This window comes from Pinus tabuliformis, chromosome 5_1 (assembly GCF_031772625.1).
Source record: "Pinus tabuliformis cultivar Carrire ecotype Pingquan chromosome 5_1, CPIR1, whole genome shotgun sequence".
Taxonomy (NCBI): domain Eukaryota; kingdom Viridiplantae; phylum Streptophyta; class Pinopsida; order Pinales; family Pinaceae; genus Pinus; species Pinus tabuliformis.
In genome coordinates this window covers 926956744-927463499 of record NC_142305.1, presented here as the reverse complement: position 1 = coordinate 927463499, position 506756 = coordinate 926956744, and the positions used below count along the sequence as shown (strand labels likewise).

At 40.0% G+C, this 506756-nt stretch overlaps 3 protein-coding genes across 3 annotated transcripts; all 3 read right to left on the bottom strand.

Moving 5' to 3' along the window:
- Positions 1–19475: 19475 nt before the first annotated feature.
- LOC149167821 (acylamino-acid-releasing enzyme 1-like) lies at positions 19476–295326 on the bottom strand. The gene is made up of 16 exons (XM_089430600.1): positions 294991–295326; positions 287310–287476; positions 286563–286887; positions 286117–286338; positions 285806–286021; positions 285640–285714; positions 254386–254524; positions 225493–225644; positions 225244–225326; positions 224989–225119; positions 224763–224841; positions 205943–206150; positions 133839–133899; positions 133595–133717; positions 81329–81526; positions 19476–19637 (listed from the first exon to the last, which is right to left on the bottom strand). The coding sequence occupies exons 1-16, from the start codon at positions 295146–295148 to the stop codon at positions 19476–19478; spliced, it is 2499 nt and encodes an 832-aa protein (XP_089286726.1). The 5' UTR covers positions 295149–295326.
- Positions 163730–165313, bottom strand: LOC149167822 (uncharacterized). The gene is made up of 2 exons (XM_089431604.1): positions 164752–165313; positions 163730–164641 (listed from the first exon to the last, which is right to left on the bottom strand). The coding sequence occupies exons 1-2, from the start codon at positions 165278–165280 to the stop codon at positions 164046–164048; spliced, it is 1125 nt and encodes a 374-aa protein (XP_089287730.1). The 5' UTR covers positions 165281–165313; the 3' UTR covers positions 163730–164045.
- Positions 295327–431556: 136230 nt separating the features above from the next.
- LOC149167820 (uncharacterized) lies at positions 431557–437033 on the bottom strand. Its single transcript, XM_089430598.1, has 2 exons — positions 436061–437033; positions 431557–435437 (listed from the first exon to the last, which is right to left on the bottom strand). The coding sequence occupies exons 1-2, from the start codon at positions 437031–437033 to the stop codon at positions 431557–431559; spliced, it is 4854 nt and encodes a 1617-aa protein (XP_089286724.1).
- Positions 437034–506756: the final 69723 nt, after the last annotated feature.

Below are 506756 nucleotides of genomic sequence, written 5' to 3'. Positions count from 1 at the left end.
ATTTTTGGACCAATGTCCACAGAAAACCCCAATGCAGCAGAAAACCAGTGTAGCTATCTAAGGGTTTTCTTATTAAGCAATACCAGAGTACAATCTAGGTGCCGAAACTGCTTACCCAACAGAAAAGAATTTCTTTAGCAGCTATACCTCACAAGTTTGAGAGAAATCTGCTGGCTAAAACCCAAAAGAAAACCCTTCCGGCAACTCCTCAACACAAAACAGCTATGCAACCCCAGCGTCTGCCCAAACTAGACTGCGTCAATCCCTCTCTGTCTCATGTTGGCCCTGTGTCAGCCTTTCTAGGCCTAGCATCAGCAGCGCTGGCCCCTCTAGTGCTCTGCGCAGCACTTGGCTACCTCTGTGTGGCCCTTTGTGAGCCCTTGCTGGCTCTGCGTCACCCTCCTTGGCTGTTGTGCTGCTTTCCCAACACAATCTCTGCCTTCTCTGTTTCTCTTTACTCAATGCCCCTCAGCTGCTCTCTCGATCATTGATTCTATCTCTTAGCAAACCCCGCTCTAGAGAATAGAATGACTATTCATCTTGTGTGCTCTCCAAGTGACCCTCAAGCCTCCTCTTATACTTTTCCTGTTGACATCTCAACGGCCGATATTAAATCCCTAATCAATGGCTAAGATTAGATCTGGCTTGAGCCATGACTTTTGGACCATTCTAACACATATTCATATTAATACACATTAATATTTTATTTTCCCTAAGTTTAGACTTAGGGACTCCATTAAAAATATTAATTATTTTAATATCTCCTGATCTATTTAGAATCTGCCCAAACCCTTTCTGGGTATTGGAGATCTCATGTGCCCCAACCTCTCCACCAAATTTCGTGGCTAGAGCACATCTGATGCTACCCCAAATCAACACCAAGGAGGAGGGAGTTGTTGTCGAAGATTTCTAGCCAAGAAATCTGAATTAGTGGTGTAGCTGCACTAACGATCGGAGTGAGGGCATCTCGACATTGGCAGAGGGGTTTCTTGGAGGGAAATCGAGGCTCAGAGGGAGTCACACCAAGAAATTCCAGAAGGGAAGTAGAGGAGCAGCGAAATGGCAGTGAACAGGTAAGACACTAGGACACACTGGACGGAGCCTCAAAATTCATAGTCTGGAAGGCCAAAATCTTGTCCGTTCTAGACAGGAATCGTCTCAAGCACTTCGCCTTGAAGACAATAGCGATCCCTGTTGACCCAATTGAGAACAATAAGTACGAGGAGGCAATGGCGAGGGCCAAGAGCATCATCCTTGACGAGGTCAAGGACGATGTAGTACCACATATTGCCAAAAAGGAAACAACAAATGCGATGTGGGAGGCCCTGACGAAGTTGTATCAGCATACTTCCGTGCAGAGGAAGATGCTACTAGAAAATCAACTGTGATCATACCAGATGCAGAAGGGAGAACAGATCGACACCTTCCTCGGTCGATTGAAGGAGATCCAGGTTCAGCTGATTTCCATAGGGGCCACGTCAAATCAGGAATTGATGGTGAGGACAACCTTGAACGCAGTGTCAGAAGACTGGGAGGTGTTTGTCCAGAGCATACTGGGCAGGTCGACCCTTCCAGATTGGGAGGAACTGTGGGCGGCTCTTTGCCAAGAAGAGATCAGAATGCTGACCAAGGCAGGAAGCAGCGGCAAGGGGGTTAGAATCAAGAAGGAGGAAGAGGAGGATGTTGCCCTAGCATCTGAGGGAAAGTAGGAGAAATGGAAGAAGAAGGACCTCTCCAAGGTCAAATGCTTCCATTGTGGGGAACTGGGTCACTATGCGAGCCACTGTCCGAGGAAGAAGAGCAAGGGAGAAGCTTCTGAGACCAAGGCTACGCCAGCAAGGGCGGAGAAGGAAGTGGAGACAGATGATGACTGTGCCATGAGTGCTCACACGCCACTTGAGAGGAAGTGGGGAGACATTGAGCTGTAGTCAAACGAACTACAGGCGATGAGGGGCAGGATCATCGAGGCACCTAGCCTCTTGGATTATACCTTGCTACGAGAGCCCCGAAGAGGAGTAGCGGTACTGGCGGATGTTAGTAGAGATGGATGCAGATGGAGCGACAGAGTGAGCTACAGTGCACGTGAGGCAATAGTGCGAGATGCATGGAGTTGTTGCAGCAGTGCAGAGATCAGAGAAGGGGCACTTATCAGCGACAGAGGGAGTTTCAGCATCATGGGTGTCTCTAGCCTGACAGAGATGTCAGATTTGGGAGATCAGTTACTTACTTCTCAGTCACTGAGTTGCAGTGCAGCAGTTAGCAATGGTAGTGCAATGGGCAACACGATGCAACATGATGAGAGGGGCTTCCATACGAATGGAGCAGTGGCAGTGGCAGGGCCATGGGTAGTAGTACATGATGCAACAGTACAGAGGATGTTGGTCAGCAGGCCTAGCATCAACACCAAGACCGATGTCGGATGATCAGGGTGATGCTCAGTGAAGAGTATTACTAGAGCACAGTCGTCGCTAAGAGGGAGTGTTGATTTGGGGTAGCATCAGATATGCTCTAGCCACGAAAATTGGTGGAAAGGCTAAAGCACATGAGATCTCCAATACCCAGAAATGGTTTGGGCGGATTCTAAACGGTTTGGGAGATATTAAAATAATTAATATTTTTAATAGAGTCCCTAAGTCTAAACTTAGGCAAAATAAAATATTACTATGAATTAATATAAAAATGTGTTAAAAGAGTCCAAAAGTCATGGATCAAGCCAGAGTTAATCTTAGCCGTTGATTAGGGACTTAATCTCGACTGTTGAATTGTCAACGAGAAAAGTATAAGAGGAGGCTTGAGGGTCACTTGGAGAACACACCGAGTTGATCAAGAATTCGATTTTCTGGGGCAGGGCTTGCTGAGGAAATCGAAGGAGTGATCAGAGTTGCAGCTGAGGGGCAGTGAATACAGAAGCAGAGAGGCAGAGAGGGTACCGGGAGCATCAGTGCAGAAGCTGGGAGAGAGGGACGCAGAGCCAGCTAGAGGCCACGCAGAGCCAGTCAGGGCCCACGCAGAGGCAGCCAGGAGCTGCGCAGTGCCAGAGAGAGCTAGCGTGGGTGACGCAGAGGCTCTAGAGGCTGACGCAGTGCCTCCAGAGGCTGACGCAGGGCGAGTTGGGGTGACGTTGGGCTGACACTGGGCCAGAGAGGCTGACACAGTCCCTAGAGGCAGACGTTAGGGATTTCGTGGGGGAGATTGGAGCTGAGAGCTATGGGATTGTTCATCTGGGGTTTTAGCTGGAATATTTGTCTCTGACTAAGAGGTACTCCTGCCGAGATCATTCTCTATTGGGTGCGCCGGTTTGGCACCTAGATTGTATTCTGAAACTGCTTAATAATAAAACCCTCAAATAGCTGCACCAATTTTCCCGCATTGGGTTTTTCTGGGGACATTGATCCAAAAACAACAGTGTCACTTGTGTGCTTGCTTTTCCTTTAGTTGATGATCTGTAATGTGTTGAGCATGTACTTGTATTTATTTTCAGTATTTACATGGTAAATAACTTGTTAATTAAACAAAACAAGTAGGCAAAAGTAAATCAGAAAGTACATGAAGGATTTCTAACAGTTAGACTTAGAAATTCCAACAAAGGAGATTCGTGACCAGCTAACTTTCATAAGGGCCATGACGAATGAGGAATTAATGGTGAGGGTCGCACTTAACACAATCTCAAAGGATTGGGAGGTATTTGTCCAGAGCATACTGGGCAGGACGAGTCTTCTGGATTGGGAAGAACTATGGGCGGCTCTTCGTCAAGAAGAGATCAAATGACTGACCAAGGCAGGGAGTAGCGACCAAGGGGTCAGGATCAAGGAGGAAGAAGAGCATGCCGCTCTAGCATCTGCGAGAAAGCAGGAGAAGAGGAAGAAGGACCTCTCCAAGGTCAAGTGCTTCCATTGTGGGGAACTGGGTCATTTTGTGAACCAGTGTCCAAGGAAGAAGAGTAAGGGAGAGGCTTCTCACTCAAATATAGCGTTAACGAAGGCGGAGAAAGAAGTCGAGGAGGATGACGATTGTGCCATGAGTGTTCATGTGCCACTTGAGAAGAAGTGGGGAGACATTGAGCTGTAGTCAGGAGGACTACAGGCAATGAGGGGTAGGATCCTTGAGGTACCCAACCTCTTGGATTATACCTTGCTACAGGAGCCCCGAAGAGAAGTAGCAGGATTGGCCGATGTCGGTAGAGACAGATGCGGATGGAGCGGTAGAGAGTGCTATAGTGCAGAAGTTCCGGGACAGCACAAGGCTAGCATGCTGCAACAGTGCGAGAGGCACGGGAGTGTTGCACCAGTGCAGGATGGCATAGAGAGGTGTGCAATGGTGCGAGATGCAGGGAGTTGTTGCAGCAGCGCAGAGGTCAGTAGAGCGAGAACTTGTTAGCAACAGAGGGAACTTCAACATTGGGAGTGTTTCTAGCCTAACAGGGATGTCAGAAGTTGGGTGGATCAGTTACTTCTCAGTAACTGAATTGCAGTGCAATAGCAGTATGCAGTAGCACGATGCAGCATGATGAGAGGGGATGCAGTGCTGGGAGGATGGACCAGCAGTAGCACGGATGTAGCAATGGTAGTAGCAGGGCCATGGGCAGCGGTACAGGATGCAGCAGTGCAGAGGATGTTGGGCGGGGAGGCCTAGCAGCAGCACAGGGACCGGTGCTGGATAATCGGTGTGATACTCAGTGTGGAGTATTAATAGAGCATAATCCTCGCTAAGAGGGAGTGTTGATTTGGTGTAGCATCGAATGTGCTCTAGCCATGAAAATTGGTGGAGAGGCTAAAGCGCATGAGATCTCCAAGACCCAGAAAAGGTTTGGGCAGATTCTAACTGGTTTGGGAAATATTAAAATAATTAATATTTTTAATGGAGTTCCTAAGTCAAAACCTAAGAAAAATAAAATATTAATGGCTATTAATATAAAACTGGGTTAGAAAGTTCCAAAAGTCATGGATCAAGCCAAATTTAAGCTTAGCCATTGATTAGAGATTTAATCTCAGTCGTTGATGGACCAATGAGAAAAGTATAAGAAGAGGCTTGAGGGTCAGTTAGAGAATACACCAGAGTGATCAATCATTCATTTTGCTAGAGCGGGGTTACTAAGCAAAGTTGAATTAGTGATCAGTAGCAAGGGACAGTGAGTACGAGGCAGAGACAATACTGGGAGACTAGCACAGAAGTAGGGAGAGCGAGAGCAGCAGCCAATCCAAGGTACGCAGAGCCCAGAGAGACTACGTCATCCACATAGAGGGCAGAGGGAGTGACGCAGAGGCTGCGTAGTGCCTCAGAGGGTCTTGGGGTTGACGCAGAGGCCAGAAGGGCCAACGCTGAGCTTCAGTTGTGCTGGAGAGGGTTTCACGGGACAGGTTTTCTGAATACCTGTTTCCGAATATAGAGGTATTGCTGCTGTGTATTTTTCTCTGTCGGGTGAGCCGGATTAGGCACCCTATTGTACTCAGATAGACTGCATAATAATATAACCCTCAGAATAGCTACACCGGTTTTATCGCATTAGGTTTTTCCGGGGACATTTGTCCAAAAATAATGGTGTCACTTGTGTGCTTGTTTTCTTTCAGTTGATGATCTATAGATGTTGTGACTGTATTGTGTTTATTTCAGTATTTAATGTATTAAATAACTTGTTCGATTGTTAAACAAGTAGAAGAAATAAACCAACATAATACATATTAATTTTCTAACGGATAGACTTAGAAAATTCAACAATCATTCCCCAACCTGTGGCTGTCAATTGACGCACCAACCCAATGTCACCGCTGAAAAGTCTCCCCCCTAGTGCATTGAGTGTCACCCAAATATCTCGCGTGAGCTCTTCGTCCTCTGCTGCTCATGCCCAGAGTGCAGAAAGTCGACAACAAAATCAACTACGCCCGTGAGGGATGTAGAAGAGGGTCAGGTGTGTGAGTCCCTGCAGATACTGTCAAGTATCGCTCATCTGTGCCCTCGTCGACCTTGGCTGAACTATGCCCAAAGGTATGCCCGGTGGTTTCGTCCAAGGGTCTCCTTGGAGGCAACACTCCAATACCTTGTTGTGCGGCACTATACAACCTTGCATACCACCAATCATCGCAGTACTCCTGGACATGCCACTGTACACCGTGGCCTACCACTGTACACCGCTAGATACTCTCGGCTATGACTATGCCATCCTGTATTGGCCTGTGTCCCGCTTGTGTCACTATACTTGTCACTCCCCGCATGTACTCAATGCGAACTGAGGCACTCCCACTCTACAACGCAGTCCAACATACTACGACACACCACCCTACATCTCCATGCTCCTCTACAAGTCGCTGCTCCTTGCTCCATAGCCCTACACACCATTGGATGATATGACCTAACATTGGGCCTATATGCATCAGACTGCATCCCTCTACATAACACTGGACCCTATGACATAACTCTGTGTAGTCCTGTGTACCACTGCCCACTGTCGTACCACCCTGTAACATACAGTTCCCTGCATGGGCCAAAATATCCACCTCTCTGCTAGCACACCCTCCATGATGCAGGCTGCATCCCCCCATCTGCTCTGAAGGACCTGAGTGGCCTGACTCCCCACATGCTAATGCAAATGACACTACTACGCCTATCCTCAATAGTCCTTACATCCCATATGTTAGTAAGAGAGCACTCTCTCCATACCATGCCCTGTCTGATAACCTGTCGATGCCACCTCCTCCTACCAGCTCTTGCCAGAGTAAGCTAATCACCCTGTGACTCCACGCATCGTCAATATGCCAAGACAATTCATGAAATCTGTCTGCTCGCTTGCCAAACCATCATGTCATTAGTGCTGACTGGGGCTCTGATGGAGATCTGAAAATGTGGGTGCGCTCAAGCGTCAAGTCCATCACGTAGCTACTACCATCACCTACAAACTCTATGATGTGATGGAAAATCCCACCTGGATCCCAAAAACAGTTCGACCCTCGAATTCCTCTGGTAATCCATGGCCTCTACTGACATGTGGCCATGGATGTATCCAACCACCTAACCTGCTCCATCGAGTACCAACTCAGTACCTCTCGCCATCCAATCCCAAAGGAGTGATCGAATGTGTAATCCTCTATGGAAGGAACAAGCCCTCCAAGCTGATGTGGTATCATGCTCCACTTAGTCCTGCTAACCAGTCCACCCACTTGGGTTTGTCTAGACAACTTGGCCTCCCTCAATCCAATGCATAAGGGTGGGTTGATAGCGCTATAGAACCCGCCAATGGACCTTTGAAGTGAACTGTGCTGAAAACCCAATGCGTGGCCTCTATGTTGCCAATCATCCATGGCTAGCCCAAGGGATGGCTGCACATCCTCCACCATCACGGGCTCGACATGAGCCTTCGACTGCTCCTCCATAGACAACCCAACATGCATGATATGCTCACTAGTCAGTTGTAGGCGACTGTCGTCTGGTAACTTCGTCATAGATCTAAAGGCCTCTATACCTAGCTCCTCAACAACGGTGGAGCTGTCTTTTGACACCTCATCAACCTGTGGTGCATTGCTATCATCTGAGAACACAATCACAACCCCGAATACCTCATCAATGGATGACGCCTCATCAATGGGTGTATGCTTAACTGTCTCCTTGCCAACCATGGCCCCTTCAACTACTCTTTCATCTTTTTCCTTAATACTTCTCATCATCCCTGCAAAATCCCACTGAATCTCCATTAGTTTGTGCATACCCCTTAGTTCACAAAATTCCCAAAAAGAGAGAGATGCCTGAATGTCATAACCCAATGATTGGTATGCCCTCCAGTTCTCCCCCAATAACTCCACATCAGTTGCAATCATGTCCGGATTCCCAACTGAGGAATGAATCAACTTCTTCCTCACATCAATCATCATTTGTTGTATCCTCACCACCTCATTCCAATTTCCAGGTGACCGCCATGTTGTTTGATTCTAGTCTTTCCTACAGGCTGAACCAAGAACTAGGCTTTGATACCACCGTAATCCTCCAAACTTAAATAAACAGTGATATGCAAAGCAAAAACGATTTACAGCAAATAAATTTTAAACAATCAACAAATGCTCATAAAAACTCCAGAAGTAATAACCAGCTGAGCTATTTTATTAATCAATGGTGTAAGAGCCCTACTAGATAATGTCTCCATATCTTTAAAGCTAGTACTACAACGGCTAACTCTAAATCGTAAGTGGTGTAGAGTTCTTCATGAGGCTTTAACTTTCTTGAGGCATATGCTATTACTCCTCTATCCTGCATTAATACTGCACCTAATCCTTGCTTGGATGCATCAGTACATATAGTGATCTTTGTCCATATCAGGGACTCGTAAAATTGGTGCATCGGTCAGCAGTCTTTTAAGTTCAGAGAATGCTTTATTACATTCCTCAGTCCATTCATACCTAACACCTTTACATTGGAGGGTTGTAATTGGCTTTGCAATTTTGGAGAATCCTTCCACAAATCTTTGGTAGTAACCGGTTAAACCCTTAAAGCTTCGCACCTCATGTGAACTTTTTGGTATTGGCCATTCCATGATTGCCTTTACCTTCTCAGGATCTACTGACATTCCTTTACCAGATATGATATGACCCAAGCAATGAATCTTTTTCTAAAAGAAAGAACACTTGTATAACTTTCCATATAACAGGTCTTTTCTGAGACAGGATAATACTATCCGTAAATGGTCTTCATGCTCTTTCTCATTCTTGGAGTAGAAGAGAATATCATCTAAGAAAACTTGTACAAAATGATCAAGATATTTGCGGAAAATGTTGTTCATTAGGTTCATGAATACTGCTAGTGCATTAGTCAACCCAAATGGTACCACAATGAATTCATAATGCCCAAAACGTGTTCGGAATGCAGTCTTAGAAATATTGCTTTCCGTAATCCTTAGCTGATGATAGCCTGATCGTAAATCAATTTTTGAAAAGACAACAGCTCCTTTCATTTGGTCGAAGAGGTCATCAATTCGAGGCTTTGGATACCGATTCTTTACTATAGCTCGATTCAAGTCTCGGTAGTCTATGCATAACCGTAAGGATGCATCTTTCTTCTTGACAAAAATTACAAGAGCACCCCAAGGTGAAATACTGGCCGAATGTGTCCTATATCCAATAGTTCCTTCAATTGAATTTGCAATTCTTGAAGTTCTGGTGCTATCATTCTGTAAGGTGTTTTAGAGATTGGTTCTGTACCAAGTTTCAATTCTATTGTGAGATCTAGCTCTCTTTTGGGGGGTAATCCTGGTAGTTCCTTTGGAAATACATCCGAAATTCGGCTAACACCAGATATTGTTCTAAGGATGGTCCTTTTTCCTTGCTTACTTCTTGAACTGCATATGCTTGACAACCTTTCCTTAAGCAACACTTCATTTGCATTGCTGATATGAAGCGTAAAGATACTTTTCTCTTGATACCTTGGATTTGGATCGTCTCTCCTTTATCATTTATATAGAGAATTCTTTTCCCATAACAGTCTACCCAAGCTTGATGAGCTTCTAACCAATCCATACCTATGACGAGGTCATAAGTTCCTAGGGTTGTGACATAAACTTTTAATTTAGTCGAAAAAACCCCTAGATCAATTTTGCATTCCTTCACACTTAAGTCTACGGATTGGAGTTCTCTTGAGGCCATTTCTACTTTTCTGAAATAATTTTGCTTGCGAGCTACCAACCAACATTTATTTAATGCATATGATGAAATGAAATTATCTGTGGCATCAGTATCAAGTAAGATTTTGAATTTTATACCATTAATAATACCAGAGGATTCCACTACAGTGGATTGATGCGCTGCTTGATAGTTGTTGACCCTGCATGGATTCTATGATTGCCTTGGGTATTTGATGTTGGCTCTTTCCCTATTCTATGCATTATACTTGACGAAGCTTCCAGACAATCACGTTGGAAATGCGGTCCTCCACATCCCCAACAATTAACTTGGGCCAGTCCCCTTGAATCAGATTGTGAGTTTGTAGATAAAGAGCTTTGTCCTCTTATGCCACTTCCTCTCGCATTTCTTCCTCTATTAGCAATTCCACGAGATTTCCATGGACTTGTGTTTGATGATTCAACAGCTATAGTATTAACTGCCATGGGAGCTCTTGCTCCTACTCCTCTTGGGGTAAATCTATTACCATAAGGAGGTGGCCTTGAGCTACTTCCCCTGAAGAAGTTTCGGGGAGTCTTTCTTGGAAATCTTGGTTGTAGAGATTCTATTAGCCTGGCATCCCTTTTTATTCCTAGATGCTCCTCTGCATAACGACCACATTCCACTGCCTCGGCTACTGATGATGGCTTCCACATCCTAACCATGGCCCTGATGCGAGGGTTTAACCCATATACAAAGTGCTCAACTTGATGTTCATCAGAATCTAAGTAATGAATGTATTTCACAAGCTCCATAAATCTTATTTCATATTCTTCCACTGTTTTATTACCTTGGATTAACGTACGAAAGGCCTCGACTTGTTGTTCTTGAAAATATGGAGGTAAATACTTAGCGCAGAATCTTTCCTTGAACAATTCCAAAGGGACATTATCCGTTGTGAGGTGTAGTTGTTTTTCCAGATTTCCCCGCCAAATCAAGGCGCTTTCCTGTAATTGAAATATGACAATTTTTGTTTTTTAAGTAGAAGAGTACTCTCTTAGTGCAAAACATCTGTTCATTCCTTCTAACCATGTCTCGGCACATTCTCCAACTCGTCCTCCTGAAAATTCTGGGAGTTTAATTTTCTGTAACTCCCTAGAAATATCTTCCTTTGATTGTCTATACTCAGAACTTTTGGGTCTGCTAGATTTGTTTCTTCGGGTTGAGGTTGCTCTTCTTTGGTTTTAGCCATTGTCGACCCTTTTAATGTTTCCAGTATGGCTTCCAATGAACGCATTATAACGGTCAACTGCAGTGCTGGAGCAATTGGTGTGGATGATGGTCTCGATAGTGGCGGCGATGATGGTGGCGATGGAGATGGTGATGACAACGGTGGTGGCGCTAATGACGGTGATGTTGCCCAATCACATCGCCGTCGCTGATATGTCCTTACCATCGTAGTGTTTCCTGTATACATAATAAAATTGTAAAAATTTGAGGTATACTTTCAGATTTAACATATAGTTTTGCAATTTCAAATTACAAACAGGGATAGTTTTTTTGCCATTTTTACCTACTAGGCAGGTCTTACTGGTATCGAGGTCAAGGAGGGTGGTCTCGCGACCTCCTTGTCCTAATGCAGGGTATTCTATCCTAATGCTTAATAATACTTATTCTAATGCACGGGTCTTTATAAAACATATATATATATATATATATATATATATATATTTTAATCCTAATTATTCCAAAGTAGACACTTCAATCTATATAATAAACTAAATTTCTTTCAACTAATATTTATTAATCAATTCAAAATTATACTATGTTATAATGATCATAATAATAATCAAATCTAATTTGAATATAATGCTCCCACATTTACATAACATACTTATTGTGAATGACTATTTAAAAAGCTACTATTTAATTAATATAATCTACTCATCCCACTTTAAATTAAATTTTCAAAAGTTTGTGTTTCGTATGTGGCCATGAAATTTTTTATTTCAATGGATGCATGACTACTTCAATAGAGAATATCATGTATAATTAAAGGTTCTTGCTGACTATTACAAGTCGGTTATACCAATAAATATCATATATATTTAATATTTTAAACCATATAAAGTTTAACTTATATTACTATATCCTCCAACATAAATCTATAGCTGCAATAAATATAAGTATGTATGTAAAAGTTTTATTATTTCACTATAATAATATATTGTGAATTAAGGAACTAAATCATGATATATATATATATATATATATATATATATATATATATATATATATATATATAAAATTAAAAATTATATATATATCTTAGATCTAGTATAATAGTGATAGAGTTGTAGTCATATTTTGTCGAGAACTATCGTGGCATTGTTTTATCCGTATGGAGGAGGATAACATCAAAATTTTGTTTAGATATGCAGGATTCAAAGTAACATTACAAATGGCATGGCTATATTTTAATGTAATTTATGGGTAACCAAATCTATGTTATTAATAACACTTATCTATAAAAAGATATTAAAATGAAGCTTATTCCCGTTATACATTTGTTCTCATATTCCCACCTAGCTTGACCTAAATTATTACGAAACTCTTTTCTTCAAAGTTTTTATTTACTAAAATATTCATAAAGGGTGTCATTAACATCATAGTTAATCTTCATATATAAATATATATTGGTGTTTTGAAATATTAAATTGTAATCCTAACAATACAATAAATCCTAAGTTATTTATGTATTAAAATAATCTAAAATTTAATCAAAATTTTAAAATATCATGTTACGGCAATATTAATATTAGTATTAAGATTTTTTTTTTTAAATTAACATTTTATAATAAAGTTGGTTTTCAAAAGAAATTTTTGCATATACTTATTTAATTTACTCCCAAACCGTATGAATGAAAGAAAATTGAAAATTTACTCACATTAAAACTAAGTGGAATCTCAGTAAAGGATGATCTAAAAACGTAAAATACTCTCCTTACTGTTTCTTTCTAATTCCAATGCACACAGATCTAACATGATGGAAGAAGGGTCGAAATCGCTGCGAATACAATTTCCGAGGTAAAAGCAAATCACAGTCTTCGGATCAAAGTTAAGATGGACGGCCAAAACATAGTTTACGGCTTTGGGCACATAGAATGTTCTTCCTACTTATCTGTCAGATCCTATCGACTTAGTGATTTATATGGGCGTTAAATCTGGTGGACTTCGTGCTCGATTTTTCTTTTTAATTAATTTTTTTTATGCTATATAAATTTACGAAGGGGTTAGATTTTTTTTCGGCCCACGGTCACGTCGTAATCAGTGAGTCTTCAACACATCGGTGGGGTCTCCTTCTATTAAGGTTACAAATTAGATTTTCGTGGAAAATTGAGACAGCGATGTGTTTAAAATATGCTTTGCATTCTCCCTGTGGCACCTTTTGTCGAACTTCATTGCTGGCTGTCTATGACCTATGCGTTAAGATAGAGCTCGTTTGATGATGTCTTGGCTAGGTGTTGCATGCCATAGATTATATGTGTTCATATAGCACGGATTTAAATTTAACTGGCAGACACGACTGATACCTTACTGTCATCATCACCAACCATACATAATAACTTATACCCAGATTATATTAATTACAATCTTTTCGTTTTATTTATATATGTATTAATTTACTTTGCAATTGTCTATCGACTCCTACAGGTTTATGCTATTGCTGCTGTAGGGCCGGATTCCTATCCCGTGTAAAAGCTTTTAAACGTATTTCGATGGCAGCTTTCGACCATACGATCTTCAGAATCCATGCAGAATCGAGGCCAATTCCAAATCTTCTTCTAAATCCCAATTAGGTTGAGCAGGAACATCATGCCTTCGTAATTCAGAAGAGTGACTCGGTTCGCCATCAAATTGTTTTGCAATACCGATTCCTAGACCAATGCCACCCTCTCTTTCAAACTGTTTGAGAAGGCGTGCTCTAGGTGAGTCCGGATTACTATCTTATGGACTGTGATCAACGCCTAAGCTACTGAGAAATTCACCAGCAACAGAATCAGGCATGTCATCTAAACTGCATGCCTCTGGCAAATTATCATCATTTTTGGCATACTCAAGTTTAGGAGTTCTTTCACAACCTGTGGCCTAAAATGAGAATTCAAGGTCGTCGTTTCCCTTACCAAAGAAACATCTATCCATTCGTTTGTCGGCTCTTCTATTTCCTTTCCCCCAACTTCTCTAAATACAGTAACATCTTCCTCTCTTTCACCAAGCCTACGATCCATAACCATATGAGTTAAGAAATTCATGTAATTTTATTTTAGGTGAAAATTATGAAATCATCACATAATTGAATTTCATAAATTAAAAACGGAAATAATCGGGACAGTTTAATCTGAAAACGAGATTTAATGGGCCTGTAAGGTCTCGCAGGGTTCAAAACTAGCTCTAATACCAGATGTAAGAGCCTTGAATTCAAAACTTGAGAGGTTTAACAATAATTTGTTCATAAAATACCAGAATATCATAATATGTAATTTAAATACAGAATTTAAACAATTTATCTAATGAATACCAACCTGTCTACTCTGCTGCAAATATGTAATTTAAATACAGAATTTAAACAATTTATCTAATGAATACCAACCTGTCTACTCTGCTGCAAATCTTGTTCCGGCTGCATTGCCAAAACGGCCAAAACCTCCCTGTCGAACTGGGTACAACCTAGGTACTCAGTCTCAGAATGCTTTCCAATTGAAGCAATCTGATCCCCGTGCCCAAAAACTCCAGTACAATCAAGACTCCTTCCTGTCTATACTCTGTTAAAATTGTTCTCCTTCCTCCCCTTAATACTATGCTTTCAAGCCGCAAAAGATCCCCCTTCAATCCTACTCCCTTCTCCTTTTATTTCTTAGAACCACCACTCATTCATCTTTCATTGCCTTGGTTGTCTGCCCTTGTCTTATTACGTGGCTCCTTACCATGATTTAAAGAGGTAGTCATGTTTTATATTGACAGGTAGTCATGTTTTATATTGACACTCATCACTTACGTAGAGCTTTTGTTATTAATATTTATTTAATATATTATTATATTATACCTTTTAATGTTTAACATTTAGTATAAAGTTACTTCTTTTATAACAATATAACTCCTTTTAAAACTTTAGTTTAAATTTAGAACCTTTGGATAATGTTCTATGGTTACTTGTTATGATAACGACACATACTAAAATACATATTCCAGTATTTTTTTTTTTGTGAGTTAGATATTTATTTAATATCTTCAACAATTACATCATTTATCCTGTGCTTAAAATGTCTTTATAATTTAATATGACTACTAGTGCAGTGTAGGCGACACATGCATGTGTAGCTATCATATGCATGCATCGTCTGCATGCTAATAATTCCCATTTCGTTTATACTGGTAGATGGGTCACTACAAATGGAGCAAGTACAAAAGTATGGAGGAATGAACATGGGCTTGCCTCAATGGCAAGCGTGACAGAACCTAGGTGATAATACAATGATCTCAAATGCTAGAAATGGCTTCTCCTCTAATGCTCTGTGCTGCCTAGAAAACTACATTGTTGGTTGGAAAGGGACTGCAAGAAAATCCACCTCTGATGCTAAGAAAATGTTGCAAAATTAACCTCAACCTCCTTGACCAAAACCCACAAAAACTCAAAAAGGGTTTGGCCCATCTCTGAGTCAAATTCGAACTCACAAAATGGTGTGAATTCCCCACTTAACTATCAATTCGACTTATTATAAGAATTAGGATTCAAGCCCGAATAGCATCCAGAAAATTATGAAACTTTAACAATGTACTCCTCTCAGAAAACCCAGAAAAACTCACGAAGGAATTTCGCTGGTTTAGACTTCTGAAATTCGACCCCCTTCGAGCCCAACTTTTGCTGCAACTGCAAAACTCGGCCTACTGGAATCTGCCTGTAAATCCTCCCGAAAATGGACCCAAAGTGATGGTCTGACCTTTGCTATCAATTCCCTGACTTCTTGGATGGGCTTCCGACCTATGGCACCTACTCCTTAGCTCCACAAAATTGCTGGACTAGCCCTCTGCGCTGTCCCCAAGCCCAGTGATTTGAACTGCTGTGATGCTAGCCCTAAAACTCACAAGAAAGGCTGACTTTTTGCTAGTCTCCCAATCCTGTAACTCTCTTGGAAAATGCTTGATCACTGATAGGTCCAAACTCCCCTTGTGTATTCTCTAGCTAGCCAGAAATATGCACTCCCTGTTGTGGCTGAATGGTAGTGCTGTAACACACTCCTGGAACTCTTGAAATACTTATGGAACTACCTCTCTAGGGTGGGCACGGATGGTCCCCCGAAATAGAGATTGAATCTATATGCACTCCCTGTTGTCGCTGAATGGTAGTGCCACTGTTGCGGGGGAGCGCTTCCCCCCCCCTCGCTCCCGCTCCCAATCCGCGCTCCGGGCGGGAGCGACTCGGGAGCGGGTCGGGAGCGCGCTCCCTAAAAAAAATTTCGCTCCCTGCCTTTTCGGGAGCGTTTTCGGGAGCGTTTTGCCTTTTTTGCATTTTTTTTTTGTATTAATGTTCGAAATGCAATTTTTTTTGAAAGAAACAAATAGTTTTTGAGTGGGGCAGCTTAATGATGAAGTCTAGGCCTTAGTATTGATATGCTATTCATGGTAATGTTAAATTCTTAAAGTAAAAGTGACATTTTCTTTAATTTTCATTTTCATCCTTTTACTTAAATTTTTAACATTACCATGAAATGACTCAGGATGTTTGAGAGTGGTTTCGTCCTCATTGGATTTCATATGGAGAAAGTAGAATTTTAGATTTCATTCAAAATCCAGCAGACTTATCAGTTTTTCAGGATTTCAGGATTGGGGGATTGCAATGTTTCCATTGAATTTTGTCATGTATTAGGGTATGGAACTCGTATTTAATCAAGAGTACCAATCCCTCTATGTACCTTGATGTTAGTGACATTGGTTGTCGAACTCCTCTATCATGACCCTTCTGAAAATGTACGCATCACTCAAACAAAACCTTGACTTGACATGCTATGCTTTTTCTATCTTATGTTAATGCTTAGAGGGTGATATTAATGACAAAGATCCCTATACAGATACAAAGGTAATGACAAAGATACCTCTAGATATTAATGCTTGGAGGGTGATATTAATGACAAAGATCCTGATTTTGCAATAAGACTAAAAAATTTGACATTTCTCGTGGTGGCAAGAGGCCCAAGCATAAGAAATAGATAATAGATTTACTTCTCTTTTCTAGTTTCTAGTAGCTTTTATAACTATTGACTCGTTCATATTTATTATGATATTTTTTTAAACAATATATGACAATTTAAGTTTGAAGTTGGCAATTATAACTCATTAGTAATGAATTATGAATATGATGCTTCATGAAAGTTGAAAGTTGTTTCATTTCATTTCATTTTATAACATTTCATTTCATGTTAGATATTATTTGTTGTAATGGTTACACTTAGCTTACAAGTACAACTTTGGTGATCAATGATGATAAATGTTATATATTGAATTTTGAAAGCTTGAAACTTTAAGATTGATGAATCATGAGACTCAATATGTTGTATGTTACTATGTTACTAACTTGCAGACGTGGTTGATGAAGATTATAACTTCTAGATGATTGTTGTTATATGGTTCAATCTATGCTTTTTTATGTTTTTTATATCTAATTCATCATTCTACATGTTTTTGTTGACATATATGTATAAAAAATTAAAAAATATAAAATATATATATATTTTTAAAAAATCGCTCCGGGATTCGCTCCCAAACCGGGAGCTTCTGAAAATGGTCGCTCCCGCTCCCGTTTTCGCTCCCGCTCCCCGCTCCCGCTCCCGCTCCCAAGTAACATGGGACCGTAGTGCTGTAACACACTCTCAGAACTCCTTAAATACTTATGGAACTACCTCTCTTGGGCGGGCACGGATGGTCCCCCAAAGTAGAGGTTGAATCTCCCGCTTGAGAGGTTAGTGGCTAAATAGTCGGTTGACTCAGCTAAACAACAGAGAGAATAGTCAAGTAATTTTGATTGCAAAGTGTAAGAAATGAATCCAAAATGAGAGTTGTTCCCTCTTTATAACTCCTTGGGCCTCCCTAGCCTCATGTGGGCCCCTTCATCCACCTATTCGATTTTCCCTCCAAGATATTCGAATGGGCCAATTCGAACTCCCATGTGGGTGGCCCCCACATTCCACTAGCAACCAAATAAAGTCGAATTGCCTCCTAAGTTCGTAAGTCGAAAATGATGGGTTCTCTTCCTTAGCCAAAATTGTGTAGCAACACCCTATTACAAATGTATTTGAGAAGGGACATGACAAAGAGGAGGCGGCAGCCACTGGGGGACATCTTGGATTTGATATTTCTTCTTGTATAAGAGTTTGAGAACCCAGTTCTCTACTTCATTGGTAGCTCCAGGACGAAAACACTCGGGTTTGCTAGTGGGTATTAGACGAAAACCCAACCCTCTTGAGGAGATTTCACTCAGAAATCTCATGGTGTGCCATTGGAGTTTGGAGAGAGCAGTTTTCTTGTAGTAGGTTTGCAGCAGTCTTCTCAGTGAGCCATCTACATCATTGAGAGAGTCATTCATTAGTTGGGTCAGAGATCTTTTTATGGGTTTTGCTCCACTTGCTTGGCAAGCTCAGGTTCCACTATTCCTTCATGTTGATGTACTCTTTTCAATGGATTAATAAAATGGCTCAGTGATTTTATTGGCATCTATTTGTGTATCAATTTGTTGGTTGTGTGTCTATTTACGATTATTTTACTGTTCAAGTTCATTTTTAGTATCTATTGTTAAAATTTCCATTAGGGATAGTACATTTGAGGAAGGCAAGGTGAATACCTCCCTAGCTAAGAGGGAGTGTTGATTTTTGGGTAGCTGCGGTCAGTATTCCCCAGCTACAAGTCTGCTAAATTGAAAGGAGGGAAATTAAAATTAAAATTTAATTTTTATTGCTCAAGTTAGCCCCAAATTATAGGTCGGCCCAACTAAAGGACGCACGACTTGGGGCATCCAAAAATCTCTATAAATAGACAGCCAAACTTCTCATTTGGATACCACATGTCAACAAGTTACAACACATTCTCTCTCCTTCAAATGTAGGAAGCAGCCTGAGGAAGACGCCGAATAAGTCTGAGGAGCCGAATTTTTGAGCAGCGAGTCTTTGACCTGCATTGACCTGCAATTTGACTTCTCTGTTTCTTGGCAGACTTGACCGAGTTCTGGGTAGCATTGACCGAAATTATCTGAGGTCAGTTTGACCTGTTTTGACCGAGTTTCGGAGGTCAGTTTGACCTGTGTTAACCGAGATTATATGAGGCAGTTTGACCGAGCTCTGTCTGTGCAATTTGACTGAAATTCTGGGCTGTTTGACCAGGTTTGACTTATGTTGGTTTCTTTGGTCTGTATGACCAAGCTTGACTGGAAAATATCAGATTGTACTTTGCCGAATTGAACAATTTGTCCAAAGAAAAGGTTGCTGGGTTCTTTCCGAGGTTGTAAGGTAAATTTGTCTCTTTTGTGATTGGCCATCTCTTTATGATCCTACTATCATTATTGCATTACTATTGATATTTTATGTATAATTGCTTAATGATATATGTGACATAAGTTAACTTGTTTAAAAAATCAATGGAAAGTAATTATCAGACTGGAAGTTCAAATTTCTCATAAGAAAATTAACATAGATCCCCAAAACATTTGCCTAATATCAAGATAAAACTCATGACCATACATACCAAAGAACATGCAACCTACCCTATCTTGGTTTGAATAACATACAAAAAACTGTGAACAGTATAAATTTGGTATGATACATCAGTCAATAGAAAGAAGACAATGTGAAGGTTTTAATAACAACCTGAATCTACAAATGAGCTGTGGACTACATGCAGACTAGAATCAGAACCATCATAAAGAAGGGGTAAAGTTTGGATCCAAACCTGCAATCCATTTGATACAGGAACCCTGAGGTCTTGCGCACCCAAAAGTAAGAGAACGGGTACTTTTACCTGTTTATTTGAGTCAAATTTTCATTTTGAGTATACCTCTGCCTCATTATTAAATCTCTACTGCTAAATATTGTGTTATTGAGCTCATTCTTACCATCAGTAATGTGTGATAAAATAAAATAGCCATCAGTGCCGGCCAAACATACAGACTTAAGATGACTAAATATTTCTTCAATAATGAAGGCAATCAATACATTTAATAGTTCTGTCACACTTAAAGAATACAATGTGTGATTTAGATCATAAACAGAAAACCATTTAATATTAAATCTCTAGGAAAATAGGAATTCATTGCTGAAACATTAGGAAGATATTTTCAAAGGTCCAAAAACAGGTCATGCAGTTAGGGTACAATTTCAAAGGAGAAATCTTCCCATTAGTTTTGTCACATGATACATGCTTTAAGTATACACTGCTTCTGCAAATCCTATGTGCCTAACAGATCAAGCGGTCCTAACAATTTAAATGATGCACAACAAGAATGATTCCAATTGATGGCAGTGCAGCAAGATGAGCTAGCGTCAAGATGCATTGAAGTTATCAGTCAAGAGAAATGGATGAAAATAATTTTGTAAAAATAGAGAAACAGTACTTTTAAGTACAAAGAACCCTGAAAAGTATATGTTTACTTTTAATAGAAAATACTGCTTGAGTTTAATGGAAGAGCTATTATAAACATTATAAATATGAGATTGAACGGCAGGATGCAATATCCTAGGCTTCATGTATGGGGTTGACGGCTAGGTGCTATTGATACCACTTGACCCTTTCTCTTGTAGCCTCAGTGATAACTAGAGAGGGATACTGGGTATCCGGTGGATACTGTTCATGGGCTGAAACTGCCCTTTTGGTCTTGGAGTATGACCTTAAACTGCTTCTGGTTCAGTAAACGCTCATCTTCCCTGGACATTAGGAAAAAGTTAATGGGACGGAAAGGCATCTGGAAGTTATGGAAGTCTGCCCCTTTATGGACCACCAGTGGGTTGTTATAGGTGGCCAGTTTTTGTCTACGCACATGACGTAGCTTCATGTTGGGGCCTTGAGATTGTATCAATAGAGGCTAGAATGGTAGCTGTGAGTATTGTAAGCTTTTTCCTGCTTCAGACATTAAAAAAATAAAAATTGTTTTAATAGCATCTCTAAACAGTGGAGGTTTATTATCACTATTGTTTTCTTCAGGAAAATTGGCTTCTAAAACTCAGTACTTTTCCAAGCAAGGTTATATTTGAGTATGTCCCCCAACTCCCTTTTCTCCCAAGCGAAATTGTTTTCCAAATTCGTCTGCCCTTGTTAAAGCATCATAAAAAGCTTGATTTTTCTTCCAAATCAATTGCCAACATGAATGTTCCGGCACATTTACACTTGTAATGAATTTGGCCTTCCTGAAATATAAAGGAAAAATTGGAATACGCATGGATCAAATATGTAAATGGAAAATTTGTAGCGAAATTACACACTACAAAACTAAGAACCAATGAAAAAAGACATATTCCCAAGGCTTTATTTGGAAAAACATTTCAGCATCTTTTGAAATGTCAATTGACGTTTGACTGATAGGTACTTGACAGCAGGCATACTGACACAGGAAGGTCCTAGAAATTTGTTGAACTTGGTAAGATGCAAAATGCAGATAATGTCCAGTAAACATTAGCAATATAATAAACACTGCTTCAGAAACAATGAACTTAGGGATGGAAAATGAATGGTCTTGAGCCCAGGTTAATGACAATCATGAAACTATTTGATAACCGGATCAGGTTATAGCAATATTATATACAATAGAAAGACAGACTCATATTAATAGGCTTGATCCACTACCAAGGAAAGAAAAACGAGGGAGGCTATGGTCATGAGAAAATAAATCCATGTTATTAAGTCATTCTACAAAACACAAATACAACATTATTGTTCAAACATTCTATGGCATGCTAACAAAAAGAGTTGGTTATGGCCTTACTACATGTTACTTCCCAAACTCTCACTTCCATGTGTAAAAGACCCATGCACAAAGTGAAACCCAAGGGCAACTTAGAGGGATACCAAACGTCCCCTCAGTAATTCCCTCTTTCATTTGAGGTTGTCTCTTCTCCAATACAAAAGGGCTTACCTAAAATAAGATAGCTGAGACTATGGCAATGAGGCCTAAGGTGATGTGAAGAAATAGCATAGAAAAATTGTTTTCTTAGTATAGTAAAATAATGTGGTGATGGAGAACAAGGGACAAGTGCCTATCCAATATAAGGAAAATTAAGTCAAAGGGACTACACTAGGAGAGCAATTTGTAAATTATTAAGACAATGGAACTATGCACAGTAAGCCTTAATATGTCATTAAATAATGAAGAAATACACCTAGATGGGCCCTAAAGATGCCACACTCAAACAATGCTATGCTGATGTCTCAAATCAATGATGCTTAAGCTAACAATAACTTTTTGATGGAAGCAAGCTAATACATTCATTTATAGAACAAAAAAGGGGGAAAGTGTAATATCCCTAAGGAAAATTTACAGTAATAAACAAAGCATGCATAGTAAAAATAAACAGAAAATTTGCACACAAGTGAGACCATGATATAGAGCCAAAAACTGCGCTGTGCTAAGCCATTTTATTATGAAAACATGGGGTTACAATCTGATGTTTGGAAAGTGTGCACCTGGGTTTGCCTAAGGCAAGCTAGCAAAGCCCAAGTGAAGAAGACAAATCCCCCCAAGCTGCTGGCTGATCTCTCTCTGGCTCTGAGCTGAATTGCCCAGAAAATGAGCTGCTGGCTGTAAACAATAGCTGCTAGGGCCTCCTCTGGTGCTCAGAAAATTCCAGGAAATTAACCCCAGGCTCTCCACCAATAACCCATGAAGGAATTGGCCAAATGAGGACCTTGGAATTTCGGCCCAATTTCCCCTAGATCCTCCTTCTGTTAGGTATTTCAACCCACTGGTAAATTCTTCTGCTAAATGTCCCCAAAATGGCTGAAATCTTCAGCAATTCTCCTTTCTAGGCTCCCCCACAAATCTCGGCCTCAAACACCCTTCTCTCCTCAAGCCCCACGTGTAGCAATAACAAGGACTGCGCAGTCCCTACGCAGTTTCTGTTGGAACTCCTCCACACTCCCACTATGCTACTTCTGGATCGATCTAAAAAGGATAAGACTCCCTCCTTGGTCTGGCACTCAAAGTCCACCAAAGCAAGGGGTGAGATTTCCACCTGAAAATCTCGTGCTCAACAACACTTGCAGACTTGGCTTCCAACTCAAGCGTGCTAGTCTAAGAGAATGCTCAAATGATCAAGAATCCCCAAAATGATCACCTCCTCTTTTGTCAAAGTGTCTCCCAATTGCCCATGTGGGCCTAACCATCAACTTTTCCCCATCTTTTTCCCTCTATGGGGCCGCATTTCTCCATGAGTGGCCAGCACTTACCATCAACAATTCGATCTTCTCCCCTTCTTCTAATTTTTGGGCCTCTCCTTAACTCCAAAATTCAAGTGGGACCCCCAAACCCACTCTTCCTAAGTGCAAGTACGAAATAAGACAAAATTGGGTAAAAATAATATTTCCCCTTAGCAATATTGCTAAGTGGGAATATTACAGTCCTCCCTGCCAAAATGTTGCTTCTCCTCAAGCAACTGCAATGAAGGATGTTGAAGCATCTGCTCCCCCTCCGAAGTGGCATCCTCATCTGGCAGGTTCCTCCATCTGATAAAAAATTCTTTGTTAACCCTGTTCCACAAGTGCCTCTTACCGGTGTCCAGAATAGCCTCCAACTCCAGAACCAAGTGCCCCTCATCATCCATGGGTGGTAGCTCTGTAGCTGTGGTAACTTGCTGACCCAATGCCTTTTTCAGGCAAGACACATGAAAAATATTATGGACTCAACTCACTAGGGGTAGCTCCAACTCGTATGCTACCTCCTCAACTCTCCTGGTGACTCTGTACGACCCATAGAAGCGAGGCTTGAGCTTCTCGGCCCCCTTCTGTTCGAGTGTCGACTGTCCACTCGGCCCCTGTCTGCATAGAGCTTCTGCTGGATCTGCACATCTGTAGGTTATCTTTGAGAGCCCGCAAGATATCTTCGCTCTCCTGTATCCAATTCTTGGCCCTAGGGGCCTTGTTGTCTCCAAACATCATGTCAACAAAAGACAATGCCTCATAGTCATACAAAGCTTTGAACAGGGGCATACCTATGGACATGTGGTACGTTGTGTTGTAGCAATACTCGCCCAAATGCAACCACCGTATCCATGCACGCTGATGGCCCATCACATAGTTGTGTAGGTAGCCCTACAACCATTTGTTGAATATCTCCATTTGCCCATCAGTCTGGGGGTAATAACTGGTACTCGAGTGAGCTCTATGCCCACTAGTTGAAACAGCTCTTGCCAAAACCCCCCCATGAACCTACTGTCCCGATCACTAACAATGGCCTTCAGGAGACCATGAAGCCGAAATACCTCCCCGAAAAACAATTCGACCACCTGTGAGGCCGAAGACTGGGCTGAGATAACGAAAAAGTGGGTAAACTTTGTCAATCGGTCTACCACCACATATATGTTGTCCCTGCCCTGAACTGTGGGTAACCCGATAAAAAAATCCATCGACACACTCTCCCATTTCCCCTCTAGGATAGGAAGAGGTTGTAGCAACTCAACAGGGTGTGACTTCTCACCCTTGTTCGTTTGGCATGTGTCATACTCTCGGACATGCCTCAGAGCATCATCCTTAAGGCCTCTCCATGCAAAACGCTCCCTGATGGCCCTGTATTTCTTGGTAAACCCCTGATTCCCTACTAATGGTGAGTCATGGGCAGCCTGCATGATTTTCTCCCTCAACTAGGAACTGGGCACTAAATAAATTCGGTCTCAGAAGTAAATCACCTCGTTCATCACCCTATACCGATCATTTGCCACTGCACCATCAAGGACCTCACATGCAAATCGGTCCTTGGAATACTCCACCAGTAACTACGCCCTCCAATTTGGTGCAATGCTCATCAGTGAAATGGTAGCTGACCTCCTACACAACGCATCAGCTACCACGTTGTGCTTTCCTTTAACATACTCAATGTCAAAGTCGTATGCCTGGAGCTTGTTCACCCACTTTTGTTGCCTCTCCTGCAACTGCGTCTGCTCCAAGGAAAAACTGAGACTGTTGGGATCTATCTTGACCCGAAACCTGTTTCCCACCAAGTACTACATGAACTTGGCTAGTGCATGCATGATGGATAGCATCTCTTTGTCATAAATGGAGTACAGCCTCTCATGGGGCAGTAGCTTCTGACTCTCGAAAGCTATTGGGTGTCCCCCTTGCATCAAAACTACTCCTACAACCTCCCCTGATGCATCACACTCAAGTACAAAGGGTTGTGTGAAATCTTGGAATGTCAACACCAGGGAGCTGCTCATGACCTGTTTGAGGCACTCAAAAGCCTCCTGCGCCCCATCTGTCCACTCGAACGCCCCCTTCTTCATCAGATTGGTGAGGGGAGCTGCTAACTAAAAAAAGCCCTTCACAAACTTCCTATAGTAGGTACAGATACCCACAAAACCCCTCAACTTCGTCACATTCTGGGGCTCTAGCTAGTCCCGGATGGCCCTGTTCTTCTCCTCATGGACTCTCACACCGTCCTCTCCAATCATGTGCCCTAGATAGAGCATCTTTGTCAAACCGAGCTAACACTTGGACAACTTAGCGTAAAATTGTTGCTCCTCCAAAATACGCAACACTGTCTCCAAACACTGCAAGTGTTCCTTCCAGGTCCGGTTATAGATCAAAATATCATTGAAGAACACCAACACAAACTTCCACAACTACCCACGAAACACATGATTCATGCAGGATTGGAAGGTGACATTGTTGATTTGGGGTAGCATCGGATGTGCTTTAGCCACGAAATTTGGTGGAGAGGTTGGGTCACATGAGATCTCCAATACCCAGAAAGGATTTGGGTAGATTCTAAACAGATGAGGATATATTAAAATAATTAATATTTTTAATGGAGTGCCTAAGTCTAAACTTAGGGAAAATAAAATATTAATGTGTATTAATATGAATCTGTGTTAGAATGGTCCAAAAGACATGGATCAAGCCAGATCTAATCTTAGCCATTGATTAGGGACTTAATCTCGGCCGTTGAGATGTCAACAAAAAAAGTATAAGAGGAGGCTTGAGGGGCACTTGGAGAACACACTAAGGGAGACCAGTCAGTTCAATTTCTGGAGCGGGGTTTGCTGAGAAATTGAACCAGTGGTCTGGAGAGCAGTCAGGAGGCAGCAAGTATGGAACAGAGAGATGGGAGATCAGCGCAAAAGAGGCAAACAAAAAACCAAAGGAAGCCACATAGAGCCAACAGAGACTGCGTAGAGCCAAAAGGGCCCGCGTCATCCACGCAAAGGCTGCAGAAGCCCAGAGAGGCTACGCAGAGCCTCAGTAGGCTGACGCAGAGGGTTTCAGGCTATAGCAGAGGTCAGTAGGGCCCACGCTGGGTTTAGGAAAGTGCTAGAAGTTTGTCTATCTGTGGGTAAGCCAGTTTGGCACCCTGTTGTATAAGAAAATTGTTAAATAATAAAATCCTCCCTTGCTGCACCGGTTTTCCCACATTGGGTTTTTCCGGGGACATTAGTCCAAAATAACTATCAATGTGTGCATATTTTTGTTTCTGCATTACGATGTGATATCTGCAGTAGTATTTATTTTAATGTTTTTTGAAGTAATTTCATGAATAATTTATGATGAAATAAGTAGGAAAAGTAAATCAATTGCTGCAGTGATAGAATTTTCACATGGTATTAGAGGAAGTAATCAGAGACAGAAAGGGAAAATCAGTTATGGGTCGAGACCACGATGCAAAGGGATCCACCTCAGGGGACTTACGCATATTTTCAGAAGATTGCACAAGAGACAGAGATTTCGATTTCTCTATGTTGGCTTCCAGGTTGGAAGAAGAAGTGGCATGCATGACTAGTGCTGCATCATCAGAAGTATGGTATATAGACAGTGGAGCCTCGTGGCATATGACGGGAATCAAGGAGTGTTTCTCAGAATATCGAGAAGAGAAGATGAACTTTCAGATCACCATGGGGAACAAGGCAAATTGTACTCCAGTAGGAAAGGGTACCATAGTTTTTCAGACAGAATCAAGAGAGCAATTCCGTGCCACAAATGTGCTGCATGTGCCAAGATTGGGGATGAACTTACTTTCCGTGTCACAACTACAAGGAAAGGGCTATGACATCTACTTCATCAAGGAAAAGGTATACATCAAACACCCAAGCTAGAAAAAGAAAGTGCAAATCGAGATCAAAAGTAATCGGTTGTACAGATTACAACTAGAATCTCCAATGGCACTAATAGGCAGTCATGGGGACAAAGACTTGAATGAACTATGGCACAGAAGGATGGGTCACTTGCACCATGGAGCTTTGAAAATTCTCAGGAGCACTGTAACAAGATTTCCGGATCTGAGTACGGAATGAGATGATGTATGCAGGGGATGTGCTCTAGGAAAGTATGCCAAGGCGGCATTTCCTAGGAGCAACCACAGGGCCAAGAGTGTACTAGGATTGATACACTCAGATATCTGCGGACCTATGTCCGTCAAAGCTTTCAATGGTGCCGAGTATTTCCTTACCTTCATTGATGACCACTTGAGGAAAACTTGGATCTATTTTTTGAAAGCCAAGGATGAGGTTTCTTGTCGATTCAAGGAGTTCAAAGCTCTAGTGGAGAATCTGACAGGTAAGAAAATCAAAGTCTTGCGCTCAGATAATGGTGGAGAATATGTCGATAAGAACTTCACTAATTATTGCGCCAAGAAGGGCATCAGAAGAGAGTGGACAACTCCCTACAATCTGAAGCAGAATGGGGTGGTAGAAAGGAAAAAAATGACTATTGTAGAAGCAGCTAGGGCCATGTTGTATAATCAGGATATCCCAAAATTCCTGTGGGCAGAAGCATGCAACACAATTGTCTAGGTTCAGAACAGGACTCCTCATCGGGCATTGGGCAAGATTACTCCAAAGAAAGTCTTCACTGGGAAGACACCTGAAGTCAGTCATTTCAAGATATTTGGGAGTATGGCATATTGTCACATACCCAAAGAAAAGAGGAAGAAGCTGGATCAAAGTGCAGAAAAGGGATATTTGGCAGGATATAGCGAGAACACTAAGGCATACAGGATCTATCTTCCAGGGAGCAGGAAGGTAGTAGTACGACGAGATGTAAAGTTCATGGAGGATAGAGCTTTCAGAAGATCTCGCAAAATGCCTTCCAAGGAGCAGTCGAAAGAGGATCCGTTGGTCATGTCTCTTCAACCAACGGAAGTGAAGAATCCTTCCTCAGATCAGGAAGATTCTCAGGATGAGGAAGACGAGCAAACAGAAGCACCTGTTGGTAGAGGAAGAACCAACAGGGAGCTTTGTCAGATTCTACGTGATGCAGAAAACTTCATCGGAGAGCTAAGGAACAGTAAAAGAGCGAAAACAGCCAGACAGGTATCGGGTGTTAGTAGCTCAGGATGGAGAGACTGCCAGCTTCAAGGAAGCAGCTTAGCATTAGGTCTGGCTAGATGCAATGGTGGAGGAGTATAACTCCATAATGGTAAGCGATGTCTAGGAGGTGGTGTCAAGGCCTCAAGACAGATTTGTGGTAGGTTCAAGATGAGGAATTAGTGGTTGAAGTACTATTGGAAGATAAGCAACAACAACAGACGCCACAACATGTACCAGATACCATTAAGGCTCCATTAGGTGGTGAATAAAAAAAAGATACATTGTTGGTTAAAACTTCAGCATATCACCACCCACATCACCCCGCAAAAAAACAACCTACAAGATGGAAACGAATCAACAACAAGGATAACAACCCCCGCATGACAAATAGTGAGGGGCAACGATCCACCCACATCACATCAACACAAAAGAGCCGCTAGGGTCAACTTCCATCTCAAGCAAGCGAGGCACTAGCTAGATTGAGGGTTCACCTTTCTCTGGGTTGGCTAAATGCACGTGCATGGTACCAGTGGACTACTCTTTTGAGTAGATCTTATTATTTGTGTTCTTCTTATGTTTCGGGGACGAAACATGTTTAAGGGGGGTGGAATGTAGTATACCTAGGGGGGGATAGTATGGGGTACAGAGGGAGGCACCCAAGGGAATAATGTAATAATGGGATGGACCATAATAATAAATAAAGTGGTTAACCTGTATCATGTAAGGGACCACAAGTAGTTAGCAATAATGTAATAAGCCCATTGTATTAAATAGATGGTATTGAAGGAACCATGGTAATGACCCATGGTATTGTATGTATGAGGCCTATATAGAAGCTAGAGACTCCCCATTGAGAGAGGTCAAGGAATATTGTATGGACAAGCATATGGCTTGTGGAGTGTTCTCCTTCCTTAAGGAGTGAATATATGGTGTTGCCCTACCTTAAGGGTTTGATCAATAAAGAAAAGCATTTATCTATATTCAAATCTTGTTATTTCTTGGGTATATTTGTATTTTCATATAGTTGCTGGTCAGATCCATAATACAGAGTTGCATCAAACTCTCTGAGAATCCAATATTTCATGATAGGTCAAAGCATATTGATATCCGATGCCACTTTGTCAGAGATTGTGTCCAACGTGGAGCTGTACAATTGAGCTACACTCCTGCAGGGGAACAAGTGGCAGATATCCTCACCAAGGCCGTTGGAAAGTCAAAATTTGGCTACTTTAGGGAAAAGATGGGGATGGTAAAGAACCCCTTTCAGAAGTAGTGTGTTAGCAGCACAAATGAAGAGGGAGTTGCAGTGCAGATGCAATGTTGGGAGAAAGGACCAACAACAGCACAGATGCAGAGGGAGTTGCAGTGCAGATGCAGTGTTGGGAGAAAGGACCAACAAAAGCACAGATGCAGAGGAAGGTGCAGCGCGGATGCAGTGCGGATGCAATGCTGGGAGAAAAGACTAGCAGTAGCACGGATGCAGAGGGAGTTGTCATACAGATGCAACAATGACAGTGGCAAAACCATGGGCAGCAGTACAGGATGCAGTAGTGCAAAGGATGTTGGGCAGGGAGGCCTAGCATCAACATAGGTACCGATGTCAGATGATCAGAGTAATACTCAGTGAGGAGTATTGCTAGAGCACAGTGTTGATTTGGGGTAGCATCGAATGTGCTCTAGCCACGAAATTTGGTGGAGAGGTTGGGGCACATGAGATCTCCAATACCTAGAAAGGGTTTGGGCAAATTCTAAACAGATCAGGAGATATTAAAATAATTAATATTTTAATGGAGTCCCTAAGTCTAAACTTAGGGAAAATAAAATATTAATATGTATTAATATGAATTTGTGTTAGAATGGTCCAAAAGACATGGATCAAGCCAAATCTAATCTTATTCGTTGATTAGGGACTTAATCTCGGTCGTTGAGATGTCAACAGAAAAAATATAATAGGGGGCTTGAGGGGCACTTGGAAAACACACTGAGGGAGACCAGTGAGTTCAATTTCTGGAGCGGGGTTTGCCAAGAAATTAAACTGGCAGTCAGGAGGCAGCAAGTATGGAACAGCGAGACGGGAGATCAGCGTAGAAGAGGCAGACGCAGAACGAAAGGAAGCCACGCAAAGACAGCAAAGACTGCGCAGAGCCAGAAGGGCCTGCATCATCCACGCAGAGCCTGTAGGAGTGATGCAAAACCCCAGAAAGGTTGCGCAGAGCCTCAGTAGGCTGACGCAGAGGGTTTCAAGCGAACGCAGAGGGTTTCAACCTGACGCAGAGGGTTTCACGCTGTAGCAAAGGTTAGTAGGGCCTACGATGGGTTTCGGAAAGTGCTAGAAGTTTGTCTATCTGTGGGTAAGCCAGTTTGGCACCCTATTGTACAAGAAAATTGCTGAATAATAAAATCCTCCCTTGCTGCACTGGTTTTCCCACATTGGGTTTTTCTGGGGACATTAGTCCAAAATAACCATGTCAATGTGTGCATATTTTTGTTTCTGCATTACAATGTGATATCTGCAGCAATATTTATTTTAATGTTTGTTGAAGTAATTTCATGAATAACTTATGATGAAATAAGTAGGAAAAGTAAATCAGTTGCTGCAGTGATAGAATTTTCACAGGCAGGTGCATTGGTTAGCCTAAAGGGCATGACCAAGAACTCGAAGTGCCCATAGTGGCACCTGAAAGTTGTCTTAGGGACGTCCTGATCCCTCACCCTACTCTGGTGGTACCCTGAACACAAGTCAATCTTGGAGAAGAACTTAGCCCCCCTCTGTTCATCCATTATCGCATCTATGTGTGGAATGGGGTAACAGTTCTTCAAGGTCTTCTTGTTGAGGGCAGAGTAGTCGATGCACATGCGTAAGGTCCCATCCTTCTTCTTCACCAGGACAACTGATGAAGCAAAAGGGCTAGAGCTAGGCCTAATGTGCCCAAGTGCCAACAACTCGTGAATGGCCCTCTCAATCTCATCCCTATATGCCTTGGGATGTTTGTACGAGGTAGTAATAACGACCTGAACCCTCGATCAAGCTCTGAAACCAAATTCGTCCAAAACAGGCCACGTGTCCGAATCCCATGAATCCGACATGATTCGATGGGAATTCAAATCCAAAAATGGGACATGACGTGTCCTAACAAGGCACGATCGAATCCCGGTCATGTCTCGATCTTGGGATTCGAATCCCAAAAAAGTGAAACCCGTGGCATAAAAACAACGTTGTTCTTTTCATTATTTACCATTTCTCTCATTCATTTTTGCAAATAGTGAGCTGTGGGCAAGGAGCTAAGGGTTTGGAGCGTTTAGCAAGGAGACTCAAGCACCAGGTAAGTGCATTTCATCTCTATTTTTTTGCATTTCTATTACAACAGTTTCCACTGGCACTGGTCGATTTGCAGGATATGATGTGATTAGAGACAGGGTGCTAAGAAGCCCTATTCTTGGTGGGAAAATCATGGGGCAACAAGCCCTCCTCTTCAGTAGTTAGCCATGAGGCTCCTCTCTCAGGTGACTTTATCCTCTTGTTGCGAGAGGAGTTGGAGCACATATGGGAATTTGTATAGTGTTAAGAAGCGCAAGCTTTAGCAGTCCAGGGCAGAGACAATGGTGTATGTGCACACCAACCTTCGTCTTATTTACAGGCAGAGGGAAGAGCGGTTGAGGGAAAAGACAAAGATGTGGGATGTCTTTCCTGATGATATGGGTCTGGACAACAGTGTTGAGTTGGCATTAGCCAACATGGATCTCAATGATCCAGTGCTAGAGCCTATTAGATTTGATGACGATGATATTTTAGAGGGTTCATCCTCCACACGAGCAGATGCAGAGGTGACTATGGATACAAGGGAGGAGGAGGATGCAGAGGAGAGCAGTGGTGACCATGATGATGACATTGACGCTGATTCTGATGATGACTATGAGGATTGATGACTCATGAGTCATGGGCTACCTATTGCCTTAAGGCTTGTATACCTGTAGTTGTTTTATATTTTCTATTTCTATTTGCCATTGGCATTGCACTACCTATGTAACACATTTTGATTTGATGACTTAATGAGAAAACTATAGCTGTCGGTGTCTTTATCTTACTATCTTGTAAGTTGTCTTTCATTTATGAATCATGATTTATGTGACATGTATTTGAATTTTGTATATACTATACATGCTATAATGTTACTAACTTACTTTGTAGACAGTGAAACTAACATCTAGATGAAGATCTATGTTTGAAATCAATGAATTTGTATCATTAATAAGAATTTGTGTAAGAAATGTCTAATTTTTAATATATATATATATATATATATATATAACGAATCCTACGTGTCCTGTTCTGGGGGGTCAACATCTTTGAATCCGACACTCAAATCCTCGTATCCTACGAATCCTGAATCCTCGTGTTAGGTTACTTAGCGATCAGGTGGTTACTCGTGCGGTATGTCTCCAAACACCACCGGGTACCTGTCCAAAATGGCCTATATGTCTGGGTATGATAGCTTGGACTGACCCCCAACCTTAGAAATCCTCAACTCCACAGCCCACTCAATGTCACCATGCCTCAAATTAGCTTCCATCCTACGGGCCGAAACAGTCTGTGGAGGGTAAGAGTGCATACCCCGTAGCAAAACCAATTTTCCATCTGACCCTGTGAATTCCATCTCTAGCTTCCTCCAATCGGTAGTGACTCGACCAAGCGAATAGAGCCACTGGACACCCATCACCACATTGGTGTCCGACACATCCACCACGAAAAAGTGGTCTGTCACTGAATAGTTCCCCATGGTCACTGTCAAGGTGGGAACATAGTGTGTGCACTGCATGGTTCTATCTCCCGGCACAAGAACCAAAAATCCCTCGAACTCCTCGGTTGTGGTGCACCTCCTCCGAACCATTTGCGCATCGATGAAATTGTGGGTAGCCCCACTATTCACCAGAACTAAGACACTATGTCCCTGCACAGTGTCCCTGATCCTCAAGGTCAAAAATTTGGGTACCCCACATTGAGATGCAAGGACCCCTCCTTATGGTGCGAAGGGAGCTCCCCCTAGTGGTGGTGGTGGTGGTCCCCTCTCCACACATGTTACGCAGTCATCTCCACCCACCTCCAACTCTACATCATCCTTCAGGTCACTATCAAAAAATACCTCAATGTAATGGGCCTTGCTTGTTGTGCATCTATGGCCTAGTGCACATGGTTCCTGACAGGTGAAACACAACTTCCTCCTCCTAAGGTCTCTCCGGGTCTCCTCATCCAGCTATCCACACCCCTGGTTGGCTCTCGGTGGTGGAGCCCTAATGTCTCCCCCCCTTTGTTGGAAACCCTATCTAGGTGGTAATTGTGCTCTAGCCCTAGGTAGAACATCCTATAGCTCTCGGGCCCTCCCCATTGATAAATAGAAGGGACTCACATCAGTTTGGGGATTTTGACAATTTGACAAATACTTGCACCTAGCATGCTTGAGCTGTTGAGCGAACTCTGCACCCGAGATTCTCACCCCTTGCTTCAGTGGACTTTGAGTGCCAACCCAAGGAGAAAGGTCGATTTCCTTGTGAGCTGGATCAACATCATCTTCAGGGAATTCGTAGGGGTTTTCTTGCAACTTTCTAGGCGTAGGAGAGGAGTATGATTTGCTTGGAGTGACCAGCAAAGAGAAGAAATCTTGTTGGGGTTTCTGAGGGAACCTCGCACCATCATTTGTTGGAGATTTTGGGGTAAAGGTTAGCTAAATTATGGAGGAGTCTTGCTACGGCAGCATGACCATGTTGGTGACTGCGTGGGCCTACGTAGAGGGAGTTTCTGGGCACATGCGGGAGCTAGGGAAGTGACCACTTGGAGCTGATTCGAGCTGGGGACTTGGGGAGAAATCTTGAGGAGTGGGACCCTAGCATTTTCCATTGTTTTGAAGCGCTGGAGCAGTGATTTACTAGGTGGGCGGAAATTCCCACCCAGTTGAGGAGCACACTAAAATTGGGGTCAATTTCGGGGGTTGGAAGTAGGCCAAACCCTTTCTGGGTTTTGGTGGGTTATTTGAGAGGAGTCTAGGGTTAATTTCTCGAAATTTTTTGAGCACCAGAAGTGGGTCAAACAACAGATATTTTGTAGCAGACTAGGCAGTTTTTCCAGGGCAGCACAAGGCACAGCTAAAGCACACATTCCAACACTTGGGCATTGGATTTTCTCACTTGGGGCTTGTCTAGCTTGCCTTTTTGGGCAAGCCCGGGTGCCCTCACACCAAACCCCCATTGTACTACTGTTATATTTAATTAAATGGCTCAGCTGGATGATATTTTTGGTGGTATTCCAAATGTTCACTTATGTGTTTGAATTTTTTGTCTGTGCGTGTTCTTATTTGCTTTGTTTATCACTGTATTTCCTAAGTAGGAATATTACAATGGTATCAGAGCTCTGATCTTGGCTCAGTCGTGGAGTTATCTCTATGACTTTCGAGGGCAAGCAGAACATGACTTACCGGAGGCAGAGACACTGGAGTAGGGAAAGAGAGTTGGAAATCACCCTTGATACGGAGGCACCAAAGTAGGCAGTGGAGGAGGTAAATATGGGGGAGCCAAGGAGTAAAGAGGAGGCAACATTTGACAGCCTCTTAAAGGCCCTAAATGATTTGGCTAGAGGGCAGAGGGAGATGTTGGATGAACTCAAGCAGCAAAATCGGGACAAGAGCTTGCATCGGGAATTTCTAATTGGGGAAACTTCAAGGGCTTCCCACCAATATGACCACCATTCACCAGTGACTCACCCATAAGCTTTTAGAGGGCCAACCAAGACTACGCTACCCACGTTTTTGCCCTTAGTACCTGGTAAGCAGGGTGGGCAGGATGAGATGCCCATGGGAAACTGTTCCCGAGAATGGCAGTCTATGGGGGATGATTTTTGAGCTACCCTCTCCTTCAAATATTTCAGCCAACTCAAGCACAACGAGAGGGGCAGGGGCACAGGGGGTTGCAGCACAAAGCATAGAGCTACAATGCACTGTCAGAAGGATGTACCTTCCCACATTTGATGGGTCTTCCAAGTGCACGACTAGAGCCTAGGTGGAGAAATTGGACACATATTTCCATCTCAGCCAGATGATAGAGGTAGAGGCCATCAAGATGGCTACTTTACACTTGGAGGGTGAAGCCCACGACTGGTGGTTTCATGGGCTAACTACGCTTGGGCATGCAAGTGTAACTTCTTATGAGGACTTCACATGGAGGGTGGTAAAGGGTTTTGACCAGAAGGACCCAGAGGCCCACTTTAGAGAGCTCACACAGTGCAAATAGACTGACAACCCTGAGTAGTACATATCAGAGTTTTTTAGGGTATATGTGATGGTGCTAGATTTATTAGAGGCTAGGAGGGTTTACACGTTTGTTGACAGGTTGCTTGAGCCCTTACGTGGGTTGGTGAGATCTCGCAGAGCAGTCACACTATTGGAGGTCGTGACTTGTACCCGGGATTTGCAGGACGCAATCCCAAAGACTAGGGCACCGATCCCACCATGAGCTCCTTTCCCTCCTAGGGGTTGTGACACCAGGGCTCCACCACCGAGAGCTAACCAGGGGCATAGGCAGTTGGATGAGGAGACCAAGAGAGACCTTAGACAGAGGAAACTATGTTTCACTTGTCAGGAACCTTGGGCACCAAGTCATAGATGCATGGCTGGCAAGGCCCATTACATTGAGGTCTTCTTTGATAGTGACCAAGAGGATGATGTGGAGTTGGAGGTTGATGGGGGTGACCATGATACACATGCAGCGAGGGAACCACCTCCACCACCACCACCTGGGGAGCACCTTTCGCACCAGCTGGGGGAGTGCTTGCTTCATTGCGTGGGATTCTCAAAAATTTTGACCTTGAGGATCCAAGGCATAGTGCAGGGGCAGTGTGTCTCAATTCTGGTAGATAGTGGGGCTACCCACAACTTCATTGATGTGCAAATGGTTCAAAGGGGCATTACTACACAGGAGTTTGAGGGGTTTTCTGTTAAAATTGGCAACTAGGGCCAAACTCCATGTGGGTCATCTTATTTATGGCAGCTGATATTTTTCTTGGATCCCTCTCATTGAGAGGTGTAGGATTGATCTAAAGATCATCCGATTCTGATAAGTATTCATGGAGCTATGAATTTATTTGTGTTATAAGACAATTCGTCAAGGTCGGCCAACAACCAAATAAACCCCACATGTGCTCAACGTTTTAGTATAAAAGGAGGTGACTTGAGAGTCATTTCTCTCACACACTTCTATCTTGAATTCTCTCCACTTGTCCTGGGTTTTAGTGGAAGAGAAATCTAGGAGTGGAAGCCCTAGACGTTGGAGGAAAGAAGACTAAGGAAGCTGCCCTAGAGGAGATGCCCTAGCCCTAGACGCTGTCAAAGAAGAAGTCTAAAACGCTGTCAAGGAAGCATGCCCTAGCCGCAGTCTTGGAGGAATCTTATCAAAGCAAAGAGAGGCCCTAACATTGTCCAAAAGGCAGCCCTAAACGCAGTCTAAGGGCAGCCCTAAATGCTGTCCTAAAGGCAGCCCTAAATGTTGTCCTAAAGGCAGCCCTAACACAGTCTAAAGGCAACTCTAACGCTAACCTACGGTGCCCTAGATGCAAGCTTAATACCACTGAAAAGGTGGGTTGTAGGTGACCCTCAAAACAGGGACAACATGAGAGTTTGAGGACTCAACCATGTCCAGGACAGCAATGCTAATAAATGGGACAGCATGAGAGTTTGAGGACTCAAACATGGCCAGGACAGCAATGCTAATAAATGGGACAGCTGGGCTACATGGTGCTGCGAAGACACATGGGACAGCAGCAAGGGATGGCAAGGTAAAGGGGACAGCAGCAAGGGGACAAGGGACAAGGGGACAACAACAAGGTATAGTATGACTGTTAGGGACAACCGCAAGGGGACAGCAGCAAGGTATAGTATGACTGTTAGGGACAGCAGCTACAGCATATATCTAGGCAGCAATGGCAAGGGACAGCTGCATAATAAATGGAACAGCAAGATATGCTAAGATAAATGGGACAGCTAGGCATGATGCTTGGTGCAGCAAATAGTGGGACAACAAGCACTCATAGGAGCAGCAATGGATGGCTAGCATGGTACAGCAAGGCTACAAATGGAACAACACCAAGTATGGTGCTGCAAACTCATTAGACAACAGCAAGGTACAATGTGCTAGTAAATGGGACAACAAAGGGATGCTAAAGCAAAGTGGGACAGCGGCTGTGACATGACAGCAGCAAGCATGGACAACAGCAAGCATGGCAAGCACGACTAGCATGGTACAACAAGGCTACAAAAGGGACAACAGCCAAGTATGGTGCTGCAACCTCATTAGACAGCAGCAAGGTACAGTGTGCTAGTAAATGGGACAGCAAAGGGATGCTAAAGCAAAGTGGGACAACAACTGTGACATGACAGCAGCAAGCATGGCAAGCGTGGACAGCATGGATAGTAGTGGCAAGCATGGTGCTGCAAGCACATGGTTCAACAATGGCACATGGGACAGCAGTGTAGAATAAGGTGCGACAGTCATGAGGTCCAACATTGTGATGATGGGTGCAGCATGGTGCAGCACGGTCAAGTGCAACATGATGACGAGATGCAACACAATGATAGGTGAAGGAGTCACCTTGGAGAATCAGTTGAAGCAGCATGTCTTCAACTGATCTCATGTATTATTTTTTTAGAAATGATCTATGCTCTTATCTAGATAATGTTGATTTGGGATAGCATCGGAGGTGCTCTAGCCACAAAAATTGGTGGAGAGGCTAAAGCACATGAGATCTCCAATATCTAGAAATGGTTTGGGCAGAATCTAACTAGTTTGGGAGATATTAAAATAATTAATATTTTTAATGGAGTCCCTAAGTCTAAACTTAGGGAAAATAAAATATTAATGTGAATTAATATAAAACTGAGCTAGAATGGTCCAAGAGTCATGGAACAAGCCAGATCTAATCTTAGCCATTGATTAGGGACTTAATCTCGGTCGTTGAAATATCAATGAGAAAAGTATAAGAGGAGGCTTGAGGGTCACTTGGAGAACACACCGAGTTGATCAAGAATTCGATTTTCTAGGGCAGGGCTTGCTAAGGAAATCGAAGGAGTAACCAGAGTTGCATCTGAGGGGCAATGAATGCAGTAGCAGAGAGGCAGAGATAGTACCGGGAGCATCAACACAGAAGCCGGGAGAGGTTTGATGCAGAGCCAGCTAGAGGCCATGCAGAAGCAACCAGAGGCCACGCAGAGGAAGCCAAGCGTTGTGCAGAGCCTGAGGAGGGCCAGCATGGGAGACGCATAGGCTCAAGAGGCTGACGCTGGGCCAGAAAGGCAGATGCTGGGTCAAAGAGGCTGACGCAGACCCTAGAGGTTGACACAGGGAGATTTCGTGGGGCAGATTGGGGTTGATATCTGTCTTCCACTGAGAGGTACTACTGCTGAGGGCATTCTTTGTTGGGTGAGCCATTTCTAGCACCCAGATTTTATTCTGAAACTGCTTAATAATAAAACCCTAAGATAGCTGCACCGGTTTTCTCGCATTGGGTTTTTCCGGGGACATTAGTCCAAAAATAACGGTGTCACTTGTGTGCTTGTTTTTCCTTCAGTTGATGATCTGTATGTGTTGAGACTGTACTCGTATTTATTTTCAGTGTTTACATGGTAAATAACTTGTTAATTAACAAAACAAGTAGGAAGAAACAAATCAAAAAGTACTGGAAGGATTTCTAACAGTTAGACTTAGAAATTCCAACATGGTATCAGAGGGTGGTTGCAGATCACAAGATAATTAAGGTCACCAGCCGAGCAGAGCAGCAACAGCAGAAACAGTTGTCTCGAGTGACAGAAGTTGTTCCTAGCGGAAAAGCAGCAAGGAAGGGGTGACACAGTGCTTGCGTCATCAATTCGAGCCGGGAAGAGGATCAACACAGTGGCAAAGAGGAGCAGACCTGACCTATGCAATGCGCAGTCATCTTTCGCAATCAAGAAGGATTGACGCCAGTGCCCAGGAGGTGTGGATTTTGCTGGTGCCGGGATTGCGCAGAGCATAGAGGCTATAACCTTTAGTTTTCTGGGGCCTAGGAGGTTGTGGGAAAGTTGTGGAGTGAAGTTGGTGGGGTACTGTGGTCAAAGCAGTACCTAACAGGGCAAGACCAAGGAGGAGGGAGTTGTTGCCGAGGATTTCTAGCCAAGAAATCCGAATCAGTGGTGCAGGTGCACTAACGATTGGAGTGGGGGCATCTCAACATTGGCAGAGGGGTTTCCAGGTGGGAAACCGAAGCTCAGAGGGAGTCACACCGAGAACTTCCAGGAGGGAAGTAGAGAGAGTCGAAAGAGGAGCAACGAAATGGCAATGAATGGGGTAAGAGATCAGGACAAACTGGACGGAGCCTCAAACTTCATAGTTTAGAAGGTCAGGATCTTGTCCGTTCTAGATAGGGATCGTCTCAAGCACTTCGCCTTGAACATGATAGCGATCCCAGTTGACCCGGCTGAGAACGAAAAGTACGAGGAGGCAATGGCAAGGGCCAAGAGCATCATCCTTGACGGGGTCAAGGACCATATAGTACCACATATTGCCAAAAAGGACACGACAAATGCGATGTGCGAGGCCCTGACAAAATTGTATTAGCATACTTCCGTGCATACTTCCGTGCAGAGGAAGATGCTACTAGAAAATCAGTTATGGTCATACCAGATGCAGAAGGGAGAACAGATAGACACCTTCCTCAGTCGATTGAAGGAGATCCAGGATCAACTGACTTCCATAGGGGCCACACCGGATGAGGAGATGTTGATGAGAACCGCATTGAACGCAATCTCAAAGGATTGGGAGGTATTTGTCCAGAGCATACTGGATAGGTCGACCCTTCCAGACTTGGAAGAACTGTGGGCGGCTCTTCGTCAAGAAGAGATCAGAAGGCTAACCAAGGTGGGAAGCAGCAGCAACGGGATCAGAATCAAAGAGAAAGAGGAGGATGGTGCCCTAGCATTTTAGGGAAAGCAGGAGAAACAGAAGAAGAAGGACCTCTCCAAGGTCAAATGCTTCCACTGTGGGGAACTGGGTCACTATGTGAGCCAGTGTCCGAGGAAGAAGAGCAAGGGAGAGGCTTCTGAGACCAAGGCTGCGCCAGCAAGGGCAGAGAAAGAAGTGGAGATAGATGATGACTGTGCCATGAGTGCTCATGCGCCACTTGAGAGGAAGTGGGGAGACATTGAGCTGTAGTCAAACGAATTACAGGCGATGAGGGGCAGGATCCTCGAGGTACCCAACCTCTTGGATTATACCTTGCTACGAGAGCCCCGAAGAGGAGTAGCAGGACTGGCAGATGTCAGTAGAGACGGATGCGGATGGAGCAACAGAGGGAGCTATAGTGCAGGAGTCCCAGGACAGCGTGAGGCAGCAGTGCAAGATGCACAGAGTTGTTGCAGCAGCGCAGAGGTCAGAGAGGGAGCACTTGTCAGTGATAGAGGGAGCTTCAGCATCGGGAGTGTTTCTAGCCTGACGGAGATGTCAAAGTTGGGAGATTAGTTACTTACTTCTCAGTAACTGAGTTGCGGTGCTATGGGCAGCATGATGAGAGGGGTTGCAATGTAGATGCAACAGTGGCAGTGGCAGTGCCATAGGCAGCAGCACGAATGCAGAGGGCGTTGTCGTACAGATGCAGTAGTGCAGAGGATGTCGAGCAGCAGGCCTAGCATCAGCAGAGGGACCGATGTCGGATGATCAGGGTGATACTCAGTGAGGAGTATTACTAGAGCACAATCCTCGCTAAGAGGGAGTGTTGAATTGGAGTAGCATCAGATGTGCTCTAGCCACGAAAATTGGTGGAGAGGCTAAAGCATATGAGATCTCCAATACCTAGAAAAGGTTTGGGCAGAATCTAACTAGTTTGGGAGATATTATAATAATTAATATTTTTAGTGGAGTCCCTAAGTCTAAACTTAGGGAAAATAAAATATTAATGTGAATTAATATAAAACTGAGTTAGAATGGTCCAAAAGTCATGGATCAAGCCAGATCTAATCTTAGCCATCGATTAGGGACTTAATCTCGGTCATTGAGATGTCAACGAGAAAAGTATATGAGAAGGCTTGAGAGTCACTTGGAGAACAAACCGAGTTGATCAAGAATTCGATTTTCTGGGGCAGGGCTTGCTGAGGAAATCGAAGGAGTAATCAGAGTTGCAGTTGAGGGCAGTGAATATAGTAGCAGAGAGGCAGAGATATGTCCAGGAGCATCAACGCAGAAGCCAGGAGAGGATTGACGCAGAGCCAGCTAGAGGCCACGCAAAAGCAGCCAAAGGCCACACAGAGGCAATCAGGAGTTGTGCAAAGCTTGAGGATGGCCAGTGTGGGAGACGCAGAGGCTCAAGAGGCTGACGCTGGGCCAGAGAGGTCAACACTAGGCAGACGCTGAGCCAGAGAGGTTGACGCAAACCCTAGAGGTTGATTCTGGGAGATTTCGAGGGCAGATTAGGGTTGATATCTGTCTCCAACTGAGAGGTACTACTGCCGAGGGCATTCTCTGTTGGGTGAGGCATTTCTAGCACCCAGATTGTATTCTGAAATTGCTTAATAATAAAACCCTCAGATAGCTGCACCGGTTTTCCCGCATTGGGTTTTTCCGGGGATGTTAGTCCAAAAATAACGGTGTCACTTGTGTGCTTGTTTTTCCTTCAGTTGATGATCTGTATGTGTTGAGACTATACTTGTATTTATTTTCAATATTTACATGGTAAATAACTTGTTAATTAACAAAACAAGTAGGAAAAAATAAATCAAAAAGTACAAGAAGGATTTTTAACAGTTAGACTTAGAAATTCCAACAAATAAGTCTAAGTGTTGACTTCTGTTGTAAATGTACTATCTCTCTCTCTCTCTTTGTTGAACTATTGAAAAACATATACGAAGAATTGATCAAGGGTTTCCCCACATTGGGGTTTGTTCCTGTCTAGCGCCACATCTTGTGTCCTCTTGCCTTGCCTTGTCTTCTGGGATTTATGTTTATGTTCTATCTGCAGTTTACTTTAATGCTAATGTGATTGCTAATCTGGAAAAGGTATTGAGCTAACTATGAAAATTGAAATAAATTGCTCTAAGCATAGAACATACCTAAAATTAACATTTTCAGTTCTTGTGTCAGGGGATAGGACCATGCAATGTACCCGATATCTCCTCGCTTTGACAATAACCATGGGGAACTACTCAGTGACAGATCATTTCTTCGTGGTGGATGTACCAAACACCAATGTGGTGATGGGTGTCTAGTGGCTCTACTCTGTATGGGGAGTGACTACTGATTGGTGGAAGCTAGAGATCGATTTCGCGGGGCCAGAGGAACATTGGTTGTCTTGGGGGGCATGCATTCATACCCACCACAAATAGTCTCGGCACATCAGATGGAGGCTAATTTGAGACATAGGGCTTCGAGTGGGCAATGGAGTTGAGGATTTCTAAGGTTGGGGGGTCAACCCAAGCCACCTCACCCAGATATTCATGCCATCTTGGACAGGTACCCAACAGTGTTTGGAGACATCCCACCAGGACAGCCACCTGACAGAGGATTTGAGCACACCATTAAACTATAGCCAAGGGTATAGGCGGTCATTACAATTTCTTACAAACATCCCAAGGCCTACCTGGATGAGATCGAGTAGGCCATTCAGGAGTTGTTAGCATTGGGGCATATCAAGCCCAGTTCTAGCCCTTTCACTTCATCAGTTGTCCTAGTGAAGAAGAAAGATGACACGCTTAGGATGTGCATTGATTACCGCGCCCTCAATTAGAACACTCTGAAGAACCAGTTCCCCATTCCCTGGATTGATGAATTGATCGATGAGCTTAGAGCAGCCAAGTACTTCTCTAAGATAGATCCACGTTCGAGGTATCACCAGATCAGGGTGCATAAGCAGGATATCCCCAAGACAACCTTTTGCAACCATTATGGGCATTTTGAGTCTTTGGTGATGCCCTTTGGGCTAACCAATGAACCGACCACATTCTAGTCTTGTGTAATGTTCCTAATTAGGGAAAATTACACCACAGAAAATTATAAAGTTTAGCATGCACCCATGAAAAAACAAAAATGTAGAAGTAGTTGAGCCATTTTATTATAAATTGGAGCAAGAGTACAAATATGTGGAAGGAATGCACCTGGGCTTGCCTCAAAGGCAAGCGGAGCAAAGCCCAGGTAAGTAAGTATGAAGCTCGAAAGTTGTTATCAATTGCCCAAGTATTGCTCTGTGCTACCCAGTGTTGCGGGGGAGCACCCCCCCCTCCCCGATCCCGCTCCCAATCAGCGCTCCGGGTAGGAGCGACTCAGGAGCGCGTCGGGAGTGTGCTCCCTGCCATTTTGCAGAGCGATGCAGGGAGCGTCACTCCGGGAGCGATTTTTATAACCCGGGAGTGGTCAGGGAGCGATTGCTCCCGACCGCTCCCAGGTTATAAAAATCGCTCCCGGAGCGACGAGAGCGACTGGTAGGAGCGATCGACGTGGAAAAAAATTTGCCGGCGAAGAAAAAAAAAATTGGTTTTTTTGATATAAAGGTTGGGAGGGAGGGAGGGTTTCATTTCATCATTGTGAGAGTGAGAGTGAGATTGAAATTGAGAGAGGGAGATTGAGAGAGGGTGAGAGTGAGGAGCAAGGAGAGAGTGAAGAGCAAGAGAGAGCAAGGAGAAAGAGTGAGAGAGCAAGAGAAAGCAAGGAGCAAGGGGAGATTGAAGAGCTTGCAAGGGGAGATTGGACACCAAAAAGGTAGGCTCTACAATATTGAATAGAGTGTCTAGTAATTTTTTTTTTAATGTTTATTAAATTATTCCTAAATAAATAAATAAATTTTTCTCTATTTCCCATTCCCATTCCCATTCCATTTTTTTAAATTTTGCAGATTCAAAACTTCAAATTTCAAACATCATAGTTATATTTCTTGGCATTTTCTTCTTCTTGGTTCCTTTTTTGGTTATTATGGTGCTGGAGAGTAGAAAAATGAGGGTTGAAATTGAAAATGAAGGGGATGAAGAAGGGGGACATAGTGGATTTGATGAAAACCTCGGTGAGGTGGAGCTGGAGGAGAGTGAACATGAGTCAGCTCAAAAAACTAAACAAGACCAATCCCCATTGTGGAAATATGTTAATAGGCCTGAAGCAGGGAAAGGGGGTGGAACCACTAAATTTCATTGCCCCTATTGCAACAACAATTACACAGGTTCATACACCCGTACTAGAAACACCTCTGCGGGAAAATTCCATGGGATGGAGATAAACAAATAGGAACCAACACTTGTACAGGTGTGTCAGCAGTAGATAGAGCCAAATACATAAGGGAAGAGGAGGAAGCCTAATACAAATCTAAAAAATCAAAGGGTTTCTTTGAACCAAGCTCACAATCACATGCACAAAGAACTCCTTCAGGATCCTAAGGCAGTGGATATGGAGGCACAGGGTCACCAGGTTTAAGGCATAGAACCATATCAGATTTCCTTAATGAAGGGTGTAGGAATGATGCGGATTCAAAAGTTTACAGGTTTCTCTATGCATGTGGGATACCATTCAATGTTTTTCGCTCACCTTATTGGCACGAAATGGTTTTTGCCATAAATGATGCCCCTAAAGGATACAAGAGCTCTGGGTATGACAAGGCAAGAACCGTTGGACTTGATCATGAAAAAGCAAAAATATCACATTCTTTGAATAGAATGACAAGTTCTTGGACTGAGCATGGGGTGTCCATTGTATCTGATGGATGGACAAATGTAAAAGGCAAGCCATTGATAAATGTTCTTGTTGTGTCTGTTAGTGGTGCCATCTTTCTTTCAGCATATGATTACTCAGACAAGTTCAAGACCACCATCAACATTGCAGAACCATTACTTGAAACAATTGACCGTATTGGGCCATACAATGTCATCCAAGTCATCACTGATAATGCTCCTAATTGTAAGGCAGTGGGAGCAATTATTGAGGATAAATACCCCAACATATTTTGGTCTGGGTGTTTGGTTCACACAATGAATCTTTTAATGCATGATATTGTTAAGAACAAAAACGAACAATACAAATGGATTGGTGATTTGTACAAGAAAGGCAAACAAATGATAAAATTTATTACAAATCATAGCAATACCCATGGCCTTTTCCGTAGTCACTCAAGATTGGAGTTGTTGAAATTGTGAGGACTAGATTTGGTAGCTATTACCTCACCTTCAGGCGCCTTTTGAAGGTAAGAGAGTCATTGGCTAGCATGGTATCAAGTCCACACTGGCAGGTATTAAAGGAAAGGGCTACAAATGCAGCTGACAGGCAAGGTTTTGAATAGGTGGAGGAGGCCGCTCTTGATGGTATGTTTTGGGCACGTGTGAGGCAAGTATTGGATTTCACCAAGCCCATTTATCACATGATTCGGTTTGCAAATACAGATAAACCAGTGATTGGTGAGGTGTATGAGCAAATGGATACCATGTTGGGGAAAATAAAAGATATTGTTCATAACAATGATCCCAATTTGTACAAACTGATTCACGATTGTGTGTGTGTACGGTGGGATAAACTTAATGTTCCACTACATTGCTTGGCGTATACCCTTACGCCAAAATACTACTCTACATCTTGGTTGGGCCAACCTGCACCAAGGGGTGGGGTTAGGGCCAAACCCCATATAGATGAAGAGGTATCTACAGGATATTTGGAAGCATTAGAAAAGTTGATACCTGATAGGGAGGAATGTGCTAGTGTGCATCTTCGTAGATACTTCAATTGCACTGGTTTGTTTGGTACCTTTCACGCAATGGAAGATAGAGATAGATTTGATGCTCTCACATGGTGGGAATCATATGGCAAAAGTTCTCTCACAGGTTGTAAATACTTCTTCTGCAGAGAGGTGTTGGAGCACCTACAACTCCATACATAATGTGAAAAGAAACAGATTCAATGAAAACCGGGTAGAAAGCTTGGTTTATGTGCACTACAACTTGAGGTTGTTGAGTCATTACTGTGATCGAGCTTATGAGGATCCAACATATAAAATTTGGGACAACCACCCAAAGGATGATAATTTGGAGGATGGCACTATACATCTTGAAGAACTGGAAGCGAAACTTATAAGAGAGGAAGATGAAGCAACAACCATGCCACCTCCACCATCCAGTCGCAGTGCTCGAGTTCCGAGTCTTGTTCCTTTGCTATCACCGCCTCCATCTACACCATCACGTGGAGGGCATGTGCCTTCTGGTTCTGGTCGTCGATTTGCGCGGGAGACTCCTAGAAGACCACCACGACCTACTCTTACATTAGACACTTCTCATGGCAAGGGCCACATGTAGTAGTAGATAATAGATTTACAGTTTACTTGTCTTTTCTAGTTTCTATTAGTTTTCATAACTATTGAGTCTTGACTCTTTCATATCATAATGATATTTTTTGTAAGAAATATATGACAGTGACAATTTAAGTTTGAAGTTTGAAGTTGGTAATTATAACTCATTGGTAATGATTCTAAATTATGAATATGATGCTTCGTGAAAGTTGTTTCATTTCATTTCATAATTCATTTTATAACATTTCATTTCATGTTAGATATTATTTCTTGTAATGGTTAAACTTAGCTTACAAGTACAACTTTGGTGATCAATGATGATAAATGTTATATATTGAATTTTCAATTTTGAAAGCTTGAAGTTGAAACTTTAAGATTCATGAATCATGAATCATGATTCACGACTACGAGACTCAATATGTTGTATGTTACTAACTTGTGGACGTGGTTGAAGAAGAATCAAGATTATAACTTCTAGATGATTGATGTTATATGGTTGATGGTTCAATGATCAATCTATGTTTTTTTATTTTTTTTATATCTAATTCATCTTTCTACATGTTTTTGTTGACATATATGTATCAAAATATAAAATATATATATATATATCACTCAGGGATTCGCTCTCAAACTGGGAGCTTTTGAAAATGTTGCTCCTGCTCCCGTTTTCGCTCCCGCTCCCAAGTAACATTGGTGCTGTCCCAACAATTCTACACTATCTGCTGCAAAGATATAGTTGGAAAACCCTACTCGGTTCTCAGAAAATGCTGCAAAATTACCTCCAAGCTCCTCAAGCAAAACCCAGAAAGGGTTTGGCCTAATCCCGACCTCCGAAAATCGACCCCCAAAAGCCCTACGCTATCCACTGGCTATTGTAATACACTCTGTCAATGCACCAACAAACCTCCCCAAAATCACCCCAAAAAGGCTGCAATCCACTCCACAAATATTATCCTTATTTCTCCCAGCAAGTTCCAGCCACAATGAGCAAACTCCTCACTTACACGTGTGCCCAGTGACACCCTTCTGCGCGGGCCCAGGAGTACAAACTCACTCCAAAAAATAGTTGTCTCCTCCAGCTCCCAAACTCCCCAAGAAAACCAGCCAAATACTTGAGCTCCCTTCTCCTAATTTCCTCCGGCAGTTGCTCCCCGAAAGAGCATTGAAATGACTCCCTCAAGAGCCTCTTCTGCGTCCTCCAGAAATATGCACTGATTGGAAAATCCGAATGCAAATGCTGGAAAATTCACTATAATTCTCCTCCGAAAAGGTGTGAAAGAACCTCTCTAGGGTGGCACTCAAAGTCCCCTAAAGAAAGGGTGAGTTTTCTTCTTGGAAAACTCGCGCTGAAGAGTGTGACCTGGCTAAGCAGCTCAAGCAACAAAGTTAAGTTTCATATGCCAAAAGATGCAAATGAAGTTGAGCTCCCTCCTTTTATAATTTCGTGGGCCTTCCTTCCCATGTGGGCCTCTCCACCAAGCAAATCAAATCCCTTCCTAAGCATTTTGAACCATCGGCTAAGTGAAGTGCATTTTTCATTGTGTGGGTGGCCCCCACATTCCACTATCAAAATAATATGACTTCCTTTTAACTCCCAAGTCCTTTACCAAAAATGAGTGGGTCCCATAGCCTCCAAAATAGTTCTCAAAATTGGGGAATTAATTCTTCTCCAAAATAATTTAGGAAGGGACATTACAGTCCTCCCCTCCCAAATGTTGCTTGTCCCAAAGCAACTTCAGCGCTCGATGCTCCAGTATGTGCTCACCCTCCCAAGTGGAATCCTCATCTGATAAACTCTTCCAACGCACCAAATACTCCCTGCTCGTTCTGCTCCATAAGTTCCTCTCCTAGTCTCTAGAATGGCTTCCGGTTCCAAAATCGGATGCCCCTCATCATCAAGAGGAGGCAACTCCATAGCTGCTGTGTGAAAATTCTATTACTGCAGCAACTGATTTATTTTTCCTACTTATTCATCAATAAGTTATTTACGAAATCGCTTCAATAAATATTAAAATAAACTCTACTGCGGATATCACACCATAGAACAGAAACAAATACATACACAAAAACCAAACACATCAACACAATTATTTTCGGAGAAATGTCCCCAGAAAAACCCAATGCGAGAAAACCAGTGCAACAGAGGAGGATTTTATTATGCAGCTATTCTTGAGTATAATTGGGTGCCAAACTGGCTTACCCAGCATAGATAAATTCTCCAGCACTTCCCCAAGCTCAGCGTCAAACTTGCTGGCCTCTGCGCTGCTCCTAGACCCTTTGCGTCAACTCCTGCCTCTTTGCGTCAGCATTGGGCTTCTCTGCATCAACCACATAGGCCCTCCAGTGACTGCGTAGTCCTGTCGCCTTTGTGTCTGCCTGAGAGGCTCTGCGTCTGCCTCTCTGATCTTTGCATTGATCTTCTGGTACTGTTCATGCCTCTCTGTTCTGTACTCGCTACCTCTTGCTGCAATCCAGACCTCTAGTTCGAATTTCTCAGCAAATCTCGCTCCAAAAATCGAACTGACTGGTCTCCCTCAGTGTATCTCTAACTCACCCTCAAGCCTTCTCTTATACTTTTCCTGTTGATGAATCAACAGTCGAGATTAAGTCCCTAATCAACAGCTAAGATTAAAATAGACTTGATCTTCGTCTCTTAGAAGCTTCTTATCCTTATCTTTATTAATACCAATTAATATTTTTATTTTCCTAAGTTTAGACTTAGGACCTCATTAAAAATATTAATTATTTTAATAACTTTTCATCCGAATGGAATTTTCCAAAATGATTTCTGAGTCTTGGAGATCTCGTGCTCTTTAGTCTCTCTACCAATTTTCATGGCTAGAGCACATCCGATGCTACCCCAAATCAACACTCCCTCTTAGCGAGGAATGTGCTCTAGTAATACTCCACACTGCGCATCACTCTGATTATATAGCACCGGTACTTGTGCTGATGCTAGGCCTCCCCGCCCAACATCCTCTGCACTATTGCGTCCTGTACTATTGCCCATTGCTCTATCACTGCCACTGCTACATCTGTACTGCAGCTCCCTCTACATCTGTGCTGCTGCTGATCCTTCTTCCCAACACTGCATCTGCACTGCAACTCCCTCTCCATCCGTGCTGCTGCTGGTCCTTCTTCCCAACATTGCATCTGCACTACAACATCATACCCATTTTTGCTACTAAAATGGATTCTTTATCATCCCCATCTTCTCCCTGAAATAATCAAACTTGGTTCTTCCAAGGGCCTTGGTAAGGATGTTTGCCACCTGTTCCCCTATAGGAGTGTAGCTCAACTGTACAACGCCTCGTTGGACACAGTCTATGACAAAGTGACACCGAATATCAATGTGCTTTGACTAATCGTGAAATAGTAGATTCTCAGAAAGCTTGATGCAACTCTGATTATCACACATGATCCTAGTCGCCTCCATCTTTCTTTTGAATAGGTTCACAAGCAGTTTTCTCAGCCATATGACTTCGCACGAAGCTATGCTTGAAGCCATATATTCTGCTTCAGCTGAGCTCAGAGCTACGGATTTTTGTTTCCTACTGCACCAGGAGGTCATTCTCGATCCAATGTTGAAACAATACCCAGAGGTACTTTTCTGATCCACTTAACTTCCAGCCCAATCTGCATCAGTAAATCCACTCAATCTGATATCCTTACTCCTGGTGTACAAGAGTCCATAATCGACTATTCCATGTATATATCTGAGAACATGTTTGGCTGTTGCCCAGTGCGCCCTCTACGGTTCCACTATGAACTAACTGAGGGTGTTGACAGCATAACAAATGTCTGCCCTGGTTTGACCAGGTACATTAGGGACCCTATGAGTTGCCTATATAAAGTGGGATCAACATCCTTGTCTTCTGATGCATCAATTTTCTTCCAGTTGGTGATCATTGGAGTAGCCATGGGTCTACAATCCTGCATCCTGAATCTCTTTAGATTTTTTATAGCATATCTCCCTTGTCCAAGGAAGATCTCCCCTTTTTGCTGCCAAACTTCTAACCCCAGGAAATAATGCATTTGTCCCAAATCCTTCATGTCAAACTTTGTGGCTAGATTCTTCTTGCAGTCCCCAATGAGCCTGGATGACCCTATCAGGAAGAGATCATCCACATATAATAATAGGATTAGAGGCTCATTCTCTACAACCAGATAGTAGAGATTTGGATCTGCGTCACTCTTGACAAACCCCATCTTCTGCAAGTAGCCATCAATTTGACCATACCATGCTCTAGGTGTCTGTTTCAACCCATACAAGGCTTTCTTCAATCTGCATACATGAGACTTCTTCTCATGTATCTCAAAGCCTTCTGGTTGTTCAATGTATACCTTCTCTTCTATCACCCCGTTTAGGAATGTCATTTTGACATCCATCTGATGAATCTCCCATCCCATCTGTGCTGCAAGAGATATCACGTTTCTAATAGATGTATACCTGGCTACTGGGGCGAAGGTCTCTTCGTACTCAATTCCTTCCTTCTGAGCATACCCTTTAGCCACAAACATGGCTTTGTATTTTTCCACACTGTCGTCTATAGCGTATTTAATCTTCTAGATCCATCTTGAACCTACCACCGATCTGTGTTGAGGCCTCGGCACAATCTCCCAAACATCGTTCACCGACTTGTCTTGAGACTTGTCCTGACAATGAACCACACTGGTTGGTTCGAAACGCGTCGACAAATGATTTTTTATGTGATTTTGCCGAAATTATTCTCACAAACATGTTATGGATCACAGAAGTCTAAACTCTATAATCGTTCACCATTATAGAGTTGTATTCCTATACCATCGCATCCAACCAAACCTGATGTTGAGCAGCCTCCTAAAAACTGGCAGGCTCCCCATCCTGAGCTACTAATGCTTGATATCTATCTGGCTGTTTTTGCTCCCTTTTATTGTTTCTTGGTGCACCGATGAAATCCCCTACATCTCACAGAATCTAATGCAGTTGCGTGCTTGTTCTTCCTCTGGTAGTAGGTGTTTTTGTTATCTCCTCCTCCTCCTATGATTCTTCCTGATCCGAGGAAGAATTCTTTACTTCTGTTGGTTGAAGTGGTTTGACCAATGGCTCATTTTTTTATTGCTCCTCGGAAGGCATTTCTCGAGATTTTCTGAAGGCCCTATCCTCCATGAACTTCACATCTCATCGAACTACTACCTTCCTGCTCCCTAGAAGATAGATTCTATATGCTTTAGCGTTTTCGCTATATCCCACTAGATATCCTTTCTCTGCAGTTTGATCCAGCTTCTTCCTCTTTTCCTCGGGTATGCGGCAATATGCTAAGCTCCCAAATATCCTGAAATGACTGACTTCAGGTGTCTTCCCTGTGAAGACTTTCTCTGGGGTAATCTTTCCCAATACTCGATGAGGAGTTCTATTCTGAACATAAACTATCGTGTTGCATGCTTTTGCCCACAGGAATTTTGGCATATCCTGATCATACATCATGGCCCTGGCTGCTTCCACGACAGTTCAGTTCTTCCTTTCTACTACTCCATTCTGCTTCGGATTGTACGAAGCTGTCCACTCTCTTTTGATGCCCTCCCTAGCGCAAAAGTCTGTGAAGTCCTTGTCGACATATTCTCCACCATTATCTGAGTGCAAAACTTTTATTTTCTTTCCAGTCAGATTCTCCACCAGAGCCTTGAACTCTTTGAATTGACAGAAAACCTCATCCTTGGGTTTCAAAAAATAAATCCAAGTTTTCTTGGAGTGGTCATCGATGAAGGTGACAAAGTATTCGGCACCACTAAGAGCCTTAGTGGACATTGATCCACAGATATCTGAGTGTATCTATCCTAGTACACTCTTGGCCTTGTTTTTACTTCTAGGAAATGTTGCTTTGGCATATTTGCCCAGAGCACATCCTCTACATACATCATCTCTTTCTATACTAAGATTTGGAACTCTTGTTACAATTTTCCTAAGGATTCTCCGAGCCCCATGGTGCAAATGTCCCATTCGTCTATGCCATAGTTCATTCAGATCCTTGTCCCTGTGACTTCCTATCAGTGCCATTGGTAATTCTAGATGTAACCTGTACAACCTATTATTCCTGATTCCGATCTACACTTTCTTTTTCTAGCTTGGGTGTTTGACGTACACTTTCTCCTTGATGAAGAAAACATCATAGCCCTTGCTTTGAATTTGCGATAAGGATAGTAAGTTCATCCCCAATCCTGGCACATGCAGCACATTGGTGGCTCGGAACGGCTCTCCTGTTTCTGTTTGACACATTATAGTCCCCTTTCCCACTGGAGTACACTTTGCCTTATTCCCCATGGTGAACTGAAAATTCATCCTTTCCTCCTGATACTTACAGAAACATTCCCGGATTCTTGTCATATGCCAGGAGGCTCCACTGTCTATATACCATACCTTAGATGATGTCGAACTTGTTACACAAGCAACTTCTTCCAATCTGGAAGCCAACATAGAGAAATCAAGATTTCTATCCCTTGTGCAATTTTCTGAAAAATCTACATGAGTCTCCTGATGTTGATGCCTCTGCATCATGATCTCGACCCATAATTGATTTTCCCTTCATGTCTCTGATTCTTTGCTCTAATACTCTATTACTACAGCAACTGATTTATTTTTCCTACTTATTCATCAATAAGTTATTTACGAAATCCCTTCTGTAAATATTAAAATAAACTCTACTGCAGATATCACACCATAGAACAGAAACAAATACATACACAAAAACCAAACACATCAACACAATTATTTTTGGACAAATGTCTCCAAAAAAACCCAATGTGGGAAAACTGGTGTAGCAGAGGAGGATTTTATTATGCAGCTATTCTTGAGTACAATTGAGTGCCAAACTGGCTTACCTAACAGAGATAAATTCTCCAACACTTTCCCCAAACTCAACGTCAGACTTGTTGGCCTCTGCGTTGCTCCCAGACCCTCTACGTCAGCTCCTACCTCTTTGCGTCAACATTGGGCCTCTCTGCATCACCCACATAGGCCCCCAGTGACTGCGTAGTCCTGCTGCCTCTATATCTGCCTAAGAGGCTCTACGTCTGCCTCTCTGGTCTCTGTGTTGATCTTCTGGTACTGTTCCTGCCTCTCTATTCTGTACTCGCTACTTCTTGCTGCAATCCAGACCTCTAGTTCGAATTTCTCAGCAAACCCTACTCCAGAAATCAAACTAACTGGTCTCACTCGGTATATCTCTAACTCACCCTCAAGCCTTCTCTTATACTTTTCCTGTTGATGAATTAACGACCGAGATTAAGTCCCTAATCAACGGCTAAGATTAAAATAGACTTGATCTTCGTCTCTTAGAAGCTTCTCATCCTTATTTTTATTAATACCCATTAATATTTTTATTTTCCTAAGTTTAGACTTAGGACCTCATTAAAAATATTAATTATTTTAATAACTTTTCATCCAATTGGAATTTTCCAAAACGATTTCTAGGTCTTGGAGATCTCATGCTCTTCAGTCTCTCCACCAATTTTCATGGCTAGAGCACATCCCATGCTACCCGAAATCAACATGTTGTAACCTACTGCCCCAACACACTCTTGAGGTATGAAGCATGGAAAATGTCGTGGATCTTGCCCCCTGGTGGTAGCTCCAACTCGTATGCTACCTCTCCAACTCTCCTGATCACCCTGTATGGCCCATAAAACGTGGGTCCAGCTTCTCGGCCTCCCTCTGTTTCAATGTTGACTGCATGTATGGCTGCAATTGCAAGAACATCAAGTCCCCCTCCTCAAAGTGCCTCTCAAGCCGATGTCTATCAGCATACATCTTTTGTTGTTTCTGAGCTGTCAACAAATTATCCTTGAGAGCCTTGAGGATGTCTGGCTCTCTAGGATCCAATCTTTGGCCTTTGGGCCCCAGTTATCTCCAAAAGCAATGTCAGCAAAAGACAAAGAATCTAACCATATAAAGCACGGAAAAGTGACATACCGATGGGCATATGATTGGTGGTGTTATAGAAATACTCCCCTAAGTGTAGCCATTGAATCCATGCCCTCTGCTGCCCAGTCACATAGTTCTTGGGATAGCCCTCTAGCCACTTGTTCACCCTATCTGTCTAGTCATTTGTCTATGGGTGGTAACTAGTGCTCGGGGTGAGCTCAGTACCCACTAGCCTGAAGAGCTCCTGCCAGAATCCTCCCATAAATTCATTGTCCCTGTCGTTGACTATGGTCTTAGGGAGTCTATGCAAGCAGAAAACCTTGCTAAAGAACAACTCTGCCACCTGAGAGGCCAAGTACCATGTCGGAATGGAAAAGAAATGGGCATACTTGGTCAATCGGTTAACCACCACATAGATACAATCCTTGCCTTGCACTGTTGGAAGCCTTGTGATGAAATCCATAGAGATACTCTCCCATTTCCCCTTAGGAATGGGGAGAGGCTGTAATAATCCGCTGGCTGAGTCAACTCCCCCGTGTTCCTCTGACAGGCCTCACACTCCTGCACATACCGCAAAACATCCCCCTTGAGGCCCTTCCATGTGAAGCGCTCTCTCACTGCCATGTACGTCTTCCTGAACCCCTGATGCCCTGACAATGGAGAATCATGGGTTGCATGAAGTATCCGCTCCCTCAACAGTGAGCCCGGAACCAAGAATATGCACCCCTTGTAGTAGATAATCTCAGCCATCACTCGGTAGCGCTCATCTATGTGAATGCCCTCCAAGATCTCACATGCTCGCTGATCCTTGGAGTACTCTACTAACAACTGCACCTTCCAGTCATGGAAAATGCTCATGAGTGAAAGCCCTGTTGGTCTCTGGGATAGTGCATCGGCTACCACATTGTGCTTCCCCCACACATACTCAATATCAAAATCGTAGGCCTGCACCTTGCTGACCCGCCTCTACTGCTTGTCATTGAGGCCTTATTGCCCCATGAAGTGGCGAAGACTATTGTGATCTGTCTTCACTCGAAACCAGTTGCCCTCCAAGTATTGTCAGAACTTGGCCAATGCATGCATGATGGCCAACATCTCCTTGTCATATATAGAATACAACCGCTCATAGGGTATAAGCTTCTGGCTCTCGAAAGCAATGGGGTGCCCACCTTGGGACAAACTGCCCCAATACCCTCACTTAATGCATCACACTCTGAAATCTAGGAGTGCCAATAATGGGCAACTACTGATCACCTCGTTGAGGTGATCGAAAGTTGTTTGAGCTCCATCTGTCCATGCAAAAGCCCCCTTTTTATTCAAATCTGTGAGGGGTATCGCTAACTGTGAGAAGCCCTTGACGAACTTCCGATAATACGTGCAACTGCCCAAAAACCCCCTCAGCTCTATCACATCTCTGGGCACCAACCAATCTTGAATGACCCTGATCTCCTCACGCAACTTGACCCCATCTTTGCCAATAATGTGTCCAAAGTAAAGCATCTCTATCAACCCAAACTCACACTTGGACAACTTGGTGTAAAACTGTTGCTCCTCTAAAATGCTTAACACTGTCTCTTAGTGTTGCAAGTGCTCCTCCCATGTCCTGTTGTAGATCAAGATGTCATTGAAGAAAACCAACACAAATTTCCTCAACTGCCCCCTAAACACATGGTTCATACAAGAATGAAAAGTGGTAGGGGCGTTGGTTAGCCCAAAAGGCATGACCAAGAACTCGAAATGCCCATAACGACACCTGAAGGTTGTCTTCGGGATGTCCTAATTCCTCACCCGGATCTGATGATACCCCGACTGCAAATCTATCTTAGAGATGAACTTAGCTCCTCTAAGCTCATCCAACAGCTCATCAATACGTGGTATGGGATACCGATTCTTCAACGTCTTCCTGTTGAGCACCCTATAATCAATGCACATGCACAAGGTTTTGTCCTTCTTCTTCACCAACACTACAGAAGAAGCGAAGGGGTTGGAACTCGGCCTAATGTGGCCCAAAGCCAACAACTCCCAGATGGCTCACTCAATCTCATCCTTATAGTCTTTGGGATGCCTATAAGGTGTGGTGATGACTGCCTGCACACTAGGCTCCAACTCTATGGTGTGCTCAAACCCCCTGTCTGGTGGCTGCCCTGGTGGTAAGTCTCCAAAAACTACCAGATATCTGTAGAGTATAGCCTGTATGTCTGGATGTGGTGGCTTGGTCTGTCCCCCAGCCTCTGAAATCCTCAGCTCTATTGCCCATGCTATGTCCCCATGCTTCAAATTGACCTCCATCCTGTGGGCCGAAACTGTCTGTGGAGGATATGAATGCATGCCCCGAAGAACTACTAGCTTACCATCCAACCTGGTAAACTCCATCTCGAGTTTCCTCCAGTCGGTGGTAACTTGGCCAAGGAATACAACCATTAGACACCCATCACCACATTGGTGTTTGGTACGTCCACCACGAAGAAATGGTCTGTCATCAAATAGTTCCCCATGGTCACAGTCAAAGCGAGGACATATCAAGTGCACTGCATAGTCCTATCCTCTAGTACCAAAACTGAAAACCCCTCAAACTCTACAGTGGTGATGCCTCTCCTCTGGACCATTTGAGCATCAATAAAATTGTGGGTGGCCCCACTATCTACTAAGACTGAGACACGCTGCCCCTGCATTGTGCCTCTGATCCTCAGGGTCAAAAATTTGGGAACCCCGCACAAAGAGGCTAGGATTCCCCCAGATGGTGCAAAAGATGCTCCCCCATGTGGCGGTAGTGGTGGTGGTCCCCTCTCTATCAAACCCTTAGTCTCCCCCACCATACTCCAACTCCACCTCATCCTCTTGATCACTATCTGAGAAGACCTCGATATAATGGGCCTTGCCAGCGATGCATCAATGGCCCGATGCCAATGGCTCCTGACATGTAAAGCACAACTTCCTCCTCCTGAGGTCTCTCCTGGTCTCATCATCCAGCTGCCCATGCACTTGGGTTGCTCTCTGTGCTGGTCATGGTCTAGTGTCACTCCCTTTCTGAAGGTAGGGAGTGCATGGTGGAATAGGTGCCCGGGTCTTCGGGATGGCCCCCTGCACGTCCCTCGCACAAGTCACAGCCTCCTATAGAGTAGTGGGTCTGCATGACTTCACCAGTCCACGTAGTGGCTCCATCAACCCCTCCACAAATGTGTACACCCTCCTAGCATCCGACAAATTTGGCACCATGACCGAGACCCTTAGGAACTCTGAAATACAGTGCTCTGGATGTCCCGTCTACCTGAGTTGGGTCAACTCCCTGAAGTGAGCCTCTGGATCCCTCTGATCAAAATGCTCCACTAATCTCCGTGTGAAATCCTCATAAGAAGTCACATTGGCATGCCCCAGAGTGGACAAGCCATGAAACCACCAGTCGTGTGCCTCTCCCTCCAAATGTAAAGTGGCCATTTTAATGGCCTCCACTTCCGTCATCCTGTTGAGATGGAAATAGGTGTCCAACTTCTCTACCCAAGCACGAGTTGTGCACTTGGTAGTGCCATTATCTGTGGAGAACTACATCCTCCCAATGGTGCGCTGCAACTCGTAGCTCTGCGTGCCCTGGCCTCCATAGCTCCTTCCCTTCTCATTCTACTAGAGCTGGCAATAATCCTTGAAAGATAGTGTTGCTTTGAAGTCCTCTCTCATGGACTTCCGCTCCCTGAAATACTCTCTCATAGGTTTCTGATCATCAACTCCTCCTTGTTCACCTGGTGTCGTGGGTAGGAAAGAAGGCAGCATGGTCCTAATTGGCCCACTAGAGGATGGTGGTTGCGCAATAGATGAAGGGTGGTCATATTGTTGAGAGGTTCTAGAAGTCTCTCCAAATAGAAAATCTCGGTGAGTGCTCCATTTCTGGTTCTGCATTTTGATATGATCTAACATCTCCTTTTGCCCCTTTTTCCAAATCATTCAGGGCCTTCAAGAGACTGTCAAAAGCCATCTCCTCCTTGCTCTTGGGCTCCCCCATATCCTTTACTATCACTGCCTTCCCACGGTCCTCAGTGTCTGGAGTGATCTCTAGCTCCCTCTCCCTGCTCAGGTACCTTTGCCTCCTATAGGTAATATTTTGTCTGTCCTCCTCACTCATAGGAAAGTCCCCCACAACTGAGCCAAGATCTGAGCTCTAATACCACTGTAATGTTCCTAATTAGGGAAAACAATGATATGCAAAGCAAACAACAAAATTACACCACAGAAAATTACAAACTTTGGCATGCACCCATGAAAAACCAAAAATGTAGAAGCAATTGAGCCATTTTATTATAAACTAGAGCAAGAGTACAAATATATGGAAGGAATGCAACTGGGCTTGCCTTCAAGACAAGTGGAGCAAAGCCCAAGTGAATAAATATGAAGCCTGGATGTTGCTATCAACTACCCAAGTACTTCTCTACGCTGCCCCAACAATTATGCACTGTCTGTTGCAAAGATATAGTTGGAAACCCTTCCTCTGGCGCTCAGAAAATTCTGCAAAATTACCTCCAAGCTCCTCAAGATAAACCCACCAAAACCCAGAAAGGGTTTGGGCTAATCCCTACCCCCGAAAATTGACCCCCAAAGGCCCCATGCTCTCCACTGGTTGTTGAAATATGATGTCTGTCAATGCACCAGCAAACCTCCCCAAAATCACCCCAAAAAGGCTGCAATCCACTCCACAAATATTATCCTTATTTCTCCCAGCAAGTTCCAGGCTTCCAGCCACAATGAACAAACTCCACTCACACGTGTGCCCAATGACACCCTTCTGCACAAGCCTAAGAGCAACAAACTCACTCTAGAAAATAGTTGTCTCCTCCAGCTCCCAAACTCCCCAAGAAAACCTGCAAAATACTTGAGCTCCCTTCTCCTAATTTCCTTCGACAATTGCTCCCCGAAAGAGCCCTGAAATGACTCCCTCAAGAGCCTCTTCTGCGTCCTCCATAAATACGCACTACCTGGCAAATCTGGATGCCAATGCTGGAAAAATCATTGTAAGTCTCATCTGGATAGGTGTGAAAGAACCTCTCTAGGGTGGCACTTGAAGTCCCCTGAAGAAGGGTCAGTGCTCTGCTTGGAAAACTTGTGCTGAACAGCAAGTTACACGACTAAGCAGCTCGAGCCACTGAGTTAAGTTTGATATGCCAAAAGATGAGAATGAAGTTGAGCTCCCTCCTTTTATAATTTCGTGAGCCTTCCTTCCCACGTGGGCTGCTCGACCAAGCAAATCGAATTCCCTCCTAAGCATTTCGAACCATAGGCTAAGTGAAGTGCATTTTTCATTGTGTGGGTGACCCCCACATTCCACTAGCAAAATAATGTGACTTCCTTTTAACTCCAAAGTCCTTTACCAAAATGGAGTGGGTCGCACAGTGTCCAAAATTGTTCTCAAAATTGGGGAATTAATTATGTTCCAAAATAATTTAGGAAGGGACATTACATCGTGCATGAACCATGTATTTCATGCACAATTGAGGCTTTATGTCCTTGTTTTCTTTGATGACATATTGATCTATAGCAGGCCATGGGAGAAGCACTTGTAACATCTAGAGGAGGTGCTCAAGATCTTGGAGGGACAGTAATTCTACGCGAAGTTGTCCAACTATGAGTTTCGACTCATAGAGATGCTCTATTTGGGGCACATTATTGGAGCAGATGGGGTAAGAGTGCACCAAGAGAAGGGCAAGGCTATTTTGGACTGGCCCACACCAGGTGCGTGACAAAGCTACAGGGATTTTTGGGCATTTGCACCTACTACAGGGAGTTTTTGAATAGGCTTTTAGAGTTAGCAGCACCCCTCATTGATTTGACCAAGAAAGGTGCATTCGAGTGGACAGATGGGGCGTAGGAGGCCTTTGAGCGCCTCAAACAGGTGATAAGCAGTGGTATGGTGTTGGCACTTCTAGATTTCACACAACCCTTTGTGCTTGAATGTGATGCATCAGGGGAGGGCATAGGAGCAGCCTTGATGCAAGGGGGACACCCGATAGCTTTTGAGAGCAAAAAGCTACTCCCTAATGAGCGGTTGTAAACTATTTACGATAAAGAGATGCTAGCCATCATGCATGTGTTGGCCAAATTTAGACAATACCTGGTGGGCAACAGATTTCGGGTGGAAATAGATCACAACAGCCTCAGATTCCTTCTAGAGCAAAACTAGTAGCAAGAGAGGCAGCAAAAGTGGGTGAGCAAGATCCAGGCGTACGATTTTGACATTGAATATGTCAAGGGTCGGCAAAACGTGGTAGCAGATGCATTGTCTAGGAGGCCGACTACTATCTCACTTATGAGCCTTGCACGAGATTGGAGGGTGCAGTTATTAGTGGAGTATTCCAAGGACTGACATGCATGTGAGGTTCTTAATGGTACAACTACAGATGACCGATACAGAGTGATGAACGAGGTGATCTACTATAAGGACTAGATTTATTTCGTGCCCAACTCCCAATTGAGGGAGAAGATTATGTAGGTTGCCCATGATTCACCATTGGTAGGACACTAGGGGTTCACCAAAACATACAAGGCTATCAAGGAGCGTTTTTCATGGAAGGGCCTCAAGGGCGATGTTTTGAGGCACATTCGGGAGTGTGACACATGCCAAAGGAAAAAGGGTGAGCAGACACACCCTGTTGGATTATTGCAGCCTCTTCCTATCCCTGAGGGGAAATGGGAGAGTATTTCGATAGATTTTATCACAGGGTTGCCTGCAGTCCAAGGCAAGGACTGCATCTATGTGGTGGTCGACAGATTGACCAAGTTTGCCCACTTCTTTGCTATCTCAGTTGGGTCTTCAGCTTCATAGGTGGCTGAACTATTTTTTAGGGATGTGTTTCGACTTCATTGCCTTCCCAAGACCATTGCTAGTGACTAGGACAACAAGTTCATGGGAGGATTTTGGCAAGAGTTATTCCAGTTGGTGGGTACTGAGCTTACTCTGAGCACTAGCTATCACCCCCAAACAGATGGGCAGACAGAGATTGTGAACAAGTGGATGGAGGGCTATCTATGCAACTATGTGATGGGCTAGCAGTGTGCATGGATTCGATGGTTGCATTTGGGTGAATATTGTTACAAAACAAAGTACCACATGTCCATAGGTATGCCTCCATTTCGAGCTTTGTACGGTTATGATGCATTGACTTTCGTTGACATGATTTTTGGAGACAGTAGGGCCTGTGGGGCCAAGGATTGGATACAGGAGAGTAAGGATATCCTTCGGGCCCTCAAGGATAACTTATAGACTACACAAAACCAACGGAAGTTGTACGCAGATAAGGGTCGAGTACAGAGGCAATTTGAGGTTGGGGATTTGGTTTTCTCGAGGCCCCAACCATACAAGCAGTCCACGCTCAAACAGAAGGGGGCCAAGAAGCTCAAGCCCCGTTTTTATGGGCCATATCGGGTCACCAGGCGGGTTGGAGTGGTAGAGTATGAGTTGGAGCTACTTCCAAGGAGCAAAATCCACAATATATTCCATGTGTCTTGCCTGAAAAAAATGTTGGAGCAACAAGTGAAAGCAGCTACAGAGTTACCACCCTTGGATGATGAAGGGGCATTTGATCCTAGAGCCTGAGGCCATTTTGGACACCAGTGAGAGACGATTGCGGAATAGGGTCATCAAATAATTCTTGGTCAGTTGGAGAAATTTTCCGAATGAGGATACCACTTGGGAGGGAGAGCAGGTACTCCAGCACCCATCTTTGTAGTTGCTTGGGGACAAGCAACATTTAGGTAAGGAAGACTGTGATATTCCCACTTAGCAATTATTGTTAAGTGAGAAATAAATTTGGACAATTTTGAAAATTTTGGGTTCTAACTTAGGACAAGTGGGTTGAAGGACCCCACTTCAATTTTTTATTGATAAAGGCACTCACACAAGGGAAAAAAGGCAAGAATTGAACTCTTAGTGGAATGTTGGGGCCGCCAAGAGAGAAATACGCTCCACATAGGAAATTCAAGCTACTTGGGAAGGAAAGGAGTTCGATGGTGTTACCCACAAGAGGAAAAGGTCGCCATCAGTTTGGGACATTTGACAATTTGACAAATACTTGCACCTAGCACGCTTGAGCTATTGAGCCAAGTCTGCACCCGAGATTCTCAAGCAAGTTTCTCACTCCTTTCTTCAGTGGACTTCGAGTGCCAGCCCAAGCAGGGAGGTCGATTTCCTTGTGAGCTTGATCAGCATCATCTTCAGGCAATTCGTGGGGGTTTTCTTGCAACATTTCGGGCATAGGAGAGGAGTACGATTTGCTTGGAGTGGCCAGCAAAGAGCAGAAATCTTGGTGGGGTTTCCAGGGGAACCTTGCACCATCATTTGTTGGAGATTTTGGGGGAAAGGTCAGCGAAATTATAGAGGAGTCTTGTTGTAGCAGCGTGACCATCGTGGTGACTGTGTGGGCTTGCGCAGAGGGAGTTTCTGGGCACACGTGGGAGCTAGGGAAGTGACCACTTGGCGCTGATTCGAGTTGGGGACTCGAGGAGATATCCGGAGGATTGGGCCCTAGTATTTTGCATTGTTTTGGACGGTTGGAGCAATGATTTACCAGGTGGGCCAAAATTCCCAGCCAATTGAGGAGCACGCTGAAATTGGGGTCAATTTCGGGGGTTTGAACTAGTCCAAACCTTTTTTGGGTTTTGGTGGGTTATTTGAGAGGAGTCTGAAGTTAATTTCCCAAAATGTTCTAAGCACCAGAAGTGGGTCAAACATCAGATTTTTTGCAGCAGACTACACAGTTTTTCTAGGGCAGCAGCGCACGGCACAGCTGAAGCACACATTCCAACACTTGGGCAATGGATTTTCTCACCTAGGGCTTGTTTAGCTTGCCTTTTTGGGCAAAACCAAGTGCACTCACACCAAAACCCCTTTGCACTGTTGTAATATCCTATTACACTTTTTGACAATTTTAGAATTAGCCACAATTTTGGGTATTTTGACTTAGGAGAGGAAAAAAATCAAATTCTTGGTGGGTTGTGAGGGGCACACACCAAAGGAATACACACTCCCTTAGGGAAACACACTTGTGGAGAGAGAAAGGAGGAGAAGGAAGGCATGCTAGTGGAGAGTGGGGCCCACGAAGAAAGAAAGAGGGCAATAAGCATAAACAGAAGAGGAGGGACCATCATTTGGGGGCTTTTATCAATCTGAACATTATATTATTGTTTGCTTAAGCTGTTGAGCAAAGTCAACATTGTGTTGTTCAGCACACGAGGCTTTTGAGGGGAAATCTCAACTCCTTCAATGTACTCCGAGTGCTAACCTAGGGGAGCCATAGCTACACTTGTGAACTAATCCGGGAGAATTATATAGGCGATATCGAATTGTTCTTGGTGTATTCTGAATGTAGAAGGGAAATACACACACCTTGGGAGAGGAAGCTACAAAACCGTTTTGGCACCGAGCTTTTAGGGTCACATTACTTTGGTATTTTGCAACCATTTTGTGGGAGTTTGGTGGGTTGAATCAGTGGCTATTCCTCAGGCCGAAATTCTTTTTCCAGTGCACATGTAGAGGCAGTCTCATTTGGCCTGCGCAGTTCCTTGGGGGGAGACTTAGTTGTGGGAGGATTGGCTGGGGATTTGAGCAGAGATTTTCCATGAGGCATAAGGGGAATTTTGGGGAACATTCCTCAGCATTTGGGGATTCATGTGCAACAGATTTCTGGGTGGTACACATTTTCCAGCAAGTGGAGGGGCTTACTCTAATTGGGGGCAAATTTGGAAGGTTGCAACTAGGCCCAACCCTTTATGGGTTTTTCTGGGTTTATTGAGAGGCCAATATTAATTTTGCAGAATTTTCTGAGCGCTTCTGAGGGCAGAATTCGTAGTTCCACTTAGCAGCCAGCAACATAAATTGATAAAGGACTGCGCACTTTATTCCAGGGTCATTTCCACCACTTGGGTTTGTGAGACATTTATGGATTTTGTTGAGCTGGTGGAGTAGCACCTGTGGCTAATTTCTCAGAAATTTTCAAGCACTCTAAAGGGTCCAAACAACATCTTCCTTCCAGCTAGCAGTTGCAGTTTCGAGGGCCAGCGCAGAAATAGAAGGGGAAGTACTTCCTAGCATTTGGGCAGCATACTTTCTCACTTGGTGTTGTCAAGCTTGCTTTAGCAAGCCCAAGAGCACATACTCCATTCAGATTTGTACTTTCCACTTGCATATATATAATAAAATGGCTCAGTTATGCGCATTTCTTGGCTAAATTTGTGGGTCACTTACTGCATGTTGGATTTTATGTGTTGCATGTGTATTTTTTTTTGTTTATCATTGTATTTCCTAAGTAGGAATCTTACAACAGTATCAAAGCCATAATCTTGGCTCAACCTGTGGGAAACCCTTCATTCTACGACAAGACCAGAACAAAAAGCTAAGAAATCATGGGATCCAAAGAAAGATTAGAATCAAACAACATGGCAGTAACCTTGAATGAGGTGATTATGATGCAACAAATGATGATTGATGTGGTGGAGCAGTTGATTCATTCTGCAATTGGGACTCAGGCCCATTCTCAATTATACAGCAAGTCCACTATGCCCAAAAGTATGGGTAATGCATCAAGATGGAAAGACATGATTGCAACTGATGTGGAGTTATTGGAAGTAAATTGGAGGGCATACCAATCATTGGGACATGGTATTCAGGCGTCCCTCTCCTTTTGGGAGTTCTGTGAACTAAGAGGTCTCACAAATCAGTGGGGATTCAGTGGAATTATGCAGGGATGATGAGGAGGATTAAGGAAGAAGATGATAGAGTAGTTCAAGGGGCCATGGTTGGCAAGGAGACAGTTGAGCATACACCCGTTCATGAGATGCCATTATTTGTTGAGGTATCCATTAATGAGGTATCCCAGGTTGTGACCGAGTTCTCAGGTGATAATAGCGCACCATAGGTTGATGAGGTGTCGGGAGACATCTCCACTATTGATGAGTTGCCAATAGGTACAGAGGCATCGAGATCTATGACAAAGTTGTGGGACGATAGTCACCTATAGCTGACTGGTGAGCATGTCTTGCATGCTGGGTTGTTTATGGAGGAGCGGTCGGAGGCTCGTGTTGAGTCCATGATGGAGGAGGATGTGCAACCATCCTTTGGGCTAGCCATTGATGAGGGGCAGCATAGAGACCACACCTTAGGATTTCAGCATAGTTCGCTTTAGAGGCACACTGATGGGATCTATACGTCATTAGCGCACCCTTACCCATTTGGGTTGATGGAGGCAGAGTTGTCTAGACATACCCGAGGGGATGGTTAGGTTAGCAGGACTGAACGACATGAGCTGAGTATGACGCCGCATCAGCTTGGAGAGCTTGTTCCTTCCATATGGGATTGTACATTCGATCCCTCCTTTAGGATTGGATGGCGAGAGGTATTGAGCTGGTACCCGATGGAGTAGACTAGGCAGTTGCATACATCCATGGCCACAGTTCAGCAGAGGCCAAGGATTACCAGAGGGACTCGAGGGCTAGACTGTTATTGGGATCCAGGTGGGATTTCCCATCACATCATAGAGTTGGTAGGTGATGGTAGTAGCTACGTGATGGATCCAATGTTTGGGTGCACACACATTTTTAGATCTCCATCAGAGCCCTGGTCAACACTAGTGACAAGATGGTTTGACAGGGGATTAGACAGATTTCATGAGTTGTTTTGCCATATTGACTGTGCGTGGAGTTACAAGGTGATTAGCTTACTCTGGCAAGAGCTCGTAGGAGGAGGTGGCATCGACAGGCCACCAGACAGGGCATTACATGGAGACAGTGCCCTCTCATTGGTATATTGGACACCGGAGCCACTGAGGATAGGCACAGTAGTGTCATTCCCATTGGCATGTGAGGAGTCAAGTCACTCAGGTCTTTTAGGGCAGATGTGGAGATGTAGCCGACATCATGGACGGTTTACTAGCAGAGTGGTGGATACTTTGGCACATGCAGGATACCATACGTTACAAGGTGGTATGACAGTGAGCAGTGATAAACAAGACTCCACAGAGTTATCTTGTAGCGCCTAGTGTTATGTAAAGGGATGGGGACTGATGCATATAGACCTAATTTTAGGCCATAACATCCAATGGTGCGCAGGGAGATGCAGCGAGGAGCAGTGGCCTACAGAGGAGCATGCAGATGCATGGTGGTGTGTCGTAGCATGTCGGTTTACACTTTGGAATAGTGGGAGTAGCTTGTGTCGCATTGAGTACCTGCGGGGAGTGTCAGGTATGGTGACACGGGTAGGACACGAGATGATACAAGATGGGACAACATTAGCAGGGGATATCCAATGGTGTACAAGGGTAGATTGGGTGTACAGTAGCATGTCGAGGAGTACAGGGATGCTCGGTGGTATGCAGCGGCATATGGTGCTGCGTTGTGGGGTCTTGGAGTGTTGGCTCCAGGGCTAAGTTGCACGAAACGGGGAAACGGGTACAAGTTTCCAAAACGGGCACAGGTACAAAACGTGACCCCCCCAAATTTTGGAAACGAAGAAACGCAATATATATATATATATATATATATATATATATATTAGGACATTTAAGATATATGTGCAATCATAAAGCATATATGATACATTCTAATTTATTACATTATGATTAATTTGTCAATTGTCATTGCATAAACTATAAGTCTCTAAATTTACATCACATTTACTCATGAATGATCACATAATGAAAATAGCAATATCCAAAATCAGCCACGAGAAATTTCTAATTTCTTGTCTCGTGCTTGATTGGGAGTCTCTCCCTACATAATCGAACGACCTTAGTGTTCTTGATTAAATACAAGTTTCATACCCTAGTACCCTACGTGCTCTTGATTATTGGGAGTCTCCCCTACATAAAGGGCTTGGTTCTCTTGATTAAATACAAGTTCCATGCCCTAGTACATGACAAAATCCAATGGAAACATTGCAATCCCCCCAATCCTGAAAAACAGATATATCTGCTGGATTTTGAGTGAGATCTAAAATTCTACTTTTTCCATATGAAATCCAATGAGGGCGAAACCACTCTCAAACATCCTGAGTCATTTCATGGTAATGTTAAAAATTTAAGTAAAAAGATGAAAATGAAAAATAAAGAAGAATGTCACTTTTACTTTAAGAATTTAACATTACCATGAGTTGCATATCAACACTAGGGCCATCGGCTTGAACATTACGCTGCCCCACTCAAAAAAATCCTCTTTTATATAACTTGAGAAGCATCTAGAAGCATCTAGAAGATATTTTAGTCACCCAATAAAAAATTAGAAGCAAAAAAATAAAAAATAAAAATACAAGAAAAAGTCAAGTTAGAAGAGGAAACTCCACCGTACGGCCTAGAAATGCGTTTCCGGCCATACTGGCCATGTTTCCTCGAGAAATGGGCTAGTACGGTCGAAAACGAGTTTCCAAGTTGTACAATATGAGTTTCCTCGTTTCCATTTTGTTTTCGACCGGAAACGAACCCTTCTCCAATGTTTCCTACAACTTAGCTCCAGGGGGACTCCTAGACAGAGACACCGAGCATACCTTTGGGTGTAGTTCACCCAAGAACGACAAGGACACGGATGAGCGATACTTGATAGTATCCATGGGGACTCACATGCCTGATCCTCTTCTACATCACTCACGGGCGCCATCGATTTGGCCATTGTCCTTTGACACTCTAGGCATGGGCAGCGGGGGACGGGGACCTCACCTGAGATATTTGGATGTCACGCAGCGCACTAGGGGAGAGACTTCTTAGCGATGGCATTAGGTCAGTGCACGATTTGATAGCCATAGGTTGCGGGATGAGGTGATCATTTGCAGGGGTGGCATATTATTCATCACTGAGCCTACACCTGGGGAGCTGGTCACGAGGGAGACATGTGTTACTCTTTCCACAGGGTATGTCAGGACCATGCATGGGCAGAGGATACCATGTACGGTTGAGGCAGTTTTCCAGTATGTGTCCGGGCTCCAGACATTGTATTGCCACATTATCGAGAGGGTGGATGGCAGACCCAGTGGTGATGGTTGGCAGGAGCAGGAGGGACCCGCATACACAGAGTCGATTGCGAGTATCAAATACCCATCTATTGGTTGCATTCAGGGGGTAGCTATTTGGCACATGTGGCTTCCAACAGTCATCAGTACTACACAGTGGCAGGCACAAGGCAGTTTAGCATGCATTAGATTAGTTCATGATATATGGAGCCTATCTAATGATTGCGTGCAGGGACTAGAGATGAGACACATATGGATTCCAACGGTTGTCATAGTTATGCCACAACAGGTCCGACTATGGGATGCAAGGATTCAGTTGGTTGATAGATCACTCTGTCTCATGATGAGCAGAGTCATGGTAAAGCGTGATCTAGTTCACTCTTGGGTTGGCACATGGGGGTTCGCAGAGGCCTTCATCGTATGGAGAGGAAGGCTTTCTCTATTGTTGCACAGGTTCAGAGTTATATTTGGATGGTTAGGCCTTGGCGTCATGGAGATGATTGGGTAGGATGTATTTCACATTTATCAGTGTTTCACCATCGGGTTCTAAGAGAGGACGATACAGTGTACGCATGAAGGGTAGCCTATTAGAGCCAGAGTGATGCAACGACAATATGGTGGCACCCTTTTGAGGCTAGCAAGGGACTCGAGCATCACAATACTTGACAACTCAACGATCTTTAGGGATGAGTTGGCTACTACAGGGGAAGATCATTCAGATTCCCCATTGAGATTTAGTGAGTCGCTGATGGCGTGGGGTACTTTATTAGCATGGCAAATTGGTCAGCAGGATGCTATTTGGGGAAGCTCATGCGGGCTAGACTACATCCCCATAGGGATTGGGTTGTATTTTCAAGAGTTTACACTTAGGGTGCATGGGATGGACTACTCGATAGGGCAGCGTCTTGGGGAGTTGGACAGAGCCCTGCGTTATCATGATGCTCTACTTCTTGAAAGAACGCAAAGGGTTTCTAACTTTCTGGTATGTACACCTGGCTGGATAGTGGGTGGAGGAAGGGGTGCTCCACACTGATCAGGGTGGCTCGGGATCTTGGTATTGAGGGATCCCTTTGTGACAAGATAATGTGTGGGATAGGGATAACTCAACAACACATTTGGGACCCTGGTATTATTTGCAGTGACCTAAGAAACCGGATTCATCCAAAACCCTTGACGAATCGCGAATCGGTCGAATCCGACACGATTCTCTGCGGATTCGTGTCAAGATTTCAGGGCACGTCGTGTCCTCTTGTGACACGTCGTGTCCAGTAACGTGCCGCGAATTTCCAATCGTGTCCCCTCGTATTTGTAAATTGAAAACGCGCAGGAGACAAAGGAATAATATCTCGTTACAAATTCACAACACGGAGAAAAAACAAAGGACGAAGGAAAATGGACGATTGAGCAGAATGAAGAATTCTTCCGTCCTTAACCTTTTCAAAATTTGATACACGACCGAAGTCAAAAAGATTTTGAAATATTTTCAAAATCCAACCGTATCCAATTACAGATCTTCTTTGGCAGACTAATTGTTGAGGAAAAAGCCTCAGGCAGGTAACTCTACTTTATTCCATTTATAGATAAAGTTTATGGAACGCAGGCCGAAGTCCGCTGAAGTCGGTTTATATTTTCGTTTCTTGGAATGGAAGCAAATAAAATATGTCAGCGAGTCGTCAATAAATCAAAACGCGGCGAATCACTTTTAAGACAAAAATTATTTCTGACGATAGAGAGCTGGCGTCAGCGGCCCTTCGGCCAAGTCGTCGAATATTACAAGGGTTGTATCCTGTGGGAATTTAACGTCTCAAAAGTAAGGGTACATAAATCCAAATAGAATGGTTAAAGAAAGCTATAAGTTTTTGTCATGTATTTCTGATACAACATTGCCATGGTAGTGTTGAAAAAAAAAACCATCCATTAAACCGCTATTGATTTGATGACTTAATGAGAAAACTACAGTTGTCAGTGTGTTTATCATTTATGTTTATGTGACTAGTACCACTGACATTTATTTGAATTTTGTATGTACTATGCATGCTAATAGCTATAGATGAAGAATCAAGATCTATGTTTGAACTTTGAAATCAATAAATTTGTATCATTAATTAAAATTTGTGTAAGAAATATGCTAATATCTAATTTTTAATATATATATATATATATATATATATATATATTTAAATATTTATATATATATATATATATATATATATATATATATAGATATATATATATATTTTTTTTTAATAAAATAATATATAATGTGTCCTAACGTGTCCTGTTCCGGGGGATCAGCGTGTCCCGAATCCGACACCACGAATCCCGAATCCTACGTGTCCCGAATCCCCGTGTCAGGTGACTTAGGCAGTGATTATTTGGGCCATCAGATAATGGGGAGGCTTGTTCAGGCATTGCTTGGGGACAAGAAATTTTTGGAGAGGACTGTAATATCCCCAATTTTCCTAAGCCACTTAGGAAATATTACACTTTTTGACAATTTTGGAATTAGCCACAAATTTGGGTATTTTGACTTAGGAGAGGAAAAAAATCGAATTATTGGTGGGTTGTGGGGGGCACACACCAAAAGAATACACGCTCCCTTGGGGAAATGCACTTGTGGAGAGAGAAGGAGAAGGAAGGCATGCCAGTGGAGAATGGGGCCCACAAGGAAAGAAAGAGGGAAACAAGCATAAATAGAAGAGGAGGGACCATCATTTAGGGGATTTTATCAATCTGAAAATTATACTATTGTTTTCTTGAGTTGTTGAGCCAAATCAACATTGTTTTGTTCAGCACACAAGGTTTGTGAGGGGAAATCTCAACTCCTTCTTCTATGGACACCAAATGCCACCCTAAGGGAGCCATAGCTACACTTGCGATCTGATCCGGGAGAATTCTACAGGTGATATCGACTTGTTCTTGGGGCATTCTGGACATAGAAGGGAAATACACACACCATGGGAGAGGGAGCTACAGAACCATTTTGACATCGAGCTTTTAGGGTCACATTACCATGGTATTTTGCAGCCATTATGTGGGAGTTTGGTGGCCTAAATTAGTGGCTATTCCTCAAGCCGAAATTCTTCTTTCAGTGCACATGCAGAGCCAATCTCATTGGGTCTGTGCAGTTCCTTGGGGAGAGACTTCGTTGTGGGAGGATTGGCTAGGGATTTGAGCTAAGATTTTCCAGGAGGCATAAGGGGAATTTTGGGGAACATTCCTCAACATCCAGGGCTTCATTTACAGCAGATTTCTGGGTGGTACATATTTTCAGTAGGTGGAAGGGCTCACTCTAATTGGGGGGAAATTTTGGAAGGTTAGAACTAGGCCCAACCCTTTTTGGGTTTTTCTGGGTTTATTGAGGAGTGGCCAAGATTAATTTTTCAAAAAAAAATTAGCACTTCTGAGGGAAGAATTCCTAGTTCCACTCCACAATCAGCAACATAAATTGATAGAGGAGGGTGCAGTTTATTCCAGGGCCATTTCCACCACTTGGGTTCATGAGACATTTCTGGGTTTTGTTGAGCTGGTGGATAATGCCTGTGACTAATTTCTCAGAAATTTTGGAGCACTCTAGAGGGTCCAAACAACATCTTCCTTCCAGCTAGCAGTTGCAGTTTTCTAGGGCCTGCGCAGAAATAGAAGGGGAAGTACTTCCTAGCAGTTGGGCAACATACTTTCTCACCTGGGGTTGTCAAGCTTGCTTTAGCAAGCCCAGGTGCACACACTCCATTCAGATTTGTACTTTCCACTTGCATATATATAATAAAATGGCTCAGTTCTGCGCATTTCTTGGCTAAATTTGTGGGTCACTTATTGCATGTTGGATTTTATGTGTTGCATGTGTATTTTTGTTTGTTTATCATTGTATTTCCTAAGTAGGAATATTTGTTATATTTTATAAAATAGCTCAATTGGATGATATTTTTCGTGGTATTCTAGATGTTCACTTATGTGTTTCAATTTTTTGTGTGCATGTTCTTATTTGCTTTGTTTATGACTGTATTTCCAAGTAGGAATATTACAAGAATTCTGCACCTACTACTCCAATCAAATCTTTCTCCCATCTGGTACTTTTTCTTTAAGGAAGGTGAATCATCTGTTGGTAGCTGCATTACCATTCTTACAACCATGTGCTTTCATTTAATGTTATGGGCATATTAATATGGATCACGGTGAAAATTGGATGAATGAGCAATCTCGATTGCATTCTTGTTCCCACACTTCACTTGGGAGGTTAGTCTTTGACTCTAGTCCAGTGAGAACTCCTCTGAGGCCTTAAGATTTAGGAATGGCACTACTGGGAAGACATTGATTGATATAGTGTGTCCAAGGTAATCCATACTTACCACTTTCCATCTCTCTCAATTATCCATCACCATTCTTTGGGTTGGTGGTCATTTGTCATTGGGATTGGCACCCTTTATCCACATCTTTAAGTCAAGGTTTGGAAACTTGGCCCTCGAGGTTGATGCAGCTAAAAGAAATTTAAAAGCATATAAAGCCACAATGGAAGACAATGCAAAATGCAAAAGATGGCTAGGACAATATTTAGCGTATGGGCAAAATCCTAACTTGAGCTCTACCCGTTCATTAACCATCACCTAGTTCTTCAAGAATTTAATGATTCATCTCAAAGAAAGGAACTCTTGAAAGTCCGAACCCTAATAAATGAGAAATTGCTACATCTTAAAAGGGTATTGGAAAAATATAAAAGCAAGCTTGGGCTCCTAATATGCACCAAATAAAGACAAATCCTTAGAGTAAAAGGCATGCCAAAGAGTTGGGGAAAGCCGACTGAGGCAAGGGGTAACTCATGCAACAAAGATTTTTCCCTCCTTACATCAGTACACTCAAGATTTTGGACCCCATTCGTTAGACTCATAACTATGGCACCTACCTTGAAGTCTTTCCCACTCGGTGACCATTACTCTCACAAACACTTATGACTAATAGGTTAACCCAGGACACGTCACTCCCCTTGTTGATTTGGGATAGCATCGGATGTGCTCTAGCCATGAAAATTGGTGGAGAGGCTAAAGCACATGAGATCTCCAAGACCCAGAAATGGTTTGGGCAGAATCTAACCAGTTTGGAAGATATTAAAATAATTAAAATTTTTAATGCAGTCCCTAAGTCTAAACTTGGGGAAAATAGAATATTAATGTGAATTAATATAAAACTGAGTTAAAATGGTCCAAAAGTCATGGATCAAGCCAAATCTAATTTTAATCGTTGATTAGGGATTTAATCTCGGTCGTTGATGGACTAACGAGAAAAGTATAAGAACAAGCTTGAGGGTCAGTTAGAGAACACACTAAAGGAGACCAGTGAGTTCGATTTCTGGAGCAGGGTTAGCTGAGAAATTCGAACTAGTGATCTGGAGAGCAGCAAGTACGGAGCAGAGAGTTAGGATCAGCAACATAAGACTGGCACAAAGGCAGGAGTGGCAGACGCAAGGCCTTTCAGGCAAACGTTGAGGCAACACGAGACTGTGCAGTCACTAGAGGGCCTGCACGGGTGACGCAGAGAGGCCCAGGGTTGACACAGAGTGTTTGGGAGCTACGCAGAAGTCAATCAGGCTAACGATGGGACTAGGAGAAGTGCTGGAGAATTTTTCTCTCTGTTCGGTAAGCCAATTTGGCACTTGGTTGTACTAAAGAATTGTTGAATAATAAAATCCTCCCTTGTTGCACTAGTTTTCCCACATTGGGTTTTTCCGGGGACTGTTGTCCAAAATATCTGTGTCAATGTGTTGATTCTTGCGCATGTGTTTGTGGTGTGATATCTGCAGCAAAATTTATTGTAATGTTTATTGAAGGAATTTCATAAATAACTTATTGAAAATAAGTAGGCAAAGTAAATCAGATGTTGCAGTGATAGAATTTTCACATCCCTTGGGGGTTGGAAACAACTAATAGAGTTGTTGACCTAATTATCCCTAATGTAAGTGAGGTAAACTATTTATAGGTCCTAATCTAGTTATACATTTGAAGGTGAGTTTTATGTAAAGTATTCTTGTGCCCTTGTCATTAGATATGGTCCACTATGATGCTCTAATGGTTTTTGTTCCTAATGATTATTGATCTCACTTGATCTTGAGAGGTTTATGTTAGGTGGTGTTCTCACAACAACAAAAATCCCTTGAGGGATGGGCCAAACCCAGTTCAACACCACTCCAAAGGACATTTTTCCCTAGTCTGAGGGAAGAGATGACCTTGACGCTTCAAAGTTGCCCCTCCAGAGAAAAGCGTTGGGCTTTGAGATGATTCCACATGGTACTAGATCCCTTCATGTATCCCTAGATTTTGAAATAATGAGCCATAGAGTTTGCACATTGGATTACTTGATGAAGTGCCCAGATGGACCCAGGACATCTTGAGATGGCCTCGGCCTTGTTTGATGGACATTGCTTGTTATGAAGCCCATATGAGGATGATTTCACTTGTGAGGGATTTCACATTCTACTTGGACCTTGAAGCTTACCTTGCATGATGCAATATCACCTCCACAAGCCCTGAAAAAGTGACGTAAGCCTCTTTGTGGATGACATCATGGTTGAGGCACTTTTTGGAGATGTACCCGTGCATTTTAAGGATTTCTTGGAGTGAGGAGTACTCATAGACCTATTCATCGCTTTCTTAATGGATCTTGATCATTTCAGGAGGACAGCGTCATGTTGGAGACCTTTATTTCTAACATGTGTGGGCTATTTTTCGCATTTTGTTATGTTTTTGAATCATTTTAAGGTTGACTTGGGACCTTATGAGCTTGTTGAATGCTCAAGTAAACTTTTTAGGGGGTTTGCATGTAAAATTATAAAAATGAAACTTGTTTTCCCTCATATAAATAGAGAGAGGTCTCATTTCACTTTAACGATCATTCATGCATCACACTTCCCTCTCTTTGGAAGTGTGCATTAGCTCCTTGTCTATTCTACTTGGATGCATGTAGTTCTATGGTACAAATTGCTCTTAGAGGTAGAATTTTTCATAAGTTGGTTTCTTGGGATTGATTGAAAAGATTCTTGTGAAAATTTTGTTGATTTATTGCATATTTTCTCTATTTTGCATGTTATATTGTTTGAAGTAGGGTTTCTACATGTGCCATGGTTAAAATTGCTAAATTTATCTAGAAATCTTGCTCCTTTATGGTATGCAAAATTGTTTTCCTTAAATCCTTAAGATAACTCCGAGTTGTGCATATCTCAACCCTAAATTTTCCCTAAAAAGGAAGCTGCTAGGGTTTGTAAGTAGATGCCCTTGCCATGTCACCCTCTTCAACAAGGACATCCTCATTGAATTTTCCCTAGATGACTCCATTGCCCATTTAGATCAAGGCACTAGTCTAGGTGGTGGTGATCAAATATTCTAATTTTACTAAATTTTTCTCTCCTCTCTCTGAAATTCTAGATATCTAAGGTTAGGGTTTCTATGAAATATCACTAAAAAGGTAATTTTATTTGATGTGTCTTTGCTCTTTAAGTAGGAATTGCATTACATAATTGTCTAAAAGAAAAATGTAGCATTTATTGCATGTTAAACCTTGTTTCTAGGGCCTGACATCATCAGCTATTTGTTGTTATATGCATGCTTCAATGATAAAAACTCCATTGTCCACGGGGTCTTGGCTAGATGGTAATTGGGTGCTCTATTAAGGCACTTCTTGATGTGAAGTCACTGGTTCAATTCTCCGCCCCGATTGGGGTGATATATTGGACATGTTGAAGATGTAGTCCTGCCAAGCTTGTTGATTTGGGGTAGCATCGAATGTGCTCTAGCCACGAAATTTGGTGAAGAGGTTGGGGCACATGAGATCTCCAATACCCAGAAAGGGTTTGGGCAGATTCTAAACAGATCAGGAGATATTAAAATAATTAATATTTTTAAAGGAGTCCCTAAGTCTAAACTTAGGGAAAATAAAATATTAATGTGTATTAATACGAATCTGTGTTAGAATGGTCTAAAAGACATGGATCAAGCCAGATCTAATCTTAGTTGTTGATTAAGGACTTAATCTCGGCAGTTGAGATGTCAATAGGAAAAGTATAAGAGGGGACTTGAGGGTCACTTGGAGAGCACGCCAAATGATCAGTCATTCTATTCTCTAGAGTGGGGCTTGCTAAGAGAGATAAAATCAATGATCGAGAGAGCAGCTGAGGGGCATTGAGTACAGAGAAACAGAGAAGGTAGAGATTGTGCCAGGAGAGCAACCCAGCAGCTAAGGAGGGTGACGCAGAGCCAGCAAGGGCTCACGCAGGGCCACGCAGAGGCAGCCAAGTGCTACGCAGAGCACCAGAGGGGCCAAGCAGCTGACGCAGAGGCTCCCAGAGCTGACGCAGGGCCTCCTGGGGCTGACGCAGGCCTAGAAAGGCTTACGCAGGGCTAGCATGAGACAGAGAGGGGCTAACGCAATCCAGTTTGGGTAGACATTGGGGTTGCGGACCAGTTTTGTGCTACGAAGCTACCGGAAGGGTTTTCCGAGGTTTCAGCCAAGAGATTTCTCTCAAACTGTGAAGTATAGCTACTAAGGAAATTCTCTGTTGGGTAGGCCAGTTTCGGCACCCAGATTGTACTCTGATATTGCTTAATAAAAAAACCCTCAAATAGTTGCCCTAGTTTTCCCACATTAGGTTTTTCCGGGGACATTGGTCCAAAAAATAATGGTGTCATGTGGTGTGTTTGTTCTTGTTTCTTTTAGTTGCTGATCTGTAATATGTTGAGCATGCACTGGTGTTTATTTTCAGTGTTTACTTTGTAAATAACTTGTTAAAGAAAAATAGCAAGCATGTAGGAATAAATCAGAAAGAGTGCATGAAGGGTTTCTAAACTGAGTAAACTTAGAAACTTCAACATGGTATTAGAGCATGATTGCAGATCACAAGAGGACCAAAAGACATCATCCGAGCAGAGCAATAGCAGTAGAAAACAGTTGTCCCAAGGTGACAGAAGTTGTTTCTAGCAGCGCAGAAGCCAAGAAGTGTGACGCAAAGCCAACCAGAGCCACGCAGAAGAAGCCAGGAGCTGCACATAGCCTCAAAGAGGCCAACATTGCTAACGCAGAGGGCCAAAGGGCTGACGCAGGGCATCCCAGGGCTGATGCAGACCCGTCTGGGGTGACGCAGAGCCAGCGTGAGGCAGAGATGGGCTGATGCAGTTCACAGAGAGGCAGTTGCTGGAGTCTAGAAGGCTGCAGAAATATTGCAGAGTGGAGTTGGTGAGGTACTGTAGTCTGAAAAGTACCTGACAAACCAGGGCCAGAGGAGTTGTTACCGAGGGTTCTAGCCAAGGAACCTGGATCAGCAGTGCAGTTGCATAAGACGATCAGAGTAGGTGGCATCTCGACAAGCGGCAGAAGGATTTCCAGGAGGGAAATAAGGACTCAGAGGGAGTCCAGAAGAGAACTTCCAGACGGGAAGTAGAGACTCAGAGGAGTCGAACAGAGAACTTCCAGGAGGGAAGTAGAGGAGCGTCATGGCACTACACGAGGTAAGGGACCAGGATAGACTGGATGGAGCATCGAACTTCGTAGTCTAGAAGGCCAGAATCTTATCAGTGCTTGATAGGAATCGTGTCAAGAACTTCACCTTGAAGACGATAGCTATCCCAGTTGACCCAAATGATAATGACAAGTACGAAGAGGCGATGGCGAGGGCCAAGTGCATTATCCTTGACGGGGTCAAGGATCATGTGGTACCACATATAGCTGAGAAGGAAACGGTAGTTGAGATGTGGGAGGCTCTCAAGGACCTGTACCAGCATACTTCTATGCAGAGAGATATGGTGCTCGAGAACCAGATGAGGTCGTATCAGATGAAGAAGGGTCAATCGATTGACACCTTCCTCAGAGGACTGAATGAGATTCGAGACCAGTTGACTATTATAGGAGCAACACCGGATCAGGAGCTTATGGTGAGGACAGCCCTGAATGCTGTCTCAGAAGATTGGGAAGTGTTTGTCCAGAGTATCCTGGGCAGAGGAACTCTCCTACCTTGGGATGAGATGTGGACAGCTCTTCGCCAGGAAGAGATCAGACAGCAGTCAAAGACAGGTAGCAGCAGCAAAGGGATCAAAGTTCAGCAGGAGGAGGAGGATGTGGCCCTAGCATCTGAGGGAAAGCAGGAGAAGCGGAAGAAGAAACATCTCTCCAACATCAAGTGCTTCCACTATGGAGAGATGGGTCATTATGTGACCCAATGCCCAAGGAAGAAGAGTAAGGGAGAGTCTTCCGAGACTAAGGCAGCGCCAACACGGGCAGAAAAGGAAGTTTTGACAAACGATGACTGTGCCATGAGTGCACACGCACCACTTGAGCAGAAGTGGGGACACATCGAGCTGTAGTCAAGTGGACTACAGGCGATGAGGGGCAGGATCCTTGAGGTACCCAGCCTCTTAGATTAGACCTTGCCACGAAAGCCCCGACGAGGAGTAGCGGGACTGGCTGAGTGGGTAGAGACGGATGCAGATGGAGCGACAAAGAGAGCTACAGTACAGGAGTCCCAATACAGGGCAGAGCTAGCAGGCTACAGCAATGCGAGAGGCACAGGAGTGTTGCACCAATGCAGGAAGGCACAGAGAGGTGTGCAATGGTGCAAGATGCAGAGAGTTGTTGCAGCAGCGCAAAGGTCAAAGAGAGGGTGCACTTGTCAGCGACAGAGGGAGATTCAACTTCAGTGGGTGTTTCTAGCCCAACAGAGAGGTCAGTTGGGAGATCAGTTACTTACTTCTCAGTAACTGAGTTGCAGTGCAACAGTGGGCAGCACAATGCAACATGATGAGAGGAGGTGCAGTGTAGATGCAGTGCTGGGAGAAAGGACCAGCAATAGCACAGATGCAAAGGGAGTTGCAGTGCAGATGCAATGCTGCGAGGAAGGACCAGCAGCAGCATGGATGCAGAGGGAGCTATTGTACAGATGCAGCAGTGGCAATGGAAGAACCATGGGCAACAGTACAGGAGGCAGCAGTGTAGAGGATGTTGGGCAGGAAGGCCCAGCATCAGCACAGGTACCGATGTCAGATGATCAGAGTAATACTCAGTGAGGAGTATTGCTAGAGCACAGTCCTCGCTAAGAGGGAGTGTTGATTTGGGATAGCATCGGATGTACTCTAGCCACGAAATTTGGTGGAGAGGTTGGGGCACATGAGATCTCCAATAGCCAGAAAGGGTTTGGGCAGATTCTAAACATATCAGGAGATATTAAAATAATTAATATTTTTAATGGAGTCCCTAAGTCTAAACTTAGAGAAAATAAAATATTAATGTGTATTAATATAAATCTGTGTTAGAATGGTCCAAAAGACATGGATCAAGCCAGATCTAATCCTAGATGTTGATTAAGGACTTAATCTCGGCCGTTGAGATATCAGCAGGAAAAGTACAAGAGGAAAGTAGAGGGTCACTTGGAGAGCACACCAGATGATCAATCGTTTTATTCTCTAGAGCGGAGTTTGCTAAGAGAGATAGAATCAGTGATCGGGAGAGCAGCGCAGCAGCCAAGGAGGGTGACGCAGAGCCAACAAGGGCTCATGCAGAGGCAGCCAAGTGCTGCGCAGAGCACCAGAGGGGCCAACGCAACTGACGCAGAGGCTCTCAGAGCTGACGCGAGGCCTCTTGGGGCTGACAGAGAGGGGCTGACACAGTCCAGTTTGGGCAGATGCTAGGGTTGCAGAGTAGTTTTGTGCTGAGAAGTTGCCGGAAGGGTTTTCCGTGGTTTCAGCAAGGAGATTTCTCTCAAACTGTGAGGTATAGCTGCTAAGGAAATTCTCTATTGGGTAGGCTAGTTTCGACACGTAGATTGTACTCTGATATTGCTTAATAAAAAAACCTTCATATAGTTGAACCAGTTTTCCCACATTGGGTTTTTCCGGGGACATTGGTCCAAAAATAATGGTGTCATGTGGTTTGTTTGTTCTTGTTTCTAATCTGTAATATGTTGAGCATGCACTGGTGTTTATTTTCAGTATTTACTTTGTAAATAACTTGTTAAAGAAAAAAACAAGTAGGTGGGAATAGATCAGAAAAAGTGCATGAAGGGTTTCTAAACTGAGCAAACTTAGAAACTCCAACAAAGCTTACAAAAAAAATTGATAAAAACTCCATTGCAAACCCTAAATCCTGCATACCTAATTGATAGTCTTGAGCCTTTGTTGATTTACCATTATAAGACTACTTCTTTTGATTGTTATATGACATTGCATACCATATTATTGAAAGTTTGTAAAACTTTAACTTATAACAACCTTCTAATTTATGTAAGTGATCTAAGGATAGAGTGCTTGAACTTTGGTGCAGCTTATCTTACCCCTCCAGGCTTTTCTGATACACCATCCCAATCATTAGACCTCATCCATCACCTTGAACCATTCTTATCAAATATCCTTTTGGTGATCTTTATAGGGAAGCTTCCCTTGTGGTTTAAATGTTGGAAGTACTGAGAGGGGTGAATCAGTATTTCTTATCAACTAGTATATTTTTAAGTTCATATAGCATTAATTGTTATTAGCATCACATAAATATAAACATTCATCAAAACACCATTCAACAATGCACAGTAAAGACAATAGACATAGATTTTAGGTGGAAACCCCTTTGGGACAAAAACCACTAAACTTTTCTTAATATTTGTCTTCAATAAAATGTACATCAATAGGAAGCTCCAACTTCCATCAGTTTCAGCTACAATTGAGGGAGGCTCCAACCCCTTGGTTTACAGGTTACACCCTAATGGTTGCATCAACACCTTGTTTACCAGCTGCTACTAGATGGACGCTTTGAGGCCCAAGTTTGCAGGCTCTCACCTGAACGAAGCACTGACTCCCTGATTCACTAACTGCTACTGGAAAGATGCTACAACACCCTGCACAAGCTCCTATGGATGTCTCACTCCACTACACTAATTAATTGAATTAGATACAACAAAACTCACGAGAAGCAACGTTTTAACTTAATACAAATATCAATATCCACTATGTACAATATGTAATTAAATCTGTTGTCAAAATAAACTTTAAACATTCCTCGACCTACCTTTGAAATATGTCTAATTGGTGAACACTGATAAAACATGGTGATATCTTCTATTGAAGGTGCTTCAGTGTAAACATTTTTCCCATTCTTTCCATATGCCTCCACATAACACCAATCAGGAATATCTGTTGTGCCAACCATTAATGAGAGATTACACACAGGATTCCGGACAGCTGCAGCAACAAACCTATCTGGTGCCTGCAGAACATACAGTGCAAAAGAAATAAAAGTAAATAAAAAGCACCGCATAAGAAAAATAAACCTTTTTCTATTTCACTGACATATGCAATTATTCAGTCTACTGAGGAGACACTAATCATCATGCAGATTGGAAATTACAGCAAATATACATAGGGGAAGAACTTTTTCCCTCTAGGTTTATCATACAAGATATTCATCAGATGTGATTATTTCAAACTCATCAGCAGACATCCCTTTCATCCAATTACTTTCAGTGTTGGAAGAAGGTTGACATCCATTCATTAGTTTAGTTCAGAAAAATGCCAATTATGATAAAACTAAATGAGAAAATGACAAGTGATATAGTAAAAAATGTTATGGACCCACTAATTAGAATAAACCAAAAGAGGTTAAATATTAGAAAAATATGGGCCATAACCATACATTCACTAGTATTTGCAAGAAGAAAGCAACATCACCAAAGCAATATCAAAGAAATACCAACGGACACAATCAATCACAATATAATTGCAACATAACCAGGAGACACAAAACAATTCTACAAGATAGCCACAAGTAAAAGCAAACAATAGTCAAACCCCTGCTAGAGTGGGGAACTCTCCAATACTTCAATCAAGAAGTGCATTTTTCCAATATGAAACCAAAACAATACCTCTTGATGATAACGGAGGGCAGTCCTCTTTTATTTATAATAAGGAAAATAGGAGGTGTACTAACCAGCACATGTTGAGCATATAAAAAGAAGCTAGGTGGATCCAAAACTATCCAATTATTAATACTAATTACTCTAGTTACACCTTATTTAACATAAGTTAATGTCCAAGTGATATTCTTGAATCTTTGGTAACTATTTCCCTAACTCCTAGACAATCTTCTTGTTCTAAGATGTCTTTGACAGCAGGACAAGGAACATATGCCAAAATCCTGTAGTACCCAACATAACTTCTGAAATACTTAAGCAATTGAACAAGGGCATATGCTTGCTTTTCAGTGGTGGTGTACTTTAATTCTGCATCCCTAAGGTTTTTAGTCATAAAAGTGATGGTTTGCTCCTTGGAATATAGAATGGAATCTTTGGATGAGTCGAGGCTAACAAGGACTAGCGCAGATGTAATATTCCTAATTAGCCATGGCTAATTGGAATATTCGATTTTTGCTCAATTTTGCCTTCTATAGTTATTTATAAATAAAAAGGTAGGGAAAGGAAGGACATAACTCACTTTTAGAACAAAGTCACTCCCTAGTAGCACAACATTGTAACTTAAACGGGAGCCAAGGGGGCCAAAGGACCACGTAGACACTTGGAGGGACTGCGCAGATGGAGAAAAACACGTGGCAAGAGGAAGGCTACGTTGGAAGAGGTGGGTTTTAGGGCTGAGAAGGGCCAACGCTATAAAGGAGAGAGGAGCCTCTTCATTTTGGCATTCGATTATGTGCATTTGAGATGGTCACTTCGACTTACAGCACGCTGGTTGTTTAGCTTCTCTGCAGCACTGTTTAGTGCAACGAGTGTCTCCGTTCAGAGATCTCACCCTTAGCCCCGGGGGACTTCGAGTGCCTGCTCGGGCAAAGTAGTTTCAGTAGTCTTTTGCAGGAGGATTGACCTTTGGAGTAAGGAAGAACTGAGCATTTTTGGATAACTGCGCAGTCTTGAGAGAGGGACGCAGTTCTTTTGGTGGGAGTTCCGGATTGAGAGTTTTGCGGAGGATTTGAGCTGGGAGATTGAGCAAAGGATCAGCACTTGCATATTGGAGGATTTTGGCAGAGTTTCGGGCGGAGTTTTGGAGGTTTCCATTCTGTGGCAGCGCAGAGCCTTGAGGGATTGCGTAGGTCCTCAAAGGGACGATTTTCAAGGGTCAGCCATTTTGGAAAAGCTTTTTGGGCTTTTCTGGGTTTATTGAGTAGAGGCAGATTCGAGAGTTTCAGCGTTTTCTGAGGAGGGGAATAGCCCCAAATCTCATTTGGTTCCAGCAGCAGCACAGCAGTTCTCCAGCAGCTTGGACACAGTTCAAAGAGAAGTCGTTTCCGTGCTATTCTGAGTGTATTTCTTCACTTGCCTTGAGCAAGTCGAGGTGCCATCTTTCTGATCACCTCCTGTACTCATTCCATTGCTCAGTATAATAAAATGGCTTAGCATTTCTCTCTGCATTTCTTGAGTATCTGCTTGTATTCTGTGTTTATATTATTATATGTTGCACCACTGTTATTTTCTTTTAAGCTCCCCGGTTACTATATCATTTGCACGTATTGGGTTGGAGTTTGCTTGGGTTTGAGTGATATCCCTAAAACGGGATATTACAGTGGTATCAGAGCATAGATCTAGCTCAGCCTGTGGAGTTAGCAATCTATGACACCGGGGGAAAAGCCCTACATTTGTTACAGAGGTAGGAGATACCGAGACACTGGGTGTAGGTTGGAGAACACCTACGGAGAGGGAGATTGTGTTCGGGTGGTCGACACAGAGTAGGAGGAGCCTGTGGTGAACGCAGAACAGGAGGAGCCTGTGGTGGATGCAGAGCAAGAGGATCCGATGGCAGATGATGATGGGAAGAAATTTGCGGACATGCTCCTCAAATCAATGCAGGATCTATTGAGGCAGATCGAGGTGATGGGGCAGAGATTCACGGCGGTGGAGGCTAGACAGCCTGAGAGCCCACAAGTTTTCCAGGTTGGAGAGGGATCAGGTGCATCTCACCATTTGCCAGAGCAGGGTGCCACTCAGCGTGATACTACTCAGCAGGTGGCCTCACATGCCCCTATACGCTCTACCATGCCCACTTTCCTAGGAGCAGATACGAGGGCCGAAGCACAGCAGGAGTCAGAGCCCGGTCATATGGGTGATTATTTTGCGAAGCACCAGGCCTATGGGCAGGAGTTCAGGGATGCTCTCTCATTCAGAGACTTTGTTCAGCTCCAACGGGATAGTAGACCCCGTGACCATCACAAAGGATATCGGCATTATCATGATGGAGACACCCACCTCACAGCTAGTAGATTTCACTTGCCTACGTTTGATGGCTCATCAAACAGTTCAGCAAAGTCTTGGGTGGAGAAGCTGGACATCTATTTCCAGCTTAACCAGATGTCAGAGAGAGAGACCATCAAGGTGGCGACATTACATTTGGATGGTGAGGCCCAGGACTGGTGGTTCCATGGGTTGGTTACACTCGAACACTCCACAGTGACGACATATGCCGAGTTCACCAGGAGATTGATGGAGAGGTTTGACCGGAGGGATCCGGAATAGCACTTTGTTGAGCTGACAAGGCTCAAACAGACAGGGAGCCCAGAGACCTACATTGCAGACTTCTTGAGGATTTCAGTGATGGTACCAGATCTATCCACGGCACAGAGGATCTACATGTTTGTTGAGGGGTTAGTAGAGCCACTTCGGGGTCTAGTCAGGTCCACTAGACCAGCCACACTCCAAGATGCTATCAGCAGGACCCGGGACTTACAGGATGCCTTACCCAGGACCCAGACACCTTACCCCCAGAGACAGGCTTTCCAGCCTAAGGGGAAGGACGTGAGGATTCTGCCTCCAAAGGGGAATCCAGGATGAGCACAGATTGATGATGATGCCAGGAGGGAGTTGAAGAAGAAGCAGTTGTGCTTTACCTGTCAGGAACCGTGGGCACCAGGACATAGATGCGCTGCTGGCAAAGCACACTTTATTGAGGTCCTCTCCGAGAGCAGCGGTGAAGAGGATGAGGAGGAGGATGTGGAGGCAAGAGATAGTCATGTTGTGCAGGGTCCCTTGCCGCCTCCGCCACCAGCAGTAGGTGGTGCAGCTTTTGCACCTACTGGAGGAGCCCTTGCAGCATTGCGAGGGGTTCCCAAGTATTTGACGTTGCGCATATGGGGGACAGTACGTGGCCAGCGAGTACCAGTTTTGGTCGACAGTGGGGCAATCCACAACTTCATCGACGCACAGATGGTTGAGTAGAGAGGTATACAGACAGAGAGCTTCGATGGATTTTCAGTTTTGGTCCCAGGAGATCAGACCATGGTGTGTACTCGTTATGTCCCAGAGTTATCACTGACGATGGGCACCTACACACTGACTGACCACTTTTTCACGGTCAATATTTCGAATACCAATGTAGTACCGGGTGTTTAGTGGCTTATCACTCTAGGGAAGGTCACGACAGATTGGAAGGCCCTAGAGATGGAGTGGGATGATGAGAAGACAGGGAGGCATGAGAAGATATGGGGACAACACACATATCCGCCTCAGACTGTTTCGGCTCATCGAATGGAGGCAGTCTTTCGGAAGGGAGACATAGAGTGGGCAGTGGAGCTGCGTGCATCAGAGATAGGGACTACAGGGCGGACAGTGCACCCAGAGATACAGTCCATCCTTGACTGGTATGCCACAGTATTTGGGGAGATTCCGCCAGGACAACCACCAGACCGGGGGTTTGAGCAAACCATTGAGCTTGAGCAGGGCATACAGGTAGTGATTACTACCCCCTATAGACATCCCAAGGCCTATCGGGATGAGATTGAGTGGGCCATTCGGGAGTTGCTGGCTCTTGGACACATTCGGTCGAGCACAAGTCCTTTTGCTTCTTCTGTGGTGTTGGTGAAGAAGGGCGGCACATTGAGGATGTGCATTAACTACAGGGCCCTGAACAAGAAGACACTGAAGAACAGGTGCCCCATACCCAGGATCGATGAGTTGATGGATGAGTTGAGAGGAGCACGGTTATTCTCAAACATTGATTTGAGATCTGGGTACCATCAGATTCGCGTGAGGGAACAAGACATTCCCAAGACCGCCTTCAGGTGTCACTATGGGCACTTTGAGTTTTTGGTGATGCCCTTCAGGCTAACCAACGCCCCAGCTACATTCTAGTCTTACATGAATCACATCTTCCGCAGTCACTTGAGGAAGTTTGTGTTGGTGTTCTTTGAAGATATACTCATTTACAACAGGACTTGGGAGGAGCATCTCCAGCACATTGAGATAGTGTTGCACGTCTTGGAGGAGTAGCAGTTCTATGCCAAGCTCTCCAAGTGTGAGTTTGGATTGACGGAGATGTTGTACTTGGGACACATCATAGGGGTGGACGGAGTGAGAGTCCACGCGGAGAAGATTAGGGCCATCAGAGATTGGCCGGAGCCGAGGAACGTGACAGAACTTCGAGGATTCATCGACATTTGTACTTACTACCGGAAGTTCGTCAATAGTTTCTCACAGCTTGCTGCACCCCTAACAGATCTAACAAGGAAGGGGGCATTCAGTTGGTCGGATACAGTGCAGCTAGCCTTTGACAGACTCAAGGAGGTTATGAGTAGCTGCCCAGTGCTTGTATTGCTAGATTTTTCGCAGCCATTTGTTTTGGAGTGTGATGCGTCGGGAGAGGGGATCGGCACACTATTGATGCAGGGAGGTCACCCTATAGCCTTTGAGAGCCGGAAGCTCCTTCCTTCCGCACGAGAGGTTGTATTCTATATACGACAAGGAGACGCTGGCCATCATGCATCCATTGGCCAAGTTCCCGCAGTATTTAGTGGGTAACGGGTTCAGGGTGAGGACTGATCACAACAGCCTCAAGTTCTTTTTGGAGCAAAAGCAGCTACAAGAGAGGCAGCAGAAGTGGATCAGTAAGATCCAAGCATATGACTTTGACATTGAGTATGTCAAGGGTAAGAACAACATGGTAGCAGATGCCCTTTCACGTAAACTAGCCACATTGTCTCTTATGAGCTTGGATACAGACTGGAGGGCTCGACTCTTAGTAGAGTACTCCAAGGACAGATTTGCATGTGAGGTTCTGGATGGGCAGGTGGCGGATGACAGGTATAGGGTGGTAACCAAGAACATCTACTACAGGGACCGGATCTTCTTGACTGAGGGATCTCAGCTCAAGAAGAAGATACTTCAGGCATCACATGATTCACCATTGGTCGGCCATCAGGGGTTTACCAAAACCTACAGGGCCATTAGAGAGAGGTTCTCATGGAAGGGCCTCAAGGAGGACATACTCCATCATGTCCGGGAGTGCGATGTTTGCTAGAGGAACAAGGGGGAGATGAGCCATCCTACAGGATTATTGCAGCCTCGTCCCATTCCAAAGGGGAAATGAGAGTGTATTTCGATGGACTTCATCACAGGGTTGCCAATGGTATAGGCCAAGGATTGCATCTTTGTCGTCGTTGATCGACTGACAAAGTACACACATTTTTTCGCCATATCCGCGCACTACACAGCAGCGCAGGTGGCCGAACTGTTCTTCAGAGAGGTCTTCAGGTTACATGGTCTTCCTAAGACCATCACCAGTGACAGGGACAGCCGTTTCATGGATTTTGGCAGGAGCTTTTCCGGTTGGTGGGGATGGAGTTGACACCAAGTACTAGTTATCGCCCACAGACGGATAGGCAGACAGAGATAGTTAACAAGTGGTTGGAGGGCTACTTGAGTAACTATGTCAGTGGGCAGTAGAGAGCATGGCTGAAGTGGCTGCATCGGGGGAGTACTGCTACAACACTACACATCACATGTCCATCGGTATGTCACCATTCTATGCTTTGTATGGATATCATCCTTTATCTTTTGTTGACGTGATGTTTGGTGCTATCAAGGCTCCGAGAGCCAAGATTTGGATCCAAGAGAGTCAGGATATTCTCCGAACTCTCGAGGATAATATGGCTACAGCGCAGAACCAGCAGAAGCTATATGCTGACAGGGTTCAGTTGGAGAGACAGTTTGAGGTAGGGGACTTGGTCTACCTACGATTACAGCCATACCGAAAATCGTCACTGAAGCAGAAGGGGGCTGAAAAGCTCAAGCCCCGCCTTTATGGGCCATACAAGGTGATACGCAGGATTGGTCAGGTTGCGTATGAGTTGGAGCTGCCCCAAGGCAGCAAGATTCATAACGTCTTTCATGTATCATGCCTAAAGAAGGCATTGGGACAACATGTGACAGTGACAGATGAGCTACCGCCCACAGATGATGAGGGGCATTTGGTGTTGCAGCCAGAGGCTATTATTGATACCAGGGAGAGGCAGCTACGGAGCAGGACGGTCCAGGAATTTTTAGTGAGGTGGAAGAATTTACCAGATGAGGATGCCACTTGGGAGAGTGAGAAAATTTTGCAGCATCCATCACTTCAGTTGCTTGAGGACAAGCAACATTTTTCCGGGGGAGACTGTAATATTCCTAATTAGCCATGGCTAATTGGAATATTCGATTTTTGCTCAATTTTGCCTTCTATAGTTATTTATAAATAAAAAGGTGAGGAAAGGGGGGACATAACTCACTTTTAGAATAAAGTCACTCCCTAGTAGCACAACGTTGTAACTTAAAGGGGAGCCAAGGGGGCCAAAGGACCACGTAGAGGAGGGGCCCACGTAGACACTTGGAGGGACTGCGCAGATGGAGAAAAACACGTGGCAAGAGGAAGGCTACGTTGGAAGAGGTGGGCCTTAGGGTTGAGAAGGGCCAACGCTATAAAGGAGAGAGGAGCCTCCTCATTTTGGCATTTGATTATGTGCATTTGAGCTAGTCACTTCGACTTAGAGCACGCTGGTTATTTAGCCTGTTTGCAGCACTGTTTAGTGCAACGAGTGTCTCCATTCGGAGATCTCACCCTTAGCCCCGGGGGACTTCGAGTGCCTACTCGGGCAAGGTAGTTTTCAGCAGTCTTTTGCAGGAGGATTGACCTTTGGAGTGAGGAGGAACTGAGCATTTTTGGATAACTGCGCAGTCTTGAGAGAGGGACGCAGTTCTTTTGGTGGGAGTTCTGGATTGAGGGTTTTGCGGAGGATTTGAGCTGGGAGATTGAGCAAGGGATCAGCCCTTGCATATTGGAGGATTTTGGCAGAGTTTCGGGCGGAGTTTTGGAGGGTTCCATTCTGTGGCAGTGCAGAGCCTTGAGGGATTGCGTAGGTCCTCAAGGGGACGATTTTCGGGGGTCAGCCATTTTGGAAAAGCTTTCTGGGCTTTTCTGGGTTTATTGAGTAGAGGCGGATTCCAAAGTTTCAGCGTTTTCTGAGGGGAACAGCCCCAAATCTCATTTGGTTCTAGCAGCAGCACAGCGATTCTCCGGCAGCTTGAACGCAGTTCAAAGAGAAGCCATTTCCGTGCTATTCTGAGTGTATTTCTTCACTTGCCTTGAGCAAGTCGAGGTGCCATCTTTCTGATCACCTCCTGTACTCATTCCATTGCTCAGTATAATAAAATGGCCTAGCATTTCTCTCTGCATTTCTTAAGTATCTGCTTGTATTCCGTGTTTATATTATTATATGTTGCACCACTATTATTTTCTTTTGAGCTCCCCAGTTACTATATCATTTGCATGTATTGGGTTGGAGTTTGCTTGGGTTTGAGGCATATCCCTGAAACGGGATATTACAGCAAATGTGATAGCTTCTTTAACCTTCTTAAATGCACTTTGACTGTCATTATTCCACTTGAACAAAAATCTTTCTTTAACAAATCATTCATTGGTTTCACTATCTCCATGAAATTTCTTTTACCAAAAAAAGATTGTACAGCCTTTTTATTTTCCATGAGAGGTATTTTCTGTAGTGTACCAAACAGAAGATTTTGCCAGTTTCCAAAAACACAATTCTTCATATAAAAATTTCGCACATTTAAGAGAAAATCACCAGAAAATTCAACAACACAAGAAACAACCAATAATGCTGCAACAAGGAACTCAGCTTTATTTTATTATAATATGGGAGAAAGGTTACATGCCAAAAAAATAACTGAGAAGACCTCCAAATATTCTGCTGCAATGCTAATTCAGCCTCCAAACTGTAACTAAAAATATCGCCCAAATGGGAGCTCTATGTGAGCCCCGCTCCAATGCACAAGCTGCTACTGCAAAACTGCTCTCTCCAAACTCCAATGAAGCACTGTGAGATTTCTGAGTGAAATCTCCTCAAGAATGTTGGGATTTCATCCAACACTAAATAGCATACCCGAGGGTTTCCGTCTTGGGGTTTAGAAGTTGGGAACTAGATTCTCCAAACCTCATCAATAGAGAATAGCAACAATTCAAGATGTCCTCTAATGGCCTCCTCCTCCTCTTTTTATAGATCTGATGGACCCCTCTAGAACCTCCCATTTTACTATAATTTTAATCATTGAGCACTTTTCCCTCTTATTAAAATATTTTTTTAATGTGGAAAAAGGGTAAATTGACCACCACGCCTCCTCAGGTCACTTAAAATCACTTATAACCATTCCATCATGTAGATCTTCTTGTTCTGTTTCCAACAAGCTATTACACTAAGGTGTTCCATCAAGTATTCTTCTCGGAATGCCACCTTAAGCGTAATTAACTGAGTTAGGCCCAATAATTGTTTATTTTTGGTAACATTGGATTTTCTCTAGCCATGAAATTTGGTGGAGAGGCTAAGGCACATGAGATCTCCAAGACCCAGAAATCGTTTGGAGAAATTCCAACCTAATTAAAATAATTAATATTTTTAATGAGTTCCTATGTCTAAACTTAGGAAAATTAAAATATTAATGTGTATTAATATAATATGGGTGACAAAGTTCTAAATAACGAGGATCAAGCCAGATCTAATCTTAGCTGTTGATTAGGGACTAAACCTCGGCCGTTGAATCGTCAACAGAAAAAGTATAAGAGGAGGCTTGAGGGTCAGTTGGAGACACACCAAGAGAGATCAAGAATTCGATTTTCTGGGGCAGGGTTTGTTGAGGAAATCGAGTGAGTGATCAGTTGCAGCGAGGGGCAGTTCAACAAGGGATTTCAATCCAAGGCTGAAGGATACATATCAGAGAGGCAGCACAGAACCTAGGAGGACTAACGCAGAGGCTAAAGAGGCTAGCGCAGAGGATGTAGAGGGCCAAAGAAGCTGAGGCCATAGAGGCTGACGCAGAGGACGCAGTGAGCTTTAGAGGTTGCGCTGAGGTGATTTAGTGGGACAGACTAAGAGCTGATTGGCTGACGCAGAGGCAGAGAGGGTGACATAGTTCCAGAGGAGTGCGTGGAGCAGCTTTCGCTGTCCAACGCAAGGAACAACTGGAGTCACCGTGGGATTGTTCATCTAGTTGCTGATCAGCCGAAATATCCATCTTCCGATAGAGTTATTGCTGCCAAGGATATTCTCTGAAGGGTGAGACATTTCTGACACCCTAGTTGTATTCAGAAATCTACTTAATAATAAAACCCTCATATATGTTCCACCGGTTTTCCCGAATTGGGATTTTCTGGGGACGATTGTCCAAAAATAACAGTGTCCCTTGTGTTGTCTCAGTTTATTTCAGTTGCTAATCTATATATTTGTGAAGGTTGCATTTGTTTTTACTTCGATATTTATGCATTTAAATAACTTGTTAATGCAAAGAACAAGTAGGAGATAATAAACCAGAAAATGTAGTAGGGGTTTCTGATGTGTTAGATTCAGAAATTTTCACAATAATAACCCTATTTTTCGAAAGTTGTCCGAATGCGACAGAACGAAAAACAAATTGTGCAGATGATGGAATACGCCAAGCGAATGTCATCGGATCCCAAAGAAACTCCTCAAACCCCATGAAACAACTCCAAAAGCCCCTGGACCCGCTGATGAAGTAAACCTGCACCTGTAACCTATCTGCCTCCAACCCTGAAAGTCCATCCTAACCATGCCATGAGGAACACCAGAAAAAGGAACATCACATTTTCTTTATGGAATCCACTCTAGTTTGGTTGATACAAATGCCATCTTTAGATACATTGTGACCTAATAGTTTTCCCTGGTCTACACCAAATATTGACTTATTTGGATTTAGTGATATTCTATCTTTTCTACATCTTTCAAATATTTCTTTTTTTATATATAATAATCAAATCATCATGATAAATTTCAATTAGCTTTCAAACAAAGTCTCTCAAGGTGATGTCCATAGCCCTTTGAGAGGTTGATCTGGCATTTAAAACACCAAAGGGAGTTCTCTTGATAGTTTGGCAAACACCCTTCATTGGGGCCAAATGGAGGATCCATTTGCTTTGAGAGCACCCTAAATGGGGTGAAGTGCGTTGTGCACCTTGAATGAGGACATTAGGCCCTAGTTGGCATGTGGCAACTTGGAATCCTATTCAGAAGTTTTAAGATGGCTCTGAGATGCTTTGGGCTTCGACAATATTCTTGCAAGGTAAGGTAACCCAATGGAGTACAATCTAAGTTGCCGGAAACCCCTACCCAACAACCCGAAAACACCGTTCGTCGTTTTGAATCCGGATTATGGTACAAAATGTGTGAAAAACAGCGTCAATACATTTTTGAGGCATATTTTTTTACGTAAATGGAAAGGTGGCAAGTAAAATCTTTTTTTGGTGGTTTTTGAGAAAAATGATCTGTTTCCGTGAACAGTGAAAACGTATTGCCATTTTTGAACAAATCCGGCTGGGAGAAAAAACATTTCACGATTTTTATGATTTCAAGCCGTCGGTAATGGGTTTCTTATTAATTTTTTTAACTAATTGTCAACCTAACCTATTTAGTATTTACTCCAACAGTTTGCCTTTTCGACTTGCCATTTTTCGATTTTCTCCGCCACTATGACTGGAGTGTATCGTCATTCTGATTGGAGTCCATTTTCCAATTTTCGCCGCCGATGTGACTGGAGTGTGCTGCTGCTGTGACTAGAGTCTCAGTGAGTGTTGGCAGCGGAATTCGGGATTAAGAGTCGAGACAGAGAGCTGTCGTTTTGAGTGTCGAACCCGAGACTGAGAGTCGTCGCCGAGAGTGAGTGCCGACTACCGAGATTGAGAGTCGCCACTGTGAGTGTCGAACCTGAGATTGAGAGTCGCTGCCGAGAGTGAGTGTCGATTGCTCATTGTGAGTGTCGAGCTGCCATTTTCATTGTGAGTTACATTTTCAAAATTAACAGCTTAATCCTCTTTCTCGACTCCATCAAGGCTAACATATACAAATCAAAATGGCTTCCAATCCGACTCCCCTTCACAAATCCTGCAAAAACCTCCTTGAGAATTACTCTACCCCTCTTTCATAGGCAATGTTAATGACTGCAGAGAGCAACTCGAAATTCAAGAAGACATTAAACCAACTGTATGTTCCTAAGATGTCATGTTTAAATGTTTTAAGTTTCAAGTTTATAGTTTGAAATTTATGCTTGGGAGCCAAAATATAGTTTGAAATTTATGCATTATGTCTTTGTTTTGTTAGAGGAGGGCAATGCATTATGTCTTCGTTGGGATTCTCTGTTTTATAATTAAAGGCAAACAGTGAACTTGACTTCACCTCATAACAGAGGGCCCAAGGTATGTGGCCTAGATAGTAGAAACACAAGCAAAAGTTTAATTGAGATGTACCCACAACTCTTTCAATCAAGGAAGACTATCAAATTGAGAGAGAAGAGTCAAGACATTAGAACAAAAGGGAAGGAAGACAGCTAGTGCCATAACAAGTTTCAACAACAATTTTGAATTTTATGTAAAAATCGCTTTGACTTCCGAATCATAATTTATAACTTGTTTTGAAATACATATTTGTCAATTTTATTTTGCATTTTCATTTACATCATCAACATCATTCATGGCAACTTCAAGCTTAGCCATTTGTGACGCAGAGGAAGTGGAACATGAAATTGAATATGCCCCTAAAGTTTATCCAAAGTCAACACTTTGGAAATATGTAACTACTGTTGGGAAGATCTGAGGGGGATCATTGGCATGGGTTTGCACTGAGTATAAAAAGGAGTATAAGGGATCATACACACAGGTTAAAGCACATTTACTTGGGTTAAAAGGAAATGGGGTTCAAATATGCAGTGGCGCACCTAAAGAGAATGGGACAAATGGAAATGGTTTAAGCAAAGCAAAACTTGCAAAATATCAGAAAGAACAAGACGAGGCAGATGCTAAAGAAAATGAGGCAAATCCCACCGTTCAATTAAAACACCCAACAAGGTTGGGAGCATCTTCATCAAAGCCTCCACTTCATTCTCATGCAATTGTTGGTTCCAAGTAGTCTAATTTGGGACCGCTTGAAAGGAGTTTTAATAATTATGCTCGAGAGATGGCAATTGCAGGCAGCCATATTTTCAATGCATTTATGAAAATAGCCTTCCCTTTAACCTTGTGCAATCTCCTTACTCAGCAAAGATGATAAAAGCAGTGAATGAAGCCCCAAAAGGGTTCAAGAGCCCTGGATATGAGAAGGCCTGCACCACAATGTTGAGTGTTGAAAAGTTAGATTTAGAGGCTAAATTAAGCCCCATTCCTAATTCATGGCGCATTTCAGGGGTGTCCATCATTTCTAATGGTTGGAAATATCAAAGGAATAGGCCTTGGATCAATGTGATTGCTCAGAGCCCAAGGGGGCAATGTTTTTGAAGGCCGTGGATTGTGAGGGGCAGATGAAAAATTCTCAATTCATCACTGACATCTTGATTGAAGCAATTGGATTGGTGGGGCCAAAAAATGTTGTCCAGATAATAACTGACAATGCAATGGTGTGTAGAGCAACAGACCTAATTATTGAAGGCAAATATCAACACATATTTTGGACCCCTTGTGTTGTACATTCATTGAACCTCATGTTGAGCAAGATGGGGAAGCAAATTGAGTGGATTCGAGTTATTTTTGAAGAGGCAAAAGAAATTCAAGCATTCATCACAAACCACCACATGTCCCAAGGCATCTACAGGGAATTTGCGAAGTTGGAGCTCCTTAAGGTACCTAAACTTTAAAGTTTATTTCATAAATTCTAATTTCTATGACTCTAAATTCAAATATGTAAATTGGATTCTCAAATGTCATGATTTGTGAATCATAATAGTTATTCAATCAAATTATCATTTTTAATTTATTGAAACATTGGCAATTTGGCACACATAGGTTGCCGAGACACGATTTGCTTCTCACATCATAGTCTTAACAAGGTTTATGTAGGTGAAAGATGCATTACAATCAATGGTATGCAGTTCTCTTTGGAATCAATGGAGGCAATCCCAATTTGATAGAACACAAGCAGTGAAAAATTTGGTTGTTGATGATGAATGGTGGGATAACGTGGAGTACCTCTTAGCATTTATTAAGCCAATTGTGGATTTGCTTCGTATGTTTGACATAGATATGCCTAATTTGGGAGAGGTGTATGAGGGCATTGATTCCATGATAGAGAAGATAAGGGTGGTTATAAATGCCAAGGAGAATGACCCAGATGAATTATTTTACAAAGAAGTAAAAGATATATTGACCAAAAGGTGGAACAAGATGACCACCCCATTGCACCTTTTGGCCTATGCAGTGAATCCAAAATATTATGCTGCAAAGTTGCTAAGTGATCCAGAAAGAACTACACCAAGCAAAGACCCAGAAGTCTCACAAGGATTTAAAAAGGATTTTAGAAAGCTTTTTGTAGATCCTGAAATTGGGCTTCGGATTCGTGCAGAGTTTGCTCATTTTGTGGGATCAGAGGGTTGGGGTTCTGATATTGATTGTATGTGGGACAAGAGGGCAATGAGTCCAATTGAATGGTGGAACTACTATGGTGGGGAACTTCCACATATCGAAAAATTGGCCATCAGGATCTTGTCATAGGTTGCTAGTTCCTCTTCAGCAGAAAGGAATTGGAGTACATATGGCTTCATCCATTCGGTGAAGCGAAACAGATTGGGCTCTAAGAAGGCTGAGGAACTAGTGTATGTTCATTCAAACCTTCACCTTCTATCACACAAGAGAGACGAATACAAATTTGGGGCTGCCAAATTATGGGATGTGGAACCAGAGTTGCCTGACTTGGATATGACATTGAATGCTAGGTCTCATATGACTTTGTTTGATGTGCAGTCACCAATAGGTGGATCTTCAAGTGGACATGGCAGCAATGTTCCCACTTCTGGAGAGGATGTGGAACTTCTTAGTGACAGGAATGAAAACATATTTGATGATATGTAAATATAATTTAGGATGGTGTTTTAACTTTTAAACTTTTGAACAACCATATGAATTATGGATAATGATAGTACACTGCCAGTCATAGTTCATTTTGTACTTTGTACTATGTAGTATGCATTATTAATTTTGGTGATGATGTTGTAACTTGTCATGTTGATGATTGAAATTTGAAACAGAAACTTGATGATATGTTGAATCATGAATGTTATAATAATCATTAATGATGATGACAATGTTTATGCTGAAATTGATGATGATGATAGATGATAATTGATTATGTATTTTTAGATATAATCTAGATTCTAAAAGATGAATGGTAATATGAAATTCTTATTTTTTTATATATATGTGTGTGTGTGTGTCGTTTCCTGCCATATTGTATCCAGATTTTTTGAAAATTTGTCGTATCCATTTCAAACTCCGTATCCGTATCTGTTTCAGTGCAACTTAGACTTGCTTATTTTGACTTTGGCCCTTACCTTTTCTTTGATAAGTGTAACCTTTGCTTTTGGCAAGCTCTAGAATTTGTTCCTGTAATGGTTTTTCACCATATTCCTGAGTAATGGGGTCATTTCCTTCATCGAAGTTATTAATGGTGAACAATGAAGAAACCATGTTTGCACATCGACCTTCCTTGGAGTTTTCTTGATTTGCTTTGTTATCCAGTTGATTCTTACTTTCTTCCAAGATTCTTCTAGCAAATGCACATGTACTTTCTTCATGGAAACTCTCACAAGGTATGCAGAAAGGGACAGCCTCATCAACCATGTTGGCAGACTCAAGCGGTGTAGGGGGCCTCTGATCACTCAAGGGATTCCTTCTTGGCCATGGATTATTATTATTACTCCTGTTATTATTGTTATTCCTGGGTGGCACATTCTGCATTCGCATTCTTTCTATCTGTATTAACTAATTCTGCATTTCACCTATTTGTCTGGCATGTTCAATCTTCATTTCTCTTACTAATCAGGTTAACTCCTTAATAACCTCAGATTCCTCTTCTTTAACTTCTTTTCCCTTAGACTTAATTTGGATTCTTTTAATACTAGGGATTTTTTATTTTCCAAAGGCTTTCTTATCCATTTCCAATTCCTCGTCCTTGCTCTAGGCAATTGCTAGAGTGCTGAGATAAGCATGTCTGGTTTCATATTGGGTTTCCACGGGATAAGCTTCAAGGTATTGTTCTAAAATAGTCTTGTCAGGAGGCTTGTAATCCTGAGTCATATCCCTTAGAAGCTGTTGTCGCGGCTATAACCATCCTCTAAAATTTTTCCTATGCTTCATTTTGGATCCTCCCTCCTAAATCACAACAGCTCATCTCACACTGACCCAGGTACTTACACTTTGATTGAGCTTTATCTTTTGCATTATGGCTTGTGTTTTCTCACTTGGTTGACTGTGTAACCCACATGTCGGTCTCTTGACTTGGTTTCAACTCGGTCCCAGGCTTGCCTTCGTGAATAGCACAATCCTTGATAGCAACCAGCCTTTCTCTCAGGAATTGCGCAGTCCAACTTGACAATGAGCCTCTAGCTCCGAAATTGCGCAGAGCCAGTTGATAGCCAGCCTTCAAATGGGAAATTGCACAGAGCCTGAGAAGCAGCCCAGAGCCACTCATCCCATAAATTGAGCAGAAGCTTCTCCCTCAGAAGTTTCTCAGTGCATGAGCTAGTGAGTTGCCCAGTCCTTCCCAGAATTGCGCAATCTCTCCGGGCAATGCATGGCAACTTTTTCTCGAAAACGCAAAAAAAAATAGAAAAAGCATCCCTAAAAAATAGGGATCTATTTTTAGCAGCCTGAAGGAAACACTTAAGTTATTTTGGAAATTGCTGCCAAGTGTCAATTTTTCCTTGATTTTTGGCCTTCGCGTCATAAACCCTAAATCAACCAAATCTATTTAATCGGCGCAGCTAGAGCTCATTTTCACATTCGATCTTGGAGCTCTAGCATTCCCGAGGAGATCAAAGAACCTCCGGTGCAATCGTCATTGCTTTTTCGGGTAAGTCTTGCTTTTCTAGTTTGGTGTAGTTTTTTCAGTCATTTTTGTTTGTTTAGCTTGTGAGAGTGTTGTTTCACTCGTTTTGTTGAACGAATTCTAGCGTTTTAACTTGTTTTATCTTGTAGAAACCTTGTTTTAAGTTTTGCATTGTCTTTCCCAAGTGTTGCATGCATCACCCAGTTTTTGCACCAATGGTCGCTGTTGCGGCGACTCTTTCCACATGATTCGTTTTCCTTCAGTTTGATTGATTCCTGCACTTGTTTCACTTACATGCATCATAATTCACTTAAATCTGCACCCAACATCGCACTATCCTTCAGATTTGTTCGATTTCTCACTCCCCTTGGGTAGATCTGGGCTTCCTTGGCCCGGATCTCATTTTCCCAAGCATGCACTACACATTTCTGGAGCTCAAGGCCTCAGCCTTGGCTTCTGGAATTGCGCAGAGGTTTCCCAGGCCTAGCTTCAACTGTGCACTCTGCAATTCTAGGAGCCAGCCCTGAGCCTTGGCCACTGAGATTGCGCAATGCGTAGTCTCTCCTGGTTTGTGCCCAAACTGAGTTGTGCATTGCGTAGTTCTAATCAGCAAGACCTCCCCACTAACTGTTGGGACTACGCAATGCACAGTTCCAACTGGCAGCTAGTCACCTCTGTGACCCAAGATTGTGCAATCCCTCCCAACATTTACCAATTTGCTGCTTGTTCTGATTCTTGAAATGCTTTTGGTTTCAATCTAACATTTGCATGCCATGAGTGTCCTCTCTATCTCCAAGTAACATGGCCTCCAAGAGAACTGCATCAAAGGATATTGTCGAGAGTAGCACTGGGGAAGCAATTGAGCAAGTGTCAGTGAATTTGCCAGTTTATCCAGACACTCAATTGTTCATCGAGAAGGGCATGAAGTTGACATGGCAGGAAATCAAGGATACCTTTGCAGAGGACTTCAAGGAAGACTTAGAAGATCGGCAGGTTTACATCAATATTCACCGCTCAGGCTTACACAAGGTTGCATGCAGGTACCCCGCCTTCCAATGTGCGGACATCATCCACTAGATTGTCTCACACACAGATCCAGAGACTATGAAATTGAGCAGTGTCAGTGGGATGGAGCTTGCCACCTTCAAGCTAGAGAACTATCAGCTGTTGAACCGCATGGACACACTTTTCTATGCCACCCATAGCTTTGTGAACACCAGAGATATTGTAAAGCGCTCGGTGAAAAAGCCGTCGAAGTTGAGAACGACACCCAATCATGTTTAGAAGACGAAGTCTCTCAAGAAGGCCTGCCAGTTCTTGATCATCTTTGCATGCCAATTATACGGTCAAGAGAGCACAAAGACCTTTCCTGAAAATTGGGTGGTTGTGTTAGACTAGTTGGTGAGTGATGGAAAGCCATTCAACTGGTTGGATTTGTTGGCTCTTCAGTTGAAAGTCCATGTGACTAACGCTCGGAATCCGCCCAAGGATGACCAGGGAAGATTCTACATGTCTGCGTATTTACTTGATGCAATCTGTGCCCGGCATTAGTTTCCTAGCATGAGTTGGACATGGACACCAAAAGGGACTGCCATCAACATTTATTACAAGTTTCTTTTCGACTGCAGCTACTGAGGAGTTATGACGAGGCTGACTGACCATTTCATCATCTTGTTGTACAAGTTGATCTTTGAGCATGATCCACCTTGCATGTCCCAAGAGGTGATGGAGGCAATATTTAACATTGCAGATTGGTATGCCTCACCCAGTGGCACCTTCATCAGAGTGTTTAGCGTTGAGAAGCCTTCGCATGTTCTACCAAGGTATGCCATGGACAAGTTGGTCATGCAAGAGGTCTCATATCACCTAAGTCACCTGACACGGGGATTCGGGACACGTAGGATTCAAGATTCGTGGTGTCGGATTCGGACACGCTGACCCCCCGAAACAGGACACGTTAGGACACGTTATATATTATTTTATTAAAAATATATATATATATATATATATATATATATATAAAATATACATATATATCAAAAATTAGATATTATCATATTTCTTACACAAATTTTAATTAATGATACAAATTTATTGATTTCAAACATAGATCTTCATCTATAGCTATTAGCATGCATAGTACATACAAAATTCAAATAAATGTCAGTGGTACTGGTCACATAAATGATAAATGTATTAAAAATTTAAATCATGATTCATAATTCATAACTGAAAGACAACTTACAACTACAAGATAGTAAGATAAACACATTGACAATGGTAGTTTTCTCATTAAGTCATCAAATCAAAATGTGTTACATAGGTAGTGTTGGTGCAATGCCAATGGCAAATAGAAATAGAAAATATAAAACAACTACAGGTATACAAGCCTCAAGGCATCAATCAGCATCAGAATCAGCATCATTGTCCCCATCATCATGGTCCCCACTACTCTCCTCTACATCCTCCTACTCCGCTGTATCCATAGTCGCCTCTGCATCTGCTGGTATGGAGGTTGACCCCTCTAAGTCATCAAATCTAATAGGCTCTAGCACTGGATCATTGAGATCCATGTTGGCCAATGCCAACTCAACAGTGGTGTCCAGACCCATATCATCAGGAACAGTGTTACTTGGGAGTGGGAGCGAAAGTGGGGAGCGGGAGCGAAAACGGGAGCGGGAGCGACATATTCAGAAGCTCTTGGTTTGGTGCTCTTGATTAAATACGAGTTCCATACCCTAATACATGACAAAATTCAATGGAAACATTGCAATCCCCCAATCCTAAAATCCTGAAAAACTGATAAGTCTGCTGGATTTTGAATGAAATCTAAAATTCTACTTTCTCCATATGAAATCAAATGAGGCCGGAACCACTCTCAAACATCCTGAGTCATTTCATGGTAATGTTAAAAATTTAAGTAAAAGGATGAAAATGAAGATTAAGGAGAATGTCACTTTTACTTTAAGAATTTAACATTACCATGAATAGCATATCAATACTAGGGCCTAGACTTGATCATGAAACTGCCAAAATGCTTTACTCCTTGCTCCAACAGCACAAATCACTTGCCAACAGCACAAATCACTTGCCAAATGACAATTTTAATGAGCAAACATGCCCTTTTCATTCTTGCGCTGAGCTTAGCGAGTCCTGGAAAGCGGACATGTGTCATAAAATCGCGACACGCTTTTGAAAATCGCGACACGCCCTCAAACATGACGTGTCCTACGATTTGGACACGAATCCGGACCGAATCATGTCAGATTCGCCGGATTCGGGATTCGCAGGGGGGTTTAGGACGAATCTGGTGACTTAGCATATCACCTCTCCACAGGGTTATCATCAACACTGCACAAGAAGAAGAAGGCACCATGGCCCGCCCTTCCTTTGCGGATCGGATTGTACGAGATTAAGAGATTGAAAGATGTTAATGTCGAAGCTAAGGAAATAGTGCAGTTCGAGTTCGACACCAAAGACTTCAATCCATATGATCCCCACTGTATTTTTGCAAGAACCACTGTGCGAAGGTGTACTATCCATGGATCCACGGGACATTTCATTGTGTGAAAATTCCTCAACCGGAATCCCTACTGTAGCAACTGACAATGTTTCTTCTATTTGTTAAATTAATCAACCAAATTATTTGTAGTTTCCTACAGCAAATATCGAAACATATACATTGCAGCCTCCACTTAATTAAATATTATATGGAAACAAGCGACTGAGCAAGAAAGAAAATACAACACAACGGACACCGTTATTTTTGGACAAATGTCCCCGGAAAAACCCAATTCGCGAAAACCGGTGCAACAACTCTGAGGGTTTTATATTATTAAGCAGTAGTTCTGAATACAACTCTGGATGCCCTTCCGACGATCCAATTACAGAGAAAAAGACGCTAGCAGAAAACTTAGTGAGAATACCTCACTTCACACGGCAAATCCTATTGATCCAGCAATTGAACTGACTATCCCTGGCAACAACTACGTTGCCCCTTCGCAGTAACTACGTGGAGCTTTCTGAGGCTTTGTGTCAGCTCTGTGTAGGGTGTCCTTGCCTCCTGGAGCTCTGACGTCAACACTCCCGGCTGATCCGACTACTCGCCGGCAAGTTTTGGACTTCTGCTGGAAGACAACTCTTCCTCTACGCTACCCCTTCTGGCTCTGCGTCAAGCACTGCGTGGGCCCTCTTGGCCCAGCATCAGTCCTTCCTAGTGCTACCTCCACTAGTGCTTCTCTGCCTCTCTGCTAAGTATTCGGGGTCTCGGAGAAGATACTTCAACCCCAATTATCCCTGCCCCTCAACTGCAAGAAATCTCCTCAATCGAATTTTCCTCTTGAGAACTTCTCACTTCAGAAAATCGATTTGGTGTGTTTTCCAAATGACCCTCAAGCCCCTTCTTATATCTCTCTATTGGACAACCAACGGACTAAATTAAAACATAATCAAAGGCTCAGATCGTTTTGACTTGATCCATGGCTTTTTCTAGAAGTTTCACCCCTGATTAGATTAATACCCATTAATATTTTAATTTCCCTAAGTTTAGATTAATGTAAACTTTGAAACGGGAACTCTGGCAAAAGAACCCCGAAAAAACATCAAAAACAATGCTAAAAATGAAAAGTGTTGATGCTGGAATAACACCTTTTTTTTTCTAGGGTAAATTTTCAACATATTTTATTTATTTTTTTGGTTGATAAGTGGGTGAATCCTGAAAATCACTCTTACCCTATGGTTGAAAGACCACGACTCAGGGGCGTCAAAGCCATCAAATTCACCCGGGGATCGCACCCGCCTGAGCCGTACCAGCGGAAACCATGCTAGATTTTTGGTATCGGTGAGATTAAAACCGGTGACCTTTGCTTACGGAGCGCCTTAACAGCGCGCTCCCTTACCAACTGATAAATTTTCAACATATCTTAAAAATGGCGGTGAAAACCAATTTTTTGTGCAAAAATCGTCCAAAAAAACACCCTCAAAATGAAGTGTTGATGTTCGAATAACATTTTTTTTTCAATGATAAATTTTGTGCAAAAAATACCCTCAAAACGAAAAGTGTTGATGCTGAGATAACAAAATTTTTTTCAAGGGTAAAATTTCAACATTTCGAAATAATAGCGTAAAATATTTTATCATGACCCAAAAAACATTAAAATTTCAAAAAAATAATGAAAACATAAAATAAAAATTAAAAATTAAAACAATGAAAAAACACAAAACAAAAAAAACTAAAAACAAAAAAATAACAAAACATAAATAAAAATATATATTAAAAACAAAACATAAAACAAAAATTAAAAACAAAAAAAATCAAACATCAAAAAAAAAAAATCAATCATAAAATGTAAAAAAAAACAATATTAACCTATAAAAGATAAGAATTAAAAAACTAGCAAAAAAAATTACAAATTATAAACAAATAAATAGTAAAAAAAACATATTAAAAAACAAAACAAAACAAAAACAAATATGTAAACCATAAAAAAATTTGGGAAAAGAAAAAAAAAACACACACACACACACACACATTAAAAAAAACTATAAAATTAAGTAGGTAAAAATAGAAAAATTAAAAAACATTAACAAAAAAAAAAAAAAAAAAAAAATTGAAAATTAAAAACGAACTAGATTTAAAAAAAAAACAAAAAAAAATGGAAAATTAACAAAAAGAAATTAAAACTAGTGAAATTAGGATTAAAATGTTGATTACTTAAAAAACAAATATAAAAATATACATTAAAAAAAAAGACAAACAAAAAAATAAAATATGTTAAAAAAAAAATTATCTCATAAACTATAAAAGAATTTGGAAAAAATACAAAATTTTATATATATAAAGTTAAGCAAATAAAAATAGAAAGATTAAAAAAACATTAACAAAAAATAGGAAAAAAAAGAATTAAAAACAAACTAAATTATACAAAAATGGAAAATTAACCAAAAAAAAATTAAAAACTAGTAAAATTAATATTAAAAACATTTAGAAAAAACTAAAATAAGCTCAAACTAAAAAAAATTATATATATATATGAAAATTTTAAAAATATAAGTTTTTTCCAATTAAAAAAAAAATTAAAAACATTTTAAACTTATAAAAAAATGTGTTTTTGATTTAAGAAATAAATAAATTAATTAATTAGATTTTCATTATTTACTTTAAAAACAAATCAATAAACAAATTTTAAATATATTTTTTTGTTTTAAACAAAATTTTGTTTTTTTATTTAAAAAAAAAAAAATTATTAAACAATTTTAATAAAAATTATTAAACATATTTAATAAACCAAATATGTTTAATAATTTTTAACAAACATATTTAATAATTTAATAAACTTTTTAAAATAAACATATTTAAAATTAAATATTTAATAAACATTTTTAAATAAACATATTTAAAATTAAATATTTAATAAACATATTTAAAAATTTTAAAAAAATAACTATTAAACAATTTTATTTTATTTTTAAAATTTCGTTTTTATTATTAGAATAGAATAGAAAAAAAAAAAAAAAAAAATTAATGAAATATTTAATAAACATATTTAATAATTAAAAAAAAAAAATTATTAAGCATTTTTTTTTAATTTCATTTTTATTATTAAAAAAATATATATTTTAATGCCCACGGCCGGGCCACCACCGGGTGGCAGAAAGCCCCTCCCCCCACGGCCGCGCCACCACCGGGTGGTAGAAAGCCCCTCCGCCCACGGCCACACCACCACCGAATGGCGAACGGGTCGTTAGAGCCCCCCCACCTACGGTCGCGCCACCACCATGCGGCGGATGGGCCGTTGGACGATTCCCGGAATCGCTCGCAGCCCCTTCGCCCATGGCCGAGCCACCACCGAGTGGCGGGCGGGCCGTTGGGCAATTCCTGGAATCGCCCAACAGCCCGCCCGCAGCCCGGTGGTGGCGCGGTCGTGGGCATTAAAATAATTTTTTTTTAAATAATTAAAACGAAATTTAAAAAAATAAAATAAAATTGTTTAATAATTTTTTTTAATTATTAAATATGTGTATTAAATATTTCATTAATTTTTTTTAATAATAAAAACGAAATTTAAAATAAATAAAATTGTTTAATAATTATTTTTTTTAATTTTTAAATATGTTTATTAAATATTTAATTATAAATACATTAATTAAATTATTAAATATGCCTGTTAAAAATTATTAAAAATATTTGGTTTTTTAAATATGTTTAATAATTTTTATTAAAATTGTTTAATAATTTTTTTTTTAAATAAAAAAACAAATTTTTGTTTAAAACAAAAAAATTATATTTAAAATTTGTTTATTGGTTTGTTTTTAAATAAATAAATAATGAAAATTTAATAAAAAAAAATATTTTTAAATCAAAAACACATTTTTTTTATAAGTTTAAAATGTTTTTTAATTTTTTTTTTAATTGGAAAAAACATATATTTTTAAAATTTTCATTTTTTTTAGTTTTTTTTTTTAATAATTTGGGCTTATTTTAGTTTTTTTAGTTTTTTCTAAATGTTTTTAATATTAATTTTACTAGTTTTTAAATTTTTTTTTTGGTTAATTTTCCATTTTTGTTTACTTTAGTTTGTTTTTAATTTTTTTTTTCCTAATTTTTGTTAATGTTTTTTTAATCTTTCTATTTTTACTTGCTTAACTTTATATATATATATATATATATATATATATATAATTTTGTTTTTTTCCAAATTCTTTTATGGTTTATAAGATAATTTTTTTTTAACATTTTTTGTTTGTCTTTTTTTATGTATATTTTTATATTTGTTTTTTTTTAACTAATCAACATTAAAAAAAAAAAGGACAACTTGAAAATTCGTCAAGTAATCATAATTTAAAAAAAAATGACAATAAATTTTAAAGTGTGAAAAATAAGTCCTCTAAAAATAAGGTATGTTGCATCAACACGTTGCATTTACACGTTTAAAAATCGACAACTTGAAAATTCGCTAAGTAATCATAATTTAAAAAAAAAAATGGACAATAAATTTTAAAGTGTAAAAAATAAGTTCTCTAAAAAAAAGATATGTTGCATCTACACGTTTAAAAATTAGTATGAAAATCACTAACATTTAAAAACAAATATTTATATTTGATACATAAGAAAACTTAAAGTGTCAAAAATATGCTTCGAAAAAAAAGAAGTGTATTCTACATCACCACTTTTCAAAATCAGGTCACGTTTTTACTACCCCTATGAAATGAGTAATCGTATCGGTTATTTAAAGTGCCAAAAACTAAGTCACCTGACACGGGGATTCAAGACACGTAGGATTCGGGATTCGTGGTGTCGGATACGGGACACGCTGACCCCCGGAATAGGGCACGTTAGGACACGTTATATATTATTTTATTAGTAGAAATATATATATAATATTTATTTAAAAATATATATATATATATATATTAAAAATTAGATATTATCATATTTCTTACACAAATTTTAATTAATGATACAAATTTATTGATTTCAAACATAGATCTACAGGCTACAGGCTACAGCAGTGTGTTTATAAGTTATTTTAATAGATTTTATAATTTTCAAAGTGCATTTTATTCTGTCAGCTGTTTTAAATTTCAACAGCAGGGAAATCAAATGGAAATAATCTATCCAGTTCCAAAGTCAGGAAAATTGAACAGATTCTAAAGATATCGAATCTTTTTTTTATATGAAACATGGATTTGTGTAACTGATCAATTACAAGGTTAGGGTTACACAATGCAATCGATTCTATTTACTGGAAATTCGCAGTGATTGTGCCGAGCAGTGATATATATATTAATATTAGCGATTCATAAACTTGCATTTTGCTTCTCAAGTAAACTCAGAGATGACCACTAATATATATATATATATATATATATATATATATCAGTGTATCACAATTCACTGCGATACTTGTGCTTCTCGGATGGACTTCATATGCTTTACGCTGGAATCCCTTTATAAAACTTGGACTTTGGATTGTTATCATAACCTTAGATCATTGTATGTAACATAAATGTGGTTCAAAGTACTCGAATTTCATCATAATTTTATAACCGGCACCGCTGATACAAAGAACTGCGTTATCTGGTGGACCGTGGACGAACTTGAAGTTAGAACTGGTGGACTGTGGACGTTGGGTGGTCGATTCTCCTTGGTGAGAGTCCGCTCCTCGCTGCAACAGCACAATCCTTTGCCAACTGACTTGCAGAATGAGCCGTCAACCGAGCAGACACGCCCCCTTTAACCTAGCAGCAGTTCCGAGTCCTGGAAACGAGTCCGAAAACCATGACACGTCATAAAAATCGAGACACGCTTGGAAATTCATGACACGTTACCTGACACGACGTGTCATAAAAGGACATGACGTGTCCTGAAGTCTGGACTCGAATCCGTAGAGAATCGTGTCGGATTCGACCAATTCGCGATTCGTCAAGGGTTTTGGACGAATCCGGTATCATAGGCCAAAAACTATGCTCTAAAAGAAATATGTGTGTTTTGCATTGCCCCTTTTCAAAATCGAGTCAATTTTTAGCTATCTCTACGAAACGGGTAACAGTATCAGTTCCCATTTCAAAGTTTACATTGATTTAGACTTAGGAACCCCATTAAAAATATTAATTATTTTAATAAAATAACTTTTGGGTGGAATTTGCCAAAACACTTTCAAGGTTCTTTGGAATACCTGTGCCCAAGCCTCCCTGCAAAATTTAAGGCTTAGAGCACATCTGATGCTACCCCAAATCAACACATTGGCATGAGAAGAACCCTTGGAGGTATTGTTACAATCAGTGATGCGAACATCTCGATAACATCCTGATTTTATCTCGAAATCACGATTTTTTGGCCTAGCCGATGTCTGTCGATTTTTAAAAATATTTTTATGGTATCTTAATTTTGCCGATATTTTACCATTATTTTCCCGATTTTTACGATTTTTTGGTTTTCGAGACCCTTGCCAATTTTATCCTGATGTTGATGTTCACAAAATTGGTTACAATAACTCCAAGCTCCACAAGTTAGTCAATATAGCCACAACTTGGAAGGTTGCTCTGCAGGCAGCAACAACACAAGAAGCAACAACAACAGCAGCAATAAGCAGCAATCCGGTGCAAGGCAAGGGAAAGAGGAAGATTGTCGAGAATCCAGAGGCTAAGCAAAGTTACAAGATGAGAGCAGATCTTATCACTGAGAAAGTAGCTTTGGCAACAGAGGCAAAGGGGGAGCAGCGGCTAAAAAGAGCAGAGCGAAGGAAGAAAGAAAAGCAAAGGCTGGAGGAAGCATAATGGAAGTTGCAGGAAACATAGAAGAAGTTGAAGGAAGAGCGGGAGCTAAGAAGCGGAGAAAGAGAAGAGAAGCATACACAGGAGGAAGAAGAAAGGCAAGGCGCGATGACAGAGGAAACAATGCCCATACAGGTTGAAGAGTCGGAACAGCTAGTAATGAAGAAGAGGGTGAACAGATGCAGGATCGGGAGCTTGCTCAGCAGATTGAGCAACTGATTGAAGTGACAGACATGGAGTTAGGGCAGGAGCCATAGGATGAAGACACTGACCTCATGCTGAGAGACCCTGAAGTCACCTCTCAATTTCCACCACATCCAATGTCAGAACCTGTCCCGAGCGAGCAAGGAGAGGTTGTTCTCCTTGATAATGATCAGGTGATGGATGTGTACAATCTATCATTTGACGAGTTGCAAAAAAGATTGTACAAGCGCAGAGAAAGCATTTTTCAAATGATCACGCGTCACCTGCACTCATGAAGGAAAGGGTGATAGTGTCAAATGTTAGAAAGCATCCAGTTGTCATTGTCGATGCCACTTTGACTTATGTAGGAGCCACGAGCTCAAATGTTAAGTTCCTATTAGCCGAGAATGAACAAATGGCAAAGAACTTGCAGGTAGCTAGGCAAGAGGCAGAACAATCCAGAGAGCAGAGTGTAGGTTCCGCAATGGCAGAGATGAGGAAAGCGATACTTGTTGAAGTATCAACACTTGAGACTACCATGTGGAAGCTCTATGACGGATTCGTCACCGTGCATAAGGCGGTTGTCCATCTACATGGCTTACAGCAGTGAAGCAAAAGGTTTGTCCAAACTCTCAGGGACATACATGCTGCCATCGCCCATGTGTAAGAGTGGACAATGCGGTACAAAGGGGCCCCGCTTTACTTGCCAAAGATGATGAAGCTGCAAGCAGAGCTAGACAAAGCAAAGGTTCAGATGTTGATCCAGAACTATGAGCAGCTTGCCCTGTTCGTCAACAGCATATAGGCTTCATATGCATGGTTGTATAAGAGTTTGGATGTCATGGTAAGAATGCACAAGATCCCATCAATCGGTTCCCTCACCGAAGCTAAGCACAAGAACCAAGTTTGGCTAGAGATCGACAGGTACATGGAGCAGCTAAGGCGAGAGGCCACCAGCGATGACTTGGAGCTGAGCGCACAAAACATGCAGAAGTACATTGGTGGTCCTATTATGGTCAATACCATGTTGCACATGCTTCAAGATGAGTTGGACAAAGGTTCCAAGACCATATACCCAGAAGCTATGGAGGCAAGAGTCCACTATCAGAAAGACACCATCAAGCAGTTTGGGGACATCATCGCACAGTACCAAGCTTGGCATCAATACATGGCCGAGAAGCATCAAGTGGAGGTTGCGGAATTGGTCTTTCCCCAAACTTCTAAGTCACAGCGTTTCGTCTTGTTAGGTTGTCTCTAGCCTATTTTGTCTCACATGGGTACATGTGGAAAATGTATATTATTTGTAAATATGTTGTAAGTGAAACTCCAAGTGTCATTGGTGGAATATGAACAATCACCATGTAATGTAATGAGTTATTTGTAAAGAAGTTGAAGAATCATGAGGATAGTCAAAGGGTCACAAAGGGAAATGTCAAGAGTCACCCCACCCTTCGTTATAAATAGAACCTCATAACTCATGGAACAGGCTTTTTGGGAGCCAAGATTTTGGCTAGGCTTAGGCTTAGAAAAGGCTTGGGAGTATTGTGACGAGCCTTGGCTTCTCCACAAGATAGAGCGAGTATACTTCTTTGGAGGAGAAAGTATTCTTGACTGTAATGTTCCACTATTGGGGCTAGTGGTTGTTAATGGTGTATGTATGGACGAAACTTTCAATTATAATAATAATAACAGAGCCATCACGCTTTCATGCATATGTTGTTATTGTAGTTGGACTACTCTAGTTGCTTTAGCAATGTATGTCGTTTAACTTACGCATTTGCTTATGAACTACTTTGTATGCAATTGTATGAATCTTGTTAAATGTGTTTTGTTGGATTAACTCATCACTTGAACTTGTGGACTATTCTGCATCTTAGCCTATGATGTCATTCCACTCGTGTGTTCCTTTCAAGCTATGTATTATTACAAGCTTCTAAGGGGCACACTTCCTTTTCCCCTTTGTGTATTAGAAACCCCATGCATCTCACTTTACTCGCTACAAGGTCACACACTTTCTTCCACCCAAAGTCATCATACTTATCTCTGTGCACTACCGCGATCAAGGCACTACATTACCACCCATTGCTGGAACTCCTACTCCAAACAGTCTGAGGTCTAGTTGGGACTTCTTACTGGGGAGATCCCCTCGAATGTTGGCGGGTCCAGCACCGCCAACAGAAGCTTATTGAATCTTTGGTTAAATTCTTCCACCGTTTCATTTTCTCTTTTCTTTATAGTGTTGAATTCTTTAACCAAATATTTTCCTTCTCTTTTGCCCCCATATTTATCTTTGAAATCATTAAGGATAGTCTTCAAAGAATCAAAAGCATTATCACCCTTATCTTGAAACCAGTGCAAAGCATCATCTTCTAGAGAAAGCACAAATAACTTCATTCGAACGTCTTCATGATTATAATCAATAGCATGAGCAAATTTGTGGATGAAGTTGTTGAATTTCTTAATATGTACTTTAGCGTTGATGCCATTATTTCCTTGGAAAAGTGGTAGCTTGCTCATGGTAGATTCATTTGGCAAGTCATGTGGATATCCTTGGATATTTGTGAAGTTGCAAGGCGTATAAAAGTCACTCATGATGTCAAGATTTATAGGATGATCGATAAAAAGCAAATGGAGGTCAAGGAGGGCTTCCTATCCAAAAAAACTTTAAACGATCTCTAGAATGTAACTTGTTTAACCGAGCTCTTAGAACCTTTTCAAGATCGAGAGTGGGGTTAACTAGGCTACCAGGATTCCTTCTAGAGTATGTCCTTGTGAATGGATAAATAAGTGGAGTCGCCACCCAAATAGGAAACCAACCTAAATGTCCAAGTGCTAAATGTGAGAATGAACAAGATGAGAGGAGAGATAAAAAGCAGAACCTTGGTGACTGTGACACATAGATATGAAAAGCAGAACCTTGGTGACTGTCCAGAATATAATAGTGACATGATTTGACCTTTGGTAACCTAACTTGATTTTATGTGTTGTGACTATAGTGACAGTGAGACAGTATTAATGATTCATTGTTAGCCTTTATGTGATGCAACAGTGGGATGATGTAACTTTGACCAAAGAACTTGACATACAATGATTTGACATATAAATTTGACATATGGACTTAACAAACTAAACATACAAAAGCATGGAAATGCGAAATAAGATAACAATGACTTATGTACGTGTTACAATGAACTATAGTTAGACTTGACATTGACCTAACTATGAGATAACTTACCTTTTAATGACAGTACGTTGATTATGATGTGAAACATTGATTGACATGACTTTTGTTGTTTAGTGACCATTCTAAGATGAGATGCTTGACATTGACTTAACTCACTTGATAAGACTTGACTGTGACACTATATGGCAGTGCTACATTACTATTGACTTGACACCTAGATATGACATTGATTGTGAGTTGACACCTTGACTTTGACTTGACCCATAGATTGCAGTGCATAGACCTGTGATAGTGATAACCTAGAAATTTGTACTATTGATGACCTAGGGATTTGTACTGATGACCTAGAGGGTGTACTATCATAATGATATGACTTTACATGGTAGCAAGTCTTTGAGGGCAATATCATCTTGTTGTACAACTTATTGACATGAAGATGGATAGCAATGTATGACTAGTGATCAACAGTGAAAAGAAATATGTTGGTAGCTCTCTGTGGGCAGAGTTTGAGAGCATTAGTAGCAAGTCATAGGGATGACCTAAGGCACCTTGGAGTATGCCATTATCAAACATTCGGGTTCAACATTTGCAACAGTACAAGGTTTTTGGTTCAGTGATGTTTGGTATCTAGTTTGTGAGCTTATGAATGCTCATCAATTCATGTGCAGTGCAGTGGTTCAATTATGATATGCAGTGGCGTATGTGAGCAAGTGATTGAATAGTGATGTTCAATTGAGCAATGACAGTGATGTGCAGTTGTGCAGTGATCGGTTTGGGCAGTGTTATTGCAGTGATCGGTTTGGGCAGTGTTATTGCAGTGATTAGTTTGGGCAAGTTGTACAATGGTCAATGGCTACCAGGACTTGACAAGATACACAACATCTTCTTATGGTGTTCTTATATTGATTCAGAGCACAAGGGAATTTAGTATGAAAATTCTGAGACGTGGCCCGCCTGTTATTTAGGGTGGTAAGGCAGATGATTGAAGTCACCTTCAGGTTTTGGCTCGAGACCACCTTAGGGCAGTAGGGTGGTACATGGGTAGGTCGTAGCCTACATAGGGCGTTGTGGTATCCTTTCAGTTGGGGCTAATAAATTGGGAAAACTAGTGCAACAACTAACGGTTTTATATTATTATTTCACAATGAGATATTCTGAGTACAACTGAAAGCTAAATTTGGCTATCCTACAGAGAAAAATACTGGCAAAAATCTAGTGAGGAATTTTCCTCACCCCACTAGCAAATCCGAGCTCCGACTGCAGCTCCAAGTGAGCCGTCCAAACTGCTTTTGTGCAGGCTTGCATCACCTTAGCACAGTCCCTTCTACGCTCAACCTGAATCAGCTGCTCCTGTAGTCATCTTGTCTGCCACTGGCTGAGAAATTCTCTCTTTGACCTTCTGGAACCCTTTCCCGACCTCTAGAACAGAAACTCAACTTGTCTCCAGCAAAATCGAATTGCCTCTAGAGGCTTTTGCACAGCCCCTGCATCAGCCTCACTGTGGCTATCTCTGCCTCTCTACAAATGCACTCGCCAAATCTGGAAAGCTCCCTTCGACCTCACTGTCTATGCCCCTCTCTATCTTTGCTTCCTTACTAAAGCTCTAACTGTCCCAGCACTGTCGGCTCTCTAGAAAATTGAACTCTCTAAGGAAATCAAACTCTATGTGGTTCTCACAATTGTCTCAAGTGTATTCTCCATCAACCCATCGACTTCTTATAATCCTCTGTTGGACCTCCAACGACGGCCAAGATTAAAACTTAATCAAGGGCCCAGATTGATTTCGTGTCGATCCGTGTGAGTTTCTAGATGATTAAGACCTTATCTCAATTAATACTAATTAATTAACAAGATTTCCTAAGTTTAAACTTAATAAATATTGAAAAATAGGCTAATAATCTAATTGAGACACTTCTAGGTGGAATTTCTAGAAACAATTTCTAGGTTATGGAGATCTCATGTGTTTTAGCCTCTCCACAAAGTTTCGATACTATAACACCATTTTTATGCTACAGAAACTAACACTCCCTAATTCTACTGTTGCACATCCTGCCACAACACCCTGTTTCTGTACCCCCCTATCACGTTGTTGATGTCTGGCCACTACCCACCATACACTGCACAACTTTGATGCTGCATTTGTGTTGTTGCCAACTCTACATTTGCATTGCAACTCCCTCTCATATGTTGTTGTTGCTACTACAACTCTAGCAACTGAGAAGCATCCTAAATATTGAATCAATTGTGTTCAATATGATGAATTTGTCTTCCGAATCCTGACTGCTACTAGCTACTGCATTGTCTACCAAGGAATCTGCGTTGTTGCTGACTCTGCCACTACGCCACTCTACATTGTTGCCAACACTGCACTATGCTCCTTTATATCTGACTACTACTAGTTTGCAATTGTCACTCCAGAATATGACTGCATCAGTTGTCACTGATCCATCCTGCTACTGAATATTGTGGGCCCCCGTAGCAAGGTAATGATTCATGAGGAGGACACCTCAAGGATCCTACCCAATCTCTACAGTTCAGGACTACAACTCCATGAACCCCACTTCACTCCTAGAGGTATGGCTACCATCATAGCAAAGTCTTCCTCCAACCTAGAGGACAACTTGTCTATCTCGGCAGACATTGTTGCCTGGTCCTTCTTGTCCTTCTTTCAAAGAGGACAATGTGTACTGTAGTTACCAAGCTCACCACATCTGAAGCACTTGAACTTTGACAATTCCTTCTTTTTCCTCTTCCCTTGTCCCTCACTGGGACCCTTGGATACTAGGGCCACAGTTTCTTCTTCCTTCTCACTCTTCACACCCTTGTTGTTGCTTCAGCGGATGGTACTCTTCAATAGCGCACACCTCAACTCCTACTATAGATCAGCCTACATCTTATCCCATCTTGGCAATGTGTCTCTGCCCAAGATACTTTGGACAAATACCTGCCAATCCTCTTAGACATTGTGTAGTGCTAGTCGTACAAGCTCTGTAGGTTGGGGCACCTCCCCAACAGCTGCTAGTTGATCACAGACCTCCTGAATTCTAGTGAGGAAGCCATCTATGCTCTCACCCTTCTACATCCTGACGCTTCTCAACTTCTCCCAAAGAAACATCTTCCGTTACTCATAAGAACTCTAATATAGCATGGAAAGACCATCCCACATCTACTTGGTCGTGTTCTTACCAAATATATGTGAGACTATATGATCTCGAACTCCATCCAAGATTTTTCGCTTTATCTTCGTCATTTCTCTTTTGTACTCCTTCAATTGATTAGGGTCCTGAGGCACTGCTACCACATTATCTATATAGGTTTTCAGGTCATGTTCATCTAGAAAGAAGGACAACCTAGCCTTCCAAATGACATAGTTGGAGGCTCCCTCTGTGATATTCCCACTTAACAACATTGCTAAAGGAAATATCAATTTTTGGCCCGTTTTGAATTAATTTGCATTAGCACTTAGGAAGTGTGGGTTTAGCGGCCCCACATATATTTTTGATCAAATATGAGCCCAAACATTTGAGGATGGAGGAGAAAATCGAGCAACTAGTGGTATGTGGGGGTCGCTCATAGAGAATTGCAGCCCACATGAGCAAAACACTCTCATTGGAGTGAAGTTGGTGGGGGAAAGTCAAGTTGGGCCCACATGGGCATCTTGGAGGCTCTTTGATAAAAAGAGCAAGGGACACTCATTTTGCTCATTCATTCATTTTTGAGAAAATTGTCTTTGACATAGCACGCTTGAGCGGAAGCCAAGTTTGCAAGTGTTGTTTAGCACACGAGTGTTTCCAAGCGGAAATATCAACCCTTGCTTCGGTGGACTTCGAGTGCCAGCCCAAGAACGGAGTTCCATCTATTTCGGTTCGTACCAGCAGTAGGGAATGCAAGCTTGGGGTGAGGCTCAACAGCAACAGCGTCGGGATTGCACAGTTCTTGGAGGAGGCACGCAAGTGAGGCTCAACAGCAACAGCGTCGGGATTGCACAGTTCTTGGAAGAGGCACGCCAGGATGTTGAGGTGTGAGGTGATTTTGGGGTTGAGACTTGAGGTGGAGTCCAGGGAGATACTTTGTTGGAGATTGAAACTATTTTGGGAAATTTTCCAGCACTTTGGAGGAGCAGCAAACACAAAATCTGTTGTCAATTACATCTTCTACATGTGGAGGAAGGCCAAGCATTTGGGGTCAATTTTGGAGTGTCAAAACTAGGACAAACCCTTTCTAGGTTTTTCTGGGTTTATTAAAGAGAGGCAAGGATTAATTTGGCAGATTTGAGGGGTCAAACAGGGGTCCCATCTCAGCGAACAACTAGAGGAGCTAGAGGAATTTGGTCGAAATTCCGAAGTCAAGATTTGGCCAATTCCTTCGTGGGTTATTCTGGGTATTTGGTGGAGAGCCCGGGGTTAATTTCCTGGAATTTTTTGAGCACCGGAGGAGGCCCTAAGAACCATTCTATACAGCCAGCAACACACTTTCTGGGCATTTTAGTGCAGAGCCAAGGAGAACCAGCTAGCACTCTTGGAAGAGATCTCATATTCATCACTTGGGCTTAGCTAGCTTGCCTAAGGCAAGCCCATGTGCATGCTTTCCAGGCACTCATTGTACTTCATGATTTATCAATAAAATGGTTCAGCAGCACAGTTTTTGGCATTAAAATGGTGTTCTGATGTTTGAGTGATTTCATGTGTGTTTTTGTTATGTTTCCTTTGTTTATCATTGTAAATTTCCAATAGGAATATTACAGTGGTATCGGAGCATGATCTTGGCCCAGTTGTGGGTATAGTAAGATCATGGAAGATTCGGGTAAGTAGGCACAGTGGCTGGTGAAACCGTAGACAAACCCATGGCTCAAGAGAAATTCAGTATGCAGGAATTCTGGGGTGGAATTCATTGGAACCAATGTGGAAAAAGTCGAAGTCGGGATTAATTCGACAAGGGTCCAAAAGTTGAAAAACTCGTTAAAGTCAGGAGTTTTTTGAAAAAGTTGGCAAAATTAAAAAAACACAATTATTCATTTTATTTTTATTTTTTTTAACATCTAGAGTCGAAGTCATAGTTTAGAGGTGTTTTCAGTGTTTTACTACAATGTCATTCGTTACATGTGAATTTGATCACTAAAAGCATGTTACACTCTTGCAGTCTGCATTCTAAGTGCATTTTATCGCCAATATTTTTCAACATTATCCACAAAAAATATGATCATAACAGTGTTGATCCTTGGGAATGTTCTTCAGCTATTTACACTTCCTTGCTTGCTAGTCTGGATACTCCTTGTCCTCTTGCTCTTATGTCTCACAATCATGCTCGTCGAGGCAGGTAAGCACTTCTTTTTCATAGTCTTCTTAGTTTCTTATAGCAGCCTTCTGACAGCTTAGCCTCTATCTAATGTCTCTTCTTTGTATTTTTTTGCACATCTCATATAGATCCCTATTGTTTTGCAGACATAACATCCAGCAAGAGCAAACCAATAATAGCCATATATGTTTCAACATTCAACAAAATATAGCAACTAAGCAATTAATTTTCTCAGTAACACCAACCAACTATAACGCTCGAAATGAAGATTCAACAACAAAACGAATTGCACAGCACAACGTTATCATCAAATTTCTAGGGCTGTGTTTGAAAGATTCCTCTCTGCCTTAAGATTAAATAACAGAAAATTATATCATTTTTGCCTTTGTGGCCTCTTTATCCGTGGCCTGGGAGGGAGGCCGACTTTTTGGGTCGACTCCTAATTAAATCAGGAGTATAACAATTAAATCGCGATTTTTTCCTTTCTGAAAAAGTCACCAAAAAGTCGAGGGATTAAATCGTTTAGTTTTAAAAATCGCATTTTTAGGATTAAATCACGATTTTTTGCGAACTTTTTCCACACTGGTTGGAACGATGAGAGGTTGACCCAGTTGAGGAGCATGACAGACCAAATCCATCCTAATTCTTATAGCAGAGACTTTAGAGGTACACAGACCGTGGGGATGCAGCCATCTGCATCATATGGGGAAAGTTGACAGAACCAGGAATAGCTAGAGGGGGAACCAAGGACAGCTAGAGGGTGAGACTAGGTTTGCTAGTGGAGACCTGGCTATAGATATCAGGAGCCTGAGGAGGTTGAGCATGAGGATGATGGCACACCAGATTATAGGGAGCACGTAGATCAATGTGGAAAAAGTCGAAGTCGAGATTAAATCGACAAGGGTCTAGAAATTGAGAAAGTCGTTAAAGTTTGGAGATTTTTTAAAAAGTCGGCAAAATTAAAAAAAAAAAATGAATATTTTTTTAAAAAGCCAGACTTTTCCAATAAAATCCCAATTTTTTCAAAAAAATTAAAAAATTGTTAAAGAAACTACCTCATTCATGATTTTTTGGAAAAAGTCCTGATTTAATCCCAACTTTTTTCTTAATCCCGACTTTTTCAACTGGGAAAAGTCGGCAAAAATTAGCCAATTTAATCGGCCAACCAAAAAAATCGCATTTTGGAGATTTAATCCCGACTTTTTCCACATGTCGTAGATACATCCCAGCTAGTTGAGCATGAGGTTAATGGCAAGCAAGAGAATCACGAGGATACACCTAGGAGTCACCTTTGTTGGAGTTTCCTTTGGTAGCCCCAGTAGACAAATTGGTGGAGGCAGTTGAGCACACATCCATTGTTGAGGTATCCCTTGATGAGGCACCCAGGTCTATGACAAAGCTTCAAAATAATAGCCACCTATAGTTGACTGATGAGCATGTCTTGCATGTTCGGTCATCCATGGAGGAGCAGTCAGAGGCTCATGTCGAGCCCATGATGGAGGAGGATGTGCAGCCATCCTCTGGGCTAGCCATTGATGAGGGGCAACATAGAGACCACACATTTGGATTTCAACACAGTTCGCTTCAAAGGCACCCTGACAGGGTCTACAGCGTTATCATCCTACCCCTGCGCACTAGATTGAGGGAGGCGAAGTTGTCTGGACATACCAAAGGGGATGACTAGGTTAGCAGCATTGTTGGGTCACTTTTTCCCATTGGAGAGAGAGAGACGGAGCTACCTAGTCAGATCTCATGTGTTGACCTGGATAGCAGGATGAGATGATCAGAGTTGCACAGGGTGCAACATCCACATGTTGGGGTTGGATGGAAAGAGATTCTGAGTTGGTACCCTATGGAGTGGGCTATGGAGATGGTGGTGGACGCGAGTGTAGCTCAGCAGGAACTTCCAGGCACTAGGGATATCGGAAGCCCAGACTGGCATTGGGATCCGGGTGGGACTACCTATCATTTCCAGGGTATGTAGGTTAACTATGACCTGGATGGTACAATTGACCTAGTAGTTGAGTGTGCATGTTCGCTAAGGCAGTCTCGGTCAGCACCAGTGGCCAACCAGTTTATGGACAGACTCCTTTGGTTGTCTTGGTATGACGTCTGTAGACAGGATCACAGGGTGATCAACATACCCTGGTTGGAGATTGTCAGAGGAGGTGGGATTGGCAGGCCACCAGACATTGCCTTGTATGGAGCTGGGGACTCTTCACTTTTGTGTGGGGAACAGAGGTTATAGAGGAATGCAGTAGTGGTGGCATCACTGCTGACACATAGGGAGATTCACTTCTTGGATCCCTCCAAGAGGATTTGGAGTGAAGATCCATTCTTCGACTGGTATAATGATGCGATGGTGGAGGTGATGATACTGATCAGGTCGGGTCGACACGTAGAGACACAGCTCTAGGCCATCACATCCAGGGATGTGTAGGAGCATCTAGCATTGAGTAGTGGACTACAGGTGGACATGGACGTGCGTGGTGGTGTATTGTAGTGTGTTGGAATGCGTTGTGGAGTAGGAGTGCCTTACATCACATTGAGTACATGTGGGGAAGTGACAGGTGCCTTGACACAGACAAGACGCAGAATGATACAAGATGGTATAGCCATAGTCGGGGGCATCCAGTGGTGTACAGGTATAGGTTGCAGCATACAGTGGCATGTCGAGGAGTACAGTGATACTTGGTGGTATGCAGTGACACATTATGCAGCGCAGCAGGCTCTTGGAGCGTTGCCTCCAAGGAGACTTATGGACTGGGACATTGAGTGTACCATTGGATGCAACTCACCTAGGATTGATGAGGACATTGTAGAGCATTTGGGGACACCATGTTTAGTGGAGACAGGGCTTCGAGGGGATTATCAGCAGATTTGAGGCAAAGAGAGTGTCGTCCGTAGGATTACTCTTGAGCATTTTGGTAGCCTTTTGATCATATCCTTTGGGATATACCCACCCATCATCCTCTAGTGTTGCTTACAGTCACAGAGTGTTTGGTTGGTGCCCCTTGACACTCTTCATTCAGGCAACAGGGCATGGGAGGCTCACCCTAGACAGTTGGATGAGACACCGCGTGTCATGAGCTGGGAGGAGACTCTCCAATTGAGACACCTGGTAGGTGCACGAGTTGTCGAAGACAGGCTTAGGGATGGTGTGGTTGATTGTTGAGGTAGCATATGTTCCACCACTCGGCTCACACTTGAGGGATAGTGGATGGTAGACTTCGTCTACAGGAGGGTAATCAAACTCTAAGCAGCGTCTAGGTGTATAATTAGGAGTTGGGATAGCAGATTTCACTACGTGATCTGGCCAGAGTAGGGTAGGTTCGCATGTGTGGGACATACTCCTAATACTTGGGGTCCACCCAAGGGATACATACAGGGGTCAAAGATGAGGACCAGATGGGTTCTAGCAGGTAGCAGCACTACACAACGACATCCTGTGAGGAGTGGGAGTTATGAGATCCCCGTGTGTTTGGGGGATCTAGGGATCCAGTTGGCGGGTGCATCACTCCACTTTGTGATGAGCAGGGTCATGGCCAAGGGTGATCCAGTTCACTTTGGGTTTGACACATGGGGGATCACAAAGACCTCCACTGCATGATGAGGCAGACTTATCGTGTTGTGACTTAGGGTTGAGATTGGCAGTGGAGGGGTAGATATTGGCATCATGGAGATGCCTAGGTAGGATGACCTTGGCTCCCACAGATTTTTTTCCACTAGGCCTCAGGAGAAGAGGATAAAGTTTGTGCACAATGGGGAGTATATCATAGTTAGAGTAGCGCAGCGTCAGCATGGTGGCACCACTCTGGGACTGGCAGGGGACCGCAGTATCACAGATCTTCAGAGCTCAATAACCTTTAGGGATGAGCTGGCTACTATAGGGGGAGATCATGCAGATCTTCCATTGGGCTTTAGCGAGTCATTAATGGAGTGGGGGACTTCATTAGCATGGCAGGTAGGCTACAAGATGATATCAAGATAAGCTCACGTGAGCGAGACGTTATCTCTACAGGGATTGGGTGGTATCTTCGAGAGTATACTCTTGGAGAGCAAGAGATGGCCTATGTGGTAGGACAGCTTCATGAGGGGTCAGGCATAGTGCCACATTATCACGATCTCCTACTCATTGATGGTATGCAGGGGACTTCTGGTACTTGCACTGGGTAGGATAGTGAATGGAGTGAGAGGAGCTTCACGTTGGACGGGATGGCCTCAGATCCTAGTATTAAAGGATTCGTTCATGTCAGGATAGTGCAAAGGTCAGGGACGACTTAGTGGCACATTTGCGACCCTAGCACATTTTGCAGTGACAGTGGGGAGCAACAACTAGAGAGGATGCTTGTTCAGGGATTGCTTGAGGACAAAAAGAATTTGGTGGGGAGGACTATGATATTACCACTTAGCAAAATTGTTAAGGGAAATATCAATTTTTGGCCAATTTTGAATTAATTCGCATTAGCACTTAAGAAGTGTGGGTTTAGAGGCTCCACATATATTTTTGATCAAAAATTAGCTCAAACATTAGAGGATGGAGGAGAAAATTGAGCCACTAGTGGTACGTGGGGGCCACTCATAGAGAATTGCAGCCCACATGGGCAACACACTCTCATTGGAGCAAAGTTGGTGGGGGAAAGTCGAGTTGGGCCCACATGAGCATCTTGGAGGCTCTTTGATAAAAAAAGAAAGAGGCACTCATTTTGGTCATTCATTCATCTTTGAGAAAATTGTCTTTGACATAGCACACTTGAGCGGAAGCCAAGTTTGCAAGTGTTGTTTAGCACACGAGTGTTTCCGAGCGAAAATCTCAACCCTTGCTTCGGTGGACTTCGAGTGCCAACCCAAGGAGGGAGTTCCATCTATTCTGGTTCGTACCAGCAGCAGGGAGTGCGAGCTTGTGGAGAGGCTACAGCAACAGCGCAGGGATTGCGCAGTTCTTGGAGGAGGCATGCTGGGAGGTTGAGGAGTGAAGTGATTTTGGGGTTGAGACTTGAGGTGGAGTCCGGGGAGGTACTTTGTTGGAGATTGCAACTATTTTGGGGAATTTTCCAGCACTTTGGAGGAGCAGCAAACACAGAATCTGTTGCAGGTTACATCTTCTACTTGTGGAGGAGGGCCAAGCATTTGGGGTCAATTTTGGAGCGTCAAAACTAGGACAAACCCTTTCTGGGTTTTTTTGGGTTTATTGAGGAGAGGCCAAGATTAATTTGGCAGAATTTTCTGGGAAGATTTGAGGGGTCAAAAGGAGGTCCCAACTCAGCGAGCTATTAGAGGAGCTAAGGGAATTTGGGCCATAATTCTGAGGTCAAGATATGGCCAATTCCTTAGTGGGTTATTCTAGGTATTTAGTGGAGAGCCCGGGGTTAATTTCAAGGATTTTTTTAGCGCCAGAGGAGGCTATAGCAACCATTCTACACAGCTAGCAACACACTTTCTGGGCATTTCAATGCAGAGCCAAGGAGAACCAGCTAGCACTCTTGGAGGAGATCTCATCTTCATCACTTGGGCTTAGCTAGCTTGCCTAGGGCAAGCCCAGGTGCATGCTTTCTAGACACCCATTGTACTTCATGATTTATCAATAAAATTGCTTAGCAACGCAATTTTTGGCTTTAATATGGTGTTCTGATGTTTGAGTAATTTCCTGTGTGTTGTTGCTATGTTTGCTTTGTTTATCATTGTAAATTTCCATTAGGAATATTAAACCCTCCAACCTATCCTGATCTATAAGCCCAACAGTGGCCATCTCAACAAACTTGTTGAAAACTCCTCTCCCTTTGCTTGGTTGTTGCTCTGTTATTCGTACTCCCTCCTGGAATGTGAGGTCCCGCTAGCTGTTGCTGCCACCTGCAAGTAGGAAAATCGAACTTCTAAAAACTCGAAGTCCCCTGAGAGAAATTTTCCCTCTGTATGTACTTTCCTCTTCCAGCCGACGTTAGTTCTGCTACTGCAAGCTTCTGCAAAACCCTTTGCGTCCAGCCAAAGAGTCTGCTTAGCAAAAATTTGAGTTGTTGCTGCTCCCTCTACCTACTAGAATCACTATTCTGGGCAAATCGAATTTTTGCTACTGTGCAACTAAAAATCAAACCCTTGCCCCAGTAATTAGTACTACCTAGCTAGGCACTACACAATACCATAAAATTTCGGCCTTATGCTCCTTTTGAACAACGAAATTTTCCTTCTTTCGCTTATGAGCTTCTCAGCTGATCAATCACGCTTCTCTGATACCATGTGAAAATTTCAAGCCTAAAATCCTGATGCAGCAACTGGAAATTATTTTTCTAATTGTTAATTAGTTTAACAATTTATTTGCTACGACATATACCAAATAATTCACACTGCAACTTTCACAAATAAACTGCGGAAGAAAATAGTGCTGGAAACTGAGAAATACACTAGCACACATAGATAAAAATTAACACAATTATTTTTGGACAAATGTCCCAAGAAAACCCAACTTGGGAAAATCGGTGTAGCAACTGAGGGTTTTATATTATTATGCAGCAGTGAGATTCCGAGTACAACTAAATGTTGAATCTAGCTATCCAACAGAGAAAAATACTGGCAAAAATCTAGTGAGGAATTTTCCTCACCCCACAAGTAATCCGGGCTCCAAATGCAGCTCCAAGTGAGTCATCCAAATTGCTTCTACACAAGCCTATGTCACCCTAGCATAGTCCCTTATACACTCAGCCCTAATCAGTTGCTCTTGTAGCCGTCTTGTTTGCCAATGGCTGAGAAACTCTCTCTTTGGCCTTTTGGAACCCTTTTTCGACCTCTGGAACTGAAACTCGACTTCTCCACAGCAAAATCGAATTGCCTCTAGAGGCTTCTATGCAACCCCTGCATCAACCTCACTATGGCTATCTTTGCCTCTCTGCAAATGCACTCGACGAATCTGGAAATCTTCCTCTAGCCAACTGTCTCTGCTTCTTTACTGAAGCTCGAACTCTGCCAGCACCGTTGGCTCTCTGGAAAATCGAACTCTCAAAGGAAATCAAACTCTCTGTGGTTCTCACAAATGTCTCAAGTGTATTCTCCATCTACCCATCGACTTCTTATAATCCTCTGTTAGACCTCTAAAGGCCAAGATTAAAACTTAATCAAGGGCCAAGATTAAATCCCTGTCGATCCGTGTGAGTTTCTAGATGATTCACACCTTATCTCAATTAAAACTGATTAATTAACTAGATTTCCTAAGTTTAGACTTAGGAAATATTTAAAAATAGGTTAATAATATAATTGAGACACTTCTGAGTGGAATTTACAAAAATGATTTCTAGGTTATGGAGATCTCATGTGGTTTAGCCTCTCCACAAAGTTTCGTGACTAGAACACCTCCAATGTTACAGAAACTAACATGGGATCCTTCAATTGTGGCTGAGAAGTTGATGTAATTAATTTTTCTTTAAAAGAGATGAAGAAAACAATTACTAAGAAGCATTCGGTGGTTTTTGACCTGGAGGGGGTTTCCACCTAAAATCTTTGTCCACTATTTTATCTTTGTGCGTTGTTGTATCATGTTGCCTGATGTTGATTATTGCTTATGATTATATGAAGAAGAACAATAATAATAACTAAAGATTAACTAGCGCTCTAAAAAGGATTAAAAAGTTTTAATTGCTAAGAAATATTGGTTCAACCCCCTCTTAGTATTTCCAACAGCTTCGAATTTTGGTCCATAGAAGGCAAAATTGGATATTACTCTTGAGGAACATGATGTATTAGAATATGTTAGAGGTGAGGTAGCAGAACCACCATAAAATTTGAATGTTGCTCTCAAAAGAAAGGAGAAGTCAAGGCTAAATAGATTATCATTGATTTTCTTGGAGACCATCTCATCGCCTATGTCTCAAACTGAAGAAATCTAAGGAAATGTATGACAAGTTGATTGGAATGTATCAAGTAAACAACTTGAGTCAAATCCTTGCTTTGAAGAACCAACTCAAGGTCATTAAGATGAACAAAGAAGAGACCATTCAAGCATACTGCATGACGATATGAAAAATCAAAGATCAGTTGCCAACCACCGAAAGAAGGAACGGAACCATCATGGAAGCAGTCAAAGCTATGTTGCATGATCAGAAGCTACCAAAGCTTCTTTGGGGAGAAGCTACTAACATTGTTGTCTATGTCCTAAAGAACTCTTCACTAGTGAAAAGCCTGAAGTTGGGCACTTGAGGATCTTTGGCCTCCCTGTTACTTTCATGTGCCAAAGGAAAAAAGGACCAAGTTGGAAGCTTCAGGTAAAACGGGTATGTCTATTGGTTATTATGAAAATTCGAAAGCTTACAAAATATACATATCTGGTCAAAGAACAATAGAGTATAGCAAGGATGTAACATTTGATGAAGATGCAACTCTAGGAAAGGCAAGAGACACTCGTCCTCCTCCTTTTAATGTTGAAAATCAGGATGATGCCTTGGATGCTCAAGAAGATCTTGAGCCTAAACCTGATCATGTTGATGAACCCATGGAGCCCATGTACCCCTTGGATCCTCCTCCAAGTGAACCTCTTGCTAGAAAGAGGCCATTATGGCTTCGCGACACTCTATAGGATGTTGATAGACATGCTTCCCCTAGAGGAACTTCCAAAGAAAGCAAGAAACCTTGTCAGTTCCAGGGATACGTTGTAGCCATGAGCAACATTATTCAGGCCGAACCATGCACTTTTGAAGAAGCAATGAAAGATCAAGTATGGAAAGATGCAATGGTTGAAGAATATGAGTCCATCATACATAATGATGTATGGGAAGTAGTTCCAAGACCTAAAGGTAAGTCTGTTGTGACTTCCAAATGGTTGTATAAAATCAAACATGGTGCGGATGGCAATATTGAAAAATATAAAGCTAGATTTGTGGCTAGAGGCTTCTCTCAGAAAGAGGGAGAAGACTATGATGAGATTTTTGCACCTATTGCTCGATATACTACCATCTGATCCATTGTGGCTCTAGCTGCTAGCCAGGGATGGACTCTTCACCAAATGGATGTGAAAACTACTTTTCTACATGGCTTCCTCAAGGAAGAAGTATTTGTGGAGCAACCAGAAAGCTTTGAAGTGCATGACAAGAAAACTCGTGTGTAGAGTGAAGAAAGTTCTTTATGTATTGAAGCAAACCCCAAGAGCTTGGTATGCTCGCATTGATAGCTTCTCGATGAAGCTTGGTTTTACCAAAAGCAATATTGATCCAAATCTCTACTTCAAGACGGTCCAAGGTATGCCTTTGATTTTGGTATTATATGTTGATGACTTATTCTTGACTGGTGGAAAATCTCTTATCCTCCAATGTAAGAGGGAGTTAGCTTCTGAATTTGAAATGAAAGATCTTCATTTGATGCAATACTTTTGGGCCTAGAGATATGGCAAGGACCTAGTGAGATCCTTTCTCAAGGAAAATATGTTGTCAAGCTTCTGGAAAGATTTGGTATGACAGAATGTAAGTCCATGAACGCACCAATGGAAATGAATTTCCAAAAGTTATGTGGTGAAGCTACAAGACCTGATTTGGCTAATACTTTTGAGTATTGACAATTGATTAGGGCACTAATGTTCTTAGTGAACACTAGACCGAACATATGTTTTGCAGTCAATACTCTAAGCCAATATATGATTAATCCATCACATGCACACTAGATTGTTACAAAGCATGTGCTGAGATACTTGCATGGGACCATCAATCTTGGATTGAGATATACTACCAGAGATGTGAGACTACATGGGTACTCTGATGTTGACTGGGTTGGTAACTCTGCTAATAGAAGCATTAGCTTGGGATCTACCATGATATCTTGGATGAGCAAAAAACAAAAGTTTGTAGCCCTTAGCACGGCGAAAGTCGAGTACATTGTTGCTAGCATGGCTAGTTGTGAGGCAGTATGGTTGAGGAAGCTCTTTGGAGAGTTGTTTGAGCATGTGCTAGATACGACAGTAATATACTGTGACAATAAGAGTGGGATTCGTCTTGCAGAAAATCCTGTGCTCTATTACAAGTCCAAGTACATTGAGATCAAATATCACTATGTTGGGGATATGATGCAGATAGGAGCAATAAGACTTCATATTGCAATTGATGATCAGATAGCTAACATACTTACCAAGCGTTTTCCGAAAGGGAATTTCTTGGTATTCAGAGAGCAGCTTGAACTGACAGATGTGACCCTTCTTGGTGGGGGTGGTCATGGATGATCGAGAACACTGAGCTATGCTCTTTGAGTCTTCCCTCTTGTTTCAGGTCCCAAGTTGGGAATGGAGCCAGGAGAGCTCCAGGGGTTGAGGGAACTCTTGACTGTAGGTTGTGTGTGATCCGTGTCTTGTATTGACAAGTGGTAATCCCCCCTACCATCAAGTCTAGGACTTGCCAAGAGTATACCCTAGTATGCATCCTACCCACAAGTTGGGCTTGTTGGGAGTACCGCCCATCCGGCCAAACGATGTGGTAAAGCTTGGTTGTGTGCAATCCTTGACAACTAGTAATCCGCTCAAGCAGAGGTGAGACTTGGTTGTGCGCAATCCTTGTCAAGTGGTAATTCCCCCAAGCAAAGGTGAGACTTGGTTGTGCACAAACCTTGTCATGTGTCGACAAGTGGTAAATCCGCCAAAGTCTGTGGATGCAAGTGTTCTACCACTTGACACTTATGGTAAAGCTTGGTTGAGCGCGATCCTTGTCATGTGTTGACAAGTGGTAATCTCCACAAGCCTGTGTCAAGATGGGAAGATCAGTAGATATAAGGAGATAGACGAATCTCCCCTATGATGATCCTTCTTCATTAGATTGTGACATCATTCTTCCAGAGTAGAGATGATCAGAGACGAGCAAAGATGAGCATAGAAAGTAGAGATCTTTGTTACAGAAAGAAATTCCTCCCTAACTGAGAGGGAGTGTTGAAAATTGGTAGCTCAGGGATGAATTTCCTTAAATAAAATTTCATTTCTAACAATTCTGGAGTGACTTTCTAAAATTAGAAAGTCATGTCTAGCATCTCAAGCATGACTTTCCAAAAATAGTAAATCACCTTGCATCAATTGGTAATCAAGTATAGATGTTGGAAAATCACTTAACTTATCATTAATCAATCTTAATAGTTCAATTTTTGACTTAATCATCAATATTATCATTACCTTTATTATTATCCTTATGATACTATGACATTATTATTATTAAAAGGAACTTCAAGTCACCTTACCTTCATCACTTAATCACTTCATACCTCTATGTCTCACATAGCACATCGTAACTCTCTCTCTCTCTCTCAATGGATACATTTCACTCTCATTAAAGTCTTGTCATAAAAGATTCTCTTACGCTTTCATTAATGCAAATGTTACTCTCTCTCTTATGCACTCATTAAGACATGGCATATTCCTCTTACTCACAATAAAAGCATGTCATAAAAGATTCCTCTTACACCTTAATAGCATGAGTTACAAAGGCATGTGTACCTCCTTAATGACATGAGTTACAAAGGCATGCATACCTCCTTAATGGCATGAGTTACAAAGGCATGTGTACCTCCCTAAATGGCATATGTAACTCCTCCTCAAGGCATGTGTATTGCTCCTTCTTTATGACCAGAATTTGTTGCTCCTCCTATATATGTATCTCATATCATCTCATTCTCACTACTTGTGCATTGTGAAAGAAGGATTCGAACTTGAGAGAGAGAGTTGGAGAGACTTGAAGAAGATTGTGAGAGAGAGAGACTTGGAGAGTAAGAGCAGAACTTGAAGGTTGATTCAGTGTTTGCATCAGTTGTTGCTACCAGTGATCTTCATGCTACAACTTGTTTAGATTTGGGTGAACTTACTCATTCTCTTGATCTCTCATTGTATTTTGTATCTTTGTTGAATAATTGATATCTAATAGAAGAAGAATTTGGTTGGGATTTTCCCTTGTGGGTTTTTCCCTAGTCATTGGACTTAAATTCTCTGTGTCTTATCTTGTTCATGGTTGTTTTCAATTGTGCAATTGGTTTATGTTCTATCTACAATTGCTTAACTAATATTGTAGCAAAAATAAGTTTTGTAATAATTAATTGTTACAGCATAGAACATCACAATTTTAACACAACACCCAACTTATCCCTATAGAAAACAAACTTTCCTTTACCCAAGGCCTTCGTCAGAATGTCTGCAACCTACTGATCTGCGGGAACATATTGTAGTCGAACTTATCCACAATTTACACAGTCCCTGACGAAATGGTATCTAATGTCGATGTGCTTCAACCTATCATGAAACACTAGATTCTCAGATAGCTTGACGCAACTCTGATTATCACAGTAGATACTAGTCGACTCCATCCTCTGACCAAACAATGCCACTAGCAGCTTCCGAAGCCATATGGCCTCACATGTAGCCATGCTTGCTACCATGTACTCTGCTTCTGCAGAGCTTAATGCAACCGACTTCTACTTCCTATTGTACTAAGAGACAACCCCTGATCCCATGTTGAAGAAACACCCTAAAATGTTTTTCCTGTGCACTACATTACTTGCCCAGTTTTCATTAGTGTAGCCCATCAACCTGACACCATCTCCCTCTCAACCCATACTCAATTGTACCTTGTAGATACCATAGCACATGCTTCGTTGTTATCCAATGCAGCCTCTTTGGTTCCATCATGAACTGACTAATAGTGTTGACCGCAAAGCAAATGTTTGGCATTGTGTTGACCAGATACATGAGAGCGCCAAGGTTGTCTATAGAAGGTGGGGTCCACTACCTCTTGCTTAGATGCATCAATCTTCTTCCAATTGGTTATCATAGGTGTAGACATGGATGTACAGTCCAACAACTTGAATTTCTCCAAGATCTCCATAGTGTATCTCCCTTGACCAAGGAAGATCTCCTCATTTGTATGCCACAGCTCAAGTCCTAGAAAATAATGCATCAACCCCAAATCCTTCATCTCAAACTCTGCTCCTAAGTCCCTCTTGCAGTCTTCTATGAGCAATGGTGACCTAGTCAAAAATAGATCACCCACATACAAAACAAGAATGAGAGTTCACCTCCACCCATAAGGTAGTAGAGGTTTGAATCTGCCTCACTCTTCACAAAGCCCATCTCTTGCAAGTAGTTGTCAATACAACCATACCATTCTCTGGGAGCTTGCTTGAGTCCTTATAGCGCTCTCTTCAACTTGCATACATGGGTCTCCCTCCCATGCGTCTCAAAGCCCTCTAGTTGTTCTATGTACACCTCCTCTTCTATAACTTTGTTTATGAATGCTATTTTGACATCCATCTGATGAATCTTCCATCCCATATATGCTGCAAGTGAGACCACGGCCCTAATGGAAGTATACCTGGCCAATGGAGCAAACATCTCCTCATCAATTATTTCTTCTTTCTGAGAGAAACCCTCGGCCACGAACCTGGCTTTGAATTTTTCAATGTTGCGATCTGTAGTGTGCTTGATCTTAAAGATCCAATGAGAACCAACCACCGTCCTATCCAACGGTCTAGGCACCACCTCCCAAACATTGTTCAGCATGACGGAGATATACTCCTCCACCATAGCATCCTGCCACACCTAGTGTTGTGTAGCCTCTTTCATAGTTGGAAGGCTCACTATCAACGCGCTGACTCATCATTGCCTTGTAACCTGAATATCTTTCTAGTGGTCCCCGGTCCCTGGTGCTCAATCTAGGAGCTCCTACAAACTCTTGTGCATTCTCAATCTTTGAAGCACCTCGTGATTCCTCCTGCCAATTCAAGTGGGTGGAGCTTCAAGCTCCTCACCATGCTCCTGCTCCTTATTCTACGAACTCTCCTCTGCGCTTGTAGCAATACTTGTCACTATTCTTGTACTTGTACCCTGGACTTGAGATTGTTGTTCAACCATTAGAGCTTCTACTTGCTGACTCTAATCAACTACTGGCAATTCACGAGATCTCCTAAAGGCTTTTTCCTCCTAAAACTTAATGTCTCGTCTCACAACGACCATTCTAGTCCTTGGAATATAGATCCTGTATACCTCGGATGTTTTGTTGTAACCAACGAAATATCCCTTCTTTGCAATTGAATCCAGCTTGGTGATGTTTAAAGACTTGTGTCTCACTATAATTGTACTTTGTATCTCAGCAGAACATTTGATGAATATCAAAGAAGAAGAAGAATTGATTATGGGTTTTCCCCCGTAGGGTTTTGCCCTGGTCTTTGACCAAAAATCCTGGGTTCTCTATTGTTTATGATTTTCTTCTAATGTTCCTTATTGTTCCCCTACATTTCTAATGTCAATGTTCTCTCTATATAATTGCTTATGATGATATGAGATGAATGTAATGTGAAAAATGTTTAAAAATGCAATTATCTACAACAGAGAACTATCTAGCCCTTAGAGCTTTAACATAGATTGGACAAGTTGTGGATGATAAAGAATCAAAATCTGGATATTATTCAACCTTGGCACGGGTGCATTCACATGGACCAGCAAGAAGTAGCATGCAGTAGACCTTTCATTAATGGAAGTACAAAATCGAGGAGCGGTGACAGGAGCATGTGAGGCAGTTTGGCTCAGGGGGATATTTTCAGAAATGAAGATGCAACAAACTGAGCCAACATCGCTACTCTATCACAACCAACTTACCAAAGGGTGCTCAAACTAGCTAAGAATCCAATCTTCACGAGCATACCCAGCATGCTGAGATACATTACCACTTCATACATAGCTTGTGGAGGATGGATCTACTGTGTTATAGTACTATCCCACAGAGGACCAAACTACAAACATTTTCACCAAGCCATTGAGTCCTAAAAAATATGTGAAGTTCTAACATAAGCTTGGTGTAGTTAGTAGATTGATCATTGAGGGAGGTTGTTAAAGTAAATATCAAATTATAATGGTCATATAGATATCATACATAGGAATTAATAAAGTCCCTTGGACTTTAGGTTATTTATCCTATTCAATTTTCATGTGCTTTTTGGTAAGTGGATTGACTTAAGCAGCTTGTAACTCATTATAAAAAAACTTTTTCTTTCGTATTATCTATGCAATCTTGGTTCTCTTTATGTGTCCCTTTTATCATTAATAATAACAAGTAGTTACAAATTATATACCTTTTATCATTAATAATAACAAGTAGTTACAAATTACATACCTAAGTTAGGTTATTACAAATATGACTAATATAACAATTATTCCAATAGGTTAAGCCCCGGATATAAACAACAAGGACACCTTTTATTTTTTCAATACAAGAAAGAATATATGACACCTTTCCATACAAATAAACATGGCCCTTAACATTTTGTGAATGAGGGAATGGAACAATGTCAGAAATCAATATCCTTGAAGAATCAGAGAATGTCATCCATATGGTACAATGTAAACAACCCCCATGAGAAGAAGGCTGAACATTGCAAATCAATACTGATAAGACTATATATGATTCAAGGAAAGAAGGCATTGAGAGACAATAAATACATCTCTCGTTCTCTTGCTATAATTTCTCTGCTTTCTAATTATATCGTAAAGATTTCTATGATGGAATGAAGCAATAAATACATCTCTTGTTCTCTTGCTATAGTTTCTCCCATTTCCAAATTATACTATAAAGATTTTTAGAATTGAATAAGCTGATAGCCCCAAGGGTTAGCTCAAGTGGTCTAGACTCTAGAGCCAGACATGAAGTTCTTTGATATTGTTGCTAGTTCCTTGGGGCGAGGGCCTGTAATTAGGACCAATGGTTTACCCGCTTTACCATCCAAGATATGTGGGGAAGTACTCTGGGGTTTCCCGTGCTTTCATTCCAAGTAAATAAAAAAAAATTGAAGAAAAGAAATTGAATAAGCAGATCAACAGCCTCCATGACTGAAGAAGCATTGTTTCTTTCTCGTGCTGAAGAGGATATAAGAAAAAGGTTAGCTTAAACTTCAAACAGAAAGATCAAGAGAAAGAAATTGGAAACATGCCAGTAGTGGTGTTCAAGTCAAAATAAATTAAAGCATCAGTGATAATCACAATAGAGACAGTATGTGTAGCATTTTCTTCAGTCATAGAAACTTAGATCCATAAAAGACATTAAAGAAACAGGTACAACAATTTGCTAGTACCATGCATGGAATGCAATGCAAAAATAAAGCAGAAGATAGATAGATAAATGTAAGTTCACTTCAGCAGGATGTAACAACAATCAACAAAACAGATCCTAAAATAGGAAGTAAAATCGTGTTGCTAAAATTTATTTCCTGCTTGACCTTTAGTTTTAAGGCCTCATCATTTTTCGGAAGACATCTTTCACAGATCAACTTACCTGGCCAATTAAATGGGTTGCAAGAAACCCTCCGTGTGACCCACCAAGCACTACTATGTTTGTTGGGAGGGCAAGTCCCTTGTGAATTATTAGATCAACAGCATTTATGACATCAGCCACATCCTGAGCAAGATATTAACAAAAAACAAAAGTTACTCCATTAATCAGAGTGATTACATAAGTGACATTAAGAGAGTAAATATCCATGTCCAGCCACCTACAAAAAAAAAATGCAAAGCCATACCTGTCGCCCAACATTACCAGGTAGAGATTGCAAAGCCTCCTCTCCAAAGCCCAAAGAACCTCTATAAAAAGCAAGAAAAGTCAGCTCATTATTTACATTGCAGAAAACCCCTAGTCTCAAGAATAACAAAAGCATACATTTTTTAATACTACACATAATATTTCTGTCTAGAGCATATAATCTTTTTATTTTCATTATAAGAGTGACTAACAAAACAGATCATTTTCTAGACGATCATACTGTCCATGAATGACGTAATGCATGTAACTTGTGATATCAAATCACATAGTTAAAAAATAGTGCAATTCCTTGAAAATGTCTCTTCATCCAATACATAATATTGCAACTACAGTGCTGTTACCACAAAATCTAGCAGCCTAGTGCAAAGCCTCACTAGGCACTCTAGGTCTAGGGTAAAAATGAGCTCAGTCACCAGTCACCTCAGTGACTCCTCCCCTATTCTTTTGTGGTTGGATACTATCCCCACAACGGAGGCTTCCCCAACAAGACTTCCAGGTTAGATGATTAAGGAATCCTAAGCCAAATGGCTCCCTAATGAGCTTCTTAATTGATACACCCTGGAGAGGTCTTCAATAAAGCAAGGCTTAGGGTGATAGAGAGATGATGGAACGAAGGAAACTATCGGTTAAGAATAGGAGGCCGAGGTAAGTTCTATAGATTTGCAAGTTAGCCTTCCCACTAGCCACCATCAAATAATGGATTGCTGCTATAGATTAAGATCTTTAGGAGAATGCACTTTTTATAGTATGCAACACTTACAACAGCAATTTAAAATAGCCTATTAAAGGTAATATCAACAAAAGGTTAACAAGAGGTAGGCCAACACTAGGTTTTTTGATGGCTGAGAATGCACAAAACAGCAAACAAACCCTAAAACAAAGGTGAAAATGTATATAATGAAAGATTTTTCCTTTTTAACATTTATAGATGCAATGCCTAATTTTAATACAATAACATATACATGAAATTAAGCTATAAAATGCAGATTTTACCAAACCCTAACCCTTGTTTACCATAAAATAAGAAACAATGGATTAAGTTGATCAACACACAAGGACCATTTCCATCAATCAACTAGGTAGATGGAGTCAAAAGGACGAGGTCAATGGAAGGGGACCTTGGATAGAGAGGGAGAGAGATAAACTAGCTCCCTACCAAACCCTAGCAATTTTCACTTTAAGGAGACCTAAGGTCAAGGGATGCAATCTAGTTCCCTTGATGGATATTTGATGACAAATTATGCATATGAAGAAACAAAAGTTTATAAAAACATGGCATTTATTAATATGGCACAAGATAAACCCCAATTCCAACAATTACAGCAAAATGGAAGAAAAATAGCATCAAACTTACACCATTCATTCAAGCATCACTTCATCAAATCCAAGAAAGTATCTCCATGCAAAACAAATCTTCCCCAAGATAATTTGCTACCCTAAAGAGCCATTGCATCCAAGAGGAAAGAAGAGAACTAGGGCTTGCAAGGGAGACATTGAGAGCCTAGGGCATGACATCAGCATGAAGGAGAGTGTACCAACCCTCCCAAAGTATCTCAAATCATCATCATACTCATCTAGACTTTGGAACAAAGAAATGGCCATCAAGAAAGTGAAACGCCAACCTTGGGGTGTCCTGGGTGGTCTAGGGTACATCATCAATCCTGGCAACGCCTTAGCCTCCGTACTCATTATTTCAACTTCTAGAGGTGTAGAAGGTATCATATAACCATGTGAGACCTCCTTAAAAGCCAATGGTCATCTCTATGGGGACATTGTTGTGGGTGAAAGGTCATAAGTGCTCTCATGCTAGGATAAACACCCTCTAGAAGTGTCAAATCATTCCTCAAGGGATATACAACGTATCTGGAAGAATTTGCCTAAGACATACCCTCAAGATCAAATGAGATCAACATCAATAAGTAAAGAAACCATAAAAGTATCATAATGGACCATATTTAATGCTAGAGGCATAAAAATACTTCATGCAAGTCTTTCCTTCAAATGCCTTTCTAGTTGGTGATTTGTAAGCGAGTTACCACAACTATGCTTTAGATGGTTATTAAAAACCCTATTAGGTGCTTCCAACCCTAAGAGGAGAGACACTTCCTAGAAAGACACATTAATCCACACGTGCATGTGATAAAGGTGGACATGGAATGGGATTGACTTCAAGGAGGATGCCATTGCCTAGGTAAGAGTTGAAGGAGGTCCACCATCTAGAGTGCATTGATGTGAAGAGGGAGAAATAGTCAAGGCATGAGTTACCCTTTCCTTGACCTATTTTTGTGAAAATTCCTAATCCTTAAGGAACCCCTACTGCAGCAAATCTGAATCTACTTCACCTACTTGATTTTAATATGCATTATCAAGTTATTCTCTGAATACTGAAGCAAATTACTTCTGCAGCCTACACTAATTTAATATTTGATTACATGAAACAGAAAAGTGAGCAAAGAACAAGATACATAGGACACAGTTATTTTTGGACAAAATAGTCCCTGGAAAAACCCAATGCGGGAAAACCGGTGCAGCAACTCTGAGGGTTTTCTATTATTAAGCAGTAATTTTGAATACAATGTTGGATGCCCTCCTGCAATCCAATGACAAAGAAAATACAATGGCGGAAAACTGAGTGAGTTTTACCTCACTTCACCCGGTAGATTCCAGCTGATCTGGCAGCAGAACTCACTAACCCCGGCTATCTCTGCGTTGGCCATGCGTAAGCCCTGCGTCAGCCTTTCAGGCTCTGTGCTAGCCCTGCGTTGTCTCTTCTGCCTTTTGCGTCAACCTTCTCGGCTATTCCGGCAATTCCGACTTTCTACGTGGAGGGCAACTTCTGCTTCTGTGTTGGCCCTTCTAGCTCTACGTCAGGCCTGCGTGGGCCCAGCGTTAGTCTTCTTAGCTGTTGTGGTGCCTCCAGTAGCTTCTCTCCGCCTCTCCGCCAGTACTCCTGAACTATCCCTGCCCCTTTGCTGCAGAATGATCACCTAGTTCGAATTTCTCAGCTTCCTAGCCCCAGAAATGGAACTCCAGATCAATTTGTTCTCTCCGTGTGGGTTGATAAATGAACCCCAAGCCTCCTTATACTTTTCTCGTTGAGACTTCAACAGCCGAGATTAAGTCTCTAATCAATGGCTAAGATTAAAACTTGACTTGATCCACCTTCTAAATCATTCTGACCCATATTTTGATTAATACCCATTAATATTTTAATTTTCCTAAGTTTAGACTTAGGAACCCCATTAAAAATATTAATTATTTTAATAAAATACAATCCGGGTGGAATTTCACCAAACGGTTTCTGGGTTCTTTAGAACTCGTGTGCCTTAGCCTCTGACCAATTTTCAAGGCTAAAGCACATCTGATGCTACCAAAAACTAACAATTTTTACCACCACACCAATATGCTTTTTATTTCCATGATTTTCTTTTTCTTTCTTACATAGCTTGATTAGCCAACTTGCTTTTCCCAATAGACCTTTAAAAATGTAATAGTTTATTATTCATTGGGGTTGGGACATTCATAAGTTCCTTTTATTTTGATTGAGAATGATATGGTAGGAACCGTTGGCCTCATGATGTTGGCATTGATGTCAACCTAGGATGTCTAACTAAGGAGTCAATTGTGTTGGCATTGACGTCAATGGGCTTGGATGATTTTTCATGACGATAAAAGGCTTGATGACATGTATTTGAGATGTTTCTGATGTTTGCAGAGGCTCTACAAGTTCTGGAGATGCTTACAAAGGAAGATGGACAGGTTTTAGAACTGTTGGTGCAATTTGACAAAGGTTTGGGCAAAAAATCAAGGTAATGCAGTTGAGTAGGTAGACAACCTACGTTATAACACAGTCGACAGAGCTCCTTACCTGCATTATAACATAGCTCTCGAGTGTTGAGGGCACGTTATAGCCTGAAAGTGGATTCCCCAAATCGTGTGCGCATTCTAGTCAATTCTACGGGCATTTCATATGGTTTTTGCGCATGGTATTTGGTTAAATAGTTCAAGGAAGGTCACTTCACATTCTAGAAGGTGATCAAGTCAAAGATGATGAGGATTAGTGCTTTGTAATGATTGCATCATTCTTCATTGATAAAATGTCGAAGTGTGAAGTATAAGCGGTTAGACATAGAGAGAATGTGAGCTCCAGTATTGTAGATAGAGTGCAAATCAGAGATCAAATATGAGGACAACCCTGAATGTTGTCTCAGAAGACTGGGAGGTATTTGTCCAGAGCATACTGGGCAAAGGGACTCTCCCACCTTGGAACGAGATGTGGGCAGCTCTTTGCTAGGAAGAGATTAGACGGCAGTCGAAACGGGTAGCAACAGCAAGGGGATCAAAGTCAAGCAGGAGGAAGATGTGACCCTAGCATCTAAGGGAAAGCAGGAAAAGCGGAAGAAGAAGGATCTCTCCAAGATCAAGTGCTTCCACTGTGGGGAGTTGGGCCATTATGCAACCCAGTGTCCAAGGAAAAAGAGTAAGGGAGAGTCTTTCGAGACTAAGGCAGCGCCAGCAAGGGCAGAGAAGGAAGTTTTGACAGACGATGATTGTGCCATGAGCGCACATGCACCACTTGAGAAGAAGTGGGGAGACATCAAGTTGTAGTCAGGCGGACTACAGGCAATGAGGGGCAAGATCCTCGTGGTACACAACCTCTGAGATTAGACCTTGCTACGGGAGCCCCGAAGAGGAGTAGCAGGACTGGCTGAGTTGGGTAGAGACGGATGCAGATGGAGCGACAGAGAGAGCTACAGTGCAGGATTCCAGAGACAGCGCGAAGCTAGAAGGCTACAGCAGTGCGAGAGGCAAAAGAGTGTTGCACCAGTGCAGGATGGCACAGAGAGGTGTGCAACGGCGTGAGATACAGGAAGTTGTTGCAGCAGCGCAGAGGTCAGAGAGAGAGCACTTGTCAGCGACAGAGGGAGCTTCAACATCAGTGGGTATCTCTAGCCCAACAGCGAGGTCAGATTGGGAGATCAGTTACTTACTTCTCAGTAACTGAGTTGCAGTGCAGCAGTGGGCAGCACGATGCAACAAGATGAGAGGAGGTGCACTGCAGATGCAGTGCTGGGAGAAAGCACCAACAGCAACACAAATGCAGAGGGAGTTGTCGTACAGATGCAGCACTGGTAGTGGCAGAACCATGGGCAATAGTACAGGATACAGCAGTGAACAGGATGGTGGGCAGCAGGCCTAGCATCAGCACAGGGACCGATGCCGGATGATCAGAGTAATACTCAGCGAGGAGTATTGCTAGAGCACAGTCCTCGCTAAAAAGAAGTGTTGACTTGGGGTAGCATCGGATGTGCTCTAGCCACGAAATTTGGTGGAGAGGTTGCGGCACATGAGATCTCCAATACCCAGAAAGGGTTTGGGCATATTCTAAACAGTTCAGGAGATATTAAAATAAATAATATTTTTAATCGAGTCCCAATGTCAAAACTTAGGGAAAATAAAATATTAATGTGTATTAATATGAAACTGTCTTAGAATGGTCCAAAAGACATGGAACAAGCCAGATCTAATCTTAGCCGTTGACTAGGGACTTAATCTCAATCGTTGATATGTCAACAGGAAAAGTATAAGAGGAGGCTTGAGGGTCACTTGGAGACTACACCAAAGTGATCAGTGATTCTATTCTCTAGAGCGGGGTTTGCTAAGTGACAGGACCGTAAAACAGATGTAAAACAGTAAAGGAGATTTTATCCTGAACCTGTAATTATTTTTCCTGAAATCTTACAAAATTAACTAACAGATTAACTGACAGAACTGTTGAGGGTACCTACCTGTGCCCTTGCGGTTGATGATGCCTCCAGCTCCCTGCTTCGGTTACCAAAAGACCGAATCCACCCAACCAAACTGAGTAGAACCTAGCTACTCAGTCCAGTAAGCTTTTGAGATGAAGCAGACTGTTCCCCCGTGCCCAGAACCTCAGAACAATTCAGGGTTTTCCTGTGGATAATTTTCGTTGATGAAGTTCCTCCTCCTTCAGATTTTCTTCCCTCCCTGTTTTTACCTTCCTTTTCCCTCCATCCCCCTCTAAATTTCTATTCCGTGGTTTTATCCGGTTTCTTGGCGGTGACCGCTCTTCCACCAGCAACCCACTGCTTAGTCTGTTGGTGACACTCTTCCATGTCACGTATCATCTCCCATATTTCTTTTTAAGGTATATATATATATATATATATATATATTATGATTTAATAAAATACATTTCTTTATGTTTTATTAAAGTACTCCTCTTAATATAAAGATTATAACATTATACTAAATACCCCTTTTAATTAATTTCTTATATATATTTTATTAATTATTTTTATTAATAATCTGAAATATATAATTTATATAGCCCTCTTATAGTATTTACCCATACATTAAGCAATATGGGTGTTGATGGATGAGTAGAACTTCCATTTGAAGAAGTCTCGTGGTATTTAGTACTTGTAGTTAATTTAGTATATGAATACTAGTGCAGTGTATGCCGCACATGCATATGTAGCTATCATATGCATGCATCGTATGCCTGCTATTATTCTTGCGTTCTCTATATTTATAGATAGGTCGTTACACTAAGAGAGATAGAATTAGTGATCGGGAGATGTAGCTGAGGGGCATTTGAGTACAGAGAGACAGGAAGGAAGAGATAGTGTAGGGAGAGCAGCGCAGTAGCCAAGGAGAATGACGCAGAGCCAGCCAGGGCTCACGCAGGGCCATGCAGAGGCAGCGGGGAGCTGCGCAGAGCCTCAGAGTGGCCAGTGTTGCTGACGCAGAGGGCCAGAGGGCTGACACAGACCCATCTGGGGTGACGCAAGGCCAACGTGAGGTAGAGAGGGGCTGACGCAGACCCATCTGGGGTGACGTAGGGCCAGCATGAGGCAGAGAGGAGCTGACGCAATCTAGAGAGAGGTTGACGCTAGGGTTTCTAGGGCAAATTTGTGTTGAGTAGCTGCCGGAAAGATTATCGGGGTTTCAACCAAAAGATTTGTCAAAAACTAAGAGGTATTACTACCAAGGAAAATCTTTGTTGGGTAGGCCAGTTTTTGCACCCAAAGTGAAATCTAATATTGCTTAATAAGAGAACCCTCAAATAGCTGCACCAATTTTCCCACATTGGGTTTTTCCGAGGACATTAGTCCAAAAATAATGGTGTCATATGGTGTGTTCGTTTCTGTTTCTTTTAGTTGTTGATCTATAATATGTTGAGCATGCACTAATGTTTATTTTCAATATTTACATTGAAAATAACTTGTTAAGAAAAATAACAAGTAGATAAGAATAAATCAGATAAAGTGCATGGAGGGTTTCTAACTAAGTAAACTTAGAAACTTCAACATGGTATCAGAGCATGATTGTAGATCACAAAAGGACTAAGGACATCAGCTGAGCGGAGCAATAGCTGCAGAAAACAGTTGTCCCGAGGTGACAAAAGTTGTTTTTAGCAAAGCAGCAACAAGGGAAGGGTGACGCAGTGCTTGCGTCATCAAGGGTGAGCAGAGAAGAGGCAGCGCAAAAGCTAAGGAGGCAAAGGGAGTCTCACGTAGAGCCACACAGTAGCTGGGAAGGCTGACGCAGTTGGCTGAGGAGGCTGGATTGCTAGTGATGGGATTACGCAGAGCCTAGGAACTCTCACCTTCAGGTTTTTGGGGTTTAGAAGGCTGTGGGAATATTGAAGAGTGGAGCTGATGAGGTACTGCAGTCAAAACAGTACCTGACAGAGCAAGGCCAGAGGAGTTGCTACCAAGGGTTTCTAGCCGAGGAACCCGGATCAGTGGTGCAGTTGCACAAGACGATCAGAATAGGGAGCATTTCGATAGCGGCAAAGGGATTTCCAAGAGGGAAATCAGGACTGAGAGGGAGTCCAGAAGAGAACTTCCAGACGGGAAGTAGAGACTCTGAGGAGTAGAACATAGAACTTCCATGAGGGAAGTAGAGGAGCATCATGACAGAGTAAGAGACCAAGATAGACTGGACAGAGCGTTGAACTGGACAGACCAATATCTTATCCGTACTTGACAAGAATCGTGTCAAGAACTTCACCTTGAAGGTAATAGCTATCCCAGTCGACCCCAATGATAATGACAAGTATGAGGAGGCAATGGCAAGGGCCAAGAGCATTATCCTTGATGGGGTCAAGGATCATGTAGTACCACACATAGCCGAGAAGGAAATGACATTTGAGATGTGGGAGGCTCTCAAGAAGTTGTACCAGCATACTTCTGTGCAGAGAAGAATGCTGCTTGAGAATCAGTTGAGGTCATATTAGATGAAAAAGGGAGAACCGATTGACACCTTCCTCGGAGGTCTGAATGAGATCCAAGTTCAGTTGACTGCTATAGAGGCGACACCGGATCAGGAGATGATGGTGAGGACAGCCCTGAATGATGTCTCAGAAGACTGGCAAGTATTTTTCCAGAGTATACTGGGCAGAGGGACTCTCCCACCTTGGGACGAGATGTGGGCAGCTCTTAGCCAGGAAGAGATCAAATGGAAATCGAATATGGGCAGCAGTAGCAAGGGGATCAAAGTCAAGCAGGAGGAGAAAGATGTGGCCCTAGCATCTGAGGGAAAGCAGGAAAAGTGGAAGAAGAAGGATCTCTCCAAGATCAAGTGCTTCCATTAAGGGAGAGTCTTCTGAGACTAAGGCAGCGCCAGCAAGGGCAAAGAAGGAAGTTTTGACAAACGATGATTGTGCCATAAGCGCACACGCACCACTTGAGAAGAAGTGGGGAGACATCGAGTTGTAGTCAGACGGACTACAGGCAATGAGGGGTAGGATCCTCGTGGTACACAACCTCTTGGATTAGACCTTGCTACGGGATCCCCGAAGAGGACTAGCATGACTGGCTAAGTTGGGTAGAGACGGATGCGGATGGAGCGGCAGAGAGAGCTACACTACAGGATTCCCGAGACAGCACGAGGCTAGCAGGTTGCAGAAGTGCGAGAGGCACAACAGTGTTGCACCAGTGCAGGATGGCACAGAGAGGTGTGCAAATGCGAGATGCAGGGAGTTGTTGCAACAACACAGAGATCAAAGAGGGACCACTTGTCAGCGGCAAAGGGAGCTTCAGCATCAATGGGTGTCTCTAGCCCAACAGGGAGGTCAGATTGGGAGATCAGTTACTTACTTCTCAGTAACTGAGTTGCAGTGCAGCAGTGGGCAGCACGATGCAACATGATGAGAGGAGGTGCACTGCGGATGCAACGCTGGGAGAAAAGACCAACAGCAGCACGGATGCATAGGGAGCTGTCGTACAGATGCAACAGTGGCAGTGGCAGAACCATGGGCAAAAGTACAGGATACAACAGTGCAAAGGATGGTGGGCAGTAGGCCTAGCATCAACACAGGGACCAATGTCGGATGATCAGAGTAATACTCACTGAGGAGTATTGTTAGAGCACAGTCCTCGCTAAGAGGGAGTGTTGATTTGGGGTAGCATCGGATGTGCTCTAGCCACGAAATTTGGTGGAGACTTTGGGGCACATGAGATGTCCAATACCCAGAAAGGGTTTGGGCAGATTCTAAACAGTTCAGGAGATATTAAAATAATTAATATTTTTAATGTAGTCCCTAAGTCGAAACTTAAGGAAAATAAAATATTAATGTGTATTAATATGAAACTGTGTTAGAATGGTCCAAAAGACATGGATCAAGCTAGATTTAATCTTAGCCGTTGATTAGGGACTTAATCTCATCCATTGATATGTCAACAGGAAAAGTATAAGAGGAGGCTTGAGGGTCACTTGGAGAATACACCAAAGTGATTAGTCATTCTATTCTCTAGAGTGGGGTTTGCTAAGTGAGATAGAATTAGTGATCGGAGATGCCGCTGAGGGGCATTTGAGTACAGAGAGACAGAGAGGCAGAGATAATGTCGGGAGAGCAACGCAGTAGCTAAGGAGAGTGACGCAAAGCCAACTAGGGCTCACGCAAGGCCACGAAGAGGCAGCCGGGAGCTGCGCAAAGCCTTAGAGAGGCCAGCGTTGCTGACGCAGAGGGCTAGAGGGCTGACAGAGGGCCTCCCAGGGCTGACGCAGACCCATATGGGGTGACGTAGGGCCAGCGTGAGGCAGAGAGGGGCTGGCGCAGTCCAAAGAGGATGACAGTGGGGTTTATGGGGCATATTTGTGCTGAGTAGCTTCCGGAAAGACTATCCGGGGTTTTAGCCAGAAGATTTGTCAAAAACTAAGAGGTATTACTGCCAAGGAAATTCTCTATTGGGTAGGCTAATTTCAGGGCCCAGAGTGTACTATGATATTGCTTAATAAGAAAACTCTCAGATAGTTGCATCAGTTTTCCCACATTGGGTTTTTCCAAGGACATTAGTCCAAAAATAATGGTGTCATATGGTGTGTTTGCTTTTGTTTCTTTTAGTTGCTGATCTGTAATATTTTGAGCATGCACTATTGTTTATTTTCAGTTTTTATATTGAAAATAATTTGTTAAGAAAAATAACAAGTAGGAATAAATTAGATAAAGTGCATGGAGGGTTTCTAACTAAGTAAACTTAGAAACTTCAACATGGTATCAGAGTGTGATTGCAGATCACAGGAGGACTAAGGACATCAGCCGAGCGGAGCAATAGCAGTAGAAAACAGTTGTCCCGAGGTGACAGAAGTTGTTTCTAGCAGAGCAACAACAAGGGAAGGGTGACACAGTGCCTGCATCATCAAGGGTGAGCCGAGAAGAGGCAACCAGAAGCTAAGGAGGCAAAGGGAGCTTCATGCAGAACCACAGAGTAGCTGGGAAGGCTGACGCAGTTGGCTGAGGAGGCCAGATTGCTAGTGCCGCGATTGCGCAAAGCCTAGGAGCTCTCACCTTCAGGTTGTTGGGGTTTAGAAGGCTGTGGGAATATTGCAGAGTGCAACTGGTGAGGTATTGTAGTCAAAACAGTACCTGACAAAGCAAGGCCAGAGGAGTTGCTACCGAGGGTTTCTAGTCGAGGAACCCGGATCAGTGGTGCAGTTGCACAAGACGATCAGAGTAGGGAGCATCTCGACAGCGGCAGAGGGATTTCTAGGAGGGAAATTAGGACTTAGAGGGAGTCTAGAAGAGAACTTCCAGACGGGAAGTAGAGACTCTGAGGAGTCGAACAGAGAACTTCCAGGAGGGAAGTAGAGGAGCATCATGGCACTAGACGGAGTAAGAGACCAGGATAGACTAGACAGAGCGTTGAACTTCGCAGTCTGGAAGGCCAAAATCTTATCCGTACTTGACAGGAATCGTGTCAAGAACTTCGCCTTGAAGGTAATAGCTATCCCAGTCAACCCCAATGATAATGACAAGTACAAGGAGGCAATGGCGATGACCAAGAGCATTATCCTTGACGAGGTCAAGGATCATGGAGTACCACACATAGCCGAGAAGGAAACGACATTTGAGATGTGGGAGGCTCTTAAGAAGTTGTACCAGCAAAATTCTGTGCAGAGAAGAATGCTGCTTGAGAAGCAGTTGAGGTCATATCAGATGAAGAAGGGAGAACTGGTTGACACCTTCCTCGGAGGTCTAAATGAGATCCGAGTTCAGTTGACTGCTATAGAGGCAACACCGAATCAGGAGTTGATGGTGAGAATAGCCCTGAATGATGTCTCAGAAGATTGGGAGGTATTTTTCTAGAGTATACTGGGCAGAGGGACTCTCCCACCTTGGGACGAGATGTGGGCAGCTCTTCGCCAGGAAGAGATCAGACGACAGTCGAAGGTCGCAACAGCAAGGGGATCAAAGTCAAGCAAGAGGAGGAACATGTGGCCTTGGCATCTAAGGGAAAGCAAGAAAAGCGGAAGAAGCAGGATCTCTCCAAGATCAAGTGCTTCCACTAAGGGAGAGTCTTCCAAGACTAAGGCAGCGCCAGCAAGGGCAGAGAAGGAAGTTTTGACAGACAATGATTGTGCCAAGAGAGCACACGCACCACTTGAGAATAAGTGGGGAGACATCGAGTTGTAGTCAAACGGACTACAGCGATGACGGGCAGGATCCTAGTGGTACACAACCTCTTGGATTAGACCTTGCTACGGGAACCCCGAAGAGGAGTAGCAGGACTGGTTGAGTTGGGTAGAGATGGATGCGGATGGAGCGGCAGAGAGAGCTACAGTGCATGATTCCCGAGACAGCGTGAGGCTAGCAGGCTGCAGCAATGCGAGAGGCACAGCAGTGTTGCACCGGTGCAGGATGGCACAGAGAGGTGTGAAAATGCGAGATGCAGGGAGTTGTTGCAGCAACACAGAGATCAAAGAGGGACCACTTTTCAGCAGCAAAGGGAGCTTCAGCATCAGTGGGTGTCTCTAGCCCAACAGGGAGGTCAGATTGGGAGATCAGTTACTTACTTCTCAGTAACTGAGTTGCAATGCAGCAGTGGGTAGCACAATGCAACATGATGAGAGGAGATGCACTGCGGATGCAGTGCTAGGAGAAAGAACCAACAGTAGCACGGATGCAAAGGGAGTTGTCGTACAGATGCAGTAGTGGCAATGGCAGAACCATGGGCAGAAGTACAGGATACAATAGTGTAGAGGATGGTGGGCAGCAGGCCTAGCATCAGCACAGGGATCGAGGCCGAATGATAAGAGTAATACTCACTGAGGAGTATTGCTAGAGCACAGTGCTCACTAAGAGGGAGTGTTGATTTGGGGTAGCATCGAATGTACTCTAGCCACGAAATTTGATGGAGAGGTTGGGGCACATGAGATCTCCAATACCCAGAAAGGGTTTGGGCAGATTCTAAACAGTTCATGAGATATTAAAATAATTAATATTTTTAATGGAGTCCCTAAGTCGAAACTTAGGGAAAATAAAATATTAATCTGTATTAATATGAAACTATGTTAGAATGGTCCAAAAGACATAGATCAAGCCAGATCTAATCTTAGTCATTGATTAGGGACTTAATCTTAGCCATTGATATGTCAACAGGAAAAGTATAAGAGGAGGCTTGAGGGTCACTTGAAGAATACACCATAGTGATCAGTTATTCTATTCTCTAGAGTGGGGTTTGCTAAGAGAGATAGAATTAGTGATCGGGAGATGCAGCTGAGGGGCATTTGAGTATAGAGAGACAGAGAGGCAGAGATAGTGCCAGGAGAGCAGCGCAGTAGCCAAGGAGTGTGACGTAGAGCCAGCCGGGGCTCATGCAGGGCCACGAATAGGCAATCGGGAGCTGCGCAGAGCCTCAGAGAGGCCAAGGTTACTAACGCAGAGGGCCAGAGGGCTGACGCTGGGCCTCTTAGGGCTGACGCAGACCCATCCGGGGTGATGCAGGGCCAGCGTGAGGCAGAGAGGGGCCGACGCAGTCTAGAGAGGTTGGCGCTAGAGTTTTTAGGGGAGATTTGTGCTGAGTAGCTGCTGGAAGGATTATCTGGGGTTTCAGCCAGAAGATTTGTCAGAAACTGAGAGGTATTACTGCGAAGGAAATTCTTTGTTGTGTAGGCCAATTTCGGCACCCAAAGTGTACTCTGATATTGCTTAATAAGAAAACCCTCAAATAGCTGCACCGGTTTTCCCACATTGGGTTTTTTCGAGGACATTAGTCCAAAAATAATGGTGTCATATGGTGTGTTTGTTTCTTTTTCTTTTAATTGTTGATTTATAATATGTTGAGCATGCACTAGTGTTTATTTTCAGTGTTTACATTGAAAATAACTTGTTAAGAAAAATAACAAGTAGGTAGGAATAAATTAGATAAAGTGCATGGAGGGTTTCTAACTAAGTAAACTTAGAAACTTCAACATATGCTACATATATTGTTGTTGTTTTATTGTCACAAAGGTTGTGCATTTTATTGTTGTTACTGCATATTGTATGGCGAGTGAGGATTGATGATCATGTTGGTTGAGAGAGTTTGTATGAGCAAAGTGCATGTATTAAGAGCAGACAATATGTATTGAGTGGAAACTTTGAAAGAGTTTTGTTTTTGTTATTGATGAGTATTGAGTTGCAGTGGACCATAGTTTGAAAATAGATGAAATGAGGTTCATGAGAAGAGTTTAAAGGTTGGCGCCAATGTTGCATGAGACGAAACGGGGACATTTTTTGGAAGCGAGGACGCAGAAGCGTCATTTTCCAAAAATCTATGAAGCGAAGCATGGGGAAGCGTCTGCTATATATATATATATATATATATATATATATATATATATATATATATATTAGCATTTATATTCAAAAAAAACATCCAAAATACTAAATTAGTTATAGAAGACATGAAAACATGCATATTTTTTCATAAATCAAGATAGATATGGCATCCATGATTCCATTGTAGTTATTAGTATGTACGTCAATGATTAATTATTCAAGCATCAACCATCTATATTCTAGCAATTACAAACATACATCAAATTTTTAAGCATATTATAAAACATAAAACATTTAAGCATGTTATAAAACATAAAACATAGAGCATATTATGATTTATCTAGCAAGTGAGCAATTGTCAACATTTGTCATGTCCAAAATTCAAATAATAATGTTCACAAAATAGGTCACTTGTTCACCGCCAAGACAAAAAGGTTCAAATTCACAAGCCTATAAGTCTAATGATTAATCTATGACAAAAGTAGTAAATTGTGGATATATCTACTAATGTCTCCTCCTTCCACCACGAAGAGAACATGGCGGTGGGCCTCCACGTGGTGGCAATGAAGAAGATGGTGTCTGTGGAAGTTGTGGCACTGAAACTGAGGAAGACGAGCCCCCTGCTGTTGGTGTTGAACCATGGAACCAAGGAACCAAGGAACCAAATGGGGGTGGCATCTCAACTTGATCATCCTGGAATCACTCAAAAAATTCATACCAAAAAAACCCACTAGTTAACAAAAAATTAAAAACATGAATTAGAGAAATGCTTTATAAGCAAAATTCATACCACAATGGACATACCTGGATAAGAGCATCCTCTAATTGCTCTAATCGCAACACCATCCTCCAAATTGGGCTCCTCTGGATTCCTATCCCAAATCTTAAGGTCTTTATTAGTCTTTGCATCATCACAATAATGGAACAACAATCGCAAGTTGTAATGAACATAAACCAAGCTCTCTGCCCGATCTAAATTCAACCTGTTCCTTTTAACACTGTGGATGAAAGAATAAGAGCTCCAACACCTCTCTGCAGAAGAAGTGTTTACCACTTGTGATAGCACCCGCAATGCCAAAGTCTGTAGAAGTGGAGTAGCCCCTCCATGCATGTTCCACCACTCAAGAGAAGAAAAAGTCTCTCGATCTCTAATTGCATGCATGCTCCCAAATGGATGAGTGTTAAGCGTATAGTTGCTCAACTATCTCTGTACCATGGCAACGTCCTCCTCATTAGGGACTAATTTACTCAATGCAATCATATATTCTTTGTGAATCTCTTGATCTTGGTGTGGTTTTCTCCTGCTTCCCCCCCAGGTGCTGGCGTTGAAAGCCATGATGGATGATAGTATTTAGGTGTCAAAGCATATGCTAATGCATGCAATGGAACATTTAGCATTTCCCATTGGTTTTCCACCTTTGCACGAATATAATTGTACAAGGTGATATCTCTAGGCTCAACAATGTCTTTAATTTGCCCCAACATGCTATCCATTTGTTCATACACCTCCCCAATTATTGGTCGATCTAAATCTCCAAACTTGGTCATGTAATAAATTGGTTTGGTGAATTGAAAAACATATTTAACCTGTGACCAAAAGTACATGTCAAAAATAGTGTCCTTGGCTACATTAGCACCATCTCTATCAGTGTTAATTTCCTCCCATGATTCAGCACACACCATATTAGTTAAAGCTTGTCTCACCTTCACTAGCCGCCTAAAGGTGAGGTAATAACTAGCAAATCTTGTCGTTGCAAGTTTAAGCAACTGCAACTTGGAGTAAGTGCCATAGAAATAGTTTACCGTCGTATGCCCTGTAATGAATTTAATGAGTTGCTTCCCTCTCCTGTAAAGGTCATTAATCCACCCACATTCTTTATTCTTCACAAAATCATGCATCAAAGGTTCAATGTGTGAACCAGGTGGCAGGCACCCAAACCAAAAGATGTGTGGATGAGTACGCTCAATAATTTTTCCTGCTGCCTTACAATTTGTTGCATTATCTGTGATCACTTGAACCACATTATTTGGACCAACATATTTCGTTGATTGCAATAGGAGATCTGCAATGTTTTGGGAAGATGCACTAATGGAGGAGGAGTCATGACATGTAAGAAATACTGCACCACTAGCAGAAACACCAAGAACATTTATCAAATGTTGGTTTCTAATATTTGTCCACCCATCTGATACAATGGATACCCCACAATCTACCCACTCATTTGTAAAACGTGTCAAATCTCTTTGAACCTTTGCTTTTTCTCTTTCTAATAACACTGTTCTAGCTTTCTCATAGTTGGGGGACTTGTATCCTTTTGGGGCTTCATTGATGGCCTTTACCATTTCATGCCAATAGGAAGGGTGAAGCACATTGAATGGTACACCACAAGCACAAAGAAATCGAACTATCTTTCCATCCGCATCATTCCTCCCAGCAACATTCAGGAAATCCCCTATTGTTCTTTTACCTCGAGAGCTTCCAGAAGTACCATGAGGAGATGAGCTACCAAATCTAGAGGTTGCACTTGATTCAGAATGAGCTTTTTGTTTCTTGCTTTTTTGTTGTGCAACCTCCTCTATTTGGATGTATTTTCTTCTTTGTTCAGCTGAAATGTTTAGGCAAATTTGTATCCCCACAACACCCTTTTTGTCATCACTGTCCATCACCCCACAAAGATGCCTCCTCACACGGGTATATGAACCACTAAATGGTTTTCCTCCATGACAACCTAGAGGGCACAAAAATTTGTAGCTTTCACCACCCTTTCCCCCTTCAAGTTTGGTCACATAGTTCCACAAGGGTGTTAATGCAGCTTTCCCCTCTAGTGTTTCAGTGTTTCCTTCAGGTTCAACTTCATCCCTTTCCTCTTCAAACCCTTCCTCCTCATCATACATTAGATCACTCATATTGGGACCACTATCCTCTTGTTCTTCTTCGCTTCTATTCCTACTCCCCCTTGGCATCATTAAAACCAAAAGTGGAATGATACATAGAAGCCAATGTGGATATAGGTGGTGAACAACCTGAAATTAAATGAGAAAGTAGAAAGAATGGGAAAGAGTAGGAAAGGGAAAAGAAAAATACAAAAAAAAAATGTCAAAAAAATGAGGGAGTTTGGGGTTTGCACTTACCTCTTTAGCTCTTGTAGATGGAAGTCCTCCAAGCTCCTACTCCAAGCTCATCCTTCACTCCTACAAGCTCTCCTCTCTTCTCTTCTCCAAGCTCTCATAAACTCAAAGTGAGAAAATGAGAGATGAATGGGGGTTAAATCCCTTCACTCCTCACCCTAACCCAAGGTGGACCCACCCCCAACCAAGCAAAAGAACAAAAGTTTAAAAAAAAAAAAACTGCGCTTTTTTTGGCCGCGCGACGGAAATAGTAGACGCCTGGTGGAATCGGTCGCAATCCGTATGGATCGAACCCTGAAGCGCTACGCTTCGTACGGCCGAACCACCATACAATCACGTTTCGGTTTTCTGAAACGCAAATCGGTCGTACGCTTCTGAAAATGGCAGGAAGCATATTTATCAACCCGATCCACGTTTCGGTTTTTCCGAAACGCGTTTCGGAGGGCCATTCCCCCACACATCCGTACGGATCGCAGATCGGGGTTTTGATTTGAGGGGGATGTTTCCTGCAACACTAGTTGGCACCTTTAGTGAGGCAAGTAGTGCCTTGTTGTGACAGGATGTAGCGGCATCCTTCAAGTAGAGGCCTGAGAACTTGGGACTAGTGGCTTCCATCCAATGGTGGTTGGATAGTCCTGTGGTGGTTGGGCGAGAGTTATTTAGAGTGGTGGCTTCCAATAGGTGGTGGTCTGCAAAGTCGAGGGAGTGATGGCTTCCAGTAGGTGGTGGCCAGCAAAGTTCATACAGGTAGTGGCTTGTGTGATTGGCAAGTTGCGGCTTGCACACTGGTGGTGGTCAGTGATCATATGTAAAAGAAGATTTGATTATTAATAAAAAGAGGAAGATGAAAACTATCTGCCAACGGTGGTTTTTACCCTTTGGTTTTCCACCTTATATCTTGTGTCCCATGTGTCGATTGATGTGTGGTTGATCATGTTTATTGATATACTCATGGTTCATGTTTACATGTTGCTTATGATTTATGCATAGATCTTCTCATGTATTATGTTGCTAATGAATTAATAAACCAGGTTTGTAAGAAAAGGCATAAATCAGTAAAATCGATCCATAGAGCACAACACTGATCCACCCCCCCTCTCAATATTGTTCAACGCTTCCAACAAGTGGTATCAAAGCCAAGCTCTTGGTTATAGCTTAATTGTTGGAGAGTGCTCTGAGGAGTATTGGTAAAAATTTTGAAATTCTTTTCTGAATGAATCTTTCAAGAGTATCTATCCTCACTGCTGCAAAGTTAAGGTATCGGATGAAAATGTTAAATGTCAATTATAAGCTTGTGGATCTAACATTTGGAAGTTGGTATATGAAGGATGTGGCGAGGATCCACTTTCACCTAAAGTGATGCAGCAAAATGCTCAAGCAAGATGCATTATTTATGAGAACCTCCATGATGCAGATTGGGAGAAAATATGAGATCTAAAATCTGCCAAAGAGATTTGGGACAGACTACAAGTGTTGTTTGGAGGTCATAGCAGCAACAATGGAGAGGTCGAGAAGAAGAAAAAGGAGGCTTAAAAGCAAGAATCTCAGCCCGAGAAGATCAGTCAACCTAGTACGAATAACGCAGCTGACAAATCAGAAAATGAAGCTTCAGCAAAACTTAGCGTGCTCCAACATAGCAAATCTGAAGGTATAAATACAGATGAATTGCTTTTGAGTTATGATTTTGATAGATCTGATGTTAGTCTTGCTAATTCAAAAAGTCATGTTGACGAATGTGATAAAATAATGCTTCTTCAAGCGGAATATGAGTCAGATTTAGATGTTATTCAAAAATTCTCTGTTGAAGTTAGTAGACTAACAGTTGCATGCAAAGAAAGAAAAACACTTACAAGGAGGCTAAGCCAAAGGAAGAAGTTATCAACCTCAAGACACAGTTAGAAGAGGTTTTCAGCCTGAAGATCCAACTTCAAGAAGCCAAAAGGATAGAGGATGTTATGGCCAATCAGTTAAAAGAAAAAGAGGGCCAAGTTGGAAATCCTGAAGCTGAAGTTATCATGTTGAGGAAGCTGCTGAAGTTGGAGAAGAGCACTGTAGCCTTGGATAGTTTGCTTGAGAACCAAAGATCTCCCATGATCAGATCTAGTCTTGGTTTTCACATGGGAAAAGTCCCTAATCCCACTAGGTGTGGCCTTAGAGGCGAAACGATCAGAGAAGGGGTTGTCACCTATTCCCAACTCTCTCTGTTTAGGTCCCCTCCTAGCTAAACCAAGGGGGGTGTTCCCTAAATATGATTTTAAGAGATAAACTTGATAGGGATAACAAGCTCTAGGAGATCATGATGTTAATGAGATTAGTCAAGGCTTCACCAATTTAACATCTTGAACTATATCTTGAAATGAGAATGATTAGCAAGTATGAATAATTAAGAGCATATAATAATCAATAATGGAGATAAATCAGTTATATTCAATGAGATATCCTACAAGACAAATATAATTAGACTAGTGCCAAATATACTTGCAAAATATATATGCTCACAAATAAATTCACAATCCTTGCAAACATGATATATCAAGAAGATCAACAAGTTGCATAATTAGAGAAGCTGCAAGACAAGAGGTTAGTGAACCACACAAGAGATTATATATAACTTTGAGATATGAGCAATAAAAGCATTTCGAACTTGCAAGGAAATAGATCTTGTAATTTAAAGAGATATATGCTCAATTATGATGAAATAACATTTAAAGGACAATTGGCAAGAGCATGTGAATGAACAAGTACAAGAATATAAATGAAATACTTGCAAATTTGATGAAATGCTCACAACTTAACCTATACAATAACAAATTGTGTGAAAGAAGTAAACAAGTGTGTGTGAAGTGTGTGAGGCAAAGTGGTCTTGGTAAATTTTAATTAATCCCTAATCTAAGGTTTGACTTCCCCTCAATTCCTTCAAATTCGTAAGGAGTGAGTTGGTTGCAAGAAGGCTAAGTGAGAAGGCTAAGGCCTCACTAACGATGCCCCCTTAGGACTTCATACAACCTGTGTGTCTTTGTTCCTACAAGGGACTCAACCACAAGAGAACTGCGAGGTCACACGTTTTAACCTTTGTTCCAAACTCAAATTTAGGGAGAATGAATGACAGTTAGGGAAGGTTGTCCTAGATGTCTATCAACCAAGTTTATGCTTGGAGGTAAATTTTAGAGAGATCTAATATGCAAATTAGATACTAAGTTAAATCAAATGCTCCAAGTGAGATACAATTTGAAATGAGATGCTTCACAAGTGAAATATTTTGTAGAAATTTTTTCTACAAATCATCTAGCTCTGATACCATGTAGAAATTTTGAATAATTTAACACATATTCAATGGAGATTATCTTGATCATGTACTAATGCGGAAAACATACACAATACATAAGCTCCTCTACGTTGATCAAGAATATAGCAGCATCAATAACAATAAAACATCAAGAGCATTCACACATTAACACAGTATGTATCACGGGGAAAGCATCTCACTAAAAACCCCACACTATCTGTATATTAATGATTGAGTCATGTAACATTACACAGCATAATACTTCTCACAAGTATCTCCACCTCTGTTACACACAATACAGCTCAGATCTGATCTCCAAATCTCTTCCACTGCTTGCCTGCCTCCACTGCTCAATACCTGCTCAAGAACTGATGAGAATTACTTCCCAAACTCGTTTTTCACCTGCAAAATAGTCACTCACTCTTTGTGGACGTGAGCAAAGGCTAAAATGTGGGCCAAATACGTGAGCAAACTCATTGGCATACTCAATCCTTTGATTGTGCAAGATCTGGTGCACAACTATAGTCACAACTGATAGCAATCTGATTCTCTACCACCTGTCCCTGTTGAACTGAACATGCACTGACATGCAACTGAGTTAACTGATGTATTCTTTAGTTGTATTATGAGTTAATAATTAGTTTAACAACTCATCATTAGTCTATCTGCAGTTAGACTAACTACAACCAGTTTAACTAAGTTAAACTGAACACAACTCCATCAACTGTACCTCCAGTCCACTAAACTCAACTCACTTGAGTTCTAACTGAAGTCATGCATGCAACAACTCAACTGACTCATAAGAAAAACGAATTTCCTTCTGACAGCTGCATGTGCCACTTCCGTAGCTCAAACTGAAGTGCTCCAAGAGAATAAGATTAAGTTTATAGTCCAAATATTATTGTGAGATAATAATATTTGACTTTTCTATTTTTGACAGCCAGTCTAAAAATAGACTTGATCACTCACACTGTGATCACTCACACTTTCATCAAAAATAAAAGTCCATCTATTTTTCCCAACTTAATCAATCATCCATAAACATAGACATGATCCATATGTCTAAAAATAGACATAGTCTAAAAATAGACTTGCGCCAAAAATAGCCTGCGGGCCCACTTAGTGAAGGCGACTCTTTTCACTAAGCTCCATCATCTTGTTGCAATCTCAACATATTTTAAGGCTTGTCAATAGCAAGATACCATTTCACATTGATAGGCAAATTAAAACTTTGAGCACAAGTTATGATATCAATATGAGACTAGTTTATGCCAATGATCAATGAAGCAAACAGAAATTACTCAATGAAAATAAAAGCAATTTAGATGAAGTGAATGATGAGTGACTAAAACTATTTGCAAAATGAGATTAGATCTAGCAATGCTAGTGCAACTAAATGATGAAAAAGAGCAAGGAAACTAATCTAAACTAACAAGTTAGTCATCACCATCAAAGAGGTCCTCCTTCCAAATGAGGCGGTGGGATACCAAGGGGAAGAAACCCCAACCTCCCTCAAAGAAATTTTTTCTTTTATTATAATTACAAGAGAAACCCTCTTAGCGAGAAGAGAGGGCTTCGATCTAGAGGAGGGTTTACAAAAAATATAGCTTCAAGAACAAATACCCTTCCTCAATGAGCTAAGAAAATTAGAAGAAAATTACTTACAAAATTTTATGATGTAATTACAATGGAAATTCCTCCAATAATAATCTAACTCTCTCTTCACAAAAATTATTTTGCTTAAGTCTTTGACATCCAAAGAAAAAATTCGCACAAGAAGAGGAAGGATCTTCTCTTAGGCTTGTGGTCAAGGGAAAAAGGCCTAAAAAAATTTGGATGGCTTCCCAAAAAGATCGATCTTGATTTCCTAAGCCTCAAGAATTTTGGATGACTTCCCAAAATCGAGCTTGGAATTATCCTCAAACCCTAGCCATCTAGGATTTGTGCAAGCCTAGAGAGAGGAGAGGGTTTAATCCACAATCAAAGGTAACTTTTAGGCTTCAAAAAATTATTATCTCATTTAATCTTCAAAGATCCACCTGCAAAAAAATTTCAAGACAAATGTTCAAGTGAAACCCTCTTCTTTTTTTATCAGCACAGGCATAGATAAGAAGATCCAAGTATATACAAGAGGAAAATTTATTTATATACAAACGGGTTAGAATATATACAAAAAATTTACAAATTCACTAGCCCAAAGAGTGTGAGGACACCTCTACTATTGGGAAAAATTATATAGCTCTAAATTACCTAGATCTGATAAATAAAGCTCATGAATTAAATAGATCTGATAAAAAAAAAAAATGAAGATATTTGCAAGCTATGGCAAGGAAACTCCCTTTAAAATATATCTTATGGCAAGCCTTTGAGAGAGATCAATGTGGGTTCTTCCACTTCTATGCTTGAGAGTTGGTTGGTTCAACAGAAAACTTCCACAAACGCTCAAGATATGATTCAAAAATAATTCTCTACACACTTCCAAAGATGTTGTTAGATCAAGAAGGGATTAGATAACACAATGAAAACGAAGACTAGGGGTTCAACCGAAAACCCATTAGCGCTTTGTAATGTTCCTAAATAGGAAATTAAGTGATAAACAAAGCATGCAAACAGTCCAGCAATTAGAAAAATGAAATTTACATCAAGCACCCATGAAAACACTAGAAATAGAGAACTGTTGAGCCATTTTATTAATTCTTCAAGGGAAAATAAAATGACAAAATAGAATGGTGCACATGGGCTTGTCTCTAACGACAAGCGTGACAAAACCTAGGTGAGCAAATGTTGAACTAAAGGCTGCCCCAAATGTTGCACCAAAACTGAACTGCGCTACCCAAAAACTTCACTGTCTGTTGAAATCAAGGGGCTGGAATCACTGCTTCTTGTGCACAAAAAATTATAATATTCCAGCTCCTTGCACCTTAGCCAAAACCCAGGAAGGGTTTGGTCTGGTTCAGAGTTCTGAAATTCGACCACCAAGGAGCCCAACCTCAACTACAACTGCAAAACTTGGCCTGCTGGAATGAAGTTGTAAGACCTCCTGGAAACTACCCCAAATCACTAAGATGATCCCTCCTATGAATCTCCTTCCTTCCCAGTTGGGATTTCGGGTTGTAGCTCTTCCCCTTGAGACCCACAAATTGACTGGATTGGCTCTCTACGTTGTCCTCCAAGCCTGGAATTCGAACTACCTATTTGTTGCTCTCTCTTGCCACAAAAATCCCCCTAAATGCTGGCCTAATGATGTCCTTCAGATTCCCTGGCTACTCCGACTAATAGTTGGCCCAAGGTAGCCCTTACCTCTACTGCATATTCTCTACTGTTGGCCCAGAAATACGCACTCCCTGAATATAGTTGAATGAATGTGTTGTAGATACTTCTCGGGACTCCTCAAGATGTTATGGAACTGCCTTCCTAGGGTGGCACTCAAAGTCCCCCGAAGGTAAGGTTGAATCTCCTGCTTGAGAGATTCGTGGTTGAACAACCAATTGACTCGGCTAAGCAGCTCGAGCAAACAGTCAAGTAAAATTCAATATAAAAGAGTGAATGAATGACCAAGTGAGAGGCTCCTCCTTATGACTTCGTGGGACTTCCTTTGCCTCATGTGGGCCCCTCCAACAACTATACGAATTCCCTCCAAGAAATTCGAATTTCCTAGTACGAATTCCCACATGGGTGGCCCCCACCTTCCACTAGCAAACTAATCTGGCCGAAATTTCTCCCAAGTCCCTAAGTTGAAACTGCTTGGCTCCTTTTCCTTGGCAAAATTATGCAAAATTGTGTAGAGATAAGCCTGTTATGAATGTCTTTGGGAAGGGACATGACAGTCCTCCCCTCCCAAATGTTGCTTGCCCTCAAGCAACTTCAAAGCTAGGTGCTCCAAAATGTGCTCACCCTCCCAGGTGGCATCCCCATCCGGCAAGTTCTTCCAGCATACCAAGAACTCCTTGATAATCCTTCTCCTCAACTTCCTCTCCCTCATCTCCAAAATGGCCTCAGGCTTCAAAACCAAGTGATCCTCATCATCCAATGGGGGTAACTCTACTACTGTTGTCACCTACTTCCTCGGCACCTTTTTAAGGCATGAGACATGGAATATATTGTGAATCCTGCTCCTCGGAGGCAACTCCAGCTCGTAGGCCACCTCCCTAATTCGCATGACCACCCCGTATGGCCCATAAAAACGGGGTTGTAGTTTCTCGGCCCCTTTCTGCTTCAATGTGGATTGCATGTACGGCTGTAACCGGAGGTACACCAAATCCCCCTCCTTGAAATGTCTCTTTGATCGATGTCGATCTGCGTACACCTTCTGTTGGTTCTGCAATGTCACTAAATTATCCTTGAGAGCCTTGGGGATGTCTTAGCTCTCTTGGATACAATCTTTGGCCTTTGGGGCCCTGCTGTCTCCAAAAACAACATCAACAAAAGACAATGTATCATAAACATACAAGGCACAGAAAGCAGTCATACCAATGGACATGTGGTGGGTGGTGTTGTATCAATACTCGCCCAAATGCAGCCACCGGATCCAAGCCCTCTGTTGCCCAGTCACGTAGTTCCTCAGGTACCCCTCCAGCCACTAACTAACTCGCTTTGTTTGGCCATTTGTCTGGGGGTGGTAACTCGTGCTAGGGGTGAACTCGGTACCAACCAACCTAAAAAGCTCCTCGTAGAAGCCTCCCATGAACCTGTTATCCCTGTCACTCACGATGTTCTTAGGAAGCCCGTGTAACCGGAAGATCTCTCTAAAGAACAGCTTTGTGACTTGTGAAGCCGAATATCTGGTAGGGATGGTGAAAAAGTGGGCATACTTGGTCAACCAGTCGACCACTACATAAATGCAATCCTTGCCCTGTACTGTGGGGAGCCCCATGATGAAATCCATGGAGATACTTTCCCATTTCCCCTCGAGGATGGGAAGCAGTTGTAACAATCCTGTAGGGTGAATCAACTCCCCCTTGTTCCTCTGACATACCTCACACTCCTATACATGCTTCAGCACGTCCCCGTTGAGGCCCTTCCATGTGAAGCACTCCCTGACTACCGTGTATGTTTTCCTAAACCCCTGATGCCCTGACAATGGCGAGGCATGTGCTACCTGGAGCACTCTCTCCCTCAACTGCGAGTTGAGCACTAGAAATATGCGCCCCTTGTAGTAGACCTCATCCATCACTCGGTAGCGCTCACTGCATTGGTACCCTCCAGAATCTCGCATGCCCTCCTGTCTTTGGAATACTCCACCAATAACTAGGCTTTCCAATCATGGCAGATGCTCATGAGTGATAGGCCTGCGGGTCTCAGTGATAGAGCATCAGCCACCACATTGTGCTTTCCCCACACATACTTTATGTCAAAGTCATAGGCCCGCACCTTGCTAACCCATCTCTGTTGTTTGTCGTTGAGGCCCTGCTGCCCCATGAAGTGACGAAGACTGTTGTGATCAGTCTTCACCCGAAGCCTGTTACCCACCAAATACTGTCGGAACTTGGCCAATGCATGCATGATGGTCAGCATCTCTTTATCATATATAGAATATGACCACTCATGGGGTAAGAGCTTCCGACTCTCGAAAGCAATGGGGTGTCCATCCCGTGATAGTATTGCTCCAACTCCCTCCCCGAATGCATCACACTCCACTGTGAAGGGCTAGGAAAAGTCCGGAAGTGGTAAAACGAGACAGCTTCTCATCACCTCCTTGAGGCGATCAAAAGCTGCCTATGCCCCATATGTCCATGTGAAAGCCCCTCTCTTGCTCAAATTTGTCAGGGGAGTTGTCAATTGCAAAAACCCCTTAACGAACTTCCAATTATAAGTGCAGATGCCCAAGAAGCCCCTCAATGATGTCACATCTCTGGGTACTGGCCAATCCCGAATAGCTCGTATCTTCTACTCATGGACCTTCACCCCATTTGCACCAATGATATGCCCTAAGTAGAGCATCTCTGTTAGGCCAAACTCACACTTGGACAGTTTGGCATAAAATTGTTGCTCCTCCAAAATACGCAGCACCTCCTCCAAGTGCTAGAGATGCTCCTCTGAAGTCCTGTTGTAAATCAAGATATCGTCAAATAAAACCAACACAAATCTCCTCAACTGCCTCTGGAACACATGGTTCATACATGACTGAACAATAGTCAGGTCGTTGGTCAAACCAAATGGCATGACCAGGAACTTGAAGTGCCCATAATGGCACTGAAAAGTTGTCTTGGGGATGTCCTGATCCCTCACCCTGATCTAGTGGTACCCCGAACGTAGATCTATCTTAGAGAAGTACTTGGCTTCTCTAAGCTCATCCATCAACTTATTGATGCGGGGGATGGGGTACCAGTTCTTCAATGTCTTCCGGTTGAGGGCCCGGTAGTCAATGCACATGCGCAAGGTTCCATCCTTCTTCTTCACCAACACTACTGAAGAAGCAAAAGGACCGAAACTTGGCCTGACATGGCCCAATGGCAACAGCGCCTTGATGGCCCTCTCAATCTCATACTTATAGGCCTTAGGATGCCTATAAGGGGTAGTGATCACCGCTTGCACACCCGGCTCCAGCTCAATGGTGTGCTCGAATCCCCTGTTTGGCAGCTGCCCTGGTGGAATATCCCCAAACACCACTGCGTGCATGTCCAACAAGGCATGTATGTCTAGAGGTGGTGGTTGTACCCATCCTCCAACCTCTGAAACACTCAGCTCCACTGCCCATGCTATGTCCCCATGTTGTAGATCTGCCTCCATCCTATATGTTGAGACTGCCTGGGGTAGATATGAATGCATGCCTCTAAGGACCACTGATTTGCCATCCAGCCCAGTGAACTCCATCTCCAGTTTCTTCCAATCAGTAGTAACCCGCTCAAGGGAGTACAACCACTGGACACCAATCAACACGTTGGTGTCTGGCACATCGACCACAAAGAAATGGTCCGTCATAGAGTAGTTCCCCATAACTACTATCAAAGCGAGCACATACCGAGTGCACTGCATGGTACGGTCACCTGGTAACGGGATTGAAAAGCCCTCAAACTCGGTCATGGTGAGACCCCTCCTCTGAACCAACTAGGCATCTATGAAGTTGTGGGTAGCCCCACTGTCAACTAAGACCAACACCCGTTGTCCCTGTATAGTGGCTCTGATCCTCAATGTTGAGAATTTGGGGACCCTGCATAAAGAAGCAAGGACTCCCCCGGATGGGGCAAAGGATGCCCCTCCCTATGGAGGTGGTGGTGGTGGTCCCCTATCTACCGGAATTTCACCATCTCCCATACCACACTCCTACTCCATCTCATCCTCCTGCTCACTATCTGAAATGACCTCAATATAATGTGCTTTGCCAGCAGTGCACCGATGGCCTGGTGCCTAGGGCTCCCAGCAAGTGAAGCACAACTTCATCCTCATGAGGTCCTTCCATGTCTCATCATCCAGCTGCCCCCGTCCTTGGGTGGTTCTCTCAGGTGGGGGTCTAGTGTCATGTGTGAAAATTTCTGAACTTAACACATAAAAAATCCCTACTTCTATTTCTGGTTTATTATGTCCTACTTGTTCTTTACAATAACAAGTTATTTAATCATATAAACATCGAAATAAAGACAATAGCAGCCTTCACAAATATACAGATCAACAACTAAAATAAACAGAGACAACACAAGGGAAACCGTTATTTTTGGACAATCGTCCCTGGAAAAACCCAATGCAGGAAAACCGGTGCAACATATATAAGGGTTTTATTATTATGCAGTTTTCTAAATACAACTAGGGTGCCAAAATGGCTCACCCTTCAGAGGTTTTCCTTGGCAAAAGTACTTTCTCTAGAGACAGATATTCCGGCTAATCAGCAACTGGATGATTGGTCCCACATCAACTTCGGTTGTTCCTTTGCTGGACAGCGAAAGCTACTCCAAGCTCTCTTCTAGAATTGCGTCACCCTCTATGGCTTTGCGTCTGCCTCTCAGCTCTCAGTCTGCCCCACAGAAACACCACAGCGCAACTCCTTCAGCCCAGCGTCAGCTCTGCTAGCCTCTATGTTAGCTTCTCGGCCTCTTGCATCCTCTGCACTGGCCCTCTAAGCCTCTATGTCAGCCCAGGTTGTCTCTGCGCTGTCTCTCCGGCACTTTCTCTGCCTCTCTGATGTGTATTCCCGGCCTCCTGCCGAACTGCCCCTCGCTGCAATAGATCACTAACTCGATTTCTCAGAAAACCCTGCCCGAAAAAATCAAATTCTTGATCAACTTGATGTATCTCCAACTGGCCCTCAAGCCTCCTCTTATACTTTTCCTCTTGACGATTCAACGGCCAAGATTATGTCCCTAATCAACCGCTAAGATTAGATCTGGCTTGATCCTTGTTATTTAGAACTTTCTCACCTATATTATATTAAGACACATTAATATTTTAATTTTCATAAGTTTAGACTTAGGGTCTCATTAAAAAAATTAATTAATTTATTATCTCTCCATACGAGTGGAATTTCCCCAAACGATTTCTAGGTCTTGGAGATCTCATGTACCTTAGCCTCTCCACCAATTTTCATGGCTAAAGCACATTTGATGCTACCAAAATTCAACACTCCGTCTTAGCGAGAATGTGCTCTAGTAATGCTTCACCATTGAAACATCGCACTGATCCTCCACACCGGTACATGTGTTGATGCTTGGCCTGCTACCTCACATCCTCCACACTGCTACTCCCTATACTACTGCCCATGACACTGCCACTGCCACTGCTACATCTGTACTGCAACTCCCTCTCAATATGCTGCCCATGTTGCCTTAGCACTGCCACCGCTAACTATTGCACTACAACTCAGTTACCGAGAAGTAGGTAACTGACTTCACCCAAATACTAACATCCCGATCAGTCTGGAAGCCTCGTGATGTTGAAGCCACCTCTACTGCTATCTTGTGCTCCCTTTGCTGCCACTGCGCTATTGCAACCTCTTCTGTGCCTCTCGCATTGTTGCAACCTCCACTGTGCTGCTACAGAATTCTGCACTCTAGCACTACCTTGTTGCTCCATCACACCTTGCTCCACCCGACACCTATCATCATGCTACTGTTGTTAAGGGCTCCCGTAGCCAGATGTGATCCAAGAGTTTGGGCACCTCAAGGATCCTACCCCTAGCATGTAGCCCTCCTGACTACAACTCAATGTCTCCACACCTCTTCTCTTGACGCGCATGAGCACTTATGGCACAATCGTCATCAGTCTCGACCTCTTTCTCCGCCTTAGCTGGCTCTGCCTTTGAATCAGAAGCTTCTCCCTTACCTTTCTTCCTAGGTCACTAAGATGAATAATGTCCCAGCTCCCCACAGTTGAAGCACTTGACCTCAGTGTTTTTAAAACCGGAACCGGTGACCGAACCGGTCCACCTAATGAACCGGTTTACCGACCGGAACCGGTCTAACCGGGACTGGTTTGGTCTAAACGAACCGGTTTTTAAAAAATACATTAAATAATTAATTTTTAATGAAACAAAACTATTTTTAAGATGTAAAACCATGATTCCAAGCCAATAGAGACAAAATATGCAAAGTTTGCTCATTTATATACCATGCAAAGGTGAATATATCAAAATGGCACCGAGTGCAATACATATCATCGACAAAATAGCAAAATACATAAGAAATGAGGCTCTAAATGGCCTATAAAGTCCAAAAACAATGCTGCAAGCTATGAGGCCATTGGCCTACTACAAGTCTACAGTGTACACATGATCAATCATCAAGTCCATCACCACTACTAGACACATGATCATCATCAGGAGCTACATAGACATCATCTGGTTCAGAGTCTGAGGATGCCTCTGCCTCATCTGCAACATCAGTATCAATGCCACCAATGACAATAGAAGTGGACCTAATGGAAGCACGAGTTTGTCGACCTGCACGACTAGTGCCTTCCATTGGTTCCTTGCCTTTCCTTGATGCCGCTACTGATCCTGGTTCTGATGCCGCCACATAATCTGCCTCATCCTCCGCTAAAGCCATGTCGATATCAAAATCAGCCTCAAACACAGGATCTTCAGTCTCCTCCACCCATTCTGATGTTGGATCAATATCGTCCAACACAATGGGATCTAGATCAGGTGATTTGCTCATCATTTGGTTCCTCCTCAGTCGAAGGTTGTATTGCACAAAAACAAGATCATTTAACCGTTTTTGTTCCAAACGGTTTCTCTTCTTCGTGTGTATGCGCTCAAAAACAGACCAATTGCGCTCACAACCTGAAGCACTGCAAGTTTGACTGAGGACTCTAATTGCAAACCTTTGCAATTGAGGACACTGGCCACCAAATGACTCCCACCAATGTGCTGCAAAGAAAAAGACAATAATTAGTAACTTAGTTTATAATTTGAATTGTAAAGAACGTAAACAATTTTAACTTGAAATGAAAAACAAAATGGAAATTGGAATTGCTTACCTGGTTGGTCCACATCTCTTGCCATCTTTGCCAAGTTTTTGCCAAAAGTACCACTTGCTTGATTGAAAATAGTAAGCTGTCTATGTATATCCAACTGGTCTACATGGTTAGGGACCATGCGCTCCAAGCAATCAATCAATCCAGCTCTGACCTCCCCATCATGCTGATCTCCTAGCCGATTTTTATAGTGATACCTTGGGTTCAAAAAATACCCGGCTGCATGTATAGGACGATGGAGTTGATTGTTCCATCTGTTATCAATGATCTCCCATTTACGGCCATATTTAGCTAACCTGTCATTGTAAGCTGCCCGTATCTGCTCCTTTGCCTGATCCATAGCTTCATAAATGTAGCCCATGGCCAATCTTTCCCCATCCACCAACCTTAGCACCTTAACAAGGGGCTCGGTAATTTTCACAAGCTCTACAGACCTTTTCCAAAAATAAGTGTCTAACACTTTCTTTTTGGTGTCTTTTCCATCTGGTCTACGAGCCCACCGAGATTCAGACCATTCATCAGAGGAAAACATTTTCTGCAAGTTTCTATGTTGACCATTGAGACATTGCAACGTGAAGAAGTGAGTTGCAAATCTCGTAATTGCAGGCCTAACAAGCTCTTTGCCTCCAGTGTGTTTCCTCATTAGGCTCAATACCCATGAGTGGTTGTAAATGTATTTTGTAATGCACTTGGCATGCTCTACAGTGTTTTTTACCCACTCCACCTTGCCTATATCCTCAAGCATGAGGTCTATGCAATGTGCAGCACATGGAATCCAAAATATGGTCTTATATTTGGCCTCAAGCATCCTTCCAGCAAGAACATAGTTTGAGGCATTATCAGTGATGACCTGCACAACATGCTGCTCCCCAACTTCCTGAATAATGTTATCCAAAAGCTCAAATAGAAGGCTTGCATCCTTTACCCTATCAGATGCATCAACTGATTTCAAAAACATGGTTCCTTGAGGGCAAGAAACAAGGAAATTAATGATAGTGCGGTTCTTTCCATCGGTCCATCCATCTGACATAATGGAACAACCTGTTTTGACCCATGACTCTTTAAACTCAACCAAATACTCATCAATGGAAGATATCTCTTTTTGCAAAAGAGCTCCCCTCAAGTCATGCATACTAGGGCCTTTGAAGCCCTTTCCTGCAGCTATAACAGAGTCCCACATAGCTTGGTAATAAGGTGAGCGAGCAGCATTAAATGGGATATCTGAATCATACCACCATCTAGCAATGTATTGGTGAGAAGTTTCTTTGCATTGTTTTTTCCAATGCTGATCCAAAGTGGGTTAAGAACTTGGCTGGGAGGAAGTGGGATTAGATTTAGAAGAGGCAATGGTGGCAGAAGATGAGAAATAACTTTGGATGTTTGGTCTCTTTGTTCCTTTTGATGGTTGGCCAACTCCAACAGAAGGATGAACATAGTGAAAGGGGTCATTGGTGGAAGGGATAGAAGTGGAGTCTTGAATCTCATAATCATCATACCCACTCTGTTTCAAAACATTCATGGTTTCCATTAATTCCCTCTTCCTTGCAATTTCATCTTGGATGGCCTTCTCCCTAGCCTTATCCTCATAAAATTTTTCAAGCTTGGCAATGTATTCTGCCCTAATAGGACCTAACAGTTCTTTTGGTGCATCACATGGCTTTACTTGGCCTCTTACCCCAGCCAAGTGTTGTTTCAACCTAAGAATACCCCCACCTCCAATAGATTTATGGCATAATTTGCATATCATTTTTCCCTCAATTACATCACAATGAACCCATGCACTGTCCTTTCCTTTTGGAGCCATGTTTGCTTGAAATAATAACAATTTGCAAATAAATCTGCCATTTAAAAAAAAAATTGCAGCTAAGGAACATGGAAAACCAATGATAAATGTAGGAAAAAAATGCACATGCAAGCTACAAAATTTGATAGCATAGAGCTAGAGAGTTCATAGGCTTAGCATAGATGATAGATCATTGAAGTGAGAAGTTTATAGCACAAAAAAAATAATTCATGGACAGCAAACTCAAATGAGGAATTATCAAGTGCAAATCCTTACCTGGAAATGCAAAGTAGCTCCCTTAGCCTCCTCTTGATGATGGCAACTCCACTGACAGCTACACACTATCTCCAAAATAGCTCCAACTCCAACTCCAAGATGACTACTTCAGCAAAAACTCCACACTCTCCAAGCTCACAAACAAACTCACAAACACTCACAAACACTCCAAATCAGTTGTGTGAGACAAATGAGAGTGAGAGGGGTGTCTTATAGCAAGTGTGAGGGTGTTTTTGGAGGGAAAATACCTTTCCCTCACCCCCAAAACCCCTAAACCGCCCTCATTTCCAAAACCGTTGCGCTTTTTTGCTTTAACCGGCGGCCTGTCCATAAACCGGCCGGTTTAGGACGGAACCGGCCGGTTTGCTATAAACCCCGCCCTAAACCGGCCGGTTTTTACCGGTTAGGGCCTTTTTTTGGGCACGAGGGGGTCTAAACCGGGTTAGAAGGGCCAGTTCGGACCGGCCAAGCTTCCAACCGGCCTGGTTAGGCCGGTAACCGGTTTTTTCCACCGGTTTTTAAAACTATGCTTGACCTTGGAGATGTCCTTCTTCTTCCTCTTCTGAACCCAAAAATGTCCCGCAGATGCTAGAGCCGCATCCCCTCCTCTTTCTTGACTCGAACTCCCTTATCACTACTCCCCACCTTGGTCAACCTCCTGATCTCTTCCTGTCGAAGAGCTGCCCACATCTCCTCCCAACTAGGGAGAGTCACTCTGCCCAAGATGCTTTGGACAAACGTCTCCCAGTCCTCGAAGATTGTAGTCAGAGCAGTCTTGACCATAAACGTTCAATCTAGTGTAGACCCCACGGAAGTAAGTTGGTCGTGAATTCCTTGCAACCTGAGGAAGTGATATGACCTCTCCTTTCTGCATTTGATATGAACTCAGTTGATTCTCCAACAGCATCTTCTGCTGCACGGAAGAGCCCTGGTATAAGGTGGTCAGGGCCTCCCACATTTCCCTTGCTGTGTTCTTCTCAGTAATATGTGGTATGACATGATCTTTGACCCTCTCAAGGATCATGCATTTCGCCTTCATCTCGGCCTCCTCATACTTCTCATTAGCATTTAGGTCAACTGGGATAACTACAGTTTTCAAGGCATAGTCCTTGATGCGATGTTTATCTAGGATTGCCATGATCTTGTCCTTCCAGATGACAAAATTAGAAACCCCGTCCAACCTATCCTGATCCCTCAATCCATTCACTGCCATCTCTGCTCCTCTTCTAGACTCCCTTTGAGTCATGATTTCCCTCCTGGAAATCCTTTGGCCAACTGTCAAACCGCTCCTCTCCAATCCTCCTTGCGATTGCAACTCAGATCTGGATTCCTTGGCTAGAAACCCATCGAGGTAGTGATTCCCTCTACTTTGGTTCAGTCTCCTTAGACATTGTTCTGTACAGACAGAAACTGTGTCCCACCAGCTCCTCAAATCATAATTTGCACAACTCCCTTAGCGCTGTCAACTAAAGAATTTGAGCCCTTCAGGCTCTGCGCATTCACAGCTTGGGCTAAATCTGCTCCTCCTGGCCACTGCTTTGATCCTTCTTGGCTGAGAAAGATGATCGGGCACTTCGTAGGCTTGATATGCCCCTCTTTGCCTCTGCGCTAGCCCCTCTCCTGGTTCGAAACGCTAACGCAAGCTCTGCATCACCCTCTAAGCGCCAATGTTTTTAAAACCGGAACTGGTGACCGAACCAGTCCACCTAATGAACCGGTTTACCGACTGGAACCGGTCTAACCAGCACTGGTTTGGTCTAAATGAACCGGTTTAGAAAAATACACTAAATAATTAATTTTTAATGAAAAAATTTATTTTTAAGATTTAAAACCATGATTCCAAGCCAATAGAGACAAAATATGCAAAGATTTATCATTTATATACCATGTAAAGGTGAATATATCAAAATGGCACCGAGTGCAATACATATCATCGACAAAATACATAAGCAACAAGGCTCTCTAAATGGCCTCTAGAGTACAAAAACAAAGCCTACAAACTATGGCGCCAGTGGCCTACTACAAGACTCAAGTCTACATATATGATAATACTATAATAGTGATCAACATTATCACTTGAAACTTCTCATGAGTCATCATGATCAAACTCAGTTGGTTGAGTCTCGACTCCCAAACTTTGCAGTCACAAACTTCTATATTGGTTCAGTGACTTGAGTCCCAAACTTCTAAAGGTATTCTGCCCTAATATGCCCTATTATTTCATTTGGTGCTCCACATGGCTTTATATGGCCTCCTATCCCAGCGAAGTGTTGCTTGAACCTGTTAATACCCCCTCCTTGAATGGATTTTTGGCAATATTTACAAATCATTTTGCCATCAATCATATCACAATGAGCCCATGCAATATCTCTGGCTTTTGGAGGCATGATGACTACTACTTAGCTTAAACTTTGTTATTCCACTACTCCAGCAAAAACTCAACACTCTCCAAGCTCCCAAGCAAACTCACAAACACTCCAAATGAGATGTGTGAGACAAATGATAGGGAGAGTGGCCTCTTAAAGGCTTGGAGAGGGTGTTTTAAGAGGGAAAGCACCCTTAGTTTCCCTCCAAAACCCCTAAAACACAGTCAAAAAGTCGCTTTTTCAGTTGACGGTGGGCGTGCCTCCTAAACCGGCCGGTTTCGTCCTAAATCGGCTGGTTAGGACCGGTATTTTGCAAAAAAAGGAGAAATGCCCCCCCTGACCGGGTTTTTTGGTCGATTTTGATCGGTGGGCCTGTTAACCGGCCGATTAGACCGCTAACCGGTTAGCAAGGCCGGTTTTGAAAACTATGCTAAGCACTGTGTCACCTCTCCTCTTGTCGCTTCAGCTATGGAACAACACTAGCTCTCGGGACAACTGCTTATGCTGCAAATTTTTCAGATTTCTCCTACTGGCATCTTCAATCCTCCTGTGATCTACAATCGCTCTCATACCATGTCAAAAATTCTAAACTTAAAACATCATAAATCCCTATTGCTATTTCTGGTTTATTATCTACTACTTGTTCTTTACATTAACAAGTCATTTAATCATATAAACATTGAAATAAACACAATAGCAGCCTTCACAAATATACAGATCAGCAACTGAAATATACAGAGACAACACAAGGGGCACCATTATTTTTGGACAATCGTCCCCGAAAAACCCAATGCGAGAAAACCAATGCAACAGATATGAGGGTTTTATTATTATGCAGTTTTCTGAAGACAACTAGGGTGCTAGAAATGGCTCACCCTTCAAATCAGTGTTGCACGAAACGCCCCCCCCCCCCGGTTCCAAGCCCCGAAGCGCGTCCCGTACGGAAGCGCCTAGGAAGCTTGGCCGGAAGCGCGCTTCCAAATTCGGAAGCGCGCTTCCGGCTTTTTTAGACGCTTCCTGGAAATTTGGAAGCGCTGGCGCTTCCGAAGCTCGAAGCGCGCTTCGTACGGCGCTTCCCAGACGCTTCCCAGACGCTTCCCAGGCGCTTCCCAGACGCTTCCTAGACGCTTCCCAGACGCTTTCGTACGCTTCCAGAAAAGCTTCCGGAAAAGCATTTAGAAAATCGTTTTTTTTCAATTTTTTTTTAAATTTTAGGTGAGTTTGCTTGTTGGGGGTGGGTCCACCTTGGGTTAGGGTGACAAATGAAAGCAAAAAAAAATATAAATATAGCAGATGCTCCCTCATGTTAATGTTAAATTCTTAAAGTAAAAGTGACATTCTCCTTTATTTTTCATTTTCATCCTTTTACTTAAATTTTTAACATTACCATGAAATGACTCAGAATGTTTGAGAGTGGTTCCAGCCTCATTGAACTTCATATGGAGAAAATAGAATTTCATATCCTATTCAAAATTCAGCAGACTTAACAGTTTTCAGGTATTCAGGATCAATGGGATTGTGGCATTTCATTAGATTATATCAAGTATGAAGGTATGCGATTAGCATTTAATCAAGAGCACCAAGCCCTATATGTACCCTGGTGTTGGTGGTGTTAATTGTTGAGCTCCTTTGTCACGCGGCACGCCCTTAGCAAAAAATTACCTTTCAATCAAGTCAAAATCATCGATCAAACATGTTAAGCTTTTTCTACCATATTTTAAGTCTTGAATTAGGTAGTTTGATCAAAATTGGGCAATGTTGACTAATATCCCTAGACAATCGAGGTAGAGGCAAAGGCTAGACAAGAGGAGAAGAATCTAGATTCTAGATCATTAATGTACAATGGATGTTATATCTATCTTGATTTATGCAAAAATATGCATGTTTTCATGTCTTCTACAATTAATTTGGTATTTGGGATGTTTGTTTCGAGTATAAATGCAAAAAATATAAAATATATATATATATATAGCAGACGCTTCCGCGGACGCTTCGCTTCCTAGATTTTTGGAAAATGACGCTTCGGCGTCCCCGCTTCCAAAAAACGCTTCCGCTTCGCTCCCGCTTCGTGCAACATTGCTTCAAATATTTTCCTTGGCAGAAGTACCTTTCTCCGGAGACGATATTTCGGCGAATCAGCAACTGGATGATTGGTCCACAACAACTTCGATTGTTCCTTAGCTGGACAGTGAAAGCTACTCTAAGCTATCTTCTGGAACTGCGTCACCCTCCAAGAACTGCGTCACGCTCTACGACTCTATGTCTGCCTCTCAACGCTCAGTCTGCCCCATAGAAACACCACAGTGCAGCTCCTTTAGCCCAGCATCAGCTCTGCTAGCCTCTGCGTCATCTCTGCATCAACTTCTTGGCCTCCTGTGTCCTCTGCACTGGCCCTCTAAGCCTCTACGTCAGCTCTGGTTGCCTCTACGTCAACGCTGGCTGCCTCTACGTCAACCCAGACTGTCTCTGCGTTCTCTCCGACACTTTCTCTACCTCTTTGATATGTATTCCCAGCCTCCTGTGGAACTGCCCCTCGCTGCAATAGATCACTAAATCGATTTCTCAGCAAACCCTGCCCCAGAAAATGGAATTGAATGATCAACTTGGTGTATCTCCAACTGACCCTCAAGCCTCCTCTTATACTTTTCCTGTTGACAATTCAACGACCGAGATTAAGTCCCTAATCAACTGCTAAGATTAGATCTTGCTTGATCCTCATTCTTTAGAACTTTCTCACCCATATTATATTAATACACATTAATATTTTAATTTTCCTAAGTTTAGATCTAGGGTCTCGTAAAAAAAAAAATTATTTTAATATCTCTCCATCCGTGAGGAATTTCCCCAAAACGATTTATGGGTCTTGGAGATCTCATGTGCCTTAACGTCTCCACAAATTTTCATTGCTAGAGCACATCCAATGCTACAAAAAATCAACATCATGCCCCTTCTAAGGAAAAGGGGTCCGTGCAGGAAAAGGTGCTCTAGTCTTGGGGATGGCCCCCTGCAAATCTCAGGTGCACATAACTGCCTCCAACAACATGGAGAGTCTGCGTGACTTCACCAGTCCACACAGGGGCTCGAGTAAGCCCTCTATGAAGGTATATACCCTCCGAGCGTCTAATAGGTCTGGGACCATCACTGAAACTCGCAGAAACTCCGAAATGTATTGCTCTGGGTTGCCTGTCTGGCGAAGTTGGGTTAGCTCCCTAAAATGGGCCTCCAGATCCCTGTGGTCAAAGCGTTCCACCACCCTCCTGGTGAAATCCTCATATGAAACCACATTAGCATGTCCCAGGGTGGCCAAACCATGAAACTACTAGTCATGGGCTTCCCCCTCCATGTGCAGCGTGGCCATCTTGATGGCTTCCAGCTTTGTCATCCGGTTGAGCTGGAAATGCGTATGCATCTTCTCAACCCTGGCCCGAGCAGTGCACTTGGCAGTGTCGTCGAATGTAGGGAAGTACATCCTCCTTATGGTCCTCTGCTTCTCATAGCTCTGCATGCCCTGACCTCCATAGCCCTTGCTCTTCTCATTCTGCTTGAGCTTGCAGAAATCTCTCAAAGTGAGTGCTTCCCTGAAGTCTGCGCCCATAGATTGCCACTCTCTAAAGGATTCTCCCATCTGTGAGGGGTCTTCACCCCCTGCTAGTTCAATCTGTGCCATAGGCACAAAAGAGGGCAATGTGGCTCGAGTTGGCCCAATGCCTAATGGGGGTTGAGCTGCAAGAGAAGGGTGATCGTATTGCTAGAAGGCTCCAGAAGTTTCCCCAAATAAGAATCCTCTAGGGGTGGTTCTATCTCGATTCTGCATTTTTATCTCCTCCAACATCTCTTTCTGGCCCTTTGCTAAATCATTCAAAGCCTTCAAGAGGCTATCAAAAGCCATCTCCTCCTTGCTCTTGGGCTCTACCATATCTTCCTCTGCTACCACTGCTTTCCCTCTATCCTCCGTGTCTAGAGTGATTTCCAACTCTCTTTCTCTGCTCTGGTACCTCTGCCTCCTGTATGTAATGTTTTGCTAGTCCCCTTCTCTCATAGTAGAAAATCCCCACAGCTAAGCCAAAACCTAGGCTTTGATATCACTGTAATGTTTCCAAACAGGAAATTAAGCGATAAATAGTCTAGAAATCAGAAAAATGAAATTTACATCAAGCACCCATGAAAATGCTGGAAATAGAGAACTATTGAGCCATTTTATTAATTCTTCAAGGGCAAATACAATGACAAAATAGAATGGTGCATCTGGGTTTGTCTCTAATGACAAGCGTGGCAAAAACCTAGTGAGCAAATGCTGAACTGAAGGCTGCCCCAACTATTGCACCAACACTGAACTGCGCTGCCCAGAAACTTCACTGTTTGCTTAAATCAAAGGGTTGCAATCTATGCTTCTTGTGCTCAAAAAGTTATAAGATTTCAGCTCCTTTCACCTTAGCCGAAACCCAGAATAACCCAGGAAGGGATTGGTCTAGTTCAGACTTCTGAAATTTGACCCCCAAGGAGCCCAACCTCAACTGCAACTACAAAACTCGGCTTGCTGGAATGAAGCTGTAAGACCTCCTGAAAACTGCCTCAAATCACTGAGATGATCCCTCCTATGAATCTCCTTCCTTCCCAGCTGGGGCTGCGGGTTGTAGCTCTTCCCCTCAAGACCCACGAATTGATTGGACTGGCTCTCTACGCTGTCCTCCAAGCCTAGAATTCGAACTACCTGTTTGCTTCTCTCTCTTGCCCCAAAACTCCCCCTAAATGTCGGCCCAATGATGTCCTTCAAATTCCCTCGCTACTCCGACTAATAGTTGGCCCAAGGTAGCCCTTTCCTCTACTGCGTATTCTCTACTGCTGGCCCAGAAATATGCACTCCCTGAAGATAGCTGAATGACTGTGTTGTAGATACATCCCGGAACTCCTCAAGATGTTGTGGAACTGCTTTCCTAGGGTGGCACTCGAAGTCCCCCGAAGGTAAGGTTGAACCTCCCTCTCGAGAGTTTCGTGGCTGAACAGCCAGTTGACTTGGCTAAGCAGCTCAAGCAAACAATCAAGTAAAATTCGATATACAAGAGTGAATGAATGACCAAGTGAGAGGCTCCTTCTCCTTATGACTTTGTGGGCCTTCCTTTGCCTCATGTGGGACCCTCCAACAACTATATGAATTCCCTCCAAGCAATTTGAATTGCCTAGAACGAATTCCCATGTGGATGGCCCCCACATTCTGCTAGCAAACTGATATGGACGAAATTTCTCCTAAGTCCCTAAGTCGAAACTACTTGGGTCCTTTTCCTTGGCAAAATTGTGCAAAATTGTGTAGAGATAAGCCTGTTACAAATGTTTTTGGGAAAGGACATGACATGCTTCTAGATCTAGAATGTTTCTGTAATCCAAATATCAATGCAAGATAACTATACATCAATAAATCCAAAGCATGGCAAATGGAAATAAGAACTGTAGAGCATTAAGAACAAATAAATCAAAAAAATATTACCATAGATGTAGAAGAATAACACCACAAAGCATTAACCCCAAAGACTCTATTTTATTAGCTCCAAAAAATATTCAGTACAAAATTCCAGCAGAGTTGCCTTAGCCAAGAGCTCGATATTACAATACATGTTTCAAGCAACGTCACATGGTTCGAGTTCGAATTCAGGTTCGACAATGATTAGGTTTGGTTCGTGTTCAAATTTTTTGATGGTTTTTGGATAAGGTTTACCATTAGGTTCGTGTATATACATTTTCTATATGTATAGATATATTAACATGAAAATGAAATATGCGATCAAATTGTAAGAAATCAACATCAATAAAAAAAAATGGTATCACGAACATGGAAACTGCAAGGATAGATTACAAGCTTGAGTTGTGACATGAGGTTATGACTTTTGATCTGTGGACTTGGTTAATGGCCATGAGGTTCGATGAGGTTTTCCGTACCACAAAATATTTTTAAGATTCGCCAAAATTCGGACCTCAAGGTTGAAGTTCGACGAACCTTGTGACATAGGTTTCAAGTGAGGAGTGAGAGCCTCAATTTATAAAGAAAATGAGAGGAGGATCCCTCTCCAAGCGAAACGTCTAGATCGAAGGAGCAAATGGCTAGTTCCAAGTCAACTAAATCTTGATCCTCGATGGAGTTGCATAGATCTTGAGGAGAAAATTCATTTGCCTTGAAGGAAATGCTTGGTGGAGAAAAAAATGATCCCAGAGTTGTTTGGACCACTAAAAATATTTCCCATCTTTTTTTCTCGAAAAAATCTCATTCAAAATAACCATCTTGGACCATCCTCTTAAAAACTTCAATTCGCTGGGACATGGGCTTCTTTTCTGGACAATCGGATTTTTTCTTGGGCCATTTTTTTCTTGGTAAATGGATTTCCCATCATTTTTGACTTGACTTTAATATTTGGGAATTTCCATCTCATTTTTTATCATTTTCACTTGGAGAGATTTTTATTTTCTTCCCTTTTTTATTTTCCTGTTGATTATTTGTCATATTTTGCGAGAAATTAGAAAAATGGGTTTTTGAGGGGTAAATACATATTTTCCACCCTCAAAGTGTGTCTAGGTAGAAAGTTGGGGTGTAGAGGACTAATTTTGATTACTTGTACCCCCTATAACTTCTATAGACAACACTTATTACATTTTACATCCAATAATTATTAAAAATCTCGACCAGTGGGAAATTTTTAATAATTAAAAAGTGAAACTTAGACACATCCAAATTTTGTGAAACTTTAGAGATGATCTAATATGGTAATATACATCGCCTCTAGACACCGTGACTCACCTAAGACTCTACCATCAAACTACACTCTAGCTTTGGGGTATATTTCGGAGAAAAACTTAACCAATTATAAGTGTTGAAAAACACAAATAACGGGTTAAGGAAAAAAAACCCTAGAGTGAACTCACTTGCTAGTATAGTCCTAAGCTACCTAGGCCTTTTACATGACTCATTTTCATCATACTAGAATCACTTTTACATAATCCCCGCAGGGCTGCAAAATCTAGAATACATGGATTGAAGATAGGAAGCAGATGAAGTTTTGGAATTCCGGCATTCTGACATGATTTGATAATGATGAAATGCTTATGAATGTGCTTTGCCCATGGAACCTCTGACAAGTCTTCAAATATAATTTAAGTGGTTAACAACCCCCAATTCTGCAATCTTGAAACATTGATAAGTCTGTTGGATTTTGAGTGAGATCTAAAATTCTTCTTTCTCCATATGAAATCCAATGAGATCAAAGGTTGGAACCACTCTCAAATATTGTTAAATTGGCAACTAGGGCCAAACTTCATGTGAGTCATCTTATTCATGGCTAATAATATTTTATTAGATTCCTCTTGTCGAGAGGTGTCGGATTGATCTAAAGATCATCTGATTCCGATAAGTATTTATGGAGATATGAATTTATTTTGATTATGGAATTATTATCAAGCCGACCTACAACTCATGTAGGCTCAGAAGCCCAACAATCGCATCTATTCAAACATCATCAGTTGCATATAAATACAAGAGTACTTTTCCTCATTTGCACTCACTCATCTCATCACATCTCTCTCCCTCTACTGCACAGAAAAGGGTCTCTCTCTCACACGTGGAAGGAAGCTGCTGAACCTAAAGCTGCAACTGCAGAAGTGAAGTTTGACCTGCGTGGACCAGAAGATCTCCTCATCTGAACTGCGTTGTAGGTTCATCTGAACCTCCTCTAAAGGCTGCAACTTTTGGTGGTGGAATCAAGTCGATCCGACGGACGGTTTGCGAGATATCGACTGCCCTAGTTTGAAGGAAGTTGCTGAAACTGAAGCTGCAACTGCAGAAGTGAAGATTGACCTGCGTGGACCAGAAGATATCCTCATCTGAACTGCGTTGTAGGTTCATCTGAACCTCCTCTGAAGGCTGCAACTTGTGGTGATGGAATCAAGTCAATCCGACGGACGGTTTGTGAGATATCGACTGCCCTACTTTGAAGGAAGCTGCTGAAACTAAAGCTACAACTGCAGAAGTGAAGATTGACCTACGTGGACCAGAAGATCTCCTCATCTGAATTGCATTGTAGGTTCATCTGAACCTCCTCTGAAGGCTGCAACTTTTGGTGGTGCAATCAAGCCGATCAGACGATTGGTTTGTGAGATATCGAGGGCCCTAGTTTTGATGATGAAGCCGCTAATGCTGACGCCGCTGATCTAGGGTTTGCTACTGCTGATATAAATTAGATTTATTGTACTATTTCTCTCTGCTAAATTATTGAAGATAAAAGAAGATTTGATCAAAGGGTTTCCCCACACATTGTGGGGTCTGTCCCTGGCTAGCTGCCACATCTTGTGTCTCTTGTCTTGGCTTGTTTTATGTCGATCGTTCAATGTTCTATCTGCACTTTACTTTATGTACATGTGATTGCTAATCTGTGGAATATAATAAGAAAAAGAAGTAAATTGTTATAAGCATAGAACATACCATAACTTAACATGGGATCAGAGCTGAGGTGAAGACAAAGCCCGACCAAGAGCAAGAGCAATCACCGAAGAGAAGATAGGCAAGGCTATCCTAGAAGAACAAGGAGTGTTGGACCATGTGAGAGGCAGTATTGTTGAGCCTCCATCAAATGCATATGTTGCTTCCAAGTACAAATGGAAAACCAGAGAAGTCAAAACAAAGAAGATCATCCGGGACTCTATCAACAAGCACTTGGTGGCCTACATCTCTGACCTGAACACCTCCAAGGAAATCTACGATAGACTGGTGAGCTTATTTAAAGTTAATGATGCAAATCAAGTTTTGTTTCTTAGAAATAAGCTGAGGGAATCAAGAAGGGTAAAGATGAGAGTATGCAAGCATACTTCTTAAGAATCACTGAGATCAAGAACGATCACCTATCTATTGGGGAGACTATTACTAATAGGGAAATGGCACTCTTGGAGGATTACCATCCGAATGGTACGTGTTCAGGACTACTCTTCTGAACAATCATGTAATTCCTGGTTTCAAGGAATTAATGGCTAGATGCATTCAAGAAGAAACAAGGGTAGAAGAGCAAGAAATGCCCATGCCTAAAGGTCCTCCTGTTGCCTTCTCTTCTCATGCTAAGAAAAGAAATAATTCTGAGACTAAATCAAAACGAAAGGCTGGACTTAAGGGTGGAAGAAATGGACGATGTTACATTTGCAATAAAGCAGGTCACTATGCAAGGGAATGCCCTGATAGAAAGGACTCTCACCGGGACGATGATCAAAATTCCTCTGATGACAATCGAAGGAATGACAAATTCAATAGCAAAGGTAAGGGGGGAGCTGGGAATCTAGGAAGAGGACAACCATTCAAGAAGGCTAGAAATTCCATGATATATTAAATGCACCTGACCTCCGAAAGAACCTGGTGTCCATCTCGACAGTGGAAGACAAAGGCTACAAGGTAACCTTCAGCGATGGCAAGGTACATGTATCGAAAAATAATGTTAAAGATGCCTTTACTCTTGGGTTTCATGTTGATTCATTATATCAGGTCGATGAAAGTCAGGTAGGTGTCATGTCTTATGAAACATCTCTTCAATCCGAACTTTGGCATTGGAGGTTTGCCCACCTTCATTACAAAGCTCTACCCAATGTAAGACAAATGGTAACAGGGATGCCTGAATTCCGAGAAGAGAAAGAAGGTGTATGTTCGGGATGTGTCGAAGAAAAGCCCTAAAGGGTACCATTCCCCTCAAGCCTAAGCAAGACCTCCGATATATTACAGTTGGTTCAATCAGGCATACCTGAGGTTGGCATTAAGAGGGAGACTACTACACCACATACTCCAGAGCAGAATGGTGTGGCACCGTACGATTGTGGAAGCTGCCTCTATGGGTAGATGATGTAACAATGCCTGATGTGGAAGAACCGATGGATCCTATTTATCCACCTGAGCCTTCCTCTTCCAGGAAGAGGCCTTCATGGCTTAGGGGGATACTTGATGATGCTGAAATACATGTTGCACCCTGAGGAACCTTCCGTGAAAGTAAGAAACCCAACAGGTATCAGGGATACCTGACCAGTGTGAGCACTATCATACAAAATGAGCCTTCATCATTCTCAGATGTCGTCAAGCATCAAGTATGGAAGGATGCTACGACCATTATGGAGAATGATGTCTAGGAAGTAGTTCCCAGACCCCAGGACAAGACAATTGTTACTTCAAAATAGCTTTACAAGATAACGTTGTAGCAGATGAAAGTACAGAATAGTATAAGGCTTGTTTTGTTGCTCGTGGTTTCTCCCAGAAAGAAGGTATAGACAATGATGTGATATTTGCACCTCTTGCCAGATATACGACCATCCACTTGATCATAGCCCTTGTGGCTTCACAAGGATGGAACCTACATCAGATGGATGTCAAAACCGCGTTCTTGCATGGTTCGATCAAAGAAGAGGTCTACGTGGAGCAACCCGAAGGATTTGAGATTTATGATCGAAAATCTCATGTATGTAGGTTGAAGAAGGGTCTCTATGGGCTGAAGCAAGCACCCCGAGCATGGTATGAGAGGATCGATAGCTACTTGATGAAGCTGGGATTCACTAGGAGTGAAGCCGATCCTAACCTTTAGTTTAAGGTTGAAGATGACAACCCTCTCATACTGGTGTTGTATGTGGATAACCTCTTTCTAACAGGTGCAAACCCTCTCATTCTCAAATGTAAGAGGGAGTTGCCTTCTGAATTTGAAATGAAGGACCTAGGATTGATGAACTATTTCCTAGGACTTGAAGTGTGGCAGAAGCCAGGGGAAACTTTCCTATCTCAACGAAAATATGTGGTGAAGATATTGGAAAGATTCGGTATGGTGGACTGCAAGCTTGTAACTACCCCGATGGAGCTTGACTTCAAGAAGTTAAGCAGTAGTGTTGTTGGACCTGTTTTACGAAATGCTACAAAGTATTGGCAACTTGTCGAAGCATTAATGTTCTTAGTGAACTCCCGTCCAGATATATGCTTCGCAGTCAACACATCGAGTCAACATATGGTTGAACCCCACCACATACATTGGATTGGTGCCAAGAATCTGTTGAGATATCTTCATGGCACAATCACTTATGGGTTAAGATACATTGCCGGAGATGTGAGACTATTTATACAGATGCTGATTGGGCATTCAATGTGGAGAACCATAAGAGCACTTCTGGGTGTTGTTTCTCCTTGGGATCTGCTTCAATATCATGGATGAGCAAAAAGCAGAAGTCAGTGGCCGTGAGCACCACCGAAGCAGAGTATATTGCTGCTACCATGGCCTCCTGTGAGGCAATCTGGTTGCAAAAGCTCTTTGGTGAGCTGTTTGGATTTACATTGAATACCACCGTGATCCTTTGTGACAACCAGAGTGGGATTCGTTTGTCAGAGAATCCCGTATTTCATGATCGCTCCAAGCATATCGATATCAGGTACCACTATATTCGAGATATGGTGCAGCGGGGAGCTATAAGGCTCCAACATATCGGTACAGATGAACAAGTCGCCGAAATTCTAACAAAGCCCCTTGGGAAAGTAAAATTCCTGACTTTCCGAGAACAACTTGGAGTTGTTCAAAGACCCTCCGATGAGGGTCATGTATGATGCATTGAGCTCTGGGAGCTCCAAGGGGGGTGCGGGGTACTTCTTGGAGTGACATATGACCACAGGATGATTCACTATCCCCTGGTGGTATACACATACACCCCGTGGCGACTGTAGCAGGATTGATGTGTTCTCCTGTGAGGCCTAGATTGATGTGTTCTCCATGGCGACTGTAGCAGGATTGATGCATTCTCTTGTGAGGCTTGGATAGATGTGTTCTCCATGGCGATTGTAGCAGGATTGATGTGTTCCCCTATGAGGCCTGGATTGATGTGTTCTCCATGGCGACTGTAGTAGGATTGATGTGTTCTCCTGTGAGGCCTGGATTGATGTGTTCTCCTGTGAGGCCTAGATTGATGTGTTCTCCATGGCAATTGTAGCAGGATTTATATGTTCTCCTGTGAGGATGGGATTGATTAAGTTCTCCTGTCGAGGCATCCTACCCATGTACTCTGGGACTCATTGGAAGTACCTCTCATCTGATCAATGAGTAGGGAAATGAAGTTAGGGACCATAGTAGTACCCATGGACGCATCGCTGTATCTACCGTACTCCCTACGCTAGGATGACCTCCATTGATCTGGGATCAGTGGTAGGAGTGGTACATTCTATGACACTGACTTCAAGTCGGTTGAAACTGGTCTGGGACCAGTGGTACGCACTCTGAGACTGACTTTGAGTCAGTGGAGGATGTTACTGGTCTGGGACCAGTGGTAGGAGTTGTACATCCTATGACGCTGACTTCGGGTCAATTGAAACTGGTCTAGGACCAGTGGTACATACTCTGAGGCTGACTTTAAGTCAGTATGATACATCCTCGATCATTTCTTCTTCTTCATAATTTGGAAAAAAGCAGAGCAGAACAGAGCAATACAAGAGCAGAGCAAAACAATACAGATCAGTACAGGGCAGAACAAGACAAAGCAGAACAGGCAGAAGACAGCAAAGCAAGGGTCAAGCTGTATAGGGCAGTGCATTTGATGGATGAATAGTAGCGACCGACAGACAGATTGCAGATGAAGTTCTCCCTAGTTGAGAGGGAGTGTTAAATTGGCAACTAGGGCCAAACTTCATGTGGGTCATCTTATTCATGGCTAATAATATTTTTATTAGATTCCTCTCATCAAGAGGTGTAGGATTGATCTAAAGATCATCCGATTCCGATAAGTATTTATGGAGATATGAATTTATTTTGATTATGGAATTATTATCAAACCGACCTACAACTCATGTAGGCTCAGAAACCCAACAGTCGCATCTATTCAAACATCATCAGTTGTGTATAAATACAAGAGGACTTTTCCTCATCTGCACTCACTCATCTCATCACATCTCTCTCTCTCTACTACGCAGAAAAGAGTCGCTTCTCTACTGCGCAGAAAAGGGTCTCTCTCTCACACATGGAAGGACGCTGCTGAACCTAAAGCTGCAACTGCAGAAATGAAGTTTGACCTACATGGACCAGAAGATCTCCTCATCTGAACTGCGTTGTAGGTTCATCTCAACCTCCTCTGAAGGCTGCAACTTTTGGTGGTGGAATCAAGTCGATCCAACGGAAGGTTTGCGAGATATCGACTACCCTAGTTTGAAGGAAGCTACTAAAATTGACGCTGCAACTGTAGAAGTGAAGATTGACCTGCGTGGACCAGAAGATCTCCTCATCTGAACTACGTTATAGGTTCATCTGAACCTCCTCTGAAGGCTGCAACTTTTGGTGGTGGAATCAATTCGATCCGATGGACGGTTTGCGAGATATCGACTACCCTAGTTTGAAGGAAGCTGTTGAAACTGAAGCTGCAACTGCAGAAGTGAAGATTGACCTATGTGACTAGAAGATCTCCTCATTTGAACTGCGTTGTAGGTTCATCTGAACCTCCTCTGAAGGCTGCAACTTTTGGTGGTGCAATCAAGTCGATTCGACGGTCAGTTTGTGAGATATCAACTGCCCTAGTTTTGATGATGAAGCCACTAATGCTGATGTTGTTGATCTAAGAGTTTGCTACTGTTGATATAAATCAGATTTATTGTACTATTTCTCTCTGCTGAATTATTGAAGATAAAAGAAGATTTGATCAAAGGGTTTCCCCACACATTGTAGGGTTTGTCCCTGGCTAGCCACCACATCTTGTGTCTCTTGCCTTGGCTTGTTTTCTGTCGATCGTTTAATGTTCTATCTGCACTTTACTTTATGTACATGTGATTGCTAATCTGTGGAATATAATAAGAAAAAGAAATTGTTATAAGCATAGAACATACCATAACTTAACAAACATCCTGAGTCATTTCATGGTAATCTTAAAAATTTAAGTAAAAGGATGAAAATGAAAGATAAAAGAGAATATCGCTTTAACTTTAAGAATTTCACATTACCATGAATTGCATATCAATGCTAGAGCCATGGACTTGAAAATCGCTCTCAAGTGGGAGCGTGCTTTGAGAGTGGATTCAGGGGGGCACTCCCCCGCAGCCTTGGTAATGACTGCATCTTTCATCATTGATAAACATCCAAAGTGTGAAGTAGAAGGGGTTAGACATAGAGAGAATGTGAGCTACATGTTGAAGGAAATGTAACTAGGTTTGGTCTTCATAAATGTACTTTTGATATTTGTATTTATTCAAGAAAAGAAAAATTATTTTTATAATATATGTCAATGACTTTCTTGCTCGTTGAAAAAGGTCTAGCACATGTTAAAGTGCTATAGGTGAGTCAAAGAGTCAAAATAATTATGTTGAAGACCTTAAGGGCATGTTACTCTAGGTATACTTATGTATTAGAGTCAAAGAAGACACCTCCAAGCAAAGTCAAGTCTTCTCCAATCAAAGGAAGCAATCCGTAGCAAAGAAGTCAAGTCGGACTGCAGTCTTCAAGTCGGCCTAAAGGAAGGACAGTCCTCTATATATAGAGGTTGTCCACTCCTCTAAAAACAATGCAATCATCTTTGAAATCAGCAAAGTCAAGGAGCCAAGAAAAGAACTAAATAGGACGAAGACAAGGAGCCTCTAGTGCAGCGAAGTAAGAGGAAGTATAAGCAAGGGTTGGAGGTTGTTTTCTAGGGAAAATACAAACACACGTGCGAGAAAAGGATGGGTAGTCTGCGGTTATATCAGCAGCAAGATCACAATCACATGTTCATCTTTGGTTGGGCTAGAAAGTTAGGCCTATAAGCCCTCCTACTCAAGTGAAGGTGAAAGGACCCTAATTTGCAAGGTTACCTATCACACATGCGAGAATCTAGGGCTGCTGTACAGTCACATTAGTTCACATCTACATCTCAAGAAGGATCTTGTTTGGTTAAAAGAAGGAAGGTGTTTACATAATTGAACGATATCACTAAGTATAGAAGATAAGCATCTCATCAAGAGCTCACATAAACAAGGTCTATCAACAGTTGAAAGAAGGACAAAGTGTCGGGTAACGAATTGCCGGAAGAAGGAAGACTAAGTGTCAGGGAACAAAGTGCAAAATTTTGTTTTTTGGTATCATCGGATGTGCTCTAGCCATGAAAACTGGTAGAGAGGCTAAGGCACATAAGATCTCCAAGACCCAAAAATCGTTTGGGGAAATTCCACCCGGATGGAGAGATATTAAAATAATTAATATTTTTAATGAGACATTAAGTCTAAACTTAGGAAAATTAAAATATTAATGGGTATGAATATAATATGGGTGAGAAAGTTGTAAATGACGAGGATCAAGACAAATCTAATTTTAGGCATTGATTAGGGACTTAATCTCGGTCGTTGAATCGTCAACAGGAAAAGTATAAGAGGAGGCTTGAGGGTCAGTTGGAGATACACCAAGTTGATCAAGAATTTGATTTTTTGGGGTAGGGTTTGCTGAGAAATCGAGTTAGTGCTCTGTTGCAGCGAGAAGTAGTTCGGCAAAAGGTCGAGAATACATATCGAAGAGGCAGAGAAAGTGTTGGAGAGACAACGCAGAGCCTTGGGAGGCTGACACACAGGCAGCCAGGACTGACACAGAGCCTGAGGAGGCCAGCGCAGGTGACGCAGAGGGCCAAGAGGCTGACACAGAGGGCCAAGAGGCTGGCGCAGAAGGCCAAGAGGCTGACGCAGAGGAAACAGAGGCTATGCAGAGGCTAGCAGAGCTAACGCAGCGCTGAAGAGGCAGACTGGGAGCTGAGAGGCAGACGCAGAGCCGTAAAGGGTGACGCAATCCCTGGAGGGTGACGTAGTTCCGGAAGGAAGCTTCGAATAGCTTTCGTTGTCCAACTAAGGAACTGTCTAAGTCGTTGTGGGATCAATCATTCGATTTTTGATCAGTCGGAATATCTATCTCTGAGGAGAGGTACTTCTGCCAAGGAAAATCTCTGAGGGGTGAGCCATTTCTAGCACCCTAATTGTATTCAGAAAATTGCATAATAATAAAAACCTCATATCTGCTACACTAGCTTTCCCGCATTGGGTTTTTCTGGGGACGAATGTCCAAAAATAACAGTGTCCCTTGTGTGATTGTCTCAGTTATTTCAATTGTTGATCTATATATGTGTTCAGGTTGCATTTGTGTTTATTTCGGTATTTATATTCATAAATAACTTGTTAATGGAAAGAACAAGTAGGAGATAATAAACCAGATAACGCAGTAGGGATCTCTGATTGTCAGATTTAGAAATTTCAACGTGGTATCAAAGGATTGAAGATCACAGGAGAACTGAAGGCACCAGCAGAAATCTGAAATTTGCAGTAGTAGCAGCTGTCCCGAGGGACAGCGTTGTTCTAGAGAAAATGCAGCAAGAAAGGAAGTGACACAGAGCCTACATCATCATTTCGAGCCAAGAGGAGGGTCAGCGCAAAGGCAGAGGGTCAAACCAGACCTATGTAATGCGCGGTCATCTTTCTCAGCTAGGAAGGATCGACGTTGTGGCCAGGAGGAGCAGATTCAGCCTTTTGCCGGGATTGCGCAAAGCCTAAAAGGCTCAGTGTCTTCGGTTTCCAGACCTTGGGGAGCTATGGTCAGATTTTGATTTGAGGAGCTGGTGGGACATTGTTTCTGTCGAAGCAGAATAGTGTCTAAGGAAGCAAGACCAAGGTAGAGGGAGTCACTACCTCGACGGATTTCTACCCAAGGAATCCAGATCCAAGTTGCAATTGCAAGGAGGATTGGAGAGGATTGGTTCGACAGTTGGCCAAAGGATTTCCAGAAGGGAAATCAGGACTTCGAGGGAGATTTCCAGGAGGGGAGTTGAAACTCAAAGGGAGTCCAAAAGAGGAGTTGAAATGGCAGTGAACAGACTAAGGGATCAGGACAGGTTGGACGGGACTTCCAACTTTGTCATCTAGAAGGCCAAGATCCTGGCAATGCTGGATTGACATCGCATCAAGGACTTTGTCTTGAAAACCGTGGCTATCCTTGTTGACCTAGCTGAGAACGAGAAGTATGAGGATGCAATGGCAAGGGCGAAGTGCATGATCCTAGACGGGGTCAAAGATCATGTCATACCACATATTGCTGACAAGAACACAGCAAAGGAGATGTGTGACACCCTGACCACCTTATACAAGGGTGAATTAGTATTGTGCTCTATGGATCAATTTTTACAGCTTTTTTTTTACATTTTTTTTCCTTTTCTTACAAATCTTGGTTTATTAATTCATTAGAAGCATAATACATACGCAGATTTGTGCATAAACCATAAGCAACAACTAAACATGAACCATGAGTGTATCAACAAACATGATCAACCATATATCAATCAACACATGAAACACAAGATATAAGGTGGAAACCCAAAGGGTAAAAATCACCGTTGGCAAATACTCTTCATCTTCATCTTTCTAATATCATCAAATCTCCTTTTACATATGATCACTGGCTAACTATGTTGTAGGAAACGTGGGGCAGAAGGGCGTTTCCGTACGAAAACGGGTACGAAACGCTGAAAACTGCCACGTTTCACAAAACTGAAACGTGGCCAGAACGGCCTGAAACGCGTTTCAGGGCCGTACGACCCACGTTTCAGCATTTACTTGTGTTTTTTTTATTTTATTTTTTTTTATTTGTTTTCTAATCTATTTTTACGTTAGCCTAGTGACTTCTAGTTGCTTCCAGATGCCTATCTAAAGTTATAAAAGTGAACTTTTGCTCTAGTGTTGATATGCAGTTCATGGTAATGTTAAATTCTTAAAGTAAAAGTGATATTCTCCTTTATTTTTCATTTTCATCCTTTTACTTAAATTTTTAACATTACCATGAAATGACTCAGGATGTTTGAGAGTGGTTTCGCCCTCTTTGGATTTCATATGGAGAAAGTAGAGTTTTAGATCTCACTCAAAATCCAGCAGACTTATCTGTTTTTCAGGATTTCAGGATTGGGGGGATTGCAATGTTTCCATTGGATTTTATCATGTACTAGGGTATGGAACTTGTATTTAATCAATAGAACCAAGCCCTCTATGCAGGGGAGACTCCCAATAATCAAGAGAATGTAGGGTACTAGGGTATGAAACTTGTATTTAATCAAGAGCATTAAGGTTGTTCGACTATGTAGGAGGAGACTCCCAATCAAGCACGAGACAAGAAATTAGAAATTTCTCATGGCTGATTTTGGATATTTCTATTTTCATTATGTGATTATTCATGAGTAAATGTGATGCAAATTTAGATACTTATAGTTTATGCATTGACAATTGACAGTTTTATCATAATGTAATAAATTAGAATGTATCATATATGCTTTATGATTGCACATATTTCTTAAATGTCCTAATATATATATATATATATATATATATATTCGCGTTTCCCCGTTTCCAAAATTTGGGGAGGTCGTGTTTCGTATCGCTTCCCGTTTCGGAAACTCGTACCCGTTTCCCCGTTTCGTGCAAAATTGTTGGCTGACGTATGGCTGAAGAGGCAGCGTTGAGGACTTTTCGTGGGGCAGACTGGGAACTGAGAGGCAGACGCAAAGTCGTAGAGGGTGACGCAGTTCCGGAAGGAAGCTTGGAGCAGCGTTCGTTGTCCAGCTAAGGAACTATCTAAGTTGTTGTGGCATCAATCATCCTGTTGCTAATCAAACGAAACATCTATCTTCGAGGAGAGGTACTTCTGCGAAGGAAAATCTCTGAGGGGTGAGCCTTTTCTGGCACCCTAGTTGTATTTAGAAAACTGCATAATAATAAAAACCTCATATCTGTTGCACCGGTTTTCTCGCAAATGGTTTTTCCGGGGACGATTGTCCAAAAATAACGGTGTCCCTTGTGTGATTGTCTCAGTTATTTCAATTGTTGATCTGAATATGTGCTAAGGCTGCATTTATGTTTATTTCCGTATTTATATTTATAAATAACTTGTTAATGGAAAGAACAAGTAGGAGATAATAAACCAGATAATGCAGTAAGGATTTCTGATGTGTTAGATTTAGAAATTTCAACAAAGAAAGGAGAAAGGGTCTAGGGTTTGGCATTGATCAATAAGAAGCTTCAATAAGAGAAAATTACCAAAGGTTTTCCTCTCAAGAGAAGAGAGGTTTTGGCCCTGGCATAGAGCCAACATCTTGTGTTCTTGTTCTTATGTCTTTGGTAGCAGTTTGATGAAAAACACACACATGCATTAATAAGAAGATTAAGCTAACAAGAAAAAGTAAAAAGACTCCACAAATTGTTATCAAGTCAAGAAGAATCGCATTACACCTAATTGCCCTTGATTCTTCAACATGATATCAGAGGTAAGGTGACACATCAAGGAAAGGGCATCTCAAGAACACTCATCAAGGAAGCATCAAGCCAAGAAGTCTCTATCACAGCAAAGACAAGAAGGTCTACCATCCATCACCCATCAAGGAAGACTACAAAGCAAGAAGAAGAGCATTACATAAAGGCACCTACAAGAAGAGAAAATCAAAGAAGGACCTACATCAAGCTACAAGTCATCAAGCAAGTCCAACTGGAGAAAGCACCTTGAAGAACACCAAAAGTTAAGGAAAGCAAGCCATCAAGTCTTCAAGGAGAAAGTAAGTCCACTACATCTCAAAATCTATCATGTAAGTATATGTCCCCTTCCGAATATACATCAATGTCTTTTTGCAAGGAAAGCAACAAATTGGTAGGTAATAATAACTTTCTTGCATGGAAGAAGAGGATTGATTTACTTCTCAAGGAAAATGAACTTCTAGAACACATTAAAGGGAATGTCACTATCCCTGCTAAGGAACAAACTCAAGCCTTAGCTAAGTACAATAAGGATGAGACAAGAGCTCAAAGGATTCTAATAGAATCCATCAAAGACTCTCTCATTCCTTATGTCTCCAAACTTGAAACATCAAAAGAAATCTATGACAAACTAGTAGAGCTATTATCGGTAATCACAGTTGGAGAAGTGATATCTCTACGAAATGAATTGTACAAGATGAAGATATCAAAGGAAGGAATAGCTCCCTACTTCATGAAGATCTCTGAGATGAGGGATCAACTTCAAAGCCAAGGGAAGTCATGTATGACAAAGAAATGACAAATGTAGTACTCAATGCTCTACCTGAGGATTGGGGCAACTTCACATCAAGCATATATGCCATGAAGGAAGCCACCCCACTAAGTGAAATGTGGTCTCTATGCAAGATGAAGGAAACAAGACTCAAAGCAAAGAAAGATGTTGGATCAAAGGAGCAAGAATTTGCTACCATGGCCAAGAAAAAAGAAAAATTTGGCAAATTTGGTCCATGAAGAACAAACAATAGAGATATGTCCAAAATCCAATGCTTTGGATGCCAAGAATATGGACACTACAAAAGGAACAGTCCAAAACATAAGAAGGACAACAACAACAAAAGAAAAAGGGAAGAAGATGACATGACTCAAGAGGTGAAAGAAGAAGAAAAGAAGCAAAAGAAAGAAGATCCTTCGAATCTCTACTATGACTAAGTCTACTTCTTTCCTTAAAGTCTTCTTTCAAAGTTTTTAGTAGTATAGGAGCATGTAGGAATACAATAAAATTGCATGGCTAGAAACATCTTCTAGAATCTAGAAGCATGATGTATTGAGTTCAGAGAGTTTTGATTTTGTTATTGATGAGTATTGAGTTGTTGTGGGCCATAGTTTGAAAATAGATGAAATGAGGTCCATGAGAAGAGCTTGAAGGTTGGGGCCTTTAGTGAGGCAAGTAGTGGCTTGTTATGATAGGGTGTCCTGGCATCCTCCAAGTAGAGGCCTGAGAACTTGGGAATAGTGGCATGCAAAGTTCATATAGGTAGTGGCCTGGAGTGAATAGCGAATCGCATGATTGGAAAGTTGTGGCTTGCACACTGGTGGTGGCCAGTGATCATATGTAAAAGGAGATTTGATGATTACTAGAAAGATGAAGATGAAGACTATCTGCCAACAGTGGTTTTTACCCTTCGGGTTTCCACCTTATATCTTGTGTTTCATGTGTTGATTGATGTATGGTTGATCATGTTTGTTGATATACTCATGGTTCATGTTTACTTGTTGCTTATGGTTTATGCACAGATCTGCTCATCTATTATGCTTCTAATGAATTAATAAACCAAGATTTGTAAGAAAAGGAAAAAAACGGTAAAAATTGATCCATAGAGCACAATACTAATTTGTTGGATGGTGCCCTACCAAGAAGAAGTTCGAAAAAAGACTTCATAACATCAAAGGAAAGAAAGAGATCAAGCAACTAGAGGACCCACAATGAAGAAGTCGTTGATGAATGGACAAGTCCCTAGCTAAGAGGGAGTTATAACAAGTTCTCAATTACAAAGGAACTTGGACAAGTACCTTGTCAGAGGATACTTGGGCATGTCTTCCTCAAGTGAGAGGAAGAGATAGACACAACATTCTAGTCTTCACTTGGGAAGAAAGAATGGGAAGATTGGGTAATCATCTGGCATCCGATACTCTTTGAGGATGTGTAGGACATCCATGACAAGAGTAGGCAAGAGGACTGATATTCTTTGAGAGATGGGAACCCAAGATAAGAATAGTCCTAGAAGGTCATACTCAGTGAACACCCGGGTGGGTATGTACCCTGAGAGACAATGATGAAGGTGTCTATAAGTCATTGGTCTCGCCAACACTGTGCTCTGATCAATTGAGAGATAAAGTTGTCAGTCATGACCTTGTTGTGGAAACAATGTTGGTTACTATGATGCTATAACAGATGGATTGCCAATCTGGTTTCTCTTATGTGAATTCTTCAAGATTGAAACATAGCCAAACACCTTGTAATTTTGTATGAATACCTCCCTAGTTAAGAGGGAGTGTTGAAGGAAATGTAACTAGGTTCGGTCTTCATAAATGTACTTTTGATATTTGTATTTATTCAAGAAAAGAAATATTATTTTTATAATATATGTCAATGAGTTTCTTGCTCATTGAAATAGGTCTAGCACATGTTAAAGTGCTATAGGTGAGTCAAACAGTCAAAAGAATTATGTTGAAGACCTTAAGGGCATGTTACTCTAGGTATACTTATGTATTAGAGTCAAAGAAGACACCACCAAGCAAAGTCAAGTCTCCTCCAAGCAAAGGCACCATCAAAGGAAGCAATCTGTAGCAAAGAAGTCAAGACGGCCTGCAGTCTTCAAGTCGACCTAAAGGAGGGACAGTCCTCTATATATAGAGGTTGTCCACTCCTCTAAAGACAACGCAATCATCTCTGAAATCAGCGAAGTCAAGGAGCCAAGAAAAGAACGAAATAGGATGAAGACAAGGAGCCTCTAGTGCAGCGAAGTAAGAGGAAGTATAAGCGAAGGTTGGAGGTTGTTTTCTAGGGAAAATACAATCACACGTGCGAGAAAAGGAAGGGCAGTTTGCGGTTATATCAGCAGTAAGATCACAGTCACATGTTCATCTTTGGTTGGGCTAGAAATTTAGGCCTATAAGGCATCCTACTCAAGCTAAGAAAAGGCTCTCTCAAGCGAAGGTGAAAGGACCCTAATTTGCAAGGTTACCTATCACACATGCGAGAATCTAGGGCTGTTGTACAGTCACTTCAGTTTACATCTACATCTCAAGAAGGATCTTGTTTGGTTGAATGAAGGAAGGTGTCTACATAAGTGAAGGATATCACTAAGTATAGAAGAGAAGCATCTCATCTAGAGCTCACATAAACAAGGTCTATCAACAGTTGAAAGAAGGACGAAGTGTCGGGTAACGAATTTTCGGAAGAAGGAAGACTGAGTGTCGGGGAACAAAGTGCAGAAATGAGAAAGGACTTGACTTGTGCTTGGAGGACATTCTAGTCAAGGGTCTAGGGTTTGGCATTGATCAATAAGAAGCTTCAATAAAAGAAATTTACCTAAGGGTTTTCCTCTCACAAGAAGAGACCTTTTGGCCTTGGCAGAGAGCCAACATCTTGTGTTCTTGTTCTTATGTTTTTTGTAGCAGTTTGATGCAGTACACACACATGCATTAATAATAAGAAGAAGATTAAGCTAACAAGAAAAAGTAAAAAGACTCCACAAATTGTTATCAAGTCAAGAAGAATCACACTACACCTAATTGCTCTTGATTCTTCGACACTACAGTATTGCAGATCGAGTGCAAATCAAAGATCAAATCTGAAGCAATATTGCAGACATGTTGAGAGTGCCTAGGAAGAATATATGATTAGATTTTGTATGCAGATCCTAGTATTGTGTTACTGCTGTTATGGAAAACAGAGTTTTGTTGTAGCTGTTGGAGTTGTAGATCAGTGATAAGATTCCTAACAGTGTGTTGCAGGAATGAATAGTTGAGCATGTCATCTATTGTTGTAGCAATCATATGCTACATATATTGTTTTTGTTGTATTGTCATAGAGGTTGTGCATTATATCGTTGTTGTTGCATATTGTATGGTGAGTGAGGATTAATGAGCATGTTGGCTGAGAGAGTTTGTATGAGTAGAGTGCATGTGTTGAGAGCAGAGAGCGTGTATTGAGTTGAGAGGGTTTTGATTTTGTTATTGATGAGTATTGAGTTGTTGTGGGCCATAGTTTGAAAATAGATGAAATGAGATCCATGAGAAGAGCTTGAAGGTTGGGGCCTTTAGTGAGGCAAGTAGTGGCTTGTTGTGACAGGGTGTCGTGGCATCCTTCAAGTAGAGGCCTGAGAACTTGGAAATAGTGGCATGCAAAGTTCATATAGGTAGTGACCTGGAGTGAATAGCGAATCGCATGATTCGCAAGTTGTGGCTTGCACAGTGGTGGTGGCTAGTGATCATATGTAAAAGGAGATTTGATGATTACTAGAAAGATGAAGATGAAGACTATCTGCCAACGGTGGTTTTTACCCTTTGGGTTTCCACCTTATATCTTGTGTTTCATGTGTTGATTGATGTATGGTTGATCATGTTTGTTGATATACTCATGGTCCATGTTTACTTGTTGCTTATGGTTTATGCACAGATCTGCTCATGTATTATGCTTCTAATGAATTAATAAACCAAGATTTGTAAGAAAAGGAAAAAAAGGGTAAAAATTGATCCATAGAGCACAATACTAATTCACCACTCCGCCCCCCCCCCCCCCCCCCTTCTCAGTATTTTTCAACACTTCCAACAAGTGGTATAAAAGCATTATCTTTCCAACAAGAACTAAGTGTGAGCTAATGAGGGGGGTAGAGCTCAGGCTAGGCTTTTGTCCACACACTTAAAATTGTTCTGGCCATCTTTTGCATATTGAACTTTCTTTCATTTGGGGCTATATATGCTTTTATCTTTCTTTCAGTTGCATCAACCTCTTTAGGGAAAAAATTTTGAGACCTTACTCGAATATGAAATAAAGGGTGCCAACGCTGACCTGCGACCATCAACCCGAAGAATTGAGGTAGTTACAAGGGATTGATGGAAGTGATAAGTATGGATTACCTTGGGCATGTTATATCAATTAGTGCCTCCTATCCGTACACCTCTTGGATAGTTGAAACAAAAAGCCTCAAAGAAGGTCACATTGAACTAGGGACAAGGGAATAACCTCCCAGGTGAAGCGTGGGAACAAGGATACAATCAAGAGCGGTCAGTCATCCAGCTCAACCTGAGATTGATATTAGGACGCCTTTAAAATTAAATGAATGCACATGATTATCTAAATGGTTAGTGTACCTTATAATAGCTGACCCACCTTCCTTTAAGAAGCATATGTGGTATTCCCACTTAGAAACATTGTTAAGGGGGAATATCAATTTTGCCCAATTTTGGATAAATTCGTACTTGCACTTAGGAGATGTGGGTTTAGAGGTCCCACATGAATTTTTGAGTAAAGTGAAGCCCAAACATTAGAGGACGGAGGAGAAGAATCGAGTTGCTAGTGGTACGTGGGGGCCACCCATAGAGAAATGCGGCCCACAAAGGAAACACGCACTCATTGGAGGGAGAATGGTGGGGGAAAGTCGAGGTTGGGCCCACATGGGCATTTTGGAGGCTCTTTGACAAAAAGAGGAAGAGGCACTCATTTTGGTCATTCATGATTATTTGAGAATTGTCTTAGACTAGCACGCTTGAGCTGAAGCCAAGTTTGCAAGTGCTATTGAGCACAAGAGGTTTCCAAGCGGAAATCTCAACCCTTGCTTCGGTGGACTTCGAGTGCCAGCCCAAGGAGGGAGTCCTATCCTTTCCAATTTGATCCAACGAAGTGCGATTTTGGGGAAGTTCCAAAAGCAACAACGCAAGTGCTGCGCGGTCCTTAGACATGTCACCTAAGTTTCACGAAACGGGGAAACGGGTACGAGTTTCCAAAACGGGAAGCGATACGAAACGCGACCTCCCCAAATTTTGGAAACGGGGAAACGCGAATATATATATATATGTGTGTGTGTGTGTGTGTGTGTGTGTGTGCAATCATAAAGCATAAATGATACATTATAATTTATTACACTTAAACATTAAGATTTAATTTACATCACATTTACTCATGAATGATCACATAATGAAAATAAAAATATCGGAATATCCAAAAGCAACCTTTATTAGATATCCAAATCTCAAAATCAGCCTTTATTTATATTAATATATGAGGCTGCAAGTACAATAAAGACTATAAGGCTGCAAGAGAGAGATCCAAATCATGATTTTCTGCATCCACATCCCATTCTTTAGAAGGACCACTGTTGTATTGGGAGTCTACTCCTACATAGTCGAATGACTTTAGTGCTCTTGATTAAATACACGTTTCATACCCTAGTACCCTACATGATCTTGATTATTGGGAGTTTCCCCTGCATAGAGGGCTTGGTTCTCTTGATTAAATACAAGTTCCATACCCTAGTACATGATAAAATCCAATGGAAACATTGCAATAATCCAATCCTGAAATCCTGAAAAACAAATAAGTCTGCTGGATTTTGAGTGAGATCTAAAATTCTACTTTCTCCATATGAAATCCAATGAGGGCGAAACCACTCTCAAACATCCTGAGTCATTTCATGGTAATGTTAAAAATTTAAGTAAAAGGATGAAAATGAAAAATAAAGGAGAATATCACTTTTACTTTAAGAATTTAACATTACCATGAACTGCATATCAACACTAGGGCAAAAATTCACTTTTATAACTTTAGAGTCTAGAACATCCTGGAAACCCTAAAAAAATTTAAAAACAAATTAAAAAAAAAAAAAAAAAAAATTAAAAATTAAAAAACAACTATTTTTTTGGGGAAACGTGGCCCATACGGCCTGGAAACGCGTTTCCGGCCGTACGGCCACGTTTCCGTTTCGGGAAACGTGGCCGTAAGGCCGGAAACGCGTTCGTTTCGTTTCCCCTAGGGAAACGACCCCTAGGGCCACGTTTCCTGCAACTTAGCGTGTCACACATGAGGGTTTAGGAGAGAAGGGAGTTTGGCGCTGAAACTTGGGGAGGAGTCTAGGGAGGAGTTTTGTTGGTGATTGCAATCATTTTGGGGGCTTTTAGCGGCAGGATTATCAGGTGGGTCGAATTACCCAGCAGCAGTGCCATTGAGGGAAAATTGGGCCGAAATTCCAAAGTCAGCAATCGGCAAATTCCTTCGTGGGTTTTTGTGGGTATTTGGTGGAGAGCCCGGGGCTAATTTCTCAAGATTTTATGAGAACCGGAGGAGGCCTTATCAACTATTCTACACAGCCAACAACTCATTTTCTAGGCATTTCAACACAGAGCCAAAGGAAGATCCGCCAGTACACTTGGGGGACTTCATATTAATCACTTGGGCAAGCCCAAGTGCATACTTTCCAAGCACCCATTGTAACCTCATGCTTTATCAATAAAATGGTTCAGTGACGCAATTTTTGGCTCTATTTTGTGTTCTAATGTTTGAGCAAATTTTCTGTGTGTTTATGTCTATGCATTCTTTGTTTATTACTATAAATTTTCCTTACGGATATTATAATGGTATCATAGTTCATAGTCTTGGCTAAGCCTGTGGGGAGTAGCATTAGTCTATGACACCAGAAGACCAACAAAACGTAACTTATAGGAGGCAGAGGTATAGAAGCAGAGAGAGGCAGCTACAAATCACCCCTCGATCCAGAGATTGTTGAACCAGATGTCGAAAGGCCAAACACGAGGGATAACATGGGAGATAGAGGGAGTAAAGAGGAGTTTGCCCAACATCTTCTCAAGGTTGTGTAGGATTTGTCCAAAGGTATTGAGGAGATAAGGAAACAAAATTGTAGTAACAACAAGGGAAAAGGGATTCAAGGGGAATTCCAAATTGGTGAGGGCTTCGGTACTTTGCATCACCAAGGGGGTCATGGCCCCAACACACCCCTTATTCCCAACACACCACCCAGGTCCCACCAATCCTACATTCATAGCATCCGGTGCTAGAGGGCCACGAGGGCAAGAGGAGATGCCCATGGGGAACTATTTTGTAGAGTACCAGTCATATGGGCTTGACTTTAGAGCGGCCATTACCTTCAAGGACTTTTGTCAGTTGAAAGCTAATAACAGGGGAAAGGGACAAGGTGGAGGAAGATACACTCATGGCACCGATTTATAGTGCACCATGGACAAATGGTTCCCCCCAACTTTCGATGGGTCATGCAAAAGCTCAGCGAAAGCATGGGTTGAGAAGTTGGATGTCTACTTCCAGCTTAATTAGATGACGGAAAGAGAGGCAATTAAATTGCCACTTTGCATTTAGAGGGAGAAGCCCATGACTAGTGGTTCCATGGGCTAACCATGATGGGGCATGTCGAAGTGACAACCTACAAGGAGTTCACTAGGAGGGTGTTGGAGAATTTCGAGAGGAGAGACCTGGAGGAGCATTTTGGGGAGCTGACAAGGCTCAAACAGACGGGAAGCGTTGAGGCCTACATCTCAGAGTTTCTGAGGTTGTCAGTGATGGTGCCTGATCTATTAGAGGCCAAGAGGGTCTTCATGTTTGTAGAGGGGCTAGCAAAGCCATTGAAGGGATTGGTGAGGTCCAACAAGCCCACTACCTTGCAGGACACAGTGGGGAGGGCTTGAGATTTGCAGGATGCCCTACCCAGGGCTAGAGCACCATTACCACATAGACAGGATTCCAATAGAGGGGAAGAGACACAAGGGCTCCACCACCGAGAGCCAACCAGAGGCGAGGGAAGCTAGATGAGGAGACCAGGAGGGACCTCCGAAGGAGGAAGTTGTGTTTCACTCGTTAGGAACCATGGGCACTAGGCCATAGATGCACAGCAGGCAAGGCCCATTACATTAAGGTATTTTCCAATAGTGACCTAAAGGATGATGTAGAGCCAGAAGTGGGTGGAGATGACAGCATAGCACATGTGGAGAGGGGACCACCACCACCAAGGGGAGCTCCTTTTGCACCAGGAGGTGTCCTTGAGTCCTGCGAGGGGTACCTAAGTTTTTGACCTAGAGGATTAGGGGCACGGTACAGGGGCAGTGTGTTTCAGTTTTGGTGGACAGTGGGGCTACCCACAACTTCATCGATGCTCAAATGGTTAAGAGGAGGGGCATCACAACTGAGGAGTTTGAGGGCTTTTCGGTTCTTGTGTTGAGAGATGAAACCATGTAGTGCACTCGCTATGTTCCAGCCTTAATAGTCACCATGGGGAACTATTCAGTGACAGACCACTTTTTTGTGGTAGATGTACCGGACACCAACGTGGTGATGGGTATCCAGCGGCTCTATTCACTTGGCCAAGTCACTACAGATTGGAAGAAGCTAGAGATGGAATCCACAAGGTCGAATGGAAAATTGGTTTTGCTGAAGGGTATGCACTCTTACCCTCCACAGACTATTTCAGCCCACTGGATGGAGGATGATCTGAGGTCATATTGAGTGGGTCGTGGAGTTGAGGATTTTTTAAGCTAGGGGTCAGCCCAAGCCACCACACACAGACATGCAGGGTATTTTGGACAGGTACCCAGTGGTGTTTGGAGACATACCACCCAAGCAACCTCCTGATCGGGGTTTTAAGCATACTATTGAGTTGGAGCCAGGGGTACAGGCCGTGATCACTACACCTTACAAACATTCGAAGGCATTCAAGGATGAGATTGAGAGGGCCATCCATGAGTTGTTGGCACTTGGGCACATCAGGCCTAGTTCCAGCCCATTTGCTTCATCAGTTGTCCTGGTGAAAAAGAAGGATGTGTCCTTATGCATGTGCATAGATTACCGAGCCCTCAACAAGAAGACAATAAAGAACCGTTACCCCATCCCACGCATAGATGGGCTGATAGATGAGCTGAAGAGGGATAAGTTCTTCTCTAAGATTGATTTTCATTCAAAGTTCCACTAAATCAGGGTGAGGGACTAGGTCGTCCCTAAGACAGCTTTCAAGTGCCACTATGGGCATTTCGAGTTCTTGGTTATTCCCTTTTGGCTGACCAACGCACCAGCCACCTTCCAATCTTGCATGAAACACGTATTTCGTGGGCAGTTGCAGAAGTTCGTGTTGGTGTTCTTCGATGATATACTGATCTACAGCTGGACCTGGGAGGAGCACTTGCAGCATTTGGAGACAGTATTGGATATTCTGGAGGAGCAGCAGTTTTACGCTAAGTTGTCTAAGAGTGAGTTCGGTTTGACGGAGATGCTCTATCTAGGGCACATTATTGGAGAGGACAATGTGAGAGTACATGAGGAGAAGGTCAGGGCCATCCGGGATTGGCCAGAGCCCTAGAATGTGACGAAGTTGAAGGGTTTTGTGGGCTCTGCACCTATAGTCAAAAGTTCGTGAAGGGCTTCTCGCAATTAGCAGCTCCTCTCACTGATTTGATGAAGAAGGGGGCGTTTGAATGGACAGATGGGGTGCAGGCATAGTTTTAAAAACCGGCCACAAAAACTGGTAACCGGTCTAACCGGCCAGTTGGAGGCCTGGCCGGTCCGAACCGGCCTATCTAACCCGGTTTATACCCTTGTGTGCCCAAAAAACGGCCCTAACAGGTAAAAACCGGCCGGTTTAGGGCGGAACCGGCCGGTTTCGTCCTAAATCGGCCGGTTTATGGACAGCCCGCCGGTTAAAACAAAAAGCGCAGCGGTTTTTGGTTTTAGGGGTGGTTTAGGGGTTTTGGGGGGCAGGGAAAGGTATTTTCCCTCCAAAAACACCCTCACACTTGCTATAAGAGACCCCTCTCACTCTCATTTGTCTCACACAACTGATTTGGAGTGTTTGTGAGTGTTTGTGAGTTTGTTTGTGAGCTTGGAGAGTGTGGAGTTTTTGCTGAAGTAGTCATCTTGGAGTTGGAGTTGGAGCTATTTTGGAGATAGTGTGTAGTTGTCAGTGGAGTTGCCATCTTCAAGAGGAGGCTAAGGGAGCTAGTTTGCATTTCCAGGTAAGGATTTGCACTTGATAATTCCTCATTTGAGTCTGCTGTCCATGAATTTTTTTTTAATGTGTTATACTTATAAACTTCTCACTTCTATGATCTATCATGTATGCTATAAACTCTCTAGCTCTATGCTATCAAATTTTGTAGCTTGAGCCTTGCATGTGCATTTGTTTTCCTACATTTATCTTTGGTTTTCCATTTTGCTTAGCTGCAATTTTTTTTTAAATGGCAGATTTCTTTGCAAATTGTTATTATTTCAAGCAAACATGGCTCCAAAAGGAAAGGACAGTGCATGGGTTCATTGTGATGTAATTGAGGGAAAAATGATATGCAAATTATGCCATAAATCTATTAGAGGTGGGGGTATTCTTAGGTTGAAACAACACTTGGCTGGGGTAAGAGGCCAAGTAAAGCCATGTGATGCACCAAAAGAACTGTTAGGTCCTATTAGGGCAGAATACATTGCTAAGCTTGAAAAATTTTATGAGGATAAGGCTAGGGAGAAAGCCATCCAAGCTGAAATTGCAAGGAAGAGGGAATTAATGGAAGCCATGAATCTTATGAAAGAAAGTGGGTATGATGATTATGAGATTCAAGACTCCACTTCTATCCCTCCCACCAATGACCCCTTTCACTATGTTCATCCTTCTGTTGGAGTTGGCCAACCATCAAAAGGAACAAAGAGACCAAACATCCAAAGTTATTTCTCATCTTCTGCCAACATTGCCTCTTCTAAATCTAATCCCACTTCCTCCCAGCCAAGTTCTCAACCCACTTTGGATCAACATTGGAAAAAACAATGCAAAGAAACTTCTCACCAATACATTGCTAGATGGTGGTATGATTCAGATATCCCATTTAATGCTGCTCGCTCACCTTATTACCAAGCTATGTGGGACTCTGTTATAGCTGCAGGAAAGGGCTTCAAAGGCCCTAGTATGCATGACTTGAGGGGAGCTCTTTTGCAAAAAGAGATATCTTCCATTGATGAGTATTTGGTTGAGTTTAAAGAGTCATGGCTCAAAACAGGTTGTTCCATTATGTCAGATGGATGGACCGATGGAAAGAACCGCACTATCATTAATTTCCTTGTTTCTTGCCCTCAAGGAACCATGTTTTTGAAATCAGTTGATGCATCTGATAGGGTAAAGGATGCAAGCCTTCTATTTGAGCTTTTGGATAACATTATTCAGGAAGTTGGGGAGCATCATGTTGTGCAGGTCATCACTAATAATGCCTCAAACTATGTTCTTGCTGGAAAGATGCTTGAGGCCAAATATAAGACCATATTTTGGACTCCATGTGCTGCACATTGCATAGACCTCATGCTTGAGGATATAGGCAAGGTGGAGTGGGTAAAAAACACTGTAGAGCATGCCAAGTGCATTACAAAATACATTTACAACCACTCATGGGTATTGAGCCTAATGAGGAAACACACTGGAGGCAAAGAGCTTGTTAGGCCTGCAATTACGAGATTTGCAACTCACTTCCTCACGTTGCAATGTCTCAATGGTCAACATAGAAACTTGCAGAAAATGTTTTCCTCTGAAGAATGGTCTGAATCTCGGTGGGCTCGTAGACCAGATGGAAAAGACACCAAAAAGAAAGTGTTAGACACTTATTTTTGGAAAAGGTCTGTAGAGCTTGTGAAAATTACCGAGCCCCTTGTTAAGGTGCTAAGGTTAGTGGAATGGGAAAGATTGGCCATGGGCTACATTTATGAAGCTATGGATCAGGCAAAGGAGCAGATACGGGCAGCTTACAATGACAGGTTAGCTAAATATGGCCGTATATGGGAGATCATTGATAACAGATGGAACAATCAATTCCATCGTCCTATACATGCAGCCGGGTATTTTTTGAACCCAAGGTATCACTATAAAAATCGGCTAGGAGATCAGCATGATGGGGAGGTCAGAGCTGGATTGATTGATTGCTTGGAGCGCATGGTCCCTAACCATGTAGACCAGTTGGAAATACATAGACAACTTACTATTTTCAATCAAGCAAGTGGTACTTTTGGCAAAAACTTGGCAAAGATGGCAAGAGATGTGGACCAACCAGGTAAGCAATTCCAATTTCCATTTTGTTTTTCATTTCAAGTTAAAATTGTTTACGTTCTTTACAATTCAAATTATAAACTAAGTTACTAATTATTGTCTTTTTCTTTGCAGCACATTGGTGGGAGTCATTTGGTGGCCAGTGTCCTCAATTGCAAAGGTTTGCAATTAGAGTCCTCAGTCAAACTTGCAGTGCTTCAGGTTGTGAGCGCAATTGGTCTGTTTTTAAGCGCATACACACGAAGAAGAGAAACCGTTTGGAACAAAAACGGTTAAATGATCTTGTTTTTGTGCAATACAACCTTCGACTGAGGAGGAACCAAATGATGAGCAAATCACCTGATCTAGATCCCATTGTGTTGGACGATATTGATCCAACATCAGAATGGGTGGAGGAGACTGAAGATCCTGTGTTTGAGGCTGATTTTGATATCAACATGGCTTTAGCGGAGGATGAGGCAGATTATGTGGCGGCATCAGAACCAGGATCAGTAGCGGCATCAAGGAAAGGCAAGGAACCAATGGAAGGCACTAGTCGTGCAGGTCGAAAAACTCGTGCTTCCATTAGGTCCACTTCTATTGTCATTGGTGGCATTGATACTGATGTTGCAGATGAGGCAGAGGCATCCTCAGACTCTGAACCAGATGATGTCTATGTAGCTCCTGATGATGATCCTGTGTCTAGTAGTGGTGATGGACTTGATGATTGATCATGTGTACACTGTAGACTTGTAGTAGACCAATGGCCTCATAGCTTGCAGCATTGTTTTTGGACTTTATAGGCCATTTAGAGCCTCATTTCTTATGTATTTTGCTATTTTGTCGATGATATGTATTGCACTCGGTGCCATTTTGATATATTCACCTTTGCATGGTATATAAATGAGCAAACTTTGCATATTTTGTCTCTATTGGCTTGGAATCATGGTTTTACATCTTAAAAATAGTTTTGTTTCATTAAAAATTAATTATTTAATATATTTTTTAAAAACCGGTTCGTTTAGACCAAACCAGTCCCGGTTAGACCGGTTCCGGTCGGTAAACCGGTTCATTAGGTGGACCGGTCCGGTCACCGGTTCCGGTTTTAAAAACACTGGGTGCAGGAGGCTTTTGAACGCCTCAAACAGGCCATGAGCAGTTGCCTGGTGTTGGCACTCCTTGATTTCGCACAACCCTTTGTGCTTGAGTGTGATGCATCAAGGGAGGGTGTAGGAGCAGTTTTGATGCAGGGGGGACACCCGATAGCTTTTGAGAGTCGGAAGCTACTGCCCCACAAGAGATTGTACTCCATTTACGATAAGGAGATGCTAGCCATCATGCATGCGCTAGCCAAGTTCAGGTAGTACTTGGTGGGAAACAGGTTCCAGGTCAAAACAGATCACAACAGTCTCAGATTCTTCTTGGAACGAAGCAGTTGCAGGGGAGGCAACAGAAGTGGGTGAGCAAGCTCCAGGCATACGACTTTGACATTGAGTATGTCAAAGGGAAGCACAATGTGGTAGCTGATGCGTTGTCCAGGAGGTCGACTACCCTTTCATTGATGAGCATTGCACCGGATTGGTGGACATAGTTGCTAGTGGAGTATTCCAAGGATCGTTTTGCATGTGAGGTCCTTGATGGTGCAGTGGTGGATGACCAGTACAGGGTGATGAACGAGGTGATTTACTTCCAGAACCGGATTTATTTGGTACCCAGCTCCCAGTTGAGGGAGAAGATCCTGTAGGCAACCCATGACTCACCATTATCAGGGCATCAGGGGTTTACCAAGATATACAAGACCATCAGGGAACGCTTTGCATGGAAGGGCCTTAAGGATGATGTTCTGAGGCATGTTCGGGAGTGTGACACATGGCAGAGGAACAAGGGTGAGAAAACACACCCTGTTGGGTTACTACAGCCCCTTCCTATTCCCGAGGGGAAATGGGAGAGCATGTCGATGGATTTTATCATCGAGTTACCCACAGCGCAAGGCAAGGACTGCATCTACATGGCGGCAGACCGATTGACGAAGTTTGCACATTTTTTCGCCATCTTAGCCCGGTCCTCGGCCTCATAGGTGGCTGAATTGTTTTTCAAGGAGGTATTTCGACTTCATGGTCTCCCGAAGACCATTGTCAGTGATCGGGACAACAGGTTCATGGGAGGATTTTGGCAGGAGTTGTTTCGACTAGTGGGCACAGAGCTCACTTCAAGCACCAGTTATCACCCTCAGACAGATGGGCAGACAAAGATCGTCAACAAATTGCTGGAGGGTTACCTACGTAACTACGTGACGGGTCAGCAACGTGTATGGATACAGTGGTTGCACTTAGGCGAGTCATGCTATAACACCATGTATCATATGTCCATAGGTATGTCCCCATTCAGAGCCCTATATGGTTACGATGCATTATCTTTTGTTGACGTGATGTTTGGAGATAGCAAGGCCCCTAGGGCCAAGGATTGGATACAAGAGAGCCAAGATATCTTGAGGGCTCTCAAATATAACCTGCAAACTGCACAGAACCAGCAGAATCTCTATGCAGATAGGGGCCAAGTAGAGAGGCAATTTGAGGTTGGGGACTTAGTCTTCTTAAGGCTCTAGCCGTACAGGCAGTCATCACTCAAGCAGAAGGGGGTCGAGAAGCTCAAGCCTCGCTTCTATGGGTTGTACCGAGTCACTAGGAGAGTCAAGGAGGTAGCATATGAGCTGGGGCTAACCTGGGGAGCCGACTACACAACTTTTTTCATGTGTCTTGCCTGAAAAAAGCACTAGGACAACAAGTGACAACAGCAACAAAGCTAGCGCCCATGGATGATGAGGGGCACTTGGTTCTAGAGTCAGAGGCTATTTTGGACACCCGTGAGAGGCACTTGCAAAACAAGGTTATCAAGCAATTTTTTATCAGATGGAAGAACCTACCGGATGAGGATGCCACTTGGAAGGGAGAGCAGATACTTCAACATCTTTCATTACAGTTGCTTGAGAAAAAGCAACGTTTTAGCAGGGAGCACTGTGATATTCCCACTTAGCAACATTGCTAAGGGGAAATATCAATTTTGCCCAATTTCGGATAAATTCGTACTTGCACTTAGGAGATGTGGGTTTAGGGGTCCCACATGAATTTTTGAGTAAAGTGAAGCCCAAACATTAGAGGATGGAGATGAATCGAGTTGCTAGTGGTACATGGGGGCACCCATAAAGAAATGTAACCCACAAAGGAAACACGCATTCATTGGAGGAAGCATGGTGGGCAAAAGTTGAGGTTGGGCCCACATGGGCATTTTGGAGGCTCTTTGACAAAATGAGGAAGAGGCTCTCATTTTGGTCATTCATGATTATTTAAGAATTGTCTTAGACTAGCACGCTTGAGTTGAAGCCAAGTCTGCAAGTGTTGTTGAGCACAAGAGATTTCCGAGCGAAATCTCAACCATTGCTTCGGTGGACTTCGAGTGCCAGCCCAAGGAGGGCGTCCTATCCATTCTAGTTCGATCCAGGAGCAGCAAAGTGCGAGTTTGGGGAAGTTCTAGAAGCAACGGCACAGGCATTGCGTAGTCCTTAGAGGTGTCACACGTGGGGGTTGCAAAAAGAAGGGAGTTTGGGGCTAAAACATCAAGAGGAGTCCGGGGAGGAGTTTTGTTGGTGATTGCAGTAATTTTGGGGGCTTTTAGCAGCAGGATTATCAGGTGGCTTGAATTAGCCAATAACAATGCCATTGAGGGAAAATTGGGCCAAAATTCCAAAGTCAACAATTAGCGAATTCCTTCGTGGGTTTTTGTGGGTATTTGGTGAAGAGTCCGGTGTTATTTGGTGGAGAGTCCAGAGGAGGCCCTAGCAGCTATTCTACACAGCCAGTAGCTCATTTTCTGGGCATTTCAACGCGAGCCAAAGGAATATCAGCCAGTACGCTTGGGGGACTTCATATTCATCACTTGGGCTTAGCTAGCTTGCCTTGGGCAAGCCCAGGTGCATACTTTCCAAGCACCCATTGTAACCTCATGCTTTATCAATAAAATGGCTCAGCAACGCAGTTTTTGGCTCTATTTTGTGTTCTGATGTTTGAGCAAATTTTCTGTGTGTTTATGTCTATGCATGCTTTGTTTATTACTGTAAATTTTCCTTAGGCATATTACAGTATACTAGATGGAGGAACAACACTGACCAAAGCATATATGGAGAGTTTTGAGGCATAGCTATCTATGGATCATCATAGGGCTGCTGACTGGCAAGCTGATCAAATAAGAGAAAAAAATTCTCCTAGGGGTTGCCCACTTGGGTGAGTAACAAGTACAAAGAACCATATATAGCTCACAACCTAAAAAAGACCTAAATACAATAGAAGTATCAGGGGAGAAAGGCATCTTCTACAAACATAATAGAATAATGGTTTAATTAATCAAGATAAAAATAAATCTAGATCTAAAAAACAGAGAAATACAAAGTACTTGCCTGTAGTTTACATAAAGTAGGTTGTAGCCCATTGATGACAAAAAGGCTTGAGTTCTTGAAAAGCTTGTCAATGAAGTAGAATGTGGCCCACCATGGAGGATAACAATGAGTGGATTACAAGCATCCTCCTGAAAAGCATTTTCCTTCCTTTCTGATTCACTGGAGAATCTAGATGACACAAATATCACCTCGAAAGGCTGTTTGGCACCTGCATACAATATACCAGTAAGCAAACAAAAAGAACAGCAAATAGTCAACTCAATTCTAATCAAATTTTTAAGTTGTTAAGTACGTGCCATCCTCAAAAATGCAAGAAAATCCTGAAATACATGCATTCTCTTGGGACAAAACAACCCTGCACCTTTTGTCAAATTTGTACTAAAATAAGTTGCAGTTTAAAACCTTGAATTTCATACCAAATATTTGGAAATAAAAGGTATAGAAGATGGAAACAACATTGCAGCACTTTATGATTAAATCAGTGTGGAAACAGAGACAGCAAGATGCATATGTCAAATGCAAGGACAGCTTTACTGAAGACAAAAATTCATAAGAAATCAAAATAAGGTGGGATCACATCTAAATGGGCCCGCCTATAGGCTGCTGCCCTTTACACAATGCAGCCACTATACAACAGTAAAAGATGGCCAGCCTGCCCCTATTCCTTGCAGCTGTCCTCATCAAATGTCATAGGTTTTACATTAAATGTAGGCAGGCCAAACTCCATCAACACATTTATACAGAGTTTACTTGTCTCTTCTCTTCTCTTCACTACATAATGCATGTTCCAAACATTTCTAATGAATGCAACAAATATTCCTTACTAAATGTAGCAGATGCCCACAATAATTGCAGCAACATTTCATCAAGAAACTCTCCTATTTATTGTGTACTCTTTTGCCAAACATGCAGCAATTACAGGCCTGCATTTTTATTTGCTGATTTTTATAGGGTTTTGCAGTAATAAATGAAGTTTCAGAAGGAAGTCCATCTTTATACATTGCATTGCCCTATCACTATTGTACAAATTTATTCTTAGACAAAGATGTTGCATAGCTGCCATCATTATTAAAAAAACGGCCAACATTGGACCATCCTGACAGAAATAATCAACAAAAGGATCAATTGTCAACGACAAAGTGTTGACACCCCACATTATAGTTTTAAATAGCACACTAACCTGCCCCTATGCATGGATTGTGTCACTCTTTTAGTTGCATCAGATGAGAGAAAGATCTATGCTGAAGACTCCTTCACTGGGAACGAACCCTATGGCAAAAGGATCTGCACTTTGACATTCATCTTGCACGAGACACTGAGTTGTTCTTCTCACTCTCACAATTGTAACTGCTTTCTGTAAAATCATTTTTGTAGTGTATTTAAAGAATGAAGGCCTAAGATTTTGGGTTGATGATATAGATTCTAAAGTTGGACATCAGTTATATTGTAGGGAGAGACAGGTTGAATTCCAGACATATCTAAAGATGTTATGACACATATTTGGCCAATTTGATAATGGAAATGGATGTTCATATGACTTCCCTTTACATTGGGCATTTATATTTGTGTGAATGTCTGAGTTATGGTATATATAATGACCAGTACTCAAATCTGGATGTCTCTATTTTAGGGTCATTTACAGCAAAATCCCTGTGAGCAAACGCCTCAATTATGATTGGCAAAGAACACGCAGATTTTCGGATTTCGAATCTCTGGCTCAATACTTCAATTGAGAAGGTAAACAAGTCAAAAAATTCCAAACATTGTTAATATCCTACAACACATCAATAGATCAAAGCGCTACTTCAACAGGGTACAAAATGGGCAGAGAGCTTCAATTTCACTATTTACGAAAAGATCGAACCATCTATCTTGTCCTGCAATTAAGTCCAGGGCATTCCATCAATTTTTGACCGCTATTTACTGGCCTCCCCTGTGTGACCATTGGTAACATTAAGTTATTAACCGTCCACTCAACTGTCTTCAATTCGACTATATAATAGTCGCAATCTTTGCAGCTTCAACTACTCATTGCTCAAATTCCCTTTAAATATTTGCTGCAACAACAGAAAATAGAGTATTATCGGCATTAGCATATACAGCTGAAACACATTTTTTTTAGGAAGGCTTAACGCCATTATTGCACTGGTTACAAAATGCTTTACCCACTGCAACTTGCATTCGGTATTGTTGGTAAGCAAAAACATTTCATCTCCACAATGCCAAAATCGAAGGAAGGAAAATATATATAATGCTCTATGCACAGTATCAAAGTATTAAGTTAACATCTAACTGCCAAGCCAAGCGAAGAGCCATGAGGGAATATCATAAAGCACCACGAATTATACAAGGAAAAGCACCCAGACGTCAACAGAAGAAATGATCTGCGTGTAATTCGAATCTCTACCCACACGGACATAGGCTTTGGCCTTCTGTCGACATGCCAATCACCTCCGTTTACCTCCGTGGAAATTTGAGTGCCGATAATGAATTGTGCAGGCATGTTGTTGTGGAGACGCACGTACCAAATGATCGTGAAGTCCTAACAAGACTTAATTATATTATTTATCAATAAATTATATCTGAATTAATTTGTCAATAATCAACATGAATATTATTAATTATATATTTAGGAAGTCTATATTTTATTTAGTCATCATAAATTAATACATAAAAGTTTCTTTAAGGATTTATTAAGGACGAACAATTTTATTAATAAAAGTTTCTTTAAGGATTTATTAAGGACGAACAATTTTATTTATTTTTTTATTAGTTTATTAATGCCTGGGAATAAAAGCACATATATATTAAAATATTGTGGAGAATGTTTACTAAGAGAATGAGTGTTATAAGAGAGACTTAGTAAAATTTGAGTTGTATATCAGATTATATTATGTTTTTATTTTTATTTTTAGGCATAAATATTTTGTTTTCTTTTATAAAGGGTTTATCCCTTCTTAAATTAAGTCATGTTCAAATTTTAAAGAATAGTTTAGACCTTACGTTCAGGTATATATGTTCAAAATATTTTAGACTATTTATTTATGCGTCATATATACTATTGATAGGTCTAACACTTATCAGTACAAAAAATATTGATCACTACAATAATATTGATTTTATAATCATAGCAGGAATGGAATTATAATCCGGAATGAAGCAAATCTGTGACTAAAGGTTTAGTATCATAACTTTATAAAATCAATATAACTTTAATGAAAATTATAAATTTATAATAATAGAGACTAATACATTATATAAGGTTTCAATATAATATATATATGCTCCCTTGTAGGAGAGATTTGATTGTTTGGAGAACTTATATAATAGTAAAATTTTATTAAAATAAAAGTCTATATATATATATATATATTAATATGATTTAAGATATTAGTTTTAAGCATTATGTCCCAGCTATGAGGAAAAAGGAAATTATTCTTATTTAACTCATTTATTTTGTAAATATTTTATAGCATAATTAGGTCAATTGTGAAATAAATATTATGGTCTATAAAGACCCCCGCATCTTACTAAGTATTATTAGGCATTAGGATAGAATACCCTGCATTAGGACAAGGAGGACGTGAGACCACCCTCGTTGACCTCGGTACCAGTAAGACCTGCCTAACAGGTAAAAATAGCAAAAATAACTATACCCATTTGTAAATTTAAAATTGTAAATTGTACGTTAAATATGAAAGTATACTTCAAATTTTTTACAATTTTATTATGTATACAGGAAACATTACGATGATAAGGACATATCAACGACGGCGACGTAATCGGGCAGCGTTCCCGTCATTAACGCCACCACCGTCGTCATCACCATCTTCATCACCACCACCATCACCATCTCCATCAAGACCATCATCAACACCAATTGCTCCAACATCGGAGTTGACCGTGATAATGCACTCATTGGAAGCCTTATTGGAAACATTAAAAGGGTCGACAATGGCTAAGACCAAAGAAGAGCAACCTCAACCTATAGAAACCAATTCAATAGAACAAAAAAATTCTAAGTATAAAAAATCAAAGGAAGATATTTCTAGGGAGTTACAGAAAATTAAACTCCCAGAATTTTCTGGAGGACGAGCTGGAGAACGTGTTGAGGCATGGTTAGAAGGAATGAACAGATGTTTTAAACTAAGAGAGTACTCTTCTTCTTCAAAAACAAAAATTATCGTATTTCAATTAAAAGAAAGCTACTTGATTTGGTGGTGAAATCTGGAAAAGCAACTACATCTCACAACGAATAATGTCCCTTGGGAATTGTTTGAGGAAAGATTCCACGCTAAATATTTACCTCCATACTTTCAAGAACAACAAGCCGAAGCCTTTCATACATTAATTCAAGGTAATAAAACGGTGGAAGAATATGAAATAAAGTTTATGGAGCTTGTGAAATACATTCATTACTTAGATTTTGATGAACGTTAAGCTGAACACTTCATATTTGGGTTAAACCCTCGTATCAGGACCTTGGTTAGGATGTGGAAACCATCATCAGTAGCTGAGGCGATAGAATGTGGCCGCTATGCAGAAGAACATCTAGGAATCAAAAAGGATGTCGGGCCAGCAGAACCTCTACAATCAGGGTTTTCAGGGAAGACTCCCCTAAATTTCTTTACAGGAAGTAGCTCAAGACCACCTTATGGTAATAGATTTACCCAAGAAGTGTAAGAGCAAGACCTCCCATGGCAGTTAATACTATAGCCGCTGAATCATCAAACACAAGTCCATGGAAATCTCATGGAACTGCTAATAGAGGAAGAAATACGAGGGAATCGGTATGAGAGGGCGAAGCTCTTTATCTAGAAACTCACAATATGATTCAAGAGGACTGACCCAGGTTAATTGTTGGGGATGTGGAGGACCACATTTTCAACGTGATTGTCCAAAAGCTTCATCAAGTATATTACAAAGGGCGAGAAAAGAGCCAATACCAAATACCCAAGGCAATCATAGAATCCATGCAGTACTCAACAACAATCAAACAGCACACCAGTCCACTGTAGTGGAATCCTCAGGTATTATTAATGGTATAAAATTCAAAATCTTATTTGATACTAGTGCCACAAATTTTCATTTCATCATATGCATTAAATAAATGTGGGCTGGCAGCTCGCAAGCAAAATGATTTCAGACAGGTAGAAATGGCCTCAGGAGAACTCCAATCCGTAGACTTAAGTGTAGATCAATGCAAAATTGATCTAGGGGTTTGTCCGACTAAATTAAAAGTTTATGTCACAACCCTAGGAACTTATGATCTTGTCATGGGTATGGATTGGTTAGAAGCTCATCAAGCTTGGGTAGACTATTATGGGAAAAGAATTTTCGGTATAAATGATGAAGGAGAGGCGATCCAAATTCAAGGTATCAAGAGAAAAGTATCTTTACGCTACATATCAGCAATGAAAATGAAGTGTTGCTCAAGGAAAGGTTGTCGGGCATATGTAATTCAAGAAGTAAGTAAAGAAAAAGGACCATTCTTAGAACAATACCCGGTGTTAGCCGAATTTCCGGATGTATTTCCAAAGGAATTACCAGGATTACCCCCTAAAAGAGAGCTAAATCTCACAATAGAATTGAAACCTGGTACTCAACCAATCTCTAAAACACCTTATAGAATGGCAGCTCCAGAACTTCAAGAATTACAAATTCAATTGAAAGAACTATTGGATATAGGACACATTCGACCCAGTATATCACCTTGGGGTGCTCCTGTAATTTTTGTCAAGAAGAAAGATGGATACTTAAGATTATGCATAGATTATTGAGACTTGAATCGAGCTATAATAAAGAATCGGTATCCAATGCCTCGAATTGATGACCTCTTTGACCAAATGAAAGGAGCTGCTATCTTTTCAAAAATTGACCTATGATCAAGCTATCATCAGTTAAGAATTTCGGAAAGCGATATTTCTAAGACAGCATTCCGAACACGCTTTGGACATTATGAATTCATAGTGGTACCATTTGGATTAACTAATGCACCAGCAGTATTCATGAACCTTATGAACAATGTTTTCCGCAAATATCTTGATCAATTTGTACAAGTCTTTTTAGACGATATTCTCATCTACTCCAAGAATGAGAAAAAGCATGAAGACCATTTACGGATAGTATTATCCTGCCTCAGGAAACACCAGTTATATGGAAAGTTATCCAAGTGTTCGTTCTTTCAGGAAAAGATTCATTATTTAAGTCATATCATATCTAGTGAAGGAATTTTAGTAGATCCTGAGAAGGTAAAACCAATCATGGAATGGCCAATACCGAAAAATGCACATGAAGTACGAAGCTTTATGGGTTTAGCCGGTTACTACTGAAGATTTGTGGAAGGGTTCTCCAAAATTGCAAAGTCAATTACAACTCTTTAACAGAAAGGCATTAAATATGAACGGATTGAAGAATGTAATAAAGCATTCTCTGAACTCAAAAGACTACTGACCAGTGCACCAATCTTAAGAGTCCTTGATATGGACAAAGATTTTACGGTATGTACTAATGCATCCAAGCAAGGGTTAGGTGCAGTGTTAATGCAGGATAGAGGAGTAATAGCGTATGCCTCAAGAAAGTTAATGCCTCATGAAGAGCTCTACGCCACTCACGATTTAGATTTAGTCGTTGTAGTACTAGCTTTAAAGATATGGAGACACTATCTAGTAGGGCGAAGCTTTACACTTAAAAGAGACTTGAATGCTAGACAAAAACGATGGAGTGAATTCCTAAGTAAATATGACTTTGGAATATCATATATTAAAGGAAAAGAAAATGTAGTCGCAGATGCTTTAAGCAGAAAACCCTGAATATTCTCCCTCATACATATCAATGTAGACTTAAGGCAACAAATACTAGAACGTCTCATAAAAGATAGCTAGTATTTAAAAGTAAGATCTAGTCTTGATAGTAAAAATCCAAAAGAACCTAAGTTTGAAGGATATGAACTAGAAGATGATGGAATCTTACAATTTCATAGAAGGATGTAAATTCCTGATAATAGGGATCTTCGAGACACCATCCTTAAGGAAGCCCATAGAGCAGTATATTGTGCACATCCTGGAGTAAAAAAAATGTATACTGATACCAAGAAACTCTTCTTCTGGTCGGGCATGAAACGTGATATCGTTCAATTCGTTGCAAAATGCTTTGAATGTCAACAAGTAAAAGCTAATCATTGTCATCCAGCAGGTCTCTTACAACCTCATGACATTCCTATGACCAAATGGGAAATCATTTCTATGGATTTTATCACTGCACTACCTCTTACTTCTCAAAGACACAATGCTATTCTGGTGGAAGTGGATAAATTAAAGAAAAGCGCCCATTTCATTCCCATAAGAGATACTTACGAAGTTGCTGATGTAGCTCGAGTATTCATAAATGAAATTATCAGATTTCATGGAGTACCTAAAAAGATCATATCAGATAGAGATTCATGATTCACTTCAAGATTCTGGACTTGCATGCAGTCAGCCTTAGGAACTCAGCTAAATTTGAGTAAAGCTTATCATCCTGAAACTGATGGGCAAATAGAAAGGGTAAATCAAGTACTAGAAGATATGTTGAGGATGTACGTTATGGATCAACAATCACACTGGGAAAAGTACTTATCCTTGGTCGAATTTGCATACAATAATAGTTACCACAGTTCAATCAGAATGCCTCCATTTGAAGCATTATATAGCAAACCTTGCAGAACACTGTTAAGTTGAAACGAGTTAAAAGATAGGGTGATAGTAGGACCAGAATTAATCCAAGAGATGGAGGAGTAGGTAAAATAAATTAGACAACGGTTAAAAGAAGCACAGGATAGACAAAAGAGTTATGTTGATGCCCACAGAACTGACAGAAAATATGAAGTAGGGGATCAGGTTTTTGTCCGCATCAAACCAAATAAAAGCACTATCCGATTCAGAAAATGGACAAAGTTGTCACCCCGATTTATCGGACCATTTAAAGTCATGGAAAGAGTTGGACCTGTCGCCTATCGTCTTGCACTGCCACCTCATTTGCATAAAGTTCATAATGTATTTCATGTATCTATATTAAGGCATTAAATCGCTGACAAATGTCATAACCTTCAATGGAAGGAACTGCAGGTATTGGACGAAGGAATCATATCGGTCGAACCATTACGTATACTGGAATGTAGGGTTCGACAGCTCCGGAATCGTCTAGTAAACCAAGTTAAGGTCTAGTGGGACAAGTATAGTCCTAGAGCGGCTACTTGGGAAGATATGGAAACCATATGTCAAAAATACCCCAACTTGTGTCAATTTTGAAGAACATTAAGCCATATTTTGTATATATTTTCTTTACTTTAAATCAGATACTCAAAACCATTTTTGGAAGAAATTTTTATGTTATCAAAATATGGTATATGTTACTTGCTTAATTCTACTAGTACGTGGATATCAAGATGAAATATGTTATTTAGATTTACCTTACTAAGTTATGAATACTAAGATGAAGTTCAATATTTGATTAACCTTGTTATAAAATCTAAGTCCAATTTTGTTATGAATTAAGATATTACAAATTTTGCTTTATTTATGCATATTGATATGATTAATGAGATAAAAATGAAAGAATGATTACAATTGCAATATGAAAGTCAATAACATGAGCAGGACATGACCAAGTATGTTATATTGTAGATAACAATATGTATGAGCTATACATAAATTGTTTATTTTGTTGATGCATATGTTATAATATATGGATAAGTGTTTATATGGCAGCTTACCAAAACGGCCACGTGATGACAAAAACTTCAGTACAATTAAGACTCAATAAGATTCCATGAAAGAACATTAACTCTGGTCCCACGAGGAGGGGTGGAGGTATTGCCCACCGTTTATCTTCCAAAAACCTAGAGTCATGGGAGGACTGTGCGAATCACGCTCCCCTAGACGTGTGATGATGACTGCCAGATGCCTACTGGGCAATCAGGTTGATATAATCAACGCTGACACCCTTGAGAGTCTATGAATGGTTAATCAGTATAGCTGACACCATGGCATACTCTAGTAGAGGATGGATAGGATGGAAGCGGAAGAGATTAGGAAGGATAGGATGATTCTAGAGTAGCTTGAAGAGTCAACCGGGGCAAGACATGAATATTATAGTTGTAAAATCTTAAAATATTTAAGAAAACATATACTCATTAATCACTAATATATTTTAGCAACCCTAACTTCGGGATGAAGTTTTTGGAAGGAGGGATGTAATGTAATGACCCGTCTATAAATAAAATAATAATATAAATTAATTAAAATTATAAATTTATAATTAATTTATAAAATAATAAAATAAATAAACCTTATTAAATCAAACTACGTATTCAAATAAAAATCAACGAAATCAAATCAGATTCGATTTCATAAAAGTTACACGTAACCATAAAATTGACACGAAGAAGGAAAAGAAGGCGGTGGATGAGGAAATAAAAGGAGAAGGGAAAAACCATTTTGAGGGGGAAGGAGAACAATTTGGATACTGTAGTACGGTTATGAAGGAAACTTGAGTCTTGATTATACTGATGTTTTTGGACACGGGGGAATCAAATTGCTTCAACTGAAAACTTTCAGAGACTGAGTACCTAGGTTGTACTCAGTTCGGCAGGGTGGTTTTGGCCGTTTTGGTGACACAGCCGGTCAAGAATTGCAGCAGAGCAGACAGATTTTCAGCAGAACAAACAGCTGGACAAGAATTGCAGCAAAGTAAACAGATTTTCAGCAAAGCAGAAAGGTTAGTATTCATTAGATTAAATTTCTTTAAAATTTTGTATTTATTATTTCAGGTTCTGTTATTTAGAAATTAGCTTGAGGTGCAGGTACTTACATATTCTAAATATATTTTGTCAAAGATGAAACAAGTTCGGCAAGCACCGTGATTGACTTCAATAGCCTAATTTTTCTCAGTTTCTTTTCTAACTATTGTTGGGAAATCCAAGGAGTTGGCAGTTAAAATGATCTACCTTATTATGACATTAACTTGTGAAGTTTTCATTATTAGTATTAGATCTCTTAATTATCTTTTCTTATGATCAAGATTAATGCCAAACAACAAAAGAAGAGAACACAAGATATAGGCACGCTGTCAGGGCAAAACCCCCCTCGAGGGGAAAACCCAGTCACAAATTCTTCCTTCAGTAGATTCAAAAGATGAGACGACCAAGACCCTTACAATCTAGACTCGAGACTACCTCCATCAAGTCACCCTTCTTCCTTTCACTGTGTTAGCATCGAATACTTGCCATTGAGTTTTCACTAAGACATCTTCACTGCAATATCTCTGAGGTCATATCATTGTAATAGCAACAAGAGACTTCATTTCTATGAGGGCACCGAGCCCCCTTACTGTAGTTATACCAAGACAATATTGGCATCGAGACTATAGTATGTGGCAGCACCAAAATGTGGGAGCACCAAACTGTGGTAGACTGAACCCCAATCTGCATTCCCTAACTGTGATAGCACTGAGAGTATGCCTCACTGAGATCTGAACTTCTCACTGTAAATAGCACCGAAATTTTCTCTGAGATTGTACCGAAAATGTCTTCTGAGATGCACCGAAACTTCCTTTTTGTGATCACTGAAATTTCTCTCTGAAATTGCGAGCTCTGAGTTGGTGTAATGCGAAGATCCCAGGTTAGTATATATAGTGGTTCGTCCGTCCTAAATGAGTCGACATGTATCATGAAGAGATGTGTCTTTGAATTGAGTTGACATGTGTTCTTTTGATAATAATTCTTTTGAGGCTGACTTTGAAGAGGTTGTCTTGAAGACTTTGATGAGTAGATGACTTTGTTGAAGAGGATGACTTGATGGAGGAGTCAAACAATAAATGACTTTGGCAATAACCTAAAGCCTACAATGGAGGCTTGACCTATAATTGACCCAAGCATGAAATCCATTCTTTAATAAGTCAATTCAATTTAATAATAAATTCTTTTCACTTTCTTTTGACAAATAAATTACAATTTGACTTCAAGTGCAATAATGAAGACCAAACCTAGTTACATTTCCAACAACTATGCCATTTTTGGTTAACTTCTTTTCAATGGGACAAGACACCTCGTCCCAATGAGATGGGAATTTCTTTGGCGGACTAGGAGGCTTATTATTTGTTGAAAGATCTTTATGCTCGTCCCCTGGATCCTCTGGTCTGAACAGGAATTCCTAAACCTATGATTTTTCCATCATTTACAGTTTACTTTGAAGAGTGATTTGTTCAGTTTTCATGGCATTCATTTCTTCGGCGTGTTTTGATTCCATAATTTTCATATGTTGTATGCAACCAGCCTCCATGGTTTTTATCATGTCTTTCCCTCATGGCACTCATCTATTTAGCATGATCTAATTCCATGGTATTTATTAATTTGTCATGACTTTCTTGAATGAAACTCATCTCTTTCTCATGATTTTCTTCCATGGTTTCCGGCTCCTTAACATGATTTTCTTCTATAGCCGAAAACCTGTTCTGAAGATAGACTTCCATGTCTTGCATAGAGCTGGTATTTTTCTTATGATTTGTTTCCGTGGTGATCAAATGATTTTGCATGGTGGCCATCTGATTGGAGTGATTAACTTCCATGATTTTTAGTTCCTCATCATGCTTTTCTTCTATGGATAACAATTTGGTGTTCATGGATCTCATTTACTTGGTGTGATTTGCTATTAATCTCTCTTGATTAAGTTCCATGGTTTTCATCAACTGTGCTTGAATGAATTGCATGTCCTTAATCATTTGAGTCAATTCATTGATAAGTTGCTTATCATTTTCCTTTTAATCATTTGTCCCTGCCTTTCCACTATCGAGGATTCTTCTTGCAACGACATAAGTAAATTCATCATGAAATCTCTCACAAGGTCTGCAATATGGCAAAGATTGATATGGCACATTCTCTTGAAACCTCTCTATGATAGTTGGGTCTTTGACAGGATCACCCTCATCTTTCTTCATAGTACTAGTGGCACAAGACGAGCCCCTTTGATCTCCATATCTATTTTCGAAAGCATTGACGATAGCTTGCAGAGAATCAAAGGAATTGTCAAGAAAATCATAAAACCATTTCATAGCATCACCTTCTAAGGAAAGGACAAAGAGTCACATCTTGACATCTTCATGATTATAACGTGCAAAGCCACATAACCTTATCATACACTTGGTAAACTTTATGAGATGATATCTCGCAGAAATTGCATTATTAACCCTAAAAGAAGGCAAATTATCAATAGTTGAATCTAAAATATCATGAGGAATGTTAGTAAAACAACAAAGGGCGAACAAGTCATTCATGATGACTTGCTTAAGGGGAAAATATGCTAATGGATGTCAGAGAGAGATCCTTGTTTAAGAAAAACAACAAGTCTACAAGAAGCGAGCTTCTAACAGAAATTGTTGCAAAAAATGAAAGAAGTGGAGTTGCCACTTGAACATCAATCTAACTCTAAAACCCAAAAGGAAAAAACCGAAAAGTTAGTCGAGGACTAGGAACAAAAAAATTATATTCAAAGGTCAGGAAAAGAAAGTGGATATTGAGGAGGGCTTCCTGTCTGAGAAAGATCAAATGCTTACTAGAATGTAATCTGTTTAACCAAGCTCTAAGATCCTATTCAGGGCCAGGAGCGGAGTTAAGTAAGCTACCAGAATTTCTTCTAGTAGAAGCTCTTGTAAATGGATGAATAAGTGGAATCGCCACCCAAATAGGAAACTAACCCAAACGTCCAATTCTAAAGGTGCAGATAGAAACCAGAAGATGTTAATAATGGTGGATAAGGTGATGAACCGATGAGAAGATTGATAAGATGTCGAAGCGCTAGAAAATGTGTCGCTTGACAAGGGAAGAAGATGATAATGAGAAAATGAAGAGAATGTCATGAGAACCAACGACAGAAAATTTCTATCCCCAGCAACAGTGCCAAAATGTTGTCGCTCAAATTGTACAGGTGAATGTGACAATGGCTCAGGGCGGGGGTTGTCACTCTAATCCTCGCCCTCTTCGTTCTAGTTGTCCCCCTACAAGAAGATATGGGGGGTGGTCCTAATGAAACGTGAAGATGAAAGACCCGTCGACAACCGACAAGTTCGAGAGACACAACCGAATGGCCTAGCAACTTGGTTAATTTGGCAAGTTTAGTGATTAGATTAGATAAATTTGAGAGATCAATGCCTTAAATGGAGTCAAAATACTTTCTTTACGTGAATTATTTACCAAGTCACCGGATGAACAGTTGTTGCCTTGGGATGCTTTCACTATCATATATGAAATGCAACACCTAAAACTAGGTGAAATGCAAGATCTTGGTTAATTTTAAATTAGATGCCTAACTAGGTGAATCCTTTCCCTTAGCTATTTTGAAACTAGTCTCTAGAGTAGGTTGTGGAGAGAAGCCCAAGGAAAGATAGCAATGGCTATATTAACGATACCTCCCCTGGAAATCTAACCACCCGATATCTCTAGCACTGCAAAGACTATAGCTTTGACGACTGCGAGGTCACCGTGTTAATCACAAAAGAAGGTCTAGACTTCGCAAGTTAGATGAGAAAGGTGCTCCTATAAGTCTTTCAACCAAGATTATGCTTGCAGGTAAATTAATTAGTGTCAGACTAAACCTAAAATGTAGATGCAAGATGAGATATTACTTGTAGTTTTAAATCAGATACTTAGAGATAAATTATAATGATATTTTATTTAGGACAATGAAGTACTTGACAATGTATATGGACATTCTTCACCAAAAGAAAAGTGCTCAATGAAACAAGATAGAAGGCGCCAAGAATACGAATAGACAATTGCTCATGAAATAACCATAAATAAACAAATTCAATGCTTCTTTTAACATTGCTAGAATGTCACATAGATAATGATGATTCACAATAGAATGCCAATCCGTCAATTAGATACACAAGAGAGATTAAACACAATTAGCAATTCTTTAAATTACCACAAGATTGCTCTTATCATGATTATGATTACCAATTAAGTGCTTTTAAGAGTGACTTGATTAGCAAGAATATAAACTTAGATATGAATCTCACTTGCAAAACACAATATTAGTAAAACCTGAAGAAACAATGTGATCAATTATCCAATTCTTTAGCAATGACAATTAGAGCTATTTCAATGTCACAATAATGCTAGCTATCAATGAGAGAAAGAGAGAATTAATCAACAATGTTATTTCTTTAGAGCAACAAGCCAATCTTATCCAACAATCACGAATTCAATTTAGCCTTTTAGAGCACTTATGTTCTCATTTAGATTTGCCAATTAGATTAAGATGCAAATTATGAAATTCTTATGCAAGAATGCAATATATGCAATGTGCAAATGGATATAAGAGATGCAAAAATGCAATGAGATGCAAGATGGAGCAGCCAAGAAGCCAATGATTGCAACAAGAAGAAAAATACCCAATCTCGCTAGAAAACACTTATTCAAGATGCAAAAGGAAGCAAGGAATGAATGCCAAGTGAAAAGAGATGATTATCAACAAATTTTGACACCACTGTTATGTTTATATCAGACTTTAATATGCATATATCAGACCTCTGATTATTATGACAGCCTTCAAAGAAATGACAAGATATGCCAAGAAATGCAAGCCCAATGAGTGCAAATGATAAATCAATGATAAAATATGACTGCTAGATTGCCTTTATGCCACTGTTATGTGAATTTATCACTGCTGTAGGTGATTTTAGAAGTTTGTAGCAAACATATCAGGTCTTGAAATTACCCAATAGTCCACAAAACTTCACTTATATGCAATCAATTCAACCACAAGGTTAGTTTTTAATGCCTTAAGTGAATTGATTGATTAATGAAAAAAGGACTATTTTAGATGTGTTTAGGCCCTGAAATACGTTGTTGTCATAAAATGCTTCATAATTCAAGTGAAGCAATGATGAGGCAAAGAGGGTTAGAGGGCAAACCACTAGGCCTAATGGCCTTGTAGATGAGTGACTAGGCTTCCAATGAACTTGACCACCTGCAACCACCAAGTTAGCTCCAAAATTGCTGCAAAACAAAGTGTTAGAAACAAGACGCCAATGCAAACTAAATCAATGACTGAAGAATGGCTGAAATGAGGACCAAAAAAGGGCTACAAGAGGGCTAATGGGCCAACGACGAGGTTAGAAGCCAAGGAAAGGGCAGCAATGAGGGAAATGTGGCCTGAGAAGGCCACGACTAGGGAAGCCAAGGCCTAAAAGGCCTACGGCCAAGGGAAAACAGGCCAAAGGAGGGGGGCAATAGGGTAAGAGGCCTCTTGGAGGCCACGGTAAGGCTAGAAATGGCCTGCGACTCAAGGGAAATCCCTTTGAGGGCTGACGGCAAGGGATCAAGGCCGTAAAGGCTTGTGGGCCTAGGGAGCAAGGCCAAAATGGCGTGCGACTCACCCAAACAAGGAAGAGAAGCTGATGCAGAGGGAGAAGAGGCCACAGCTAGGCTAGGAAAGGTCACAGCTAGGCTTGGAGGCCCAAAAAAATTTGAAACCCCTGTAAACAAAAAAAATTCCACAAAAAAAATGTTAAAATTTACTTCTATGAAGGCTAGTGTCTTCCTTTTTTGCTTAGACGTTGAGCTTGGATGAAGATTAGAGGCTAAATCTTTCCTTCCTAGGCCTAGATCTGCCTCAAAACCCCAACAATTTTCCTTGAGAGCTTGAATATTCACCTGCAAAATGAATGAAAGAATTCCCAAGAACCCAGATATATACAAAAATTCAAAACCCCGAGTGCTACAAAATAAAACAAGGGTTAGAAAATAGTTTTACAAATATTTATAAATGTACAATATTTACAAAATAAAAAATTTAGCTCTTATTAGCATGTTAAATCTTTTTAGCCCAAGATCAAATAAAATTTTGAGAAGATTTTTTAAATAAATTTTATGGATGAATGATTTCAAAAAATATACCAGCCAAAACCCTCCTACAAAATAATTCACCACAATGAAAGCTTAGAGCCCAAACAGACTCGGCTCTTCCCCACAGGCTATGAACTTGGAGCCCAAGGGCTAGCGTATTAAATCTTTATTAAATATTAAGATACACTATTAGATCATCTAGTGAATCAGATCACCTAAGATAGCCCATACCAATAGGATGTTCTTATCACCGACAAATGAAATAACAGTTAAATATGCAACACAATAGAGAAGATAAACACATAATTAGCACATACATAGATCAGCAGATAGAAGAACACCATGAACGGAAACCCCAAAGTCTTTCTATTATGAAAAAAGTGTTTCCAAGAGAGCAAAAGCTCATTACATGCGTTACAAAATCACCACCTAAAGCTGGCAAATAGAAGCTAGATAGCTTCTTTATATAAAGAAAACTCCTCCAAGTGGAAAATAACACCTAGTTGGTTTGATCCTCGTCAAACTAATTTCGACTGTCAAAAATAACTTGATCTTTTAATCTCCATCATCGATATTTTATTTTTGAGGAAAAAATCGAATTTCTCTTAAAAACCATTTTTTATTAATCCAAAAATTAATATTTTGGATTGGTTCCCTCAAAATTTTGACTTTGACTTAACCACCAAGGTCTAAGGGCTCAAATTTTCTTAAAATATCCATTTTTCCCTTGGCGGAGGACCTCCAAAAATTGACTTCTTTTTGCACCACGAAATTTTTATTACTTTCCACTTGGAAAGAAATTAATTTCTCTATAATTTATTTTTTTTTACTCAAAATCAATTAATTTTCTGGCATAGGATTTTATTTAATTTTGTCAGGAAGATTAATTAATTGACTCTAGACGGGATTTAATTATTTTTCTACCCTCAAATATTTTAGCCATGGTGTTTGACTACAAGGAACCATGCACTAAAATATTTTTACATCAAAATATTACAATTAATTCAACCCTTAGAAGGGGAAACACCTTTGGACATAGACCCTCAAGATATTACCCAATTTTGTGACACAATATGATCTAGTATGAAACCAAGTGTGTTTATAATAAAATAATTTAGCCATAGTGTTACCATTACGAGGGACCATGCACTAAAATTATTCCTAAACACACTTTTACATCAAACTCGATAAACACTAGGACTCACGTAAGACCTTGTCAATGAATTCCACCCTAGCTTTGGGGTTTAAGCTAGAAGAAAATGTTGTCGATTATGTATATTTACAAACACACATAATTTGGGGAGGTTAAAAAACTTCCTAGGATGGAATCCTTTGCCAAAATCAGAGGCTTACCTAGGTGTTGTTACATAATTAAATATTCATACTAGCATCATTTATAATATACTTTGCAGAAATTGTGTTTACAATGATATATTCATGTTGACTGATGTCTTTGATCTTTGAAAAATCTTCTCAACTTCCTTGTACACTGCTTTCTCAAACTATTGACAAAATTGTGGTCAGCAATGCCTCTTCATAGATCTTGCCCTAAATAACTCCATTGCCCAATTGGATCGAAGCAATATTCTAATAGGTGTCGATCAAACCATAATTTATTTATATTTATCTTTTCCTTGGTAACTAGGGTTAGGTTTACGTTAATCTTGTATTCTCAACAATTCGATATTTATGTGTTATTTCCCTAGTAAAAGGAATTGCATTTGACAGACTTGGAAAAGGCAAAAACCAGCATTAATTGAATACTAAGCCCTAAATGAGGGCTGACATCATCTTATTTATTGATGTTTTATGCATGTTTCAGCAATAAAAACTACATTCTTTTCCCTAAACCTAGTCTATGGCCTTCATAGCCGTGCTCCTTTTTTTATCCATGCTTGATAGGCTATCTTCATAAGTTGTTATATGCCATCGTGCACCCTAAATCTGCAATCCTTACAAACCCTAACATATAGCATATCTCTTCTAGATTACACAGGTCTTAAGGAAGTGTACTTGAATTTTGAGTAAGTCTTATCGTACCCTTCTAGGCTCTGCTGGTACTTTTCCTTCAATCATTAGACCTTGCATTATCGTTAACCCTTATTTATTGAACATCCTTGTGGTGATATTTATAGGTAAGCAACCCTTGTGAGATTAAATTCACCACTAAACAGCTGGAGAGAAACCGCTAAGCTGAAAATTGTGGCCAATCTCTTGTTGCCATAAGATCTAGGTTGCCTAGTGGGGCAACTAGACCTGCTACATTTCACAGAAGTTCTCAATAAAGTCACTTGGCATAACCTCACCATAAAGGAGAACTGTCCAGTGAAGAATGCCACTGTTGTCCAACCTTGACTTTCTTACTCTAGTAAGGTCCTTGTACATGGCCCTCCCCGGCTTTAAATTTCTATTTTTTAATGCAGAAACAAGAACCTTAGTCGTAGATAATGCTTCTGATTAATCCTTTTTTATAATTAAATGATGGTATAATACAGAGTTTATAGCAACAGTCCCTTTTCTCACTCTATGATGTTTTCTGCATATATATAATAATTTGTCCTACTATTCAGTAAACCACATAAGCTTCACAAGTACTGATCTCCCTGTACCAGCAGATGATACAAGCATTGGAAGAACTAATAATCTATATAAATAGAAACAATAATAGCATATCTACCTCTGACCAATTTCAAAAATTGTGAAGGGCTTCCATGAACGGAAACGTCTCCAGTCATTTCTCAACATTCATGATTATAAGAGAAAGAAACCTAAAAAATGCATTCATGAAGCTCTTAAAAGATTTGGGTATGTTTTATTTGATACTTAAAACAGAAATTCAATGCAAGTATTACAGCGGTGCCTCCTTCCATCTAAAGCAACACATCACAAGATATTCATTTCTCAATATCAACTTTAATCATTTGGGATTGAACATACCTTCTGTTAACAAAAAATCTTGATCTTTAACTGGAATCTTCAAAATATTAAATTCAATTGAGGACAGCAAAGCTTTCACCTGCATCACATTACCTCAAATTAGGGATACATGGCTAATACAACACAGACTAGAACTCTATTTGTAACGCATCTTATGAGAAACAATACAATTTGTGGCATATGCTAGATAAAGTAAACAACAAGAATCACACAGTGACAGTCATACTTTCTCTGAATAGTCCATGAAGGGAATTGGCATATCTAACCACCTCCACCTTGTTTTTTCATCATTATCCGTGTCAATTCTTGACAGACGGCCATATTTCAGTTTCGGAGGATTGGCTGGGCTGCTAGACACTTCACAAAGTAAAAAAAGTTGTCAAAAGCAAAAGCTTTATTCTGCTGCATAACAGAAGATATGCTTCCCCAATAAAAACAAATGTTCAACATTTTGGTGGATCAAAGAAAACAGTGACCATACCTGCAAGAACAATGTTATCATGCACTGCAAGAACACTCCAAGAAGAATTTGAATTCTCAGGGCTAATTCTTGAAACTTTTCCACTGCATGCAAAGGGGAAGGTAGTCAATAAATTAGAATTTACTGGAAGTTTAACACAGTATAATTTACTAGAAGAACTCTGCAAATAGGCTAGCTGGTATGACAGCATAATGTCTCAAATAATGTGAGAATGTCCCATAAATGTTCTAACCAAATGGTAAGTCAAACCTGACTACATTTACTGCAAGTAAAACTTGCATGCTACCCCAAACTGAGGATAGAACCAAGGTACACCCATCAGAAAGCCATGGATGAAACAGGACATTTGTGCAGTATAATCCTGGAAAACAACCCTCCCTTGGGCACATCACAAGAGAGACCTGTAAAACGTACATGAATTAATCAACCTAGAATATTCCTTCGAAGTTGTAAAGCCTGTAGACCCCTAATAACCTAACTCACAAACAAGGGACAGCACAAAACCAAATTTATTACTTTACATATTGGTTCCTTGAGAACAAAGGGATGCCCATTGTAGGCAAGAAAAAATATTTTGACCCTTCACATAATTACCACTTGCCCCCGCCATGAATGGATTTACATTTGAAAAGTAAGTTTACTGTGAACATTACTTACTGGAAAAGGAGATGCAGGATTGTTTTCATAATACACAGTGGAGCCATAAAACAATGAGATATTTGTTGGGTTGACACGAGAACTGTTCTTTTGTGTAGCTTGGGAGGTATTCCAAGCCCTAGTGTTCGAGGGTTGAAGGTCAAAGTGCCACAAGTATGCTTGTGGGCTTAGAACCCAAGCCTGTGGTTTTGCAGCCAATCGTGTTTGGGACAACTCCGGAAGCACATTTCTACATGTGATGGCATGAGACGATAGAGGGCGGAAAGGAGAATCCAACGCTTCAAGAATCGTTGAATTCCGAGTTGTAGAAGTGGAGAAATGAATTTTTGAAATTAACAAGTAATTACTGGTTTTCAAGTCATGTAGGCTTGGTGCAAATTAGTCCAATAGATGTGTCTCTTCATCTATTCGTTGGAGCCCCTCTTTAGGCCATAAAAAGAGGGTGATGACATGTTGTTTTGATCATCCATTTTGGTGCAACGTCCTCTCAAGAAAGAGCTCTGAGATTGCCTGGCCGCAGCAAGGAGGAGAGGCCCTAGACAGCGTGGAGGAGGTGCGAATTTCTGTGATGGAGGCCAAGTGAGCTGCTGGAGCAGCGGACTGTCTTTGGGTTGAAAAGAGGTCCGAGGCTGCCATTCTAGAGGCCGAGTAGCCTTGCTGGTGGGCCGAGCTGCTTAGGGTCAAAACGTTGTGTGTTGGAGTGTGTTTGGGCACCGAAAAGGGGGACTGTCTCAGAGTTTAGGGCTGCTGTGCTAGGCCGCAGGCCTTAGCACACAGCTGGAGATGCGTAAAGGGGTGTCAAGGGTGGACTAATCCCTTAAGAAGGTAGCATGGGTGAGGAAGAAGCTTCCCAAGGTATGCCGCAGCCCCTTGAGGGCTTGTTTGTGAACTGTCATAAGTGTTTAGGGCTGCAACACGTGCCCTAACCAGGGCTGTCACAAACGCGGAAGCAAACACCATTACAGCAGAGTTCTGGTCCTTGGAAGGGTGTTGGGTCCTTGATTTGTGGAACAGAGCGTGGATCAGTTGATGGGCTGCTTGTAGGAGGCCTTAGGAGTTGTTTGGAGGAGCCCACATGGATTGTTGGGAGGCCTACCAAGCAGCCAAGGTGACAGCAGGCACATCAGATTGGAAGGCAAGAGGACAGCAGCAAGGAGTGTTGCAGATGTTCCCTTGGATGATGAGTTGATGGTGTCCTAGGTGAAGGACATATTGATGTGCCTAGATTTGTGCAATAGCTCCTCTATTGCAGAACAAAGGGCAGATTGGTGGAGTCTGTGGGCAGCCATGTGTAAGGGTCTCCTAAGTGTGGGGATGCCCTAACTAGGTGCATATGCTACAGCGTGGACTTGGTCTCTCGTGGACTGTTGGAGGGCAGCGTGAGAGAAGACCAAGTGTGGACGAGATTGGGCACTTATGGTTTGTTGGAGGACAACGTGATAGTGTCCAAGTTGGAGCCCAGTGAGCAACACCTTGATGAACAAAGGTAGTTGCGAGAGAGGTAGATGTTGAGCTCAAGGATCTGATCAACCAGGAGCAGTTCGTGGAGCCTGAGACGTGTGTGGAGAAGGACGCCTACAATAGAAGATGGGATGTCCTCCTAGCCCATGTTCATTGTGGGAGATGGACATCTTGCAGTGATAGGTGGCAGCCCTTCGTGCCCTATGTTGGTCTCAATTGGAGCAGCGCAGGAAGACCATAGTGTTGGTCTTCATCGGAGTAGCGCAGGAAGACCATAGTGGGCTGAAGTCCCTAAGCAGCTAAGGAGCAGCAGTGGTAGATTGAGAGTTGTTCACAAGTGGAGCTGTGAACAACTCGACAGGAGTCTTGATGTGTTGTGCCCTTGATGGACGAAGGGACAACTAGAGAGCAGATTGATATCCGAGGTTTAGTGGCCAGATGGACTTGGAGCATTGATAGAGGCAGGCGCTACAAATTAGGAGCTGAAGGATTGGGAAAGTACAAGGTATGACTGAGGGGAGCTAAGAGAGTCAACTACATCAGCCAGACGATCAGAGTATCTTGTTGAGGGCAGATTGGTTGTTGATGGACTGACACCAAGCCCCAGTTTGTATCTTGTACTAGTGGATGTATGAAGGCCATTATCCCTGGTACATGAGCCCTAGACTGTTGTATTATATGTTGTTTAATATAACGAAGTTGGGTTGAAAACTGTAAAAAATTGTCTATATTATGTGCATGTGTGATTTACTGTTGTTTATATTTCGTTGTGCAAAGTAGTATTGTTGAGATTCTTGGTTTGGTAGCGTCAGAGATTTTAAGATTCTATCCTAGACCCAAGATCGTGGAAATTCAACACCAGCAAATATCATCCTTAACATTTCAGGTGTCATGTCAAGGAAAGCATCTGTCTAGGAACACTTCTAATTCTCGATGCCACAAAATATTCTTGGACATGACTTAAGAAAAGTTATCTAATTCCTAAAACTGGTCAGAACACTTCCTTTAGTTCAGATCTTTCCCCAAAAAACATTATCGAAGACATTAAAAGCAATTTCACAGTGATCAATGTTTCAGGTTCCTCCCTTGGCCTAGACAAATGTTAGAGGTCACTCAAATAGCTTTCCTATTCACTGTGACGTCCCTCACTCCATGTTGTCCTTTTAGGGAGTGTTCTTTACTGCATGTTTGCGAGTCCACCTTCACATTTATATGCATTTTCACATGTCTATTGTTTTCGAGTGAAGAGATGTCCTAGTCACTCCTCATTTGGCTATTTGTACTTGTTGTACACTTAAGTTCCATTGATCTATCTATGGTCACTAATGGACATTAAGATAATTTCAATCTTCTTTCATTTTCATGCAAGGATGAGCTTAGTTAGTGAAGCTAAACTTATGCAGTGAAATCTGCTTTTTGAGTGCAACATAAAGTTATATCCTATCGAAATAAGCAATGCAAATGAATTTCAAGAAGTCATATGCAAAAAAGAGCAGCCTAAGTCATTGTATGATCATAACCAGCATCAATATAAAATTGGGAGCCACTGCCACACACACGAGGCAGACTTACACACGTAGGGTCTCCAATGCAAACTCGGGGTATTGCATACTTCAAGTTTGAACATGACAATTTCATAATGCAAACAGAATCTAGGTACATGAGGTATTTTGAATATAAGCTCATAACTTTGTAACAATGTTCTATTCTCAGAACATTTTGGTGTCACATTTCAGTGATTCTAAATAGGCTACTTTAATGTAGTACAAGTTATGAACCTAAATTATATTTAATAATTAATTAGGATTGACCAAATAAGGGCTTGAGTATGTCCTTAACAGTAACTTGGGCCTCATATTATAACTTCCCTTTAATTTTGTAAAAGTAGGTGTTCCCCCTCTCTTTGCAATTAATTTATCCGTCCTTCTATCGATAAAAACGAAATTCATTTCTTAATGGATATTTCATGGAGAAAACTTCCTCCAATTGATGGATTTGCAGGTGCAATCCACTTCTGTGGGAAGGTTCCTGTTACTGCAAAATCTAGTAGGCCTAGTCCAAAGCCTCACTAGGCAACCTGGTCTTATGGCAACAAGAGATCAGCCACCACTACCACCTTAGTGGCTTCTCTTTGGCTGCTTAGTAGTGAAATTAATCCCACGAGGGAGGCTTCCCTACAAAAGATCACCAGAAAGGTATGCAACTAAGGAGGGCTCAATGGCGACACAAGATCTAATGATTTGAAGGAAAAGTACCAACAGAGCCTAGAAAGGCTAAGATAAGAGTTGCATATAGTTCAAGTATTCTTCCCTAAGACTTATGTAATTTAGAAGAGAGCTATTATAAGATAGCGTTTGTAAGATGTGCAAATTTAGGGCACACGATGGCATATAGCAGCCCTAGAAAATAGCCTATAAAGATAAGACCAACAAAGAATCAATAGGATGAGAAAGGCAAACTAGGGTTAAGTAAACAATAGTTTTAGGTGGCTGAAAATCTGCATAAAAGCAATAAATACCAAGATGTTGGCCCTGATTTTAGGGTTATAATATGCAAGTAATTCTAGATTTTGCATTTATTTTTTATTAAATGCAATCCCTTCCAATAGGGCAATAACATATGACATAAAATTGCTACAAAATGCAGATTTTAAGCTAGCCCTAACCCTAGTTACAATAAAATTAGAGGAAGAAAGAGAAATTTAATTTGATCAAAGCCTACTAGGCAAGTTCCTTTATCTGATTGGGCCTTGGATGAAGAGCATGGAGAAATGAATTTCTCACTTAGAAACCTTAGCAACTTCTATACGTGAGAAATTTTAACATCAAAGGATGCATGAGCCACGTTCCTTTGATGGGTTATTGTAACAGAAACTTTACATACCATTAAAAATCAAGATTTCAAGGAAAAATATTGCACTTTTTAATATGGAACGTAGAAACTCTAATTTCAAAAATATAACATGCAAAATGGAAGTAAATGACACTAAACTTACGCAATTCCAACAAGAATCACTTTAATCAATCCCAGAAGTCTTCATGCAAAAATCTCCCTCCCAAGACAATTCGCTCTACAAATGATTAAATTGTGTCGAAGAGAAAAGACGAGCTAGCACACACTTCTTCAATAAGAGAAGTGTGATGAATGATGACGATGAATAATGGAAACCAACTCCCCTCTATTTATATGAGGGTAACCAAGTCACTTTTCCATACTTTTACAAGAAAAACCCTAAAAAGTTTGCTTGAAGCATTCAACTAGGTCAAAGGTCACAAGCGGACCTTGAAATAGCTTAAAATCATAATAATAATGCCAACATAACTCACATGTGCGGGAATAAAGACTCTCCACTATGATGTCATCCTCCAAGAATGATCAATCTCTATGAAATGGTGAATAAGTGCTCCTCACTCGAAGAAATCATCAGTGTATGGGTACATCTCCAAAATGCACCTCCTCCACCATCATGTCATCCACAAAAAGGCTTACGTCACCCCCACCTATGGCAAGCATTAGCATCAAGGCACAATGTGCTAGCCCTCCTAGGTAATCTCAGTGACGTCCATCCCCATCTAGGCTCTGGAACAAGGCAACATCCATCAAACAAGGTCAATGCTAGTCTAAGGGTGGCCTAGGTCCATGTAATGTTCTCGAGAAATTAATTGCTCAAGAAACAAAGTAGCCAATCGATCCTCGTAGGCTATAATCCTTTATAAAGGGGAAAACCCCAAAATACCCAATGTTTGGGCAAGTTTTGGGGCAGTTGTGAAAAGAAACCCAAAGTTGTGGTTTGTGTGAACTTTATTCAATCAATTAAGGAGAGAATCCCCTCTAGGAAATCTATAAATACAAGAGGGTTGAATTCATTTAAATCGCCATTTGGAATGGATCAATTATCTCTAATTTTCTTTGAACCTGAGGCTCTGAGGGTTCTAAGACCCTTCCCCCCTACTAATTTCGATGGTGAAAGATTCCACACTAGTTAGTTCTTCTTTCATTTTCTCTACTTATTCTAGCATAGGGTATCTTCTATCTGAGGAGCAGAATAGCATGGTGACAAGACAAGCTAAATCTAGGCGGACCTCTTTGTGATTTACCTCTGAACAACATCACAGTTCTAGAAAAGCACCTAAAGACTAAGCATTACTCCTGCGAGTTGAGCTCTGTGTAGAATGTAGGTCCTAACCTTTAAAACCCTTGAAAGGACAGGTCGTAGCAAGCCGAAGTAATACTGAAGCCAGACATTCAATTCGAGTGGCTAGTGGTGAAAATTCCTCAAACCCAGGAATTCCTATTGCAGTAACTGATTAAACTTCTCCTATTTGTTAATTATTGAAACAAATTATTTACTGCTTCCTACAGCAAATATCAAAGCTAACACACTACAGCCTACACCAATTAAATAATATGCCCAAAACAAGAATAGAACAATAGGGAAAGATACAACACAAAGGACACAATATTTTTTGGACAAATGTCCCCAAAAAAACCCAATGCGGGAAAATCAATGTAGCAAATCTGAGGGTTTTTATTAAGCTGAAGTATATAAATACAACTACTAGATGCCCTCCCAACAATCCAATTCCAGAGAAAATCACTTAGCAGAAGAAACTAATGAGATTACCTCACTCTACACTGCAAGTCCCAGCTGATCCGGCAGCTGAACTGCAAGTTCCCCGACTACTTTTGCATTGTCCCTGCGTTAGCCTCTAAGTCATTGCGTCAACTCAACTGAGAATAGATCTGCCTTCAGAAGCCTTTTCCAGCCCTCCCGGCTCATAAACGTCAGCTTCTTCAGTAAATTCAGACCTCTGCGTTGGAAGCTATTGCAATGCTCTGCGTGGGGCCTGCATGAGCCCTTCCTGGCTCTGCGTCACCCTCTCTGGCCTCTCCGTTGCATCCTTTGTGTGTGTCTCTGCCTCGCAAGTGCAGCCTTCAAATCGTGCTTCTCATCTTTGTCCTTCTTCCTAAGAGGGCATTGTGTTGCGTAGTGACCCATTTCACCACACCTGAAGCACTTTATCTTCGAGACGTCTTTCTTATGTCTTTGTTGCTCCTCCTACCCCTTCGATGAAAGGGTTGCATTATCCTCCTCCTCCTTGGGCTTCGACACACTGTTGTTGCTTTCGTTAAGCTTACACTTGACTAGATCTCTCCTTAGCTCTTCCTGCTTGAGAGTTGCCCACATACTATCCCAGTCTGGAAAAGTTGCCCTGCCCAGGATGTTCTGGACAAAAACTTGCCACTCTTCTAAGACTAAGTTTAGGGCCAGTCTCACCATCTCAGAACCGTGAGGTGTAGACCCCACAACTGCCAACTCGTCCCGGGTCTCCTGAAGCTTCGTGAGGAACGGATCAATGCGTTCCCCCTTCTACATCTGTGCAGATCTTAATCTGCTCTAAGTAAATTTTCTGCTGCTTGGAAGATCCTTGATACAGCGTTGCCAAGGCATCCCACATCTCCTTAGCAGTTACTCCATCAAGGATCATCCTCTTGGCCTTCGCGATTTCTCCCTTGTACTTCTTCAACGAATTTGGATCCACGAGCTCAGCCACCACGCTATCGACATAGGCCTTGAGAAAAAGTTCATCTAAAAGGTACGACATCCTTGCCTTCCAGATCATATTGTTGGATGACCCATCCAACTTGTCATGATCTCTCAACCCACTGGTTGCCATCTCTGCCACGAAAATGTCGAACTGCTCCTCTCTGTCTCTTACTGTTGCTGCTCAAGCAATAAGAAAACAAACTTCTTGGAGGGAAGTCTACTAAGGAAAAAATTCCCTCACTGTGCTTCTCTTCTCTTTTATGACATCTTTCAGCCCAACAATTTCCCTGTTGAAAACTGCGTTCCACTAGCTCTTCCTCACGTTGAGGATTCAATGCTACTCCCTCTGCCACGGCAAGATTTCGATCTGGAAGCCCTTCTCTCTGACGACTCACTCAGAGAGAGACTGCCTCGAAATTCAGCCCTCCGGCTAGGACTACGCAAACCCCTTTGGGGATACGAATTGTTGCCTCCTGCAACTTATTCGATCTCCTTCTCTACTCAACGCTAGGTTCTCTGGCACTGTTCTTCTTGCTTCACCTGCACTTGCTCCGATACCATGTGAAAATTCCTCAAACCCGGGAATTCCTACTGCAACAACTGATTAAACTTCTCCTATTTGTTAATTACTTAAACAAATTATTTACTGCTTCCTCTAGCAAATATCGAAGATAACACACTACAGCCTACACCAATTAAATAATATGCCCAAAACAAGAACAGAACAATAGGGAAAGATACATCACAAAGAACACAGTATTTTTTTGGACAAATGTCCCCAAAAAAAACAATGCGGGAAAACCGGTGCAGCAGATCTCAAGGTTTTTATTGTTAAGCTGAAGTATTTATGAATACAACTACTGGATGCCCTCCAGGCAATCCAGTGACAGAGAAAATCACCTAGCAGAAGAAACTGGTGAGATTACCTCACTCTACACTACAAGTCCCAGCTGATCTGCCAGCTGAATTGCGAGCTCCCCGACTACCTCTGCGCTGCCCCTGCGTGGGCTCTACGTCAGCCTCTAAGTCACTGCGTCAGCTCAACTGAGAATCAATATGCCTTCAGAAGCCTTTTTCCAGCCCTCCTAGCTCATAAACGTTAGCTTCTTCAGCAAATTCGAACCTCAGCATTGGAAGCTAGACGCTGCTCTGCGTGGGACCTGCGTGAGCCCTTCCTGGCTCTACGTCACACTCTCTGGCCTCTGCACTAGCTCCTCTGTGTTTCTCTCTGCCTCTCTGATGAGTATCATTGGCTCCGGAGAAGATCCTCCGGCCAAAACTCCCTCTGCCCCTCTCTGAAAATCTCACTATCGAAATTCTCCCAACAGTTGCTCTACTTCAAAAAATCGAACTTCTGAACTCTCTTTGTGTGTCTTTCCAAGTGACCCTCAAGCCTCCTTAAATAATCTCCTCGTTGACATTCAACGGCCCAGATTAGAAGTTAATCAATGGCTAAGATCATTTCTACTTGATCCTTGTCTTCTTCTAGAAGTTACACCCACAGTTAGATTAATATCCTTTAATTATTTTATTTTCCGAAGTTTAGACTTTGGGTCCCATTAAAAAAATTAATTATTTTTATAAAACTGTTTATGGGTGGAATTTCCCAAAACACTATCTGGGTTCTTTAGAATACATGTGCCCAAGCCTCCCTACAAAATTTGAGACTTACAGCACATCCGATGCTACCAGAAATCAACACAAGTTTGGTAGAGCGCAGACCATTTTTTGTATTCTTTGAAGGTGTTGCAATAGGAGTAACCCCGTTTTAGGTAGATCGACACTTCTATTTTGAAACAGCAATAGGACCGCAGTTTCTGGAGTATCTGCAGAGTTTGTATTGTCCAAGTCTCTTGTGACAGAGTGATGGGTTCTTGAAGTAATCAAGGTCTATTCTTACGAAATTTGAAGGCTGAATCTCACCTGAAGCAATGTTTTGTGCGGACCAGTGACTTTAGAGGATGAATTATATCATGTTTTGGTAGATCTAAAAAGGAGTTGATACCTGAGCAAAGTAGGAAGGATTATGGTCGGAATAGCCCAAAATTTGTAAAACAAATCTGAGCTTCCTAAAGACAATATTGAGGCAGGAAATAAGTATGGTTTATTTATGCTTTAGGGATTTTATCTGGACAAAAATTCGCAGAGGATTTCTACAATTAGAAAAATGAAATTGGAGAGTTGATATCACTGGTTAGGGTACTTTCGAGAATGGGGAACACAAGGAGAGAAATTGGACCCAAGTGGCAATTCACGCTAGTGAGAAGAAAGAGAAAAAGGAAGGGATGTGAATTAGTGGAAGGTGGGGACCACCAAGGGAGACAGGGCCAACAATTATAAATAGAGCTTGGGGGCCTCCATTTGATATCATTGATCATTTTACAAATCAACTCTAGTTCTCTTGAGTTGTTTAGCCAAGACAACTCGTGCTGCTTAGCACAAGGAATTCCCAACCGGGAATTCCAACCTCTCTTTCGGTGGACTTCGAGTGCCACCCTAAGGACGAATTTTTGAACTCAGTAGGAGGTAAATTTGTTGGAGATTGTGGTATCTTTCAACCCATTTCTCAGCGAGTTCATTTTCCAGGGACGATGTAGGGGTCAAAATTGTACCACTGAGTTGGGGCAGAGAAAAGGGTGTGTTTTGGTCTGAGACTTCAGCAAAAATTTCCCTCAGCTTGGACTAGCATTTGAGGAGATTTTCAGGGCTGGAAGTTGCACCTTTTGTGAGATCCAAATATGCCACTCTAGGGCCTGTGCAGTAGTGACACTGGGTAAAATTCGTGGGGCTGAATACTTCATGCTTGTGCGGGTTTTTGGGAAGGAAAATCCACTCACCCCTCCGGAGGTAATTTCCAGGGCAGTTCTACAGCAGATTGAGGAGAACCAAGTGTCAAATATAGCAGCTAAAGTGAAGGGGAGGCAATTCTGCCAGGAAGGGCATAGCACCAAAAATTGGGTAATTCTGAGAGGTCAGAATTAGCCCAATTCCTTTATGGGTTTTGTCGGTCAGGGGTCAAGGAGCCTGCTCTTAATTTTGCAAAAATTCTGAAGGTGTTTTGGTGCCCCAAAAAAACAAAATTATTTTGCATCCAATTAGGATAAGTGAGCTTAAATTTTGGGTCTCGGGTGGTCGATAAAATTTGCCCAAACACTTTCTGGGTTTTTCTGGGTTTTTGGTGGAGAGCTCAAGATTATTTTGGCAAAATTTTCTGAGCACCTTTGGAGGCTCAATCAAAGGTTTCTTCCAACCAATGGTTGAAAATTTTCCAGGGCCAGCGCAGAGCATTGAGGAGAACCCGTTCCTCTGCATTCGGGTAACATCTTCCTCACCTGGGATTGTTCAAATTGCTTTGGCAAGCCCAGGTGCACACATTTCATGCATTGTATGTTGATTTTTGGTAGCATTGGATGTGCTCTAGCCATAAGAATTGGTGGAGAGGCTAAAGCACATGAGATCTCCAAGACCCAGAAATCGTTTGGATAAATTCCACCCAGATGAAGAGATATTAAAATAATTAATATTTTTAATATGACCCTAAGTCTAAACTTAGGAGAATTAAAAAATTAATGTGTATTAATATAATATGGGTGAGAAAGTTCTAAATAACGAGGATCAAGCCAAATCTAATCTTAGTCGTTGATTAGGGACTTAATCTCGGTCGTTCAATCATCAACATGAAAAGTATAAGAGGAGGCTTGAAGGTCAATTGGAGGTACACCAAGTTGATCAACAATTCGATTTTCTGGGGCAGGGTTTGCTGAGAAATTGAGTTAGTGATCTGTTGCAACGAGGGGCAGTTTGACAAAAGGCCGAGAATACATATCAGAGAGGCAGAGAAAGTGTCAAAGAGACAACGCAGAGCCTTGGAAGGTTGACGCAGACGCTGAGGAGGCCAGTGCAGGTGACGCAAAGGGCCAAGAGGCTGATGCAAAGGCAGCAGAGGCTAGCAGAGCTGACGTTGGGCTGAAGAGGCAGCGCTAAGGAATTTTCATGGCACAGACTAGGAGCTGAGAAACAGACACAAAGTCATAGAGGGTGGCGCAGTCCCTGGAGGGTGATGCAGTTCTAGAAGGAAGCTTGGAGCAGCTTTCGCTGTCCAACTAAGGAACTATCGAAGTTGCTATGGGATCAATCATCTAGTTGCTGATCAGCCGGAATATCTGTCTCCGAGGAGAGGTACTTCTGCCAAGGAAAATCTCTGAAGGGTGAGCCATTTTTGGCACCCTAGTTGTATTCAGAAACTGCATAATAATAAAACCCTCATATCTGCTACACCAGTTTTCCCGCATTGGGTTTTTCCGAGGATGATTGTCCAAAAATAACGGTGTCCCTTGTGTGATTGTCTCAATTATTTCAATTGTTGATATGTATATGTGTTGAGGCTGCATTTGTGTTTATTTCGGTATTTATATTTATAAATAACTTGTTAATGGAAAGAAAAAGTAGGAGATAATAAACCAGATAATGCAGTAGGGATTTCTGATGTGTCAGACTTAGAAATTTCAACATGGTATCAGAGCGTTGCAGATCACAGGAGGACTGAAGGCACTAGCAGAAATCTAAAATTTGCAGCAGTAGCAGCTGTCCTGAGAGACAGCGTTGTTCCAGAGCAGAAGCAGCAAGAGAGGAAGTGACGCAGAGCCTGCGTCATCATTTCGAGCTAGGAGGAGGGTCAGCGCAGAGGCAGAGAGGGGCAGATCAGACCTACGCAGTGCCCGGTCATCTTTCTCAACCAGGAAGGATCGACGCTGTGGCCAGGAGGTGCAGATTCGACCGTTGTCGAGATTGTGCAAAGCCTGAAAGGCTTAGTGTCTTTAGTTGCTGGAGCTCGGGGAGCTGTGGGCAGATTGTGATTTGAGGAGTTGGTGGGACGTTGTTTCTGTTGAAGCATAACAATGTCTAAGGAGGCGGGACCAAGGTAGAGGGAGTCACTACCTCGACGGATTTCTAGCCAAGGAATCCAAATCCGAGTTGCAGTTGCAAGGAGGATTGGAGAGGAGTGGTTCGACAGTTGGCCAGAGGATTTCCAAAAGAAAAATCAGGACTTAGAGGGAGACTTCCAAGAGGGGAGTCGAGACTCAGAGGGAGTCCAGAAGAGGAGTTGAAATGGCAGTGAATGGACTAAGGGATCAGGACAGGTTGGACGGGGCTTCCAACTTTTTCATGTAGAAGGTTAGGATCCTGGCAATCCTGGATCGACATCGCATCAAGGAATTTGCCTTGAAAACCGTGGTTATCCCAGTTGACCCGGCTGAGAACGAGAAATATGAGGATGCAATGGCAAGGGTGAAGTGCATGATCCTAGACGAGGTCAAAGATCATGTCATACCACATATTGCTGAGAAGAACACAACAAAGGAGATGTGGGACACCCTAACCACCTTATACCAAGGCTCTTCCATGCAGTGGAAGATGCTATTGGAGAATCAGTTGCAGTCATATCAGATGCAGAAGGGAGAGCAGATAGATCCATTCCTTCTCAAGTTGCAGGAGATTCGCGACCAACTTACTTCTGTGGGGTCTACACCGGATCCAGAATTTATGGTCAAGACTACCCTAAATGCAGTCTCCGAGGAGTGGGAGACATTTGTCCAAAGTATTTTGGGCAAGGCTACTCTTCTCAGTTGGGAGGAGATGTGGGCAGCTCTTTGTTGAAATTTCTAAGTCTATCCGTTAGAAATTTTATCTATATTCTTTTGGTTTATTTCTCCTACTTGTTAATTACAAACAAGTTATTTAAACATATAAACATTGAAATAAACATAATACAGTCTCAACCATCTACAGATCAACAGCTGAAAGAAATAGCAAACACACAAGTGACACTGTTATTTTTGGACAACTCGTCCCCGGAAAAACCCAACTTGGGAAAATCGGTGCAACAATTCTGAGGGTTTATTTATTATGCAATATATCCTTGAGTACAACTGGGTGCCAAACTGGCTCACCCGACAGAGAAAAATAACTGGCAGTAATACCTCTCTATTCGGAAGCAGATATTCAGAAAATCTACCGCACGAAACCCTCTCCAACACCACTTAAGCACTACATTAGCCCCCCTGGCCTCTGCGTCAGCCTCAAACCCCTCTATGTCAACCCTTTGAGGCACTGCATAGCCTCTACTGCCTTCTGCGTCACTCTTGTTGCCCTCTACGTGGATGATGCAGGCCCTTCTGGCTCTGCGTTGTCTCTACTGGGCTTTGTGTGGCCTACTCTGGCTTCTGTGTCTGCCTCTCTGTCTAGTACTCACTGCCCCTCGCTGCAAACTGATCACTGATTCGAATTTACTTAGCAAACCCCACTCTAGTAAATCGAATCACTGATCACTCTGGTCTATTCTCCAACTGACTCTTAAGCCTCCTCTTATACTTTTCCTGTTGGTCCTTCAACGGCCGAGATTACATCTCTAATCAACGGCTAAGATTAGATTTGGCTCGATCCCATGTCTTTTGGAACCTTCTAACCCAGTTTTATATTACTACCCATTAATATTTTATTTTTCCTAAGTTTAGACTTAGGAACTCCATTAAAAACATTAATTATTTTAAAGAATCTGCACAAACCATTCTGGGTCTTGGAGATCTCATGTGCTTTAGCCTCTCCACCAATTTTCATGGCTAGAGCACATTCGATGCTACCCCAAATCAACACTCTTCGCTAGGAGGAGATCAGGAGGATGACCAAGGCAAGGAGTAGTGGCAAGGGAGGTCGAATCAAGAAAGAGGAGGAGGAGGACATGGCTCTAGCATCTGCAGGATAGCAAGGGAAGAAAAAGAAGGAGGACACCTCCAAGGTTAAGTGCTTCCATTGTGGAGAGCTGGGACATTATGCTTCCTAGTGTCCCAAGAAGAAAAACAAAGGAGAGGCTTCTGATTCAAAGGCAGCTCCAGCTAAGGCGGAGAAAGAGGTCGAGACTGATGACGATTGTGCCATGATTGCTCATGCACCTCTCGAGAAGAGGTGGGGAGACATCGAGTTGTATGCAGGAGGACTACATTCTAGGAGCAAGATCCTTGAGGTGCCCAAACTCTTAGATCACATCCGGCTACTGGAGCCCTTAACGATAGTAGCATGATGACAGATGACATGATCCAAGTGGATATTGGTGGCCACCTGCCAAGTCCACATGGACCCCCACCATTGTTTCTTTCAGCTTTTCAGTTTCCTTAATTGTAGCACAGTTTACTATTTTTAGCAATTTTTCGGGTCCTGAACTTCCAGAGCCATTTTGAGGCCCTAAACGACGTTTTTGGGGGAAATTGAGAGCAACATGGGTCCATGGATTGATGTTGCTCTTCCGAAAGTTGTAGTTCTCGATAGATCTTTCTAACGAGATATTGTGCGCGTCAAACAAAGATCATATGCCAAAGTTACAACCTCGGGAAGTTGATGTACCAATTTACCCAAACAAGGCCTACAGTTTGGCGTTTCATCTTCTAGGGTTAGGTTTTTGGATGTTTAGGGTTTTCCATTGTTTCTCAACAATAAATAGGCCTTCGAGCCTCATTGTAACACAGTTCAGAGGCATGTAGCCGACACATCTCTTCTCAGAGATAAGCTACCATCGCCCTAGCTGGTTTATTTCCATTGTTGTTTGTAAGCATATTTTAGTGTTTTACATTAATGAAATGAAGTATTATTTCCGCTGCATCTTTGTGTTTATGGTTATCTCTGTAATTTGTTGCCTTCCTATTTAAATCCAGATCAGTGGTATCAAAGCGGTCTGCTTTTTCTCTGTTTTCCTTTGCATGTCCCTAACGAGGTCGGGATATAAGGAGTTAGGGCTTGAACTGGTCAAACCTTTGCAAGACCAGCCTCGCAAATCCCGACGACCTCCCATGGCAGATGAAAAGAATGATGAGGGGGCAGGAGATCCTATCAAAATCTTGTTTGAAGAAGCCCTCGAGCGAAAAAGGAACGCGATGATAGACAGCTTTGCCTAGATCTTTCAGCGGCTACCCAGAGGCGACGCATCGGCTTCCAACAACTACTCTGGAGACGCCACACCATTTAAGGTACAAGTTAATTTTGAAATCCCCATATTCGAGGGTCAGATAGACGCAGATGTCGTTGATAAATGGTTAAATCTGCTAGAGGATTATTTTTCTGTTTATGATTTTTCCAGTCGGGAAAAGATTATTTTCGCTCTTCTCAAAGAAACCCCCCACGTCAAGGACTAGTGGGAAACCTACTGCGAGCAGAAGGATGAAAGTACAGGCTCACTATTTTCAGTCGCACCCACTTGGGATTCATTCCAAGATGCCATCAAGGAGTAGTACTACCCTGTCGGAAGCTATGAGGATCAATACATAAAGTGGACCACGCTGCAGCAGGGAAGGGACCAAGACATGTCGGAGTTTACCAATATTTTCCATACCCTTCACACAAAGTTGGGTATCAAGGATTCGGAGCAGCATTTGGTACTCAAATACCACAGCTGCCTGCACAAGTACATCTAAGAAGAAATAGAATTCCTGAACATCCCCTCGCTCAACACGACATACTGATATGCCGTCAAGGTCAAACAAAAGTTTAAACAGAAGAGGCGAGACTTTGGATCTGCGAATCCGAAGCAAGGGAAAGGTGCCCCCAAACCGCAGAATAAAGGACAAAGCCAAGGCAGGGCGGCCCAAGACAACCCACCAAAGATGCAAGCAAAGAACAGTGTCGTGAAGCCAAAAAAAGACACAGGAAAGTGGTGTGAGTTCCATAAGAGCTCCACTCACAACACAAGTGAGTGTCGGGCCAAGCAGTCACTGGTGGCCGAGCTAAAGGTTTCAGAATCAGATGCATGTTCCGACTCGGAGTCAGAACCCGACAAGGGGAATGACAAAGGGAAGCAGATTATCGATGCGAAGCCCAACGCCATCGTTGCCACCACGAAAATCCAAAAGGAGGAACCTGAAGATCCAGAGGAGGAGGAGCGTCTCTTCCACTCCCAGATGTGGGTAAGGGGCTCCCTGTTACAGTTCATTGTCGACAGCGGGAGCTAAAAGAACCTCATTTCGGCATAGGTCGTGAAGCAGTTGAGCTTATCGACAACAGCACATCCACAACCGTACACCATCGGGTGGCTTCACCAAGGACAAGATCTTCGCGTGAGCCAGCAGTGTCGCCTTCCATACAACATCAAGCCCTTCACGGATGAGGTATTGTGTGAAATTGCTCCCCTTGAAGTTTGTGATGTATTATTAGGACCAGTGTTGCGGGGGAGCGCCCCCCCCCCCTCGCTCCCGCTCCCGATCCGCGCTCCGGGCGGGAGCGACTCGGGAGCGGGTCGGGAGCGCGCTCCCTAAAAAAAATTTCGCTTCCTGCCTTTTCGGGAGCGTTTTGCCTTTTTTGCATTTTTTTTTTTTGTAGTAATGTTCGAAATGCAATTTTTTTGAAAGAAACAAATAGTTTTTGAGTGGGGCAACTTAATGATCAAGTCTAGGCCCTAGTATTGATATGCTATTCATGGTAATGTTAAATTCTTAAAGTAAAAGTGACATTTTCTTTAATTTTCATTTTCATCCTTTTACTTAAATTTTTAACATTACCATGAAATGACTCAGGATGTTTGAGAGTGGTTTCGTCCTCATTGGATTTCATATGGAGAAAGTAGAATTTTAGATTTCATTCAAAATCCAGCAGACTTATCAGTTTTTCAGGATTTCAGGATTGGGGGATTGCAATGTTTCCATTGAATTTTGTCATGTATTAGGGTATGGAACTCATATTTAATCAAGAGTACCAATCCCTCTATGTACCTTGATGTTAGTGACATTGGTTGTCGAACTCCTCTATCATGACCCTTCTAAAAATGTACGCATCACTCAAACAAAATCTTGACTTGACATGCCATGCTTTTTCTATCTTATGTTAATGCTTAGAGGGTGATATTAATGACAAAGATCCCTATACAGATACAAAGGTAATGACAAAGATACCTCTGGATATTAATGCTTGGAGGGTGATATTAATGACAAAGATCCTGATTTTGCAACAAGACTAAAAAATTAGACATTTCTCGTGGTGGCAAGAGGCCCAAGCATAAGAAATAGATAATAGATTTACTTCTCTTTTCTAGTTTCTAGTAGCTTTTATAACTATTGACTCTTTCATATTTATTATGATATTTTTTTAAACAATATATGACAATTTAAGTTTGAAGTTGGCAATTATAACTCATTAGTAATGAATTATGAATATGATGCTTCATGAAAGTTGAAAGTTGTTTCATTTCATTTCATTTTATAACATTTCATTTCATGTTAGATATTATTTGTTGTAATGGTTACACTTAGCTTACAAGTACAACTTTGGTGATCAATGATGATAAATGTTATATATTGAATTTTGAAAGCTTGAAACTTTAAGATTGATGAATCATGAGACTCAATATGTTGTATGTTACTAACTTGCGGACGTGGTTGATGAAGATTATAACTTCTAGATGATTGTTGTTATATGGTTCAATCTATGCTTTTTTATGTTTTTTATATCTAATTCATCATTCTACATGTTTTTGTTGACATATATGTATCAAAAATTAAAAAATATAAAAAATATATATATTTTTAAAAAATCGCTCCGGGATTCGCTCCCAAACCGGGAGCTTCTGAAAATGGTCGCTCCCGCTCCCGCTTCCGCTCCCGCTCCCAAGTAACATTGATTAGGACAACCATACTTGTGGAAGCAACATGCTGTGTATGAATCAAGGCCTCGTGCTATTATTGTTACTTTGGGAAATAAGTTGTACAGGATACCGGAGGTAGCACCGCCTACCGCCATCTCTTTGGTTACTGCAAAACAATGCAGTAAGCTCATTTCCAAAACCGGGAAATTTGTTTTCCTGATGATACGCCCTCAAGGAAAGAAGAAGACGGTGACCACGACCTCCAGACAGGGCCCCTCCACACGACAACTACAGATGGACAAGGTCGTGGAGGAGTACAAGGGCATCTTCACCTCCCCCGTGGGGGTTCCTCTGCACTGTCAGGTCGAGCACTCCATCAATCTGACCCCAGATGCGTCGCTGGCCAATGGACCAATCTATCGGCGCTCCGTTCTAGAGAACTATGAAATCAAGAGGCAAATCCAGGAGCTGCCGCAGAAAGGTCACATCCCTCTGAGTTCATCGCCCTGTGGGAGCCCGATCGTGTTGGTACAGAAGAAGGATGGGACTTGGAGACTCTGTATTGACTACCAGGCATTGAACAAGATCACTGTCCGTAATAGGTACCCGATCCCGTGGATTGACAACCTCCTGGACCAACTGAAGGGGGCAAAATATTTCAGCAAGATCAATTTGAAGTCAGGATATCACCAGGTACCAATCGAACCCTCCGATGTGTGGAAGACTGCCTTCAAAGCCAAGGAGAGCCTTTTCGAATGGTTGGTTATGCCTTTCGGATTGACGAATGCTCCTGCAACCTTCATGAGGCTAATGGATGACCTCTTGAGGCCATTCACCAACTCATTTGTAGTGGTATACTTGGATGACATCCTGATCTTCAGCCAGAGTTGGGAAGAGCACCTCCACCACATCCGACAGGTTCTCCAAACACTGTGGCAACACAAGTTATGTGCCAATTTGGAGAAATGCACTTTTGGCGTGACCCAGGTTCAGTATCTGGGATATATTATTGATGAACAGGGGGTGCATGTGGATCCTGCCAAGATCCAAGTCATTCGGGATTGGCTATCTCCAACCACTCTGACAGAGCTCTGCAGCTTTCTAGGTCTTGCCAACTTCTACCGCAGGTTCGTGTTGGGATTTTCTCATATCACTTGGCCCTTGAGTCAAGTCACCAAGGGAGGAGCGAAATCAAAATTCTTTTGGTCTGAATCTCAACAGAAGGCATTCACAGAGTTGAAAGATCGCCTCTGCACGGCACCAGTGCTCGCATTACCAAACTTGCAACAACCATTTGAGGTCGAGACAGATGCCTCTGACTATGCTATTGGGGCAGTCCTTACTCAACATGGGCATCCAGTGGCATATCACAGTGAGACACTTTCAGACACAGTCCGGAAGTATCCCACTTATGACAAAGAGATGTATTCTATTGTGCAGGGTTGCCGACAATGGAAGCATTACATTTTCGGGAAGGAAACAGTAATCCACACAGGCCACCGATCCCTGCAGTTCATACAGACCCAAGGGAGATTGCAGAATGATCGCCACCAGAAGTGGTCCATATACCTGCAACAATTCCATTTGAATATCACGTATAAGAAGAGCAGCACCAATAATGTTGCAGATGGCCTCAGTCGACCGCCGATCATGGCGTTAACCATCGTGCTTAACTCTTGTGGGCATGAGACTTCTGATTGGCCACTTCTCTACAAAAGTGACCCAGAATTCGGCCACACATACCAGACACTCTTGGAGGGTCAGCATGTTCCAGATTTTCACCTCTAGGATGCCCTGTTATGGCACCTGGGTCACCTTTGTGTTCCTTCAAGTGAGCGTGCCAAGATGTTTGGGAAGCACACTACAGTCAGGCTGCTGGGCATTTTGGGATCGAGAAAGCGGTGGCAGTACTGCATAAGTATTTCTATTGGCCGAATCTTCGACAGGATGTCGGAAAGTACATCAAATCATGCACTGCCTGCACCATTGCCAAACCGACCATCAAGAAGCAAGGGCTCTATACCATGTTTCCTACCCCTAGTCGACCTTGGGAATCCATCTCCATGGATTACATGTTAGGCCTTCCTTCCACTAAGCATGGAAACGACTGTGTTTTTGTGGTCGTCAACGGGTTCTTGAAGATGGCCATTATGGCGGCCTACAAAAAGAATATCACAGCAAAAGTCACTCCTAAACTCTTCTTTGAACGAGTGTGGGTACACTTTGGGATCCCACAGTCTATCATCTCAGATCGGGACAACAGGTTCCTTAGTACATTTTGGTCCAGTCTCTGGTCGATGTTGGACACCAAACTCACTAAGTCCATAGCCTTCCATCCTCAAACTGATGGCCAGACAGAGGTTGTCAACAAGATGATCGTACACATTCTGCGCATGTACAACTCAAAGCATCCATGCACATGGGACGAGAGCCTCCCCTATGTTCAACACAGCTACAACCGGGCTCTCCACAGCTCGACTGGCCACAGCCCTTTTCAGGTGGGCTTGGGATTCCAGCCACTATGTCCCATTGATGTGGCCATGCCATTTGTAGCTACTCACGCAGATTCAGCTCATGTCCAATCCAAAACAAATAAGGCAAACAGCTTCATTGAGCACATCCAACATATTCGCCAGCAGGTCCATGACATTCTAGAGAAATCAAATGCCAAGTACAAGCGGCGACATGATTAACATCGAGTGCCACACAAGTTTTAGGTGGGCAACAAAATTTGGTTGCATTTGCAAAAGGAACGCCTTACCGGAACCTATCGGAAACTCGGACCACTCCGATATGGTCCTTACACCATTACCAAGGCAGTGGGAGACAATGCATTTGAGTTCAGCATTCCCCTAATCCTTGGCCTGCATCCAATGTTCAATGTGGACCGCCTTCGGCCATACTTTCCACCATTACTAGACACATCCGACATTGCAAAACAGCTCACACCCACATAGTTAAATCCAGATTGCATGGAACAAGCTACAACTGATCGGATCATGGACACACAGATCAAGCACACTCGCCAGCAAAATATCCAATTGTATCGAGTTGTCAAAGCAGGCCAACTCCTTCACCAGGGCAACTGGCTTACCTGGGACCAAGTTCAACGGAAGTTTCCTCATCTCATGGAGGAACTCAACGCAATGGGGACCATTGCTTCCTAAGGGGGGAGGAATGATCCAAATGGATATTGGTGGCCACCTGCCAAGTCCACTTGGACCCCCACCATTGTTTCTTTTAGCTTTTCAGTTTCCTTAATTGTACCACAGTTTACTAATTTTAGCCGTTTTTCGGGTCCTAAACTTCCAGATCCGTTTTGAGGCCCTAAACGACTTTTTTTGGGGAAACTGGGAGCAACATGTGTCCATGGACCGATGTTGCTCTTCCCAAAGTTGTAGTTCTCGGATAGATCTTTCTAACGAGATATTGTGCGCGTCAAACGGAGATCGTATGCCAAAGTTACGACCCCGGGAAGTTGATGTACTAATTTACCCAAACGGGGCCCACAATTTGGCGTTTCATCTTCTAGGGTTAGGTTTTTGGATGTTTAAGGTTTTCCATTGTTTCTCAACAATAAATAGGCCTTCAAGCCTCATTTTAACACAGTTCAGAGGCATGTAGCCGACACATCTCTTCTCAGAGATAAGCTACCATCGCCCTAGTTGGTTTATTTTCATTGTTGTTTGTAAGCATATTTCAGTATTTTACATTAATGAAATGAAGTATTATTTCTGTTGCATCTCTGTGTTTGTGGTTATCTCTATAATTTGTTGCGTTCCTGTTTAAATCCGGATCATGTCGGGTGGAGCAATGTGTGGTGGAGCAGCGAGGCAGTGCTCCAGTGCAGAAATTCAAGGCAGCGCATTGGAGGTTGCAGCAGTGCGAGAGGCACATAAGTGTATGCAACAACTCAGTGGCAGCAGAGGGAGCAGAGAATAGCAGCAGAGGCAGCTTCAACATCACGAGGCTTCCAAACTAACCGAGATGTCAATATTTGGGAGAAGGCATTTACTTACTTATCGGTAATTGAGATGCAGTGCAGCAGTTAGCAGTGGCAGTGCTAAGTGCAACAATTAGCAGTGGCAGTGCTAGGTGCAGCATGGGCAACATATTGAGAGGGAGCTGCAATACAGATCATTGTTTTACAAAACGGCCGAATCGACTCCGACTCGGCCGAGTCGAACCGAGTCAAAGGCCTGGGGAGTGACTCGGCCAGCTACCCGGTTCGGTTGACCGAGTCACATATGACTCGGCCGAGTCATCCAATGACTCGGCCGAGTCATATGTGACTCGGTCAACCCGGCCGGGTAGCTGGCCGAGTCACTCCCCAAATCACAATATAAGTGTTATTACTGAAGGTGAAGATTTGCTGAAGGTGTATAGTGTTATTACTGTTGCCAAAGTTTAACGGTCATAGTCACATATCAAAGTAAAGGTTGTCTCGTTGTCAATACTAATAGGTCACTGTCTCACAATATAGAAGTCACTGGTGTCAAATTTCAATAGGGTGACTGCTAGTGCTAATGCTGTCACATACCAAGGGCATTGTGATGTCATGTAGATCAATGGTATTGTCTAAAGGTAATGTCAACATGAACATCTAGTCATACATCCATGCAATGCATCTATATCATGTCAACTTTATTATATACTACCATACTATTGATAGTGTCATTGTCACTGTACTCAGAACTTACTCCTGTAGAGTTGTAGTACTAGTGACTGTGAAACCAGGGTATTGATAGTGACTACGGTAGAGTCAATATTTAGCAATGTGGAAAAAGTCGAAGTCGGGATTAATTCGGCAAGGGTCCAAAAGTTGAAAAACTCGTCAAAGTCGGGAGTTTTTTGAAAAAGTCGGCAAAAAGTCGGCAAAATTAAAAAACACAAAATTATTCATTTTATTTTTTATTTTTTTAACATCTAGAGTATCCACAACATCAAATAAATGCATTTCCACATAAACATGTAAAGTAAGCTAATATATAATATGTATATGAAGTCTAGTGCTACATCACATATCAAAATAGTGAATCAACTCCTAAATTTTGAGTCTTGTCTGATGAGTCTCAACTTTCAAGAGTCAAAATATCAACAAAAAATATAATAAATGCATATCATGAGTCATCTGAAAGTCATCAAGTAATCAGTCACTGAAATCCTCTTCCCCTTTTAATTTTTGTTTCCGCTAATTGTATTAAGAAATAAGTCATGCATGTATTCAGTAGATTGTAATCTGCTTGGGTAATAAGGTGTCAAGTGGTAGGTCCAATGAAAATAAACAGTGAGTATCACAGTAGATGTGAAAATTAACGCTTGGTGACTCCAAGCTGCTTATTTTCTGAGAAAACAGTAGATGTCAGATTACTAACCTAGTCTTGGCATCTATTATTCAAAAACTCTTGGAGGTAAAATCCACTTATGATACATAACCTTTCCCCACATTTACAAGGAGTTCACCACTAAAGAAGATTCTCTTTCAAAACGTGCTCTCATTTCAGGAAGGATATTTTCTGTCACAAGATTTCACAAGTACTTTGTTCCTGTCTAAAAATGGGTTCTTTTTTGAGGCATTGGTTTTGTTTTTTTGGACAGGTTGTTGTTATTTGATCTTCATGACCTCCTCTTTGTTGTTTCTTCTGGAAGCATTCAACAACTATAACAATGTTTTTGATGGTGTGGGGTTCTTTCTACGGAAGACTGTTGTATCCCTGTCCTTTTGGTACTTTTGTAATCTTTTGAAGGGGCAGTGGTTGTTAGAGTCTGGATCACTGAAAGCCTGGAGGCTTAGCCAATGTATACTTTGCTTTCTAACTAGAAATATGAAGTATAAAGATTTGTTTTTCCTTGGAAAACAAAAACATATCTTAACCTCAAAACTAACATATTACAAATGAGACTACTATGCTCGCAAGAAGTATGACAAACAATACAATGCAATAACTTGAAAATGCATGGATGGAAGCTTCAATTTACAGTTTTTTCACCTTTGCGACCTCTTTATCCGCGGCCTGGGAAGGGAGGAAGACTTTTTGGGTCGACTCCCGATTAAATCAGGAGTATAAGGAAAAAATCGCGATTTTTTCCTTTGTGAAAAAGTCGCCAAAAAGTCGGGGGATTAAATCGTTTAGTTCAAAAAATCGTGTTTTTAGGATTAAATCGGGATTTTTTGCAGACTTTTTCCACACTGATATTTAGACCTAAACCTTCACATGTGATGGATCAAAAGTTACAGAAGAGAAGGCTGCATCTTCTGTCTATCACAGTATGGACAATAATGTTTATGAAAATACTCATATCAACAATACAAACCCTTTCAGAAATTCTGATCAAGGATCCAAAGATCAATGCACATGTATGTGCTCCACCACCATACTGTTACCAAGACTTCTTCAATCACCTTAATGCTGCAAACAATAGGACTGGTTAATTGTGTAACTTTTACATGCTGCTGTAGGATGAAGAGTCACCAACAAAACTGTTAATGCAAACATTGTCATAACCTCAACAGAACTCATACTTAGCATGTGCAATGAACATGGAGATTCAAGCATTTTATGTGACTGCTCAAGATTATAGTTCCAGGTAGCTTCAATGGAGCCACAGATACTTCATAATACATATGTGGTCTAGAAGAAAGGGCCAAGCACCTTCAATAAATTCCAAAACTGTCTTCACCCACTGTGTGTTTGGAAACATGAATGAAAATCTTTAAAATTATGTTTAAAATATTTAAAATTATGTTTTTTAATAAAAAAATAAATATTTAATGTATTTTTTACAACGACCGAGTCATTGAAATCGAGCCGGCCGAGTCATTACCGAGTCGGAGTCGGAGTCGGAGTCGATCCTCGGCCGAGTCGGAGTCGGAGTCAGAGTCGTAAAACACTGATACAGATGTAGCAGCGACAGTGGTAGTGTCATGGGCAGCAGTGCAGAGGATGTGAGGCAATGGGCCAAGCATCAGCACAGGTACCAATGCGGAAGATCAGTGTGATGTTCTATAGTGAAGCATTACTAGAGCACATTCCTCGCTAAGAGGGAGTGTTGATTTTTGGTAGCATCAGATGTGCTCTAGCCATAAAAATTGGTGGAGAGGCTAAGGCACATGAGATCTCCAAAACTCAGAAATCGTTTGGGGAAATTCCACCCGGATGAAGAGATATTAAAATAATTAATATTTTTAATGTGACCTTAATTCTAAACTTAGGAAAATTAAAATATTAATGTGTATTAATATAATATGGGCGAGAAAGTTCTAAATAACGAGGATCAAGCCAAATCTAATCTTAGTTGTTGATTAGGGACTTAATCTCGGCCATTGAATCATCAATAGGAAAAGTATAAGAGGAGGCTTGAGAGTCAGTTGGAGGTACACCAAGTTGATCAAGAATTCGATTTATGGGGCAAGGTTTGCTGAGAAGTCGAGTTAGGGATCTGTCGCAGTGAGGGACAGTTCGGCAGAAGGTCAAGAATAAATATCAGAGAGGCAGAGAAAGTGTCGGAGAGGCAACGCAGAGCCTTGGAAGGCTGACGCAAAGGCAGCCAAGATTGACGCAGAGGCTGAGGAGGTCAACGCAGGTGACGCAGAGGGCCAAGAGGCTGACGCAGAGGAAGCAGAGGCTACGCAAAGGCTAGCAAAGCTAACGTTTGGCTAAAGAGGCAGCGCTAAGGAATTTTCGTGGGGCAGACTGGGAGCTGAGAGACAAACACAGAGCCGTAGAGGGTGATGCAGTCCCTAGAGTGTGACACAGTTCCAGAAGGAAGCTTAGAGCAGCTTTCGTTGTCCAGCTAAGGAACTGTCAAAGTTGTTGTGGGATCAATCATCTAGTTGTTGATCAACCAGAATATTTGTCTCCGAGGAGAGGTACTTCTGCCAAGGAAAATCTCTGAAGGGTGAGCCATTTCTGGCACCCTAGTTGTATTCAGAAACTGCATAATATTAAAACCCTCATATCTGCTACATAGGTTTTCCCGCATTGGGTTTTTCCGGGGACGATTGTCCAAAAATAACGATGTCCCTTGTGTGTTTGTTTCAGTAATTTCAGTTGTTGATCTTTATATGTGTTGAGGCTACATTTGTGTTTATTTCGGTATTTATATTTATAAACAACTTGTTAATGGAAAGAACAAGTAGGAGATAATAAACCAGATAATGCAATAAGGATTTTTGATGTGTCAGAATTAGAAATTTCAACATTGTACTCTTCTCCATATATAATATAATGGCTGAATTTCGACACAGTTCCAGTGTAAACTGTGGGCGTTTGATTGTTGTTTAAATATTTTGGTGTGGCATGGTATTTTACTTTGTTTATAACTGTTATTTCCTTCTTGTAACATTACACAATGGGCCTTAGAGGTAGTGTGGCAGCCAATATAAAGCCTCCCAGCATAATGCTCTTGAATAAAGTTGAGCTTGTCTAGTTAAGGCCTTCAAGGACAACGTTGGTAATGATATAGATGCTTGACAGGATGGCTTATTCGACTCTGCTTATGAGAATGCTTCAAGATTGAGATTCCTTGTACCATGTAATGGGATTATGAATACCTCCCCAGTTAAGAGGGAGTGTTGGAAATGTAACTAGACTTGGTCTTCATAATGACCTAATTGTAATCATGACATTGTATACTTTGTATAAAGAAAGAAAAGAAAATTATTATTTTATGTAAAGCATGGATTTCATGCTTAAGATTAGGTCAAAATCTTGTTCTTCGTCCTTATAGGGATTTCTAGGACAAAGAAGAAATTATATCATATATCATAGTCTCATTTGGACTCATTGTAACAAAGAAATAAATTTATTTTGTCAAGAAAGATCCATTTATTCCTCCAAGACCAAGTCGGCCCCAGCCAAGGGCAAGACGACCTAAGGGAGGACTATTCAACCCCTCAAGGAGGCTATAAATACAAGGAGATCGACCTCATTTGAGACACACATCCAACACAAGTTCGATCTGCAATAGCAAAGGAGAAAAAGAGCTGGAAAGCACAAAGAAAAGAAGTCGAAGTGTCTTGGGATCATCTCTCTCTCTTCACACGTGCGAAGTTAGGGTTTTGCTGCTGCCAGTTGCAAGAAACTGAAATTGCAGGGCTGAAAAGCTAGGACGAAGTTGCAGTAGGTCAAAGTTTGGAAGCTTCCTTGAAGAAGACTTTGCTGGGGGGCTGACTCGGTGCTTGGGAGGATCTTGAGCTTTGGCCTCTGGGTCTTGGAAGTCTCATTGTAAGAAGATTCTAAAGAAGATAAGCATTCTTTCTGGGTTTCGCCCTGGCCTGGAGCCTATATCTTGTGTACTTTGTCTTGTTGTGATTTTCATTGTTTTGGTAATTGCTTGATGAAAAAAAACTAATAAAGTAATAAAAAGCCAACATATATCACTAGTAATTATCAAGTTAATGAAATTCATCTATAATTCATAATTCTCCTGAATTTCCAACATACCCATGTTCTTTCAAGAAGAGTACTAGATGGGAGAGAACACTGACTGGAGCAATAGGTGGAGAGCTCTAGCATAAAGCTATCTGAAGACCATCATAGGGCTGCTGGCTGGTTGGCTGTCAAATGAGGAGAAAATTTTTCTCCTATGGGGTACCCACTTGGTGGTTAACAGTGTCCTAAACTTTTATGTGATTCATGTTCATTCGATCAGTAAATTTCTCTTTTATTTCTGCCATTGTCCTATATTATATCAGCATTTGTAGTGATATTTTTTATATTTCACACTTTATTGACACCAGCTAGGAGTATTCTTGAGCACATTCGATGATCTTCTCCAATGCCCAACAATCCACTCACAACATCACATCTATCAACATCTACTTTGAGGAATCTATCAGGAATTTTAATGTACTTCTAAAGATTTTACATTGTGTCGTCGCACCAAGACACTTTCAATTAGCTCAGGTTATCCCACTGAAATTTTCTTTGATTTGACCCATTTTGTGCATTTTCACCGAATAAACCTGTTTTACAAAGGGACAACAGTCCTAAAATTACCCATTTCAGCTTGGCATTAGAAGAATCCTAATACAATATGATGATTTTTTACTACATCTGTAAGGCCAAATACCAACAAAAACTAAAACTAAAACAAGTTAAAACAACAACTATAACAAAGTAGCATGAACTTGGCTTTAATACAGCATAGTAGAATTTTTAGGTTAAATAATTCTCCCAGACTCTACAAGATTACAACAATAACTTCGAATCTTTCTTCAGAAAACAAATTCTACATCATTTAAAAAAATGGACAACTCTTTCTTGAAAATATAATGAATGTTTGTGTTCTGCCACAACTTTAACGTTATGGAGAACCTCTACAAATGCATTTGATGATTTTAAACAAGGGTTAGAAAATTGCCTAGCAGTAACCCTTCTTTACTGCCCCGATGGTTGTTATTCAGTTCGAGGATGTTAAAATTACTCAATCAAACAGTCTACTGTCTGATGATTGAACTGGATTTCTCAGAATTATTCTAGAAGCTTGCCAAACAAGGATACATCAAGAGCTTTCTTCAATCTATTTTAAAATATTTCCTAAACAAAGCTACATCAACAGCTGAGAAATTTGATTCTGGAATATTTCAAGAGACGCCAACCAAAATGAAAATGTCCTGTGACGTCTGATAATAACAACATGATATGCAAATGCTTCATATAATTGGATGGAAAGAACATATGTCATGTGGCAATAGCACAACCTGATATAGAACAAAAACTACATAGGGAATTAGCAAGCCCTTATATTACAAAATAATGCAAAATGTTTCAACAAAATAGAAAGCCCGCAGTGCATAAATATTATATTCTAATTTTAGAAAAAGAGGACCGTGTACAAAGTATTAACATACCACATCATTTATTTCAAGGTTTGGATGCACTGTCCCATCAGAGGGCCAATGAAAACTGTGGAGTGAATTGGTAACACAATGGGCTCCAGTATTGACGGCAGTGCTTGCAGACAAAAAGACTAACAGCTTCCCATCTGGACTGCAAATACAATGTATCATATCATAGTAAGCAAGTTGTAAACACCGATCACTATAATAATAAGAAAACTTTTATCCAAGCTCCAATTTAAATGTGATGCATGAATTAGGCACGAGCGAATTAAGATTCATAAACTACATGTTAGCGGGGATTAGTTTCACATATATCAATTCAAATGTTAAATCAGAAACATGTAACAGCCCCGGGTTGATTTTCCATGTAAATAAATTAAACCAAGGTCATGTGACACATATTTCAAATTGAATGGAGGGCAAAAACATTTAGTGGGCATCACTTGTGATTTATTATTGGCCATGGAAATTGGCAATGGAAAAAGGCAATAAATGATAATTTTATATGATAAATAAAGGAAAATAGGAGAAAAGGGAGATGAAGAAACACAAATATGCATGCAAGGGAAAATGAAGGAAATTGAAGGAAAAAGAAAGAAAAATGAAATAAAAGGAGAGAGAGAACATTCTATGCCTTGTTGAAAAGTGTAACTAGGTTTGGTCTTCATAATGACATGTAATTGTGATTTTATGATGAAAAGAAGAAAAATAAAATTATTATTGTAATGTTTGTCTCATGGGTTTCATGAGCAAGGAATTCTATTTTAGTGATGGCTCCCATTGTGAGCCTTTAGGATTTGTCATCTAGTCATACAAGTCAATTTGAATCTATGTCATGTATGAAGGACCCTTCTTGGGCATATTACACTTATGTATGAGTCAATAGAAATGTCAAGTAGCCCTCCAAGACCAAGCACAAGCATCCCTCTACAAGTCAGCTTCAAATGAAATTAATTAACTCCTCCAAACAGTCATGTCGGCTCATCCTATCCAAGTCGGCTTTTTATAGAGGCAAACCACTATAAATAGGGTCGTCCGAATTTCATTTAGACACGTATTTTTGATGATCAAGTCTGAAGTGCGAGGTACAGTATTTTCTGTGATCAAATCCGAAGTGCGAGGTATAACAAAATGGTGCAAAGGTGATCAAAGAAGGCGCCTAAGGATCAGCGAAGGGAAAAAGGAAGCCTTGGGTCTATTTTGCTTGTTGTTGTTGTTACATGTAAGGCCAAGTTTCAAAGGCAACCAGTTTGAAGTCACAAGGAAGGTCGAGTTGCCAAAGAAGTATCATCCACCTCAAGCGAAGGAGATCAAGGACTGTTATCTACACGTGCAAGGGTTCTGATTTAGGGCCGAAATGTTGCAGGCCTGAAAATAGAGGAAAGGAAGCCTAGATCTAAAGGAAGTCGAAGCAGAAGGAAGGAGCAGGCAGTTGACCATCGTTGATTCAAGAGGGCAAGATAGGAAGCTTGGTGTCTTGGTCTTGGAGAGGTCTAATAGGTCAAGGGTCTTGGTCTTGGTATTCGTCAATTGGAATCTCTATAAGAAGAAGAATTTGTTTCAGGTTTTCCTCTCAAAGAGTGAGAGGTTTTGGCCCTGGCTGATAGCCTATATTCTGTGTCTCTTGTCTCTTTATGGTTTATGCATTGGTAGTTGTTTGATGAAGAAAAACACTAATAACTTAAGTAAAAGAAGATCATAATCTAAAGAAGTAAAAAGCACTCACAAGCAGTTACTAATAGAAGAGAAATCACATAATTACTATGCCCTAGATTTCTCAACATGGTATCAGATCTAAAAACCATGTGAGGCCCTATATTAGGTATCTAGACCTGCGTCTTTTGGGTTTGTATCTTGCTGTCTTAGTCAAACCATGGTTGGTCCCTTGAAGTTTCACTATGGGTTACTTCGTCCTATACAGGATTAGAGAGCCTTCAGTGAACTCTATTGAGGACTCATGGTTTTACGGGAACTTGCATTTGTAGGGGTGTGTGAAATTTTCAATTCTAATTGCATCAACTGGAAATTTATTCTTCTAACTGATAAATTAATTATGTAGTTTATTTGCTATGGCAAATAACAAATAAATCACACAGCAATTTTTCACCATAAAAATCTGCGGAAAATAAAATGCTAGAAACTGAGAAAAAGCTAGCACACACACACAAATTTTGACACAGTTATTTTTGGACAAATGCCCCAGTAAAAAAAATAATAAATAGATAATAAATAAAGAAATAAAAAGTGCAGCAGTTGAAGCAACTGAGGATTTTAATGATTATGCAGCAGTGAAATTTTGAGTACAATAAAATGGATGACAAACTAGCAATCTTGTCTGAGAGAAATACTGGCAAAATCAACTGAAGGAATTTACCCTCGTCCACAAGCAATTCTGGCTTAGTCTGACTGCTCGAACCGCTCTACGCAGCGTCTATGCAAGCTTTGCGCAGTCACTCACACGCTCAGCCCAATCCTACCATGAATCTGCCTTTGACTGAATGTTGTTGCTCTTGAAAGAATTCTCCAACCCTCTGGAAAATTAATCTGAACTCTAGCAACTAAATCCTCCTCCTGCTCAGCTAAATCAAACTGCCCTCTTAAGGCTACTGTGCAGTCCCTACATAGCCTCCTGGAGAAATAATACGACCTCCTCTCCTAACTCTCTGGAACTGGAAATCTCCTCCGGAATCACTGTCTCTGCCCCTTTGCATCCCTTCTGGCTCGAACTCTCTTCCTTAGTTCGACCTCTAAAGCTAGATAGCTCGACTTGGCAAGGAACTCGCACTACTGGCTTCTCACTTGTGTGTCTTGCTCCAACCCCATCGACCTCCTCTTAAAAACTCCATTTGGATCACCAAAAACCACAATTAAATCCTTATTGATAGCTGACATCATTTTTGAGCTGATCCGTGTAAGTTTTTAGAGAAATCTCACCTTCCTTGTAATATTCAAATGGAAATATACCGTAGATAACAGAAGCAATGAACTACGTACAGCTACAGAATTCAGATATGCATAACCATACACATTTGAACATAGAAATATGAGCAAAAACTTTGAGTCATTGTAATAATTTGGATAAATATGAGTACAATATGTTAAACACACATGGGCAGCAAGAGAAAATATGAAAGATAAAACATGCAGTACAATTTTTATTGACAGATGATATACATTTATAGTACATTATGTGACCGTTGGGTTTCACATCCCAAGGTCTCTTGGACTACTTAGTCTATTCAGCTTCCACACTAACCCATTTAGGATTAGATGTCCAACATTCCCCCCCTTAATCCGAAGGGTTATGTATGAGTCCAAGAAGAGCGCTGTAATACAAAATGTGCAAAAAATGCATGGCAACACTAGGCTGAATGTGCTCTATGAAATGTTGGTATAAAGGGCAGTGGTTTAAGGATGACCACCAACACTGGAACGCTTATTGCAGTTCCCGGAACTCTTCCAAAACTGGCAAGAAGCTGGAGTCTTCTGCTAGAGGAAGTGATCCTATTGTTTTAAAGAGGGAAACCTTCAACCATGAAAGGGAGGTCTCACCCGCATAAAAGGGAGAACTTCAACCTGAAAAGGGAAGTCTCAACCTGTGATGGTTTAAGGATAACCAACAACTCTAGAATGCTTAATGCAATTCCTGGAACTCTTCCAAAACTGGCAAGAAGCTGGAGTCTTCTGCTAGAGGAAGTGTTCTCAATTTTGTTCCTGGAATTCTTCCGACACTGGCAAGAAGCTGAAGTCTTCTGCTAGAGGAAGTGTCCCAGATTGCCAACTGAAGGCATGTTCACGGCATCTTTGTTTCTGGCTACAACTCTGAAACTAGTGTGGCAGGTTGTGGCTCAGGCTCGCTTGATGTGACTCTGAAGCTTGTAGATGACCATCATTTCCCCCCCTGTCAGATACAAGGTGAGATGATGGAGAAAACTCAACTGCAAGACTGTTCAATACTCTGGAACAAGTTCTGACATGTGTTTGGAATATCTTCTTGGCTGTTGATGCCCATTGCCAAGAAGCGATCCATCCAAGATGAATCTTTGTTCTTGCAGGACGTTTGTTTTTGAAGCATCTGTGTGAAGAATGACTGGTTTTATGATAGTGCTTACATGGATGAAGACCAAAACAGTGATCTTTCAAATGGCCAACTCGGTCACAGTGTTGGCATTTCACAATCTGTTGTTGTTGTTGTTGTTGTTGTGGAAGAGGGGCAGAATCTGGAACAGCTGGAGGTGAACTGTCATGAGGAGCAGGTGAACTGTCATGAATAAATCCAGCACTCTGAAACTGAATGGGCTTTGAGTAGTCTGGAATATGAAAGGACAAGTCCTTGTCATATCCAAGACCAGTTCTGTGCTTGTTGTGGACAAGTTGTTCCCAAGGTCTGATGATGGGCTTGGGAAGTGCAGACTGAGTTTCTGCATCTGCATGTACAACTGCTGCTTTATTTGAATGAACTGTAACATTATTGACTTGCTGCTGATGGGTGGTTGTCTCAATGTTCTGAACAAAAACAGGTTCAGAATGATGTCTATTTTGATGTAGCTCTTCTTGCTGTAGTTGTGATTCAAGCTACAAAAAATCAATCTTTTCCTGTGCATTTTGTAGACATGTCTGAATTTCTGAGAGAGATCCTATGCTGATTTGTAATGTGTCATCAACAGTAGATTATATAAGAGTTTTCATGAACTCTAATACTTCACTGATTCTAGCCAATTTTCTTCAATGTCAGATTTACACCTTAAAAACTTATCACAATTATTACTTAATGCAGAAAAGTAATATCCACTTACAACAATATCTTGTATAAATGTGCAGCAAATGAATCAGGGAATTAATGCATATATATGTAGACAAAAACTATAATGGGTTTTAAATACAATGCCACAATTGGGGCAGCAGCAACTGCAAACTTGCTTGAATCCTTCAAATACTCCTTCACTTTCTCGGCCAGTGGAAAAGAATAGTCAAGTTCAATAGCGACTGTAACCATTCATGATAACATGTGGAATAGCTACAATTGTGGGATTACAGATTCCCAGAGAAAGAATTGTACATAATCTCATAATCTTATGTGGAACAATGCAGATATATAAACCAAGTCAACATTGCAATTTCAAGGGTTTCATAGTATAAATTCACCACCTGCTGATATAACTACCGACTAAAGACACTTGACTCACTGCTCAACGCACATACCAGAAAACAAACCCGTCTTGTGGTAATGATATTAAAAGCTCTTGGTCGCTTTGCCTTCAGTATAATATGAGAAATGCTACCAAAAATCATTAAAAAGACTTTGATATCCAATGTACCACATAAAAATTCAATGCGCCATGGCAGATTCAAACTTCATTGTGGACTCTGCAAGTTGTTACTTCTCTCCCCTTATAAACAACAAATATTTTCAGTGGGCAACGATGAGTCGCTGTAGAAAATACAAAGTTGGCCTATGCAGGTCACGAACCAACTCTAGAAAGATTGCTTCAGGCCTGGAACCAACTGTCTTCTCAAATTAAAGCCACAGGACTGAAACGAAGTTTCTGAAAATGAACATGCAAGAACTCCTCGACTTCAATCACCAAAATCATTTAACCAATTCAACTTGGCATCTCTAAAAGAGTCTGCTACAGCAAAGATAATATGGACTTGTGGAAAATACAACTCATTGTTTGATGCATTCGACCTTCCAACAGTAATTTATCAGCCACCAAAGTATGCACTCGGCCTTTATTGATGGAACCCGATTTTAGATGCTGCCCAAGAAGAGTATAGTCGTCAGCCAGCTTCAGCGTGCATTGTAGTGTCACTGGTCAGCTACAGGATGTGAACACAATCTCTCGTACCAGCTATAGGGAGTTATGCATCACCACCCTCAAGCGCATGTTTAGTGTGAAGAATCTGACTTATATCGACTTGCAAATTCATCTCTTTGTCTAACAATTGTTAAAAATGACCCGTTCAGCAATAAAGGAGTTTGATCAACAGGAGTAATGAACGAGTGCGGACCCTGGAAATTTCTCACTTATTTTAACACCGTAATGCTCATCTCCTTGAAAAATTTAGCTGCTCTCCTGAAAAAATAATTAATACGCCCATCATATGCATGCCCTATACACTGCCGCTTGTATCGTTGGACAAAATTTAGGTGGAGACCTGGTTTTCTTTGCAGATGAAGTGGCCCCACAACAACGCGTTGACTCAGCCCTTGTATTCGGTCTGAACTATGTTATTTTGCTATCAAACTGTAATGTTCCAATATTATTCTATCAATCGCATGAACAACATGACCATCTCCATACTGATAAATGCACATAGACTTCAGCAAATTTGTCTTCAAATTTGGTTTTTCAATAATCATTTCAGTTAATGTACACACTGTCTAATATCCCAGACAATTCATCAGTGCATACCAAAACCAAGTAAACGCAGAGCACCATATTCAATCTACTTCAGACTGTCCATCTATTACGTAAAAGAAAAGAAAAAATCCCTTCCGGCTTCCGTGGTGGCCAATGCGGCCCCTCAGTCTCGTTTGACATTCGTTGACCAATCAATCGGTTTCCTGCGGCTGGCTCGATTTGGGAATGACACCTTACTCCCGTACCTGGAAATTATAAGTCATGCCCGAAGAGACTCGGTGATACAAACTCGATTCAGGTTGTGGGCGAGGAAATATGACCCAGAACTCTATCACTGTGCCAACGATCTCCTGGAAAGGAATGAGCGTCAAGCTAAAGTAACAATTTTGCGAGGTGCCCAAAGGGAATGGATGTGTCCTTCTTGTGCTTTAAAGCAGAAAACTTGGCCTTCTCAAATGAGCGTGCCCTACCACTGGACGTGGTAGTCTAAACAGGGTCACGCCAATGGATCGTTTGAGTCCTTTGAGGTTTGATAATTTGTATTACGAGAATCTTGTGAGGCACCGGAGCTTGCTTGGACCAAACAAGTACTCTTTCTCCAGCAACTGGACTCAAAAATTGTTCTATTACTGCAAATTCGAGAGACGTTACTACTGAGTGAATGAGAAACGGGAGGAAGACAGGTCTGGCAAAACAAGGAGAGGCAGGATTGGAAGATTCATCAGAGTGGCGTAGAGAATATAGCTGACAGGAGGTAATATGTGGGATTTTATGTGTTTACAGTGTTTGAAGCGTGGAGTATGGAACCACCTCCGATGGGAATGGGAGCGTTCAATGTAAATCATTTTAGTGTGATAGAGACATCAGATTGGAGGGTGGTATTGAGAGAGTCGGTGGAGAGGAGTATTCAATGTAACTGCAGTGCTGCAGAGCGTTATTAAAGGTTCTGATACTATTCAACGCATTCAATAATTCAAACGTTTTATACCACTGGACTCCATTCAATATATACAGCGTTAAAACAACGTTCAAATGATTCAAAACCGCATTCAACTTCTAACATAACGCATTTATTCAACATCATTAATGTTCAAAAACCATGCGCATACCAGGAGCTGGACCAGCGTTCAATTATCAGCATGTCAGGCCAGTTCAACGCACAGCATTAATATTCAACAGCCATTCAATAATGATACCAACGCAGCGTTAATATGATATGGACAGATGTGCAGCGCTGGCCAGGTTATCTCAGGACAGAGCGCATGCAGTGTAGCGGCTAATTATATGGAGGAGCAGCGCAGGCATTGTCAGGGGTATGGAGGCGCTTCTATATGGAGAGCAGACACTAGCAGCAGTGTAATCAGGTTGCAGCTAAAATTGAGCTGAATAAATATTCATGAGAAAATATTCATGAAATTTATGGCAGAAATAAACTGCATAGAGAGGCCATAAAACAAATGGCTCAAATTAATTTTGCAGGGCAGGAATACGCCTGCTCTGATACCATGTTAAACACACATGGGCAGCAAGAGAAAATATGAAAGATAAAACATGCAGTACAATTTTTATTGACAAATGATATACATTTATAGTACATTATGTGACTGTTGGGTTTCACATCCCAAGGTCTCTTGGACTACTTAGTCTATTCAGCTTCCACACTAACCCATTTAGGATTAGGTGTCCAACACAATAAATGAGATCAAAGGAACCTGAGCTTGCTACTGCAAGCAAGGCAAGATCCCAAGTGAATATGATGGCACCCAAGTGTTGGAAATGGCTCAACTACCAAATTTGCGTCCACCCAGAAAAAACTATTGCTGACGCTGGAAAGGGACTGTCGATGTAGCCCTCCAAACCGCTCCAAAAATTCTGATAAATTAGCCACAGGCACTACTCTGCGTGCTCAACAAAACCCAGAAATGTCTCACGAACCCAAGTGGTGGAAATGGTCTTAGAATAAACTGTGTTTCCCTCCAACAATTTCTACTGCTAGTTGTCGAATAGAACTAGGAATTATGCCCTCAAAAGTGCTCAAAAAATTCTGCAAAATTAATCCTAGCCTCCTCTCACCAAACCCACAATAACCCCAAAAGGGTTTGGGCTGAATCCACCGACCCCTGTTGACCCCCAACAAGTGTGAGTTGCTCAATTAGGCCAAAAAACGCCACACAATTCATAGATTGCTGAATTAGGCCCAAATCTCCCTCCAAGAAATCCTCCCTAACTCCTGAGAATTACTCCCCTCAATCACCAAGCAAATCCCAGCTTGAATTCTCCCCAAACTCTGAGTCTCTACAAGTGCACCGAAGCTGCCAGTAAGCCCCCGCGCAGGCCATGGAATAGAAAAAATCGGCCCTCTAAAATGTAGCACTCTCACCCCTACAAATCACCAAGGGAAACTTGTTCTCCCTAAGGAAAAATTCCTGTAAATTCTTCAGCCAATACTCCACTGATTGCCAGCTTCTCTCAGCCCCCACGAAATTCTTCTGTGCCCAAGGAAAATACACACCAACTGAAAATGCTCTCCAATGTAGCTCCTTTAGAAGTCCTCTCCTTGGATACACTGTGTCCCAACTAACTATCTCGAGCGAGCCTCTCGTGTCTTGTTGCTCGTGATGAAGGTATCAAGGGACAACATCCAACTTCTCTGTGCCCGCAAACCATGTAGAAGTGAGAGAGGCGCGCAAGTCGCCGTGGCTATCATCAAATGATGCTCATCTGTGTCCTCATCGATCCTGGGTGACCTGTACCCAATGGCATGCATGATCCAGGTGGATATTGGTGGCCACCTGCCAAGTCCACCTGGACCCCCACCATTGTCTTTCTCAGCATTTTCAGTTTCCTTAATTGTAGCACAGTTTACTATTTTTAGCAGTTTTTCGGGTCCTGAACTTCCGGAGCCGTTTTGAGGCCCTAAACGACGTTTTTTTGGGAATCTGGGGCAACATGGGTCCATGGACGACCCATGTTGCCTCCCAAAGTGGTAGTACTCGGATAGATCTTTCTAACGAGCTATTGTACGCGTCAAACGGAGATCATATGCCAAAGTTACGACCCCGGGAAGTTGATGTACCAATTTACCCCCAAACGGGGCCCACAGTTTGGCGTTTCATCTCCTAGGGTTAGGTTTTGGAGTGTTAAGGGTTTTCCATTGTTTCTCAACAATAAATAGGCCTTCGAGCCTCATTGTAACACAGTTCAGAGGCATGTAGCCACCACATCTCTTCTCAGAAATAAGCTACCATCGCCCTAGCTGGTTTATTTCCATTTCTGGTTGTAAGCATATTTCAGTATTTTCCATTAATGAAATGAAGTATTATTTCCGCTGCATCTTTGTGTATATGGTTATCTCTGTAATTTGTTGCGTTCCTATTTAAATCCGGATCAGTGGTATCAGAGCGGTCTGCTTTTTCTCTGTTTTTCTTTGCATGTCCCCAACAAGGTCGGGATATAAGGAGTTAGGGCTTGAACTGGTTGAACCTTTGCAAGACCAGCCTCGCAAATCCCGATGGCCTCCCATGGCGGACGAGAAGAAAGACGAGGGGGCAGGAGATCCCATCAAAATCTTGCTCGAAGAAGCCCTCGAGCGACAACGGAACGCGATGATGGACAGCTTTGCCCAGATCCTTCAGCGACTACCCAGAAGCAACGCATCGGCTTCCAGCAGCTACTCTGGAAACGCCACACCCTTTAAGGTACAAGTTAATTTTGAAATCCCCATATTCGAAGGTCAGATTGACGCAGAGGCCGTAGATAAATGGTTAAATCTGCTAGAGGGTTATTTTTCTGTTCATGAATTTTCGAGTCAGGAAAAGATTGTTTTTGCTCTTCTCAAAGCAGCCCCCCACGTCAAGGACTGGTGGGAAACCTACTGCGAGCAGAAGGATGAAAGTACTGGCTCACTATTTTCAGCCGCACCCACCTGGGATTCGTTCCGGGATGCCATCAAGGAACAGTACTACCCTGTCGGAAGCTATGAGGATGAATACATAAAGTGGACCACGCTGCGGCAGGGAAGGGACCAAGACGTGCCGGAGTTCACCAATCTTTTCCATACCCTTCGCACAAAGTTGGGTATCAAGGACTCGGATCAACATTTGATACTCAAATACCGTGGCTGCCTGCACAAGTACATCCAGGAAGAAATACAATTCCTAAACATCCCCTCGCTCGGCGCAGCATACCGATATGCCGTCAAGGTCGAGCAGAAGTTTAAACAAAAGAAGCGAGACTTTGGATCTGCGAATTCGAAGCAGGGGAAAGGTGCCCCTAAACCACAGAACAAAGGACAAAGCCAAGGCGGGGCAGCCCAAGACAACCAACTGAAGCCGCAAGCAAAGAACAGCGCCGCGAAGCCGAAAAAGGACACTGGAAAATGGTGCGAGTTCCATAAGAGCTCCACTCACAACACAAGTGAGTGTCGGGCCAAGCAGTCACTGGTGGCTGAGCTAAAGGTTTCGGAATCAGATGCATGTTCCGACTCTGAGTCAAAACCCGATAAGGGGTATGAAAAAGGGAAGCAGATCATTGATGCGGATCCCAGCGCCACTGTTGCTACCGCAAAGATCCAGAAAAATGAACCCGAAGATCCAGAGGAGGAGGAGCGTCTCTTCCACTCCCAGATGTGGGTAAAGGGCTCCCCCAGATGTGGGTAAAGGGCTCCCCGATACAGTTCATTGTTGATAGCGGGAGTCAAAAGAACCTCATTTCGGCAGAGGTCGTGAAGCGGTTGGGCTTACCGACCACAGCACATCCACAACCATACACCATTGGGTGGCTTCACCAAGGACGAGATCTTCGCGTGAGCCAGTAGTGTCGCCTTCCATACAACATCGAGCCCTTCACGGATGAGGTATTGTGTGACATTGCTCCCCTTGAAGTTTGTGATGTATTACTAGGACAACCATACTTGTGGAAGCGACATGCTGTGTATGAATCAAGGCCCCGTGCTGTTATTATTACATTGGGAAATAAGTTGTTCAGGATACCAGAGGTAGCACCACCTGCCGCCCTCTCTTTGATTACTGCAAAACAATGCAGTAAGATCATTTCCAAAACCAGGAAATTTGTTTTCCTGATGATACGCCCTCAAGGAAAGAAGAAGACAGTGGCCGCGGCCTCCAAACGGGGTCCCTCTGCACGACAACTACAGATGGACAAGGTTGTGGAGGAGTACGAGGACATCTTCACCTCCCCGGCAGGGGTTCCTCTGCACTGTCAAGTCAAGCACTCCATTGATCTGACCCCAGGTGCGCCGCTACCCAATGGACCAATTTATCGGCGCTCCGTTCTGGAGAACGATGAAATCAAGAGGCAGATTCAGGAGCTCCTGCAGAAAGGTCACATCCGTCCGAGTTCATCGCCCTGTGGGAGCCCGATCGTGTTGGTACAGAAGAAGGATGGGACGTGGAGACTCTGTATTGACTATCGGGCGCTGAACAAGATCACTGTCCGTAATAGGTACCCGATCCCGCGGATTGATGACCTCCTAGACCAACTAAAGGGGGCGAAATATTTCAGCAAGATCGATCTGAAGTCAGGATATCACCAGGTACCAATCGAACCATCCGATGTGTGGAAGACTGCCTTCAAATCCAAGGAGGGCCTCTTCGAATGGTTGGTCATGCCTTTCGGATTGACGAATGCTCCTGCAACCTTTATGAGGCTAATGGATGACATCTTGCGGCCATTCACCAACTCCTTTGTAGTAGTATACTTGGATGACATTCTGATCTTCAGCCAGAGTTGGGAAGAGCACCTCCACCACATCCGACAGGTTCTCCAAACACTGCGGCAACACAAGCTATGTGCCAATTTGGAGAAATGCACTTTTGGCATGACCCAGGTTCAGTATCTGGGATACATCATTGATGAACAGGGGGTGCATGTCGATCCGGCCAAGATCCAAGTCATTCGGGATTGGCCCTCTCCAACCACTCTAACAGAGCTCCGCAGCTTTCTAGGTCTTGCCAACTTCTACCGCAGGTTTGTGTTGGGGTTTTCTCATATTTCTTGGCCCTTGAGTCAAGTCACCAAGGGCGGGGCGAAAGCAAAATTCTTTTGGTCTGAATCTCAACAGAAGGCATTCAGGGAATTGAAGGATCGCCTCTGCACAGCACCAGTGCTCGCGTTACCAGATTTACAACAACCATTTGAGGTCGAGACAGATGCCTCTGACTATGCTATTGGGGCAGTCCTTACTCAACATGGACATCCAGTGGCATATCACAGTGAAACACTTTCAGACACAGTCCGGAAGTACCCCACTTATGATAAAGAGATGTATTCCATTGTACAGGCCTGCCGACAATGGAAGCATTACATTTTGGGGAAGGAAACAGTCATCCACACAGACCACCGACCTCTGCAGTTCATACAGACCCAAGGGAAATTGCAGAATGATCGCCATCAGAAGTGGTCTACATACCTGCAACAGTTTCACTTGAATATCAAGTATAAAAAGGGCAGCACCAATAATGTTGCAGATTGCCTCAGCCGGCCACCAATCATGGCGCTGACCACCGTGCTCAACTCTTGTGGGCACAAGACTTCTGATTGGCCACTTCTCTACAAAAGCGACCCAGAATTCGGCCACACATACCAGACACTCTTGGAAGGTCGGCATGTTGCAGATTTTCACCTCCAGGACGCCCTATTATGCCACCTCGGTCACCTTTGTGTTCCTTCAAGCGAGCGTGCCAAGATGATTTGGGAAGCACACTACAGTCGGGCTGCTGGGCATTTCGGGGTCGAGAAAACAGTGGCAGTACTGCAAAATTATTTCTATTGGCCAAATCTTCGACAGGATGTTGGGAAGTACATCCGATCATGTACTGCCTGTGCCATTGCCAAACCGACCATTAAGAAGCACGGCCTCTATACCCCGTTGCCTACCCCTAGTCGACCTTGGGAATCCATCTCCATGGATTACATGTCAGGCCTTCCGTCCACTAAGCATGGAAATGACTGTGTTTTTGTGGTCGTCGACAGGTTCTCGAAGATGGCCATTATGATGGCCTGCAAGAAGAATATCACAGCAGAAGCCACTGCTAAACTCTTCTTTGAGCGAGTGTGGGTGCACTTTGGGATCCCACAGTCTATCATCTCAGATCGGGACAGTCGGTTTCTCAGCACATTTTGGTCCAGTCTCTGGTCAATGCTGGACACCAAACTCACGAAGTCCACAGCCTTCCATCCTCAAACTAATGGCCAGACAGAGGTTGTCAACAGGATGATTGTGCACATTCTGCGCATGTATAACTCAAAGCATCCACGCACATGGGACGAGAGCCTCCCCTATGTTCAGCACAGCTACAACCGAGCTCTTCACAGCTCCACTGGCCATAGCCCTTTTCAGGTGGGTTTGGGATTCCAGCCACTATGCCCCATTGATGTGGCCATGCCCCTTGCAGCTACTCACATGAATTCAGCTCATGTCCAGTCCGAAACAGATAAGGCCACCAGCTTCATTGAGCGCATCCAACATATTCGCCAACAGGTCCATGACATTCTTGAGAAATCAAATGCCAAGTACAAGCAGCGACATGATCAACACCGGGTGCCACACAAGTTTCAGGTGGGCGACAAAGTCTGGTTGCATTTGCAAAAGGAACGCCTTACTGGAGCCTATCGGAAATTGAGACCACTCCGATATGGTCCTTACACCATTACTAAGGCGATGGGAGACAATGCATTTGAGCTCAGCATTCCCCCATTCCTTGGCCTGCACCCAGTGTTCAATGTGGACCGCCTTCGGCCATACTTTCCACCATTGCTAGACACATCCGACATTGCAGAACAGCTCAAACCCACAGAGTTAAATCCAGATTGCATGGAACAAGCTGCAACTGATCGGATCATGGACACACAGATCAAGAACACTCGCCAACAGAATATCCAACTGTATCGAGTTGTCAAAGCAGGCCAACTCCTTCAGCAGGGCAAGTGGCTCACCAGGGAACAAGTTCAACAGAAGTTTCCTCATCTCATGGAGGAGCTCAACGCAATGGGGACCATTGCTTCCTAAGGGGGGAGGAATGATCCAGGTGGATATTGGTGGCCACCTGCCAAGTCCACCTGGACCCCCACCATTGTCTTTCTCAGCATTTTCAGTTTCCTTAATTGTAGCACAGTTTACTATTTTTAGCAGTTTTTCGGGTCCTGAACTTCCGGAGCCGTTTTGAGGCCCTAAACAACGTTTTTTTGGGAATCTGGGGCAACACATGTTTCCTCCCAAAGTGGTAGTACTCGGATAGATCTTTCTAACGAGCTATTGTACGCGTCAAACGGAGATCATATGCCAAAGTTACGACCCCGGGAAGTTGATGTACCAATTTACCCCCAAACGGGGCCCACAGTTTGGCGTTTCATCTCCTAGGGTTAGGTTTTGGAGTGTTAAGGGTTTTCCATTGTTTCTCAACAATAAATAGGCCTTCGAGCCTCATTGTAACACAGTTCAGAGGCATGTAGCCACCACATCTCTTCTCAGAGATAAGCTACCATCGCCCTAGCTGGTTTATTTCCATTTCTGGTTGTAAGCATATTTCAGTATTTTCCATTAATGAAATGAAGTATTATTTCCGCTACATCTTTGTGTATATGGTTATCTCTGTAATTTGTTGCGTTCCTGTTTAAATCCGGATCAATGCATGTCTTCTCTATCAGGCAATCTCCCTGGTGGTAACGCTCCAAAAAACCAATGGGAAGCATCACACATCACTACATGCAGCCAAGCATTCGTGCACTCCCCTGCATAAGAACATGTATCTTCTGCCCCTTGGTACACGACTGCACCCAATTGCACACCACTATGCACTACTGGACACAACTACCAGCTGCCATATCATCCTGAATCATCCGGTATCCCTCCTAAGATGAAGTAGCTATCACTCCATGCGAAACCTTGAGGTGGTGTGAATTGCTCGTCCTACTCCAGAGTCCACAGTGCAAGCCCGCACAACACGGCACTCTTCCATGCACCTTTGTGCTTCTTTGCAAAACACTGAACTCTATGGCACGACTTTGTGCACCACTGAACACCTACGCCAATTATCGCACCACTCTGCATCCTCGGACATCCCACATGCGTCAATGCATCCACTACTCTACTAGTGAATCCACTATGATGTGAGCTACACCTCCTCATCTGCCCAGTAGGCCTAAGCGGCCTAGCTCCTCACTTGCTAACAGGAATGATACTACTGTGCCTAGCCTCAGTAGCTCCTATGTCCAATATGCCAATAAGAGAGCATTATATCCATACAATGCCCTTTCTAATGGCCTGTTGATGCCACCTCCTCCGACCAACCCTTGCCAGAGTATGTTGATCATCCTACAGCCCCATGTACGCCCAACATCCTCAGATAACCTGTGAAGTCTGCCTGCCCCGTTGTTAATCCAACATGACACTAGTGCTGATGGAGAGCTGAAAGTGTGTGGGTGCTCGGTCATCAGATCCATCGCACTGTTAATACCATCACTAACCAACCCCATATTGATATGGGGAATCCCATCTAGATCCCAACAACAATCTGGCCTTCATACTCCTCTAGTAACCCACAGCCCCTGCTAGACTATGCTCTTGGCCATGAATATATCCAGGCACCTAGCCGGCTCCACCAAATGCCAACTCAATATCTCTCGCCATCTAGCCCCAAGAGAGGGATCAACTGCATGTACAACCGTGCATGGAACAAACCCTCCATCTAGCGAATGTTGCACCTTGTGCATCTCATGTCGCCTCATCTCACTGGTCTGGTCAACACCTATAACCTGACTAGGTGGCGTGGCCTCTCTCTCATCAACGTGCAAAGGCAACCTACTAATGCCACAGGCCCCATCTATGTATGTCTGCAGAGGGTTGCTTTGATGCTCCAATGTGCACTCTAGCTGTACCATTAGGGAATCCACCCATTCCCCAACACGAGTCAGTTTAGCCGCAAACTCAGCAAAAACCGCTCTCATGCCCTCCAATCCCTCGTTCTACTGTAGAATGGCCTCTCGTACTGTCATGGCCTTCTTCTTCAATGCTAGAAGGTCGGCCTAGAATTGATGAAACTATTGTGGGCAGCCATCATCTAATACCATTGTATCCCTAGCACCTCATCAATGGTGGATATGTCTCCCAGTACCCCACCAATCTATTGTGTGCTACTATCACCTGAAAACTCGAACACGACCCTAGACACCTCACCAATGGATACCTCAACAACAAATGGCAACTCCTCAACGATGGACACCTTTGTGTCTCCGGGCACCTCGTCAATGGATGGTCCTATGGGTGTATGCTCTACTCTCTCCTCTAAGATGTCAATCGGAGTGGTCAAGGGAGTCTCCAACAAGGGTAACTCCTGCGTCACACTAGGTGTATCTACGTGCTCCCCACAATCCTGTGTGCCCTCAGCCTCATGCTCAACCTCCTCCTCAGGCTCCTGATATCTAAATCCAAGTCTTCACCAACAATAGCGCCCCCTAGTCTCACCCACTAACGATCCTTGTCCTGTCTGCTCCTTTTGAGGAGATCTGGTGCCCTAATTCTGTCGACTCTCCCCACAAGGTGTAAATGGATGCGCACCCACAACCTGTGTACCTCTAGTGTCTCAGTTGTAAGGATGAGGATGGATTTGGTCTATCACCTTCCTCAACTAGCCCAACTTCTGATTGTTCCAACGGATTCCACCCCAGAATCCCTACATACTAAATCTTCCTTGAGCCATGTGTTTGTCTATGGTTTCACCCATCACTATGCATATATGTCCAATTCTTCCATGATCTTGCTAGCTAGCCCCACAGCTGGCCAAAATCATGCTCTGATATCACTATAATATTTCAAATGGAAAAATATCGTAGATAACAGAAGCAATGAACTAGGTACAACTATAAAATTTAGACATGCATAACCATACACATTTGAACATGGAAATATGAGCAAAAACTCTGAGTCGTATTAATTTGGATAAATATGAGTACAATAAATGAGATAACAAGAACCTGGGCCTACTACTACAAGCAAGGCAAGATCCCAGGTGAATATGATGGCACCCAAGCGCTGGAAAGGGACTGTTAATGTAGCCCTCCAAACCACTCCAAAAATTCTGAGAAATTAGCCACGGGCACTACTCCACCAGCTCAACAAAACCCAAAAATGTCTCACGAACCCAAGTGGTGGAAATGGTCCCTGAATAAACTGCATCCTCCTCCAACAATTTTTGTTGCTCGCTACCGAATGGAACTAGGAATTCTTCCCTTAGAAGTGCTCAGAAAATTCTGCAAAATTAATCCTATCCTCCTCTCACCAAACCCACAAAAACCCAGAAGGGTTTGGGCTTAATCCATCGACCCCCCCCAACAAGTGTGAGTTGCTCAATTGGGCCAAAAAATGCCCCACAATTCATATATTGTTGAATTAGGCCCAAATCTCCCTCCAAGAAATCCTCCTTAACTCCTTAGAATTACTCCCCTCAATCACCAAGTAGATCCCAGCTCGAATGCTCCCCAAACTCTGAGTCTCTGCAAGTGCACCGAAGCTGCCAGTAAACCCCTCTGCAGGCCCTAGAATAAACAAAATCGACCCTCTAAAATGCAGCATTCTCACCCCTGCAAATCACCAAGGGAAACTCGTTCAACCTATGGATAAATTCCTGCAAATTTTCCAGCCAATACTCCATTGGTTGCTAGTTTCTCTCAGCCCCCATGAAATTCTTTTGCGCCCAAGGAAAATACGTACCAACTAGAAATGCTCTACAATGTAGCTCCTTTAGAAGTCCTAAGATAGACTTCTCTCTATTCCCCTAGGGTGATGCTCGAAGTTCACCGAAGTAAGAGTTGGAATTTCCGCTTGGAAGCTTGGAAATTCCTTGTGCTAAATAGCATGGTTGTCTTAGCTAAACAGCTCAAGAAAACTAAGGTTTGAATTGTGAAATGACCAAAAGATGCCAAAGTGAGGCCCTCGAGCTCTATTTATAATTTGTTGGCCTCCTCTACCCTTGTGCCCGCCTCTCTCATTACCGCTCAAACTAGCAGGGGTCCTAGGAGGGGATCATATAAGGCAACTACTAGGTCAAGGGCAACAATGGAGCAATAGACCACTGTCACCTCAGTTAAGTCTCCCTGCTCTTTACGAACTTTCACCGATGGGAGGAGACCCGGTATAATAAGGATCACGGAGATGAATGCATCAATAATAGGATGAAAGGTGATCCTAGAAGCCTATTCACAAGAGAGCCTCAAATATGTGGCTTGCTTGCTCGAAAAGCAAGATGAAAGGCTCTTTGGGAAGGGCTTAATTTCAAGGGCTAGGGTTTGAGTATATGACTTGTCAAGGAGATTCCTAGTCCCTAGAATCCTTGTGGAAACATGGATTCCAAGTGATCTTTGTGGAATTATCTTCAAACTGTTGTGGGACCACACGGGACCAAGTGGACCCAAAATTAGGTCGAGGGGAATAGAATTGATCAACCAAGGGTGTGCTTGACCTAATTGAAAGGGAGAAAGGGATTAAAGGAGAAAGTTTCTTTGAATTTGATGCACTAACCCCAATGAGGTTACTAGCCAAAGGAAACCTAGGGCAAGAAACGATCCTTGAGCTAGCGCTTGCAATATCTTGAGATCCCACCGTTGGATTTGCTTCAAATTTGGAGGGCCTCTAGAGAAAAATCCGGCACAATTGTGGACCAAAAATCGAAGTATTTGGATAGCTAGATTGTGAGATAAGTGATGCCCTAGGTGACCTATGTAGGTTAGGCCTAGAAAGAAAGAAAGAAGGTGAAGAAAAATATTCTTTAAAGTGATCACCAATGGAAGACCAATGCCTTACCCTTTGGGAGAGATGGAGTCATAGATAAATTAGGGTTTTCCTTGATTTCAACTTATCAAGGAGGCCTAGAAGACAACTTCACTATGCTTAGGGCTAGTTTGAAGTAGCTTCAAGGTCTTTATACTTCGTTTAGCATAATTCGATGACTTATCAAGAGAAATTTAAGAACAATTATCCCTGGAACATTCATTCATTCATTGCATGGCCCAATCATGATACAACACCATTTAGAAACTTAATTTCCACAACTTCGCATAAATTGATGCAATAAATAAGCCCTAGAATAGCCAAATTCCCAACATCATGAAGCAGCAAAATTACATAACAAAAATAGCATTTAAAAGGTACTTACATGCAAGAAGAATATATCCAATCATCAAATTTTTCAACAAGAGAAGCTCCAAGGCAAAATTACATAACAAAAATAGCATTTGAAAGGTACTTACACGCAAGAAGAATATATCCAATCATCAAATTTGTCAACAAGAGAAGCTCCAAGACAAAGAAGATAACCAAACATCAAAATTCATCCATTCATCCAAAAATCTCCTCCTCCAAAAAATGCGAAACTCTCACAAGAGCTAATGATCAATCCAAGTGATGATGATGAAATGAAATCACCTCACTTGTATTTATACATGTCCAAGTGAATTTGATTTGCCTAATGAGGCCTAATTGAACCCCTAAAATAAAATAATGTACAAAATAACAATATTTTGGTGACAAGCCCACCAAACTAGCTCAAAATCAAAAGAGTAAGCCTCAAAAGGTCGAATGATCAATAATACATGTCGTTGGGCCTAGAGGGGGCCTAATGAAGTCCATGAGTGCCATAATGTAAAATAGGACTCCCAAACATAGTGGACAAGGGGTTGGCCCCCTGTTCTTCAAGCAATGAACCTGTGGTGCTCCCAAATGGATGTAGGGGCACACAGATGTCCTCATGGGTCTCCAAATCAATCGAAGATGCTTGTAGACCATATCCAAGGGCTGGGATGGTGGTATATATGGTGCCCCATCAATATGGAAGTCCTGGATCATCTGCCAAGTGTTTGCTACAATTGTGGAGTCGGTTGGGTATGGTGAACCAGGTGCGTCATCCTCATCTAATAAGTGAACCAAGTGCATCATCCTCGTCTAATAAGTGAAACGCGTGCAATCTCTGAATGGTTCTGGGGATCCATGTAATGTTGCCTGCTATGATGGATACCCATGGCTCTCTACACACACCCTACATGCGCCAATGTAGCCCTCTGGAGGGTTAGGACCCCGTATAAGGAGACCAAACCTCAAAATGGAGACCATCTGCAACCTTGCATAAGATCCAATGTGTGCCCTTGCCTTCCAATACAATAAGTCATTAAAGAAATCAAGTAAAAGAGTTTACAAATCATGGAAAACGGGTGGGCACTTCATAATGGCATGCCCTTCCATAGCGGGCTTAGGCATGTGCAAGTGCAAGTGTCTCTAATGCTCGAAAGAGGGTTAACCAAGCATCTTATTAGGTGGTTTCAGCTTCTAAAGGGGGTGATAGGTCCATGGTACATCCTTCATAAGGTGGTGGCATGTGATAAAGTGATGAAGCGAAGTGGGGTATGAAGGGGTAACCTTGGGCCACATGCCAAGGTACATGGGTAGCTAAATAAAGGGAAGCCCACACTTGGGTATACGATGTGTAGGAGGGAGCAATCGTGGTACATGAGTTGCCCGACCTTGATTTTTCCTCCCTTCTTCATATGCCTTTTGCCTTTTATGATTTTTCTTAAGTTAGTTGCTCGGGGCTCAACGGAATTAGGACATGGTGTGTAAGATATAGCAATAGATATCCCCCTTTGAGGTGGGGCAGTTCATTGCCCACCAAGGGTTGGGACAATCATGGGTTCCTAAATGATAGAGGAGGCTCATCTAGGGCCTATAGGAACCAAGGTGATGGCCATAGAAGGGGGTAGAGCTCATGTATGGCTTTTGCCCACGTGCTAAATTTGTTTGTCTTGGCCATCTTTTGCATTTTGTTGTACAATTTCCTGTTGTAAGTGGCCAATTTTTCTTTTCCCTTTCTTTTTAGCTGCATCAACCTTTGGGGCATCATTCCATGCTCAACCCAAGATGTGGGAAAGGGAAAGGGGGTGGTTGACCCTATGTAGACCCAGGTGGGAGAAGTGATGAGAGGGGTTATAATGAGCGGAAGGGGAGTGATATATGTGAGTCAGGGAGTGGGACCACGCATCCAAAATCGAGGTTTCCCATGTAATATCCATCCCAGAAGCCCAAAGGTCAGTAAAAGAGATCCCACGGGGGTAAGTTCCAAGGTTAACAACCAAAAGAGACCTAGGGGACAAGAGCACATACCTAGACCACTCTTTCCACTGAATCCCCCCATTAATCCATGCCCTAGAGTTTCAATGATAAGTAAACTAAAATACTCAATTACGAAATGACAAGACATACCTTTGGGCTTGGGAGGCCCACCTTCAAACATACGATCATGACAGATGGTTGGGGACCACATGGCTGGCTCAGGTGGCAAAGAAATGGCAAAACGAGCTAGTTGGTGGCTGCAAGGGGTTGTTGGTTGTCGACTGAGGACCATGATGGAGAAAAATTTTCTCCTAGGGATATCACCCACAAAGTCGTGGGTAACATCTCTCTCTCTCCTAACTCACACTTCCTTCTCTTTTCTCTCTACTCCAAGAGTGTAAGTTCCCTCCTTGGGTCGAATTTCTTTTTCTTGTGGCCCCCACATTCCACTAGAGCTATGATTTTCCCTTTTTCTCCTAAGTCCCAATGCCAGAATTGACTCCTCTTCCAAAAATCGTCACAAATACAGAAAATCAAAATTGGGGATATTACATTCTTCAATTAATTGTTGTTAATTAATCGTTTTCCCTAAGTTAGACTTAGGAAAAAATTAATTATTGATTAATTAACTTGATTAATGCATTTCTAGGTGGATTTTCCTGAAACTTTTTCTGGGTTCTGGAGTTCTAGTGTTTCTTAGCCTCTCTGACAAAAGTCGAGACTAGAACGCCATTAATGCTACAAAAACTAACACTCCCTCTTAGCGAAGAATGTGTTCTTCAATTGTCTCCATAACATCCTCCATACATGTTGTTGATGTCTGATAACTATGCCAACATGTACCTGCCCACCAACTACTGCACGACTTTGAAAATGTTGCATATGTGATGTTGCTAACACTGCACTGCATAATTGTACTACTGCCAACTCTGCCACGACACTACAAGCAACTAACACTCCCTCTCAAGTTGTTGTTGCTGTAACTGAGATCCAAAAACTTGAATATTGAAACCACTGTCCATATGCTGCAACTATCTCCTGAGTCTCTGACTGCTACTAGTCTTTGAACTGTCCACTGAGTCTGTTTGCACTATAATTGCACTGTGCTCCTCAACATCTGACTGCAACTAGTACTGCAATTGTCCCTCAAGAACTCACTGCATCAAGCTAACATTGATTTGTCTGCTACTGAGTACTGTGGGCCCCTGTAGAAAGGGTAATGATCCATGAGGATACTGCAGTTGTTGTTACTCTCCTATGGACCCTGCCCAATTCTGTGCGACTTTGGAGTCTATAACTCAATATCTCCCCACCTCTCTCCTGGGAGTATAGTTGCATACAAAGCAAAATCTTCCTCTAGCCTAGAGGACAATTGATCTATCTCTCCCAAAGTTGTTGCCTGCTCTTGCGTCTCCTTCTTTTCCTTCTTCCTCTGAGGACATTGGGTACTGTATTGACCAAACTCACCACACTTGAAGCATTTGATCTTTGACAGATCCTTCTTTTTCTTCTCAAATCCCTGTGAGCCTTATCCTTTATGTGCAATCATAAAGCATACATGATACATTATAATTTATTACATTATGATTAAATTGTCCAATGTCAATGCATAAACTATAAGTCTCTAAATTTACATCACATTTACTCATGAATGATCATACAATGAAAATAGCAATATCGGAAAATCCAAAATCAGGCTTTATTATATATCCAAATTTCAAAATCAACCTTTATTATATATATGAAGTTGCAAGTACAATAAAGACTATGACATTGCAAGTACTATAAAGACTAAAGACTAATCCTCATCAAAAATAGAAGCAAAAGCATGCTCAACAGTGGATGGTGGAGCTGAAGAAGGTGATTGGCCAATTCTACTTCTAGGCTCCTGGTCCCTGTTTCCAAAATTTGGGGGGGTCGTGTTTTGTACCCGTCATAGTTATTAGAATCGGACCAGTCGTCGAACTGGTAGACCATTCAGACCATGAACCGATCAGAACCAGACAGAAACTGATAAAAAAACCGGACCAAAAAAAACGATTGAGCAAAAATACATGAAAGATTCAAATTTTAAAGAAAAACATATGTATTCATGTGCATCCATATAAATTCAAACTATTTATACACAAATATGAAAAAAAATCTCATTTATATAGCAAGAGTGCATAAAATGATAATACCAAAAATAACACGGTGCAATGTATGTCTGAAATAAAATACATCAAGATACAGACTCTAAATGGCCTTTGATACATCAAACTACAATATTATTAGTACTAAATTACTAATCAGAATCAACATCCTCAACCTCCCCCTCATCTTCATCCTCAAAATTAGCAGTAGCAGACTAAGGATCTATAGTGGGATTTTGACTTGATTCCCCTGGCCCTGAAGGTGGAGTTGGAAGTGGGTCCAAGTCCATCCAAGAAAGATCTTCATTGTCAAATGTTGGTTCCTGGGTCTCCACAACCCACTTTGATGATGGATCAAAGTCATCCAAAGTTATGTTGCTTGATTCAGGTGTCTTGTTCAACAACTAGTTTCGCCTCAACCTAAGGTTGTACTAAACATAAGCCATGTCATTCAATCGTTTTTGCTCCAAACGGTTCCTCTTCTTGGTGTGTATTCGCTCAAAAACACTCCAATTTCGTTCACACACTGAAGCCCCAACTAAGAAAAATATTAAAAAAATCAAAAAATAATAATAAAATCACTTGAATGGGCCCCACACGAGTTGTTAGGTCGTTGCATCGAATCGGCCGATTTGGTAGTGGTTTAGCAAAAATGGTCGGTTCGATACTGAACCGGCCATTTTTGGTCCGTTGCACTAGTCTAAACTAGTTTAGGGTTGAAAATAGTCAGACCAGCCATTCCAAACCGGTTCGCTTCGGTCTTGATAACACTGGTACCCATACCCGTTTCGGAAATTCATACCCGAACAGACCATTTTCGGTCCGTTGCACCGGCCTAAACTAGTTTAGGGCTGAAATGGTCGGACCGGCCAATCCAAACCGGTTTGCTCCGGTTCTAATAACACTAGTACCTGTACCCGTTTCCCCGTATCGTGCAACTTAAGGGGTAAACCTCCTTTATTATATACTAAGGAGACCTAATCTTAGGATCATCAAATATTACATCGTATTCATTGTAAAAGGAGGTTTACCCCTCAAAGAGGACTATAATTATTGGTTTCTCATCATTTCTAATGTACAAGGTTCATAACAAATACCTAATACGAAACCTCACACACTTGTCACAATGTTTTGACTTGTGACCTTAACCTTACAATGGTAGTGATAAATGCTGCAAAAGTTTTTGTATGTACCCCTACTGACATGCAAGGTAACATGGTCAATTAACCAGCCAAGGCATTCCTTAATCACACCTTTGAAATTAATGACAAGTACAACAAATATATGTTGCCACATGTCTTTCACACGCCAATTCTTCCCTTAAGGCAGTGCAATAAACATGACGCGAGTCAAGGCCCCCTCACTCATGTTTGAGCTTGTAGGAATGCTAGTATGGGAAGGCTAAGGATTAATACAGCCCATGCAAGGTGGTATAATGGAGCATCTAACCTCTACGTTGTGGGAAGAATGTGAATAGTTTTGTTCAAATCGCCTTTGGTCATAATTATCCTCGATTCTCAAATCAAAGGTCAGCTCTAATATCACTTTATTTGTTCTTTATATGCTAGGTTTGATTTGTTTTCACTCTTCAGGGGTTGCTTATTAGCACACTGATCATTCCTTACCTCTGTCAATGTAGAACTTGTTACCGCTCAAACTAGCAAGGGGGCTAAAAGGGACTCCTAAAAGGACAACTACTAGATCAAGGGCAACAATGGAGACTTAGCCCACTATCACCTCAGCTAAGACTCCCTACTCTTTATGGATTTTCACCGATGGGAGGAGGCCTGGTATATGGAAAGTCACATGTGGAGGATGAATCAACCAATAGGTGTGAAGTGACCTTAATGGTCCTTTTCCTAAAAGGAGGTTAAGAATGGAGCTTGCTTGCTCTTCAAGCAAGGTACAAATCTTTCCAGGAGAAGGAGGTGGGGATTAAGGGCCAGGTTTAAGGAATGTGTCTTGTAAAGGAGTTTCCCAAACCCTAAAATCCTTATTGAACTTGATTTCCCAAGTGGTTCTTGAAGAATTAGCTTTTCAAAGGTATGGGACCACACAGGACCAAGTGGACCTAGGCTAGGTTAAGGGGAGGGAATTTAGAAACCAATGATGATCTTAACCCATACAAGGAATGGGAAAGGATAGAGGTGTCAAATTGATCCTACGAGGTACTAGCCTAGATAACACCAGGGCAAAATTTGATCTCAGAGCTAGGGCTTGGGATATCTCATAATCCCATTGTCAAAATTTCTTCAAATTTGGAGGAGACCTTGAGGACACACCAACGCAGTAGAGGATAGGGGATCGAAATTTTTCTATGGCTACTTTGTCGAGAAAATGATGCCCTAGGTGGCCCAGCGTGGCTAGACCTAGAATGAAGAGGGAAAGGTGAAGAAAAATGGTTCTTTGAGTGACCACCTATTGGTACACCAGTGCCTAATCCCTTGGGGAAAATGGAATCTAGGAGAATGATGAGAAAGGAATTCGTTTCTTGGTCAAGGAGGCCTCAAGGACTACTTCGCTTGGCTTCTAGGGCAAGAGGAAGTGACCTTAAAGCTTTATACTTCGCTTTGCAAAAAGAGATGGCATATCAAGATAAATTCAATGGTTGAATTATCTCTAGGAGATTTCATTCAACATACATGGCCCATACATTGAGAGATGCTATATAGAAACAATAATTCCACAATTGCGCAACTATGCAATGCAGCAATTAGCCCCAGTATAGCGAAAATACCATTCCAATGCATATGAAAAAGTAAAACAAGAATAGCATTAAATGTGTGCACTTACATGTAAGATAACATATCCAACCATCAACACATTTGCCAATAAAGAAGCTCCAAGATAAGAAAGTCCAATCCAAACATCAAAATTCATTCATCCTCCAAGAAAGAAATGCAAAATTCTCAAGAAAGAGAAAGATCCAATCCAAGTGACAATACAAAATGAATTCATGTCTCTCCTATTTATACACTCATTAGGAATTTGAATTACCTAATTTGAGCCTACACTAACCCATCAACTAAAAAAAATGTGCAAATAACTATCCTTTGGTGACAAGCCCACCAAACTAGCTCATAAATAAAATAATAAGCCTCTCTAGAGGTCGAATAATCAATAATGCATGGTGTTGGGCTCTCTAAGAGGCCTGATGAAGTCTGTAAGTGTCAAAATGATGAATTGGACTTCCAAAAGTAATGGACAAGGGGTTGGCCCCTTGTTCTCCACATAATAAACCTATGGTGCTCCCAATGGCTGTGAGGGCACACAAGTGACCTCATGGGTCTCCAAGTAAGTCAAAGATGCATGTAGACCATTTGTAAGGGCTCAGATGATGGTGTAAGTGATGCCACATCAACATACAAGTCCTAGGTCATCTGCCAAGTGCATGGTACAACTATGGGGTTGGTTGGGCAAAGGTGAACCAGGTGCATCTTCCTCGTCCAATAGGTGAATCTCGAGCAATCTCTGAACATCTCTGAGGATCCATGGAGTGTTGTCTACTACTATGGAGGCCCATGGCTCTCAACACACACCCTACATGTGCCAATGTAGCCCTCTGAAGGGTTAGGACCCCGTATAGGGAGACCAAACCCAAAATGGAGACCATCTGCAATCCTGCATAAGATCCAATGCGTCCCCTAGCCTTCCAGTACAACAAGTCATCAAAGTAAATAAAGTAAAATGGCTTACAAACCATGGACATCAAGTGGGCACTTCATAATGGCATGCCCTTCCATAGTGGGCTTTGGCATGTGCTAATGTCACTAAGCTCCAAATGGGGTTAACCAAGTATCCTATTAGGTGGTTTCTACTTTTAAGGGGATAGTATGTCCAAGGTACATCCTTTAAAGGGTGGTGGCATATGATAAAGAGATGAATGGAGTAGGGAATGAAAAGGGCAGCCCTGGGCCACATGTTGGGATACAAAGGTAGCTAATAAAAGGGAAGCCCACACTTGGGTATATAATGTATAAGAGGGAGCAATCGTGGTGTGTGAAGTGCCCTGGCTTTGATTTTTCCACCTTTTTTTATATGCCTTTTTCCTTTTATGAATTTTCTTTAATTAACTGCTCAGTGCTCAAGGGATAAGAGCATGATGTGTAGGATATAGCAATGGATACCCCTTTTAAGGTAGGGTGGTTCAAATGCCCACCAGTGGTTGGGACAATGATGGGTTCCTGAATGATAAAGGAGGTTCATCCAGGGCCCATAGGAACCAGGGTGATGGCCATGATGATGGGGTAGAGCTCATGTATTGGCTTTTTCCCACGTGCTAAATGTGTTTGCCCCGGTCATATTTTGCATTTTGTGGTACGTCTTCCTGTTGAATGTGGCCAATTATGCTTTTACTTTTCTTTTCAGTTGCATCAACCTCCGGGGCACCATTCCAGGCCTAACCCAAGATGTGGGCAAGGGGAGAGGGAAGGCTAACCCCATGTGGACCCAATGGAGGAATATGGACCCAGATGGGAGAAATGATGGATGGGGTTATAATCTTAGTCACCGGATACGGCGTATTTAATCCATAAAATTCGAAGTTCGCCGTATTTCAAGCTCATTCGAATTTGTTCGTTCCAGTTCGCCGTATTTCATGCCGTATTCGAATTTCATGGCGTATTCGAATTTCTGTCGATTAAATTCGCCATTAAAATCGTTGAAATTCGTTTAGATGCGTTAAAATTCGTTTTTTTCGCGCCGCGGGTATGGGTGTTGCTGTTTTAGCTTAGGTTTCCGTTTCATTGGTTTCGTTGTTGTTTTCATTGCCGCCGCAGACGCACGACAGAGACTACAGTCTACAAGACACTGAGACAGAGACTACGACGGGCTCGGGTTTCGTTGACGGTTGTTTACGTTTTCATTGCCGCCGCAGACGCCATAGACTCTACACCTTGAAGGCTTAACAAAAACATATAATATATTTTTTAATATAACCCACTTTCGTTTTCCTCATATTCTCAATAATATATAATGATGATTATACAATTAAACAATTATATTCATCAAGTTATTATTTTTTAAAATTATATATTTAATTTTACTAAATACATTATGTATATTTTAATGGTTTTATCATTATAATAAGTATATGACTATGAAATGCATTTTACCTGAAACCACGATTTGAATGATTTTTTCTCTCCATTTATGATTTAATATTCTTTTAACAATTTTTCTTATAACATTTAAGATAACATAATGAATTTCCAAAATATATATTTGAATTATATATCATTTAATTCAAAATTATTATTATTCATTTTAAACATGTATGAATCTAAATGTATTTTAATGCTCAATCTATTATATATTGAGGAGTAGTGAATTCTAAGTACAAGTAGTAATTTTGAATACAAAGTATTGTAAAAGATTAGTATAAGATGTAAACTAATTGTAAATTTGACATTCATATATACAATTTTTAATTTGGAATATAAAAACATTTAATATTGAAGTAAGAGGCATACAATTTCTATATGTCGAATTTTATGTCGAATTTTATCGACAAAATTTGAGTTGCCGAACTTTATTCGAATTTCAAGGTCCTCGAACTCGAACCTGGTGACTTAGGTTATAATGAGTGGAAACGGGGCACAATATATGAATGAGGGAGCGGGACCACGCAACCAAAATCAGGGTTTCCCATGAAATACCATCCCTAAAGCCAAATGGTCAGTAAAAGAGATCCCACGGAACTATAATCCAAGGTTAACATCCAAAAGGGGTCTAGGGGACAAGAGCACAAACATAGCCCATTCTTTCCGCCCCATTAATCCATGCCCAGACGTGTTCATGATAAGCACACTACAATACTCAATCACCAAATGACAAGGCATACCTTTAGGTTCGGGAGGCCCACCTTCAAAAATACGATCACGGGAGATGGGTGAGGGACCACATGGTTGGCTCAGGTGGCGGAGAAGTGGCATAATGAGCTAGTTGGTCGCTAGAAGGGGCTGTTGGTTGCCGACTGAGGACCATCTTGGAGAAAAAAATTCTCCTAGGGATATCACCCACAAAATGGTGGGTAACAGAACTGATCTTGAATATCTAGAAGGGTGTTTTGGGTAAACAATTGGTGAGTGTCCAAAGCACCATATTTTGCTCTCTAGTAGCAGATGTCTAAATTTTGACTCTCGTTTGCATGAATATTAAAGATTTTCTTGAGCACAGTGTCAAGTTCATGTTTGTGGGTCTATAGCAGTGTTCCACAGGGACCCATCCCCCAATGTGGGGGGTCGCACTCCCCATATTTCCCACACTCACACGATGGGAGGGCGCCTCAAGAAACATGGAGATATGTTTTACCAATGTGGAGGATGTGTTTCTCCATAAGAGGTGCTTCTAGGTGTCCCCTGACAAAAAGGGGACATCTAGGCACACCCCCCCTGCCCCCCACACCAACCAACCAAAACTTTTTCCTATAAAAGCTTAAAAAACAAAAAAATAAAAGCGGGAATGGGGGAAAATATTGGGCAAAATATATATAATAAAATTATAAAACAAGATATTTAAACCAAAAAAAAACCTCACTTTCACTTTTATTTACCTTTTATGCACTTTCACTTATTGATGCTCATTTTATTTTCAATGTTCATTGTCCATTGTTAATTTTCAGTTTTAACTTTTCAGTCTTGACTCTAGATGTGGATGACCTCAGATCGAGTCTTTAACTTGTCACTCTAACTATTTTTGAGATTCAGTAACTTCAATTTACTATTTCAGACTTTGGTATCTACTATTTTTCTTAGTACTAGTTAGATTTTAGAATGATGAATTTAAATCTATGTATCAGTATTTTATTGTTTCTGCTTCAATTATGCTTTTTGAATCAATGTATTTCATCATTGAATTTAAATCTGAATCATGTTTATATCATTTACAAATTTGAATTTAGTACTATTTTACTGTTTACTATTTAGTGTTTGCATTGCAGAATGATGAATTTGCATGGGATGAATTGCTATTGTTGGGATTTTATCATTAGTATTATTATTTTTATATTTTTAGAGATGGGGACCACTATGATAGGGACTCGGGACGGCCCCCGAGTTTCCCAAAAATTTCAGGGTGCTTCCACACATCCCCCATGTGCAACTTTATCAAGAATCTGGTGGAGAATTTGGAACAAAGATGCACAGTTTGTGGCTTCCAACCAGTGGATGCCTGACCAAGGGGAACATAAATGAGGACACAGTGATCCAGCTTATTGAAAATATGCAAATAGGGGAGCAGGATTCAGTGCACACTGCCATTAGCCTGAAAGAGGCCACAAGTCATCACACCTTCCACTAGTTTATGTTTTTCAATTTTATCAGTGTATTGGGTATCCTTTATAGATTATATAGTGGCAATAAAAAATGGGAAATTTTGCCAATAGACATATGTAAACTCTGTATGTTGTATTGGACTCATGCGAACAGCTTGAACTGTGAAGACATTATGTATGCTTTACTAGTGCTGTTAGCATCACTACAGCCATTTTTGATAATATAAATTACCCTATTTCTGAATTGAGGCTTCTGTGATTTGAAATGATTTAAGCTTCTTCCTGATCCATCATATTAATGGATCCAGAAGAAGAAGCTCATACCGTATTTCTGTTAAAAAAGGAAAAAAAAATGAGACCATTGTTTCATGCAAAAACCTGAACCGTGGTAAGAAAGCACTGTCAATTTTCTCTGTGAGCTTCTGTGCTGCTATCATTTCCTTAGAGGAATCTCTGCAAACAAAGACCAGAATTTAATGAATATGTGAGTGGAAGTCAAAAGAAACACAATGGAACACATCAATGTTGTCATTTCAATACTTACAATTTTGGCAATGGTGCTTTAACTGAATACAGAGCACACGGCCTATTGTAACAGTATCTCATTCCTAACTTTCTGGGGTTTTGGGAATCACCAGCATCTACTGACCATCCAACAAAAACTAGATACCCAGAATTATTAGTGGAAACATGTGGTGCCCACACCACTTGTCCAACACTTAAATTGTCCGGGATGCCTTCAACAACCTGCACAGTCCCACTGTCACTGAAAAGGTTAATCATTTGAGACGTGTGATAAAGAACATACACAAATACACCATCCCCAATACATACAAAAGATAACAGAGTTAAAACCTTTTAATGTTGACAACAAATAGAGCTGGTCTCCTTTTTCCTGAGTAGGTTTCCCCCCAATCCTCCAACCAATCTCCTTGACCTTTCCAACTTCCTGGCTCCTTTTCACCTGAACTTACTGGCTTGCACCCAGAACTGCTAAATATAGGTTGAGGAGTTGCTGGTTCCTCTGCAATATAAGCTATACAAGTCTCATCTGAACTCCATGAAACACCTTCAAACCTATTTTAACAAAAAGAAGCAGAAAGTTGGAAATGTTTAGGCATTAAATCTTAATGCAACTGCATTTCAGAAAATAATTCCATCTTTGATCTAACTGATTATCTAATGCTGAATATGCCCATGATACAGGCAAAAGACTGTAGTTTTTGCTACCTGAAATAACAGTTGGTGATTCATTAAAAATATAAACAAGAAAATGATTGATCATTGAAACAATCAATTACCATCCATCTGTATACAAAGGACCATGCACTGACGGAGGAACAAATATCTCTTTTCGCAACTGACCAGGACCCCAAATTTCAAGTTGTACTGGAGGAGATGCATCTTTTGAGCTGGATTCCCCATTTCGAACAACAAGGACATTCAAACCTGAAGGTGAAGGAACAACCAGTGAGGCACCCGTTTGTTCAACAGGAAAAGGTGACCAGTGGCAGTTAACAGGGTTGTCAACCTCCTCTGGGATGTGTGCAGAAAGGAAAAAGGTTCTCTTTTTATTTGCTGGAATATTCATCTGGCTCATAGATATCATTGTTTGCACGCCATCACCTGTGAAATCATGCAGCCCATAGAAACAATAAAAAAGAATCGAAAAATCAGACTAGCTTGTATGCCCATGTGCAGTTTAAAAAATAGAAAAAGGATATCATACTAGTATGATAGTGACTGACACAAACTTAACCATCAAGCCTGTTTATACAAGTTATAGGATGTAGGACTGAGAAGATGCCAACCTTTCTTGTGTATGCATTTGTAATTTAAGTACAAAAGTACAATGGAACCGTTATGTGTGGTTATATTTGGGATGATAAGAGTAGCAAATCATAAAGATTCAATAAAAGAATAGCAAGGATGAAACAACACAACACAATAAAATGTTAAGAAAACTGAGGACTCAAACTTTGGCATAAAAAGGTAACAAGAACCAAGGACAAAGTTCAAACACAAAGGGATGGGTAAGAGAACCGTACATAAGCCAGACTGAGAAACCCATGCTTTCTCAATGCTTGGAATTTCATAAAATTCCTGAAGCAACTTTGCCTGACGATCATACTCCCTCTCAGTGACTCCACCAGACTGATCCTTCTCTGTAGCAGCCATCTGCATCAATGAATCAACAGGAACTGCTGGCTTTCCACTGAACACAAAAAAATAAACGAGTTATTGGAATTTGCAACAGATATCCAAACGAAAAAATAATAACCTAACATTGACAAAGGAAAAGACAAAACTACACTTCAAAAAGACATACCAATATTATTTCCCTACAAAATACTAGGATCTATGCCTATTATTAGTAGTTTGTGAAAACTTAGATTTAAGACTGCATTCCTCTCCATAGCTCGTTAGACGGGGATATCCCTTGACCCCTTATTTGTTTGGAGATAATGGTCATATTTAGGATTCAGGCATATTAGGACCATTTTTCTGATGATCAATCTGGAAAGAAACATATAATAAGAGCATTTTTCACAATATGTTTCTTCCAGATTGATCATTTGCTTATTTTCCACAATAAAAGCATTTAATTATTTTTCTACTTTTACTTGAGCAGGAAGAGTTATCTCCATCATTCTCTTCCCAATGTTTGCTAGCCAAGAGCATTTTTCAATGATCAATCTGGGAAAAAACATGCTAATGTGGCTGAACAAGAGGAGAAATATTTCTATATGTTATGTCCAGAAATAAGGATTCAAAGAGCGGTAAGCTTGATCGGTATGTTGATCTAAGAGCATCTAGACATTCTACTAACAGTATTGATTGTTATGCTAATTTTGTACAGGATAAATCTAATAATGATTATGTTGTGTTGAGCGGCAGAGAAGAATACAAGGTTAGATGAAAGGGAAATGTCATAATTTAGCTAATAGGTAAAAAGGTGATGATTAAATATGTCTATTATGTTCCTTGTCTGGAGAAAAATCTACTTTCAAATAGTAGTATAATGAAGCATAATAGTAGTATAACGAAGCATAGCCCACACATACATATAAATTTCAGCAACAATGGTATTATTTTTTTATAAGAATGGCAAAATGATGGTTGATATGGGTGTGGCACTGAGAACAGGATTTATTCCGGTTGCTAGACATTGAGAATGCAGGGCTAGTTCAGCATATATATGGTTGTGACTTCACTAAAAACGCAACCGTAATACTTATGCCTAAGAGGTGTGACAGAGCTCAAGAAACCAAGCCTAGATGACGTTGCTGCTGAAACAAGTCAAAGAAGAGAAGGAAAACCACAGGTATATTATGCATTATCTGCTCTAATTCATAAGAAAAAGACCTCAAGAAGGGAGAAAATGAAGTGGCAAAGAAGAAGAACCTCGAGGAGGGCGAAGATGATGGATCATGGATGGTGCTTCCTCAAGAAGCAAAAACAAAAACTCGATATATTGGACCGACAAGATGTGGATAAGGTGAATTCAGTGAACAAGGCAAGTTCTATGTCAATGGTGGAAAGGCTAACTATTCAACTAACAGTGGCCTCTCATCCAATTGATGAGTCAATGATCAGATGGAAAGATGGGGGGAATAGATTCTACTTCATCAACCTTGCTGAATATAGATCATTTCCAATTGCTATTTTGAATATCTTATCTTGTGGACTTCAAACATCTTGCTTCTCCAAAGACTTTGTCTTTCGAGCATGCAAAATGACCATTATGAGAGGATGTTGAAGCTAATGGTCAAATTTAAAACTTAGACATATTAGAACTTATACTACATGTAATAATAAAGTCACATTAATAGATGTAATAATGAAACATTTAATATAGTAATTAGTGTAGTGGTTATTAAGTAGGGTATTTGGGAGTTATGTAATGTATTCCTCTTCTCCTACTATGTAATGAAATGAGACACTGCATCATCTAAAAGAATTAACCAATCCACTCTTTCTCATTCCTGTGTATTCTTGTCCACGTACATGAGTGTAAAATATTACATATTTATGTCTGAAGAGCTAATGCAGTTTAAAACTTATACTACATATAATAATAAAGTCTCATTAATAAAGCGATGTAATGATGAGACATTTAATATAGTAATTAATGTAGTGGTTATTAGTCAGGTATTTGGGAATTATGTAATGTCTTCATCTTCTCCTACTATGTAATGAGACACTGCATCATCTAAATGAATGAATCAATCCACTCTTTCACATTCATGTGTATATTTGTCCAAGTACATGCGTTCAAAATCTCACATATTTATATATCTTGAGAGCTGATGCACTTGGTCACTCATTGTAGCAACAAATGCACAAGGAAAGATTTGAAGAATTCAAATTCATGGGAATTCATATTCCTGGGGATAAGAAGTTTATTAAAATTGTCAAGTCTACCGAAACTGAAAAACACCCCAATTTCTAGTTTCTTTGTGTCAGGTCCTAGGAATCTAAAACCATTACAGAACATCCTAAAAGAAGAGTGCTACTTTTAACTTTTACTATTAAGTTTTTACAGTTAATGAAAGTAAAAATTTAAGTTCTTAAAGTTAATGAAAGTAGATATTTACCATTAAGTTCTTACAGTTAATTAAGAAAATATTTAAGTTCTTACAATTAATTTAGTTCTTACAGTTAATGATAGTAGATCTTTACCATTAAGTGCTTACATTTAATGAAAGTAGATATTTACATTCATTAACTGTAAAAAAATAAGATGTCGTACATGCTTCAAAACAGGATATCTACAAGATTCATGCCCTCTGGCAAAAAAGCCCTCAAAAAGGAAAAAGGGGCAGGCCCATAAAACAAAAGGCTTACAGTCCTTTGACCCTTTTCCTCCAGAGGAAAAAGATGGAGTAACTAAGGAGGATTTTTCAAAACAGGAAGATTTGAGTACTCAAGAACTTGATTGACAACCACTGTTCATACAAAGTAATTTAGAAGCCACACCAATCCTTGAATCAAAAAAAAATGAAGAGATGGTCGGAAAAGAGGAGGAGATTGTGGGTACAAAGAGAGTTCATGTTTTGGAAAGTTCATAATCCGACAAAGAACCCCCACCTATGGTGACCATGAATGACTTGGCAATGGTTCCGATTTAACCTCCTTCAACAGTTTGGCAGAAGGTCCAAAGGAAGAAAGGAAAGAAAGATAAATTAAGTGATTATTATAACACTTAATTTTCTCTAATGTACTTTTATTTTTAGCTTTTACACTTTTGAGTCGAATGCTACTTATGCTGAATGCTTTAAGCATTTGCGGAAAGAATTTTGTTCCTTTTTAAAAGTTGCAGTAAAATTACGATTTTTTCCCGAGGAAAAACATCTATGGGCTACTCTCTATGGGGAATGCTGAAAATCATCACCAAGACCATTATCCATAATGCCATCAAATAAAAATCTTCTCTAGTTACCCCTAGAAGTGAGGGGGTAAAAACAACAAAGAGAGCAATGTGCTAGTTATTTAGTAATGTTAAATTTTTAATACCAAGCCAAATTTATTTATACCTCAACAATTTTAATTCCCAAAAAATTATTAAATAAAATTGAAATTGTTGTAAAAATAAAATCATTGATATTTGGTCCTAGGGGGGCAGCTCAATTGGTGATTGAAGTAATGTGAAATCTATGAAAACTAAGAGATCCAAGGTTCAAACCCCCCTGGTTGTGACCCAGTTTATGGAGAGGAAGACAGGTCATAGACCCCCAGATGTTTACTAGCAATTACTTGTCACACGGGCTGCTAGGTTCCTTTGGGATACAAAAAAAGGATATCACTAATCTTTACACCCACAGCAGGTGAAGGATCCCGCCACTTGTCACAATAATAAATATGGTATCAAGCATGAACGTCCACATGAACTAGCCTCCACTTCAAACAGAGTCCGGCAATCCTAGTTTAAATGCTCAAGTGTTGTGAGCCTTTATGCACCTTTGGCCATCATACACAGCCTACACTCGCTAGATAATGATTTCCCTCTATCATCATTCCCATGGCAGAGAAATCTGTCATGGCACATGGGTTTCCTCTTTTAGCTACCTCTCTGACCTCTGCAAGCCGCTATGAAATTCACTTTGTATCATCAGCAATGCTTGTTTGTGGCTATCATGCTTGGTCTTCTTCTCATTATGGTGCATTCCCAAGTTGGCTCGACCTTGGGTCTATATTGGTTCTCTCAAAGATAGCATATTTGCGTCTCCATCCATGTTTCATTGGTCGTTGCTCCATTCCCTGTCTTTGCATGGAGGCTCGGAGACTTTCTCTGGCCTTCACGACTAACTCTCATGATACGCCTCTCCCACTGGGTTCTATGCTTTGTATCGATTCGCAGACTTCTTTGATGGGGTTTCCAAATTGCTTTCGTTCTCTCATGGAAAAGAAATGGTTTCTCCCCTCATTTTTTGGCATCAGCTACATAATTGGCATGGATTGTTATGGAATTATCAATCCATGGCTTGCAATCCATAAAGGCTTATTTGCAGGGTTAAACTTATTGATGCTCTTCCAGTGGCATGTTCCCCTCAATTGGCCTCTTGTAAGCTCCCAGCAGATGAGGAATATCACATTAATTGTTGGCATAAGGCAATGGAGGAAGTCTTAGACTACAGAAAACGAGCTTGAATCTTCAGGTTGAAACACATATGCAGCTTTCAAGCCAAAGCTCATGTCCTGTTGTTGTTTATGGTCTATCGTTGTTTATGGCGCATCGTTGTCAGTGGTTCGTCAACGTTGTTTGTGGTTTGCGGAAGATGCTTGTGGTCAATTGGCATTGCTTCCTTGGGTGGCTCATCATACATGGCTCAAAGAATGCATTATCCAGGTCACTATGTCGTGATAGTACCTGTTTTAACTATATAAATAATTTCTTTTTGTATATCTGAGAATGGGAGTTTTCCTTTTAAGTACATGTGGCTCAGTAGATCAGAGCACTTGTATTTGCAATTGCTTGACACACTGGAAGGAGTTGGGCAGTGTTTTTTTCTATTAGTTGCACTGATCAAGTATAGTATATGTAATCTTAAGTTGCTTAATCTATGCTACTAGGCTTGTTTCCTGGCGGGCAGACCAGTAGCACATCGAATTATCACTTGTATTGCCAATATTAGATAATGAAAAGTAGAACTTCACACAAAAAAAAAAAAAAAAAATCATTGATATTTAACTTCTAAAATAAAATATTTGTAGCGGAAAAATAAAAGCAGAGAGAACAATCACCTTACAACAGTAAGTATACACTCATAACAATTTTCCTTCATTAAAATACTCGAGAAAATCTAGGCCTAGACCCACAAAGAAAAATGCAATGTTAGAACCTGTAACTCGGCCCAAGGAATTCGACACACCAAAAAATTGGCCTCCTAAAGAACTCATGCCTGGAGAAACTCAACCTCTAGCACCAGCGAATTGGCCCACTCATTTCTACTCGTTCAACCTCTATGTACTTAAGAAAAATCGACCCACTGGATAAATTGGCCTCTCCACAACTCAACCTCTCAATTTCCTGAACTCAACCTCCTAGAAATACTCCTGAAACTTTCTTGCACTCTTCCTCCCTTCTCTTCAGTCTCGCTGAGCCTCTCGCTCTAGAGAAAATATCTTCCTCCACTTTTGTGTCTTCACCTCTCTCTTAGACTTATTTTATAACTTCATTAAGCCAAATTCCTAACCCTAATCTCCTAGGTGATTAAAATTCGAGATTAGATCTCGCCTCACTTCAAATCAATGGTTGAGATCATATCTAAGTCACTTAAATAATTTTATCCTTTATCCTTAATACTTTGGCTTAATAGTCCACAATAATTAATTGACTTTAATTATTGTACTTTTCCTAAGTTAGACTTAGGAAATAAGTCATAAATCACTTACTCCACCAAGCAAGCACCTAAAGAGGAAATCAACCATCTCCTACATGTTAACACACCAAGCTAGTGTAGAAGACCTTCCAAAGCTACCAAGAACTTCAACGATCAATTGAGAAAATGGAACATCCACTAAGTAGAACAATTAAATCCAACAAACGAATCAAACAACGAGAGAGAGAGAGAGAGAGAGACTCATATAAGAACACAATGCGGGTCTTCAAAGGACTTCATTAATTATAGTGGTGCAACCAAAATTCTAATTACAAAATTCTCTATGAAAACATTGGAAAGATTTTCAATAGGACTTTATTACAAAGTGGAATAATCCACAATTCCAATTACGAAGGCTTAGAAAATTTTGAAGGTGCACATTACATCCCAAATCACAAAATTGACTCCATAAGGAGTGATATCAAACTTTGATCCAAAATCCACAAGATGTTAGGAAGAAAATGTCAAAAGGGAGGTTGCAAGAACACTAGAAGATAAACACACTCTGAGAAAAGGCAATTTCAATGATCAAATGCAACAATGAAGATAGATTAGACTTGATTAGATGTCTTTTTTTTCAATGGATTCATTTGGTTGGTGATCCAACTAATGTCTAACATGGCAGTCACTTTACCTGGTCTCAATTATCACTTGGTTGAATGCACCACACCATCTCTTCAACACCCATGTTGACAAGAGCGAGCCACTTTCTAGATAAGTCATTGCTCCATGAGCACTATTCACAACGGCTGTGATCAAAGTACTAAAATAATGCAAGACAAAGACAATAGAGAATGATGAGGATGAAACTCATTTTAACCAAATCATGGGAATATCTCACAATATTAACTCCAAGATCTCTTGTTTTAATGGTGCAATGACCTCCAAGGATATTTCCATTTAATTCTTCACCAACCCATAAGTACATCATGACTATCCATCTAATCGACATCAAGTTTAATTGTGATAATTTGATGGGGGACTTTCACATCGTTAAATGAATCTCCAGCCTCGACAAGGACTGTCGAGATGTTCAAATCAGATGGTCCTTGATTCTCCAGGTTTTAAGAGCTTTGGTTTAATGTGTAAAGACCTCGAGATGCAATCTCCATTGTCGACCATCCTCAAATTGGAAGGTTTTCGGAATTTCAGGTGAGCTCTTGAAGAAATTCCCCAGAAATCCCAACTTAAGATGGAAATTATTGGATAGCTACTTATTATATGAAGCACCCCCAATCCACTGTACGCATCGACATGGCAAGACCCTGACCATTAGATCTATTACAAGGCAATCTGCCTCCACATCAACTCACCGCATGTCTAGATGACAAGCATTAATATATTTGATCCAATCGCTATGTGTAATTAAGGGCCGCTCCCCAAACTTATCAACAAAACTTTCCAAGAATGGACGTTGCCCCTTGATCTACCTAGATCAAAAGGACAGCAAGCCATCGGAATCAGGATTAGGATCATATTCTATTAGTTGGTTTACATTAATTCCACGGTTATCAGGATCAAGCTTCGTTCTCTTCGTCATAAGATTAAACATCAAGACTAAGCCTTCAGTTGACTATGCCACGCGCCACCATGGAAGCATGCCTCTCCACACCTTTGTTTTTTTCGACGACGGTGAGGAAATATAATTTTATATCCCCTCCCCACGAGTCCGTAAGAACAACTTGAAGTGAAAATTTAATAAGATAATGTAATTCTCGCAATCCATGAAACAGAGTTAGTAACATTTCAACATCTACATTTCCCTTCTGTAAGAGTGTGGAGATGGAGATGAAAATTGCATTGGCAACGAAGAGTTGGTGACAGTTCAGTATCTATATTTACTTACATGGCCAGCGAACGAGGACGAGAAAGGAATGAGAATCGCTGTTGTACTTGACAATTGTGCGAATGCCGCTGCAAAGGCAAATGAAACTGTGAAGATATGTATGAACACCCTGCTGCTGCTGCCGCCACTGCCAGTTCCAGTCCCAAACCCAATCCCATAAACTTCTTTCTAATATCCCAAAAAAACCCTATTACCCTTTCAAACTTCCAAATTTGTCATGGACATTGCAACATGCAAGATTCTGTCTTCAATAATTTACTTCGTCATGTTCAATCATAATAAATTATTCCGTTCTTTATCTTCATTTAACCAGAGAAAATGTGAATGTGAATGGGATTCCGCAAACACGGTAATAATAAATTATCCCGTTCTTTATCTTCTTTTTCTTTATTCCGTTCTTTATCTTCAACCAATGGAGAAAATGTGATTGGGATTCCAAAAACAGGATTATTGATTGATATTAAACTAGTACAAGTATAATAGGGGGTGAGTGGGTTAAAAATATGTGTTTTACGGAAGCTACAATCTATTTGCTTTTTTCTGTTCCATAAGTTATCTGAACGTTTAAAATAATCTTTCCTTTTTTCTTTTTTCTTTTTTAATCACGGATTTTTTTCATTTATGTTTTTTTGGGATTAGACAAACTTTAAAGATGTTTTAAATATGAATTTTTTTAATAAAATAAAAATTAGTTTTAAATATGAATTTTTTTTCCTAAATTTTACTAATTAAACTACTATAATAATTTTGACCCCGGCTCTAATGTCAAACTAGTCATTGGTCTAGTTAGCTGTTGGAGGCTCCGCTCAGACTATTTAGCATGCTAAGCTGGATCTGTTTCTTCAACTTGTCCTGACGATGAACCACACTAGACAAATGGTACTCCATGTGATTTTCGCTGAAAAATCTCTCACAATCATGAATTTTTTTAATAAAATAAAACTTTATTTTTATTAGGTTATACATGTTTATTTTAGGAATTTAATTTAATTATTAATAATTTATTAAGTTGATAGTAAAGATATAATTTTGATAAAATATGTTAAAATATTTTTAACAATAGTTATTCTATATTAAAAATTAAACTTTATTTCCAAAATCCAAATTATTATATATTTTTAATAAATTTATTTCAAATTAATTAATTAAATATAATATCATATTAACATGTGTCATATTGGATATATGATGTTGATGATGGTTAACGTTCACTGAGACCAAACTTTGGTCTATCATACCTAAAGAAACAATTTTTTTAGTTTGATTTAAGATTTTATTTCTATGCTCAAAAAGCTTGGAGAGAAATCTCCCAAGCTCACTATAATTTTGACATCGTAAAAGGCTAGGAAGGTTAGTGTTGCGACAAAGATTATGAAACTGAGATCTAATGTGGTTGTACGCGGGGCACTCTAAGAGGAAGTGGTTTTCATCTTCAATGTTCCTATTATCATAGAGAGGCAGATTCTTTCCATCCATGGTGTTTTAGGAACTGTCCAACAATCTGTTTCACTATGGAGCTCATGAGAGTTCGTTCTAATCTTCACTATATTAATTTTCTTCTTTGAGCTAACTAAAACAAAGAGATACTTTTGATCTTTTAGGGTGGGGTTGATGACCCTCTTATAATAACTTAATTTTCTTTTAGCCGCTAAATCTTTCTCACACCACATTTTTTCTTTGAACTTAGAAGTAACAATATTTTTAATGTTATTAATGTTTTGCAATGCATCATTCTTGTTGATCTCCCAATGGTTTAACCAGGGCCTCGTGTCTTTATACCACCCCCATTTGAGCCTTAGTTGGTTTTGGCTAGAATTTAAAGCTAGCTTGGGAAGTCTATGATCTCATATGTTATTGAGCTTGTGCTTGTACAACGGAAGCCTAGCCATAGCTAGGCTTTCAGTAGGGGAAAGACCTACTTCTATAAAGAGAATAGGGTAGGGTGTATTGCTTTTAATTTTCAGGTTATACGTTATAAAGCGCTTCTGGATTTGCTCAATCTTTCTCCAGGATTCTCTAGAGATGCTACAACCCAAACCTCACATCCATATAAGATAACAGGAGTTACTAAAGTTTCAAAGAGGAACCCTTTTTTATGCCACATTACGAGGTTTGTCGTTTTACAAATATTTTCAAGACCAAAGTAAGCTTTCCACCCCCCATTAATCCTTTTCTCAATGCTATAGTTCCAGTTGAGCTTGTGATGAATATCAATTCCTAGGTACTTGTAAGAATACACTTCCTCCAAGTTATTATTGTCATACATAAAATTAGTGTAGGTGTCCTTCTTGGATTTGATAATCATAACTTTTGTTTTGTCGGTGTTAACAGTCATAACCATGGTAAAGCAGAAATCCTTAAGAAGCCTAAGTTGCTTATCAAGATCAGATGGACACCTTGCGAGGAGAACAATATTGTCGGCATGGAGAAGAAGGATGACAACTAACCCAGCTAAGATCGTGCTAGCACATCCCGCTTCCTCTAAATAACCCTTGAGCTTGTCAATGTAAATGCCAAATAGGGTAGGGAAGAGGGGGCAACCTTGTTTAACTATGATATTACACTTAATATCTTTCGACCAACCCTCATTGCTCTTTAGCTTGGCAATTACATTCTCGTATAATCTAATAGCAGCAGCGCTCAACTCGAAAGGAACCTTTAGCTCTTCTAATCTATTCCAAAGGTTGTTTTTAGGAACCATATCGAAAACCTTTCTAAAGTCCTCAAAGCAACAAAAGGGATTGGATTTATCATTACGACATTCCTCCACAATGATCCTAAGCGTAACGAGGTGGTCTGATGTTGAGTGATGCCTTCTGAAACCCGCTTGGCCTTTAGCCCACTTACCTTCACTTTCAAGCCATATGCTCAACTTCTTTTCCAAAATACTACAATATAACTTAGCGAAGAGAGGGATGATCATAATTGTCCGATAATTAGAGGGGTTATTTGTATCCCCATTTTTGAAGGGGATATTGATAGGTCATGGTATATTGTTTCTCAAAGAAACCCAACAAGCTACAAGTGAACATTTAGGGGTGTACAGTCTCATGTATGGTCCCAGAGAACTTTGGATCTCTCAATTTCCACAAATTTAATATTACTTCTATTACCACTTAAATTATCGGGGACAATTTCTTAAAAATATTATTACATGTGTTTTTGATATACATAATAATAATAATTTAAAATAAAATTGTAATTTAATTCATTTTATAAAAAAATTAAAGTCTTGTCTAAGTATCATAAGTTTTTGAAAATTTTGTGGGACATCTTGTTAGGAAAAAATTAGTCAAATCTTGACTTTTGTTCTTTGAAATGGGTTTTTTACTACATATATAAATTCAGCTCTCCAAGAAAACCCTAATGCACTCCAATTGTGGAAAACTCATAACTCAAATTTCGAACAAATATCTGTTAAATTCTAGTGAAAAATATGAAAAAAAACCATCCAAAACATTAACAAATAAACTACTAATTTTTAAGCTAAAAACTTTTTCTATTATGAGATTTATCTTCCTAACACAGTTCAAATTCATCATCCCGGACAGAATCTCGAACATATATCTCTCCTCTCCAATTAACACTGCACTCTCCTCTCTTTTTGAGGCCACCGCCCTCTTTTTAACAGGGTAAGCATTCCTTTGCACGGTAATGTGCAAAATGTATTATGGAAAAATGTTTTAACCTTATCCTGTAACTAAATTAATATTTAAGTATACCATCTTATTCCAAAATCCATATAAATTCATTAATTATGATTAGAGGCCGCTGTTAATTGGTTCGCTGATAAAAAGGGTTTGTTGACTGGTAAATAGGAACTCATACAACGGCCCTACATGCCATATACATCTTCGTTTCTATTGGAAGGAAGAGGTTGAGGCGTGGTTATTATAGATTTAACGAAAAATAGGACTTGAAATATAAAAACAGGCTTTCTAGGTGCGGTTATTACAGTTTTAACAGCGAGGAGAATTTGAAATAAAACAATGGGCATAGATTGGGATAATGAAGAACAGGACTGAAATTTGCTGCAGTAATCATTGTCATGTAACTCGGCGAAGACGGCTGCCGTTGAAAAGCAGTATTCAATTTTGACTGTATGTTATTCGTACTGTGAATGCTGTGATCATTATCAATGAAGAACAGGGATGAAATCTGGTATGTCTTGTCTTTGCAGTTTGGTTTTCTTCTCATCATCTTCTTTTCTGTCCAGGATGCCTTTTGTGGGTGGAGCAAGCATTCTTCTTCTCGGAGATCGTTGTTCATCATTTCTTGCTGGTTTTTGTGGACTTGGAGGAATGATCACATCTTCAATGGTTCGGGAATCCCTCTTCAGGCCATTATTCAGCGAATTCAGGCTTGTCATGAATTTTTTTGTCAAGATGTCTGATCGCCAATTCCTCTGCAATGCGCAGCTATTTGCCTGAAATATCATTTTAGCATCGTTTTTCCTTTTCTTCTTATTATGCTGGTATCTCCTCTTCAATTTTTGGATCTCTGCTTTTTGGTCGATCTGTCTGTTCCTTTCTATGGGTTATATGTATTGTAATCAATATGTGGATTATCTCCTTTTGTTACTGGGTCTTGTTTGGGACAATTTCGGGCCTTGTGGGCCATTTTGAGGTGATGTATAGGTCTCCCTCTTTTTGCTTCTGATATGGAGTCTTCGGACTATATGTAAATGAGTCTTTTTCAAATCTTAGGGGGTTTCTCTATCTGCTGAATCTGCAGCTATATGTATGGAGGATTTTTATATTTCCTTAATATAAATCTATACTGGGAAAAACAAGGATGAAATCTCTAACTATGTGAAAAGCAGTATTCAATTTTGACTGTATGTTATTCGTACTGTGAATGCTGTGATCATTATCAATGAAGAAAAGGTATGAAATCTCAACTATGTGCAGATGACAAATTGTTCCAGCAATTCTTGTCTTTTAACTGCTGAAAAGCGGTACTCAATTCTGACTGTATGTTATTCGATTTGTTAATGTTGCGATCATTATCAGAGAAATCCAGAAGAAGCTCCGGAAAATATAATTCCTCGGGGGCCTTGTCTTCTGTCAAGCCCATGGTCATATCAGCAAAACATGAAAGTATTTAGGGGTTTACACATCGTAGTCCACAATTCCTTCAAATGATGCAGAATTGCACTGCTGGGAGCCATTGTCCTTTTCTTCATCATTTGGGTTTGAGGACTGATACACTATTCTAGGTAGAAGCGCAGCACAAGGGAGAAGCCAAATTCAGATGAATTTCAGATCATAAAACAAGAGCTTCTCGTCCTCCTTTTCGTTGAAAATAGCATCCAGAAAATCACTTGATTTCTGTCTTAATTAAAGGAGTGAAATTGAGAGCATGTTTTATTTATTTTTTAATTATATGGTGAATCGGTAACTGTTAGTGCTAATCTATGGGAGACCCAGGTCAATCCTCGTAGCTGCCACTATAACACCAAGAGTAACTGCCAATGCTAATCGGTAACTGTCAATGCTAATCGGTAACTGTCAGTGCTAATCTATGGGATACCACACTTTAAAATAAGAGAATTCCTAAAAATTAGGATAAGTTATGATGCAGTTAATTAATGCGTTGAAGTGGAAGGGAGTTATTTGTCTTCTAGTGCGAGTATATTATTTGTTTCAAGTGTTTGAGTCTCAATTTTTAGAACTGAGATAGAAAAAGTTACATGAGTAGTTAACAAGTTAAGTCAATCAATCACAAAAGTGAATTTCCTCAATTAGAATTTTGCTAATTTTAGCCATTCAAATTGCCTTTAAACAAAAGAACGAAGGCACTCATTGTATGCAGATGATCTTATTTTGATTGCTAAATCGGCTCTTGGTTCGCAAGAGCACTTACTATCCCTTGAGCATTTTTGTACAACTGTGGGGATGCAAGTCAATATCAGCAAAACGAAAATAGTGGTCTTCTCTAAGAAAAGAAAACATAACCAGCATAAGTTCTACTTTGAAGGCAACATTCTGGAAGAAGTTGCGGACTACAAATACCTCGGAATTGACTTCAACAAAAATCTAAGCTGGAATGGTTGTAGAAAGAAAAGAACTTTGGGGGGTTGGAAAGCATTTTATGCTTTTCAAAATAGGTGTAGAGAGGCTGAGTTATGGGATTGGAACACCACTCAAACTCTTTTTGGGCTTCCAGTGATTCCGATAAGTCTCTATGGTTGTGAACTATGGGCCAGCAGTACATTCGACATGCAGTGGAGACAAATTGAGAAAATTCAGAAGCGTTTGATTACAAACAAATTTAAGATTAAAAGTGTGGTTCCTTACGATATCTTGCTAAGTGAAACAGGAACTGCTCCTATTGAAGCAATTGCTATGGTGTGAGTCATAAGGTATTTAAAAAAAAAATGAGCAAATGGAAGAGGGTAAATGGCCTAAGGTTGTCTTTAATGATAGATTGTGCAAGAGCAAAAAACTTGGATGCAGCAAAATAACAAATGGTTTGATAAATGGGGTATTTGCTTCAACGCGTGTCCCATAAACAGCAAAGAGATAAAAGCATTTGTTATGGAAAAATTCCACAAGCATATTTGGGATAAGGAGCTAGGAAGAAAGAAAAATTACTATATTGAAGTGTTTAATCCCACTCATAGTCATCAACCAAAGGCATACATAGAGGCCAATATCTCTTGGAGAGCCAAAATTCTTATTGCTCAGTTAAGGACTAATTCTCATCAACTACGTTGTGAAACAGGGCGCTGGAAAAGGCCAAAGGAAATGTGGGAGGAAAGAGTATGCATTTTTTGTTCTTCTAGAAAAGTGGAAACAGAAAAACATTTCATTTTAGAATGTGAGGCTTTCAAAGACAACAAGGAAAGTTATGCAGATACACTAGCAGCTAGCTCTTGGGATAATCTATTTAGCGAGGGGTTTGTCGAGAAGCTGTGAGCATTTATTTTGAAGCTTCACAGAAAAAGCACCAGATACATCAAGCAGATGAAGAAGCAATCTGTCCCATAAGCTATCTTTAGCCTCGTGGACGTTAAAAATAATTTCTTTCTTTCTTTCTTTCTTTCTAATTGAGCACAGGTTTGTGTGTGAACTTGAGAGAGAGTGTGTGTAAGGAAAAACTTCATTGTATCATAATTGAGCACAAGTTTGTGTGTGAACTTGAGAGAGAGCGTGTAAGGAGAAACCTTATGCGAATTTGGTGGGAGATTTTCCTTGGGAAGTGTGCATGAAAATAGGAGGAAATTCCTATTTTTAGAAGTGCCTATTGCGCTAGAATTTAGGAGCTCTTGTGCAAGGAATAGGACTCATGTGTGCACAAGGATTTAGGGAGGTAAGGTCAGTGTTCTTCCAGAAGTTTCAAGCTTAGTCTGAGGCAGGGAGATCATTGTATTCTTTATTGAAGCTAAATATTTTGTAAGAGATCTATTGCTCATTTTTCTATCAATATCTCAATCAAGCGAAGGGTTTTCCCAATTGGGTTCCCTAGAATAAATTGTGTTGTTGAATTGTGTGATTGTATATTTATTTATGTCCCTATTCCGCTGGAAATTGAGTAGAGAAATTTTGTGTCTATATGGAAAGAAACTAGTTTTTCATATTGTTTATATTAACAGTTGCAGAGTTTATTGGATTTTCTACATAGTATCAGAGCAGTGAACAAAATCGATCAGCACACAGCGTTCAGATTTGAGAGATGGCCACAGTTGGGTTGAGAGATCAGGATATACTTGACGGTGCGTCGAACTTTGGTGTTTGGAAAGTCTGGATGATATTCTTGTTGGAAGAGTATGGACGAGTATGGACTATGGGAGTTTGCTGAGAGAGGTGTTACAGAACCTATAGATCCAACCAGTTATGGTTGTTCCATAGGCAGATGGCCAAAGCTAAGAGGATGATCCTAGATGGACTCCAGGATCATATAGTCCTGCATGTTTCAGGTAAGGATACAAAAAACGAGATGTGGGATGTCATTGTGAAGCTATACGAGGATCCCTCTGAGAATCGTAGAATGATTCTCAAGGAAAAGCTTAGTACAACCAAGATGTTGAAGGGTGAGAACAGAGCTTCCTACCTCACTAGAGTTCAAAATGTTTGTGATGAGCTAGCAGTGGTAGAAGAGAAACTTGATGACAATGAACTTCTATGAGTTGCTATAAACGAGTTTACTAATGACTCGTGAACCTTCATTTGTGGAATAACTAGACGAGACAAGCTACTAGATTGGGAACTCTTGTGGAGTGATTTCACTCGGGAGGAGCTAAGTATCACTCTAGTCAGGGCTTCTACTAGTAGCAGTGACAAGGGGTCGAAGGTTGAGAAGGGAGAGGAGAAGCTTGCTCTTGTAGGTAAAGCCAAAGACATGAAAGGCAAAGGGAAGGGTGAGAACAGTCATAAGAGTGACAAGAAGAAGAAGGATCTAAGTAAGATCAAATGCTTCCATTGCCATGAGTTTAGACACTATGTTAATAAGTGTCATAATCGGAAGAAGAAGGGGTCGAATAAGAAGCATGTAGTTGCATCAACTGAAGTAGATGGATTTGCATCTTAGTTTGAGAAGGATTTCTCATTGATAGCTTGCATGGTAAGCTCAGTAGGGAGCAATACGTGGTATATTGATTCAAGCGCCTCTTTCCGTATCACCGGAAACAGGAAGTATTTCAGCTCGCTGTTGGAGAAGGATTTGCAGGTGCATATCGAGCTTGGAGGGAATAGCAAGTATGCAACCAAGGGGGTTGGTACTATCATTTTTGAGAGGGAGTCTGGGAGCACTCTTCATCTCAAAGAAGTTCTCTATGTTCTAGGGTTGAAGAAGAACCTAGTTTTAGTAGCAACCCTTGAGGACAAGGGATAATGTTGTCATCTTCAACAGAGGTAAGGCGTACCTCAAGCATCTAGCTTATGGGACAATGAAGCAAACATGTGTGAGCGTGAGGAATCTTTACAAGTTGCAGGTGGAATCTTGTGTAACCTTGAGTAGCAAGGAAAGATGTGGTGGCACATGCGCATGGGACACTTGCAACATGGGACGCTGAAAATTCTTCAGCAAATTGCCACAGGATTACCAACATGCAGTTTTGACAAGAGTGGAGTGTGCAAGGGTTGCACACTAAGCAAGTATGCCAAGTCGTCCTTCCAACGTCAAGAAAATAGAGCCAAAGGGATTTTGGAGCAAGTGTATTCAGATGTGTGTGGGCCCTTCTCTTCTCCATCACTCATGAGACAAGTATTATGTTACTTTCATTGATGATTTTTCTCGGGAAACTTGGATTTGTTTTATGAAAAAGAAAGATGAGGTCTTAGACAAGTTCATGGAGTTTAAGGCCTTGGTGGAAAAGCTGTCTAGGAAGAAGATCAAGGCAGTGAGAAGTGACAATGGTGGAGAGTATGTCTCTAATGCCTTCAAGGAGTTTTGTGCAAAGGAAGGCATTAGGAGAGAGTTGATAGTAGCTCATAACCCTCAGCAAAATGTGGTTGCTGAGAGGAAGAGTCATTGTATTGTTGGAGCGGCCAAGGCCATGTTGCATGATTAGCGACTGTTTATGTTCTTGTGGGAACAAGCATGCAACACTGCAGTGTTCTTGCAAAATAGGAAACCACACAAGGTGCTTGGACGAGTGACATCAAAGAAGGCTTTCACAGGCGAGAAGCCTGGTGTTTCGCACTTTCGGATTTTGGAACAAAGGTTTACTGTCATGTGTCCAAGGATAGCACGAAGACGCTGGAGCCCACAGTAGAAAAGGGTATTTTCGTGGGATACAGTGAGACAACCCAAGCATACAGGGTGCATCTTCTAGGACTCGGGAAGACAGTTCTCCGATGAGATGTGAGATTTGTTGAAGAACCTAATTCCAACCACCTGTTAGGTGTCAAAATTGTCTCTACAAGTGTCCTAGTTCAATGTCACTAAATCCAGTTTAAGTTGAGTTTGACTCCAATCATTTATTAGTGATGTTTCCCATGTAATCCTATTTAATTGATTTGTAATATTGAGAAGAGTAGTCCTTTACTCTATCATTTTGTTCTCAACCATTTTTGTCATGATATCAGAGCACCAGGTCGCATAAAACTCTACAAAGAACAAGGTTTCAAATCGTTTGAGCTTGCAAAGAAAAAGCGTGAGAAGCCGAGGAGAAAAGAGCAATTACGCGGTTGTAAAAAAGGCTCAGCGTACAGTATTCGCAGCTCAACCGAAAAGAAAAAAAATAAGAAACTGTGTAGAAAGTCGTAGCCTTCCGAATTTGTTGAATTCTTAATATTGCCATTGGAGCTGCCCACACCGCAAAAGTTAAAATTTTGAAGCCTGGGCTCACCGAATTCGAAAACTCCTGCAAAACGACAAAGAAAAAGCGTGAGAAGCCGAGGAGAAAAGAGCAATTACGCGGTTGTAAAAAAGGCTTAGCGTACAGTATTCGCAGCTCAACCGAAAAGAAAAAAAATAAGAAACTGTGTAGAAAGTCGTAGCCTTCCGAATTTGTTGAATTCTTAATATTGCCATTGGAGCTGCCCACACCGCAAAAGTTAAAATTTTGAAGCCTGGGCTCACCGAATTCGAAAACTCCTGCAAAACGACAAACGAATTTGAAAGAATTTGGTCAAAGCAAAGAAAGAAGCCAGATCGTCCTCGCGCTAATGGCGGACAGTGGGTTATAGTGACATACGACAAAGGCACGAGACGCAAAGAAAAAAAACTAGAACAGTCAAATCCGTAGCCACACCGTCAAAATGTTCTTTTCTTGAATGTATTTTTTTTACCACCAAAAAATGGCACGAGGAAAGGTTTTCTTTTGAAATTTCATTCTTCATCATAATATAAAAGGTTCTCATGACCATATGAGAAGAACGTTTATGCCTTAAATAAAAAACGGTTTTTTTTAATAAAATAATGATTTAAAAGAAAATGTGGCTTTGTTATATTTTTTTATAAGTTTTTTTTAATAAAAACTTGAATTCGTTACGGTATTCGATTTAATTTTGTTGTCAACAAAAAAGGGTCTTGCATTTTTTTGGGTTGAAAATAGAGATAAAAAGAAAAAAAGCACTGTTTTAGTTAGTTTTCGGTATTGTGATATTTTTGTGAAAGTGTTGTTTTAGTAAAGAATTTTTGGAAGCAAAGTCTTTATAGAGCATTTGTAGACTCGTTTGTTTGTGGAAGTCAAGCAACAACGGCATTTTTATTGCAGTTGGATGTGATGTTTACAGTTTGTTTTGTTTGTTGAGTCGTAGTAAGTCACTGTTCAACAAATGGGAAAAGCTAAGAGGCTTTCCCTGATTTCAAAAGCCAAGACAACCAAGGAGGCTTGGGATACCCTTGAGAGGAGTTTTGGTGTAAGGGGTAGTATTGAAGTTGAAGAAGAAGGTGGATCTATAGCAACAGATCTACATCGAGATGAAAAGTTTGTTCAATCCCACTATGCACAACTGCAAGTGGATGAAAATTTGATGAATCTAGCAACCCATCTCGCTGATGAAAATTTGATGAATCCAGCAACAAAGCTTGTTGATGAAAATTTGGTGAATCCAGCGACACGACTTGCTGATGAAAATTTGATGAATCCAACAACAGAGCTTGCTGATAAAATTTTGGTGAATCCAGCAACAAAGCTCACTGATGAAAGATTGGTGAATCCAGCAACAGAGCTTGTTGATGACAGTGAAATTGTCATTGGAATAGTCGATAGTATGGCGAATCCAACAAATAATATTGTTGATGTAAATTTTGATGAAGAATTGTTGGCTAATAATGAATGGTTGTAGATGATGCAACAAAAACATCATATTGACATAATGTTATTTGGTGAGATAATCCCACTTGAATTTGAAAACCAAGTGGAAGAGACAGAGGCAAAGATAGAGACAGAGACAGAGATAGATGCAAAGACAAACAAGGAAGCCCACAAAGAGAAAACAAAGACAAAAAAAGAGGCAGAGAAAGAAGCCTAACAGGAAAAAACTCTCATTACAGAGCAGAAAGAACAGAACCAATGTGGTTCTGTGGATGTTTTTACACTTACCATTGATTTCCAGTGTGCAGGTACATAGAATGATTTTGAAGAACAATTACATTTCCTTGAAGCATGGCTTGCAACACCATGTCTACATGAAGTCTGCATAGAAGTGCAGAAATGAACATTGAAGATAGCTTGGATGGTGAACAAATTAATGAAATTTTCAGGTATTGGAGTCCTGAAGAGATGAAATTGTATTATGGTCTTATGTTGCAGCAAATTGATGATGAAAAGCGCACTACAAAAGATAATATGTGGCAGTAGCCAACATACAAGTTGTTTTTTGAAGAAGTCCAAGACTTGCTTAGACAATCTGGAACTATGGAAGACCTGCACCAACAACTGAAGAAATGAAATTTGAATCATACAACAAGAAGAAAATGATGAAACAATTTAGAGGCAATAGGTTCTGGAAAAAGAGGAGAAGAAAAGTAATGTCAAATTTTTAAATTGTAAGCCTAACCGAGACATAGACCAGCAGATATCTTAATTAAATTTTATGTGGTTGTAATTAAGGGGGAGTGTTGGAGAATCTAATTCCAACCACATGTTAAGTGTCAAAACTGTCCCTCTGAGTGTCCTAGTTCTGTTTCACTGAGTCCAGTTTAAGTCTAGTTTGACTCCAATAATTTATTACTGATGTTTCCAGTGTACTCTTATTTAAGTGATTGTAATACTGAGAAGAGTAGTCCTCTGCTCCATTATTTTCTTCTCTTCAATTTTTGTCAAGATTCTAGGAGGATCGGGCTCTGAGAGATTCCTTGGAGCATGAGCAGATTGTAGTACCTGAGGAGGAGCTACTCACTCCCAAGCAAGAGCCACAGTTAGAATCTCAGAGCGGTCCTCAACCAAGTAAGAAGAGGGCCACACAACGAGATCTACAACAGGATGAGGAGGAGAGACTAGGCCAAGAGCAGGCAACTACTCAGCTAGAGACTCCCAACATAGGGAGGAAGAAGGCCAAGTGGACCGAAAGGTTGATTCAGGAGGCCCAAGAGTAGGTTGAAGCTCCTAGCACCATGTTCAGGTAGAGTAAATAGCCACAAAGGTACACATATTATATGGCACTGATGACAGAGATGGTGGACATTGAGCCTTCGTCTTATAAGGAGGCAACTTCTCAGTAGGTTCGGTAGGATGCCATGGTGGAAGAGTATTATTCCATCAGGAAGAATGATGTCTGGGAGATTGTGGCACAACCTAAGGGAAAATCAATAGTTGGATCGAGATGGGTGTACAAGGTGAAAAATGGCGCATATGGGAGTGTGTAGATGTATAAGGCTAGGTTTGTGGCCACGGGCTTCTCACAAATTGACGGCATAGACTATGAGGAAAATTTTGCTCCGATAACATGGTATTCATCCATCATGAATATTTTGGCACTTGCAACATAGATGGGGTGGATGATCCACTAGATGGACATGAAGACAACATTCTTCAACAGACTGGTTGAGGAGGAGATTTATATGGAGCGGCCAGAGGGGTTTGAGCAGTTCAGCAAAGACACACATGTACGCAGGCTGAAGAGATTTCTTTATGGGCTCAAGCAAACTTCGAGAGCTTGGTACACATGTATTGACAATTACCTTTAAGCATTGGGCTTCACTAAGAGTGAGGCAAATGCCAACCTATACTTCATGGTTGGAGGGCTTCCACTCATTCTAGTGCTCTACATTGACGACCTTATATTGACTGAAGTAGACAACCTGATCTAGGATTGCAAGGAGGAACTTGCAATGGAGTTTGAGATGAAAAATACATAGTTTATGCATTATTTCCCTGGCTTGGAGGTTTGGTAGGGTGATGGTGAGATCTTTGTGGGACAAGGGAAGTACACTATAGAGATTCTTTGAAGATTTCATATGCAAGATTGTAGGCCCATGGCCACGCCTCTAGTCACAAACTGGAGGAAAGTGGATGCTAGCAGAGGAGAGCAAGTGGATCCTACAGTATATAGGCAACTCATTGGGTCATTGATGTACTTGGTCAACACACAACCTGATATTTGTTTCGTAGTCAACCAACTGAGTCAGTGCATGTTGGAACTGACCACATTTCATTGGATTGATGTGAAGCATGTGTTGAGATATCTTAGAGGCACAATGGATTATGGATTGTGGTACAAATAGGTTGATGGAGTGAGGCTTGAGGGCTTGACAAATGCAGATTGGACAAGGTGCTCCGCAGACATGAAGAGTACTTTCGGTGGTGTCTTCAACATTGGGTCAACAATTGTTTCCTGGTACAATAGGAAGCAGAGATCAGTTGCACTAAGTTCGACAAAGGCCAAGTAGATGGCTGCTAGTTTGGCAACATGAAAGGCTATTTGGATGAGGAAGTTGCCCGTGGAACTTTTCAGACAAAGCATGGAGCCTACCATGAAATATTGTGATAATTAGAGTTGCACAAGCTCTCTAAGAACCTAGTGTTTCATGATCGCTCAAAGCATATCGAGATCCGCTACCACCATCTCATAGATTGTGTGTAGAAAGGGATAGTGAAGCTACTGTACATTTTAACAAAGGAGCAGACAACAAATATCTTGACCAAGGCATTGACAAGTAGTTTTGTTTAGCATAGGGAGAGGTTGGGAGTTGTACAAAATCCCTTCCTCCCTAAGAGGGAGTGTTGAAAATAGTAGCGAGAAATGGATTCCTTGATTTGTGCCTTAATTCAAGGAGTCAAATCGAGTTTCTTCTTTGTCATGCTCGATTTCCTAAAGAAGAGGAGAATTCCTAAAAATTAGGACGAGCTATGAAGCAGTAAACTAATGTGTTGAAGTGGAAGGCCGAGTTATTTGTCTTCTAATGTGAGTTAATTAAGGAAAAGGACAAGTGTTTGAGTCTCAAGTTCTAGAACTAGTTGTATGAATACTTTACTTAATTAACTCAATCAATCACAAAAACGACTTTCTTAATTAGAAACTTGCTAACTTTAGCCATTCAAATTGCCTTTAAAAAGAGGAACAAAGGCACTTATTGTATCGTAACTGAGCATGGGTTAGTGTGTGAGCTTGAGAGAGAGCGTGTAAGGAGAAACCTTATGTGAGTTTGGTAGGAGATTTCCCTTGGGAAGTGTGCACGAAAATAGGAGGAAATTCCTATTTTTTAGGAGCACCTATTGCGTTAGAATTTAAGAGCTCTTGCGAAAGAAAATCGGACTCTTGTGTGCACAAGGATTTAGGGAGGAAAGGTCAACATTTTTGCACGAGTTTCAAGCCTAGTCTAAGGGAGGGAGATCATTGTATTCTCTATTCAAGCTAAGCATTTTGTAAGATATCTATTTACCCATTCTTCTATTAATAATATTCCCAATCAAGCAAAGGGTTTTCCCAATTGGTTTCTTAGAAAAAATCGTATTGTTGAATTGTGTGATTGTGTATTTATTTATGTTCTTATTCCAATGCAAATTGAGTAGAGAAATTATGTGTCTATATGAAAATAAACTAGTTTTTCAAATTGTTCATGTTAGCAGTTGCAGAATTTCTTGGATTTTCTACACTTTTACATGATTTTCTTCCCTGAAGACTTTACCTGCTTCTAAGTTCCATTTCTTTAACAAATAATCAATGGGTGGATTATTTGTAGGCATTGTGATAATTTTGCAGGGCATTTTTTAAAGAGGGCATGCTTTTGTTCCACTGGGGAAATTTTCGCTAGAATTTAGCAAGAAATTCTAATTTTGAGAATGTTAAATTTTTTTAGTAGTGTAAATAAATTCAACATTATCAAAACCCCGATTTATAGAAATTTGTATGAGATTTTTCTCAAAATCTTGTCAAAATTTTCATTGCTTTCTGAACTCGTTAGACTACAACATTAACGACGCAGAGTCTTATTGATGTGGGCAATGATTCTCGAGAGAGACGTGCTTTTGCTTCCAGCCTCGGAATTTTCCATTGTTCCTCGTGCCTCGTGAGGATTGAAGTCTTGAATCCATCTTGGGTGGGATTGGCTTCTACTATTGGTGCATGCTCTGGGGATCTAGTCCCATTTTCGATAAACGCTTCAAAGTTCTTGAACTCGTTGTTTGTTCTCTTCGGGAGCTATGAGGCCATGGCAACCCATATGCAACATTGGAACACTAAATAAATTATAGTTGAGAATTCTCTAGTTATTTCCTTGGGTGATGTGAGGTCATGGTAGTCTATCTGCAAGCATTGGAATGGAATAATGAATGAATGAAGAGACTATTTTTTTTGTCTTTCAAAATTTAATCTTTTTCTTATTCAATTTGATGATAAGCTTAACAGTCCTTTCACTGAAAAGACAATGTCAAGAAATTGGTGATAACATAACGCCATAATTGTCCCTGATATCTCTGAAAACATCACATTTCAAAATAAAATATTTTTCTGATTCCACTGCATGGAAATAATTATTAATTTATTAATTATTTATATCGTTTCCTTGTTTAGTTATTTGTTGGCTAAAATTTCATGCAACTCAATAGTACCTCTTTAGGTTTCTTGTGTGGAGGCGGCCCTCTTGATATTAGGTGTCAGATCATGCTTCCAACAGCCCCTTGATATTTGATATAAGTTTTTCAAATGCAGAAGCATTAACAGCCCAACATAGCTCGAACAACATCTGTCTTTGCTTTCGTGAGAAATTGTGGCAGGCTTCTCGAGCGGCTAACAAAGCTCCTTCTGTTAACACGCTCTCACAGTCGAAATAGCAGGCTTCCCAGGAGGCCGAATCCCGGGCATCCTCACCTTGAATCCTACAAATGTGCAGTATATACTAAAAGCAAATTTCGAGAACTATAGGAAAGGGGAACGTTTCAGATTCCTTCTCCACAATTTCTTGGGCAGAGGAATATTTAACACCGACGGAGAGCTATGGAAGATTCAGAGGAAGGCTGCTAGCTACAAATTCAATACCAAGTCGCTCATAAACTTCGTGGTGGAGACGGTGCACTGGGAGATTCATAATCACCTCATGGTCGTGCTTCAGAATGTCTGTGAATGAAGGGAGCCTGTAGACCTATAGGATATTCTGCAAAGGTTTGCATTTGATAATACTTGCAAAGTTGCATTGGGGGTTGATCCTAGTTGCCTCCATCCTTCTCTGCCAATCACAAGGTTTGTAGAAGCTTTTTACTTCGCCAGTATTACCCCTACAGAAGATTCCTTTCAGTCGCTCCTGAGCTCATAGTAAAATTCAAGCGCTTGCTCAATGTTGACTCCGACAGGTGCCTTTGTGAAGTGCTTCGCGTGGTGAATGAATTTGCTTTGGGTGTTATTTGTTCTAGAAGAGAAATAATTGAGAAGAAGGGTTAACCTGATAGGAAGGACATTCTTTCTAGATTCATGCTTGTTGTTATCAAGAATCAAACATGGTTGGATGACCAAGTTAAACAGACATCAAATATGAGTGAAAGATCAGACATGATATGGTCATTAGCATCATGCTGGCGGGCAAAGATATGACCTCCACAACTCTCACAAGGTTTTTCTAGCTTCTTTCTTCTCATCCCGGTGTAGAAGAAGCCATTTGCCAAGAAATTATGGGCTTCTTAGCCAAACATGCAATCGATGAAGAAAAAGAAGGGGAATTAAGAGGTGCAGTGTTGTTTAGTTATGAGGAATTGAAATGCATGCCATATCTCCATGGTGCCCTAAGTGAGTCATTGAGACTGTACCCTCACCTTCCTCTTGACTCCAAAATAGCTTCGAACGATGATGTCTTACCGGGTGGAACAACTGTAAGCACAGGCTCATTTGTAGCTTACAATATTTATATAATGGACAAGATGTAAAGCATCTAGGATCAAGATTTCATGGAGTTCATACCAGAGAGATAGCTCAATATTGACGACAGCTTTGAGATGGAGAATCCTTTCAAGTTCGCAGTTTTTAATTCAGGACCTCGGTCTTGCCTTGGTAAAGACATGTCCTTCGTTGCTTCACTTTTCATTCTTTTACTTTAAAGATGGACGAGAACTATTGTCCACAATATTCCCTTATAGAAGTCAACATTGATATTTAGTAAGTTACTAGTTTTTAAGTAAATTAGCAACCATGTTATTGATTGATTGTTAAAGAGCATAAAGGCCACGGTGCCTAAATATCGAGAACAATTGAATTGAATGAATTTTAATGATGTTCACGAGATTCACTCTAAATCAAAAAGAACATTATAGACTCAAGTTTCCCTCTAAAACAACCCTTTTGCCATGAATCTTGATCAAGAAATTCACAGTTTTGTGAAGCCTTGCTTCCTCAAACAGTGTGCTCAAACTGTCCACCTTTAGATTATTTTCAAATTGATTACGAATGTCCTCATAAGCCGGACATTCCATGATGAAGTGCCATTTAGTTTCAACTGCTCATTTCCTACAAAAGATGCAAGTTTCTTCCCACTCTTCCTTGGGAGTTATCCATCTACCTGTTTCGCACCTAAGATGGTGAGATCCGGTCCTCAGCGACGCTATTAAAATTTTAGCCTTTCCCTTGATTGCGGCGCTCAAATAAGTCTTTTCATCATGCGACTGTGATGGGTTGAAATTTTTGACATATATCGATTTTTTTCTGCCAACTTGTTTCTCCCACATGGTAGTCCTAAATTTTTCAAGTACCCACTTTTTTATCTCCTCTTTAGAGTTAGGACAGTCTTGCCAATTTATTCCCCATTTGCTCATCCACTTGTCATTTTGCTTCCTCCAAGTTTTCTTCCTATGCTTTAGCTCCTCTGCAGCAATCATCTTGGGCCAACCGTGTTCATCTATGCTTTCCACCTTTTTTAAATAACTTAACAAACGAATGATTGTTGAAGCCTCCATTGGGAACATTCCAGCCTCCGCTAGCAAGATCTCATATGAGACAATTGACTTGACTTTGAGGTTACTAATGATTAAGTGCTTTTGAATTCTTTCTAGTTGTCTCCACTTGTGATTTGACACGCTGCTCCCCCAAACTTCACATCCATAGAGGATAACCGGGGTAACCAACACTCCAAAAAGAGTTTTCTTGGTTTTCCAGTCCCATAATTCTGCTTTCCTGCATCTGTTCTGAAGGAGGTAAGAAGCTCTCCATCCCCCTTGTATCCTTTTAGTTATGCATGTCTCCCAACTGAGCCTGTTGTGAAAAACAATTCCTAGGTACTTGTATTCTTCCATTATCTCCAAGGATTTTTCCTCAAATATAAAGCTAACCTGTTGCTTTTTCCGCTTTAAAGAGAAGATCATGACTTTGGTTTTGCTAGTGTTTACTTGCATCCCAACCTCTTGACAGAAAATCTCTAAGGCCTTCAAATGATCTCTCAAACCTTGAGCATATTTTGCAATTAGGATAAGATCATCAACATACAAAAGTAGCTTCACCACATAACCCGCTAGTTGAATCCCCTCTCCACTGGTGTTGTTTAGCCATTCTTCTAACTTATCAATATATAAACCAAATAGAGTGGGGGAAAGGGGACACCCCTGCTTGACCCCAATGTCACTACCAAAGCATTCTGAAAAGCCCTCTTTAGTTCTGATTTTAGCACTAACCTTCTCATACAGCTTATGGACAACAACCCTATATTCACTTGGGATTCCAAGCTCTTCCATTCTTCTCCAAAGCTTATCTCTAGGAACAATGTCAAACACTTTTTTGAAATCAACAAAGCAACAAAAGGCTTCCCCCCCTGAATGTCCCATACTTTTTCAATGAAGTGCCTAAGAGTGATGCAATGATCAATTGTAGAGTGCCTTGGCCTAAAACTAGCCTGTCCTTTTGCTCTTTTACCTTCTTTTTCTGCCCAATTGTTGATTCTACACTCCATCATGCTCCCAAATAGTTTTCCAAGAAGAGGATTGACCATAATAGTGTGATAATTAGAGGGATTATTAATGTCTCCACTTTTGTAAAGAGGGATAGCAACACTTGTTGTCCATTCAACTAGAAAATTGCCTTGTGTGATGTTGTTGAAGATCCTTTTGATGATTGGGGCCAAGATCTCAACACCCCATTTTAAAAATTATGCATGTAGCCCATCAATGTCTTGGGCTTTACCACTTGCTAACTTTTTTATACCACGCTTGACATCCTCCACTGAAAATAACTCGGTTGTAGTGTTGATTATGGGGGGGCTACTTTTCTCTTGTTTTCTTTCATAGAGGAGCTTTGCATATTCCAACCAATGAATATCTGAGATATTATTATCTATTTTCTTTCTCTTTTGTTGTAGTTCATGCCAGAATCCTTTGGGATTGTGCTTTCCCAAGGAGATTAATTCATTCCTCCTTGAAGTTACATATATATATATATATATATATATATATATATATATATATATATATATATATATATATATATATATATATATTATTAGATTTTTATACTTTTTCCTGCTTTCCCTGTTTGTCTCCTTCTCCTTAAGGGACCTTTTAGCAGCCTTGCACTCTTCATCATACCAAGGATTAGTTGGGAAAGTGTTTGAGATCCTCTTCTTAGGCCGCGATATTTTGCACACCTTTAAAGTTTTGTGGATTAGAGGTAGCTATTTCTAGGTTATATAGCATGGGGGCTAGGAAAAAAAGGGAAGGCGGAGTAACAGTTGGTTGTAACAACGAGCCTGTACTTCTAGATTTGTTATGAAAGTAGGAATTTATGGAATTTTTTTCAAGCTTAATTGGTTTAATGAATTCTGAAATTTGCTTTGCGATATTTCAATACTTTTGTTGCATGTTATGTTTATTCATATTTACAAAATAGTAGTTTTGTTTATGGTGGTTTTTCTTCTAGCTCACATATGGTTGTCATATCATAATTTGAAAGTTGTTTCAAAGTAAGTAGAGTTTTATGGGTGAGTTTTGGCTGAGGAGATTTTCACCTTTTCTTAAGATATTTCATAGAGGTTAAAATAAATAAGGTTACTGGCATAATTAAAAAGAATAACTAAATTTTGAGTAGATTTCATGGAACTTTGTCTATGAGAGTGGTCTAATTTTGTAATATCTTTTAAGAAGAGTTATTTTACTTTTTGTTTTGTTATGTCACTGCACAAAATTAACTGTCCTCTTGCGAGGATAGTTAAAATTAGTCTGTAACCACCCTCCCACATTTACTCAGTTCACTGGCCTGCTAGGGTAAACATGAGACAAATAGCTACTATGAAATTACTCGACCTCCTATATCCAATTAATGAAGTGGGACCAACATTTGGAAGTTGCGAACCACAAACTGACATCCTACAGGTTCACAGGACACTTAGAGGCAAAACAACCACTCCCAGTGCCCAAACCCTAAGCTAGATTGATGTTTTTATGACCTCGGCCCACAGTCGCATGCATGACAACGCCTCCATGCGGCTATAGGCCTTGAGTCGCATGCATAAGCCTATAAGTTTGTGGATATGGCCCAAAAGTACCAGTTCAGAGGGTGTGGTCTGGAATTATAAACCACATTTTCAAGGCTTGTCTCTAGACCACTGCTCATAACTCAATGAAACTTTCCAAAGTAATATATAACATTAGGACAAAGCCATTCATACAAAACTTGATCAAGGACTTGACCTAACCACCTAACCATGATAATCATTTCATCAAACATATGGTGAACGAGTAATCTATAGGTCATGAATGCATATCTGAACATACGGGTGAGGAACTTATCTAAGAATCACCAAGAAGGTCTAATTCCCTCTGATAATAGCTTCAATAACATTTGTTAGCTCATGCATTCATCAACCAATCGACCACTAAACCATCCATGACAAGAGCATAGAAGATATACATCATATGAACAACTTATAACCAAAAAATAACCAACATATGAACCATGGCATCCCATCCATAATATCATGAACACATTGCCAATAAATATAAATGAAAATAGAAGAATAAATATTATTAACATATGAAATTACCAATCAAGTTAGGGACTTCCATGTACCACCTGACCATGGATTGGGTTGAACCAAATATCTCTTTCAGCCAATCACCCCTACACCATAATCCAAGCATTAATGTGGGATCTCGTCGAATGAACCAAGCAAAACCAAACCGGGGCTTCCAGAGGCCAAACCAGCTCAACCCTTAACCAGTGATTCCACCTCACGGTCGTACATCACTAACACCAACCAAATTGATCTCTACCCAAGTTGTCTAAGGCTCAAAGAACTAGTAACTTAACCCACATCCTTCCAGGGCTCCAAAGTGTTTGCCCAACCCAACTCCAGGACTAGTAACTCAACCCATGAAAGGCTCCAGAGTGTTTGTCCAACCTAGGCTCCAGGACTAGTAATTCAACCTAGGTTGTTTCAAGGCTTCCAGAGCCTTTGTTCCAACCCACAACCATAACAAATTATGAGCACCAATAAAAAAAATAAGATATAAAAACCCACAACACCATGGATATCCAAGAAGTGACTAGGCAAGGCTAAAACCACTGTCAATCTAGGCAATCCTCTATGTCAATGACATATCATAACCAAATAATCACATGCATATACCATGCATCCATAAATCAACAAGGAGATCATACATGCAACTTGTTACTTGCAAAGCAATTTGGTTGTAGTTGTTGATCCCGATGTCCCCTTTTGATTTTCCTGCTTTCCTTGCCTTCTTTCTCCAAATCCAATGTATGCTAGAGTTCTCCAAGCATGCTCCAAGAATGCTTTAAGTGTGCAAGATTATGAGAGAGTGGGAGAATAGAAGAGAGCTTCAATCTAAAACTAACAAAAGTTATGAATTGATCCTCAGAAGCTTTTTAATCATTGAGACCTTTATTTTCTCCATTTTCCTCTGTTTTTCCTTCAATTTTCCTCACATATAAATTTGTGACCTTTCATATCCCTTTTCTCCTACTTTCCTTTGTTTCATAAATAAAATGCCAATTATTGCCACTTTGCCTTTTCCAATGCCTTTGTCAATTTTCATATCCATTAATTAATCACTAGTGATACCCATCACTATATTTTTTTCCCAACATTCATCTTGGAATACATGTCCCATGACCTTGGTCTTATTTTTATTTACATGGAAAATAAATCAGGGGCTATTACAAACCCATCCCCCTTGGGGGAACACCATACTCGGTGTTCAATGACACTTATAAACCAACAAAACACATGCTTCCCATGGAGCTTTATAATACAACTCGATGCAATGTTTACATCATATCATATTGTTGAGATCATGACCATCATAACATGAACACCATACCGCTTATTGGAGCTTTATAACACAGCTTGATGTGGTATTTATATACATATGCATATATAGACATAACCAAAACATAACATCAAAACATATATCAGGACACATCCACTCAACCAACAAATAGAGAAGGATACATAGCCTGCATCTGATAAGCCATCTCCCATGTAGTTTCATCAGGCTTCAGGTGCTTCCACTATACTTTAACTTGCTCAATTGCTCGATTCCAAAGCATGAGCATCTTTTGTTGCAAAATGCACTGAGGTTCCGGCTGGAATTCTCCTTCTTGCTCCACCTGCAATACAGATGAGTCAATCACCTGATCAACATCTTTCACATACTTCTTAAATAATTTGACATGGAAAACATCATGGACTTTCATTGTCAAAGGCAGTGAAAGTAGGTAATCCATTGGTACAATACTCTCAAGGATCTCAAAAGGCTTGTAATATCAAGGTGCCAACTTGGCACATGACCCAATCCTCAAGGAGCTCTTCTTGGGTTTGATGCACAAGTACACATGCTCCCCAACTTGAAACGTTTTAAACACCCTGTGTTGATCTGCATAACTCTTATGTTTGTATTATGCTGCGTTTAGATTCTTCTTGATAACCTGCATTTCTCGTTCCATCTCTACCAACATGTCCGGTCCAATCAACACCTTGTTCACTAGATCACTCTAGTTGATAGGAGTGTTACAACTCCACCCATATAGTGCCTCAAACAGACTCATCCTCAATGACTCCTTATATCCATTATTATAAGCAAACTCAACTAGTGGAAGATACTACTCTCACCTCCTCTATTGGTGCATAACATACATCCTCAACATGTCCTCCAAAATCTCGTTGACCCTCTCTGTCTGTCCATATATCTGCGGATGATAGGTTGTACTAAAGTCCAACTTTGTACCGAAACCTGCAACTAACTCCTTCCAAAACCTGGAAGTGAACTTGGCATCTCTATTGGATATAGTCTTCTTAGGAATACCATGCAACCTCACTATCTCCCTGATGAATAATTGTGCTACCTCACTAGCTGAATTAATAGAATTCACTAGAATGAAGTGAGCTACCTTGATCAACCTGTCAACCACAACCATGATAGAGTCATGTTGTCTAGATTTCCTTGACGAACCTGTAATGAATTCCATCGAAATGACCTCCCATTTCCACTTTGGAATCGTAATCATCTGCAATAACCCACCTGGATGCTTACATTATGCTTTTACTTGTTGATAATCCAAACACATCATAACAAACTCATTGACCTCTTTCTTCAAGTTCAACCAATGGTAAAACTTCTTGACCGTTGTCAATGTCTTTTGATATCCCGGGTGACCTGAATACGACTTAACATGAAATTCCTACAAGATAAGTTTCTTGAGCTCATTGTTGTTTGGAAGATAGATCATGTCCCTAAATCTGACCAATCCATTTGTCGTGAGATGATAATCCACATCCGGTTCACCTGTACCCTACTGTTGTAACCTATGCTTAAGCTGTTGGTACCTGTCATCCTGTTGTCCTGCCTGCAAGGTCTGCTCCTGGAAGTCTGTCCTATATGAACTCATACTTGTAATGTGATGTGCTTGTACTCTTTTGCTAAGAGCATCTGCAACCCTATTCTCTTTACCCTTAATGTACCTGATCTCGAAGTTAAACTCACAAAGCGTAGCCAACCACCTAGCTTGCCTAAAATTCAGATTAGGTTGGTCAAATAAGTACCTCAGCCCATTGTGATAATTCATCAACACAAACCTCCTGCCAAGAAGTTATTGTCTCCACATATTCAATGCATGAATGATCTTTGCCAACTAAAGGTCGCGAATCACATAATTCTTCTCATGCTCATTCAATTTCCTTAACTCATAGCATACTACATGTCCTTATTGCATCAGAACTCCACCAAAAGGAACCACAACAAACTCACAATACCCATACCGGGTCCGAAAAACAGTCTTGTAGATGTTCTCTTCTTTGATGTGTACTTGATGATATCCTAATCTCAAATCAATATTCGAGAACATTGTTGCTCCCTTCAGCTGATCGAACAAGTTATCAATCAACGGAAAAGGGTATATGTTCTTAATCGTCACCTTGTTGAATTGTCTGTAATCAATACATAACTTAAAAGTACCATATTTCTTCTTCATAAACAACAAAGGTGTTGGAATTTTTAAGTTTAACCCGTTAGAAATTATTTGTGTACTATCTGATTTATTTCTTCCTACTTGTTCAATTACTTAACAAGTTATTTTCCATGTAAATACTAAAAATAAATACAAGTACAATATCAACACATACAGATCATCAACTGAAGGAAAAGACCAGCACACAAGTGACACCGTTGTTTTTGGACTAATGTCCCCGAAAAACCCAATGTGGGAAAACCAATGTAGCTATTCAGAGGGTTTTATTATTATGCAGTTTCAGAATACAACCTGGGTGCCAGAAATGGCTCACCCAACAGAGAATTCCCTCGATAGTAGTACCTCTCAGTCAAAGACAGATATTTTGGCTAAATCACTGGATGAACGATCCCACAGCAACAATGCAGCTTCTGCTGCTTTGCGTCACTCTGATAGGGACTGCGTCACCCTATCCAGCTCTCCAGCTCTAGTCTGTCCCACGAAAAATCTCCCAGTGCTGCCTCTAGGCCCTATGCCAGCCTCTAGCCCAGCGTCAGCCTCTCTGGGATCTGCATCAGCCTCTGATCTCACACACTGGCCCTCTCTGGCTCTGCACAGCTCCTGGTTGGCTTTGCATGGCCTCTGGCTGGCTCTGTGTGGCCTCTAGCTGGTTCTGCGTCAACCTCTCCCAGCTTCTGCGCTGATCCTCCTGGTACTAACTCTGCCTCTTTGATATGTATTCACTGCCCCTCAGTTGCAACTCAGATCACTCACTCAATTTCCTCAACAAACCCTGCCCCATAAAGTCGAGTTTTTGATCTCTCTTGGTGTGTTCTCCAACTGACCCTCAAGCCTCCACTCATACTTTTCTCGTTGGTCCATCAACGATTGAGATTAAATCTCTAATCAACGGTTAAGATTGACGGAGAGCAGCAGAAGCTGCATTGTTTTTGTGGGATTGTTCATTCTAGCTAAATCACCAGATGAACAATCCCACAGCAACAATGCAACTTTTGTTGCTCTGCGTCACCCTATCCAACTCTCCAGCTCCAGTTTGTCCCACGAAAAATCTCCCAGTGCTGCCTCTAGGCCCTGTGTCAGCCTCTCTAGTTTAGCGCTAGTCTCTCTTGCCCAGCGTCAGCCTCTCTGGGCTCTGCGTCAGCCTCTGGAGCCTCTGTGTCTCACATGTTGGCCCTCTCTGGCTCTGCGCAGCTCCTAGCTACCTCTGCATGGCCTCTAGCTAGCTCTGCATCAACCTCTCCCAGCTTCTGCGCCGATCCTCCCGGTACTAACTCTACTTCTCTGTTATGTATTCACTGCCCCTCAGTTGCAACTCAGATCACTCACTCAATTTCCTCAACAAACCTTGCCCCAGAAAATCGAGTTCTTGATCTCTTTTGGTGTGTTCTCCAACTGACCCTCAAGCCTCCTCTTATACTTTTCTCGTTGGTCCATCAACGATCGAGATTAAATATCTAATCAATGGCTAAGATTAGATTTGGCTTGATCCATGACTTTTGGAGCATTCTAACCCAGTTTTATATTAATACCCATTAATATTTTATTTTTCCTATGTTTAGACTTAGGAACTCCATTAAAAATATTAATTATTTTAATATCTCCCAAACCGGTTAGATTCTGCCCAAACCATTTCTGGGTCTTGGAGATCTCATGTGCTCTAGCCTCTCCACCAATTTTTGTGGCTAGAGCACATGTGCCACTACTAACCGCTTCACTATAACTCAGTTACTGAGAAGTAAGTAACTGATCTTCCCAACTCTAACATCTTTGTTAGGCTAGAAACACTCCCAATTCTGAAGCTCCATCTGTCGCTGACAAGTGCTCCCTCTACTGACCTCTACGCTACTGCAACAACTCCATGTATCTCGCACTGTTGCCTCATGTTGTCCTGGGACTCCTACACTGTAGCACCCTCTGTCACTCCATCCGCATCCATCTCTACCGAGTTCTGCCAATCTTGCTACTTCTCTTCGGGGCTCCCATAGCAAGGTATAATCCAAGAGGTTGCGTACCTCAAGGATCCCGCCCCTCATTGTCTATAGTCCATTTGACTACAGCTCGATGTCTCCTCACTTCCTCTCAAGTGGCGCATGAGCACTCATGGCACAGTCATCATCTGTCTCCACTTCTTTCTCCTCCCTCGTTGGCACTGCCTTGGTCTCAGAAGCCTCTCCTTTGCTCTTCTTCCTTGGACACTAGTTCACACAGTGACCCAATTTCGCACAGTGGAATTACTTGACCTTGGAAAGGTCCTTCTTCTTCTGTTTCTCTTGCTTTCTCGCAGATGCTAGAGAAGCATCCTCTTCTTCCTCCTTCTTGATTCTGACCCCCTTACCGCTACTTATTGCCTTGGTCAGCCATTTGATCTCTTCTTGACGAAGAGCCGCCCACAATTCCTCCTAATTCGGAAGGTTCGACCTGCCCAGTAAGCTTTGGACAAATACCTCCTAGTCCTCTAAGATTGTGTTCAGTGCGGTCCTCACCAACATCTCCTCATCCGATGTGGCCCCTACGGAGTCAGCTGGTCCCGAATCTCTGTCAATCGCCCGAGGAAGACATCTGTCTACTCTCCCCTCTACATCTGGTATGACCGCTGCTAATTTTCTAGAAGCATCTTCCTCTGCACGGAAGTATGCTGATAAAACTTCTTCAGGGCATCCCACATCTCATTTTTCGTACCCTTCTTGACAATATGTGGTACCACATGATCCTTGGCCCCGTCAAGGATGATGCACTTAACCCTGGCCATTGCTTCTTCGTACTTCTCATTTTCAACCGGGTCAACTGGGATCACTATTGTTTTCAAGGTGAAGTGCTTAATGTGATACCTATCTAGAATGGACAAGATCCTGGCCTTCCAGATTATGAAGTTGGAAGCTTCGTCTAGTCTATCCTGATCTCTCAACCTATTCACTACCATTTCGCTGCTCCTCTTTCAACCTTTCCGTGTCTCTCAACTTTCCGTTTGGAAGTTCTCGGTTTGACTCCCTCTGAGCCTTGATTTCCCTTGTGGAAACCCCTCTGCCAATGTCGAGATGCCCCACTCTGATCGTTTATGAAACTGCACCACTGATCCAGATTTCTTGGCTAGAAATCCTTGGCAACAACTCCCTCCTCCTTGGTCTTGCCCTATTAAGTGGTGTTTTGACCACAATACCCCACCAGCTTCGCTTTGTAACTTATCCATAGCCTCTTATGCCTCAACAATATGAAGGTCTGAGCCTCTGGGCTTTGTGCAATCCTGGCATCGACAAAATCTGCACCTCCTGGCCACAATGTCGATCCTTCATGACTAAGAAAGATGACCAGGCACTGCATAGGTCAGGTATGCTCCTCTCTGCCTCAGCGCTGATCCTCCTCTTGGCTCGAACTGATGACGCAGCCCCTCTGCGTCACCCCTTCCTTGCTGCTTTTTGCTAGGAATAACTTCTGTCACTCGGGACAGTTGTTTCTGCTGCTACTGCTCTGCTCGCTGATGCCTTTAGTTATCTTGTGATGTGCAACCATGCTCTGGTACCATGTTGTAATTTCTAAGTTTAACCCGTTACAAATTCTTCCTATACTGTCTAATTTATTTCTTCCTACTTATTCAATTACTGAACAAGTTATTTTCTATGTAAATACTGAAAATAAATACAAGTACAGTATCAACATATACTAATCATCAATTGAGGGAAAAAACAAGCACACAAGTGACACTGTTGTTTTTGGACTAATGTCCTCGGAAAAACCCAATGGGGGAAAACCAGTGCAACTATTCAGAGGGTTTTATTATTATGCAGTTTCAGAATACAACCTGGGTGCCAGAAATGGTTCACCCAATAGAGAATGCCCTCGATAGTAGTACCTCTCAGTTAGAGATAGATATTCCGACTAAATCACCAGATGAACGATCCCACAATAACAATGCAGCTTCTGCTTCTCTGTGTCACTCTGATAGGGACTGCGTCACCCTATCCAGCTCTCCAACTCCAATTTGTCCCATAGAATATATCCTAGCACTGCCTCTAGGCCCTGCATCAGCCTCTCTGGCTCAATGTTAGTCTCTCTGGCCCAGCGTCAGCCTCTTTGGGCTCTGCGTTAGCCTCTGGAGCTTCAGCATCTCACACGCTGGCCCTCTCTAGCTCTGCACAGCTCCTGGCTGCCTTTGGCTCACTCTGCGTGGTCTCTAGCTGATTCTGTGTCAACCTCTCCTAGCTTTTGCGCTGATCCTCTCGGTACTAACTCTGCCTCTTTGCTATGTATTCACTGCCCCTCAGTTGCAACTCATATCACTCACTCAATTTCCTTAGCAAACCCTGCCCCAGAAAATCGAGTTCTTGATCTTTCTTGGTGTGTTCTCCAACTAACCGTCAAGCCTCCTCTTATACTTTTCTCGTTGGTCCATCAATGGCTGAGATTAAATCTATAATCAACAGATAAGATTAGATTTGGCTTGATCCATGACTTTTGGACCATTGTAACCCAATTTTATATTAATACCCATTAATATTTTATTTTTCCTAAGTTTAGACTTAGGAACTCCATTAAAATATTAATTATTTTAATATCTCCCAAACCGGTTAGATTATGCCCAAACCATTTCTAGGTCTTGGAGATATTATGTTCTTTAGCCTCTCCACCAATTTTCGTGGCTAGAGCACATCCGATGTTACCCCAAATCAACAAATGATGCACCCCAAGGTGACACACTTGGCCTAATGTATCCCTTATCAAGCGTTTCCTTAAGCTGCAACTTCAATTCCACCAACTCTAGAGTGTTCATCCTATATGATGCCTTCGATGTTGGTGTTGCTCCTGACATCAACTCAATAGAAAAGTCCACTTCCTTATAAGGCAATAACTTTGAGATATCTGCTGGTAATACATCTTGAAATTGCTGCAAAACTAGATACCTCTTCAGGACTTCCGCATCCTCAACATCCTTACCTTTGTCACTAGAAATATGAACTACAAACAATACACATCCTTTCCTGCTACTGCACTTGGCCTGCATAGTTGTAACCATCCTCACTGATGTAGGCTTCTTCTTACCCTACAAGATTCTCTTCTCTCCATCATCATCGAATCACTCAATAGCATTATCATAGCAATCTACCTTAGTCATGTGAATGTACAACCAATCCATACCCAACAACATATTGTATGATCCCAATGGAAACACATTTAGATGTGTTGATGTAGACATACCGTTCAACTAAAATGCATAAGATCTTACCCAATGATGAACTATTTTCTTAGTACCTATATCCAACTACACCAACCAAGACTCTGCATGCACTTCTTTATTCAAACCACACTTATCCACCAGGTCAGGACTGATATAATTATAGTTAGATCCAAGGTCAATCAAAATAGAAACAACTTGATCACAAAGCTTACCTTCCATCTCGATAATAGATGCCTGATGATCAACCTGCCTATTATCCAACGTTGCATAAATCCGAGGAATACTCTGTCCAACATCCCCAACTGTTTGTGCCTCATGAGCATTGTAAATATGTGGTATGCCACCCTGATGATGTGGACAGTCTCTTTTGTGATGATCCTTGCCACAAGTCCAACACTGTAACGAATTCCTGCCATCACCCTTGTTCTTCTCCTCAAACTAAAATCCCTGTCCTTTGTCAGTTGCATTAAACTTCTTGTACGATGTTGCATTCTCCTTGTCATTTGTATCTAGAGTTTTTCCTCTTTTCTTAGTCCATTTTCCTTTATTCTTGTCATTACCTCTCCAATCCTGCTTAGACTCAGTCTTGGGTTTCGATTGCTCATAATAGTGATTCAACTTTCAGATGGTTTCCTCCAACGATCTAGGCTCATCAAACTCAATCCTATCTTTGAATGGTATCAGTAACCCACTGATGAATCTCTAAATCTATACTTTGTCCTCTTTAAGATAAGGAACATATATAAGCAACTCCAAGAATTTGCTAGTATACTCCTCATTGGTCATAGATCCCATCTTCAACTCATAAAACTCTTTTTCCTTGACATCATAGTACCTCTCAAATAGATACTTCTTCCTAAAAATTCTCTCGAACTCATTCCAAGTACCTCTCAAATAGATACTTCTTCCTGAAAATTCTCTCGAACTCATTCCAAGTCAGCTCCTCTTCTCAAATGCCTTTGACATTCTTCACATCTTCCCACCAAATGCCTATTTTTCCTTTAAGACTGGAAGTAGCTATCTTGACTTTCATATTCTCTAAGTAATCATGCAATCTGAAAAACTTATTCATCCCAAGCAACCAAGCTTTTGCATCTTGTGACTTCTTCATTTCTCCATCAAATGTAGGAGGCTTTTCTTTCTTGAACTCCTCTGGAAAGTACTGCTTCTCACTCCTCCTATACGTATGGTGATGGTGATGACAATGTTGTCTCTCTGAACCAAAACTAGAATAAAACCCATGATCATTACCCCTCCTGTTAGGTGTATCCAAGAACCTACCATCTCTGACTATATCATCCCTGTCAAACATGTATCTTGATTGAGACCTATTTCCATATGCCCCATTGGTCCTTTCCTCATGCCCATGGCTGATACTAAATGGTCGTTGTCTCTGCAAATAAGTTGGACTCTATAGGATGACCGCATTAACCTCTACTTTCTTTTCTTGTTCCCTAGCAAGTCTTTCCTGTGACTGAATGATCCTGTCATTATCTGCCTTACAACTTTTGATCTCTTCTTTCAAACTTCTCAATGTATTTGCTATGTCAAGGGAGTACTCATCACCATGTTGTTCATCTGATCTGTAGGGAGAATCACGTGAACTGCAGTCCACCATTCCGCTAGTCATCTTGATCGTCTACTTCCTACAAACATACCATGTCAGATAAACCAACTATACACATGATCAAACATACCTCAATGAAATTCAGGGGAGGCTATCTCTTCTGTAAAATGAATCCATATTAGCATGATACATGTATATATAATGAAATCAACATATCAATAAGCTCAACATCAACATTATCAACTTCTACATGACGACACTACTGAAACAATGACTATCACAATGCACGCATAACAAACACATAAACAATGGACATGCATGCATGACAAACACATTCCACCCATCCAATCCAAGTCTTGAACCTGAGAACTCTGATACCAATTTGTAACCACCTCTCCCACATTTACCCAGTTTCACTAGCCTGTCAGGGTAAACATGAGACAAAGAGCTACTATGACATGACCTGACCTCCTAGATCCAATTAAGGAAGTGGGGTCGACAATTGGAACTTACCAACCACAACCTGACATCCTATAGGGTTCACAAGACACTCAGAGGCAAAACAACATCTCACAGTGCCCAAACCCTGATCTAGATTGACTTTTTGTAACATGGGACCACAACTGCATGCATGACAAGTCCTACATTTGGCTATAGGCCTCCAACCACATGCATAATCCTGTCAAGTTTCGGCTATGGCCCAAAACTGCCAGTTTAGAAGGTGTGGTCTTGAATTTTGAGCCACCTTTTTAGGGCTTGTCTCCAGACCACTGCCCATAACTCAATGAAACTTTCCAAAGTGATATATAACATCAGGACAAAGCCATTCATATAAAAATTGATCAAGGACTTAACCTAACCAGGCCTAACCATGACAGTCATTTCGCTAAACATATGGTGAACAAGTAGTCTACAGGTCATGAATGCATATCTGAACATAGGGGTCTAAAACTTATATGAGAATCACCAAGAAGGTCTAATTCCCTCTCATAATTATTGCAATAACATTTGTTAGCTTATGCATTCATTAACCGATCAACCACTAAACCATCCATGACAAGAGCATAGAAGATATACATCATATGAACAACATATAACTAGAAGATAACTAGCATATAAACCATGGCATCCCAACCACAATATTACCAACACATTGCCAATAAATATACATGAATCACAATAGAAGAATAACTCTTATTAACATATGAAATTACCAACCAAGTCAGGGACTTCCACGTACCACCCGACCATAGATTGGGCTAAACCAAATCTTTCTTTCAGTCAATCACCCCTGTGCCATATTCCAAGTATGAATGTGGGATCTCATGGAATGAACCAAGCAAAACCAAATTAGGGCTTCCAGAGGCCAAACCACCTCAACCCTCAACCAATGATTCCACCTCACGGTCGGACATCACTAACACCAACCAGATCGATTTCTACCTAAGTTGTTTGGGGCTCCACGAACTAGTAACTCAACCCAAAACCTTCCAAGGCTCTATAGCATTTGTCCAACCTGACTCTGGGACTAGTAACTCAACTCATCAAGGGCTCTAGAGTGTTTGTATAACCTAGCCTCTAGGACTAGTAACTCAACTCAAGTTGTTCTAGGGATTCTAGAGCATTTGTTCCAACTGACAACCATAAGGAATTATGAGCACCAATAAGAAAACAATTAGATGGAAAATCCCATAGCACCATGGTTATCTAGGAAATGGCAAGGCAAGGCAAAAAACCACAGTCAATCCAGGCAATCCTCCATGCTAATGAAAAATTATAACCAAATACTCACATGCATATACCATGCATCTATAAATCAACAAGGCGATCATACATGCAACCTGTTACCTGTAATGCAATCCGACTGTAGTCTTTGATCCTTCTGCTCCCTTGTGCTTTTCCTACTCTCCTTTCCTTCTTTCTCCACATCCAATGTATGTTAGAGTGCTCCAAGAATGATCTAAGTGTGCAAGAGTATGAGAGGGTGAGAAAATAGAAGAGAGCTCCAAGCTAAAACTGATAAAAGTTGTGAACTGACCCTCATAAGCCTTTTTATCTTTGAAGCCTCTATTTTATCCATTTTCCTCTAATTTTCCTTCAATTTTCCTCACATGAAAATCTATGACCTTTCATCCCCCTTTTCTCCTATTTTTCTTTTTTTCATAAATAAAATGCCAATTATTGTCACTTTGCCTTTGCCTATTTCCATAGCTATTAATTAATCACTAGTGATACCCATCACTATGTTTTTTCCCAACATTCAGCTTGGAATACGTGTCCCATGACCTTGGTCTTATTTTTATTTACATGAAAAATCAACGAGAGGTTGTTACATAGTCAATGTATAAAATAGAAGTTATTGGGATGTAAGACTTAAATTATCTTCATCTCATCATTCCTCCCAACTACAAGAAAGCCATCCCCAATTTTTGTTGTTTCAAGGCTTACTCCCCTTCCATTTTTTTCTCCATACTCTAGCCTGTATGCAAGGGTACAATATACAAAAGAGCAGTGGCATTGCCACCATGTGGCTCTTGTTATATATTATATTTAAAATAAACTCCATAAATATAAAAACTATTTTTTTATATATAAAATAAATTATATATGTGTGTGTGAGGGGGGATATAAATACATATAAAGGACATTTTTTTGCATTATCACATCCTCACATTTATTTTTTATAAATAACTTTATTTTTGCCTCTTATAGACATAAAATTTAAAAGCTATATCTACATAATAAAGGATAGAAATAGATAATATATACATAACGCTATTTTGGTTTATAAATGGATCTAAAAAAACACAAAGCCTATATTATATTTATATATACAATATACACACTTCATATATATATATATATATATATGAAGTGTGTATACTGTATATATAAATATAATATATAATACACACACCAACTAGCTTATGAAGACCATGCATATTCTTCTCATTATAATTGATGAGAATTTTGTCTTCCCTAGGAGTCCTGGCCCCCTCTTTAACTTTGTTTTTTCATAACACGAAGCTCTACCCATCCTAGACCTCTTAGTGGAGCATGCTGATATACTAAAGTATAAAGTGTTTATATTTTTTTGTTCTCCGAAATGACATAAACAATAATCCTCATTCCAAGAACTAATGGTGACCTAATGATGAATGGAAACCAATTGTTCCCAACTACACATGTGGCATCACCTTGACTCTCAATGGAGTGGAGAACAACCATAGGGCTATGTGCATCAACATACTGAATATCTTTCTAATGTGAAGAAACTTGCCATGGCTTATTTTTTGTGTGGACATTATCCATGTTTTATGTATTGTGACAATTGTTGGAGTTTTCAGAGGAACAACATAATTTGAGGATCTGTCATGCCTTTAGGTGTAATTTTTTCACAAAAAAATAAAATAAAAATAAATGAGAATAAGTTTTCAAGGAATTTAATTTGAGAGTCTTTGTATGATACATTTAAAGTTAGAATGACTATAATCTTGTTTTTTGTCCTAGCCAAGGCATGAATACAACATGCAACCTTCATATCACACACACACACACACACACACACAGACATATATATATATATATATATATATATATAAACAAGATTAATGTCAATTTTGTTTGTAAATTGCACAACCAAAAAATTTAAATCTCTTTTAACTCTTCAAAATATATAAGTCTCTTGTTGCTTCTAAGATACATGTTTCAATCCTTCTTTGCAAGTTTTATGATTAAATAATGATCTTCTTATTTTACTTATCTTTTGACAAAGAACACCTTTTACTTGTACACTTACTCATAAATTTGACTCTTCAATACATGTTATCTAATATTTTCTAACTGCTCCAACAAAGACTAAGTTGGTCATGCAACACTTGTCTATGAAAGATGACTTTCAAAAAAGGTTATTACTAAGTAGACTGGCTCTAAATTTTATTTATGTTATATATTTTATTAATATTTAAATATAATATAGAAAGGATGATTATATGCACCATCTATGAGAATATCTATATCTATATATATATATATATATATATATATATATATATAACAATCCTTCTTAAAGACTTAATTACCTTATCCAAAATTATGATAATAAGGTTATTATGGAAATATTGATTTGTAAATTGTTGCGGATATTCCACTAGACAATTCATCACAATAGATATGATAAAATTATGATTAAAAATCTAAAATTTATACTATGTGCATTATTTTTTCTTAGACTTCATGATTTAGTAAGTGACTGTTTCTTGCATGCAATAAGTAAAATGTGGAAAATAGAGAATATACAAGCATACAACCACTCACAACCATAAGAATACAAGTATACCCTGGGAAACCCTTTAAAAAGAAAAGTCAAAAAGAAGGTGAGGCTTCTTTTCTTTCTTTCTCTAAATGGACAATGGATGCAAGTATAAAGAAATGAGGCATGTGGCCCGTGGGATACTATAGTACACAAATTATATATGTTTTCTCTCTCTTCCTATCCATTTTGGCTACTTTCTTCGCCTATGGAACAAAATGCACTCGAATAGAATGGAAGCCCTTTTCCTCCTAGTGGCTCGGTTATATCATAGCTCGATAGCCTACTAGTGGTTAGGTTTGACTCCTTCAGCTCTTAGCTAGAGTTACAATATTGACTCTGATAAAGTTTTCTTCATCGTGATCACATGGCTAGTTCATTTTACTTGAGTAATGGGGGATGATGTGGCATCCTCTCGAATTATGGTGGTCAAAACAAGAAGGTCAACATCCAAGTAACATAACTTTTTCACATGGACTCCAATTGAGGCATTTTTTGAGCTATTGGAAAGGTATCTATGTGTAGAATTGAAAAAAAAGGTGTGATGCTTATGCAACAAGTTTTTACCCCCAAAAATGCCATTTGATGCCTCAAACTGTGCTCGGAAGGTTTTAGACCCCAATTTGCTAAACTGGGTCCCACTGGTAAAAATGGTCCTGTGAGCTTATTCCTCCACTTTTTCCACTCTTAAAGAATCAATATGGATGAAAAAAAATATAATGATCCAATCCAAACCAAATATACACAAAGTCCACATCCTAGGCCAAGAGAAAAGAGAGAAACTAATTTTTAATGGTCTTTACCAGAAGTAATAAATAAATAAATGTTATCAATGTCTAATAGCATTGTTCTTTTTATTCTATCAATGGACATTATTTTTTCTAATCCATAAATGGGCCTCATCTCACTCTCACTTTTATGTTCCATTTGAGTTAAATGTGCCTCAATCGTTGCAAATCCCTTCTTGGTTACCATATATGATGTTATTAACATCAAAGAACATCATTCCTTCTCCTCTAATGAATCATTGTTTTTTTTTTTAACAATGTCCAAGACTTTGTATACCTTTTATGCTATAGTGGGCTTCTACCATTCAACCTCTGCTTTATAAGAATTGACAATAGCATCTAAATATTAGTAAACATTGTCCTTTTTCCTAACCAATCATGTTACACAATCTAGATTTGGTGAATATACTACAAGTATTTCTCCCCAAACAACATCATAATTTGGAGAGAACGCTTATCTATGCTAGTTTTGTAGAGATTCAATGTAATGAGCATCAATAATGAGGAAATTTTCCCTCATGTACACTTCCAGGTCATCTTCTCTAGGTTGTATATAGATGCAATGTCTATACCTAGCAAAATAGATAACTATAAATATTTTCTTTAGTACTTTTAATTCACAAAAGGCTTTTCCAAATCCTTTAAGACATTCTCCTAGTGAGTTATCTTTAGATGTCATTATTAGTCCTTTTTATATAATAGGGAAACATATGCTTATTTATCTTCCTCTATTTATTCTAGCTCATTAGGTCTCTTGACTTGTAGGTATGATGGTCATGGTTGTCATACATGTAAGTACATATGACCATCAAGAAATAAACACCACACATTGTTAGGAGGTGAACATTTTTCATCTCTAAGTAAGGCTTTACCATGTCATCAACCAGTTGGACTTTAAGGTATTGACATCTTTTGATGCCAATTTTCTTGTAGTTCCCATCTAGGAGTTGTGGCTTCACAAAACTCTCGAAGTCAAAGATTACATCAATCATATATATAGTGAAGAAAATAATTTCCTCATATGCCTTGTAAGCACCCATGATCTTTGGATATGAAAATATATTTTCTGTTATTATCGAGTTAGTAACCTTCCACATGTATTATCCATATTTCCATGTGTATGACTCACGCAAATGAAATAAACCTCTACAATTTTAAACACTCTCTTTCTCATTAGAGGGGACACAAATGCAAACACATTATAATTTTTGTTGACAGTTTCACATGTATCCATCCATAACAACAACATTGGTAACAATTTTTTGGGTGCATGCATGATGTATTATCAACTTTTGCCTCAAGAATTTGCAAAACCTCTTATTTATAAACCAAACATGTTTCACACAACTCTATTTGTGATAGTGCATCTTGTAGGGGTAATTGATGCCCCACTTTTGTATAACAAATTTCGATCCACCTTTGGTTCTTCAAGAACCTTGAAGAATTTTGCTAATGAAGTCACCAAAAAGTTTGAACCCTTTTCCAAAAACAAAATCCTAAAGTAACTGAAATCACTTGTGTTGTGTCGGTGTCTCAGCATATCATTCAAAGAAATTAAAAGATTTGGAACACTATTAATTAAATTTTCCTTCTTGCACACCCTCACTATATAAGTATTTTCCTTGTCCATCTTACCATGTATGATGCTTAAGTACGTGCTAGGATGTTCATATGAATTCAATAGGTGGACATGGCACACACTAGAATAATTGGCAATATAGTTACTATAGGTTGTTATAATTGCATGTAAAAACTCTAATTGGGATGGATTAGTGGTGATCCTAAGTTTGTTGGTGATGGATACACATTCATCATACTTTGAAAATAATTTTCTATAAGTGATTGCAACCTTTGAGACTTTATTTCTTATTATCATGTTGAAATTGGATTATAACAATTGAGGAAGATCCAAGCTAGTTAGTGAATTTTTTACCATTTTGATAAGTAAACCCTTGGTCATATTTGAAGGTATTAATTTGAGAGGCACCCTTCATCCATATTGACATATTGAACGATTTTGGTGTGGAGATGTATCTAAATTCCCCACCAATATATTCCTAACACTAGCAATTTTTGTAATAGTATCTGATTTGGATTTTTTAATTGGCTATCACCATTTGTTGCCTTCAAGTCACTAGTTTTAAGGTTGTCATTATTGTGGGACAAATGGATTTTTGGTTTTCCATAAGCCTTGTATCATGCATTCTCACAAACATCAAAGGTGCCAAATTTCATAGTAAGTGATGTTCTCTTATTTCATCTCCTTGTCTGGTAATAATGAAATTTAAAAGCATTGAGTATGGATTCTCTTCTTTGATTTTCACACATGTAGGTCACCTTCTCGTGCCCATTAACCATTGACCTCCTAGGTAATTTAGAAATACAATTGTTTTTACAACAATGTGCAAGGCTCATGTATCTAATAAGGACTCAACACTTTAAGTAGAGTTTGTACTCAACTTACAATAAAAATATGTACTCAATGCATTGTACTTGACATTATTTTATGGTTTTGATGTCACTATTTGAATATCAATGCAATCCATGACATTCACAAGTGGATATTCTAATTGGACAAGTTGGACTCCTATTGCATCCCATAAAATGAATTTGATTTCCTCTAATATCACATTTATGGGGGCCATAATTAAAGTTAATGAAGTGGTTTGTAAGCCACCTTCAAATAGATCATTCAAATGAGCAATAATTTTCACATTGGTTGAGAACATTCTATATAAAAGCTCCAAATTTATCATTGGCTAGTGTCATGAAGTACACTGCGTCATCTTTCATAATTTGAAGTTGATCCCAAGGTGATGTAACTTGGCTCCAAAGAACATTAATGGACTAGCTTCACCTTTGCTTCCATTAATTTGAGATTGTGACCATAATTTGTTATTCAGGATAAATATTTTGATTGATCAACACCTCTAACTTGTAGAATAAAACCCAATTTTCCATCTAATGGTTTGTTTATTGGCCAAAATACTAATCCTTTCAATCATTCCATGGATGAGAAATTATAGCAAGACAACAATAATCATGTTAATGACACACTAATTGAAAAAGGTGTTAATTTTTTCTTAAGCCTATATTGTTCTTTGCTTTAGATAATTGCATTTCATCATTTGTATATTGAATTCACCCCACAACATTATAACATCATTAACATATGCAATTTTATAGAAAGAACAATATCAACATCAATGCATCGAAACACAAAGGAACAATAGAAGAAAAACATTCACACATAGAGACACTAGTATTGGTCGGAGACTAGGGGAAAACCTCACAAGGGGGAAAACCCTTTCAAATTCTTCTTCTTATTAGATTGTCATAAAATGTTCAAAAAAGAGAGAGTACAATAATCCATTTCTTCATTCACGAGAATATCTAGCAAAATTAACCAAATCGTATCCCAGAGATGAACCCAACAATAATACTAATCAAAACCATGATTCAGAAGCCTGCAGTCAATTGTCAATATCCGCGATCAACTGCCAAATGAAGCCCTAGGTCCCAACAACACAAAGAGAGAGATATGTGTGTGACTGAAACGTTCCAGTCGCACGTAGAGGATTTCTTATGTGCAAATGCAGCCGAAAATTTTCTATGGCAACCCTGTGGTTGCAAACCGAAACCCTAATCACCATGTGCGAGCTCGAACCTTGCAGTTTTGGACCTGTGTGAACGAATTTCCCGCGAACCAATTTCAGACCCGTGTGAGCCAAAACCAAAGAAGAGAAATAAATAATTCTCGTCTCCAAATGAGAGTCACTTGTGTTGTATTTATAACCATCCAAGGGTGTCCAATTTCCTTTTAGGCCTGACCTATCCTTTTGTGCACATGTGGGTTTCCATAATAAAAAAATATTTTTTCTTAACCAAATTGAATTCTTCTAAGGGATAGAAGGGGTCTTCCATAATGAGGAAGATTATCCAATGGAGGGAATTTGTCCCTGAGTTGCCAAATTAACACTCCCTCTCAGCTAGGGAGAAATTACTGACTGCAACATATGTCCCATAACGAATATCTCATCAACAAATGTTGTATCTTCTCTTCTCGGCTCATCTTTGCTCATCTTCGCTTATCATTGCTTATCTATGCTTTTCTTTGCTCATATGATGAACACTATCGAATTTAAAAGAAGAATAATTTGACATCGGAGGGTAGCCCAAGCTACCACCCTATATCCATTAGGGAGCCACTGTTACCACCCAGAATCACTGCCAGCAGGGAGCCCAATGCTACTACCCGAGAAACTCATCATTGAGGAGTTCCAACTCAACCCGCATCAAACATCGAAGAGCCTAGTTCAATCTGGAACAACATCAAGGAGCCTTGCTCAACTTGGAACCACATCAAGGAACCCATCTCAACCCAGAATCTACTAACAATGACGAAGGTCCTATGGGGCACTCTCACCCCATGTTTACGACGGTAGGGAAGGTCCTATGAACACTCTTAGCCCAATTCATCTCATAGGGGAGCATACATCTTCCACCCTATGTCAATCAATAGGCGAGATATAATATCTTATCCATCCTATTGCCTACTGATCTTCCCAAAAATGACCCTCAAGAGTCATGTGGTAGAACACCTGCATCTCTAGCTTGAGCAGGATGCCACTTACCATACATAGTAAGGATCACGCCTAACTAAAGTAACCAATAACCATTGGCTAGATGGGTGGGAAATATAGATGCCAACTGTGTACTTTATCAAATCTAGAGTTCCCTCAACCCTAGGAGGTCTATGACTCAATTCCTCACCCTAGGCACTTAGATAGGGGGGAAGAGCTAGATTAGTGTCCTCCATCATCCCAGACCCTTACCTAGGAGGCTCACATCCATCAATCTATGCTACTCTTTGTAAATCAAAAACATATCATCATGCTCATAACCGGTATCGGCTTAAACAACTCACTCATGCAGTTCTTTCAAGCAACAATCCTTTGTTTTCCTGTTCATTCAAGAACATCAAATCAAATATTATGTTAGAGAAAATACATGTCATAAAATGATACCTTATTCATCTTCCCTCTCATGGAGGCAACAACCACAAGACTAAGCTTGTCTCATACAATAACACAGTATATGAAGATATCTTTATCCTAGCTATGTACAAGATTATTTGCCAATCAGATCCCAGTTCTGTTGTCGCAATATAGAATTGTCATATCCAGAGCTTGTTAAATAACTCTCCAAGGAACTTCCTTAACTAAACTATCTCATAGATAACCATTTAAAGCAACGAACTTATATTCTTGCTCATCCAAGATGTTATGGCAGATCCCAAACTAAAGCAACACCCAAATGTGCTCTACTTATCAATAATATTTTCATCCTAGCCAACATTAGTGTATTTAGGCAATCATATATCTCCTGTAGTATATCTTAGACCAATGATGACTGTCCCATGCAGATTATTTCAAAATATGCTCGGTGACAACCCAATTTATATGAAGTGGCTTAGACATGAATTGACTCAATTAGTTCATTGGAATGCATATATCCAGACAGGTGTTCACAAGGAACATCAATGCGTCAATCAACTGTCGGTACTCAAATCCAACAACATCTCTGCATAATTCAATTCCATCGGGGTTTCCAAGGATTTACATTCCCACTTTCCAAACCTCTCTAATAGCTTCATGAGATATTTTCCTTTTGCAAACTTCTAATCCTAGGAAGTAGTGCATCATGCCAAGGTCTTCCATCTTGAACTTAGAGGCCAAATCCCTCTTACTATGATCATCAGAGGCTCATTGACTACCAATAATAGATCGTCAACATATAAAACCAAAATCAAAGGCATACCTTAGACCACTTTGAAGTAGAGGTTTGGATTAGCACTACTTCCAAGCTTCACAAGATAACAAAGCTTGGAGAACTTGCTTGAAACCATACAATGCTTTCTGCAAACATAAAACTCACCAAACCAATGTACCCAGTCTCAAACAAATCAATATTGTACAATAAAATCAACCAAGTATGCTTATCAAGCCTTAAATGCAGAACCAAAACTATTGTCAAATCCATAAAATTTCTGCCAATATCATTGTTAAACTTTTCAATCCAAGTCCCCAAGTACCGGGTTACAACCTTGTTTATTGTCATGAAAACACCTATCATTTCAAGCAATATCAAGCCAAACTTCATCGAACCATCCACATGATTATAATATTGTAATATTGATTATTTCTGTTACTAAATATGAATGCATACACCAAATCCATATAAGCTTTTTCCATCTATTCAGTGTGAGATTTTTGTAGTAGCCAGAATAAAAATTACTGCATATTGAGGAGCAATCCTTTATAGGCATACTAGCTCCAATAATCAGATCAAGACATCTAATCATACTAATATGCATACTATAGACCCCTGCGAACATTATATGAGTTAAGACATTCATATTCTTTTCAACATAATGATCTCTGCATAAGACAATAGTCATGTCAATTATGAAATTCTCCTCAAGATTCTAATAGTGACGATTCTCCAGATTTCATCCCAGCAACACAAGTAAGAGTAGATTCCAAAAGGTAGGTCGCTTCGCATTTTCTAGAGAGGTCTCGCTATCAAACAACCTTCATTCTGATTCCTGAAATAAGTCAAACATTATGTAGATATTAGTGTTCATTTTCTATCCATAGAACTCTCTATTATTTTCTTCATGTTTGTAAGACAATCATACACCTGGCGCGATCCTGGTTTCATGCATAAGATTCAAGTTTTTGCTTCCTACAGGCTCAACCACACCCATAAGCCTTCTTTCGTGTCACTAGGAGCACTGTAGTTGTACCCTTAAGCCTTTCTCCCAGCGGCTGGCACTTGGACTAGGAGAAACCCTCTTTTCTTAGACTAGAATATGCCAAAACTAACAACATCAGATGATCATCTATTCATGTCCATAAACCTTGCTTCAACAATCAAGAGTCTTCTATTTATTTACTATAAATAATAATGGGTGTTAGGGTCTCATGGAGTTTCTCCCTTTGAATGGAAAGCCTCTTCAATCATCATTCAAGACATCAACCTGTCTATCATAATACTGTCATGCATCAACAAAACTGTCAGATCATGGATTCACAACTATATCATGTTTTCAAACATATATTCATCATAGTCATAACAAATCGTCATCAGTTGCTTCATTATCACAAATGAATGTATCATCAAATATTCATCAAATTTTAGTGTCATATAAGTGTTTCTTCATACTTCAAGGATCATAATCACAACATTACTTCTTTATCACATTGCTTCAACCATCAAGTCAGGGCATCCAATTTTACCACTTGTCAGATTTACTAAGCTTAACAAAACCTAACCAAGGGCAACAAGATTATCAATATTATTGTCACACTTTTATTATCAGGGTTACCATGCTTATCATAAGCATTAATAATAATATCCAATTTCCATATATCAAAATCAATGTTTCTAGCCATCTTTATAAAATTAGGAAATCCACCATGTCTAATAAAATGTATGATACTTGCCAAATATCAAGATAACCAATATCATGTGTGTTATAAATCAAACTTACATTCATATGCATGCATGAGTCATTCGTCATACATCAGGGCTTACCTTTCCATCTAATCTTGTAGCTAATAATGTACTATACATACCTTGTAATATTCAGATACCTTAGCAACTTGTAACACTTATTTGTCATTGGAAGTTGTATCACTTTGACAACTTTCCACTAGCTCTTCTTTTCCTGCACCTTAGATGATCCTTAAGAAGGGTATGCTTATCACATCTCATCTAGAGGTTAGAACTATTCAAACACTCAAATATGTAGGAAGACTAAGAAATAATCAAAGCAATAAATTAAAACAAGAATAGTGTCATGAAGACATAAATCTAAAAGTTATCTATCTTTAACAAAAGGTGATCATCTCCCTCTTGAACCAACCTTCAAGAGTTAGTATTGTTCATTATCCATGTAACAATGTTGCCTTCAATATCAACCAGACCTAATTGAGACTAGCCCATCTAGGGTTACACTGAAAATGTCACAACTGCTAGAACAACATCTCATTGATCATGCTAGGGTTTCAAGACTACATAAATCAAATCTTTTTCATATTCCAGGGTTTCTTCCAAACCCTAACCTCATATAATCCATCAAACCCTAATAATTAGATTGCCTAGGGTTTCCTTCAAACCCTAACATTCTTTTAGGTCTCCTCAATCTTATCTTGCTTCTATCAAAGGTGTCTTCTAAGGGGTGATCTCAATGACTTTTATTCAACCCAACTATGATACCATGTTAATTTTTTCTTAGGGATATATTGTTCTTTACTTTAGATAATTGCATTTCATTGTTTATATATTGAATTCACCCCACAACATTATAACATCATTATCATATGCAATTATATAGAAAGAACAATATCATCATCAATGCAAAGGAACCTAAAGGAACAATAGAAGAAAAACATTCACATATAGAGACACTAGTATTGGTTGAAGACCAGGGGGAAACCCCATAAGGGAGGGAAACCCTTTCAAATTCTTCTTCTTATTATATTGTCATAAAATGTTCAACAAAGAGAGAGTACAATAATCCATGTATTTTTTTATCATTGGGATAGAAATAATTGGGCTACTTCAATCTTTAACCTAGTGTAACTATTTCAGACCACTTGAATTGGAAGTTAGTCCTTCCAATCTGAGAGGGCTCTCTCAAATATTTATCAAATCTTCTTGAAACAATTGAAACAGTCATATGACTAACTCTGATTTCTTTTTTTGATTTTGTAGGTGAAGAAAAACATGATTACTGCTACCATTGGGCATGGAGTCAAATTATAGAAATGGAAAACAACAAAGTTTAATGGAAGTTGAGGCATCTATAGCTTTTAAACTGACACAAATGAACATCTATAGTCATACATAGTAAATGAAGGAAATTGGAGCAATTTGATGAGATTTCCAAGTAATCAAGATACTATGTAAAACTCAAAAGAACATGATAAAAGAAACCATAAAAGCCATGATATGAATCTCAGGTACATAAACAGAGTAGCTGCAAATTTTATATTAAAGGATCAAAATATTACAAAAGGTTAGTTCTTCACATTCTTCATCAACCCTTCTCAAAGTTGAAAACCTACTTATTTATAGAGAAAATATCTCTTTACATATCTTGCCACCTGGGCCAAATTCGATCCACTATTCTAGAGACATATTCCTACTTTTCTTCTAACTAACAGAGTCCTCATAGGGATTTTCTGTTTTACAATAGTTGGAACTCAACTAGGACTCTACTAGCTTTAAAACCATAACCAATTTTTGTTGATGTAGATAACCAAAGCCAATTGCATGTTATATTTGCTGGAGTGTCATTAAATCTTCAAACTATTGATAGACATCAATTTAATTTCCCTTTTTGCTGATTGTCTTGATGAGCTGGCTAATTTGTAGATGTGGCTATTTGCTGACTTGGCAGGCTGAAAAATAGGAGTTTATCATGATGACATGGACACCCTTTATCAAATGAAATCCACCTGGAGCTTGGATGTTTGATATCAAAAATCTTCAAAAAGGCAGAAAAATAGAGTTTTTCATGATTTCGTAGCAAAACAACGTTTTCAGCAGTTTCGTAGCAAACTTTTGTAGCAACTTTGAAAAACACTCATATGCTACCATTTTCCTCCACATGTTGGTTATGAGGTCTTTGTTGATGTTTATGAGCTAAACATAGTCTTTTAGAATGACCTTTGTTAAACTTTAGACCATCCTTAACCCCCATGGAATGCTACATCAATTTCGTAGCAAAAACTCGGCTTCACTATGGGTAGTTGCTACGAAAGTTCCAAAATTTTGATTTTTTCAAGTTTCCGTGATTTTAATGCCTCCTTATGACTTCTAATATCATGTTGACTATACATATGGTTGAGTTAACTAAAATAGGTATAGTAAAGAAAAAAATTGAAGAGTTTGCCATATCATGGAGTAGCACTTACTTCATCAACAATCTTGAGGTTTCTATTCTTGAGTTCAACTTGGATCATTTCAATTTGACTTTCTATTGATGTAACTCATCCTTGTAGGCTTTTCCTATCTGCCTGTAAACAACTATTTCTTTTATACATATGTTCCAGCATCATGTGTAAAGGTAGAGTCCTTTTTATCATCTTCTTAGATTTGTCTGCAATTTCATCATAAAAATCTATTTTCTTTAACACTTCATTTTGGTATTCATCAAATTCTAGCTTGGTCTTGATCACTTCTTATCTGGCCTCCCTTAATTGTTCTTGTAGGACTTCTATTTCACTTTTTTCTTGAACAACCTCCTTGCCTTTCTTTTGCTTTGATGGTTTCTTTGATAACTCTGTTTTTCTCAATGGTGCTTCAGGTATCTTCTCAACTTGCTGCATTGATCTTGTGACAGGTTTCCTTGGCCTGAAAATGAAACCCTGTTCTTCTTGAGTAAAATCTAATTTCTTTTCTCTCTTACTTTTCTTCTTAGTTTCAGTTGGGGTCACTTCTATAGGCTGCTCAACTGGGCTTTCTTCAATGTCTATAGCTTCTAGGATGTCAGTCAATCTTCCCTTCTTTGCACTCTGTTCTTGTTCTTTCTTCTGTCTTCTGGTCATTCTCCTCTTAGTACTTGTAGAAGCTTCAATTATAGGTTGCTGCTCTATCACTGACTGTTGTCCTGCTCTAGGTTGCTGCCATGTTCTAGGGGTTGCAGATTTGGATTTTGGAGTTTTTCTAGAGGGGGTAGCAACATCTAGTTCATATCCACTTAGGAACAAAAAGGTAAGACAATCCTTGTTCAATCTATTTATCTCTTCAACTACTAACAATTTGATAAGACCATGATGAAAAACAGAGGTACTACTTGCATCTGGTTTAGCTTGCACCTTGTTAGCCATCTTTCCTAAACTTATGAAGAGATAAAAAGGAATATCTAAGGACTGTTTACCTGTGAAGTGGAGCAACAACCTAAAGTGGTATTGGTAGACCATATGGAACCTTCCCTCACATGTAAAATACTTCTGAATAACCATCAACAACTTGGAATAATGTTCTTTAAGACAAGTTCTGGGGATGCCCACTGTCATATCAATCCCTTGATGTTCTTCCTTCAAGAATTCATCACAATTTTGCAGCTAGAACTTCTGAACTTTAAACCATGTTTCCCCTGACCTTTGGATTTCAGTAGCATGAGCAATGGTGTTTGGAGAGACATTCAAACTTAGGATTCCCACCTTCATTCCAACCCCTGTGAAATTGAGAGCGAAGTCCTTGGCGATTCACGCATGAAAACCCTGTAATTTTTGATAAAATCAAAGACACCCCATGCTGGAAAATGACTGTATAAAAGTTGGGTCTTCTTCAAGCAGTTTCATGTCTATGGGCTCATATCGTACTATAGCCCCTCCTTTGTAGTGTTTTCTGGTGGCCATGCTTGCTAACACGTCAAGAGCTGCTTGTGAGATGCTTCCTTTTCACCTGCAAACCAAATTTAGAACACCTAGACCTCACCTAGACCACGACTAAGCCTGTTTTGACAACACAAACCCTAATCTATGACAACACTTGTGAACCTTTTTGATATGAATAGATGGTATAAAGGGAAAGGGAGAGGTAAAAGTGAATAAAAAGGAGTGGAGGACACGAGAATCAAGAGGCATAACGACTCAGTACATTCGGCATCACTAACAATCATTTTCAACAAAATCGTTATACAACAACAAACTTTCGTAGCGAGACAAGTGTCAGAGAGGACCGTTTTGCTACGGAAGTGTCAGGGACTTTTGTAGCAAATTCTGGGTTTGCGTAACTGCGTTTGCTGCGAAAGTTTGTAAAAGTGTCAGACCAACCTAATATGAAATTATGACCTCAAAAATGGATGGAGTGGTGACCTTTTCTTGTTATGATGACCCTATTAAACATTGAATGGACCCTATAACAGGTGTCACATGAACCTAGACATAAAAACCCTATCTATAATGACCAATCAAACTAAAAAATTTTTTTAGGGTTATCATAGATAACAATGGATCCAATGGGGATGTTGCACCCCAGTGGTGCAGCAAATAACCAGTAGACCAGTAGCCTTATTGAAAACTGAAAATTGATGACATAATCTCCAAGTTTTTATGGCCTTCACTTCGGGCTCAAACTTGTCAAATATATCATCCACACCTGCAAATGAGAAAGTAAAAATGGAGTATATACAATGGTGTTTCTTCCAACTGGATCAAGAGATATAATGTTTGAGAAACCTGCCATTGACAGGTCCTCCTGCATATAGTTGACCATCCATCTCTTGCAATATAAATGTATTATTTCCATGATAGGCTGAAATCTTATATGGCCCCTTCCATAGATTCTCAAACTTTCCGTGTTTCCCTTTATCTTCAATCTTAGCCTCCCACTTCAAAACTACATCTTGAGGATTGAAATTTTCTTCTTTGGTATTTTTGTCAAAAGTATTTTTAATTATGTTATGAGATTGCTGATGATTGCTATAAACTTCTTTTTTTTTTTTTCCATTAGTTGGTTGATCCTCCTTTGGATAGCATTTGGTTCTTCTTCTAGTCCCTGCAACAGTTTCATGATTGGAACTCCAAGAGAACTAGGAAAAACAACTTCAGTTCCATAAACTAACTCATAAGGAGAAACTCCTATAGATCTTTTAGTACAAATTCTGTCAGCCCATAGAGCAAATTTAAGCTTTAAATGCCATGACCTTTTATTTTCCTGCAAAATATTTTTGATGATTCTAACTAGGCTTTTGTTTGATGATTCAGCTAAGCCATTACCTTGGGGGTAATAAGTTGTAGAATGGCCAAGAGTGATATTATACTGGTTACAAAAACTTACCAACCTTTTTTATTTGAAATCTTGAGCATTGTTAGTGATGATCTTCATGGGGCAGCCAAACCTTGACATGATGTTATTTTCTAGAAATTGAATAATGACTGCATCTGTAGCTTTCCTTGTGGGAATTTCTTCAATCCACTTTGTGAAGTAACCAGTGGCGGTTAGGATCCACCGATGTTGGCCTGAAGATGTAGGATGTATTTCACCAATAAAATCTAACCCCCACTGCTGGAAAGGGGCTTCCACAAAAATAGGTTTCAAAGGCAATGAGAGTAACTTCCTTTTTCCTTCAAATATTTGACATTCATGACAAGAAGCAACTTTTTTGTATATATCTCTGAACATTGAAGACCAATAAAATATTGCTCTAAGAATATTATTCATTGTTGCTCTGCAGTAATGATGTCCTCCACAATCACCTTTATGAAACTCTTCAATCACCTTTTGAGCCTCATTTTCCAATAGACAATTAAGAAGTATTCCACCTGAATATTTCTAATACAAACATTTATTCAAAATACAATATCTCACTGACTTCATCTTGACAAATCTGGATTTTGACTTTGTTAGTTCAAGAGGAGCTCTATGATTTTGATGTACAAAAATAACATTTCTATACTAATCTGACATTGTAAACCTTTCTTCAACAGGGGTCAGCTCTTCATCTTCAATTGTATCCGAATTTTCTGCTACAAAATTTATATTTAGACAGTGAAAATTTGATTGAGACATCAACTTTGCCAATCCTTGTCCCTTCACCAATTTTGTAGGCCTGATTTCGAAATCATACTCCAGTAGAGTAGCAATCCATTTACTCCTTTTACCATCTAGATCAGCTTGAGTTAATATGTCCTTTACTACAACATTAGGTACATAAGCAACAATGTGTGAATGAATAACATACACCCTGAAATATTTAAGAGCTTTCACCAAAGCATAAGCTTGCTTCTCCATGATGTTATATTTCAATTCAGAGTTTCCAAATGTTCTACTGAAAAATGAATTAGGTTTCTCATTTCCTTATTGTCCTTTCTGCAACAATACTCCAACAATTGTGTGTTCTGAAGCAAAAGTAAAAACTAGAAAATGTTTTGAAAAATCAGGATTTATGAGGACTGGAGTCTGAGTAAGAGCCCTTTTGATTTCTTCATATGAATATTTAGCCTATGTTGTCCATTTAATATCACAGTCTTTCCTAAGCATCTTTGTGATGTGTTTCACAATTTCTGCAAAGTTAGGAACAAATCTTCTCACAAAATTCACTTTGCCTAAAAAAGATTGGATTTATTTTCTATTTCTGGGTAGACCAATTTTTTGGATAGCAGAAACCCTACTTGGATCAATTTTAATTCCCTCCTTTGATATAATATAACCCAAAAACTTTCCCTTTGTCAAAGCAAAAATACTCTTAGTAGGATTTAAAGAAATACCAAATTTTCTACATTTTTGAAAGACTCTCTCCAAGTGCTTGAGATGTTCTTCTTCTTTTAGAAAACACAACAATATCATCCAAATATACCACTACGTACCTGTTTATCTCATCTGCAAATGCAATTTCCATACCTCTTTGAAACGTTTCCACTGCATTCATAAGTCCAAAGGGCATTTTTGCATACATAAAGGTTCCCCAGGGTGTGGTAAAAGTTGTCTTCTCTTGGTCATCATGATGTACTAAAATCTGATTGTAGCCCAAGAAACCATCTAGCATTGACATTCTTTGTGATCCTATAATGTTCTGCAATATATGATCCATTTTGGGAAGTGGATAATTATCTTTTAATGATGCCTTATTGAAGTTCTTGAAATCAATGCATATCCTAATTTTCCCATTCTTCTTTCTCACAGGCACTAGGTTAGCCATCCACTTGGAAAACCTTAATGGCACTATGATCTTTGCTTCAAACAACTTTTTGATCTCCTTTTCAATCAATGGCAAAAGCAATGGATTTATCCTTCTCAGTTTTTTCTTGAAAGCTTTTTCATTTTATTTTATTGGTATTGTATGTTGAATAAAATTTGGATCATAGCTTTTTAAATCAGCATAACTCCATGCAAAAATATCTATGTATTTCTTCATCAAATCTAGATATTTTTGTTTTTCCTCAAGAGAAAGAAATTTGGATAACTTGACATTCTTTGGATTTTCTGCAGTACCAAGATTATAAGTTTCAACCTCCTCATCATCAGATTTTATCTTAGGGTTTTTGGCTACGTCATTCTGGTCAAATAACTTCTCAAGAGGAATTAATCCTTTTGGAATACAATTTTTTTTGAGCTGGACAACTTCAATATTGGCTTTTGTTTCAGCAAAGATGTTTTGCTGGTCAACTTGAATAGATTCAAATTCTTCTTTCAATTCCAAGAAATTTCTGACTTGCTGATCATTATCAAACACTTTCCAGTTTATTATGTTATCAGGTATAGCAGGTCTATGCCTAATTTCAACTTCATATTTATTGCTGGAATGAATTGGAATTGTAAATAGACTTGCTGAAACAACCAAAGAATCTGCAACACTATTATGTTCTCTAGGCTTTATGGTCAAATTATACTCTTCAAAATTTTCCAGTAATTCAAGAATCAGATTTCTATATGTTCTCATTCTAAATCCTTGGTTTGATAGGTGTGGTTAACTTGTTTGATGACCAATTCAGAATCACCAAAAACAGATATTTTCTTAGCACCTAAATTCTTCAAGACTTCTAAACCCAAAACCAATGCTTCATACTCTGCCATATTATTTGTGCAATCGAAATTGAGTTTATAAGAGAAAAAATTACTTTCATCTCTCGGGCTAATTATCCATATGCCTGCACCAGCTCCATCTCTTCCTGCAACACCATCAAAGTTCATGTGCCACCAACCTTTCCTATCAATTTCTCCAACTTGTTGCCCCTTTTCTGCATGCTAATTTTCTGTGTTGTTGGTGATTTCATTGAAGAGTATAGATGAGCCCAATTCAGTCTCCACTACATATACTGGAAATTTTTGAGGTTTGTCTTTGCTACTGACCATATATGTCGTTATTGAATCTCCGTATAATCTCCTTTGTTTACCAAAAACCAGGATAATAGCATAGGACATATCCATATGAGAGTTACATTTTTGGAAATTTACAACAACAAAGGATTATATTGACTAGATATCATAATGCATAAAACAATTTCAAATGGTATAATATAATGTATTATAATAGGAGAATATAAATATTACATTATTTAACAAAATGTACACTACATATACTCGTGAGTGTACAATTAAAAAACTCTAACATAAGATCCCTTCATTTTGATTTTGTAATATACCTTACCTTTGTGGTTCTTGGAAGTGAAATATGCAATATAACTTTTATTGAGATTTTGCTTGAAATGTTGTGTGGCTCTAGTTTGGTGAGCTCAAAAAATAGGTCATGTAGTTGTTTAAAGTTATCAATTGTATAAAGTAGACAAACCCTTCAACATATATAATCCAAACTCCTACGAATGGGAAAGTATGGCCAATCCTTCTACTAGGAATTAAAAAATTGCTACTAATAGAAGGGATGATAGACCCTTCTACAGATATGTTCATACCTCATTATCACTTCATAGTTATGAGACTCGAATATATACATAAAAGGGTCAAATAACACTTTTTAAATAGAAAGTACATTATTAAAGTTTTGTGAAAATTGTTCACAAATTTTTACTATTGGAAGGGATAATCAACCATTTTACATTTATATTTTCATTTCTCGATCTACAAGGCTCAATTCTTCTACTTGTACATCATCACCTTGCTCCATATTACCTCTCACTTTGCTACAAGATAGTTCCATGTTGATCTTTATTGGAGGTTTGGTTGATACCTTGTGAAATCATTCACAAATTACCACACTCTTATAGAAGCATCTACCAACCCTTCAAACAAACATTCACAAATTACCATTACTAGAAGGTATAATAAACTCTTCTACAAATATATTTCCAACTCATTTCTACTTCATAATATTGAGTGGGAATATATCTATAGAAGGGTTGGTGGACACTTATTAATAAATAAAATAATATTGATAGTACTAGAAGGGAGGTTGATCCTTTCCTAAAAATCATTCACAAATTTCTACCACTAGGAGAGATGGAAAAGACTTTTAAATGTGTACTCAAATTGTTATTTCTAGAAGGGTTTTTTGTTGTTGTAAATAAGATAAGTTATATTATTGAATAGAAGAGGTATTTACATAAGTTGGTTTGTACAATATTGTCTCTCCAGCACAAGAGCCAATGACCTTGGTGATTTTGACAATCAAATTGATAGAGTTACATTGAGACTTAACAAAAAATAAGCTCTGTTTGCTTTGAGAATTACAGTGATCAGAACAAGGTAGACAAACAGAGACCAAAATTGTTGTTGACTCCAAAAAGAGACCAGAAGATTGAGTTGAGTCGGGACTGTCAGCACTAAGGGCCTTTATTTTCTGCTCCGTAGTCGCTGTCGCGACCTTGCATCTAAAAGGGAGACAAATAAAAAAGGATCTTGCTGCACTCATTAGGGGTTGGCGGTGACTGGGTCATCATCCATGCTTATTGGCTGCTCCTAGGTGCTTCCCTCCTATGGCGCCATGGCAGACAGACGGCTGGAGGAGGCTCTCGCCGCTTCTTTCTTTATACTTGGAGAGTCATCTGCAGGTGAATGCATCTTGGTTGAAGACAGTGTATTGAAGAGATTCTCAAGTGATAATACGGCAGTGGTGGACAACCTCGAAAAAAACCATGAATTTGTCGGTGAGGCTCTCAATTTTGTTCTCCACCACCTTGGAGTACTTTGTCTGCTCCTGCATAGCCAGGCCAAGGATAGTCTTCATTTTCCACTAGATATTGATGGAGCGCACGTAGAGATTTTCTCTAGCTCTGGTGAGAGTGGATTTTGGGATCTAGGTGAAGTCAACATCAACTTCATTCGAGGAAACTCCTCTTCTTAGAGCTTTGGCCTGAGTCTCTAAGTTAGCAATTCTTTCTTGGGTTTCAGGGTTCATCGCCATAGAGTAGTTTAGAACTGCGCGCCTCGCCGAGGACTTAGCATGAGTGATGGGAGGAGAGCCTAAGGAGTTATAGTGAAAGGACTCTCTACTTCGTCCACGCCCGCGACTGGGAGCGAGACTAGAACTGCGCTTTGGAGCCATGAGAGAGGAAGGGGCAGACAACAGGTTGATCGTAGGAGGGAGAAAGAGAGACCAATGGACCAGAGTAGGTGGAATGACAGGAAGGAGAGGGTGAGGGGTGGTATTCATAGGGGCGGGAGAGCCTCGAGGGTCGAGGAGATGAGGGAAGGGGAGTGAAGATGAAGCGTGGGAGGTACCTGAGTTAGGTGGTGGGGATAGTACTTCACATGAGTGATTGGAAAGAAGGGTGGTAGCCCCACTGGAGATAATTGTCAGAACTGCAGTCCTCCAAATTTCTTTATCCATCATTAATGTGACTTGGGATCCTTGAACGATTAATGTTCGTTTTTCCAGTTGTCCTTGGCATTGATGAATTCATAGTGCTGATGGAGATCGTCATATTCCAGGTCATGCCATGACCTTGATTGCAACCGGAGGTTACCTATTGTACCTTCGTTGGCCAACCTTTCCGCCAACTTGTTCCCTTCTCTTTTGATTGTTTGGAAGTGAATCCCGTCCATGCTTTCAATGTGTTTTTATTCTTTGTAAGATTTTGTTTAAACGCCAATTATCCGATACCTTGGCGGCATCCATCCCCTGCTGAAGTTTCCTACTGACCTGCGTCGCCAGAGTTGAATCACCTTCGATAATCAAAGGGCTAAACTTGTAGCGCTTTGCAATGGTGATCCCGTGTTCCAAAGCGTGTAGTTCGACAGTGTTATTGGTTGAGGTACCAATGTTGCCCTCATAAATCCACAAGATTTCCCCCTGAGCATTCCTAAAGACCCCCCCAAAGCCCACCGAGCCTGGGTTGCCTTTGGCCACTCCATCGTAGTTAAGCTTAATGGTCCCTTGCTCTGGGGGTGACCATATGCCAGCAGGTCCCCTGTTTCTGGAAATAGAGGAGGCAATAGGTGCACGAGCGAGATGGAGATCCAACATGGAAAGAATGCTCATATTTGAGCTGCTAGGATGGTTGATGGGATCCTTTAGAATGGACGAAGCCACAGAATCCCGAATTGTTTTCTTAACATTAAAGAGGGTGATTTCCTCTTGAAGTAAGGTTCCTCGAAAGATTTTGGTGTTTCTTTCCTTCCAAAGTGCCCAGCATATGATGCTTGGGACAAGATTCCATGCCCTGTTGACAAGAGGATTAGGGGAGAAGGAGGATCGCTAGTTTTTTATGGTGTTAAGAATGGAGGAGGGATCCCCATCTGATGATTTAAAGACCAACTTCACCCAGGTCCATAGATTATTCACATAGGGGCATTCATTTGGCAAATGATTTGTAGTTTCTTATTTTTGATGACATAGGTAGCATCTGGAGGGTCCGAAAAATCCCCTTTGTCTAATATTATCCCAAGTAAGAATCTCCTTGTGCATTATGAGCCAGAGGAACATAGATATTTTTGGCGAATGTTTCCTTTCCCATAACGATTTCCATTTGAGTTTCGATTGAAGTTGGTCATGTAGAGAAATGTATCTATATGCTTCCTTTATATTGAAGTGCCCAGCTCGGTTTCTTCCCCATCAGATCTTGTCCTCAGAGGTGTTGTAGAGAATTTGTCTTTTTTGGAGTTCGCTCGGGAGCTCATGCCACATTTGAGGGTTGATTGGGGGATCCTACTCTTTCTCATCAATCCATTCTCTCAATTGATCACCTTCTGTGCTAGGTTTCCAATAGTGACAAACCCTGCTTTTGCCCCTGTTTTGCATTTCGGCCTTGATATGTTGAAATTGATCCTTTTTAGGGTTTGGCCTTTACTGCCAGGCATCTTCCCAACTATTTCTAGAAGGGTTGAATGCCAATTCTTAGTATAAAATACTAGATCGATTCAACTCAAAGGGTGGGTTGATAATTTTTGAAAATATCTTACACATTTCTACGATTATAAGGGGTTGTTTACCTTTATACATGCATATTCTCACTTTTCCACTTCTAAGAAATTCAACCAATCCTTCCACATACATCTTCTCACCTTGTCAGAAGATGATACTAAATCAATATTTATATAATGATTAGACATCTCAATGTGAAAAGCATATACACAGTTCCTGACAATAGAAGGGATAGTTGATTCTTCTACAAATGAATTTTCACTTGGATAATCCTACATAGTCAACCAAAAATCATCAAAATGTATCCAAAAATTACTCCTAGTAAAAAGGTTGAGATTGATCTTTTAAAAATCATTGAGAAAAATATCCTACATATTCATACACCCTTCTACATGCTATTATAAGATAGCTGCTAGTGCAAAGGTCAAAAAATAATTTAATCTATGTAAAGCGCATTCAAATACGTGTAACATTGGAAGGGTCAATCATTTCTCCTACATACACATTTCCACTCAAATATTACTCAAGAGTTGAACAACTCTTTATGAAAAAAAATCATAAATCACTAATAACCCATTGCTCCCACTAGAAGGGTTGGAAGGTTATTGTATAAACCATTCACAAACTTGTACCATCAAAAGGATCAATTGACCCTTCTTAATAAACATTCTCTTTTTGCAAAAAATTGTTGGATCACACCTCCTATGCAATAATATCAAATTGATCTTACTTGAAGGGTCAAGTTAGCCTTTAGTATTCCAATATCAATAATAATAGGGTACTCTTATTGGAATTATTGGTCAAATGTTCAATAAAACTTCAAACAATCATCACAATGTTTATCATTTGATAGTTGGCCTTTAATACTCAAATATAACTAATAATAGGGTACTCTTATTTGAATTATTGGTCGATTGTTAAATACAACTTCAAACAATCATCACAATGTTTATCATTGGATAGTTAGCTATCCATTATGGTTTGTAATGTCCCTCTCGAAATGATCATTCCAAGGAAAATAAAATAAAACACAGAGAGAGAGAGAGAGAGAGAGAGAGACCCATGGTATTATGATGACCAATGGTATAGACCCATGGTATTCTAATGATAAAAGAGAGATTGGATCTCACTCTTTTGGCATGCATAATCATTTCCTCATGTTTATTTGGAGAGTTATTGTGGATTTGGAGTGTTAAGGGTGAAACCCTTGATCAAATTGGTTTCAATGGTGATACAAATCCACCCTAGCTGATCAGAAGTAAAGATCACTCAAATCTTTCACGGGTATTTATTTCTAGCGATTCATCTCATTGTCAGGTTATGGCTACAACCAAAGATCATGGGGTTTTTTGATGTCGTATTTTCCATCTAAAATTCACGTGGGAGAAAGAGGGGCGATTCACTCATTGCCAATTCATGGGATCACTTTAGGAGGTTGTACTGATTATTATATGTTAAAACAAAAATAAGAAATTCCAATTTAATTTGTAATTGAATTAAATTGTGAATTAAAATTGTAATTCTATTCTCATAGAAACTTGTAATAGTTATTTAAGTTAAATTGACTTAATTGACTTAGGAAATTTGAGTTGGAAGTCTATCTAGAGTCATATAGAGTGATCCCTAAATTTTAGGGGCCCATGTTGAATTCTTTGGAGTTGTAATTAGATAACTCAGTCTAACTAAGTTATAGTCAATTAAACTAGTTCTAACTGTTGGAGGAACTATTAGAGGTCTAGTAGCGGAGTAGTGCACCAGTGCATCCCCATTACCACACCAGCTAACTGAAGATTCACTCATAAAATGTCAGTTTAGAGGAAGACCCAGTTGAGATTAAAGTGCAGGGACAATATACTATCAGTTGTATAGTTTTCCGAGTTTTACATATGGTGCATGCAATTAGTTGAGGACCTATGTTTGGATTGCACAATTATGGAGGAAAGATTTCCCAATTAAATATGGGCTAATTCTCTCAGGAATTGCGCAATGAAGTAGGGGCTTGTGAGGTAGAGAGTTAGATCTTACTTGTGCAAGGATTGCTCTAGTGTGAACAAGCATTGTATTTTCTTCTCGGATCTTCTGGTTAATATAATATAGATAGTCGGGGTTTTGAGCAATTTCTTTCCCCAGAAAAATATTGTATTATGTGTGATTGATATTCTTCCTATTTATGCTTATTGTTTTCATCGATCATGTTTTGTTTTCGATGAGAAGAGTAGAGTAGATTCTTGTCTTGTGTTTTAGCATATCAAATAAGTTGTTGAATCTACAGAAAAATCTACATGGTATCATAGTTGAAGACAATATAGAAGAGGATATTTCGAGTTTGTTGTGTAGGTGAAAATCGAATTTGCAGTTCATACTTCAGAGTCGACAATATGGCTTTCTACGGTTTGAGACTTGAGTATGCCTTGGAAGGAAACTCAAATTACATAGCCTAGAAGGACATGATGGAAGCAATGCTAGAAGATAATGGCCTCAAGGAATTCATTGATCAAGACATTCCTAAGCCTCCAACATCAGATGTTAAAGATATGGCTAAATGGAGACAGTGTGTGACAAAGGCAAGGCGGATTATCCTTGAGGGAGTTCGAGATCACATTGTCTCGATTCTCGAAGGAAAGGAAAGTCCATAGTCAATGTGGAAGGAATTGGTGAACCTGTTTCAGAATAGAAGTGACCATAGGAAGTTGGCACTAAAGGAAAAACTAAAAAAGATCAAGATGGAGAAGGGCGACTCTATTCTGAAATACTTGACCAAGTTCCCTCATTGTCATGATGAGCTTGGAAGTGTCAGGATTACTATTGCCGAGGACGATATGGTGAGCCTAACTCTTCTTGGATTTCCTAAGAGTTGGCACAATTATCAAGGGTCTGTCAATGGGAGGGAGAAGCTGCAAAGTTGGGAACAGTTGTAGTCAGATTTGGTACAAGAAGAGACTAAGAGGAACACTAGAGACGGATCCTCATCAAAGACTGATGATGAGGAAAATTGTGCCTTAGCGGGTAAGGCAAAGAAAGTAAAAGGGAAGGCGTCCCATTCCAAATTAGATTCTTGTCATGGAGGCAAGAAGAAGGACATTTCAAAAGTCAAGTGCTTTCATTGTCACGATCTAGGACAGTTTGCTACAAATTGTCCACTCAAGAAGTCCAAGGAGAAGCCCTTGGGAGGAGTGGCATGTGAGGCTCTTGCCTCACAATTTGAACTGGACTTTACCCTCATTGCACGTATGGTGTCATCGATGATGGGTAGTGTATAATACCTAGATAATGGAGCTTCTTTCCACATGACTGGTAACAAGGAGCTCTTTAGTAACTTGGAAGAGAAGGATCTCCAGATGCATATCGAGATGGGTGATGACAGGAGGTATAGTGCTAACGAGATTGGTACAATTACCTTTCAAAGGGAGTTTAGTGCTCCCCTCACTTTGAGAGATGTTATGTATATTCCTAGTTTGAAGAAGAACTTGGTATCTGTTGCCATGTTGGAGGATAGAGGATGCGATGTGATCTTTAGTAAGGGAAAGGTGTTCCTTTGTCACATAGCCACGGGACATGTAAAGAGGATATGGATTTGGGTGAAGAATCTCTATAAGTTGGAGGTAGAAGATTGTGCTACCTTGAGTACGAAAGTAGAGAATGTGCAGATCTGAGACATCAGTGCGCTGTGGCACAAGCAGTTGGGTCACTTGCATCACGGTGCTTTGAAAATCATGCAAAAATTTTCTATTGGTCTTCCCAAAGGTACACTAGAGCAAGTTGACACATGAAAAGAGTGTACTTTGGGAAAATTCACCAAATCTTCCTTTCATGACAAAGACAGTCAAGCACAGGTGATCCTCAATTGAGTCCATTCAGATGTGTGTGAAAAGTTCTCGAGAGCATCCACAGGAAAGCATAGGTATTATGTTATTATTGTTGATTATTTTTCTCGTAAATGTTGGATCTTTTTCATGCAAAAGAAATATCAGACTTTTGCAAAGTTTTGTGAATTTAAAGCATTGGTCAAGAAAGATAATGGCAAGAAGGTTAAAGATTTCAGGAGTGATAACGGTGGAGAGTATGTGTTGAATGAATTTAAAAACTTCTGTGTGGCAGAAGGCATTCGACGATAGTTGACAACACCTCATAACCCACAGTAGAATGGGGTGGCTGAAAGGAAGAATAAAAGAATTGTAGGGGAAACACGGGCGATGTTGCATGATCAGGGCCTACCACTACACTTGTGGGCCGAGGCATGTAACACAACTATTTATTTGCAGAACAAAATCCCTCATTGAATTCTTGGGATGAGTACACCAGAGGAGGCTTTCTCAGGGAAGAGACCAAATGTGGGTCACTTCAGGATTTTTGGATCATCGATATATTTCCATGTGACCAAAGATGCATGGAAGAAGCTTGACCTGACAACAAAGTTGGGGATATTTTTGGGGTACACTGATACACCTCACAACTATTGGGTGTACTTGCTGACCAATAGGATGACAGTGGTTTGTAGGGATGTAAAATTCGATGAAGAGAAGGCCATGAGATGTTCCCTTGAGAGGGAGATTTAGCTTCATGCAGTTGAGGAGCTTTTAGCTCCTAAGGATAAACCTCAGATTGATGTGGAGCAGCCACATGCAGAAGATCTAGGAGTGGAGGCATCCACTCAGGCAAAGTCTTCCAGAGATGGGAGAAAGCGCATGAGAAAGGTTGACAGGTTATTGCATGATGCGAGAGAGAATGTGGGAGCACCCACACCAAAACGCATGTAAAGGAGGTCACCAGAGAGGTACACTGGATACATGGCTCTTATGAACGAATGTGTTGAGACAAAGCCATCTTCTTTTGAGGAGGTAGTGCAACAACTGGTTTGGGTTGATGCCATGGTTGAGGACTATGACTCCATACTAAGGAACAATGTTTGGTATGTAGTCCCAAGGCCAGCAAACAAGTTAGTGGTGAGTTCTCGATGGATTTACAAGGTAAATCAAGAAGCAGATGGTAGTGTGGAGAAACATAAGGCCAGGTCCGTGGCCCGAGGATTTTCTCTGGTGGAGGGGATTGATTATGATGAGACTTTTGCTCTTGTTGCAAGGTACTCATCAATCAGATCCATTTTGGCGTTGTTAGCATATGGGTTGGAAGATACATAAGATGGATATAAAAATAGGTTTTCTTAATGTCATAATTGAGGAAGAGGTGTATATTGAGCAACGTGAAGGTTTTGAGACCTTTGACCGAGAGTCGCATGTGTGCTAACTCAAGCGAGTGTTGTATGGGTTGAAGCAAGCACCCTATGGTTGGTACACTAGGATCGATAGCTACTTCATCGGGTTGTGCTTCACCAAAAGTGAAGTAGATGCAAACCTTTACCATATTGTGGTTGAAGGTAAATTGTTGATTATTGTTTTATATGTTGATGATTTGATTCTGACAGGTGATGATAAGTTGATCAAGTCTTGTAAATAGGATCTTACAAGAGAGTTTGAAATGAAGGACTTGGGGCTCATGCACTACTTTCTGGGCATGGAAGTATGACAAGGCGATGCAGAACTTTTTGTCTCTCTAGGAAAGTATGCCAACGAGATACTGGAAATGTTCCACATGGAGAGCAGTGAAGCTATGAAGACTCCTCAAGCAGGTAACTTGAGGAAGGAGGATGATACTTTCGGTGAAGTAGTGGAAGCTACTATTTATAGGCAGCTTGTGGGTTCACTCATGTATTTTGTGAACACACGACTAGACATGTTCTATGCAGTTAACCAACTTAGTCAAGCGATGGTTAGGTTGACCAAGTTGTATTGGAAGGTGGCCAACCATGTGTTGAGATACCTCAAAGGCACTACTTAGTATGGTTTATGGTACAAATGGATAGAGGGAGTGAAGCTTCAAATCTTCACTGATGTAGGTTGGGTAGGGAGTCCATCCGACAGGAAGGGAACATCAGGAAAGATCTTCAGTATTGGGTCAACATATGTTTCTTGGTACATCAAGAAACATAGATCAATTGCACTCAATTTAGCAGAGGCATAGTACATGGTTGCTAGTCAAGAAACTTGTGAGGCCATTTGGATGAGGAAGACTCTTGTTGGTTTCTTTGGTCAACAGATGGATCCAACTGTGATTTACTGTGACAATCAGAGTTGTATCAAACTCTCTGAAAATCCAATTTTTCATGATCAGTCCAAGCATATTGATATCTGGTATCATCATCTTCAAGATTGTGTGCACAGGAGGATGATGTTGTTGGAATACATTCCCACATAGGAGAAGGATGCACATATCTTGACAAAGGAATTGTCAAGATATAAATTCAAGTTTCACAGAGACAAGATCAGGGTAGTTGATAATCCCTTTCTTTTTGAGAGGGAGTGTTAAAAATAACAACAAGAAATTCCAATTTAATTTGTCCTTCAATTAAATTGTGAACTAAAATTTTATTTATATTCTCATAGCAACTTGTAATAGTTAATTAAGTTAAATTGACTTAATTGACTTAGGAAATTCGAGTTGGAAGTCTATCTAGAGTCATGTAGAGTGATTCCTAAATTTTAGGGGCCGGGGTTGAGTTCTTTGGAGTTGTAATTAGATAACTCAGTCTAACTGAGTTATAGTCAGTTAAACTAGTTCTAATTGTTGGAGGAACTAGTAGGGTCTAGTAGTGGAGTAGTGCACTAGTGCATCCCCAGTACCACACCAACTAACTAAAGACTCACTCACAAATAACTCATGCATGTCAGTTCAGAGGAAGACCCAATTGATATTAGGGTGCAGGGAAATTGTACTATTGGTTCTATAATTTTATGAGTTGTACATATGGTGCGTGCAATTAGTCTAGGACCTATGTTTGGATTGCGCAGTTATGGAGGAAGTATTTCCCAATTAAATATGGGCTAATTCTCTTTGGAATTGCGCAAGGAAGTAGGGGCTTGTGAGGCAGAGAGTTAGATCATACTTGTGCAGGGATTATTCTAGTGTGAACAAGCATTGTATTTTCTTCTTAGATCTTCTGGTTAATGCAATATAGATAGTCAGGGTTTTGAGAAGTTTCTTTCCCTAGATAAATATTGTGTTATGTGTGATTGATATTCTTCCTCTTTCTGTTGATTGTTTTCATTTATCATTTTTGGTTTCTGCTGAGAAGAGTAGAGTAGATTCTTGTCTTGTGTTTTAGGATATCACATAAGTTGTTGAATCTACAAAAAAATCTACGTTATCAACAAGTTGAGGGTATTTCTTATAGGCAGTTTCAGGCCATATATATTTTTTTAACTAGGGGAATCAACAACTGGGTCAATTTCGTACTTGCATGACATAGGGTCAATTCCAATCACTACCATTATAGCCCTTAGGTGCATATGTATGCCCCTTTCAAAGCCATGGGTCAGATGGGGAGATTTGAACCTCAATCACTTCAATCATAACACTTCATTTTCATGGGCTTGCTAACTGAGTTTCCCCCCTAGGGTTAGTTTCAACCCAGATTTTTGTTGCCTTATTAAGTGCCATTTTTTCTTAGTAGTTTGAGTCATCATTTGTTGGGTTGTGGCATCAAAAGGGAGGGTTGAACCAACACTCAAATTTTCTCCAATATAATAATTTACAATAGTGAAATGGGACATTTCAGCACTGACATTATCTCCTATTTTCCTAGGAAATCATGCATTAGCCATGATTATTTATGGGCTTCCATAAATCTATTTTTGTACCTTAAAGGTTATACTAACTTGTAATTCTAGGTCAATTTAATAAAACATATCAGAATATATTGGTTGAGTTTGTTTATTGTGGTATTTTTGCTTGTGGTATGATGGTTGATTTATTTGTTTAACAAGACGAGATTTTATAGTGGTAGTAATAACCATATCTGCTATATTGGTTGATTTATTGTTGTGAGATTTTGTTTTCAGTATATTGGTGAGTTGCTTGTCTAGAAAGAGGGAATTTTACAGGGTTCATAGATATCTAGATTCATTTACCAAAAGGAAATGACACATGAGAATAAATACATGATGGAGATGATTTGGCATTGACTGTGTATGTATATATATTAACTTTTATTAAAAAAGAATTATAATTTATTATAAGCAAAATAGCATGGATTGCTTACAACAATTTATTATATATATATATATATATATAGGACATATGATGCATCGAAGTATCGTGGGGAAGGAAACATGGATGCAAGTTGTTATATCACATGAAAGGAAACCATGGTGTAATGTGATGTATCAGATGAACATAAGCTTTTTTGCAATGTGATTTGATGTATTGAATGGAAGGAAACTTTGGTGTGACGAGATGTAGCACATGAAAATAATATTTTTCACAATGAGTGAAAGTTTGTGATCATGTAAAGTGTTGAAATAAACAAAATTTACAGTCACATGATTTTGTTTCTATGTGGTTCATGGACCTCAGAGATTGGTCACTGTTGTCCATAGAATATTTGTACCAGGCAGATCCACTCGAAGGGATCACTTCCTGTCGACTCAACCATGGATCTTGATCCTGAGGGTGTTGAGAGAATTGAACCCGTGACCTCTCAATAGAAAATTTTCTTTAATGACAAGGACTCAATCAACTGAGCTAACCCTAGGGGCTTTTAGCATGACATGATGTATAACAAAGAAGTGAATTTTGGTGTAACACATTGCATAAGACAAATTTTTTTATGTTGCATGACAAGAAACATTTGGTTCATGTGTTAACTTGTGAGAAAGATAATATTGTTGCAGGTGCAACATCTCGAATAAAGTTCATTTATTTGTGAAATATCATGTCACAAGAAAATTCAGTTTAATGTGAAATGTTGCATCACAACCTAATTATCTTTCCTATAAAATGGTGTGTGGCAAAAAGGTAACTTTCTTGAAAATGCCACATTGCAACGAACGTAACTAGCCTACAATATGTCATCTCACAACGAACACATGGTTTTGTAATTGCTTCTTCGTTGCTATTAGACTACATGCTATATACCTCAAGAGTGGGAAGATTTCTTGATGGAACCACAAAAATATGCGTAGGAAAAACTGGTTCAATCTAATCATTTCATTACTACTATAATGGGTAGTGGTAAAAGACATTTTTTTTAATTAATGAAAAAGAAAAAAAGGGTATGTACAATGTACATCATATCGTCTTCAATGCCTTTTTACAAAATATAGGGATTTACACATTAGTATTGGATGGTATAGTTTTTGGTTAACAACTATTTACAATATTAATGTTACAACAATATACATCGTTATTTAATCTAAAAATGACGCAGTTATGATTCAACTAAAAAAATATTACAAAACAATTTAATGTGTGTAGTCAAATATGCTTGTGATACTTGCAATAAGTCAGAGAAGCATGAGGTCCTTATAATCATGCCTCCTCACTCTTGTAACATATACCAATATTTTAACCTATTTCAAGTTTTCAATTTCTCAAATTCATTGAGAAGATAAGGAAATTAATTGAGAGAATTGAAAAAAACAGAATTTATGGGAAGTGGAAATTAAATTGACATATATGTGAGAGGCATTAGGGATACACAAATATTGCAATATTAATGTTACAACAATATACATTGTAATTGGATCTAAAACTACCTTCATCATGATTCAACTAAAAAAATATTACAAAGCAATCTAATCATGTGTATAGTAAAACATGCTTGTGATACTTGCAATAAATCAGAGAAGCACGAGGCCATTGTAATCATGCCTACTCACACTTTTAACATATACCAATGTCCCAACATATTTCAAGCTTTCAACTTTGCAATTTCATTTAGTAGAGAAGGTTTACATAAAAGGAAAATAAATGAGAGAATTAAAAAAAATGGATTAAAGGTAATAGGAAATTATATATATATATATATTGTTGTGTAATTTAATTGTTGGTTAAATTACTTCATTAAATTATCAACCAGGGTTTGTGAACTTATGAAGTATATGTGTACCATATATGCTACAAAATCTATTTTCAATTAAAGAAAGCTAATCTAATTACAAAAATGGAAATTGAACCTATTTGTGACTAGATTTCATTAAGGATATGCACATGTTTTGTCTAAAAAGGTCATTTCAAACTTTAAATGTAAATAACTTTAAAACAAACTATGCTATTGCTCAAGGAATTGAAATATACTCTATTGAATAGAAATTGAAATCTATTCTATTTCAATAATGAAAGGAAATCTAATCTAATTGATTTGAAAAGGAAATTTATTCTAGAAATCTTTCGAAATGATTATATTCTAAGTCTAATCCATGAGATTGAAATAAGTCTATTCTAAAGGACTAGAAAGGAAATCTATCTTATCAACTTGAAAGCAGAGCTATTCTACAAAACTTGGGAATGAAACTTATTCTAGAAAGCAGTGATTTAAAGTCTCAAATGCAAAAGTATTCAAATATTACTAGTGTGTGCATTCATAACTAGAACTAATCATAGCATCTAAAGTATAAATTTGAGACTAAGCATAAAGGAAATATTTTTGGAGGTTTTGTTTTATTGTCAAGCGCTTAACCTGTCATGAACAAAAGACAAATAAGCAAAACTGGAATTCAAAACAAACAATCTAAAAGATCTAACTATTTAAAGTACTGAATTAAAGAAAATGCAAATATAACTGTAAAGCATAAGGAAAGGAATCAAAGTTATGAAAATATATAACTATACTATCCCTCACAACTCCATAGGGGGCCCTCCTGGTGAGTGCGAGATATCAAGAACTCAGATTACAAGATTTGTCAAGTCAACATAGTCACAGTTGTGCCATGAAGCAGATTGATTTTATTACTTAAAATAGAGTCTTCTCCAAAGAGTAATAGCAACAATATGAATTGACTTAACTATTGTCTTTCGCTTCCATATCGAAGGATTTTATAATGTCTTCTGAAATAACAACTTAAGAAACTAATGCCGAGAACTAAGTGTTAAGTTTGGCATCTAGGTTTATAAATCAAAGTAGGAAATTTGCTCTCATGATTTGCTACTGAAGGGCCGAATCATGAGAGATTTTATAAACACATCATCAATTGATAATATGCCTTCCAGATATTTCTCACCTGATATTCTCCACACTTGCTCGATGATAAGATCAATTCCTTGACATTCTACGTGAAAACAACATTCCATAGCCACGTTTGACTTTTAGTTTGACTAATAAGTTTCACACATCTTTTGAGCTTCCAACTGTGTCCAATAGGGGATGTCCATGTGGATGACATTTGGCAACTATTCATGTGTCCCATTTGTCTTCTAACACATACAAAATCGTAAAACTTAGGATTTGGCTGTGAAAATTCAAGTTAGTTGCAGAATGTGCATCTTTCGATAGTTATAACATAGTTTAAACCAATTTCATATAGAAAACATAGACTTTGAGCTGAGAATTGATAATTACCTTTTTACTATAGTTTGCATGACCTGAATGGCTTGTAATTCATGGGTGAAGTGAAAATGTGTAACAAAATTGTACGAAAAAAGGAAAAGGGTTTGTCAAAACATGGATGCAATTTGTTGTATCACATGAAAGGAAACCATGGTGCAATGTGATATATCATATGAACGTAAAATTTTCTACACTATGATTTGATGTATTGAATGGAAGGAAACTTTGGTGTGACAAGATGTAGCACCTGAAAATAAGCTTTGTCACAATGAGTGAAAGTTTGTGAAAATGAAAAGTGTTGAAATAAATGAAATTGTGAGATGATTTTTTTTCTATGTGGTTCATGAACCTAAGAGATTGGTGACTACTATGTCCACATAATATTTGTACCAGACATATCCACCTCAAGGGATCACTTCCTGCTGGCTCCTGACCTCGTGGATGTTGAGATAATTGAACATGTGACCTCTCAATAGAAAAGGTACCTTAACGGTGAGGAATCGACCAATTGAGCTAACCCTTGGGGATTTTAGTGTGACATGATGTATAACAGAGAAGTGAATTTTGGTGCAACAAATTGCATAAGAGAAAAAAATTATGTTGCTCGAGAAGAAACATTTGGTTAATGTGGTAACTTGTGAGAAAGAGAATATTGTTGTAGTGCAATATCTTGAATAAACTTCACTTAGTTGTGAAATATCATGTCACAAGAAAATTCAGTTTAATGTGAAATGTTGCATCAAAACAAAATTTCTTTCCTACAAAATAGTGTGTGGAATAAAAAACAATTTCTTGAAAAATGCCACATTTCCACGAACATAACTAGCTTGCAATATGTCATCTCACAACAAACACATGGTTTTGTAATTGCCTTTTCGTTACTATTAGGTTGCATGTTGTATACCTTAAGACCAGGAAGAGTTTTTGATGGAACCACAAAAGTAGGAAAAACTCGTTCAATCTAATCATTTCATTACTACTATAATGGGTTACAATGGTAAAAGGCGTTTTTTAAATTAATGAAATCGACAAAAGGGTATGTACAATGTACATCATATCCTCTTCAATGCCTTTGTATAAAATATAGGGATTTATGCATTATAATTGGATGCTATAATTGCGGTTAACACATATTTACAATATTAATGTTACAACAATATACATCGCAATTTAATCTAAAAATGACATGGTTATGTTTCAACTAAAAAAATATTACAAAGCAATCTAATCATGTGTATAGTCAAACATGCTTGTCATACTTGCAATAAGTTAGAGAAGCATGAGATCCTTGTAAGCATTCCTCCTCACACTTGTAACATATACCAATGTTCTGACATATTCCAAGCTTTCAATTTCACAAATTTATTGAGTAGAGAAGGAAAGTAACTGAGAGAATTGAAAAAAAACAGATTATATGGGAAGTGAAAAATAAATTGACATATATGTGTGAGGCATTAGGGATACAAAAATATTGAAAATATTAATGTTACAATAGTATACATTGGATCTAAAACTACCTTCATTATGATTCAACTAAAAAAATATTACAAAGACATCTAATCATGTATAGTCAAACATGCTTGTGATGCTTACAATAAGTCACAAAAGCATGAGGCCATTGTAATCAAGCTTCCTCACACTTTTAACATATACTAATGTTCGAACACATTTCAAGCTTTCAAATTTGCAATTTCATTGGGTAGAGAAGGTATACATAGAAGGAAAATAAATGAGAGAATTAAAAAAAGCTAGATTAAAGGTAATAGGAAATTACACACACACACATTGTTTGGTAATTTAATTGTTGTATAAATTACTTCCTTAAATTATCGACCAGGGTTTGTGAACTTTTGAGGTATACGTGCACCATATATGCTAGGAAACATGAATGAAATTTGTTATATCACATGAAAGGAAACCATGGTGCAATGTGACGTATCACATGAACGTAAACTTTTTTGCAATGTGATTTGATGTATTGAATGGAAGGAACTTTGGTGTGACAAGATGTAGCACATGAAAATAAGATTTTTCACGATGAGTGAAAGTTTGTGAAAATGCAAAGTGTTGAACTAAATAAAATTTAGAGTGACTTGTTTTTGTTTCTATGTGGTTCATGGACCTCAGAGATTGGTGACCACTCTCCACAAAATATTTGTACCAGGAAGATCCACCCGAAGGGATTACTTCCTATCGGCTCAACCATGGATCTTGACCCCGAGGGTGTTGAGAGAATTGAACTTGTGACCTCTCAATAACAAATGTGCTTTAACGACAGGGACTTGACAAATTAAGCTAACCCTCGAGGCTTTCAGTGTGACATCATGTATAACAAAGAAGTGAATTTTGGTGCAACACATTGCATAAGAGAATTTTTTATTTTATTTTTATTTTTTATTTTTATTTTTATTTTTATTTTTTATTTTTTATGTTGCGTGACAAGAAACATTTGGTTCATGTGGTAACTTGTTAGAAAGAGAATATTGTTGCAGGTGCAACATCTTGAATAAAGTTCACTTAGTTGTGAAATATCATGTCGCAACAAAATTCATTTTAATGTGAAATGTTGCATCACAACAAAATTATCTACACCATAAAAAACTCGAGAAAACAGTAACTTTAATTTCATGCTCATTGAATTTCTTGAAGAACTTAAGCCACCTGTTGTCGCTGCGACAACGACCCTCCAAAATTCATTTCTGATCTAATTTTAGAGCCTAAATGAGTTATCGTTCTAAGCTACCTATTGTCGTCATGTTGTTTTCTTGACTATCCTTGTGTTATCTCTAAGTGTCATTTCCTCCTAAGTCAAAGTTTTCTAAGTGTTGTCGTCTTATCTATAGGAGCGTTTGCATCATCTTATCTAAAGATAGGAAAAGACATAGATTTTCTTGACTTAGTAACTAGCTTTGTTTGACATGCATCACACAATAAAAGTAGAAAAAGAACATATTTCTAAGAAAAGTGCACTTTTTGACACAACAATCAGAAAGGGCCATTGTTGGATGAAACTTCACGCTCCTTAAGTAAAACTGCACTTCAAACTAGAGTGAGTGCACTCCTTCAGTTCTTGCACTACGCCCTAAGTGAGCACACTCCTTTGGCTCAGTGATTGTGCCCTCTAAGCCAAGCGCCCACCTTGTTGACAAGAGACGTGCCCTCCTTATCTTCATGTATGTGCTTTCCTTGTTGCTTGTAGGTGCACTCCTAGGAAATAGGAGCCCACTTCACTTCAATTAACTAACTCACTCATTTGTCTACAAGTGGCGAGCATGCATGGACTTGTTTTGCATGTAATCTCTTTATAATCAACCTAGTTAATCATTTCTTTCACAAAATCATTCTCATTCTCGGCTAAGTGCACCTCTTTGAATCAAGGAGTTCCTCATCGATCTTCTTTACAAGTAAGTTTTGCATGTCACTTTTCTTGGTTTCTTTGGTGTTTTTTCTATCATTCTTGTTTTCTTTGTTGGCGTTTCAATCCATTTCAGTTTCTTTGTTGGCATTTTTACCCTTTCTTCCTAGTACAAGTGTCATTCTGCTATCGCAAGTAGTTTTCTTGTGACTCTTCGCATTCCGTGACCTTTCACATTATGGTCATGATTGCGACAGAGCCTATAAGTACTTGCAAACCCTTCCTCTTAGTATTTTAGTGATTTTATCTTGTTGCTGGACTTGTTTAGCTGCTCTTGAGCCATTTCAAGCAAGACCACACTTTTGTAAAGGAAGGTCTCATTGTCTTGGAAAATTGCACCCAAAAAACCAAGTTTTCCTTCAGAGCACACCCCGAAGTGACAAACCATCATTGTTTTAAGAAAATTTTCCCTCCTTAAGCACATGACGCATTAACAAGCAACATAATTCTCCCTTCATTCGTCAACTTGCGTCATGTGCCCTCGTCAACCCCTCTTGAGCACACAACACATTGGGAAGGCTCAAGTCTGACCCCTTTAGCCTTCGACTTGAGCTTAGTGTGCTCTCAAGATTTCTTGAGCACATAGGGCACTCACAATCAACAACGAGCCCCCCTTTGGCCTTCGGCTTATGCCCTGCGCCCTTGTGGTCTCTCTCTCCCTTTCCTTGAGTGTGTAGCGCATCTTGAAGCCTCATTGACCCTTAACACTTCATTGTTGCTTTGACATACACCCTCCTTTGTCTTGATGCAATTTTTACTTCAAACAATTGTCTAGTCTCATCTATGATAGACTTATGCTCTTAGCTACATCTAATTTCCCTTTGAACACTATTTTTTGAATCATTGCTTGCAATAGATAAGGAATTTCTTGAAGCTAATATTTGGTTGCTATGAGTGTACTTCCACGTGTAGGTGTTCCAACTACAAGTCCCATTACTCTCTCATCATTTTTTGGAAGAATTCCTCCCACTACCCATTGTGTGACTTCAAAAGGAGTTTCAAAAGCAAGTGTTGAAGAGATAATCAAAGTTACAAAGCCTGCAGTTCCCATCCTTTTAGATACATAATGATTTATAGATAAATTTGTTGAAGTGTCATGGAAGGACATTAAAGACACATTCATGCAAAATTAGTTCCCTCAAGATCTGGAAGACAGGGAAGTTTACATCAACATCAAACAATCCAGGATACACATGATTGAATGCAAGTTTCCGGTGATGCCTTGTGTAGAGGCCATTGATTGGATCATATCTCATATGGATGATACAAATTTGGTGCTTCATAGTGAAAGTGGTGGTGAGATTACTACCTATTATGAAAAAGAAATACATATTTATTATAATACATTGAGACCCAAAGAGTATGCCAACATCACTTTCTATACTAAATGGGGTAATCTCAACACATGTGAAATCATCAAGTCTTGATGTCAAGATCCTGCCAAATACCGACACCAACCAAGTGTAGTTTACCCAACTAGAATGTTGAGGAGGGTCGATCAATACCTTATTCCTATGTGTTGTAGGATGCATGGGTGGAAAAATGTAGAATTATTTGAAGAGAATTGGATATACATGAAAAAATGGTTGTTTCATGAGGCAGGTTCCTCCCAAGTTCCACAAATTCTAGATACGTAGATGCAAGAGGAACCACAAGCAAAAACTTTCCAAGCAAGCACAACAGCTCCTAAGAAAAGGATCAAGCATGGTCCAACAACAAAGAGTAGTAGAAAGTGGAAGTTTGATCCATTAAGAAAATATGTTATTGAGGCTAAACATGAGAAGAAAAGATTGGAAGAAAACAAATTGCATGAAGATGAGGAGAAGAGGAAGCATGATAACCTGCTTAGAAAGAAACATGGGGAAGAGGAAGAAATAAGGATAATAAAAGAAGAGAAACAAGGACACTCACGGGGAGGAGGAATCCACACAGAATTTGGAAGAAGAACAACTGACCCAAGAGATAGAAGCAGAGTTCAAGGAAGAAGATGCCATTGAGCCCATTGACGATAAGCTAGGTTCCCCATTAGAACCTCCTATTATAGGTGGCCATATCTCGTTTGATGAGATGGGAATCACCCCTCCACTAGAAGATAGGGTCATGGATGTGTGTAATGTCACTTTTGATCAGTTGAAGAAAAGGATTGTGCAATAAAGACGAAGATTCTTCCCAAATGATCCCCAAAATCCAATCTTTGTATCCACTAAGAAGGTGATAACTGCAAACACCAGGAGGGATCCCTGGGCAGTCATGGCAGCTAATGTTTCTTTTGCTACAACATCACAGTATAACTCAGAGTACATTTTAAATGAGAATGCATAGTTGAGGAAAGAATTGGTAGCAACAAAGCAACAAGTGGAGCATCTCATTGTAGAGAATCAACGATTATCTTCCAATAGTCTCAACACAATAGAATGGGAGTTAACTATACAGGAAGAGTTGGGACCAATGGAGGATACCATAAGGAAACTATGTGATGAAATGATTCTCTTACATCAAGTAGTGTCATTTATGGTTGGGATACAAAAGAAAGCTAAATAAATATTACAAATCTTGAAGTTTGTAGACAGATTTGTCGATCTAATACATGAATGAGGCACCAAATACACATATGATCTAGAGAAGTTGGTCAGGAAGGACAAGATTTCTATCGATATGGACAAAGTATAGTTATGAATTCATACCCAAAATTACACTTGTCTCGGAGAATAAGAAACTAACACTTCAACTGCTTATAATTAACTACGTAGTGACTTAGATCTCTAGTACAGAAACATGGGTTTCTTTCAATGGGTCCACTTGGGCAAACAAGAGACAAGGATACCATCATGTGAGAAGTGAAGCAATTTATTGAGTAGATCAAGTAGGCATAAAAACAACAAGGCTTGGAGATAACTAAGAGCGTTATTATACAACATGTGATTGCACCAACAAAAGTTCACATGAAACTATCATGGCTATGGAATAGTGTATAATCTAGCTCCAAACCCATATTGACGGAAGCATTGAAGGTAAAGATATGGTTTGTGGTCGAGCTATCGATCCAGGTCAAAGTCATCACAATAGAGTTCAAAGCATGACATTAATACATCACCAATGAGCTCCATGAAGAAGCAACTGATTTATCCATTTGAAAGTATTTTGTCTTATTAGAAGTTTTATCTTATATAATCATCGTCGTATATGTAATTTGTCTTTTGTAATAAGTTTAATGTAATGGAGTCCAACAGACACATGTGGGAAGTGAAAGGACACATGTGGAATGTAAAGAGCCATATATAGAATGTGAAAAGTTATATGGAAGCCCATAGGCCACAAAAGTTGAAAAGTCATGAGGAGACTCAAAAAGTCATTTCCATTTATTATAAATAAGTCCTCATAACTAAATAAAGGGGCTTGGATTCTTAGAGTTTTTCCTTAGCTTCTCTTGTGTTGCATAGGAGGTAAATCATTCTTTGGAGAAGCAAGTTGTAGCTTCATGATCTCATTTTCTCTCATCGTGTGAAGAGTTGGATGCTTTGATGGGAAACTAAATCCTTCTTGCTCAATATCTTGCCAGTGCATAGCCACACTGATTTACCCAAAGATTCCTCATGTATAGAGAACTTTCCATATCTCTTTGACAACTGCTTCATAGTGACTTCCATAAGATATGACCTCTTTTATCCCAGCACCTACACATATAAAAAAATAATGAGTAGCAGCCTCTTACTAGACATTACAAGGAGCGTCAAGGATGACAGTATCTAAATACCCACACTGGGAATAGATAAGGTCAAATTATTGTTCCACTACTGGATCTAGTGTTCCACCAATATAATGTACTTGGAATATTTCATTAATAATCAAAATCTCCTCGAGCCAACACTTCTTCATGCATGTATCATGAATGTAGCAAGGCTATTATTTATATGTTTATGGTACATGTTAGCGTAACACATACTAAGACTAATGAACTATTTCGTTGCTAAGATATGGATATTGTTGAATGAGTGTTGTTATGCTTTTATGATTTTTGCTTATCTTGTGAACTAATTTGCAAGTTAATCAACAAGTCTTTCTCTTCTGCTCGTGGGCCTTAGGATAGTACTATTATTTCCCTAATCATAGGCTTGTCTCTCTTTACAACTGTGGAAGCTTCCTGTACATTCTACATTCGGTGTCACGCAAAGCTTATGTACTTGCTGCCCTAAAGATGTATTTATGATCTCTTGTGTATGTGTTGTAACCAAGGCGCACCTCTAAACCATTTGTAATGGTGGCCAAACCATATAACTAGATGGGACTCCTACACCAAACCGTGTGAGGTCTAATTGGGACGTCATATCGGGGAGATCCCTTGTATGTTAGCAGCATCTAGCACCGTCAACACCACCCTACTTTTTGTAATTGTTCTTAGATCTGTCTGTAGGTGTTGAGGAAATTTACTCAATTTGGATCATACAAAACAATGACACCAATCATTGTGACAGGGTTTTGATGGAGAAATGGGCAATGAAATGGATGGAACTTGGCAATGGAAAAGTTAAAAGGATATGGATGTTTTAGTGCGGTGGTAGTATTTAAATTTAACTCTCCCTCTTGGACTTATCTTCTCCCATGATTTTTGTAGGTCCTATCTTGTAGGATCGTTATAATTTGTAGGATTCGTATTATTCATATGTGACGAGGGAAATTTTTGATGTGATTGAGTGACATATGGAGTATGAGTTACGGATATGTGATTCGAAGGTGTATCAATCATATTTAATAAGTCCATCAGCTCATAAATCTATAATTTTCTTAAATGAAAATTGATTCAACACTTGTATAGTTACCTTATAATGCATATCTCTTGGTGTACTAATTTCTCTTTTGCTTGCAGGTCCACAATGTATTCTTTGGAAGGAACTGGCTACGAAATGTGAAATCAACTACAAAATGTTGCAAATTCTATAATTTTGTCTTCAACTTTGTTGGTTGTTGTCTTGAAACGTGTTCCTGATAATGTTGATGGTTGCTGAAAGTTTTCTCTTTAAAAGATAAACAAATTCTTCAAAGACATTTACTTGAACTTCAAAATTTTATTTACACAAAAAAAGGGATAAAAGAAAATGGGAAAAAGGAAAGGGATCATGAAAATCTAGGCTGCCAAGGATCCCTTAGTTTTAAGCTAATATTTTCTACGTAGGAATGACAACAATGTCGTTTTTCATATATATGATTTTATTATATATATATATATTCTCTATTTTTTTTTTAAGATATATATATATATATATATATATAATTGTGTATAAAATTCTCATCCTCTCATGTGGAATCTTCAGCGGGTAAGTTCTTCCACTTGATGAGATACTCTGAAATTGATCGATTTCGTAGTTGTCGAGTTCTTGTTTTTGTGACTACTTCAGGTTCCAATTTGAGTTTTCCCTCCTCGTAAAGTTTTGGAAATTTTGTTTGAACTAGGAGCTTGTCACCTCTAACCTTATTCAAGCATGAAACATGGAAAATTGGGTGCACTCGGGAAGATGCAGGAAGCTCTAATTTATATGCCATAGTACCAATATTTTGCAACACCTTGTATGGACCATAATACTTTGGTGATAATTTATTATCCTTCTTAGCTTATTTGAGGGACATTTGTTTGTATGGTTGTAGTCGTAGAAATACCCAGTCACCTACATCAAAACTTCTTTCACTGCGATGTTGATCTACCTGTTGTTTCATTCTAGTTTGCGCCAAAGTGAGGTTATCCTTTAATAGTTGGAGAACTTCTTGTTGATGCTCGATGTGCTATTCCACTGCTTGAACCTTAGATTTTCTCTTAAAGATGATGTGATGGATGGTGGATGATATCCATGAAATTCCATAAATGGGCTCATTTTTCTGCAGTATGGGAAGTGTTATACCATCATTAAGCTAGAGGCAACCAGTTGACCCGTTGTGTCTGTTTATTAGATACAAAGCAACAAATATATCCTTCCAAACATTTTTTCATTGTCCCAATTTTCCAATCAGATTAAGGATGATAAGATGAGCTATGAGTTATCTCAGTACCCAGAAAAGAAAATAATTTCGTCCAAATATTTCCAATGAAAATGGGATCTTTGTCGCTTACAATAATCTTTTGGTTTCCATGTAGCTTTTGAATTGTTTCCATAAATGTAGTAGCAACTATAATAGCTTTAAATGGATAAGATAATGCACAAAAGTGTTCATACTTGATAAGTCTATCAACTACCACCATGACGACACTTTTTCCTTCGAACTTGGGTAAACCTATGATAAAATCCATTGAAACCTCCTCCCAACATTGAATTGGAATGGATAAAGGTTGTAACAGACCCGGGGTCTTAGTTGTCTCAACTTTATTTTGTTGGCAAACTAAACATTCTGCCACAAACTTTTGAATATCGGATTTAAGGCCATCCCAAAAAAATTCCTGCTTAATCATGTTGTAAGTTTTTAAAACTCTTGAGTGCCCTCCTAAGGGAGAGGTGTACAATTCCAGAAGAATCTTTTGTTTGAGTTTGGAATTCTTACAAAGATATAAGCAATCTTTATACCATAACGAATCATTTTTCCAGCTAAATGTATCAGATGTATTGGGATCTTGTTAAAACTTTTGAATGAGTGCCCACACTTCTTTTTCATTCTTCTATTCATCCCTTGCTTCTCTTATCCGATCTGGTTGGATAATAGAAATGGCACAAAGCAATGCTTCTACATGTTCATCGTTTCTTGAGAGTGCATCTGCAACAACATTTTGCTTCCCTTTTTTGTAGATGATTTCAAAGTCATAACCCGACATCTTTATGACCCATTTTTGCTACTATTTTGAAGATAACCTTTGTTCTAAAAAGTATTTAAGGCTATCATGATCCGTTTTTACCTTGAAGTGTCTTCCCATTAGATAAGGTCGTAATTTCTTAAGTGCATGCAGTTTTGCCAACATTTCCTTCTCACAAATAGCTTTGTGTAAATACTTTCCTCTGATTGGACGACTTTCAAAAGAAATGGGTCTTCCTTCTTGAATTAAAACAACACCAATTCCATTTCCTCAGGCATCACATTCCATAATAAAGGTTTTTGTGAAGTCTGACGTAGCTAAGGCTGGTGCTTGGCACATTATCTGTTTAAGATGTTCAAAGGCCTTTGTTGCTTCTTGAGTCCAAGAAAATGAATCCTTCTTCAGTAATGTTGTTAGAGGTGTTGCTATACTCCCATAATTCTTAACAATCTTGCAATAATACATTGTCAACCCGATAAATCCTTGCAAATGCTTTATGGATGTGGGAATTTTCCATTCCTTAATGGCTTTAATTTTTCTAGGGTCTACCTTAACACCTTCATGAGATACAATATGACCCAGATATTCCACCTCCTGTATTCCAAAGAAACATTTGGAGCTTTTTGGATATAATTGTTTCTCCTCTAATAGTTTGAGCACCCTGTCAACATGTTGAACATGATCCTTCCAAGAATTGTTGTAGATTAGTATATCATCAAAATATACTAACACAAATTTTCTAAGGAAGGAATTGAAAATGGAATTCATCAAACCTTGAAATATAGAAGGTGCATTGGTAAGACAAAAAGGCATGACCAAAAAATCATAATGCCCTCATGAGTTCTAAATGTTGTTTTCGGAATGTCTTCAGTCTTCATTCTGATTTGATGATATTATCCGACTTGGTGAAGTAAATTGCTCCATCTAATTCATCCAATAATTCATCAATGACATGAATGAGAAATTTATCTTTAATAATGAGCTTGTTGAGCTCCCTATAATCCACACACATGCGCCATGATCCATCCTTCTTGTGCACCAATACTACTGGAATAGAGAAATAACTTTGACTAGGTTGAATTATACCAGCCTCTAGAGTTTATGGAACCATACGTTCAATTTCACTCTTTTGGGCATAGGGATATCTGTAAGGCCTGATGTTTGGAGGAACACTTCCTAGGATCAAATGAATAACATGATCATGCTCATGAATAGGTGGGAGCCCTTTGGGAGTCTCAAATACCTTGGAATGATTGTCCAAGAATTTTTGGAGATCTGGATAAATATATGATTTTGATGTGGGAACCTCTAGTGAACATAATTATGCAATTACGCCCCCGTTGTTATTTCTTTAGAAGATTTATCATGTCGTTAGAGCTGATTATCTTTCCCAGTTTCCCTATGATACCCCTTAATTCAACTTCCTTTCCTTCCCAAAAATCAAGAAAAGTTCTTGAAAATTAAAAGCTATCGTATCCAAAGATTGTAGCCATTGGACTCCTAGTACAACATCAACACCACCCATTGGAATGAAAAGCATTGGAATATGAAATACATATTCTCCCATGGATAGCTTGATATTATGGCACTTTCCAGAGCAATTTATGGTTCCTCCATTTGCAACCATCACTTGACATTTTGGTGCTGGATATAAGAAGCAATTCAATTCCTTGGCTATCTTACAATGAATAAAATTATGGGTACTACTCGAATCAATCAACACTATTACCTTTTTCTTCTTGATATGTCCTTCTATCTTGAGAGTTTGAGGAGTGGTAATTCTTGCCAATGCATTACAAGATATGGTTGGATTCATTTCTTCTTTCTCTAGGGTTGGTTCTTGGTGTATATCCTCTTATTTTGACGTTTCTTGTTCCTTTTCTTCCTCCTCTTCACAATCTATGTAAAATAATTTCTTCACAGCGCACTTATGACCTTTAGTGTATTTGCTATCACAACTGTAACAAAGTCATTTTTTCTCTTTTTTTCTTCCAATTGTTGTGGTTTCAACCTTGTAGGTTGTGGAAGGCTAGGGGCATCAACACTTCCATCTTTATAGTTGTGAGCGGTAGGCTTTCTTGTTGCCATAATTTTGCTTTCGATTTTTTTTGCCAACCTGAATGCCTTCTCCAATGAATTAGGTTCCCAAAGGCGAACCTCATGTTGGATGTTATCCTTTAAATTCCCTATGAAAACATTAGCCTTATGCTCCATTGGAATATCATTTACCCTTATATTCAATTTTTGGAAGTCCTCAATGCGCTCCACCATTGAACCCTTTTGTTTGAGATTTATCAATTGGCTAAAGAAGGTGTTGCTTTTGGTATCCTAATAATGTGCTATCATTTCCTCCGTAAAATTTTTCCAAGTGACAATTTGTTTACGAGAGCAAAGCCATTGATACCATACACACTGATTGGGTTCCAAATATAAAGTTGCAATGTGTACCTTTTGTGTGTTTTGCACATTATGGAGTTCGAAATATCTCTTCATATGTAGTATCCATGTTACGAGATCCTTGCCATCAAAATTCCTCATATCGATATTTGGAACGTTGTGGGTCTTCAATCCAAAGTTAGAGTCTATGAAATTGTGATTAACATTTCTTTTGTTCTCATCATGAGTTTCCTTCACTACCATTTTTCCGTTATCAAGCATTTCTTGTAGCAACTTTTTCAAATCTATCTTCAAATATTCCATGTTGCCTTTAAGTTTTGCTTCTATACCATCCATCTTAGCTTCCATTCCATCCATCTTACCTTTCATTCCATTCTTTAAACCATCCATCTCAGCTTTAGTTACTTTTTGTGAGAGCGAAATTTGTTTCACTTGGTCTGGTACTTTTGATATATCATGTTGCATTTCTTCCTCTTCTTCTTGCGTCATAATAGAGATTTCGGGCTGCTTACTAGGTGTTTCCATTTTCTTTCTTTGGGTCATAAATTAATTATAAATATGCTTCAAAATTCCATTTGAATCACTTCAATCTACTTTCTCAAACAAAACTTATGCAAAAAAAAAAAAAAAAACTACACACCTTTTTTTTGCTTTGTAGGAGCTCGATCTTGAATCTGATGTATCTCTGTAATTTCAGATATCCAAGGTCTGAAATTGTGTCCCCTGGTATCTCTCTGAGACCTATTTCCAACCCCACAAGTATTATTGAGATTGTATTCTCCAAGAAAAAGTTATGCCAAATCTCCCACGATGACCTAATTATAGACTAGTTCAGTAGAGCGAACTTGTATAAAGTGCTACGTGTCACTGTTTCAACCTTCGGCCCTGAAACTGATACCCAACAAACTAAAATCCGTCCTATTTCTATCATTTTTTATGGAATTTTAATCTAATGCTCAGAGAGAATGTTATGACAAATTTCCCAAGGTCACCTGTTTGAGATCGAATTCTAGAGCCTGCAAAACCCCTAAATTTCTTGGCTCATATCTTCGAAAATGTTGCGAGACAAGATTTTAAATGATTATAAAAGGCTCACCACTATTTCAGATCAAATGGGTTTTAATTTAAGCTTCTGAGTCTTCGTTGAAAAAAAATTATAACGAAAATTCCACGATGACCTATTTGAAGTAGCGAAAGCCTAGAATCCAAACCTCTAATACCAAATGTTATGCAACTAGCTCACAAAATAGAAGAAGAGATAGATCAACGACTTCAAAATTAGCCTCTTCGAGGGGGAAACCTCCTTTAAATTACACAAATGAACAATTCTTGGATGATTCAAATGAAAAAACCTCCTTTCTATATATAGGAGTCTATGAGGTCACAATATAATCAGAGCTGATATAACAATAATAATGTAAGGGCATGTTGTGCTCTACAACAACCCCCCATTTCATAACATTTTCATTCACACAAAAAAAAATTAACATATGGAATGGGTCCCTTTTAAAATTTAATTGGCATCAATGCTTTTGTGTTCAAAAAGGTATGATAATCAAATGAGTTTATGTATTTAAGCCTTTTTGAATAATAATGTTCCAAAAAACAATCTTTTGTCATTGCGATAAAGCGATCGCAATGACATGAGAAATATATTAAAATGGCACCTTGTTCTCCGCCGATGCGATATCGCTGTCGGCGATCGGCGATATTCCACGCACACCTAATAAGGGCACATAACTCACGCCCCGACGCGACGCGATTTCGGCAATCGGCTATCGGCGTTGCCTCATGTGGGATAAACGCTTTAAGTTATAAATCCCGACCCGATGCGATATCACTATCGGTCGTCGGCAGAATCCTTTGCACTTTGATAAGGCGCTCGGGTCTTACCCCCGATGCGATGCGATATCGCAATCGGAAATTGGAAAATCACTTTATATGCACTTTGTAATGTTTCCACGCGCTAGTCCGATGCGATGTCGCTATCGGCACTCGGCAGGATCTTTTTCTAATGATTGTGTAGCATCTATTCCCCGATGCGATGCGATATCGCTCATCGGCGGTCGACATTCTCAAAAAGTCATCGCTTGAAGCCTTAAAGTTATATTGATATCTGGTTGATAAAGCGCAAATTTCAAAATTCCATTAAATGCAGGGATAAGGTAATGCATGTGTATTTAAAACTTTGCCCCTTCGATTAACGAACACTTGCGTTTAACCGCCAAAATATCTGTTGCACGCTTAAGGGGGTCATTCAGCCGGATAACGGTGTAATAGTCATTTAATGAGTAGCAGGCCTTAAATCACCATTAATGCATCTGCAATATCTTCCCAGTGATTGGATCCGCAGCCACTTTTAAGAATTAATCTCACCACGCTTCAAATGATATATCTTTCCTGTTATGGATTGTCATTGTTATTTCCTTGTTACGATTTCTATTGCATTTGTGTAGAATTCATCTGTTGAGAGAAGCCTGAGCATGATGGGGAAGAAATCCAAGAGGACCGCGGGCTCCGCTGCTACATCTGTTGCAGGACAAGCTGCCGCAGATAAGAAGAAAGGCCTAATTTCAGACACTACGTGCACTGGTCTCACTAGGACTTCATGGCAGGGCACATATAATCTATTAGAGGCTGAGCAACCAGAAGTGACAGTGACAGAGGCTAGTGTGGATGTACTAAAGAAGTCCGATGCTACTCTCAAAGACTTGGCCGACTCCTTTCTGCACAGGATAGCAGCCAGAGAGAAGGTCCTTCCCTACACTGATGTAGTGCGCTGGGCAATCGAGGAAATTCCAATCATCGATAGAACGTTTCACACAAGGGATGGAAGGATTTTCGGGTCGTTCAAGCCAGAGCACCTAAGGCAAATGTATCATTTGCCCGAGCCGGAGAAAATCTATAACAAAGCCTTCGTGGAGAAATTTGCAGCCGAAAATGAAGTACAATCTGAACCCATCCGGGATTGGAGGCAGAATCCGGCCAAACACAAGCACGAAAGCTCGGGTAAGTACTCCGTCGATTCTTTGGCTTCTCCCTATTGCTATGCGGGGATTATGATGTGTAGACTATGGGGGTTACATGACTCTGCTAATTTCGACATAGAGATGGTTCCCCTGATGGAAGCAGCTGTTAATAGTATAATCATGGATTGGGCCACCATTCTTTCTGATAAGTTGGCCGTAGCTGTTCGTGACTTTAGAGCTAAATCCGTAGTCACCGAAAGGAAAATCCCACCATTTTATTATACTGCTTACATTATGGATACCTTGTGCTTTAATTCTGAGTTTCCTATCCTCGGTTGGAGGTGGACCACCCAAGACCCTTCACCCATTCATTTGTACCATCAGAAATTGTGGAAGTCCTCTTACAAGGACCATTTGTATCAAATTTGCAATGGTTTTATGGTTCCCATTCATTATTCCATTTTTGATCGGCCTATTCCCAAAATCTCCTATCTGGCTTCCTTCGACTTACCAGCTGTAGCAAGTTGGTTCGAAGAAGAACATTTTACCTATGTTAGGGTTTTTGGGAGCCAGGCCAAGCCGCATGTTCTCCCTTTATATGTTCCAGACAAATTGTTGGCCCGAGAAATCTCCTACCAGATTATGGCCGAGAGTGTCACACAAACTCTCAAGAAAGAAAAGAAGAGGGGCTGGCCCTCTTTTCCCTTGAGAATTGGTGTTTTTACTCTGCATGATCTCAAGCATGCAGAAAAAGAAGCAACAAAGATGCAAGCTTTATCCCTGGCCACTATCCCAAGCAGACTCTATGATCCAAATAAAACTGCCTACACTGCCCTAGAACAGGCCAAATTAACAAAAGTTGACCATCAAGAGGATATGTTTGATGACCTGTTCGTCGCCGCCGATACAATAAGCCAGGCCAAAGAGCTTGCTAGAATGAGATACAATGATGAGACGTTAACTGAGTTCAATAAACTTAGAGAGCAGAGGTTGCAAACTCTGCCTCTAGATCTATTAACAACAACCCCAGCGTCTTCCTCAAGCGAGCCTGGTCGGCAACAGACGAGCCAACCTCTTATTACAACTAAGGAACAAAACAAACAACAAGAGGAAAGGCAAAAGAAGCTGCATGCAGAAAAGCAAAGAAAAGAGCAAGCTGAGAGGCAGAAGAAGGAGCAGATAGAAAAACAGCAAAAGGCGCAGAAGGATCAAGAACAAAGAAAGCAGAGAGAGATAGAGGAACAGAGAAAGAAGGAAGAAGAGGAGAAACATAAGAAAGAACTGGCTGATAGGCAGAAAAAGGAATTGGCAGATAGGCAGAAAAGGGAGCAAGAAGAGAGACAAAGAAAAGAGTTAGAGGAGCAGCAGCGAAAAGGACTAGAGGAGCAGCAGAGGTTAGAACAAGAAAAAGAGCGGAGCAAATCCCAGACAGAGCAACATAAACAGACCTCCATTGATCCTGAATTGCTTAAACAATGGAACCAATTCGATTCCATTATCAGTGGAAAGGAAGGCTCCAAAGACACAGACACCTCTAAGACAAGCGATGCACCAGATACCACTTCTTCTCAGGTTCTAAGCGGAACCAGCGGCCCACCCATTTCAAAGGATGTTGAGGTAATTACTAAAGACCCTTCCGATCAAATTGTTCTCCAGGTGGAAGATATTCCTCCCCTGGATGTTTTCTATAGCCCAAAGCATAAAGCCGTTGTTAAGCGCTCAAGGAAGAGACGAAGGCTTGATCAACCTTCTATCTTTCCTGAGCAAACAGTCATGGGCAATGTAGTCTGGAAAGAGGAATTGGACCCCTCCGATGATCTAACAAAGCTGTCGCAGTATGCGGGAGCTTATTCTGCAGCGACTATTGACAAGGCATCGGAGGTAAGTTTTCTGTTGAAGACTAAGGACCAGGAGATTTGTGCATTACAGGCAGAAGTAACCGAGGCAAAAAACAAGGCAGCGCAGGTAGAGGAGCAGTTGCTGGCACAACAGCAAGAGAACAATGTATTAACCCAGCAACTGCAGGCCGAAAAACAGAGAATCGACCAGAGCGCAATCCAGAAGCAGAAAGAATTGTCGGAAGCATTGGCACAGTTGAGAGCGGCGAATGAGCTGATGATGAAATCAAAAGACGAGCAAATAGCCCAACTATTAGCACAGCTCGAAGACATCAAGGGCACCCGGAAAGTGGAGGATTTCAGAGCAGAAGCAGCTCAAATAAATGGCGCATTAATATCTCAGATTAGACTCCTATGCCAGCAACTTATTGAGGCTGAGCCATTATGCGAAATAGCTACAACAGTATGTCAGCGGATAGAGCAAGCCAGAAATGAGCTAGATCAGGCCGAAGAAACCATAACCGGATATCTTGAGTGGCAAGATACTGATGTGGGGAAAGCGGCGAACTTGCCTAGAATCTATGAGACATACAAGGACATACTCTTCATGGAATGGAACACTCAGGTGATGAAAGCGGAAAGGGCAGCTTCAAGGTGTAAAATGATTGCCAACAATATGATTGATTTAGTCAACAACACACTCTATTTGGCAAACATGATTTCCCAATGCACACCTGGAAGCATAACAACGACAAACATGATTGAACAAACAAGTTATCATGACTTGGAATAAAAGGGAAGGTTAATCGCTGGAGTAAATACTTTAACCTCCGAGGCATATTGGCTCTTTCTAATCAAGCCAAACACTCAAAGGTCGGCTCTCAAATGTTTAACAGATGCTCTCGGATGCCTGATCCCCGACATTCAGGATGCCACATATGATGCCCAGCTCACTTCGCGTCTCAACACTCCACCGGAAGTAGAGCCAATGCTGGCGATATGTCAGCTAAGGTTTAAAGGCAAAGAGGCCACCTGATGAAGCATTGCCGCCGACTGCCAGATCACCAAGGAAGATGGAAGAAATATTTATTGATGCCAATTTAATAGCTTTTCAGTTTCTTAGATATTTAGATTAGCTTAGTATTTATAGACCCTTTCATTGTTTTGGAAAGGGTCGTAAAATTTTGTAATAGACTTAAAGGCTGAAGTTTGCACTACTGTGCTTCAGCCTATATTCTTTTGTGAAACTCGACCGATAGTTCTTAATTTAACAAGAAGGCTGTTTTATAGAATTGCGCACTATTGTCTCTTGTTTGGAATGCTTTCTGGTTTGAAGGAAGGACTGCGACATAGCGATTAATATACTGGATTGATAAGCAGCTTACATGGTACTTTTATCTGCATCTGTGTCTTTCCTCTTATATGAATTGCTGTGTTATTATTTTTGCTATTGTTGAATACATGTATGCGCTGTAACAACAAATCTTCATTTCGTTCCACTATTGGATGTTTTGTGATATGCCCTCTCTTTTAATCATGCATGTAGCAATGATATGAATGACAAAGTGTAGTAATTCGCTATTATCGCTCTGCATAACTAATTATGCAGAGCAATCTTAAATGGTTTAAACATCTATGCTTTAGCATTAGAGTCATCTATATGCCTGCCTTAAAGCACAGATTATCAAACGCTACGCTTTAAAAATTGATAAGTCCCGGGATTAGATTATAGTTAATATATTTCACCGATAGTTTTAGTTGTTCGCTTATCACCATCATACATCATAAGTCACTCATCCATCCCACTTTTATCCATTTTTGGGAAACTGGTCCCATTATCCCCAGTCGGAGCCACTATTCCAAATGGAAAAGGAGCTGTACTAAGGTCCGGACCGGGTGGTTTCCCCTATGTTGTTGCAGCGATTTTCGTGGCCTCAACAGGGCACAACAATAATAATAGTGGGCTTCTAGGGGGCACAATGATAATAATATGGGGACAAAAATAACAATAAGGGGCTACAATGACAATAATAATGGGGGAATACACTAGAATTATAGGGACCTAACAACAGAACTAGAGGGTATTCTATTAAAAAGGAACAATGATAATGGGGCAACAAATGATGAAAATGGCAACATGGGGGTGATACCCCAAATAGTTAATTTAGTATTTTGACACGTGCAGTAAGTCTTGTTTTTTGGTGGACCGGTATTGGCGTATTTATAAATGGAACAATATGGAATGTTGTATAGTCTGTCTAGAAAAATCATGTCTTAACTTTTGGAAATGCTTGAGGATATATTGTCTCACTAGATTATGCAAGCCACTACTACTAATATGTTTTTGCATGCTGTATACAAATGAGCATTCTGTTATGTGATTTTAATATAAATACATATTCTTGGTTTATGTTAAAAAAAGATAATGAGTGTATTTTTTTAGTATATAGCTTCATGAAACAACACATCACTAGAAAGTCTTTTTCCTCATGAAACAATGCATTTATTAAAGAGTGTATAAGGCAAAGTTTCATTCATCACATCATTGGAATGTTTTCTTCCTTGCAATGTATCACACAAACAAAAAAATTCCTTTTATGTGAAACAATTTTTGGTTCCTTCATGGTGTTTTACATCAGAAAAATATTTATACCACCAAAATTTTGTTGCGTGATTGTTGCATGGGCTATGGAAGGTGACTTTCCATTCTAACCTATAAACCCCTCCCAAAAACATGCGAATTTTATATTTTTTTTCATGTTTTTTAATGGCGTGCAAAAAATGTACAAGGAGCAACTCACAATGTACATAAGATGTATATCAAGTGACACACACACACACACACACACACATATACAATTTCTCATAAAAGGAGTTGCATATGGAAATTTAAAAAAAAAAAAACAAAATTTTAAAAAAATTTCAAAGGACATCAAGTTTTTCAAAGGGAAGGGAATGGCATAGAGGCTATATAAAGAATCTCAGGATATAGAGTGACAATAGATGCTATAGAACCATTGTTATTATTGTATCTACTAGGAAGGGTTAACTGTCACTTCTCAAAATACAATTCTAGTTTTCTTCACTAAAAGAGTGAGTCGACACTTTACTAAAATCATTTAGAAGTCAATACTATGAGAAAGGTTGAAAATCCTTCTCCATACACATTCACACTTTTCTATTACAATAATGGTTACCCTTCACATTGTAAATAAAACATTAAATCAATCCTACTATAAGGGTCGAATAATCCTTCCTTATATACATTCCCATATTTCTCTTTAAACCTCGTTGCATTGTTGTCATTATGGGATATTCTTGTAACTATTTGCTTGTCCACATTATGGTTGAATTCTTCTTAAACATTCATAAAATATACCCTTTATAAAAAGCATTCACAAATAGATATTGCTTGATGTGACAATTGACCCTTCTCCATATACATTCTTACCCTTTGTATTTATCCTATATTATTTTCTTTTTATTCTATATATGTAATTTACAGTTCTCAAAAGTAAATTGTACATGAAAGATCAACCGATCATTTTTCAAAAAATATAATAAATTGATACTTCTATGATGTTTAGTTGACCCTTTTGTATATACATCATATACACATAGCTAGAAGGGTCACTTGACCCTTCTACATATAAATCATGCACACATACTACTTGAAGCATCATCTGACACTCCTACATCTACATTCTCACCCCAATTCTAAGACAAGGTTCATTTGACACATTTAAAAGATAAGTTAAAATTCTATCACTAGTGGGATGTCTTGAACTTTTTTTCCAAGAAAAAAACATACTTTCTATTAAAGATGAATTCAAATTACAATCCTCGGGTGTTAATGCAGATATAATTGATGACTATTTTCTATGGCCTGTAGGCCCACTACCAATATTTTTTTCATAAGTTGTGCCAAAATATTAAATATCTAACACCGTACTACTTAAAATATGTCATCACCAGGTGACATATTGTATATCAATAGCCAAATAAGAGAAAAAGTATGAAAGGTTGCATGACCTTGAGGAAACCGAATGTCTCTTTATAAATTCATCCAAGAAAAGCAAACATTTAGCCAAGTGCAAAGCATCCTTAGGTATTGTCGACAAAATTGTTCAATTCTCTATATGTATGAGTAAAACTAATAATTTGAAAATGACCAGAGATATCCCTCAAATTTAATGCCAAGCATTAAATATCGATACTGTGGACCTAGATTTCATTATTCATCCATTTGATAATCATAGCAGAGTGCCCCAATTTATATAGTTGCATAATATTTTTCTCTAAAGCACACTTCAATAGAAGTAAAAATGCTCTAAATTCACCTTGATATTGGTCTTAGTAGCTATATTTTCTTATGATCCTTGATGGTAAATATCACAAAACCCAAACTACAAAATAATTTTGAACCCTAATAGGTTCTACCAAAGAATTTTCAGTCATAATCATTTCATAAACACCTCTCCAATCACATGACTATGTTTTGTCCATATGCTATGCCTATAAGAAGAAAACAATGAAGGTGATTGTAACAAAACTTTAAAGAACTTAGATATCCTCAAAAATCCTAGAATTGCTCACCAACTAGATACCCTAAATAATCAAGTAAGGAAGTTTTATATATTCCTTCAGTTCCCTTCTCATAAAGTACCGTTGAAAGTAATCTTATAAAAATTTATTCCATAAATGCATAAGTGAGATTTGATGTCCAACCTCTTCCATACCAATCTTAACTAAGGGAATTCTAAAAATAAATGTAAGAAAATTTCTTCATTACTTCTATAGAAGGTGCAAATGCTTGGACCTACTTTATTTCTATTTTAAATTATACCCCATGTTAAAAAATAAATTGTTGAGAACAAGTCAAAGGAATAAAGTTTATTATGGAGGGGATTTAACCTTCCATAACTTCTTCCACCACCAACAAAGTGTTTGTAAAGTTGTGTATCCAAGTTTGGTAATACAGAAGTCTCTAGTTTTACTATAAGCTTGATAAATTTCATCATCTTCATCCCTAAGTCTTACATGTGCCTCCTTAATCTTAATTAGATATCCATCCCAACACTAGAGCTAGTTACCTTCTAAGCCCAAGGCCTAAGCTTGTAGCCATCCCTAGCTCCAAAATGAGATAGCAAAATATTTTCAATTTTGTTCAACATGTATATTCCTTTTTCCTATAGTTAGAGGATTAAATATTTTGGGAGGAAATTTCCTTCAGCACATCCTAGAATCACATTAATACCTACTTTGACTTGAATCCATAAACCAAATTCCCAAGAAAGAAACTAACATATGAATGGAAAAGCTAATGCCAGAGCCTTCCACTGGTTGGATACATTCAAAATACTCTTTCTCCTCCTCCTAAAACAATTGATAATAGTGTTGGAGGAAATACATTTTTTCAAATATAATCCTTCTCTATAAATTGTCTCTAGTCAATAAATTCCAAAGTGACTTGGAAGCTAGGGATTTACCAAAAAGGAAGATTTTCTTGATACCTCGACCATCTTGACTGTTAGACAAATTATTATCTTCCAATTTTTCAAATGGGATCCTTTATAATCACAATTTCTCTTCCATATATGGTTTAAAACACGCCTTCTTGATCTTATTCAAAATACCTTGCGGAATGTGAACTATAATATGCCAATAGACTGAAATGGATTCTAGAATTGACTTGATGAGAAATAATCTACATCCCCATGAAATCTAATAATTACACCAAAATTTCACTTTTTTTCTAATCTTGGATAAATGATGTGAGTTTTAATTTTGTACAATTAATCATTGAAATCAAATTCTTTATAAAATATAAAATATACAATGGAATATACACAAATTTACAAAGGGATTTTATCCTGGAAAACCATTTTTTTTCTTCAGTATAGTGTTATAACATAATATACATATGCTCTAGAGTACATGAATCACCAATCCAACCATAGTTCCATAATCAAAACTACAAAACCACCATGGGCCACAAAATCACTTTTAACAAAACTGTGGTCTGAAAAATGCCAAACACATACGAAAAATACTGCCCAAAAAATACATTTCAGAGCATCACCTCCTTGCATACACCCTTACTAGGGGGGGATGAACATTCCCCTTAGGACCCCCCTTTTTTCATGGTGCATATAATTCGTGCAAAGAATGTAGCATATACCCAACAATAGCCACATCTAGTGAACCTTTTCATAATTGTTAGATTTGAGGGAATAACCTAAGTACTTAAATTGCATCAGTCATATCATGATAGGGGAGTGCAAAAGTATGCTCCAAATTGTTCCTTACTTTAGCCCCCACTTTAGGAAATTACAAGGCAAATTTTTAGATATTAGTTTTCATCCCTATGTCCAGACAATATAGTTTTAGAATCTCTTTGTAATGTCTGCATGCCTCTTTAGAGAAAAAATAGAATAGAAAAACATTGTCTACAAATGGTTGATGAGTTAGTTGTTCCCTCCTTCCAATATAATTCCCTATATTTTCCTTTGTCTTCTAGCTTCAAGAAGATATCTACTTATACCTTCCGCAACCAACATGAAAAAGTATGGATACGAAGGGAAACCCTACGTTATCCCCCTAAAATATTTAAAGAACTTAGAGCCCAAACCAATAATTAGAATAACAAAGGAGGGGGATGTCATACAACCCATTGTCCATTTTATAAAGGTAGATCAAAGCTAATATGAATGAGGATAAGCCTACAATATAGGAAGGGAACCCTACCATAAGCTTTAGATGAGTCTAGTTTGATAACTGCTACATGAACTTAAGAAATTTTAATTGAATGTAAGCCTTCATGAGTGATACCTGTCACCTCATGTATAAGTCTACCCTTTAGAAACCCAAGTTGTTTATAGGAAATGACATTATATAGAAAGGGTTTGATTCAATAGCTATCACCTTAGCGATTATTTTATAAAGGAAATGACATAGGGAAATTGGTTTGAAATTACAAAATGTATCAAGGAAATATTCCTTAGGAATCATGACTAAGAACTTGAAATTATAAGTCCCTAGCATTTTCCTAATCTCCCTAATATTTTCAACAACTCTTAGTAAATAATCTTTGAGAGAATCAAAGAAATCGATACAAATTTCTATAGTCCTCCCACATAAGGAAAGGCTCTTATCTCTCTGAAAACTACTAAGTACAAGTATTAATTTCTCCCTATTCATTTGTTTGTAGAGAATACTATTCTCTTCTTCATTAAAAAATACTGGAAAATATGACACAACCTTTAGTATCTCCCTTAATTTCACTTTATATAGTTCTTAAAATATCACCTTGAAGTGTCGAACCCAAATTTAACAAATCCTGGAACCCGTGAACCTTGTTGTCATCCTTATTTGTTAATTGCCAAATTGTGTTGGTGGTTCCCATGTGCCTAGGAAATATTTTAAAGTACTTGGTATTCAAATTCAATCCACAAGGCTTGACTCTTAATTCTCAACACTTTTTCTTTATCAAATAAATATTTTTTCTTTTTTTGTTCTAATGAAGTAATTATCTCCAATATATTAAATCTAAAGTTTCTAGTGAAATATTTAGACTAAACCAACTCTAGTGCTTTCTCCACCTCTTTAAGCAAGCAATCCCTTCTTTTATGTCTCTCACTTTCCCATTGGGCTACTTTTTCTATGACTAACCTTAATGTAGAATCAAACTTAACACTATAAACTTTTCGTAGAGCCTTCTAAAAATTCTTCAATTTATCCCTATCCAAACTCTATAAATCCTCCTCTTAATACCAACAAGGATGTTACTGAAATGATTCTCTAGGTTTAGATCCATCCTTACCTGCTTCAAGTATAATAGGGAAGTGATCCAAACATTTTACCTTGGCAACCCACGTTTTGTATCTTTCCACCCTCCACAAAAGGGAATTGTCTACAAAAAAACCAATCTATCCTTTTGCTACCCTTCCTTGAATAAATATATTTCTACTCCATGTTGGTTGAAGCTTAATAAGCTTTAATTCTACCCAAATTTCCAATTCATATTTGTTATCAAACTAATGAACTAGTCTATCTTCTTGGGCATTGGTATAAAAAATTTCACCCCCATTCAATGTCAAATTCACCCCCTCGGCTCCCCCCACAAACCAATAATGATATTATCTACCTACAAGCAATTTAATGAAATCAAATAATCCTAGAACCATTTCCTCCCCTCATAGAGTCTATAGAAATTGAGAAATCAAAGAGTGGCCTAGACTATACAAAGACCCAATCTTATGATGAAATAGTTGATTAATGTAATGTTTTTATTAGACTCAATAATTATGCCACTAGAGAAACTATCTAGATCCAAACCAAGAAATCCCATCCACCAAACATTTTCTTGAGTTCAAGGAGCAAAGGATCCCATTTTTCCTTAATTTCTTGAATCATAATTACATCAAAATTTTCCAACTTCATGAACAATTTGAGGGAGAAATTTTTAGCCTACCTCCCTAGACCTCACATATTAACAAATAATATCTTCATAAAGGGATCAACTTAAGGATAATTCCTACACCAAAAACCCCTAAAATGAGTCTCTATTTACCCTAGTGAACCTAGTTGGTTTCTTTCTCTTGAGCTCATTTGAGTGTCATTTTGTGGACTAATTTTAAAATACAAGACTCCTTTATTTGGTCATATCCCAAACTCCTAGAGACCCATGCATCTTGATAGTAATATCTCAACCTTAGATGGTAGTTAACCCTCCATCCTCTCATGGAAAATAGTGGGAATTCTAATATTAATCACATAAGGAGAAATAAAATTTTGTATAAAGGAAGGGCTAGGATCATTAGACATCCTAATAAAGAAGGATCCTTCACCTCCTACAACAAATGAAGAAAAATCCCAACACTTTTATGTAATGAGTGATCAAAACATCCAAAATGATGACTAAAATCAACTATTGTTGGACCTTTAGAGTCTAATAAAGGCATGCGGGAAGAAGAGTTGGTTTTATTACCCAAGGGAGGGTTGATAAGTAGTCTTTAGTTCTAGGTAGAGTCCAACTTATTCCATTGTGAAACAGTAAAGTCTAAATCTCCAAAGTTAACTGCAACGGTATCATTTCAAACCTCCAACTACTGTGAATCGAAAATTAATGGGATGGACATGTCCCCCACTACAAAATCCTTCAAGGCATAGGAACATTCTTGTAAACATTCAAATATAGTGATTCAAACCTAGACTTCACCTCAAATCCACCTTGTTCTTTGGGAGTCTTAATAGTCATAAATGAAGTAAGGGTAGTTCCAACAACTACCACTAATTTTACTTCCTTATCATTCTATACTTTCATCTAAAAGTTCTTCCTAGGTGTTCCACAACATGACAACAATTATGAAAACACACACATTTGAAAGGGATGTTTAAGTAATCCAATGTTTGAGTATAATGCTAAACCCCACCACTTGTTTTATGAATTTAAACAAACCCTATCATATATCAATCTCAGCCAATATACAAGCCATTGAGCATGAAAAAATAGATTTATAACTAGTATCTATAGTGATAAAATTTTCCAGAGTATTCTCAATCACCTTCAATAGAGAATCAAATCAAAATTCAATAAGTAAATTTGGAAACTTGACCCATATTGGGGTACTAGCTTCAAATTTTGCTTGAGCATAAAACAAGAAGTGCCATGGTTTAATGGATAATATAGTCCTATCCCAAAACCAACAACCTTAAGAATTTAGAAGGTGTCATTACTGCTCTTGAAAATAAATCTGAGGCAACCATGGCCCAATAGATGGACATAGGGACATAGCTATGAAGTGGTGCCCATTCCTATTGGGTCTAATAATTTATCCAAGACAAGACACCTTATGGGCACAATACTTGCCAAGCATATTTGGTTGTATAAATATTTTATTTGAATTACCCTGAGATCCTCACCAACCACCAAGGAGACTCCTCCTCTACTCAGTTATATTACCCTTTTTTTACTACCAGTGGTGATATTCTAGACCTTGGGTTGAAAACTTTTCAACTTTATAAGTTCTAAATTCTTGCCCATAAAACCTAGACTCACAGCAATGTATGGATATTTGACAGCAACCAACTTGGAATGATTGATATCAAGGACGAGAGTAGTAACCCCTCGTGGAAAGCACCCAATAGTAAAAGAATTCACATGGGGTCCTCTTTTGAATGTTCATGTGGAAGATAAAAGGGCTTGTTAGGACAAATTTGATGCTCTTCAAAATCAATGGGACATAGAATTTAGTAAATGATTGTTAGATAATTCATCAACTCCAAGTTTAACCCACATTTTTAGGGTATTATTTAGTGAAATATTATCCACTTCTTTAAGGTAACATTTAGTGAAGTATTATTCAAATAGCCCCTCTCAACCATTGAGAGATGCCCATTCATAATTGTAGAGATCCATTCAAATACACCATTTTGAGAGAAGATGTTTGATATCATAGAGATTGATAACACTGTATAGAGAGATCCATTTAGAACTGCATAGAGTTCTAGAATTCATACTTTAGAGAGAGAAAATGCTAAAAACTAAAGATATCCATTGAATTAAACCATAAAGAGATCTCTGGGATCAACCCATTGACTTAACAACTTCTATATGTAGTGAACTCATCCAACAATAAACAATAAATTAAAGTTTCCAACCAACATTGTTATGATCTTCATTCTCAAATATTTTTTCTTTCTCTATTGTCTAAATTACCTTGTCTAGATTTCTACTCATGTCTATCCCCTCCACTAGGATTTCGACAACACCTTCACCCAACACACCAGAACAATAACATTATCAAATCATGAGCCAAGAATTTTTAGGGCATCATATGTGCAGACCATCCACTAGACAACATAGGCATCCAAAATTTCCATCACCTATTCCATGGGTTCTCTCTTTTCATCACAACAAACTCAATGAGAGATCACTGCAAATTTCCTCATTTTTCTACATTAAGAATTAACTTCTATAATCTAAATCCCGCTATAGGCATCTATCATATCACTGCTATAGATGCGTCTTCATTCTTTTGGATCTTTGATGTACTTAGAACCACACCTATATCAATAATATGCGAAGAAGAATCCTCTAATATCATGTAGTTGCAGTGCTTGTGGCAACCCTAATTTCCTATCATCTCTAGGTTAAAACCCTAGTTTCTTATGAAAACCCTAATTTCTCATAGTCTCAACCATAAGCCAGCTAGTTCATATGAGGTCAATTAAATTTTTTATTATTTAGGAACTTAATGCATCTCTAAAACTACGGTAAATTGTCTCAGCCCAAGAGAATGACAAAATCACTTTTTTGTAAACACACAATCCTACCTCTAACTTCATCTTTCTTATCATCCATATTCTACAAATCGTTACCACTAGGGTAGGAAGCTATTACCACATGGCCTTTTGTAATTCAATGGGATCTCTTAGTCCTACTAAAACATTCTTAATTCACTTACCAGGCATTTATAATTACCATTTTTCAAAATCACTAACTTATTAAATGTAGAGACTACAACATATATTTGTTCAAAGATATGGTGTTCATAAGTACCTCCATTTTTATCATGAAAAACACAATTGACATTTCCACTAATTTAAATGTTTGTTTAATAAGGGATTGACAATTCCATTAATTTATATGTTTCTTTAGCAAGGGATGCAATCATTAGATAAAAGAATTTGAACATTGTTGTATATGATGGTTGCATCTCCTACCCAAGTAAAATGACAATCAACATATAACCAAAGGGTGAAACATGAATTATTAATCATTTTTTTCCTTAGGAAAAAGCTCACAATTCATATTTATAATAAATATTAAATTCTTTAAATGCTAAAGAGAATTGCATATGATCAATGTGAATAATCTCAATTCTCTCTCATGATATTTAAACCTCTTACACATAGTATTAGACTATTTCATCGTGACAAAGAATCCTATAGAGCTTTATTTTCATCCATTTATGTTCTTAGCATATTTACCAAAACCCAACACTAAAAAATCTACTTAGAATAGGACTTTATATAATTTTTAAAAAAGGTCAAAGGATCTTAGCTCGAGTGGTTTGGTGAACAATTAGTTTCCCCAACAACGTGGGTTCACGTCTTAGAATACACGTTGTAATTGGCTTGTTGTGGAATTTATGAAATAATTGTATCTCGTGTAATGTTGGGAACCGATCTTTCGAAGTTACTGATTCTCCAGAAATTCTCCAAAAGAAAGAATGATGAAAATATTCAATTATCCATAACCATGGATCCAAATTTGAACCTTCTTTTGACAAACTATCAACCTACGCATTTTTTCTCTTTAGATGGAAAAATAATAATAATTATAACACAAATCTACACACATATATATGGAAATTATTGATCAAATAACCAAAGCAAGAGAAAAACAAAGCCGCCTTGACTAGGAAAGGGAAACCATTTGTATGCTGAATATCAAATACAAATTTTCTATAAGAAAGGGTTGATTTTCCATGATTTCATTTCCATGAAAGGTAGTTTGAAATTATTAAATATGTGATTTCTTTTGAATCATGCTCTTATAGGAAGCATCAAAATACCCAAAAGTATATAATATAAAGGTATGCAATATATAGTAGAATTTCCTTTAAAACATAGTACGAAAATTTTATATTAATATCATTCAATGATTTTCTGAGTAAGATATTTGTAATATTTATAATTCAATTTCAAGGTTTAATATTTACCAATTTCAATATATATATATATATATCTATATAACTATATCTATATATATATATATACATATACATAGACATATACATATACATATACATATACATATACACATATACATACACATACACACACACACACACAGATATATACATTCTTTACTTTTTCTATTATTTTTGTTTTGACCATTGTGGAGTAGGAAGATTCTCTCTGCGGACACATAGACAATCCCTCTAGCCCAGGGGAGAGGGTCTAGCCACAAACAAGACAATCTGACATAAGTTCCATTAGATTGATAATGGATAAGATCCTACCTCTTGTATCACTTATCCTTGTTTGATGAAGTCCTTGTGTCTTTGCTCCAACAATTAGCTCCTTAATGTCAATCAAGCACCAGAAACAAACTGACAAGAAACCAAAGCACACATGATAGCGTACAATAGATTCAACCTACTTAAGAGGCTAAGGAGTCTTAAGCTACAAAATACCATATGTGATTGATATAGGAAACAAATTATTAGTTGTATTATTATGACAAAAAGGAAATTACAACCTTTGCCTTAGCGTTGCAGGTTTCCTTCGACGTGTCCGAGTTTGAGCACCACTGTTAGCATCTCATGATTCACCTCAAAAAATATAAGTTCAAGACTTCTTCCTCTTTGCTCCAAACCAAACAAGCTACAAACTTATTCTCCCTTTACAAGCAGATTATCAATATTTTGCAGATTATTCAAGCCCTTCCATTAGCTAGCTGAGGTTGGAATAGGAGAAGTTTATATAGCTTGAAAGAGGGGACATGGATCCTATTATGATGGGATAGGTCTCATCCCTTTTGGTTTGTTCCATTTTAATAGGGGAATGAGCCCAAACAGTCTCTCTCGACTCTATCTCGACTAACCATTTACCAGGCTTCCGTTCACGAAGCTTCTAGACCTGGAAGCTTCGACTCCATTTAAAAAATTTCCAAAAGAGGGTCAACATGGGTAATGGATGGAGACAAGCACTGATCAGTGCTAGGCTCAGTGTTAAACTCTGCAAATCGGTGCGGGGAAGAAACTAAGGGATAACGTTGGCCTTTAAAACTGAGTTTGAAGGAATATTCTATGGAAATGATGTAAGAGGGAAATGTTTTGCAGATGAAGAGTGATGTAAAGACATGTTCTTCATGATAGGAAAATACATGAAGTTCACTATAGAGGTCCTCCAGGATCGAGGAACGGGGAGTACAGGGACAGTGAAAAAATGATGTGTAACAGATGCCCCCTAAAGCGTAAAGGCCGAACAAGAGTGAGGGGTGAAATGCTTTATGAGTATATGCATGGAACCAGAAACTGTCATCGGGAAACTTGCAAGCAAGAATAGATACATATACATTACTGAAATCTCTGATAAAAGATACATGAATCATGGTATGGACGCAGCCATCCAGAAAAAGATCATGTAAATGGATCCAAGGTATGGGCGCAACCATCTAGTAAGAAGGATCATATCTAACCCAAGGTATGGTCACAACCATCCAATAATGAGAAGGATCACATATAACAAACTCATGGTATGGTCGCAACCATCCATTTGAAAGAGACATGTGTATAAGCATGATCATGTCACATCGCCTCGCAACCTGGACTTTTGTAATCTGAGCCCAAGGTCTTGTGCTCCAACACGACCCGATCAAAGTACAAATTATAACATGTGAATAGATGTGTCGAAGTCGAACACGCCAGAAAGTCGCTTGATTACCAGTAAAGGATGTGAATTGTTAACACGTGCGAGAGAAACCACCAATAATGATAATTTATCTCAAGGTACCAGCAACACAATTCACGGAGTGTGAATAAGGAACTGAAGTTGAACAGTCGTGAAGTCACTCGATCAAAATCCAATGATGAGAACCTGTCGTCTAGTGAGAAAAACTTGCTATGAGGGCATGCAAGCTCTAAGGTACTGGGAGGGAGTCTCTTGGCCAACTTCCTGGATAATGAGCTGAAGTCGAAAAAAAGTGATCTTGTCAAAGGAGGGCCATGATGTATCCCACATCATTGATGCAAGACAAGGGGATGCAATGATTATGGATGATACAGAGAACCAAGGATTGAGATTAAATTGTAAAAGGATTAACTCTTGAACATATCTGCGACATGACTCCAGAGTTTAGCAACTCTTTGGATCCATAGGATCAGAGGTCATGATGACGTGGCAAAGGTCAAATGGAAAGCCAAAAAGTGGATGAACCAAACCCAGGAAGGTCAATGATGAAGTGAGGATATCCCAACTCGACACGAAGCAAAAGAGTGTCATGTTCAAGAGTGACAAGTTGCCGACACAATTGGTAAAATTTTTCCATTTTCCCCCACCATTCCTAGCAGGTACCCCAATTATTTTTTATCACAAGCTTGAAGGGGATAACATATTCTTGTAATATAAGTCCATCCTTTGGATGGATCTGACCTAGTAAGATTAACATGCCCTCGGGCGCAGAAGATCACGTCCATCATGGTGACGAATCTGATGTCGTTAAATTTTAACGAGCTCGACAAAGGAAAAACTCAGTATCTTTTTCATGTTTAGAGAGTTTGAAAAATACACGGAAAAGAAAACTCCAAAAGGTCCATTTTCTTTAAGTTGTCTCTTGACCCCAAAAAGGTAGAAAACAATACTCGAGAGAACCTCTTGGCCATGTCAACCAAGGAGTACCTTTTTCATAAATAATGAATCTCAGCCCGAAAAAGGGGTAAACATATACTGAGACAACGTCAATTCATTTAATTTAATGAGTTCAAAATGACAAGTACTCGACAATATTTTCATATTTTTGGAGTCTAAAAAGAGTTGAAAGGGGACTCCTCCTGGAGGAACGAGTGGTATAAAAGGATAGCAATTGGTTCTGGTAATGATGGAACTGCTCAAAACATGTAATGGTCAAGAGGCTGGCTAATAAGACCACTCATCGCAGATGTTCCTCAAGAAGAGGAAAACAACCAAATGAAGGCATATAATCAGCCAAAGAGATGGTGTTATGAAACCAGCTTAAGAAAAGATAGAAAATATAGATCAACGCCTTAGAATTCAGCCTCTTCGAGGGGGCAACCTCCTTTACATTACATAAATGAACAATTCTTGGATGATTCAAATGACAAAACATCCTTTCTATATATAGGAGTCGAAGGAGTCACAATATAATCCAACCGACCTAACAATAATAATATAAAGCCACAAAAATAACAATAGAGGGATTCTATGGGGCACAGAAATAAAAGTAAGGGGGTAATAGGGGCACAACAATATAAATAAGGGGTATAACTATAATAGTAATGGGGTAATCACTAGTATTATAGGGACCCAACATGCCCCTCTCCTTCAAAAAAGTGTTTTCCTCAACGCTTGAGTAATTCTGGATACTTCTACAAAAAATTCTCATCCTCCCATGTGGAATCTTCAGCGGATAAGTTCTTCCACTTGATAAGATACTCTGAAATTGATCGATTTCGTAGCTGTCGAGTTCTTATTTCTGTGACTGCTTCCGGTTCCAATATAATTTTTCCTTCCTCGTCAAGTTCTGGCAATATTGTTTGAATTGGGAGCTTGTCGCCTATAACCTTCTTTAAACATGAAACATGGAAAACTGGGTGCAATCGAGAAGCTGCAGGAAGCTCCAATTTGTATGCCATAGTACCAATCTTTTGCAATACCTTGTACGAACCATAATACTTTGGTGATAGTTTATTATCCTTCTTAGCTTGCTTTAGGGACATTTGCTTATATGGTTGTAGTCGTAGGAATACCCAATCACCTACATCAAAACTTCTTTCACTGCGATGTTGATCTGCCTGTTGTTTCATTCTATTTTGTGCCAACACGAGGTTATCCTTTAAGAGTTGGAGGACTTGTTGTTGATGTTTGATGTGATGTTCCACTGCCTGAACCTTAGAATTTTCTCTTAAATATGATGTGATGGATGGTGGTTGATACCCATAAAGTGCCATAAATGGGGTCATTTTTGTTGCTGTATGGAAGGAAGTGTTATACCACCATTCAGCCAGAGGCAACCATTTGACCCATTGTGTCTGTTTATCAGATACAAAGCAACGAAGATATCCTTCCAAACATTTGTTTACTATCTCAGTTTGCCCATCAGATTGAGGATGATAAGATGAGCTATGAGCTAACTGAGTACCAAGACAAGAAAATAATTCTGTCCAAAAATTTCCAGTGAAAATGGGATCTCTGTCACTTACAATAATCTTTGGGTTTCCATGTAGCTTTTGAACTGTTTCCATAAATGCAGTAGAAACTGTACTGGCTTTAAATGGATGTGATAATGCACAAAAGTGTGCATACTTGGTAAGTCTGTCAACTACCACCATGATGACACTCTTTCCCTCAGACTTGGGTAAACCTGTGATAAAATCCATTGAAACCTCCTCCCAACGTTGGCTTGGAATGGATAAAGGTTGTAATAGACCTGGTGTCTTAATTGTTTCAACTTTATTTTGTTGGCAAACCAAACATTTCGCCACAAACTTTTGAATATCTGATTTAAGGCCATCCCAAAAAAATTCCTTCTTAACCCTGTGGTAAGTTTTTAAAAATCCTGAGTGCCCTCCTAAGGGAGAAGTGTGCAATTCCATAAGAATCTTTTGTTTTAGCTGGGAATTCTTACAGAGGTATAAGCGATCTTTGTACCATAACGAATCATTTTTCCAGCTAAATGTATCAGAAGTACTGGAATCTTGTTGTAGCTTTCGAATAAGTGCCCACACTTCTTCGTCATTCTTCCATTCCTCCCTTGCTTCGTTTATCCAATCTGGTTGGATAATAGAAATGGCACACAACAATGCTTCCACATCCTCATCCTTTCTTGAGAGTGCATCTGCCACCACATTTTGCTTCCCTTTTTTGTAGATGATTTCAAAGTCATAACCCAACATCTTTGTGACCCACTTTTGTTGCTCTTCAGAGGATAATCTTTGTTCTAAAAAGTATTTAAGGCTATCATGATCCGTTTTTACCTTGAAGTGTCTTCCCATTAGGTAGGGTCGCCATTTCTTAAGTGCATGGAGTATTGCCAACATTTCCTTCTCATAAATAGCTTTGCTTAAAAACTTTCCCTTGATTGGACGACTTTCAAAAGCAATGGGTCTTTCATCTTGCATTAGAACAGCACCAATTCCATTTCCTGAAGCATCACATTCCACAATAAAGGTTTTTGTGAAGTCCGGTGTAGCTAAGACCGGTGCTTGGCACATTGCCTCTTTAAGATGTTCAAAGGCCTTTGTTGCTTTCGGAGTCCATGAAAATGAATCTTTCTTCAATAATGTTGTTAGAGGTGCTGCTATTCTCCCATAATTCTTAACAAACTTGCGATAATACCCTGTCAACCCAAGAAATCCTCATAGATGCTTTATGGATGTGGGGATTTTCCATTCCTTAATGGCTTTAATTTTGCTAGGGTCTACCTTAACTCCTTCATGAGATACAATATGACCCAAATATTCCACCTCCTGGACTCCAAAGAAACATTTGGATCTTTTTGCATATAATTGTTTCTCCTCCAATAGTTGTAGCACCCTGTCAACATGTTCAACATGATCCTTCCAAGACTTGCTGTAGATTAGTATATCATCAAAAAATACTAACACAAATTTTTTAAGGAATGGTTTGAAAATTGAATTCATCAAACCTTGAAATGTTGAAGGTGCATTGGTAAGGCCAAAAGGCATGACCAAAAATTCATAATGACCCTCATGAGTTCTAAATGCCGTTTTTGGAATGTCTTCAATCTTCATTCTGATTTGATGATATCCCGAACGAAGATCCAACTTGGTGAAGTAAATTGATCCATGCAATTCATCCAGTAATTCATCAATGACAGGAATGGGGAACTTATCTTTAATAGTGAGCTTGTTGAGCTCCCTATAATCTGGACACATGCGCCATGATCCATCCTTCTTGTGCACCAATACTACTGGAGCTGAGAAAGAACTTTGACTCGGTTGAATTATACCAGCCTCTAGCATTTCTGCAACCATACGTTCAATTTCACTTTTTTGGACATAGGGATATCTGTACGGCCTGATGTTTGGAGGAACACTTCCTGGAATCAGATGAATAGCATGATCATGATCACGCATAGGTGGGAGACCTTTGGGAGTCTCAAATACCTTGGAATGATTGTCCAGGACTTTTTGGAGATCTGGAGAAATAGATGATTCCAATGTGGAAACATCTAGCGAACATAATTGTGCAATTACACCTCTTTGCTCCTTTTTTAGAAGCTTTGTCATGCCATTAGAGCTGATTATCTTTCTTGGTTTCCCTGCAATACCCCTTAATTCAACTTCCTTTCCTTCCACAGAAAATTTCATGAAAAGTTCTTGAAAATTAAAAGCTATTGTACCCAAGGATTGTAGCCATTGGACTCCTAGTACAACATCAGCACCTCCCATTGGAATGGAAAGCATTGGGCTAGTCAATACATATTCTCCCATGGATAGCTTGATATTATGGCACTTTCCAGAGCAATTTATTGTTCCTCCATTTGCAATCATCACTTGACACTCTGGTGCTGGATATAGGAAGCAATTCAATTCTTTTGCTACCCTACAATGAATAAAATTGTGGGTGCTTCCTGAATCAATCAACACTATTACCTTTTTCTTCTTGATTTGTCCTTCTATCTTGATGGTTTGAGGAGTGGTAATTCCCGCCAATGCATTACAAGATATGTTCGGATTTATTTGTTCTTCATCTAGGCTTTGTTCCTGGAATATATCCTCTTCTTTTGACCTTTCTTGCTCCTTTTCTTCTTCCTCTTCACAATCTATGTAGAATAATTTCTTCTCAGCACACTTATGACCTTTTGTGTATTTGCTATCACAATTGTAACAAAGCCCTTTTGCTCTTTTTTCTTCCAATTGTTGTGGTGTCAACCTTGTAGGTTGTGGAAGACTAGGGGCAACAACACTTCCGTCTTTATAGTTGTGAGTGGTATGCTTCCTAGTTGCCATAATTTTGCTTTCCATTTTTCTTGCTAACCTGAATGCCTTCTCTAATGAATCAGGTTCCCAAAGGCGAACATCATGTTGGATATTATCCTTTAAAGACCCTATGAACACATCAATCCTATGCTCCTCTGGAATATCTTTTACCCTTATGTTCAATTTTTGGAACTCCTCAATGTGCTCCATTATTGAACCCTTTTGTTTGAGACTTATCAATTGGCTAAAAAAAGTGTTGCTTTTTGTATCCTCATAATGTGCTATCAATTCTTCCGTAAAAATTGCCCAAGTGATAAATTTTTTACGAGAACAAAGCCATTGATACCATACAAACTGATTTGGTTCCAAATATACAGTTGCCATACGTACCTTTTGTGCGTTTTGCACATTATTGAGATCGAAGAATTGCTCCATCTGTAATCCATGTGGCGGGATCCTTGCCATCAAACTTCCTCATATCGATTTTTGGAATATGGTGATTCTTCGATCCAACATTAGCGTCTATGGAATCATGATTAACATTTCTTTTGTTCTCATCATGAGTTTCCTTTACTACCTTTTCACCATTAGTAAGTATTTCTTGTAGAAAATTTGTCAAATCTGCCATGCCTGTCTTCAAATTTGTGTTCAAATCTATCTTCAAATTGTCCATCTTAGCTTCCACGCCATTTATCTTAGCTTCCACGCCATTTATCTTAGCATCTGTTAACTTTTATGAGTGTGACATTTGTTGCACTTGTTCTTGTAATTTTGATATATCATGTAGCATTTCTTCCTCTTCTTCATGAGTCATGCTAGAGCTTTCAGGTTCCTTACTAGGTGTTTGCATTTTCTTTCCTCGGGGCATCAGTTACCGATAATAATTCTCTACTATGCCCTTTGAATTCCTTCAAAATAAATTTTCAAACCAAGCTTAAGCAAAAATTTAAAAAAATCTACACACCTTTTTTCACTTTGTAGGAACTCGATATTGCCTCTAATGTATCTCTGTACTTTCCAATCATCTATTTCTGAATTTGTGACCTATAGTATCTCTCAGTTTCCTCTTTCCAATGCCACCAGTCTGATCCAAATTGGATTCTCCAAGAAAGAGTTATGCACAATCTCCCAAGATGACCTGATTATAGACCTTTCCAGAAGAGCGAAGTTGTATGAAGTTCCACGTGTATAATTTTCAATATTTGGTTCTGAAAATGATATACAAGAAACTACAGTCCGTCCTCTTTCTGTACCTTCTTACGAAATTTCAATCTGATTCCCAGAGAAAAAGTTATGACAATTTTCCCCAGGTCACTTGTTTTGAATGTAATTCAGGAGTCTGCAAAAAGACCAACTTCCTCAGATCATATCTCCGAAAATATCGCGCGAAAAGCTCTGAAATTTGTACTCAAGGTTCAGCGCGATTTCTGCTCAAATGGGTTTTTTTTGCAACTTCTGAAACGTCACAGAAAAAAAGATATAGCGAAAATTCCACGATGACCTGTTTGGAGCAGCGAAACCCTAGAATCCAAAGCTCTGATACCAAATGTTATGAAACTAGCTCAAGAAAAGATAGAAAAGATAGATCAACGCCTTAGAATTCAGCCTCTTCGAGGGGGAAACCTCCTTTACATTACATAAATGAAAAATTCTTGGATGATTCAAATGAAAAAACATCCTTTCTATATATAGGAGTCTAAGGAGTCACAATATAATCCAGCCGACCTAACAATAATAATATAAAGCCACAAAAATAACAATAGAGGGATTCTATGGGGCACAGAAATAACAATAAGGGGGTAATAGGGGCACAACAATATAAATAAGGGGTATAACTATAATAGTAATGGGGTAATCACTAGTATTATAGGGACCCAACAGATGGTGACGATGGAATGAAAGAACCAAGGCTCATCTGGCAAAAATCGGCTGATAAAAATGGTAATCATGAGATGTAAAGTGGGAATGGTTTCATTTTTACATAAGATTGAAACATGAGAAACTATACTTGAGCATACTTGAAGATGGTTTCATTTTTACACAAGTTTGAAACAAAGATAAACTATGCTTGAGATAAGTTTACATGCCCCCAGCACAATGACTCAAATCGAGGTACATGCCCCCTAAGCTTCATTTCATTCAGCTAAGTGGATGGAATGAAGGTTCACTTACGAGATCAAATGAAAGACTCGACTAGGATTTTATGAGATCTAATCAAAGACTCGAATTGGAAGGGGGTTTGTTTCATTTTTTAATGAGATTGACATAGGAAAAGAACCATGCTCATGACACCTTGTTTCATTTTTTAACGAGCTTGACACAAGTAAAAGAACCATGCTCATAGGGACCTATTTCATTTTTTAACGAGGTTGACATAGTAAAAGAACTATCCTCATATCCCTTGTTTCATTTTTTAAGGAGCTTGACACAAGACAAGGAACTCTGCTCCAAGATCCTTTGGTCATAGACCAAAAGAGGACATGGCTTCCAAGAGGTTCTCATCAGATGGGAGAACAACACTCTGGAAGGGATACAGGTCCAGGGATCTAAATGAAAAATCAGGTTCCAATGCCCCTAGTACATGGTGTACTACATCACCTACTAGATCATCAGTAAATGTGGGCATGGAACAGGTAGCCATGTAATTAACCTGTGGCGAGCATGATACTGCTTGCATATGAGAACCGCTTAGGGACAATGGTTGAGTGGGAGTTGATTCAAGACCAATGAATGTAAGCTGATCAATGATCACAATGCTTCTGTCACGCAGGAAACACATCACTCGAAAGAGAGAAGAGAAAAGAGCTCCCATGACATAAACATAGTCACGGCCAAGGAGAATATTAAAATCCAACAGGCCTTGAACAACCATCACGTCTATATAGACAGTCTTTCCTCCCAAATTAATAGGAAACTTAGGAAGGATCCCTAATCGTTGACTAGTTCCTCTGTTAAAAGTCAACAGATTCTGGGTGACGGGGACAAGCTGAGGAGAACCCAAAGCTTTCCAAGTAGTTGAGGGTAGAATACTAATAGATGCGCCCTCGTCTATGACTATGCTCGGTATAGCCATATGGTAAGCCTGTACTGTAATCTGGAAAGGCGCATAAGATGGAAGATGATATCCTGTTGTTGCGGCCTCAAAATTCTACTACCAAAACATGGGGGATAACCACCTGGTCCGGACCTTAAGACAACTCCTTTTCCATTTAAAGTGGTGGCTCTGACTGGGGATAATGGGACCAGTTTCCCAGTGTGGGTTTTAAGATGAGAGTGGGTGGTTCATGAGTGTTTGCAATAGAATAATGATAATCTAAATGACTTATTCTATGATGCAATTCTCTAACTAACTTATTCTAATATAAACCTGGGTATTCATGTGTGGTATGCGATCTACAAAGATATCTACTTAACATGTGATAATAAAGATTGATCACAATTAAACAGAGATGATAACGTATAAAGATAATTTCTTTGACTAAATAGTTAGTCAAAGAAATTTATAAAATATATTGCATATATGATGAGTTATATATGAAAATCATAATTTCAGCTAGGCATCATACAAAAGTGCAATTAACGCTTAATAGAAACAATAAATCTCACATAAAATTCATGAAAGTAAAGTTTTGCCACTAATTAAATGTAAACATAATCAATCATACAAGATAATAGTACCATATGTGTGAAGTCCTACTCATTTGACAAATGACATAGACCAACTTCTTTCTTCAAATCAAATTGTCTCCCAAGAATACAATAGTGCATCAACAAAGGAAAGTAGTTTGATATCTAAAAGAAACGATCATGTTCCATAATTTCACCAAAGCATTCACAAACTTACAATAGTGAATTTTTTGCAAATGTTTTGATAAAATTCTGGACCCTTCTCTAAATGCATGAGAAGGGTATAAATATTATTCTAACTAATGTGCAAAAATAGATTATACAAAATTTGAGGAGGTTTCAAACAACCTTCCTCCTAACTAGGTAACTAACTCCAAAAATAAACAGTGGCTAAATGAACAAAACTAAGAGGATGACTTTCTATCTGCCAGCTTGTCCTTCAAATCACATATATCGGTCATTGGTTGAATTTGAGGAGGTGCCCCAAAATGTGTCCTGAGTTGTCCTGTGAAAATCACATCGGTGAGAGGTGGTAACATCCGCTGAGTTGTATGAAGGGAACAATTGAGAGTCATAATACGGCTGTGTGGCTTGACAAGATACTCCCAATACAACTCCTAGTTGGTCCTGGTCAATTTTGTAATTTCCTTCCTTTGAGTCTTTGCCTTTTCCTTCCAGCTTTTATACATAGTATTTAAATTGGGTATTTCTTTCAGATTGCCTTATTTAATCAAGTTGGTGGCAAACAGGGTGTGATTAAATTCCTTAATGATATTCTTTCATACCCCAGCTACCCTTGCAACTGCTAGCTCAGCCTGTTTGATTCTCGCATCTCAACCTATGGAGAGAATGTCTTTATGAGTTTCCTCAATCTAGGGTAGATTGGCTTTCCTTCCGTCTTCTATTTCTTGCCATTTGATGAACTCAGAGATTCTGGTGTTTAAATAATTAAACTCGGTTCTCCAGTCGATTGCCTTATCTGTCAACTGGTCGTTAGTAGTCAGATAGGGAGTAATGTGTGACATCTTTTGGCAAAAATACTCTTGTTGTTTCACCAGAAGGGAATTTAATTCCAATGCCTCTTTAATAAACTCCTCAGTAGTGGGAACATCCTTGTATCTTTCCATGGCTTGCTGCATTTCTTGGAGTTGCATGTTTTTGGCCAATATATCGGCTTCATGGCTTATTTTTATGACCTCCATGTCTTGCTGCAATTGTGCGAGTTGCTCAGCCACTTGCCTATTTACGCTTGCTTTCTCTGCTTCAAGCTGCTACTCGAGCTGTGGAATCCTCTCCTCTTTTTCCCTTAACAAAGTAGAGACTTTAGTATCCTTGTCCATAGTGGATGTTACATATGGTCATGTGAACTGTGATAGTCTAGTCAAGTTCTTGGTCGGATTGAAAGGAATGTCCTTCCAAACAACGTCCATCGGCTCGTTTCCAGGTGGGAATTCAGGTGTGTCTACCCTTTCCTTTTTCTCTGCCTTCTTACTACAACCTTGTGGAGAGGGCTATAGAACACATCAAGTGGAGGTATTTCAGTTACTTTCAAAACAATTTCTGATGTGGGCAGAGCAGGGATAATTTTAGTATGTTGGGACGTTGTCGCTTGTTCCTCCATAGGCTTGGACTGCTCACCGATAGACTTGGGCTTTGTATCCTTATGAACATGCAAAGGAGTTTTATATTCCACTATTTCTTGGGTATTTGTCGCTTTGGGAGTGCCTTGCAATTTCTGATTAAACTGATCCCACTCCTGCTCCAAACTATTGCCTTTGACCTCTGAACTGATTTCTGTAGTTGAGGTGCTCATCACTTGTTTCTCAGCTGACTTCTTGCTAGACTCAGCTGTGTTATCTGCATCTTGGGGTTTCCCTGTGTCTGGTGTCTTCTCAGTATTTACCTGAGAGTCTACTCGAGAACTAGGACCTTCACTATCAACAATGACACTCGGTGTAGGCTTATCCTTGGGCTTTAACAAATGCATTGGGATCACTTCGAGCCTTTCATTTCTGAATTCTTGAAAGCTTTGAAAATCTTCAGGTTTCAGATTCACCTTTTCCCATTCGAACGCTTGTTTGAAGGATTTGACCGACTGTAACAAGTCTTCAAAATAGTTATCCTCATGGTTGTATGGCTTGAGCTTTACTCCAGTAGTGACATTATATGCCACTTTGTTTGGATCAATTTGCCTTTTAGGAAATGTATGAAACCTAAGGGCTTTCATATGTGCTTACTCTTTAGTAGCATGAACAAAATTTTCTAAAGCAAAAGAATTGCACATGACAGGGAAAGAGGGCCATAATGAATTCTTGCCATCTTTGAGAACTTTAGTCAGGCCTTTTCCCATGGTTTGGTAGGCAATCTCTCTTGCTAATAATTTATCAGAAACATATAAAGGAAGGACATGTGGATCGGCTGTTCTACCAAAAACCCTAATGTATGTGAACCATTATTCAATGAAATACTTACCGACAATAAACATGTCTGTTGCGGCTTCTTGGGAAAACTGGGGGGCTTTCTTATTGAAAATTATTTGATGTAGGGGCAACAAAACAACATGAAATATCTTATAGAAGTGAGGTATATATTGTGATTCACATATTTGTTTATGACTGAGATGGATTGGATAGGGGTCCTGTAAGGTCCATTTCCAACCCATGGTTGGAAATGTCATGCAAAAACAGATGGCATCCATAATGTAGGCACTAAAATAGAATGGAGGGAGGTTATCTGGAGAGGAGGCTCTCTTCTGTCAATATTCAGTAATGGTGGTGGCTAGGTTATCAGATAGGATGGAGGGCCAATTCATGATGTGGGAATTAACACAGGCATCAATCAGAGGAATCCATTCTATGGAAAACTTAGTATTATTGGGTAGCCCATATAATCTACATAACATAGCTGCTGCATAGTTGTAGGGGTTTGCCAAAGAGGCTATAGCATACATACCTGATTTGTCATATTTGAATTTGTTGTCCAACACTCTCCAACCCTGAATCAGCTTGAAGGGGTCTGGGTTCTTCTTTGCGAAGTTTGCCACAAATGTGTTGTCGTAGATATCCTGAGGGTCAAGTATGTGGTACATTTTCTTCAAGTCCTCTGCTCTGAACGACCCTATGAGCTCCATTCTTGAATTCTTGAATTGCCTATCTTCAATGATGAGGTTTTCGATCACCCACTAGATCATATCCATGTATGGGAAGCTTTTAGCTATTGCCCCTATCCTATGAAGGAAAGAATAGGAAGCATCTCTGTATTGAAGTCTCGAAGGCCTTGTTGAGTCAGCTATTGCTCTCATGACAATGATTTTAGGATGTTCGTCCTCAAGCCTATTGTATATGACCTCCCAAGCTGTTGCGCCTCCAGCAACGTTGCAAACTGTATTAGAGAAAATAGGAGCCATCTCTGTAAACTCGGATTCAACAATGGTCTGCTTGCTCTGTTTCTACATCACCTTCCTCAGTGACATGTCTTTTGTAGCTTGCCTGAAATAAACAAGATATATCAGCGCAGATGGTATCGGGTAATTAAGACTGGAAGCTTCTCTGAAATGAATTTGGATCGTGAGAAAGGTTTAATGAGATACTCGATGTTAACTACCCATAACTTGGAAAATGATTATCCTTCATCGGGCTGCTAAATATTTATGAACCTGTCAATTTGTTTGTTTTGGTATTTAAAATGTAATTATTTCACATGTTTTGCCACTCTTAATTGCACATCGCATTCCTTAAATGGATACAATATAGCGCTACCAGATGCATAAAGCGAAATGCGATTGCGAATATCGCAATATCACATTTCGCAAGTCACTAATGGACATTCTAATGGCGCATCTAAATTTCTTGCGAAGTTTGCGAAGTGAGAAATGTGATTTTCAAAATGACAAGGTGCTATTTATCGGGCTATTGCAGCAGGAGATTTGATCGCAGATCGCAATTTTTTGAATATGTTTTAAGATAGTAACACGGAAAAGTGCGATTTGTGATTTGTGATGTGGATTTCATCCTTAGTTCATTTTGCAAGGTTTTTCTAGGTATTTTCTTAGAGTTAAGTATTATTATCCTAAGCCTAAAAATTTAAAAGGGTTCCCATTTATAACTCTAACCTTAGCTATTGTTCTTTATAAATGGGGGGGGTTGTTTTGTAGTACAACACCTGCCAGTCGACTCTAATCAAAATAAGTGACTAAACTACTTGGAGGGGGTGTCGTAGGAATGTGAGAGTTTCCCTCTTGCTTGATGGGAACAAGAGAAATGCTCTCATGCACCTTGGGAACAAGAGGATTTACCTCTGGTTCCTTCGAAACTGAAGAAACCAGAAGAACCTAAGCAGTATGAGGTTCACTCTCTACCGAAAAGGTATGATTAACTGAAGGTGGGGTCAACTCTACTAGTTTCTCAATCAATGGTTGGTCGAGAACAGACTCACAAGACTCACTTTCAGAGAGAGTGGGATTGACCAAAGATGACTTTCGATCAAACACTGGATCAACTAGTAAAGGATCAGGGGAAAGTTTTCGATACCCAGTCGGAAGACGAGGTTGAGAAGTTGTAAGGTTTTCCAAATCTTTGGAAGCTTCATCCATTAGAGGACAAAGGTGAATGGGATGAATACCTTCACACAACTTACAAGGAAATTTGACTTTTCCCTTTTTCCCATAGGTTTTACTATTACTAGTTGAGGGTTTGTCACCAGCATGATCGCCAGAGGCTGATGACAAAGGTCGATGTGAACCTGTGGACCACACTTCTAATACCTTGGGAATACCAGGACAATTCCGAAGAAGGTTGTCACCATTATATAACATGCAAGGGAATTTTACTTTCCTAGGCTCATTGGAAGATTTTTCTTCATTAGTTGCATCCGTAGCAATGGCTGCTTGGTTTTCTCCTTGCTTATTTCGCTTCTTCTTCTTCGACCACTTCTTCTTCTTCTTAGCTTTCTGATTACTAGAATCCAGACTTTCACTAGGCGAAGAGGAAGAACGAGGTGAATAAATAGGTGAAGAAGGCAAGGGGTCAACTTTAGGATCAACATGAGGTTGATGTTGTTCAGGTGAAGGAGAACTTGGTTGAAAAGTTGTTTCGACACTCGGAATCACCGAGGTTTAAAATAACCAAACTGGAAGACCAATGTTCAATCCAGGAAGGGACAACGTTGCCATATAAGGAGCACCAACATTTCCAAAAGAAGGAAAAGGACTAGGAATCCCATCAAAGGGGTTTCCTTGACTGGTAAACTCAGGAAATGTTGCCATTAGTATTGAACTAAGATCTGCTAAGGAGTATTTCTATAGGAAGGATGTTGTTCCACGGTCAATTAGTTGTAGAATTTGAAACAAAAACTTTGCCTTTTCGTGTTTTACGAGTTGAGAAAAGGACGAAAAGGTGACTCTAGTCACTTTAATTGGTTTTGCAAGCTCGAAAGGACAAGTTGCTCGATGATCTTTTCAAATTTAAAGAGAATAAAAAGATCGAAATGATTGCTTAGGTGAATCTAGGTAAAAGGAGTTCCAAGTAACCGTGAACTGGAATATACACCTCAACAAATAAATTTACCAAGGACTTGACGTACATGCAGGCAATCTCCCCGAATGTTGTGTTCGGTGTATCACGTTTACAGGGCGGTAGAATCGGCTTCCTATGCATAAAGGTTTGCAACCTATGAGGGTCTCCCTTTATATACTTGATGGTAAAGGGAGCACAAGTCCGTGCTAGTGCTATATAATGCTAAAGTGAATGACAGCTGCTAAGTTTTAAAGACGCTGGAACACGTCTCTAACCTAGACCACTAGATATGATCGTTAATGTTTCAAATTCTCCTTAGGTTAATTGAATATATTTTAAAGGTTTACCTTGAAATTAAGTCTCATTTTTTAGGTCTTATCGATGTCACCTGAAAAACTCTTATGTGCATCTATATGAGACAAAACCCTTTCAATTCCATGAATGCTTACACTAATTGAGAGAAGAGAAAACAATCAATGCAACAAACAAGCAACTAAAATTAAGATGACTCTTTGCTACTGCGCTTTTCAAAACAAAACTGTTAGGCCCCTATACTACTAGTGTAACCCCTTATTGTTATTAGTGTAAGCCACTTATTATATTGATGTACCCATTTAGTACCCATATTGTTACTATTGTGCCCCATAGAAGCCCATTATTGTTATTATTGTGCCCTTACATTATTATTGTTATGTCGGCTCTGATTATGTTATGACCCCTTAGACTCCTATATATAGAAAGGAGGTCTTTTCATTTGTATCATCCAAGAATTGTTCATTTATGTAATGTAAAGGAGGTTTCCCCCTCGAAGAGGCTGAATTCTAAGGCGTTGATCTATCTTTTCTATCTTTTCTTGAGCTGGTTTCATAACATTTGGTATCAGAGCTTTGGATTCTAGGGTTTCGCTGCTCCAAACAGGTCATTGTGGCATTTTCGCTATAACTTTTTTTCTGTGACGTTGTAGAAGTCACAAAAAAAACCCATTTGATAAGAAATCACGCTAAACCTTGGGTCTGAATTTAAGATCTTTTCGTGCAATATTTGCGGAGATATGATCTGAGGAAGTTGGTCTTTTTGCAGACTCTTGAATTACATTCAAAACAGGTGACCTGGGGAAAATCATCATAACTTTCTCTCTAGGGATCAGATTGAAATTTCGTAAGAAGGTACAGAAAGAGGACGGAATTTAGTTTCTTGTATGAATTTTTCAGATCCAAAGGTCGAAACAGTGACACGTGGCACTTCATACAAGTTTGCTCTTCTAGAAAGGTCTATAATCAGGTTATCTTGGGAGATTGTGCATAACTCTTCCTTAGAGAATCCAATTTGGATCAGACCGGTGGCATTGGAAAGAGGACACAGAGGGCTACTATAGGTCACAATTTCAGAACTTAAAGATACAAAAGTACAGAGTTACAGTCGTTTCATGGTCGAGCTCCTAAAATCAAGAAAAAGCAAGATGGGGAAGTTTGATGGCAAGGATCCGGTAAATTGGATACTTCAGATGGAGCAATATGTTGATCTACATGGTGTACAACTGTTACAAAAGGTATGTATTGCATCTTCATATTTAGAACCAGATCAATTTTTATGGTACAAAGGGCTTTGTTCTCGTAAACAACTTGTTACATGGTCAATTTTCACGGAGGAAATGATAACACATTATGAGGATACAAAGAGCAACACCTTCTTTAGAGCAACACCACAACAATTGGAAAGAGTAAAAGGGCTTTGTGACATAGTGGAAAGCAAAATTATGGAAACCAGGAAGCGTACCCCTCACAACTATAAAGATGGAAGTGTTGTTTCTCCTAGCCTTCCACAACCTACAAGGGTTACACCACAACAATTGGAAGAAAAGAGAGAAAAAGGGCTTTGTTACAATTGTGATAGCAAATGCACTAAAGGTCATAAGTGTGCTGAGAAGAAATTATTTTACATAGAATATGAAGAGGAGGAAGAAAAGGATCAAGAAACATCAAAAGAAGAAGATATACGCCAGGACCCCACCCCAGAGAAAGAAGAAATGAATCAGACCATATCTTGTAAAGCATTGGCAAGAATTACCACTCCTCAAACTCTCAAGATAGAAGGACATATCAAGAAGAAAAAGGTGCAAGAAGTGAAAGATCACATCGAGAAAGAAGAAATGAATCCAACCATATCTTGTAATTCATTTTTCGAAATTACCACTCCTCAAACTATCAAGATAGAAGGACATATCAAGAAGAAAAATGTTCAAGAAGTGAAAGATCACATCGAGCATCAAGAAATGAATCTGACCATATCTTGTAAAGGATGGGAAGAAACTACCACTCCTCAAACTCTAGAGATAGAAGGACATATCAAGAAGAAAAAGGTTCAAGAAGTGAAAGATCACATCGAGCATCAACAACAAGTTCTCCAACTTTTAAAGGATAACGCCACTTCGGTGCAAAATCAAACGAAACAACAGGAAATGTTGGCAATACTACATGCACTTAAAAAATGGCGACCTTACCGAATGGGAAGACTCTTCAAGGATGAGGATGTGGAAGCATTATTTTGTGCTATTTATATTATCCAAACAGTTTGGATAAATGAAGCAAGGGATGAATGGAAGAAGGACGAAGAAGTATGGCCACTTGTTCAAAAGTTGCAAAACATCCCAATTCAAACAATATTGCCAGAAATTGAAGAGGAAGGAAAAATCATATTGGAACCTGGAGTAGTCATAGAAACAAGAACCCCACAGCAATGAAATCGATCAATTTCAGAGTATCTCATCAAGTGGAAGAACTTACCCGCTGAATATTCCACATGGGAGGACAAGAATTTTATACAGAAGCATCAAGAAATACTCAAGCGTTGAGGACAACGCTTTTTGAAGGAGAGGGGCATGTTAGGACCCTATACTACTAGTGTAACCCCTTATTGTTATTAGTATAACCCACTTATTATATTGATGTACCCATGTAGTGCCCATATTGTTACTATTGTGCCCCATAGAAGCCCATTATTGTTATTATTGTGCCCTTACATTATTATTGTTATGTCGGCTCTGATTATGTTATGACCCCTTAGACTCCTATATATAGAAAGGAGGTCTTTTCATTTGTATCATCCAAGAATTGTTCATTTATGTAATGTAAAGGAGGTTGCCCCCTCGAAGAGGCTGAATTCTAAGGTGTTGATCTATTTTTTCTATCTTTTCTTGAGCTGGTTTCATAACAAAAACAATGCAAATTATCTCCACTTCCTTCTCTTCCTATTAGATGCACTTCAACTAGTCCTTTTAATAGTAAAAGAACTTCAATTCATTTCAACTGCTCATGATGATGTAATTCTAGCTTTCAATGATGCTACTTAATGCAACATATCAATTAAACAAACTAGAATGATGTATTTTCACATAAACATTTCAATGAAAATTTTCAAACAACCAAACATCAATCATATGCAAAGCACGATAAAAAGAACTCCTTTCAAACCAAATATGCAAAGATTCAATCGAAACAAACCGAGCAATGTAATCTATGCTCAGAAAAGAGATGTTCAACAAGAGAAGAGAAAATAAAACTTTTTCACTTGTTCAATTGAAAACAAAGAAATATAGATGCAAGGACTAAAACATGAAATGCATGAAGCAGCAAATCACCAACTTGATTTGATGAGCATATAAGAAAATGAATGGACAATGACCTAGATGCCCTAGGAACACAAACCATCCAAAAACTCAAAAAATCAAGTAATGCAATCTCAAACCAATCAAGCAAACAAATCAAGCTAACAAAGCATTCTAGCTAGGGAGAATAAAGGCAAACAAGCCAAGAAACAGAATCTATGAGGACAAGACACACTGGCAATGATTTAAGAGAAACCCTAACTTTAACCTACAAGAATCGGCGTGATTGTCTAACTAGAAACCAACGCCATAAGGGGTTGTGGCGCGACTGTTCAAGAGGAACTCGCGCTGGTCGGCGCTACTGTTAGCAAAATAACAACGCTAATCGAGGGATTCAAAGAAGAAAAAAAATTCCACAAACCAAAACCAAACCTGTCACTCTAAATTCAAGAATCAAAGTAGTAGATAATGTAAAGTACATATTACAAAAGAGAAAGAGTGATATGACAAAAGTCGTCACAAATCATGAAATGAAAAACAATCCAAAGAGAGGGATGGCTCCCCAGTGGAGTCGCCAATTTGTGGAGTAGGAAGATTCTCTCTGCAGACAGAGACAATCCCTCTAGCCCAGGGGAGAGAGTCTAGCCACAAACAAGATAATCTGACATAAGTTCCCTTATATTGAGAATGGATATGATCCTACCTCTTGTATGGCTTATCATTGTTTGATGAAGTCCTTGTGTCTTTGCTCTAGCAATCAGCTCCTTAATTTCAATCAAGCAACTGAAACAAATAGACAAGAAACCAAAGCACACATGATAGCATACAATAGATTCAACCTACTTAATAGGCTAAGGAGTCTTAATCTACCAAATACCATATGTGATTGATATAGGAAACAAAATATCAGTTGTATTATTATGACAAAAAGGAAAGTACAACCTTCGCCTTAGCATTGCAGGTTTCCTTCGATGTGTCCAGGTTCTAGCACCACTGTTAGCATCTCATGATTCACCTCAAACAATAGAAGTTCAAGGATTCTTCCTCTTTTCTCCAAACCAAACAAACTACAAACTTATTCTCCCTTTACAAGCGCAAACTAGAAGGCTAAGGCTATCAAGAGTTGTTTAGGCTATCAAGATTTTGTAGATTATTCAAGCCCTTCCATTAGCTAGCTGAGGTTGGAATAGGAGAAGTTTATATAGCTTGAGAGAGGGGAAATGGATCCTCTTATGATGGGAGAGGTCTCATCCCTTTTGGTTTGTTCCATTTTAATAGGGGAAAGGAGCCCAAACAGTCTCTCTCGGCTCTATCTCAACTAACCATTTACCAGACTTCCGTTCACGAAGCTTCTAGACCTGGAAGCTTCGACTCCATTTAAAAAATTTCCAAAAGAGGGTCGGCGCGGGTAATGGATGGATACAAGCGCTGATTGGTGCTAGGCTCAGTGTTAAACTCTGCAAATCGGCACGAGGAAGAAATTGAGGGATAGCGCCAGCCTTTAAAACTGAGTTTGAAGGAATATTCTCTGGAAATGATGTAAGAGGGAAATGTTCTGCATATGAAGAGTGATGTAAAGACATGTTATTCATGATAGGAAAACACATGAGGTTCACTGTAGAGGTCCTCCAGGATCGAGGAACGGGGAGTACAAGGACAATGACAAAATGCTATGTACCAACCATAGGTTAAAAATGAAATCATTATTATTAATAAATTCCGAAGGAAATATTGTGGACAATTTCTCCCGGGGACTTGGACAAAAGTCTAATAATTAGTCTAAAATGTATGGGCTCTTCATAGGATTCTCTCTTGCTCAAGAATGAGGTATCAAAGACATAATTATTCTGGGTGATTCTTTCATAACTATTCATTATTTGAGAACTGAATCTCTCCCCAAAGATAATACCTCATGTATTTTATTTCATTGAATAAACAAAATCCTTGCTTCTTTTTCCAATACTTCCTTTTTCCAGATCCTTAGATTGATCCAGATGGAATAGGAGGGTGGCCACCAATATCCACCTGGATCATAGAAACCTTAACTTTGAAGTTGATTCTCAAGCCAACAAAGATTTTCTTATGCTTGAAGCACAAATTGAGATTAATGGTGTAATAGGGAATGTTTTAATCCCCTAAAGGTTTTTATGATTAATCCCCTTATGTCTCCCTTTCCTTTGTTCTACCCCTTAACACCCTTGTACCCCTCCCCTCATCCCTCCCTTCCCTCTAGTCCTGAATATACATGCATATTGACCTTGTTTATCTCCCATGTCTTTGTCATGATGATTCCTTGTCAGCTATACATGGCTGAACTAAGTCACTTGCTCCATGAAAGCATGCTAACCTTAAATTCACCTACGCGGAATAGACCCTCACACAGTCCTAATTATCAAAACAGTTATGGTAGCTCCTTTTGGATCGTCCCATAATGATTTCTCTACCTAGGCATACACGAAACACTTATTTTGAGTTGATGGCCCGGTTGTAGTTCTAATGGAGTGAGGATAATAAAACTCATCATAGAAGCGTTGGACTAGCTGCATACTCTGAGCAATGTTGGTTTAGAACTGAAATCTCTTGGCAGAAATTGGAGTGGTTGTCCCTTGTCTTCAAGGTGGCATCTGGATGTTGGCACTATTGGAAGCTCTACGATGAGCTTCGTGCTTAGCTGAGGGATTTCATTTGTCGGGTCAATCTAGTGGTGTCACAACATCACTACAGTTGGGTTTTGTGGCACTTTGATGTCTTGGGATTGAAGGTAAGTCTTCTAATTATCATTTCCTTGAGAACAATTTTCAATTAAAGTAAGCTTTCAGCCTTCAATTTCATCTCAATCCTCATCCTAGTTGTGATTCAGGTCGTGGATTTCCCTGTCTTCTCATGCTCTGAGTTTATAATCCACACTCCTTCAATCAATAGTGTTTGTTTGCTGTCACGTGGGAACTTTCCTGGTAGAGAGCTTTCTTTTGACAATTATCGACATCCCTCTCCGCAATTTAGATGTTGTATCTCCTCTTGCCTAGTACCTGCATATTCTCAGCCCAAGTATGGATTTCGACTCCTCATATTCTCAATATTTGGATTCCACTATATGTGAACACTGTAGGAAGGAACATGTATTTGGAAATATATGATTTGAATGTAAGGATGTACCAAGAATAGACCTCATAGTGCAACCGACTTGACACAATTCTAGATATGAAACAAAATGCTTCTCACTTGGAAGATGAGATATATGCTTTGAGAAGCATTATCATGGGACTTCAGTTACAGATGGTTCATCTGGCCAACACTTATCTAGAGCCCCCTCGCGACATAGACCTCAACAGGCCTCCAAATCTTGAAGATCAATCACTTTTGTTATGTTTAGTTTCAAATGTATATGTATTTTGTATCAATTTTGTCGAATATACTCTACTCGACAAATTAGAGTATCGATAGGATTGGGCCTTTTTGTTCTAATCTAGGTATGCGACATTAGAAGCAACTTGTCATTCCAGATGTTTTTGAACAAGTTGATCATGTAATTCTCCTAGTTATTTTCCATGAACGAACATGGATTTAATGAAAACCAGTACTCATTTATGTTTAAAAAGAAAATGTCGTCATTATTACTCTGCATTAATTTAAGTAAGTTTCTTTTAACTGCTTCTGGAACAAAATATTCCCTTGATCGTCATTGAATAGTTTGTTGAAAAGGTAAGTTCGATAACATCTATTTTGACTTATATTTATTCATTGTAAAAAATGTAGAATCAAAACCTATTTTGAATGATCATTTCAATCAAATGTGAAAGTGATAATATTCATTGTGTACATATTGAAGTTGTTGAGAAAGTCGATTATTTTCTATTCAAATGAAGTTTTAAAATTCCACTTAGATTTAATTAAGCATTGTCTTTTGAACAACCCTATCTCACGTAGGAATAGGTGCTGGGGTGTAGTGAGGGTGGCTAAGAGATTGGATCGGTTCTTGATGAAGGAGGACCTTGTTAATAAAATCCCTTTTTTTAGGCAGTGGGTTAGGTCGGGAGGTGATTCAGAGAACTTTCCTATCATCGTGGAGCCAAAAGGGACTAGTAGGAAGCCTAGATCTCCTTTTAAATTTAATCATGCATGGCTCAAAGATCTTGGCTACAACGACTTAGTTAAATCCACTTGGAGTCCTCAAGACCCTGATCAGGGTTCTTCTTTTGCTCAGATTTTTATGGAAAATATTAAAAGAATGAAATAGGCAACAATCACTTGGGAAAAAGACAAAAAGATTAGGGAAGAAGCTGAGCTAAAGAGCATTGAAGCATCACTTGAAATCTTGGAAAGCCCAAAGGGGGATGGATATGAGATAGAAGAGAAAAAGGAGAGGATAAAACAAAAGGAATCCTAAAAAAGAAATATTCTTAATGACATAGAAGAGTAGTGGAGGCTCAAAAGCAGATCTATTTGGTTAGCTGTTGGGGACAAAAACTCTAAGTTCTTTCAAAATTATGCTAAGGTCAGGAATAATTTAATACTATTTGGGAAATTCAACAGGTAGATGGGGGAACAACAAAGTCTTTTGATGAGATGGCGACTATGGGGAGAGATCACTTCAATGGCTTATTTAGAGCTCCAGAAGAAGCTACAATTGTAGAAGTCATAGAAGTAGCTTAATTGTTCCCTAGATACGTGTAAGAGGAAGAAAATGATATGCTCATGGTTCGTGTTTCAAAAGGAGAAGTTAAAGGTGTTGATAAATCAATGCAGAAAGATAAGATTCCAGGACCGAATGGTTGGACGGTTGAATTATTTCAACACTTCTTTGAGCTTATTAGGGACAAGCTTACTGGGGTGGTGGAGGAATCCATAATTAGAGGATATGTTTATGATCCTTTAAACTCCACCTTTTTGGCGCTAATCCCTAAAACCAATGATCCTACAAATTTTGAGGATTTCAAGCCCATTCCTCTTTGTAATTGTCTCTATAAAATCATAACAAAGATCATCTCTACCCATCTAAAACCAATTCTTTGCAGAAATATTTCTAGGGAACAATTTGGCTTTCTTTATGGTAGACAGATCCACGAATCCATAGAGGTTTCTCAGAAATCTATGCATAGTATCAAGAGGAGCAAAAGGAAAGGTCTGATAGTAAAAATTGATCTGTCAAAGGCCTATGCCATAACTAGCTGGTTATATTTGCCCCTTTCGCTTACTCATTTGGGCTTCAGTATTGGTTTCATCAATTGGTCATGGGATGCATATCAAATGTGAGTTTTGATGTCCTAATCAATGGCGTAACTTCCCCTTTTTTCCACAGTCAGAAAGGGCTTAGACAAGGGGTGTCCTTTGTCACTGCTACTTTTCTTACTTGCGACAGAAGGTCTTAGTCAATTGATTCTTACTACTAAATGAAGAGGAAATGTTAAAGGGATCGAAGTAGCCATAAATATGTATATCACCCATCTCTTGTTTGTAGACGACATCCTCCTATCCAATGCCAGATCCAGAGGTGATATTCAGTAGTTGAAACACTCACTCAATTTGTTCCTCAAAGCTACTAGGATGTGTATGAATGATATAAAATCCTCAATAGTTCATGAAGGTTTCTCGGTGGCAGAAATCAACATAGTACTTTCGGTTCTCCCTTTTGAAGCAAATCGTATGATGGATAGTTTTAAATATCTGGGGTTCCATCTCAAGCCAGATACCTACAGAAAGCATGACTAGAAATGGTTGTTGGCCAAAATCGAAAAACACATTAAACACTAGAGTTTCAAGTGGATTTCGAGGGCTAGTAGACTGGTGTTAATTAAATCAGTTCTAATTGTTATATTGGTTTACTGGATCGCCCTCACTTGGGTTCCAAATGGAATTCTCTTCTAGATTAGGAAATTGTGTGGTCATTTTTTATGGGCTGGATCAAAGGAGGATGCAATCCTTCTATGGGTAGCATGGGGAAAATTAGCCCTCTAGCAAAGGCCTGGGGTGGTTGGGGAATAAAGGACCTTCCCTTTTTGGCATCCTCTCTTCCAACAAAATCAAGGTGGTGCATATTATCATTGGATAATCTGTTGACTACAATGGTTAAAGGAAATATATTGACCCAATTCCCATCAATGAATGGATGCATATGACAGATAAGGAAACCTTAAACTCATCTACAATCTAGAAGGCCATTGTAGAATCCTTTGGCATTATTGAAGACAAACTTGCATGACATGTAGGGAATGGAATTTTTTTTAGAGTGGGTGTTGATCCATGGGTGGGATGCAATGAAGGATTTGTTCTTCCAAGGGAGCTAACAAAATCCCTCAACAATCAAGGTATCATCTTTTTGAATCAGATAATGGAAGTTGAAATATCAACGATTTGGCATCAGGGCTAGAAATCGACCAAAGATCTCCATTTAGAGCCCCAATGTGGAGCTGATTGGCAGGTCTATATCAGAGAATTACAGTGCACGAATGTCAAGATAAGGGATTGTCCAGATGTACTCCGATGGGTACATGCACCCACAGGCCAATACTCTCCAAAATATGGCTACATTTATTAGATGGATAGGAGATCTTAGGGGGTGCAGTATTGGTGGTGGAAACCATATTGGAAACTCAAATTCCCAGCGAAGTCAAGACTGTTCTTCTACTATCTCCTTAAGAATAAAGTGCCCACATGGGAAAACCTTTAGAAAAGGAACAAACTCGGGCCTGGTTGGTGCATATTATGCAAAAATTCAGAACAATCAGGGTGTCATTTGTTCTTAAATTTTCCTTTCATTATTAAAATTTGGGAGGCCACTATGAGCCTTTTGGGGATTAGACTGATCTGGAATGGGTTAAATATTTTAGAAACTTGGCAAAATTGGTGGAACTCAGCACATGATGAAAACTTGAGATATGTTCCTTTGATAATCACTTGGGGAATATGGTTGGAAAGGAACAAAGGCATATTTCGGGAAATCCCCTCATCACCTTCACTAATTGCAGTTGAGTGTGCTTCATTTTTTTCTTTAATACCCCTTCCATCATCAAATCAGACCCCTCAAATCATTAGAGAAGAACAAATCAGTCCACATACTCCTTGGGCATATTTCAACGGTGCATCTGATGCACATAACAGTTGTGGGGCAGGATGGTAATACACATAAATGACCACAAAATATTAAAAGCTTTAGTTGGCCTTGGTTTGGGGTAAAAAAACTTTGCATAACTCCAATCATTGAAATATTTACTGTGCTAGATTCGAGAAATTGGGATTGATACAGTTCAAAATTTTGGTGATTATTTAAATGTTATAATTGGTTTAATGAAGTTCAGAGATGTCAAAATCACATTTTGATTCCACTCATAGAAGAAATCTTACATCTTAAAATGGGTTTTGATACTATATTTGTTTGCCACATATACAGGGAGCGAAATGCAGAGGCGTACCTCCTTTCTAAGGAGGGTCTGCAATAGGCTTTGGGCACTTTGTGCATAATAGAAACAGAGGAGGGGAGGATCCATGTGTCGGATCAATAGCCGTACAACAAATGATCCATGTCTTTTCTCATATAGATTTGGCAGTTTACGCTTTACGTTATCTTTTTTGATGTGTTTTTTTATCAGCTTGACACAGTTTAGATATTTGGTCACATTGGTATATTTTTTTGTCGTGGACACACTCGCTACAATTTCTTAAAAACAATTATTATGTAAGGGTAATTTTCTCTAAGATAATGGGGAGGCCCATATATGGTCTTATGGTTTTTTTTCATGTTTTTATGAGTAATACAATTGTCATTGCTTTTACTTAGGTTCGTTGTGTTTCTTCCTTGTGGACTCACAGTTTCAAGAATGCTTAATGCATCTACAACTGTAACTTTTATTGACTTAATAAAATGTTCAATTTTCCTCCGGGAAAAAAAAAAACAAAAAAGAAAACAAAACAAAACAAAAAACAAAAAACGAAAAACGAAAAACAAAAAACTTTCTCATGTGCCATCTTCTGATAATGAAGGGATACCAAATGCAATTGAAATACATGAGGGCATAATTTAAATGTTAAAAAAATCATGTTTGAAATTATAGTAACATGCGTTCATGGTGGGTGGCTTAATTGGTAATCACCGTGTTATAAAATATTAAAATTTAAGATTCAAATTCCCCATAAATTAAGTGATTAAAAAAAGGGAAAAAGGAAAAAAAAAATTATAATAACAGAAATTAGTTGCTTACGAGTGTTACAAGAAGCGACTATCTCACATACTATAAGGAAGGCTTATTCAGAGAATTGGGAAATAAATGTTACCAAGTTAACTTTCAAGGTGTACAAAATTATGATGAAGTTAGAATTAAAATTGCAACGACTTTTGTGAAAATGGCATTAATAGTGAATCATCGAAAGATCAGAAAGTTTTCCAAAGACTAGAATGTTTTTTCAATGAAGTGATTATTAATATTTTAAAATTAAAAATTAAAAATATATAATTCATAACAAAATAATTAATAATTTGCAAAGGGAAAGTAATTTTCAATTATATGATACACTAGTTGCAGATATGCAATGTTAACAATATAATTTTCGATAACTTTTATTATTTTTTCTTTATTCAAGTTCTCTGCTTTGACTTGTAATAGTTTTTCTTTCAATAATAATGTTTGGATTTTTAAAACAATGTACATAACATAAAATAGTTTTAAGATATGTATTTAATGATATTATTTATCCTTTTTCCCCTTACACGACAACTATGTGCGTAGTTCGAATGGCCACAATTAATCTATCATGACCATTAAACTCCATAATCTTTTTGTTTTAAGAATTGCATATCAAATTATCAATACATTTAATTTGTTTATAATTTGCATCCATAAGCTATTATATGTCAGAGTAGATTCTGAGAGCTTGGTGTCCATAAATAATTTTTTGGCTTTAAAGCATGTAATCTATAAAGATGTAATGGACTTCAACATGTTGTTTACATTATAATGTTTTTTACACTTTTCTAACAAATATTATGAGATAAATACTTATCAATGTTATATTGATTTTGCATTTGTAAAAAAAAATTAAGTAATTTTTTTATTTGTTTTAATTCTTCTGATTTTAGAAGCATTTGCGATGAAATATAAATATTTGATATTTTGGACATAAATAACTATTTGTATTCAAATTGTTGTAATATAATAATAAAAAAGGTCTATTGTCTATACATAAAAACTACTAATGGCTATATAGAAAAATTGAATGCTACCTATCTTATCTATAAACTAAAGCACATGGTTTGCATATTCCCAAATAAATTGTCTCAAAAGAAACTTGAGATGACAATACATTAACATTATAGAAAGTAGCTCCATGAAGAGCATTTGTTGGCACCTAGTCAATCTATTTGAGATCCTCATAACACTTTGTCCTAAATGAATGGCCATTTGGCTATTCTTCTACTCCAACAAATTGTAAATCCATCTTAGGGAAAGTTTTGGCACTTGGGGTCATCCTTTAAGGCTATATTATTAGAGGATTTGAAAGGAAAGGGGGGTAAAGATACCACCCTAATAGTTCTAAAAAACAATAAAATGAGAGACAACTGAAATCAATGAATCATTCTTCAAATCTAACTCCACAAGTTCATCACAACACAAATGTATAAAATCCATCATCTCTTGCTCCAACTCTTAAAGCTTCCTAAACTAAACCATTATTTTAATAGTGAACACGTATTTTTCTTTTTACTCCACTGTGAAGTCTTTTTCTTGGTACCCAACTATGATATTTTCCTATTCTACATGCCATTGAATGTTAGATGACACCATAAACTCTTACACATCTACTATCACATCACACATCTCTTAGTACTACAGTGTACTTTAGAGAATTCACATATTATGCATATGTTCCTTCTATGCTATACCATTTTATGAAGTAGGGGAATCCATGCCACATTTTGTTGAGAATGCAACAAGATGATGGAGCTTAGTGGAAAGGAGTCGCCTTCACTAAGTGGGCCCGCAGGCAAATTATGGCGCAAAGTCTACTTTTAGACTATGTCTATTTTTAGACATATGGATCATGGTCTATGAGTTGCAGAATGCTGTTTATGGATGATTGGTCATGTTGGGAAAAATAGATGGACTTCTATTTCTGGTTCACAGCGGTGTGATCAAAGTCTATTTTTAGACTGCCAGGCTAAAAATAGAAAAGTCAAATATTATTGTCTCATAATAATATTTAGACTATAAACATTATCTTATCCTCTTGGAGCACTTCAGTTTGAGCTACAGATGTGGCACATGCAGCTGTCAGAAGGAAATACGCTTTTCTTGTGGGTCAGTTGAGCTATTGCATGCAGGACATCAGTTAGAACTCATGCATGTGAGTTCTGTGGAGTTGGATGTGGAGTTGATGGAGTTGTGTTCAGTTTGACTTGGTTAAACTAGTTGTAATTAGTCTAACTGCAAATAGACTAGTGATGAGTGATGTGAATTAATTGATTAAATTAATTCACTAATTATTAACTCATAATGCAACTAAACAATACATCAGTTAACTCAGTTGCATGTCAGTGCATGTACAATTCAGTGGAGACAGGTGTTAGAGGTTGAGATTGCTATCAGTTGTGACTATAGTTGTGCATGACAGCTTGCACAATCAGAGGGATTGAGTTATGCCAATGAAGACTACGCAATGTGGGCCAATACCAAGTATTATAGCCTGTGCTCATGTGATTTTCAGTGTGAGTGATTCTCAAGCATTGTGCAGTGGAGGAGATTTGAACCTGTGACTTGTTCGGATCCGAGCTAGTTTTGTGTGTAACAGGTGGAGATAGTGCTGGATACTTGTGAGGAGTATTGAACTATGTCATGTTACATGTTCTCAATCATTAATATATAGATAGTGTGGGGTTTTTAGGTGTAAGCTTTCCCCGGGATACATATTGTGTTAATGTGTGCATGCGATTGATGTTTCATTGTTTTTGATGCTGCTAAATTGATGATCAACGTAGAGGAGGTTATGTATTATGCATGTATTCCACAATAGTGTATAATCGGGATAATCTCTGTTGAATATGTGTTCATTATTCAAAATTTCTACATGGTATTAGAGCTGTTGATCATCAGATCTACTATTCAGAAAGTGTTTACATTCTATTTCTTCAGGCAGAGTCTGTAATCGGGCCAGGTAGCCTCTGGATTCATCCTTCCTTTGGAAGGTGAGATATCTGGTAAAATCCCATACAGTCAATCTCTGTACGAGAAATACTTTGTTCTCACGAATCTTAGATCGGAGGCAGTTGAGTTTGGCGCTGGTGGAATTCGAATTTGCAGTAGTGTTTTCTTGGTATCAACGTGGCAATGTCTTTCAATGGATTGCGATTGGAGTATGCTCTTGAGGGCAGCTCGAACTATATTGCATGGAAGGACAGGATGGAGGCAGTGTTGGATGATAATGGGTTGAAGGATTTCATATAGGCTGATGTCCCAAAGCCTACTGATGCTGCGTAGGTTGATGCTTGGCAAAAGAAGACATCAAAGTGTCGAAGGATCCTGTTGGAGGGCGTGAAGGATCACCTTGTGTCCAGCCTGCATGGAAAGGATTCTCCATACTTGATGTGGAAAGCGTTGACAGATATATTCCAAAGCAAGAGCGATCAGAGGAAGATGGCGCTCAAGGATAAACTTAGAAACATCAAATGTGAGAAGGGAGACAGTATGCCCAAGTATCTCACGAAGTTCACTCAGTGCAGAGATGAGCTAGGAAGTGTGGGGGTGACTGTCGATGATGACGACTTGGTGAGCTTGGCTCTCCTTGGTCTTCCGAAGAGTTGGCATTCCTATCAAGACTCTGTCAATGGTCGGGAGAAATTTCCAGGATGGGAGAGACTTTGGTAAGATCTTGTGCAGGAGGAGATCAGGCAGAATACCAGGGACGGATCTTCATCAAAGGGACCTGATGAAGAAAATTGCGCTTTGGCTGCCAAAGAAAAGAAGGGGAAGAGCAAGAAAGCTTCTCAGTCTGGTGCGAAAGGTAAGAAGCAGGACATGTCCAAGGTGAAGTGTTTTCACTGTCACCAGCATGGACACTATGCCACTAATTGTCCGCAGAAGAAGAAGAACAAGCAAGCTGTTGGATCTGCAGCAGGAGAGGCTCTAGCCTCGCAGTTTGAGCTTGATTTTTCATTGATCGCATGCTTGGTTTCAAGTGTGATGGGATCGGTGTGGTTCTTGGATAGTGGTGCATCTTTTCACATGACAGGAGATCGAGATTTGTTTTCTGATCTGGAGGACAAAGATCTTGGAGTGCACATCGAGATGGGCAATGATGGTAGATGCAGTCCGACCGGTATCGGTACCATTTCCTTTGAGAGGGAGTCTGGTAAACCCTTCGTATTGAAGGAAGTGATGCATGTTCCAGGATTGAAGAAGAATCTTATCTCTGTGGCGATGTTAGAATACAAGGGATATGATGTTGTTTTCAGCGAGGGAAAGACTTTCCTGCGCAGTAAGACAACTAGAGAAACCCAGAAGATAGGGGTTTGAGTGAGGAACCTTTATCAGTTGCATGTAGATGGATGCACAGCAATGGCATGCAAGGCAGAAGGATTGGCGAGCCGGGATGATGGCGAGCTGTGGCACAGGAGATTGGGTCACCTTCACCATGGAGCCTTGAAGATACTGCAGCAGATCACTACAGGGCTTCCTAAAGGCACTCTTGCTTAGTCAGATCAGTGCAAGGGGTGTAATTTGGGAAAGTTTGTGAAAGCCACCTTTCACGAGAAGGATAGTCACGCCACGGCGATCCTTGAGAGAATTCACACAGATGTGTGTGGACCTTTCTCAGTAGCTTCGATAGCAAAGCACAGGTATTATGTGATTTTTGTTGATGATTTCTCTCGTAAGTGCTGGATCTTCTTCATGCAGAAGAAGAGCAAGACATACTCAAAGTTCTGTGAGTTCAAAGCACTGGTCGAGAAGGAGTCGGGGAAGAAGGTGAAGGCTCTTAGGAGCGATAATGGTGGTGAATACATCTCTGGCGAGTTCAAGGATTTCTGCAGTGCAGAAGGGATTCGAAGAGAGCTCATAGCTCCCCATAACCCACAACAGAACGAGGTTGCTGAGCGGAAGAATAGAATGATCGTGGGTGCTGCACGGGCGATGTTGCATGATCAGGGCCTACCCCTTCACTTGTGGGTGGAAGCATGCAATACAACAGTTTATGTGCAGAACCGTTGTCCTCACAGGATACTTGGCATGAGTACACCCGAGGAGGCTTATTCTGGTAAGAAGCCTGATCTTTCTCATTTGAGGATTTTTGGTGCTAATGTTTACATGCATGTGACGAAGGATGCCGGGAAGAAGTTGGAGCCGACCGCAGAGGTTGGGATACTTGTGGGGTACACTGATACGCCCCACAACTATCGTGTGTATTTGCCAGACAGTGGTAAGACTGTTGTGCGACGGGATAAAAAATTTTAGGAGGAGAAAGCCATGAAGTGTTCACTTGAGAGGGAGCTACACTTGCATGCACATGAGGAGCTATTAGTTCCTAAGGATGAGCTTCAGGACGTGGATCAACCACAGGACGAGGTTCATGGAGTGGAAGAGACCACTCATGCAGCGCCAACCATTAGAGGGCGAAAGCGCTTGACAGAAGCTGAGCGACTGGCTCAAGGTGCAGAGAAAGTTGTAGGACCACCTACAGCCCAACGCAGGTAGAGACAGTCACTTGATCGGTACACTGGATACATGGCTCTTATGAGCAAATGTGTTGTGACTGAGCCATCCTCTTTCGAGGAAGCTGTGGAGGATCCTGCATGGGTAGACGCCATGGTGGAAGAGTATGATTCGATTGTCAGAAACAGTGCATGGGAGATTGTTCCTAGACCGGAAGGGAAATCAGTGGTGGGTTTGAGATGGATCTACAAAGTTAAGCATACAGCTGACGGGAGTGTGGAGAAGTACAAGGCAAGATTTGTTGCCCGAGGCTTTTCACAGATAGAGGGAATCAATTATGAGGAGACCTTTGCACCTGTCGCAAGGTATTCTTCCATACGGACGATTCTTGCTCTCTCAGCGCAGATGGGGTGGCACATTCATTAGATGGATGTGAAGACTACGTTCCACAATGGAGTCATTGAGGAGGAGGTGTACATTAAGCAGCCCGAAGGTTTTGAGATCTTCAGCAATGAGTCGCATGTGTGCAGGCTCAAGAGAGCGTTGTATGGGTTGAAACAAGCACCACGTGCTTGGTACACACGGATAGACATTTATTTCACCGGACTTGGATTCTCCAAGAGTGAGGCAGATCCTAACCTATACCAGATTGTGGTGGAGGGTAAGTTGCTTATCATTGTACTTTATGTAGATGATTTGATTCTAACGGATGATGAGCTGTTGATACTTTCATGCAAGGATGATCTTGCTAAGGAGTTTGAAATGAAGGATTTGGGCCTCCTTCATTATTTCCTGGGATTGGAAATTTGGCAGCGCAGTGATGGACTATTTGTTTCTCAGGGTAAGTATGCTCGGGAGATACTGGAGAAGTTCAACATGCATGGCTGCAAGCCTGTTGATACTCCTCTTCTTGGAGGTTGGAGGAAGGAGGATGCCACTTCGACAGAAGAAGTGGATGCCACTGTTTATTGACAGTTGGTGTGGTCGCTTATGTATCTAGTCAATACACGACCCGATATATGCTATGCTGTTAACCAGCTTTCACAAGCTATGGTTAAGCCTACCAAGCTCTTCTGGAAGGCGCGCAAGCATGTATTGCATTATTTGAGAGGCACATCGGGATATGGTTTGTGGTACAGACAGGAGGATGAGGTGAAGCTATGTGGCTTCACGGATGCAGATTGGGCAGGGAGCCCAACGGACAGAAAGAGCACATCAGGAGAGGTTTTTAGTATTGGGTCGACAATAGTTTCTTGGTACAGCAGGAAGCAGAGATCGGTGGCACTCAGTTCAGCAGAGGCCAAGTATATGGCAGCAAGTTTGGCTGCATGCAAGGCTATATGGATGAGGAAGATCTTGGTCGGTTTGTTCGGTTCTTACTTGAAGCCTACTGTGATTTACTGTGATAACCAGGGTTGCATTAAACTCTCGGCTAATCCTGTATTTCATGATAGATCTAAGCACATTGACATAAGGTACCATCATATCAGAGATTGTGTGCAGCGGAGAATCATGTTACTTTCATACATTCCAACGGAGGATCAGGATGCTGATATCTTGACGAAGGCGCTCACCAGAAGCAAATTCGAATACCACCGAGGCAGGATAGGGGTTGCTGATAATCCATATCTTGTTGAGAGGGAGTGTTGAGAATGTAACAAGATGATGGAGCTTAGTGGAAAGGAGTCGCCTTCACTAAGTGGGCCCGCAGGCAAATTATGGCGCAAAGTCTACTTTTAGACATATGGATCATGGTCTATGAGTTGCAGAATGCTGTTTATGGATGATTGGTCATGTTGGGAAAAATAGATGGACTTCTATTTCTGGTTCACAGCGGTGTCATCAAAGTCTACTTTTAGACTGCCAGGCTAAAAATAGAAAAGTCAAATATTATTGTCTCATAATAATATTTAGACTATAAACATTATCTTATCCTCTTGGAGCACTTCAGTTTGAGCTACAGATGTGGCACATGCAGCTGTCAGAAGGAAATACGCTTTTCTTGTGGGTCAGTTGAGCTATTGCATGCAGGAAATCAGTTAGAACTCATGCATGTGAGTTCTGTGGAGTTGGATGTGGAGTTGATGGAGTTGTGTTCAGTTTGACTTGGTTAAACTAGTTGTAATTAGTCTAACTGCAAATAGACTAGTGATGAGTGATGTGGATTAATTGATTAAATTAATTCACTAATTATTAACTCATAATGCAACTAAAGAATACATCAGTTAACACAGTTGCATGTCAGTGCATGTACAGTTCAGTGGAGACAGGTGTTAAAGGTTGAGATTGCTATCAGTTGTGACTATAGTTGTGCATGAAAACTTGCACAATCAGAGGGATTGAGTTATGCCAATGAAGACTACGCAATGTGGGCCAATACCAAGTATTATAGCCTGTGCTCATGTGATTTTCAGTGTGAGTGATTCTCAAGCATTGTGCAATGGAGGCAGGCAAAGCAGCGGAGGAGATTTGAACCTGTGACTTGTTCGGATCTGAGCTAGTTTTGTGTGTAACAGGTGGAGATAGTGCTGGATACTTGTGAAGAGTATTGTACTATGTAATGTTACATGTTCTCAATCATTAATATACAGATAGTGTGGGGTTTTCAGGTGTAAGCTTTCCCCGGGATACATACTGTGTTAATGTGTGCATGTGATTGATGTTTAATGTTTTTTGATGCTGCTAAATTGATGATCAACGTAGAGGAGGTTATGTATTATGCATGTATTCCGCAATAGTGTATAATCGGGATAATCTTTGTTGAATATGTGTTTATTATTCAAAATATCTACACATTCCATTCAAGAACCACCCCCAAGACAATATCATGAAACTTGTCCCTATTCCAACTCAATTCTCATGCAATACCATCTAAGGAAGAGAATCACATGCAATACAATGGTGATACCTTAGACCCAGATTATCTACAAGTGTTGTTATTATGAGGCATAAAGAAATGGGATGAATAAAATCCATAACAATCATGTTTACCATATTAAAATGTTTGGACTTATGAATAGCAACTTCACTACAAGAAATTAAATGGATAAAATATTAGCATATGGGATTAAGGATAGGGTCACACACTTTAATATTAACATTCTTTCTACCATGTACTCCCCAATGTTTGTTAATTTGTCAACCTATTTTTTAGGTACATAAAGAACTTGACAAAATGTGATCGTTTTAAAATCATTAACCTCCCATGTTTTTCTTTAGACAAAATGACAAAGGTAGTGGTTCTGAAGAATGATATGGCGTCATGGTTCTGAGGAACAAAATGACATAAAAAAATCTAATGAATATTTGTTAGTATGGAAATTTTTGGAAGGTGTATAAAAAAGATCCACTTTAGTTATTGGTGACAGATAACCTTAACAACCAAACGGAGAAAGAAAAATCAAAAGATACTTTGTAGTCTTCAGCTAGCAACTTCAGATTTGCAAAAATAGTTAGATAAAAGCCATGCAAAAAAGTGATTATAGAAACTGAAATGCAAGATAAAACAATAAATCTACCCAAAAGAATAGCTGAATTTTTATTGATTGGAAATTATTACACTTGGTGGAGCAAGACCAGTGAGACTTTGGGCTCGTAAATCCTCCTCTGTGGAAGGGTTCTTTGTATTCCCTTCATTGTTGCAGACTAGTTTCTCTCTCCTATTTTGCAAGTGGGCAAAAACAAAGAGAAGATATGAACTCAAAGATGGGAGCTTGAAATAACTAAGATGATAATGATGACGATGAAATGGTCATGTGTAGAGAGTGAAATAGTCAAATAATAAAATATTATTAGACCAAATCAAGATCTAACTGTTAGAAGTATTTTATTATATTTGAGAGAGAAAATATTAATGAAATGGTCAAAAAACTTTATTAAGTGAACTAACTCAAAAAATAATGATTAATTGATTTATTTAAGAAAAATGGTTAAAGTAATTAATAAATAAAAATAATTTATTAATTACTTTAATGAGATATCGTCAAAGTAAGTTAAAATTAATTACTAAATAATGATTTAATAATTATTTCAAGGGAATAATAAATAAGTAGCAATTTATTTAATTATTCATATGGGTTTTTGGGTTATTTTCAGAAATAATTTAGGAAGATAGTTCTCTAGATTATTTCCTAAGTTTAAAGTGGGTTTTTATGTGTTAAAACTCATACTACATAGTGTATTCCAATCATCCTAATGGAAAATGGCTAGGTGATCACTTTTGAGGTGATAACAAATATTGAAGAGTCGCTTCTATTATTGCCTTTCTCATTCCTTATGCTTTTAGATATAACACTCATTTATAAATTGACCTCATTGTTAGTGGAAACTCGTGATCCATACACAATTTTTGTTTCTACTTTTTCTTTGGGAAACCTTCCCCACCACCCCATGGCACCTTTTTTTCCCAACAAAAAAGAAAAGTCATTTCTATTGAATAATAAATGTAATCACAATTTTCATGTCCCTAAAATCATTTACATAGCAAAAAAAATAAGAGAAGGGGCTTTAAAAACTTCATATCTATCATTTTTTTTAACAAGAACGGTTATGGTGTTTCATTATCTGCTTGGCCAATGGCCACAAATTCGGTTACAAAATGAGGAGCACTTTCCAACATGTCGTTCTGCCAGGAGGGGATTGGATTTTGCTCTTATCCTCTTCCTCTTTTTACAATTTTCAAAATGGTCTTTGAATGCTAATTGTCCTAGATGAAAAATGCAGACAAACTGATTTAATAGGAAACAATAAAACATATCTTTTCAAGGAATAGGAGTCCACAGAAATTCCTTGTTTCTGAGAACGGTTCCAGCTTCTAAATGGACAACAATGTTTGCTTGGGCGTCTGCTGCTTTGTTATTTGCTCTTAGAACATGAAAATATGTCAAGCGAAGCGATTTTGAAATGCTTTTGATTCTGGAAAGAAGCCTGGCTAGGTGCAGATCAGAAGGGTTGGAGTTGGTCACCACAGTTCTTATAATAACTTGGGAGTCTCTGAGAATGTTTGCTTCCCGAATTCCTAGCTCCTTGAGGAAGATTACCCCTTGCAAGAGGGCGAGAGCCTCGGCTTGCATGCTTGATGTATGTCCAAGCCCCCAGGCAAAGTTATGAGAAGAAATGTTATCTGGCATGATAATGTGCCTTCCCGCCCCAGCTTTCCCTAGATTCCCTTTAGTTGCTCCGTCAAAAAAAAGAGATGGAATTAATTGCTTGGACAACCATTCCTGGAATTCGATCTCACTTTTCCTGATTTGCCAAACTTCAAGTTCTGGAGGTGGGCTTCTTGGTTTATGGAAGCTAATCTTGAAGGCCGTTCCCAGCTCTCTGTCATGTTGACTGAGGTTTGAATCGTCATCTATGCCTTCCAACCACTCACTTAATTGGCACTTCACTGAATTAGCTACTCTTTTGTGATCATGAGCTTTGTCTCGAAAAATCCTCCTGTTCCTTTCTAACCAAACCTGCCAACTAGTGAATTTTGGCAACGCACTCCATGCTGCTCTGATATTTTTGTTCTTTGGTTGAACACCTGGGTATCTGGCCATCCAACCTGCAAACAGCTCTTGAACTGAAGTGGGGAAATTGAGATCGAGATTCCAATTGTCCAACAGATCCTGCCAGACAGATTTTGTGAAATGACATTCGATCATTAAATGGAGAGCGGTTTCAGAAATTTTTTTACAAAGAACACATCTGGACGGTCCCTTAAATCCTTTGTTTTGAAGTCTGTCCTCGGTAAGAATTTTTTGATGGCTAAGAATCCAGCAAAAATGATCAATTTTTGGTATAGACGGGAAGTTCCATATCCCTGCCCAGGGAGCTGGGTTGGGAGGGACGTTTGGGCGCTCTAAGAACTTGAAGTAACCCTGTTTGACTGTATAACCAGAGTGACTGTTTTCCCAGCCTCTTGCATCCTTTCTGTTGGCGTGGAGGGGAGCCAATCCATGGAGATGGGCTTTGAGAGCTGTCCATTCATTTTCCAGATCGATGGGCACTGGTAACCGCTTCCAGCCCGTCCAGTAATTCTCTGTCCAATCCGAAAAATCCCACAGAGTATGTATGTGCGCTACCTCAAACCAATTCTTGAGCGCTGTAAAATTGCCAGCGTCTTCCAAAGGGGGTCGATTCATGATTTTTTCCTTCCAAACCTGAATTTTCTTACCGTTACCAGGAACCCAATGGGCATAACTGTTAATCATCGGCACGATTTTGTTAAGGAGAATGCTGAAGTGCGTTCTGGGCGAGTTTTTGGGGTGGTCTAAACACCGAAGCCTTGGGCCTCTAAAGTACTTCTTCCATAAATAAATCTGAGCCCAGCTAGGATTAGGAGCGATTATTCTCCATGCTAGTTTGGCTCCCATAGCAAGATTTTTGGCATTCAGATCTTTGAGATTTAATCCTCCTTCGAGATATGGTTTTGTGACTATTTCCCAACTGATTAAAGATAATTTCTTGTCATTGTGCTTGCCTCCTTTCCCAAAAAAGCCCCGGATTAATTCATCCATCTTTTTTATAGTTCCCACTGGTGCCAGAAGGACCGTAAATTTGAAGATCGGAAGACTGTTGAGAACTGCTTTGATGAGCACAGCTTTGCCAGTGATGTTAAGCCAAGAGGAACCCCAGGAATGCATCTTTGATTTGAATTTATCTATGAGAGAAGTCCAGTCCTTGCTTTCAACTCTCTTGTTGAAGACTGGCAGCCTAAGATATTTGAAAGAGGACCAACTAATGGAGGCAGAAAATCCCAAACATCTAGCTATGGAGGATGCAGTGGAAGTAGGAGTATTCCAACAAAAAATCTGACATTTCCCCTTGTTTAGTTCACTGCCTGAGATTTTGCAGAAGTCATCGAAAACTGCTTTGAAGTTGATAGCTGATTGAGGAGTTGCAGCTCCCAGAAGGAGGGTATCGTCAGCGAAAAGTGCATGATTGATGCGCTTCACCCCTCTTGCAATGCACAACCCGTTGATAGCATGATCTTGCTGCTTTTTATTCAGATAGAAACTAAGAACAGAGGCTTGAATGACGAAAAGGAGAGGTGAAAGAGGGCACCCCTGCCTCAATCCTCTAGAGGCTTTGAAAAATTCAGCGGCCCTTCCATTCACTAGAGGAGCAATCCAGGGCTCCGTAATACAGGCTTTAATCCACTTTATAAAACCTTGCCTGAAACCCATTTTAAGCATTACATCAAACAAAAATTTATGATTAACACGATCAAAGGCATTCGATAGATTGAGTTTGATGACCATACCTTTTTCCTTATGATGCTGGCTGGAATGGATTGCCTCCTGGACCAGCACGAAATTGTCCACTAGTTGTCTGCCTTTGATGAATCCCCCTTGATTGTCTGGAATGATTTTGGGGAGGAATCTTTTCAGCTTGTTTGCTATCACTTTGGTGATCACTTTGTACCTGAAGTTGCATAGTGAAATTGGGCGGAATCTGCTGAAGGTGTTTGCCCCTTTTTCCTTAGGGTGAAGGGCTAGAAATGCCGAATTTGTGCAGCCTCCAATCTTCTGACAGTTCTGTGATTTCTGGATCATTTTGAGGAATTCCTTCTCAATAATCTGCCAACAAGTTTGTAAGAATCTTGGGGTGAAACCGTCCGGGCCCGGGGCTTTATCCGGGTCCATGGCGAATAGAGCCTCCTTGACTTCTTTAAGCATGATTATGCTTTCTAGAGCCTGATTGATTTTGGATGTGATGATCTTAGGAACAACATCTAAGAGGCTGAAATTTTGATCTGCTCTGATGTCTTCTCTGTACAGATTCTCAAAATGCTCAGAGGCTGCTTTTTTTATGCTAGTAAAGTCCCTTAGAACACTGCTTTCTTCTTTTATTTCTTTAATAGAGTTCCGGCCTTTCCTAGCTTGAGCTTGCTTGTGAAAAAAGGAGGTATTCCTGTCTCCGGCTTTAAGCCAAAGACTTCTAGATTTGAGTCTCCAGTGCTCTTCTTCGGCCAGGCATGCTTTGTGGAAGTTTTGCTGAAGCTTGGCCTCCTTTTCCAGATCTTCATTTGAAATATCAGCTGTTTCAAGTTGAAGGTGATGCCGTTCCAGATCTGATTGAGTTTTTTTCCTTTCCTCAGCTGGGTTGGGAAACGTCCTGGCCCATTTTTTTAGCATGGCTTTCACTCTTCTGAGTTTTTCTTCCCACACAAAGAAGGTAGAGCCCTTGACTGGGTTTTTCCAGCAGTCTCTAACCTTATCCATGAAGTCTGCCTCCTTGATCCAGAGAGAGCAGAATCTGAATGGAATAGGCCCCAGATCCTGAGAGGTCAGCAATTCCAGACTGATAGGCTTGTCGTGTGATGTACTGCTGTGTAGGATGCACGATCTAGCTTCTAACCCAATGAGTAGGAAGGAACTTTGAACTAAGAAGCGGTCCAATCTTGCCGCTATATGTCCTGGCCCAGCCCTTTTGTTTGACCACGTGAACTTGCCAATGGTAGGCTTGATATCGATCAGATCCCAGTCTTGCATGAGATCCTCTACTGTTTCTCTTGCTGGGTCTCTGACAATACTGCCTCCTCTCTTTTCTGATGGTAGGAGGGTGAGGTTGAAATCTCCTGCAATGATGATGTTCTCCAAGTCTTCCCGGTCTGCCAAATTTTTTATGGAGTCCCAACATAATTTCTTTTCACCTGCATTATTTGGAGCATATACATTGACTAGACTCATAATTGCTTTAGATTCTAAGTGTTACAACTTTAACAATATCCAATGAGTATTTAGGGTTTTAGAGATGAGGGAGAACTTATGTGGATTCCAGAGCGACCCAAGTCCTCCTGAAGCTCCCCGAGCCGAAGTTGCATGCGCACCGTCTTTTTTCCAAAACTTTCTACTTGCTTGGAGGAAGGATGATTCCTCCATCTTAGTCTCCTGGATGAGGAGGATGTCCTGGGTTTCCTGCCTTATCAGACTTCTCATCGCCTCTTCCTTGGCTTTGGATCCCATACCCCTACAGTTCCAGGAGACAATCTTCATTACTTACTTTTGTTGTGGAGAGCTCCTTTGGAGCTCTCGATTGGGGCCTTCTTCATCTTCGGAGTTTTTGTTAGAAGTTTCTCTAGCGTATGCTAGCTGCCCTGGAGCTTGTCTTTGTATGTTTCTTGTTCCCTTTTTTCTTTTGTTGACATTCGGCCTCTTGTAGATCTTCCGGGGGTGGATTGCGATTCCCCTATTTCCCCTTCTTCCTCCGACTCATCAGATTCTTGGGTTTCCTCCTCGTCTTCAGATATCTTTCCTTTGGGAATCTCTGGCTCACTTTTAGATTTAGTCGGGGAGACTTCTTTCGGGGTTTCTGTATCCCAGGAAATTATGGTTTTTGATCCTAGGATCTCATATCTGTTCCCTTGACTTTCCATGGGCGGTTGCTGAGTAGGCGCTGTTTGGGGTGTTCTGGTGCTAGCATTTGCGGCCTTCCTAGAGGTAGTTCTAGATCTCTTCGCCTGATTCCATCCTTCCTCTTTCCCTTTATCTTCAGCTCCTTTGGACGTGCAGTCTCTAGCGAAATGTCCATAGACTTGGCACTTCCGGCATTTGAATGGCAGCTGCTCATAGTCTAGTTTCTGAATATGTGTCCACGGGCCCACCCTTATTTTGACAGCTTCAAGAAGACCAACCTCCAGATCCACCTCCACGCAGATTCTGGCGCAGTCATACTGGTCTCTATTGTTGGCCCTGTCAATGAATTTCCCGAGGGTGTTCCCGTTGCGCTTCATGGAATCCCAGTTCCAGCAATGGACCGGAAGATTGGGGAGTCTTACCCATACTGGGACTGTTGAAGGTACATCCATTGCCAGGTCGAAATCTGGCGTCCATTTGTTCAGGTACAGCCCTTGAGGCCCCATGAAATAGGGTCCATTTCTGAATATGAGATCCTTGTCTTCTTTTTCTGAGAATTCAAAAAGAAAGTATCCTCTTCCGAGAAAGTAAGATGTTACCTTGCCCTGGATCAACGGAGCCCAGTTTCTGGAGACCCAGTTCTCTGTTGATTTAGGAGAGGGCCAGAGACCTGTAAACTGACCCACTAGGGCACGTTCCGACAATGAAAGGGCTACTTGGATTGGACCTTCGGGAGGAAGGGCGATCTCAGGGATGTCATCGAGTCTTTTGACGAACTTAGCGGCTTCCACTACTTTCTTCTTGGGGAGTGAGGCCAACAAGGATCTGAAGGCCTCAGCTGTAGAGGATGGAGGAGGGGAGGAAGATCCCGGGGGAGGGTCTGGGTCTTCCATGAAGATCCATCTCTAACCGCAGCTGGAAAAAGAGGGAGAAGGGTGGGCAAATGCAGGGTGAAAAGAGCACCCACGCTCAACAACCAAGGAAGGGACGAGGCCACAGGGTGGATCCGCAAGAGCAGACCTCGCGGAACAGAGCCGAGTGCAGCAGCTCAGGCTTCCCGTCGTGCAACGTTCAGTCCCAGAAATCCCACTTTCCGCTTAATTACAGACCTATATTGTAATCTGACTATTACTAATGAGCTACATGCATAAAATTTTCCTTCATATCTATCATTAATACTACAGAGAAAAAAAAAAAAAACCTATTGAATGCTCTAATATCCTATTACACCTTTTATAAAAAACATCACAAATTTCTCTTTTTCAAACTTCATAAAAAACAATAATTACTTAATTCAATTTTAGTTTTAGCCACATATGTGTTTGTAAATGGTAATTGAACCTTTTGCTTTCTTCATACACAATATTTCCTTCTACCACTTATTTTCCTTCCTTTGATATACTATTTGTTTTCAAATTTTGTTGCTTGAAAACATGAAGAAATGTAGTTGTTTGAATTTTCTTTGTAATTCCATGACATAATGCACCAAATTTTTAAGATTTATATTAAGAAATGACCTAATCAATCCATCCACTTTATGACTAGTTTAAAACCCCCACTAATTTTAATGGACTTAACATTCCTCTCCAAATCAGTTAGAGCAACCTTAACACATTAAGCTCAACCATTGGAAGCATCATTTAAGACTTTCTTTACTTTAAGAGGATGGGAAATAAACAAAAATAAAACACAACCTACACTACACTATCCTTGAGGCCCTTAGCTCGATACATGGAAGAAACCCTAAGCCCAATTTTCATCAATTTTTGATATTTACCTTGCCGGTTTTTAAGTAGTTAAAAATTTATATTTGAAGGAAAAATATTTTATTTTATGAGCCATTTGGAAGGATGGAATCCACTTGTCCTCAAAAAGTAGGTTATTACCAGCTAAACACAATCCCTAACACAACAAGAATAAATTTCCACCCACTCTTTTGGATCCTTCTTTCCCCACCAACTTTTTAGGCATTGATCCAACGAATCCACCACTAAGCCACGTCTAAAGACCATGAATTATTCTACTTCCAACCAAAATTCCTTAAGACAAGGGAACTTAACAAACATGTGGCTTGTAACTTCATAACTCTTCCCACAAGTATAATTTATTCCCGAACCTTGCCTTTCTCTTTTATGGAGATTCTCCCATGTTAAAATTTTATTTTTAATTCCATTCATGCGATTTTTTTTTTTTTTGGGCCCTAACATTGCATGTAATTTTCTACCATTGTACTCCAGCTTATGAGTCTAAAAAAAAAATTGCTCGGTGGCCTACTCTTGTTGAAATTACATGCTATTGATGCCCATGGGCATATGCTGTAATGTGAGTTGTCCCCACTGATCAAAAAAGCAAAAAATAATTACATAGGTTCCCATTGGGATACTGAGATAGGTACTGTCCATCATAAAAGGTGCATAAAAGCTGTACATAATATCATGCTGAAATATACTGAGGTATATACAAGAGTATATGCAAAATTAAAGTTCCAAAATTTTCAGATTTGAGGCCATTGCCTCACTGTAGAGGTCCTTCTATATATGGTCTGTGATAAAATCTGTGCGTCCCTGTGGGAGTGAATTCCTCGATCAGCCAATCTCCTAGAGGACGATCCGCCGCTTCTTTCGAAAGCCGGTCAGCAATTGCATTTCTTTCCCTGTAGATATGAGAAACAGATATCTGGTCAAAATGTGTTTTGAAAAAAACAATTTCTTCCAAGATATGTTTCAAAGAATATGCATGACAAATGGACTTGTTGTTAAACCAATCAACCACAGTCTTTGAATCACCAAAAATTTGTATTTGCTGGCAGTTTTTGGTCATGGCAAAATATATAAGATGACGCAGGGTCATCAGTTCAGCATGGTTGTTTGTTCCGGGTCCCAGACCCAAGCTCATCTGAAAGTAGTGTGAGTCTGTTAGATGAAAAAGGATGCCACCACCACATCCTTGCCGTTGGGCCGCCCCGTCAAAGTATGCCCACGGCACATCTTTGTTTATGCGTTCTGGGATGATGTTCTTGGGCTGAAGCTGTTTGGTCACATTTGGTAATTCTGCATATGCCGCACATATGATGGGGGGAAGGAGGCTCCAAATTACTGTACTGTTTTCAAATATGATCGCATTCCTCCTGTTCCATATGTGCCAGGCCACCAAGAGGGGGAGGTTCCGGGGCTTTTCTGACGCCACTGTTGTCCACCACTGCTCCCACGCCGCTTGAATGTCCACCCCCTGCCAGTCCGCGTTGATATTTAGAGTCTGAATGACCTGTGTCCATATTTCCCTGGTGGTCGAACAGGTAAGGAATAGATGGAGGGCGGTTTCTTCCTCTTTCCTACATAATACACACCAGGATGGGCCTGCGAAAGCCCTTTTCATGAGATTGGATCCCGTGGGGATTTTGTTCGCTAGTATATTCCACATAAGTAGTCTGGTTCTTGGCTGGGCCTGCAATTGCCAGATAGCTGACCACCAGCTTCTGTGACTGTCCGGATTTTTTGCTTCGATCAATTTGTTGTATCCTAATTTTGGCGAGTATTGTCCAGTTTTTGATATGGCCCATATGAGCTCATCCTCCTCCTCCCTTAATCGAATATGGGATTCGATTAAGGCCTGTATGTATGATTTCCAGTCTTCGTTCCACTCATATGGCAGATTCCATTGCCGATCAGTTAACCATGCTTGAGAGTATATAGTGGAGTGCTGTTGGTCGCCAATCTGAGAGAGATATTTTATGCCTCTGTTGTTTAGATGGCGGACCAGCCCTTCTGGTAAGTTGTGGGCATTCCCAGAACCTGGCCATGGGTCTATACCAATGCGTACAGATGAGCCATTTCCAATGCGCCATAGGAGGCTATCTCTGATTAGAGGCATGGCATTCAGGGTGGCCTTCCAAATCGCTGATATACCCTGTCTATTCCAATTTGGCTGCCGGATCCAATCAGTGATGGTCAGAGGCCAGATATACTTGTGGTGTATGACTTCCGCCCAGAGACTATTTTGTTTTAGTAATAACCAACCTTGTTTAGCAGCCAATGCTTGCGCAAATTCCGGGAGTGATTTTAGGCCCCACCCCCCCCCCCCCCCCCCCCATTTTTTTGGAGTAGTAATCTTGGACCATCTTACCCAGGCGAAGATCTTTCCTTTTTTGTTGCCATTCCATAGAAATCTGTTACATGATTGTTGTATTCTGTTAAGGATTCCTCTGGGTATCCAGGATAGAGACATCCAGTATACAGGAGTGGCTTCAAGGACTGTTTTTATCAGCATAAGCCTGCCTGCTTTAGATAGGAGCCTATTGTGCCAGCAGTTTATCCTCTTTTCAATTTTTGTAATGAGCCAAGTCCAGTTCTCAATCTTGTAACCATCTGGTTTTAGTCTAAAACCCAAATATTTGATGCCTTCCAGCATGTTTGTTTCCTGGAAGGGAAAATTCTGATTTGCAAGATGAGTTTCCTGATTTGTACACCCTGCAAGAGAGATAGTAGATTTCCCCCTGTTAATCTCCATGCCCGTAGCACTACAGAAGAGCTGTAGAATTTCATTTAGTGTTGTGGAATCCCGGACACTCCCATTAATGAAAATAAGGATATCATCTACAAAGAGAAGATGGGTGAGGAAATAATGCTCCATGATTTTGAGGCCGCTGATATCCCCACTCCTTTTGGCAGATGCAATGAGCCTGCTTAGCCCTTCCATAACAATTAGGAAGAGAAGTGGGGATAAAGGACATCCTTGTCTGATTCCTCTGTTGATGTTGAACGGTGTTGAGGCTGAGCCATTGATGAGTATGGCGAAGGAGACGGAGGAGATACATCCCATAATCCAGTCGATAAGTTCAAGGGGGAAGCCCAAATGAGTGAGGATCATCTTCAAGTAGAGCCAATTTACTTTATCAAAAGCCTTTGCTAGATCAATCTTGAGGGATATACCTTTGAGGTTCTTATACTTTATGGAGTGTAGAGCTTCCTGGGCAGTGCCAATGGCCTCTTGTATGTGGCGGTGATGGAGGAAAGCAAATTGTTCCGCGGAGATGTGAGTAGATAGGATGGGTTTGATACGGTTAGCTATGATCTTGGATATGATTTTGTAGAGGCAGTTGCATAAGGAAATAGGTCGAAAGTCATTATAGGACGATGGGGCATCTGATTTAGGGATCAGGGCTATGTAGGTGAAGTTCATAGGGGGGTGGATGTGCCCTGTGATCCTGCTTTCTTCAATGACTTCCAACAGATCCTCCCCCAGCAGTTCATAAAAGGCCAGATAGAACTCCACAGGCCACCCATCCGGACCGGGGCTCTTATCTTTTTTGAACCATTTGAGAGTACTTTCCAATTCCTGCATGGTGACTGGCTGTGTAAGTTCCTCATGATCCTCCTGTTCAACAAATCTGGGAAAGTGACCAGCCAGGTTAATGATATCTGGAAGATTTATGGCAGTCGGGGCAGTAAATTTCCTTTTGAAATGAGATACACCCAATCTGGCAAGTTGCTGGTGTGATGTAGCCCATCCATCCGGTTCACAAGGCAGCTGCCAGATAGTGTTTGAGGCCTTTCTGCCGTTTGCAAGGTTGTGGAAATATTTGGTATTACGATCCCCCTCTTTAAGCCAAATGGCTCTACTTTTTAACCTCCACAGTTCCTCCTTTTCTTGCAGGATCTTGATTTTTTGAACTTCCAAATTGTACAAGAGGGATTTTGATTCCTCAGATAAGTAACCAGTCCCCCTTTCATCCGTCAATTGTGCAATCTGAGTCTCTGTATCCAAAAGAAGTTGTTCATCTCTCAGTCGTTTCCCCTTTGCCCAGTTCTCAGTCAATTTCTTGAGGTCATTGAGTCTGTCACAGAAATCCACTGCCTTTCTCTGTGCTCTTAGAGGTGGTTGTGATCTCCAGTATTCCGTGACCATATTAATAAAATCCAGGTCTTGTAAGTAACCCGCAAAAAATTTGAACGGGGATCGGGGCTTTTTTTCCCCACTGACCTGTAGGAGGATGGGAAGATGGTCAGATAGGCCACCCGAGCTTACCCATTGTCTGTACAGGGGAAGTTTTTGAATCAGGTCCTCATGTACCAGGAATCTGTCTAATCGCCTTCCCAAAGCTGCCTCCCCAGTTCTCCTGTTGTGCCAGGTGGGGACTTTCTTGTTCATTGGAAAATCAACAAGCCTGTGTGAATCTATTAACATGCTCATCTGTTCAGATATGGGATCAAGTTGAGCATGATGTCCCCAGGATTCCCCGACACCCAGGGAGAAATTAAAGTCACCGCCCAAGATGGTGGCACTAGTGATGAGGTTGCTTCCCAAAAAAATTTGCCAGAAGGCCAGTCGATTCTGATTCGGGCCATATATATTGATTATGCGAATAGGGAAACCAATTTCTCCCATGAAGATGTCCATACCCATAAATCCCCTACCACCCCAAGAGTATAAGGGCTTGACCTTTCTAGGATTTATGCCGATGGCGAGACCGCCAGAGCGTCCATTTGCGTCCATACCTTGAAATAACCATCCTGGTAGTAGGGCATGTAGGGATCTCACAGCCAGTTCCGAGGTGCAAAGGGTCTCCTGAAGGAATAGGATGTCACATCTGGATTCATGGATCAGTCTCTTGAGAGCCAATCTCTTTTTGGGGTTGGCTAATCCCCTACAATTGAAGGAGAGCCAAATCATGGAGAACCAGTGGCCAAGGGCTCAATTGCTCTAAGTGCCCGTTCGATTGTGCATTGGCGCCCTCGGGCGACATCTGCCACTGCATTTTGTATGGCTGAGTTAATCTTTGATGGACGTCCTCTTTTGGGTTTATGGTTAGAGTATCGGCCAGGGGAAGAACCGAGTCCCAGGAGTCTGGTTCGGACCCGAGGTCTGAGGTGGTAAGGGTGCGATCCAGAGCCGGTGGGGGAGGAAGAGGGATAGGGGAGGGCAGTGTCCATCCTATGAGAGGAGGGGGTGGTGGCGAAGGTAGGGGAGGGGGAGCAATGGTGCAGAGAATAGAGGGAATAGGGCCCGGATCAATAGGTGTGGACTGCAATGTGGAGTGCATAACAGAAAACATAACTTCTGATAAAATAGCAGAGGTCATGGGGAGAGATTCATTACCCGGGGTGGATGATGCAGCCTCCGCTGTCTTGGACCGGGTGCGAGGAGGTGCGGGAGTCGATGAAGCCTTCCTTCTGTTGTTCGTCTTCTTGCTGCCTTCAGGTTCAGCATTCGCAGGGGCCTCATTATGCGTTAGATCTCCTTCTCCTTGATTGATATCACCTCTGTTTTGTTCCACTGATGGCTGTTGTTTATTGCCTTTAGTATTTTCCGAGGTCACTCCAGAAAGAAGAGGGCAGTCCTTGTACAGATGGCCGACTTTATGACATCGACGACATCGGAATGGAACACCTTCATAATCCAACAGCTGCTTGCGCGAAAAATGTCTGCGATGCAGGGTGATTTTCTCCTCCAGCCCATCCCTGGTGTCTAGATGTACAAGGATTCGAGCCATGGTCATAATTCCGGTTTGCTCATAGGATTTATCATGCTCAAGATAGGTGCCCAGCGCATCTCCTATGCGCTTGAAAACTTGTGGAGTCCAGAATTGCATGGGCAAGCCTGGTAGACGAACCCAGATAGGCCCGACGCCCAATTGTTCTCGCTCCGGATCAAACAGTGGATCCCAGCGCTTCAGCAGAACAGGTGCCAATTCTATATGCCAGAATTGGGATAGGATCCATTGGGTGTATTCAGGTCGGTGAAAGTGTAATGCAAACCATCCTCTAGCTAGGACCCTGATAGCTGGTAATTCCTTAAGCAGTGATCCCCAAATCTCCTCCGTCCATTGCTTTAGCCTTTCCACAGAATATGTTCGACCACGAACCCTGCCGACCAGAACCTTTCGGGCAGTGTCAATTGCATCCGCCATCTGGACGTCCTCTCCGAAAGTTAGGTTGATATCCGAGTCTATGGCTCGAAGGCACCTCCCTTTTTTTTGTTTTTCAGAGCGCTTGCCGATGGGGAAGTCCTTGAGGAGCTTACGACACGGGTCGGATGTACTATGCTGTGCAGACCCAGCCGAACGAGCAGGTAGCAGCGGGGAGCTGAAGCAGCCCGAGCGGATAGGGGAGCGGGGGTTCAAGCTGCTAGAGCCGGGGTGAAATGTGGGACGGGATGGGCGCAGAGGACCGTGAGGGTTTGCCGGCGTCAGTGAAATAGATGATGGGTTCAAGGGTTGAACGGGAGGTGGAGGCGACGACAGAGTGGGCTGTGCAGCGGTCTGAAGGGGTGAATCGAAAGATGGAGAAGTCTGCAGGCAGGAACCCAAAAGATGGAGCATGGCCGGCGAGAGAGGCGGGCATTCAAGAGCCGGAAGGTCCGCCAGGTTGACATCCGTATGATTCCTCTTCCCTGAGCGCGGCGGGTGGGGTTGTAGGCTGGAGGCAACTGTCGCAGATGCTTGTTCTCTTCCCCAGGGTTCCATGGCTGGTCGGTTATTATATGCCCAGATATCTTGATTTGGCATGGGGTCCTCCTCGTAGTCCACGAGGTCCTCCTCTACCATAGCAACCCGACAAATAGTGACTCCCAAGACCTGCCGACCAGGGAACCGAAAGTCAGATGAAACGGTATACCAGCTCGTGAAAAGATCGCCGGGAAGGTGGAAAACCCTAGGGTAAACCAGGAGCCTGGAATCCTGGGTTGCTGTACGCACTAAGGGCCCGCGCTGGTCAGAGACCCGTGATCCATGAACTTGAAACTGATAACCGCCATGGGGAAAAGGGCATGAACCAGGGTCGATAGTAGGGTTAGGTTATCTCCATTGCCGCCGATCGCCAGAGCTCCGCCATCCATCTATGGAAACACCTTGTGATTTCAAAACTATCCTAAGTTATTCTTATATGGCTTCTCCTAAGGTTATCACGTAAGAATTCCATGCCTTCTTTCTCTAAATAACTTTCCCACTTCCATTATTGTTACCATATATGAATGCATTCTTGGTTTATATCCTAGTTAAGGGTGAAGAAACATTGAAATAAAAAAATTCTATTTATATGAATAATTTTTACGATCCACTTATCAATCTATCCCTACCCTCATTTATTCTAAAGCTCGCGAATTATTCTCCTTCCAACCACAATTCCTTAACACAAGGGAACTGAACAAATAGGTGGCTTGTAACTTCATAACTCTTCCCACAAGTATATTTTATTCCCGAACCTTGCCTTTCTCTTTTATGGAGATTCTCCCATGTTAAAAAATTATTTTTAATTCCATTCATGCGATTTTGTTTTATTTTTTTTGGGGCCCTAACATTGCATGGAATTTTCTACCATCATACTCCATCTTACGATTCTAAAAAAATTGCTTTGTGGCCTACTCTTTTTGAATAATGACCTAGAGTTTGATTTTCAACTACATTACAAAATTAGGTTGCTAAGTTATTCTTATATGGCTTCTCCTAAGGTTATCACATAAGAATTCCATGCCTTCTTTCTCTAAATAACTTTCCCACTTCCATTATTGTTACCATATATGAGTGCATTCTTGGTTTACATCCTAGTTAAGGGTGAAGAAACATCGAACTTAAAAAATTCTATTTATATTTTTGGTAATATGAATCATTTTTACAATCCACTTATCAATGTATCCCTACCCTCATTTATTCCACATTACCTATTTTTGAAGATATCCCTTTTCCTATTAATGGAAAAGATTGTACCAAATCTTTTCAATGAGTAGAGACATTACTTATTGATTTATTTTCCTTCCTAATCTAGTCAATAATAGTGTTAGGGCTAATTTATTTTTGCAGTACTATCTCTTTCCATAGACTTTCCTAAATGATGACCCTCGACAAGCTCTTTTTTGCCAAAACTTTCTTAAACAAGTGGATATATTTGAGCTTCCACCCTCCTTCATCTTTTGGTTGAGCAAAACCCTTTCATTTAAGAAATGTTATCCCATAAGTCTATTTTTTTCTTAATTGTGGAAACTTGAAAACTTTTTTCCTTGTGATCCCAAGAATCCCTTTTGGGATCTATGTTAAGGTATGCTAAAAAATTGGGATGGCCTCCAGAACTATTTGACTAGAATCAATATTCCACCACTAGATAACTACCTATTATAATAGATATTGATTCCATCCTCCATCTTTTTAACCCACCATAGCCAACTTTTTGACATTACTCATTAGGTTTTAAAGGGTAACTAAGGTAGTTGAAACTATCACTAAAATGAATACCACCAAAGGAAAAACTAAAGGAATTGTATTATTATATAAGTAGCCAACCTATAAAATATATTGTAGATTTCCTAAAGTTTTCTTCCATTCCCGCTACTAAACTATATAGTTCAATTATTTCCTTGCGCTTTCTCACTTCTCTCAACTTTTAATTTAGAAATACTAAGACAACCTCCTCTAAATGTAGACAAGATAAAGATAAATTACTTCCCACTTTTACCCTTTCTATAGCACCAACTAATTTTGCTTCATTAACGGATCTACCATCGCTTCAACTATCATTAGAAATAACAAAGGAAATAGAGGGTATCCTAGTCTCAATCCCCTAGAAGGAGAAAAAAACACCTTGAAGTTGACCCATTAATAATCACTTCAAATGACATTAAATTTATATAATGTCCCATAATCTTGTTTACCATAGGAAAGTTGAACATAATATGGATCAATATAATTCTAAGGTACAACCGATCGAATCTAACATATGCTTTATACAAGTCAAGCTTCATCACTGTGATTGGATTAATTTTAAGCTTCATTGAATGGATACCTTTTTTAGTCACCTCTATTGCATTATGATTTAGTCTTCCTTCCAAAAACCTGAACTATTCCTTTGAAACAACCTCCAAACAAACAAACAAAAAATTAATTAGAATATCTATAATTTCAGCCTATAGCTATATTGATTTGAATTCCCCAATTCTCTATGGGTTATCCTTCTTAGGGATTAAAGCCAAAAGTGTGGCATTAGATGCCTATAGGATTTTTACTTGGCTTATGACCTCTTATATTGCTCTATGTAAGTCATCTTCAAACATGTCATAAAAACCCATGTAAAATTCCACAAGTAAGACATTTGGACCAAGAATTTTGTCTCTTTTGAATGAAGATAAAAAATACAAATAAAACCTTTAATTCATTTTTAGAAACCCCATTTACAAACCTTGGAAAATAAGAAGATATTTTATAACCTTCGCAATATTAATTCTATTATGGTTTGATTACATATAGTAGAAGTATAAATTTTCTTCTATTTCATGAAATCTTCTAGCCATGCAACCATCCTTTCTCATCTCCCAAATGGAATTAACTTGCTTCTTGTTATTAACATAACTATGGAAAAAGGATGTATTTTCATCACCTTTTCCACCTATATAACTCTTATCTTAATCCTCCATTATGCTTCTTACCTTCCTAATAAAGAATTCTTTAATTTTTCTAAAGCCTACATTCTTTGCTTCATTGCTTTTGAACACCAACCACCCCTCCAAACACACACAAAAACCACATTTTGATGATACAAATTAGAAATCTCTTCTTTGACCTCCTTTAATTCCTTTTCAACATTCCCTAATTTTTTTTAGATGCACAAGTTGTCACAACCCGTTTTACGTTATTCAAATATTTTGCATATTGAAAGCTTGTAGTAACCATAGATAAAGGATCATAGCTCACCCATACCTCCTTTAAAACCTTGGTAGATTCTTCTTCATTATCCAAATAAACGATAAACATGAAATGGGTTATATGTTTTGCATATATATTCACTATTTTCAAGATAATAGGAAGATGGTTGAAACCCTCCGCTTATACCCACCCGAGAGCACATTCTCTCCACCTCCATCATTAATTCCTTCTAGATTGGGAAAGAATATAGTTTATTAGATACACATTCCCTTCACATTTTGTTATTCCTTCACATATGTATTAGCATGATATCATCCACATCCACTAAACCTACCTCCTCTCTTTTGGTTCTGAAAAAATATGCTAGTCTATATGGTTTGGCACTTGACCTTAAGACCTCAAAATTTATTAAGGTTATACTGAAATCCCCACCTACAATCACCCTTTTCTAATGGAATTTGGTACATACCCTAACCCTAGTAAAATAAGAATTCAATAAGATCAAGGATTTTTTTCCAACGCATGATAATCCCCACCTTATAAACCATTTAAGCCAATTTCTAGGAACTCTCATCCTTTAAGAATGTGCATAAAAAATTCTCTAGTTTCTTCCCTTCCCACATAATCTCTTGTAGTAAAATCATGTTAAGATTTTTTTTAAATCCAACAATCTGGTGAGTTTAAGTCATTTTACAAGGATACCCAAAATCCTCACATTTAAGGAGAGAATAATCATTAAGAATGCTTTGAGGGTTTATCTTATGATATGAAGATCCCTTTCTAGTATTATTGCTTGCCTTGTTGTATATCTCTTAGGGCCTTTTCTTAGGCATTGTAAGGAGATACTTTCTCCCACTGTGATTTTGATTAAGATCCTTGACATGATTGAGACCTACACCCACTATATGTTGTCATTGACACTCCCCTTAGATATCTTTCTAGAACTGAGATCAATCTAGAAAGAGGTCACTACTCAAACTCCTTTCCTTACTATATTTTTCAAAAGGGAATTCACTCACTTGTTATTTTATAGAATCTTCCTTAAACCTCCTAGGGATTTTATTCTCTTTGTATAAGGATTGGATATATTCCCCTTCTTCTTTTTCCCCTTAGCTTGATATCTAAGATTTTATCCCTCTATTTTTTTACTCATTTAAAAAGGTGTAGGCCACACTTCTTTACCATTGAAATTAATTTCATTATCTTTCAAAATAATGGAAGAAAGAATTTCATGATTATTCAATTTGATCATTGCATCTTCTAGCTACACAATGTATGGATATCTGACAGCAACCAACTTGGAATGATTGATATCAAGGAAGAGAGTAATAACCCCTCGTGGAAAGCACCCAATAATAAAATCATTCACATGGGGTCCTCCCTTGAATGTTCATTTGGAAGATAAAAGGGCTTGTTAGGACAAATTTGATACTCTACAAAATCAATGGGACTTAGACTTTAGTAAATGATTGTTAGATAATTCATCAACTCCAAGTTTAACCTACTTTTTTAGGGTATTATTTAGTGAAAGATTATCCACTTCTTTAAGGTAGAATTTAGTGAATACTATTCAAATAACCCCTCTCAACCATAGAGATAGGCCCATTCATAATTGTAGAGATCCATCCAAATACACTATTTTGAAAGAAGATGTTTGATATCATAGAGATTGATAACATTGTAGAGAGAGATCCATTTAGAACTGCATAGAGTTCTATAAATCTTACTTTAGAGAGAGAAAATGTTAAAAACTAGATATATCCATTGAATTACACCATAGAGAAACCTCTAGGACCAACCCATTGACTCAACAACTTCTATATGTAGTGAACTCATCCAACAATAAACAATAAATGAAAGTTTCCCTCCAACATTGTTATGATCTTAATTCTCAAATCTTCTTTTTTTCTCTATTGTCTAAATTACCTTGTCTAGATTTCTACTCATGTCTATCCCCTCCACTAGGATTTAGGCAACACCTTCACCCAACACACCACAACAATAACATTATCAAATCACGAGGCAAGAATTTTTAGGACATCATATGTGCAGACCATCCACTAGAAAACATAGGCATCCAAAATTTCCATCACCTATTCCATGGGTTCTCTCTTTTCATCACAAAAAACTCACTAAGAGATCACTGCAAATTTCCTCATTTTTCTACATTAAGAATTAACTTCTATAATCTAAATCCCACTATAGGCATCTATCATATCACTGCTTTAGATGTGTCTTCATTCTTTTGGATCTTCGATGTACTCAGAACCACACCTATATCAATAATATGCGAAGAAGAATCCTCTAATATCATGTAGTCGCATTGCTTGTGGCAACCCTAATTGCCTATCATCTCTAGGTTAAAACCCTAGTTTCTTATGAAAACCTTAATTTCTCATAGTCTCAACCATAAGCCATCTGGTTCATATGAGGTCAATTAAAATTTTTATTATTTAGAAACTTAATGCATCTCTAAAACTACGGTAAAATGTCTCAGCCCAAGAGAATGACAAAATGAATTTTTTGTAAACACACAATCCTAGCTCTAGTTTCATCTTTCTTATCATCCATATTCTATAAATTGTTACCACTAGGGTAGGAAACTATTACCACATGGCCTTGTGTAATTCAATGGGATCTCTTAGTCCTACTACATAAGCATTCTTAATTCACTTACTAGGCATTTATAATTACCATTTTTCAAAATCACTAACTTATTAAATGTAGAGACTACAACATATATTTGTTTAAATATATGGTGTTCATAAGTACCTCCATTTCTATCATGAAAAGCACAATTGGCATTTCCATTAATTTAAATGTTTGTTTAACAAGGGATTGACAATTCCATTAATTTATATGTTTCTTTAGCAAGGTATGCAATCATTAGATAAAATAATTTGGACATTGTTATATATTATGGTTGCATCTCCTACCCAAGTAAAATGACAATCAACATATAACCAAAGGGTGAAACATGAATTATTGATCATTCTTTTCCTTAGGAAAACACTCACAATTCATATTTATAATAAATATTAAATTCTTTAGATGCTAAAGAGAATTGCATATGATCAATGTAAGAATCTCAGTTCTCGCTCATGATCTTTAAACCTCTTACACATAGTATTAGACTATTTCATCATGATAAAGAATCCTATAGAGATTTATTTTCATCCCTTTATGTTCTTAGGATATTTACCAAAACCCAACACTAAAAAATCTACTTAGAATAGGACTTTATATAATTTTTAAAAAAGGTCAAAGGATCTTAGCTCGAGTGTTTTGGTGAACAATTAGTTTCCCCAACAATGCGGGTTTTTTCTCTTTAGATGGAAAAATAATAATAATTATAACACAAATCTACACACATATATATGGAAATTATTGATCAAATAACCAAAGCAAGAGAAAAACAAAGCGCCTTGACAAGGATAGGGAAACCATTTGTATTATGAATATCAGATACAAAATTTCTATAAGAAAGGGTTGATTTTCCATGATTTCATTTCCATGAAAGGTAGTTTGAAATTATTAAATATGTGATTTCTTTTGAATCACGCTCTTATAAGAAGCATCAAAATACCCAAAAGTATATAATATAAATGTATGAAATATATAGCAGAATTTCCTTTAAAACATAATACAAACATTTTATATTAATATCATTCAATGAATTTCTGAGTAAGATATTTGTAATATTTATAATTCAATTTCAAGGTTTAATCTTTACCAATTTCAAAAAAAATAATATTAATATTAATATATATATATATATATATATATATATATATATATATATACTTCATTACTTTTCGATTATTATTTTTTTTACCATAGGTTAAAATGTCATCATTAATACTAATAAATTCTGAAGGAAATATTGTGGACAAATTCTCCTGGGGACTTGGACAAAAGTCTAATAATCAGTTTGAAATGTATGGGCTCTTCATAGGATTCTCTCTTTCTCAAGAACGAGGCATCAAAGGCATAATTATTGTGGGTGATTCTTTCATAACTATTCATTATTTGAGAATCGAATCTCCCCCAAAAGATAATACCTTATGTATTTTATTTCATCGAATAAACAAAATCCTTGTCTCTTTTTCCAATACTTTCTTTTTGCACATCCTTAGATTGATCCAGGTGGAATAGGCGGGTGGACACCAATATCCACCTGGATCATAGAAACCTTAACTCTAAAGTTGATTTTCAAGCCAACAAAGCTTTTCTTATGCTTGAAGTGCAAACTGAGATTATGGTGTAATAGGGAATGTTTTAATCCCCTAAAGGTTTTTATGATTATTCCCCCTATGTCTCCCTTTTCTTTGTTCTACCCCATAACACCCTTGTACTGCTCGCCACATCCTTCCCTTCCCTCTAGTCTAGAATATACATGCATATTAACCTTGGTTATCTCCCATGTCTTTGTCATGATGATTCCTTGTCAGCTATGCATGGCTAAACCTAGTCACTTGCTCCATGCAAGCATGCTAACCTTAAATTCACCTACGAGGAATAGACCCTCACATAGTCCTGATTATCAAAACAGTTATGGTAGCTCCTTTTGTATCGTCCCATAATGATTTCTCTACCCAGGCATACACGAAACAATTATTTTGAGTTGATGGCTTGGTTGTAGTTCTAATGGAGCGAGGATAATAAACCTCATCGTAGAAGCGTTGGACTAGTTGCATACTTTGAGTAGTCTTGGTTTAGAACTGAGATCTCTTGACAGAAATTGGAGTGGTTGTCCCTTGTCTTTAAGGTGGCATTTGGATGTTGGCACTATTGGAAGCTCTACAATGAGCTTCGTGCTTAGCTGATGGATTTTCTCTGTCAGGTCAATCTAGTGGGGGCGAAACATCACTACAGTTGAGTTTTGTGGCACTTTGACCTCTTGGGATTTAACGTAAGTCTTCTAATTATCATTTCCTTGAGAATAATTTTCAGTAAAATTAAGCTTTTGGCCTTCAATTTCATCTCAATCCTCATCTTGGTTGTGTTTCAGGTCGTGGATTTCCCCGTCTTCTCATTCTTTGAGTTTATAAGCCACACTCCTTCGACCAATAGTGTTTGTGTGCTGTCACGTGGGAACTTTCCTAGTAGAGCGCCTTCTTTTGACAATTATCGACATCCCTCTATGCAATTTAGATGTTGTATCTCCTCTTGCCTAGTACCTGCATATTCTCAGCCCCAGTATGGATTTCGACTCCTCATATTCTCAATCTTTGGCTTCCACTATATGTGAACACTATAGGAAGGAATATGTATCTGGAAATATATGATTTGAATGTAAGCATGTACCGAGAACAGACCTCACAGTGCAAAATTCTAGATATGCAGTAAAACATTTCTCACTTGGAAGATGAGATATATGCTTTGAGAAGCATTATCATGGGACTTCAGTTACAAATGGTTCATTTGGACAGCACTTATCTAGATCCCCCTCGCGACATAGACCTCAACAAGCCTCCAGATATTGAAGATCAATCACTTATGTTATGTTTAGTTTCAAATGTATATGTATTTTGTATCAATTTTGTTGAATATACTCTACCCAACAAATTAGAGTACCAGTAGGATTGGGCCTTTTTGTTGTAATCTAGGTATGGGATATTAGAAGCATCTTGTCATTCGAGATGCTTTTGAACAAGTTGATCATGTAATTCTCCTAGGTATTTTCCATGAACGGGCATGGATTTAATGAAAACTAGTACTCATTTATGTTTAAAAAGAAAATGTCATCATTATTACTTTGCATTAATTTAAGTAAGTTTCTTTTAACTGCTTCTAGAACAAAATATTCCCTTGATCGTCATTGAATAGTTTTTTGAAAAGGTAAGTTCGATAACATCTATGTTGACTTATATTTATTCATTGTCAAAAACAAAAAATCAAAACCTATTTTGAATGATAATTTCAATCAAATTTGAAAGTGATAATATTCATTGTGTACATATTGAAGTTGTTGAGAAAGTAGATTATTTTCTATTCAAATGAAGTTTTAAAATGCCAACTAGATTTAATTAAGCATTATCTTTTGAAAAACCCTATGTCATGTAGGAACGGGGGCTAGGGTGTAGCAAGGGTGGCTAAGAGATTGGATCGGTTCTTGATGAAGGAGGACCTTGTTAATCGAATCCCTTTTTTTAGGGAGTGGGTTAGGTCAGGAGGTGATTCAGAGCACTTTCCTATCATCCTGGAGCTGAAAGGGACCGTTAGGAAGCCTAGATCTCCTTTTAAATTTAATAATGCCTGGCTCAAAGATCTTAGCTACAGCGACTTAGTTAAAGCCACTTGGAGTCCTCAAGACCCTGATCAGGGTTCTTCTTTAGCTCAAGTTTTTATGGAAAACATTAAAAGAATGAAGTAGGCAACAATCACTTGGGAAAAAGACAAAAAAGATTAGGGACTTGAAATCTTGGAAATCTTGGAAGGGGATGGATATGAGACAGAGGAGAAAAAGTAGAGGATAAAACAACTAGAATCCTAAAAAAGAAATATTCTTAATGACATAGAAGAGTAGTGGAGGCTCAAAAGCAGATCTATTTGGTTCACTGTCAGGGACAAAAACTCTAAGCTATTTCAAAATTATGCTAAGGGCGGGAAGAATTTAATACTATTTGGGAAATGCAACAGGTAGATGGGGGAACAACAAAGTATTTTGATGAGTTGGCGACTTTGGGGAGATATCACTTCAATGGTTTATTTAGAGCTCTAGAAGAAGCTACAATTGCAGAAGTCGTCGAAGTAGCTCAATTGCTACCTAGATATGTGGAAGAGGAAGAAAATGATATGCTCATGGTTCCTGTTTCAAAAGGAGAAGTTGAAGGAGTTGATAAATCAATGCAGAAAGTTAAGATTCCAGGACCGGATGGTTGGACGATTGAATTATTTCAACACTTCTTTGAGCTTATTGAGGACGAGCTTACGAGGGTGGTGGAGGAATCTACAATTAGAGGATATGTTTATGATCCTTTAAACTCCACCTTTTTGGCACTAATCTCTAAAACCAATGATCCTACAAATTTTTAGGATTTCAAGCCCATCTTTCTCTGTAATTGTCTCTATAAAATCATTGCAAAGGTCATTGCTACCCATCTAAAACCAATTCTTTCTAGAAATATTTCTAGGGAACAATTTGTCTTTCTTGATGGTAGACAGATCCATGAATCCATAGGGGTTTCTCAGAAATCTATGCATAGTATCAAGAGGAGCAAAAGGAAAGGTCTGATAGTAAAAAATGATCTATCAAAGGCCTATGCCATAATCAACTAGTTATATTTGCCCCTTTCGCTTACTCATTTGGGCTTCTGTATTGGTTTCATCATTTGGGTCATGGGATGCATATCAAATGTGAGTTTTTATGTCCTAATCAATGGCGTAACTTCCCCTTTTTTCCACAATTAGAGAGGGCTCAGACAGGGGGTGTCGTCTGTCACCGCTACTTTTCTTACTTGTGGTAGAAGGTCTTAGTCATTTGGTTCTTACTACTAAACGAAGAGGAAATGTTAAAGGGATCGAAGTAGCCTTAAATATGTATATCACCCATATCTTTTTTGTAGATGACATCCTCCTATTCAATGTTGGATCTAGAGGTGATATTTAGCAGTTGAAACACTCACTAGATTTGTTCCTCAAAGCTACTAGGATGTGTATCAATGATATAAAATCCTCAATAGTTCATGAAGGTTTCTCGGTGGTAGAAATTAATGGAGTACTTTCGGTTCTCCCTTTTGAAGCAAAGCCTATGATGGACGGTTTTAAATATCTGGGGTTTCATCTCAAGCCAGATACCTACAAAAAGCATGACTAGAAATGGTTGTTGTCCAAAATCGAAAAGCACATTAAACACTAGAGTTTAAAGTGCCTTTCGAGGGCTAGTAGACTGGTGTTAATTAAATAGGTTCTAATTATTATATTGGTTTACTGGATTTCCCTCACTTGGGTCCAAAATGAATTCTCTCCTAGATTAGGAAATTGTGTGGTCATTTTTTATGGGTTGGATCAAAGGAGGATGCAATCCTTCCATGGGTAGAATGGGGAAAAATAGCCCTCTAGCAAAGGCCTGGGGTGGTTGGGGAATAAAGAACCTTCCTTTTTCTTCATTCTCTCTTGCAGCAAAATCAAGGTGGCATATATTACCATTGGATAATCTGTGGACTGCAATGGTGAAAAGGAATTATATTGACCTGATTCCCATCGATGAATGGATGTGCATGATAGATAAAAAAATCTTAAATGCATTTACAATCTAGAAGGTCACTCTAAAATCCTTTGGCATTATTGAAGACAAGCTTGCATGACATGTAGGGAATGGAGAAAAATTTAGAGTGGGTATTGATCCATAGGTGGGATGCAGTGAAGGATTTGTTCTTCCAAGGGAGCTAACAAAATCCCTCAACAATCAAGGTATAATCTTTTTGAATTAGATAGTGGAAGTTGAAATATCAACGATTTGGCACCAAGGTTGGAAATCAGCCAAAGATCTCCATTTAGAGCCCCAATGTGGAGTGGATTGGCAGATCTATATCTGAGAATTGCAGCACACGAATGTCAAGATAAAGGATCGTCCAGATGTACTCCTATGGGTACATGCACCCACAGGCCAATACTCTCCAAAATATGGCTACATTTTTCAGATGGATAGGAGAGCTCAGGGGGTGCAGTCTTGGTGGTGGAAACCACTTTGGAAACTGAAATGCCCAACGAAGTCAAGATTGTTCTTCTACTATCTCCTTAAGAATAAAGTGCCCACATGGGACAACCTTCAAAAAAGGAACAAACTCGGGCCTGGTTGGTGCATATTATGCAAAAATTCAGAAGAATCAGGGTGCCATTTGTTCTTAAATTGTCCTTCCATTATTAAAATTTGGGAGGCCACTATGAGCCTTCTGGGGATTAGACTGATCTGGAATGGGTTAAATATTTCGGAAGCTTGGAAAAATTGGTGGAACTCAGCACATGATGAAAACTTGAGAAATGTTCCTTTGATAATCACTTGGGGCATATGGTTGGCAAGGAACAAAGGCATATTTCAGGAAATCCCCTCGTCACCTTCACTAATTGTAGCTGAGTGTGCTTCATTTTTTTTTTTAATATCCCTTCCATCATCAAATCAGACCCCTCAAATCATTAGAGAAGAGAAAATCAGTCCACATACTCCTTAGGCATATTTGGATAGTGCATCTGATGCACATAACAGAAGTGGGGCGGGGTTGGTAATACATATAAATTACCACAAACTATTAAAAGTTGTAGTTGGCCTTGGTTCGGGATCAAATAACTTTGCATAACTCCAATCATTGAAATATTTATTGTGCTGGATTCAAGAAATTGGGATTGATACAGTTCAAAATTTCGGTGATTCTTTAAATGTTATAAATTGGTTTAATGAAGTTCAGAGATGTCAAAATCACATTTTGATTCCACTCATAGAAGAAATCTTACATCTTAAAATGGGTTTTGATACTATATTTGTTTGCCACATATACAGGGAGCGGAACGCAGAGGCAGACCTCCTTTCTAAAGAGGGTCTACAACAGGCTTTGGGCGCTTTGAACATAATAGAAACATAGGAGGGGAGGATCCGTGTGTTGGATCAACAACCGTACAACAAATGATCCATGTCTTTTCTCATAGAGCTTTGGCAGTTTACACTTTACTTTAGCTTTTTTGATGTGTTTTTTTATCGGCTCAACACGGTTTAGATATTTGGTCACCGCTGGTATTTTTTTGTTGTTGTTGTGGACACACTACCTATAATTTCTTAAAAACAATTATTATATTAGGGTCATTTTCTCCAAGATAATGGGGAGGCCCAGATATGGTCTTATGGTTTTTTTTGCATGTTTTTCTGAGTAACACAATTATCATTGCTTTTATTGAGGTTCGTTGTGTTTCTTCCTTGTGGACTCACAGTTTCAGGAATGCTTAATGCATCTACAACTCTAAATTTTTATTGACTTAATAAAAAGTTCGATTTTTCTCCAAAAAAAAAAAAAAAACAAACAAACAACCAAAAAAAAAAAAATAAAAAAAAAATCAAAAAAAAAAAAAAACAAGAACACAAAACAAAACTTTCTCATGTGTCATCTTTTGATAATGAAGGGATACCAAATGCAATTGAAATACATGAGGGCATAATTGAAATGTTAAAAAAATCATGTTTGAAATTATAGTAATATGCATTCATGGTGGGAAGTAAATTAAGAACAATTATTTTATGAAACAATTCTTAAGTTATTGTATATTTGATGTAGATCCCGAGTGGAAGGACAGGAGTGAGGGTTTTGAACAAGGAGCAAAGGGTGCGAGCTGGTAAAAATGGAGGGGCAAGGAGGGGGGAGCTCCACTCCCTCCTACAGTCAGGTAGTAGCGGATAGAAACAAGTAGGCAGGTCCAAATCGATACAAAAAGCCAATGGAGGAAGAAATGGGAAAAATAAGTAAAAAAATGCCGGAAAGCAGCGTGTTAGTGTCAGTCTTTCCAGCCTTCCTACAGTGATCAAATGTGCTCTTACAAAGTGATTTTGAAGTGTCAAGGTCAAATTTTGTCATTTCAGTGAGTCTTCAAGCAAAATTTGGTCACTAGGCATTAGGTCTAGGGTTTGCCCAAATGTCAGTCCATGTCATCATTCAGTTGAGTGTATCATCATTCAGAGGGTTGTCATTATCATGTCAGTGTCTAATGAGTCATTTGACACCTTGTTCATGCTTCAGTTGCCACCCAGGCAAGGTCATTTCCCTCTCTTAGGGTTTTGAAGGCAGTTTCTCTTGGGCGGACAAATCATTGGCAAAACTTGTTTCCTGATGTTCATACACCTTCCCCTACCCTTCACCTACCTTATCAAACACTTCCCAACACTCAGATCCCCCAAATTCCTCATTTTTGTACAAACCCTAGTTTCTAGCTACAACCTGGCAATTTTCTAGGTTGGGCCTGTGTTTTGCTCTTTTCGACCCCTTCCCCTCACTCAGTCACTGAGATTCCACTTTCTCCTGCTTCCTAACATCCCTCCCCACTCCCACAAATTTCCCCAAGAATTTAGAAGCCCCCTATCCTCTTCATCTCGCTCCATTTCGACAAAATTCCTTGCTTCACACATCGGGACAAGTCGCACTCAAATGATGTTCCAGAGCAATCAAAGATGAATTTTGGAAAACTGAGAGAGGTTTTTGTCCATAACATGCCAAAGAAGAAAAACCTTCTTCACTTTTTACACAGGTGTCATGGTTTGAGAGAAATGTCAAAAATACCGGCGAGAACGAAGGTGCTTCAAGGACGGTTGGCCAAAGCACAAAAACGAAGGAAAACGCCCGATCCGCTCCAAACTTTGGCCAAAGCCTCTTTGACTGAGCATGGTACTTGATTGGGGACTCTCAGCCCAAATTTCAAGAAATTTGGAGAAAATTTTGTCATTTGTGAATTTTTTGTGCAATTTACAGGTTTTTGCCCATGAAATGGTCGCGCCCCGCACGCGACCATTCTGGAGGATTGCTCGGAATTTTGAAAACTTGGCATTTTTGGAAAGGGCATGCAAAGAGAAAAATTACCAATACTTGGGAGAAGCCTGATTTTGAGATTTGAGCCTCCAAAAGCTCAAAATACATCAAAAAAATGACTTTCTGCCCACTTTTTGAGTTGCAGAAAGTGACCTTGGGAGAAATGGTTTTTGAGGGGGCAAAACAACTCCAAATTCAGAAATTCCACTTGGGATGGAAAGTAGACAGACCAAGCTTTCCAATGAGCCATCTTGCACCTGATTTGGATCAGTGGAACCCACTCAAAAGTAGCTGCAAAGGGGCGCGACCATTTGAACAGGGGGCGCGACCATCCGAGCCAGCTTTGCCAGAATTGACCTTTTTTGTCAAAAAACACTGTTTTGACTATGGTTGACCATTTTTACTTGTAGATGATGGATAAATGTAATATTTTCATGGCACTTTGATAGATTTTATCTCTCTTTACCCTTCTAGAAGCTTCCATGATGTAAAAAGTGAAAAATTAATGCATGGATGAGTTAGCTAAGTAATAGAGGCAAGTTGTTTGGCTGCCTATTTTCTAGTTCTTAGTTTAGAATTAGTTCAAACTGCCCCTAGGGAGCTGAGCTCGACCCCTAGAGGTGGGGAAAGGAGTTATATGGTCTAGATGGTCTATATTATGCTCTCTCCTTCTCATTTTCATGGTTGGACTCTTGTGGGAGAAGCATTATTGTATATTGTACATCTATTACTGCAATTTAAGGAAAAGGAAGGCCAGGGTTTTGCAGACATCATTGTGGATTCTTGTGGATTGTTGTGTTGATGGTGTGTTCTCTACATGTTCTTGTAAGTTTGTTTATGTATTCACATCTCTCTTTTGCTTCTAATTGGACAGATGAAGTGGTAAAGTTTGAATTCATGCTTTGACATGCTCAGCTTTTTAGTTTGTTCAATATTTATGTTTTCTACTGTCTAGAGAGGATTCAAAATGGTTGTTTGCCCTCTTTAGCTCCTCCTCTATCATCCTTGATCATCCATCTCAGATTAATGCATCAGCGCCCACTCCTACCTTGCCCCAAAGATCCCCCTGCAAAAAACTGAGCCCAATCCCCGCACCCTGAATTGCACTCCCTCCAATTGCCACCAAAAACCCCAAAAATCATTAAATCAACCCCCCTATCAATTTACTAGCCTAAAATCTTTATTCTTAATTGGTCAGCCTAATCATATTGAAAGATCTATCAAATCTGACCCGAGAGAGCCTTCTCATACCTCGTAGGGCTAGCTACGAGGTGAAATGGTTTGATGTAGCCTTGAAGGTTTACCTTCCTCAGCCTAGGGTGAAATCTCAAGCGCTAACATAGTGGCGACCATACTGGGGAGAACAAACTTGTTTGTGTGTTGATGTGTTTGTTTCACAAGTCTTAGACGGAGCCTGAAGATACGCCAGAAGCCTTCGAAAACGCTCTTGTTTTACATCAGCGTTAGTAGATAAACGCTGCTTCAGTCAATCTCCGTGAGCTTGTGAAAATAGCGCTTCATTGACATTTTACCCCAGTACATGTATCAAGTTCAGATCTGATTGTTGATAGTGGACAACGATCAGACACTTGAAAGGCTGAAATCATTCACTGGCGACTCCTTTCACTGAAGAATCCAGCAACCTATGCTTCATGGTGACTTCATTGCAGGAAGATCAGTAGCTGTGAGATTTTCATGATGGATCGGATCGCAAGAAGATATGCTCCCTTGAGCCGAGATCACATCCCTCGTTTTCCAAATAAAATTCCGAAGGTAGATTGGTCAAGGAATCTGCCTATATTTAATGATGATGGTAAGAAGGATGCTGCTCTTCATCTAGTTAGATTTCACATGCGTATTCGCAAGTTGAAGGTTGATTTTCCTGAAGATTGCTTGATGAAGATATTCTTGGCCACTCTGGAAGGTACAGCTCAATCATGGTATGAAAGTTTGCCGCCTACTTGTATTTACTGTTTAAAGGATTTTCATGCTATGTTCATTAAAAGATATCAAGCATCTTATCCATCATTGAATTTAGTTCAAGACTGTTGCAAGAATGCCTATAGTTTTATTGAAAGCGTTGAGAAGTTTTATGAAGATGATAATTTCATGGATGAAGAGATCATGGAAGCCCTGTCTGAGAATCCATTTCAGCAGCACATAGAAATCTTAGAAGATATTTGTCAAGATCAGCAGGTTGAAGATGGCCATATGGCTGTAATTGATGAAAGAGAAGAGCTTGTTTTAGATCTGCCTACAGAAGAAGACAGCGTGCAAGATAGCCAAGATTCAATTCTAGAATGTAATGCAGTCAACTCAGCTATTTCAGATCAAAATTCAGATCATGGTGACCAAGCATACCTTGTGCCGAATCCTGAAAAGGAGAGTTTTGTTGTTGAGATCATGGACAAAGTTCTTGATCCAAATGTCCTTATGCCACCGGAACTAGATCTTCATGAGGAGGTCATTCATTCAGCTCATGAACAGCAAGATGAGATCTTTGTTCAAGTAAGTGAAAACTCTTCTTTCAATCATAATTTGGATAGTTTGAATGCCTTGTCATATGAAGATAATTATTGTTTAAGCAAAAGAAAACAAAAGGCATTGTCTCCTTTGTCTGAAGAGGAGATAGATCAGCTTTTGAAAGGTCTTGTTACAGCCCAAGCTACAGCAGATTCGCAGTGCGCACACAGTCAGGAAAGTGTTGGGAAAACTTTTTCCTCTGTTGAAAAAGATGACTGTCTTATAGATCAGCAAATAGATAATGTTTTCCTTCAAAAAGATGATAATCCGGCTGCCATATCATTTGAAGATGACCTACCATATTGTCAAACTACTGAAGATCATAGCATTCAGGATTCCATTTCAGATTCTTCCTCATATGTCTCATGTTTTGAAATGTTATTTCAAGAGGAGATTTGCTCACCTACTTGTTCAGAATTTTTTGAAGCCCATGAGCATACTTTTACTGAAGCACATGATGAAGGCAGATCAAAATTTGAAGCAAAAGACACCTTTTTCTTTCAACATGAGGTGGCAGTGGCAAATCTTCATGTTTTTCACGATCCTCTAGCAAGTTTGTTGCAGCCAGCAGTGATAGTGTTTATTGCAATGTTCAGTGATGAAGGAGATCATGGTCAGCTATGTTGTTGCATGCCCGGTTACCAGTATCTATTGTTGATCATGAGATCTGATAAGAAGAATCAATCAAGAAGGCATCTGCTTGATTGGTTGCATTGGCATTTTGATATAGTTTGATGGTATTTTGTCTTGTAAGAAACACAGGTGGTTGTCATCATGATTTCAAATCTTGATGGACTGCTGCCCTTCAAAAGCTTTGTAAGTTCTTGTTTTAGTTAAGTCAGTCATGAGTCATTTGTGTTTGGTCTGTTGAGTGAGTTTTTCAAGTTATTTCAGTTTGTCATCGAGTCGGTTTGAGTCAAGCTTCAGTTAAGTTTCAGTCAGTTTTCAGTCAAGTTTTCATTCAATAAATGTGTCAAAAGTTTTGTGTCAAAGGTGTACAAAATGACTCCATCGCCCAATGATTGTAAGGCACTGGTCTGCTCTCCCAGAGGTCTAAGGTTCTTGGCACCTCCAAGGAGCTACCATCCCCATTGGAGCCAATGTTAGTGTCAGTCTTTCCAGCCTTCCTACAGTGATCAAATGTGCTCTTACAAAGTGATTTTGAAGTGTCAAGGTCAAATTTTGTCATTTCAGTGAGTCTTCAAGCAAAATTTGGTCACTAGGCATTAGGTCTAGGGTTTGCCCAAATGTCAGTCCATGTCATCATTCAGCTGAGTGCATCATCATTCAGAGGGTTGTCATTATCATGTCAGTGTCTAATGAGTCATTTGACACCTTGTTCATGCTTCAGTTGCCACCCAGGCAAGGTCATTTCCCTCTCTTAGGGTTTTGAAGGCAGTTTCTCTTGGGCGGACAAATCATCGGCAAAACTTGTTTCCTGATGTTCATACACCTTCCCCTACCCTTCACCTACCTTATCAAACACTTCCCAACACTCAGATCCCCCAAATTCCTCATTTTTGTACAAACCCTAGTTTCTAGCTACAACCTGGCAATTTTCTAGGTTGGGCCTGTGTTTTGCTCTTTTCGACCCCTTCCCCTCACTCAGTCACTGAGATTCCACTTTCTCCTGCTTCCTAACATCCCTCCCCACTCCCACAAATTTCCCCAAGAATTTAGAAGCCCCCTATCCCCTTCATCTCGCTCCATTTCGACAAAATTCCTTGCTTCACACATCGGGACAAGTCGCACTCAAATGATGTTCCAGAGCAATCAAAGATGAATTTTGGAAAACGGAGAGAGGTTTTTGTCCATAACATGCCAAAGAAGAGAAACCTCCTTCACTTTTTACACAGGTGTCATGGTTTGAGAGAAATGTCAAAAATACCGGCGAGAACGAAGGTGCTTCAAGGACGGTTGGCCAAAGCACAAAAACGAAGGAAAATGCCCGATCCGCTCCAAACTTTGGCCAAAGCCTCTTTGACTGAGCATGGTACTTGATTGGGGACTCTCAGCCCAAATTTCAAGAAATTTGGAGAAAATTTTGTCATTTGTGAATTTTTTGTGCATTTTACAGGTTTTTGCCCATGAAATGGTCGCGCCCCGCACGCGACCATTCTGGAGGATTGCTCGGAATTTTGAAAACTTGGCATTTTTGGAAAGGGCATGCAAAGAGAAAAATTACCAATACTTGGGAGAAGCCTTATTTTGAGATTTGAGCCTCCAAAAGCTCAAAATACATCAAAAAAATGACTTTCTGCCCACTTTTTGAGTTGCAGAAAGTGACCTTGGGAGAAATGGTTTTTGAGGGGGAAAAACAACTCCAAATTCAGAAATTCCACTTGGGATGGAAATTAGACAGACCAAGCTTTCCAATGAGCCATCTTGCACCTGATTTGGATCAGTGGAACCCACTCAAAAGTAGCTTCAAAGGGGCGCGACCATTTGAACAGGGGGCGCGACCATCCGAGCCAGCTTTGCCAGAATTGACCTTTTTTGTCAAAAAACACTGTTTTGACTATGGTTGACCATTTTTACTTGTAGATGATGGATAAATGTAATATTTTCATGGCACTTTGATAGATTTTATCTCTCTTTACCCTTCTAGAAGCTTCCATGATGTAAAAAGTGAAAAATTAATGCATGGATGAGTTAGCTAAGTAATAGAGGCAAGTTGTTTGGCTGCCTATTTTCTAGTTCTTAGTTTAGAATTAGTTCAAACTGCCCCTAGGGAGCTGAGCTCAACCCCTAGAGGTGGGGAAAGGAGTTAGATGGTCTAGATGGTCTATATTATGCTCTCTCCTTCTCATTTTCATGGTTGGACTCTTGTGGGAGAAGCATTATTGTATATTGTACATCTATTACTGCAATTTAAGGAAAAGGAAGGCCAGGGTTTTGCAGACATCATTGTGGATTCTTGTGGATTGTTGTGTTGATGGTGTGTTCTCTACATGTTCTTGTAAGTTTGTTTATGTATTCACATCTCTCTTTTGCTTCTAATTGGACAGATGAAGTGGTAAAGTTTGAATTCATGCTTTGACATGCTCAGCTTTTTAGTTTGTTCAATATTTATGTTTTCTACTGTCTAGAGAGGATTCAAAATGGTTGTTTGCCCTCTTTAGCTCCTCCTCTATCATCCTTGATCATCCATCTCAGATTAAGGCATCAGCGCCCACTCCTACCTTGCCCCAAAGATCCCCCTGCAAAAAACTGAGCCCAATCCCCGCACCCTGAATTGCACTCCCTCCAATTGCCACCAAAAACCCCAAAAATCATTAAATCAACCCCCCTATCAATTTACTAGCCTAAAATCTTTATTCTTAATTGGTCAGCCTAATCATATTGAAAGATCTATCAAATCTGACCCGAGAGAGCCTTCTCATACCTCGTAGGGCTAGCTACGAGGTGAAATGGTTTGATGTAGCCTTGAAGGTTTACCTTCCTCAGCCTAGGGTGAAATCTCAAGCGCTAACACAGCGTACATCATGAACATGAGGAGAGTCATGAGGAAGTCAGAAAAGGGAAGAAGACAGGCGACAGTAGTCAGAGAACTGAGCAAAAGACTGTGACTGGACCTTGTAAACCTAGGTCAACTATCAAACCCCGGGTTGTCCTAAGTGATCCGACGCTACAGGCAGCACAGAGATCACATGGTGACATATGCGGTCATTTGCAAATTTATGGGGATATGGCCAACAGAGAAGGATTTGTACACTTGGATAAGGAATTATTGGAAGCCAAAGGGAGAAATAACCCTTCATCTTGGGTCCAAGGGTTTCTTCATAGTGGTTTTCACAAACCTAGAAGATAAAGACAGAGTGTTCGAAGGGGGACCATACTTCTATGCTGTTGAAGGACTTTACATGCGACCATGGGTGAAGAATTTTGTCCCGGAGTGAGAAATATTCACCTTGGTATTGGTATGGATTAGACTGTACTCCCTACCTTTAGATTATTGGCTGCCATAATCCTTAAAATCCATAGGCAATAAATTAGGTCATTTTATAAAAATATCAGATGCGACTCTGCAAGGAAAATACACCTCCTTTGCCTGTATACGTGTAGAGATGGACCTATTAGGAGAATTTCCAGACGAAGTCATTCTATAATTTTATGATGAAGAATGGGTGTAGGCGGTGGGCTACGAACATGTCCCATTCAGATATCGTAGATGTCATGAGCACGAGCACCTCTTTAGAGATTGCCCATTAAACAAAATGGAGAACAGTAATAAAACCAACATGAGCAAAGGTCCCAAAGGCTTTACCAAGGTGGGAGGCAAAAGGAAAGGAGGGAAAAAGTACCAGAAGAAAACCAGTGAGGATAAGAAACCAAGTCACAACAGCTTCAATATTTTAGAAGAAGAAGGTGGGAACCAGGGGAAAAAACAGGTACTGGAGGATAATCCTACAGAGAAGGAAAGAGATGATAGCATGGAAGAAATAACTGCAAACAGAAAACTGAAGGAGGATCTTACAAGCACCATGGGACTTGACAAAGACCATGAGATTACCCCAAGTGAGGTTGGAACGGAGGACCATGATCTGCAGGAAATTCTTGAAAGGGAGAATCTCGATCTAGAAAAGTTCCTGGAACAGGGCACCACCAAAGGGGTGGATTCTCTACCACAAGAGGAGTTTGACAAAGTGCAAAAACTCTTCCTATGGAGATCTCAAACAAAGGGCGCTAGAGTCAAAAGAAATCACAATAGCCAGGAAAATAGAGGGGTGAAAACAATGGAGGTAACATAGGGACACCTGTTCAAAAAGGCAGGCAAGAAAAGAGGAAGGAAAAGACAGAATGAGCTGCTAACAGAGTGTGGGAAACTCATGATAAACTCAGGTAAGATGAAAGATCTTACCAGTTACTCATTTACAAATCTTTTTTAATGAAACTCACAACATGGAATATTAGGGGTCTAGGAAGTAAAAGGAAACAAAGGAATCTTAGCAATATGATAAAAGAGGAAAAACCTGATATGATATTTATCCAGGAAACAAAATGCTCTATAGAAAAAATAAGAGATATAAATAGCAAATGGCTAATCAAGTATGAATGTCTAGAAGTTAAAGCAGATAACACGACAGGAGGGGTTCTAACACTTTGGAACCCCCATAAACTAGAAATCCTGGATGCTTCTGAATCCAGGAACTACCTTTCAATGGTGATCCAACCTTTGGGTGACAAGGAAGTCTATTTGATCACAAATGTCTACGGTCCACAAAGACTGGAAGACAAACTCATGCTTCTTATTTCTCTGGAGGAGCTTAGAGAGAGATATCCTGTCATACCCTAGATTCTGGGAGGGGACTTTAATATGATCAGATCTCTTCCAGAAAAAAAGGTGGTACCAGAACACTAGGCAGAGACTCTATTGCCTTCCAAAACTTCCTAAACAACATGAAGCTAGTGGACACAGAAACTAAAAATGGTACCTTCACCTGGAACAATAAGCGGGGAGGGGCATCTCAAGTAGCCTCTAAACTCGACAGATTTATAATCTCTGAGGACCTCATCCTCACAGGCCTTGACATTTCTGCCTTTATCCTCCCTTTTGGAGGCTCACATCGCTGGCCTATCCAACTGGAAGCCTCTTTTATAGGCACTCCGAGAAACAGACCTTTCAGGTTTGAAAATGTTTGGCTCACACACCCTGACTTCATCAGTAATATTGGAAGATGGTGGGCAAAAGATATACCTGTCCAGGGAACGAATATGTTCCTTCTACATCAGAGACTGAAACATATCAAACGCAGGCTCAAATATTGGAACAAAAATGAGTTTGGCAATATTTTCAAAGCCAAAAAAGAAGTGGAACAGAAATTGCAGGGCATCAATCAGATCCTCATAACAGATGGCTTTACCGAGGAAAGGAAATTACAAGCTGACTCTCTTCAACAGGAATGGGAGGACAAATGCCAGCAAGAGGAGATTTTCTGGAGACAGAAATCAAGAGTGCAATGGCTTAAGGAAGGGGAAAGAAATACACATTTTTTTCATAAGTCAACTGTGGAGCACAGGGCTCATAACAGGATTTCAAAACTCATAGATACTCAAGGAAATCAACTCAGCACCCATAAAGAAATAGAATCTACTCTGGTACAACATTTCCAAAGCATAGCAGAGGAACCTCTCATAGACAGATCAAATTTCATCAACAACTTCACAAAGCACATTCCAAAGCTTGTAACTAGAGAAGACAATTACAATCTGAACAGGCCAGTGACTGAAGAGGAGGTCAGTGAGGTCATTAAAGAGATGCAAAATGGGAAAGCTCTAGGCCCAGATGGGTTCAATGTAGACTTCTTCAAAGCATGTTGGGAAATAGTCAAACAAGATATCCTTGATGTGGTGGAGGACTCGAGGAAATCCAAAAATGTTTTGAGGGCGCTTAATGCCTCTTTCATAACTTTGATTCCAAAGCAGGAAAAAGCTATGACACCAGACAAATTCAGACCCATAGCTTTATGCAATGTGGTGTACAAAATTATATCCAAAGTAATTGCAAACAGGCTCAAGCCACTTCTTCCAACTCTGGTGTCTGAGGAGCAAATTGGATATGTGGAAGGAAGACAAATTCTAAATAACATCATTCAAGCACACGAGGTGGTTCATTCTCTCAAGAGTAATAAGCAAGCAGGTATGATCATACAACTTGACCTAGTGAAAGCGTATGATAAGCTAAGCTAGGCTTATATCAGGGAAGTACTAAAAGCGTATGGCTTTGAGCACAATTGGATAAGATGGGTAATGGCCTTGGTCAGCATAGCTAGTTTTTCATTACTGCTTAATGGCTCACCATCCAGACCCTTTAGGCCTTTGAGAGGCCTCAAACAAGGAGATACTCTCTCCCCCTTCCTCTTTATTCTTATGATGTAAGGTTTAGGTAATGCAATCAAATAAACCAAGGTAGAAGGCAAAATCTAGGGTCTCAAACTCACCGGGAATGGAGATGCCTTGACTCACCAACAATTTGTGGATGACACTATGCTGCAAGGTACACCAATGGTCAAGGAAGCGAAAGCTTTCAAACAAATCCTGAATGACTTTGCCATGGTTGTTGGAACAGAGGTAAGCCTTGCCAAATCCAAGATTTTCTTTTTTAATACTGATATTGCTATTCATAGAAACCTCACCCGAATTCTTGGCTTCCAAAGAGAACAACTACCATCCAAATATCTGGGAATACCTCTAACGGACAAACCTCTGAGCAAGGAGGTTTGGGAACTTGTAATCAATAAACTCCAGGACAAAGTCAAGAGATGGACAAGAAGATCTTTGAATGTAGTGGGAAGTCTAGTGCTAACAAAAGCTATCCTACAAACTATTCCCATCTTCATGTTATCAACTCTTCCTACTCCTAAAGGAGTTTTGAAACTCATCCGGAATATCCAAAGGGACTTTCTCTGGGGCAAAGGGGAAGAGAAAAATAAATGGGCTTTGTTGCATGGGATAAGATCTGTAAACCTAAAAACCATGGAGGACTGGGACTTCATGACCCTAAAACCCTAAGTAAAGTTTTAGGTGCAAAACTATGGTGGAGATGGCTAAAGGAATCGGTAACTCCATGGGCCAAGATCTGGAAACAGAAGTATGCAAATAATTGACAAGAAAGAGATCACATTTGAATGTATGGTCTCATCAAGGGTTCCCACATCTGGAACAATGCCTAGGAGAATAGAGCAATTGTACAGAAGCACAGTTTCTAGGAGATCAGAGATGGTAACCTAGCTTGGTTTTGGGAGGACAACTGGCAGCAGGAACCTAACCTGTTAAGAGAAGAACTAGATGATCTCAAGAATGACACTGATAGTAAAGGTCTACTTAGGGCAAGTGATTTTTGGGATCAGGCAAGGAGCAAAGGAAAATGGAGAACCTGGAAGGATCTGACATACAGCGAAGAGACCCCTTTGAAAGCCCAGGCTGATGCTCTTGCTGAGATATTGAAACAAAGAAAGATTTTGACATCAACATTGTCTGACCAACTGAGATGGGGAAGAAACAACGAAGGTAACTTCAACCTCAAAGAATCCAAGAGAGTGGCGCTTGGGCTCGACTTTCCTAACCCTGAGAAGGCATGGAAGGAGCTATGGTAGAGCCCGCACTGGATGAAAATCAAAATGTTCATGTGGTTGGTGCAACATAAAAAAATCCTGACTTGGGAAAACCTTCGGAAAAGAGGTGTAGTCGGTCCATCTGGATGCCATTTGTGTGAATCACAAGAAGAAACTATGGATCACCTTCTCAACCTCTGCCATTTCACCTCTTCCTTGTGGAATTGGGTAGCTTCAATCTTCAAACAAACGGATAAGGACAACTTCAGTATCACTGACACTTTGAAGAACTGGAGGAAAAACTTCTTAGATAATGAGATAATCAACAAAGCTTGGGCTCTGGTTCCAGGATTTTTAATCTGGAATGTTTGGAAAGAGCGCAACAATAGGATTATCAAGAACAAAATTGGCTCATCCCAGAGCATCATAGCTCAAATCATTAGACAGCTCAAAGAGACTGTGGGAACACTCATAAAAAAACCCCACAAGAACCCACCTCAAGGCCTGGATGCCCAAATACTACTGCATTTGGTTCTACAGTTGCCTTTCCCCCAGGGAATAAGCAACATTGTAAGGCATACAATAATGGGGAAGGACTTCTGGCAACCTCCTCCCCCTAGTTTTTTTAAATTTAATATTGATGGTGCCTCTAAAGGAAATCCTAGGGCAGCTAGTTATGGTGGAGTCATAAGAGATGAGCAAGGTAACATAAAATTTATCTTTCATAGTCATTTGGGGAAGGCAACCAACAATATGGTGGAGCTCATGGCCTTAGAGCAATGCCTGGAAATCTTGATGGAAACAAATCTAATGTCATCATAGAGGCTGATTCCGAATTGATAATCAATTCAATCAAGAAGATATGCAATGGTACTACTCCAGAAAGAGTGTCGAAACACTGGAGGTTACTACAGGTCTACCAACACATACAATCACACCTAAGAATACTGAGAACCCTCAATTTTGTTCATGTGTGAAGAACAACCAACAGATTAGCTGATCGTCTGGCGAACGAAGGAGTACTGTGTTCAAGAAACAATCGAAGATATGAATGGATGATGATGCCAGCAGGGAAATTGCGTGAAGACTATCTAAATTAGGCTACCGAAGACAGGGAGCACTTTCAAGATATGAGAAATAAGAAGAGAGAGGACCAATGTAATTAGCAGGTAGTGGACCAAGCCCAGGGAAGGAGCGAGTGATAGAAGGCAGGCAGGTTGGCAGGAGGCGGAATTGTGCATTTCGGGTGTATTTATGCGCATAGGATACCTTTTCAAACTGACCCAAAAGATTATAGAGTGGAACCTATTTAATCTTTGGGCCCGGAAGAAACCGTAAAGAGTGTGCATGTCGACGAGATCGCCAAGTATTTCTTTCATCCCATGGATTTCGGGAGGTAAACAGCACGTTTGTTAACTCTCATTTCGGACCCGAAATTTTATTGTATGGTGACTTAGTAATACTTCGGGTTCGTATGTCAGGCTAAAGCGTGAGCAAGTTGGAGTCATCGCTTTTTAGCTCCCCCATCTTATGGATTTCGGGCGAAGAACTTGATCGAAGGTTAATACTTCAATCGGACCCAAAATTGTTTAGGGTGGTGGCTTATAATTGATTTCGGGTCCGTATGTTGGCATATTATACGGACAAGGTTTCGTCCCAAAATCATTCAGGGACATTGGATCGTAGAGGGCGGAATTGAACGGTCTTCAAGTGGGGAAGATAAGCGAAGGTTAAAGATGTGCTTGGGTAATGTAATGGGCCTTCGGATTTTTGGGCCCGCCCTCATGGGCATTTGGTTTTTATGTGGCTTGAGAGGGGATTCCCTCATCTTCTCCTCCTGGTTCGTTAAGCAGGTTTCAGTTCGCTGGATTTACTGAGCGATGCCCTGAAGGCAGACAGTTTTTGGGTGTCATTTTGTATTCTTTGTACTCTTTGCACTCTTTGGAATTAGGTTCGGGATTCTGATATCCTAGTTGTCTGTTTTTGTTTTACAGAACTGATGCTCCCGTGCTCGGCTCTGACAAAACAATGTACAATATGTATTTTGTTTAAGTTTAATGGAAATTACCACTTCCACTTAATTAAAAAAAATATGCGTTCATGGTGGGTAGCTTAATTGGTAATCACTGTGTTATAAAATATTATGTAAATCTTAAAACTTAAGATTCAAATTCCCTATAAATTAAGTGATTAAAAAAAGGAAAAAAATTATAATAACATAAATTAGTTGCTTACAAGTGTTACAGGAAGCGACTATCTCACATACTATAAGGAAGGCTTATTCAAAGGATTGGGAAATAAATGTTACCAAGTTAACTTTCAAGGTGTACAAACTTATGATGAAGTTAGAATTAAAATTGCAACGACTTTTGTGAAAATGGTATTAATAGTGAATCATCGAAAAGATTAAAAAGTTTTCTAAAGGCTAGAATGTTTTTTAAATGAAGTGATTATTAATATTGTAAAATAATATTTTAAAATTGAAAATTAAAAATATATAATTGATAACAAAATAATTAATAATTTCGAAGGGAAAGTAATTTTCAATTATATGATACACTAGTTGTAGATATGCAATGTTAACAATATAATTTTCGATAACTTTATTAATTTTTCTTTATTCAAGTTCTCTGCTTTGACTTGGAATAGTTTTTCTTTCAAACCTTATGTCAATGTTTGGATTTTTAAAACAATGTGCATAATATAAAATAGTTTTAAGACATGTATTTAATGATATATTTTTATCCTTTTTCCTTACACAACAACTATGTGCATAGTTCCAATGGCTACAATTAATCTATCATTAATCTATCATGGCCATTAGACTCCATAATATTTTTATTTTAAGAATGGCATATGAAATTATCAATACATTTAATTTGTTTATAATTTAAATCCATAAGCTATTATGTGTCAGAGTAGATTATGAGAGCTTGGTGTCCATAATGAATTTTTGGGCTTTAAAGCATGTAATCTATAAATATGTAATGGACTTCAACATGTTGTTTACATTACAATGTTCTTTACACTTTTATAACAAATATTATGAGATAAATACTTATCTATGTTATATTGATTTTGTATTTGTAAAAAAAATTTAAGTATTTTTTTATTTGTTCTAATTCTTCTGATTCTAGAAGCATTTATGATGAAATATAAAGATTTTCTACTTTGGACATAAATAACTATTTGTATTCAAATTTTTGTTGTTGGTTTTGATTATTTTTTACTATAATTATATCTTTATTAGATTAAAAAAAGTGTCCTAACTCTACATTGTTGTAAGATAATAATAAAAAAGGCCTATTGTCTATACATAAAAACTACTAATGGCTATATAGAAAATTTGAATGCTACCTTTCTTAACTATAAACTAAAGCGCATGGTTTGCATATTCCCAAATAAATTGTCTCAAAAGAAACTTGAGATGACAATACATTAACATTATAGAAAGTAGCTCCATGAAGAGCATTTGTTGGCACCTAGTCAATCTATTTTAGATCCTCATAATTCTTTGTCCTAGATGAATGGCCATTTGGCTATTCTTCTACTCCAACAAATTGTAAATCCATCTTGGGGCAAGTTTTGACACTTGGGGTCATCCTTTAAGACTATATTATTAGAGGATTTGAAAGGAAAGGGGGGTAAAGATACCACCCTAATAGTTCTAAAAAAGAATAAAATGAGAGACAACCGAAATCAATGAATCATCCTTCAAATCTAACTCCACAAGTTCATCACAACACAAATGTATAAAATCCGTCATCTCTTGCTCCAACTCTTAAAGCTTCCTAAACTAAACCATTATTTTAATAGTAAACACGTCTTTTTCTTGGTACCCCACTGTGATATTTTCCTATTCTCCATGCCATTGAAGGTTAGATGACACCATAAACTCTTGCACATCTACTATCACATCCACACATATCTTAGTACTACAGTGTACTTCAGAGAATTCACATATTATACATATGTTCCTTCTATGTTATACCGTTTTATCAAGAAGTAGGTGAATCCATGCCATATTCCATTCAAGAACCACCGCCAAAACAATATCATGAAACTTGTTCCTATTCCAACTCAATTCTCATGCAACACCATCTAAGGAAGAGAATCACATGCAATACAATGATGATACCTTAGAACCATATTATCTACAAGTGTTGATATTATGAGGCATAAAGAAATGGGAGGGAATAAAATCCATAACAATCATCTTTTCCATATTAAAATGTTTGGACTTATGAATAGCAACTTCACTACAAGAAATTAAATGGATAAAATATTAGTATATGGGATTAAGGATAGGGTCACCCACTTTAATATTAACATTCTTTCTACCATGTACTCCCCAATGTTTGTTAATTTGTCAGCCTCTTTTTTAGGTACATAAAGAACTTGATAAAATGTGTCATTTTAAAATTCTTAACCTCCCATATTGTTCTTTAGACAAAATGGCAAAGGTAGTGGTTCTGAAGAATGATATGGCATCGTGGTTCTGAGGAACGAAATGACATAAAAAAATCTAATGAATATTTGTTAGTATGGAAATGTTTGGAAGGTGTATCAAAAAGCTCCACTTTATTTATTGGTGACAGATAACCCTAACAACCAAACAGAGAAAGAAAAAGCAAAATATACTTTGTAGTCTTCAGCTAGCAACTTCAGATCTGCAAAAATAGCTAGATAAAATCCATGCAAAAAAGTGATTACAGAAACTAAAATGCAAGATAAACCCATAAATATACCCAATAGAATAGCTGAATTTTTATTAATCGGAAATTATTACACCTGGTGGAGCAAGACCAGTGAGACTTTGGGCTCATACATCCTCCTCCGTGGAAGGGTTCTTTGTATTCCCTTCATTTTTGCAGACTGGTTTCTCTTTCCTCCCTTGCAAGTGGACAAAAACAAAGAGAAGATATGAACTCAAAGATGGGATCTTGGAAGAATTAAGATGATAATGATGACGATGAAATGGTCATGTGTAGAGAGTGAAATAATCAAATAATCAAATATTATTAGACCAAATCAAGATCTAACCGTTAGGAGTATTTTATTATATTTGAGAGGAAAATATTAATGAAATAGTCAAAAATCTTTATTTAGTGAACTAACTCAAAAAATAATGATTAATTGAGTTAATTAAGAGAAATGGTTAAAGTAATTACTATATAAAATGATTTATTAATTACTTTAATGAGATATGGTCAAAGTAAGTTAAAAATAATTATTAAATAATGATTTAATAATTATTTCAAGGGAATAATAAATAAGTAGCAATTTATTTAATTATTCATATGTGTTATTGGGTTATTTTCAGAAATAATTTAGGAAAATAGTTCTCTAAATTATTTCCTAAGGTTAAAGTGGGTTTTTATGTGTAAAAACTCATACTACATAGTGTATTCCGATAATCTTAATGGAAAATGGCTAGGTGATCACTTTTGAGGTGATAACAAATATTGAAGAGTCACCACTATTATTGCCTTTCTCATTCCTTGTGCTTTTAGCTATAACACTCATTTATAAATTGACCTCATTGTTAGTGGAAACTCGTGATCCATACACAATTTTTATTTCTACTTTTTCTTTGGGAAACCTACCCTACCACCCCAAGGCACCTTTTTTTTCCAACAAAAAAGAAAAGTCATTTATAGTGAAGAATAAATGTAATCACAATTTTCATGTCCCTAAAATCATTTACATAGCCAAAAACATGAGAAGGGGCTTTCTAAACTTCGTATCTATCATTAATACTACAATATCCAAAAAAACTCCAAATAACAAAAAACTATTGAATGCTCTAATGTCTCATTACACCTTTTATAAAACAAACCAAATGGAAATATTTACTCCTTAAATGAGCATACATATATCTCAAATAACTTCACTTACATGATTAAAAAATAAATAGCAAAAAAAAAAAATTAGACAATATAAGAAAGTTGATATTAAACATAAAACTAGAAAAAAACAACATCACAAATTTCTCTTTTTCAAACTTCATAAAAACCAATAATTACTTAATTCAATTTTAGTTCTAGCCACATATGTGTTTGTAAATGGTAATTGAACCTTTTTCTTTCTCCATACACAATCTTTCCTTCTACCACTTATTGTCCTTCCTTTGATATACTATTTGTTTTCAAATTTTGTTTCTTGAAAACATGAAGAAATGTAGTTGTTTGAATTTTCTTTGTAATTCCTTGACCTAATGCACTAAATTTTTAAGATTTATATTAAGAAATTATCTAAGCAATCCATCCGCTTTATGACTAGTTTAAAACCCCCACTAATTTTAATGGACTTAACATTCCTCTCCAAATCAGTTAGAGCAACCTTAACACATTAAGCTCAACATGGTCATTGGAAGCATCATTTAAGACTTTCTTTACTTTAAAAGGATGGGAAATGAACAAAAATAAAACACAACCTACACTACATTTTCCATGAGGCCCTTGGCTAGATACATGGAAGAAACCCCAAGCCCAATTTTGATCAATAATCACCCTTGATATTTACCTTTCCGATTTTTAAGTAGTTAAAAAATTATATTTGAAGGAAAAATCTTTTATTTTATGAGCCATTTGGAAGGATGGAATCCACTTGTCCTAAAAATCTAGGTTATTACCAAGTAAACACAATCCCTAACACGCCAAGAATAAATTTCCATCCACTCTTCTAGATCCTTATTTCCCCACCAGATTTTTAGGCATTGATCCAACGAATCCACCAGCCCATGAATTATTCTACTTCCAACCACAATTCCTTAACACAAGGGAACTTAAAAAACAGGTGGCTTGTAACTTCATAACTCTTTCCACAAGTATAATTTATTCCTGAACCTTGCCTTTATCTTTTATGGAGATTCTCCCATGTTAAAAAAATATTTTTAATTCCATTCATGCGATTTTTTTGTTTGTTTGGGGGCCCTAACATTGCATGGAATTTTCTACCATTGTACTCCAACTTATGAGTCTAAATTTTTTTTTCTCTATGGCCTACTCTTTTTGAATAATGACCTAGAGTTTGATTTTCAACTACATTACAAAATTAGGTTGCTAAGTTATTATTATATGGATTCTCCTAAGGTTATCGCATAAGAATTCCATGCCTTCTTTCTCTAAATAACTTTCCCACTTCCATTATTGTTACCATATATGAGTGCATTCTTGGTTTACATCCTAGTCAAGGGTGAAGAAACATCAAACTTAAAAAATTCTATTTATATTTTTGGTAATATGAATCATTTTTACAATCCACTTATCAATCTATCCCTACCCTCATTTATTCCACATTACCTATTTTCCAAGATATCCCTTTTCTTATTAATGGAAAAGATTGTACCAAATCTTTTCAATGAGTAGAGACATTACTTATTGATTTATTTTCCTTCCTAATCTATTCAATAATAGTGTTAGGGATAATGTATTTTTGTAGTACTATCTCTTTCCATAGACTTTCCTAAATGATGACCCTCGACAAGCTCTTTTTCGCCAAAACTTTCCTAAACAAGTGGATATATTTGAGCTCCCACCCACCTTCATCTTTTGGTTGAGCAAAACCCTTTCATTTAAGCAATGTTATCACATCATTCTATTTTTTTCTTAACTGTAGAAACTTGAAAGCTTTTTTCCTCGTGATCCCAAGAATCCCTTTTGGGATCTATGTTAAGGTATGCTAAAAAATTGGGATGGCCTCCAGAACTATTTGACTAGAATCAATATTCCACCACTAGATAACTACCTATTACAATAGATATTTATTCCATCCTCCATCTTTTCAACCCACCATAGCTAACTTTTTTACATTACTCATTAGGTTTTAAAGGGTAACTAAGGTACTTGAAACTATCACTAAGATGAATACCACCAAAAGGAAAAACTAAAGGAATTGTATTATTATGTCAGTAGCCAACCTATAAAATATATTGTAGATTTCCTAAAGTTTTCTTCCATTCCCGCTACTAAACTATATAGTTCAATTATTTCCTTGCACTTTTTCACTTCTCTCTAAGATAACATCCTCTAAATGTAGACAAGATAAAGATAAATTACTTCCCACTTTTACCCTTTCTATAACACCAACTAATTTTGCTTCATTAACGGATCTACACCCGCTTCAACTCTCATTAGAAATAACAAAGGAAATATAGGGTATCCTAGTCTCAATCCCCTAGAAGGAGAAAAAAACACCTTGAATTTGACCCATTAATAAGCACTTCAAATGACATTAAATTTATACAATGTCCCATAATCCCATTTATCATAGGAAAGTTGAACATAATATGGATCAATATCATTCTAAGGTATAATCGATCGAATCTAACATATGCTTTATACAAGTCAAGCTTCATCACCATGATTGGATTAATTTTAAGCTTCATTGAATGGATACCCTTTTTAGTCACCTATATTGCATTATGATTTAGCCTTCCTTCCAAAAACCTCAACTATTCCTTTGAAACAACCTCCAAACAAAACAAAAAAATTAATTATAATATCTATAATTTCAGCCTATAGTTGTATTGATTTGAATTACCCAATTCTCTATGGGTTATCCTTCTTAGGGATTAAAGCCAAAAGTGTGCATTAGATGCCTATAGGATTTTTACTTGCTTTTGACCTCTTATATTGCTCTATGTAAGTCGTCTTCAAGCATGTCATAAAAACCCATGTAAAATTCCACAAGTAAGACATTTGGACCAAGAATTTTGTCTCTTTTGAATGAAGATAAAAAATAAACATAAAACCTTTAATTCCTCCTTAGAAACCCCATTTACAAACCTTGGAAAATAAGAAGATTTTTTTATAACCTTCGCAATATTAATTCTATTATGGTTTGAGTACATAGAGTAGAAGTATAAAATGCCATTTTCTTCTATTTCATGAAATCTTCTAGCCATGCAACCATCCTTTCTCATCTCCCAAATGGAATTAACTCGCTTCTTGTTATTAACATAACTATGGAAAAAGGATGTATTTTCATCACCTTTTCCACCTATATAACTCTTATCTTAATCCTCCATTATGCTTCTTACCTTCCTAATAAAGAATTCTTTATTTTTTCTAAGCTTACATTCTTTGCTTCATTGCTTTTGAACACCAACCACCCCTCCAAACACACACAAAAACCACATTTTGATGATACAAATTAGAAGTCTCTTCTTTGACCTCATTTAATTCCTTTTCAACGTTCCCTAATTTTTTTTAGATGCACAAATTGTCACAACCCATTTTACGTTCTTCAAATATTTTGCATATTGAAAGCTTGTAGTATCCATAGATAAAGGATCATATCTCACCCATACCTCCTTTAAAAACTTGGTCGATTCTTCTTCATTATCCAAATAAACAATAAACATGAAATGGGTTATATGTTTGGCATATATATTCGCTATTTGCAGGATAATAGGAAGATGGTTGAAACCCTCCTCCTATACCCACCCGAGAGCACATTCTCTCCACCTCCATCATTAATTCCTTCTAGATCGGGAAAGAATATAGTTTCTTAGATACACATTCCCTTCACATTTTGTTATTCCTTCACATATGTATTAGCTTGATATCATCCACATCCACTAAACCTACCTCCTCTCTTTTGGTTCTCAAAAAAATATACTAGTCTATATGGTTTGGCACTTGACCTTAGGACCTCAAAATTTCTTAAGGTTATTTTGAACTCCCCACCTACGATCACCCTTTCCTAATGGAGTTTGGTACATACCCTAACTCTAGTAAAATAAGAATTCAATAAGATCAAGTATTTTTTTCCAACCCATGATAATCCCCACCTTATAAACCATTTAGGCCAATTCCTGGGAACTCTCATCCTTTAAGAGTTTGCATAAAAAATTCTCTAGTTTATTCCCTTCCCACATAATCTCTTGTAGTAAAAGCATGTTAGGATTTTTTTAAATCCAACAATCTGGTGAGTTTAAGTCATCTTACAAGGATACCCAAAACCCTCACATTTAAGGAGAGAATAATCGTTAAGAATGCTTTGAGGGTTTATCTTATGCTATGAAGATCCCTTTCTAGTATTATTGCTTGCCTTGTTGTATATCTCTTAGGGCCTCTTCTTAGGCATTGTAAGGAGATACTTTCTCCCACTGTGATTTTGATTAAGATCGGTGACATGATTGAGACCTACCCCCACTATATGTTGTCCTTGACACTTCCCTTAGATATCTTTCTAGAACCGAGATCAAATCTAGAAAGAGGTCACTACTCAAACTCCTTTCCTTACTATAATTTTCAAAAGAGAATTCACTCACTTGTTATTCTATAGAATCTTCCTTAAACCTCCTAGGGATTTTATTCTCTTTGTCTAAGTATTGGATATATTCCCCTTCTTCTTTTTCCCCTTACCTTGATATCTAATATTTTATCCCTCTATTTTGTTACTCATTTAAAAAGGTGTAGGCCACACTTCTTTACCATTGAAATTAATTTCATTATCTTTCAAAATAATGGAAGAAACAATTTCATGATTATTCAATTTTATTGTTGGATCTTCTAGCTACACAATAGAGGGGATGACTTCCATCTCTATTTGGATACCCCTAAAAAACTTGAATGTTGTTGACTTCAACAATTCCTTCTAAACAAACCTTAGATACTTTTCTTTATTATTATAAATAAAATCCTTGTTGTCCCTATGATAGACCTAGGGTCCGTGGAAGGTGTCCAACATAGATCCAATGTAGTGTAGTGCACTAACATATTCAACCTTTTGGGAAGAATAAAAATTCCATATGATTAAGGTGTGTAGTGTTAAAGATATAATGGGGTTCATATTCACTTACTTATCCTTATATTACATTTCATTAAACTATTATAATCAATAACATTCATATCAATCACAATCATATACATATCATCCAAGTATGGCATGAACACAAACAGATAAATAGAACAAGTCTCTTTTGTATTCATAAAATGAGTAACACATCATAGCTCCAATGAAAAATTCATGAAAAAGTGCATGACTTTTAATTCTAAAAAACAACAATGATAACCATTTGTAATATGTAAGGAAAAATTTTGTTACATCATTCCAATTCTAATATATAGTCAATTGAAATGTTTACATGATATTTTGGAATATTCTAAGTAATCTACTAGTTGTAACCTACTAATACAGAATATTACATAATAATATATGCTTTTAGATACATGTACAAAGGTTTGTGGGAATTAGACACAAATGATGTATAAGATGACACCTCAACCTCTGCTTCCTCCATTTTTTGTGGCCATGTACTAAGGATTCTACAATCTCCAAACTTTTGTTGATCCAAATTGGATTATATTATTTTCCATCTATCTCGAGACTTTTAGAGTGGAAAAATTTAGAGAATCAACTTGAAGGGTCATTTTTAATGATGGTCCCTAATTTGGAGGATTGGGGGTTGAAGCTTTTCAGAGCCATTTTTAGGTTGACTTTTTTTACATATATAAACCCTCTAGCATTTTTCTACACTTAGAGATGTTTCCAACAGTGCAAGAACTACATTAAATTATGCCTCCCTCAAGTTGACCTACTATATTAACTGAAATTGTATGAAAGGATGCCATGTCAATCCCTCCTACTCATACATATGAGGCTAGCCACAAGTGGACTTTAAATAATACTCTAGAAGATCCAAAATCATAATTCTAGTTTAGGGTTGAGAGAGTCAAATAGTAATCCTAGTTGGTTATTAGGTTATGTTAAATACTTGGCTATTAAGAGGAGTAGGGGTTCCATTATATGTTATTGTATTGTGTTCCATAGTTGAGAATATAAATTAGGAGTGGGATGTTAGAGAGAATAATGGAGGGAGTTGAAGTTCTATGGTAGCCTTACATGCCACAAGTCTCAGGTAACTCCATGGAGAGTAACTCTTCCTTTGTACTTTCATATTTCCGTACCAAAGAAAAGAGGGCAAAGTAACCTCAACTTCTAGCTAGGATTTTTCCCCAAAAAGGCTTTCCGAGGAAAAAATTATGTCTATTATGGACAGTGTGTGTACTTATTTATGCTCTATATTTCTCGCATTTTAGATAATTTATTCATTAAAGCAAAAAAATAGTAAATAAAGAATCTCAAATCTAAAGGGAATTGACATTCATAGTAAATATTTTAGTATTTTATAATATTTTTGTTGATGAATTGTTCCAATGGAATATCCACATAAATTTATAGATCATATTGGTATCATAGCCACATTTATTTGGTGTATTTGTGGGAAGTTGGAGGGGATCCAAGAATTGTTTTAAATAGACATTCATAGAACTATAGTCATGGCCAATGAGTTTGTTCATAATAACCCTAATGATCCAATGGATGATAGATTTACGAGGTTGGAAGTGCAATTCATTGACATAAGTTACAATATGGACATCCTCATGGTGGCTTTAGCAAGCAAGCTTATACCATTGAAAGAGGATGGAAACTCTATCTTAGAGGTCAGATTTAAGGGGAAATTAAGAGATCACGAAGACCCAAAAAAGGAGTCAAGGAAAGACCCCGAGAAAGATTAGTTGAGTTCAAGTCCCATTAACCATTCATAGTCCCTATTCAATATGGAAGAAAAAATGGGCATAAATCCATACCAAGTTGAGATCGGTGTGTTAAAAATGAAGCATTGGCTATAGCACTTAAGTGTCTATTTCAAAAATCACCATAGCCGAAGAAAAAAAGTTATCATTTTCTAAACTAAAGTTAGAGGCCATGCTCTGACATGGTGTGAAATCCATACAAAAACACGTTGGCTAGAGGGTGATCCACCAATAAAACTAGGTGGGAGGACTTAGAAAATTTCATTAAGTCCCAATTTTACTCTATCGTGTATGTAGAGGACCAATGGATATGATGAAGCTAATATAGGTATAGGCAAGGGCAAAGTGTATAGGAGTACTCCATTAAGTTTAGGAATATGGCCATCATGTTAGGTATCTCTCTTAAGAACCCATATGTACTCTTTAATTATCTAGGGGGTACGCATAGCCATTTATGAAAGCAAGTCATGCATTCAAGATAAGGATAGTGCACAAAGAATGTGTACGAGAACAATATTCAAAAATCATAGGCCAAAAGAAAGGGAATCCAAGTGATTTGAAGTAGAAAGAGCACGAGGAAGCTTCCAAGGAGAAGAAGAAGAAATGGACGAGGGAGAGGAAAAGGAGACAACAACCACCACACATTAGTGAGAGGATCCTAACAACCATTATAGCCATTACAAATTTGATGGTCACATTGAGGAAAAGTGTTGAAAACTACATTTAGAGTTGAACTTGAAGAACTACAAGAATGATGCAAAGAAAAAATAATCCTCTAGTGACAAGTTTGAGTAATCAGGTCAAAAGAAGATTTGATGTGAACGAGAAGATTGTTTGCACATTTATCAAATGAGGTGAATATAAGTAACCTTCATCAGCAAGAAGAAATGGAGATGACCACACTCTTCCACATAAAGATCCATGTCAAGAAGACCAAGATAGATGCTCTTTTCAAATTAGGTTCATAGGATAGTCTAATAACAATGATACAATTAACATATTTGGATTGGAGGTTTGTAATCATCCTATCCCAAATCAATTGGGATGGGTAAACAAGGATGCATAGATCAAGGTAAGAAATTAATGTAAGATAAAATTTGTTGTTAGTGTTGATTATATTGATGATGTTAGGTTGGATGTACTACCACTAAATGTATGTGGGGTCATATTTGGGAGCCCCTATAGGTATATGAGGGATGAAATATTCATGTGGAGAGCCAACTAGTACTACCTGATCAAGAATGGGAGATCCTTCATCATCAGTGCACACAAGGACAAGTTAAAGGTCTCAATGGTAAGTGCCTACAGACCCAAGCAATATGTTTTATTAGTTCTAGTAATAAATATGTTTTACTTTTCTTAAGAGAAAATAATTTTGATGATGAGTCTAATAAGAGTAAAGGCATCTCTAGAGGGTGGTACTAAAGAACAAAGACATCAACTAGAAGGGTTGCTACATAAATATAGAGTGTTCCAAAATCCTAAAGGAATACCATCCAAGAGGGAAGTGGAGCATGAAATCCAATATTTTCCAGACTCTCCATTGCCAAATATTGGGATGCATAGAAAATTTTCCCTTGAAGTAAATGAATTGAAGAAGTATTTGTAGCAACTATTAGAATAAGGTGTGATTTGACCAAACACCTCATCTTGTGGATCACCCATCATAATGATACCAAAGAAGGATGGGAATTGGTAAATGTGCATCATTTACATAGCATTAAACAAGATTACACTCAAGAATTGATAACATATTCTAATGATTAATGATATATTAAATTAGTTGTAGCATGAAAAAAACTTCACTAAGATGTATTTAAAATCAGAATACCACCATATTTGAGTCATAGAAGAAGACCACCTTCAAAACTAGACAAGATTTTATGAGTGGTTGGTCATGCCATTTGTTTACTCCAATGAACCACCTTGATGTTTTATACCCATATCTAGATTCATTTGTTATAGTTTCTTTAGATGATATATATATTCACAATGCTATCTACAAGGAGCACATCCAATAGTTGATGTAGGTACTGGAGACTTTGAAGAAGCACCAACTACTAGAAAATATCAAGAAATGTGAGTCTATCCAATAGTATTTTCTATATTTGGGGTATGTGATTGGTAGAGGGGGGCTTAAGATAGACCTCATGATGAGGAGGCCATCATGAAGTGGCCAATTTCTACAAATGTCTCTAAAGTTCATGAGTTTTGTCGGGGAGGCACAATACATGCATAATTTCATAGCTTTATTTTAAGTAGTAGTTGTGCCACTCCGTGCCATAACAATGAGCGAAAAAAGTTTCTAGTGGGTGAAGGATCAAGATAAGGCTTTTGATGAGTTGAAAAGAAAAAATATCCAAGTACTAGTTCTTGTGTTACCAAACTTGAAGAAGCCCTTCAAAGTGGAGATGGATGCAAGTAGGTATGGCAAGGGAGTGGTCTTGATATAGTGAGGAAGGATTGTATGCATTTGAAGTATTTCATCGTGAAGTTATCAACTACCCCTATCAATGACAAGGAGCTTTATGACCTAGTATAAGTTATCAAAAAGTGGAAACACTATCTCATAGGCAAGGAGAGTGTCATCCACAAAAATCACCAGCCACTACAGTATTTGCAAGTCAAGAGTAATCTGCAAATAGACACTACAAGTCACCAAGGATTCTTACACAATTTCATTGATCTAGGTGGATATCTGTGACCACCCACCTCTTCCTATATCTCAATGGTTATCTATCTTCTTAGCAATTTTTCTATGATTTTTAGGTCCCAAACTTCTAGGTTGTTTTAAGGCCCTAAAATATTCAAGGGACAAAGGATTCCCATGGCATACCTTGACCGTAATCAAAATGTGTAGTCCTCAAATAGTTATTTTAAACAAGCTATTGTGCACCCTAAATAGATATTGTATTCAAAAGTTGCACCCTCAGGAATTTGAGGTACCAACTAACCATCCCAAAGCCCACAAGCCATTTGGCATTTCATCTTCTAGGGTTAGGGGTTTGGACCTCTAGGGTTCTTCGTTGCATTGAGAGGTGCATTATACAACCCAATATGAGGGGATGTGTGAGTGTCACATCTCCAATAAAATAATAATAATAAAATAATGTCGGCCCAAAACAAAAATGAAAATAACCATATGGATAGAAAAGAATACAATACAAATCTTTTAATATTTCTTTTAATTAAATATTTGTAAAATGAATATTTAAAAGGAAAAACCATATCATATGGATATATTAAAATCTTTAAAGACAAAAATATTTCATGTCAAATTTGTAATATTTGAAAATATTAATTTGATGTAGTTTTATAATAAATTTTGTTATCATGCCATGTAAAAAACATCCTTAAATTTCCCCAATAAGGGTGCCTTAATTGTTGGACAAGTGGTGGAGGAGACGACAGTGGAGCTTGTCTAGCCTCCATTGATCTAGGTGGATATTGGTGGCCACCCGCCAATTCCACTTGGACCCCCACCATTGTTTCTTTCAGTTTTTCAGTTTCCTTAATTGTAGCACAATTTACTATTTTTAGCAGTTTTTCGGGTCCTAAACTTCTGGAGCCATTTTGAGGCCCTAAACGATTTTTTTGGCAATTTACCGCCAGCAATTTTTTGTCGAAAATTGTCTTTTTCTTTCTAGCCATCGGAGAGATCTTTCCAACAGGTTATCATGGGCGTCAAATGGAGATAATATGACCAAGTCGCAACCCTGGGAAGTTGGTTGTCTAACTCACCCCAACGGGGCCCATAAACTCTTGGTGTTACATCTCCTCGGGTTAGGGTTTTGGTTGTCTAGGGTTTGCTCTTATTGTTCAATAATAAAAAGGCCCTTGAGCCTCATTGTAACACAGTCAAAGGCACCCATCACCCAAAGATAAGCTACCATCACCCAAGCAAGCCTTATTTCCATTTTGTTTGTAAGCATATTTCAGTATTTTATATTAATGAAATGAAGTATTATTTCTACTGCATCTTTGTATTTATGGTTATATCTGTAATTTTTTGCATTCCTATTTAAATTTGGGTCAGTGGTATCAAAGCAGTCTTCTCTTTCTCTGTTTTTCTTTGCATGTCCCCAATGAGGTCAGGATATAAGGAGTTAGGGCTTGAACTGGTCGAACCTTTGCAATACCAGCCTCGCAAATCCCGACGGCCTCCCATGTCAGATGATTAAAAGAAAGATGAAGGGGTAGGAGATCCTATCAAAATCTTGCTTGAGGAAGCCCTTGAGCGACAAAGGAACATGATGATGGACAACTTTGCCCAGATCCTTCAACATCTACCCAGGGGTGGCACGTCTACTTCTGACAGCTACTATGGAAGTGCCACACCATTTAAGGTACAAGTTAACTTTGACATTCCCATATTTGAGGGTCAGATAGATGCAGACGCTGTAGATAAATGGTTAAATCTGCTAGAAAGATATTTTTACGTTCATGATTTTTCCAGCCAGGAAAAGATCACCTTTTCACTTCTCAAAGCAGCCCCCCACGTCAAGGACTGGTAAGAAACCTACTGTGAGTAGAAGGATGAAAGTACAAACTCACTATTTTTAGCAGCACCCACTTGGAACTCGTTTCGAGATGACATCAAGGAGTAGTACTACCGTGTTAGGAACTATGAGGATAAATACATAAAGTGGACAACGTTGCGACAGGGAAGGGACCAAGATGTGTCGGAGTTTACCAATGTTTTTCATACCCTTCACACGAAGTTGGGTATTAAGGATTTTGAGAAGCATTTGCTTCTCAAGTACCTCAGTTTCTTGCATAGGTACATCCAGGATGAGATGGAATTCCTAGACATCTCGTCGCTCGGCACAGCATACCGATATGCGGTCAAGATCGAGCAAAAGTTTAAACAGAAGAAGCGAGACTTTGGATCTACGAATCCAAAGCAAGGGAAAGGCGCCCCCAAAACGTAGAACAAAGGACAAAGCCAAGGCGGGGTGGCCCAGGACAACCCGCCAAAGCCATAAGCAAATAAAAACGCACAAAGCCGAAGAAGGAAACGAGAAAATGGTGTGAGTTCCATAAGAGCTCCACTCACAACACAAGTGAGTGTCGGGCCAAACACTCACTCGTGGCCAAGCTAAAGGCTTCAAAATCAAATGCATGTTACGAATTTGAGTCAGAACCCAACAAGGGGAATGACAAAGGGTAGAAGATTATCGATGCATATCCCAACGTCACTGTTGCCACCACAAAGATCCAGAAGGAAGAACCCGCAGATCTAGAGGAGGAGGAGCGTCTCTTCCACTCCCATATGTGGGTAAAGGATTCCCCGCTATAGTTCATTATCGACAGCAGGAGCCAAAAGAACCTCATTTCGGTAGAGATCGTGAAGCAGTTGGGCTTACTGACCACAACACATCCACAACCATACACCATCGGGTGGCTTCACCAAGGACGGGATCTTCGCGTGAGCCAGTAGTGTCGCCTTCCATACAACATCAAGCCCTTCACGGATGAGGTATTATGTAACGTTTCTCCCCTTGATGTTTGTGATGTATTATTAGGCCAACCATACTTATGGAAGCGACATGTTGTGTATGAGTCAAGGCCTCATGTTGTTATTGTTACTTTTGGAAATAAGTTTTACAGGATACCAGAGGTAGCACCGTCTATTGCCATCTCTTTGGTTATTGCAAAACAATGCAGTAAGCTCATTCCAAAACCGGGAAATTTGTTTTCCTGATGATACGCCTTCATGGAAAGAAGAAGATGGTGGCCATGACCTCCAGACAGGGTCCCTCCGCACGGCAACAACAGATGGAGAAGGTCATGGAGGAGTACGAGGACATCTTCATCTCCTCCACAAGGGTGCCTCTGCACTGTCAAGTTAAGCACTCCATCGATCTGACCCCAGGTGCGCTGCTACCCAATGGACCAATCTATTGGCGCTTTGTTATGGATAAGGACGAAATCAAGAGGCAGATTCAGGAGCTTCTACAAAAATTTCACATCCATCCGAGTTCATCGCCCTGTGGGAGCCCAATCGTGTTGGTACAGAAGAAGGATGGGACTTGGAGAATCTGTATTGACTACCGGGCGCTGAACGAGATCATTGTCCGGAATAGGTACCCAATCCCACGAATTGATGACCTTTTGGACCAACTGAAGGGGGGAAAATATTTCAGCAAGATTGACTTGAAGTCCTACTATCATCAGGTACCAATCGAACCCTCTGATGTGTGGAAGACTGCCTTCAAGGCCAAGGAGGGCCTTTTCGAATGGTTGGTTATGCCTTTTAGGTTGATGAATGCTCCTACAACCTTCATGAGGCTGATGGATGACATCTAGTGGCCATTCACCAACTCATTTGTAGTGGTATACTTGGATAACATCATGATCTTCAGCTAGAGTTGGGAAGAGCACCTCCACCACATCCAACATGTTCTCCAAAAACTGCGGCAACACAAGATGTGTGCCAATTTGGAGAAATACACTTTTGGCATGACCTAGGTTTAGTATCTGGGATACATTATTGATGAACAAGGGGTGCAAGTGAATCTAGCAGAGATCCAAGTCATTCGAGATTGGCTAGCCCCAACCACTTTGACAGAGCTCCGTAGCTTTCTAGGTCTTGTCAATTTCTACCGCAGGTTCGTGTTGGGATTCTCTCATATCACTTGGCCCTTGAGTCAAGTCACCAAGGGAGGAGGGAAAGAAAAATTATTCTGGCCTGAATCTCAACAGAAGGCATTCGCGGAGTTGAAACATCGTCTCTGCTCTGCACCAGTGCTCACTCTACCAAACTTGCAACAACCATTTGAGATCGAGACAGATGCCTCTGACTATGCTATTGGGGCAGTCCTTACTTGACAACAGGGGCATCCAATGGCATATCACAATGAGGAACTTTCAGACACAGTCCGGAAGTATCCCACTTAGGACAAAGAGATGTGTTTCATTGTGCAGGCTTGCCAACAATGGAAGCATTACATTTTGGGGAAGGAAACAATCATCCACACAGACCACCGACCCCTGCAATTCATACAGATGCAAGGGAATTTGCAGAATGATCACCATCAAAAGTGGTCCACATACCTGCAGCAATTCCATTTGAATATAGAGTATAAGAAGGGTAGCACCAATAATGTTGCATATTGCCTCAGCCGACCACCGATCATGGCGTTAACCACCATGCTCAACTCTTGTGGGCACGAGACTTCTGATTGGCCACTTCTCTACAAAAGCGACCCAGAGTTCAGCCACACATACCAGATGCTCTTGGAGGGTTAGCAAGTTCCAGATTTTCACCTCTAGGATGCCTTGCTATGCCACTTGGGACACCTTTGTGTTCCTTCAAGTGAGTGTGCCAAGATGTTTGGGAAGCACACTACAGTCGGGCCGCTGGGCATGTTGGGGTTGAGAAAATAGTGGCAGTACTGCATAAGTATTTCTACTAGCCGAATCTTCGACAGGATGTCAGGAAGTACATCAGATTCTGCATTGCCTGCACCATTGCCAAATCGACCATCAAGAAGAAAGGCCTCTATACTCCACTGCCTAGCCCTAGTCGACCTTGGGAATCCATCTCCATGGATTACATGTCGAGCCTTCCTTCTACTAAGCATGGCAACGACTGTGTTTTTGTGGTCGTCGACAGATTCTCGAAGATGGCCATTCTAGCGGCTCGCAAGAAGAATATCACAACAGAAGCCACTGCTAAACTCTTCTTTGAAGAAGTGTGGGTACACTTTGGGATCCCACAATCTATCATCTTAGATCGTGACAACAGGTTCCTTAGTACATTTTAGTCCAGTCTCTAGTCAATGATGGACACCAAGCTCACTAAGTCCACAACTTTCCATCCCCAAACTGATGGTCAGACAAAGGTCGTCAACAGGGTGATTGTACACATTCTGTGCATGTACAACTAAAATCATCCATGCACATGGAATGAGAGCCTTCCCTATGTCTAGCACAGCTATAACCGGGCTCTCCACAGCTCGATTGGCCATAGCCCTTTTCAGGTGGGCTTGGGATTCCAGCCACTATGTCCCATTAATGTGGCCATACCATTTGCAGCTACTTAGGTAGATTCGGCTCATGACCAGTCGAAAGCCAATAAGGCAAACAACTTCATTGAGCACATCCAACGTATCCGCCAGCAGGTCCATGACATTCTGGAGAAATCAAATTCCAAGTACAAGCAGTGACATGATCAACATCGAGTGCCACACAAGTTTCGAGTGGGTAACAAAGGTTGGTTGCATTTGCAGAAGGAACGCCTTACCAGAGCCTATCGTAAACTCAAACCACTCTGATATGGTCCTTACACCATTACCAAGGTTGTGGACAACAATGCATTTGAGCTCAACATTCCCCCATTCCTTAGCCTGCACCCAGTGTTCAATGTGGACCGCCTTCAACCATACTTCCCACCATTGTTGGACACATCAAACATTGCAGAACAACTCACACCTACAGAGTTAAATCCAGATTGCATGGAGCAAGCCACAACTGATCGGATCATGGACACGTAGATCAAGAACACTCGCTAGCAAAAGATCCAACTGTATCGAGTTGTCAAAGTAGGCCAACTCCTTCACCAGGGCAAGTGGCTCACCAGGGACCAAGTTCAGTAGAAGTTTCCTCATCTCATGGAGGAACTCAACGCAATGTGGACCGTTGCTTCCTAAGGGGGGAGGAATGATCCAGGTGGATATTGGTGGTCACCCACCGATTCCACTTGGACCCCTACCATATTTTCTTTCATTTTTTCAATTTCCTTACTTGTAGCACAGTTTACTATTTTTAGCAGTTTTTTCCAGTCCTAAACTTCCAAAGTCGTTTTGAGGCCCTAAACGACGTTTTTTTGGTAATCTACCTAGCTATTTTTTGTCTAAAATCATCTTTTCCATCATAGCCCTCAAAAATATCTTTCCAATGGGTTATCATGCGCGTCAAACGAAGATAATATGACCAATTCGCGACCCCGGGAAGCTAGTTGTCCAACTCACCCCAACGTGGCCCATAAACTCTTGGGGTTAAATCTCCTTGGGTTAGGGTTTTGGTTGTTTAGGGTTTGCTCTTATTGTTCAATAATAAAAATGCTCTTGAGCCTCATTGTAACGCAGTCAGAGGCATGTAGCCACCACATCTCTTCTCAGAGATAATTTACCATCGCCCAAACTAGTCTTATTTCCATTCTGTTTGTAAGCATATTTCAGTATTTGATATTAATGAAATGAAGTGTTATTTCTACTGCATCTTTGTATTTATGGTTATATCTGTAATTTGTTTCATTCCTATTTAAATCCAGATCATCCACGCACGCCCCACCCCCATGTTTAATAGAAGTGATAGCAAGGGCCCATGTGCGAGTTTGTCACCCACGACGATGGCTATTTAATCCCGTCCTTGGAGCTAGTTACACATTGCTTGGTCATGGTGGGAGATGGTAGTATTGTGAAATGCGGTAAGGGTTGTGGAGCTCCTGCATGCCTCACTAAGGTATAGGCCTTGGGGAGTGATGGAGAAGCCAATAACTGATGCGCAGTGTGGGGTGTGTTGGTAGTGTTGGATGATCCTTAGGACCCTATAACATCCAGGGAGAATGAACAAGTTTGCATTCTCGTCATCCTAGTTTGTTTGCATGACACGGTGCAAGGGAGAGGAGAAGAGCCAAGGATGACAGACCTTGGCTAAGCACTGGCGAATTATCCTCTTTTGGTTCGTGAGCGATGGGGAACTTGTTCGAGAGAGTAGTGGTTTGGGACTAATTGGCACCTACAGTAAGACTTTGGTTTCTCTGGGCCCCTACAAGGAATTACAGTTGGGAAGGGCTCGATTAGATGGAGGAAATATGCAGAGGGAAGTGTAGAAGAGGTTGTGGGACGCTGCGTTAAGCTTTCGAAGCCCTGTGCTGAGGAATCTTCGTCTCGCTTTTCTTGGGCATGGAGAGTTTATTACAGCGACAACCGATGCAGGCTAACCCCTCAATTATCTTTGGGGGAAGTGGTAGAAGTTACATTGTTTTCTATTGTTGTGTGGGGTTGGGAGGGTGCTTGCATCCGTCGCCCTTTCAGGTGTTTTGGGTATGTTGGGATGCCTCGCCACCGAGGGAGACCACACCATGGGGGTGGCAATCCATGGCAAGCAGATCAGTCGGAGCGAGACAATCACACCTTGTCGAGTTCGTCGGGTTGCCTCGAGATAAAGGAGAGAGTTGATGGCTCCCTAGGGCATGTGGTTGCTCAAGCGACACTGGAGTCTATCACTACTCAAATATGGAACATTCAAGTGAACATGGACAACCTCAGGAACCAAAGGCATGATGACCATAACAAGCTGGTAGCTTTCGTCAATGAAATTCAATTTGGCCAAAATAAAATCATGGAATAATTGGATATTCTCTGATGCCAACTAAGGTGCACGAACGACCACCTTAACAATATGGAAGTGAGGGTGGAGCATATTGATTTTCATATGCACTAATATGCTGGCTATTTTGCAGTTCCCCCTGTAATCCCCCCAACCCCCCTCCTTAATATGTTGCTTTATGTTATGTTGCTATTTTTGTTTACAGTACGTATGTCATGGCTCCTAGGCCACCGAAAAATAATGCATGAAGTTGGTAGCTCATGTTATCCTCTAGGTCCCATTCTCAACAAGTCTGGTCAGGTTGAGAGATAGGGCCCTGTTGAGATGCATTTTCTACTTTGCACTTTGATGTTAATATAATGATTGAACTTTCACTAACAAAAAAAATACATCATTAAATTTATTATTATTATTATTAAATCTAATATTAATATTAATATTATAAGATTTAATAACTTTGGATTAATATTTTGAGGAAAGGTTTGCATCTGTAACGATTTGATGCCTCTTGAAGCATGATAGATCCAGAGTTAGATGGATCTACACTGGTTTATGTTATAAGGTCATTCTTTGGGCCTTTTGTACCAACTTATGAATGTGTGTAGCCACCATCTCTCTCTATTCATTGAAGATAACTACCCGTGTTCTAGTCAGTTTGTGTTATGCAATATTCTATTATTTCATTTATTAATAGAAGTTGGGTTTTCACTATATTACTAAGCTTTATATTATATTTCTCTATGTGCATTTTATTACCTTTCATGCCCTTCATTTAATTCATTGTATAACCTAAACCTGTGGTATCAAAGTAGGTTACCACTCCAAACATAGTTATCGATCAAACGAGAAAATGAACTGGTACTTGTTTTTATGAGGTAGCAAAAAATCACTCGATTTTGAAAAGCGGTGATACCATAATACACTTTTTTTTAAGCATATTTTTGGCACTTTGCATTTTCTTATGTATCAAGTATGAACATTTTTTTTAGATGTTAGTGATTTTCATGCTAATTTTGAAAAATGCTAATGCAACATCAACCCCTTTTTTTTAGAGGGTTGATTTTTGACACTTTAAATTTTTTTATGTATCAAGTATGAACATTTTTTTTAAATGTTAGTGATTTTCATTTTGATTTTGAAAAGTGTTGATGCAGCATCAATCCTTTTTGTTTAAAGGGCTTATTTTTTACACTTTAAATTTTCTAATGTATTAAGTGTGGATATTTTTTTAAAACGCTTGTGGTTTTCATGTTGGTAATAAAAGATGACAAAAAAAACTCAAGTAATAAAAAATATATTTAAAAAACAAAAAAAAACACCCATAAAAATGTAAAAATAAAACAAAAATAAATTGAAATAAATAAATAAACAAAAATCAAAAAAAGAAAAAGAAAAAAGAAAAATATTTCAAAAAAACATGTAATTTAAAGAAAAAATTGAAAATTACAAAAACAAAAAAAAAAAAACAAAAACACACACAACTATAAAGATTTTCTTAAGTTAAAAAAAAAAAACAAAATAAATAAATAAATAAAATTATATATATATATATATATATATATATATATATATATATATTAAAGTCAAATAAAAACCAAACAATATATATATATATATATATATATATATATATATATATATATATTTAAAAAAAATCTGGCCACAAGTGGGGTTGGTCGCGGACGTGGACAGGGAGGCGGTTGTACGCAGTCATAGGCGCCTCCCTGTCAGCAGCTGCAGCCAAACCCGCCTGTGGCCGGATTTTTTTTTATTTTTTTTAATTGTTCTTTTTCTATTTTTTTTTAATTTAATTTAATTTTTTAGTTATGTATTTTTTTGTATTTAAAAAAATGTTTTTATTTTTATTTTGTTAATTTAATTTTTTTTGTTAAACTATGTCTATTTTTGTTTTTTTAATTATTTTATGATATTTTTAATTAATTAATTTATTTATTTTTTGTCTAATTTTTTATATTTATAAGTTTATTTTATTTTATCTTTTACATTTTTATAGTTTTTTTTGTCTTTTTTTGTCATGTTTTAAAGTTTTTTTTTTAATGCTTTATTTCTTGTTATTATTTTTAAAAAACAATTTATTTATTTTTTCTTTCTTTACTTTTTTTTCTTTTTTTTTTCCTATATTTGCATTTTTGGTGTCTTTTGTATTAGTTTTGTGTTATTTTCACTATTTTTAATTTTTTATAATATCTATTTTTTTCTTTTGTATTTTTTTCGATATTTGAATTATTATTTTTTTTATTTTTTGTATTTTTTTATTGTTTTTATTTTTATTTTTATTTTTATTTTTATTTTTTTAATATTGTAATTTTTGTTTTCTTTTGTATTATTTTTTGTGTTTTTTTGTTATTGTTTTTAATTTTTTTTTCAATATTTGAATTTTTGTTTTCTTTTGTATTTTTTATTTTTATTTCTTTATACATTTATTTATTTATTTTTATTTTTTTTCTACAAGGTCCGTGTTGATTCTTGTCTAGCAACTTATCCCAGTATGGGCAATTTGATAGTTGATTTTAAAATTTTCGTTATAATGAATTGAGTCTGCCCCCACAATGTATCAATTTTAGGTTGGTCTTTAAGTTTTCGTTACAACGAATCAAGTTCACCTACACTACGTGTCAATTTGATGGTTGATTTTTAAATTTTTACTGCAATGTATCGAGTTGCCTTATGCTAAGATTTTAAAATCGTTATATATTTAGCATTTAAAGAATAAATTACTCTTGGGTGTTCATTTTTAAAGTTTTTTGTCATGAAATTTTTCCATAATGTCATGCTTGAAATATTTTGAAAACTTGAGATTCTTTTGTAGTCATAATCTTTGGTTTTAATTGTATGGTTGAAACATTGTCAAGATTATAATGTTTTTCTAAGTCATGATATTTCATCTTTAATGCTATGGTTGAAAACAATTACAATTTCAAGGTTTTTAGAGTCAAGATATTTTATCTTTAACATGGATGGAAATTGTTGGAATTATCGGGATTTGAGATATTATATTTTATTTTTAACATCGTGTCTCAGAATTGTTGGAATTTTACAGTTTTTCAAAGCAAGGATATTTTATCTTTAATTCCCTTGCTAAAAAATGTCAAAATTGTAACCCGATTTTTTTTCGTTATTCCAGAATAAACACTTTTTTTAAGGGTGTCTTTTCATCCATTTTTCAAAACAAAAATGGTTTTTACTTCCATTTTAAAAAAATGTTGAAAATTTACTCTTAAAAAAAAACATCGTTCTGGCATAAACAATTTTCATTTTTGGGTTGTTTTTCATGTTTTTTTGGGGATTTTGGGCTAGAGTACTCGTTTTTAGGTAATAGTTCTCGTTTGATCGATAACTATGTTTCCAAGGAAACTAGGGTTTGAAGCATATTTTGGTTTCAAACTTTTGCATGCAATACCCATTTATGGTGCACAATATCTCATTGGAAAGAAATGTATAAGGACTATAACTTTTGATCAGGGCCATGGTATGCCATGGCAATGCGACCACCAAAATTAACAAAAAAAAAAAATGTTTAGGGCCTCAAAATGGCCCCGAAAGTTTGGGACCCAAAAATCATAGAAAAAATTGCAATATAGAAAATTTTTGAGATATTGGAAGAGGTGGGTGGCCATCAATATACACCCAGCCACTGTTGAATTGAGTATTCCCCATTTCCCCGGCTTACATTAAATATTTAATGTGGTGTTGCTTTGACCATATGTTCCACCTCTATTAGAGACCTTGAAGGCAACCAAGTAATTAGCCCATGGGAAATCAATCCTAACGACATTGAACAAGATATAGTGGATCAAATCGTGGACATGAAGATAAAGTATACCCACCAACAACACATACAACTGTACCAGGTTCTCAAAGTAGGGCAACTTCTTCACCAAGGCATGTGGCTCACCAGGAGCCAAATTCAACAAAAGTTTCCCCAGTTAATGAGGGAACTTAAAGAAATCGAGAGCATTGCTTCCTAATGGGGGAGGATTAATCAGGTGAGTATTGGTGGCCATCCACCTCTTCCTCTGTCTCAATGGTTCTCTATCTGCTTTGGAATTTTTTTTTATGATTTTTGGGTCCAAAACTTCTAGAGAAATTTTAAGGCTCCAAATCAATTTTTTTGGCAATTTCGGGGGCCAAGGTTTGGCATGGCATACCCTAGTCTTGATCAGAACTTGTATTCCTTGGATAGTTCTTTCCAACAAGTTACCATGTGTCCCAAACATATATTGTATGCAAAATGTGTGCCCTCAGGAAGTCGAGGTACCAACTAACCACCTCGAGGCCCAAAAACCTTTTTGCATTTCACCTTCTAGGGTTAGGGTTTTAGACATCTATGGTTCTTTCTTTGTGTTAAAAGGAAAATCTTCGAACCTCTTGTACTATGTTTTGCAAATGCATGTAGTTTCCATCTCTCTTTATTCAGAGATAACTACCACCATTCTATCATGTTTGTGTTCAATAGTATTATGTTTTTTCATTATTAATAAAACTTGGGTTCCCACCGTATTGTTGTGCTTTCTATTGTATTTCTACCTATGTGTTTCATTTCCTTTCCTAGCTTCCATCGCATTCCTTGTATAACCTAGAATTTTCGTCTAGTGAACAAGTATATGAAGAGAAACACAAATAGGTTAGTATGCATGCTTGTAATGTTACCCACATCAAAAATTACATCTTTGGGAACTTTTATGCACATGAAGCCTTTCACTCATGATTACTATAGAGAGGCATACATAAAAGTTGAGGACTTGAAGGAGGTGTTTCAACAGTACAGGGCCAAATTCATATAGAAGATGGTGACAACAATGTCGATCATCATCTCCAAAATGGGTTACTCTATAGGTTGGACAAGCTTTGTGTTCCTAAATGTGAGTTATTGTAGCTTCTTAGTAAGTGACACACCTCCAAGGCTACAGTGAATTTTGTTGTTGGGAAGTCAATTTCTAGCTTATAGAAGTATGTATACTAACCCAAAAAGAAAGATGTAGCATGGTACATTACAGGATGTATATTTTGTTATACTATCAAGCCCAATACTAAGAAGCAACATCTATACCATCCCTTACATGTACCCACTTATCCTTGGTAAAGCATTTCCATGGATTTTGTGGGAGGCTTACCAAAAACTAGGAAGGGACATGACTACCTGCTTGTGGTAGTTGATAGGTTAAAAAAGATGTGCATTCTCATTCCCTGTAAAAAAAACACTAAAGGGAAAGAAATAGCAAACTTGTCCTTTTAAAAGGTCTAGGTGCAATTTGGGATATCGAGTTGCATCATTTCGTTTAGGGACACCAAATTTCTCAGCGCATTTGGACTACTTGGTGGGAGAATATGGACACACATTTGAGGATTTCAACAACATTCCATCAACATATAGATGGGAACACAGAAGTAGTCAACAGCTCTTTGGAAATTATTTTTAAGGGCTATAATCAAAAGCATCTAAAGCTCGAGGATGAAAATCTGATCTATGTATAACACCCTTATAACATAAAAGTCCAAACTTATACTGGTAAGTCCCCATCTAAAAATTACTTTGGATATATACCACCTTCACCCTTGGATGTTTTATATGGACAATATGGAGGAGTGAGGGAAATAAGAGAAGAATTTTTTTTAGAGATTAGGAAGAACCATTTGTGAGTATGAGAGACATTGAAAAATTCACAAGAAAAATACAACGCTAGGCATGATCAACATAAAATATTGAATGCATTCATATTGGGAGACAAAGTATGTTACATTTTAATAAGGAAATACTACACGGTCCTAGTAAGAAGATCAAGGCTCTATGGTTTGGCCCTTTAAAGATATTGGAAAAGGTGGGAGATAATGCTCGCAAACTCATTATACCCCCATACATGCACATTTCCTTGGTAGTGAATGTGAAGAATCTCAAACTCTATTAACCTTCCATCTTGGATTAGGATGAGGGCAAGCCCTAGCTTCCATAGAGGACTTAACACAAAATTCTCAGGCAGGTTTGGCAAAGTGCACAATTTTGCATAAGAGGTCCAGAACTACCATATAGGAGTACCATGACCTTTGGAAGATTGGGTTTAAAGGATAAATTTGAGGCCTTTGGTACTTCAAGAATAAGGTAGAAGAAAAATTTCCTCACCTCATTCATTAAATACTTTGGGGACCAAAAGATTCCCCAAATTATTAGATCATTATATTATTTTTCATCTGTCTCAATGCTTTTCGAGTGGAAAAATTAGAGGAATCAACTTGCAAGGTAATTTTTAATTGTAGATCTTAGTTTGGAGAATTGGGGTTTGAAACCTTTTGGATCCATTTTTAGGAATTAAACTATGTTTCTTTGTGTCAAAATACTTTCTCTTGCACTCGACTCTCTAGTTCTTTTCTACACTTAGAGATGTTTCCAATGGTGCAACAATCACATTAAACATAGTTCATATGAAAAAATTAAACCTCCCATAAGTTGACATACTATGTTGACCACCATGGCATAAGAGGATTCCAGGTCAACCCACATTACTCATACATATTTGGGTAGCCATGTGTGAAATTTCAAGAATAATATAGAAGGTCCAAAATCATGACTCTAGTTGAGGGTTGAGGGAGTCAAATTGTAATCCTAGTTGTCTATGGTGATATGTTAAATACTAGGCCATTAGGAGGAGTAGGGATTGAATTATATGTTTTGTATTTTGGTCCATAGCTGAGAAAAGCAATGATGAATATTGTAATGATATTGTATTGTATTTTTTGTATTTAGAGGAATCAATAACTGGGTTAGTTTCATACTTATGTGACACAGGGTCGATTCCTAATACTACCATTATAACCTATATATTCCCATGTATACACCTTCCAAAGACACGGGTTAATCAGGGGGATGTGAACCTTGGATCTCACATTTTACATAATATTTCATAACACAACCTTTAACAATTGAGTTGCCCCCCATGGGCTAACTGGGAGTGGGAAGTTAGAGAGAATAACAGAGGGGGCTAAATTTTTGTAGCTTCCTTAAAGGCTATAGGTCTCAAATAAATCCATAGAGAGTACCTATTCATTTTTACTTACATATTTCAATACCAAAGAAAAGAGAGCAAACGGAACTCACCTTCTACCTGGGTTTTCTCCAATAAAGGGTTTCCCAAGGAAAACTTGTGTCTAGTGTGGATGGTGTGTGTATTTCTTTATGTTTTATATTTCTCACACTTCAACTAATTTATTCATTAAAACATTTAAAAATAATAATGAATCTAAAATCTAGAGAGAATTCACATTCACAATAATGATTTCAATATTTTATCATATCTATTGTGAATAATTGTTCTAGTGGAATATCCACAACAATATACAGATCACATGTAGATTCATCTTATGCTAAACTTTTCTCTCTGCAAACACTTAGTCAAAATGTGAACACAAAAAATATTTGACAATGACTTTGAACTTGTCCTCAAGTTGGGTTTTATGTCGAATTCCTTAAACTTAGGCCCCAAGTCTAGAAATTCTTTAACTGCTAACTACCTAAATTTAGTGAATTCCTCAAAAATAGTTATCCAACTCTAGCTAGCTTTCTATATTTTTTAAGCATGCTTTATTCTTGATGATTTTTTAAAGCATGCTTTCTTATACAAGGTTCCTTAAATTTTTAGTCTCGTCTTGAGAATATCCTACTTGATCGACTGATCTAATTTAGAATATTAGTTTGCAGTGCTAAGATATTCCTCAGATTATAAACAAAATGCTTTCATTGTGGTTAAGGATTCATGAATTTTTGCAAGTGAAATGAAGAGTTTTTATGTTAATTTTATGAGTAATTTAACATAAATCAGAAACTGAACAGCAGCATAAACATGTACAGAACATCATCAAAAACAGATTACAACAAGCACATGATAAAGGAGTTCACCCCTCCTAGGGTACGTCTCCTTGGTCCAGCTTCTAATGGCTTGGGCCTCTCTATTATGCTCAAAAGTGTAAAAATACGTGTTTAAAATGCTCAAATGCTTCTGAAACCTGCTCCAATGAGTCTAGAATGTCCTATCTAGCCTCTTTTTTCATCCAATTTGGTGAAGAAATGAAGAAGTTATGACCTCTCCTTGTTTTCCCACTATTCGTTCCACAAATTGCTCCAAATCTGACATGATCCCACAATTTCGCTTCAAAAATCTGCTAACTAAGCGAGAATTTTGTTGCATGGTGGGCCATAATCCATCGACATAGACTATCCATCGCAAATCGCAATCGCTATAAAAACCTGACGGTCTTATGGTATTTTGAACACAACGGGCAATGTGCGATTGTGATGTGGCGGACCCGATGGGAGTATTAACCAAAACCTAAAGTCGCATCACATCCGGGATCCTTTCACATTTCACAATCAGTGGATAACCTAATGCAGGTCTTTTTTTCCTGCGAGTCGCGATTGCGATCCATCACATCGCGCCTCTGCCTGATTCTTGAATTCCTTCCTGCTTGCCTTATCGCATCACACCTTGGCTGTTTTGGGGATGATTTTAATGTCGACCCACCTGCGATTACGATTTGGGACACGTAGGGACCAATGGCAACTTGCCACTTGGCGCCTCCTCATTCGCTGAAGGACCTTGCCACATCATCCAATCCTGCCATGTGTCCAAGTCAAACTTGAACTTTGACTTGCTCTAACTTCTACATATGAGCTCGGATTTGAGTGTCGTTCGCACTGTTGGAATCAGAATGATGATCTATTAGATCTGAAGCTAAGTTTATCAAGATTCTGACACTTTGATTTTTTTAGCCTAATTTTGAGCCCCTGATCATCGATATATGTTGAGTTTTTTCATTCTTATCATCTATGGAATTTAAAACAATGGCTTTAAGATACATTGACTAACAAAGAGATCATTTCCACCATAGTAAGTATCACCTTGTGAAGAACTAGTAGCCCAAGATAGAACCTCAAATCTCCAAGTAAAGAACGAATTAACTAGTCTAGTTCTGATTTTTGTCTATTGAAGAAGGATAAGAAGAGGTTGAGTATATTTCTCTGTTGGACGGGGAAAGAGGCTGCTAAGATTGAAGTTTATGTTTGTTGTTTTAAGGAGGTTGAAATCTATTTACAATAAGGAAAAGGGTTGAATCCCTAGAAACATGTTAGAAGTAAGACGAAAGGCCTCAGGTTGATTACAAGTAGGTTGAAAGGCCTCAGTCTAAGTTGAAGGAGGGCTAAAAAGGACTAAGGAATAGGCTGCGACCTATTTGAGGTAAACTGCAAGCAGAGAAGGGGGGTTTGAAAGGAATAAAAGCCTTGGGAGTAGGGTTGAGGTACCTCGGGGATAAGGAAAGGGTAGAAAAGGTGGGCAAGAGGGATCTTATTCGTTGTAAGTGAATTGTTGAGTTGTGATGTGAATTCTATTTGGGGAGGAAGGTTTGAACAACAAATTTAAAGGTTGGTAATGTAGAGTGGCTAGCAGGAAGTTTCGACTGTGAGTAATTGAGTGTACAAGGCTTTGATAATATTCATTCCCTGTGAGACAAGGAGGAAACAATGAGTCTAAGAGCTGAAGACAGAAGCTCGAACTTAAGGATTTGTTTAAGAAGTCTTCCAAGTGGGCAGCAATAGGAAAATGACTAAAGGAGATGATAACTACGTGATTTTGGAGGCAAAGGACAACCAAGTACATCAAGGGAAAAGAGGATAGAAAGGGATGGAGGCAAAGGACTACTACAACAAGTAAGTCAAGCAATTATGTCTTTATTGTGATGGGAAGATTGAAGTTCTAAAGGGTCAGACCTCAAGCCCTAGATTTTGTATACTGTGTACATTAGTTTGTATTAAGGTTTATGAAGGGCCATGATCTCTGGTTCAAGAGCTCTAATGTTTTCTTATTAATAGAATAATGGGAAATAAGATTTCGTCCAATATTTTTGTGTACCATTATTGATTTCACTGTTGTTTATTTCCCACTATGAAAAGCACTTTTGTGTTGGGCTTCTCTAGTGTGTTGTATTCCTAGCTAGGGCACATACCAGACATAAATGGTGTGGAAATTTTAACATTATATCAGAGCTAATTTGAAGTGTAGTTGGATGAGAGTGTGCACATGGATCAGCTCAAGGAGGGAGTTGTATTGCAAGAAGCAACGTATTTCCTAGACACATGGCATAAGGGTCAGCTGAGAACATGGAGATGTGGTGTTAACTAGCTTGGTGATGAGATAGGATGGGAGTTCTTGTGGATTGGTGGAGAACTTGGTGCATAACAATATGTTGAGTGGAAAGTTGCTGATCATTGACTTCTAATGACTTTTCAAAGTATGTTGAGACAGTTCAAGTGCCTCAGCGTTGAGTGCATTGGCAAGGATGAGGTAGCTCTGAGTGGATGGCAAGTTGATCATGAGAAAGTTTATTTGTTGGGTTGTGGAGTTGGACATCTGGTAGTGAAGCCATGTGCACATGAGGTATTTGACCTAGGAGGATGAGGACTCGTGGAGAGTTGAGTCTCAGTTCTCTAAAATGGAGTAGACCTAGTGTTCAATCATAACTCGGGATTGACTTTGGAAGGACATAAGATCAGTTGCAACACTTTATGAGAGGGAAAGAAAAGTGAGCCAGTGAGGTTTTGTAGGCTTCAGAGAGAGACTGTGAAGGAATGATAACTTCCAAGTGGAAGTAAAACCTTTAGGTTCAAGAGAGGGAGTGGAGTTTTCACCCCATGCAAGGACAGTCACAAACCATGTGATAAACAATCATGGTGGTGCAGGGAAAATTCATGTTGCATGTGAGGACAGTGATGGACCATGCAAGATAAATCTTGGCCAAGTACAAAAGAATACATGGCACATGCAAGGATAGTAGTGATCATGCAAGGAAAGTCATGACTCATGCGAGGATAGTCATGGGCCTGTAAGGAAGGTCATGGAGCTGGAGATTTCAAGGTGTGATGGAAATGCCTTCCTCACTAAGAGGGAGTGTTGAAATTTAGGTAGTTGGGAAGGTATTTCCGACTAGGTAAAACCCACCAAAAGGGAGCTGATTGGGAAAATTCCTACAAAGTTTGGGTTGTGGACCCAAAGCATAAGAAAATATTTTTTTTTAATAATATTTTTAGTGTTTAGTCATGTAGGCTTAGGTCGGCCAGGTAGGCCAAGAGACATGACCATTAGGGTTTCCACCCCCTAAAATTGTGTAAATAGAAACCAATGGAGAGGTCATCTCCACCATAGCAATTTTTACCTTGTGAAGAACTAGTAGCCCAAGAGAGAGTCGCAGATCTCCAATTAGAAGACGAACATAATTGTTTGGTTCTAATTTTTGTATGTTGAAGAAGGATAAGAATGGGTCGAGTATACTTTTGTTGGACGAGGAAAGAGGTTTCCAAGATCAAAGTTTTTATTTATTTTTTTAAGCAAACTAAGATCTATTTGTGATTAGGATGAGGGACGAATCCCTAGAAACCTATTATAGGTAGGCTAAAAGGTCTTAGGTTTATTATAGGTAGGTCAAAAGGCCTCATTATGAGTTGTAGGAGGACCGAAAAGGCCATGGGACTAGGCCACAACCTTCCTGAGGTAGGCCGCAAGCAGAGAGGGGGGGGGCAAAAGGCCTGATAGCCTTGGGAGTAAGGTCAAGGCACCTCATTGCTAAGGAAATGCCAACAAATGTGGACGAGATGGATGTTGTTCATTGTAGGTCAGTTGTTGGGTTGTGATGTGAAGTTTGTTTGGAATGGAAGGCATGAATAGCAAGTTTGAAGGATGGTAATGTATAATGCCTAAAGGGAAGTGTCCACTATGAGCAGTTGAGTGTACAAGGCTTTGATAGGAATAATTCCCTATGAGATAAGAAGGCAATAAGGAGTCTAAGCATTGAAGAGATAAGCCCAAAATGAAGGAGTTGTTTAAGAAGCTTTCTACATGGGAAGTAAGAGAACAATGACTAAAGAAGCTTATAATTGTGTGATTTTGAAGGAAAAGGATAGCCAGGAAAATCAAGGGAAGAGAGGACAGAAAGGGCTAGAGGAAAAGGATTGTTACATCTAGTACGTAAAGCAATTTTGTCTTTGTTGTGATGGGAAGATTGAAGGCCTAAAGGATTAAAACCTAAGCCCTAGATTTTGTATACTATGTATACTAATTTGTATTAGGGTTTATTAGAAGGGCCATTATCCTTGGTATGAGAGCCCTAATGTTTTCTTATTGATCGACTAATGGGAAATGATATTTGGGCCAATATTCTTGCATATTTTTATTGATTTCATTGTTATTTATTTTCCGTTGTGCAAAGTGATTTTGTGTTGAGGTTCTCTAGTGTGTTGTGTTCCTAACTAGGGCACATACCAAACCTAAAGGGCATGGAAATTTCAACATGGTATCAAAGCTACTTTGAAGTGTATTTGGATCAGAGTGTGCACAAGGATTAACTCAAGGAGGGAGTTGTAAATAGTTGTAGGAAACAACGTATTGCCTTGACATGGATTAGAAGGTTCAACCGAGAACATGGAGATGTGCTCTTGACTAGTTAAGTGACGAGATGGGATGGGAGTTATGGTGGATTGGTGGAGAATTCAATGTACAACAATATGTTGAGTGGCGATTTCCAAATCATAGACTTTTGATGACTTGTCAAAGTATGTTGAGAGAGGTGCCTTGGCAATGAGTACTTTAACATGGATGGGGTAGTTATTTGTGGATGACAAGTTAATCTAAGAAAATACCTTCATTGGTTTATGGAGTTTCACATCTAGCAGTGGAGCCATGTGAACATGAGGTACTTGACTGATCCGGATTTAAACAGGAACGCAACAAATTACAGAGATAACCATATACATAAAGATGCAGCGGAAATAATACTTCATTTCATTAATGGAAAATACTGAAATATGCTTACAAACAGAAATGGAAATAAACTAGCTAGGGCGATGGTAGCTTATCTCTGAGAAGAGATGTGATGGCTACATGCCTCTGAACTGTGTTACAATGAGGCTCGAAGGCCTATTTATTGTTGAGAAACAATGGAAAACCCTTAACATTCCAAAACCTAACCCTAGGAGATGAAACGCCAAACTGTGGGCCCCGTTTGGGTAAATTGGTACATCAACTTCCCAGGGTCGTAACTTTGGCATACGATCTCCGTTTGACGCGTACAATAGCTCGTTAGAAAGATCTATCCGAGCACTACCACTTTGGGAAGGGAAACATCGGTCCATGGACCCATGTTGCCCCCAGATTTCCCAAAAAACGTCGTTTAGGGCCTCAAAACGGCTCCAGAAGTTCAGGACCCGAAAAACTACTAAAAATAGTAAGTTGTGCTACAATTAAGGAAACTGAAAATGCTGAGAAAGACAATGGTGGGGGTCCAGGTGGACTTGGCAGGTGGCCACCAATATCCACCTGGATCATTCCTCCCCCCTTAGGAAGCAATGGTCCCCATTGCGTTGAGCTCCTCCATGAGATGAGGAAACTTCTGCTGAACTTGTTCCCTGGTGAGCCACTTGCCCTGCTGAAGGAGTTGGCCCGCTTTGACAACTCGATACAGTTGGATATTCTGTTGGCGAGTTTTCTTGATCTGTGTGTCCATGATCCGATCAGTTGCAGCTTGTTCCATGCAATCTGGATTTAATTCTGTGGGTTTGAGCTGTTCTGCAATGTCGGATGTGTCTAGCAATGGTGGAAAGTATGGCCGAAGGCGGTCCACATTAAATACTGGGTGCAGGCCAAGGAATGGGGGAATGCTGAGCTCAAATGCATTGTCTCCCATAGCCTTAGTAATGGTGTAAGGACCATATCGGAGTGGTCTCAATTTTCGATAGGCTCCAATAAGGCGTTCCTTTTGCAAATGCAACCAGACTTTGTCGCCCACCTGAAACTTGTGTGGCACCCGATGTTGATCAAGTCGCTGCTTGTACTTGGCATTTGATTTCTCAAGAATGTCATGGACCTGCTGGCGAATATGTTGGATGCGCTCAATGAAGCTGGTGGCCTTATCTGTTTCGGACTGGACATGAGCTGAATTCATGTGAGTAGCTGCAAGTGGCATG

Coding starts and splice junctions, on each gene's coding strand:
- LOC149167821 (XM_089430600.1), bottom strand. CDS start 295,148: ATGGGATTGGGTTTGGGACTGGAACTGGCAGTGGCGGCAGCAGCAGCA. Junction 286,339..286,562: donor CCTTTGTATACAGATGGATG/GTAATTGATTGT, acceptor TTGTTAAAATAG/GTTTGAAGGTGTTTCATGGA. Junction 206,151..224,762: donor AGATTTTTTGTTAACAGAAG/GTATGTTCAATC, acceptor TATTGTATGCAG/GTGCCAAACAGCCTTTCGAG.
- LOC149167822 (XM_089431604.1), bottom strand. CDS start 165,280: ATGTTTTCCTCTGATGAATGGTCTGAATCTCGGTGGGCTCGTAGACCA. Junction 164,642..164,751: donor AAGAGATGTGGACCAACCAG/GTAAGCAATTCC, acceptor TTTTCTTTGCAG/CACATTGGTGGGAGTCATTT.
- LOC149167820 (XM_089430598.1), bottom strand. CDS start 437,033: ATGGAAGACCCAGACCCTCCCCCGGGATCTTCCTCCCCTCCTCCATCC. Junction 435,438..436,060: donor CTCCCCGACTAAATCTAAAA/GTGAGCCAGAGA, acceptor CAAATAATGCAG/GTGAAAAGAAATTATGTTGG.